The 554,803-nt window shown below is 47.0% G+C and overlaps 1 protein-coding gene across 3 annotated transcripts; it reads right to left on the bottom strand.

Moving 5' to 3' along the window:
- Positions 1-195,489: 195,489 nt before the first annotated feature.
- Positions 195,490-433,633, bottom strand: STAC3 (SH3 and cysteine rich domain 3). Of its 3 annotated transcripts, XM_069653571.1 has the most exons (12): positions 433,300-433,633; positions 409,906-409,972; positions 316,556-316,814; positions 298,561-298,658; positions 296,084-296,165; positions 281,515-281,612; positions 277,101-277,164; positions 267,787-267,836; positions 251,190-251,284; positions 226,312-226,363; positions 223,967-224,104; positions 195,490-206,051 (listed from the first exon to the last, which is right to left on the bottom strand). In XM_069653571.1, exons 2-12 carry the CDS (start codon positions 409,969-409,971, stop codon positions 205,950-205,952), a joined length of 1,104 nt encoding a protein of 367 aa, XP_069509672.1. In that variant the 5' UTR covers position 409,972; positions 433,300-433,633; the 3' UTR covers positions 195,490-205,949. The 3 variants fall into 3 exon arrangements, with proteins under 3 accessions (XP_069509672.1, XP_069509674.1, XP_069509673.1); XM_069653573.1 differs by lacking the exon at positions 409,906-409,972 and having other exon boundaries at positions 433,300-433,631; XM_069653572.1 differs by lacking the exons at positions 409,906-409,972; positions 433,300-433,633 and adding an exon at positions 353,037-353,324.
- Positions 433,634-554,803: the final 121,170 nt, after the last annotated feature.

The following is a 554,803-nucleotide window of genomic DNA, read 5'->3' on the forward strand; positions in this document are numbered from 1 at the left end:
AGATTTCAATGGACAAGATCTAAGCACAAAGTCTGGAAACTGATTATTTGTAGACAAATTTGTGCGTGGATTGTTACCTGACATTCAGTCACAAATTATGACTTCTGAGAGCGCTTGGCAAGCTAAGTCTCAGTCTGAAGTGTTGCATATGGCTCAATATTATGAAAACTGAGTCAATAATGAGAAGGAAAGGATTGAAAAGAAAAAGGGAGACTTGAAAACTAAGGTGTTGTTGCAACAGATTGTTAGAGGTCCTAGAGGGGGTAGTACAGAGTTTAGGGGACAGTTTGTTCCACAAGGTAATGTGCCATTGTGTCCTGTACACGCGAACCAATGTGCTTATTGCAGACAAGAGGGTCACTGGCGAGCAAAATACCTGATCCTCCAGCAGAGGTCAAATAACACATTTGGCATCATGGGTAGACGATCCAGAGGCCGCCCTGGGGCAGGGGGTCCTGGTAGAAGCCAATTTTCTCAAAATTCAGAGTCTTATTCGCAAGACAATCAGCTATCAAGTATGGATAGTAGAAACATTTTTGATCATCCTTCTACTGCTTATCTCTTTGAAGACCTTCCCTTTGATGATATATTGTTTCACTAGGATTGCCCGAAGCAGGGTTTGGAACCGACGCCTATTCCTGTTAATCAGAAAGGTCCCTACGTTGAAACGATAGTGGGAAATAGGAAACATCTATTTTTTCTAGATACAGGAGCACAGAAGTGTTCCATTGACCATTCACGGGTTCCAGACATTCCACTGTCAGGGCAAACTAATGTTTCTGTAGGGTTTTCTGGTACGCCAGTGGTTAGTCCGGTTTCTTTGCCAGTACCGATTTCACTAGGTCCATTCACGGATCACTGTCAGTTTCTTTTGACATCAAACTGTGGTGAGAATTTGTTGGGGTTGAATCTGTTGAAGGAATTTAATGTGGTAATTCATTGTTCTTCCGATGGAGTGCGTTTGACGATTTCACCACAGCAATTTTCTGCTTCACAGTTGCTGACTAGACCTTCGCTACTGGAATTTAGTGATGTTCCGCAGTGTTTATGGGCGATTGATGACAATGATGTCAGTGTTTTACAGATTGAGCCTGTTAAAATCATTTTGAAACCAGGAGTAAAGTTGCCACGTATTCCTCAGTATAAGATTTCGATTGATGGTGAACAAGCTTTGAAGTGTATAGTTTCCGATTTTGTACACCGTGGGGTAATTGAAGAAATTGCAGGTAGTTTGTGCAATAGTCCGATTTTACAGGTGTTTAAGAAAGGTGATAATGCAATTACTTTTCGTTTCATTATTGATTTACACACTATCAACAAGATTGTTGCTCCACAATTTCCTATTGTGACTGATGTAACGACGATTTTAACGATGATTCCAGCTTCTGCTACTCATTTTAGTGTCGTAGATCTTAAGAATGCTTTCTTTAGCATGCCTATAAACAAGGATAGCAGATACCGGTACGCGTTCACCCTAGGGGGATGCTCGTTTACATTCACCTGTGCGCCACAAGGGTACACGGAAAGTCCGAGCATTTACAGTAGGGCTTTGAAAGAACAGCTTGATACACTCGAGTTGTCTGTTACTTGTACATTGCTTCAGTATGTCGACAACCTTCTTTTAGCTGCAGATTCAGAAAGTGCCTGCAAGGAGAGCACTGTGTTGTTGCTTATTCACCTAGCAAAGCATGGACATAAAGCTTTACTGAAAAAGTTTCAATATTGTCGACAGGAGGTCACCTATTTAGGCTATCTCCTGTCAAAGGAGGGAAGAAGATTGACGCATGAACGGATTAAAATCATTTCTAGTATGTCTGTCCCAAATACACAGAAGGAAGTCAGAGCCTTGATGGGAATGGCTTCTTACTGTAGGCAGTGGATCCCAAACTTTCGCTAGTGATCAAACCAATGTTGGTTTTGACAAAGAAGGGCATTTTTTTGCCATTGCCGTGGAACTTGGAACACCAGAAAGCTTTTGATCTGCTCAAGACTGCATTGTGTTCAGCACCAGTTTTGGGCATACCAAATTATGAAAAGGCCTTTGAGTTGTATGTGCATGAACGTGATGGATGTGCTTTGGCTGTATTAATGCAGGAACATGGGGGGAAGAATAGGCCGTGCGGTTACTTTTCCTCCACCCTTGATCCTGTCGCATGCGCTTTGCTGAGATGTCTGAGAGCTGTTGCTGCTGCTGCATCTGTAAAACAGAGCGAGGGTATGGTCCTAGGCCATGCTTTAACCTTGCTGGTACCTCACTCTGTAGACGTTCTATTAAATAGAACGCAAACACAACATCTCACTTCCGCACGATTAACGAGATATGAATTGATCTTGTTTGCACCACATATTAAAAATAAGAGGTGTTGTGTACTGAAACCGGCTGAATTATTACCTCTCCCATAAGGTACTGCTTGCAGTGACGAAATGTCACATGACTGCCTTTATGCCACAGAACAAGAAACTAAAGGCAGGATTGATTTGAAAGATACACCTTTGAACGATCCACAAGGGGAGCTGTTTTGTGATGGCTCCTGTTTCAAACTTCCGGATGGTACACCCACTGCTGCTTATGCCATCACTACACTAAGCACGATTGTGGAAACCAAAAGAATTTCGCATAACTCCACGCATGCCGCAGAGATTATTGCATTGACTCGAGCTTGTGAACTTTCCAAAGGGCTTAAAGTAAACATATATACTGACAGTCAGTATGCTTTTGGGGTGGTTCACAACTTCGGGAGACTTTGGGCAGAACAAGGTTTCTTGACCTCACATGGAACGAAGATTCAATATGGCACCTTAATAGGTCAGCTACTTTCAGCGCTTGCATTTCCCACTCAGCAATTATGAAATGCGCAGCACATCAGAAAATCATAAATAATGTAGGAAACGGGAACGCGTTCACTGACCAGATAGCCAAACAAACTGCTACTGATCTCTATTCAGATATGTACACTACAAGGGAAGCCACAAATGTCTGTACCATAGATGAAGGAATTGAGTCTATAAAGAATATCCAAGCCGATGCCACTCTAGAGGAAACAAAGCAATGGGCTGAGGGCTTGGCAAGGTTGGATGATGATGGGTGTTGGGTGGAAAACTTGGAAGGAAAATGAATGCTGCCAGATGCATACATCACTATGATGGTTTCAATGGCTCATGGTCCCACTCACATCTGCGCTAGGAAAATTTGCAAAATGTTAGAAACTGTCTGGGTTAATGTTAACATCCTGAAAACTGCTGAGCGTTTTGTCCAGAGTTGTATGATCTGTCTACAACACAATATGGGCAAGGGCACATCGACACCAAGGGGTAGTTTTGGTCCACCGTCTGTCCCTTTCGAAGTGATTCACTTTGACTTTATTGAAATGGAGCGTTGTAATAATTTCAAGTTTGTTTTGGTTGTTATTTGCGCTTTTAGTAAATGGGTTGAAGCCTTTCCTGTAAAAGAGGCCACAATGACAACGGCGAAAACCATGCTTAAGGAATCTTTTCCTAGGTTTGGTTTGCCAAGGGTCATCTGGTCGGACAATGGTCCACATTTTATCGCTGCTGTAATTCTACAGATATGTGCGGGATTACAGATCGATAAACGGTTCCATTTGGCCAGAGATGCTCAGAGTGCTGGATTGGTAGAGAGACACAACGGAATCTTGAAGAAAAAGCTCGTTAAAACGTGTGCCGGCACCAATTTGAAATGGCCGTATGCCTTACCGATAGTGTTACTTTCAATGTGAACCATCCCACAGACTAGGACTGGGCTCTCCCCATATGTGGTGGTCATGGGGAGGCCAGCTAACATTTGGAATCTTCCTAAACCTAGGGCGTTGAGGGATATTGAGCATGTACTTCTTTCTGAGTATTGCGAACGGTTAACTAAAAATCTGTATTTGATTCATCAACAGGTGCGAGAAGCCCTCCCAGCTAAATACGAGGGACCAAGTCATAGCATCTGATCTGGAGAGTGGGTGCTCACCAAAGCATTTGAAAGAGCATCCTGTCTGGCACCGAGGTGGAGAGGGCCCTACCAGGACCTATTGGCGACACAGACTGCTGTACGAGTAACTGGAAAGAAACACAGGATCCACGCTTCACATGCCAAGAGGATACCTTTCCCTTTGCCACGACGGAGAAGATAAGGAGAAACTTACTTGCTCTGCTTCCAGCAATCATTCAGCATTGAGCAGTACTGAGAGTGCTTCGGAGACACTCCCTGAGCCCACGGGGTCTGAGGAAACAGCTGCTTTATCTCTGCACTTTCCTGCAGATCCTTTTGCATCTTTGCCTGGTTCTGCTGCAAATTCATCACTTCCATCAGGAAGCAACGACGCACTGTTCGCAGATCACAGTGTACCAGGAGTCACAAGGTACAATCTGTGTCCACGGAGCTAGACTTACTGCACGGTTCGGCTGTGCCATACAGGAAAATAATCACAGGGCTTGTCCTTCGCCCCATCTTTTGCATCTGAAGGAAAGTAGGTGGCTGGGGATAGGGAAAGACTAAGAAAACGCGTGATAAGGAGATCACCAGCAAACGGACTACAGAGTTTTCGGTTCAAAGGAACAATGCCTGTTATCACCCCTACTCGTACAGAGCAAACAAGTGACTGTGTGGCCAACAAAGACAATGGACGATCAAATACATGGTCTTTTAAGACGTATTCTTTTCTTGTAACTATGTTAAGCGGTTTCCCAATATTAGTTGCCTTAGGATTTTGGTATATGGAAGAAGTACGTCCGCTCGAAACATTCTTGCCTACCGAGAATGTTCCTACTGTATCTACACCTTTTGTGCATCTGCACACTCTATCTCCTAGAGACTCTCAACACAGACAAAGCTATCACAATAGTACCTTACTGTTAATAATGAACGCAACTGATGCGATTTCGAATAAAACAGACTGTTGGGCCTGCTCTCATTTACCGCAACATGGGGAAAAAGGGTTGGGCTGGTATATTCATCCTTTGCCTCTAACTACTGCATGTTATGCTTCTCTACGGGCACTATTCTTTGGCCGATGGAATGATAGCATCTCAGGGAACTTTGATGGAACAAATTTGAATGAGTTTGAAAGGCGAGTCATAACGCCTCTGGGATGCTCACTCTTCGCAAATAGTAGCAAGCTTAATGTTGCTTCTATTAGGGCTTCTGATAGACTGTCCCGACCTTTTCAATCTTTGATCTCTTTCAAGATGGCTCCTATAGGCAATAGGGATGCCACACTACCTTCCTACACTGTTAACCATAGCCCCAACTCAGTTTCCTTCTGCATACAAAGGAACGGTACTCAGTCAATGGGTGATTTCAAGGGTTACACCAATGTTGCAAACTTGACCAGTGAGGATAGACCTTTGTATGTAGGCGAACCTGTCTACTTCGTTTGCGGTAATGAAGCTTTTCCATGGATACCTAGGGATTGGAAGGGAACCTGTTATTTGGGAATTCTGTTACCAGGGGTATTTATAGCTAGTACCACAGAAATCTCTAGGGCTCGTCCAAGGCGGGATGAGAATGGCGATACTCCGTCACAAGTTCTGGGCAATGTAGCAAAATCCTTTGTACCTTTTTGGGGGCAAATTATGAATTCTGAGGATATTAGAAGACTAGCGAGAGTACTGGAGAAAACCATCAACCGGACCACTGACATACTCTATAACATGACTCTAGAGCAAAAAGCAATCAGATTAGTGGCGCTACAAGTCCGGATGATATTAGACGTCATCCTGGCTGAGCGTGGGTGAGTATGCAAATTAGTGGGGTCCGCTTTTTGTGTTTTCGTTCCAGATTCCTCCCCAACCATCTTTAAGGCTATGCAAAATCTGCACGTCATAAGTTCAGAAGTGCATGTTCCTGAGGGAAATTGGGATCTTAGTGCTTGGTTCTGGGACTTCTTACGATCTTGGGGATGGAAGCTACTCTCAGACTTATTTATAATTCTGGGTATTCTGTTGTTCTGTTGTTGCTGTATACAATGTCTTCCTGCCATATGTTCAATGTTAGGGGGATGTTGTGCACAGACTATGGGAACGTTAGACCAAAGGTACACGCACCGGAAAGAATGACCAACAAATTTGTGTTGAAGGAAATTTCTGCTGCAGACCTTTTGATATATCTGATGAATGTGATTCAGGTTGTATGGACATTGAGACATGGAGTTACTCGTAAAACGACTAGTTTTTAGTTTAGCACTTGGCTTAGGCCAAAAGGAGGGTTTGTTAAACGGGAAATCATATTATGCCTCCTTTGGATTTATATTGGCCTAAGCCTAGTTACTCTACGAAGAAAACCACGTTGCAAAGTTCCGATTTAGGATCAATTTTCGCCGCCATTTTAGAATCATCCACCATTTTGATTTCTGTTCGTATGATTCTCTGTTCTAAAATGGTGGACTGTGTTTCTAACTTGCAACCAAGCCTCCTGACCTTTGAGTTCTGTTAATGGTTAGACTGTCTAAGGGCCGACTGTTTAGACTAGGTAAAGGGACCTTATACTGTGTATGAACTGTTGTCCCAGTATTGTCTATGCTAACAAGCCTCATCCACGAATACATATCGGCGACAATGATGTGCAAACACCAAGCGTGGATACATGTTGAACTACATTGTGAAGGGATATAGACTAAGGCTTACTGTGGGATCCGAGAATATACATCGCCATTGTAACCTGATGGAAATGCAAACTCATGTAATCCTTCTGCATATTATTGTATAAGCTGCATGTGAACTCGGCACGAACTGTAGACCACAGATTATTAACATGTAGAGGGCCTGGACAATATTGTAGAACGTTTATAAAAACCTGAATGTTTAGATGTCCAGCACTCTCTCTCCTCTCTCTGACGGGCTGATAGTCATTCTGGGGTGTTGAGAGCCAGATAGCTATCTGTATCTATGTTTCTTTGTAAACTGCACAGAATTAAAGATCTGTGAATCTTTATAGCCCATGTTTGGTGTATTTCCTTTTGTGGTACTCAGCCTCAATATTTCCTTGTTTTTACAGATCAAGTTGGGATCGTATGTCCTTCCTCCTGAATGTTTCTCCATGGCATGGATAACTCTGCGCCCATCCTCAAATGATGAGCTAGTAAACAACTGCATTTCCCCCCATGCCCATTGAAATATGCACATCTGGTGATAAACAAAGTATGCTCTGCTCTTTCACTTGGCTGCTTATTTAAGTCATGCCTTTTTCTAAAGAGTTCTCATTTTTTCTTTGTTTGGGTGTATCAAAAGTTATTTTTCCATGTCTTTTACTATACCACCCAAAGACTTCAGCTCCAGTTCTTGGGTCTTCCTTTTTCTTCTAGAGGCGCTCATTATAACCCCCCTCATGACACACTTAAATGTTTTCCATACAATATTGTCACTTGTTTCACCATTTCTGTTAGTTTCTATAAATTGTTCTGCCTCATGTACTAACAAGTCTGCTACACCCTCCAGAATAGACGTGTTCATTTTGATAAGGATATGCAATTTATACAGCACTTACGCCCAAGCACTGTTTATAGAACATATTTACATGCATTAGTCAACCCAACTTAAGTTGGTACTCTTTTATTGACCTCGAAAGGATAAATGGCTGAGTTGGCCTTGCTGAGATGCGAACCTGCAGCCTGCGGATCACACAGAATTGCAACAGCGAGTGCTTAACCCACGGATCTATTTTCCAGGAGTGACCCACTCCCGCCCACATGGTCGAGTAGTCAAGGGATACCTCCATCTTGATCCGAGCATGTTCAGAGATGAGTATACTCTCGATCACAATTTTAAGGAAACTTCGAGTGACATTGCCAGCAGTTTATATATTATCATTCTGTGAGTACACGTCATGTGCTCCCGAGTGGAAACTGTATTCTCTCCCTGTAGGATATTCCGTCTCCATACGTCCAACAGATTAAATTCAGTCATTAATGATTTTAGAGCCTCCCTATTCCCTTTCCTTTCTCTTCGGACTACTCTATTGCTGAATTTAAACAGGAAGCCGAGGAACCGGCCAGTGTTTCTAGAGAGTGCCAGGAGCACTGAACACTCCAAAGGGGTGATGACATAGGATGAGGGGTTTTGTAGGCAAAATAGAAGCTACACAGAATAATCTGGACCCTTCAGGGTATGACTTTTGGTATAGTCGGAATTGGGTACACAGGCTATTGCCTTAGTGAATGCACGAGGGCTGGCTGCTAGGGGCTGGTTATCCTTCAGGTGGAAGGGATGAAGATGTCAGAGGAGAATGAATTGGATTTCTTCATCATTATACTGCCGTGCACAAAAATGTAAATAGTATTTTATACTGTGTCCCTTAACACTGCGGTGGTCTCCCCGTGACTTGGCTTGTCCACTGGTTGATAATTTGTCTTCCTACCAGGGGGATCCAGACCAGAATTTGGAAAGTAGAGGAGTGGGAAGGGTGAAGTAGAAGGACAAAGTGGGAAACGCAACAGAAACATGGAGCATCAATTCCTTCTGTGAAATGGGTCAGTGAGGAATATAGGGACTGCCTATGTAGGCCTGGATGCACGTAGACTCAGATGCGCACATCACGTGGGGAGGAGTGAGCTAACAGCAGGTCGCAAAATTCAATATGTGAATATTGTTTGGAGGAAAAAATATTGCTAGTCAAATAGCAAGTACTGTTTTGACCTGGTTAGAGTGTGTAATGGTCATGGGATGTGCTCAAGCATTCCTGAGGAGCATGGTGTCTTGTTTGGGTGAGGGGAAATATATCAATCCCAGATCCAAGCACAGTTAGTTAATCCTGGCACAGCTGAGCCTTAGGGTGTCAGTGAGGACAGTGGTAAGAGGGGCAGATAGAAAGGACAACCAGGAAGCTTACAGAGGTGGAGGGAAGGGAAATTATAAGCGAGTGGAAGCGGTCCAAAATGTGGATGCCAAACCAACTTGGGTGAAACTGAAAAATACACTGATCTGTGATAGTGGTGCTCTCTGCTGCACTGCAGCACTCGGAATGGAATGTTGTGTGTGGCAGGTTTTCCAAATATAGAGCAAAAGAAAGAAAAACAGGACAGTCATCTGCTTGAAAGTAGAGAAAATTAGATTGAAGCACAACTGAATTTGCTTCAAGCAAGACACCTTTGCTTGAAGCAAGAGAACGGGGGATATGTGCAGCAGAAACACTTGAAAACTCTTCACACATGGGATTGCATTAAAACTTGTTAAAAGACAAATCATTTTTCCTCCGAACGGACTGCCAGACTAAAGGCCTCCTTACAAGGTTGGCTGAGCGGGAAAAAAAGTAGCAGTAATTCTGTTACTGCCACTTTTCCCGCCATGCTAAATGATAATGTTTGGTGCTTTTACCGCTGACGATATAACAGTGCGGTAAATCCACAGATTTTCAGAGGAAAACTGGAGGAGTCACCTCCAGCTTCTTGCTGGAGGTAAATCCTCCACTTTACCTCCACAAATTGCTGGATGTACCTTGCTGTAATTCTGCCGGCGGTAAATCTGCCAAAACTCCCCATGGAGTGGAGTCCTAAGGACTCCAAAAATGGGAAATTACCACAACTTGTAATCCCATGGTAAATCCACGGGACCAAGCGTCGGTAGCAGAAATTGACTTTGGTGGTAATTTGGCAGATCTACCACAGAATTACTGCTAAACTTGTATTGAGGCCACAACTGGACTAAGATAACCACACGACCAGAGGCCATGATGAGCTGTACATCCACCTCCTTGCGTGTGTTCACTCACACTCTTACTGCTTTATCTTTCATGTCTGTGTGTCATGTGAGCGCCCTGAGGCCTTCCGGCGAGTGGCGCAATATAACACTTTTTTAGATAGATAGGTAAACAAGTGCTTTCCGAGCAGCAGGGGAAATTGTGTTATGTCAAGGAACTACATCTATACTGCAAGCATAGCATAAAAGAGCAAACCTCATCTCCGGGCCTGAAGTGTGCCACAGGATGAACATTGCAAACCATGGCATAGAACAGCAAACCTGTCACCGCACCAGAGGACGAATGTTGTGAAGCCCAGCATAGAACCACAAACTGTGAGACGGTGCTGCAGGACGAACATTGTTACGTTTTTTGATCACTTTGCAGACAGGTGCAGACATATTCGCGACCTGTGCAAAAGGACATTGAATTAGTACTGTCGAGTGAACGGGATGGAGAGTTTGAAGATGTTAAGAGGGCAATAGCAGAGCTCCCGGGTTCGGTGCTGCACATTTGCAGAATCAGAGGGAGGTGCACAGAGTGAGGGCATTTGCGTCCTACACTTTGAGGGGGGCGGGATTCAGTTACTCGGTTATTGAGAAGAAGGCCCTGGGTGTGATTTGGGCAGTTAGCATATTCCGTGCATTTTTGTGAGGAAGGAAATGTGGGATTAGCACCGATCAATTCACAAACCTCTAGTGGGGGTGTTCATGGACAGGGGTCTCGCTTAGGATAATGCGGTGGGTCACCATGGTTATTAGCCCCATTGGCTGCCTCCGGATCCGGGTCTGGTCTCACTGAATGGGGACTTACCGGGACATTCCGACCTATGCGGACCCGGTAAGTCCCCATTCAGTAAACCATTCCCCAATCCCATTGAGCCCCACTAGGGCTCAATGGGAATGGGGAAGGTGCTAATAACGGGCCCGCAAACTTTATTAGCTCCAAGGTCCCTTAACGGGTCCCACAAAGAACGGCTGGTCAGACCACCTGTTCCTGCTGGGACCCGCTAAGGGACCTCGGAATATGACGGTAGGGGCTTAACGGCACCGCCATCCTTAACGGTGGCGTTAAGCCCCTACTGCCATACTCGTAATGACCCCCATGAAGCACATGCCAGGAAAGGAGACTACAGTGGCAGATTCTCATTCCTGTGCTGCAATGTCAGGAGCAGGAAGGAGGCAGAGAGGAAAGTGAGTAAGAAGATGAGCTGGGTTTTCAGGTGTGTGGTGGTGATGGTGTAAGTAGGAAGGATTGGGAGAAGGCCATGGAGCAGGAAGGAGGCAGAGAGGAAAGTGAGTAAGAAGATGAGCTGGGGTTTCAGGTGTGTGGTGGTGATGGTGTAAGTAGGAAGGATTGGGAGAAGGCCATGGAGCAGGAAGGAGGAACAGAGGAAAGTGAGTAAGAAGATGAGCCGGGGTTTCAGGTGTGCGCTGGTGGTGTAGGTAGGAAGGATTGTGAAAAGGGCCTAGAGCAGGGTGGAGGAACAGAGGAAAGTGAGTAAGAAGATGAGCTGGGGTTTCAGGTGTGCGCTGGTGGTGTTGTAGGTAGGAAGGATTGGGAGAAGGCCCTAGAGCAGGGTGGAGGGGGGAAGTGAGTAAGAAGATCTGGTGTTTCAAGTGTGCGCTGGTGGTGTAAGTAGGAAGGATTGGGAGAAGGCCATGGAGCAGGAAGGAGGAACAGAGGAAAGTGAGTAAGAAGATGAGCTGGGGTTTCAGGTGTGCGCTGGTGGTGTAGGTAGGAAGGATTGCGAAAAGGGCCTAGAGCAGGGTGGAGGGGAGGAAAGTGAGTAAGAAGATGAGCTGGGTTTTCAGGTGTGTGGTGGTGATGGTGTAAGTAGGAAGGATTGGGAGAAGGCCATGGAGCAGGAAGGAGGCAGAGAGGAAAGTGAGTAAGAAGATGAGCTGGGGTTTCAGGTGTGTGCTGGTGGTGTAGGTAGGAAGGATTGCGAAAAGGGCCTAGAGCAGGGTGGAGGGGAGGAAAGTGAGTAAGAAGATGAGCTGGGGTTTCAGGTGTGCGCTGGTGGTGTAGGTAGGAAGGATTGCGAAAAGGGCCTAGAGCAGGGTGGCGGGGAGGAAAGTGAGTAAGAAGATGAGCTGGGGTTTCAGGTGTGTGGTGGTGATGGTGTAAGTAGGGAGGATTGGGAGAAGGCCATGGAGCAGGAAGGAGGAACAGAGGAAAGTGAGTAAGAAGATGAGCTGGGGTTTCAGGTGTGCGCTGGTGGTGTAGGTAGGAAGGATTGCGAAAAAGGGCCTAGAGCAGGGTGGCGGGGAGGAAAGTGAGTAAGAAGATGAGCTGGGGTTTCAGGTGTGTGGTGGTGATGGTGTAAGTAGGGAGGATTGGGAGAAGGCCATGGAGCAGGAAGGAGGAACAGAGGAAAGTGAGTAAGAAGATGAGCTGGGGTTTCAGGTGTGCGCTGGTGGTGTAGGTAGGAAGGATTGCGAAAAGGGCCTAGAGCAGGGTGGAGGGGAGGAAAGTGAGTAAGAAGATGAGCTGGGGTTTCAGGTGTGTGGTGGTGTTGTAGGTAGGAAGGATTGGGAGAAGGCCCTAGAGCAGGGTGGAGGGGGGAAGTGAGTAAGAAGATCTGGTGTTTCAAGTGTGTGGTGGTGGTGGTGTAGGCAGGGAGGATTGGGAGAAGACCATGGAACAGGGTGCACTGTTGAAGGAGCTGGCTAGTCATATTTTATTTGAATGGTGTGGATCGGTGGAGGGAGACTTTACAAAGTCAAGGAGGAACTAAGACAATGGATATTTGTGTAAAGCGGGCAAGGAGGTATCGCCTTTGGGGGTTGCATGAAAAGGTACTGGAGGTACGCCATGAAAGGCACCTAGGTTTGACAGACCAAGTGGAGGAGCAGAGGAGATTATTGGTGGCCTAGAATTGATGTGGACAGAGAGGAAATGGTGAAGGAATGTGCAATGTGTCATGAGTGTGATCAATTCTTGAGAAATTGGGTTCAGCCTATGAGGTCTTTTTGGTGTTGCCCAGGTTGCCCTGGTATGTTTCTCTCAACATAACTGGAGCACTTGATGGAGTGAGGGGGAGGAAAAAGTATATTTTGGCGTTGTTGGACGTATACTCCAAATGGGTGGAGGTAAAAGTGGTGTTTGAAACTGACTGCAGAGCTGTGGTGAGGTTTCAGGGTGAGGTGTTCCAAAGAAAAGGCTTTCCCAGCAAGATACTCACGGCTAAAGGAGTTCAGTTGAAATCAAGTATTGTTGAGACTTTTCTGCAAGGGGTGTGGGGTTGCGCACCATGAGACATCCCTGTGCCATTCTGAAACACATGGAGCGGAAGAAAGGTTTGAATACACTCTGATGCAGCCTGTCTGGAAGGTTATACGGACTGGGGAGGGTTGGGAGGAGGAAGTGGAAAAGAGGGTGTGTGCATATTGATTGGCCCCCCATGCCACAACAGGGTTGGTTTCCTTGAGGTACTGAGGAGAGGGAAGCCTCACACACAGTGTGCCCTCCTTGGTTGGGGCTGGTGTGTGTTGTGAAATGAGAAATCTGAAAGGGTAAAGAAAAGGTATGATCTTCAAGAAAAGGGTATAGAAGGAGGTGTTGGAGGGGGAGCAGGTGGGTGAGAAAAAATGGGGCTTGGATCCAAACATAATGAGCAGGTATTGAGGTGTGCAGAAAGTATTGTGGGTGTTCGAAGATGCAGTGTTCACCGATGATAGCAAGGTTTGGACAGCACCCCCCCTCCGCTTTGTTAGAAACCTTTCCATCATCAATGACCACTGCATCTTCGAACACCTGCACTGCTTTCTGTGAACACCAATACTGTGCTTGTTTTTCACATGACAGCTATGGGGATTACACAATTATACAACCACAAACAATTGATGTTATTTCCCCTTGTTGGGCAGTGACTCATAACAGGGTCTGGTTGTCCAGGCTGGGTTCAACCAAAGCAACCATTTGGGTCCCACCCAGGAAATCTTCTCTATGATCCCAATAAAAAAAGCTTATTAACTTCTCCAGGACATAGGAACTCTCTCTGGGGCGATTAGCTGGGAAGTAATGCTTCAAAGGCACCCCTATGAGTATAATGGGCAGCTCCCACCAAGGAGCTGATTACTGGAGACCTTTTTATGTAGTCAGATTGGAAAAAAGGAGTGGAGTCAGAGTAGCCCAGGAAAGAGCTACAGTAAACAGAGGGGTCTCACCATCTTGGATTTTCCTAGGTCTCTGAAACATCCTGTCCCCCCTCCACATTTCCTGCAGACAAAGCACTTTAGGTATGACATCATCAGGCACTAAGATTCTGAAACAGCAGTCAGGGTTGGACTCCTTATAGAAGGCTAGAAATGAACAATTCAGTTGTGGTCTATTGCCTATATAAGGCCTGTGTGATATTACCGCATTCTAAAGACCGAACACAGCAAAAAACAATGTTTTTGGCCTTTTTTGTGTCGGCTTTAAAATGCGACAATATGACATGCTCCCCCGCCCCCCCCATGGTGATCCTTCCCCACCCCCACCCTCTCCCACCGGTTATGTAAAACGGGGGTGGGATTTCAACCCCTCAAGCACCCCTTTCCCCACCCACCCCTCCTTCCCAGCACAGCACACACCAAGTCCTCACACATCCATACACGCAAACACTCACGGAAAAAAAACACTCATGCAGACACACACAGACACTCACCTATCAGCCCCTACGCGCACTCATGTGTGGCAGGGGCTGAGAGTTTGATTTAGAATGTCGGCTCTGTGCAGTCACAGAGCGGTCATTCTAAATCGATCTTTTTAGTTTTCGTTTTCACTTAGTACCGGCTTTACTTGGAACTCTCTTCCGAGTACAGTCCGCTCCAAAGCCCTCTTCCATAGAGGTGAAGACAGACAACTCGAATGTCAGGCCAAAGAAATGTTTGGCCTGACTGTGCGCTGCACAAAACCTAATGCAGCGGAGACTACTGGTATCAAAGATCTGTTCACTGGAGATGACAGAACCCTGTGCGTGCTATCTACTAGCTTTCCTTGCTGAATAAAGGACTACCCTTATCTCTGGAGTCCCCAAAGTACACAGAAGTCAAGCAAGAGTTTTGTACACTTTTTTCGGGCTTCAAACAATTTTAGAACCAGCTTGACACCTTTGAGACACTTTGAACCACTACAAGTACCCAGAGCTCACTTTGGCACTGGAAACCTTTTTGAGCTGCTGTCGAGTCGCTGACTCCACCCATCACCTGCCTGCATACCAGCGTTTTTAAGCCAATCGCCACTGTAGAACCATATTGCATCAGAGGACCCGTTGAAGCCAATTCAACCAAATCTAGATGACGACTCGACCCTTTGCTATTAGGTTTCTTCACCCAATTTGAGCTGACCATCACTACCGGACTGCACTGCATCGTTGGTCCACCTGGAAATGACTAGACTGGCTCGATGGCCATGATCCAGGGGAAATCACACACTTAAAACCTCTCAATGCCAACTCGACCTACATAAAAGACCAAGAAGCCTGGCTCTGCGTTACTGAGCCCCAAATCCAAGCATTAAAAGATATTAGAAATGGTCCTGTCGCCCTGGCCTGACCTAACATGTTCTTGTCACTTGTAAGACCCCACTTTCCTCCTTTTTAAAGACATTTCCAAAACATTGGAAATGTTCTGCTGAAATCATTGCCTGTGAACACCTGACCAATAACCCAGGACATCCTTTATTCCTAGGTCTGCATTTTTGTTCCTTTGAAGACGTGGGTTATAGTGTTTTTTATTAGTTTGTATCGTTAGTTTAAATTAAAGCACTATGTTTTTCACAGTAACTTGGATGGACATTCTTTTATTTGTGCACCACTGTATTAATGATGTTGGGTCTGCGTCTGTAGTAGCACTCATCCCTCCAGAAGAGTATAGCCTGCCTTTGGCCTGTGCACCCTCAGAGGAGAAGGAGCTAAAACTGTTGGGCTATGACTGTTTCACCTTATGATTGGAATCACTCCTGGGTTAGTAATAGTGTGGGGCTGAGTAGGAGGTTAATTAAGTCATCCGTGTACTCCTGCAAAAATGTGGTCATTTCATCACAGTCCGCGGTGTACAAGGCTGGACCCACAGCTCTGCACCTCAGATGTGTATTTGCCCGCAGTGCAGGCCTGTGCTTGGCACATTCAATCTTCTTCTCCCTCTTCGGTCTTTGTACAGCCTCAGGCAGGCGTTACAGGTAGGAATTTAAAACTGTATGCACGTCAGGAAATTACAGAAAGTTCTAGCAGCTCAGTGTCACTGGGGATGGCCATTGGCGATGGTCAGGAAAATGACTCTTCCACCTCTTGAACAGCATGTTCAGTACACAAAGGGTTCCTGGGCAAGGGAAAACAGTTCTTCTCACGTCGTTGTTAGTGTAGAAAGGTTACGCTTTAACTAAATCAGTGTTGCTAGGCCTAAAGAAAAAACAAGCCCAGTGTACCTTAGAAAAAGCCCAAAGATAAGCCCTAGTCCAGGCAATGACACAAGCAGGTTATGGGGGTAAGCAAATAAACGAAGGGAAGAAGTGGCATAACCCAATTTAGAGAAGTGTTCCCTACACTAGTGATTTATTTATTAATAACTTTACTTATTTGTCCATAATCCTTTTTTGCAACTGGTTTTTATTAATAACATACACCCCTCATCGTAAAGTTATTTCACCTGAATCTTGTGGCTACTTGAAAGGAAAATTAATAATCCTATTAAAAGATGGAAACCAACCGTGCCTTTAGTCTTTTTTGTGATAATCTATACAGACTTCAGAGTCCAGTTGGCGCTAGTTGCGATCACTCTTAATGTTCTCCTGTGATTGGCCGGGCTCTGTATTGGCAAGGTTTCATATGGGTTTTTATCTGGCTCCCTTTGCAACAGCTTCTGTCACTCACAGCAGCATCTGTTAATCAGGCTTCAACAAATCCCAAAACAAGTTAAGCCTCTGGCTTTGCAAGCACAAAACCACTGCAACAAGTGACTTCTCAAAACTGTAAGTGACATTGGGCAAATGTTAGCACAATCTGCCTCATTCCAGGTTTGGCTGTGATTTTGTGGTAATTTGGAAGTAAATCTGCCGAATCACTGCCAAAAATGGATTACCATGAGCTCCTTGTAGTCCCATGGAGTTACCACAGGATTCCAAGTGGTGGTATGGTGATGTCAGTCCCCATTTTTGAAGTCCATAGTACTCCTTTGGGATTCCCCGATTTCTGGCGTTAAAGTGGAGGATTTCCTTCCAGAATAATGCTGAAGGTAAATCGTCCACTTCAAGGCCAAACTTGTAATTTGGTGGTACGGTAATTTCAATACCACCAAGAAAAGTGGCAGTAATGGAATTACCACCACTTTTTATTGCACCACTAAACTTGACCCACTGACACTGAAAACAAGCGGACCTGACTACACTTTTCACAAATGCTATGAATTCTGTGATCTTCACGCTGGCGATTGAGTCACCAATCGTAGCTTGTGCCCAAATTAGTTACTTTTCCAGAGTTGTGCATAGACTTTGAAAGCCTGTACAAATTGAGATTTAGAGGCACCCAATTTACACAACCCACCCCCTAGTCCCCGCCTGCCCCTGAAGCAAGATGGCTTAGTTCTAACTTCCTGTGGTTTTCAGGCTTCACATCTTCTCCAGACTACATCAAAGAATCTATTGACCATAGGCTGGCCCGGGCCTTCCCAGACCAGCCAGCATCCTGATATGGGAAAATGAACAGTACAAACAGTGCTGACCCAGTCCTGCATTCCTCCGAGGTAGATACATTGAGTAGAATTGCATTATAAAGCTGTATTCAGCAGTCCATGTATGTGGTAAAAAATATAATGTTTAGCAGCACCAAAGAAAGAGAACTGTGATTTCAGTTGTTTCTGGTAAGCACTCAATTAGACAGCACATTCTGTAAATTCTGCACTCTACAACCAGGGGGCTACCCGTATGGCTAACCTGTCCAGTCGGTACCAACCACAAACAACATAGAGATTTTGATAATGGGTAATGTATACTTCCGACATGCATCCATCAACACCACAGATTTCTGCATCTTCCTTCCCACTACCCGACTGATGCACCTAGTCCTCCTTTCTCACAGAGCCACGAGCAGCGAGGCCACCATTTTCGGCAGAAGGGTGCCATATAAGACCACTTTGCATTACATTTAAGTCATGAGGTGAGGGGAGCTTCTGCCAATGACAGGGCTATGCAATCAAATTACAATAGAAGGGGTCAATTACAAGGATTGATTGAGGGTTGGGAGTGAGGGTTAACGAGACACATTTGTCCAGAGGAGACAGTCTGGAGGGAGCTCAAAAACAGAAAACAGGGCCAGGATGCCCTCATGTTCCTGGCAGATTTAGAGCTCTGCCTCTTTATGTTTCATAACAGGCTGCCAGTCGGGAAGCAGTGCCCACGATATATCTTCACCTCTGCCCTCGCATACATTAAGGTTCCAACCTTTGAAAAAAACATTGACAACATTCACATGTCTCACTTTACTATTTTTCACAGGGTAGTGACAGCGTGCAGTATTTTATTTTGTATACCCTGTTGCAGTCTGGCTCAAAACGCCATGGCCACCCTGTTGATTTCCCTCAGAATCTGTTTACACAAAGGGGCTAATGATTGGTACTTCTGGTGTCTCAGTGCAAACGCAGATCAGTTATTGGAGACGACTGAAATCAGAAGCGTGGGCGTTCAACAGCAAAAAGATTTCCATGAAAAGGAACAAGAAAGGTAAATACGGACTGCATGTCCAAACTGGCCCCAACAGATTGAGACACTGAAAAGTTGAGGGGGCGGGGGGGGGGTTCAGAGCTACTGCAAACAAGGGTTTTTTAAATAACGAAATAAACACAGTTTTAGAGGACTTTCACATTAATTCAATGATTAAATGATGTGATATTCAGTCATGTTTGTGCTAGGCTTCAAGACATATGCTGTAGATATTAGCAACACAGAGTATATAATGACAGCCATTGCCAGCAAACCTATAGCGGTATGTTTGTCAAATACAATACACTTCATGTAAAAAAATAATTTCTAAAAAGCAAAAGGGTGAACTTTTAAAGCACTTTTGTTTAGCTACATTTCTGAAACCAGGCAGGAAATGCTACAAATAGCTCACAGGTTGTACCTGAATAACATTCAATTGCTCTATGAGTATGAAAGTGCCTCTGGGAACATTATTAAAATAATAACATGTCCTTTGATATTGGGCACAGAGCAAGCTGAAATATCCATTACCAGCCACTCCATGAAACATGTGACCTCTTCCTGAGAGGGGCGAATGGTTGAGCCAACACTGCCCTGCATCCATGCACACAATAGGAAGTCCACACACAGATCTGCACAGCGTGTACCCAATCCACTGAACCACATTGCCACCAATCAATAGTTAACAGTTTCACAATAAACATAGAATGTCCGCACGTAACACTTTAAAGAACATGCTTATCCTGGAGCCAGAGAGGACGTTTCACTAGCCCCACGGAATAATGTCCAAAGCGAGACAGGGGATTGATCGACAGTGCTTCAGCGCAAAACTCTGTATGACAGTATGACCATTAATCTTGTTACATTATTGACTCAATATAATCAATGGTTCAGTATTATCCGTGGCTCAGTATTGTCAGTATCACAGTATCATCCACGGCTCAGTATCATCAGTGGTCCGGTATCTTCCTTGGCGCAGTATCATCAGTGGCACAGTATAGCAATTAGCACTGTATTTTCAGAGGCTTGGTAAAATCAATGAGTTCATAAAACCAGTGACTGAACTTTGTCAGTGGTTCAGCATCATGGCCTCAGTATTATCAGTGACTCAGTACTGTCAGTAGCACAGCATCATCCATGGCTCAGTATCATCAGTGGCTCGGCATCTTCCTTGGCGCAGTATCATCAGTGGCACAGTATAGCCATTGGCACTGTATTTTCAGCGGCCTAGTAAAGTCAATGAGTTCATAAAACCAGTGGCTGCCCTTTGTCAGTGGTCTGGCATCATGGGCTCAGTATTCCGAGTGGCTCACTATGGACACTTCTCAGGATCATCAATGACTGGGTATTATTAGTTGCTGAAAATGATCATAGGCTGAGGCTTGTCAATGGAGCAGTATCATCAACTCACTCATTGTGATCAGTGATTCAGGATCATTAATGGCTCAGTATTTATCTTCAGTGACCTCTGAACCTGGTGTCTCTGTGCCCAAGGAGGAGGTCTGCAAATGGTTTGAAGAGGGAACCCCCAGCCATGCCAGTATAAAGGCACGGCCAGCACTACTAGCGAGGGCAGACTCGAGCCGTGGTTTGCATACAACATTACTTAAATGAAAAGGAAGCACCATGCTTCCCAGTATTGCTAAAATATGGGCCCGGCAATGAACAACCTCTGAAAGGGAGCAGAGAAAAAGGGGCACCGAGGTAATAAAGACTGGCCTCATTTATGTCAGATTTGAACATTTGTGAATCAGATGTTGGCTGGAAAGCTGACAGGGACTGACTTGAAATGCAAGGTGACGCAAGGGATCTTATGGAGGGAACCAAGGGTTAAGAAAGATGAACATTACTGTGGAGGAAACTGCCAAGTACAGACTAGGAAATGCTCCTTAACAACAGAGAGGCCTCCATGAAAGGGATGGAGAGAACGGTACATCACATGAATGGGGCGAGAGAGAGGAAGCAGAGGAAATAATGAGGAGGATGGAGACATGAAGAGAAAAGTGGTAGGTAGGCAGAGTGGGAAACGAGAACAGGGATAGAGCGTGAGAGAGCAGGAAATCACAAGGAGAATGGGGACAGACAGTGAGAGCAGGAGACACAAGGACAACAGAGACAGATAGGGTGAGCAGGAAACTATGAGAAGAAGATATATATATATACATATATATATATATAGAGAGAGAGAGAGAGAGAGAGAGAGAGAGAGAGAGAGAGAGCTGGAAATCACAAGGACAACAGAGACAGACAGGTAGAGCGGGAAAAACAAGGACAACAGCGGCAGCCAGGGAGAGCAGGAATCATGAGAAAAACAGATATATAGAGAGAGCTGAAAATTATAAGAGAAATGGAGACAGCCAGGGAGAGCGGGACACACAAGGAGAACAGAGACAGACAGAGAGAGCAAGAAACCACGAAACAGAAAAGTGGCAGACAGGGAGAACAGGAATCTATGAGGAGAAAAGAGATAGAGAAAGAGAGTAGGAGGTCACAAGGAAAATTGAGATAGACAGGGGGAGCAGGAAATCACAAGGGGAACAGAGAGACAGGGAAAGCAGGAACTGATAAACAGTGAATGAGAAGGGCAGTGGGAAGACGATGCAGCGACTACTGCAGAGAAACTACAATAAAATCAAAGATCAGAAAGTGCAGCGGCATCTAGTCTAGTCCAGAGCAGGCACTGCTGAGGGAACAAGGGGCCAGCCATGGCCACTTAAAAGTAATTCCGATGGTATTCTACTTTTTGGAATCCTGGCTGCCAAAGGAACAGTGATGGCAATTTTATTTTTAGTATTGTAAACTGATACCGTTTTTCTTTGTCAAGGATACATTAGAACTGGGTCTGCAACCTTTGGCTCTCCATATGTGTTGGACTACAATTCCCAATAACCCAAGGAATAATAGTGAATGGTGAAGGATCATGGGAGTCGTGGTCTAAACCAACTGTGCAGCCGAAGCTTGCAGATCCCTGCATTAGGAGATTTTTTTGGTGCAGGGGAGTGCATCAGACACCTGCTACTCATCTGCTGGGCATGCACGGGTTGGACCAGATGCACGTTTTTCTACTGCAATCCGAAATATGTTTGCAGTTCCACAGGAAAATGCATCCGGATACTTTGACAGACCCTGAAGGAGTAGAGTATTTCGTCATACCCCCACCCCCTCACGTGATGTATGCTTTGGAAAAATGTGCCATAATATTCACTCCTTAGCGCTATTGTTTAAGGAAATCCTCAGGAGAATGGCTCAATTGAGGGGCTCGCTTCCTGGACTTGCCCGTTCAGCAACTGGGGGCATTTTGACAACTCGTGTAATTTAGATGAAGAGATGCAAGCGGGTGGTGGCAGCATACATAGGGTGAGCGTCTTAACATGCACTAGGTAAGTTGTATGTAGGATTTTACGTGTCTCTCTGCACAAACAATGGGCCTCATCAGGAATAGGGCTGTAAATCCACCAGAATACCACCCAACACAATTACCGTTACTGCATCTTGGTCCGGCGGTATTAGTGCTGGATCACAAGTTGCGGTGGCTGTGTAACTCTTCATTTTTTTCAGTCCATAGAACTCAATTGGGCGTTTTTGGCACAATTACCACAGCGGTAAATGGGCCACGGTAATTGCACCAAAAATGGGTGTAAAGTCGGTGCATTCAACTCCAGCTCAGAGCTGGAGGTGAATCCTCTGACTTTCTGCCAAACTATGGATTGGGTGGTGCGGTTATTGCTGAAGTAATAGCGTTAACGCCGCACTTTTCCAACTCCGCCCAACTTCTGATGAGGCCCAGTGTGGGCTGGAACTGTGGTTATGCCTGCAGGGCCAGATCAGGACATGTCAATGGCCCACAAGAACAACTACACAGGTGGACCTTCAGGGACAGGTGTCCTCAGTCTTCCCAATCCAAAAGCACTCAATTACAGCCTGAGAGTGCAGGTGGTGTCATTGTGTTTGCAGGGCGTGCACCGCGCAGAGCACAGGGGCATCAGTAGAAAGGACACGCTCTGGTGGCAGTTTTAGTGAGGAGAACGTGGGACTGGTTATGTGTCATCAGGAAATAGCTACAGATTAATAATTCCCCTGGTGTCGCTCCACGGTGCCTGGTATGCAGTATTGAAGATGGCATCAAGATTGGCACCAGCGAAAAACATCAAATCTTCACTATCTCAGTTATTTATGGAGATTTTCGTTCAGAGGGCCTCATTTGAAAGATAGTTTCAAGCCTAAAAAATTGGTCTTAACACCATTTACCCTGCAGGCAAATGAGTCTCATAGAAATCCATGCTATAGTACAGATGGGCAATTACAGTACTGGTGGAACAAGGTTAGTTCTTCGTGTTTTCAGTGGGTCATCTGTGTTATCTGTTTAAGGTACAAGATCTTGACTGAATTTATGGATGGTGTAATCCAGATACATACACAATCCTCGTCCAAACACAAACGCTCAGGTAGTACACACGTTCACTTGTGTTTAGCATGTGAAAGACGACAAAAGAAGGCTTTAGTTCAAAGCTCAATGTCTACTGAAAAACGACTCGATGCTGTCAGCATTTGAAATGAGTGCGAGAACAGTGATTTTACACACTTTGCAAAACACCTCAAATATACAACTGCAGAAGGAATAATGCAATGCAATGCAATGCAGGGTGGCATCTGTCCTGTTAAGAGAATTGCACACACAAAGTTAACACTGATGGACCGCTGACCAGAGGCAAACACCTCTGGCAGAACAGGAGGTTCTTGTGTGAGCTCAGTCCGAAGGCAGGAGCTTCCCTGTGCAAGATCCCATGGTGCCAGTATGCAAATGCAAACAGCAAATCATGTCCTTGGGGCAATATGCATGTGCTTTTCTCCAGTCACATTTAAAGTTCCACTGAGACCTACAGCCCGGCGGCCTCGAGTTAGACAAAAGGCCACCGTTTCGCTGCACTGTTAGAGACGTTGAGATAGAGTGTCACAGGCCAAGACACCAGCTCTGCCCCATGCAACTGGTTGATCTGCAGCACAAGAGGACAGGAGCAAAAGTGCCGATCAAAAGTCAGGCGCTGAAAAGCAAAACTCGCAGGGCTTTAGGTGGTGCAATAGAAGTCATGTTGTTGATCAGCTTCAGGTAGGCTGCTATGGTGTGCATTTTTGAAATGATGAAATGTCCTTTCAAAACTAAATATCCCAGAGATACTGACAAGCTAGGCTTGATTTAGAAAATCTAATAGAATGGTCAGTGGTAGCAATTTAGGTTTAATGCAGTTAATGGCAAAGTAATTCACGGATGGCACAGAACTTCTGCCAGGGTGAGGGTTTAAAGGTCACCAAACAGGAAGAAGATATTAAAGGCTATCACATCTCATGACCTCAAAGTGGGTAAACATGTGACCAGTGTGATTCTGATATGCATAGCAAGAGTTATACACATAGGGGCTGATTCATGGAATATGTGCGCCGAAAAAACGGGGATGTGTGCGCCATTCTGCCCGCAAATCCCTGTTTAACAAATGGGGATTTGCGGGCAGAATGGCGCAGAAATCCCCGTTTTTTCGGCGCACATATTCCATGAATCAGCCCCATAATGTGTTAACTGGGATAAGAAAGTGGGGCGTAGACCCTAGTGAGCCACGAACCAATGGGGGCTGGTCCTAAGAAGTGTCAGGCGCAGCCTACACATTGCAAGAAGTTAAGGAAGCATTAAAAGATGCGTGGCCTAAGTAACTAAAGGACTCGCACTGTGGTAGCTGCTGTGAAAGGAAGTCAAATCTATTTAAAAAGGTTTGGAAATGTATAATATATAATTAATCATCAATATAGCAATCAACTCAAATAAATATTCAAATCAAAAAACGAAGTCAGGTTCCGATCCCACAGTTCTTTAGAAAGAAATCGATCAACATTTGATTAAATAATTCCAAAAATAAGATTGCAATGTAATAAAATGCAAAAATCAACCAACGTGTTCTCTATATTTTCCCCACAAAGAATTATAAAGCGAATGGGCAGCCTCAACATTTCTGATCCCCATCATCTAACACGTAGGCCCACACACACTCCACTCCCTCCCACAGCTGAGACTGGGTGATCTGCTCCCCCTGTTTCCTCCACTGGTTGCTTGTGGATCCCTTATTGCCAAAATGCCCATCCCCCACCGCCTCATTGTTACCTCAACGCTCCTTTGAGTCTCTGCTTCCCTCAACATGTCTTCCCCCTATGACTTGAAACGCACTCTGTTGTTTCCCGAAACTAGGTACAGGTAATAATAATGTAATGCTAAACATGAGGGATAGTGTCACCTACTGGGGAAGGACAGTATGTTTTCGTTCAAGTTTTTTTTTTTTGAGAACTCAGGCTGGGGGAGTCCCAGCAGAACCCTAGTTCGAGGGCACATTTAGAACACAGCAGGGACTGAGATCTGCCTAGTCGTGGCCCACTTAAAACCTTCCATAACTAGCAGAAAAAGAGAGCCGACGTTACCACCTTACCCATTAACAGAAAATCATACCTGGAGAGCCGCGTCCAATTCCAGAGGCTTTTCCTGGCGCAATATGTCTGGTTATGGAGGCGAGGGACAGCGAGTGCACTGCATTCGTGTGGAAGCACTGCAAAGCTTATAATGGAAGCCTGAACAAAAGCACACCTGCACTGAATCACAACTGCACTGCTAATAATGTCAATTCACACATACTTTTTCAATGGAATTGCACATCCTGGTTCACATGTGAAGAATTATAGGCAGTGCTGATTTTGAACTAACCCACTGGGGTGTTGTGCATATGTGAGGCAGTATTTAAGTTAGGTGATGGGAATGGTTTGTTGTTATGCAGTCAGGGTCTTTTTTCGCCAGTGTACACGCGACCTACACCCCTGACTTTGCCCAGGGCCTTGGGACAGAGACAATCTCGCCTTTTTTTTCCAGAGTCATTTCCTCTCCCTTTGCATCATGGTTCATTCCTTATCCCTCTCTTTCCATCACTCTCTGTCTCCACCCCCCTTCATCCCATTCCTTTGCAAGGGAAGGATGAAAGGAAAGTTGTCTGGTAGAGGCTTCGGGTTCTGTCCATAGAGTGGCCTCTGTGGTTCCTCTGCCGCCATTGCCCCAGTCGTGGGGTGAAAGGGGGCGTGCTCACGTGTCTAACGTCAAATGACCTCTGCAAAAGTAAACCTGCACAAAAGAAGAGGAGAGAAGCCTGCATTGGATATACGTTGAATAGGGGCCACTTCCTCCAATTTACCACCACCAGCGTAAACAAAGACCACCACTGAACATAGCTGCTCTTATCTAGCCTCTCAATGCATGGTATGTTAATAGGCTGTTATACTATGACGGAGCAGCACAAGGCTTCTCCTTGCAGTGGCTTATTATGCCCCCTCCCGGGGTATCCAGACGTTCGTCTGCTGGAGGAAAACAAGTGGGCGAGGGTCAAACAAGAAGATGGCCATGTGGGAAGTAGCTGCTATGAACACAGCACAGGGAAGGGCGGGCTGTGTTGCGCTAGCATGGGTGCGTGTCAGTCCAATTTGGTGGATCTTGGTTTGCAAAAGGGAGAAGGCGAATATGATCGAAAGTGTTATGAAAACTGGCTTGTGTTTCCCAACAGATAGACTTTGAGCCTCATTATACGTTTGGTGGTATTTGGTGGTATCTGGTATCCCAGCGGTAAAATTACTACCAGATTACAAGTGGTGGTGTTAGTCGCCATTTAATTGAAGTCCATAAGACCCTATGGAGGATTTCAGCGGAAATACTGCAGCAGTAATTCTGCCAGCTGTTATTCTCCCGAAATTTGGCAGAAATGTAGCAGATTTACCTTCAGTTTATAGCTGGAGGTAAATCCACCAATTTAACACCAAACTCATAGGGCCTCATTACGAGTCCGGCGGTAACCGAGGCGGTAAAACTGCCTGGTTACCGCCGGACTTGTATTACCATTCCGCCTCCGTGGTTCCCGGAACTACCGGGGCATTACAACCCCGGTTTCCCGGGAATCACGGAGGCGGAATGGTGTTAATCCCCATTCCCATTGAGTCCTATGCGACTCAATGGGAATGGGGATCATGGAAACACCGGCACCATCTCGTGATGCTGCCGGTGTTTACTCGTCCGCCTGCAGGCCGGCGGTGCTAAAGCCGCCAGGTCAGACCTGGCGGGAACATCACCTCCCGCCTGCAGGAGTTGGGATCAGGCGGTCCGGAAACAACGGTGGCGGCGGGTCTACCGTCACCGTTATTTCCGGACTGCCTGATTTGTAATGAGGCCTCTATGTAATCCTGATTGACCCTTCGACTATAATCAGTTTGTCCAAGGATACTTGGCAATTCACATTTCAGATTTCTGTGATTCTTTAATTTAACCATTGCCTTGATTTTCTTATTCTGAGGACTGAGACCCTCTCCTGTTATTTCATGTCCCAGAAAGTTCACCCTGGTTTTACACTACTGGGCATGAGGCCCATAGTTGGGTGGTGCAGTAATGCAGCAGTTTACGGTATTACCGCCGCATTTTACCCGTACCGTCTGACTTGTAATGAGGCCCCTCATCTAGAATCCAGGGAAGAAAAAATTAGGAACTTCTTGATGGTGTGCAGTTTGTGGGCCCGAATAAGACCATATGGAATTGCGCGCAGTGCATTTGGGGGGAAAGTAGCAGGACTGTTTTCATGGTTCTCCCCCTGTCCCCTCACACACACTCTCTTGCAATGCTGGATTCTCCCCTGATGCTCTGTGGCTGTGCACAGGGCAGATTAGATCACCCATTCTGCCCTGTGCACAGTCACAGAGCACATTACATTACCGTCGGTTATATTTGTCTAAGTTATACAAAGCGCTTTCGTTGCGTGACTGTAGTGCTTATTTTTTTTTAAAAAAATGTTTTAAATGGTCGAGCTTTATGGGGCTGAGGCTGGCCGGATTGCGAGATCCGGCTACACATTTGATGCCGGATCTCGGATCCGGCGAAAGGCGGCCCATTGCCCAGCGCTGGGTTTTGCCAGTATAAAACGCGTCTGTTAATTAGGACTTTGTCCTCTTTTTATACCTGTCAGAAAGCAGGTTTCTCTGTAAACTTCATCCCATGAAAAAGACTCGGCGCAGCTCGGGTGTTGCTTGAGCACCCTCTTGTGGCTACATCTTGAACATCACGATCTATAATTAGGGCAGTTCAACAGCTGATGGATTTTTATGGAGCGGTAATTCACCAAAACGCTGATAACCGTCACGAATCAGGTGTTTCTCCGCACGACTGGCCCAAACGGGGCCACCGGTGACTCCATGCGGGCTGCAGCTTGCAAGCACTACCTGGTATTTTCCGCACGTGAGCAGATGGGCTTCCTAAAACCTAAAATACTTCCATCTTGCCACCTCAATGAGCACACCCTTCTGCAGGCAAGGATTGGGGCCAATTGCCCCATCCAACGCTAAATCATGTATCTACACTCCGTGCCACCCCGCTGCTCGGCCGTCAAGCTGTTGGGGCGAGGCGGGGCAGCGCACACTCAAGTTCCGGGTCTGTATCTGAAGTGTTCGTGAAAGACTCTCGATTTGGAGCACTGCAGCCAGCCTCAAGCACCCTGGCAGTGCCAACTTCTCGCAAGTTCTTATTCCCCTTTGTATAGCGCTGAATAGAGTCGTTGGACGGCAGCAATCTGCGCTGGAAACGGAATAATTTACACAAGGAGCCCCCTCACCAGTGCGGCTGGTGTGCTAGATGGGGCAGGGGTTGGGTGTGGGCGGGGCTAGTTTTGAACTCATGGCAGTGACGTGGTAAACCAAGCCCTGTAATTACTTCCTAAACCTACAAACGATGACTGCTTTATAAACTGCATCACTAGAAGACTACAAGGACCAGAAGGATGCTTGATGTGAGCCCAAATGACCTCTTTAAGGTTTTAATATTGTACTTAAAACGCTCACATTTATCACAAACTATGTGATAAGGTCACCCGCTCAATGTGATTGTTTGACACAGAAATGAAGATTATTCTTGATGTGAAGTAGATGTCCCGATTCTGGTGTTGCTCGAGGGGGGCTGAGGGGGCTATAGCCCCGGGTCTTTAGGTTGTAGCCCCGGATAGAAGCTACAACCAAAAGGCTAGCGAGCCCCCAAGTCCCGATGGTCCTGACATTAGCGTAGCCTCGGATATTTTCCAGACCTAGCAACACCTCTGCCAAGTTGACACGGTTGTTGGGGACTCAGGAGGGCTTTTTTTAGGATGGGTAGCAGGTCTTAAAAGAGGCATAGAGTCATGAGCAGACAGGCACGAGCAACTAGGTGAGGACGAGAGGAGGTGGGCACGCGTGACCTGAAGGACAGTGTAGAGTTTACGAGAGTTGGGTCAGAGAGAGGAGGTAAGGTCAGTGAAGTAGCCGGATTTGGTGATATTCAGTGTAGTCACCAAAAGAGAAGAGCCTTCTTGCAGGAGTGCTGGTGTGCAGTCACCAAAGGAGAAGAGCCTTCTTGCAGGAGTGCTGGTAAGAGGAAAATGGCAACAGTGGGTCATGGTATGCCTTGGCATTGGCAGCTTCCACTGGCGATTCGAGGAAGCACCATAGGAACATGTGGCGTTGAGCTGCTGATGCCAAGGCCAGATCTGTGGCAGAGCAAAGGGTGGATTGGTCTTTGATGCTGCCAAACATCTCTCAGGATAGGTTGGGCGCAGGGGAGGACTGGCAACATTTAGCCTAGGGGGCAAGTATTATTTTCTGGTCCATGTGGCTGCGGCAAAAGCCCACAATGCAGGTATCCCCCAACTTCCAGAACAAGTAAACTCTATACCAACCTCTCCCCGTCCACACATTCTCAGGTATATATAGTAGACATTATCGACATTACTTTCCTTTTACGCAACATACCTATCATTTTTGTGTTTCTTAGAGACCTGGACCCAAGGAAACTCAAAACATGTCGAACATAGTAAAATGATCTCACCAGGATAATATAATTGGCGAAAAGGGAAAGCTGGCGTCTGAACTGTGGCTTCCTTGTGTCCCAGTTTGCGATTTGACAGCAGGCTGCATCTCCTCTCATCCTATCCGATCCCATCCGTCATTTAAGACCAATGTAAAGAGGTGGTGCAGCTAGAAAATTCATTACTAGAGCTTAGCCATTGCTGTACTAGGGGGTCTGGCTTCACTCTAGGAGCTATAAATGAGCTGGCAAAGATCAAGACACATACCTGGCTTCCTGCTTCCCCAACCCACAGCACAAAACCCATACCTGCACCCTGTCAATCTACCCCCTACAACACAAGACCCTCACTTGGCATTCTGCCTTCCTACCACCACACATAATATAAATGCTTAAAATTATCATTATTCATGGAGTAACACTATAGAGTATAACCCCATATGAGTAAGACTTTACTTACAGATAGTTGAGGAAAATAAGGCACAGTCACGAAAAGTGATTTGCTCAGCATCACATAACGTATGAAGTGTGGAAGGTAAGGATTTGAGCCCCATCCTTACTGGTTGCACAGTTTCCAATTTAGAAAGCAGAGAAGTCTTTATCTTCCCTGTTTCCATCTTCAACATCAGAAGCAAGAAAACACTTTCTGCAAAGTTTTTATTCACAGGCTAAACTACACACTGTTCAATAAATCTAGCTTTCAAAGCACCAATGTATCTACAAGAAGGAAGCCTATTATATTAATTGTCTGTATCTTGAGGCAAATGTATCTGAGAGTGCTCACAGTTGTACAGACTAAGATTATAATTATAATGAAAACTCACTATAGTTATAATGGTATTCTATACAATTGTGTGTGCTTTCAAAGCACCAAGTCAAATGAGAAACCTGACAAAATATAACAGCAGTATTCATTGAAACAGATGTTCATAAAGCAAGTATGCATCACTTTGACAGAAAAAAGAAAGGGCTCCAGCCAGTCACACAATCAGGTGCACTGGCATGCAGGTCAGGCACAGATCACAGCAACGTTAACCTGATGACCTACTTTTCCAGATGTATACCTCTGTCTCGTTTTAACCTATTGTCCATACCCATCACCCTTCAGTGTCCTTCCCTTGCACCACATTTTTGATTCCCTTCTCCCTCTATCCAAGTGTTCCAAATCAAGGTGTTGTGCCCCCATTTTGGGGCCAGGTATCATTAATCTGAGCATTACTGCATTTGCTGTTGTATCCTCACTTTAGGCCTTTCTCCCTCTTTCCAGGTGTCCCAAATCTAGGTGTTGTGCCCCCATTTTGGGTCCATGTATCCTAAACGTGAGCGTTACTGCATTTGCTGTTTCACCCTCATTTCAGGCTCTTCTCCCTCTATCCAGTTGTCCCAATTCCGAGCATTACTGCATTTACTGTTGTGTACCCTTTTTGTGCCCCCCGCCCCCTCTATACAGGTATCCACAATCTTAATGCATTTACTGTTCTTCACCCATTTTAGCTACAGGTATCCCAATTCTGAGTGTAACTGCATTTACTGTTGTGCTTCCATTCTGGGCCCTTCCCCCTCTATCCAGGTGTCCCAAATCTAGGTGTTACTACTGTGGTTGGGCCCCCATTTGAGGTCCAGATATGCCAAATCTAGGTGTTACTGGTTTTACTGTTGTGCACACATCTTGTGCCCTTTTCCTTCTATCCAGGTGTCCCAAGTCTAGGTGTTACTGCTTTTGGTGTTTTCCCCCATTTTTAAGCCCTTCTCCCCAGTCCAGATGCACTAGTCACTGTTGCCTCTACTCAGGTCGACCTCGCGCACTGATCAATCTCTCTCATATCTATCCCTCCCACCTACAGTAATATATCAATCACAGCCACCCCCAGTGCCTCTTCCCGCCCAACTCCAAACACACCCTTAAAACAATCATGGCAACCAGCATACTCCCAAGCCTAGATCCTCACCCCCTCACCCTCCCATACATCACTACCACACCCACCCAGTCTCACTCTCACACTCACAATACCACTCACTATACCCCCCCGCTCCCACTTCCACGAACAGGAGCTGCTCTCAAACACTCCAGAATAAACCACATCTGCACTACACCACCCACCCTTGCACACTCATTCTCGAACCTATTATTTCACTCACCCAGAATGATGCACACACACACACACACACACACACACACAGCCTCCCACCACACACACCCCTACTCACTTTCACATGGAGCTCTCAGACTCCCCAGAACTGTCCCCTTTTGTATTTCATCCTCCACTCCGCACACACCTAGAACCCCTCACATACACACCCTCTCACCACATATTACCCCCATTCTCATACACACAGGGCTCTCAGGCACCCCCATTCACACCCCACTGACCTACATCCATCACCCTCGCACCCTCAGTCCTGAACCCACTTTACACCCCACAAAACCTTGTCACCTCCAAGCCACCCACCCGAATGCCACACACCCACCAGTAGATCGCCACCACCACCCTCGGCACACCCTCCAACTTGCTGAACAGAGAAGCTCCCTGACCCACCTGAAGCCGCCCACTACATACCCCCCACCAACCACTGGCGCTGGCTCTCCTCCAACCTCCAAACCCTCTTTCCCACCACCCTCACTGAAAATTCACAGCCTCCAACATGCACTCTGCGCCGACCCTCCAACCCTCAGAAGAGAGGGGCACTCTGGCGTGACTGACCCAAGCTCTATCCCAGGCACAATCCCTCCCTGTCCCCCTCCTCCCCTCTCCACCTTCCCAGGCAGTAGGTCTTCCACCTCCCAAAGTGTCCCAGCACCCAATGTCCAATTCTCAGACCAGAGGAACTCTCTGGCGCTCCAAAAAACATGGCCCATCTGGCAGCTCAAGCCTTGAGCCTTCTTTCAGAAACACACCCTGTACCTCTCTCATCACCCCCCTGTCCCTCGCCCCCTCAGCTACAAACCCAGAGGTCACCAGACATCAGCCTTACCTCTTCTCTCGCATGAGGGGAGGTTCCGCTTAACCCAGCTGCCACTCCTGACCCCAGCAGCCTCCCGACAGACACCCTTCCTCACACACATCCTTGAACTGTCCCACATCCTTGCCACAACCATCTCAGAGGAACGCCGGGGGCACTATGGCAATTTACGCCCAACCCGTCCCCTGTCTGGCTCAACCTCCAGCCTCCTCATCCTGACCACAGCTCCCTCTGCAAGCTTTGCCCACCAATTTACCACCACCGCCACCACCACACCGAACACCCACAAATGGCCTATTCAGCAAGCCCCTTCCCATCGCTGAGCATGGCGTGTCTTGCCTTTTCTCGAACCATGGCCTCTACCCCCTTTCCCGCTGACACCCCACCCTCTCACACACTCCACCAGCACCTATATGCACAAAACTCAGAGGTAGACGATGTTCCTCGCCCTCAGTTCGGAATGCCCCACCTGCCCTACACCTCATGATCCACCCTCTCCTTCCCCCACTACCACGTGTACCTTCTTCCACCCCTGCAAACCAGCCCCCCACTTATAGACAGTTTCTCCCCCTTCTCTCTCCTTCAACCCTCTTCCTCCACCGGCCCCATCCCCCAGGCACCATCCTGTAACAACACCTAGCCAGACACCCCGGTACTACTCACCACGTCTCACCATGATGCCTCAATCCTCTGAGCCCTTCTCCACCACCCGAACCCCCATCCCACGCCACTACTGAGTCAAAGACCTATGACCACCTGCCCTCTTTTCCCAGTCCCTAGCCACTCGCTGGCCTCTATGTGCCCACTACAGTATCCCCCCCACGACCACCCCCGGCCATCCTATTACACTGAGCTTCCCAATCGACCTTCGCCCCACCGCCAACACCTTCCCTCCCACGATCCCAACCATCCCAGCCTGGCCAACCCCAGACACCCGGATGAACACCACCCCTCTAACTCTCACAAAGCATCTGCTTCCTCTTCAATGCCCGCTCTGTAGCCAAAAACAAACACAGCATCTTTGATCTCCTAACCTCAGAGAAACTTGATCTCAGAGGTGTTGCTGGAGGGTCGGGGGCTGAGGGGGCTATAGCCATGGATATTTTGGTTGTAGCCCCGGATAGAAGCTCAGGGGCTACAACCAAACGGCTAAAGCTATCCCAGAATCCCGCCAGTCCCGACATTATCTTAGCCTCTGAACTTTTCCAGACCTAGCAACACCCCTGCCGATCTTATCTTCATTACGAAACCTGGCACTCGGACGACCTCAAACCTGTTGCCCACAACGCTTTCCCAACCGACTTCTCACTCATCACCCACAATAAGACCTTCAAGAGGAGGCAGATTAGTCATCCTGCACAAGTCTCACATCTCTATCACCTCCACTGAAAGACAACCCAGCACCGCTAACTGTGAATCCCTCCTAGCCAAACTCTCTCTCTTACCTGCTCTCTCACTCAGCTTCCCACTCCTCTACATGCCCCCAGGCTTTAATATCTGGTTCAACCTCCCCAACGATTCCATGACTTTACCACTGGTTGACAGCCTTGAGGCTCTCAACCTCACCTAGCATATCAAACGACCAACACATACTCCAGACCACACCCTCAATGCCATTTTCAGCTCTTCCGACCTCATCTCCATGTCCACCCCCCAACCCCTCATCTGGACAGAACACTCTGCCTTGCCTTTCTCCATCCTCACACTCCCGCCACCCCTACATCTCAGTTCAAGTGCTGGAACAAGTTCACCATACTACCGGACCTGGCCCAGGTGCTACTATGCACCCTCCCATTACTCCCAACCATGGCTAGACCCTTACCAATAGAATTGTTTGACTTGTGGCTAAACAACTTCCTCATACACTTAAACCCTTCCAAGTCGGCCTCCTCCCGCAAAGGACCTACCCCCAAATGGTTCATCCCCCTCCTGAAGACTCTAAAAAACCATAACCGCTCCCTTGAGCACAAATGGCGAGCTTCCAGAACCCAGAAAAGCAAATCAGTACTCGCCCACCATCACAGAAACTACAAAACAGAGATCCGAAAGGCCAAAAAAGCATATTATAATAAAATGATCCTGACCTGCCGGAGCAGGAGCAAAGAGATCCACAGGATCATCGCAGAATTCCTTAACCCACCCTGAACCGCGTCCCTGACTGCCTCCTCACAAACACTCTGCAACTCCCTCTCTGAACACTTCCACAAAACAGCCCTAGACAGGGCGGCCACCATGAACACCAAAACTCTATCTTTTGTCCACTCCCTCTACTCCCACTCTACCAGACCTAACCTCCCCTGCCCCAAGAACCCCTCTTTCTGCTCCCTCAACCCTATCTCGAGCAAGGAGTTTGCAAAACTACTATCCGCCAGCCGACCTTCCGACTCACTCCTTGTTCCTTGCCCCGCCTCTCTCCTCAAATAAATCTTCACGTCCACCTGTGAAGAAGAACTCGCGAAGTCCATTCTCAACAACTCCCTCATCTCTGACAACTTCCTAGACTCCTTCAAAACTGCGCATGTAAGACCTCTGGGAAAAGAAGCATCCCTCAACCCTCTACTACCAATCAACTAAAGACCAATCTCCAACACCAGATTTCTGGAAAAACGCATCAACCGAACTGCTTACTCACAGCTCACTGGCTTCGTGGAATCTAACAATCTCTAAGACCCCACGCAATCAGGCGTTTGTCCACGCCACGGAACAGAAATCCTGATGATCCGTATTTGGGATGACCTTAAAGTGACAGCAGACTCAGAAGGATGCACAGCTCATATTCTTCTTGACCTCTCAACAGTTTTGACACCATCAACCACATGCTCCTCCATGACAGACTGCACTCCTTAGGAATACATGATTCAGTTCTCTCCTGAATCACCTTATTTCTCTCTAATGGACAGAAAATCACCCTTCTCCACCTTTACTCTCCACTGCACGCCCAGTAAACAATGGAGTACCCCAATGTGTTTGCCTCTCTCCCCTTCTCTTCAACCTTTACCTGACCCCCTTCCCCAGGATATTCCGCTCACACAAGCTACCTTGCTATAACTGACACACAAATCTTCTTGAGAATTTCTAAATCGACCATCTACCCCAGCCCAGCCCTGACCTAGCAGCATGTCTCTCAGACATTGCGCCTCATCAAGGGTCCGAGTTCCTGGAATGGGGAAATACCGGGCCATTCCGACCTTGGAGGGCCCGGTATTTCCCCATTCCAGGAACCCAGAGCCTGTACATCCCCATTCCCATTCAAGCCCCCATAGGGCTCAAATGGGAATGGGGAGGATGCAAACAACGGGCCTGTTAATAACGGGCCCGTTGTTTGCATCCTGGTCTGCTCGCGGGACCCGCTAAGGACGCCTGGTTTTACCAGGCGTCCTTACCGGGTCCCGAAAGCAAACCTCGTAATGCAGCGGTAGGGGGTCAACTAGCCGGACCAATTGACCGCTGGATGATGACTACCATCTCCTTCTGAACCCAGGTAAAACAGAGATCATGTTATGTGGATAATCTGGGTCTCCAACCCAGGCCTCCCTATCGCTGACACCTATACCAGTGCCTCATCTAAGGAAACTCTCACTGACATCCTCTTTTTCGTGCCTTCACCTGACCTATGGACCCTTCATATGGTCTCTGTGCTCTCTCCTTTCTCCTCATCTCCCATTAATGGCGGCACCCGTTGAGATGTCCTCTTGGCCTCCTTCCACTCCTCTAAGGCCATCATTAATGTCTACGCTAATGGGACCGTCTTGGTCCAAGGCCCTCAGGTCAACCTTTACCTCTTTGATAGACGCTTCCCGCGCCTCATCAACTTCCTTTCCTCTCCTGCTATCCCCCCTTCTCTGTCCTCGGCTACCTTGCCTCTACCCTCCCTCCCTGCCCCCTCCCTTGCTCCTTCTTCACCTCCACAGGGCGTACCTCTGATCTGTACCCCTCCCCGCAAGTCCTTTAAAGATGGCAACCTTCTCCACATTGCCACTCTTAACTCTCGCTCTGCCGTCAAACATTCCTCTGATATCTGCCGCCTTCTTGAGGAACTGGACCTTGACGTACTCGGTCTCACTGAGACATGGTTCACGGCCAGCTCTATCACCAGCTTTGACACACTCCTACCTGACGGCTACAAGATCCTCTCCGTGCCCAACCGTGCTGGGGGGGGGTGTGGCCCTTATCTTCCCTGAGTGGATTCCTGCCACGGCTATTCCCAAGCAGACCTACTCCTCTTTCGAATGTCTTGTCTGCCGACTCTCTCTCTCTCCTAGCCATTCCCTCACCCTGGCTACTATCTATCGGCCACCTGGTCAAATTTACTCCTTCCTCTTCGAGTGGGAGGACCTCTCCTCCTCACTCCTGTCCTCAACCACTCAACTCCTCATTCTTGGAGACTTCAACATCCACCTGGATGCCTCCGGTCCCCCCTCTGGACTCTTTCGCGACCTCTGCGACTCTCTCTCACTCTCTATTCTCCCGTCTGGGCCGACCCATTCTGCAGGGCACACTCTAGATGCCCTGATCTCTTCTGACCTTCCCCTCTCTGTCCCTCTCTCCACTCCTCTCTCCTGGAGTGATCACTTTCTCCTTTCTTCCCACCTCACCCTCCCTACCCCACAGGCAAAGCCACCCTCATCACTGCCACCTTCCTTCTCGGTCATCCGACCCATGAAGCGTGTGTCAGTTGAGGCTTTCGCTGCCACCTTCTCGCCCCCTCCTCCCCCCTCGGCTGACTCCCATCCTGACACAGCCCTCTCCTCTCTCCACTCTGCTATATCTGATACTCTTGATATCCTTGCCCCTGTCATGAGAATCCGCCTGAAGCCCAAAGCCAAATGTAACTCCTGGTATGACTCTGATCTCGTCACCCTTAAACGCAAGTGCAGGGTGGCAGAGAGGAAATGGCGTGCTTCATGTTCATCCTCTGACAAACTGGCCTGTCGCCTACTCCAAAGGCAATACCGGCTCTCCGTTCTCACCAAGAAGAGAGCCCTTATCCAAGCCCGCATCACTGCGGCATCTAACAATTCGGCCAAACTCTTTAAAATCTGCAAGGAGCTGGCCAATCCTACTGCAGTATCTACCTCTCCTGTCCCCTCCCAGGCCCTCTGTACGGCACTGGCCGCCCACTTGTTTTCAAAAACTCAGGACATCCTGTCCAAACTCTCCTCCTATCACCTCCCCCCCTCTATTCCCTGCCCGGCCTCTGGCCCCTCTGCAGCCTCCCCTCCTCTCTCCTTCTCTGCCTTTCCCCTTTTTTCCACTGACGAGGTTTCGAGACAAGTCCGATCTATGAAAGTCTCGTCAAAACAGGTCCACCCCTGTTCCTCCAAAACTATCAAGGACCACATTGACTCCTTGGCTCCTGCCCTTGCTGACTTCTGCAATCACTCCTTCGCCTCTGGAGTCTTCCCATCCCCTCTCAAGCACTCCCTTGTGCACCCTCTTCTTAAGAAACCCTCTTCCGACCCTTCCTGCCCAGCTAACTATCGCCCAATCTCTATCACTCCCTTCCAGGGCAAGCTCCTGGAGAAACTGGCCATCTCCCAGCTTAATCTCCATGCTGAATCTGTTGGTAGCCTTCATGACCATCAGTCTGGCTTCAGAGCCGCCAGAAGCACAGAAACTGCTCTCCTGAACATCCGTGAGGATCTCCTCTCGAACCTTGACTCTAACATTCCATGTGTTCTCATCTTGCTTGATCTCTCTTCTGCTTTTGATACTGTCAACCATACCATCCTGCTAAACCGTCTCCGTGATAACCTGGGTATCACTGGTCAGGCTCTGGCCTGGCTGACCTCTTTCCTCGCAAATCGACCCTCCCAGGTCCAACTGGGATCTTTCCTCTCTGACATCTTTTTCTCTATCTGTGGTGTCCCCCAGGGTTCTAACCTCTCTCCCTGGCTTTTCAACCAGTATCTGGCACTTCTTGCCCACCGCATTGCTGCTCTCTGCCCCAACTTTCAGTGCTATGCGGATGATACCCAGCTCATTTTCAGGCTACCCTCGGCCTCCTCTTCTCCTTCCCTCATCTCTGACTGTCTTTCTGCTATCCAGGAATGGTGTGCCACCAACGACCTCTGCCTTAATGCCAGTAAGACTGAGATTCTACTCATCGGCACACCCACTCCCACTCCCTCCTTCCCTGCAGCTCTCTGGCCGGCCTCTCTTGGCCCTCTTCCTGCTCCTACCTGCAAGGCAAAAAACCTCGGGGTCATCTTAGACTCAACACTCTCCTTCTCTCCTCACATTTCTGACGTTTATAAGAAGTCACACTACCAGCTGCACCTCCTCAGAGGTATCCTTCCTTTCCTCTCCTTCCCCCAGAAGCTCACTGTCTCCAGAGCCCTGGTTCTCTCGAAGCTGGACTACTGTAACAGCCTCTATCTAAATCTGCCTGCCTCTACTCTCCGCCCGCTGCAACTCATCCAGAACAGGACTGCGAGACTTGTCCTTGGCCTCAAGCCCAGGGACCGTATCTCTCCAGGACTGAAATCGCTACACTGGCTCCCTGTGGCTGCGAGGATTAAGTTCAAAACCCTCTGCATTGTCCACAAGGCCTTCTGGGCCCTTGGGCCAAAATACCTTCAACTCTCTCTTCCTAAATATCTCCCTTCTCAAGCTCTTCGCTCATCCGCCTCCAACTCCCTCAGTTCCCGCTTCTCCAAGCAACGAGTTGGAGGGAGATCTCTCTCCGCAGCAGGGACCTCCCTCTGGAACAGCCTTCCTGCCTCCCTGAAACTTGAGGAGAACCATCTCCGGTTCCAGAAGCACCTCAAAACCTTCCTCTTTGCTTCTTCTTTCTCTCCCCCTCTCCCCTGCTAAATCACTGAAACTGTACTGAATCAGCAACTGGGCCACTCGCCAAGCCACTCTCCCCTTGGCCCAGCCACTCTCCCCTGCACTGCCTCCCTGGCAACCCCCGCACTACGGGACTGTCTCTGTATCCCTACAGTCCCCCTCCCACCACTAGTCTGCACTTATCCTGCACTTGCCACCAGTTGGCCCTTATTATTTATGTTGTATTTTACTAATCACTTTGTACTGCACTTTCCCCTCTCCCTTTCCCCCTTGCACTTTTCCCATCCCCCCTACCCATGCACTTGCGCGATCTGAATGACACCTGGCCTAGTAGGATCGTTTGTCTGTCTCCCCTTGTTCCCCCCTCCCTGCCTCGTCGCACCTTGAAACACTTGTGTATAGGCGCGTTACAAATGCCATTTCATATCATATCATATCATAATCTGCTCTATTCTCCCATCCAACTCCCTGGCCACCCTCACTCGGCCTCCCCCTCCCCCACCCGCGACCACCACAACTGTAAAAAAAAAAACCTTGGCTGCACAATGGACCCAGACCTAACTCTGTCTCAACACAACAATACATCCAAAGCCTGTAATTTCCACCTTAGGCTCCTGAAGCATATCTTCCCTTACCTCACCTACCCGAACAGACTGACTGCAATTATGTCCATTGCCATGTCCAGACTTGACTATGTAAACTCCCTCTACTTTGGATACCGACCTACCAGTTAAACAAACTCCAAAGACAACACAACTCGGCTGCTAGACTGCTTCCCACATTGGGACGGTTCCATGTGTTAAAATCGCAGCAAAATTTGCTGTGGTTACAAAATATCGCTGCAACAATGCAGTGGTTTTTCCACCGCAATCCATGTAAAGGATGCGGGGGACACCCCTGCAACCCCCAGACTCATTATACCATTTATATATATATTGTACCGCTCCCCTTAAATGCTATAATGGGGAATACCTTTACCGGGTCAAACCACAGCATTTTTGCCGCGATTTTTTGTATAGGTGACAATTTTGCTACGATTTTATCACTGCATACCATTGGGATGAAGGGACCACATCTCACCGGCTCTCCGCGCCCTACACTGGCTCCCAATTGGATGCAGGACCACCTTCAAATTCCAATGTATTGCCCACCATGTGGTGCACAAAGTAGGCCCCACATTCCTACCAAATGAGATTACGCATTACCCACGCATTAATAGCACTTATCTATTTATTTATGTATTTATTGGAAATGTACACTGCGCCTATACAGCAAATTGTGTCAAGGCATAACAAAACAAAGCAGGGGGATAACAGGGATGATGAGGACAAGGGCGGTCCTACTGGGCCTTGTGTCATTTGGATTGTGATTGTGCAGTGGGGAAAGGGGACTGGGAAAATGCGTGTCAGAGCGCAATGCACTAAAGCTAAAGAGGGAAACTCAGTCCCTCGATCAAACTCAATCATCGCCCTGCAAATATGCTCTACTCTATCAATCCACGAAACGCTTGCTTGCTAATCCTACATGTCTGGAAATCCCTGTGGAGAATTATATAGCAAGGAAAACTCTAGCACCAAGTCTTTGCTAATCCCAACTATCTGGGAATGTCCTAGTAGAACTACTTATCATGGATTCTATTTCGCAAAACTGCTGACTGAGGACGTCGCTAGCACCTATGCAGTAACAACATCAGCTTTGGGACAGATCTGCCTGTCACCACTCATCAACAACAGCATGGCCACACAAAAAACATTGCTATATAAGGAGGCCAGATGGATTTACCGACTTGAGACCCTGGACAAAACAAAGGGTTTGAATGAGGAGCTACCATCCAGGTTCCTTTAGGGCTTCTGCCCGCTTCCTGACATGTAGCTGCAGTTGGATTGCTTTTTAACTATCAGCAATACCAGCTGCAGTGCCCTTTTCAACCTATCAGCGCTTGTGGCACTAGAGAGAATCGTGATCCAACTCATGCATTGTGTCTAATGCCAGTCACGATGACCTTGACAACTACAAGGAAACCCAGCAAGCAATGCGTTCGGTTTTGCAGGAGAGAAACAACGTGTGTGTTGCACCACACTGGTTGCATTGGTAAGCAATCCAGCACCCACTCCATTAGCTCCTTTTCCTATATGGGATTAAGGGATGTATACTGGACATAACTATGCACTTTTTCTAACTAGAATGAGTCAACTTACGAATCTAGATGCCATTTCCCTGAAGGTGTTGATAAATGAAACCGTGGCGCCGCGGGGTCACCGGTTTCCTTCAAGCTGCTGCTTCAGCTTTACTTACGACGATGGCCACGCATAAGACATTGGGATAACGTTTCTTGCATCTCGAAGGTACACTTCGCTTAATATCGTTTCCAATGTGCTTTTATAAACTCACGACTATGCGGCCACACAGACCTCAAAATATTCTTTAGCTATATTTGTCGTTTATTCCAAATAGAGATGCTTTTCGAAATACGTGACTGTACTAGTACGCCCGGCACCATTGAATCGCGCATGAAGTTTCCACAGCAGATTTTACAACAGGTGGCGGTCTGTTTCATTGGAATAAGCCATGTAAGTGTTTACCTTTGTTTTAGATAATCTTATGCATCTTACACGCCATGACCCCTCGAGGAGTTGCATGTTTACACAATGGCTTGTTCCACTCCTCTCTGGTCGCCATCAGATCCATCACTGCTGGCTGTAACTCAAAATTCACCTATTTTTATGGTATAATGGTTCACTTCCTGACATTTATATACATATATATATACAGAATTTTCTGGCACATACTGTCTTTATTCATATTTTCAGTTTTTCATTCTCTAGTTCTTTTATTATTTATTTTCAATGTTTTCATTCTTTCATTCTACTGCACCCCTATGCATGTAGGCTATCCTAACTCTTAGGCTTTTCCAAGGGGGATTACATCTGACATGCCCCTTAGTGGTCTTACTCCATCTATATCACTGTAGTTGGCTGCCTTGCTGGGATCATACTTGCATGCCCAATGAGTCACGGGATCGGCACCATTATGTGCTGTACAGATTTTGTTTCCGTGATTTTCATTTGGTTCTTGTTTTCTTTTGTACCTCAGGGGTCACAACTACTACCGGTCCTGAGGAAGGCGGGACTTCTTACTCCACCGAAACGTAGATCACACGTACCTATTTATTTTGTCATGTACGAGTGCGATACCTATCAAGATTAGTCTCGGGGTCACACGTAGACCCCTAGTTTAGTCATCTAAGATTTACTTCTTTTCGTTGGAAAATAATTGGCACATCTTTTTATCTAAGATTTAATTCTTTTCATTGGAAAATAATTAGTACATCTTTTTGAAAATGCACACAGTTGAGCTGAGAACTTAAACCCAGCTACATGTGGTTTCAACCTCCAAGAGGGGGTGAATTGTCTATACTGTATATACTGTGCTTGTCTTTGAACTTTTCGATACAATTTATGTCCATTCTCCTTTGTGCAATTGTATTTTGATTTTGTATGTAAATTGTGTATAGCACTATTGGCATTTCTTTGTTTATATTGTATATAATGTGTTTGTTTTTTAACTCTATTTTACACTTGTATGCAGTGCTTAACTGCGGTTTGAAATTTATATATCCTGTGCATTAGCAATAAATAAGTCATTTTTTGAAATAACTTAACAGAATTGAGAATCTGGGGGTCCTTAGATTTTAAGGGATCGGAATGAGGACGTAGGTGGATATGTTAATAATAAATACATATCTAAGAGCTTTCCATTTAATAGGAAGTTCAAGTTAGGACTTTTTAACAGTTGAGCAACATACAGACTCTCTGTGTAATGTCCTTGATATTGAGGAGACTATCATCAATTTATATGAATGTCTTTTGTGCCTGTTACGACATAATCTTGGTTTTTTGTCACCACTCATCAGTCTTCGCCAAAACAATCTGTACCTTCAAGAAACAGAGAGATCCTATGCCCTCGAGAGGCACTGGGAGCTGAACAGGAACAAGGTCCCGCTGGAAAACACACAAACACTCAAACGCACCACTATGCAACCTCTTCTTACCTTGCAAAAACAAATAGAATTCAGCTACACCCCTTGATTAATTGGACCTAGCTGCACACATACTTACACACCTTCATGGTCACCTCAACAGTCTTTAGAACGCAGCTATACCCCTTGAAATTGGCCTAGCTGCACATATAACGCCATTCTCAAGCACTGGCACCACCAGTATGCAGATACCATAGTCCATTGGTCTTTCTGCACACATCCTACTGATCTTACACAACCACTGCATGGGTCCTAGGACTAGTATGCAGCTATGCACCACCTATTGCACACTGGCTGCACACATACAGAGTGCACCCAAGCAGGTTGTACTACACCACTCTCTCGACTGACCTGGACTGCGGTCCCCAAGGGTGTTCAACCCACAGCGCTTTGGAATCATAACAATGGCCGGCGGTGCTATACAAATGCCAAATAACCCAACAGCATGCTGCTCAGAAATCTCCATGTTGTTCTCACATACAGTTATAGGTTTCAGATTGACTTTTTAAGAAGTACAATAAATTGTGTTATGTATTCTTTATAAGAAAACATTTTAAAAATGAGACATAATTGGAAAAAAAATAGAGTGAATCTTTCTTTTTGCCTTTCTTATGGAGCCTCTCTGAAAAGCTTAAAACCACCTTAAGATATTTCTAACAAATAGTTCATGTAAGGAAATAAAATCCCAGGCAACTATTGCTGTCTGAATGAAGAATTTGGGAGTTGAAGCGAGACAGGCGATCGCAACATTGTTGATTTCCATTTGTTTCCCCGTTTTTTGTACTTGTCATTACAAGGACTTATCTCTGCCAAACTACTCAGTCGTCCTTAATGATTTGTGTTGGAGTAAGAGAATCCTGCACCCCATCCTCCTCAAGGTGCAGCTATCTCGTCTTAAAAGTACTCAAGGGTGAGCTCTGATCCCATGGGCCCGTCAGAGGTTGCTCCGCCCTCTTGTACACTTGGTAGAGGTGAGGATGGTTTTGACCATCAATTAGTGAATATCGATTATTGATAAGACACCTATTGACCGTCGACACAAAGTAACTCTAGGTCTTCAGCAATATCACGAGTCCTACGCCATTCGGCTGAGTAGACTGAGAAGCTTCCAGTGGACAATGATAGTGTAGGTCCATCAAAACTGCAGTGGGTCTGAAGGAACCTGCCCTACAGAGCATAACCCTTCTCATTCCTATGGGCAGCCGATCGGACGAAAAGACCGAAGGAGGCGGTAAAGGAGGGGCGGTGAGCCCGAGGATCCAGAGGAACCATGCGAGCGGTGAGTGAACCAAAAAATGCAATACTTTGGCAAATGTCTTATAGGCATTAGAACAAGTAAGGGAAAAGGTAAGGGAGGGTGGCGGAGAAAACAAAATAGTCAGAAGTAGAGAAGACTGATTATATATATATATATATATATATATATAATATATATATATATATATATATATATGGGGATAATGACTCGAGTATAACAGAGAAAATAGAGGTTACCGGGAAAGACACCCGAATGAAAAACAGAGGTTACCGGGATAGACACCCGAGAGAAAACAGAGGTTACCTGGATAGACACCCGAGAGAAAACAGAGGGTACCGGGATAGTCACCCGAGAGAAAAACAGAGGATACCAGGGAGGACACCTGAGATAAAACTGAGAGAATTCGTCTTGTTCCTGCGCCTTAATATAGCGATCAGAAGCAACATGAACTCAGAGCCCACAGAATAGGGGACGATTAGGATATGACCATGTTTAAAGACGTCGTTAAGGGAGTTCGTTTACACCCCATGTCGGGGTATTGATTAGAAGGCAGAGATGTATGTGTCCAGCTGGTGTCTGTCTAGTCTGTCAAGTGTCTATTCTACGTGTTCTGTTGTATGTCACATGTAAAGAATTGTGTATCATTGATTGTTTGAAACGAAGTTTGGGTTTTACACGATTCTGTAGTTGAGAGGGAATCGCACACGGATTGATGTTCTTGAGTAAATTGAAGACATAAAAATTTGGCGGGAAAGATTGGATTGGAGCTTGTGGTATTTGGTGCTCGCTCATAGTGTTGGGAGTGGTGAAATTGCATGAAAGTATTGCCAGAAACAGAGTCCAAGCATGGAGGAGATTACTCCACTCGCTCACTTATGTAAGCAACTGCCTAAACATGCACCCAAGCTTAGGAAATATAGCACTGAGTGGGTTAAGGGTACCGCCCACAAGATGTTTATGCCATGGCCACAGAACGGGTCCTTATCGAAAGCTGTTTTACAACATATGATGACTTATTTGCATGACACATATACAGGCAAGAAACTAGAGAAACGCCTTGCTGTTCTGGAACTTTGGAAAATGTTCGAACAGCCGAAGGAGAAAGAGCCACCCGTAGACCAGATATTAAACGTATGCACGGAGGGGGGTGAGACGCCTAACGTGCCACCAGACCCATCTGAGCCAGAGATCGAGGAAAGTAAGTCAGAGGGACTCTACCCGCTAAGAGAGCTTAAGGCAGCCACGGGGTATAGCAACCCCGTGTATGAGTCACCTACGTACAGTAGTGACGGAATCAAAGGGAAGGATCAGGAAATTAATCTTACCTCCGCAGTCCCGAGGGACAAGGAGAGACGCAATGATGAAAGGAAGGATCAGGCACAGATTAGTGCACCTCTCGATAAAGAGAGAGAGGGAAAGAAACGGAAAGGAAGTGAAGACAGAACTGATGAGATAGCATTCGCAAAAGACGAATGGATGGGAGGACAGATATTGTTGAAACTTGATGGTAAAGGAAGTGATGATGTGAGACAGAGAGAGAAGTCTAATGAGGCACAGAAGGGAAAAGGAGAAGGAAAAGGAAATAAGGGATGGGAGAATAAAAAAGAAAGATAGGCTGAGGCGAGAACAGCTATATCGCGAAGAGCAAGGAAAACCACTCAGTCACAAACAATGCGCAGCCTATGAGCAGTACAGACAGAACCTGCAAAGGTTGGAAGAAGATCAAAAAGTACGTGAAAAGAGAATAAAGAGACGGGAAGATGAGGAAGTTAGAAGGGTGGATGAATGTAGAAATGAAAGGAAAAGGTAAGAAGATAAGACTAGAGAAGAAGCGAGGAAGCGCAAGGAAGCCGATGAAGATAGTGAACGTAAGAGTAGACAGAGGGCACGCAAACTTGAATATTTGGAGAGGGAAGTTAAAAAACCCATTCCTGTTGTAGAATGGGAAGACATTGAAGAATTCTTTCCTGCGTACGACTCAGAACCAGGCACGAGTAGGGCGAATATCGATGATGACTTCGACACCAGAAGGAGAAACGATCGATAAAATATATGATGAAATGGGGTTGGCGCCGATATCCCACGGGGGAAGGGAAGACGAACGCTTGGAAAGCACTCAGTTATATGACACAGAGGATGTCACCCGAAGTAGTGGGAGCAGGAGACTGTCCCTGGACAGGCTAGAAATTAGTAAGAACGACGAAGATGAAAGGAGTTGTGTGAATTAGGAACAATCAATGTCCGACTCCGGAGGGGAAACGGAGGACAAGACAAATGAAGAAGGCAGACGGCGCGAAAAGCGGCTCCCAGGGGACAAAGGGGTATGATGGTCAGACGCTAGCAAGTCCGCGCCAAAGACATCAGAGTCTGCCATGCAGCCTGACCGACATGTGGGAACACCACACGGTCAGAGGGGAGTGTAAGCACCCGCCTAGGTAGACAGATTGAGGACATTTCCAGGTAGATGGCGATGCAGGAATGTTACCCCGCCGATAGACAGGGGAAAGAGAAGGAAGGAAGACTGCGCATTCCAATTCCCGCTGCTAGAAAAAGGGGGAGTAAGACCACAATATGTTCCATGGCCACACATGGATCGAGAGAACCTGAAAAACAAGCTTCCATTGCTGACATCGGGAGCTGGGAAGTGGATACACGAGTAAGAAAAGATGACAGGGAGTGTCACATTAGCTATAGGGGACATTAAGGGCCTCCTAATCGCTATACTTGGTGAGAGAGCAGACGATGTGTGGAAACGGGCAGGGTACCCTGGTGTAACCATTATTAACACTACCCATGACGAAGCACCATTTAATAACTGTAGAGCAGCAGTGTGGAAAGCACTACGAGTGCTGTACCCAGACACTTCCGATATGGGAGCTGTAATGACTCGAAAAATGAAGGAGTCAGAAGATTCGTGGGTGCTCAAAATGCATGAATCTTGGACGAAATCTATCCCTGTATTCTACCATATATTTTGCCAAGAGTTGCCAGAACCGTTGCAGAAACACCTCAAGAAATTGGTAGGAGTAGAAGCTAAACCGTGGGCTGAAATACAGTTGACTATTGCACATTACTGTAGATTGTTGCAAGAAAAGAATCGAAAAAAAGAAGGCAACTCGTAAGGGTGAGGAAGCAAAGCTGGTGCAAAAGAAATTATCAAAGTATGCTCTCGAGGGAGGCATGCTGACAAGCCCAGCTGAACAGAACGTATAACAGGCGACTAACCCGCCGCAGAACAACCAGGGTTAATCGGGATTTTACCCAAGGGGAAGGGGGTTTAGAGGAAGAGGATGGCAGAGTAATCAGGGAGGGTTTCAAAACATGCAGATGGGCAGTCAGATATGTCAAAAGGACAGATAGCCTGACCACCGCCAGTATGTTGGCTGTGTGGTATAACACGGCATGTGGAAACAATTAGAGCACGGGCAATTCTCAGTAGCACTGCGCCCAAGAGTGCAATATAGGCATGTGTTGCAAGTAATTGAAGAGAGATGTGGTTATAAGTCCGATGGATTTATTTGCAAAGTAGCCTGACGCGTGTTTCGAGTCTAAACCGACTCTTCATCCGAGGCTAAACATAATACACAACAAAATCATAGACAATTATGCACCAATAAACAAATAATGTTGGTATAAAAATCATGCATGGTGTAAATTCAAAAACAAGGCAAGAGGCATAAAACACAGAGGCAAACAAAAGGTATAGGTAGATAATTTTGTCATATGGCATAATAAAAAAAATAAAAAATAAAAAATAAAACAAAAAAAGGGTCACAACATAAAAGAAAAGAAGGATTGAAGGGTCACATTATATCAAAGGTCATGATAAAAATAAGGGAAACCACAGCATCAGTGGTAGGTAATAAAAAAGACACAGTACCACATATTGGATGATGTTGAAATGAATGGAGAATCCATAGTGCCGGGATGCAAGAAATACACAGGAAGCAAGGCAAACAAAAAGGTACAAAAAATTAACATGCATCCACGGGAGTCACTGTAACAGCGCATTCAAAGAGGCAAGGTTGACCAAAAAGCCCAATAATGGGTACTTTTAATGTAAGTTAAATTACAAGAAGAGATATATACCAGAATTATTTCCAAAACGGTGCCAATTACAACAGTACCTGTAAATGGGAGATGGGACCTAAGATAAATTGAATGAAGGACAGTGCCAGAAAACTCTCTGAAATCGTAAAGAAAAAAGATTATGAAAGGATGTAACCAAATTGAGTGAAAAGATGTGATGTAGACTAAAAAGCAATTTAAAAAGGAAAATTGTACCACACGGCTTCACAATTGCGGTAATTTCTGTAGGAAACACAACATTTCTAAGCATCAGGAATTGCAAAAGCAATTGTAACGTACCAACTAAGTTATGTAATGACAATGTGATTAGGAAGCAAACACACCAAGCATTATGCGATCTAAATCCAGAGAGTAATTGACTGGTACTAGAGAGAATCAAGTATTGCTGAATTGAGACATGCAAGTGTCAGTGGGGTCATGAAAAACCGTCTTACCAGCACAGCAGGAAAAGCCAAAGTAATGTGAAAGGTAGCAGCCTGGGCTGCGAAGATAGAAACAGGACTAAAATAGAAAGCTGCAGCTAAGCAGGGAAAGGGTGAGGGATTCAAACATGCCATTTTGCATTGAAAATAAATCTGCCATATTGGACTTGCTGAATTCAATGGAAACAATACTAGAAAAACTAACCCTGACTTCATAAACAGATTGATTGTGTGTCAAGGAGGCAATTAAAACATATTGGATTTCCAATTAGAAAATATAAGTATATCCGGTAAAAAAAATATATATATTTTAAAAAAAACAACCATGTTACAAAAACGAAATTGAAAGGGAGCCATATCGCGCTAAGCCACGTGCACCTGGTGCTATTGTGTGAATCATTCCCAGGAGTGAACTGAATGCAATTCAGTGCGGTCGCTAGCCGATTGCTAGCGGTAGTAAGAACCCTGAATTTGAGTTATATATTTACAATTGCTGTCTGTGAGTGCGCTGTTGGTGAGTCATAAACAATAGGAGAACCTGATACAATGAGTTGTGGAGAAACGAATTAACACACTCATGATTACATATAAACAACAAAATAAACATATATATATGAAAACTTGTGTCACTATGTCACAAAGCCTGTAAGAACAACAGGAAATGAATTAGGTACACACATGTCCAGAGAAAAATGGGAATTATGAAACCTAAATAAAAGCATGAACAATACACAAATTAATGTTCACAAGAAGGGTGCAAATTCATGATCAGAGTTTAACCCATTAAACACAGTGCGATATTTGCAGATAAGTCTTGCTTCCAATTGACGTAACTTCAGAGTTAAACTGTCCCCTCCGGGCGACAATGACACTTTACATAGACCCACAAATCAGATGTCATACTTACTATCTAATTGGTGCAATTTTTGCCAATGATTGGCTAGTGGATATTTGGATTCCTGACTGCCAATTGTGGCGAGATGTTCTCTGAAACGAATCTTTAAGGGTCAGATGGTGCTACCAGTATATTTCAATCCACAAATACAGATTATACAATAAAACAAAATTGAGGTGTGCCGGTGTGGTGAGGCGCTGGGCTAGAACTAAATTTGAAAAGACAAACTAAAGTCAATGCGACCCTTACAAACCAAATAAGATTGGGTTGCTGCATGAAAGAGGGACCGGCAGTCACCTCAAAAACTGCTAATAGATACAAATACTTGAAAAATGTCACCTCTAAATGATTGCACAGCCCTAAGCGAATGGTAAATATCCTGCTCAAATTGAATATGTAACTGGACAACAAATACAGTGAAACAAAGAGTCCAAAGCAATAGATTCTTCAGTCAAAAAAACGCTCGTGAAACAGATTTTATGAGTTGATGCAAAAACAAGACTGCCGACACGTGTTTCGACCCAAAACAACGGGTCCTTTTCAAGGCAAGACGTATGTTATTCAAACTGAGTTGGAAAACCCAAGCCCTCCTTAGGGGCAGATATATGGGCCAATTCTAAAGTAGTTGATTCTCCTCAAGAATATAAACGGCAAATAACTGAAGCAGTCTCTGTTACTGATACATTGTGGGACATTCCCAGAACATGGGAGTTTGTTCAAACGTTGCAACTGTAAGTTCAGGGGCTGGTTCCCCACTGTGGCCAGAGTCCAAACGCTTGGCGTTCTCTTGGGTTTTAGGGACTAACAAATCTGCTCTCTTCAGCTGTCGTACTGAGGCAAGCGCTTTGTCGAGACAGCTATGGTGATAGCCTCTCTCAAGAAACCGTGATTTAATGGCAATGCTTTCATGGTCAAAATCCTTAAGATCAGAGCAGTTCCTCTTGGCGCGAATATACTCTCCTTTAGGGATATTGAATTTGACATGATTTTTGTGACAGCTGTTCGCATGCAATATTGAATTAACAGAAGTAGACTTACAGAAAGGTTTTGTGACTTTTTCTGCCAAACCTGTGTTTTTCTTAACAGGACATGTGGCGCGCTCGTGCAGAAGCCAAGGCGCGTGGCAAAAGGGTCAAGGAATGGGAACAGGTACGGTGAATCAGCCTGCAATCTCCCAACAGGGCGGTGCACAAAATCACATCTGACAGCTGCAAGCAGCAGACTTGCAGCAAGGTGCACAGCAAGGGGTTCAACCCCATCACATGGGGAACCTGCCACAAGGACAATCGCAATAGGCACCACCGCAAATGTCTCAGGGCACAAACTTTGGAAGGGGAGGCAACCCTGGGAATGGAGAAAATCCACAAGCATACAGTGAACCAAACTTATATATGAACTAGGACAGCTCACTGGGAAACCTGATGTGTTCTATCCTATCAGTGACACCAGACCCTAACAGGGAACCAAGGGTGAATGTCGTCATAGGGGGGAAAGAATAATCCTTCTTAGTTGACACGGGTGCAACTCGCTCGTGCATAAGAGAAGGCAAGTTTTCCTTGTCCGGCCAGGCCATAGATACTCAGAGTTTTACAGGAGCTCACAGCAGAGTTCCCTTTACAGATAATCCCCCTTTCTCTGTAGGAGAATGTAAGATGAATGTGCCTTTATTGTATTCACGTCAGACCCCAGTAAACATATTCAAATGTGTGCGAAATGATCAGAGCATACTCAGGACACATAGCCATGAGAGCTATACCATTAGAACCAGAAGTCTTCGCATATGGCATGCGTGTGCTTATGGCGGGATTGCCAGGCCTTGCAGAGGGGACCATGAGAACCCCTGATGAGTTTCTATTCAGACCAAGAATACCTATGCATGAAGAAGGGGGACAAGTATTTCCCTTAACAATACATATTGCAGCAGTACGAGGGAAAGTAGCATTGGTCGAAGGGTACGATGACGAAGGCAGGCAATGGTGTGCGATTATCGCCATTGAAGAAGGGTATCGAGTGACTGACGCCACCGATGACGATCTGTTCGAAGAACACCCTGACTTAGAAGAGACGAGGGTGGAAGTAAGACTCATATTCTGGGTCAAAATGATCAAACGGGAAGTGCCACAGAAAACGATGTTGGTGCTGATCCGTCTTGCATACTTTGATGATGATATGGCCCAGGTGCCTGTCTCAGTATGGACCAGAGGACCCTATGACGTAGGCCTCCTGAAAGGGGTAGGAGAAGTGAAAATCAAACTGAAGCCAGGAGCAATTTTGCCAAGAGCATGACAATATCCCATGTCCAGAGAAGCGGATTAAGGGATCGCGAAAACAATTGCTGCCATGATGGACCAGGACATCCTAGTGACGTCAGAATCACACTGTAATACAGTGATTTACCCCGTCAAGAAATCAAAGTGAGGGTCTCTGCGTTTAATCCAAGATTTAAGAGCATTAAACAATATTGTTGAAGCCGAGTTCCCTCTGGTCACTAACCCATCTACGATCCTGTGTAACATACGGATCGAGGCAAAATATTTCACGGTGATTGACTTGAAAAATGCTTTTTTCTCAATCCTGTTGCACCGTGATTCGCAAGATCTGACGTCATTTACTTTCAGACAAATGCGTCTAAAAAGCATGAGGTTGCCACAAGGGTATTTTGAGTCCCCATCCATCTTTAACAGAGTCCTGCAAACTGACCTTAGCAATATTGTAGTAGACAGTGTTGTTTTGCAGTATGTGGATGACATTCTGATCTGCAGCACCACTGAAGACTTATGCAGGCGCAATTCTATCCAGCTACTGACTATACTGGCTGAGAAGGATATAAGGTTGACAAGGAAAAGCTACAATACTGTCAACAAGAGGTGCTGTACATAGGCCAGTTAATTTTCGCATGAGGGGAAAAAGGTCACCCCAGAAAGGGCTGAAGCCATCATGAACACGGCTAAGCCGCTCACGATAAAGCAAATTCAGCGCTTCCTAGGCCTGTGCAATTATGTTAGAGCATGGGTCTTCGATTACAGCTCGTATACCAAGCCCTTGCTCCAGGCCCTAAAGAAGGCCCACGCAACAAAGGAAAGAATTGAATGGACTGAGGCAATGGAAAAAGGGTTTACAGAATTCAAGAGAGCGATTTGCACGGCTCCAGTTCTCGGGATTCCTAATTATGCAGAGGAATTCTACCTGTTCTCGCACACAGATGGCAGAGTTATGACGGCAGTGCTCGCCCAAAGAACCTCGTTGGGATACAAGCCCCTGGCGTTTTACAGTGGGAATCTGGACCCAGTAATGAGAGGCCAGTTCCCATGCGAACAAAGCTTAGCTGCCTCAGCGTTCACAATAGAGAAGGAGACAACCATTGTAATGGGATGCTCCATGACGTTATACATCGAGCACTCATTGTTTACCATATTAGAGAAACCAAAGGGTACATTGACATCTCAAAGGGTCTCTGCCTATGAGGTGATCATATCTAATCCATCGATCAAAATAGTTCGATGTAAAACAGTAAACCCAGCTACGTTCATAGCTGAGCCAGTCACTGAAGGAGAGCCAATACATGATTGTGCAAATTATGAAGAATTCTATGACGAAATCCCTGAGGTGAAAGAAAATGCCCTGGCGGGTGGTGAGATCATTTTCATTGATGGTTCTCCGAGAATCGACCAAGAAGATGGACAAAGATACACAGGCGTTGCCATAATGAAACACATAGCAAACAGAGAATTTCAAGTACTCGTCAGTGCACGAATTCCATCTCATTATTCAGCACAGGCTGCAGAACTATTGGCATTGATACTCGCCATTGAGAATCATGCAGACCAGGAAGTAACGGTGTACAGTGATTCTGCCTATGTGACATCCACAGTGCATGCAGGGCTAGCGCGCTGGAAAAAGAGGGGCTACCTCCAATTGGACGGCACGCCAGTGCAGCACGCAGTCTTATTGGACAGGCTGATGAAGGCACTACAGCTCCCAGTGGGCATAGCGGTCATGAAATGCGCCACCCACACCAAGGGGACATATTTTGTGTCACTCAGAAGCCATGCAGCAGACACGAGGCCAAGCGTATGGTGTCTAAAAGTGAAACGATCATGGAAGTAGGAGTGGCACGCACCCATGAACAAATGATGGTATCAGACGCATCAGATCAGCTTGCTGCTTGGTATAAAGCACATGTTCTCGTCTGCGTATCATCCGGAAGGTAACAGTATTTGTGAGAGTGTTGGAATCGAAATAATATTATACCTCTTATCGCATTGTTTGAATGTGTGTTGGCCTACGCCAAGTTGTCTAAAACATTGTGTAAAATAGATTCCGCGGCAAGGTCTTGACCTTAATGTACTGTGTAAATCGCCATCTTGGATTTAGCCGCCATTTTAGGTTCTCTTGCAATGTGGAAGTCACCCTGAACACCAAAATGGAGGCCGAATGATATTTCGAGTGGGATTCTGGCCGTTGTGACCTCTGCACACATGAATAAATCATATGCCTGCAGGCCACTTGTTGGGGTCGCGAACTGAGACCTTGTCCTATCCCTGACCTATGTGTAAATGAACAACTGTATCAGCGAAACTGATCGAAATGCATACATTATGGGATTGACCTGGCAAGGAACCCTAGGCCTGGTCCTAAGAATGGTTAACCTGCGAGGGGGTTGGCCAGAGCAGGATAAAGAGTATAAAAACATGAGTATCCCAATGTACGGTCTCTCATACTAACGCAGTGAACTCTCGTTGAAAGTTCGTTCTGTTACTCTGAGAGCCGAATAGCTATCTGTTTGTCAATTGACTTTTTGGTAATTGTTGTAGCTTTTGAATAAAGCACTTTGTATGTTCTTTGTAACCTGTGTTGGTGTGTTTCCTTTGGGCTTCCCGGCCTCATATCAATTTCTTTGTTTTCACAGTTGGCGCCCGAATAGGGACCCTCAAGATTGATGCCGGATCATTGAAGGTTGACGCAGACTATCGAACCAGGATCGGACGGTGTGATTCTGCGGGCCCGACCGATCGAGACGCGATACCTCGGCAGCGCTGCACGATCCGATCCTTGGACGATAGTCGTGTGGTCTGACACGGCATCTTGACGAGGGTCCAATTTTTGAGGCGGGCAGATTTGCACAAGGTAAAATTCGTTAGGTAAGTTATTTGATAAACCGTACGGTCCTCCTTAGGTTTGGTCAGGTGCAGTCGTGACCCGGCTCTTAATTTAACTCTGACAATTTGAATTTGGCGTATTGTATCTGCAGACACAATTATTGACCAGGTAACACCAATTTTTTGTGAAATGCCTGGGAAATTGTCTAGCTGTTTTAGGGTTCTGTTCCGCAGCGATCGACAATCCTTGGAATTTAGCCGCCCGGCACCACAGGAGGGGTCGCCGGCGTGTACTATGTACTGTAAGTATGGCATTGGAAGTATAGTATTTAATGATATTTGGCACAGACAGACCAGACATGCCTCCGAATTTCAGTGGCCAATCAACGGTAGTTTTGAGATCCCCCGTATTGAATACTTAGAATCGATCTTGTTAAAGAAAAAGGCCAGACCAGCAGCCTTTTATGTGTTACAGAATTGGAAGAAAGAAGCATTACAGCAGCTTAAAAGTAGGGATAAACATGCACGTCGTCATAAAACAAACGCAGAGAAAGCATTATTATATGATAAAGAAAAGCGTTTAGAATCAGTTAAAAATATGGATAGAGCGTTTTCACTCGGGATCCAGAAAATGTACCCCTCTAAAGATTTCCATGTTTCTGAGGAATTTATCAAGAAGTTATTAAATGAACGCAGGCCTGATGCCTCAGCGCCACCTCCGTATGCTCCTATTTTGGGCGCTCCGCCCATTCCTGTTGTTGCTCCTTTTGTTATTCCTGTTCCCCCTGTACAACCTATTGTTCCTAGTCCTTTGGTTGTTGTTCCTCCACCTATCGCACCGCCCCTTCCATCTGCACCGATAGTTGCACCTTTATTAAATTTACCTATACCTCTGCTCCCGAGTGGCCCCGTATTGACTGAAGTCGATCCAGGTGCAGGATCAAAGATTGTGACTCGTAGTACTGTTTCTGCAGATAAGAAACAGGAATTGTTTGCATGGGCTAAGCATTGCATGGAGAAAGGTGATCAAGTTAATGTTTTTTCACCATTATCTAATTTGAATAGTTTTCCCGAGAAAAATGTTTTTATCGAAGGTTTGGGGACTCATTTGTGTGTGATGTGGGGTAGATTACAAAATTCAGATCTTCCACAAGGGGTGAGAGATCTGAATGCTTTGGCACTTTCGAGGGACACAGAGCAGAATGTATATTGGCATGTTGAAAAATAGTTTAGGAAAGACTTTGAAAAGTCACGAGATGAGGACGACGAAGACGATAGAATATATGTACAGACATGGTTCCTTCCGTGCCGTAGATCGGCACCTGAGGAAGTACGAATTTGTACTAAAGATGCGGTTCGATGGATCTCGGATTCATCGATTCCGCCAGATGAAGTATATGACACGTATAGTCAGTATACAGTAGAAATGCAAAGAAAGGTAATTCAGGTGATGGTACAGCACCTGCAAGAGGAATGTGTAAGGAAGAGGGTTAGTTGCCCCATAGAATTATTGGGGATTTGTAAAAGGGCTTTTTCGCCCGATACTCCTACAGCTGCCTTAGCGCTCGACCTGGCCCTGTTGCTTAGTAAGCGGCCGGAGGTACCTATATCTCAGTTGCCTATGAGAGAGGTTCCTCCGACCTTTGTCCCAAAAGTTGAGATCCCCGCCAACGCTGGGACTGGTGCCCCCGCTGTGGATATCCCTGCACATTATGTATCGCAATTTGTTCACGTCCCGTTTTCACGACAGGAAGTGAACACAATTAGACAATCAGTTCCCGATATTAGGAAAAACCCGACAGGTTTTTACAAAGAAATAGAGTCCGTTTTACAGTCCTCTGTGTTCACCTTGAGTGACATTGACTTGTTATTCCCTGTACTCCTACCCGTAGATGTATGGAAACAGGTTCGGACAATAGACGATGTGCCGGGGCTGGGAGATACGTGGCTAATATGATTAGAATTGATGGGGAAAGACCAGCTGGTGAGAAACCACCACAGGTAATACTTACTTTGCCTGATAGAATTGTCGCTAAACTAAAAACTATAATTCCAGAGAAAAGAATTATTTGGGACAAGCTTACGGCCTGTGTCCAAAGGAAAACTGAAGGCGCCACCGAATTTTTTAATAGATTCGAGCAGGTATTTTCTGACTTCAGTGGACAGGATTTAGGTACAGAGTCGGGGAAAAGGTTGTTCGTGGACAAATTTGTACGTGGATTGTTACCTGACATCCAGTCACAGATTATGTCCTCTGAGAGAGCTTGGCAGGCAAAATCTCAATCTGGGGTTTTGCACATGGCTCAGTATTATGAGAACCGTGTTAATAATGAGAAGGGAAAAATTGAAAAGATAAAGGGAGATTTGAAAACCAAAGTATTATTACAGCAAATTGTTAGAAACCCCAGAGGAGGCACGACACAGACTAGAGGTCAGTATGTCCCAAAAGGAAATGCTCCTTTGGGTCCTGTGAATATTAATCAATGTGCTTATTGCCGCCAGGAAGGTCATTGGCGAGCACAGTGCCCTGTCCTTCGCCAGAGGTCGAACAGTGCATTTGGGGGTATGGGTAGACGACCTAGGGGCCGCCCTGGAGCAGGGGGCCCTGATAGAGGTCAGCTTTTGCAAGATCCTCAGCAACCTTTTTCACGGGAAAATCAGACCTCGAGTATGGACTCGAGGAACATATTTCATCACCCTTCTGCTGCCTACCTTTCTGAAGAGTTTCCTTTCGATAATACTTTATTTCATTAGGATTGCCCGAAGCAGGGTTTGGAACCTTCACCTATTCCAGTTAATCAGAAAGGCCCCTACGTTGAATTGTTAGTAGGGAATAGGAAACACCAGTTTTTGATTGACACTGGAGCACAGAAGTGCTCCATTGATTATTCTCGGGTTCCAAACATCCCACTGTAAGGGCAAACAAATGTTTCCGTAGGGTTTTCTGGTATACCAACTGTCTGTCCAGTTTCTGCACCGGTATCCGTTTCTTTGGGTCCCTTTACGGACCATTGTCCTTTTCTTCTCACTTCGAACTGTGGAGAGAATTTGCTGGGGTTGAATTTGTTAAAGAAATTGAACGCAGTAATTCATTGTTCTTCGGATGGAGTACGGCTGACGGTTTCACCACAGCAACTTCCTAATTCTCAGTTCTTGATTCGACCTTTACCTCCCGAGTTTAGCATTGTCCCGGAATGTTTGTGGGCGGTGGACGACAATGATGTCGGAGTGTTACAGATTGAGCCCGTTAAAATAGTTCTGAAACATGGAGTGAAACTGCCACGCATTCCGCAGTATAAAATATCAGTCGAGGGCGTACGTGCTTTGAAATCCATTGTCTCTGATTTTGTGCATCGTGGGGTGATCGAGGAGATTACAGGTAGTTTGTGTAACAGTCCGATCTTGCCTGTATATAAGAAAGGCAACAATGCAATTCCATACCGGTTCATAATTGATCTTCGTGCTATTAACCGAGTGGTCACCCCACAATTTCCAATTGTGCCCGATGTGACGACGATATTGACAATGATCCCTGCTACGGCTACGCACTTCAGCGTTGTGGATTTAAAAAACGCTTTCTTTAGTATTCCTATACATAAAGAAAGCAGATATCTGTTTGCGTTCACCTTGGAGGGACGCTCATTTACATTTACAAGGGCACCTCAAGGGTATACTGAAAGTCCCAGCATTTACAGTAGAGCTTTGAAAGAGCAGCTCGACACCCTTGAATTGCCACCTACTTGCACGCTGCTTCAATATGTTGACGATTTGCTTTTGGCTGCAGACTCTGAGAGTGCTTGTAAAGAAGGCACTGTACTGTTGCTTGTTCATCTAGCTAAAAATGGTCACAAAGCTTTGCTTAAAAAAATTCAATATTGTTGTCAGGAGGTTGCCTATTTAGGCTACCTCCTGTCAAAGGAGGGGAGAAGATTGACACCTGAAAGAATAAAACACATTTCTGGCATGTCTGTTCCAAATACACAGAAGGAAGTCAGAGCCCTGATAGGTATGGCTTCTTACTGTAGGTTGTGGATCCCGAAGTTCTCACTAGTGATAAAACCGATATTGGCTCTGACGAAGAAGGGCATTTCTCTGCCACTGCCATGGGAATCGGAACATCAACGATCATTTGAGCTTCTCAAAACCGCGCTATGTTCGGCACCGGTTCTGGGTACTCCAAATTATGACAAGGCCTTTGTGTTGTTTGTGCATGAATGTGATGGATGTGCTTTGGCTGTGTTAACACAGGAACACGGAGGGAAGAATAGGCCGTGCGGCTACTACTCCTCCGCCCTTGATGCTGTCGCATGCGCTTTGCCAAGATGTTTGCGCGCTGTCGCTGCTGCTGCCGCGTCTGTAAAACAGAGTGAGGGGATGGTCCTAGGCCATGATTTGATTTTGATGGTACCTCACTCTGTTGATATTTTATTGAACAAAACTCAAACGCAACACCTCACCTCTGTGCGGTTAACAAGGTATGAACTAATTCTGTTTGCCCCTCATATCCAAATTAAGAGGTGTTGTTTTCTTAATCCGGCTGAACTCTTACCTTTCCCGCAAAACACTGTTTGCGGTGACGAAGAATTACATGACTGCCTGTATACCACTGAACAAGAAACGAAGGGCAGGATAAATCTCATAGATACTCCTTTGGATAATGCAGAAGGGGAGCTGTTTTGTGATGGCTCCTGCTTCAAACTTTCAGATGGTACATCTACAGCTGCTTATGCAGTTACTACATTGAGCAAAGTTGTCGAAACTAAGAGAATTTCGCATAACTCCGCGCAGGCCGCAGAGATTATAGCGTTGACCCGAGCTTGTGAACTTTCCCAAGGGCGTAGAGTAAATATATATACTGATAGTCAGTACGCATTTGGGGTGGCTCACAACTTTGGAAGGCTCTGATCGGAAAGAGGGTTCCTGACCTCACATGGGACCAAGATCCAGCATGGCCCCTTGATAGTGCAATTACTCTCGGCACTCTCACTCCCTAAACAGTTAGCGATCATGAAATGTGCAGCACATCAGAAGGTCATAGATGATGTGGGCAAAGGGAACGCTTTTGCACACTTGATAGCCAGACAAACGGCCACAGACCTTAGCACGGACATGTATGCCTCGAGGGAAATGAGAGATGCTTGCATAATGGATGAAGGTATTCGGTCTGTGCGAGATATTCAAACTGATGCCACAGTAGAAGAATCTAAAAGGTGGGCCGAAGAAATGGGGAAACTGGATGATGAAGGATGTTGGGTGGATACATCCGAAGGGAAATGGTTGCTCCCTGATTCATATGTATTGGCAATGGTTACGATGGCACACGGTCCTACGAATGTGTGTGCCCAGCAGATCACGAAAATGCTAGAACAAGTTTGGGTAAATGACAAGATTCTGGAAACTGCGAAGAGGCACGTCCAGAACTGTATGATCTGCTTACAGCACAATGTGGGTAAGGGGACAGTGACTCCAAGGGGAAGCTTTGGGCCCCCTTCTGTTCCCTTCGAGGTCATTCACTTTAATTTTATTGAGATGGAACGATGTAATAATCTAAAATATGTTCTTGTAATTATTTGTGCCTTCAGCAAATGGGTCGAGGCTTTCCCCGTCAAAGATGCTACCGCCATGACCACTGCAAAGATTATGGTAAAAGAATTCTTTCCTCGATTTGGGCTCCCGAGGATAATCTGGTCGGATAATGGCCCTCACTTATTGCAGCAGTAATTTTGCAGATATGTACAGCCCTATGTATTGAGAAATGATTTCACTCAGCTAGACATCCTCAAAGCGCTGGGTTGGTGGAAAGACACAACGGTATTTTAAAGAATAAACTTGCAAAAACATGTGCTGATACCAAACTAAAATGGCCAGATGCCTTACCTATTGTGTTATATTCTATGCGTACCACACCTCAGACTAAAACTGGGCTTTCTCCATTTGAAGTAGTGATGGGGAGACCTGCTAACATTTGGGGTCTCCCAAAACCTAAAGCCCTGAGAGAGGTGGAAAATGTATTGCTTGTAGAGTACTGTAACCAGTTAACTAAAAACCTGTATTTCATTTATCACCAGGTTTACTCAGCTTTACCTGTACGGTTCACGGGCCCAGGACACGATATACAGCCTGGAAGTTGGGTCCTAGTGAAGGCCTACGAGAGGTCTTCCTGTCTCGCGCCTCGCTGGCGGGGACCCCACCAGGTGTTATTGGTCACCAGGACAGCAGTGCGGGTGGCTGGAAAGAAGAACTGGATTCACGCGACGCACGTCAAGAAACTTCCTCACCCGACGCCACTCGTTACAGAAGAAGCAGAACCCCTCGCTGACGCTACAGTCTCTGATCTTGGAGTAGCAAACAGCGCTGTGAGTGCGTCGGAGAAGTTCTCTGAGCCCGAGGAGCTTGGGGAACAGTCCATTACGTCTCCGCACTCTCTTGAAAAATCACTTCCGGAAAACACTGTTTCGAGCTCTGCGACTTCCGTCGCCTTCGACACGTCGCTTCCCTCAGGAAGTGACGATACTTTACTTCCGGACCAGACAATTTTGGGTACCACCAGGTACAACCTTCAACCAAGGAAATAGAACTACGGCACAGGTTTTTGCGTGCATTCGGAAAAAGGAAAGTGATTGGAAATTCTCTTGTTAGGAGAGAGTTTTTTTTTAACAAAAGGGATTCTGCTGGCTAGGGTTGGGAAGGACTAAGAAATCGCGCGACCGTAGCATCGCCAGCAACGAACATTGGGGTCGTCGATTGAGGAACTACGATGCCTGCCACCTCCGCTGCTGCCCCCCGCATTGGACTTATGAATAAGGGGGTGACCAAATTGGACAATGAGCAATGTGCCTGGGCCCCCGAAAACGTACTGCTGTGTATTGATAATGATAATTGTTATTTTTGCAACTGCTACTGTAGGACTTTGGTATTTTGAAGAAATCTATCCTCTGAAACCTTTACTACCGACCGAGATTGTACCAACTGTTTTGACTCCCTCTGTACACCTTCACACTCTGTCCCCTAGAGACTCCCAACATAGACAAAAGTATCATAATAACACTCTGATGATAGTAATGAATGCTACTCATGCCATTTTTAATAAGAGTAATTGTTGGATTTGCACTCATTTACCGCAACATGGGAACAAGGGACTGGGATGGTATATACATCTTCTACCTTTAACGACTGCTTGCTATGCCTCTCTTAGAGCACTATTCTTTCCGATTGAATGATAGCATCTCAGGGAACTTTGATGGAACTAATCTGAATGATTTCGAGAAACGTGAATTGACTCCCCTGGGATGCTCGCTTTTCGCAAATAGAAGTAGACCTAACGTCGCTTCTATTAGGCCGTCTGACAAACTATCTCTTCCTTTTCAAACTCTGATTTCCTTTAAAATGGCTCCGATAGGCAATAAGGACGCTGTACCTCCTTCTTATTCTATAAATCATAGTCCTGACTCGGTTCCCTTCTGTGTACAGAGAAATGGCACTAGGCAAATGGGAGATTTTGAAGGTTGTAACAAACATTGTAAATTTGACTGGGGAAAACAGGCCTCTGTCTAAAGAATTCATGTTACAAGAGGTTTTTATGAACGACCTTATGGCTATAGACATTACAGACAATGATGCGGAATCTATGGATGATAACACATGGAGTTATTTTTAAAAGTATTAGGAACGATGTTAGCACTTGGCATAGGCCAAAAGGAGGGTCTGTCGGAATCGAAATAATATTATACCTCTTATCGCATTGTTTGAATGTGTGTTGGCCTACGCCAAGTTGTCTAAAACATTGTGTAAAATAGATTCCGCGGCAAGGTCTTGACCTTAATGTACTGTGTAAATCGCCATCTTGGGTTTAGCCGCCATTTTAGGTTATCTTGCAATGTGGAAGTCACCCTGAACACCAAAATGGAGGCCGAATGACATTTCGAGTGGGATTCTGGCCGTTGTGACCTCCACACACATGAATAAATAATATGCCTGCAGGCCACTTGTTGGGGTCGCGAACTGAGACCTTGTCCTATCCCTGACCTATGTGTAAATGAACAACTGTATCAGCGAAACTGATCAAAATGCATACATTATGTGATTGACCTGGCAAGGAACCCTAGGCCTGGTCCTAAGAATGGTTAACCCGCGAGGGGGTTGGCCAGAGCAGGATAAAGAGTATAAAAACATGAGTATCCCAATGTACGGTCTCTCACACTAACGCAGTGAACTCTCGTTGAAAGTTTGTTCTGTTACTCTGAGAGCTGAATAGCTATCCGTTTGTCAATTGATTTTTTGGTAATTGTTGTAGCTTTTGAATAAAGCACTTTGTATGTTCTTTGTAACCTGTGTTGGTGTGTTTCCTTTGGGCTTCATGGCCTCATATCAATTTCTTTGTTTTCACAAGAGGCTCAACGGTCTGTTAAAGGAAAGGATAGCCAAGTTGAACTCTAAAGAGGGGATGGCTGCACTGTCTACCACTGGCATTGTATGCTCTTCAGAACCAACAGGCTCCGAACATCATTTTACGCCGCACGAGTACGGGAAGGAGAATGAACACCCCCCTTACCCCACAAAATAAAGCTAGCTGTGATGCCCAGGCAACTCAAGAGGTCTTGGGAACCGAGCTGCAGGAATATCTGAACTGCATGACACCAACCCTTACTATAATTTCAGACCAACTACAGCGACGACGAAAAGGGTGCAGTGAAGCACAAAACACAGCAGGAGATGCTGAAACAGACGCAGTTCAAGGTCTATGTGCACCTCTCATCTTCCCTGGAGATGTCGTGTTGCTAAAAAAAACACACACGAAAAAGGTGGGACGAGCCAAGATTCAACGGCCCTTTCATCGTAGAGGACTGCACTCCTTCAGCTGTCAAATTGCAGGGCAGGAGAGCATGGATTTTTCTAAATGACATTAAGCCCTATATCGGAGAAAGCCCTCTAGCTGCACCCCACCACGAAAAAATCACAGAGAACGGGGAAGAACCTCAGCACGTGCAGACGAGATCCATGACGAGAACGAAGGACGCATGAGCAGCAAAAACCAAGACAAAAGAACTCCTTTGTAAATTCTGGCTTAAACTGGACATGTCCTCTAAGAAAATGGGGATAAGGACATAACGGACACTCTGTGCATCATAGTTGCAGGGTAAATAAGAGAATTGCGCATCTAAGCCACAACACACTGATAATAGGAACGTTTGAACCAATCCGCACTTAAACATTATTGGAAAACAAGACTCTGATAGACTATGAGCAAAGACTTGATAAGGACACAAATGCTTCCACCACAGGTGATCATAGATGAACTCACTTATACGCTTTTCTTTCGGATCATAGAGGAATGCCCTGCACTCTTTGGGAGAACCACTGATACGCTTTCATACATTAGAGATCCAAGAAACACTGAACATTTGAACCAGCTGTGGATCAAGCTCAACTACCTGGTCACAATCCACACAACAGGAAAGTGTAGAGACTGTTCACATCAAAAGAAAGGCCTGTGATCCAAAACCCAGCAAAGCAGGACAAATGTCCCTGTCACCCGAGGACAGCCGCCTGGCGCACAATGTCCTGTTCCGTCTAGTCACTGACTTTCCAGAAATGGTGGGGAGACCTGCCGAGGTTGACGTCATCACCTTCATCAGAGATCCAGCTAATGTCGCACACATGGGAACACTCCTCCATGGAATCATGCCCCAAGTGGAGCTGTCCAACTTTCAAAGAGAATATCTAAGAAGATTCCAGTGAAACCTTCCGCTGAGGGACAGATCCAGAAGACAGAAACATAGTTCTTCATCTTTCCGCCGAGGGACAAATCGAGAGAGCAGAGACGAGAACTTCCCCGTCTTATTTTTCTTTTCGTTTTTGACTTTGATTTTGATTAATTGCTATTTTTTCCATTTTTACATTAAACAGGATCCAGCATGTCTTCTGGACTGAAGCAAATCCGGGGGGTGGACTGGGAATTGACCTATTTTGAGTATGCATAATGAATGTGCCTCACCAAAGGTGTTAGTCTAATATTTTTCCATAGTCTAGCAAGGGAACTGTATCCCGTAACCAGAGACAATCATCACCCGCAAGACGGGGGACACTTACGAAGCACAAGACACTTTATGTTACAAACTTTCTGAGAGACAATAATGGAGTAAGCGGAAAGAATAGAACTTTAACTGTTGATATGATTGAGATGGGGGCCCAGAACAGTAGCCTGGTCCTCCCACAAACAGAGGGCGCCCCCGCTTCCCTGGAAGGAAATGCTTCCAACTTTCATACCGCTCGATTATGTGTATATGCATAGTGATTATCATTGTTCTTCTGTCTTTAACAATCAGAACTGCATTCTTTATTGGTGCATGAAGCATTCCAATTTCCGTGCACCCACCAGATAATGTACGTATGAATCCCACAAAAGCACCCAGACCCTATATAGTCATTCCGGTTCCAAGAAAACCTGATGGTAAGCTAAACGAACTAAAATTGAACGTAATTAGTAGTGATTCATACACACTTGAGGTAACGAATGAAGAGAAAAGCTGGAGACAGGGTCAGCGCGGAATGAATGAAAATATAGCACTGACCACTACACGCACACACACACTGAATGCACACGAACAAGGGCAAGTGTCAATGGCTACAGAACCTCGAACGAAGACAACAGAAAGTACGAGACTGCCTACCGAACAACCAGTCCCTGAAAAGAAGCAAGTGAAAGGCCAAATGAAGAAGATATAGCACAAGCCCTCGAGAAGACAGAAGCGGCTACAAGAGAATTCACTGCAAGGACACAAATGCTGATAGCCCATTTATTCCGATTTATAGCTAGAGCAAAGAAACTACAGGAGGATCTGAAAAATAAGACCGCAGAGACTATAGTAGCAAGCATACCAGTTCCAACACAAGAAACAAGCACTAGGCACAAGACGCAGCCATACGTGGGGCAGATGGTACACAGGTGGTGGTTGAAGGAGTTCTACGAGAGAATACAAGAAGAGAGGAAAAGAACCGCAAAACCTTCTCCTAACACGGCGATACAGATAATGAAACCTGCTTCACCGACAAGCATGCCTGAGAAACCCCCAGCATGGAAAAGCCGCACAGACGCATTTAAAGATATAGTTATAGCTATACAGAAAGACACTAAGAATCAAGACAAGCTCACAAGAAGATAACAATGAACTAAATGATTACCTGGACAGCACAGCACATCTAGGAAACAACATTTGGTACCAACACATGAAAGAGGTCGGAAGAAGAAAATCTGAAGGAGAATGCTACATCTGTGAGCTCCTACCGTACAGCATGGGAAAATCCAAGATCTTTGTGGCTGTAGAAATTGATGTCCCAACAGCACACTCTATGTCAAACGTGGCAATGTGCAACATCAGAGGACAATTTATGGGGAGAGATGCCTCACTGATATGGACAACTGAAACAGAGTATCCCGATGAAGACGGTTACATCCAGGATAACAAGACGAGAAACAGAGCGCATACTAGGAATCACGTGATCAGGTATGAGAAGCCTGAAGTTAAAGGAACGGGGACAAGGTGGGAGATAAACCCGAGGCTGAACGTCCAAGGAAAGACTCCAGAAGAGGCTCAAAATTGGAAGAACAGGGGCCAAATGCAAATCTGGGGAACAGTAGTTTCCCCAAATGGATGGGAAGAAGGAGTGGTAATCTGCCGGGCTTGGATGGTCCTTGGAGCCTGCCAAGAAGCAATAGAGAACTCACAGAGGCTATGCAAACCTTTATGGCCTCAGTTGGTAAAGCTGCTGACATGGGTCGAAGACAGAGGAGGACCCTTGCAAATAGTGCCACTGGAAAGCCTGAAATTGTGCTTCAGAAACAATGGCACAAGGAAGATGGGAGAGAATCAGAACTGTGGACACATCTTTGAAGCTCCAGGTATGACTCACAGAACCGCAGTAATTATGGATCATTACTGGGCGTGCAGATCCAAAGCATACATAAGACTACCGAGAAATTGGGGAGGCATATGCACAATAGTGAACCTTCCTGCACTAGTGATCCCGAAGAGTGACCTGAACATTGACAGCTTTCCAAAAGCAGATGCCCACCTGAGGAAAAGGAGATCTGCAGAACTGGTATCCCGAATGAAGAGAGAAAAGTACTTCTCAGCCAAATCAGAAGAAGCATTTCATGCAATCCCATATGAACACAGGCTGTTTAGCCTCGCCTCATCAGTATTCACAACGATTTTCCTGTCACACTTTCAAGTTGGAGTAAATACGAAATGGTTGCAGATAACCAGATGGGAGTTATTGCAGACCATCAACACCACCAGAAAAGGATTCAATACGATCAAAGAGGAACTAAGAGCAATCCGATTGATGACCATCCAGAACAGATATGTTCTTGACATGATCACCGCAATGGATGGAGGTGTTTGTGCAAAAATCGGAGAATCATGGTGCACATTTATACCTTTCCATGACGAAGAGAATGGAACTTTAACAGAAGCCATAAGTATGCTGACAAACCTGCAGAACCAGATGACCAACGAAACTGATGAATTGGATGATGACAGCTGGTTTGGAACACTATTGTCTTGGGTCCCACAGTGGATGGCAGAAATATTCAAGGTTCTGGGAACCCTGCTATTTATCATACTACTAGGATTTTGTGTTATCAAGATAATCCCAGAAAACGAAGTAAATATTAAGGAAAGTGGATCTACTGCAGCCCAAATGGACAATGTCAGCTAATGACCTGGAACAAAGACGAGCATGTAAAAACAGCAGGAAGTTTGAAGGGAGTAATAAAAATATGGACTCCAAAGAAACACACGTTCACACCATCATGTACAAACCCAGAAGACGATGAACAAGATGCAGAAGAACCAAGTAAGACGAATCCAAAGGAGGAAGCAGAAGTGGTCGATGAACCGACCAGAGGGGGGAGTGTAGAGGAGGTCCCAGACATGGCCTGCACCCCAGCCACCCAGTTCGAGGTACCAGGAACATATTCGCCAAGGTATGTGACGTACGAGGAACCAATGAGCCAACAGAGAGCAGCTCTAGGATTCTGCCCAATTCCAATCAGAAGAGCAATACCTGTTGAAGTGCCTATAACCAGAAAACCTTGGGCAGCCCGGTACCAACTGAGACAACCTTACCAGCAGTTAACATGAAATGAAGACTACTTGCAGACTGTCCCCGAAGAGACACATAGAGCCATAATGGAAGGTGAGTGGTGACGACACACGGGCCCGGACGGACTCACAGATGAACGAAACAACGGCTAAAGGATGACACACAAGACGAAGAGTTATGAATAATGGTGTGACAGACTTAAAAGAAGAAACAACGTTGTAACACGAAGAACATAACCATTAAGGAAGGATAAAAATATGCAACTAACTAAATGCCTGTAAATAGGCTTGGAATGCAAGAAGCCAAGGAAACGGTACTGCTTGTAATGCTTAGTAGAAGAATAGAGCGGCAAGCGCCAATTATATATCTACCTCAATAAAGCACATTATACAAGTGCGACTCCATTTTGTAAAAGCGGAACTAAGCCCAGGCTGCAAGAAGCCAACAAGGCCGAGATTCATATTCCAGCTAAAGTCAGAAAGAAAGAGCGGAATCAAAACTCAGAAGAAGTAGCTCATGCCTGGGAATTCGAGGTCAACTACAAGAAGGGAGGAGAGCGGCAACTCCGAAGAATCGAAATTTCAGAGCATAACTGCCAACCAGTGAAGGTCGAGATAAGGAGGCCCCAGGCAGGTGGCGAGGCTAAGAAGAATCAAATACACAAAAAGAAGGAAAATGAAGCAGATTCATGGAGAACAGACACGTGACCAGCCAAGCGCGAAGAGGTACCAACGTCTGATGTCACCCAGAACCCGAGGATGCCATAACTTTTCCTGATAAGAAGCTAAAGTTTCGAGGCCATCCTCGGCCAACTAATTGACACATAGCCCTGAAGTACTGATTGATGTAAGGGAGGCAGGGTGAATCTTGGGGCACAAGGCACCAGGGTGTCTATTCTGCATGCTGCTAATTAAAGTGGATATTTATGCCCAGGGGTGTAACCGACCCAATCACAATGGACCAAATAATCTAGGGTCCTATAGCTAATAGAACCAATAAGACGTCATACTTGTAGTGACGTCTATAACGAGTGATGTAGAGGGATGGGCGTAGACACCCACCCGATAAGAGTTATCCAATCCTCACACTCTGTTGCCATATACAGATATAGCACCTATACTTAAGTTACCTTTCCCGACCAATAGAATTGCATGACAAACTTTGAGTGTTAAACGTCAATGATGACGAGAATGTACTATAACTATTGCTGTCTGAATGAAGAATTTGGGAGTTGAAGCGAGACAGGCGATCGCAACACTGTTGATGTCCATTTGTTTCCCCGTTTTTTGTACTTGTCATTAAATGGACTTCCCTTTGCCAAACTACTGAGTCGTCCTTATTGATTTGTGTTGGAGTAAGAGAATCCTGCACCCCATCCTCCTCAAGGTTCAGCTATCTCATCTTAAAAGTACTCGAGGGTGAGCTCTGATCCCATGGGCCCGTCAGAGGTCGCTCCGCCCTCTTGTACACAGTGATTGGTGCAGGCTAAGCCTACCTCAGGGAACCAATCCAGGGGCCCCAACAACAATCTTCTGTTATGCGTGAGGTCAGGACCAGTGTGCTTTGCAACAGGAAAGATAAGGGGTGACACCATGTACTCCTAAGTCCCACCCATCCTCAAGTCTGTTGTAGATCAAAGTGTCTCTCTGGTTAACTGAGCCCTCTGTAGCTCTTGATCAAAGCGCAGGTCTCCCTTGAGGTTTGTGATGAGAGCAGACTTCCTGTCTCCCATAAATCACATACTTCTCCCTCTGAAATGGTTCCACTCTGCAGGGGTTGCTTACAGTAAATTGTGGACCCATACATCTCATTCCTTGTCCTTCATACAGAGCAGTGAGAACTAGCTTCAAGTTGACACATTACATATCAAAGAGGAGTTAGTTTTCCTGCCATTGTTAAGTTCTGTGGCCAGGCCTATTCGCAGGCCTGCTTCAATTAACTCTCATCAGTATGCGCCACCACCACACAGAACTAAGACAATAGAACAGGGAGGATCCATGGAGCCTTTGATATTTAATTAGGCTGGCCATGGGAGGAGGAAGATGTTGCCTTTCTCCTCTGGATGTTTTCCTGCACCCCTCATTGTCACCTGTCAAATAAATGTGACAGGGAGGACTGCACCTGTGGGCTGTGTCCCCCAGAGTGCACTAAACTATGTGTTTGTTGTGCGGCGAGCAATAGAAAATGTGTGAGGATTAGTGCCACAAATTTTCAGCAGTTGATCTCCTATCATTCAATTTCCTAAAAAATCATCAAAAAAGCCCAGACGAGCGCACACTCCCCATACGGGTGGTTGAATCCGTCACAGAGCAGAATGCATTAATGCTAAGGAGGGAAACTCAATCCCTCAATCAAACTCGATTATCGCCCTGCAAATAAGCACTACGCTATCAATCCAGGAAATGCTTGCTTGCTAATACTACACATCAGGAAATCCCTCTGGAGAATTATATAGCAAGCAATGCTCTAGCACTTATTCTTTGCTATCGGTGAATGCCCTAGTAGAACTACTTATCGCGCATTCTTTTTGACAAAGCTGCCGACTGAGGAGATCGCTAGCACCTATACAGTAACAACATGAGCTTTGGGACAGAGCTACCTGTCACCACTCATCAGTCCTCGCCAAAACAATCTGTACCTTCAAGAAACAGAGAGATCCTATGCCCTTGAGAGGCAGTGGAAGCTGAACAGGAACAAAGTCCCCCTGGAAAGCAAACAAACACACCACTATGCTAATGCTTACCTTGCACCAACCAGCAATAGAATGCAGCTACACCCGTTCGATTAATTCGGCCTTGCTGCACACATACTTAACCACATCCACATTTACCTCAACAGTCTTTAGAATGCAGATATACCCCTCAAAATTGGCCTAGCTGCACAAATGTCGTCAGGCCCAGTACGATAGTCACTTGTTTTGTTCTTTCCCTACCTTTCTGCACCCCTCTCCCTCGCCTTTTGTTTTTCTCCGGCTCTACCAGAAATGTCGTCAGGCCTAGTATGGTAGTCGCCTGTATGTTTCCATTTCCTTCCCACTCGCCCCCTACCTTGCTTATCTATGTCTTAGCTCTTGCACTATCTGAAATGTCGTCAGGCCAAGTACGATAGTTAATTTTACATCCTAATGTTCATGGCCTGTAAGAATGTCGTAATTTTCCCTTGTTCCCTCCCTTGCCTTGAAGCCCTTTGAAACACATTGTGTATAGGCGCTATATAAATAAACTATCATATCATATCATTCGCAAGCACTGGCGCCGCCAGTATGCAGATACCATAGTCCATTGGACTTGCTGCACACATTCTACTGATTTTACACAACCACTGCATGACTCCTAGAACTAGTATGCAGTTACGCACCACCTATTGCACACTGGCTGCACACATACCGAGTGCACCCAAGCACGTTATACTGCACCACTCTCTCTACTGACCTCCAATGCGGTCCCAGAGTACGTTCAACCCACAGCGCTTTGGAATCATAACAATGGTAAAAGGTGCTATACAAATGCCAAATAACATAACATAACATTCCCCCCGTTATTTACAAGTAACTTTTAGACATCTGTTCCACTGTTGCTCGATCTTTTAACCTATAACTCAGTCCCCTTCCCTTACCTTTGAACACACCCCCTTCCCTTGCCCACATTGCTTAGTCACCAAATGCGTTCACCCTTTAATTGCCCATCACGCGAAGCATATTCCTCGCCCCTATCCCCATCCGTTGCCCTGGCTGACTTGTAGACAGTAGACCACTTTGATTTGCCATTCAGCCTCCAGGGACATAATTTCACCAAAATGCCAGGGGTAGCGGAAGTGACATCACATGACCCTTGGCCCCTAATGACATCACAGGAAGTGATGTCACTTGACTCCGCCCCGAAAATGATATCGCGGGTAGTGATGGAACAAGACATTTCACCCGTTGACAAAACAGGAAGTGGCATAACATAACATTGTACACTACGAAAAATATAGTTACGATATCACTATGTTATGTACGTTTCATACAAGAATGGATCGCTGTATGTATCATTAAGATCAGTGTGTGTAGGCCCATATTACCAAATTACTGTGTATGCAAGCAGATGTCCATGATCAAATGATAATGATGTGTTATTATATAGCACTTACGCTTAAGCACTTTATATAGACAAAATATACACCCAACATCACCCAACCTGTGTTGGTACTCATTTATCGACCTCAGAAGGATGAAAGGCTGAATGAGGTGTTTAAGAACAGACTAAATCAGTGACTCACCCCCTGAAGTGTGCCTGAAATAAACATTTAATTAGCCTAGCAATTATTGTATAGAATTCCCGAAAAAGACATTATTTGGTATTCCTATTCTTTCTTATTTAGGGTCAGTGCTGAAAGTGTTAGACTTGTGGCACTCCTATTCTTATGTTTCTTCTTTTTTTTAAGGGGCCTGAACAAGAAAGCCATCAACCCCAGAAGTAAAGAGCCACAGGCCAGGAGCTTGCATTTTTTTTTAGAGGTCGCAAGGGCGACCTCAGAGGTCGCAGTTGCAACCTCTGGCGACCCCTAAATGTCCCTGTCAGCCTCTCAGTGAAAGACAAGAAGCTGTGGTTGGGGTCTTGATGTTAATTGCAGCTAAGGGGTCTGCATTTTGACATCACAGAATGAAAAACGCTGATGGGGCCAGGCTTTTGTTGTGCTCCCAAGTTGCACTCACTTGGAAATGCGGCTGCATATTTCAATTCATGGAGGGGACTGCAAGGGGAATCTCCCTGGGATCCGCTGCTCGAGAGGGAGCACGTTTGTCCTCTTACATTTATTTGTGTTGTCAAGGAAGGTTTTCTGTGTGTGTCTGTATAAATCAAAACTGGCATCCATTTTTGTCAAACTTGTTTTACTGTACAGCAGGGAAGCGCAGTTGCTTCCCACGGTTTTGCAAAGGGCCATGGTAAGGGGATGGATTGCCCAGCCCTCCCCACCTTGCCCTTTCAGTGCATACAAGAATAACAATTTACCCTTTTGTGCATAAAAATGTACAGTAGTGCTATGAGCCACAACTGTACGTAATCAATGTTTACCTTCGCATTGATGGTGAAAATGGCTGAAATAAAGTTAAATAAATACCTTCCTATATTACCACAGACGAAGGTGGTATTTCAGAAATACCACCGATGGAGGTGGTAACTTTTTTCAGTGGTATTTAATTAAAAGAATTCAGCCAACTTTGAATGGCCCTCTTAGTTTGTAGACTACTATTAATACCTGAATTTTAAATCTTTCTGTGAGTATTTTTCAACTGTGCCCAAAAGTGAGTACCACAAACAATCCAACAGCCATTTTGATAACCAGCATATAGTAACACCCATGGGTGCCAATCAGGGCGCTATTAAACTCTTTCCACCAGAACATGGGGTAAGTTTTCCTACAGAATGAAACTGAGGACATAATCTAATTAGATTGCACCCCGACTTCCGTGGCTAGTTGGAGTCATGATACGCTGCCCAGGAATGAAACAGACCAATAGTGTATGGGGCGCAGTCGTGCCAACATTACCATCCATGGTCAAAGAACCTGACATTTAAATGTGCACGTTGCCACTGGGCGGTATGAAAATGCACCTGCAGCTTGGACTCTTCTCCTTCACTCTCTATGGAGGCCCCTATGGCAGGGGGGAGGGGCACCCAGGAAAATCTACAATATTGCTGAAACCAAGGCGAGTGCGCCACCCATGTACACAGAAGCCGAGCAGACTTTGCAGAACTCGGTTCCTTCAAGGTAGGCTGAATTCTGAAGGATGTCTTTTTTTACATTATACAGCTCTGGCCCAGGGAGTAAAGCTCAGCCTGTCTGGGGAGAGTTGCCACCTTGTCCTGTCCTCCTTCCCAGTCCGCCTCTGGGTGGCATTGGGATTGAGGCTTCAGAAAAAGCAACCTTTGGCTTATGGATGTGCAGCCTGTGGCTCCCCAGATGTGCTGGGCTATGTCTCCAATGATCATTCACCAGTGACTAAATTGGCTATGGCTGATGGTAGTGGTAGCTCCAGCCATCCGGAAAGCCAAAGGTTGCAGGTCGCTAGATTACAGTGTCGTTCTCAGGGTGTGGATGGGCTTTGTTGCTTTGCGAGTAGGAGCAGGCGCAGTGAGGGTCATTAGGAGTTTGCCGGTATCCCGCTAGCAATTCCGGTGGGATAATGGAAATGGTATTACTGTTCCTGCCGCCTGATATACCGGAATTACCAGCATATTACAGGCGGCGGGAATGCCAGTAAATCCCTGGAGGGGATTGCCAGTATCACCGGCACCGGTAAGACTGGCTGTTTTCTGCCGGTGGGGGCCTGATTGACCTCAAGATCTTGGCTGGAGGTAAGTCGGGTAACCCCCACTGGCAAACTTATACTATGGCGGTCCGGAAACGCGCCAGTAAATGGAACTGCCGGCACGTTCATTCCGGACCGCTATACTTCGGATAAGGCCCGGTGTCTTCCTTTTTTGCGGCTGCTATTGTGAAGGCCTGCAGGTGGCGGGCCTCACATTGGGCCCAGTTTTACGATAAAGCGTGGTCTCCTTCAGAGGCGGATGTGTCAGGTGTGCAGGACAGGATGCGGTGATGGTCAATGCGTGAGTGATGTGGTATTGCGGGTCCTCTTGGTGGTTGGGGGGGTCCTCTTGGTCCGGCTGAGTTGTGAAGGAGGTGTCGGGCTGACTACCTTGTGACAGTGGTGCACAGCTGAGACATTAGGATGGGTGGATGACTGGATAAGGCGAGTTGTAGTGAAGTTAGTGGGTCGGATTCAGGCGACAGAGAGGAGTTATTCCGAATCCCCCCTCTTACCGCCACTGTCCAGACTCTGCCCATTTTCCATATAAATACAGTCATTAGTGGCCGCCCCGGCGGTGTCTGCAGAGTGACACCAATCAAACGTAGACAGAGCTGAGAGACACCCGAGGTACTGCAGCACACATGCTGCGTGATTTGGGCCCCTGCCAGTGAACTCCACCTGCACGCGTGCCCAGGGCAGACTGACCTTGGACTGACTTTGGCGCTCGCAGAGGCAGGTAGATGCGAGGCTGATTGGTTTCCATGGCTCGCGCATGGGTTTCTGCTCGGGAGTAAGTGGCTGGGCAGGAATCACATTTTCTGATGCATCCAATGTTCGGCGTCTGTGAGCCCTGGGGGAGGTGCGCTGCCGAAACCTATCTGTCTATGCGTTGGCGGGAGACAAGCGGGGGAGGGAGGTTAGCGGGAAGAGATAGCAAGGGGAGATGGGCGGAGGGGTTAGAACTAGGTGCAAAGCGGGGGGGGGAGGGGCGGGGTGGAGAGGCAGGCGGTGAAGAACAATAGCGGGAAAGGGGAGCGATGTAATGTGGTGGCCAGGGAGGAACATGACAGAGAAAGATGGGTGGGTAAAAAGGGGCGAAGAGGTAGTAAGGGCAAAACGGAAGATCGGAGAAAGGAAAGAAAGAAAGAAAGAAAGAAAGAAAGAAAGAAAGAAAGAAAGAAAGAAAGAAAGAAAGAAAGAAAGAAAGAAAGAAAGAAAGAAAGAAAGAAAGAAAGAAAGAAAGAAAGAAAGAAAGAAAGAAGTGAATGGATGCTTCTTGGAAATTGGGAATGCCAGGAGGGAGAAGCGAATATCTAAGGAAAATAAAACGGGTTAGAAAAGGGATGGAGGGGGAAAGGGCAAATGAAAAGGGAAACAAGCGAGAAGGCAGCAGATAAGTGCGAACAGAAGTATTAAAGGATGAAGGAAAAGAGCAAAAGACAAACCCGAAAGAGTGATGAAAAAGGAAAAAGTAGCCCAGGTCCCGTGTAGCGATGAGAGGAAAGGCCAAGACGGGTCACTGCGGATCCAGCTTCCCCTCACTCGGCCCTTCTGCCGATAGGTGCCGAGACAGCACCGGGGTTAGGCGCTAAAAAAAAAAACACCTAATCACCGTAGGCGTCCACGCACAATGCAGTGGCGTCGCTCGCCCAATAGGAGAGCCTGGAAGTGGCCGTACGTGCCATAAACATAAACACAGTACCTTGGCAACAACCCGAAAAGAAGCGGATTATGACGTCATACGATTATTTTGGTGCTATCAAAATGAATGAATGAAGAAGCGTCGCAATGGCTGGGCTGCGATGAGTGCCTTCTACCTGTCAGAGCCGTATATAGTTCCTGGCCGAGCGGCGCATTAAACCATCTCTAGTGCCATTGATTTGTCGCCTTTTCTTCGCAGTCAAGTCTCCGGGCCTCGAACGCGATGAATATTTAAGCACTAGGGCGAGGAGAGGTGACAGGGCACTACGTCGCAGGCGTCAGCGCCAACCTTTGATCAGGCGCTGCCTGTACAAACCAATCCTTCAAGGCCGCTCCAGTTCAAAGGCGGCGAGGCCCATGCGCGGAATACGAGGCGGGCTCGGCTGGGGCCACGTTTCTAGGCCTTGTTATCAAACGTGAGGGGTAGCCGGAGAGACAGGACCTGTCTGCGGTTGCCATGGTTCCTGCACAGCTCAGACAGGTACCGAGCCGGGAAGATAGGCTAGGGGGGCCGGGGCGCGCCCATCTTGGAGCTACAGACCGAGCAACGGAAGCTTCAGTGTTGTTTTCTGTGAGGGAATTTCGCACCTGAAACGTGGTGCCGGATAGAGCTGAAAGTTGAAGTCCATTTTACGTGTACATGGTAATAGGCATTCAAACATCCAGTTTCCTGTGCTTATCTAAATCAACAGAAGCATAACGCCTGTTATGTTCTCTCTTGCCGATGCGCCAGCGGGAGAGAGAACACATGAGGCCCCGCATGGAAGGCCCGGCTGGAGGAGAGCAATCAAACACACATACACGCGTAACCGCGCTCGCGAGACGTAAGGCATACATAACAACACCCAGAGTGGCTACAGACCTACTTTTCATGTTTGCAAACTGTTCCTCTGTTGTTGTGAGGTAAGTGAGGGCGGCGCCGAGGCCAAGCCGGCCCCCCACCCTCTGACCCCATCCAAACAAAATTAGCAGTAAAACACAAAGAAATTTGACGGCCCTGACTAACATATCGCTCCAGCCCGAGTAACAGGGAGCCCTGACATCAACGCTGGTGGGCACCGACGAAGAGCGGGCTGGGAATTGGCTGCCCCGAGACTGCTCTCGCTGGAGTCCTTGGAGTGCGGTGGCGGCCTCGCTTGGGAAAGAACCAGGGTGTGGAGCAGGAGCTCCGATGCACCTGGTGCAGCGGATGAGTGAGAAATGAGGCCAGGGAGTGGGACGGTGGCCCGGGCTGTCACTTGCTGCAGCCGTCGGGGGCACAGCAGGGGATCACCGGGGGAGGGCGCAGGAGGAGCTGCAGCAGAGTGTACACAAAGAGGCGTAAATAACCCCCCCTACACCCCTGTGCTTTTGACATTGGCTTGGCTCCACACAAGCCCTGGCCCAGTAGATATCTGCTACACAGCATACTGACCTCACTATAAGGTGGAGAAAAGACCTCCAAGGGTACCCTAACCCACAGGAGTACGAAGCACCAGCATGCCCACCTAACACACAGCTTTCAAGAAAAGAGCAGCCCCCCACACGTGGCCAGCAGCGGTATGGACTGCGGACCTGCCCCTTCCTCTAGCGACAGAGACCCCAGCGGCCCCAATCCAAAAGGGCTGCCAGAGGACCTATTAATGAGGGACTACCCTCCATCAAAGGACCATATGCAGATCTGTGCCTCAATAGCAGCACCCATGTCCCCCAAATGCTGGGAAATAAAGGGCAAAGCACCCCCAACAAGCACCAGCCGCAGCCCACACCACACAAAGGCACCATCCGCCAGTGTTGGGCAAAGGAATCTGAAGCTGTACCCACCAGACACTCGAAAAGACCAGCAAAGACACACTCCCTCCCGCCCCCCACAGAGCACCAGCACTATGGCACTGTCCAAAGAAGTTCTGGAAGCGTGCTTCGCAGAGTTCCAGAATAAGCTCACAGCCTCTTCCCAAACCCAGTTCACAACATTTACCACAGAAGTCAAACAAGCAATCCAGGACTTGAAAGGATTTAGCGAGCCGGGAAAAGCAGACGGACAATGCAGAAAGGGCACTACAAGAGTTAGTGTAGGACAACAACAAAAAACAGACAAAACCCTAGGGGGCCTGGTCAGGATCTCCCACAACTTGGAGGTACAATGTGAAGACCTTGAGAACCAGTCCAGATGGTCTAACATTCGTTTTCAAAATCTGCAGGAGGAGGTGGGGGACAAAGACCTCAAGGGGGCGGTACAGTCGATTTTTGCAGACCTCTTGGGGGACGAGATTTCGTAGGAGGTGCTCATTGACCGTATACAGAGAACTGGCCCATGGCGATGGGACCCTGGAGCAAAGCCTAGGGACACGCTGGCGGCCCTAACAAGCTACCCCTAAAAGGAGCGCATTCTTAGAGCGGCCCGCCTGGCTTAACCCCTAACATAAAATGGGGCTGAAATTCACTTGTACCAGGGCTCATCCCAATCAACAATGCAAAAACGCAGAGAAATGGGACCTGTCGTGAGGGCCCTCTAGGCTTAACAAGTCAACTGTCAACATGTGCCACTCAACTGTCTCCTTTGCTCACAAAGCTGGTGAACATCTCCTTTAAGGAATGCTCTATGCCATCATGCCTTAAGCAAACATGGATTTCATCACTATTAAAAACAACAACAACGCTAGATCCCGACCAATTATAGACCTATTTCGAACTCACCCTTCCTGCAAAAAATCTTGCATTGGGTGGCATATATGCAGGAACATGTTGAAAAATTACAAATCCTAGGGCAGAGACAGTCGGGCTTTCGCAGGGCCCACAGCACCGGACTTGCGCTAACTGATCTCAAGGCTAACATGCTGGGTATTGGAGACAAGGGATCAACCGCCCTCCTTATGTTAATCGATCTCTCAGCGGCATTCGATCTCGTGGAACATGCCCTGCTGGTCAACAGACTGGTGCATTCTGCCAGCTTCTCACCAGCAGCAGCCAAATGGATAGAATCCTTTTTGACTGAACGGACGGCAAGGGTCTTCTCTAACAATGGAAAGGCAGATGATTTTCAGGTACGCTGTGTGGTGCCGCAGGGATCCTGTCTCTTACAGCAGGGACACTGAGTCTATCAATAGGGTTTACTCCTTGATTCAATCCTGGATGCTGGAGACGAATCTTGTGCTAAATGTTGCAAAGATTGAAGCAATGATGATAGGCACAGCCTCTCACCTGCAGAAACTATTCCCAGCTTACAAGGAGATGGTCATTTCAGGATGTACCATACCTCCACTTCTGAAAGTAGAGACATTAGGGATGGTGATTGATCAGGAGCTGAACATGAAGGCCCATGTGAGCTTTCTGGTATCTTCCACCTCCTACTATCCTAAACTACTCGTGCAGCTGAGACCATTTGTGTCACAAGATAACTGTGCCACAATTGCGAGGGCCAATATCGGTGCCAAGTTGGATTATGGGGCCAGTTTGCTGCAGGGCATAGGGAAAGGAGAAATTATGCTTCTCCAGGTGATCCAAAATAACACTGTCAGAACAGTAATAGGGCTGAAGAAGCGCAAATATGTTTCTGATGCTAGGAGAGATCTCCACTGGCTACCTATAGCAAGTAGAGTGACCGTCTGCCTCTTGGGTGTTACACACAAATGTCTGTATGGATTAAGTCCAGCCTCTCTCTCCAATCGCCTTTCTTGGTTGCCAACAAGGAGGACGTTAAGATCGAACAATACTGGGCTACTCAGCACGCCATGGTCCAAATTGGTAGGGGTCAGCCAGGGGTAATTTGGTTATGTGGCCCCTAAGAGCTGGAATGTGCTGCCTCTCGATTTGAAGTTGGGCCAATCTTTCTCTACTTTTAAGTAGGATCTGAAAACCGGGCTGTTTGGATGAACCCTAGTCTAACTACAGTGCCCAACCCAGGCTTGGCCTGTGGGCTGTCCGCTCTTTCCTAGGCATAGTCCCTGTTTTGATATGTTATGATTATATGTTGTACGTCCTGTTAGCGCCATTATACCTCTGGGACAGTGGCATACGCTTTATAAACATAAATAAATACACTATAAATGGACCTTCCCCTTTGGTCTTCTCTTCACCTGGGACGGAGGCCAGCACACAATCACCATCTCTGATGAAGGAGCCCATATTCTCCAACTTAACGATGAGGACACACAACCTAGGTTATCTGGCAGCGGGGAAGCACCTGCAAGAAGGACTTGGGAATGGTCAAAAGCAAGAGGATAAGGAAGAAAGAGCTGGCGTCCGAGCGAGGGCCCCAGGGATATATGCCCCTCAAAGGCTCTGCAGGCGACATCGACGGGAAGGCAAGCAACGCGGTGGGAAAAGGCGGCAGCCCGCAACATAGAAAGTCATTGCACAGGGACTGTGGAGGAGGAAGACCACCTCGATGGAATCCGCTTGGAATCACATGAGGGGTTATAGATTTACCCTGCTAGTTTTATCCTGGAATCTCTGGCTAGCCAAAGCTGAGGTAAAACACCTGAAGAATCCTTAGGAACTTTGGCCCGCTACAGGGAGTTGGGGGAGGAGGGTGCAGGGACTGGGGGCTAGGGGGAAGGGAACATGGGCAGGAGGGGGAGGTCCTGGGTTAGGGGGCAGATGGGCAATTGGGTCACAACAGACATGATGAGGCAAAGGGTGGGGGGTAACAGTAATAATGTACAACTCAAACCATGTTCAAAGGCATGACATTAAATGTTAGGGGCTTAAATTCTCCTCCGAAAAGGCATAAAGTGGAGAGGTTTCTACTGAGAGAGCAAACGGACGTAGTAGTCTTCCAAGAGACACATAGTAGGAAAAGCAACAAACACAATCAACTTACACCACTACCCAAACATCTATCAATCGAATGCCTAGGGTAAGGTGGCCAGGGTTATTATAGCTGTCTGTTCGGATACAGACATCCAGATCTTAGATTCAAAGGTAGATAGCCAGGAGAGCTTTCTGTTCCGGATTCTTCCGCGTGATGCAACCACATTGATGACAGCAACTATTTATACCCCGAATTCAGGGCAAGACGGCTTTCTTAGAATGGTCCTAAAGATTTAGAGGCCTTTGGGAAGGGGGAGCTGTGGGCGATAGACAGCACCTCCTTTCGCTGGGCCCTGCAGGGCATCAGGCTTCTGGGGGTAATGATCACCAAATCCTTGACCGGGCTGTATGATGCAAACTACAAACCACTGTTAGATGCAACGAAAACCCTGCTATGCCGATGTGCCCCCCTTTCAGTATCTTGGCTTGGGAGAATTAATACCATCAAAACAATGGTGATTCAGCCATGACTACTATATTGCTTCCAGGCGCCCCCGATCCCTATCCATATCCCCAAACATTTCGTCCTGGCGTTAAATAAGATGCTGGCGGTGTTTGTGTGGAATAACAGGAAACTGCGCATGGCCCTACGCACAATGATGGCCCTGTTGAACAAGGGCGGGCTGGGTCTGCCAAATTCCTCCCTCAATTACCAAGCAGCCCAGCTGAGGCTTATTAAAGACTGGTTTATGGGAAATCCCGAAAAGATGTGGCTGCTCTGCTTTGGGAGGCTCTATGGCTGAGCAGAGAGGATAGACCTTCACATGTGCATAATGGTGCCATCATGGGCTTACTGGCGGACATTTGGGACAAGACGGCGCACCAGTGGGGCATCACGACATTCCTATCTCCCTTCACAAGACTATTTCTAAACCCTGAGTTTACCCTATGAATGGTACCGGGTGCGTTCGCTCGGTGGAGGGATATAGGGTGCACCAGGTTGGGTGATATGTTTCAGGGCCAGGAGGTCAAATCATTCAGACAGTGCAAGGAAGAGTTGGATTTGAGGGAAAACAATAGACTACAATATATGCAGATTAGGCATTGGTTAACGCCCCTCGCTAACAAGGCAGCTGTGACAAGATCCCTAACACCATTCGAGAAATATCTCACCAGCAACCCTGGTGACAAGAAGCTAGTCTCTAACATATATAAACTCCTGTCGGATAGAACCCCTAGACCATCTATTGCATAAATAGCAAAATGGGAACAAACACTGGGGGGGGCTCTTGCCATAGAGGAATGGGAGCAACTATGGAGAGATATCCCAAAGCTCACACAGGTGATCCAAACAAGGGAGCTTTGGTAGAAGGTTATGGTCCAATGGCACTACGCTCCTTTAGTGGGGAAACCTCCACAGACTGCTTGCAGGAATGCAGGGAACATGGAGACTGGGCCCATATCTGGTGAAACTGGCCAAAGCTCTCGAAATATTGGGCAGTGATCAATGATAATATGAAGAAAGTGTTTGGCGTTCAAACCAAGAGAGACATAAAAAGAAAGCATATTGGGTCTGGGGGACTGCGCAAACACAGCCTGGCCGAAAGCCTCAGAGGAATGCTTATGCAATAGTAACCCTGGCAGCTCTTTGGTGATATCTCAGTGCTGAAAGGCAAAGGACCATCCAAATTAACAAGACTGGTATGCCAAAGTTTGGCATTTCGTATCCCTAGAAAGGTTGACTTACTTGCTTCAAGGGGACACCGTCAAGTTGGGGGGTGGTTCTCGCCTCCTGCACAATGATAATTACGCGGCTTACTGCTCACAAAAACTGCGCATCTTGGTGAGCTGGGTATCCCAGCCCCGTTGATGAGTAGCAATTACCCTTGAGATGGATGGGGATGCAGATTTTATTCATACATCAATAATCAAAACAACTCAGGTAGTTTGACAAAAAGGAAGTCTGTTTTAATATCAATTATCTAAAACAGGAAGTACAACGAGCATCAGCACTTGCTCGATCCTCTTACTCAACGAATCTTACAAAATCGTCATGAATGGCGTATTGACCTGTGTCATTACCAACATCATCCTACGTGGCAAACTACAAAAACCTATTGGAGGAAGTGATCGGCTCTGAGTGAATATCTAAGTATAAGTTCCATATCAGTATAGAAAAGTGAAGGAAAGTGATAGGGCACTTAACATCAGGTGGGGCAACTAAGCCCTCCACTTAAAATGGCCACTATGAACGTCACTAAATACACAACGTCCCATTGGCTACACAAACTATAGGACCCTTAATTACACAGGACTCTACAATTGGTTGGCTTCTAACCTCTGTCAGTACTTTTCCACCTATGTCTAGCAGCCAGCAGGCTGAACATCCAGGTGCTGGTGAGCTCGCCTTAACACTAGCTTCCCACCAATTAGCAAATCAATCCATCATCACCTCAATGGTCCAGTGTCAATTAGGGCTTTGAACTCAGCCTTGAGTTTGTACTGTGCTCTGAAAAGTTTTAAGGAGTGTGGGCACATCCTGCCCTCCTGCGTAGGTGTGACCACCTCGTTCTTCCAACTTCATTCTTCCAAGTGACTAGAGACCATGGAATCGAGCCTTTTCGTGTATTTAATATTATTTTCTAACAGTCCTCTGATGTTTTTTGTTTTGATCAAGCCGTCTGAACAGGAGTTTTTGTTCTTTAACACGAATTGTACCCAATGTGAGTTCACTCCAGTTTGATAAGACCTTGGCTTCTTGGCTCGCCCGGCCTCGTCTGCTGAGATTCATTTTGTAATTCAATTTGCTTTTGAACTGCAACACACTGAAATGAGGCCTTCTTGCTAATGTCCAGCACTGCTTATAATGTGCAGTGGAAACATCCATCCTTTACTCGTCTATATGCATATATATATATTGGCGCTTGCTGCAATCTATTTACTACAAAGCTAGCCTCAAGATTACTTTGTCTGCTTGCATTACTTTTGCATCTGTACACGTATAAACTAGCTTAATATCGTCATCTGTTTCTGTGGCATAAGCTTCTTCACCTTGATCCCAAGATGTCACTTATCCTTGGTGCTTTCTTGATGCCTTATAGAATATCTACATTCCCTGGTCTCTCCATCTCTTCTATAGATGTCAGCTCGATTCTGTGTGACATCACCATTCATCTGCTTTGTTTCTTCAGGAATCTCATTCAAATGGCCATCATATTTTCTTGTATGCAGGTACGGTTTTCTCAATGGGTACCTTGCCTCCCAGATCTTCTTAGGTATTAGTACTCTTACTGGCACTGCACAGAGTCCATACCCAGCCGGTAAAAATTAACATTACAGGGTCAATTGAATAGGGGGGGAATGTCCCCCTCTTAGAAGGGTGTACCTGCATTCACCTGCCACCAAGGTGGTGGCCACCTATGGGGGTTTCTGGGGGCTTCACAAATGTCTACGGCAAACCCCTGGTCCTTCCTGTGTCCAGCAACCACCACCTCCCCCACTCCCTATGCCGGGCTTGCCTGAGGTTCAGTTTTCATTACTTATAAATTGGCTTAGTTCGCACTACAGGTCCATTTTTGATGCAATAAGAGGCCCCGAACTATCTTGGTTCTGTTATGCTCCATGGGCAGATTTATTTATTTATTTATATTTGTTACACGCCCAGACCCTCAGGTATCACGGCGAGGTTAGACAGCCTATCAAGTTTCTTGTACAGTGTTACAGTAAAGCAGATAGAAAAACAATTCGCCAAGTGGCTCTAAATACAGTGTCATGGGAGGTGGCACAAGAAGGGTTTACAGACACTGGGTAATGGCACTGCTTGTCCTAGCTCAAGGAGGCTAAACAAGAGTCTACTGACTGCAGAGAAATTGCTGTCACCTGGTGCCTCAACTGGTACCCCACTCCCCTCTTCTGGTGACAGCAATCAAACTCACAGCTGAACGATAGCTCAGGAAACAAGTTCTTCCCTGTGCACCACGCTAAAAGACCTTGGCAGCACGCAGTGACCCTATTAACACCTGGGCCTGGTGTGAGGTGATGATGTAATCACGCTGGGTCTCTACAGCCGACGTCGCTGCGGTTCGGGTGCTCTTCCTCACGTGCCCCCTCGCCTAGAGGCCCACGTCTGAGGAGCACAGTCAGATCACATTTTAAGAGTGGGAAGAGGAGGTTAAGAGGGCGGGCTGACCTGCAGGAAGCCCAACTAGGCCTCAACACAGGAAAGGAAAACAAATACACTGCAGACCCACCACTGGGGCATGAGTGAGCAAAGTGGGGATGTCCAAAGAGAAATCATATCGTGCCTCCTATTGCAATAAATATATTAATATTGGCCCACGCCAAGCTGACCTTAAATCAATGTAAGCCGCCATTTTAGATCAAACCGCCATTTTAGGATTCGCTTTGTAAAAGTCACCCTGTGAGTTAAAATGTTAAAATGGTGGACAATGTCATTCCAGAATACAACATGGCCGTCTTGATCTCTGTACATAGCTAATATGTAACTTGCCTGCAGGCCACTTGTTGAGGTCGTGAACTGAGACCTTGTCCTTCGTTGACCTGTGTGTAGAAGGATTACTCGTTCAATGAAACTTATCCACAAGCATATGTTGAAACAATGTATTCAAATACTGAACGTAGAACATCTGTTTAACTACATTGTATTAATGTTCGAGAAGGCCTGCATGGAAAATCTTTGAATACACAGTTATTGCATAGGCTTGTTGATACATGTATTAAAGGCAAACCAGTTATATGCGGTTGTTCGAGACTTGGCACGAACCCTAGATTGGTGATGTATTAAATGGAATATTAACCCGAAGTGGGGCTGGACATCGTGCTCACCAAGTGTATAAAAAACGAATGCATTCTGATGTACAACGTCTCTCACTGAACAAACTGAACCACACTGGAGTTCGTTGTGTTGTACTGAGGGCCGATAGCTATCTGACTTTGCTCTGTTTTTGTAACTGGATTCAGTATAAAATAAAGTACTTTGTATGTTCCTTTGTAACCCGTGTTTGGTGTATTTCCTTTTGGGGTACTCAGCCTCAATATTTTGATTTTGTTTTCACAGGGAGAGCCTGGTGGAGAAGGAGGAAGGGGGGAGGGGTCTAGTGGTGCAGTCATCATAAGCAAGTAATAGGCTGCAAGGGGCACACACCTTGTGACCGCTTTATATATAATGCCCAGAAAATGCATGTCAGGTGTATACATGATTACAGATCTAAAATGTATTTGCTGGGCATTAGGCACGATATTGTAAAAGTTGGGTTAGCAGGAATGCATAACCTAAGTTGTTGAAGCCTTTTCTTTGGCGCTACAAACCACAACTCATAAATGTCAGCCCATTGAACCGTTGCAATATATATTTATTTATGGTTTACAAAGCAGCACGCACAAGCCGTCAGTCAGTAAAATCACAAAGATGAATGCAACATTAAATCATCAATGAACTATTGTACTGCTTGGCCTGCCATCAATGACACCTACACTGAAGACTCGGGGAATGCACAGCGCAGGTGTGGTGAGGGGCGGAAGCAGTAGAGCTGAGGGTTCGGCCCCTCCATTATTCAAACTGGACTCACCCCCTAGCATTCGGGCACCTTAGCCCTCAAGTGTGTGTGCCCACTTCTCTGCAGCGTATTTTCCTAGGATGAGGAGGAGGGTCAGCAGAAGGTGTAACACAAGGAGGCAGAGTTGGCGTGGTATCAGGAGTGGCTACATGAAGAGGTGAATGCAGGACAGAACGAAGAGGAATAGGAAGGGGCGGATTCAGAGCACGAGGAGGAACATGAAGAGGTGAATGAGGGGAAGAGGCAACGGCAGTAGGAGGTGGGCCAGGTGAAGGAATCAGTTAGGGGTTGGAGGAAGAGGGCAGGAGGAGGATAAGTGGTAGTCACAGGAGGAGGAGGAGAAGGAGAAAGAAAAGGTGGAAGAGGAGGTTGACTGGGCTGATTCTGGTAGCTCTAGTCCTGTGGAGGGTCAAGATGAGCCAGAGAATGGGTTGCCCCAAACACTCCCAAACTGTCCAAAACACAGAACAGGACCCTCCCCAGTGTGCTATTACTTCCCTGCCTGAGGGCAAGGTACAAGTAGTGGAGTGTGCAGCTGTATGCATGCTCTAAAATAGGAAAGTGGAAATGCAGGTTTTTGCCCAGCATGACAGTGCCTAGAAGCTTGAGAAAGAGGCCTTACAACACCCAGATACACCATCTACGGTGATCTGGCCTGTGCTGCCTTGGTTGGTCCTGTCTACATTATAGGAACATCCAACGTGATTTGTTGGTCCAGCATGCAGGCACACATTACCTACATAATGGGGTGGAGGTCAGTGAGGATGTTTGGGTATAATGCAGTTCAAGGTGTTGTAGAGCCTCACCTGTGTATCCATCACCCCACCATCTCCACTAAAATGAACAAGGAGGAGCGAGACTGACAAGTGTTACGTTTTTTACATGGACTAGCCACCTGTAGAGGGAGAATCAAATCTGACCCTCATGCCCCCCATACAACTCTCAACACGAAGGCAGAGAAACAACAGATGTACCTCACTCTTAGGCCAATCACCACATTCTTCGATGTATCGCAGGTGTGAGAAGCATTACTCTGTCAGAGAGCTGTTCAGACCATACCCAATCAATGATTGGATGAGGGCGCAATTACATTGACCGAGCAAGTCTACTGCAAAGCTAAAAATCAATAACATCATCACTGAAATCATGACACATCCACGTCTATACATGAAATACATATTCATCCATTTATGAAGTTACACAAACATGCACTATTTTATTGCATATAGGCATGGTGTACATGCTTATGACTCGCGTAGGTAGAGGATTGAGACATATGCATATCTCTATCTTTATATCTTTATATCTTTCGCCAAAGCTAAAACCGCAAGATGCAAAGTATTCATACATCTAGCTTGCACATGCTTGACTGCTACTAACACAAAGAAGCCATAAGGAATGATATGGAAGCTATAGGTCTCCGAAGTGGATGGCAAAGGAGAGACAGGCTTCCAGTACATGGAGAAGCTGACATGATCGCCACAGTCAGGGGCCAGAAGAAACAAGGCACCCATCCAAGGACAAGTGGAGATGACAAGTTCCAGTTACCAAGACAATAAGCCACCTGCAGGAATTCAGGCTAAAGATTCTCATAATTACAGGCAAGAGAGCTTCATTTCGTGGTCTCAGCACACGTAACCCAGCTGAACAGGACAATGCCCATTCAACCAAGGCAAACAGTGAGGGTGGATCCCATCGAACTAGGGGAGAAGAAGCTACAAGTGTTGCATCTGCACGATTAACTGAATACCCTCTCACAGGCTCGAGTGATCAGAGAACGGCAACATTAGGGAACGCTTTGCTCCTTCATGTTCTTTCTAATTGCCTTAAAAAGGTACACTCAGTCTGAGAAACGTTTAGGGTCCCAGGGATGGGAGGACACATTCTGCCCAATCCAGATTCACCTTTCACATGGGGATATCAAATTCTGCAAGGGCTAAGGGTCTTTCGGCAACCCTGCAACATTGTAGACTGATGGTAGTAGAGGTGGTCCTAGGAGGGGCCACTAGTTATGGCTGTGCATTGGTAGATCTAACCCTTATATTGTCTATATGTAGCTTAGCCAAGCTGACCAATTTAATCGGCTGATAGGTTTTTGGGGTGGAACTTGAATTTGTGATGTCACATGGGGATAAAACCGGGTGACCCATGCTTAGAAGATGAGAGCTCCAGAGGATACTTGTATATCTGGTGGGATTCCTGTCATTTCTGTTTTGCTAATAAAGGACAGTAACTTTGCCCCATGGCTGAGTCTTCCGTTCTTGTTGCAGGGAGTCTTTCATGGGCCCAGGTATTCTCTGCTACTAATTGGGGTGACTGCAATTGGCGTGACTGCCAGAGGGCCCCAGCCACAGCTTGTTATACACACCCTCAACGCAGTTGCTTCTCTTGCCACTCTCCTCCATGAACACTATAATCTAGCACCCTCCTGAATCACTTCTTCCTTTGCCGGCCTGTACATCGTCTAATTTCTCCTCCTTCGTCATCCTTGCCTGTCACGGAAACTCCCTACCACATGACATCAAATATTCCAAATATTCCCAGTGGAGTCAAACTTTAAACTCCTACTTTTACTCTTGGAAGGGATGTGAACACTTTCCCAGCACATTCATGCCCCCTTTGTTCCCCTGTCCCCATCCCCCACCGTATACATGCTTGCTTCCTCTTGGTTCCACATTGGTGTGTTCTCTGCATCCAGTTCATGCCTTACACTTCACACACCATCTAAAAGGTGGATCTTGGGCAAAATGTTTTGTCTGCATCTCATTAATGCATTGGGGTTTCTCGTGTAGAAGGGAGACTCCAAGAAATTCTCAAGTTAGTGGGAGAAACTAAAGCATTTTCCTTTCTGAGGCTTTAAGGAAGCTGGGAGAACCCAAACATCCTCATTTTGGCAGCACTCATGTAAATGTGAGAACCTGAAAATGATCATGTCGGTTGCTCTCGAGTAGCGGTAAGGACCCAAAAGATTGTCATGTTAGAGGCCCTTTTGGAAGTTAGCACTCCCCATAACTAAATTTGTTTTAAAATAGCAGAAGCAGTGTTAAGGGACATAACTTAAGAACAGCACCAATGCTAATGGCATATCCTCCATGATATGATTAAAATTATAATTGGTTAGTTACACATGCTTAATACCCAGAGGTTTCTAAGTGCGGACCCGGGGATCAAACCTGTGTTGCTCCGCCTTGCTTCCAAGGTGAGCGTGTTGCCCCTGAGCTATCCTCCTGAGCATTCACACCTCACTGATCTCCAGTCAGTCACTAGAGTTATCTGGCTATCGACGGTAAACCCCATTAAACAATTCACTCCACCTGTCAGTGTATGTTTTGGAGCATGTTAGATTTTCATCATTGCAGCTGGTGCCCTGCCTATGGGCAGGTGCCGTCTTCCATGCAGTACGGGTTCCTTATAATTCTGGTCCTTCTATTTTCGGTGTTTATGTTCTTTGAACTCCACAGGTCCTTTGCCAATGTTTAAAAAAGTACAATCTGTGTTTTTTCAGTGTTTACCTATACTATGAACATTACTAAAGCAAAATATGAAGAGTTATGTACATTTCTATTTGCAGCAGGGAGGATTTCAGATATAGAGAGGGGGAGGTGGGAGAGCTGGAGAGAGGAACTGTAGGTGAGAGGGATCAAAAAAGAGAGCAGGAGGGCAGGAGAGAAAACAACAGATAGAGAGAGAACGAGAGAGAGAAAGAGAGGGAGAGGGAGCTAGAGGGAGCTAGAGAGAGAGAGAGAGAGAGAGAGAGAGAGAGAGAGAGAGAGAGAGAGAGAATGATGAAGAATAGGGTAAGAAGAATGCTGGGCCTCACAGTGCCATCCCCTTTCCAGCTGTGTGTGTTCCATTCACAAATCACAGTCTTTAGGTGTGATAGTCACAGTGGTCCCAGCATTAAAAATTCCCAGAAGTCTGGAAAGAATGTTGAATTACCTGGCCATTCTCAACAGGTAAAAAGGTATCATGTTTTATTAGACTGACGCCTCATCAACCACCCACCAATAAAACTGAATAGATAATTAATTTCAGTGGTACTTTATTGTTTTCGATCCGTTTAATCCAAACCCGAAACGAACAATTATAATGAATGTTAATTGTTTAAGATAGAGCACTGCAAGGCTTCGCCTTCATTCAGATACGACGGTCCCAGCAGCAGTGAAGACTTGTTCAGACCATAAATGGCAAGGAGGCACCTTGAGAATTCCAGGTCAAGTCGACGATCTATTCTATGATCTTGCAAGCCCAACAGCATTGCGGATTCCTGAACGAGTGGGGTGTGTGCCACGCATGTTGCCATCTCTAGACTATCCCTATGATCAGTAGTTTCCAATGGGGGAAGGAGGTCTGGTCCTATAGGCAACAACAGCAATGTACTTCCTGAAGATGAAGAAGACAATACTGTTGACATCTTTGGTGGTGTGTTGAGCAGAGGAATTCTGCAGTTCCTTCATGACTCTGTTCATCACACAACTCCTTTTCCACCCTGTGGCAAGTCAGAATCAGGCGACGGACAAGGAGGCATGTTTCTCACACGTCCTTATGTTCTCGTGCTAGAAAGAAGGTCTAGTCTTTCCTTTAACTGGTGTTAATAATCCCTTCTATACTTAAAGAAAAGTCAAAAGAGGTGCTCCGTCAGGATGTCAAGGTGTCCACACAGAAATGCACTCCTCTGTCCTGAATGCTAGCATAGGCCGTGGCCCCAAGGAGCACAGCTAGTGGGAGCACCCACTGCATCGCATTCTGGTGGGGTGAGTACTCACGCAGCAAAAAAGCAGCCACTTTGATTGTGAAACATGGGGTGAGACATGTCACCTGAAGTATTCAGCGTTATCTTTCAGTGAGGCAATTTGTGAATTCCAGCACAATGCTGAGAGCACGTCCCTCATCTGCCTAATAATGGGTGCTTATCATGAAGGACAGGTTGTGTTCTAGCAGGTATAACAGTGCTATGTACTACCTGAGTGGTGCAGTGTTCCAGCTAACACGCTTGCTGGCCTACACACACAATAGACATCAGACAGCAGCTGCCACTGACTTAACAAAGAATGCCCCATTTAATGCTCATTTGAGACTGTTGCATTAATCAGTGACCGAATTACATTGACCACTTATCTGATCCAACATGTGAAAATTAGAATTCCAGCTGGTGGATTAGCAGTGGTCAAGTTCTGTGGCAAGTCTTGTGGTCCACCTGAATTTGGTGCAGCACATTTATTGCACTGTAGACCGGGGAATAATGTCCTTCTCAATCAGGACATTTCTGATAAAAACGTGCCACCACATGGTTAAGGGCATGCACAAAGAAAGGAACATACAACTTCTTGCCTATTCATAGGGAAGTAATGACATATGATCCATCGTCAGCAACAACGGCTAGCAGTAGGTGTCATGGCTTTAGCCACTGTGCCACCCCCACCTCCAATGTTCCCCAGATCTCAACTCCCTTGGGGCCATTGCCTTCAAATCCTTGCAAGCACACAGTGGCTTGGTGCAGAACTGAAGGCACTTCCTAGGGACTGATGCCCTCTGGCGGACAGCAGAAGGGAAGTTCACCTATTGTGTGGTTTCTGCTATGGCGTCAATGCCTTGTCCACATGGCCGTGGTGAAGTGGACTTTATAGTCCTTGGTCTGATCTAGTGGCTACCACACTCTGAAAAGTACTGCATAGTTCAACTTAGGTGCAGGCGTATTTTAACCGTAACATCGACAGCCAATTTTCTAACAGTGAATGACTGTACTCAGGATGCAATGGAAAATGGCGATTTTGATAAATGAGTGCAGAAGAGTTCCTTTGGCAATATTATGACCGGGTTAGCAGTGTCACATGCTATTGCAATGCAATTGCTCATGACCAACCGCCCTCATCACATTGAACTGGCAGTCAGGAATAACATCTCTGCGGAGAACAGCGCAACAGCTCGGCATCCAGCACAATGCTTGCATGGCAACAATGTCTTTTTGGCTGACAATATGGGCTGCTGTGCCATGGGGTTTGGCTCCTGGGCTGCATCCGTGTTATCCCTCTCCCTCAACTAAAGCCTTTTTCTTCAACTTCTTTGCAACCGCCTCACTTTTCAAACACTAGAATGAAGCGGAAATCGAACCGCAAATACTCTGTACTATTTTGATAAATACAGCATACCTGAACTCCAAATAAAGTTTGAGGAACTACAGAAACACCCTATTTCTTGGTGTTTCCGAAGGAGGCCAAATATGTTTGCCAAGGATTACAAATGACGAGCTTTGATCAGGAAATCAGCAAAAAGTACAAATAGTAGGGCCCCAAATTGGTTAGGGTCTCTTTTAAATATCATGTGCCGGTCAACAACGAAAAGCCCAGTTCAAGTGTCAACATTATTTGAAAGACCCAATGTCCCATGCCTCTCAGCACAATGAGAACCGCTGTGAGCAATGCACGCCGGCGGTTGTACAATGGAAGTGTCCGAGTGAAGGATGCTTCAGGAAACAGAAAAACTGGTGAATTTGTGGGATGTTGGTGTTTTGCGTTGCAATGGGCCTCATTACAAGGTACAAGGTTGCCAATCCCGTAACAAGGGTACCGGTAAACTTGCCCATACCGTTGTTACCAGACCGGCAAACTACGAGGTCTGCTCGTGGGTGCCACCGGCGAAGGGGAATTACTGGGTTCGGTGGGCTGGAATGTCCCGGTACATCCCCAAAAATGACTCCGTGGCAGCCGTGCCGGTATTTACCGGCGCAGCTATCGCCCACCTTATAAGGACCCCTAAATTCCGCTTTAACAAAGTTTTCCTTTTCAGTGTATATGTAGCTCATTATTCAAGAACTCAAAAGGGAGGTATGGCTGCACTCTAATTCAAAAAGCCAGGCTGGGGTTGTCAGTAATTGGCCTGGCTTTTCGAAAATCACATTAGCAGGAACTTGCGAAGACATCACTTTCGAAACACTCTGTATATTCATGTCCTTTCATTTAATACCTTCGTCATCTCTGCAAAGGCGCAATAAGGCAGCGTGTCCGTTTTTCATCACATTCACCAGTCCTTTGTCCTCAACATTTCAGACTCGGCAGCTTCCTCCAGGGTGGACGCTCCTTTCAGAGCCATCACTTCCTGTACAAGTTCTAAACGCGCCCATCATTCATAAGGCTCCCAGACACGACATGACCCAGCTAGCCACTGCTTTTGGACATTTATCAGAACAATCTCAAAGGGAAAAATATTGGTTCTGTTTCTTCCACACCCTGTCTCGGTTTATGTTTAAGTTCATGTTGTTTGGTTTTATAAAGCACACACATTCGCCATGGGGGCATGTTGGGGCCATCCCCGCTCCGAGCCTCCCCAAGGCGGAGAAGCTGCCTTTGCCCCCCGCTGGGGACTCGGGTAAGCTTTTCTTATTTTTTTTCTTCCTTCCCTCCTTACTACCCCACCCCACTTACCTTCTTGCTCCTGCATCCGTGGTGGGGGACAGTGGCAGCCTCCAGCAGTGTGGAGACTCCGCTTCGCTCGGGCCTATAACTATGGGCCCCGGGGCATTACCTGAGTCGGTAATGCCCCCGCCGCGAGGGTCATATTGCTTAAATAATACAAGATTTGGCGTGGTATATAATGGCAAACCGGTCCATAATGTAGTTGCTTGTACTGAAAATGGTCTATCCCCCCCACCAACCTCCCTGCACCCTCTTTCCTGCAATAGGGAACCAGCAACAGGCTTGTGGACTGTGAACACAGTACAGCAGATGGATAATATCTTGTGGTCCTGTTAGTGAAGAGTGATGTTTTGTCATGAGATAAGGTTTTATGCAGCATGCATTGGGACTTAAATGCGATATGATGTTTCACCGGAAGTCACTGCAGAGAGCAGACATCTTCTGAGCCAAGGAACGGTGCGCTTCCATAAGGATTCCCACATTTCTAATCAATGATACTGTCCTTGGACATGGGTCGAAGCTGCCTGGCCAGTAAAGTGAAATCCATGGGTGTACATTGGTTTAGAGAGAAGATTGCAATCCATCCGTTCATTAACAGAAGTCTGGCATACCTTTATTCTGGAAGATGTAAATGTATGAGTACTGGATAGTTTCACCTGCATTTATTTGCTACATACGTAATTTGAAAAAGTGAAGCCACCCTTAAGTATTAATTCCAATAAAGCTTTTAAATATTCCTCAATGTTATGTTATGTTAAAGGTTCTTATACCGTGCACAGTTGCCACCTGCTTTGTTTCTTGCTGCTCTGGCAGATCTGTAAAGGAAGGGGGCAGGGTGTGGGATAAGTTAGTAGGATCAAGCAGAAGAGAAGGGCAAGAAAGCTTTGCTGTCCTGTCGGCAGCTTCAGTTCGGTTTACACATTCGCTGAGCATAGGTGTGTTTTTTGGTTGGTAGCCATGTGCCATTGGGTGGACTATGTGTAGTTTGTTTCGTCGTTATGGTGTAGTGAAGTGTGTGCGGTCTGCTGTGCTGTAGAGATATGGTTGTGTTTAGTTCAGAGTTTGGGAGGTTTAAGCATAGTGGTGAGTTTTTCAGTGAGGTTGGTTAGTGGCAGTACCCTATGCTAAACCCTCTGTTTTGATTGCCTGTGGCACATATTCCTTCCTCTGAGGTACATTCTGGATTAAGCAAGAGTGGCAACAATGAAGTGCCCTGTGGACCGCCACATACTATGGATTTGTGATCCCCACCTTCAAATTGACTCGAATAGGAGGATCCTCCTTCTCCGTCCAAGTCTCCACTGTCTGGAATTCAATGCCACTTAACATCCAACGCATAGAGGACCTCCAGCCCATCCGGAGGGCCCTCAAGTCATGGCTATTCACCCTACCACACTGACCAACCCTGCCCTCCTGAGCTAGTCAGCCACTTGAGGTAGGCTAGAGCAGTAAAGAAAGTCCATGAAATCACAGAATGACAGGAAGAGTATTCCAACAATCTCCAGCAGAACTCAGGAGAGAGTCCATGCCACACATACGAAACCAAGAAGTAATACAGAAAACGCAGGTACGTATCCCACTCCATGCTTAGGGAAGATAGCCAAAGGCAAGGCCACCAGCCGAGATGCATCTGCAGCCATACACCACTCCCAATGACACATCACACAACACCTCTGCCATTAGAATGCAGTTATCCCCCAAGACTTTAAAGCACCCACCCACTTTCCAGCTCGATACAGGTAGCTAGTAGAGACCTGGCCAACCAGACCCAACTTCACTTTGTCCAAAATACACACACATATTGTAAACTCCTCTGATTAATTTTCCCAAACCTTGTGCGACGGTCCCCTGAGGGCGTTCACCTACAGCGCTTTGAGGCCATAGCAATGGGATAAAGGCACTATACAAATGACAAATTACATTACATTTGTGGCCAGATGCAAAGGATCCCAATTTCACTGATTGTAAAGGTCCACTAAGAAAGGAACCAATCAATTTTAAAATAGATCCCTGAAAGCTATAAGATTCCAGCCATGTCAATTGATTGGCATGGTCAACGTTGTCGAAGGCAGTGGATACGTCTCATATTAACATATCCCCTGCACCGCGCACTTCTTCTCTTAGTTGATCCAATATTAAACTTGTTAACATCTCTGTGTTCCGACCTGGTCTGAAGCCAAACGGAGCTTGGTCTAGAATGTTATTTTTCATTTGGGATTGAAGTTGTTGAAAGAAAATTTTCTCAAGCGTCTCAGCTAGAAATGGGATGTCCGACATTGATCTAAATTTACTGAGCTTGGTAGTCTAGTGACTGTTTTCTTTTTCTTTTACTTTTTTTTTTTAATCAAGTGCATCACCAGGGGTGTTGCTGAGTGTTTAAAAGATCTGGGGCTATGCTAATGTCAGGACTGTCGGGACTCAGGGCTAGCTAGCCTTTTGGTTGTAGTCCCTGAGCTTCTATCCGGGACTACAACCAAATTGCCTGGGGCTATAGCCCCCTCAACCCTACGCCTAGCAACGCCTCTGGGTATCACTATGTTTCCAGGTCACTGGGACTGTTCCAGGACTCAATAAGGACTTGAACATTGTAAGAATGTTCCCTAACAAGGAGACATACACTTGTTTACAAAGCTCCTGGGATCAGATCATGTGAACAGCCAGATTCCTTAATGTGTATTTAGTATGAGTAATAAAAATGTATTGCTGCCTCCTAAATAGCGGAAGAGAGGAGAATTAAAAACAATGAATTAAAAACATTCATACAAAATAGAAATTGTGATATATATATATTCAGTGAAAAAAAACATTGGTTAAGAGCGAGTGATCAAATTTAATGCAACAAAACCTCTAAAATTCAGCAATCAGAACAAGTTCACCCTAACTATGCTCTGCCTGGGAGGGTGTCTTAGAATCTCTAAGTGCTATAATGGGAGAAAATGTTGCCCTCACCGACTGACCACACTCCTGGGACACACAGCCCAGATTCTGAGGGGGGTGAGAAGACTGGTGACTCTACTGCTGGTTCTGGCCAAAAGAAGGGTGACGTTGGTGTGGGGCAGGACCCAGGCCCCGAGGGTGGAGCAGTGGCGAGCTGACATCTTATACTGCAATGAAATGGAATCAGAACTTGGTAGACTGCCCCCCGGTCGGAACAAACCTAGGGATATATGGGGCCCATACATACAATATCTGATCTCCTTGTCATAAAGGCACAGATTGCAGTCGCTTATGACCCCTAAAGGTTCTGCATGATGCATATGTGATGTGATAACTCGCAAACGGTGAAAAGGAGAAAACAGACCCGACCGCTCTGGGGAAATCAAACCTATGCATGAACTGAGCTCACGAGAACACTGAAAAGTTGCACTAGAATAAAAGGTGATGTGTAGCAGCAAGGTGGATTAGAGATATGCCCAACATTCCACCACTGTATTCAGGAGATGTTACTCCCTAATATGTATATGTTTTTGTTGTTACTGCATGGCGCTAAAGCAGCAGCAAAGAAGTTAATAAATATTTTTTTTTAAAAACTATGCTCCGCCTGTTGTGCAGCATATGACCACAATGATTATATAATTGATGACATCACTGGTGATATCACTAATGACACCATACATGACGTCTGCTGTGGGCACTGTACATGTTGTACCAATAGTTTTCCTTTAGGCCCACTAGCAATGGCCTTCAGTCATGGCCAGTGGCTAAGGCCAAACATGTTGCATAGTTCCTTGAGGTCTCACTAGCTATGGCCTTTGGCCATGTCACACTATTCATTTCTTACCAAAAACCCACTGCCCCCTGCCCAGTAGACGGAGATACTGCAAATGTTAAACTTATTTTTTTCTAACTCCTTATTCCCAGAATAATTTCACAGTACCAATTTCCAATAACTGGAATTTCTCCCGTAGAGTGGCAGTTCGCCGATTGCTCAGAATTAAAAAGTCTGCTATGTCCTCACAAGTACTCAACATATGTCCCCCTTCCTTTTCCCAGGTCCCCTCACTCCACTCAATTGCTTTACCACTCCCTAACCCTCTCATATCACCCCCTATCACTCATCATGATATGCAAAATTCTCTCTGGGTGTGTTTTTGCGGCATTGCCGGTGTAATCTCATAAGATTCATGTGGTCTTCCCCTGATAAACTGAAAAATGTCTACCCTTAACTGGCTCCCACCCACCCCCAAATCTTTCCCACTCCCGACCACTAACCTGATGTGATTTCTATTACTATTGGTATTGGTATTTATATAGCTCCTACGGCCAGGCCATCTAATTACCGTTGTTCAAATAAATCAGTGTTCCCCGAGGTGTGACTACATAAACATGGGTTTTGAGTCTCTTTCTGATGTTGAGAATGTTATTCGACTCTGTAAGGTCATGGGGGAGTTCATTGCAAAGTTTGGTCCAAATCTGGCCAGCGGTTTTTATGGGTTTTTTTTAAAATAACTTTTTCATTTTTTAACAACCTCTTTCCAAAATGTCCAGTCTAGGGGGGCCCTTGACAAACCTTTTGTTTAAAAAATGTCATCCAACTCCATCAGTCAGTCAGGTCAGGACAACCAATACACAACTTACAGGGCCAACTCATACTCCAGAACCTACCATCAACAACCACCTTCTTTAGGATGAGGAGACCCCAGAGGAGCACACTGGTGTTCCGCCCCAATGCAAATGTTCGGGTTCCAAGAATGGAGACAACCGAAGGGCAGACGGAGCGCACAACTAAGACATTAGATAGCAATGAGATCCCTATCTTCAACATTTCAGGTCTCACACTGACACAGAATGAAGTTGCAGTGCCCACAAAAGGCCTTTCTTTCTTCCGCACCAACCCCACAAATTGGTTCAACATTGATATGGAATTGATGAGTTTCTTCTGTGAAATAAGGTTAAAATCATTTTTTAAAGAGCACACGGATAAGACCCAAGAGCTGGATATGGGTTTTATAACCAAATCATCTTTCTGCCTCAGCGATAAAGAAACCCCCACGGCCATCATCACCTTTGAGAAGAGCATTATAAGATAAATTCAAAAACTACAATCCAGCTCTAAGAACCAGAAACATAACATGTCTAATGATGAACGCAAGGCCCTGAAATCACTTGCATATAACAAAGACATTGTAATTAACACAGCCGACAAAGGGGGAGGCATTGTGTTTCAGAATGTGAACCAATATCAGGACATGGTCAGGACACTCCTGGATGATGAAAAAAACTATACAAAATTGAAAAAGGATACAACAGCAATGATCAAGCAGCATATTCAAGAAATAACTGCATTTGCTCTAGAGCACAAACGGATCACAAAGAAGCAAGATTCATTCCTCAATACGACTGAAGGCAGAATACCTGCATTTTACACCCTGCCCAAGATCCATAAGGATGCACAGAAACCACCAGGCAGACCCATAGAGTCCGGTTGTGGATCAATCTTGGAGCCACTATGCAAATTCATAGACTACTTGTTGACCACTATGGACATAAAATCACTCTATATGAGTATTCCCCAAATTGAAGCCCTTGAGTGTGTCCGAGCGTATTTCACACACAACATGACGCAAAGAAGGGTGCCTACAAACTTCATCATTGAACTCTTGGAACTAGCGTTGACACAAAATGACTTCTCGTTCGATGATACTTTCTATCTGCAAACCTACGGCACTGTGATGGGAGCAGTATTTGCCCCCAACTTGGCAATTATATACATGGTGGAATTTGAAAGAACATTTCTGATCAATGAGATAAACCCATTTCTGAACAACATTCCGAAATGGCAAAGGTATATCGATGACGTGATCTTCATCTGGCAAGCGGACCAAACCACATTAGAGAATTTTCATGCCTGGCTCAACTCTTATAATCACTCCAGAACATTCACCTTGGAAGCCGATACCAACTCAATCATCTTCCTTGATCTGACCATCCAGGCCAAAGCTGACCACCTGCTATGTACCTTATTCAAAAAGAACAGAGACAGGAACACCCTGCTCCATTACAAAAGCAGTCACCCCAAAAACCTGAGGGACAATCTCCCTTATGGGTAGTTATTGCAGCTCAGACGAAACTGCACAGAAACATCTGAGTTCCACCACCATGCCCAGGATATAGAAAACAGACTACAAAATCGGGGTTACCCCAAGAGGTTGATTAAAAACAACTTCAAAAGAGCACTGAATACTCCCAGGGAAACCCTCCTTCAACCCAAAATCTGTGATGAAAACCAAGACACCATCACCTGTGTGACCACATTTTGTTCTGACACCACCAAGATCAAACAAATTATTAAGATGTTTTGGCCACTAATCAAACAAAAAATTCTGGATGAACCATACTCCTAAATGGCATTGAAATGTTCAGAAAACCTCAAAGAATACCTGATGCATGCCAGATTGTCTAAGAAGTCACCGATAAATACCCTGTGGAACCTAAGAGACCTTTTGCGACACCCACCCCTGTGGAACATGTTCCGTATGCAAATTCACAGGCAAGATCAAGAACTTTGAGGTAGCAGGCAAAGAGTGGACACTTCCACACTTTTCCAACTGCAAGAGCACTAACATAATCTACATCATTGAATGCACTTGTGCTCTCCGGTATGTAGGTCAAACCACAAGACCAGTGCACAAACGGATCATTGAACATTGCTCTGGAATCCGGTGCAAAACCCACACTGCCCCACTTGTTTCCAACGACATTGAATTCCAGCACAATCAGGATGATATGAGGTGGTGGGTAGTAGATAAAGTGCACAGTAATACCAACACCAGCAATAAATGCACTCAACTAAAAAGAGGCATGGTGGGTATTTAAACTGAAAACCATTGGCAAGGGACTTAATGAGGCAAGCATTACTTCTCCATTCAGGTAAACCTTAATGCCACAGACATTAGAACACAACCTTCATCCCTCTAACCCCCACTGTATCCAAACACATCAGACCCTAACTGAGCACTGTCCGAGTGCCCATCATGCTCCTTGCATGAGCCACGTTCTATACACCAGATGTTGACCTAGCGGCTTTCATCCACTACTCGAGCTGCCGGGTCCTACTAGAGGTCTAACACCTTGCCTTCAAGTTACCAGAATCCTTGCATCCACTCTGTGGACATTGCCACCTCTCCACGTCTGACACATCATTTTAATAGGATTGCCGATACAAATGGGTCATCCATATTAGCTTGCGCTACCGAACATCACATGCTCTGCTGAGACTAGTTTGCCAAAATGATTGTAAACAAACCTCCAGGGCGCCCACACTATCCTTGCCACTCAGTGGTTTACCTTCCTCCAGTAGTGTCCTTGTTTGCATGGCTCCCCGTGTGCCCCACCTAGCTACCACGCATGCATGGGTACGCACGACTGCCTCTATTTCCCACCCCGCAGACGTGGTCTACGACTATGCTTTCACTGTGTCCATGACAATGCCGGCATACAGTCCGCTTGCGGCGGACGGCGTCCTTTCTACACATCAAAATTAGCCTCACACAATAGGTAAGCTAGCTGCCTCACACCCGCCACACTGACGGTGCACCAGCAGCCGCTATCCGTTTTCTCGCTTCATCCAGAAGCATGCCAGACATTACAATCAGTGGTTATGCATCGCTTTAAGCACCTCGTTCTTGCCTCTCTTCCCTGTGCTTGTGTTTTCCGCTCCCTCCTCTAGGAACATATAGACACGGGTAAAAATGCATTAAAGACTGAATACAGCAACTTGATTGCGACAATTCTCTGCATGTCCGTTCAGATACAGATTAAGCAGATTACTCCTATTTATTTGATCCATTGTTTAGCCTTATGAGTTCTTGGCAGTTTTGTTCATGCACAACAGGACTGACAGCACGGCTCCGTATTTTGCTGTCTCCTCACAGCTCCATTTTAAAGTCTCCTTGAGCGGACACCTGAGACTAAGACAGAGGGATTGTCCGACTCAGAAGCTTCCTCTACCAACATGAAAGCATGTACCTTTATGAAGATATAACCCCTACTTGATCAACACTCCCACACTAGGGACCTTCTATCAGGTTAGTGGTGCCCCCCAGGCATTGCATTCACCATACCATGCCAGAAAAACAATGAATGCTTGTAAAATCAAACACCCTTTTCTAAGTCCTCCTTACTTGCCCACCGTCAGGCAACCTCCATTAATCACTTCCGTGCTCTCTCTCTCATTTAGAGTCACATTTCCAGGCCCAGAAGAAGGCAGCCTCCATTGCTTGCCGAAACGTCTGTGGACCAAGAGCGCACTGTCCCTCAGAATCCACACTCCATCAAAAGGAACTATTTTCGGACGTCGAAGTAGGGCTGCACTTCTCTTACATTGACCATGGACTGGTCATTATTGAACCTACAGCATAACCATTCATTGGCCCACTCCTAGTGACTGCAATACAATCATAGTTAGACACACATGAATAATGTTCCAACTATGTCGATTACATACACATGCTTCAGGGAGTTGTTTACACTACAGCGTACTCTTATGTTATGTTTGACTGCATTGAAGTGTTCAATAAATACTTATGCTTTTATATGTGTATGTTTGTTTCACATTCAATTCACCATTACAGTTTGTCTGTGATTTTTTGGCACATTTACGTGTAATGTTTGCATTTTATGAGGAAGAATCATTCTAAAGAACAGTCATAAAAATAAACAAACAGTGGCTACAGATTGAACCGCAACTGAAAAAATGCACGTAGACTGCAGTTTTTGTGTGACACTTTGGAGGGAACACCAACACCTTTGGATTCCCTGTGTGTTGACCTGGTTTTTCCAGGACGTTTTTAAGGGTTCTTTGGAAGCTGAGTTACTTTGGCCACGTCTTATTTAACTCAATACATACTGGACTAAGAGTATGTCACAAATGGATTAGTGGAAAGACCACACCCAATTGTTTCCTATCCAAATCCATCCAGCAAGTCAAAGGTTATTAGCCACCCTGCTGCAAGGCACCGTGGGAAAAATGCAGGTATAATTTTGAGAGAAATCGGCGCCCTCTTCCCGGTCAAATATTTTTAAAAACACTGGACAGAATAACCCCAAGGTCCTCCCGGAAATCGAGTCAACGCTTCGTGCCCAAGTTGTTTCTTATTTGGTCCAATTTCATCCAGCGGTTTTACCCTGCACTCCACAGAAACGTTTACTTTTCTCTACAGGAAAATGAATGGGGGTAAGCTGAAACCAGTGTTTTTGTTTGCTTTCTTAAACGGTTTTTCAATTTGTAATGAATATTTCCCAAGGTTTCCAGTACAGTGGAAGATTTACAGTGGCCACGGCCAAAGGCCATGGCTAGTGGTCATTGAATAAAGTATGGTATACCAAAACCCAGTATTCATTCAAAAAACGTTAGTTAAGGGACATGTGATCATATTTAATGCAACAAAACTTTACATACATAATGAAGCAGGATACTAAGCACTTTTGGTAGGTTCCAGCACAAGTTCATTTATTCAGCTTCAGTCAGTTACATAAAGATGTCAACAGAGATAACCACTTGCTCCCATCACCCAGGCAGGAGCTCTCCAACTGACACAGTATGGAACCTTCACTCCAAGCATTCCGCAACATAACATTCTCTCTGACACACCAACACTCTCTCTTACATCACCAAGCACCTGCATTCATGCCAAGAACAATGCAACATATAACAAAGGGTATTCACAATCACAAACAAAATCAGAGGCCGGAAAGATAGCTCAGTGGGTTGAGCGCTCGCTGCTGCAATTTGAGTGTGATCGGCAGGTCGCAGGCTCAAATCCCAGCAAGTTCACCTCAGCCTTTTATCCTTCTGAGGTCGATAAATTAGTACCAACTCAGGTTGGGTAATATTGGCCTCATTACGGGTCCGGCGGTAACCGTGCCAGTGATACCGGTGGGTTGCCGCTGGGCCCTTAATGATTTACCGGTGCCTGACATTACAACCCTGGCGGACCAGAAAGTCAGGTGCATGTAAATTATAAATCCCCATTCTCATAGAGTCCAACAGGACTCTATGGGAATGGGGACCATGGAAGCACCGGCAATGTTAATAACGGTGCCAGTGCTTCCGGGAAAACTCTGCAGGCGGGTGCCGTCCCACCTGGCAGGTCAGACTTGCCAGGCAGGGCAGCACCATGCCACAGAGTTGTAGTATGGTGCCCTGAAACAACAGTGCTGGTAAACTTACCTGCACCGCTGTTTCTGGACCGGCAGGCTCAGAATGAGCCCAATTGTATGTATATGTGTTCTATGTAAAGCTCTTAGGCATAAGCACCATATAGATAACAAATCATTAGATCCTAGGGGTCATCAACAGGGAGATACCGAGTTAAGATGATCATCTCTCCCACCTCAACTAAATTTCAAGGGTTGTGCTCGGTTAAATCTGATCACATTAACTAAAGTTTTTTCAGTGAACACATATGTGTGTGTGGTGTTACATCACTACAGTTCATGGCTTATTATGAAGACAAGGAACATTTTATTTCATGATACATGCATGGTAACCTTCTTCCGTATTTAAACTTCTCAGATCTTTTACTTTGAAAGCATATACAAATGTGTGTTTTGTTTTTTGGTGCATATAGCTTCAGCCTAGCTAGGAAGTAACAAAGCACTGTACAAGCAATATGTGGTTAACAAAAGCTGGTGGAAGGGGATGTTACAGGTTATAGTAGCTTGGGTATCCCATAATACAGGGGTCATATATATATATATATATATATATATATATATATATATATATATATATATATATATATATATATATATATATATATATATATATATATATATTACACGGCCACGGTAGTGGCCGTGTAGTTATGGTTAAGTTGCTTTTTCCATACATAAGAAGAACCACTTTTTTGGGCAACTTATAACTCCGCTCCCCTGGACGAATCCTCACCAAACTTTGCAAAAAAAGTATATTGCCCACTCTGAATTCTTTTGCAAAGTTCGCTGATGTTTGGTCCAGGGGCGTAAAAGTTATAGGGGGGGTTCCAAAACGTCTTTTTTTCCCATAGACTGAAAGGGGGAAAAACTTTGCACACGGCTACAGGTGAAACCGCTGGACGGATTTTCACAAAATTTGCGGCAGGTATAGGGGCTTGGTCCAGAAAGCGTGCTTTTGTAAATTTGGTGACAATCCGTCCAGTATTTTTCTTTAAAATGACCAAAAAGTATGTCTCAAAAAATTAGTGATATCTATGTCCAGTACGCGGTCACACTTCCCTTTTCGTTCCGCGGACAAGATAACGATTGGCTAATGGGCTCACGTCATCACCGCGGACATGCAACGTCTCTGCCGATTGGCTGCTGCGAGACGTGTTCTGCGTCAGATTGTTTGGCTGCGCCCGACATCTTGGATCTGCCGATAGCGGAGCAACAACCAGCGTACACATGCTATATTTATAAAACTCTTTTGCTGTGTCACAGAGCGTTGAGACAGGTTCAGACAGTAAGACATGGGTGATCAATGTATTTGTTCTGGGGGTCGGTCCTCATGATGTATTTTCTATGGCCACCTTGTACGCACAGAAAATGAGGGGTCCAATAACGGTAGCATTTCAAGTCCATGCAGTGCACAGGAACCTTGTTACTGTTGTAAGGACACGCATAGTGGTAGCGAAAAATGAAATTGAGTACATGCTGTAATAAAATTATTTTTTCCCTATGAGTGTGCTATTCATTTGTACGCTGCCATGGGTCTGACATGCTGCGGTGGTTGTGGCCAGGGCATAGAGTCTTGGATGCATGGCCGTAGGCCGTAGGCCTAAGGCCATACTTCCAAGACTCTATGCCCTGGCCACTACCACCGCAGCATGTCACAGCAATGGATACACCTGTAGTATTGCTTATCGATCAGATGGTTGTGGGGAGTGTGTAGAGTCTTGGCCACTGGAGGTATAAGCCACTGCACACACATACATTGTAATATCTGGGGACATACAGCTAGGAGTGTAGCCTCTGGCCACAACCACTAAAGCATACCACACTTATAGATACACCCGTACTACCGCACATCACTCAGGTGGTTGTAGGGAGGGCCTGCAGTCTTGGGTGCATGTTGGTTGTGGGCAGGTTTCCTGCCACCGAATTCATACTGTAAAGTGAAAGTTGGTGCTCAATGTACGGCGAGCAATGCCTGCATCGGTGTTGTAATGTTTTCAGATTAATATTGAAGTCAGACTGGCGTCCTATGTTTTGAAATCTGAGGCGGCCACCTGGAGTCTTTGATGGGGATTTTCATATTTAGTTGCAAAGTGAGAATGTATGTGCCTTCTGAGTGAAGGTCAGTTCATTTGCTTTTTTGGTTGCAAGCTCAGTAGGCCCACGCATTCAAGTGAATTCATAAGTGGCTATTGTTTTTTGACCTTGAGCGAAAGTGAAACTTTAAAAGCTACGCAAGGAATCAAAGTTTGAAAAGAAAATACTATTTGATAAGGTTATAGTTTAAAAACGCTTGTAAGGAACATGAAATATCAGTTCATGAATATTCTTTGATGTGAACAGTTTGCTGTGTGACTTTGCCAAAAATAATGGAGGCTGTGAAGATGATGTAAGTTTAATGTTGACGACTGTACACTAATTGTGACAATGTAACTGAAGTATTATATTTTTGCGGAGTTGTAATTTTCCTCCAATACCAGAGAGAGTACATTGTTCGCGTTTGCAAGCTAAGACTAGAGTCACCGTTGGTGAACGTTATTTCTTTTTCTTTGAAATGTTCTTTTGGTCTTGTTATAGTTTGCACGTTCTTTTGGTCTTGTGTAACATTACGACATGTACTTTTTTCTTGCTTGTCCATTCATGCTGCATCCATAACCGAATTACCATGTCACTGTGTAGTTGTCCTTTTTTTAACCCTTATGGCGAGTGCTGTTTATCTGCGTTTGTAGGGTGTTATTATATGTCCCCATAGTGAACTCTAATACTTCTTTAAAATGTCATGTTTGGCCACTTACATTTGTGTAGTATTTTCCACAATCTTTGTGTCTGTTTTGGAAATTTTTCCTAAAGGTTGGGTACTGACACACATTTTGTCTTACGTTTTCCGCATAGCCATATTTTGCCGTACTGTGAGTGCCGCGGTTTCCAGATGTCGAGTGACAGCTTCTTTCCATGCCAGATGCAACTGCTGGTGACCGGGTGCCTGTCCATTATAATGTTATGGGATGACAGGCCAGGGCCGCTCTGTCCCTACGCTGAACTAGCGACAAGGAGCGACTTATTATCATTTATGGTGGTATAAAGCAACAGTGATGCCGCCGTGTTGGAAATACCTGTGCAAACAAATGGAGTGCTTCAACAGAAATGCATACTTTGCGTATACGAAATTAACTGCAAGTGTCTCTCCATGAACATTTTCACTGTTGACCCTTGGAGTCATTGCTACAAATTATTTGCAAATGCAATTAGTCCGTTCATCTCTGACAGTTGTTTGTTAAATAAAAGTACTTTCGAAATGTAATGTACCATGTTACACGTCGCTGTATGTTTATTTACAGGTTTTGTGTCACGGTACATACTGTTGCTTTTTCCTTGCTGTCATGGAAAGCGAAGAGGGGATATGTATGGAACAACCCCCTTTCCTTTCGATGGTGGCCATCTTGAAAAAGGATTTTGTTTAACCAGAAATCCCATTTTTCTGTAGCACATGCTAATGGTTTGCACATCTATACTATTATTGTCAAATCTTATTGTGTCTATGTCCTGTACTGTGAAAAGTGGTTCTTAACGCAACATTTACTTTGTTAACGGATGGCTTTCTTTTCTGGTAGGACAGATAATAAGGCCATTTGCGAACAGAAATTAGGAAAGACGTATCAAACAATGATATGGGGGAGTGGGTAGCTGGTGCAAAAATATTGTGTGTTTGTTATTTCTAAGGTTTGGGCAGTGTTTGTCATGCTCCTTCATTACAGTAGTGCTGTTGTTTCTTGGGGAGGATGGATGGCCTTAGCTGATGTAATTTGAGATAACTAAAACTTTTGCTGAAAGTATACAATGTGCACTACATTGTTAATGGATAACGACCAATACGTGTTGGCGCTGTGCAAGGCACATGTTGCAGGTGGACGTTCCTACATCAATATGAAATCTGTTTCCACATTGTCCACGACACAAACATTTTACTGTTAAGTGTTTACGGATTCTGGGACACGTTACCGTGCTATACACCAGCATATTGTCTAGTGGTATTCTCTGCAAGGTGTTTAAATAAGTCAGAAATTGCTTTACATTATGGTTACGTGGCACTACTGTAAACTGATCATCTTTCGAAAAAAAACTTTGCAAGAGGGACGGTATGGTTAAGTTGCTCTGCTGAAAACATGTGAAATTCAGTTAAAAAAAATACTTTGTTAAAGGGACGTTATGGTTAAGTTGCCCTACTAAAAACCCATAAAATTCACTACAAAAAACTTTGTTAAAGGGACGTTATGATTAAGTTGCCCTACTAAAAACCCATAAAATTCACGTTGTGCCATAAACGTCATTAGTTCCAAAGTTATACTTTTCATGTAGGTTTACTGTAGGATGATGCCAATGTTTATGATTAAAAAAAAAGTCAAAAGGTAAGTAAAGTTAAGTAAGTAAACTCATTCAATCCCAGACACTAGGATAGTCCTAGGAAGGGATCCTTGACCAGGCCCCACCCACCAAAGTTAGGAAAGAGTCATTTAGGGCAGGACATTTATGCCCATGTATCCCTGTGGAGAACAGGTGGGTGAAAGGAACAGGTGTTTTAACTTCCCCAGATGAATTCTCCAGAGACTACTGCTGAAGTTCCGGAATACTTTGCGGACATAGTCGTCTGTGCCTTTTAAGGACGAGGAAGCCTCAGAGGTTGTGGGTGCATAGGTCTCTTTCAGACACAGGATTTAGTTTCGGTCAGTAGCGGTAGGAATCTGTTACAGACACCTTCCAGCTGAACACCCAAACAAACAAAAGATGAAGACTTCTGTAGAGAAGGCAACCTCAGTATACCACTAAGATGCAGGAGCCTCCATGGTGAGGGGGCGACATGCGATCTTCCAGGGACGAACAAAGGAGCAGGTCCTACACAGATTTCTTGGATGCACTAGGAATGGCAACGGCTGAAGTGAGGTAGCCAAGGAGAGAGCTGGTCAGTCCACCATTTGGTCCAGGGACACTTACACAGCCTTCAAAGGCCCGGGTCCTCGAGCAGGGTCAAGACTGTTTTTTTCCCACTGGTCCAGGGGTCAAAACAACAATGAGGGTCTTCTTGACATCAGGCAGAGTAGCATGGCTTCGCCAGTACTTCACTGAAGTTGGTGCTGGTCAACTGCAGGGGTTGGCTTTGGTTAATCAACTGACTACTCTTCTTCATAGAGGAGTTAGCTTCAATGATGATGTCAAGAATGGCTGCAGGAGACCTCCTTTTACCTCGGATCTGGAATGGAAGCTTGGCCAGGTCCACCAATGGTAAGGATCTGCACCATTGAAACTGGCAGTGGCTATCCAATCATGGAAAGTCACTCGGCATAACATCTGTCCAGCAACAGACATTCAGGCACCAGGATGTGTAATGGGACCACACAGGACCAGCCCCCACATAGCTCACACACAAACCACCTCTTTGCCTGGGAAATTGCTTTCAACATATGATATATGATGTGGTATTTATAACGCATGTGTACACAAGTGTTTCTAGGCGCTACAAGACAAGGAGGGGGAAACAAATGGAGGACAAAATAACAATCTTACTAGGCCTTGTGTCATTCAGATCATGCAAGTGCGGGGAAGAGGAATGGAGAGAAGTGCCAGGGGGGAGGGGAAGGAGGGGAGAGGAAGTGCAGTTAACTCACAAGTGCAGCCAGCGGGTGGCTCATAAGTGTAGAGAGAAGGGACTGTAGGGTTACAGATACAGACCCTTAAGTGCTGGGGAGCCCGGAAGCAGTGCAAAGGCAACTGCACATGCAGAATCCTGGGCCAGAGTTTAGAGGGTGACCAGGTGACCAGTGCGCGGAGCAGTCAGGTGCATCAGCAGTGGAGAGGATGAGAGAAAGCGGAAGTGAAACGGAAGGTATTGAGTAGCTTCTGGAACCAGAGGTGGTTCTGCTCAAGTTTGAGAGAGGCAGGGAGGCTGTTCTAGAGGGAGGCCCCAGCCGAGGAGATAGATCTGCCCCCAACTCTCTGCTTGGAGAAGTGTCTGACCCTAAGAGAGCTGGAGGTGGATGAACGGAGAGCTCGAGATGGAAGATGTTCTGGGAGAGAAAGTTGGAGGTAGAGTGGTCCCAGGCCCCAGAAAGACTTGTGGATGATGCAGAGGGTCTTGAAGTTGATCCTTGCAGCCACGTGGAGCCAGTGAAGAGATTTCAGAGCTGGAGAGATGGTATTATCCAAATTGACCTTTTACAATTGACCTTTTGTCCTAATTGACCTAATAATAGTGGTCCTAATTGACCTTTTGCACAATTGACCTTTATATTATTTTAGCTATTTTATATATGTATTGGGTTGGTTTTGGATGATAACTAATATAAAGGGATTGGGTGGAGGGTTGCGGGGGGTTTTGGATCGGGTGGGGAGGGTTTCCCCCTGCATATATGAACTAATTGGCCTTCTAAATTAGGTCAATTCTCCCGAGGTCAATTCTCTCAAGGTCAATTGTGAAAAGGTCAATTAGTATACAACCGGAAAGATACGATCCCTGGGCTTGAGGCGAAGACAAAGGGGGTCATTACAAGGTTGGCGGTAGGGGTTTAACGGGGCAATTAGAGCTGCCGACCCCGTTAAACCCCTACCGCCGCATTACGAGGTTTGCTCGCGGGACCCGGTAAGGATGCCGGGTTTTACCAGGCGGCCTTAGCGGGTCCTGCGAGCAGACCAGCATGCTAACAACGGGCCTGTTATTAACGGGCCAGTTGTTAGCATGCTCCCCATTCCCATTGAGCCCTATGGGGGCTGAAATGGGTATGGGGATGTACCGTGTCCGGGTTCCCTGAATGGGGAAATACTTCCCCATTCAGGGAACCCAGACCCAGTACCCGGTAAGGGGGTAGCCATGCCGCTATTAGCGGCATGGCTACCTCCAAATTTATAATGACCCCCAAAGTCTTGCAGTCCTGTTGTGTTGTAAAGGTCAAAGTGTAGAGGCAGGAAGATTTAGAAAGAGGCTGTTGCAATAGTCCAGCCTAGAGAGGACCAGAACTCTGGAGACAGTGAGCTTCTGGGGGAAAGTGAGAAAAGGAAGTAAACCTCTGAGTAAGTGCAGCTGATAGTTTGACTTCTAAGAGACATCAGAGATGTGATGAGAGACGGATAGGGTGGAGTCGAAGGTGAAATCAAGGTTCATAGCCTCACAGGAAGAAGCAGGAAGAGGGCCCAGGCTGGGCAGCCAGGAGGGAGCGGTGCCCCAATAAGGAGGATCTTACTGGCATTAAGGCAGAGATCATTGGTGGCACACCATTCCTGAATTGCAGCCAAACAGTCTGCTATGAGAGAAGAAGCAGAGGCGGCTGAGGGGAGCCTGAAAGAGAGCTTAGTGTCATCCGTATAACATTGAAAATTGCAGCAGTAAGTAGCGATGCGGTGGGCAAGAGGTGCCAGGTAATAGTTTGATAAGACGGGAGGGAGGTTAGACCCCTGGGAAACACCACAAGTAGCGAGGGAGATAGAAGAGAGGAAAGACCGCAACTGGACCCGAGAGGGTCAGTCGGTGAGAAAGGAGGTCAACCAGGTCAGGGCCTGATCAGTAATACCAAGGTTATCGCAGAGGCGATTGAGCAGGATGGCATGGTTGACCATGTCAAAAGCAGAGGATAGATCGAGAAGAATGAGGACAGAATGGCGATTAGAGTCAAGATTGGAGAGCAAGTTTTCACAGGTGTTCAGGACAGCAGTTTCCGTGCTTCTGGCAGCTCTAAAGCCAGTCTGGTGGTCATGCAGGCAACCAATAGATTCAGTATGTAGATTAAGCTGGGAGATGACGAGCTTTTCCAAGAGTTTGCCCAGGAAAGGAGTGAAGGAGAACGGGTGATAGTTAGCTGGAGAGGAAGGATCGGCCAAGGGCTTCTTTAGAAGGGAGTGCACAAAAGAGTGCTTAAGGGTGGACGGGAAGGTTCCAGTGGCAAAGGAGTGATTGCAGAAATCAGCCAATGCTTGAGCAAGGGTGTTGATGTGGTCCTCAATGGTTCTGGATGAGCAGGGGAGAACCTGCTTTGACAAAACCTTCATAGATCGGACTTCTCTAGAAACATTGTCAGGGGTGAACAAGGGAAAGGAAGAGAAAGGAGGAGGAGAGGCGGCCTCAGAGGGGCCAGGGGCGGTAGAGGAGGAGGAAGAGGAGGTAGAGGAAGAGAGGGTGGACAGGATGTCCTGCGATTTAATAGTGAAATGAGAGGCCAAGGCTTTGCAGAGAGCCTGTAAGGGAACAGGAGAGGTAGAGACGGCAGCAGGTTTGGCCAGCTCCTTGTAGATTTGGAAAAGTTTGGCCGAGTTGTTAGATGCTGCAGAGATGCTGCCTTGGATGTAGACTCTCTTCTTCAGAGAGGACAGAGAGTCTGTACTGCCTTTGGAGCAGGTGGCACGCCAGTTTTTCAGGGGGTGCGCCCGATGCCCTCCACTTCCTCTCCGCCACCCTACACTTGCATTTAAGGTCGCAAGGTCAGAATCGTACCAAGATATGCACTTGGATTTGGGCTTCAAGCGGATCCTCATGAGAGGGACAAGGACATACAGAGTGTTAGAGAGATGAAGGTTAGAGAGGGCTCTGTCAGGGTGTGTGTCAGCCAAAGATGAAGGAGGAGGAGATAAAGTAGCAGCGGAAGACTCAACTGACACACGCTTCATGGGTCGGATGACCAAGAAGGTAGGTGGCAGTGCTGAGTCGGCTTGACCTGTGGGGACGAGAGATGGAGATGGGAAGAAAGGAGACAGTGATCACTCCAAGAGAGAGAAGTGGTAAGAGGGTTAGAGAAGGGGAAGTCTGAGGAGATCAGCCCATCCATGGTGTGCCCTGCAGAGTAAGTCAGGCCAGAGGTAAGAATATATATATAGAGAAAGAATCACAGAAGTTGAGAAAGAGTCCTGAAGAAGGGCTGGTAGCATCCAAGTGGATGTTCAAGTCTCTGAGGAGGTGAAGTTGAGAGGTAGAGGCAAGGAGAGAGGTCAGCCCACTCAGAAAGGAAGAGGGTGACCTGTCCAGGAGGCCTGTAGATAGTGGCCACAGGGAGAGAGAGGCCAGGAGAGATAGAGAGCCTGCAGACCAGGCATTAAAATGAGGAGTAGTGCTGTATTTGAATGATAGAAGCAGGGATCCACTCTAGGAAAATCAAGGCTACACCCCCACTAGGAAGGTTGGTCCTGGGTTCGGAGGGGGTCTTGTAGCTAACGGGAAGGAGAGTGTTGAATTTCGTGACAGAGCTGGCCATGAACCAAGTCTCGGTGAGACCGAGTACATCCAAATCAAGCTCTTCCAGGAGACGGCAGATGTCAGAGGAGTGTTTGACAGCTGAACGAGAGTTAAGAGTAGCGATGTGGAGCAGTTTGCCACATTTGAAGGACTTCCAATTGTTAAACGGGATATCATATTGTACCTCCTTTATTGTATATATTGGCCTAAGCCCAGCCGCTCTGTGAAGAAATCCGCGTTGCAAGGTTCCGACCTTAGATCGACCTAGCTGCCATTTTGGGTACACCCGCCATTTTGATTTCTGTTTCACAGTCACTCCGTGTTCTAAAATGGTGGACAGTGTTTTCCCGCTTGTAACCTAGCCGTCCTGACCTTCGCGCAGAGTTAATGTTCAAACTGCCCGAATGGGGACCCTCAAGATTGATGCCAGCTCGTTGAAGGTTGACGCGGCTATCGGACTGGCATCGGACGATGTAAAAGGGGGCCCCTTTCTTGGATGAGAAGCGACACCTCAGCAGCGCTGCATGACCCGATCCCTGGACGAGGGTCCATATATCGAGGCGGGCAGATTTGCCAAAATCACCAACCACGTGGGACCTTGGTTAGAACCCTTTTGCAATCCAATCGGACCTCCTTAGGATTTGATCAGGTGAGTCGTGACCCGATTCTTAAGTATCCTAATAATTTGTTTTGGTGCCTTGCACTCGCGAGTACAATTATTGACCAGGTAACACCAGTATTCTGATATGCCTGGGAAATTGTCTGACTGCTTCAGGGCGTTATTCCGCAGTGACAGACAATCTTTGGAATTTGGCCGACCGGCGCCAATGGAGGGGTCGCCGGCGTGTACTATGTACTGTAAGCACGGCATTGGTAGTATAGTATTTAATGATATTTGGCACAGACAAACTAGACATGTTCCCGAACTTCAGTGGCCAGTCAATGGTAGTTTTGAAATTCCTCGTATTGAATACTTAGAATCCATATTATTGAAGAAAAAGGCTAGACCTGCAGCATTCGCTGTATTACAGAATTGGAAGAAAGAAGCTATGCAGCAGCTAAAGAGTAGAGAAAAGCATGCGCGCCGTCATATGACAAACACCGAAAAAGCATTGTTATATGACCAGAATAAACAGTCTGAGTCAGTTAGGAATACGGATAGGGCTTTCTCCCTTGGTATCCAGAAAATGTATTCTTCCAAAGACTTTCATGTATCTGATGAACTTATTGACAAGCTTCTAAATGAACGTAGGCCTGGTGCCACTGCGCCACCTCCGTATGTTCCTCTTCCTGCTGTTATTCCTCCTCCCGTAGCCCCTCCTGCTCCTCCTATTGCTCCTCTTAATGTTCCTCTTCTTCCTCCTGTTGTTCCTCCTCTTGTCGTCGCTCCTCCACCTGCTCCTCCACCTTTGCCTACTGTTACGGGTCCGGTGGGCTCGCCTGCCGCACCAGTGATAGTACCTTTGTTTCCAGATGTTCAAAAATTGCCTACTCTCCCTTTTCCAAGTAGCTCCACACTGCTTGTAGTAGATCGGGGAGCAGGATCGAGGGTTGTAACTCGTTGTGTCTTCAGATAAAAAGCGTGAATTAATTGTGTGGGCTAAACATTGTATGGAGGGGGACGAACAAGATGATGCTCTTGCCACACTCTGTAATTTGGACAATTCTCCTGAGAAAACGTTTTTATTGAAGGATTAGGAATTCATTTATGTGTAATGTGGAATAGGCTAAATGATATAGATCTCCCACAAGGGTTAAGGGATCTGAATACTTTAGCATTCTCTAGAGATACTGCAGAGAAAGTACAAGACCATGTAAAGAGGGTTTTTGAGTATTGAAAGGAGTTAGAAAGGGTGAAGAATGAAAAGGAATATGGTGATAGTTCTGACGTTATGTTTGTGCAGAAACAGTTCTTTTCTTGTCGAAAATCGATAAACGAGGAAACACAAATTTGTACGAAAGATCCGATTAGGTGGATCTCAGATATGTCGATAACTCTTGTTGAAGTATATGACACGTATAGTCAGTATACGCCAAAAATGCAGAGGAAAGTGATACAGGTGATGGTAGAGTACCTGCAGGATGAGTGCATTAAAAGAAAGATTTGTTGTCCCGCAGAGTTATTGAGTATTCATAAGAGGGCTTTTTCGTTTGACACTTCTTCGGCTGCTTTAGCGCTCGATTTAGCTCTGTTGCTTAGTAAGCGTTCGGAGTTGCCTATTTCTCAGTTGCCAATGAGAGAGGTTCCTCCGACATTTGTCCCAAAAGAAGAGATTCCTGATATATATACTGACAGTCAGTATGCCTTTGTGGTATTTCACAACTTTGGCAGACTTTGGGCAGAAAGAGGTTTCTTGACCTCATGTGGCACAAAAATTCAACACAGCTCCTTATTATTTTCAGCGCTTGCACTCCCAACTCAGCTAGCGATTATAAAATGCACAGCGCATCAGAGGATTGTAGATAATGTAGGAAAGGGGAACACTTTCGCTGACCGGATAGCCAAACAGACTGCCACTGATCTCTCTTCAGAAATGTATACTTCAAGGGAAGCCACAAATGCCTGTACTTTGGATGAGGGTATCGAATCCATAAAGAACATTCAAGCCGATGCGACGTTAGAGGAATCTAAGAAGTGGGCTGAGAGTTTGGCGGAATTGGATGATGACGGGTGTTGGGTGGACAAAGTTGAAGGGAAATGGTTATTGCCTGATGCGTACATTATGATGATGGTTGTTATGGCTCACGGTCCCACCCATATTTGTGCTCGGAAGGTCACCAAAATATTGCAAAAAGTGTGGGTAAATGACAAAATCCCTAAAGGGGCATATGATTTGTTTACAGCACAATGTGGGAAAGGGCACATCAACTCCTAGGGGTAGTTTTGGTCCACCTTCTGTCCCCTTTGAAGTAATCCATTTTGACTTCATAGAAATGGAGCGTTGTAATAATTTTAAATATGCGTTGGTCGTCATTTGTGCTTTTAGAAAATGGGTTGAAGCTTTTCCCATCAAAGATGCCACCGCTATGACCACGGCAAAGACCATGCTGAAGGAATATTTTCCAAGATTTGGTCTGCCAAGAGTCATCTGGTCTGACAATGGTCCACATTTTATCACTGCTGTAATTCTGCAGAATTGTGCGGGATTACAGATCGATAAATGGTTCCGTTCAGCCAGACATGCACAGAGTGCTGGACTAGTAGAGAGACACAACGGCATCATTAAGAACAAACTCGCTAAGACGTGTGCCGGCACCAAACTAAAATGGCCGGACGCCTTACCGATCGTATTATTGTCCATGAGGACGACCCCTCAAACTTAGACTGGGCTCTCTCCCTTTGAGGTGGTCATGGGTAGTCCAGCTAACATTTGGAATCTCCCAAAGCCCTGTTCTTTAAGAGATGTCGAAAATGTACTTCTTTCTGACTACTGTGGCCAGTTAACTAAAAATCTGTGTTTGATTTATCACCAGGTGCGAGAGGCTCTACCTGTTAGATATGAGGGCCCCAGTCACAGCATACGGCCAGGAGACTGGATCCTCACAAAAGCATTTGAGCGATCTTCCTGCCTCGTACCTTGTTGGAGGGGCCCCCACCAGGTCCTCCTGGTCACACAGACGGCGGTGCGGGTAGCAGGCAAGAAGAACTGGATCCACGCGTCACACATCAAGAGAATTCCGTGTCCCATGCCACCTGCTACAGAAGATACAGAACCCCTTATCAGCACTGCAACCAACGATCATGAAGCAGTAAACAGCATCGAGAGTGCGTTGGAGACTCTCCCTGAGCCCTTGGGGCCTGGGGAAACAGCCATTTCACCTCCACACTCTCCAACAGTTCCATCTTTTGAATTTGTTCCGGATCTTGCATCAGATCCTGTTTTGGATTCGTCACTTCCAACGGCAAGTGACGACACGTTGTTCACAGATCATTCAGTACCAGGAGTCACAAGGTACGATCTGCATCCGAGGAAATAGACCTACTGCACGGGTCGGCTGTGCCACCAAGAAAATCCACAAAGGGCTTGTCTTTTTGGCCCGATCATTTGTTCAAAAGGGGATTCTGTTGGCTAGGGTTTGTGAAAGGACTAAGAAGACACTCGGCCTGGAGATCGCCAGCAAATTAACTTTGGTGCAAACCATTTGAAGAGTACAATGCCTGCAACTGAGGAGGAAGTAGGGCCCTTGTTGGCCTGGCGGCAATTGGTGACCTCTATGGCAAACCCTCACCAAGACAATAACGAATCAGAGGACTCTGATGAGTCCACAAGCACTGCGATACCTGATAATGCTCCCATAGATGACGTGAGTGTGCTGGCTGTAGTTTGTGGGGTAGGAGGGGGGAGGACAGAGAATTATATTGTATAATGTGATGGTTTGATGCTGATTATGTACGTCCTAAACAGTTGTAATGTATGTTATTTTGTTTGGTTTTATTGAAAATAAAAATAATTAAAAAAAAATATATACAATGCCTGCAACCGCTCCCGCTCGTACGGAACCAATAAGAGGCAGTGTGACCAGCCACGGAAAAGAACGATCGAATGTGTGGGCCCCAAAAACGTATTGTTGTCTAGTGATAATATTAACTGGTTTTACAATAGTCATTGCTTTAGGATTTTGGTATCTGGAAGAAGTACAGCCGCTTGAAAATGTGTTACCCACTGAAAATGTACCCACTGTTTCTACTCTATTCGTGCATCTGCGCACTCTATCTCCGAGAGACTCTCACCACAGACGGAGTTACCAGAACAACACTCTGCTACTCATTATGAATGCTATGTCGGAATCGGAGAGTAGATATTTGTTTGCGTTCACCTTGGGGGGACATTCATTTACATTTACTCGGGCACCTCAAGGGTATACTGAAAGTCCAAGCATTTATAGTAGAGCTTTGAAAGAGCAGCTCGACACCCTTAAATTGCCACCTACTTGTACACTGCTTCAGTATGTCGATGATTTGCTTTTGGCTGCAGATTCTGAAAGTGCTTGTAAAAAAGGCACTGTACTGTTGCTTGTTCATCTAGCTAAAAATGGTCATAAAGCTTCGCTCAAAAAATTTCAATATTGTTGTCAGGAGGTCGCCTATTTAGGCGACCTCCTGTCAAAGGAGGGGAGGAGATTGACACCTGAAAGAATAAAACACATTTCTGGCATGTCTGTTCCAAATACACAGAAGGAAGTCAGAGCCTTAATAGGTATGGCTTCTTACTGTAGGTTGTGTATCCCAAACTTTTCACTAGTGATAAAACCGATGTTGGCTTTGACGAAGAAGGGCATTTCTCTGCCACTGCCATGGAAATCGGAACATCAACGATCATTTGAGCTTCTCAAAACTGCGTTATGCTCTGCACCGGTTCTGGGTACTCCAAATTATGACAAGGCCTTTGTATTGTTTGTGCATGAATGTGATGGATGTGCTTTGGCTGTGTTAACACAGGAACACGGAGGGAAGAATAGGCCGTGCGGCTACTACTCCTCCTCCCTTGATCCTGTCGCATGCGCTTTGCCAAGATGTTTGCGAGCTGTCGCTGCTGCTGCCGCGTCTGTAAAACAGAGTGAGGGAATGGTCCTAGGCCATGATTTGATCTTGATGGTACCTCACTCTGTAGATATCCTATTGAACAAAACCCAAACGCAACACCTCACCACGGTTAACAAGGTATGAATTAATTCTGTTTGCCCCTCATATTCAAATTAAGAGGTGTTGTGTTCTTAATCCGGCTGAACGTTTACCTTTCCCGCAAAACAATGTTTGCGGTGACGAAGAATTACATGACTGCCTGTATACCACTGAACAAGAAACGAAGGGCAGGATAGATCTTATAGATACTCCTTTGGACAATGCAGAAGGGGAGCTGTTTTGTGATGGCTCCTGCTTCAAACTTTCAGATGGTACATCTACAGCTGCTTACGCAGTTACTACGTTGAGTACAGTTGTTGAAACTAAGAGAATTTCGTATAACTCTGCGCAGGCCGCAGAGATTATAGAATTGACCCGAGCTTGTGAACTCTCCGAAGGGCATATAGTAAATATATATACTGATAGCCAGTACGCTTTTGGGGTGGCTCACAACTTCGGGAGGCTCTGTTCGGAAAGAGGGTTCCTAACCTCACATGGGACCAAGATTCAGCATGGCCCCTTGATAGTGCAATTGCTCTCGGCACTCTCGCTCCCTAGGCCGTTAGCGATCATGAAATGTGCAGCACATCGTAAGGTCATAGATGATGTGGGAAAAGGGAACGCTTTCGTGGACCTGATAGCCAGGCAAACGGCCACAGACCTTAGCACGGACATGTATGCGCTAAGGGAAACAAAAGATGCCTATGTAATGGATGAAGGTATTGGGTCTGTACGAGATATTCAAACTGATGCTACAATAGAAGAGTCTAAAGGGTGGGCCGAAGGAATGGGGAAACTAGATGATGATGGGTGTTGGGTGGATACATCTGAAGGAAAATGGTTGCTCCCTGATTCATATGTACAGGCAATGGTTACGATGGCACACGGTCCTACACATGTGTGTGCTCGGCAGATCACGAAAATGTTAGAACAAGTTTGGGTGAATAACAAAATTCGGGAGACTGCACGACGTTATGTCCAAAACTGTATGATTTGCTTACAGCACAATGTGGGGAAGGGGACAGTAGCTCCAAGGGGAAGCTTTGGGCCCCCTTCTGTTCCCTTCGAGGTCATTCACTTTGATTTTATTGAGATGGAACGATGTAACAATCTAAAATATGTTCTTGTAATTATTTGTGCTTTTAGTAAATGGGTCGAGGCTTTCCCCGTTAAAGATGCTACTACCATGACCACTGCAAAGACTATGGTAAAAGAATTATTTCCTCGATTTGGGCTCCCAAGGGTAATTTGGTCGGACAATGGCCCCCATTTTGTTGCAGCAGTAATTTTGCAGATATGCACAGCGTTACATATTGAGAAACAATTTCACTCAGCCAGACACCCTCAAAGTGCTGGGTTGGTGGAAAGACATAATGGTATCTTAAAGAATCAGCTTGCGAAAACATGTGCCGATACCAAACTGAAATGGCCAGATGCCTTACCTATTGTATTATTAGCTATGCGTACCACACCTCAAACTAAGACTGGGCTTTCTCCATTTGAGGTAGTGATGGGGAGACCTGCTAACATTTGGGGTCTCCCAAAGCCTAAAGCCCTGAGGGAGGTGGAAAATGTATTGCTTGTAGACTACTGCAACCAGTTAACTAAAAACCTGTATTTCATTTATCACCATGTTTTTTTAGCTTTACCTGTATGGTTCACGGGCCCAGGACACGATATACAGCCTGGAAGTTGGGTCCTGGTGAAGGCCTACGAAAGGTCTTCCTGTCTCGCTCCTCGTTGGAAGGGACCCTACCAGGTGCTGTTGGTCACCCAGACAGCAGTGCGGGTGGCTGGGAAGAAACATTGGATCCACGCGACGCATGTCAAGAAACTTCCTCACCCTACGCCACACGTTACAGAAGAAGCAGAACCCCTCGCTGATGCTACAATCTCTGATCCTGGAGTAGCAAACAACACTGTGAGTGTGTCGGAGAATTTCTCTGAGCCCGTGGAGCTTGGGGAACATTCCATTTTGTCTCTGCACTCGTCTGAAAAATCACTTCCGGAAAACACTGTTTCAAGTTCTGCGACTTCCGTCGCCTCCGATACGCCGCTTCCCTCAGGAAGTGATGACACCTTATTTCCGGATCAAACGGTCTTGGGTACCATCAGGTACAACCTTCGACGAAGAAAATAGAACTACGGCACAGGTTTTTCAGTGCATTTGGAAAAGAGAAGTGATTGAATGTTTCCTTTTGTATAAGAAGGTTTCTGTTGAACAAAAGGAACAGAAAGGGGATTCTGCTGGCTAGGGTTGGGAAGGACTAAGAAGTCGCGCGACCGTAGTGTCACCAGCAACGAACATTGGGGTCGTCGATTGAGGAACTGCAATGCCTGCCACCTCCACTGCTGCTCCCTGCACTGGACTTGTGAATAGGGGGGTGACCAACTTGGACAATGAACAATGTGCCTGGGCCCCGAAAACGTATTGCTGTGTTTTGTTAATGATAATTGGTATTTGTGCAATTACTGCTGTAGAACTTTGGTACTTTGAAGAAATGTACCCTCTAAAACCTCTACTGCCAATTGAGATTGTACCTACTGCTTTGACTCCCTCGGTACACCTTCACACTCTGTCCCCTAGAGACTCCCAACATAGACGAAAGTATCATAATAACACTTTGATGATAGTAATGAATGCAACGCATGCTATTTTTAACAAGAGTAATTGTTGGATCTGCACTCATTTACCGCAACATGGGAACAAGGGGCTGGAAGGTGCTTTCTGTCATTTTGGTTATTTTGGGGATCTTGCTATTCCTTTGTTGCTGTTTTCAATGTCTTCCGAGTATATGTGTAATGCTAGGGGGATGTTGTGCTCAAGCAGTGAGCACAGTAGGGCACAGAATGTATGCCCCAGATACAGCATCTAAAGAGTTTGTGTTACAAGAGAATCTAATGGCTATAGATATTACAGACAATGATTCAGGATGTATGGATGACAATGCATGGAGTTATTTGCAAAAGTATTAGAAATGATATTAGCACTTGGCATAGGCCAAAAGGAGGGACTGTCGGAATCGAAATTATATTATGCCTCCTATCACAGTAATTGAATGTGTATTGGCCTACGCCAAGTTGTCTAAAATATCATGCGAATAGACTCCGCGGCAAGGTCTCGACCTTAAAGAAAGTAATGTAAGTCGCCATCTTGGATTTAGCCACCATTTTAGGTTCTCTTGTAAATGTGGAAGTCACCCTGAACATCAAAATGGAGGCTGAATGACATTCTGAGTAAGACTCTGGCCTTCTTGACCTCCGTACACACAAATAATTAATATGCCTGCAGGCCACTTGTCGGGGTCGCGACCTGAGACCTTGTCCTATTGCTGACCCATGTGTAAATGTACAACTATATCAGCGAAACTGATCAAAATGCATAAATTATAGGATTGACCTGGCAAGGAACCCTAGGCCTGATCCCAAGAATGGTTAACCCACGAAAGGGTTGGCCAAGGGGCTGGGCAAACCATATAAAAGACCCAAGTATTCCAATGTACGGTCTCTCTACTAATGGATCGAACCCTCGTTGAAGTTTGTTACGTTACTCTGAGAGCCGAATAGCTATCCGTTTGTCAATTGACTTTGGTAACTGTTATAGCTTTTAAATAAAGCACTTGTATGTCCTTTGTAACCTGTGTTGGTGTGTTTCTTTGGGCTTCCCAGCCTCATATCAATTTTATGTTTTCACAGCTACACATGCCATTTTTAATAGGTCCAACTGTTGGGTTTGTTCACATTTACTGCAACACAGGGAGAAGGGGCTGGATTGGTATATTCATCTTTTACCTTTGACAACTGCTTGTTATGCTTCTCTAAGAGCACTATTCTTTGGCCGATGGAATGATAGCATCTCAGGGAATTTTGATGGAACTAATTTAAATGATTTTGAGAAACACGTTCTAACCCCCCTGGGATGCTCACTCTTTGCGAATAGGAGCAAGCCAAATGTTGCTTCTATTAGGCCTTCTGACAGACTGTCCCGTCCTTTTCAATCCTTGATTTCTCTTAAGATGGCTCCTATAGGCAATAGGGATGCCACGCCTCCTTCTTATACTGTTAACCACAGCCCCGATTCAGTTTCTTTCTGCATACAGGGGAATGGTAACCAGTCAATGGGTGATTTTAAGGGTTGTGCCAACGTTGCGAATTTGACTAGTGAGGACAGACCTTTGTATGTAGGCGAACCTGTCTACTTTGTTTGCGGTAATGTATTATTTCCATGGTTACCCAGGGATTGGCAGGAAACTTGTCATTTAGAGATTCTGTTACCCGGGGTATTCATTGCTAGCACTATAGACGTTTCAAAAGCTCCTCCACGGCGTGAAGAGAATGGGGATACTTCAGCACAAATTCTGGGCGACGTAGCTAACTCCGTTGTGCCATTTTGGGGACAAATACTGAACTCATAAGATATCAGGAGACTAGCGAGAGTACTGGAGAGGACCATCAACCGGACCACTAACATACTCTATAATATGACGCTGGAACAGAAAGCAATAAGGTTAGTGGCACTTCAGAACCGGATGGCATTAGATGTCATTCTGGCTGAGCGTGGTGGGGTATGCAAATTAGTGGGGTCCACTTGCTGTGTTTTCATCCCAGATTCCTCCCCAACGATTTTCAGAGCAATTCTAAATCTGCACGTCCTTAGTTCAGAAGTGCATGTTCCCGAGGGAAATTGGGATCTTAGCGCTTGGTTCTGGGACTTCTTGCGATCTTGGGGTTGGAAGCTGCTCTCGGTCATGCTGATTATTTTAGGTATTTTGCTGTTTCTCTGCTGTTGTATACAATGTCTTCCTGGTATGTGTTCGATGGTAGGAGGCTGTTGTGCACAAGCGATGGGTGCATTAGGGCACAAGGTATACGTCCCTGAGAAAATATCTAACAAATTCGTGCTGAAGGAAATTTTAATTCCCGACCTCATGGCAATTGATATTTCCGATAGTTATTCAGGATGCATGGACGTTGAGACGTGGAGTTACTCGTGAAGTGACTAGAAGTAGTTTAGCGCTTGGATTAGGCCAAAAGGAGGGTTTGTTAAACGGGATATCATATTGTACCTCCTTTATTGTATATATTGGCCTAAGCTCAGCCGCTCTGCGAAGAAATCCGCGTTGCAAGGTTCCGACCTTAGATCGACCTAGCCGCCATTTTGATTTCTGTTCCAAAGTCACTCAGTTCTAAAATGGTGGACAGTGTTTTCCTGCTTGTAATCTAGCCGTCCTGACCTTCGCGCAGAGTTAATGTTCAAACTGCCCATAGGCCAAATGTTAGGACCGAGTAATGAGACCTTATCCTACATTTGACCTGTAGGTCGAGGACTACCTACGGCAACAAGCCCGATCCGTGGACATACATCAAAAACAATGTTGTTTAAATACTAAACGTGAACACTTGTTGAACTACATTGCATAGGACGTGTATTGAGACTTAAATGTTAAATTCAAAGATACACTGTTGCCATTGTGATTTGTTGTTGTACAAACTGGACATAATCCACATGCATATAGTTGGATAAATTAGAGATGAACTCGGCACGAACCCTAGACTGAAAATTATTAACCTGCAGAGAGGTTGGACATTACGATTGGAAACTGTATAAAAGATGCAAATGTTTAGACGTCCAGGACCTCTCACTTCTCACACCGAAAGGGCTGGTATTCGCTGTGATGTACTGAGGGCCAGATAGCTATCTGATACTTTGTTTCTTTGTAAACTGTACAGTTGTTTGAATAAAGATCTGATAATCTTTATAAGCCTGTGTTTGGTGTATTTCCTTTTGGGGTACTCGGCCTCGATATTTTCTTTTGCTTTTACACAATGGTGGTACAGGCCAGAGGTACACATATGGCAATTCCAGACCGAGAGGGTAGGAACACAGCCAAAGAATACTATGGCAAAAGGACAAGCAACAACCTTGTGGCACAGCGATCTTAAGGTGCTAGCTGCATTTAGCAGCCATTTGCCAGTAAGATAGCTCAGCAGGTTCAGCACTCGCTGCTGCGATCTGAGCGTGATCTGCAGGTCACAGGTTCGAATCCCGGCAAGGCCAACTCAGCCTTTCATCCTTCCGAGGTCGATAAATGAGCACCAATTTCGGTTGGGTGATACTGTATGTAAATATGTGCTCTGTAAAGCCCTTTGGATAAAGGCTCTTTGGATAAAGGCGCTATATAAATAACACATTATCATTTGCGGTAAATGTGCTAGAGTAAAGTTTAAAATACGGTTGAAAAATAGGTACTAAGCAAAAACATAATTTTTGCATGTACAGATGTGTGTGGACTTGGTGTATGTTGTGCTGGGAAAGGGGTGGTGGTAAAGGGGGGTTTGGTGGGGGTGGTATCACCTTGGGGGGTGGAGGAGGGGAGCATGTCATATTCTCAAATTTTAAAGCCGACACAAAAAATCCTAGGCACATTGTAAAGGGACCTAGGGAGCTAATTACGGTACCGCAATTTGCGGTACCGTAATTAGCGCCTTCCCCATTCCCATTATGCCCTATGGGGCAAAAATGGGAATGGGGAAGGGCAATGGTGGAAGGGGGAATTACCGCCCCACCAACCTTGGAATGGGGCGGTAATTCCCCTTTCCGCCAAGGCGGTGCCGGTATTTTACCGGCATGAACCATGGCGCTAATAGCGCCATGGTTCTCCGCCATCCGTGTAATGAGGCCCAAAGGAAGTAAAGCAGAAGGCTTACCTCCAAAAGGTCAGGTCATGATTCAGCAAAAAGAAAGGGTGTCCCATTGAAGCCTATGGGTGGAAAGCAGCAAAAAGAACATCTTTCCTAACACCAGACATAGTGAGCCTATATTCAGTCCCCCTGCCTGGGCTTACCCAGGGTGCCCTACCTACGGGTCCAGCTACCCTCACTCATAGAACAGGTAAAGTAAGGGCAGCAGATGTGTGCACTTCCCTCACACAATGCAAGCACAGCTCAGGCTCCCTTATACACACAACAGGCCCATCAGGGCATCATCGTTAACTCCACCTACTTTCCCCATACATTTACCGAAAAGGGTACATTGGGAATTTCTACAACCCAAGCCACCTTCTCCCATTTTCACTCACATCAACACCCAAAAAGAAAAAACAACCTACAGAACCCCGGAAGCCATCAACTGCAGTGGCTGGCAATATTAGACAGCATCTTTCATTTTGGAGAGCATAAACTCTGCATATGGGCAAACCCACGAGCAAGTTAATTAGAAGAGCTTCCTCCCCTAAGATGCGAGCTGCTGCCATTCTTGGCACAAAGACCGTCAGTTCACAGCTGATGAATTGCCGCTTAAGTGTGCAAACACTGCCGGGCCTTCTGCGATTTGCAAGCGCTGAGTGTTTAAAGGGAAAGATCTCCTTCAGACTGAGAGTTTCTCGAACCAGAAGTGGATCGATTCATGCAGAAATTATAGTCTGCTGGCGACATCGCAGCGTTAAGGGGTTATCACCTCATGAAATGGAGCCGTGATGGTGCTGTAGACTTTCTGGTGTTGACGGAAGCTTGACCTGCTCTCTGTGCATACAAGAGTAGAGTGCACTGCTATTGGCTTGTACGTACCTGCTCTACAGTGGCAGATTTAAGGCAAAGGGCCCCGTGGGCAGCACCTGACACAGGGCCCTAGGTGGGCGGGTCATGGAGGCGGAGCTTTGGGTGGGCGGAGTTAATTGTGGTAACAAGTGCACAATGGCAAACTTTAGGGACAAAAGCTATTTTTTATGAAGTTGTCTTTATTACAGTGACCTAGGGGTCAGTTACGCTCCAGTCGAGCTTTACCTTTCAGAACTTTGAATCTCTCTCGGACCCCTCCTGAAGCTCAATTAATGACTTTCAACTTTGACCACAGACAGTAACATTTGAAAAAAGACAAAAGCAGATTTCTCTTTAGTTTATCAGTGTCCCGATTATGCTTCATTGGGGGGGTGAAGGGTTGACAAGCAGCAACCCAGGGTAGCAACTTCTACACCATGCGCATGATGCCCTTGTACACCCATTGAATCTCAACAGCAAGTTAAGGTGGCAAGTCACGTGTTTGATCCCTAAATAGTCACGTTTCACAGAGGCCCATCCACCCCCACAAGTCCACCCTTTCAGACAGGGGTGTTGCTAGATTTGGAAAAGATCTGGGCTATGCTAATGTCGGGACTATCTGGACTCGAGGCTAGCTACCCTTTTGGTTGTAGCATCTGAGCTTCTAGCTCTTTGCAACAGATATATACGTGAGATGTGTTCTAGTTATATCAGGCATGGCATTGCTTGTCTCGTGCCAATCATTTAAAACCAGATAGACTCAGCATATTGGTGCAAGATCCATGGGGGAAGAAAGGGGAGATGTGTTCTAGTTATATCAGGTATGGCATTGCTTGTCTTGTGCCAATCATTTCAAACGAGATTGGTGCAAGATCCATGGGGGAAGAAAGGGGAGGGGGCTGTGGAGTGAGGAGTGAAAGAGAGCAAGCTAGGTGGAAAGAAAAAGAAAAACAAAGGGGGACAAAGAGTGCTTTTGAGGCAGATGAGAGGGGGACGAGGGGAATACGATGAAAGGCGAGAGAGGTAATGATGGGTGCTAGAGAAGGGCGATGAGAAAGAGGAACAGGAGGGGCAAGTGAGAAGTGGGATGGAGGGATGAGAACGAAGGAGAAAAGAATAAGGAAAAACAGGAAGTCTAGGAGAGGGAGTGAGAAAGATTATATAAAGTGAGTTAAGAGAAAGAAAGACAGAACATAGGATGGAAGAGGAAGTCGTGGGTAAAGGGGAAGGGCGATGGGATGAGATAAGAATGCAGGTGAGAGGATTGTAGAGAAACAGATGAACGAGATGGAGGGGAAGGGAGAAGAAGGGCGGACAGGACGAGAAAGAAAGACACAGAGGCAACAAAGTGGGCCCCTTTGTGGCATCGCACTACTGCGGTCCATGAACTCCCCCTCTGAGCTGGGCCCAGAGCCTCTGACTCACTGTGCCAGGATGGTCCCTGTGCCTGGCGACCATTGGATCTGCCTCTGAATCAGGGCCGCAATAACCATAAGACAACTCTATAGAGTACTCTTCCCCAGCCAAGGCCTGGCCACGCAGCATATCAAACGGGCAGCGGTCACTACATCCAGCCCAGGGCATGCATTACAAATTAGACAACGAATCACAAAACTGACTGCCGAGGCCTTACAGAGTTCACCACACCAGAGGAGAGGCACCGAGAGGCCAAGCAGCAAACGGGTGGGAGGCCCTATGGCCGAGCACTGAGTGAGCAGAGAGGCTAGACTTCTCCCAGCGCCCCCAGAAAAGAAAGAACAATCACTGGATGGGCACTGACTGCACTGCTTTTAACACCTGGGCAAGCCCCATAGCTAAGCATCACCCACCGAAATCCGCTAATTCCGAAATTCCACCACACAAAGAGTCCAAGTACGGAATGTGCGCGGTGGCTGCAGCTGCACACTTCCGTCAATAAAGAGGCCAACAACCTACGTGTCCCATTTGATCCCCACAGCAGTAGCTATGTCGAGGCCCAGCAAAGACAAACAGTCAAGGAGGCAGGCAGTTCAGGACACATCAGCCTAAACTCTACAATGAATTTAAAACGAAACGAAAACACACAGTTGCACACCCGTTAGTTTCGGAAGCACTGACGACATAAAAAATAGTAAATCTGCCATCTCTGTCCTCCCTCTCAACCTGTCTCCCCTTCCACTCCTCACCCCTCCCTCCAGCACCATGAAGCGGCTTACAGTGGCATAGAGCGGATTACACACCCCCTTTAAATAAATACATCCATTTCCACGCAAAGGCCTGCAGACAAATGCTTAGAAACACTGGAAACAAAAAAACACTGGAAATAAAAAAACACTGGAAATAAAAAAACACCATCAAAGCCCCCAAGCACACAATAGCCAAGCTTACCTGTTTTAGTAAGCAGCAGCAGCAGACCGCAAACACTGCTAGACGACAGCCTCCCTCGACTCGAGTAGCAGCACCTTCTCTTCTGCAGCTAGGCCCGGGCAATGGCGATTGGCGACTCCTTCCTCGTGGCACCACCACACCGGCACATAACACTGAGTCACCTGGCAGAGGCGGATCTAACGGTCTCCTTTCTTTCTCCCTTCCAATCCTGGGCCAGTGTAGGGACGTCACGAGACGTGTCTACGTCACGGTCGTCTCTCAGGTACCACTACCTACACTGGCCCAGGATTGGAAGGGAGAAAGAAAGGAGACTGGACTCTGGAGTGACGTCCAAGACGTCCAACAGAAAGGGCCCTGTGCTGCAAAGGGCCCTCTGCTGCGTGAAAGGGGCGGGGCCTGGCACAGGGGCCCGGTCGCCATTGGTCTGCCTGGCGACCGTTAGATCCGCCTCTGCTGCTCTATGCATGTATGGGGTTTGTAAAGCGCAAATCCAGCTGTGAAGCAGCAGAGCTTTGTACATAGGGGGTGATATGATATGGCGTTTGCAACGCACCTATACACAAGTGTTCCAAGGCGCGACGAGGCAAGGAAGGGGGAACAGAGGGAGGACAGAGGCAACGATATTACTAGGCCAAGTGACATTGAGATCACGCAAGTGTAGGGGACGGGGCAGGTGCTTCCGGAACCAGATATGCTTCTCCTCAAGTTGCAGAGAGGCAGGGAGGCTGTTCCAGATGGAGGCCCCAGCAGAAGAAATGAGGCACCGAGGTGGTAACAACTAAGAGTGCAGGGATAGCAGAGAAGCTGGGATGTGCAGGGGGAGCAGTGGAAGGCTGGAGCTACGGAGGGGGTGATGTATGGTCGAGGAGAGTGGTGAAAGGTTGCTCAGATGTTCTTTGAAGATTGCAGTCATCATGACCTTCCTGAGTGTAGGATGGAATGGGACAGTATTATCCACATTGGTATTTTGCCCTATCAGTTTTCCACGGTTCCACCGGGGAAAGCAAAGGGTGTGTGCGCGTGTGCGCACATTATATAGATAGGAGCAGCTGATTCTGCTTTTGTTCTCCCTAGTCAACTTGCAAGGGAAGCTTGCACTGCTGCTGAAAGTCATGCACCACTTCTTTGCGGGAGCAAATCTGCGGGTCACATTCTACATCTGTTGTCTTTGTGGATGGGAAGCTCCCCTCCATCTGGTTGCAGTATAGGTACCCTACTTTTGCCTCTTCCCAAGCAAGGTACTTGTGTCGGGCCTCCACATCAAATAAGACTTCAGCAGGCAGTGAGACCTATGATTTAACCTTTGGCCTTGTGTGGCTGGATTCAAACTTCAGTTCTTCTTTCATTCTGTTGCTTTAATTGAAATGTGCAACACTGATTTGAAGTGTTTGCATTGGTTTACATGTTAACTATTATGGGACCTGTATGTGTTAATGATGAAGGCTTGAATATTGTTTTTAGGGGTTTTAGTGGGGTTGGTGGCAACGTTTTTTTTATAAAAAAAAAAACAAAGTGATGCTACTGCATTTAGTTTCAGTGAATTCAATAACTAGGAAAATCCTACTGATTTTATGTCATGACATATTTTCTTAATTGTATTGGGCTTTCATATCGTGCAAAACCAGTTAGGCAGCAAGGGGCGCTGTAAGTGTCATTAGGGGTAACATATGAGGAAAGAAATGCAGTGACAATATTGGGCCTCATCATAAGGTGGGCAGAGCGGTAAAATGACGGCGGTAACGCTATTACTGTGAGAAACTCTGTTTCAGATGCAACACCTATTGTCAAGAGAAGATCTATAGCTACTGTTCCAAAGATAACAAGGCCCCCTCGTGAACTGGTGGTAGTCAAATCAGCCAAGCTGTTCAAATGATTGCTTAACAACCAGCATCCTGATCGTGAGTTAGGGTCATCCCTTTACACCTGGATAATTTCCTGAGGAGTCCACACGGACTGAGTACACATCATAGTCCATAACCAGTCCCTCCAGATGTCTTATCATTTATCTCAACATATGCTCTTTCAGGCACTCTCAATTCACCTTTCAAATGTGACCTCTGATCGAGTCCTTGGCAGAGAATATCTTTGGATACCTGACAAATTGAAGACATTTTAACAGCCCACACACAAGAAACCAGAGATGGACTCAGACTAGCAGACACAGCCGAGCAGAAAATAAATGAGCTCCTAACCTGCACAAGAACATTGGGGCTCATTACAAGTTTGCCAGTCCGGTAACAATGCTGCCGGTAAGCTACTGGCACCGTTGTTACCAAACCGTCAAACTACGAGTTCTGCTTACGGGTGCCTTTCAGCCCCCCAAGTCTGACTTTGCGGGCGGGCCGGCACCCACGAGCAGACCTTGACGGATGCACCTGCACCATACATGAATGGTGCCAGCGCATCCAGCCTGCCCATTCCCACTGAGTCCAATGGCACTCAAATGGGAATGGGGAGTAATAATCACCGGCATCCGGCAATGGGGATTTACCGGGTATGTTGGGGCTGTAATACCCTGGAAAGTCCCCATTGCCGGGTGCCGGTAAATTCATGACTCCAGCGGCAGCCGAGCCGGTATTTACGGCACGGCTACCGCCAGGGTCATAATGACCCGCACTATCTTACATCTGCTGGATGTCAAATCCAACATGGTTCTGATAAAGTCTGAAAGTAAATTGATCAATACTAGAGCCAAGAGAGCCGAAATAGTATTAAGATATGTCAGGATGACCTGGTTAACAGCTGCAGGGCATGTGATGAAACTGAGGAAGAAACAATACCATTTTATTGTGAAAAGTCAGGTTGGTTATGGTTCTAAAACTAAACAATGGTGTGTTACGCTGCGGGGAGTCCGTGATAGGGCAGAAAGACTGTATATCTCGAATTCAGCAATATGGTAAGCTCTAGAAAGCTTGCTTATCGAGTTTTCAGGCAATATTAAAACAGGAAACCAGCAATTGAAAAATAGCCTAGCAATCTGAGTAAATTAAGAAGAGCAGACAGCAAGTAGACAATTACTAAACATGTTTTAAGATATTGATCTAAAAGCTACAACTCTCCAGCAGGCAATTACATTGAAAGCTGTGAGCTAAGGAGCTCCCACCATTCCTGGGGAGTGCTCATCTAAAAAAACAGAAACAATTCATTCTTTTGGGGAAGCACAAAGACTTGCCAGGGAATTGGGGAAAAGACATGATTTGTGTACCTCATAAATAATGAAGATCTACACGCCCAATGGAAGAATGATCTGTGAAAATGCAAACGCTATTCTACAACTACAGTCTGGAGTTATTTTAAATATATAGACTTGGAGATCCACAAAGAGAATTTATACATTACGTGATCCCATTTAAATGTTTATTGTTTAATGTTCAAAGTAAGCTCCTCCTTTAGAAGATAACACGAATGCAGGAAGACCCTTAAATATGGCAAACAGTTATAATATCCTGAGAATATCCTTACAAACATCTCAATTCCAATTATTGGCCACAATCCACTCACACCCACTCACCATCCCACTTCCCCCACCCCCCTACTTATCATGGATCCACGTACCCCAACCACGTTCCACCCCACCCTTTAGCTATACCCATCAACCACTCTACTTGCAAACACATTCCTGGCCTCTGCTAGTCCTTACCCAAACCCACAGCAACTTAATTTATTATTTCCACCACGCATATCCAACCCACCCCTTCCCACTCATCTGTGACCCTTCCCTCTTACTTCTCCCCTGAGAATACACAAACAAATGCCTCACTGTCCTCACTCCTACCACTCCTCCTTCATCCCACCTCCCATTGCCCCTGCTTCCTCCACCCCTTTCCCCATGCCCATTAAGTGGTCAAGTAATCCACACTATGCTCGCATAGGCTCCTTAGTGCTTCAAAGTATGAAACAACTTGCAACTTCCACATGCTCTGTAGAATACATCCACTGGGAGACACTTGATTGAGGGACATTTAACAACCCACCCCAAATCAGAGAAGCACAAGCAGACATTTTGATTTTTTTTTAATGAATAATATACATTATTTAAGACAAACACCCAATGTATAATCCACAGGTGAATGATTGTTCAGAGCTATATATTACATTTGACAAAATGCAATAAACGTAATGATGAGCAACATGACTCGGATTCACAAGTGCAAACAGAATGAAAACAGAAATAATTGATGGGAAATCACTAAAACCATATGCCTACATAAAATAGGTGACAGGAACGGAGGGATGGTCCACAGTGTCCACCAGAGGAGAAAGGTAAAGTAGGAGTATCAAGGAGAGGCAAGGATATTCAGCTGTAGTCAGCAAGTTGGTGCTACAACTGGAGATGGTTTAAGTGGAGTGATTGCTCCTGAAGCCTTGATTACAGGGTGATGTGTGTGGCCGTCAGAATAGGAGGAACAACAGTGAGGTACATAAACTATTCAGGACGATCCAGGCTTGATGCCAGCTCAATTGTGAGCCAATTGGTTAAATTGAACAGCTTCTATCTTCCTTTTGGAGATGAGTGGGTATTCCACGGCTACTTTGGCTAAATCACATAACGAGTGTGGGTGGGAAGGGAAACAGGAGGTAAAGGCAGTCAGAGGGTTTTCCAGTGAAATGCACAGTTTCAACACTTGCCAGGACATTTGCAGTATATGGTGACAAAAGCTTGCTCTTTTTGAAACATTTATTATGAAGAACAAAATGGGCCAGGCTGCATTGACAATTTGGGAAATAAATATTCAGATTAGTTGAAAAGTAACTTTTCAGAAAATGCTTGTTAAACAGGCCCATGATATGTTTGTCTTGAACCAGAGATAACATGAAAATGGGACCTTTGCGAGGACGTTGCACACACACAGCACACAATGCAACCAGGACTACGGAAATGAAGTGTTAACAAGTTAAATAAAAGAGGTATATTATTAACCAAAATATATATAAGCGGCATACATTGATGTTATGGATGTAAAAGAGAAAAAGGTAATCCACAGAATTGTATGCCTGTTGTCAGGGTTTTAGACACAAAAAAAAATCAATAAATGTGTTGTGCCTAAATTGAATGCAGAATTTAGTAATTTCAGTAACATGTTGAGCTTATGGTCCTTTGTAACGTGCATATGGTAATGGGTGGGATTACACCAGGCTAATTCTGAGTCAAAATAACCGGACAAATGCAAGAATATGGCAAGTTACTGTTTTATTAACAAGTATCTAAAACAGGAGGTTATAACGAACATCAACTGACGTACGCTCAGTCTCTCAATGGTCTCCACAAAAAATAAAATTCTTATACTTATTAATGCATCAGAGTAACATAATACTATGTGGCAATAGTGAATAACCTATCAAGGGTTAGGAATGGTTAAGGGAAACATCTAGATATACACGTCTATAGGAGCTAGGATTGTTATTGGCTGTCCGGTATCTGGTGAACAACGTATGCCTACCTCTAAAAACGGGTAATTTCAGAAACATTAGATACGCAGTTTCTCATTGGTCTTACACGCTATAAGGTCCTTCGTTATACAGACTAATACAATTGGTTGGCACGCCTGTGCCATGTCTGGAGCATTCGGTTTATTCAGCAGCACATAAGGCCAGACCCAGGTGCAGGGAGATAGGACATGAAGCTACCTCACCACCCAATTAGCCCAGCATCTCTCATCACCCATGCCTTCTGCCATGAAATTGTCTTTGTACTTGGCCTTGCAGAGTATTCTTGTCTTCAAGAATGCACGGGAGTGACGGCCCTCACTACCATGTCTAGAACTCCAAGTTCCAGTTCTTTTTTGATACTTGGCTCACGTGACAGGAGACCAAGCTCTGGTCCATTTTGCAGCTTTTAAATGCTCTAAATTCATTAAAACTTGGCATCCACTGTGTTCTTTCTTGCACCTTAACGTGAGACGATTCATCCTCCGCACACGCGTTCTTCTTCAGAGTAGATATCTGACCTCAATTTCTAGGATCTTGACTTCAGGCCAGGCAGCCTCGCCACGCAGCTCCATGAGCCTATTAATCTGCTGCAACATAGTTTTCCACTCTCCCTTCATGGTTTCTGGCTTACTTAATTCATGCTACCAATGTCCAGTTTCTGTACAATGGCAGCATCGACCTGCATTCTATTCACTACTCATAGCTAGCTTCTATGATGACTTGATCTACCTCGCATTTCAGCGTCTGTACATTCATTGAACTTTTGTTTTCTGCTGCACTTTTTTGCACATGTAATGTTCTTTTACAGTTGAGAGTTCACTCGGTTCTTTACTTCGTCATTAACTTTCTTTACATTGTCTTTGGTCAATATTTCAGGACATTGTGCACACTTTCTTATGGCATCAGTCATTTGCGTAGCTCTTTCTCATATTCCTTCAGGGAGTTCCTCCTGCAGGTTGCCGTCACTTCAAGGGTACATTCGATAGGGATGTCTCAGTGGGTATCTCCTTCCAAAGATTGCTGCGGTATTGGCACGATAGCTGGTGTCAGGCAAATCACAGTCTCATGTTTCCAATACAGGGGACGCAGGGGGGCGAGATCTCCTACAAAGATATACAGCTGCTCCTCTACAATGTTTTCTTTTAAACTTTTGTATGCCACAGGGAGACAGATAGCACCTTTCAGGATGCTTTGCCTAAATAATGTATGTGTTCCTCCCCGCAAGCACGTTAGAAGACGAATTATGTCACAAGTTGTAGAGCACAATTATCATTTGTATCTCTGGTGTTTAACTCACTAAAACACAAAGAAATGTACCTAAAATAATGGTTTTCATGGTGATGGTTTTTTGAGGTTCGCAATAAACTGGCCACTACATCTCAATGTGGAAATCTTCCCAACAATCAACTTCCTTTTAAGAAACAGTGCCCATTCTATAAAGTGAAATGAAAGGACATTCTGTGGGGGACAACGTCAACACTCCAATGGAGAAGACCTTTCCCAGGCCATGAAGTTTGTTGGATGACCTCCAGGGCCCCATATGTCTGTCCCCACTCACGAACAGATATCCACTATGCCCCTTCCTCCTCCTGCACCCATTGCCATTGCACCCATGACTGCCACTGTTCTTGCAGACATTATGGGGAGAGTGACAGCTCTGGAAGCAGGCCAGGCATTGGCAGAGGAGTATGGAAGGCTACTGGATGCCTGTTCTTCTTTGGGGACTATCATGGAAGAAATCCACCAGTCCATGAAGGATGTCAACCAAGAGTTGGAGGCAGCCAACAGGCTGAGAGAAAATCTGATAGGGGAGATATGCGCAGCACAGCAGGAGAGGACAGATGCTTCTGAGCCCCATGCAGCTGCAGTAGGCTATGCTCATACCAGAGATAATGACCATGTGGGCAGGGAGCAAGCAGCCCCGGTGCTGCAGCAGCAACAGCTACAGGGGACTAAGCTGTGCCAGGGAAGATGCCAGATTGGGCTGATAGCAGCACTCTGCTGCTACAGCTTCAAAAGGCCTACGGCGGGACCAGGGAGGATGCCCGATTTGCCAGGGAGCACACTTCAGCTGATGTTGTGGCAGCTGCTGCAGAGCCGCCACCAGGGTAAAGGAGAATGCCGGATGGGTCCACGAGCTGGAGAAGTCTAGGCTGGAACCAGGGAGGATGCCTGCCTGGCCCAGGAGCAGGACTGTAGGCCCAGCCTGGCCGCTTACAGTTCTGCCCATTCACCCTCTTCTACTGTTCACCACTTGGCCAGCAGCAATGCTCCCCTCTTCTGCTGGATGGTGGTGGAAGCCAGCCTGCTGCATACCAGGTTGCAGGTGGCCTTGACTGGGTAGCTGGCATGCCAGAAGCACTCCCTTTCCCTCACGCAGCAGCAAGTGAAAAAGGATTCCACCCACTCTTTATCCACCTTGCCATCCTCTGCCCTTTATCTGCCCAGCAGCCTCCTCTCCAAACTGCACCCGGCCGCTCGCACGAGTGGCTTGCCCTCCATCAGACACCACTCAGACAGGGCAGGGGCACAAGGAGTCAGGGCAGGGATGGAGTTTGGACAGGAGGCTGCTGAACAAATGTAGGGCCAGCGGGTACGACCTTCCCTCGTCGCCCGTTCTTTTTTTGCTGCACTTTTTGCCGAAAAAGAAAATATCGAAAAATATGGAGGGGGGGCCATATAAGGGTTAGGGTGGGTGGTATAAACAATAGGGGAGCGGGATTGGGGCGACCACCCACCCAAATAAAAAAAACAAATTCAAAGATTTTTTTGGGCAAAACTTTTTCAGAAAAATGTGCCGCCAAATAAAAAGGGCAATGAATGAAGATAGAACCGGGTAGAGGCTGGAGTGGACGCCAAGGGACTAAGGCTAGTCCTCCTCTTTGGCTAGATTCTTCAGCTGTGAGGATGTATTTTTTATTCACGCCTGGCTCTAGATTTCTATTTGTGGACATCATTTTCGCCAGTTCATTTCTGGATTTCTTTTGCTGCACCCTAGAAAAAGTGTTATTAATTGGGGTTCTGGACTTCTGTTGATTTGGACTTTAGAGTGTCACTGAATGTGCTGGCTTTAATGCCTTATTATATTAATCTTGGGTTGGTGCAGAGTCAGGCACCTGTCGATCATCAGGTGTGTGGATGTTATTGCACCAGTTCTAGTGGTGATTGATGTGTCCAATGTTGTGGGACATCAGTGACTAATGTGCTGAACTCTATAGGTTTGTATTGAATGTATAAAGCGCTTTCACCAAAAACACCGAACAAAAAGAGATAATACACTAATATGAGATAAATTCAATGATATACACTAAACACAGAACAAGCACAGGAGATTAGTTTTGAAAGAAGATCAGAATGAGGCCAAGGAAGCAGGAGAGCGGATAGTGAGAAGTAAAGTGTTCCAGTGTTTAGGGGGCCATTAAAGAAAAGGAGCGAAAACAGGAAGACGCAAGGGGGGTTCAGGGAATGTTAGGAGAAAAAGAGATTGAGAGCGTAGTGACCATGCAGGAACATAGAACGAGTAAAGAGAGGAAGGGTATGGGAGAGCAAGGCCATGGGTGCATTTAAGGGCAATGCACAAGAAATGAAAGAGAAGGCGTGATTCCAACAAAAGCCAAGAAAGAGAACGAATGGAGCTAGAAATGGATGTACAAGCAGAGAGACAGAAGAGGGTGAAGATAGAAGAGTGGAAGATGGAATGAAGAGGAGCTCAATCAATAGAGAGGAGTAGTAATCAAATGGTCCTGGTAGGGGTGATGAGTTTGGCTAGTTACCTGAACAGATAGAAAGGGGAGGGGTTTGCATATATTAAAAAGCTGAAGATGGTAAGAGCGGGGAATTTCAGAAATGTGGATGGCGAAGGCGAGTGAAGAGTCGAAGTTGACACAAGATTACGAGCATGTTGTGAGAAGGGAATAAGAGAAGGGGGGAAGAGATAGCTGAAGCGGGAGGAGTGGTAGAAATAGAGGAGGGAGGGGAGAATAGGATTTCAGCTTTTCGGGAGTTTAGATGGAGAGAGCAAGAGTGCATCCAGGATTGTAAAGAGAGTAAGCAAGCAGTAATCCTAGCATGGATGGCCTCAGGGAAGGAAGAGAAGAAAAGAAAGAGCTGAGAATCATCAGCATGCAAAGGACCGAGCAGTGCAAAAAGTTTGATAATATCAGCAAGTGAAGAAGTGTACATTGCAAAGAGAAGAGGACCATGTACCGATCCCTGGGGCACGCCATGATGTAGTGGAAAAGTAGGAGACGAATTTCCACCCCAGGTGATTGAAAAAGAACGATCCGAGAGACAGGACTGACACCAGCTGCGAGCAGAGCCATACCTACCTAGAGGGGACAGATATGATAGAAAAAAAGAAGGATCCCCCATGTCAAAAGCAGCAGAGGGGTCAAGACGAATCACGGTACAATTGCTGGAGTCTGGCAGAATTGTTCGGATGACAGTAGAAGCGGTGGTACAATTTTACCACAGTGTTTTCCAATCCACAAGCCACAACTAAATACCATGCCATGTGTGGGTGAATATATTTTGACAGACATGTTTCCACGGTTGCACATTGGTAAGAGATGATATTCAGCAGTTAGGTGCGCATAGGAGTTGTCCCCTCTGTGGAAAACGTCAATTATGAGTCAATGCCCACACCCAGGCCTAAGACAGTCATGTAGATTTCGGCAGCTGTGCTTCCGTTTCACGGGGATACAAACCACTGCAGTGGTGCTGAATGGATGTGGTTGATGATCGCTCTACCAATTATGGTGATTGCTGGTTGGGACACTATTTGTCCAACACAGGTGGACATTGGAGTAGGCGTTTCCCTACTTGCTCTGTGGGTCAAGAGCTATTCTTGGCACCATGTAAGTTATAAGCACAGGTTTCCCAAAGGAGGATGCCCCAGTGTTATCAGTCACCCTTTCCCCCATGTAATGGCAGCTGTGTATGTGTCCATTCACCTCTGCATGCTATAACTTTGATGCATTTACCGTGGGAGGAGTTAGGGTCACAGGCAGGGTTGGGCATCAGCAATGATATACATTGATAAGATGGTAAACTCTCATGTACATAGCCACTAGCCTCGCCCGATGTAGATTAATTCCTCCATGATGCGTAGCAGGTTGCTCTGAACAAGGATCTTGGAGCCATTATGTCTTGCACAAAAAATGTGTGAGCAGAGGGTACGTCTCACAAAGCATTTGCATATTGATGGATTTGTAGAGAAGGAGCCAAGTACCCCCACCTCAACCACCTCACCCATATTGCCTATATGTTAAATACCAGGGCGTGAAACTCGAGCAGGACCAGGGGAAGTGCCTATATCCAAGAGAATCCTGGAGGCAAGGTTCCCGTTGAGAAAACCGTACCTGCATCCAAGAAATGATGATTATTATTTTAATGAAAACTCTGAAGGAAAAGGATGAATGCACAAGAGAACGGACTGGTGAGATCATGTGAGAGTCGAGCTAACGTACCATAGAGGAGATGCAGGCACGAGAGAATGCAGATATTCTATAAGGCATCAAAAAATGATCAAAGATGAGCAACATCTTGGACTCAAGATGAAGAGGCTTATGCTACAGAAACGATAAAATTGTTAAAGTCGGTTCACACGTGTATAAATGCAAACTAACGCAAGCAGACAAAGTTTTCATGAGGCTAGCTTTATAGTAAAATATAATGCGGCAAGCGCCAATTGATATATATATATATATATACATGTATATATATATACATATATATATATATGTATAAAGTACGAGTAAGAAATTGAGTCTTCCACCACGCATTATAGCAGAACCGGACCAAAAGAAGGAATAAAGACGTTCTTTTCCAAGTGTTTCGCAGTAAGAAAATAAGTGAAATACAGACGAGTTTCAGAAAGGCGAGGTTCAATGAGCCAAGAAGCCAAGGTCGTTTCCGGCTGGGAGGAACAGGAATTAGTTGCAATTTGTGAAGGAATGAACCACCTGTTCTGAAGGCGTGGATAAGAACAAAGAAGTTGTCAGAGGCTCATTGGAAAATAGCCTTTTTAATATACGAAAAGCTAGATTTTGTGGTCTTCTGTCTCGTGGGGAGAGGAAGTTGGACGAGCAGGATGGTCACACCTAGGCACGAGGGCAGAGCGTGCCTCTGCTCCCCTGTATCTTCCAAAGCAAAAGAACATTTTCAAGGACAAGTTCAAAAGGTCTAATTAACAGCAGACCATTGAAGTGATGTTCTAATTGGTGAGAAGCTATGGTTATGACCAGCTCGCCAAGCACCTGGCAGTCTGGCCTGCGTGCTGCTAGTGTGTGTGGAAGAGGGCTGACGGAGGGTAGAAATCAGCCAATGATAGAGGGCCGCATGATTATGAGCCCTATAGTTAAGTAGCCAAAAGGATGTTGGGTATTTAGTGACGTTCATAATGACCTGTTTTGAGGGAAGGGCTTAGTTGCACCACCTGATGTTATGAAACCTATCACCTCTTTCACGCCCATTAGACTAGTATTGATTATGTACTTAAATGATCCCTTAGACCCAATCACACTTTCGAGTAGGTTTTGTAGTTTGCCAAGTAGGATGACATTAGTTATACGCAGGTTGTACGTCACCTATGACGAGATTTTAGTATAAAAGAGTGCTTTTTTATGAAGTTCGTTGAGACCTTGCTATGATACGTCCGAATGACGTTCATTGTACTCCCTGTTTTAGATAAAGGGCTGGAAGTTCTCCAGTTCAGAGAGTTGCATGCGTAATTTGAAGAAGACATGCTTCTCTTGCTCTCGGCAGTGCAAGGGCCACATGCCTGCAGTCCAGGGCCCCAACCACATTGGACATGCTTCTACTGTGCTCTTAAGTGGTTGAGAGCCCCAATGATGGCAGGAATGAATATGTGATGGGGAAGCCATCTGCCAACAACTGTGAAGATGCAAGAGAAGCAGGGCCAGGTTATACCATGTGCCAGAAACTACCTGCGACACTGAAATGGAGCACTGACAGAAGCTTCCACAGGGAGCTTGGGGGCTGAGATAATAATGTTGTTCTCAGGCTGTAAGTAGTGCTCGATTTCTACCAGGAGGATGAAGATGGTGGGCATGTCCGGGCAGTGGGTAGCCAGGACATGCTAGTCCATGTGGCTGTGTTGTGACAGCCTGGCCTTGTATACCCTCTGTGGGCAGGGCCTTTAAGTCCTCCTACCCCTCCTCCTGTCCTTTTACAGCTACAGAGGTAACTGGGGTTCAGGATAATAAGCTACCTGGAGGGGGATATGGATGCAGGCTGATGGGCCATGGTAGTGGGCAGGCGGGGTTGGACTGCAGGCCAATAGTCTGCCTTGCGTGGACACCCTGGTGCCGGTTGATGGTCTGCCTAAGGTGGGGGCTGCTGATGCTGGGCCTGGCCAAGGATTTGCCTTAGCTGGCTCTGTCACGGGAATGACGAGTTGCCTCCTTCCAGGGTGCTTTAAAAGTGGCACTGTGTTAGAACAGTGATTTTATGTCCACTATGCACCCTTAAATTGGAATCCCCCTTTACTTCACCACATACACTTATTTGTTGTACACTCACTTTGTCACGCCTTTACGTTGTCTGGATATTCAAATTGTGAAGATTTTAATGGATGTGGTTAGGGATAGCGTAAGGGTAAGTTTGGGTTCAAGGGATAGCATTGGGAAAGAATATTCTATTCCGACATGTTATCGCCTGATCTCTGTCACTCATTTCCTGGGCAAACTCCACATCGAATCTGTTAGTTATCTCCATGACCATCAGTCTGGTTTTAGAGCATCCAGAGGGAAAGAAAATGCTCTTCTGAACACCCGTGAAGACCTGCTCTTAAGTCTCGACTCTAACTCTCCCTCGGTCCTCATTCTTCTTGGCCTCTCCTCTGCTTTCAAAAAGGTAAACCACAAGATCCTGATCTCCCGTCTCTGTGATACCATGAGCATCAGAGATCAGGCCCTGGTGTGACTAGCATTCTTTCTCTCTGACCGTCCTTCGCAGGTGGAACTTGGGTCCTTTCTCTCATCTACCACCCTCTCTACTTGCGGTGTTCCCGTGGGATCTAATTTATCCCCCTGGTTTTTCAATGTCTACAAGGCCCCTTTGACCCACAGGATCTCTGCCTTCCCCTCTAATTTTCAGAGTTATGCGGATAACACACAGCTCTCTTTCAGGCTACCCTCGGCCTCCTCCACGCTCATTCCTGACTGTCCGCAATTCAGTCCTGGTGTGCTGCTAATTATCTCTGCCTTAATGCGAGTAAGACAGAGTTCACCCTCATTGGGACCCTTGCACCCGCTTTCCCTCTGGCCGGCCTCTCTTGGTCCTGCACCCTCACCCACCAGTAAGGCAAAATATTTGGGGGTCATCTTCGGCTCTACTCTCGCCTTCTCTTCTCACATCGCAGACACCTCCAAAAATTCCCACTATCAACTGCACCTCCTCAAAGGCATTCTACCTTTTCTCACTTTCCCCCAGAGGCTTACTGTCTGCATAACCCTGGTTCTCTCCAGACTGGACTACTGCAACAGTCTCTCATTTTTCCCACTGCTACTCTCCGACTTCTTCAACTTATCCAGAACAGAACCGCAAGACTTATCCTTGGCCTCAAGCCCAGGGACCACATCGCTCCAGCGCTGAAATCTCTCCACTGACCCCCTTGTGGTTGCAAGGATCAACTTCAATTCCCGCTGCATAATCCACTAGGTTTTCTGGGAGCGGGGCCTGGACCTGTAATATCTACAGCACTATATTCCTAAAATCTCTCCTTCTAGAGCCCTCTGCTTGGCCTCCTCCAACTCTCTGAGGGTGAGCTGTTTTCCAACAGAGATTTGGGGGTAGATCCATATCCTCTGCCGGTGGCTCCACTGTAACAGCCTCTCTGCCTCTCTCTGCCTTGAGCCGGACCTCCTTAAGTTCGGGAAACCCCTCAAGACCTTCCTCTTCTCTTCCTCTTTCTCTCTCCCACTCCCCCTGCTTCCCTCTTTCTTTCTCTTCCCAACTTGCTCAGTTCGCTGACTGGTCGCCTGGCGCACCTCCAGAGCCTTCCAGGTCCCAGGCTCCCCCTCCAGTCCTGCACTTGCCTCTGGACCTCTGCACTCTGCCTAGCACTACTGCCATCGGAATGCGCTCCATGAGAGGGTCAACCACTCTGCACTTAACCCAGGCTCTTGCTGGACTGGGCGCACTTGTCCCCCTTTCTCCCTCCCTCGCACTTACTGTCTGCGCACTTGCATGACCGTGAACGTACTAGGCCTAGCAAGTTTGTCTGTCCTGTCCTCCCTCTGTCTCCCCTCCGTTGTTTGGTTGCACCTGAAATACTCGAGCATAGGCGTATCAGTGACAACCAACCACCAATGAATCTGAAATGTCGCCAGGCCTAGTATGGAAGTTTTTTGTTTTGTATGTCCTTTTCCCTCTCCTCCCCCACCCTTCTGTCCCCACTCTTTGTCGTGCACTTGCACTATCTGACAAGCCGTTGGGCATAGTAGAGTAGCTTATTGATTGTATGATCTTCTCCCACCTTCTCTCATTCCTTCCTGGAATGCACTTGCACTAGTTGAAATGCCTCTGGCCTAGTATGCTAGTTATTTTTATTAAGATCATTAGGAATCTTCAAGGCCTAAGAATGACAACTGTATTCCCTTGTTCCCTTCCCGCATTGAAGCACTTCACTTGTGTATAAGTGCTTTACAAATAAACAATTACAATGTGGGGGAGAAAAGAAAAGGGTACAGGGGGTCTACCACTGCAATGACATAGTTAATGTCTAGCAAAGTGATTTTAGACAAAGTACATGTCTGGCAAAGTAAATGTAACAAAGAAAGAGATGGCAAAGTGAATGCTGGCAAAGTAAAGACATTGGGGCTCATTCTAAATCAGCCAGTCTGTTAAAAAAGTGCTGTTATTCATGGATACCGGCACTTTACCGCACCAACCGACTATGGTTTTGCCAGTGGAGCACCTGAGCTACCTCCAGCTTGAGGTTAGGCAGGACCCCTACCAGCAAATAAAGCAAACATTACCGGCATCTGTGTCGCCGGTGCCAGTAATGAGCGCAAATCCCCTCATGGAGGGGGATTAACACTGTCGCTCCGGCACTCATTATCCGGCAGCATTGCAGCGGGACCGAGAGCTGGAAACGGCAATAACATTTGCCGGTATACTGGTGGGTTTCCCGCCAGGATACCGGCTGGGTCAGAATGAGGCCCATACACATTCCTTAAACTGTAGCTTCTGTCCATGTGTGGATTTATTTGGGTGCAGCAAGGACTTAACTGGCTATGTGTCCTTCCTATACTCTAAATCCCCCTTTACCTTTGTGATTTCCACCTTCTCTCTGCACGTGGTATTTTTGGTGCAAAAGTGGATGCAATACCAAGTTTACTCTGCAGTCGTAGACCCATTGACGTATGCCTCAGGCAGTATTTTTTGGCCTTGATCTGTGTCAGGATTTCTTTACATTATTCTGATGTGGGAAAGGCACTGCCTTACCTGCGCGCTATTTACAATTGTCTTATCAGGCGTAAAGCGGAACGGTTTTGCTCATTTGGAGGAAAAGGTAGCAGAGCGTAAAGGTAAAGTGTAAAACGGTCCCGTGTTAATTTGTCACTCAATGGAATTTTGAAAATGATTCTGTGAGTGTTTTTCTGCATCCATGCCATTTTGGAATGAATTAATCTCGAGGAGCTTTCTGCAGCTTGGGAAATAAACTTTGGAGCGAATGTTCTAATATAGCACACGTTTGAACTAACGTGAAAACAGGTCCCCTCTAAGCAATTTTCCTCTTTTGCACTTGGAGTGCAAATAAGAAGTGTAAAGAGACAGCAAAAGCCTCTTTACACGTTTCTGTTTGCACTGAGCAGTGGAAGTAGAGTAAATGTTGCTTGCCATGTACGAATGGCAGGCAGCGTTTACCATGATTTCCTATGGAAACCACTTTCTTTTTGCTGGTGCAAAAAGCAGGCGGTTTCCATGGGAAATCATTGTTTCACACTAGCATGAAAATCTCATGCTGGCATGAAACCAAGATGTTTTGAAAGGCAGAGGGCAAATGGGAAGCAGAAATGTAACTTCCGCTATGCCACCGGCCTCTACCTTCAAAAACAATCAACATCCCCCGATGCCTGGATGGAGGCGTTAAGGCAGTGTTACGCTCACCTGGTCTCTGCGGAGGCGTTGGGGCACGGTTGCAGCCCTCCCTGAACTTGAATTACCCCCTTCAGGCCTCTCCCTCAGTAGAAAAGCTGTGAGCGGTGGTATGTGGTGATACTGCTCCTGCGTGGAGGTAAGAGTGTGTGAGTGCACCAATCTGTGATTGTTGTACCTCTCGAACCCTTCACCCCAAAGTATGGTTTCTGTGAGCATAAGCCGGCCCATAAAGCTCACCTGTGAATTATGGAAGATAAGCTCTCCGTCCTGCTACTTCTGGCAGGGGCGCGTCGAATGGGATATAGTTCCTTCACTGATCCCTGATAAGGATTAGTCCAGTCCAGCTGCAACTATGCTTCTCCTTATGATTGGTAAGTCTTTCTTGAGCTCTTGTGATGCTGTTCGTTCCGTTTAATGTCTTTATATGTTGCTCCTATTCATGCCCGCAATAATGTCTCTCTTCCGTTTTGTTCCCTTAGATGGAAATGCAGCCTCAATGCAGCTGTAAGACGCGAGATGCGGCCGGATGAAAGATGGATGCTACCGCAATATTCAACAGCAGGTAAGTGATGGTTTAAGGAAAAGCGCGAAGTATGGCAAAGCGCTACCTTAAACTAACTGTTTTTTCGATGTCTAACATTGTCTTCTGTTTTTCCTTGCAGGCGCTGCTGTCGACGATGGAGCGTGTCGTGCTGTGGTGCCAAGATGAAGATACCGGCGTTCCGGAATGTGTAAAGACGAATACTTGGTTTGCCGAAGAGAAGTACAGCTAAGAACAGCTTCCCCCAGTTGGTAAGTATTCTGGCAGGAACCAGGATGTCCAGGAAGCAGGATCTTCAAAGGTAAGTCTGACCTCAGGCGACAGTGAGCGTTACGCTGCTTGAAAGTGCAGAATAACGGGAAGCGTCTGTCTTGAGGATCGGGGCAGCTTATATAGCTGAGATCGTGGGCATGCCCATTAGGGCCGACTTACCAGCCACACCCTTCCACTCCTAGAGAGTGAGCTTGTGCAAAGGCAATCCATTAGCAGCCACACCTAAGAATACACGTGGGGCTGCTTAATGAATGGAATGTTCAAGGTTAATGCATCCTGCTCAATGGATGGAATGTTCAAGGTTAATGCATCTGAAGTGCTATGTCCATAATAAAAGCTTTTTGGTGTTAAACGGATGTTCTTATTTACTTTTGTTCATGAGCCTGGCGACAAAGGCGCCAGGACAGTGTCCAACCAGGTCTCCTGTGCATGCGACTCCTGCATGCCTGTGCCCCTAACTTCATGACTTTACACTCCAGGCAGCTTGAAAGTGAGCTCCTTTGTGCCTTCCCTTTCATTTTACAGGGAATCCACCCACATCTTAGTTTTGATGCAAGCAGGTAGGTAAGGATCTCTGTGGACTCTGTATGCTTTTTTGCATGTATAAAGAGCCAGCAGAGTCTGCAATAATCAGCTCGAATGGTTTCTGCCACTTTTTCAAAGTAGCCACCATTACCGATCACTGTTGTGGTGCCCAGTGGTGAACAATGAGAACTCATTGGAGCTCATTTTATATAATTTCATAATTTGACGGCTAGCCCCTGGTATGTTTGCACTCATGTGTAGCAAAAGGTGATGTGAATGCATGTATGCTGCATTTTGCCGTGCACATATGCTGTCTACCATGCAAATGAGTAAACGCTTCCTACCCCATAGAGAACTCCAGCATTGGCGCCGCCATGAAAGTGCATGCCGAAGGAAATGCTGGTGCATTTGTATGGCAGAAAGAAAGGAAGGAAGGCGGCAGACACACAAGTTGCATTCTGCCCCTCCTCTCCGCAAACAAATGATTGAAAATTGGATGTGATGTTAATCAAAGATGTAAAAGCTATGCTCAAGGGTTTTACACCTTCCATTAAAGCTATGGACCGATAGAAAATGAGCTCTATTGAATAATGCACTGTTAGGCACAGAAACACAGGATACACTGCCTAACACTGCATCTGGCACCAAGCCAATTGTGTTAGTTGGCCAGAGTTTGCATTTCAAGCAGTTTTAAGAGGATAGAATTGGGTAGATCAGCAAGCGTCACATGTAGATAGAATAGTGGAGATTAGCATGCGTCACATCTAGATAGAATAGGGGAGATTAGCATGTGTCACATCTAGATAGAATTGTGGATAATAGCATGTGTCACATGAAGATAGAATAGTGGAGATTAGCATGCGTCACATCTAGATAGAATTGTGGAGAATAGCATGTGTTACATGTAGATAGAATAGTGGAGATTAGCATTCGTCACATCTAGATAGAATAGTGGAGATTAGCATGCGTCACATCTAGAGAGAATAGTGGAGAATAGCATGTGTCACATGTAGATGGAATAGGGGAGATTAGCATGCGTCACATCTAGATAGAATAGTGGATATTAACATGCGTCACATCTAGATAGAATAGTGGAGGATAACGTGTCACATATAGATAGAATTGTGGAGGTGAGCATGAGTCACATCTATATAGAGATGCCATTTGCCAACCCTACTAAGAAACTCACCCCTCTGCATACACCTCTCAAACTCTAAACCAAACACAAGCATATCTCTACAGCACAACAGACCGCACGCACTTCACTACACTGCAACAACAAAACAAACCACACATAGCCCCGCACAACAGCATATGACTGCTACCAATCAAAAAACATACCTAAGCTCAGTGAACGGTGTAAACCGAACTGAAGCTGCCAACAGCAACTCACAGTTCTCTTTCTCTTTTTGTCCCGCTCTGTCCCACTAACTTTCATCCTGCACCTCCTCACCCTCTTGCCTTACAGATCCACCAGAGTGCCAGGAGACCACGTGGTGATAGTGTGCGATATAAAAAAACCTTTAAGATGACGAGAATTACTACAAGCCCTCAAAAAAAGGGTTTGGATGGCAGAAGTAGTTGTGCTGGTGTTCGTTTCAGCTGATTTTCCTAGAGCAAGAACACTGTATGAGAAAAGAAGCAGGAATCGATCATGAAATTCTCACCCCTTGTGCAGTTTCTAGATTATGCAGCCTGATTAGGTATAGGTTCATATATTCTGTTCTCAATTGTCAGTATATCGATCAGCATCTATTGGGTGAATTCAAATTCTGAAATGGTCATGCTAGACTGTAACTCTACTGGTTATCTCTTGGTATACTAATGTACCACTCACATCATAGTCAATAATGGGTGGTTTCCTTTCCTATATGAGGTTAAATCTTCCCAAAAGGATTGGTGTCCTGTTTGGAGTGTGGTGTTCCTCAAGGCAAGCTCTCATGGTCGCCATTTTGAAAGTTATTTTATAGTCTGAGTATTGTGACGCACGTCGTATGTGCGATGCAGTATAATTGTCTCCACTTTCTCAATAAAGATATACACATTATTGCGCATCGTGCGTGCGCCACTAATCCTTTGTCAATAAAGATATATGTATTAACACAGTCCTAATTAGAATGGTATACCATTACCCTGTCTGAATTTAAAATCAATTTTTAGGGCATGGTCCGCACAAAATTACAATAATGTCACAATTTTGTGTTAATGATGATTATCACATAGTTGTCATTAAGCAACTATTAAATGTTAATGTGGGTTAATTCACTAAGTGTGATCTACTTTGTTATCACGCAGTCTGGGTGAACAGCTAACCTCTTTAATAATCATGTATAGTGATGTTTGTATACAAAATTAGGTTCTACATCTTCCTTTATCCGTTTCATAAGAATACATTCATCTCATGTTCACAATTAAGACAACTTTTTCTCAACTTTTTTGGACTACTACTTACAGCAAAGAAACAGAGGTGAATTTGACTCTCTTTTCTACAAGTTACCACTACAAACCAGTGATAAAGAATATCCCAAAAGGGGAATTTATAAGGGCACGCAGAAACTGAGGGACCACTGAGCAGTTTAATGTGGAATGTGAGCTACTGACAAATAGATTTCTAACCAGAGGATATTCCAAAAAATAACTAACTAATGGCTAGACAAAAAACTAATCAAACAGCAAGATCATCTACCCTAGAACCTAAAACCAGCGATCGGAGCAAGCAAGATGATCAAGTTAAATTCATCACCAATACTGCAAAAACAACCAGAAAATCAGACAAATCTTGAGAAAGAGTTGGCACCTCCTTCAGATGGATCCTCACATTGGCAAGTTTATTCAAAAGTATCCTTCGATGATTTATACCAGAGCAAGAACCCTCAAAAAGAACCTATGTCCATTTCTACTACCAGAGATACAACACAAGGTAACCACAATGTGGCTACAACCACCAGACAAGAGTTTCAGAAAATGCGGAACGTGCTCCATGTGTCAGTATGCTTTGGATAGCACAGTTACCTTCCAGGATTCAAATGGAATTTGCATCAACATTAAAGAGCCAATCAACTGCCATTCGAAATACGTTGTATATGCTATTATATGTACATGCCAGTTTATCTACATTGGCAGCACTGTCCGTGAGTTACGTTCGAGAATTAGAGAACATCTATCAGGAATTGGCAGTCAAGATAAAAGCTTACCCTTGGTCGAGCATTGGCAAACCAAACATCAAATGCAAGACAAAAAGGACCTTAGATTTATTGGGATCAAGCGAGTCACCCTAAGCCAAAGTGTCACGGAATTCCCCCTTCTCACCTGAGACCAATCCTTGCTGGACTCCGTGGGCGGTGTCTTCTTGCGGACAGACCTGGACTTGAATAAGGCTGAGCGAGTCTCTTCCGACTCCAGCGTGCGTTTAAGATTCCGGGATGCAGCAATCCAGGGACCCGGGAAACGAAGAAGACGTGCTGAGGGGGCACGAGTCCAGGAAGCAAGAGGAAAAGGGAAAGGGGCAAGGAATGGAAGTAGAAAAGCTAGGAACCAGGAAAGCAATACTGCGAACTACGGAGCACACGTCTGATCGCTACTTGGCAATAGCATTGAGACGCGCGGAGCCGCGGGGGTGCGGTCTATTAGTAGAATACATTACGTCCAACGTATAGACCGCGGAAGGCGTGTCACGCTGGATGGCCATGTTGGGAGTGTCAGGGAATGCAAGGACTGTTGGGATAAGGTCCAGGAAGTCCAAAAGGGGCGCGTCCTGTGGGTCATGACAGCATGCCTCCTCCGAAAACCTGTTCCTCCAGGTTTGCCTGTGTGTATGAGGTGGAATCTTCTGAGCAGTCGAGGGGTAGTCAGATTAGAAAGTGGTTCCCAAGTTCTTTCACGGGGGAAATATCCTTTCCATTCAACCAGGTAGTGAAGCTGGCCCCCTTTATACCTGGAGTCGCATATCCAGGACACTTCATATTCCAGTTGATTGTCCACCACCACAGGAGTGGGTCTGCAGGATTTCCGGGAGGATTGAATGTAAGGTTTTAATAAGGAGGTGTGAAAAACTGGGTGAATCTTTTTCCAGGAATCTGGTAGCTTTTAGCCCGTATGAGACTGGATTTATAATTTCCTTGATGGAAAACGGACCATAATACCGGGGGGCCAATTTATTTGGCCGTAGATGTCAGGGTAGTAATTTCAAGGACAACCAGACTTGATCTCCAACTGAATAAGAAGGCCCGGGTCTTCTTTTGGAATCCGCATATCTCTTGGTCTGTGTTCTGGCCTTCGCTAAGTGCTCTTTGGTCTCCTTATGTATGTTGAGCCATATGAGTGAACAAGTCAATGGCAACCATGATGGTGGTGTACCCTCTGGAAGGCAGTAATTCCACAATGAAGTCTGTAGAGATAAATTCCCATGGCCTTGTTGGCAGTGCGGGTTGTAGCAGAAGACCCGCCGGCCTCTTGTTGTCATGTTTATTCTGACTACAGATTGTACAGGCTTGGACGTATAGTTGCACGTCAGTCTCCATTTTAGGCCACCAAAATTGTCTTTGTATGAGGTGGAGGGTGTTGGTGATGCCACGATGTCCGGAGTGAAGGGTATCATGACAGAGGTTTATTATTCTTTGTTGTAATTTTTGTGTAGGAATGAGCAGAGTGTTGTACTTGAACAAATATCCTTCCTTGACTCTCAGGTTCCATCGATTCTTTCTTGAAATATTCTTCCAGAGTTCAGAGGATTGGGTTTGTATTCGGATTTATTCCAGGAGGTTGACGGCTTGGACTACAAAAATCGTGTGGGGGGAAACATCTTAGGATAGGCCTTATCTTCGGTAGTTTCATAGTCAGGCTGTCGAGATAAGGCGTCAGAAATCACGTTTTGTGATCCAGGAACATGAGTGATGTGGAACTGGTACTGGGCAAAGAAGAAGGCCCAACGAGCCTGACGACTGTTCCGACACTCTAATGACTGTAGAATTTGAAGATTTCGGTGGTCTGTGTGGACCTGGACTGGATATCTTGCTCCCAGGAATAGATGTCGCCACTCAGTGAAGGCTTGGCGGATGGCTAAAAGTTATTTTTCCAGGACGGAGTAGTGTGTCTCACTGGGAGTCAGGGTTTGTGAAAGGTAAGCAATGGGGTGTTCTAGTTTATCCTCAAATTCTTGCTTCAACACCGCTCCAACGGCATAGTTAGAGGCATCCATTTCCACAAGGAATGGTCGATCAATGTCGGGTTGGGCCAGAATGGGAGCTTGAGTAAATCTTGTCTTCAAGAGTTGGAATGCCTTATCTTGCGGAATAGACCAGACAAAGGGGGTGTCTTTTTTCAGGAGAGCAACAATCGGTTGAACAATCTCAGAGAAGGTGGGTATAAACTTCCGGTAGAAATTGGCAAGCCCCAGGAAGGATTGAACTTGTTTCACGGACGTGGGAGCAGGCCAGGATAATATAGCCTTTACCTTTGAAGGGTCCATGCCAATTCCCTCTGGAGTAAGGATAAATCCTAGGTAATGAACAGAAGCAACGTGAAACAGACATTTCTCGGGTTCAGCCAAGAGTTTAGGTTCATGGAGTCATCTTAGTACTGCCTTTACGTGCTCTTCATGCTTTAGAAGGTCCTTGGAGTAGATCAAAATGTCGTCCAGGTAGACGATGACGAAGAGGTATAGCATATCAGAGAACACCCTGTCCGTAAAATGTTGAAAGACTGCTGGGGGCATTAGCTAATCCAAAGGGCATGACCAGATATTCGAAGTGACCAAAGGGTGTTCTGAATGCTGTTTTCCATTCGTCTTCTTCCCGGATACGAATCAAATGATAGGCACCTCGGAGGTCCAGTTTCGTGAAAATCACAGCGCCTCTGACCGCTTCCAGGATATCCGAGATTAAGGATAAAGGGTACCAGTCCTTGAGGGTGCATTGATTTAATCCATGATAATCGTGGCATGGTCTGAGTTCCTTAGTGTCCTTCTTAGGAACAAAGAACAATGAAGCTCCGGCTGGAGATTTTGAAGGTCTTATGGTGCCATTCTAAAGGTTGGTATCCAAGTATTCTCGGAGGGCCTTTTTCTCAGGTTCAGAAAGGATGAACATCCTGCCAAAAGGAATCACTGCTGAGGGATCCATGTCTATGGCGCAGTCTTCAGGCCTGTGAGGGGGGTTAGGCCTGGACTATGGCAGTTGAGAACACATCAACAAATCCCTGATAGGCCTTACGGACCTGCACGATATTGGAAACCATGAGAGTTGCTTGATGGTCTATTGGTGGTTCTTTGGAGGGGGTCAAGGAGGGATCCAGGATTAGACAGTGAGACATACAAAACTCTGAGCCGAGGAATAGTGATCCTGCTGTCCAATTGATATACGGATTGTGTTTCTGTAACCAGGGCATGCCCAGTACCATGGGGTAATGAGCTGACTTAATAATGTTGAATAGAATCCGCTCTTGGTGGTGGTTAATTGAAAGCTGGATCTCTTTGGTCTGCAGGCTTATGGGCCCCAAAGTGAGGGGTCTTCCATCGATTGCTTCCACCGGCTGCATGATGCTTCGTGTTTCGTATGGGATGTGGTGACTAAAAACCCAATCTTGATCAATGAATATTCCCATAGCCCCGCAGTCTACCAAGGCCAAAACAGGATATGTCTTATTCCCGGAGGTTGATAGGAAGGCCTGTAGTATCACTAGATTGTTTTGTCCAGGAGAGTTCAAGGATGGAATTGATGTGGAGCAAACATCTCTCTACCGAAGCTCTGCTCCATCTAGGATCGGGAGTTGGCGTTTCCCGAGTTGGCGTTTCTGAGGCACAATACATGCACAACCCCGTATTAATCCTTCTCATCCTTTCTTGCAGGGATATGGGTCCACGGAAGGCTCCTATCTGCATGGGTTCTGGTTCGGTGACTGATCCAGGGTTTGTGTCAGATTTGGAGGTACTCTCAAAGGACACCTTCGGAGGGTTTCCCCTAGATTTTTTCTTCTCTGCCTTCCTTTCCTGGATGCGAAAGTCTATTTGCATGGCAAGGTCCATAAGAGCCTGGAATGAGTTTGGTCGGGCTACTCTGGCTAACTCATCTTTAATCTCCTCATTTAGTCCTCTCCTGAAAAGGGTAAAACTTGCCTCCAGAGACCAATCAGCTTCCTTGACCAATTGCTTGAAGCGGGTTACATACATGAGCACATCCTGGGATCCCTGCTGAAAGTCTAAGAGGCGTTCCTGGGCACTAAAGACCTGCTCTGGGTGATCAAACATGGTATTTAGGGCCCGTATGAAACCATCGTAGTCATATAGGAGAGCATCGCCGGAGTTAGCTAGGGGTGTAGCCCAGGTTAAAGCATTTCCAGAAAGGTGAGAGATTATGAACCCCACCTTAGCCCTGGGAGTGGAAAAGTAATAGGGCTTAAATGTAAAGTGAACCAAACATGAGTCCACGAATCCACGAAGGGTTTTTGCCGACCCATCGTATTTGTCAACAATGCCCCCCAGTAACACACTTTCTTTTGCGGCTGAATCACGGGGCAGAACTAATTGCTTGTGAGCAGCGGTTTCCGCCTTTAATTTCTGCACCTCGATGGTTAATTCTTGCACACCTCGCATCAGGTCCTGGACGGCCGTTTCAATGTCGACTTCGAGTGCGGTCGGTAGGCGTCTCAAACTGTCACGGAGTTCCCCCCCTTCTCACCTGAGACCGATCCTTGCTGGACTCCGTGGGCGGTGTCTTCCTGCGGACAGACCTGGACTTGAATAAGGCTGAGCGAGTCTCTTCCGACTCCAGCGTGCGTTTAAGATTCCGGGATGCAGCAACCCGGGTATCCGGGAAACGAAGAAGACGTGCTGATGGCGCACTAGTCCAGGAAGCAAGAGGAAAAGGGAAAGGGGCAAGGAATGGAAGTAGAAAAGCTAGGAACCAGGAAAGCAATACTGCGAACTACGGCGCACACGTCTGATCGCTACTTGGCAATAGCATTGAGACGCGCAGAGCCACGGGGGTGCAGTCTATTAGTAGAATACGTTACGTCCAACGTATAGACCGCGGAAGGCGTGCACGCTGGACGGCCATGTTGGGAGTGTCAGGGAATGCAAGGCCCTTTGTGATAAGGACCAGGAATACCAAAAGGGGTGCGTCCTGTGGGTCATGACACAAAGAGGAGGCAACCAGGAATTGAAACTCTGACAAGAAGAAGCAAAACTTATTTGCCGGTTTCGCACAGTAGATTATGGTTTGAATTCGGACACCGAGATGTCATCATTCCTCTACTAACAATCAAACGAAACTGAGAGTGACTTTGGATCAAGACAGTTTAACCCATATTGGTACATATTGTTTTTGAACAGGGGAAACGTCCAACTGGACTAGTCTGCATCAACAGTACAGCGTGTACTAACAAGAAATGCCACACAGGACTAGACTGCATCAAACGTATAATGTGCACATAACACGTGTTTCTTCTGCTTTCGATTTTTCCATCTATTTTCTGTTAAATTATACTCATCTCCACTATGCTATGGTCTGCTATTTATGCACCAGAATTAGATAGGAAGTGTTTCATTTAACCACTTACAGTGAGATATAACTGTAAATTAGGGGATAAGTCCCAGCCCAGTACATTAAAAATATCTTCCTAATTTCGAATGCAGCTTTCTAAGGCCCACCGACAAGAGCTACTTTCAATATGATGGAGGATTTACACAATCTATTATTTATATGTATTACGTCAAAGTAGCAACCCGTTTCTAACACTCATTCAGTATTCATGCCGTCTATTAGGATGGTTCCCAAAAGGTGGCCGCCAAGTTTTTAAACAGCAGAAACTAAGGAAGGACTATGGACTTCCAGGGAGACACTTTTAAACAGAACACAAATGGTGCCATTCCCATTAAACCAACGCACGTCGCGAGATACGATATTCCATTCAGCTAAGCCCACTGTCGGATAGGAGGTCGTGTTAATACGACCACCATTTATTTTTACATAGAGCGCATATCTCTCTAATACGCAGCACCTCGTGCCTACACGCATAGACACCAAGTCAATCTGCATACTATCTCCGCCAAACTATCGGAGGCTTGTTATGGGGTGTACAAACACACGGTACCTCTCGGATTAATGACGCAACTTGTCAATGTTCGTAAGGGCATGCCCACGGCAATCTAATTGCATTAAACACACGTTACATCTTTAGAGTTGATCTCAACCCTTTAAGTAGGAAAAAAGAACACACCAGAACCGGAAGCATTAGGCTCTAAAATATACGCATCACAATAACAAACCATATTTATTAATTTTTAGGTGGGTTTTATCCCAGGAATTGTCATAAGAAAGCGGAAAATTGATGGGATTCTAACTTGGCCAAAGATAAGGGTAAGATGTTCCACAATTCAGAGGCAATCTATACCTAGACAATTGACCATAAATCTAGTCATTGCAATACTGTAAATGTTTAACTAACAATAGATTGGCACAACTGAACCTAACTGTTAGAATTTGTAATAAGGAGTTATGGAAAGTTATAAATATTTTGTCATAAATGAATCAACACGAAGGTAAAAAGTAGTCATGCTAACTTAGTTACACTTGACTATAATTGAATCATCACAAGAGGAACATATGTAAGAATGCTAGTATCTTTTTCATAAGTGTTTTTGTCCTACTTATCATCATAAAATATACTGATGCTACGTTCTGTGTTTTTTCCTCCCGTTCTCGCTTTTATTTTATTTCATTTAAATTACATTATTTTACTTTTTACTTTTTTTGCCCATTTCACACAACCCTAATAATCCTCCCTGACCTCCCACCTAAATCTCTGTGGTTCTTTCTACATGTTACATCATTTTTTCTTTCCAAAACACTGTGATCCGTATCATGCTTGGATTACTATCTTTATTTACAATATTGACAATTTTAATTTGAAATCTCAATTTGCATTACGTGTATTTTGTATCTTGTACTTTTCATTACTTTGCTGCAAAATTTTAGCTTTAGATTTGCCCAGATTTGACAAAGATACAATAGTGTCAAAACACGTGTCATCACAAAGGGCCATGATTAAACTTTAGTTTCAACCATTATAACAGATGCTGGTATTTCAATGTATGACCTATGGCGCAGTAAATGGTGTGTAAGAAAACTATGTAAACCCATAAATTCAAAGAGGACATTAAATGTTTCTCATTTTAGCTGAGGGGGACTGAATCCACCCTCTGAAAAAAGTGGGTGGAGTCCGTCCACCGACGTGTACCCTCGACTTGAGCCCTGGGTGAATCAATGGCAACCTGTGTGTGTGTGTGGTAGGCACTGTCAGCGTGTAAACTATAAGTCCCAGAATGCAACAGAAAGATAGATATGCATATTCGTTGTCCCAAACTTCCAGCTGATAGATAGTTCTCAACCTTACCAAGGTGGGTGAAAACACCAGATTTCTTTTTTTTTTTGACGAGGTGAGAGCCCAATGAAGTGAATGGGCACATAGGGGGCTTAGCAGGTGAGGCAGCTGATTGCAGGGAGGGTGACACCCTGCAAAAGTGTGCGGGTTGAGAGCTATGATAACGAAAATGCTGCCTTCTGTTTTTCAAATACATTGGATTGGTATGTACTAGATTTTGCTTGTGTTTAAAATCTCTGTCAGTTTATCGACTGTAAGATCATTAGATTCACTTTTCTCACAATATTTACAATTGCGTGGATCCGCCACGTGCACAGATACTCCAATGCCAGCTGAAAACCACCAATTGGACCCTAAAAGGCTCACTTTAAGGCATTCCTATGGTGGAAATGAAACAAACAGCATATCTAGTTGGGCTTGGACACTTTTCTTCAAAAATCTTGTGGCACCTGAGGCAATTGTTACTTTTATCCATATCACATGTTCTGGTACTATCGGTTAATGTCGCCATGAATATTTTCACATACGTGTTATGAGCATAGCAAACAACTTTATTCTTCAATCAGTCTATGTTGTGTTACGTTCATGCTACTAACTAAGCTGTCAAAAGAAAATGCATCAGGGCCTTTCAGAATTTTCAGTTGAAAGGGGCTTCGAGGGACCACTGCAAATGCCTCCATGTTGCCAGTCATCAGTCATCAGTCTTGTAACACAGCATAATATTCATTTCATTCTGGGGCTTTGAAATGCTTGCCTTATAAGATGCGATTGATGGAGCCCTTCTGGCCTTCACTTCCCTGGGATACATGTAAGTGTTATCACAGCGTTGCCGTTTGACACCAGTTCCTCCTCATCACCCACTTGCTGACAAAGGAGGATTTAAAGATTAGTGTTTCAGCTCCCTGCTACCTGGCTGTCTCACCGGGTCCTTTCAGATGTTTCAGTTGAAAGTGGCTTTGGGGGACCCCCGAAAATGCACCCATGTTGCCAGTCAGCAGTTTTGTAACATGGAAATATATTCCTTTCTATATTCCTTTCGTTCTGGGGCTTAAAATGAGTGCTTTGAAATGCTCGCCTTGCAGCTGCGTTTGCTGGAGCCCTTTCAGCAGTCACTTCCCTGAGGTATACAAAAGTGTTATCACCACATTGCTTTTTAACACCGGGTCCCCACATCAGCCAACTTCTGACAAAGTGGGATTTAAAGTTTTACAGCGGGCATTTAGTGTTTCAGCTCCCTGCTTGCTGGCCGTTTTTTGTGATAATCAGCGGCTATTAACTCCTGGCTGTTTTTCTTTGTCTCCATTATAATGTATGCACCCAACAGTTGCCTCAGACTGTTTTACGCTCTAAGCAATGGGGGGCCCCCAACTGTCATGTTGAAATGGGCCACAACTCATCTTCAGTCAGGCCTAGGTAAATAAAACATAAGCGTTATCAGGTGGCTCGACAGGCCTACATTGAATTTTGGCCAGTCTACCCAGCAATAACACTTCTGGTGCACATTGGGTCTGTATATATGTTCTGTGGCATGTTTTTTTAACTGGCTGCGAGTCCTCATATGGTAATACTGGCACAGATGCCTTCGGGTTAGGCACGCTTTACAAATGCCGAATAAATAAATAACTAAATACAATATATTGATGCAGCATGCATGGACATGTATGGGAAAAGCCAGCATGAACATGTTTTCACACTGGCATATGTGGTGGGCAAAGGTGGCATGAAATGCAATAGAAAATACTCCTGTGCGCGGTTCGTGACTTACATCTACTGGGTTTGTCCATGTGCTACCATACAAAACCAATTGCAAACTCTATGGCTTTTTACCCTAATTTTTAAAGAAAGTGCTGTAAAATGCACCATTTTAATTTGGTTCAAAACAATTTTGGGGGCGGGAAACCTCAAGCACCCCTTGTTTGGTTTGGGCTCCTTCACTGTGCTCTGTCAGTCCCACGTAATTGGTGCAAACATTTAAGCTTCTCCAGTTGAAAAATGTATCAGCTGCCACTGAACATCATCTACCTCTCTGTGTATGATGTTTGTTTTAATTCGCACAAAGGGGCAGGGCGCTCCTACCTAATGCTGGTGTCACACACCACCCAACGTCCTGTCATGCTATATATATTTATGCATACAGCATTTATGCATATTGTTATTCTGGAGTGAACTTATCTTCAGTACAGAAACATAATTTTGCTGTAGTTGATTTGTTGTCATAATATGAACCATATTTCGGTTCCTCCATACAAACTCATTGGGAAATTTCTTGTGTCTCCTGTTTGCGGCGGCAACGCTGGCCCAGTACAGAAAATTATAAGGGGTCCTCATCAAACGTTTTGCCCCTGCCTCACCACACGTTGTGATAGCCCTGGGTCCACAGAGAAGGAAATATGGGATGATGGAACCTGAGGTCCTGGAGAATATGGCAGTCGGACTAAAAGGGATCCACTGAGAGGAGCAGGAATACAGGGTAAATGGAAGAATGGCTTATTGATAACAGCAGAATGTCGTAGCTAGCTCGTGCATGGAATGTTGTTCGGGTTTGTAGAGCAACATTCCAGGTGACAGTTTTATTTATGTGCTGGGCTCGACGATGGCTGCCGCAGGGTCTGAATAAATATGTATACTTACTCGGGGGGCGTGGCTTGGCGGCCATGCGAGAGTGAGCGAGTCACCGAGAGCTTCCGGGTGATCCGCTACACGATCCTTATAAACGGCTGAAAAACGGCAGGAGACCCTGAACAAATCGAAGCAACGGCACCCGGAGGGTCCAGGGCAAGCACGGGCGAAAGCCCGGACACAATAAGAGGTCGGAAAGACCAGAAACGAGGTGAAGCGGAGGCACGGGGCCACCACACAAAATGGCGGCCGCGGCCCACTGAGGACCCGCCAGTGGTCCGAAATGCAGTGGAAGCTGAGCACGCAGACGGCTTGGCGCGGGGGTGCGGATGGCTGCCCACCGGATACCCACACACCACCCGCGGAAGATCGAGAGAGGCCCCAAACCCGACCGCCCTCCCTAACTGGGACGTGGAACGAGGCGCACACCACCACGCCGCGTGAAGGGGGAGCAGGCAACCGAGGATAGCAGCAGAGGAGAGCGGAGGGCCGAGACACCGGAAGAGCACAGCACCTGCGGCCCAAGGCACCGACAGGGCACCCCCCAGCGCACAGAAGTCCTACCGGAGTGCGCCCACACAGCGGCAGCCCGGAGGGGGAGGCCCTGACCCTCGACAGCAGAAGGCAAGCGGGCTACCAGCCCGGGGCCGCGGCGGCGCAGCAGGCAGCAGCAACCAGCGGAGATACAACCAGAGCCCCTGGTAGGAAATCAAATTGGCCCCGGCGAGGCTGCAGCTGGACAGAGAGACTTCAGCCCAGGGGGGTGCTGGGGAGCGGCAGGGCCCACACAGGGAAGGGAGAACACTGACTACAAACTGGAGGCCGCCCAGGGGCACAACACCCCCATCCAAGCACAGACACACAAGGCCACAAACATCAGCATGCCTGAGAAACAGAAAGGCAGCAGAGGGAGGCAAACAAGCATGGAGACGTTTGCCCGCAAGAGCGAGGACTCAAAACCTGGAACGGTGGCGGCGGACACAGCCACATCATACGCTACGCAAGGGGAGCTCAAACAAGCGGAAGGCAGTATCCTAGAGGCCATAGATGGGCTAAAGGCCTCAATAGAGGGCAAGCTGGATGCAGTGATCGTGGATGTGGAGCTCCTCGGGCAGGACACGAGGAACCTAGCAGAGAGAGTGACAACGGTGGAACAACAAGTGCAGAGCAATACAGCAAACGTGACCACCTCTCAGTCACAAATGTTGGATGCACTGGAGTGGATTAAAACACTAGAACGCAGGGCCGAAGATACGGAAGGCCGGGCCAGGCGCAACAATGTGCGCATTGTAGGGCTGCCAGAGGGGGTGGAAGGCAGAGACCCCACAGACTACGTAGAGAACTTCCTGATCCAGGAAGTAGGTGCAGGGACCCTGTCCCTGGGCTTTCTGGTGGAAAGGGCGCACAGAGCACTCACCTGGAAACCCCGCCCGGGCGCGCCACCGAGACCCATGATCGCGAAGATCTTGAACTTTAAAGACAGGGAGAAAATCCTGACATTCTCAAGGGAAGGCGGGGAGATAACGCGCAACGGAGCCAGGATAACCATCTACCCTGACTATACTCACTTGTGCAAAGACAGCGGGCCCAGTTCTGGCCGACCAAAGAGCACCTTCGGGCAGCGGGGGTGAAATTCATGTTACTTTACCCATCCAAGCTCAAAATCCTGCACAACGGGAGGACACAGATCTTTGAGACCACGGCAGATGCCCAGGAGTGGATGGACCAGCAGGGGATCCCACAAGTAAGAGAGGGGGTCGAGAGGAATCGTGAGGCACCCTGACGAGGAAGGGAATGAGGGTGCGGACAAAACACTGAGGACACATGCCGAATCGAGATGCAGCAAGAATGAGAACCGAAAGCATAAATTAATGAATGAACTAGGGAGCTCGAGGCCTCCGGCACTGGACCGCCAAGACCTACAGAGGGGGCCCCAAGTAGCGACTAGTTAGCAGTGTCAGTTTTTAAGGCACTACGCTACGACGAGTGCACCCACGGATCGAGGGTGGCACCTGGAATGCAGCGGGGCCCGAGCAGGGGGAGGGAGGCTGGGTGTTGGTTTATAGTAGTTGTAGTAGTGTGTTTACATTTGTTAAGAGAAGGCACGAGAGGAGGCAAACATAATGAACGAGGAGGTCACAGACACAGCAAAGACAACGCAAGGGCGCAAGTGAGGTGGCACTCAAGTGCAGGAATCCGGCGTGGAACACCAAAGAATGGAGGTGGAGAGAAGCGGAGACGGGTGGCAGGGCGGTCCGCCAGGACAGGGGAAGTAAAGAGGGAAGGCGGACCCGCAAGCTCCCAGGGGAATAATTGGGAGAAGATGATAAACGGACCTCCCAGGCCAGCAGGCCAGGAAGGAAAAATTAAACAGGCCGATGGGAACGAGCGGGCCGCAGGAAACTATAAGACACAGGAACCGAGATGAACTAAAAGTGGTGACTTGGAACATCAGGGGGCTAAACGCCTACGTGAAGAGACTGAGGGTCTACGCATGGATAAACAAAGCAAAAGTCCACATCGCAATGCTGCAGGAGACCCACCTGACGACGGAAAAACAAGCCAAGATGGCCAAGAAATGGGGCGGCCAGACATACAGCTCCACATACTCTAACTATGCGAGAGGGGTAGCAACTTGGATTGCCCCGGGTATCCCATTCCAACTCATCAAACAGGAGTCCTCATCGTACACGGAATGCTGGAGAACCGGGAAGTGTGTCTGGTGAACACCTATGCCCCAAACCACGATGCAACAGATTTCTTTAAACCACTCACACCCCGGCTGGCCCCGTACAGGAATGCCACGACCATCTGGGCCGGAGATCTGAACTGCACACTGGATCCCAAGCTGGACCGGTCGGACGACAAACACAAAAGGGCCGCACCACCAGCGCGGGTGTTGCAGAAGACACTGGACCAGCTCGAGCTGGAGGACGTTTGGAGGAAGGTACATGGGGGTGAAAGGGGATACACGCACTATAGCGCCCCACACAGGACATTTACCCGCATTGACTATTTATTCACAGGCAAAGAGACACTAGGCTAATTCACTGGGGCACACATTCATGCACGAACCCTATCTGACCACGCCCCACTGGAAGCAACATGGGCACATATATACAGGAAAGCCCCCATACTCACGTGGAGACTTAGGGCGGAAGCACTCCTTGTCATGCCTGTGCCATGGGCGCGTACATTTACGATCAATATAGACCGTATTTCCCATTTGCGAGACTTTGGTGCTTTTCTATTTTTCCCAACAAACTACACTTACCACAATGCACTTGGCTATAACCATCTTCTCCTGGCCATTCCTATTCGCCATCTTCGGAATTACAATCCCCAGAAGCCCTAGGGATCTGCTCTGCTTCCACCAGCTCAGGAACAGAGAGGGAGGAGGCCGATTGTCTGCAGGTGTGCGGATCCAGGTGCAACAAATTAGCCTGCCTCTGTGCTGGGCTGGGCGGTATAAAAGCTGCTGCCTGCAGGAGCTCAGTCTCTTGCATTAGGAGTCTTTCCGGCACCTTGTTGCTTTGAGCTACGGATCTTGTATGCGGCTTCTCCTTACTCCGGCTTTGGATCCAGTGCCCTGCCGGGCTCTCTACATTGCAGCTGATCACGCTCTGCTGCTTTCCAGCCTCTGCCCTTGCCCTGCCGGACTCTCTGCTTTGCAGCCGATCACACTCTGCTGCTTTCCAGCCTCCGCCTGTGCCCTTCCGGGTTTCTGCCTTGCAGCCGATCACGCTCAGCTGCTATCTTCCGCCCTGGTCTTCCAGGCTCCTGCTCTGCAGCCTGCCTCACTCCGGCTGCCTACAGCCCTTGTCCTCTGGGCTCCCTGCTCTGCAGCCTGCCTCACTCCGGCTGCCTACAGCCCTTGTCCTCTTCGCTCCCTACCTTGCAGCTTTCAGTCCTCTGCAGCTTTCTACAGTCAGCAGCCCTGCTCCTCTGGGCTTACTCCTTGCTGCCGGTCCTTCTGGCTCCTTGCCTCGCAGCCTGCTTCTCTCCGCTGCCAACAGCCCTTCTACTCGGGGCTTCCTAGCTTGCAGCCGATCACGCTCTGCTGCTTGCTACTTACCTTTGTCCGCTGGGTTCTCAGCCTAGCAGCCCTCTACCGTCCTCTGCAGCCTTTCTACGGTCAGCAGCCCTGCCCCCAGGGCTCACTCCTTGCTGCCCGGCCCTTCTGGGCTCATTGCCGTGCAGCCTGCTTTACTCCACTACCTTAAGCCTGTTCCCTCTGGGCTCCCTACCTTACATCCCTGCTCCTGTGGGCTTGCTCATTGCTTTCCTGCTCCTTTGAGCTCTCAACCTTGTTCTATACCGTCCTCTGCTATCCACTCCTGTTATTGAACTTTCCCTTCATTTCCTTCTGCTAGCTTGCTATCAACTTTCTTTTCGTGGATTTGTCTGTAAGTATCTTCTCTTGTACTGTTTGTAGACCCTTTTGTACAGAGCTTGTCTGTTGGTTTCCATCAGGCAAACTCTGCCCCTTCCCTTGTCTTGTTTCTACGTTACAGACACCCATAGCTGTTGTTCCAAGCCATGAGCAAACACTGTGGGCCTCTGTTATAGCAAACTGTGCAGAAGGCTAGAGTTTTTCCTAAGGTCCGTGGAATACTCTTTTCCTATATCTGCATACACCCCCCTAGAGGGAATCCATTCTGTAGTATTTTATTCCTTGCTACTCTTGATTACACTTCGTTCTCATTACTTTCAGCTGTGTGTGTACTTATCTGTCCACCTTACTTCGCCACAACCACCCGAAACCCTTCCTGGGTGTCCTGTGCCTCTCTTTACAGGGTGTTATCCCGTGACACTCCTAGAGGGGGATTTCCAAGACCATATCCAAACTTCAATAGACGACTACTTCGAGCACAACACGGGTAGTGTAGACAGTACGGGAACGACATGGGAAGCCTTTAAGGTGGTGATCAGGGGGCGGCAATTGGGAAAACGGGAGGCCTTAGGAGAGAAACCCTGGCTGAACTGGATGAAATAGAAGTGAAGATAGAGAGGGCGGAAGCACAGGCAGGGCGAGAGGGGGGGAAACGGGTGACCTCACCACTCTGAAACAACAGTGTATGGTGGCCTGGGAGAGATTACGGCGGTTAGACTATGGGAAGTACATACAAAGGCTGCACACAGAAGGGGATAAACCTGATAGACTTCTCACCTGGCTGACCAAACAGGAGACCAACCGAGAACCGATAAATGCAATTCGAAATAGTCAGGGGGCGATTGAAAGGTCCCAGGAGGGTATAAATACGGTGTTCTTGCAATTCTATGAGGAACTATATACCAGAGTACAGGAATCAGAAGAGGGAGACCTTGAGGACGCATTTGCAGAAATCAAATTCCCACGGGTGTCAGAGGAGCAGGCCCAGATGTTGGACGCCCCCCTTACTGTGGAGAAATTGACAGAGGTTATTGCCCAGTTGCCGACAGCGAAGTCCCCGGGGCCCGACGGGTTGCCAGGGCAATTCTATAAAAGATACAAAGATAGCTTGGCTCTGAGGTTACTAGAGACACTGGAGGAGGTGTACGAGTGCGGACGACTCCCGAGCAGTATGTCCGAATCTGTAATAGTCCTGATACTTAAAGTAGGGAAGCTGCCCCTCGAGTGCGGGTCCTACCGGCCAATCTCTCTGATAAATCAGGATTCCAAGATCCTGACAGCGGCATTGGCCAATCGGCTAAAAAGGGCGATACCCACACTGGTACACACAGACCAGACGGGGTATGTACCAGAACACAACACGGCATGGAATCTCCAGAGACTCCATCACGTCATTGAGAGGACGAACCAAGAGAAGGGAGAATACGCAGTGGTGTCATTAGATGCAATTAAAGCGTTCGATTCATTGAATTGGGACTGGCTACTAGGGGCGCTCGCCCACTTTGGGATAGGCGGGCGGTTCCGACGCTGGATAAGGCTGCTGTAAAACGACCCGAGGGCCAGAGTTAAGACGGGGAGGCATGTCTCAGGGGAGTGGAGCATAGGGCGAGGTACGAAACAGGGGTGTCCGCTGTCCCCGATGCTATATATATTGGCGCTGTAACCATTCGCGGCCTTCCTAAGGGCGTAGTACGGAGACACCGGCATAGTGATAGATGGGGAAACACACCAGATTTCAATATATGCAGATGGCATGCTGCTTTACGTCCAGGACCCACGAACCCATTTACCAGACCTATTGGAGGCACTGGGAGCATTTGGGAGGCTATCGGGAATCAGCATCAACAAGGCGAAGTCCTCACTGTTTCCCGTGGCGCGTCTGAGGGCGACGACGTCAGACCAGCTGCCACGCCTTGGCCTGACATGGACCCCAATCATCTTCAGATATTTAGGGGTGGACATATATCACGACACAGCGGAAACACACATGGCCAATACGCAGGCAGCCCTCGACAAAATAGAGAACACCATACAGTTCTGGAAAACACTACCGCTGGGGATGGTGGGCTGAGCGGCCCTAACGAAGATGATAGTTTTACCCCAACTCCTATATTATTTCACCAATATCCCCTATAACATCCCCAGGTCATTCTTCAGACGATTACACTCCATAACACAGTCCTTTCTATGGGAGGGAGGGAGGAACAGGGTAGCACTGAGCACATTACAAAGGGGCTACGAATGGGGAGGGATCAAGCTCTTTGACTTTGAGCGTTACTACTTGGCCGCACAACTTCAATTCGTGGTTCGATAGCTGGGGGAAGACACTTCCATAGATGCAATACTGTTTCGACCATCGCTCCAGCGATACTAGAACTACTGTGGATAAACGAGACCCAAGCAAAAACCCTTCCCAGAATCGTCCAACTAGGCCGAGCACTGTGGAAGAGAGCATGGAAAGTGCAGAACATAAGAGACCCCTGTTCAAGGAACATTCCCCTGGCGGGACTGGTAGACACCCATATAGCAAGCATAGCAACGTTCAGAACACAGTGGGAAGACAAAGGAGTGGCCCAAGTAGGTGACCTGTGGCAAGAAGGACATTGGGTAGACTTTCAGACCCTGGCGGAGGAGCAGGACATACACAGTGGCCAATTCATACTGTATAATAGCATGGTCCAAGGAATAAGGAAGAGGTGGGAGACCCTGCCGGAAGAGGAAGACATGGATGGGCCGCTGGACGCCTGGTACGATGTATCGGAGGGGGGACACACCGTGTCCAGACTTTACGAACAATTGTTGGGCACCATCAATTCTCGGACACTGAACAGCCGGACAAAATGGGAGGAGGAACTGCAGCAACCCCTCAAGGGCGAAGAATGGAACAGAGCCCTTCAATATGCGAAGAAAGTTTCCAGAAACGCAAGGTTTAGACAGCTGCAGTTCTACATAGTGCACAGGGCATATTTAACACCTAAAAGAACATTAAATATGGGGGACTGTCAAATACGGAGTTGTCCACGCTGCCAGGAATAACAGGCAGATATGGTGCACATGTTTTGGACATGCCCGGGTGTGACAGCCTTCTGGAATACGATACAGGAAAGGGCGTTGAAGGCAGGAATCCATATGCGAGCTTGGTCGCCGGCGTCCTACATACTGGGCCTGTTCCCGAAGGGTGACAAGCTAAGGATCCATATAGCTAAATGATAGACCTGATGACAATTATGGCGAAACGCAGCATCGCAATGGCATGGAAAGCAAGCTCAGGGCCATTGATAGAAGGCTGGTGGGCGGACTTGCAAAAAATGGGCAATAGCAGAAACTACAGTCTGGACCAGAACCTCGCAGAGGGGATAAGTGAACAGTGGGACCAGAATACTAGCGTGGAATACCTTGGTACAAGACTTATTTGGGAGCGACGAGGAAAACAGCGCTTTGCTGTTTTCCTCGTCGCTCGAGTGAGCGGGAGGAGAGGAGACTTGACCTGCCCGCACCTGTGCGCAGCACGCAGACAGGAACGAGGACAATGCGATGGAGGAGGAGGGCGCCTAACCGTGACCCGAGCGGATAACGTACATTATGAACTTAAACCTGAAAGTGCCAGAACAAATGTTGAGAGTTGTTGTTTATTTGTTTTGTGTTTGCTTGTTGTTAAATGAAAATAAAGAAAATTGTTTTTAAAAACAAATACGTATACTTACTCAGCACCGTTTCAGCTTTTATCACTGGCGACAAGGATTACTTCAGACCCCGTTCTTCTCCATGCGTGCTGGCTGTACTTGAAGGCCGCTGCCCAGAGGGGTGTTTCCAGCATCTGGAGGGGGTTTTCCCCTGCTCTCCATATGGGAGGATGGAAGAGGGTGCATAGGGAACTTTGGCGGTTGCGCTCCCCTTTCTCTCTCCTCTTGAGGGCTCACGGAAGGGTGCCTCAGCGAGGAGGTACCTTGCAAATTTGCCGTATCCAAGCAGAGGAGGATTTCCCGGATCCAAGTGGAGGAAAGGACCTTGCTTTTGCACCTTCAGCTGATTGGTGTTGCCGTGGTTTGCATCTGGGGTCAGGACCTCGCCCCTTGCATGCTGCAAACCGGGCTGCTACGGTGAGGGCGGGCGCAGACACTTTTGCGCCACCTGTGTCGTTGCTGCACGGCATTAACTTGGAACAATAAAGTTAAACTGCCACGCAAGAGTGACAACGGCATCTGCTGGTGCTGTTTACAGACAATTTTCACATCATCCCTCTTTTTGAGTGACTGTGGCGTGCCCCTACAGCAGCAGGTGAGAAGTTAACATCTGCAAATCGGTATTTCTTCAGGGGAGATTTCATTTGTGCCACGCTGCATGTGCTGTATTTGCTGGAGGTGCAATTTTCTTTGACTAAATGACCAAGCATTGCAAGGGAAAGCATACTTTGTGTCTGGAGCCTATTTCCAACTGCGTTTTATTGTATTTTCTTTTCTCCGTCACGCAGCACTCTAACGCCAGCCCCCCCCTGCCTTCTTACCATCTCCAGGTGAACCGGCATCCCCTTGGGACCAGTGGGTGGATGCTTTTAGGGTATACCTAAGGGCAGTTGGCGGGGTGAAATTTAGTGATGATGAAAAAGAAGCTGCACTTTTAAATTGTATAGGCATAGAGGGTCTACGGATTTTTAGACATCTGCCTGGCGAGGAGGTTTACATTCCTGGGGAAGGTGAAGGAGAGAGGGTGGTCAGCACATACCAGACTGCCTTGAAGAAACTGGAAGGTCGATTCGTAAGGAGAATCAATGTAGTTTTGGAGCGCTACCATTTTCTCTCAAGGGCCCAGGCTGTAGGAGAGTTCAAGGTATAAATTAGTCTTGCAAAATTGATTAGTCGAGACTGCTAAATAAAAATATTTTGATTAGCAATTCAACGTATATGATTAGCAATTTTGCATATCCTTACTTTCAATCAGGGCCAATGCAAGACATGTTTCACCTGCACGGCAGCAGAGGGCCTAGGAACCTCGCAGGCTTGTTTCACTACTGGTGCTATAATTAGGATGCCTTTTGTTGGACATGTGACCAGACACTGCTACCCTTGCAAATTGAACAGGGCAAGTGCCTCGCAAATCGTCAACAATAGTCAACAATTCCCAGAGCATCTACACCAACCGCATCACTCCGCCTAAATTCAAGAGGACCAAAGCTGGAGGCTCTAGTTTCCCAGCCCCAGCTGCCAAACACTGGAACCTCCTCCCTCCCACCCTACATGCTGAACTCTCCTACTGGACTTTCTGAAGAACTCTAAAAACACTACTGTTTGCCTGAATGCTGGTCACAGGCCCTTACCTGGTCTGAACTTCCAAACTACAGTCACTTTACTAAATAACTATTAGACTGTGCTTATCCCAATGTCTGTACATATCTGGTCATGCAACAGTGCCTTGATGCTCTTTGGCTTAGTGCGATATACAAATGTAAAAATGAATAAAATAAACACACAGATATCTATCGGCAGAGCCTTTAAATGGCACGCTCCTTATTAGTGGTGGTTCATTGATGAACCATTGTTTCTGACAAATGTTCACTTTCCCATCACATGATATGCAGTAGCAACCTTGATTCTGTCAAACAATGACTACAAGGAGGTGACCTTATCATACAATACCTTTTATGCATGTCTAAGTCTTAAATGCACATTTACCAAACTCATAGGATGTTTTCTAGCTTAAAATTACTTTGCGTTCTTGTAATTTTCCATTCAAGAATTAGTAACTAAAGCTACGACCATAGGGTTTGTTCTGAACATGGATTTATATATTTTTCAGCTTGGATGATGATTTTTTTGTAAGTGTCAAAACATCTCTACAAAATAGTGTTATTTAAAACCAAAGTACTATTTCTACCAAGTAAAGCTGGGAAGATATTTGGTTAAGGGCCTTATGTTGCAGACGAGTCTCAATCCCGGCTTCACAATTAACTAACGTGTGTGATCCTTGGCAAATAATTAGATCTCACGGAAGTGCCCACAAGCCATTCAGTTGACATGTGTATGCTACACTAAAAAGCTCACTCAAGGTACTGCTTCATATACAATAATGATAATGCCACTTAATCTGCACAGCAAAGTTATTTGTCTGTTGGTTTACTTATAAAAACGTTTTGTAATGAATTTTACGGTCATCACATTTAGTATCCAACGCTACATATGCGCTCATTTTCTGTGGTATCACTTCCGGCGATGTCAATACACATGCAAATTAGGGGAGTCATCATGTATTGCACAGCCACTCAAATTATAAATCTGGCAACTTTATATGGAAAGGAAAATTCATGTTTGTCATGAGTTTAATGCCTGCATGCACATCAAGTTCCCATCACATGGCATGTGCATTCATTAAAAAAAGATTAGTCTACGCTTTGCATGCTTGGTTCGGACTATAGACCCTAATAATAGATGGGTTAACGATAATCTTAGCTTTTGGTGTGGTCACTTAATTAAGATGGTGTCCAAATGGTAACATGTACAATACACACAGCAACACATACCATGGCACTGCAACTTCGCATGCGCAATGCAGACTTTCACATGCACACAGACCTCAGCCTTACCTGTGCACACCTAGCCTTTCATATGCAGCATAGCTTTTCAGGCACAAACAACTGTAGCCTTTCGCATGCATGCACACGAAAAATGCACACGTGCCCACTCAGCCTTTCACATCCTTTCAGATGCATGACAAAATAGCTTTTTGCATGCGCACATGAAGGCCTATCATGTTTAAGGCCATTGCAGTCGGAGTGGAATATAGAACTCAACAAAGGTGGACAGCGAAGAGAAGGGAATTAGACAATTGATTTAGGAAGCAAGATGCGTGAGAAAGAAATAGATGTAAGAAGAGCCTCTCAGAAGTGATGAGGGGAGATGGGCAAGAGAGGAAGTTATAGGGTCGGTGGATACATGAGAGCAAAGTGAACATGAAAAAAGGGGTAGACCTTTTAAGGGCGCATAAGTGAGCAAACAAATTATGAAATAGAAAAATGCTGGGGAGCAGAGGTGGCAGCAATGACAAATCAGAGAGAAAGAGCGAACTTGTTTAGTTCCATCCTGCGCCCCTCCCAATATTTACAGTGGAAGACAGACAAGCTCCCACTCAGTCACCCTTATCTGCAGTTTCCATCAGCCAAAGTGCTCATTAAAAATGAACTTTGGGGTCAGCCTGCAGCCTTGATCTCTGCTTTGCTCTGTATTGGCCCTGTACTGCCTGGAGCTTGGTACAAAGAATAATAAACATGCTCACCTTCTCTGAAATTACATTGCAGTTAGTGCGACATGATTTATAAAATGTAAAGCAATTAATCATTCTTGTCTAGTGAATTGCTGAAAACCAACAATCCTAAAGTTAGGGAGAGACTTTGGATTGAAAGTGACCCTCCGCTAGAGAAAGTCATGGAGATTGCCAGAGCCATAGAAGCGTCTCGATCTAGTGTGCAGATCTGCAGATCGTCACTGAAAGGCACTCCCAGGGTGATGCAGTACAGGCAGTGTTGCCCCAATTGCGGAGGGGTGGCACTGATCTCAAGAAGCGGCCGGAGAGGGTGGACAATGAAGGACCCAAGTTGTATAAAGGATGTTCTTCTGGGGGCAGGGAAGTCTGCAGGAAATGTGGTTGGTCCAGTCATGTGACTAGTGCAAAGGATTGTCCTGCCATCAGCGTTAAGTGCAGGCGGTGTAAAGACAAAGGACATTACGCTTGGATGTGCAGGGTCAATGTGGATGATCATGTGCACAACAGGGGTGCTGTGAGCATGGTGCAGTCTGAATGCGGCATGGTATGTCAGGAAACCGGGACATGTGAGAAAGTGGACCAGGGTGTGATTTTGCATGTGGAGGGTACTGTAAAGCAGGGACCGTGGGAGAGGGTGTCTGTCAACCAGCAGTGCATAGAGATGTTGGTGGACTCTGGGTCATCATGTACTATAATCTCGCCTGATTTGTGTAGAGAAAAGTATGGCAAGGATGTGGCAAATTTATGTCCTCCTGATATCAACCCAAATGCCTGCGGGCAAGTACCAATCAAGGTGCTAGGATATGAGTGAGCTTGGATCGAATTCAAAGGGTGTTGCACGGATGGTAAACTTTATGTAGCACACAAAGTAGCCAGTGTTTTGGGTTGGGACGAACAGGCTGCCCTTAATATTGAAATGCGTCCAGGTAAGAAGGTTCCAGTATTGAGTGTTCCGAAGAAATAAATATGGGATTGTCAGCTCAGTGTTTGCAGGACCAGTATCCTGAAGTTTTTGCTGCAAAACTACGGAAGTTGCAGGGTTTTGCACATCGTATTGTGCTCAAGAAGGGAGCAGTGCCCAAAGTTCACAAATTTAGGGGTGTTCCTGTCATGGCCAGGGAGGTGTGGAAGTGGGAATTGCAAAGAATGAAGGCAGAGGGGGTGATCGAGGCAATAGAGAGCTCCGAGTGGTTGTTCCCAGTGGTTTTGGCAAGAAAACGTGACAGGGGTTTAAGAATGGGTGTCGACCTTAGGGAATTATTTTCAAGCATATGGGTCGATCGTCATCCCTTACCAAATATCAATGAGTTGTTGTTGACTCTAGGGCAGGCGAATTGGTTTTCGACTTTTGACCTATCGTCCCCTTACCACCAAATTGATTTACTCATGGAGTCACGTCCATTGATGTCTTTTGTAACACCTTTTGGTGCCTTTTGGTTCTGCCGCATGCTTTTTGGCTTGGCGTCGGCATCTGCTGCATTCCAGCGACTCATGCAGGAATTGTTTGGTAGTGTTGATGGTGTTAGTCATTTTCAGATGATATTCTGGTTTGGGGCACAAGTCATGCGGAACATGATGAGAGGGTGCACAATTTCATTAAAATATAACAACAGAAGGGGCTCACTGTGAAATTGTCAAAATGCTGAGTCAGTGCGTCCAGTGTTTCCTATCTGGGTGATACCCTGAGTGGCAAAGGTCTTAGTTCCAAGGCGGAGTTGGTTGAGGCCATGAAGGAGGTGCCTGCTCCAATAAACAAGGAGCAGTTGAGGTCGTTCTTAGGTTTAACAGAGTACTATGTCAGGTTTATTCCCAATTATGCAGAAAAGACAGCATGCATGAGGGGTTTGCTGAAGAAGAGTGCTAGGTTTGTATGGTCCGGCCAATGTCAGGAGGAGTTTGACTTAGTGAAGAGAGATGTGGATCGTGCTCCATGTTTACGGTCTTTTGATCCTAAATGCAAGACAGTTCTCTCTGTTGATGTCAGTGAAGTGGGTGTCGGGGTGGTTTTGGAGCAATGGTGTGAAGGTGAGTACAGACCTCTTGCTTTTGCTTCGAGGGCACTTCGTGATGCTGAGGGGCATTATTCAGTTATCGAGAGGGAGGCTTTGGCAGTCACATGGGCCTCCAAACATTTTAGAACATTCTTATGTGGTATCCCTTATGTGATTAGGACTGATCATAAACCGTTAGTGCATGTTCTGGGTTGTAGAATTGCAAGAGTACAATTTTACTGTGGAGTATCTTCCTGGAAGGAAAAATTTGGTAAGTGATTGTTTTTCACGTTTGCCAGTGGGGGTGCCAAATGAACAACAATACTCAAGCGATGTGGTGGTGCAGGTGGCAAGTTTACTTCCTGCCGTTGACAAATGTGAGTGGGAGTTGGAAAGTGAGGGTGATTTGGAATTGACTTGGATCAAGGAGGGTCTTCTTAAAGGCTGGGATGCTGTGAAAGGCAGGGAGGAAGGAAGGGGTTACGCCCAGGTTCTTGATGAGCTGGCAGAAGGTCCTTGGGGTGTGTAGGGGGTGAAAGGTTGGTGACCTCAGTGAGCATACGAAATAGGTTTGTTGCATTGGCGCATGAGGGTCATCTGGGAAGGTCGTCAACGAAGAAGAGATTGCGTGAGGTGTATTGGTGGCTGGTTATGGACAGGGAAGTTGAAGCTGTGTTGAAAGACTGTGGCGTTTGTGCTCTCAGTGACAAGAGCAAGGTTATGTGTCCACAGCCTGTTTATCCGGTGGAAATCACTAAGGAGGTATGGTTGAAAGTGGCGTTGGACATCATGGATCCTTTAGAGGTTTTGCAAGAGGACTCAAGGTTTCTGTTGGTTTTAGTGGACTATACTTCACGTTGGGTGGAGGTTGCTGCTTTTGGTAGGGTGACATCGGAGGGTGTGATTGGTTTCCTTAAGAAGGTTTTTGATAGAGAGGGTGTTCCTGCTAGCATAGTTACGGATAATGGGGTCCAATTTGTGTCCAAGAAGATGAAGGAGTTCTTGCAGAGTTTTGGCATTATGAGCCATCGTACTGCTTTGTATACCCCTTGTGGGTATGGTTTGGTAGAAAGGGTAAACGGTGTAATAAAGGGTGCTATTCAACTTGCATTGGCAAATGGTTTGGATTGGCAGGAGGTTGTGACTGAATATCTTTCAGCTTACAAGAGGACTCTGTCTGTCATGACTGGGAGGACACCTTTCGAGTTAATGAGGGGCAGGAAGGCAGGATCAAGGTTGAGGACAATGGCATTGGGTGGTGGGGGTTCATGTGATATGGATCTTACTGGGGTGCAACAGAAGGTGCAGTTGCGACAGGAAGGTGTAAGGTTGGGTCAACACAGTAAGGATGGACTGAATGTGAAGGTGGGGGACGTTGTGTGTGTGAAAAACCCCAGGTTTATGCCGAAAGGGAGTAGTATTTTCATGTCTCCGCATGGGGTCGTTAAGTGTGGTGTGGGACATGTCCAGCTGCAGAATGGCTCAAGATGGTTTAAGAGGCGAGTTGTGGTACTAGATAAGGGAAAAGAGAGTATGTCCCTTGGGGGCCATCCGGGTAGAAGTGCAGGGGATGCAGTGTGTGATTTTGAGTTTCTATGCAGAATGGACAGGAATCTGTTAAAAATGTGAGTGATGTTCATGTGAGTGGGGTTGGTGTTAGTGTAGCGGAGGCTGCTGGTCTGGGTTCGGTGAGGTGTGCAGAAGTAGATGGGCCTTGCAGTGAGGTGTGTGGGGAAGGAGATTGAGTTGCCACAGGGCTTCCTGCAAGGAGGTGTGGACCCCCTATTAAGTTGAGTGATTATGCGTGTTAGTGGAGTTGTAAGGTTAAATTCTGTTACATTTTTAGTTCCTCATTTTTATGCATTAATGTTTTTGTTGTTATTGCATTCACTGTATTTTTAGTATTTATTAAGTATTGTTTTGGATTGTAGCTCGTGCATGGAATGTTGTTCGGGTTTGTAGAGCAACATTCCAGGTGACACAGTTTTATTTATGTGCTGGGCTCGGCGTTGGCTGCCGCGGGGTCTGAATAAATACGTATCCTTACTCAACACCGTTTCAGCTTTTATCACAGAACGTCCTGCGCTAAAATCTCTGGGAAGCCCTTCTCCTGTGCTTGCATGCGTTGATGGAAGGGGAAGGGCCCACAGCGGAAGTCTCTGAGAAGCTAGAGATGCACACAGAGGCACAGAACCAGGGTTTCATCCAAAAGGGGCGCCGAGCTGGCACTCATATGTGAGGGAAAATCTCCTCTGGATCCTTTGCCAAGGAAAAATAGGACTACCTATGCTTCTAGATCTACCGGCCTCCTTGTCACCCTCAATCACTCTATTCTGCTTTGGCGTGGTAGTGAAGTGGCAAGGGTGCCGGAGACTGTGTCCAATTGGGTTGCCTCCTTTTTGAGGGGTAGGACATCTACGGTCATCTTTTGGTTCCCAATATAACAGGGTAGATTGTGGCATCACGCAGTGCTCATGCGTTGATTGGCGTTGGCGCCGTCTTTCAGAATTACACTGATGGCAAGCGGCTCATATTTCTGGCTGGAAGACACCCATGAAACCAACACCTTGCATGTCCTAGCAATCTTTGCTGAAGTTGAAATGTGGAGGAGGGACACATTGCCAGGGGTAAATCAGAAAAAGACCCAAATCCGAAGACCTATATGCCCACCCTACCTTATTGGGTGGTACTATGTCGGTAGAACAGGCAGCAGGTGCCAGCCTTATGGTTGACCCTCGACTCCGCTTACTCCATGGCTCTTCACGTTAATATTATATCCAGGTCGCCAAATGTTTACTTGATGTTGCTCAGACAATAAAGACATCTTTTGTCTGAAACTCCTTGTACTATGATCACTTTGGCTCCACTAGGAGCAAAGCCCAATCGCTGTACCTCACTTTATGCCGGAATTCATGCAGAGATCTTCCTCACCTGCAAGCAGCACAGAATGCATCTGCAGCGATAGTTACCCAAACACCTGGAGAAGAGCACGTCTCACAAGCCCTGAGGAGACTACGCTGGCTCCACACGAAGGCCAGGGCTGCCATCCCATTGCTCACCCAGGCACAAAAGGCTCTTCATGGGCTGGCCCCGGCATACCGCCACTCGTCCTCTGTGGGCCAGAACTCGCCGCACTGCTTCTATACTACCCTGCCAATGGGTCGGCCGTTTGGCAGGCCTCTTTGCAATATTAGATGCTAGAAATTTGCCACAAAGAAGTGTACTACCTCTTTAGGAGGCGTACTAACACCATTCTCTTCTAGTGCCCCTTTTCCTCTCTAGTGGGACACAATGCACCTCGGTATCTTTTGGGGCACAGCACAACACCAGGCTCTTGGCATGAAAGGTACGGTGCAGGGCAAGAGGCTGCAGAGCGTGAGCATTGGGAGACGCTGCATCCTCTGCGCGCATCCCAGCGGAAGTCCAGAAAGAGGCGGCAAGGTGAGACCAGCCTCCAGCAGGCGGGCCAGCGCGGGCCCTTGTGAGAGATGAAGTTGCTTATATGACCATGGCAAGTAGAACATCATGAAGAGCATGTATGGGGAGATCTGGAAGAGGCATTAGAACAACAAATGCTCTTGCTTTTTGGAGAATAGTCACTAATGGCACTTTAGGGAGTACCCCCTTTCAGCGTCTATATCCCAGAAGAGAAATGGCACTTCTTCTTAAAGTTCAATTTGCTTCATCTGTACGGAATCCTCAATCCGGAGAAGTCTTAACTTCACAGACATAAACTATCATTAGACCTTTTTATATTGCAACCAAAAATATGGGTGCCCTTCTTGAAGTAGCTAAAAAATATATTGGTCTCTAAAGCAATCCTGCCAACTGGCGTAAAGCAACAATCATTCAGATTTAAGAAAAGGTGGGCTGTTTAACTCCAGGCACTTACCAATGACTCTTTGAGTAGGGTGTTTGCTCAAGGTCCCCTTAGTGACTGGTGCTCATCTAACCAAACGAGCAGGCACGCTGGTTGTGGCAGCTCTTTGTACGTTTTTGTTGACGTTTCTTGGCTACACCGATTGTGCAGAAATATATATACATCATTTAAAGTCATGGCTGTATGCCGAGTTTGTCGACTTGAAGTGCGTATTCGATAGTGTTGAACGTGAGATCATGTGGGGAAACCTTAGGAGCTACTGGCGCTCCAGGTGTATGGCTCTTAGCAATCAAATCCCTCTATGAAGACAACTCTGCTGCGCTCAGAGGAAGCTCTGCGGGTAAATTGACCTGATCATACCCCGTGACACGTGCGGTAAGGGTGCGTGCTGGCCCCTTTGTTGTTCTCACTTTTAACAATCGCCATCGCCTGGGGCACTGAGGGTCTAACCACTGATGCCCCGAAGGTAGCTGGCAGATCACTGGGCATTCTCCTCTATGCAGACAATGGCGTTTTGGTATCTCGTACCCCGATTGGCCTTTAAAGCAACTAGACTATTTTGATTATCCCTGCAATTGAAAGGGCTTAATGATAAATACAAGCAAACCGCAATGTCTCAGCATACACAGATGTATCATTTGTAGCCTATTTCATAAACATGGAGCGCCATGAATTCAACAAGGGAATTTCATGGACTACTTGAGCTTGAGGAAAAACAATAGAGGTATCTGGGCCGATGAAATTGGCAAAAGTGCTTAATCTTTGAGATCAAAAGGTGGCGGAACAATGCGCTTCTCAAAGCGATTTGGGCGGAGCGCTGTATCCTCAATTTTGAATGTGTCCAACATGCGGGCCCGTTTGGTGGCTCTCTATGGCTATTACTTATCGGGCTATTTGAACATAAAAACTCTCAGATCAATGGAAAATAAATTCCTAAAACAATTACTATGTCTGCCACTAAATACACCTAATATTCCCCTTTGGCTTGAATTAGAGCAGAACCATGTGGATTACGAGGCCCTCGCAAAACCATTATCCTACTGGATTAGGATCTGGTCTATTCCCAACCTTGCCCCTGACCATGAGGGATTAAAGGAGAGAATGGGATGCCCAGGAGGAATGCACCGGGGATGGCTGACAGAAGTCAAAACTGAATGAAGGAGTCTAAATCTTGATGTCTGTGGTTTAATCCTGTGAGATCAAGAGCATCATCAAAACAACGGTAAACGAGGCATTTAAAACCTGACCGCACAATGGCATTCTGGGGCAATTTGCGCGCTATTAGACATTTTTAGATCAAGTTATCTGTGGGGAGCGAGAAGTACCTCGATCAAAGTGGGCCTTGTTCTGCGAAATGTCTGTAAATCTTCGCTCGGGCACTCTTTGCTCACCTCTGTAACTTGTGAATGGTGGAAAGACGGATCCGATAGAGGTGCCTTTTGGAGCAAGTGGCACCACTTTCTCATATACTGCCCCTTATATAAGAACTCACGTCGCAAAGGGCCAAGACATATATCTCAAAATGATGGTATTGCTCGCCCTGCACAAGCGGCCGCATTCCGTAAATTGACTATATTTCCGGAAGTGGGTTTTGTGCTATCGCGATACCCATACGGTGCTTGCATGAGGCGGAGGACATTACTCATGGCTGCTCCCTTGAATGGTTGGAGCATATGCAAATAATCTCATGTATCTCATGTGAGTCCCATTTGACTTACCTTCAAACTGGTTAAGAGGATGTATAGGAGCAGTGTTTTGATCGGTAACTTTACACATTTGCTTCTTTTCATCTGCTATGAAATGTGATCGTATGTATACTTATTTATTTATTTATTATTAATGTGATACAGTTTTAACTTTACACATTAGACAATCAAACAAATCACTATAAAAACTTAAAGAAAGCAGAAGAGACAGGAATTCCCTGATACATGTAGGTAAATGTTACAAAGGCCAAAAACTTCTATTCTTTTCTTTCTTTTGTATTTATACATTGATCATGTATAAATACACTGAATCCTAAATTGCACTTAGCCTTATTCCAGGTCTGTCGCAAAGCATTAATCTGCATGAATTGTTGTAGAAAGATGGGCTCTATGACCATGTAGTTTCTCTTGGAATGTAATTAGAACGTCAGCACTGAATGTTTAAAACTAAAGCAGGTGACACATTTGTATATATATTTATTTAGTAGTCTGCCTGTTTGGTTTTTTTTCTCTGCTTCATTGTATCTATGTTTATCCTCTACTTTATATGTTTTTATAGTTTTTGTCTTTTGCTGTATATTTTTTCTTTTTCTTTGTTTCTGCAGAAATCGTTCTGTAAATTGTAGAGAGTTGAAAAGAAAAGAATAGAAGATTTTGGCCTTTGTAACATTTGCCTACATGTATCAGGGAATTCCTGCCTCTTCTGCTTTCTTTAAGTTTTTATAGTGATTTCTTTGATTGTCTTATGTGCAAAGTTTTTACTTATGTATAAAACTGTATCATATTAATAATAAAGAAATAGGTATATATACTATGTATGTTTTTATGGGCATCGCCCGAAATTAATCTGGAACTATTGCACATGCCATTACCATTATCATGAACGGGGGGGGGCTTCGGGCACTGGCAGGCAGAAGCCCCCCCTCTCTGCGCACCTCACAGGAAGAGGTGGCAAGGTGAGAGCAGGCCTAAGCAGTAGACAAAGAAGGACGATTGTCCTAGGTGGAAATGTTGCTCGCAAGGTCTAGGGCTGTAGCATGATCATAATATTCTGGATAGTTTGTGGGGATGGGGGTGAAGGAAGGGCATGGGTGCCTGGTTGTAGCTGGACATCCCTCAGTGGCAAGTGTTGAGGAAGAGGTTTGCTTGGTGGCAGGGAACTAGTGTGTGACCTGGCCTCCACATTTGAAGGAATGAGGACATCGGGTCCAGAGTGGAAATCACGGTGCTACCGGCACGTTCATGCTGGTGTTTCCCTGTACGTGGTACTCGTAATGTGCACATACTAACGCCATGCCCGTGTCCCAGGCACAGGCGACGCCTTTTGCCGCACATTCCATTCACAGTGTTGCCGGGTACTTTATTTTCAGAGTTACCTGGACCATCATGCACAGACACACCAAGTGAGCCTTAGTGAGCCCCAGTGAGCCCAAGTGAGCCCCAGTGAGCCCCAGTGAGCCCAAGTGAGCCCAGCAGATCACTGGAGAACATCAACGACCTCCATCCAGATTCTGACATTCCAATGCCTGTCATACAAGAGAAGCATTACTCACCGCAGCCTAAAGGGACCAGAAGACCAACCGGACATCCAGCGGAGCAAAAGCAAGACATTATTTTGAAATTGTGCTAAAAGGGGGCGATGCTAAGAGGGTTATTGGTAGCATTGAATTATGATGACCAGACACGAGGGGGCAGAGGACAGCTTCAGATTGACCCATAATGCCAGCAGAAATACGGGACCAATCGGGGACTGTGGGGGGGGCAGAAGAAGGGAATCACAGGTTTAAAAGACTCGAAGGAATTAAATAGAGTGAAGGGTGTTTGGGTGAGTTGAGGAGTTGCAGAGGTGGACCGAGAGACCGGGGGGACGGAAGGTGGAGTGGAATGCTGAGGAATGTGAGGAGTGTAGGTGAGGTATTGTGTGTGAGAGAGTGTGGTAGCCAGGAGGGGGGGCAAAGCTTCGATTGTGAAAGTGTATGCGATAGTGAGTCGTAGTAGGGTGGGGTGTAAGAGGGAGAGTATTGTGGCTGAAGGAGAGAGTAGAGCGAGCGACAGTGTGAGAGGGGCATGAACTGGAACAAGAGAATGGTAGTGAAGGGTAGAGAGAAGAAAGAGACAGGAGTTGTAGAGGGGAAGATTGGAGGGCGGAGAGAGCGGTTGGTGGAGGAGACAAGTGATAGAGAAAGGAGGATGAGGAAAGGGAGAAGATCGATGGGACAGAGGTGGAAATAGGTGGGAGGAAAAAGAGAAGAGAGGGAGAAATAGAGAAAGAGAGAGGAAGCCGGCGATAAGACTGAAGATAGTAGGAAGCCGGAATAGACGGAGGGAGAAGACCAGAGAGACGAGGTTGGGAGTGGAGAAGGTGGGAGAGTAGGGGGGAGGAGGTCAAGAGAGGAAGTAGGAGGGGAAACGAGAGTAAAAAGTAAAGATGCAAAAGGCCAGGAAGAGTAGTGAGAAGGAATGGGAGGAGGTTTGAAGAAAGGGAAACCATCTCGAACAACAGTAAGATCCTCATTTGGGGGAACACTAGAGTAGGTTACTCTTAGGATATCCCAGGTGGAGTAAGCTAGATGAGGGTGTGGCCTTTAAGCCCTCCCGCGGCAGAAAGGCTCCCCGACAGTCGGGAACTACTGATCTTTAGAGTTCACACTGACCTTTGGCAAGAAGGATGGCTGGGTTAGGGTGGAGGGGGGCCCTGTGAGATTGTGGGGCCAGCCAGAGCACCCCCTTAGTCGAATTACACTACAGTCTCAAAACCCTGGCAAAAGATATAGTGAAGATTTGCTAATAAAAAACCTGTGACCCATCTATCGGACTTACGAGTTCCTTAAGGCAATCTCTGACACCAAAAAGTCATTTTGCAAAGTAATGCTGCTAAACCGCTCAAACTAGTCCTAAATGTACATCTGCCCAGATTGGTCCCCCTCTGCCCCCCCTGCTTCATTGCAAAAGTGGTTGCTCCCTTGTGACAGTAATGCATTCTCATTCCAATTAGAATGTAACCCGGGGATGTGGGGCAGTCTTGTATGCAGGAATTGTGGGTAATCTTTGAAAAGTACAGCAACAAGCGCAATGTCATTTACTGTGCATTCCAATTCAAATTGCCTATTGCTCGTTGGAACTAAGCATTTTGCTTCAAAAGGCAGACATGGGGAAAATATGTTTTCAGTAACATAGCATGGTGGGGGTTCGTGTTTTTATCCAAAATCTGGAAAATGGAGCTGTCCTCGTGTAGATGCTTTAGCACGCCTCTTCTTCTTTAGGGGAGCGTGAGAGCAAGCTCGGTTTGGCCCATAGGGCAATAGGGCAATGCCCGAACCAAAAATGCAAAATGCTAGTGTGGGCCAGATTGTTGGGTCAAAATGGGCCACTTTTATGGCCAATGTGTGCCAGTTTGCTAATTACTTCACTAGGAGGCTAGCAGTTTTGACCATTGTTGCGGCATTAAAATTCTTTAAATTGCACAATTTGCATCACATTTTATCACCCCCCCCCTTGGGTACTACTCAAACAGTGTCACAAAAGGAATGAAGTGCCATTTGCAACAGTGGGCCACTTTTCCATTGGTGTCCGAGAGAATTTCTGCCCCAGTCCAACCTTGGTCGGGGCCAACCACTATCCAAAGCGGTTTCCTGGAGAAATGACGGACTGAAACCCCAGCTTCAGCTCTAGAATTCACACTTTCGGCCTCAATATAACTGTAGTAGAAATGGTAAAAACGTAGCATGTTCAATAACTCCCATTTTTAAAATAACACTAAATTATGAATCGGGATCCCATGAGATATTTGCTACGTGCGGTCTATGGAAAGTAGTGCATGGGATAAATAACTATACCCTATGTAATACATAGGCTTTTCAATCTTTACTCCATTGTTTGTGCTGCCAGCCTTGATTATCTGCACGTCACAGCTAAACAGCAATATGATCTGCATGTATGGAAGAATTTCTCGTTCGGAACAGTGGGTGCAATAACATAGGCTTGTACTCCCATCTAGTGGCTATACTATGTCATAACACTTTTTGAACGGATTTCTGACAACAAACCAGGCCCAAGCAGACATGAGTCTAGAAGATTGGACCAAGGAAACGTCCACTTTGTTAGGTTTAGTAATTCCAAGTAAAGCTCAGAATAGTGTTAACCTATAACACAAAAACAGAAATAATGTTATAATTAACTGATTTGGTTGGCGTGGCTTGGCGGCCATGCAGTACGAGGCACGATCGAGAAGCCCCTTCGAGATCCTGAAGCAAATCCAGCCAAAACTGGCGCAAAACCACTAAAAAGCACCTAAAACTAGCAGAAACAGATCGGAACATCGGTAGAATACTAGCTGAGTCTCCCGACGGAAATTGGAGCCGGAATCGAGGAGAAAACGACGAAAGAAGACGGCGCCCGTGGGATACAAAATGGCAGGCGCGAGCGGCCGAACCGCTGGAGGGAAAGCCAGCACTTCATAACCGCGGGCGAGGAGCAGCTAGCGGGGGACAGACAACACCCTGCACAGTAAGAGCCCTCCTGGAGAGGTGACCGAAGACGAACACAGACGGTCCAAAGAACGGGGCCCAGGGAGCCGATACGGGCACTACAGAGGCACGGAGCTGGAAGGCCAAGTCTAGAGAACGCACCCGAGCCCCACTCAGACACGGGCGCGAGTGCAAGTGGGCCTCATTTCCCTCTGGAGCCACCCCGCCTGCAAGACCTAGAAGGTGGGTTGAGTTAACCAGCCACAAACACCTGCGGCTGACCGAAGACGGACAGAATCGGTCCAGGAAAGGGAGCCCGGGAGCTGATGCGGATACCATAAAGATACGGGGTTGGAAGAAGCCTAGAGGGGAGAGCGCACCTGACAACACAGGACTCATCTGCTTCCGGAGACAATATATCCAGAAGCTCAGAGAAGCAGAGGTAAGCGAGAGGGGCAGAAGCGGACCCCGCAGCGCTGGAGACGGGCGGCGAGAGGAATGCACACGCGGAGCAGACCACATGCCGCCCATCTTGTAGGCCTGAGAGGCCAGAGCCGCACAAGAACCACTGAGGTGCACTAAAGGAGGGTCGATACGAAACAAGCCAAGGCACAACATTCAGCGCACCAAGCTCCCCCGGCAGATAAAGAGGGCGCACAACAACCCACAGGACGGTTGCAAATCCATAGCGGGGAAGCCCAGGAATGGAATTCGAGATACTAAGAGACTGATAGGGCCGGGCACGGACGGACCTGGATCCGTTGACCATCTAGCTGTACAAAGGCGAGATCCATAGAGATAATGACAAATCAGAAAACAGAGGGAAAATCTAAACAAACCCGCATAGAAGCCTTCACTAAAACATCCAGAAAGAAACAACCTGTCCAGCCGGACACATCAATGGCTACCTCAAGTACAACACAACAGGCGGGAAACACAACTGAAGGACCGATCCTGGAAGCAATAGCTGCCTTGAAAGAGTCCCTTGAGGCCAAAATGGACGCAGCGATAGGCACCCTAAAGGCATCCTTGGAAAATAAACTGGACACTGTCATGGTAGACGTGCTTCTCCGAGAGCGATGATCGCCAGGATCATGAATTTCAAGGATAGGGAGAAGATACAATCATTCACAAGAGAAGGGGGAGTGATTAAGAGGAACACTTCCAAAATTACTATCTATCCAGATTATACAATCATGGTCCAAAAAACAGAGAGCAAAATTCGGCCTGACGAAAGAACGCCTTAGGACGGCAGGAGTGCGATACATGCTCCTATACCCCACCAAACTTAAGCTACTCCATCAAGGGAAATCATGGTTCATTGACTCAACTGAAGATGTTCACACATGGATGGACCAGCATGGCATCCCCCAGCAGAGACAAAGAAACCGAAATAACAACGAGAACCAGACCCGGTGAGTGGAAACGTCGACTTTAGAAACAACATGTCAACATAAAGCAAGGCATTAAACCAGATGCAGAGTATGAAGGAGCGACTTGCTTCAATCCAGCTGTGAAGGCTAGGAAAAGCCACAACCCCAAAATGAGCATTTCACAAGTTTGGATGCCAGTTTGGAGGCATCACGCTGCAACGGCCTGTTTCACCTCGGTGGACAGAGCAAGAGAAGCGGCGAGGCCCGAGCAGGGGGAGGGGGGCTGGGCGTTAGTTTGGAGGTTTTGGTTTATGTGTTGGTTAGCAATAAGTTTGGCCGGCTGGCACAAGGCACTAACGGTGGGAAGGACAATTCAAGCATTCACAGAACAGCTCGAGTGAGAGGGGACCGGGAAGGCACACGGCAACTAACCACGGGGAATCACCCCAGACGAAAAGGCGGAGAAGATCAAGAGGAGAGGGGCACGCCCCAAGAGCCAGACAAAAGGAGAGGAAACTGGGGGAGAAACAAGAGGAAGGCTAAGGGACAACAGAGCCTGAGTAAACAATACATAGATGGACCCTGATGAGATAACGATAGCAACCTGGAATGTGTGAGGACTCAATGCCTACGTCAAAAGACTCAGGTTGTATGCTTGGTTGAACAAGATGAAAGTCAAGATAGCAATGCTGCAAGAGACTCATCTCACATCAGAAAAGCAGGCCAAGGTGGGCAAGAAATGGGGGAGGGGGGCAAGTATACAGCACCACATACTTGAACTACGCAAGAGGGGGCTAATCTGGATAGCGCCGGGAGTACCGTTCCAACTAAAAAAGCAGGAAAGCGATCCGGAAGGAAGACTAGTGTTGGTACACGGAATGCTGGAAAAAAGGGAAATATGTCTGATTAACACCTACGCCCCAAACCACGATGCGTCAGAATTCTTCTGTGGCTTGGCACCCAGGCTGGCACAATACAGGGAGGCCACGTTCATCTGGGTGGGAGAGTTTAATTGCACCCTGGACCCGCTCCTCGACAGGTCAGATGACAAACATAGGAAGCCAACACCCCCTGCTAAGGAGCTCCAAAGGACCCTCGCACGACTCCAGCTGGTGGACATTTGGCGGCAGGTACACGGAACCGGGAGAGGGTATACACATTATAGCGCACCCCACGGCACATTCACACGAATAGATTACCTATTTACGGGGTCTGAATCTCTGACAGAATTCACAGGAATTGACATAAAAGCACGCACACTCTCAGACCACAGCCGGTACTGGCACATGGGCACACACTCACAGGAAAGCCCCAATACCAACGTGGTGCATCCGAGCTGAGGCCATAGGGGAGGGAGAACTGGAAGAACATCTGCAAGAGGTGATAGAAGTATACTTTGAACATAATGAAGGTAACGTAGAAAGTAATGCTACACTCTGGGACGCATTCAAGGTAGTGATTAGAGGGGCAGCAATTGGGATAACAGGAGTGCTAAAAGTAACAATCATGGAAGAATTGGACAAACTAGAGAGGTGGATAAAATTGGAGGAACAGAGGGCAGAGAGAGCGGGAGAGGAACCCGGGAACTGCTGTAGTTAAGAACAAGATGCATAGAACTCTGGGAGAAACTAGGGAAGATGAATTATGGGAAATATTTACAGAGACTCCACGCAGAAGGAGATAAACCCAGCAGACTGTTGGCATGGCTCACCAAACAGGAAAATAAGAGGGATCCCATAGTCGTGCTAAAAGATAAAACAGGGACAGAGGTCAGGAATCAGGAAGATATAAACAATCTATTCACCAATTTTTATGAACGACTATGCTCCTAACCCAGAGGTGGAGCCGGAGGACATTGTAGACGCCCTAGCAGAGATAAGACTACCGAAACTAACAACTGAACAGCTAACAGCTGAACAGGCCCAACTGTTGGATGCCCCTATTACTGTAGAAGAGATCTCGGAGCTCCCCTTGGGCAAATCCCCGGGCCCGGATGGACTTCCGGGAGAGTTTTATAAGACATATAAGAGTACTATAGCCCCAAAACTTCTGGAAACATACCAGCGTACAAAACAATACAACTACCAAACAGCATGTAGGAAACGATAATTGTGCTGATCCTCAAGCCAGGGAAATCCCCAGTAGAGTGTGCCTCCTAAAGGCCGATCTCCCTCATTAATCAAGATGCCAAGATACTTACCGCAGTCCTGGCTAACTGTCTGAAGGTGGTAATATCCACGCTGATCCACTCAGACCAGACGGGCTATGTTCATGGAACCTCCGCAGATTGCATCATGTCATAGACCAGACAAATCAGAGACGGGGCGAATGCGCAGTAGTGTCACTAGACGCTGTTAAAGCCTTCGACTCCGTCAGCTGGAAGTGGTTGCTGGGAGTCCTAGTCCACTTTGGTATGGGGGAAGGGTTCCTTAGATGGATTAAGCTGCTGTATAGAGATCCCAGAGCAAGGGTGAAAACGGGAAAACATATCTCGAAACCCTGTAGAATATACAGAGGAACCAAACAGGACTGCCCAATGTCCCGTGGAGAACCCGCAAGCTAACCTACCTTGCCTCCTAGAAGCGGCGGACGCATGCACCAGGCTCTCAGGAACAGCCATTAATAAAGAAAAGTCTGTCCTGTTTCCTCTGGCTGATTTAAAGGGGGTCCCTCGGGACAAACTTCCAGATATGGGTCTAGCATTGGCGCCGAGCTCCTTACGATATTTGGGGATAGAGATACACCACGTCATTGCAGATTCGCACAAACACAACACAGAGGTAGCCCTAGAAAAATCACAAAAAGCCATGGACTTCTGGGGGACACTCCCGTTGGGGATGATGGGAAAAGCGGCCATTCTGAAGATGGTGGTACTCCCACAACTGCTACACTATTTTACAAATATCCCGCACGCCATACCCAGGGCTTTTATCAAGAAGCTGAACACAATAATACGAGGGTTTCTGTGGGGAGGAGGGAGGTGCAGGATCGCAATGGCAACCTTACAGAGGGACTATGAAGAAGGGGGCATCAGACTGCCGGATTTCGAAAAATACTATTTAGCAGGGCAACCGCAATTTGTGGTCAAATGGCTGGGCAAGGACGAGTCAATAGAGAAAACACTCTTCCAGCCAACACTAAAATCATATTACCTACGAGAATTACCATGGGTCGACAAATCCCTGCTCAGGACCCTGCCAAAAATGCTCAAGCTTGTAATGGAACTGTGGGTGAGGGCGTGGAAACTTCAGAGGGCAAAAGATCCCTGCTCAACACAGATCCCATTAGCGGGATTACTAGGCACAGACGCAAGTACACTCGCAACATATAGATCCCATTGGGAAACCAAAGGAGTAGCGCAAATAGGTGATCGGAGGGTGAACAAACAATGGATGGAGTTCGGAGACTTGGTGGAAGAATACGACATACACGAAGGTCAATTCCTCCTACACAACAGAATAATACTAGCAATTAAGAAGAGGTGGCTGGAATGGCCAGACCAGGAAGATACAGAAGGAGAATTAGATGCCTGGTATGAGGTATCGGAAGGGGGACATACAACCTCCAGGCTATATAACCAATTGCTATGATCCAATAACTCGCAGGAGCTACATATAAGAGGACGCTGGGAAGAAGAACTAGGGAGACCCCTTAGTGATCAGGAATGGACCAGAGCACTGAAATACCCCAAAAGTATCGAGGAACGTGAGGTTCAGACAAGCGCAACTATACACCACGCACAGGGCATACCTCACGCCCAAAAGGATGAACAGAATGAATCTGGGAGACCCCCCGCACATGCCCCCGCTGCTCCGACGAAGAAGCAGACATGATACACATGTTCTGGACCTGCCCAGTGATACGGGTCTTCTGGGATGGAATCAGACATAAAGTGGCCAGAAGTGGACTTCAAATACAAGCAGAAAATCCTGAGCTGTACCTGCTGGGCCTATTCCCAAGAGGAGGCAGACACAGGACGCATCTAGCAAAAATGAAAGATCTAAAATGCATATTAGCTAAACGACGGATAGCAATGGCGTGGAATACAAAGGAGGGGCCGACAATAGTCTCATGGTGCGCAGACCTCAGGAAATGGGCAATGGCAGAAACAACGGTGTGGATATGAACGGTGCAGAAAGGAGAGGGGGAAACAGGACAAAAAATAACAGCATGGAACTCCCTGATGCAGGACCTGTTTGAACACAGAGAGGAAAGTGAAGGGGACAACCCTGGAGGGGGTGAGGAACAATGACAAAAAGACACTTGAGAAGTCCCCAAGAATAGGTGGACATAAATGGGGGAATTTGTAAGACTGCCACGGGCACAGAGTTAGCCCACAACAACCCGATCGCTGGATCACTCTGAGATGAAAGATGAGAAGAGATACCCACGCAGAGTGCCAAACAGCCGGTTATGGTTTTTTTTTGTTATATGTTATATGTTTTGTTTGTTTTTGGAATGTTTCTTAAAAAATTAATAAAGAGTTTTAAAAGAAAAATTAACTGCTTTGGTTCTATGTCATATCTCCACATTTTAAAGACCGAACACAAAAAAGACAGATTTCTTTTGGCGGTTTTTGTGTCAGCTTTAAAATGCCGAAATATGACTTACTGCAATATGCATCCAATGGCCAACACCCGGCACCCCTCCCCCCGCCAAGCTCATCGCTGGTGTGTGAACAGGTGATGGTGAAAGCTGAGTGAGCACAGTCTGCGACACGCAGGACAGGAAGGGGTTCATTAGGGTGTGCGCAGGGAGGTATTTAGGGAGAGAACGTTGGAAATAGTGTGGACCCAGACACCAGAAAGCCTTGTGGGTAATTCAGAGGGTCTTTAATTTAATGTTCGCGACCACGGTATCCAGTGGAGAGATTTTAGGGCAGGAGAGATACGGTCACTGGGCTTGAGACCAAGGAGAAGTCTTACAGCTCTATTCTGTATTAGCTGAAGGGGGCATAGGGATAAAAGGGGGAGACTGAGGAAGAGGCTGTTGCAGTCGTCCAGCCTAGAGAGGACCAGAGATCTAGAGACATTGAGCTCCTGGGGAAAGGTGAGGAAAGGGAGAATGCCTCTGAGGAGGTGAAGCTGCAAGTGGGCGTTCTTGGCAAGGTCCAAGATGTGAAGGGTGAAGGAGAGGGAGGAGTCTAAGATGACCCCAAGGTTTTTGGCCTCAAAGGATGGTGAGGTAGCATGGTGCAGGTGTCCCAATAAGAAGGATATCCATCTTACTGTCATTAAGACAGAGATTGTTAGCTGCACACCATGCATGGTTAGCAGTCAGGCAATCGGGGATGAGAGAGGAGGAAGAGGAGGTAGTAGAGGGAAGTTTGAAGGAGAGCTGTGTGTCATCAGCATAGCACTGGAAATGAGAAGAGAAGGAGCAGATTAGGTGAGCAAGATGGGCGAGATAGATATTGAAGAGCCATGGCAATAGGATAGAGCCCTGAGGGACACTGCAGGTAGAGAGTGAGGTGGTGGAGGAGAAAGGGCCCAGTTGCAGCTCAGAAGGGCGGTTAGCGAGGAAAGAAGTCAGCCAGTTCAGTGCTTGGTCTGTTAGGCCAAGGGTATCACAGAACCGTTTTAAGAGGATAGGGTGGTTGACTGTGTCAAAGGCAGAGGAGCAATCAAGGAGAATGAGAACAACAGGAGGGTTTGAGTTTAGAGTCCAGATTTGGGAGCATGTCTTAACAGGTGTTCAGGAAAGCAGTTTCCATGCCTCTGGATGCCCAGAATCCAGACTGATTGTCATGGAGGCAGCACAAAAAGTTCTGTATGAAGGGTCAGTTGGGGGAGGGCCAACTTCTCAGGGAGTTTACCTAGGAAGTTGGGTGGTGGAGCTAGGCAATAATTAGCTGGGCAGGTGGGGTCAGCTGCTGGCTTTTTTAAGAGGGGGTGTACAATGGAGTTATTGAAGGAAAGTGGGAAAGAGCCAGTGGCGAAGGTAAGGTTTCAGAAATTGGAAAAAGCCGGAGGGAGAGAACAGATGTTGTCCTTAATGGTTCTAGAAGAGCAAGATAGCACCTGTTTGGATGAGACCTTCATAGAGCGGGCACCTTTAGAGACCTCATCAGGTGCAATGGGCAGGAGGAAGGAGTGTGCGGGGGTTGGAGGGTGGGGAGCCAAGGGAGGCAGGAGAGCAGAGGTGGGAGTGGAGGGGAGGTGGAGAGTGAGGGCAGGATATCCTGAGTCTTAGAGGTGAAGTGGGGGGCCAAGGCAGTGCAGAGAGCTTGGGAAGGAAGGAGAGAGGTGGAGATTGCAGTTGGATTGGCAAATTCCTTGCAGATTTTTAAAAGTTCTGCCGTGTTGTTAGTGGCTCCAGAGATGCGGGCTTGGATGTGGGCCCTCTTCTTGGAGCGGATGGAGAAATTATATTTCCTTTGGAGCAGGCAACGGGCCAGTTTGTCAGAGGATGAACCCGAGGTCTGTCACTTCCGTTAAGCAACTCTGCACTTTCGTTTCAGAGTAGCTAGATCAGAGTCACACCAGCTGTTGCACTTGGAGGCAGGCTCCAGGCGGATCCTCAAGACACGGGCAAGGATGTCAAGGGTGTAAGACATGGAGAGGTGAAGATTAGCAAGGACTGAGTCAGAAGAAGAGTCAGTGGCAGGGGTGAGAGAGCGGATGAAAGTGGACGCAAAAGCAGCAACTGACACTCGCTTCATCGGTCGAATGACGGCGAAGGAGGCTGCCAGTGCGGGAGGCGGCTCGGTCATTTCAGGACAATATTGTCTAGATTCATTCTTTCCCACACATCACAACAATAGTTTGTACTCTGGTACAACTCCACACCATATGTCCTCAAGTGCACACATGGCCAGCTTTTCAAAATCAGACTGCCAGAACTAGTACATTTGTGTTGGTGCCCAATACAAACTGAAAACAATGCATTGTTGTTTGTATCTCAAGGCTGGAACGACTTTGCCACGAAACATCAGCTGCATGCCTTTTCCCATTCAATATCACACGCCAAGCCATGAGACCATTCAATGCTAATGCTCATGTTTTCACATGGGATGTACTTTGCATAGTTCATTTCCAAATCTTTAAGGCAAACAAAGAAGTTTCCTTAACAAACTCATGTAACTTTGGTGCCGGGGAACAATTCTGAGGGAAGCATTCCATTCACTGTGAGTCCACGCTGAGCTAAAATCACAGAGGGTCACCAGATCCCGGGGTCCTACCACTTCAACCTCACTAGATTCCATTTCAACTCCTCCATCACTTCCGAGTCCTCTGACTAAGGTCATCCAAAGGGCGTTCAAACACATAGCACTGCGAGGCCATTCCAATGGCAGTAAGCGCTATAGAAATACCATATAATATAACATCCAGTGTAGCTGGGAATCCTACTGATGAAAAGTAGCCCCGCCTGCATAACCAAGACACACATCAATTCTATTTCTTCTATTTAACTAATGATGGGAAATATACGTTTTTTGATAACCATTGCTTTAAGTGGGATCAATGTTTGTGGTGGGCCTAAAAAGTGACTGGTGCAGGCTAAGTATTGAAAGTAGCAAATTAACCTTTACAAGAGGTGTGGCCTATGTAATGACAGGAGTGACCTAAAAGGCTTAGCAACATTTTCTTAGCTGGCATGAAAGAGAATACAATTTGTTTTAAAAGCTGTGTTAAATATAGTATAGCTATCATTCAAGTGGAGAGTAACTCTCCGATTATATAGTAGAGCCATCATTCAAGTGGAGAGTAACTCTCCGATTATATAGTAGAGCCATCATTCAAGGGGAGAGTAACTCTCCGATTATATAGTAGAGCATTCATTCAAGGGGAAAGTAACTCTCCAATTGTGTAGTAGAGCATTCATTCAAGGGGAGAGTAACTCTCCAATTGTGTAGTAGAGCTATCATCCAAGGGGAGAGTAACTCTCTGATAATATAGCAGAGCTATCATCCAAGGGGAGAGTAACTCTCCGATTATATAGTAGAGCATTCATTCAAGGGGAAAGTAACTCTCCAATTGTGTAGTAGAGCATTCATTCAAGGGGAGAGTAACTCTCCAATTGTGTAGTAGAGCATTCATTCAAGGGGAGAGTAACTCTCCAATTGTGTAGTAGAGCTATCATCCAAGGGGAGAGTAACTCTCTGATAATATAGCAGAGCTATCATCCAAGGGGAGAGTAACTCTCCGATTATAGCCGTTCTTGGTTATTTGAAAGAAGTGTTTATGCAGACAGAAGATATAACAGAAACCGGTGGAGAAGCTGATATTTCTCTCCTTTAAAGTTCCATTATATTTCTTTGACACTGCTTTTTCGCGCTTTTCCTTCTTCCTAAGTGAATGTTGATTTTTTCTTTTTTTTAAAATGATTTAATTGTATTTCTGTAAAAGCTTAAGGTTTTCAAATGCAAAACCAAAAATGCTAGTAAAAAAAGTGTGTGTGTGCGTGTGCGTGCATGCGTGCGTGCGTGCGTGTGTGTGTGTGTAAAATTTAGCTCCAGGAGTGCCATAAATGAAATGCGTGAAAACACAATTTACGGTACTACAAATCGTCATTCATTTGTTTGTGTGGCAGAGAGATGGGGCGCAGTCTAAATTACATTTCCACTGCTTCCTTCATCTCTGCCATGTTTCCACTGCCTCCTTCCTCACTGCCATGTTTCCACTGCCTCCTTCCTCTGTGCCATGTTTCCACTGCCTGCTTCCAACCCGTAGCCTGGCAGACTGCTCATGGCTCGGCTGAAGTGTGGCAGAGGAGGCATTGTCCTGCTGTAGCTGGACAGATTGCCTGCGGCTGGGCTGAAGTGTGGCAGAGGAGGCAGCGTGCTGCCATAGCCTGCCAGGCTGGCCTTTGTCGCTTTTGAGGCTTGCCCACCCTTTGGTTTCCCCCTACTAGTGCCAGTACCACCAGGGCATGCTGCGGCTCAATTCTAACATGTTTCTAACACTGAAGTGAGTAATGAAGCGAGTAAAGGAAAAACGCTGGAGATACTTTAAGCCTACTAGTCCAGCTGAGGCCCTGGATAATGTGGGCAAAGTGTATTGATCTTGGAACACCGACCATAGGGAGAAAATGAAGGCATAGTGTATCTGCTTAAGTGCTCGTCTAGTCCCAAAAGGTAGGCTTGTTCACCTTCCATTTAATTTAAACACAATGTTCCTCTAATTAATTCCACAAAGTGTTCAGGGACTCTCCATCTGTTTGGCTCTTCATATGTTAACATGGCACTGCTTATTTTAGATGCGGACGCAGCTGCGGTGAGGAATTTTCCATTGAGTGTACAAGCGGTGGCCGGTCCCTGGTAAGCACGCATGGTCCGGGCACCTGTCCGCGCCAGTCTTCGGAGCTGCCACTGGCAGGGCTTGGCGCCAACCTGCCTTCGGTCTCCAGTCTTTCTTTTTCTCCCTCCTCCCAATCCATGGCAACAGTCAGGGAATGTCCCACAGACGCAGCACATGTCCTGCAGGGGACGGATTGTGTTTCCCATTTTATGGCCATCCAAAGATGACTCCAGGGGTCAACACAACACAGTGGGTTGAGCGCCTGCAGCAGAGACCTTAGGTAACCTTAAGGGCAGGGATATGCAGCCTGTTTCTCTTCAGATGTTGTTGACTACGACTCCCAGGATCCCTCACCATTGACTATGCTGGCTACAGCTAATGGGAAATGAAGTACAAAACAGGTAGTGACCCAAAGGCTGCAGACACCTGCTGTAGAGTCATAGGTTGAAAGAGAACCCATGCACAGCCAACTCAATCTAACAAGGTTGATATAAGTACAATTCAATTAATTCATAATATCTATTTTCAAAGAAACGTCATACCTGAAGGGTCGGGCGGGGGCATCCAGCAGGCATCTTCGGTCTGCCAGAACTACCAGTGATGTGGTCTAAACCCCTGCAAGGGTGTAAATAGGCACTCCTAAAGCAGCAGCACTCAGTGGTAGGAGGGCCGTTTCAGTTGAGGTCTCAGAAGCTGGGCTATTTGCTGCTAGGGTGGCCAACTGTCCTGCATTTTGCGGGATTGTCCCGTATTTAGGGACTCTGTCCCGCAGTTTGCAGAGTGGCTGTGCAGGACGCAGGTTGTCCCGACTTGCTTTATTCCCTGGAGTGTGACTCTCGGGAGACGGCAAGTCGTGACAACCTGCGTCTAGCACAGCCACTCTGCAAACTGAAGAGGCTGTCTACACACCACGGCGCTGCCACCTGCTGCTTTCTTTCTCTGGGCGGCTCCACGGCCCCGGCGCTGCCACCTGCTGCTTTCTTTCTCTGGGCGGCTCCGCGGCCCCGGCTCCTTTAGAGCCTGCAGGTCGAGCTGCTAATGCTCTGACACCTGCCTTCATTCTAATGCTGATTCTTTGTTACTGGGGTCGTGATGGTCATGTTTGAAGTTAAAAAACGTGACCATCACCTCCCCAGGACAAACCATTTGCATTGCAATTAAGCCAGGTGTTAAGAGCCATTAACAAATTTAAATTACAAATGGGGCGGGCCAAACTTGAATGATGCTGTGAAGTCACCACTGCCTTGTGGGCAAGTGTTCAGCAAAAGGATATCAAAAAGTTGGCCACCCTATTTGTTGCATCAAAGTCTCAGTCGATGCGTCATTCTCACGTCATACCCTAACTCAGGCGTAACACTCACAGGCGCCAATTGGTCGCCTCAAGTAGTGGAGTAATAAGACTCTGGGGCAGGTAGGCCAAACTTGAGGGCTTCATTCATGTTGTGGACTCCATTGAGATGCCTAAATCTCACTGTGCGAGAAACGAGTGGCACTGATAGAAGAAGCATATCGTATTCGTCATGTGAGGAATGAATCAGGCTCCATTTCAGGAGTATGCAGAATGTCCAGAGTGTGGGTGACTCTACTGAAGCGCAGGAGGCAGTGATGTGTGGAGTGAGGGAAATACCGCCTCTCAGCCCCCAAAACAACTGTCCCTGGAGTAGCTGCAAAATTCAAAAAGGCGTCCAACATGTCAAAATCGCTTTCTGGCCCCCTGCAATACATCGAGGCACCCCGCAGCAGTCTATTTTGGTTCAGGAATAAAGCACGGGATGCGTAGGAGGTTTTCAGTTCATTTAGTTTTATTGGTCAAAACAAATATCGTGTCACAATGCAAACATCACATGAGAGTCATTTGGCATGAGAGCTTGGCAACGCTGCCCAGGAACAGGCACTGAAATTCCTGCTCTGCCACCTTCCCGACAACCGCTAGGTGTCACCAAAAGCCCCACCATACTGAAGCTGGAACACCACCCTCGATGACACAATGAAACCGGAAGCTGCGGACCTCAGCACTGCCAGAGGCCGCAGAGTCCAGCAATACCGCAAAAATACAGAAAAATACAATTTCTCAAGTTTCCCTTGCAAGCAGCTTCTGGTTTCAAAGTATCATTCCGCTGCGATCAGGAATATTTCTACCCAGCTCTTTGGGGGGAGTGCTGCGCACACCAGAACATATCAGTGGCCTAGATTATAAAAATACATATACATTTGTAAACATGTTCCCCTTCTATTCCCTGCACTCCTTCAAAGCCCGCGTATAGGGACTTGACCTAAAGTAGCTGCAGCCGATCCTGGTCCAGGGGCGGCACATTTTCCTATTATAGGGGTGCTGATGAGCTCCCCAAAGCTTTGTCACAGTGGCCTAAGGGCAGGGTAGGGGTCCACTTAATATCCATGTAACAGCCCGAGCCTCCATCTTGAACCATGCACCGTCCTTAATGTAAATGAGGCCTACAGCAATGGAAACTGGACAGCAATGGCTTCCTCTGGACATTTGGGGAACAGCAGTGCTCATATAATCTACTGCCCTGACAACCAGCTTAAAAACTGCTACCCATCCTTCCCTAGGGATTCCCCAAAAATGCGAGCAATCCCCCAAGCAGGACATACAGGGACGAATGACTCTTGGATCGGCCAACAGAACCCATAAACTTGGACCGCGAATGGCAACACGTGTATTTTCTATGCGTCGTGGCTGGCTTGGGGGTAGTGAAGACGGTACACCCTCCATACATCCAACATGGTTGGTCATGTTTTCATAGCCTTAAACAACCAAGTTTGCCCAAAAACCAATGACTACAGTCCGATCATGGGGTCAGGGCCTATTTTTCCCACGCCCAGATAAACCTGCCCGCAGTTTTCATGGTTTGAACGCATGGAAAAGGACTGCTACCGTGGCGTAACGGGGGGGCCCTCATCATCCGTGGTACAGAGGTCCCCATGCTGCCCATGCCCAGCGGGGGGGCACCGGTGGGGGGAGCCCTCAGCAGGGCTTGCAGGGGGGCCCACATTTTGTGTTATGCCAATGGACTGCTATACATACGTGCTTTCTAGAATAACAAATGATATGATGGTAAGAGTGGGCAAAAATAAAAAGGCAGTCAGGGGAACGAGACCATTCCAATGTGCAGCAGAAAAGAAACACTCCTCATTCACCCCCCCAAGTGAAGTACCATAGTTGCAGTATTTCATGCAGGTCCAAGAAACAGGCAGAACCAAGTTGGCCCCCATTTTTACACTGGAATCCCACTTAGTTTGGTTTGCTCAGAAATATTAAGGCTGTACATTGTAGGGGTGCACTGAACTTCGACTTTGAGTCGCCATTAATAGAATTTCTCCAGATTTTATGGAATGAAGAGTTGTTTATGTTCTAGAAAAAGTTTGGTTAAAGAAGCAACTATTTGGCTCCAGCCGAATACCTGGACCAACTATTGGGGGTTCCATGTTCATTCATCACCAGATTTCTTTTCACTGATTTTTTTGCCGACATTTTTTTGGCAAAAAAACTCACTGAATATCTTTTTTTTATTTGGGGGTTACCCCCAAAACCCCCCTTCACTTTTATTTCTTCTCTATCTTCCCACCATCGCATCCCCTTATATGCCGTTATCCCCCTCCCTAAAACACATTTAACAATGTGTTTTTTAGGGCGAAATCTTTTGGCAAAAAACTCAGTGAAAAAAAAACCGGCGATCAATGAACGTTGTACCCTATTGGATATTTGGACGAATACTAAACGTAGTATTCAGAACACCCCTAGAGGGGAGTGTTCCCCTGTGAGAATGCGCACACCTGCACTCTCCGCTTGCACATATGTGTTAGGGTTACTTGTCTTCTGGACAGAGTATTGCAGAGACCAGAGGTAGGCAATATGATTTTGGATAATGTTGCTTTCTGCCACACAGCCTTTGTGAGAAATGCACAAGGTTTCACCCAACCTGTACCACAAATGTGCCTAATTAGCAAGAAATAGATTTGGGGAGATAGATGGGCGAGGTCTACCCCAGTGTCTCGTTTGCAGATTGGCTTTTTGCAGGTGTGAGAAACCCGGTTCTGTCACAGATAGGCGCAAGTGAGTCTGCAAAATAATTAAGTGCAATGCGAAACATCAACCTGGTTTGAGGTAGTTTAAGAGAGGTTTGCTCTCTTCTTTCCATGCTATTGAAAGCCCCCAGGCTCATACCTTCCCTCCTACCCCTAGGCCCCACATACAGGTCAGTCAAATGCGCGAGAGGAGTTTGCGTTCAACGTAAACACGTCACCAGGCCACCATCCTCCACAGTGTCTGAGAGACTTCATCACTGGGAGGATTATCCATTTTTTGCGTCTTGCCGAACGGTGTAAAACCTTCTCCGTTGCCCAAAGACGCAACCTCGGCATTCTGCCCCAGCACAGCCCTAACACGCGTGTGCAGGTTGTGCAAAGCTGCATATTTCTTCTGGCTCAGGACTTGCCAGGCACTACCGTAGTGGTACTAACTGGTCATTGATGGTAGCAGCTGCAAAATGGTGCAAGTACATGGGCATCCAATAGCAGTGCCTGGCAAATGCCTAATACTTATACAGAAGCCAAAACGGTTGGCTTTGCCAAAGCTTGTTTTTAACAGTGAAGGACATGGACAGTGCTTATAAATCGAGTGGCTGAAGCCAGGCCTAGTTAAGCCATGTTCATTACACCAGAAGCCCGTTTATAACTCCAATGAAGTCATCACGTCTCAGAAGGCGGCTTTGAAAAAACACTGGCTGCCACATGGAGTGCAAGTTCTAATGGTAAGACTTGAGTAAAGCCAGCTCAAAGAGATCCCTGCAGGGTGTGTTTTGGGGGGAGGGGCATGAACTGGATGTGAATGGTCATAGGGATTGTCATGGCCATGGGCAGTCAGTGGGGGTGGGGGGCAAATACCCAAACAACGCCTACGAGCTGTGTCTCCCTCCTCATATGCCATTTCTCCCTGTCTGTACTCTAATGCAATAGTTTTGGCTTATAGATGGTGCTAAAGCGCCACCTAATAGCCCAAACCAATAAAATTGATTTTTTTTAATTTGAAATTATTGATGTTATTTGTAGGTGCAGCTACATCACCCCCCTCTGCTTCCTGTTGCAGCCGACATTGAGGATTGTGGCAGAGGCGCGTCCTTTATTTCCCAAGTCTGAATTCCTTCAAAATGTCACTTTAATGACAACCCTCCGGATTTTTTCGGGAGACTCCCGATTTTGTTAGCAAAAACGTACTGTCTCCCTCCCAAAATAATTTGAACCCCATTGCATTCGAATGGGGAAATTCAATTCTCCCGATTTCTCCGAGAGAATCTCCCTTCCAGGTGCTGCAAAATGTTGGCGTGAGTTCAGGTCTAATTCTTTTTGTTTTCCGTAAAAAAATACAAAAAGCCATCTCTGACAATCAGTCTCCCTTCATTTCTGGAGCTTAACGTTTTCAGTAACCGGCCTTCCAACAGCTGGATCAGTTTTGGCAACACTAAATGTTACTGTGAATAAGCCTGATATGCCACATCTTACTTAAAATTCTGGGGAAGTGCTTTCAACATCCAGCTTGCCATGCCCTGGATATCCACAGCAGCCGGCCAAGCATATCCGCCAAGGGGATGATGCGCGGGTGCGGAGATTCACTGCGTAGCTTGGGTTTTCCTGCATCCGGCTGCAATGAATTCCTAAACTTTGGAAAACGATCACCAAGCATGAAACCTTCAGAAGGAGGACATCGCTTAGGCTTCGGGCAAAGTTATCAGAGAGGGTGGCTTGACCAAATCTTGCACCATCCCTTGATTAAGTCTCTTTCGCATAATGCTTAGCAAAGGAGTATGGAGATGCCCGTGTGGCCACATTATAGATAGCCCCCCATTTAGGTGAGCCTTACGAAAGCCATTCAGCTGACAGAATTCTGCACCTAAACAGTATCCTGGTTGAGTTACCTCTCAAGCATAGGACCGAGGAAGAAACAGTATGCTATGCTGCCTGCACCTAAACAGCATCCCGGTTGAGTTACCTTTCAAGCATAGGACCGAGGAAGAAACAGTATGCTATGCTGCCTGCACCTAAACAGCATCCCGGTTGAGTTACCTCTCAAGCATAGGACCGAGGAAGAAACAGTATGCTATGCTGCCTGTACCTAAACAGCACCCCAGTTGAGTTACCTCTCATGCATAGGGCTGAGGAAGAAATTGTATGCTATGCTGGTTGCACCTAAACAGCACCCCAGTTGAATTACCTCTCATGCATAGGGCTGAGGAAGAAATTGTATGCTATGCTGGCTGCACCTAAACAGCACCCCAGTTGAGTTACCTCTCATGCATAGGGCTGAGGAAGAAATTGTATGCTATGCTGGCTGCGCAGCATAGAGGAAGCAGGAAAGGGGAGAAGAAGAAGGGGGCCAGAGAGAGGAGGCAAACGAATGTTATGTCATAATATTGCTTATAGAGTGCTTTTATTGTTGTCTGTCTGCCTCAAAGCACTGATGAAGAAAAGACCGAGATGATGGGCACGACCAGCTGAAAGTGATGTCCTGGAGGTCTCAAGCAAGCCCGTGGGTGTTCTTTACTCTCCCTTCCTTCCCATTCATGGGCAGGGTGCATTAGGCAGACAGGCCAGAGAGGGCGCTGCGGCCTGGCTGGAAGCAATGGGGCCAAGAGATGAAGGCTATAGCCTCAGATCCGAGGTGCACGCTCATATCAAAGGCCAGCCTGTGTCTTTAGAAGGGGCGGGGGTAGCTTGAGGGGGCTAGTGACTCACCTACTGTCAAAGCAAAGAAAATGCATCCGGGCTAGACAGCTACAGCATGCTCGTCACAGTGGCCGCATTTCAACCCCTTTTCCAGCTTCAGGAGCTCTCCAGAGACACAGCCATGCCTGATGGGTCGCCACCATCTTGGAACTGCCTTTGGTACTATGGCAAGGTCTCTGTGTTCCGAGAGCGCATTGCAACAACACACTCAATGAACCAATGGAGCCTGCACCACACAATGCACCCGACACTTAGCACCGAGGAATAACAACTCAAACACAAGAAAGCCAAACATTTTTAAGAAAATCTAAAGATGACGTAACAACAATGTCGCAAAAGGAAACCAAAAACTCAATTAAAGGTCAGTAAAAAAGAAAACCACCCAAGTCTTGGAGTAAGCAGCACTATCACCTGTGATAGTTCAAGAGGAGAAGTGGGGACAACGTCATGCGTTAACATGACACCGAGACCCGCCAACAGTACATTCTTTACTACGGTCACATGCCACCAAAAGACAGAGGAAGAGGGCTTGTTGGATTGGACTGAAGGAGATGTAAACTATATCTTCACAGAAGGGCCCTACCACTCTCACAGAAAGGTTAGTGGAATCAGGGCCCTACCACTCTCACAGAAAGGTTAGTGAAATCAGCGGCTGCCACCCTCACAGAAAGGTTAGTGAAATCAGGGCCCTGCCACTCTCACAGAAAGGTTAGTGGAATTAGGGCCCAGCCATCCTCACACAAAATCAGGGCCCTGTCACCATTGCAGAAAGGTTAGTGAAATCAAGGCCTGCCACCCTCACAGAAATGTTAGTGAAATCAGGCTCTGCCACCTTCGCAGAAAGGTTAGTGAAATCAAGGCCCTGCCACCCCCAAAGAAAGGTTAGTGAAATCAGGGCCCTGCCACCCTCACAGAAATGTTAGTGAAATCAGGCCCTGCCACCCTCGCAGAAAGGTTAGTGAAATCAAGGCCCTGCCACCCCCAAAGAAAGGTTAGTGAAATCAGGGCCCTGCCACCCTCACAGAAATGTTAGTGAAATCAGGCCCTGCCACCCTCGCAGAAAGGTTAGTGAAATCAAGGCCCTGCAACCCCCAAAGAAAGGTTAGTGAAATCAGGGACTGCCACCCTCACAGAAAGGTTAGTGGAATCAGGGCCCTGCCTCCCTCACAGAAAGGTTAGTGAAATCAAGGCCCTGCCACCCCCAAAGAAAGATTAGTGAAATCAGGGACTGCCACCCTCACAGAAAGGTTAGTGAAATCAGGGCCCTGCCACCCCCAAAGAAAGGTTAGTGAAATCAGGCACTGCCACCCTCACAGAAAGGTTAGTGAAATCAATGCCCTGCCACCCTCGCAGAAAGGTTAGTGAAATCAAGGCCCTGCCACCCCCAAAGAAAGGTTAGTGAAACCAGGGACTGCCACCCTCACAGAAAGGTTAGTGAAATCAGGGACTGCCACCCTCACAGAAAGGTTAGTGAAATCAAGGTCCTGCAACCCCCAAAGAAAGGTTAGTGAAATCAGGGACTGCCACCCTCACAGAAAGGTTAGTGGAATCAGGGCCCTGCCTCCCTCACAGAAAGGTTAGTGGAATCAGGACATGCCACTCTCACAGAAAGGTAAGTGAAATCAGGGCCCTGCCATCCTCACACAAAATCAGGGCCCTGTCACCCTCGCAGAAAGGTTAGTGAAATCAAGGCCCTGCAACCCCCAAAGAAAGGTTAGTGAAATCAGGGCCCTGCCTCCCTCACAGAAAGGTTAGTGGAATCAGGGCATGCCACTCTCACAGAAAGATTAGTGGAATCAGGGCCTTCCACCTCACAGAAAGGTTAGTGAAATCAGGGCCCTGCCTCCCTCACAGAAAGGTTAGTGAAATCAGGGCCCTGCCTCCCTCACAGAAAGGTTAGTGGAATCAGGGCCCTGCCATCCTCACACAAAATCAGGGCCCTGTCACCCTCGCAGAAAGGTTAGCGAAATCAAGGCCTGCCACCCTCACAGAAATGTTAGTGAAATCAGGCCCTGCCACTCCCAAACAAAGGTTAGTGAAATCAGGGCCGGCCTCCCTTGCAGAAAGGTTAATGAGATCAGTGCTCTGTCGTCTTCACGGAAAGGCTAGTGGAATCAGGACCCTGCTGCCCTCGCAGAAAGGTTAGTGAAATCAAGGCCCTGCCACCCCCAAAGAAAGGTTAGTGAAACCAGGGACTGCCACCCTCACAGAAAGGTTAGTGAAATCAGGGACTGCCACCCTCACAGAAAGGTTAGTGAAATCAAGGTCCTGCAACCCCCAAAGAAAGGTTAGTGAAATCAGGGACTGCCACCCTCACAGAAAGGTTAGTGGAATCAGGGCCCTGCCTCCCTCACAGAAAGGTTAGTGGAATCAGGACATGCCACTCTCACAGAAAGGTAAGTGAAATCAGGGCCCTGCCATCCTCACACAAAATCAGGGCCCTGTCACCCTCGCAGAAAGGTTAGTGAAATCAAGGCCCTGCAACCCCCAAAGAAAGGTTAGTGAAATCAGGGCCCTGCCTCCCTCACAGAAAGGTTAGTGGAATCAGGGCATGCCACTCTCACAGAAAGATTAGTGGAATCAGGGCCTTCCACCTCACAGAAAGGTTAGTGAAATCAGGGCCCTGCCTCCCTCACAGAAAGGTTAGTGAAATCAGGGCCCTGCCTCCCTCACAGAAAGGTTAGTGGAATCAGGGCCCTGCCATCCTCACACAAAATCAGGGCCCTGTCACCCTCGCAGAAAGGTTAGCGAAATCAAGGCCTGCCACCCTCACAGAAATGTTAGTGAAATCAGGCCCTGCCACTCCCAAACAAAGGTTAGTGAAATCAGGGCCGGCCTCCCTTGCAGAAAGGTTAATGAGATCAGTGCTCTGTCGTCTTCACGGAAAGGCTCGTCAGATCAGGGCCCTCATGCCCAATGGAAGTGGTTAATGACTGCCTTGTATCACTTTAGGCTGTGAAGGGTTAAGCCGTCAAGATAGCCAGATAGTATTTGCGGTGACATCTGCAGTAGGTTTGGATTCTAGGTTGCCTCTCTATTTAGCTGCCATATTAGATCAGAAAGCTCCCTGCTAGCCAAGGGAAAAGATTTCAATATCACGATAAGTAAACAAAATGGGGATAGAAAACCTGCTGTAATGCGCAGTCGAAAAGAAGCATTCCTCAAATAAGTCCCGTGCATGGGGCTCTCTCAAGAGGAATCAAACCCAAAATCAAAGCACACAGACACCAATCACTATGCAAAATTAGCTGGGAAAAAGGTCATACGAGGCAAACTGCTACATTGCCATTAAAGGTTTCACCAACCTGGAGTTGCCAATGCGTGTATGAAGCTATTAGTTTGAAAATGTAAACAGTTTTGCAATGTTTCGTTTCCCAGTAGCTCTTCTACAGCAGTGAACGAATAAAGAATTCTTCCAAAATGGCCGAACCTTTCCTGAGAGACCTCTAAGAAAACACTGCCAGCTGTGGAGTTAGAAAACGGTTAGTTTGCTGCAGAGAACTTTCAAAAGCATTACCAAGCTGAATGCATTTCAGTGCAAAGTCGAGCATAGACCCACACACCAATCTAAATGGAGTTGCCTTGCAGCTTGCACGGTAAAGATGTAACCTGGGGTTAGTTATAGTAACCCAGTCTCAAAGTACGGAAAAAAGCATCCATTTTGAAGAGTGCTTTCCCAACATACCAATTAAGCTGTGACATGTTAGCTGCCAATTTACTACTAGATACCTTTAAAAATAGCTAAAAAATAAATCACACCAGCTACAACACAACATTCCGAGTGTTAAATATAGACATATATGAAGGCTCATTTCCATAAACGCATTCTTTGATCGGGAAGGGGAAATGTAACCACTAAGTGAATTGGCTGCCATTACGTAAAGTGTGCGTCCCCAGTAAAAAGGCGCCACGGTTCATGCTGGCAAGGCACTGGGCTTGCGAAGTGCACGAGTTACTCAGTAACTATATTAAATGTGCTGGAGAACTCTATGTTCCCCTGAGGTGTGACACTTCATTTTAATTTAAGGCAATGCTTTATCGTTTACAGCACTGGCAATAGCACAGTTAAAACTTGAAGAAGCTTTGCCACTCACAAGCATGCTTGCTCAAAGTCCAAAGGGGTGAAGAAACGATCATTAATTACACAGTAGGACATTTGTCTAAACCCGGTTCAGCACTGCCCCCTTGATCCTTTGGAAAAACCTAAACTCTGAAAGAAAAGTATGGCCCAAATCACAGGTAGGTGAGGTGGGATTTCAATGGCACCATACCCTAGTATTTCATCCTTGACATCGGTAAACGCACATTCAGGGTTGATAAACAAGTGCCACAGTGCTCACGACCTCCGGCTGCCTCTCCAGGAGCCAGTCAAGATCCATTCTTAACATTGCTTGGACGTGGATCTGGCTGGAAGGGCCGGGTTGGGGGTTAGAGAAAACCTTTGTAAACATGCTCAAAGTACTCACATTTCAGGCCATAACTTGTCTGATCCAAGCTGGCGAAACCTAAGTGCAAATTGAAGGCTAGAGCCGACCGGGCGGCAGAATGCTGGGGATGGCCAAGGATGACCTTCCAAAGGTGGCAGAAGTTTGCCCTTCATCACCCAAGAAACCTTGCAACATAAAAAATGACAGCTGTCTCACAATATCTCCTATGCACAAGATGCCAAGTTCAACATGCCGCGCGCCTCTGTTGGCTTTTCCCTCCAAAAACCAAACCCCTTGGTCTAGCTGGGAGTCTTTGGGAGAGCATAACGGCCAAATGTGTGAGAGCATGCCACCAAAATCAAAGAACGAAGGAACGCAAGCAATTAATGTCCTCTGATTCTCTTCTGTTACTTATAAAACATCTTTGGGCTGCTTTAGGTGTGAGCGGTATGTAGGGTTTGAAGAAGGAGAAAGAGATTTTCATTCTGAAGGCACAAGTCTTGAATTTTCCATCCAAGCGCCCCCTGTTACAGTCTCTTCTATTTGCTGGCATAAGGGCTTCACCAGACACGTGGGCTTGTAGTATCCTCTGTATTTTACAAAACAATAGCAGGGGAATGCCACTGCCAGGTTAGACCCCAGCCCCATCTACAATGGGCACAGAGGCTATTGTATGAAATAGGGAGCGGTTCTCGCGAAGGCGACAATGGTAACAGTGGCTAAAGGTGGTTGAACATCAGCCCAACATTTCACAGTGATTCCACGTGTTGGGTGAAAAACTCAAGCATTCCCCACAAAAGGTCCTTAGATCCTCTACTCCTGGATAATCCAATAAGGTTTCCACCCCGACATCGCTTGACAGTCGGAGATCAGCAGAAAATCCTATTTTGAGGGAATTTTTGTCTTTTCTTTGTTTTTACAATGTTTTTCTTACAAGATGAAATGGGGCTTCTCGCTCAATGGCGATTGGTTCACAGAGGACACTTCTTTTCTGCGTGCCAGAGGAATCCGTTGCGACTCAAATGCTTTGGAACAGGGGGATTTCAAATTCGCCGATCTTCATCCCATTTCCTTATATGATCTCCTCCAGGAAGTCGACAGGAAAGAGTCCCACTTTCCGGCCTGTCAGCACTTTAATATACCCATTGACCTCTTCACCTTTCTGGACCACTATCTGTTGAAAGAAAGGGAAAACTGTCACTGGTTGGCATCACTCTCACAAAAGCTGTGCGTGGCTGACACATTTTGCAACGAAAACATAGTATCAATCATGCATTTCAGGGGTTTGTCAACATCAAAAATCTGTGGAGCTCAAATTCTTTCAGCAGGTATGTCCCATATCTACACACAATTACACCCCTAATCTCAACCTCATCACAGAGAGTCGCAGAGAGAGTTGCAAGGGTGACAGTGGTTGAGTGCACAATGTTGGTATCAGATGATAGTTTAGGAGTGTTTCATTACGTTATGTACACTTTTCTGGACCAGTGGTCACAAATCTAAAAAAATATAGCCTGTATTCTGCGGGATTTTCCCTTTTCTTAGGGTGGTCGTTTCGTGCAATGTGGTATTCTGGGAGCCACTCACATTGAACTTTGCTTTTTGAAAAATGAAGAAGCTTTGTTCATTTTTAAAAAGTATACTTGTTAAAGCAAACTCGTGTCCTGCTTTTTGGTACTATTAGGGACTTCAGCTTCCCAAAATTGGTAGATTTAGAAAGAGTTCCAACTTTCGGATACCATAGAAAATCACACAAAAAAAACAAAAGAAGTACATTCGTTTTTTTCGCTTACATTTATAATGTGAGCCATCTGAGGCAAAGGTACATTTCTTCTTATAAAATAATTATTATAATTATTCTTTTGTAACACGCTTAATATCAGAGGGTGGCGTTCGGGATCGGGATTCGAACCTGTGTTGTGCTGCGTTGTCTTGCTTCCAAGACAAACGTGTTGTACCTGAGCGTACCCTTCCTCAAAGAATAGGGATTACAATAGCGATAACAGTAAATCAGTTTATATATTTAATATTTTAAGACAAACATATGTGTGGCTAAACATTACTAATAACATGGCATGCAGGTTAATACATATTCCCATAACTGAATAGCATAGGGGGTAGTGACTCTGCTGAAGACACAGAGGCATGTATTACACTTCCATTTCTTTTCTTTGAAACACCAATAATATTTACATAAACTTCCAATAAATCACAGTATCTCTCGACTTTTCTGTACTTTCTGCATTTTTTTTAGAAACGTTTTATATATATTTTTTTAATACCATGTTATGTTATGTTATGTTATTTTGCATTTATATAGCACCGTATATACCATTGGTATGGTCTGAAGGCGCTGGTAGGTTGAACGCCCTTGGGAACCGAAGTTCAGATCAGTAGAGAGAGTATAGAGAGTCAAAGGTGCGTGTGAGCACCGGGTATGTGTGCAGCTGCTGCGGTATTCGTGTAATAGCTGCTTCTTAACAGTAAGTGTGGTGGTTGAGAGATCAGGAGTATGTGTTCGTTCTGGCAGGATTTATCTAGACCGAATGTGGCTGCGTTAGGCCTGAGGAAAAAGCCTGGCTGGGTTGTGTAACCAGCAGTGTTTACTTAGAATGATGGGTAGTATGCGGCGGATGTTGGTATGAGAACAGTTATACCGAATGGTGTCATAGTATCTCTGCGTTCTAGTTGAATGGTGGTGTAAAGGGGAGAGTAAGCATGGTGGTGTGATATGATGGGTTATGTGTTCTATCAACCGTTCACTGCATTTCAAACCATACTATATACGCATTCAGCAGCTCTACGTACTCGTCCATTCAAGGTAATCATCAATACTGCATCCAATCTGCGCTCGTTCATTCTACGTACTGATCCGCTCTATGCAGCTCGTCCACTCTATGCAACACGTCCATTGGACTCTAGAATCTCGCTTGCTCTAGGCACTCGTTCACTCTAGACACTCGTTCGCTCTAGGCACTTGTCCATTTTATGCCATCACACGCCTAATGCATTCATCTGTTTTGTTCATTCACCCGCTCTACGCACTCCGCTCCTCTATGCAACCTGCCCCTCTACGCACTCCGCCCCTCGACGCACTCGACTCCTCTACGCACTCGACTCCTCTACGCACTCGACCCCTCTATGCACTCGACCTCTCAACGCCCTCATCCCTTCTACACACCGCTTTTTTCATATGCATTCATTTGGTCGTATGTACTCGTCTGCTCTATATATTTGTCGGTCCTACCCACTAGTCCGTTCTATGCAGTCCTACACTCTACACATTATTCCGCTCAGTTCATTCATCCCGCTCCGCTCATCCATCAATTTCTGGCACTCAACTGTTCTACGTACTCATCAGCTCTGCATGCATTCCGCACTCATCTGTTCTACATGCTTATCCTTTCTACGCACTCACCTGTTCTATGTAACTCATGCGCTCTAGGCGTTTGTCCGCTTTATCCCCTCGCATGGGCTACATCTTCATCTGCTCTACGCGTTCACCCACCCTACGCAATCACCTGTTCCCCGCACTTGTCCGCTCCCGCACTCATCTGCTCTCCGCACTATTCCGCTCCCCGCACTAGTCCGCTCATCCCTACTCATCCGCGCTCACCCGCACTCATCCACACTCATCCGCTCCCCACACTCATCTGCTCCCCACACTCCTCCGCGCACCACACTCACCCGCGCACCACACTCATCCGCTACCCTCAATCATTCGCTCTCCTCGCTCATACGCTCCACTCACTGAGCCGCCTCCCTCACTCATCCGCTCCCTTACTCATCCGCTCCCTCACTCATCGGTTTCCTTCACTCATCTGCCCCCTCACTCAACCGCTCCCCTCACTCATCCAATCTATGCAATCATCCAATCAATACACTCATCCGCTTTATGCACTCTCGCTTTCCACGCATTCCATAGCAACATGCATCCATCAGCCTTCTAAAGTAATTCGCTAATACGCAGTATTCCTGTTCTATATATTCATCTGCTCGCTACATTTATCTGCTGTATACCCTCATCCGCTCTATGCACTCAACCGCCCTACGCACTCATCCGCCCTATGCACTCATCCGCCCTATGCACTCATCCGCACTATGCACTCATCCGTTCTATGCACTCATCCGCTCTATACACTCATCCGCTCTTATACATTTGCCAGGTCTGGACATACGTCTGCTCCCGCGATCTACACACTCTCCACACTTCCATACTCATCTGTTATACACACTCATGCGGTCTACATACTCTTTGCTCTACATACTCATCCGTTCTTCGCACTCATCCGGTTTATGCTCAGCCGTTCCACACATTCATCTGTTCTACGCATTCCTTTGTTCTACTCGCTTCTCTGTATTTACACACTCATCCGCTCTACACGCTCATCTGTTCTGCACACCCAACCACTCTACGTCCCTATCCGCTCAACATGATCATCCGTTCTATATGTTCATCCGATCTCCATATTCATTCGATGTATACATTCATTCGAACTATATAGTCATCTATTCTTCCACTCATGCATTCTTCCACTCAGCACATTCCTCTGTTCCATACGCTTCATCCATTTTAACTATTTCATCCACACCATTCACTTCATTCACTCCTCCTGCATTATGTAATTTCAGGAGTTTGAATCTCTTTACTGTTTTCGAATGATTTATTCTGATTAACCACTTCACTGCTTGGATCTAGTTTACTCGTTTAGTTCTGTTTGTCCTTCTAGTTTATTGTAATAACTTGGAAGCTGATGGACACCCGAACCAGCAGGTAAGTTATCAAGTAGGTTTATTGTAGTTCAGTTGCCAGGAACAAGACATTGGCATGCCCTATCCAAGTCAGCATACCTCCAACTGCCAAGCATAGAATCCCCTTCAGATCACAACACACCAACACTCCACTCACACTGACCTCACTACATTCCATGTACAGTGATGTCATCCCCTCAGCTAGCAAGACACTCTACAACACCTCTCCCTCCTTTCCTTTATTGAAATCAGAGAAATTGCACACCAAAACCACCACCAGACAAAACCCCCACATGTACGTGTGGCCAGCACGTAATGCACCAACTAGTAACATCACTGGCGACAAGAAACTGCCCCCAGAGAACACCAAAACCCCGGACACTGCAAGATAAATCTAGGAAACAGGAAAGTGCTCAACAAAAGAATAAGAACCCAACAATACCTACATGGCACCCCCAGAATACTAACAACTGTGCCAATTGGGAAACATGACACCCTGTGTCAACCAACACCCAACACCAACTCCAACACCCAACTACAACATTTATCTTAGGAGTTAATTAGCTGTCAATTCCTCGGATCAGGTAGTTTGTTGGATTGGTGTCACTGAGATGATGTTAGTCTTTGGGTTAGTTTGGTATGGGTTGGTTTTTAGGGGAAGAGCCAGGTTTTCAGCAGTTTGCGGAAAGATGTTAAGTCCTCAGTTAGGCGAATGGGGGGTGGGAGTGAGTTCCCACAGCGTGGGGGCCAGGGCTGAGAATGATTATCCGCCTAACCTGACTGAGTTTGTCTTAGGTATGACTAGGAGGCCGGCTGAGCTTCATCTTAGGGTGCATGGGGGGTGATAGGGTTTTAGCTTGTCTTGAAGATATTGAAGTCTGGTTTTGTGCAGTGCTCGATGTGAGATGCATAAGGTTTTGAAAGTAACCCTTCAGGCTACCGGGAGCCAGTGCAGCATCTTAAAGGCTGGGGAGATGTGGTCTCTTGGGCCGAGCACAAGTAGCATTTTAGCTGCCGCGTTTTGCGCCCTTTGGAGTTTATTCAGTTGGTATGCGTGGACTACAAGGTATAGGGGGTTTGCATAGTCCAGTCTTGATATAACCATTGATTGGACCGCAGAGAGTCTGTTGGGAAAGGAGAGATATGGAAAGATGCGTCTAAGAGTTTTAAGGTGGTAGTGGCAGGACTTTGGGACTTTGTTGACTTGGCGCGAGAGTGTTAGGTCAGAGTCAAGGGTGCATCCAAGATTTTTCACTAAGTTGGAGGGGGTCGGTGAGTTGCCCATGTCGGATGGCCAGGGTAGTGGGTGCGGCAGAAGTTCAGAGTTGCCACATACCATTATTTCCGTTTTGGAGGGGTTTAACAAGAGGTGGCTTTGGGTTATCCAGAGTTCTATGTCAAGGAGGCAGGCGGCCAGGTCAGGTCGGGGGTTGGGTTTTGAGTTCAGGAGTTTTAGAATTAGTTGAGTGTCATCGGTGTAGTTATAACACAAGATGTTGTGTGAACAAACTATTGGTGGGAGGGTGATCAAGTAGAGATTAAACAGGAGGGCGGATAGGCATGCTCCTTGTGGGACTCCCGTGTCGACTGGTCGGGCTTGGGAAGTATAGATGGAGAGTATCATTATTTGGTACCTATCTTTGAGGAATGAAGCTATCCATTTAAGAGTGGTTCCAGGAATTCCTAGGGAGTGGAGGCGGTCTAGGAGGATTGAGTGATTGATTGTGTCAAAGGCGGCGGATAGGCCGAGAAGGATTAGTGCGGCGCATCCCGCAGAGTCTGCCGTCATTTTAAGGTCATCCCAGATTGAGGTTAGCGTGGTTTCAGTTCCGTGACGGGCTATGAAACCTGATTGTGCAGGGTCTAGGAGGTTGTTGGCTTCAACAAAGGCATTTAGTTGGGAATAGGTGGTTCGATCAATGAGTTTAGCAAGAAACCTGGTGTTTGAGATTGGGTGGTAGTTTTTGGGCTCGAGAGACGTTTTTTTAATTAGAGGTTTGACATGAACCGTTTTTAATGCGTTGGGAAAGATACCAGAGGAAAGGGATGCGTTTATGATGGATCTTGCGTGTTCTCCTGCACAGGTGGAAGCGAAAATTTCTTTGAGGGTTGTGCCTGGGCAAGGGTTGAGCGGAGAGCCAGATGGTTTGCGGGCAGATAGAAGTTTGAGAAATTGCTCTGGTGATATTGGACTAAAGGAATCGAATGTTGGTTGCATAGTGATCACAGCTGGTGGGCTGTCAGGTATGGAAGGAGTACTTCCTGGTGGATGTAGGAGGGCCAGTTTGATGGCTAGAGTATTAGTTCTTTCAAGAGCCGTGGTGTAAAAGTGGAGGGAGAGTGAGTCGCACAGTGATTGGGAGGGGGTCGGGACGGTCGTGGTGCAAGCTGGTTTGGTGAATTCAGAGATGATTTTGTGGAGTTCTTTGCTTGGGTTTTTGCAGTTTAGGATTCGGGAGTTGTAGTGCATCTTTTTTGCTTTCCAGATTTCGGCCTTGTACTGGTAAAGGTGTCTCGCCAAGGTGGTCCTGCTCTCCTGGGTTTTGTCTTTCTGCCATTTGCGTTCTAGGTATTTATATAGTTGTTTAGTGTTCTTCAACTCAGGAGTGAACCATCCGGGGAAGGGGCCACGGCGGGTTGATGGTTTGCAATGGGGTAGTGAGCCACATCAGAGATGCGTTGAGTCATGAATCAAAGGCGTCAGGGGTTAGTTGTTTATTGGGATGGCGGGTAGGTGGTGGAGACTGGAGGAGTGCGTAGGCTAGGTCGGGGCCAATTATTAGTTTTTTCCAGGATTTGCGTAGATTCTGAGGTTCAGATTTGAGTACGGGAAGGGGGTCAGGTGAGCGAATGGTGAAAGAGAGAATGAAATGATCGGACCAGATGATAGGGGTGGGGGGGTTTAGATGAATCCAGGTGTTGGAGCTAAAGATGGCATCAAGAGTGTGACCTTTATAGTGAGTAGGGCCACTTATCTGGGGTTGGAGGTTAATTGCGTCTAAACCGTCAACCAGAGAGTGTGTCACAGGGTTGGTGGGGATGTAGAGCCATATGTTGAAGTCTCCAAGAAGGGTGAGGTTGGGATGGTTTAGTTGAAGGGTGGCAATAGCGTTGCAGAGGTTGTTTGCGAATTGTCTATCATAGCCAAGGGACAAAGCACAAAAATTAAGCCAGCGGATATGTAAATAAGTCTACTGAAAGAAGCACAATCCCACCAGCAGTCGGGAGCGGTCCCTCCATAAACTCCTCAGATCACTGCACATAATTCACAAACGCATTTATAAAAAATCTGTTTTCCTTTATTTAATTAGAAACATTAAAATGATTATTAAATAAGTCAGAGCTCATACATGAATAAGAGTAAATGTAAATATAGAACATACAACTATACAACACGAATAAAGTGCATAATGTGAAGAAAATACTAATTTCCCAATAGGCCTGCTAAGAGCTTGCTGCCAGATCACAAGCTGGGGAATGATCACCATCGTCCCCAAATAGTTCTAAGTCAGTGTCGGTGGATTAAACCCACTCGAGAGAAGGGAATCCCTCGGGTAGGAAAAATCCTGGTCAACCGAACAAAGTCAGGATGGTTTAGAAATTAATTCAAAGATGGATTGAATCCTGAAAGTGGCAGAGAAGAAAAATCGTTGTTTCCAAATATAGCCGTTCAAATATTTCATAAAACGCGAAACTGAAGAATCTTCACAAAAATAATAATAATAAACCCATACTCTAAAAAATCTAACATGGGATGCTAATAGCGAATGGTGAAAGAGAGAATGAAATGATCGGACCAGATGATAGGGGTGGGGGGGGGTTTAGATGAATCTGGGTGTTGGAGCTAAAGATGGCATCAAGAGTGTGACCATTATAGTGAGTCGAGCCACTTATGTGGGGTTGGAGGTTAATTGCGTCTAACCGTCAACCAGAGACGGTGTCACAGGGTTGGTGGGGATGTCGAGCCATATGTTGAAGTCTCCAAGAAGGGTGAGGTTAGGATGGTTTAGTTGAAGGGTGGCAATAGCGTTGCAGAGGTTGTTTGCGAATTGTCTATCATAGCCAAGGGGCCTGTAGATTATTAGGAAGCTGTGTGAGAGCGACGGGGAGAGGGATAGTTTAACAAGGAGAGATTCGCAGGGAGGAATGGAAGGTTGGTTGTCGATGATTGAGGTGCGGAAGAGATCCCACAAATCCCACTAATCCATTCCATGGCATCATACGCGCCCCAATAACCTTCCTGTTTCATTGATGCAAAAGGAACATCGCCTGCCAGGGATCCTGGAAAGACTAACCCCAAACAGAAACCCTGGGACAGCAAGCTATCAGCGCAAAGTTCTCTCAGAACTAAAACACCCACTGCGCACATGATCTCAAATGAAAATTTAACTTCCGCTCCCGAGTATACAAATCGCATGTAACTAATTTGGGCAGGGTGGAAATAGCCAAGGCGGCAATCCATAGTCGGCTTACTATATGGCAAAACAAGTGAAGCAATACTAGAAATCTACCATGAAGTAATTCCCATGTAAACCTTACAAACAGCTCCTTTGATATTTCCCATGTCTGGAGGGATAATACTCACCTCTGTGTCTTCAATATAGTGAGGATTCTCTATAATATTCAGCAATCGGAATTTCAATTCTAACACATGACTAGATGTGTGTATTATGGTCATTCAAACTTATTCACTGGCGTAACAGGGGCCCCCGCAACCCCTGCGGTGCGGGGGGGCCCGCGACCACATGTTCAGGAAGGGGGCTCCACTTGGAGTAAAAAAAAAAATGTTTTTTTTGCAAATTTCTTTTTTTTTTTTTACATTTTCTTTTTGAATTCATTCTGCATTTCTAAAGACATTATTTCTGTAACAAAAATAATTTCTTTATGAAGGCTGAGTGAATAAAAAAAGTCCGGTGGCTACCCCCACCCCATGACATGACATGAAGACCCTAGGCTGGAGGCCTCCATGTCATGGGGTGGGGAAGCCCTATGACTTCCAAAATAAATAGTTTATTTTTGAAGTCACTCTGCCTTCATAAAGAAATTATTTCCGTTATGGTTCAGACCTTAACGGAAATAATTTCTTTATGAAGTCAGAGTGACTTCAAAAAGAAACAATGGGCCTCATTACGAGCATGGCGGTAGCCGTGCCTGTATGGCAGGCACGGCTACCGCCATGCTCGCTACAGGCACCACCTCTCGCGATTGGGCAATAACTGGCACATTACAAGATGAATGGGCCGGTAATTGCCCATACGCTGGTGGCAGTATTGCCGGGCTCCCGATCCCCATTCTGCCCAATAGGGCAGAATGGCAGTAGGGAGCATGGTTGCGCCGGCACTGTTGATAAGACATGGCAGGCTGTCAGGAACCTGCAAGCAGAACTCGTAATGCGGCGGGACGGTATGAAAGTTGCCGGTGCCTTACCGGCACCGTTCATACCGTCAGCCCCAGGGTCCTAATGAGGCCCAATGTATTTTTGAAGTATTATGGCTCCCCTCAACCCATGACGTGTGCGTGTGTGAGTGTATGGCGAAAGAGTGCACACAAATGTATGGGTGGCTGGGTATGCGTGTGTGCGTGTACGGTGAAAGGATGCACACTTAAACGTATGGGTGGCTGCCTGGGTGTGCCTCTATGGTGAAAGTGTCCACACTTAAATGTATAGGTGACTGTCTGTGTGAGGGTATGGTGAAAGGGTGCACACTTAAATGTATAGGTGACTGCCTGGGTGTGGCTGTATGGTGAAAGGGTGCACACTTAAATGTATGGGTAGGTGCCTGGGTGTGTGCCTGTGTGGTGAAAGGTTGCACACTTAAATGTACGGGTGGCTGCCTGGGTGTGTCTGTATGGTGAAAGGGTGCACACTTAAATGTATGGGTGGCTGCCTGGGTGTAAGAGTGCACTCTTAAATATATGGATGGCTGGGTGTGCGTGTTTGTTTGTTTGTTTGTTTTATTATTTGTAATGGGCGGGCATACCCTAAGATAACAGGGCGAAGCAGTTACATGTATATGCGAAGCTTAGTTACAACAACAATATATACATACACACAGTAATAGTAATAGCACGATTATATACATATATACAGATAAACACATGTAGGAACAGTATGTACATATGGCAGGAATATGAAATGACTTGACACCTGGATGTGTTTGAAGGCCTACGTTTTCAACCATAAGACAACCTTAGATCAGAAGTTTTGATAGGGCATTTGTGTGTGTATATATGGTGAATGGTGTGTGTGCTTGTGTTCAGGGGCGCAACAAAACCTACATTTCAGGGGGGCTAACTTTTCAAATGTTGGGAGAGGTGCTAACTTCACGTGTGGTGGGGAGGAGCAAACTTATTTGTGTGGGGGCATCTAACTTCTTTACGCATTTTAATGAGACTATTCTAGTGCAGCTTCAATGTTACAAGCAGTTAACTCTCTCCTTCAGGTCTGAAAGCACCCACTTATGGGCTGCTGTGAGAATGACTGGTCTCCTGTTTCCGCTCTACCCTTTCAATCAATCCCCTGGCATGCAAGTATTAAACCCACATCACAATTTCAATTGCTTAAAAAATTTGGCATTTGAATGCAGGTACTAAAAGTGAAATGATGTACATTAGTAATTGCTGGCCCGGGCCCTTGTTAACGGCAAAACCCAGGTGATGTTTAACATCTGCGTCCTTTTCTGTCCGGCAACTGCTCTGAAGGTCAGCCAGGTCAAGTCAACATAGCCCACAATTTCAGTGGGGGGCAGAGTGCTGAAGCCCGGTCAGCTCAATGGTGTTGCACCACTACTTGTGTTTAATGCCTTGATTAATTATTGGTAATCTTCTTTACACCTAGCCCTATTCTTCCTCATCCCAGTACTTGTGTATGAGGCAGTACTTGTGTATGAGGCACTATGCCTCATACACAAGTACTGGGATAAGGTAGAGGTACATGAAGGTAATGCCTGAGTTAGCTACCTGTAATCTTCATTACTCCAAGTCCCACTCTTCCTCCAGTACTTACCAGTGAGGCAAGGAGTGTCATACATAAGCACTGGGACAAGGAAGAGGGACGTGGGGGTAATTCTTGGCCAATTAGCAGATTTTGGAGGTTGGGGTAGGGGATGGGAGGGAGAAGGGATGTGTGGGGGGTTGGGATTGTGCAATAAATCATAATGATCGTCCATGTCCATGCTAAGCAGGCATGATATGTGGTATTAGTGGCCAGAGAGGCATTTTGGTGCAGCCAGTCTAGTCATTCCTCAGTTTGGTATGACCTTTTTTTAACTTTAACTGGGAATTTCTGATAAAGCAGTCCTGCTAAGTGTAATTACCTGGCTAGACTGGCATTTGGGTTCTGCCAGTCTAGCCGTTTCTTACTGCGGCACTGTATATTTTTCTGGGCATCTGTGATAAAATGATATGTTATGATATGATAAGTAATTTATAACGCACCTGTACAGAAGTGTTTTTAGGCACGACAAGACAAGAGAAGGAAAACTGAGGGAAGACAAGACAAATGATCTTACTAAGCCTTGTGTCATTCAGATCGTGCAAGTGTGAGAAGGAGAAGTGCAAGGGGAAAGGGAGGGGGGGAAGTGCAAGGGAGAGGGGAGGGGAAAACAGGGCAGCAATGCTCTGAGTGAGTGCCGCCAGGGCAGCGCAACTCTGGGTAGTGCAAGGAGAACAAGGGACTGTAGGGTTACAGTTACAGCCCCTATCTGCGTGGTAGGCCTGGAGGCAGTGCAAGGGTGACTGATCAAGAAAGAGCCTGGATTCAGTGAGACTGAGGGAAGCCAAGCAACCAGTTGGTGCAGCGGACAGGTAGGTCAGCAGGAGAGGGAGAGAGAGAGAAAGCAGAGGAGAAGAGGAACGTTTTGAGCTGCTTCCGGAACTTCAGGTGGTCCGGCTGAAGTTTGGGAGGGTCAATGAGGCCATTTCAGAGGGAGGCGCTTGCAGGGGAGAAGGGTCTACCCCCCCACTCTCTGCCTGGAGAAGTATCTAACCCTTAGGGCTCGAGAAGGAACGTATTTTGGAAGATAGCGTTGGATGTAGTGCGGATCCCAGCCCCAGAAAGCCTTGTGGACAATGAAAAGGGTCTTGAACTTGATCCTTGCAGCCACCGAGAGCCAGTGGAGAGATTTCATGGCTGGAGAGATACAGTCCCTGGGCTTGAGGCCATGGATAAGTCTCACAGTCCTGTTCTGGATTAGTTGAAGAGGGTGGAGAGTAGAGGAAGGCAGATTGAGAAAGTGGGTGTTGCAGTAGTCCAGCCTAGAGAGAACCAGAGCTCTGGAGACAGTGAGCTTCTGGGGGAAAGTGAGAAATGGAAGAGTCCCTTTGAGGAGGTGCAGCTGGTAGTGGGATTTCTTGGCGACGTCTGAGATGTGAGGAGAGAAAGAGAGAGTGAAGTTGAAGATGACACCAGGAATGAGCGAGAGAGGAGAGTAGGCTGAGGGGAGCCTGACGGAAAGCTGAGTCATCTGCATAACACTGTAAGTTAGAGGAGAAGGTAGAGATCAGGTGGGTCAAAGGGGCAAAGTAGAGGTTGAAAAACCAGGGTGAGAGGATAGAGCCCTGGAGAACGCCACATGTAGAGAGAGGTGCGGAGTGAAAGGGACAAAGTTGGACCTGCGAGGGGCGGTCCAAGAGGAAGGAGGTCAGCCACTCCATGCCCAGGTTCTCACGGAGTCAATTGATCAGGATGGTGTGGTTGACTGTGTCGAAAGCAGAGGAAAGTTCCAGGATGCTGAGGACAGAAGGAATCCTGGAATCAAGGTTAGAGATCAGATCTTTACAGGTGTTCAGGAGAGCAGTTTCCGTGCCTCTGGCAGCTCTTAAGCCAGACTGATGGTCATGGAGACAACCAACAGATTCAGTGTGTAGAGTAAGCTGGCAGTTGGGCAGCTTTTCCAAGAATTTGGGAGAGGGGAAAGTTACACTTGCAAAAGAATGATTACAGAAATCGGCCAAGGCTGGATCGTGTCAATGTGGTCCTTGATGGTTCTGGAGGAGCAGGCGAGCACCTGTTTTGCATAATGGTAAAACAACATACAGTGAGTAACATAAAGAAATTTACAATACCACAAACATTTAGTAAATACATACAAAATGAACAAAAAATGCTTACATACCCAAAATAAAGGAAGAATTCAGATCGAGTTGGAGTATGAAAAGTAGAAAGAGAAAGAAATAATGAGTAAAGTAGTGTTGTACCACGTATTGTATTAACTGCCCGTGCTAGCGTAGATTAAGGACTACCTCGCGTGCAGAGTGTAGCCGAGCGGGGTAAAGGATTCAGAATCCGTGTCAGATGAGTAGTCTTGCCTGGCTTGCGATCGAGTGCTGGACAAAATCCAGATACCGATCTGTGAAAGTGAGGCCAGTTTTTAGTGAAAGACGTATGGACCAGAAACAAAGTGAGTCAAAGGCAGGGTGCTAGAATACCTGAAATTAAGACACAGAGGCAGCGGCAGTAGTCAGGTATTCTAGCACCCTGCCTTTGACTCACTTTGTTTCTGGTCCATACGTCTTTCACTTGGGTATGTGATCATTTTTTGTTCATTTTGTATGTATTTACTCAATGATTGTGGTATTGTACATTTTTTTATGTTACTCATTGTGTGTTGTCTTACCATTATGCAATTTTCTATGTTTTGTTGTTATTATTCTCCCATATTAGCACAGACTTGCCCTGATGAAGGAGTTTAATGCTCCGAAATGCATTGGCACCTTAAGTCTACTCGAATGACGAGATGTGTTAGCCGCGTCCTCACTAAGATAGTATTAGTGATCATTTTTTTGATATTCTTTGATAAAATATATATCACTCTAAGCAAGACTTTGGATTTATTATGAATTCACATATGAATGATAAAATTTGAGAAGCGAATTTGAACTATTTTGAACACCTTTATTTGAACCACATAACCCAGGTTGGGTCAAAACGGAGAGCGGCTGTGTGACTAGGCTTTCTATCTAGTCCACTGTTTCACTTTCTTCGAGTCAAGGTGTCTCCAGACTCATCACAGCCAGCTCCTGTGAGTTTTTACTGACTTTTGCAGATTTTTTGTTAAAACCTGAAGATTAACATAGATACAGGACTGCAATCGTATCTACCCAGTGGTGCCCACTTATTTCCTTTTAATTGAGTGCTTTCGGACCCTGCCATGTGTCAAATGTCTGGAATTCCAGTCTCCTACCACATTTAACAGCCATGGGAGATACTCTACTGTAACTGATATTCTCATCGCCGGACTCTAATGACAGAAGTCCTTGGCCAATTTTTTTTATTTTGAAATTCAATAGTGCTCCATGATTAAAAGATAAAAGGGCACAGTGAATCACAGAGAAAACATCAATAATGATAAAAATGAATAGCAATTTAACCTTAAATGTAAATAATAAATAACATATTGCCCTGAACAGTTGAACAGATAAAGTACAGAAGGGGAACAATTAGGCATAAACTAAAGAAAAAAGATGAGGCTTTAGAGTATTTACAAAACTCCAACAACGATGTGAGTAGACAAATGTAGATGGTTGAAAAATTGAAGCACAAGTGCAGCAACAGAGAAGGTTTAAGCAGAGGATTGGGGAAACGAGCAATGGTTAATTTTTAGGACGTCAGCACTTCTAATGTTGAGGCCCAACAGGGCCTTAAAATGTCTCAGGTTGCTTGTGTTTCCGTGCATAGTGAATGAAACCTAGCAATTTGAGCTGGACTGCTTCCATTGGTGGTAATATCAAGACTGATTTGCAATGTGTGTACACTTTCTGCAAAGGCACAGAGCAATGACAGTGGTTCAGATTAATGCACAGCCTACTACCCATCACATTTTTGAATTATAGCAATTGTGACATGTCTGGGACAGCTGAATAATTGTGGATTTTCAGCACATTATGTAGATTAACAAAATACAAAGGTCTTGTAGGTGATGGAGCAGATCTTGAAAAAGGTGTATGCGTTAATTGGGAAAAGCATAAAGACTGAGAGTGAGAGTGGTCTCTTCCAATTTCTGCATGTGTGAAATCACAAGAGCTGCAAAATGAGGCATGTTTATTTTAGTGGAGCAAAAGGAGAAGGGATGCATGTAAGGAATTTGACCATCCGCACAGTTAGTGTGTGCTCACCTAGGCTTTTTGGAAATTTTAAATGAAATTGAAGGATGACAGATCAACCTCTGGAAAATGTGTGGGGCTCATCTGCACACATTTTCCTATGCTCACCGCACAACATGCACATAAACTTGTGTACTTTGGGTGGACATAGCCTACCGGTGCTGTCCCCCGTGTCATATTTAGTTGGAATGTGACGGCCAAGAGTACATCAAGGTATCTATGAAGGGGGAGGGCAAAACCTTCACCCTCTCATGGCCAGCCTAATTAAATATCAAAGACTCCATGGATCCGTCCTGTCCTTTTGTGTAAGCACTGCAGATGGTGGCAGCAATGAACACAATTAACATACTAATAGAGTATACTCAAACAGGCTCACATGGTGCCTAGCTGCAGAGTTTAACAAAAGAGACAGGAAACCCCAACAACCTTTGATATGCACTGTGTCAACCTGAAGCCACTTCCCACCTCTCAGTATCAAGGGCAGTGGCCTGTCATGCCTATGACTATGTGTTTACAGTAGGCAACCCACGCAGGGGGACCCCATTCAGAAGGTATGAGTATGTGTATTGATGGAGCCAGAACATCTGTTCTCGCCGCAACTTCAAGGGCGACCTGCCACTTTAATAAGGAACCACACAGAGCTCCACGAACTAGAGAGACCTTTTGATCCACAACAGATAGGAAAAAGGGTGGGACTTAGTATTACATGTTTTCATCCCTTCACCTTTTCTGTTGCAAAGCACTCTGGTCATGACCTCATGCATACAGGAGATTGTTGGTAGGAACCCAGGATTGGTTCATTATGGTAGGCTCAGCTACACCAATCACTGTGGCCCATTTGGCTTTTAAAGAGGGCTGGGACTCTCTTGTGGGCAGATCATCTGAAGACTTCCAAGGAGTAACAAGAAGAACACATTTGGAGCCCTTGCTGAAGGTACAGTCTGCCTTACAGCTTCCACCATTGAAGGAAGGCCAGGATTTCAAAAGAGCGAAGCAATATCCCTCCACTAAACATCTCCCAGGGAACAGAGGGAGATACGGAATCCAGAGGACCCACAAGCAGCTCCAGAACCGGTACCCAGCCAGCACACAGTGTGCCTGGCTAGGCTCTGCAAGCAAGCTTCCTAGGTGGGAAGTTCCAGAGAGTCTCTGAACCAAACCAAGGAGAAGGCGGTGGCCTGCAACACTCTCCTCAGCTTTGGCCGTCTGCCTTAAAGGACGACACACGCCCAGTGAAGAAGGTAGGAGGAGTGCATCGACAATTATCAACCAGCATCCTCCTTAAAGGATCTTTTCGAGCCATTCGAGCCATTCAAGCCCCTCGAGCTGCACCCAACTGCACCACTGACTGTTGTCATGATGCAGTCGCTAACGTCATCCGAGACCCTAGATTCAGACCCGCCAACCAGCACTGAGACGACGATTCCTGACCCAGAGCTGCCATGTAGGCCAGCCTGCAGACGTCCGTCCAGCCTTGCTCGCTGAACTGCCTGCCGCCTGATACCCGCAGCTGTCTCGCATCTTGAACTCTGTCGCAGAAGCTGCAACATGCCCTGAAACTGACTCGAACGTGTCGAGCACCAAGAACCTCTACAAGCACAAGATACATTGTGGTTCTGTTCCCCTGGTCCTTTCCCGAAGGCCCCTAGTGGCATTTTATGACCCATTGCTCCCTATCCTTGAACTATTGTGATTAATTACTTTACCGACTACCCTCCTGTCAGTATCCAGAGTGCATCGCTTTTCCTTCTTGAAACTGTCTGCCTTCTGCATTTGTTTACAAGGTGGGTTGTATTTTGTACTGTGCTAGACCTGTCTGTTAAAGTAGATATTTGTATACAACCTTTACTGAACAGTGCCTTTTATCACTGGGTAATAATTGTATTTTTACTGTATTGCAACTAACCAACGATCCACGACCTTGGAGAGATAAACCTCGCGTTGCGTCCACGTTTATCAAGATTAGACAGGGAGGTTTATAATTAGTTGTATTTCCAATCTGTTCGGATCCCTTCTGGTGTACTAGAGGTGTGGGGCTGATGGATGGAACAGAAACCGATATTCATCCCTGGACCACTGGTGTCCTGGAAGTTGATTCGTCACAGCCCTATACTTCTATGCAGTCCACCCTAAAACCTTGGGATACTTGCATTGTAAAATAAACTAGGTTGAAACTAGGGGTGTTGCTAGGTCTGGAAAAGATCCGGGGCTACACTAATTTTGGGACTGTCGGGACTGGGGGCTAGATAGCCTTTTTGGTTGTAACCCCTGAGCTTCTATCCGGGGCTTCAACCAAAAGACCCGGGGCTATACCCCCCTCAAGCACCCCTAGCAACGCCTCTGGTTGAAACCTATTTCTTGAGTCCCGAGTTATCAGTTAATCCGCCTGCAATGGCAGACATTAAAGAGACACTTAATGTGACATATAGGAGCAGTACGCAAAAGGGCAAAAAAATCTAAAGTGACTATTTGTGCCCATTTCTTGTGAGGATGTGGTATTAGGAATAGGTAAGGTCCCTGAATGCCCTGGGCCCTTCACCTGCTTCCGGGTGAAGCTAGCCACCCGGGGGTTTCCTGTTGTATAGTTAATGTTTCCTGATTTGAGATGAAACAGTCAATCAAGTCAGACTGAAATAGATTCCCTTTTCCAGTTGTCCCATCCCAATCTTTACTGATTCACCTTAGAGAAGTGAATTGGGTAAACAGGGGGCAGAGTGCACTGAAGCAAGACTGCCATCTTTTTGACACGGTTACGTCATATTGTGAGTTAGGAGTTAGGAAGACGCCGGGCGCGCAATGGTCTTGAAGAGAACAAGCTTCAGGCTCAGTGAGGAAAGCTGAGAAGACATTCCCTCGGAATCCACTCCCAACAGTGCCCAATATCCAGGTGATCCAGGCAACAACAGACTGCGTCCTCCAGCACGCAAGCGTTTACTCCCTTTCACTAGGATCACCTGCTGTATTTACGCCCTTCCACCTTTGCCTAGGGAATGAGCTCCTTGATATCTGAACAGTTATGTGCTCCTCCTAACCCATCCCCCTTAAAACCCCTCCCACCCAAATGTAGAACTATAAGGGAGCCAACTTAAGAGAAATGTTTTATCTTCCCATTTTAGATAAGTTAGAATCTAGAAGAAGAATAAAAAGGAGGGGGAAAAAGCTAGACATCTAAATAAAAGCCATGAATCAAAATAAGAGAACTGATGGGCAAACCCACAGGAAGTGGCTACAAACCTGGTCTTTCTTCAGGGTGATCTGCCCGATTTCCTTATTTCCAACAAAGGACCGTGTGACCTTGTACACTCTCTCACTAGCGCGCACTCGAATAATGAAGTTAGCCGGGAAGTAGCCCACTTTGTCTGCAATTTTGCCCTAGTAATGACAATTACAAACACAAGAAGATGAGAGAACAAGGCAGGTCAGTTCAACAAGAGAGAAATAGACAAAATACATCAACAGTCAAAAAAAGGCAGACGCACAACTTAACAAAGAGTAAAAACAGAGATACTTCATTAGGGATGAAAGAGACATGCAAAGTCTGACATGGAAGAAAGAAGGATGTGCGATTCACCTGGTCAGAGCAGCACATCAAAGGACAATAAGCCCCATACAGAGATTCTCTTTTCTGTAACCCTCAGTTACTGCTACCTCTCTCTTTAAACTGGGCTTCTAGAACAGTCCTGACAACATTTATTTATTTATTTGCATTTTGAAAGCGCTCACACAGCCCAGGGGCATTGAGGCGCTGTTACAGGTACAGGTCTTAGTTGCGTATTTATAACGCGCTTATTAACCTGAGGTTTTCTAAGCACGGACCCAGGGATCGAAGCTGTGTTGCTTTGTGCCGTCTTCCTTCCAAGGCGAGCACGTTGCGGCTGAGCCATCCTCCCGGGACTAATCTAGCCCTAAACTTTGGTTTGCCCGTCGCTTGGTGCTCAAAAACAAAATTGACTAGGAAATTACACTGTATGTAATGTATATATGACCCAAATGCAAATGTTGTTATCTGTAACTAAGCTACTCACAACTAACAGTGCCGCGATGCCCAAGGGCTGTATGTGCACTATACAAATGTAAAAATAAATAAATAAATAAAAGGGCTTATCAACCTGCATACCAGAAACTGTGTTGGTCAAGGAACCAGCGTGAGTCTTCTCCATGCCCTTATTTGCCTTGGGTTACATGATAATTCACAAAGCCTTTGGTGGCAAATGCTTCACAATCGGGCAGCGATATTGAGGATTTGGTTGGCAGGCTCAGCTGGCAGAACTCTTACACCGTTTTGTTTGTAATAAAAGGGCACCGTCTGAAGCCATGTTCTGCATGCAGGGACTAGACCCAGAGCCAAATAGCAATTTTAGATCAGGAAGAGAAATCTTACTTTCATTTGTTTGCACCAGTGTAAGATACAGGATGAGGAATATGAGAGACTGGTCCCACTGGAACACTCTGCCTTGTTTACAAGTCTGGCAGTATCTGTAAAATTGGTGGGATTTGCAAATACCGTCACTACCACCGCTCTGCCAGATAATGGGTATTATGAACCATCCATCAATAAAACGTCTAAAAACTCTGCTAATCCCGGCAAACTCTGCTAATCCCGGCAACATTCTGCTAATCCCGGGAAACGCTGATCATCCCAGCAAACTATGCTAATCCCAGAAAACTCTGATAATCCCAGCAAACTGCTAATCCCGGCAAATTCTGCTAATTCTGGCAAATTCTGCTAATATCAGGAAACGCTGATCATCCCAGCAAACTCTGCTAATCCCAGCAAACTGCTAATCCCGGCAAATTCTGCTAATCCCGGGAAACGCTGATCATCCCAGCAAACTATGCTAATCCCAGAAAACTCTGCTAATCCCAGCAAACTGCTAATGCCAGCAAACTCTGCTAATACCAACAAACTCTGCTAATCCCGACAAACTCTGCTAATCCCAGCAAACTCACAACAAGGCTGCTTGTCAGGCACTGAGCATCTTGTAAAATCTCCATGAATGCAGTGCATTTCAGATCCACACATCCATTTAAACTCTTGATAAAAGCTTTCGCCCTCGCCCTCTATGTACCCCGCCTTGTAAACTGTATCCTGCATTTTAAACGTTTGAGGATGCAGCAGCACCAAGCTCCCCAAGGCCACCCTGGGTGGCACATGCCCTCTGACAACAGCTATAATGGACATGCTGAATGGCACATCAATGCAGAGAAATGTCAGACCAGACCTTCCTCTGACTCCAGGCAGGAGGTCCCCAAAGTCGTAGGTCTCGTGACCCCTCCAGCCCCAATATACCAGGCCAAAACACTCCTGCAGAAGATCTTAATCCTATGCCAGGCTTGCGAAACACCAATCCTGAATTGCAGAGAGCGCCCCAATCCGAAGGGGGCAGTCATCCTGGCTAAAAACCCCTGTACCAAGTAATTCTCTGCAACAAACCTCCTTAGAAATGCAAATCACAATCCCACACCCTCGCACTCTTCACCTTCCAAAATCCAGCAGAAGCTTTGAGACTACCTCCACCCTCCAGTGAACAGTAAATCCCAGTGCCCAATTCCTTGGACCAATAAACCCAACTCCTTACCCGCCACCATTCTTCATTGGAGTCGTCAATCACCGCTATCCGGTCACCTGCTCTGGAAGACAAAATGGACAAGAGTTTGCTCAGCGTGGGCCAGTAGTGAAATGGACCTGGCCAGGTCTCTCGCTGAAATGACGACAGCCCGCCTCCAACACCCGCTCCAATTAAATCACCCAAATCCCTAGATAAACAATCTCTTGGCATTTTGGAAGATGAGGAAATGCTACTTAAGAAATTGAGAAAAGCGCTAGTATTTCAAGACCGAAATTGGTATTTCTGTTCCTCCTGGTGTTGCAAGGCCCAATATGCTCATGATTTGCCTCATAACTTGCAAGCCCAGGTAATGGAGGTATGGATGGTGTTGGTGAGTGGTATATAGAGCATGCGCTCCCCTTCGGACCACGTTTGCCCCAATTCCCGACCAATCACACACAGTATGTATGGAATGGCTCGCCCCCTGTTGGGGCCATCACTTGGAAACGCACCCCAATTATCACAAAACTTTGGGATGTATTTGCCTCCTCCTTTTTGCAAGATGATGGTCCACCTAACAGGACTGACACTAACATTTGCTATCACAAAACATTCTTCCACCCGCTGCATCCCTCCCTCGCTTTCCCATCCTTTGATCTTCCCCTGGCTCATTCATTTCTTCCAGCAACCTAGGTCCTGGATACCCCTGGCAGGGCCACAGTACGCCACTCCACTGACAAACCAAGGCGCTCTAATACTAGTACAGCAGTGAATTGGCACAGTATAAAACCATCTTAACATAACAAAACATAACATTTCTGTAGCTTTAGATCTAAGACATTCCCCTGAGAACAGGCAGGAAGATCACCAGTGGCAAGTGTCAGTAACACTTTAATGCTAAAGCAGATCAAGGCCAAAGCGAGGTGTGCAATCCACCCAGGTTCCCTCCCAGGGCATTGCACACTAGGAAATGCTCCTGTACCCTGCCACGTAGTTTCTAAATAGCAGTCAGCCGTGAAGTATGATATGATATGATAAGTCATTTATAACGCGCCTGTACACAAGTGTTTCTAGCTGCGACAAGACAAGGGGACGGGGGGACAGACAGAGGGAGGCCAAGACAAACTTTTTTACTAGGCCTTGTGTCATTCAGATCATGCAAGCGCAAACAACACAAGAGCCGGGGGGAGGGTGAAGTGCTCAGGGCAGCGTTGGTCTGAGGAGAGGCAGCCAGGGAAGCATAGTTCAGGGTAAGCGCAAGCCCTTGGCACATGTAGGTGCCAAAAAGTGCCAAAGAGACCATGATAACTGCGTGAATAATTCCTGCTTGGAACTCTACTGCTTCTATTTTCAGTGTGTTGGAAGGTATTAGAGGAAAGGCAGCAGTGACGGCTGAAACACTTGTGTACAAGCACAATATAAATAAAATATCACTTCATTTCATTTCCCATGGATTGAGAAAGCATTTCTGCTGGCCTGTCTGCGCCGACGGTGTTAAACTTGGGTCTAGCGAATGGTGTTTGGAAAAGGCGTGGAGCGGCCTGCGAGGACTGCTTGCATGATACATCTGGGTCACAGATCAAACATCCCCAAACTCCTTTTGCAGAGGTGCCCGAGGGGATGTGGAGCCCAAGGACCAATTAGGGCCCAGTTAGGTGAGTCACACTGCCGACCCCCTGAGGGAATACAGTGATGAATACGGTACACAGACACTGGGGTGAAGAAACGGTTTATTAAGTGTGCACGTGTTTCTGTTTAAACTGGACTTGCAAGCTTTCTCTCCATCCATGGACTGAACTACTCCATCAGGCTGCTCTGGGGGGCTCACAGAATGGTGAGCCAGAACAACAATTGGACAGGCCTCCCCCTGTGCAAGTAATGATCTGGGCAGGGGTGCAAGTCAATTGTTAGAAATATAAGGCCGGAGGGGGGAAAGAGAGAGAGAAAAGAGAGCAGGGGGCATTGGAGGAGATTGCAAGGACCTGGAGAGCAAGGCCGTCTGTGTCAGGATCACCCCGGTGTGTAGTGTGAGCCCTTGGCTGTATGCCCAGTGCAGTATGGTCCCCCACATGGCTTGAGAGCATGTCAGCCCGCCTGAGGGCCAGACTGGGTGGTCCTAGAAGATCATGGCCGGGCCATGTGAGCAGTGTGGCCCAACAACAGAACCGGTATGTGCAGGATAATGGCCTGCCTCGGGGCAAGACGTAGTGGGCAAAAGACAGCGAGCCCCAAACCGCAAAAGGATATCAGCTCAGATGAAATCAGGGCTGCCCAGACCGTGTGAGCAGGGCAGCCCTGCACCAGGCGTAATGGCCTTGGAGCTGACAACACCCCTTGGGGTAAGTCGGTGTGAGCCCAGAAGATCCACTATCCTGGACCATGTGAGCGGGGCAGCCCAGGAGCCAGAAGAGTGACACAGGTGAAGAAGAAAAACCAGGTTGCTTCCTCATGGTGGCCTGGGTGAGGAGTAGGGGTATAACAGTATACCGTTATAGATACAATGAACAGCTTAATTAAGCTATAATAACTGTCACATTGTTTATACTGGTATACTGTTATAGGGCCTGCAGCTATTAAGTGAGCTTTCCAATCTGATTCTCACATGTCAAGGGCCCTAATGCGCTCAGATCTGGGGAAAATGGTAATGACAGGGCTGTGGTGAGGGGGTGGTCTATGCCATATTTGTGCCGATATGTATTTTAACTTTGTCATCTTCAAACTGTTTTTGTGCCACTATCTTTAGGAAGGTAAATGAACATGTATTGAAAGAAATCAACAGTGCCCACTGAACGCTGTCCTGTTAGGATTACATGATCAGTGGTGACTCCAACATCCGACCTTAATAATACACCAGGCAGATGGTAAACAAGCTATAGTTATTTGATCACTATGCAACCTTTCAGTGAGTGTGTGCTGGCTATGACATTTTGACAAAAGAAATACTATGACATGGACTTTCAGACCTCAGATGAGTGACTTTTCTCCCTTTAATGGGATAAAGCGTTATCAAAACAAACTTTTATGACTGATCGCAGCAAGGTGTCATAAAGCCCATGCCATGTGGTTCCAAAATAATGCAAGTCGAGGCCGATTTTCAAAGCGATGACCTGTGACTGAGCAGCAAGTTAATTGCTCAAAATGTGCATTTTTTACACCTGCACTAGTCACTCTTTCATTCAAGGCGATGAACGAGTGAGCGCCATGAATGACTAAATCTGCAGCCGCCTTAGATTCCTGGAGGATCAGCTAAAAATGTGCAGAGACAAGTTTCAAAATGCTGACAATTTACGACTTTTAAGAAAATATTTGTTAAGATTAGTTAACTCCACCTGCTATACCGTGATAACCATGCTAAATTGTCATTTGGCAAGAAGGTTATCATACCGCCATAAAAACAATACCGTGACACCCCTAGTGAAGAGGCCGGTGCAGGCCCAAGATGCACCCCAACAGTGCACGCAGAGCAGTGAGGTGGACCTGCCCATCAGCGCCACACAAGTGCAGTGACAGAGCGGGCGGCCCTGCTCCCATGCATCCCGAAGGGAGCCAACCTCAGTGGATCGGCCAATGGCACTGAATGAGCACGGCATCCCACGAATGAACTGGGAACCCTAGAACAAAAGATACACAACCGAGTCGCAGGTGTGATTACCCAATGCCCCAAAACCATACATGGCGACACAGAAGTTAAGGACTACCAGGCCTGGGGCAGTGCTCACGGTACCCTTTATCGGCATGGGCCACCACGTTTAAAGATGAGGACGACTCCGGGCCCTACAGTGGTGTTAGTGGTGCACCACAAGGGCATGGTTGCCTTCCTTTCAGAGGACAGCACCTGGAGCGGGCCTGCCCCTCAGAGGCAACAGAAAGGAGCAGGCCCTGCTCGGAACACCAGCATTATCACCATCAAAGCTACTGAGCATGGGATGGGGCTGCCAGAACCCCAAGAAAGAAAAGAGTCAGGAGGGTAATTCTGAGGTGGCTAACTGCAGTCACTCCAATATATTATGCAATAATTACTTATATGTATATCTGTATAGTTGTAATGGATCTATGCCTTGCCCACATACTGAATACGCTGTTCACAATATTCTTTGTTTATCATACATGCCTAGTCAACCGAGCTTCTGTAAACACATTGCACCCAGCACTGCTGCAACTATGCTGACCCAACTGTGACCAATGTAAACTGCATTGTTTATAGGCTTCTGTGCTCACCCTGAACTTAGATCAGTTAGACACTCCTTAATCCCTGCCCTGTGCTCATGCCGACCTTAGCCTTATGACCCCTATGATTACGGCAACATTACTGCAACTAGGAACCTCCCCCTACTCTGACCCTAGACATTTACGCATAGATGCCACTACGACCACTGTTACCTGTGCATCTAGGGCTATTTCGAATCTAGGTAGTTATACATACCTGAACCTAGCTCCTGTGTTTATGCCTTTGCAACCACTGTAACTGCTCCGCACCTAGGCTTCGGCGCTCATTCTTAAATATCGATACCCATGCACCGGTGTCTGTTCTTATTTTAGATATTTATGTAACTGTGCTTATTTCAAATTTAGACATTTGTGTGTATTATGTATACAATTTATGTATTGGTGCCCATTCAAATCTTGATCACTGTGCATACTATCAATCTAGCCTTGATTTCATCTTTGATTTGAGCCTATATTGACCTATGCCTCTGTGACCACTGCATTAGTCTTGCATCCAAGTATCTATGCCCATCTTGAATCTTGACATCCATGCATCTGTGCCTACCCTGTTTTTGATATTTGTGCATACCTGATCCTAACACATTGCCACTCCGATGACCAGCTAGCCACGCTACACACTAATTATGTATCTGCCTCTGATCTACACGGTCCTATTGACGACTTTCCTATACCTATTAAGGATATTTGACTATACCATGCCTTCACCAACACATGCATACGCTACGCTCCACAACAAAACCTTTTGTCTAAATGGCCTAACTACAAGACCTTGCTGTGTCCTCCAGAGAAACCTTAAACTCTGAGCCAGACTTCCTAAAAATTATGAACCGCTAGCCAAAATCTCTTATACGTGCCCTAATAAAACTACTATAAACCTAAGAGGCCAGCAGCCTCATTCCAAAAACCATGTTCATAATGGTACCAACACACAGTACCCTCTCCAACTTAATAGTCAAATTTATCGATACCACAATACCAACCCTAGGCACTATCCCAACACCCAGGCACCACCCTTGGAGCCCACACAGAACAACATAAAAGGAGCTCTAATCAATGCCCGCTCTATGGTAGCTCACGCAACCGAAATAGCTGACCTTCTCCTTATGGGAAAAATGGATTTCCTTGCTTTAACTGAATCCTGGCTGCACTCAGCAGCCGGCCCAGCAATCATGCTAGCCATCCCCAAGGACTACACACTTCTAAGAATAGACCGCACCACCTCTCGAGGTGGAGGCCTTGCCTTAATTGCAAAAACAACCTAGCACTAAGACTTACACTCCCATTAAACTTAGACTCCTGTGAATCACTCGCCGCCAAGCTGACCATCTCTGATACCCAGACTCTATCAATTCACCTCTTGTATAGACCTCCAGGCCCACTAGGCTCCTTTGAAGAAGATCTTACCAATATCCTCTCTGAAAACCTTAAAAGCACCTCACGTTGCCTTCTCTTAGGAGACCTCAACCTTGGTTTCAAAGACCCATCTAATCATAACGCTATGCAGATTAATGATTCCCTTGAGGAATTAGGGTTTACCCAAAAGGTATTGGGCTCCACCCACACAAAAGGGAGAACTCTCGACTGGATAGCAGAGCATAACTGCCAGACTTCCATCACTTCCTCATTACCGCTGCCCTGGACTGACTCCCACCTGATCTCCTTTTCCCTAGAGGTGACAGCCCACTCACATATCAATAGCATAGCTCCTGCCATTCCCACTAGAAACGAAAAATATATTACTACCGACAAACGTATCCCCTTGATTATGCCCACTTTGAACTCTCTTCCCGCCCACACAGACCCATTCATCTTAGTAGAAGAGTACAACAAAGTAATGCTATCGGCCATAGACACTATAGCGCCATTGAAAGTCAGAAAGAGCAAACAGAAGAAACATGTGGAATACCTGGTTCTCTCCGCACTTAAAAGCCATCAGACTGGAGAAACGTAAATGCGAACAAATCTGGAGACTAGAACCTTCTGACACTAACAAAAACAACCTTAGTAAACTAGCCTTCCTCTATAAAAAAGAGATTATCCTTGCCAAACAAGAATCTTACAACCAGCGCATTGCCCAAGCCAATTCCAATACTAAGGAACTGTTCACTGTCCTCAAAGAGATAGAAATGCCTATCCAAGCCCCTGATACCTGCCTTGAAGAAAAAAGTTGGTGCATTAGTATTCAGAACGCCCTATCTAGCAAAATATTGACTCTCCAAGCCAAGATTAACAATAAAAACTTGTACCGGGCACAAATTATAAAAGATGCTGCACGTGACCTCTCCCCATTCATCACTAAACTTATTAACGCCTCATTCACCAATGGCACCATTCCCCAGAACCTGAAACAGTCCTGGGTCCTCCCTCTCCTCAAAAAACAAACACTTGACCCCTCCATACCTACAAATTATCTCCCCATCACTACAGTTCCATTCCTGCTCAAAATCTTAGACAAGGTGGCGTATCTCCAGATCCAACAATATCTGGAATGCAACTATCTCTTAGGAGTGCGCCAGTCAGGTTTTAGACCTCAACATGGAACGGAAACTGCACTCATCGACCTTAAAGCACAAATAGACACCTTGAGAGATAATGGTAAAACAGCACTATTACTGCTACTTGATCTCTCGGCGGCCTTCGACCTGGTCGACCATAGGATCCTCTGCAACTATCTGGACCCTGCCATTCACTTCTCACAAGAAGCTATAGGATGATTCAATCCTTCCTAGACAATAGAAAAATGTGGGGTTTCTCACCATTAGCAGCCGCCAACCCCATACCCGTGGTGTGCCCCAGGGCTCCTGTGTATCCCCCACCCTGTACAACATCTTCACAAAGCCCCTTTTTGATCATCTAGATGGCCTGGGTATCACCTAAACTAACTAAACTGATGATACACAGATCCTCATCCTGCTGACGGGAGATTACAACAAGGATTTGGCCTTCGTGAATAGAGTGTACCTAATCATTCAGGCATGGATGGCCTCCCATGGTCTATGCCTGAATGATGACAAAACGGAACTCCTCCTTCTCGGCACCCCTGCCAATCTCCACAAATTGGGACAGCTCTACTCGAATTTCAAAATAGACAACAATGTCATCACAGTAGCCAAGGAAGTTAAAACCCTTGGATTCTATCTTGACTCTACTTTAAACTTCAAAAAATAAGTTAACTCCATGGCCTCCATAGCTTTACACATGTAAGCTAACTAGAGCAGCTAAGCCCTTCCTCTCACCTAAAAACTGCATTACCTTAGCAGGAGTCTTCTCTCCTTCATCAGCAGCGGACCCAGTCCCCATCACCTGCGGAGTTCCTCAAGGGTCATGTGTTTCCCCCACGCTATACAATATTTTTACAAAGCCTCTCTTTGATATATTGGACAAGCTAGGGGTCTCATATAGCAATTACGCCGATGATACCCAGATCCTTATCCCAATCCAAGGTGACTATGAAAAAGACACAAGACTCATAAATAAAATTTACCAAATCATCCAAACCTGGATGGCCACTCATGGCCTTTGTCTTAACAACGATAAAACCAAGCTCTTAATCATTATTTCTACCAATAAACTGAACAAACTACCCCAGTTTTACAATTCCATCATGATCGATGACATCAAAATAAAGGTAGCTAAGGAAGTTAAAACCTTAGGCTTCTACCTAGACTCAGCTCTCACCCTCGACAAGCAAGCAAGTAAATGCTACAGCCTCAGCAACCAGCTACACCTGCAAACTCATCCATGCATGCAAACCATACCTTTCCATATATAGCTGCACCACCATTGCACGAGCCCTCATCCTCTCCAAATTAGACTACTGCAATGCACTGTACCTAGGCACCAGTAAACATAACACTAACAAACTCCAAACCCTACAGAACAATGCCCTCAGAACAGCCCTAGGCATACCTAAAGGACAACACATATCTACCCACAGAAGAGCCGTCAACTGGCTGGCCAGCTTCCCGGTTCTAGCAGTGCAGCTCTGGAACTCCATCCCAGATGCACTTAGAGCCACCCCTTCCCTCCATGTGTTCAAAGCCAACGCTAAACTCTGGCTTAAAACTAACGACCGCTAAATGCCCCAACTGTACCAAATACTATGTATATTTATTGTAAACACCGTAACTGTAACTCATCTATACTGTAAGTCATCCGACAGTGCTACACAAAAGATTCTGATAAATGTAACATATCTCTCTTGTAAGTAAAAATGCCTTGTAAGTAATGCTCGATATATGAGCCTGTAATATATGATCCTGTAACCTAAGAATTGTAACGTATTCATGTACCAGTAACCCAAGATTTATTTCTCTGCAAGCGCCCAGTTGCTCAACGGCCAGGCGCACTCTATAAATAAATAAACAATACAACAATACAATACAAGAGCCCTTGTCTTATCCAAATTGGATTACTGTAATGCTTTATATGTGGGGAGTAAAAAATACATTACCAATAAGATCCAGATTCTTCAAAACAATGCCCTGAGAGCAGCCCTAAGCATCCCCAAGAAAGCCCACATTTCTGACCTTAGAAGAGCTAATAACTGGCTTTGTACAAAAGATAAAATTCTTCTCAAAACAGCATCCCTGACACATAAATGCTTACACCATGCTGCCCCACAATACCTTATTGCCAGATTCTCCAGACAATCATCTCATAGCCCCTCGAGAACAGCCAACGGCAACCTTCTACTAGTGCCCAGATTCAATCGCATTAAGACTGCTGGTGGCAGTTTTCCGGTCAAAGCTGCCCAATACTGGAACTCGCTCCCACCGTCTCTTTGAGAAGAACTACCTTATCAACTGGATCAAGGAAAATGACATATGACACCTCACTACCTACTGTATATACTGTACATATCTGCTCTCTTGAGGCAATCTGCCTTAATTTGCATGTAATGCATGATACCTTACAGCAATGTAACCGAAGCTGAACAACCCGTATTGCCTTATTATGTATTTACTGTTTATAACTGTACAGCAATGTAACCAAAGCTGAAGAACCCTCTTGCCTTCTGCGCCCTGCTACCCTCGGGTTTGGCGCGCATTATAAATATTAAACAAACAAACTGCAACACCCAGAATTCCGACGGACGAAAATGCAGACTTTTTTGTTTTTTGTTTTGTTTTTTCAACCCCCATTACACCACATACATGTATGCAGGGGGAGACACCCGTAGCCTCCCCACACTTGTATTATATCCTAATAACCGGTTTAAGGGGGTTAAAACAAAAATATTTCGGCATTAGGAGTTCTGGAGGCGAATATATGTTATATTTCCGTTGTTAACTGGGTAGTCTTGTAGAAGTAGAGTAATGATTGAGAGATTGGCTTTGGGAGGTCGTGTGAGGGTTACGAGTAAGGGGGGAAAGGTAGCTTAAATTGAGGGGAAGGTGCCCTGGCAAGGAAAAGTCAGTTTAGGTGGCGGCCTGCCTAAGGCCATCTTGGGAGAAGGATCAACCACAGGTGCCCTCCGCTAGCGCCACTTCTACGTGGGTGACCCAGGACAGGAAGGAGCAACTGTTCCATTGCATCAGCCTGGGGGTCCCGCAATGACCCCTTTAAGTGACGGTGGGCTGACAGAAATGAACTCCGGTAGGAGGATCATGTTAGGGAGGAGGAGTATTTTGGGAAGTAGAAAGGAAAAAAGGCAGAAGAATGTCTATGGATATTATTACTCATTAAAATAGAGGTCTCCGTTGGTACCTTGAAAAAGACACCCTGGTGACTGGTGTCATTTGTGAAGGGTAACAACTTGATATGGTGTGACTAGCAACTCAACGGGAAGCGCTTCTCCTGTTGTGTCGAGTAAGGAAATAACATATTTTGCTATGCAGGTTGCCAAGCGCCACTTTATTGCAGCGGGACCATGCTGAGGAGGCTGTAGAGGGTATGCAGTGATATTATCGAATAGAAAACAACGAATGGATGTTTAAACTGACCCAAAACATCTATAAAAAAATAAAGAATCAAAAAAATATACATATGTGGTGGGGAATGGGAATAGTAGTTTGTGGGGTGGGGGAAAAAGTATAAAAAAGGGGGATGCTTGCTCCCCCCTCGCCACCATAAAAAACAAAAACAAAATTCGTTATTGTTTTGTGTTCGTTCAAAATTCATTCTTTTTTTAATAATTTGATATAATCACATGTAACCGCTGTAGAGTGCACAAGCCACCAGGCCAGGGCTACAGATGCAAGACACGAGCTGCTGACTAATGCAAGCCGCTTAAATTTACTAGTCAGAAGCATTCCCTCTCTCAGGGACAGACACCTACAGTGGTTCCTAGTCTCCTTTGTCTTGTCCAAAAAGAACTTAAGTAGGTTTCTGAGGTCAAGCTTTTAATGCATGTTTTCTACGATCCAGTTGTTCGGCCTAGAACTGAAGGTTCACTATGCAGCTAGAGCTCCTCTTTGATATTATTATTATCATTATTATTATTATTATTATTATTATTATTATAGACATGTATAATGCACAACTAAGGCCCATGGGCATCTAGGCGCTAGCAGAAGGGGGCCGACTCAGATTACTCAGGTGCCAAAGCTCTAGCAGAGAGGAAGAAACAGATTAAACAGATGCGTCTTCAGGGCTCTCCTGAAGGGAAGATAGTCAGCCAGAGTTCTTAAGCCTAGAGGAAGGGCATTCCATAGGCCAGGCACCAGGACAGAGAAGGAACGACCACCCAGGCGTTTCCGGCGAGATTTTTGAATCCTGAGAAGCTGGTGGGAATCCGACTGTAATTTTCTCATAGGACAATATCTTTCCAATTTGTTTTTCAAAAAGTGAGGACCCACGTTGTGCAAGGCTCGATGGATAACACATAAGATCTTGAACTCAATACGAGCCGCCATCGGAAGCCAATGCAGACGATGTAGCAAAGCTAAAGAAGGAGTCAGGCGAAGTGCCGTAAGCATCAATTGGGCTGTTGCATACTGCAGAACTTGCATCCGCTGGATATGGTACTTAGGCGGACCCAGATAGTCACTGTTACAATAATCCAGCAAGCTGATTATGGTGGATGTCATCAGAGTTGTCTGATTTGCAGGGGGAAGCAAAGGGAGAATGTTCCTTAAGGCCTTCAATCTTCCAAACCAGGCGCTGCAAATGGCAGAACTCTGAGCCTCTCATGACCCCTTAGGTAGGAGTTTGACTCCAAGACTTTTCACTGAGGCACAAGAGGATGAACAGGGGCCGAGTGACTCCAACCAGTACTGCAAATTCCAGAGGTGGTCCCTTACCTGGGGTCCAACCACCAGGACCTCTGTTTTACTGCCATTTAATTGCAGCCAGTTGTCTGCCATCCAGTTTTCCACTTCCTCTAAACAGTCTCGCAGCTTCTCGGGAGGAGCAGCCTGTGACGAGTCCAACCAAAATATAAGCTGCGTATCATCCGCATAGGAGTAAAAAGAACTCCACATGTAGTGATAGGATCCGCCAGTAGCTGCTTGTACACATTAAAAAGATGGGGAGAGAGGGCAGACCCCTGAGGGACTCCACAGAGTAGCTCCACCCAAGAAGAGTAGAAGGTCTGAAAGGAGGTACTTTGAGCCTGACCTGTCAAAAAAGAGTGAAACCATGCCAGAATGGGGCCAGTTATGCCTGCTTGCTCAAGCCTAGATAATATAATCTTGTGGTCCACAGTATCAAAAGCCACAGTGAGATCTAGGATAATGAGGACTCCAGTCTCTCTGCGGTCCTGGAGCAATGCAAGATCATCCAGTAAGGAGATCATCACAGACTCAGTCCCCATCTTGGGGCGGAATCCTGATTGGAATGGATGCAGGCAGTCCTTCTCTTCCAGAAACCAAGAGACATGGGGAGGAATCACTGCCTCCAGCAACTTCATCATCGCAAGAAGCAGAGAGATGGGTCTGTAATTTTCTGGCAGTCTGGGGTCCAAATTAGTTTTCTTCAGAAGGTGCAGGACCACTGCATGTTTCAAAGCAGGTGGAACAACTCGAAAAAAGAATATTGGACTGCTTCAGTCAACATGCCAATAGCTCGGGGGGGGGGCAAGGATTTCAAAATGTGCAAAGGAACTGCATATAACAGGGAAACCAATTTAAGGCTCAGAAGGGACTTTCCTATAACTTCGTCCGATATAGGGTGGAGTTTGAAGTTATTTACCAGAGGGGACAGCGGCAGTTTTCTCCAAAGTTACTGCCGCTGTTTCCTCATTTTGATGATCTATAATGGCTTTGCAGATATCATCAATCTTTTCCTGGAAAAAAGTACTAATCTCGTCACATCTCAGCTGAGCATCGGGATGTTTAACAGAATTCCTGGTTGGGCACACTGATAGCTGCTTAGCTGCCCGGAACAGTTCTCTAGAGGCACAGGGTGCCTCAGTAATCCTAGTTGCTTAGTATGTGGCTTTTGCGGAGCGAATCATCTGATGATAGCAGAGGACAGCTTGCTTATAGAAATTGCGTGTCTAGATCATATCTCAGGCGCCATTTTCTCTCCAGGCATCTACAAACTTGTCTCTGGGCTCTCAGCTCAGGCGTATACCACATCTCGGAGGGTTTAATTCCACTAAAATGAGGAAGCCTAGGGGCTACTTTATCAGCAGAGGCATTTTCTCTCATATAGAGAAAGACCAACATTAAAGCATGTTGTTGTTGCTTAATTTTTTTAGCTTTAACAAAAACATAATGCGCAGAATGGCTGCCAGAGAAAGCCACTACTGCACAGGATGCCACATGGGTCCCACTGAGGGCTTCCTGGACATATCCAAATCCAGCTTCTTCCAGCACTTCAGTTTGTAAACTCTAAGTGTCTGAGAAAACTGCCGCTGGGTAGACTGCAGGATGGGCACAGCCCAGGGCCTCTTGGGCATGTCTTACCCCAGCTACTCACCGATGATTCCAGCTATCTCACCCTAAAACCTTTGTATGGTTTGCACAAAAAAAGGAAAAGGGCTGGAGGATCCAGATGAGAGAAAGTATGGGTGCAGGAGAAGTCATGAGGCTCAAGCACTATCTCCCAACTAAGGTCTGAAAAGCGAGGATACCAAATGAACATTTAAAGATAATGGCTACTTATTTCAAGGTGGTTCATTTACTGGAGAAATGGCTTGTAACCTCTACTAGCTTTAAGATCGAAGTAGCAGATACATCTAGCTTGAGATCCAACTCCAGAGGGAGGATAAGGCCTTCTCTTCAAACTTCCCCTGAGCTTGGCTGGAATCCAGGGATGTTGAACTTTCTGCCAAAAATGGGGCTTATCAGATATGTTCACCTACACTTTACCAGCCCTAGCATTAATGTGGGAAAAATGGCACACCCTTGATGCCCCGTATGAATGGCTGGCTTTGTTTAAATGTGCCTTGTAAACAGGTGCCCCGGCATCGACCATATCTGAGAACCTGGTGGATTGGACCTAAAACTGTAAAATAATGGGAGAACTGCTCAATGGAACTCATAGAAGTGACTTTAAAAATAGATACTCTGCTGTCCTCAAGCGATCAAATTTTGAGTGTCCCCAGAGTCTGCTCCTACAAAGAGTGCCATCAGCTGCTTTGGCCTCATAGTCCCTAAATGGCACTGTCAGTGAGAAAGCCCCTCCTGTAATATGGAAACAGGAGACCCCTCACCGGGCTAGAAGATTGAGAACCAAAAGTGGCCCTGGAAATGTTTTTCAAAGCTGTCCTATATTACACCATGCAAGCGAATATAGCAAGTCAGCCCAACCACTCAGTGTAGAGCAGGGTTGTCCAACTCCGGGCCTCGAGGGCTGGAATCCTGATGGGTTTTCAGTATATCCCTCATTAATATTCATGAGGAATAATGTACACAGATTTAGAATCAGACGGGGAGCAGGTGCAAGTGGATCTAGGTCACCTGGCCTAAGCCCCGCCCACCTGGCATCTTCGAGGTTGCCGCTCTTTTTCCCCACTTAGCAAGCCATGCCCACCTGGTGCCTTCCTGGTTGTCGCTCTTTTTCCCTACTTAAGGAGCCCTCCAGCCTCTTTTCCTTTGCAGATGGGGAGCAGGTGTAAGTGGATCTAGGTCATCTGGCCTAAACCACGCCCACCTTCTTAGCCCTGCCTCTTCCTTCCTGCTCTTAACTCTTAGATCAAGTGTGTTTCTCGCCCGGGTGTCTGAAGCGATTGGCTGACGAAGAAAAGGGCAATTCCTGTTCGGACCAGGAGGACCCAGGGCCCGAACCCCTGCTCAGGTAAGTATGCACCAACATGTGTTTACTCTTTCTGTCCCCACAGGCCATCCCCACCCTCTCTGGTCCCACTGTAATGTTCCCTTGTGCCCCCCTCCCTTCTCGCACACATGTGTTGCCTGTTTTGCTCGATTCTTCTACCCTGCTCCCCCTCGCTCCTCCAAGCTACTTCTGCAGGAGTCTGTCCTGATGCATTGTGGTTTCACCATCACCGTATTGTGGCCAATGCTGGATTTGACTTTTATGGACTTCATTGATTCACGGTATGTCACCCTTTCTCAACTCACATGCTGGACTTCCTTTGCATCTTGTACTCATGGTGGCCCTGAATCATGTTGTTCCCATCTTCATCTTGTATCCTTGCTTGCAACATTATGTATTATTACTGATTTCTGCAATTGCATTCGCTCTCCCCTCTTGCTTCTCCACTCTTTTGACAGCTTACTCTCTGTTCTCTCCTCCTCTCCCTTTCTCCTTTTCCTAACTCCTCCCCTTACTTCTATGCACTTACTCTATCAGAATTGTCCCTGGACCTAGTATGATAGCAACCTCGTCTGTCTCTTCCCCCACCTTACTTGTTTCCCCCCAGCCCCCTGTCCAGCACTATCTGAAATGTCGTCAGGCCTAGTACGATAGTCGCTTGTTTTGTTCCTCCCCTCCCATTCTGCACCCCTCTCCCTCACCTTTTGTTTTCTCCGGCTCTACCAGAAATTCTGTCATGCCTAGTACGGTAGTCGCCTGTCTGTTTCCATTTCCTTCCCACTCTCCCCCTCCCTTCCTTATCTTTGTCTTAGCTCTTGCACTATCTAAAATGTCATCAGGCCGAGTACGATAGTTAATTTCACATCCTTGCTGTTCATGGCCTGTAAGAATGTCGTTGTATTTTCCCTTGTTCCCTCCCCTGCCTTTAAGCGCTTTGAAACACATTGTGTATAGGCGCTATATAAATAAACTATCATATCATATATGCACATTTATCTCATGAATATTAATGGAGGATATTCTGAAAACCTGGCATGGATCCGGCCCTTGAGTTGGACAACCCTGGTATAGAGTTTGGGGGTTCTCAGACCAATGTAAATGGGCCATAAGGAGAGCCGAAAACCAGGGAATACATCCACAAGAAGCCCATGGTGTGGAGGCCTGCTGAGAAATCCCCAGAGTTCCCTGTAGGAAAGTCCACCACTGCCCCATGCCTCCACTGCTTGTTTCAGACAAAGGGCACTTTTAAGCAACTGTTAGTACTATGCCTATGGCTGGCATGTGAATGCCCAGGTAATTAAGCCATCAAATTATGTCCAAATATCCTCCCCAAACCGCCATCGTATGCTTAAGGGTCCTACATCACCATAATCTTGGTTTCTGTACCATTGATTTCTAGATGCTCATGGAAGCTCTAATTCTGGAAACCGTTGAAAAGCCAAATCAAACCATTTTCAGTGCAGTGTGAAATTACTTCTTTCGCACATAACAGAAGTGGAACATTTACTTCACCCTCTCTATCGCCATATTATCCCATATTCTGAAACAAAATAATGTCCCCTTAACATAAATTAAAAAGGGTGGGGTCAAAGCTGAGCCCTGATGGACTCCCTTTTTTGCATTGGGAATTCAGTCACAACCCTAAGTGTTGAACTCTAGGGCCTAATTACATTGGCTAAGAGCAGGAGTATAGCCTTTGGGCCATTAAGATTACCATAAAATTTCCCTTTAGCGCTATAAATCCCAAAAACCACTTTGCCTAATGTAGTTACCATATGTGATGTGAAATAACACAAAATACAGCTCCTTAGCAGTGCTCATTGGTGGCGCAAGTTATATTTGCTTAGCTTAGCCTAACTGGCAAATTTCTGAGGTTTTTCGGTTTTACTTATAACCATAACGTGCCTTTAACAAAGTATTTTCAGTGAATTTTATAGGTTTTTATTAGTGCAACTTAACCATAACGTCTCTTTAACAAAGTATTCTTTTCCGAGAATTCCATGGGTTTTTACCAGTGCATGCTATTTTTCTATTTACCAACGTTTCACCTTAAAACTCTGCCATTTCCCACCTTCTAGCATCATGGTTAGCATTCTATCCTTTTTCCACAGTTTTTGGTTCCGTCGACGTTAGCGAACGTCTGACGTCATTGCGGACCTTCCGGACAGTGCCACGTGACCATGTGCTTGCGCGCAGCAATATGACGTATCCATGAACGCATTTGCACTTCTCGTTCGGGTCCTTGCTTCGAGGACAGTTTGCAACCGCAGTTTCTACTGATCTAGGAACTTTCAAGCCCAAAATGTACCCTTGCACAGCTCCTACACCTATTCTTACTCATTATCCATTAACAATCTAGTACAAATCACATACTTGGAAGAATAGTAGCAAAACTGCTATTTATCTTAAGAAAGGCATCAGCTATAGCCATATCTCCTCCCCAAGAGCCACCACCACCACCAGCTGGAGGACCCACACAAAAAAGTGCAGTATTTCCAAAGACAATGAAGAGGACCAAGAAGATGAGGTAGAGGACGTGCCTACCTCTAGCACCCAGAGAGAATCATGGGTGTGGCAGTTATTTACCACTGTTGGGAATGTACCAAAGGCTAAAGCTACAAAAGTGAAAAGCACTGAGCGCAACTTTGTAATCAGTCGCAGACTACCTGGACATTACTCCTACGGGACCACCTCCATGCGCCGCCGCACCAAATCCAACTACCGCAATGCTTTCAGAAAGATTGTTCCTTTCTTAGCAAGTAGTAGTCTTCCTCTACCTCATCTTCCTCAACCAATATTGTAACCACACAGCCTACTTCTGCGGGACACAAAATCCCACCAGCTACCTTGCAAGCAATAAAAGAGGCTGTTGATCCATATCTTTCGAAGACAACAGTCCTCTGTATATACTGCAACACACCACTCTGCAGGGGGAAGCAATTTCGACGTGCGCTTGAAGCTGTAATCAAGGAGCATGAGAAGCACTGCCCACTACCTTAGAAGTAACACACTCAAAAACATCTTCCCCTGTCCACCTGCCCCTCCACATTAGTGCTTGGTGCCTCTTCCATCATTTTCCGCCTCACCTTACGTTCTAAACTCCCCTGCTAATTTTTATTTTTAAAACAACAAAAGGCAGGTTCCTTTAAGAACCACTTTTCACAGTTAAAAAATAGAAATAAAATAAAATCTTATAGACTCCATCTACTTTACATTTCGCAGTAAAGTACATCAACTCAATAAGTTTTTCCAACATTTCCATTAGCATTTTGTGTTATGCTAATGGAAATAATGTGATGTTCATCCCCCGTTCCAGGGACCGGAACGGGGGATAACAGCCCGGCAGCCCAAGTTATCGGCCCAAGCGAAGTGTGACTGTGTGCGCCCCGATGCCTGCGGGCTTCAACGTGTTATAAATAAATAAATGAATAACGAAGGCTGCGGACCATTATCCTCCATTGCAGCCTCTGCAATGGGGTATAAAGGCCATTAGCACCCCTGGTTCCCAAAGCGGGAAACCGGGGTGCTAAACAATAGATTTCTCTTCCTACAGCGGCATCCCGCTGTAGGAAGGAAAATCCTTTGCCAAGATGGCCACTATGGAAAGAGAAGGCAGAGCTCTGAACAGAGCCCCTCTTCCCTTTCCATGGCAGCCTGCAGAAGGCGAAGTCAGAACCCTATGACCATATTACAACAAGCTATTGTTTTTCCCTTTCAAACCTATCCTACTTTCGAATAACTTTACCACATAGCCGGTCCCAGGTGGACATGGCCACTTTAACACCATTTTTCGTCCCTTGCAGTCATGGCCAGTAGCCAGATTGTCCAGGTCATGACCTTATACCATGACCCGGACCATCTGGCCACTGCCCATGGCCACAGGCTACACCTCAGTAACCAAATGTATATCACTATTTTTTGTACGTACATTATGAGACTTGTCAAAAAATAAAACACGGCACATTTGCAAAACCATGCTTTAAGGTCCTTGCCAATGCGCGTTACACGAGTTTGCTTGAAATCTGCCCATATTTTATTTTTTAAAAAGTGTCAAAATGTATGTACATACAATAGTCATATAACTTAGCCCCCACTAGACAAAATCCATTCAGTCTTTACACAAACATTGAAGATTGGGTCTATAATCTTTCTGAAAACCTTTGTCTACATTTGTCAAACGGCAACAAAGTTATAAGACATCTGAAAATGTTGAGACCCCCCTCTCTAATTTAGCCCCCTCTTGAGAAAATTCAACCAAACTTTACAAATAAAAGTATATGTAGATCTAAAATGTTTTTGCAAACCTTTGTGTAGATTTGTCAAATGGCACCACATTTATAAGTCTTTACAATATTTTTGGACCCCCCTCTCTAATGTTGTGCTCTCTTGACAGAATCCCACCAAATTTTGCAACCCATTCAGAATCGTGTCTATAATAGAATTCCAAAATTTCATGCCGTTTCATTGAGTGGTTCCAAAGTTATAAGCCATCCAAAAACTGCTTTTCAATCACCCAGTAATGCAGAAATAGTCATAGATGTCCTCGAACATCTGAAGTGTTCGCAAACATCACAGGACTGTCCCGACCATCCGAACTGTTTGCGGAATTTGGGGGTGAAAAACACCAGGTCTTTTGGCTTCTTATGGCCATATCCCATCCCATTCTCATCACCCCTCACCTCCCCAGAGATTGTTTGATAAGTTTGACAAGTGCAATGTTGTTGTTTTTTTATATGTTTCTACCGCAGTGTCCGCGGATCTCCACGAATCCAACATGGTGAGCGTTTCCAAAACTCTGACGCACTTCACGCTTTTCACCATCCAATCAGTGGGTGCGTCCAATGTCCGCGGACATCAAGGTACCCTCTGGGGCAATCGGATGCCTGTCCACGGACAAAACAGGGAAATGGGTCCTCGAAGCAGAACCAGATATCACTAATTCTTTTGAACCTACTTTTTGGTCATTTAAAAACAACTTAACGCTTTGACAGAGAGGACCATAGGATGCCCTTCCACCTTTTGTGTGAGGGGTCAGAAAAATGATAATTAGAGGCGAAATTGGAATGGGTATCCTGAAACCAATATGAATTATCTAGATTTAAGGTAGATAGCCAACCTGTCACCCTTCACATGATTTGGCCTACAGTTCCCATGATCCCTCACCACTGAGTATTCTGGCTGGAGAGGATGGGAGTTGTAGGCCAAAACATCTGGAGAGTTACAGGTTGACAACGCTTAATAGATACTCCTGAAAAACCAGTGACTGCTCATGAAAAAAGTAGGAGACTGTACCCCATTGGTGGTGGGTGGGGTCATGCCTCCGCAGCATTGGTACCAGCCAGTTATGCAGAGCCCACAATAAGGTTAAGCTTCTCCTTGCTACTGTGTGAGAATCTAGCCGGCCTCTGTTGGCAAAATTGGTTCAAGCACCCACAACTCAGAGGCAACCAAAATGCTGCAGGACAACTCATCTGAGTGTCAGTTGTTTAAGAAATCACAGACTGGCCTGGCCATCAGTGCCACCACTTTGCATGGAAGTAAGGGCATCACATGAGTGGAAAAGGTTTTTGCCATTGTTTAATCACTAATTATCCTGGTTGTGCTGAGCAATTCCAGAGGAACTTAACTATTCAAAGATGCATATGATCATGTATTTGGCAGCCACAGAGTAAGACTGCATGCTTCAATAGACTACATTCACGCATTTGAAGCACCCAATGGCCAAATGCTTGTCATGTCTCCTTTGATGAATTTTAGCATTCCTTGCCATATAATATCCACAGTGGCTAAACAGTTAGCTTGCCTGAACAGCAGGCGTGCATTTTCGCATGTTTTTTCCCAGCACATCACATGTTTTCCCCCTTCTACACACAGTGATGTGAAGGTGAGTGAAAATGCTATCTTCATCAGCTCGTGCTCTGCATTTATTATGCATCTGCGCGGCTACTCGGATGGAGAAGCGCTTGGCTTCTTCCAAATACTATAGGTCATACACAGAATGTGCATTGAAACTGGGAAGATCAGTCTCTGCAATCCCTCTCCTTTACCAGCCCCCTCCTTCTGCAGATCATTCCCCAGATCCCATAGGCCAAAGGTATCCAAAGCTCTGTCCATGAGGAACCTTCTGAGAAGGCTGATCTTCAGCTGTCAGCATCTGAGGAGTAGATCATTCCCCAGATCCTATAGGCCAAAGGTATCCAAAGCTCTGTCCATGAGGAACCTTCTGAGAAGGCTGATCTTCAGCTGTCAGCATCTGAGGAGTAGATCATGTTCTTCCGCCAGGGATCCACCTCCCCAGATTCTTAATCTTCCAGCAACATAGGAACTGAAGCTATTTTAAAATACAAATAAACACATTTTTAAAATATCTACTTCAGAGATCAAAATAAGAAATGTTGTCCATTCCCCTGTGACTATTTCTGTACTAATGAGGGGTTACCACAATGCTTAGCTTCAAGGGAGAAATGTTAGTTAATTTTGTTGCTCAACATAGCTAGGACCTCAGAATGCTCCTGCCATGCTCTGTGATCATCCTGGTGGCCCACTTCATCGGGGGCGTTCTGGCAACATTACTAGGTGGGTTTGTGAACATCAGTGTTGGAGATAATTGCCAGTTTCGTGCTTTTGACACTGATTAGCTGTTGGTGAGAGTCCTAAAAGGCAATCAGATGACTCCAGCCTTGATCCAGGCTAAACAATGCACCGCCGGTTAAAGTAGGTGACCCAATGATTTGGCAATTCTTCTTACTTTGGTGGCCACTTTTAAGTAGAGGCTTGGTTGCCCGAATCAAGAGTTATAAACCAGAGAGACATGGGATATGCATCAGAGAACATGGGAATCTGCTTACAGCTGATGATTTAATCCACTTCCCCACAACGACTTGATTAGAGCTCAGTATGTGTCACTTTGCGTGGGATAAGGATGACGTCAAAGATGTGTTGCCCATGGTGGTGTGACCAACTACCCCTCAGGGGTTAATTAAGAATTAGGCAAATCAACTTTCACCTGAATAAGAGAACGAACGTGAAGGCAAAGGGGTGATACCTGGAATCTTGTTATCACATGGGCTTAATTCTGGGAAGGAGAGTGATGGCAGACAGAGGATTAAGTCACCTGTACACCAGAGTTACAGATAGCCAGGATAAAGAGCAGGAACTTCAGGAAAAAATATAACTGGAAACCGTTTTTTATTCACCCATAATCTGGAAAAAGTGAAGAGCAGGACTTAGTGTGGCGCTCCCGGCCCCCCACCCCTGCCAGCAGGTAGATAACTAGCAGATATTTTACCCCAAAAGTAGGTAACCACTGAAGTATTGAGGAAAAGCCAGTAAAGGTAGCAGAGCTGAGAAGAAACAGTGCAGTGTTACAGCTGCTGTGCTGTGTAGCCAAGACTGCAGATGCTGGACAAGTGGAGCCTCAAATTTATTTGTATTTGTATTTTTGTATTACAGATAGACTGTAACAGCAGATCTGCAGGTTTGGAAAGGCTTCCCACAGTTATCCAAGAACAAGACTAGGCAACTATGTTACCACTGCATTACCACAGTTTTTGGCCACACCACTGAACTCATAATGAGGCCCTTATCCTGTGGATTGTTAGAACACGTTTGAACGGGTGGGGGAACCTACTCTCCTTAGATCGGAAAAGGGCAAAAGACAACTTTAGGCCTGTGCAACATTCTTTGGGGGGTGGTCTAACTTGGCAGTGGCTATGTGGCAATCTGTGCTGACCTGCCTTGTTTGTGCTCAAAGTAATCTTGTCAAGTAGTGATAGGGCCTTGGAACACAACGTTCATGGAGTTTATTGTTCAATGGTCCTTATTGGAGGCTTGTGCATTGATTACAATCCCAGCTGGTGCCTTTTCTAAGATGCTGCGTTACACCTCATTGATGTAAAGAGATGCATGCAGCAATGGAGTTGGCGTTAATTCTTTGGTGGGCATGTCTAACTACATAGATCACCATGCAAGAGTGTTTCTGACTTCAAAATGTTGAGGGCTTGATGTAATGTTTTAGGGGTTAACAGGCACTGTAATCTGGTTGCCACCCACAGACCAATTGGCAGACTGAGTGGGTGAATCAGATGCTGGAGATGTGTGTATGATGTATTGTGAATACCACACATTCCAGATGAAAGCTTCTGTGGCCCACTGCCTAGATGGGTTTCAAAGGAGACCTTCGGCTTATGCTGTTAGTTTTACCTTCACTTCAATTTATTTGGTCCTTTTAAGGTGAACCAGATCATTAGCCTTGTGATTTGAAGATGTGTAGGACCTGGAAGATTCAGCAGGTTTTTGCAGCTCCGAGGGTAGGCATTGTGGGGCCGATTATTTAGTCAGACCTTGGTTCCAAACACTGTACAAGGATCAGTCAAGGCAGGTGGCATTCAGGGATTTGAAAGTCCTGAGACGTGTAATACTCAGATTTGCCATGGAAAGTTGAAGTATTTGTTCAAATGAAAGGGTCATCATTGATAGGTCTTGGCAACCGCTGCACATTTACCATTGTTGATGCAGTTGTCATATTGACAGTTTCCTGCCAAATCCGACAGAAGGGGATGCAGCATAGTGTCAAGCCACATGATGATCAGGCAGCCTGGCTGTGATGTTAGTGGGCAGGCGGAGGTCGGAATTGGAGATGTGTCTCTTGGCATAGGGTACACAGGATACATCATTAGGGTGACAGGCAAATATGATGGGGCCTTAACTCAAGCTTCCAAAACTGCCTGTCCGGTGGCAAGGTGGAAGTACCCAAGGAATCCCGATACCAGGAATGCTGCTTCTCATCTCTATTTGTCCTTCTCCTCCATGTGTGCTGTGTTGTTGTATGCTTGCTCTCTGGTGGGACGGCCCTGTGAGTTTGGACTAATGGATGTCTAGGCAGTGGAGGCTTTTTTTCTGCCTAGCGATTTGTCCTCCATTTTGGGGTCTCGCCATGGATCAATTTGCACTGTGCAGGGTATTCAAGGAAGGGGGTTTGTTCCGGATTTCTGCACACCGTGAAGGACAGAGGAACTGAAGCAGCCTGTCAATCCTGACTCTCTCGTGAGAGACTTTTATCCTGACAGAAAAAATACATCGTTTTCTTCAACGCATTTTTTATAACATTTTCCCATTTACCAGACAAGTGTGTTTATTCCTACCTTTTGACATTTTTTCCAGTTTGTCTTTCAGATTACTCCTACAGACCTTTTCTCATTTTCCTGAAGCCATGGCTCATTTTTTCCTCCATTGCATTCAGTGCGACAGTAAAATGGCAGACATTCTAAGATCAGTAATCCAGTCTAGTCTTCACATTGGTCCTTTGCTGCAGCTGTTTCTGCCCTGCCTCGCCTCTGCTTCTGGAGTATTTCTGTCAGTCTTCTTTTGTGTATGTGTTAATCAATTTAGAGGGCATTCTGTGAGTCCACTCGAAGTGTGCCAGTTGGTTTATTCCAGGGCTGTACAGTTATTCCACTGCCAGGATGCCCGTTAGTTAATGTGCTGTATACAGCTGTATAGTGCCGCCTATAGAGCAAACACTGTACCACTACATCCTGTAGAGCAACTCTGCAACCGCACTGGAGTGCAAGAACGCATTGCGACTACCGATCTCACTCAAAACTCCAAGCAGGTCATGGTCACAGAGCAAACTGAAATGTACTCACAGTTGGTTTGTATACCATGTTCCACCTCTAATTCGTTAATTGCTTCATTATTTTCAATTTTTCTGTAGCCTTCAGCATCAGGTGCAGCTTTCCTCATTTCAACTCCTGCCAGTCTTGGTCTTTTATAGACTTGTGTTCAAGTCCTGTTCTTGCCTCAAAGCATCCTGCGAGTATTGCCAAGACTTTCCCTGGTCTCCCACATTGGCATTCACTCTGCATCATGTGCTATATGCTAAACAGCCCCTCCTCCCAGATTCCTATGTACCTACAGAGTCACATCTTTGCTTGATAGCCACGTCTGACCCAGGGTCCACAGATGGTCTTCATAGGAACCTTCACAGCACTTTGCATGTGCCATCTCTAGTGTGCAGCAATGACATCCCATTATATGTAACCTGGGCCAGGATGACAGGCTTGGAACACCATGCAATGACTCCAACCTGCCACCCATCGACACAAATTAGTCCCGATAGCAGAGAACTTTGTCAGATCAGCAATCCGTAGGGGCACCTAGATCTGCACTGCATGTGCCAACAAGAACATGGTCTAGGACCGCCATTCCTTGGCCACATTACTTCCCCTTCTACATCATTCAGGATTAAATCAGGTCTTGAAAATGAGCCATTGTTTGTCTAATATTGATCATAAATACCGTTTTACCTATTGATCTGATCTAGGGTAACCACAGTTTCTTCAGTATCTTCTGTTCATGAAAGAAGGCCATCTCCCATTGCCCACCACCTCCCACTCCCCTTCTTCAACATGCCTCAAGCCCCACCACACTGCAACACTTGTGTATAGGCGCGTTATGAATTCCATATCATATCATTATAAATGCCATATCATGACATGAAACAAAAGGAAACTCACTGAAAATCCAGATCATCCTTCTCCAGCGCTTTGAAGCGATACAGCGCCACAAAGTAATGCGACTGCAGAAAGCCCGCTCGTGGGCCAGCCTTATTCTGGTAAGAAGAAGCACAGGTCTTAGTATCCTCTACATAGATCATAAGAAAAACAAACATGTCTAGGATGCTGTACAGGAAAGGCCGATAGTAAAACTGACAGGTGAAAAATGGCTGCTCAAAGAGGCCAGTCTATGTCCATTTATGTTAGAATGTCCCCATTTATTTTACTGTTCCATTCATGATCACTTTATTTTTAAAACAATTGTATTAAATGCACAGCAAAAGCAAAGGCACACACACACATACGTACATGTCGACATACACACGGTGCCAACACCTTTCCCCATGTCCCGTCAACGGATACAGCCAATAGTATAGGAAACCAGATAATCCCGCAGAGACGATGACCATAAAGTAGGACACAGAGCAGTAAGAGAATGCAAAAATCCAAAGAAGAAAAGGGGGCGATGATCCCAGACAGTCTTACAAAGCCTAGGGAATCAGTGGGGAATTCATGCCTGTATTTAGGGAAGGAATCAGGAACCAAGGAAGGCAAGAGAGAAAATAAGAAACGGGAAGGGAAAAGCAGGAGCAGTGCTTTCTCTGGAAGAATTTGAACACCAGACAAAGCAATGCATTACAAAGGGGTAGAGGGCGGGAAGGCGAGTTCCAGGTAGATGGAGAAAATGGGGGGGTGGCGGAGGAGGTTAGGGGGTTCACAAAATTATATGAATGATATGGGGCTCATATCTCGTCATACAAGTCTAGAGTATACATGCAGTTCATGTTCTCGTTTTAACATTTTCTGATGATCTTGCAAAGAAAGACACGGGACAGATCGCTTTTAAAAACGAGATCCACATTCCAATGCAAACTGAAGGAAAGTCGGGTATATGGATCCCCCGTGCACTCCAGTGGCACTAATCTGTGTTATTTGGTATAGAAACGATGCTACCAGGCGGGCACAATGCCAACCAAGTCTCCAGGGATGAGAAACGAAGGAGAGTCACAAGGAAGCCCGCTCAAAAAAGGAAGCCAACATTTCTATGTAATGACTTTTCAAGAAAAGAATTGCAGACTGTATTATGTTAATGGCGTGGGCGAGTTTGAAAGGAGCTCATGGCACCCAGTTGTGTGATATGTGCCAGGGAAATGTAATGGGCTACAAATAACCAGTGATAGAAGTGTCTCAGAAAAAGTAGTGGAACAGTGACGCTGGTAGGGGACAGTACAGGAAGGAAAGGAGCAACGTGAAACACATTTCTCAAGGGTTGTAGTCATGCTGGGTGACAGCCAATTGAGTGAAATAGATTCCAGTTTAGCTGTAACTGATATGCTGTGGTAAAGTGGAAAAGTGTGCTTTCACTTCATAAAGAACAGTTCCGAAATGATGAAAATGGTTGCAAAAAGTAGTGGAGCTGTTAACAGTAAAAAATAAAAGTAGTGGAACACCGCTCCAGACCGTTCCCGCTCACTTCGACCACTGCAAATAACTAAACTGTGTTTTTGTGACAAGATTGAAGCCTGGCATTAGGCATAAAGACCTGCAACTGCTAGCCACTCCCGCCTCCCCGCAGCATGTCACAAAAGTAGAATCACAATTTACATCTCAGAATATAAGTAGCTGGTAGGAGCTGCATACACTTGACACATTTGGTTGCTACGTCATAGACAGCTAAGCAGTCCTGGCCATATCTTTGTCTATTTTGCTAGTGTGTGTTTGCATGTCTTTGGGATGTTCTCCCCTTCCGTATATGGGAATAAATCTAATGTGGGTCCCCAGCGAGATCCTCAATAATACTGCGCTGGGGGCTGAGGATGCTGTTGGGGTTGTTTGTTTCTTTTATCCGCAATGTTGTTTCTTCATGTTTGTATAGTCAAAGTTCCAGCTCCTGTCACTGTCTTCTCTGGATGTGGAACTCATCATGGGCTAACGGTCTGAGGTGGGCTGGTATAGTGTATGCAAACTTTACAGGTAGTCTGTGGTTGGCCATTTCAAATGTTGCGGGTTGTCATTATTGCTTGAAATGTGAGCCTTGATATCATGTGTAGCAGTGTAGTTTTGTTAGCGTCTAGATTGTGCGATCACTCTACGGGGGCATTGAGACTCCCTCTGGTTGCTTGTTTCTGGGCCTCCCCAGGTATATACCAGCAGGATCCATTTTCACTCCGGCTCCGTTTCTTCGAGGAATGTGGAGTCTTTTACAGAAGTGGCAGCATTGAGGGCCCTGCTTCACTTTACTTATCTTTTCCATAGTAGTTCATGAGATGATAAACACATTTAGTCCATCTCTGCAGAGAATGCGTTCCATGAGATGAATGTGGGATGTTGGGTAGCGCGGTCAGGCCCTCAAGACCATCAGTCTTAATCCTAATTGGGACGATATAGTGAGGGGAATATAATGCAGAAAAATAGTTACAAGTCAAACAAGATCAAAACGGGATGTCGTGGCAACATCAATAATTGGGAGACATTAATTAAACGTTGTAGAGACATTAGTAAAGTACTTTAGAGACCTCCCCCATAACATCCATTGGACAGAAACCTCATTGGAACTACTGGAGAGAAACACCTTCAGTGTCCTGTATTCTGCAGTCGACCCTTGACCCGCCCCCGCCATTTGGAGCAGTACCCAATGACATATCATCAATGGAACTGCCAACTTGTCGCACTACCGTAGTTATTGATATTAAGGAAGGCCCTTGAAACCCCTCTCTTTCTTGTTGCCTTCTGGCATTACCACTTATGCTAATTTGACCCTCATTACTATTAACTGTTCTGGAAAATGTTCTTTTGGATATACCAGAAGGCTCCCTGCATGCTCTGAGAGAATCCTGCTAGCTTCTCTTTTTTGTTTTGGCTGTGTCTACCTTTGTTCCACTCCCCCAACTCTTCTCACTACCTCCCCTCCTTCCCTCCACTGCTCTGAACCAACACTCGTGTAGGGTGTAGCACAGTAGAAAACTACAGGTCAATAAGGAAGTGGATGTGGGCAAAGGCAGAGCCCTCAATTTCCATCAAGTTATTATTTTCGATCCACAAGCAAAGTTCAACCAACTTCGCAACTGCGTGTCTTTCAGCAATTTAGCTCACTGGGTTTAGCATATTCTCAACCCCTTGACCCCCAACACTCAAGATTAGCTGCTAGCATGGACACTCCTACACAGCGGCTGCCACAGAGATGACGGGAAGTTCCAGAGTCCTCCTGTATCACATACTACTTTGACTATCATTATCCTCCCATGGCATCGCAATCAGTGAAACCTGTCTCACCCCACAAGGGGCCCCATGCCTGCTGCTTTCTACACTGATTAAGCTACCTTCTATTACTCCCCTTTACTGGCCAAACAAGATGGAGGGTACTGCCTTATGATCAGTAAAAACTACCCATCTAGCACTCTTCTGCCAATTGACTTTCTTACCTCATGCTTTGAGCACAGTGCTGTGCACCTCCTACATTCTACTGCTCTGATTATTCGGCTCATCTACTAGCCCACTGCACCCCTTTAACGTTTTCTTTCCTAACCTTGGCTTTCCCCTCAACTCCTTACCCAATGAAGTCCCTGTTGTAATAAAAAGTGACATCACTCTTTCAAACTCTTCCTACTCCCATAGGCTAGAACTTGACTCTATCGTCTCTGTCCACTCTGTGGTTATACATTATAACCTATCGACTCCTGACCGCAACAACTCCCTCAGCATCATTTCCTGTCAACCCTTAGAGCCAGCGACCTCACCTTTGACCCTTGAATCTTCTCTCCCTGACCGCTCAATCCTCCACTGGACCGTTGCTGTCCCTCCTCCACTCTCACTTCCCTTAATCTGCCCATCAATACATCCATAGCTCTGCCCTACTCACTAGCTCCCTATCTAGCTGCAGTCAAGTCCTCTCTCCACTCCAGTCCCTGCTCTCCTGAACTCCTCCTCTCCTACAAGGAATCTGTTTCTATCTTCAAAGTCATGGATTCTGACAAATCAAGCTACTATACATACCTCACCTTGTCTCCATGCTTTCACCCGGCAAACTCCCTTCTACCCTCTTGAAGTCCCCACCCCCCACCCTCTTCCTTCTCCGCATTCTTCCCCATTTCGCCGTACTCTTAGAAGGTGTCACGTTCAACAGACTCACTTGATAACTGGAGACCAATGGCTTGTGCAACCCCCTACAATCTGAATTTTATAGCAGACACTCTCGAGAGGAAGCACCGATACATGTGTCCAATTTCCCCAATATTGCCCTGTACCCCCAACCCTCCTCTTCTGTTCCTATCCTCCTTGGTATGTATGCAGCATTTCATGCTGTAGACCTCTCTCCTTTCCTCATCCTCACCCCCTCCAACATAGGAGTCCAAGAACTGACCCTCAACTGGATTGCCCCTTACCTCTACAACCGCCCTTTCTCCATCTTGGGGACCTGTGGCATCACCATTCCCACCCACTGCCAGTGGAAGTTCCCCAAAGGTCTGTCCTTGAGCCATTCCCTTTGACCTCCTAACTCAGTATACTTATTTCTTCTTTCAGTTTCTCCTTTCAGCTGCTTGCTGATCACACCCAAACCATCTTCTCCCTTCCTGCTTTACCCCAGAACTCTCGCCCAGTGTATCTGACTGCATCTCTGGCATCTGTAACTGAATAGCAGCTCAGTGGATCAAGGTATATTCCTCCCAAACCAAAAATAATCCAGCTGCCCATGTCAACCACCCCGCCCCTCCTCGGTTTCCTGTGTCCATTCCCCTTGATCTCCTCATGGCATTTCTTAAGGCTCACAATCTCTGGGTTCTCTTCGACAGCATCCTCAAGCTGCAGCATTTCATCACCCTCGCAGCCACTGTGGCTAGACAAAACCTAGTAAACATCCAAAAAATCCATTCACACCTTGTGTATTGCCCCACTAAAACCTTGAATTCTACCCTTGATCTGAGTGACTCGCCTATTGTCCTAGACACCGCCTGGGCCCTCCCCTGTCCCCCTTGTACATCTGAATAAAGCACTCAACCTTGCTACTAATACTTTCTTGAAGCTCCCACAATCCTCTCCCACCACTTCACATGTCTTCCTGCTGTCAATGTACAATTAATGTCTCTTCAAATTCCTCCTCCGGGTCCTTAAATCGGTCCAGGGATTGCCTACTCCTCCCCCATCAGCCTAACCCATATCCTGCAACTCCCTCCTCAACTTAACTCTTTGTCCCCATGCCGTACCCAACCCATCTCCCTCCCATTCCAGATCCTTTTCCACTCCTGTGTCCTTCTATTGCAACTACCTTCCCTGAGAAATAAAGAAGATTGCTACCATTCAGGGATTAAAATAAGATCTCAAGGAACACGCCCTCGACCTGGAAGGAGACCCCCTGCTGCGATCTAGCATCATAATCCCTCGTTGATCCTCACACCTGCTGATGTATATCTCTGTAAATATTGCACATTCCTATAAACTAATGCTCAGCAACGTATCTGACCACCAGGGGTGGAGCTAAGGGAGCCCTTCCCATTGACTGTGGGCAATATGACCCGAGAAGGACTATACTAGAGCACTAAAGGGACTGAATTTAAACTGCTCTTTGTTAATGAGGATTCCCAGCCTGACGATGGGGAATAGTCATACAGCGTGTGCATCTATGAAAGATCCAATGCTGAAGAAATACTGTAACACCCATTAAAAGAAACATAGAAAAATATGAATGAAAGCTCCCCCCTCCGCGTGTGACGCATGAGGGAACCTTCAAACAAAAGCAAACATAGAACTGAGAAAGGCGCAAGTGGAGCCCTGTTGGGAGTCAGTTGAAGTTCGCTTGACCCTCCCTCTGGAGGATCATGCTCGAGCCAGCGCCACCTAAAAGGGGGAAAAAACAAATACCTGGTTGATCCTGCCTGCATCGATGCAGCACCTTGTAACAAGGAGGGACGCTGCTCACTGAATTCACCGCCACTGCCCGGGCTTTGTAGATACGCTGTGCCCAATTGCCAAAAGGGGTGCCGTACTGAGCATCACTGCTGTGGCTAAGATCACTTGCTTGGCACTCCCATGAGAAGGAGGGGAACTCAAGGTGACTGGTGCTGGACTGGTGCATGCCGAAACTGAATCCCAAGCCAATGCTGGCAAACGCAGCCGGGATGATAAGACTTACTGGGGCACCCCGTTAATGCAATCAACACTGGGCTGTTTGTGCCATACACGGCACGGCCAGGACTCCCAAAAAAGGGCCACCACGCTGCTGATATCATACTCGGCAGCCCCTGTCATATGCAGCCTGGCATAAAATGACTTTTGGACCCCCTCCACACTGCTGCTACCCCACATGCATCATCTAAGAGAACCTGCGGAGATCATCGGCATCACAACAGACGCTGAGACAGCCCTGGCCAGGCTGTCTCCCAAGTTAGGTTTCTGTACATATTTCTGGGTGCTATAAAGTGCACTTTATAAGGCCTTTTCATATATTTTCAAATGACTCTTTTTAGTTTTTTAATATAACTGCTTAGGAATAGTTATAGTTTTGTATAGTGGGAAACGTGTATCCCCTTTTTATGTAAAATATGGACAATTGCTGGTGTTCTGGGGTTGAAGTCAACATCTACTTAAAGTAAAAGGCCAGATGTATGTTTGACCGATGCCGTCATGCGCAGTAGAAGCTGCCCGAAGGCACAGAATGCTCTGCTAGAAGGAGCTGTTACCTTAGAACATACAGTGTTTTAAGTTGCATAGCTTCCCCTGTTATAGTAGTCCAATTCGCATAGCTTTGGCTGTTGTCACCGCTAGAGGGAGCGGAAGGCTTAGGATATAAGGTGGTCCTACTGTGTCAATGAAAACCTGCGCTGTGGCCTGGGTGCACAAGCCTCTACACTAGTCTATATATATCCCAACCAGAAACCCTACACCAGAATTATTTTGTATGCCTTGACCTGTTTTGTAAATTTATTATGACCTAGTGTTTCTTCTTAGAGGTTTGGATAATTATTATACCTACTGCCTTTCCTGACCACGTCCTTTTCCTAGAGCTGCAACCCCAATTGTATGCAGTAATGCCCCTCCAGGTGCCTCATAGCACTATGAAACCTCCCAGAGCAACTTAGCGCTTTGCAGATACTAAGGTGACTATACACAACATACACACTGTGCAGTCCCGCCCACCAGTTACAAGTACCATGCACAGAAATGCTTACTCAATGCTGCTCCCGTCACCCCCTGCAAGCCAGGGCACAATCCTGGGAAAAGAGAGTTCTGCACTTTGCGCCCTCGACACATCCCTAATGCTCCTGAATCAGACTACAGCCTTCAGTCCAATGGAGCCTCTATGATACTGCCACTTCAGGCCCACAAGACTCGCCTCCTCCACGGCCTTGACTGTCTGGCAGCCAAAGATAAAGACTTTGGAGGCAGGTCTCTTGATTCAGCAGGGGCCAGCCTCTCAAGCCATCTGCCTATTGTTCTCAGAGAGTAAGAAAGCCTCCCCCGCTTCAGAAAAGGACTCAAGACCTTCTTGAAAAAAGCCTTTGCCTCCTTGACTGGACATTCTCTGGTGGCCTCTATATTGCCTGACACCCACCTGGACTAGGCCTTCGGGCTGCCTAGGCCTTTGTGCACTCTCTCTGGCAGCTCTCTTGGATGGACCAAGTACTTTTTCACATGTATTGCTCTGTAGCACATACACTTTTGGCTTGCACTTACTGGTGTTCCCCTCCCCGTCACACTTCTTCCTATCCCCACCCATCACACTTACCTGATGAAAATGTTCCAAAGCTTTTGAGCACAGCCTCCCCCCCCTTCCTTTTCTTGGGGTCCTATTAAGGGAATTGCTGTCCTCTTACCTTTGCGCTTGTCAAAATCTATCCATGCTCCATGGGGTTTAGTCCTTTGAAATGGCCTGAAGGTGTTTATTTTTGATATTCAAGAACTCTACACACATACAATAGAAAATTACAGAGTCCTTACAGCAGTGGTGGAGGGGTACGTGTTTTTAACTTTACAGGTGCTTTGAGACTGACTTTGATCTAATCCATGATCCAATAGGAATTAGGTTTTCTTGTTATAACTACCCTCTCCTGATGAATGTTCGTTATTTATGTTTTAAGAACAGAAACATGTCAAGACAGTTCTCTGGATTAAAAACAGAGACATTAACTTATGATACACTAATCCTAATGGAATTTGGTACACTACTACTTGCTTTATATGTACCTTATGTGTTTTTCCTCTGAACTTGTTTTAGTTTGCATTTAGTGCCTGTTACGTATTCCTTGTTTTATATTGGATGTGAAGTTTTGTATTGTGGACCGCTGAATTTAATAATTTGTTTTAACCTTAATGACTTATTATTAAAAATGATGTTGATCTTTTAAAAGTGTCTGGTCCCTCCCCTCCTTTGTAGAGGTTTTCACTCTAGCACCTGTTTAATAGCTTTGTCTCTCACTATATATTTATTAGTGGAGGGGTACCAAACAGAAGTAGTGGAACTGTGACCCTGGTGGGGGACAGGGTAGACAGGAGGGGAGAAACATGCAACACATTTGTGAAGGGTGGCAGCCATGCTGGTTGACAGCCAATTGAGTTGAAACAGTTTTCACTTTAGCTCTAACTGCTATTGGGTGGTAAAGTTGAAGTGTGCTTTAACTTCACAAAGAACAGTTGCGAAACAGAGAAAATGGTTGCAAAAAGTAGTGTAATTGTTAACATTAAAAAGTAGTGGAACTCCGCTCACTTCGACCACTGCCTTTACAGCTTCATTTTGATCTTGGTATCGGGTCCCAGTGAAACAAGATGGCGGATGAGCAAGTCTGCATAGTCGCGCTTCCGTTCTACTCCGATCCATCTCTGCACACGGCAGAGAAGGTTCAGGAAGCCACTTCATTCGTGTGTGGAAATGTAGAGTCCGAGGACCTGCATGGCTTCCTGAGTGTTTCACCCCAGCAAAAAGTGAATCCAGGGAGATCTCCACAAGGTTGGAAAGGGCACAGCAGAGGACAGATCTCCTGCACTGGCTGCCATAGCAACCGTGCCGCCTGTCATTGCTCCTTTAGCTTCAATGGTGACTCTTCATGCCCCGCCCCCCACTGGCATGAGAATGGGCAGAGACTGAGGAAAAGAGCGGGAAGCTATTTTGCGCACTATTCCCTGCATTGGTCGCAATCTGAATCAGCCTGTTCACTGTAAGAACCCAGGAAGGGGACAGCAGCACCAGGTCAAGCCATGCACCTATTCGTAGAAATGAAAGAGTCACTAAGGTCAGCCCAGCTGCATGCACGCTCCTCCTTGGAGCTGGGGGAGCCAGGGATTTCATGGGTGGGGCCCTGTCATATCCACCCCACACCAGTGGTCAGAGGAGTAAGCTTCCTTTGAGGGAGCCAGCTAACCCTGACCCTCTTCACTCGGGTTAATGCTGTGGCAACAACAGGGCCGCCCCATGTTTTTGTTGGGCTGGCAGCAGGAATTTGGGGTGTCTCCCACTTTGTATTAATTTCTGTTTGGGTATTTATTGAGCACAAACCTGACTTCGGGAAGCAGTTGGGCGCTATGCATTAGTAGGGGTGACAGGCATACACTAGAAAGTTCCACGGGGAGTCCTTACAAAATAGCATTTCCTACCTGCACACCGTTTACAGGAACAGTGAATAGTTAACATTTAAAATGATTGCTAAACATGTGATAGTGCTGAAATGGGTGAGGGGGCTGGAAGAGGGCGGTGGGCTGTAGAGGGCCATTTGGCTAAATGGGCGTGGCAGGAAGAGTCTCATCAGGTGTGAGGAAGATGCTTCTTAATGAGGAGAGTCCTGTTTTCTTTTCTGGATTGCATGAGGGTAGAGACAGGTTCGATGTGGACAGGTCCGAGGTTCCGGAGTCTGGGGAACAGATAGAGAACGCCTCTTTCCGGGTTCTTCTTTCCCGCGTGTCTGCTGCTCTAGTCTGGCTAGGTCCTGACGCCTGGTGATGAGCTGGCTGCCCGAGAGAGGGACCTTGCTTGCCAGTTCGGAGGCGGCGTGCAAGAGGACAGCTTTGTGTGAAGGTGATGTTTGCCTGTAGGGTAGCCAGTGAAGTAGGGCATTATATGGTGCTATTTGTGGGTGCCTTTCGATGAGGCGGCCAGCCGCATGGCGGGTGCTTCTCATAAGTGCTGGGTGGCGGTGGGTAGGCCAGCAAGAGGGGCGTTCCCTCTCTGTCCCGGTGAGATAGGGCCGGGCTTGTGCAGTGACTCTGAACCTGTATGGGGGGAGGGCTTGCTTTTCCACGTAGTTGGTACCATGCTGTCTGGGCTTTCTTTGCAGTGTTTCGGAGGAGCGGTGGTTCTCTATGTGGAAGCAGAGAGACTTGGCGCAGTGTGTCAGCTTCAGGGATGTGGGACAGCCAAGCATCGATGTGCGTAAGCGTACGTGTCCCCTTCTGAAAACCCACGCTAGATTTTACTCGATTCTTTTGACAGATAGTTTGCTTTTGAGGTGAGTTGGTTCATCAGATAGACCAGTAAAAAAAACACCCATCTTCTGAAAACACAGGCTTTCTGTACAAGGCAAGACTAGATGGTGGGGAACCAGTGGGCTTTCCACACAAAGGTGTTCATTAGGAGATGGCAGCAGAAGAGCACAGAGCAAAGCGGCAGAAGGAGATGGACGCTGCATTGGCGCCCTGAGGCTCCACGCAATGCTTTGGAATGGGATGTTTTTCACCACAAATGAACCACCATCTATTCCCTGCACACTGATAATTCAAGGAAACCTTGGCAGCTGATGGGCCTTGCAGTGTGGTTCATACATGCCAACAAGCCCCATTCCATGCTAGTTCAAGTTCTGGTTTCATCCTTACATTCTGGGACTTGTCCTGGATGCCCCCATTATAAACCCAGGACAACAAGTCCCAGAATGCAAAGTTAAAACTAGGACTGGGCTTGCAGCTCCCAAAATACAATGGGGCATGTATGGTGATTTCTAACAAAAAATGGGAATCTCTCAATGTTTCCAAGGCGCTTCTTTCCTCAGTGTATAGTCCAGCGCCCCTTATACTTTGACCTATTGTCCCGTCTGCCCTCGTCCCTATATTTACCCTAAAAAATACCACCAATATTGGCCAAACAATTGCGCCTAATTCTACACCCTCCATTGGCAGATTCTAAACAGAGGCCCGAGAATGACGGGATACGGGATACGGGTGCACAGCTTCCTTCACACTCATAAGAGAGGGTCTGATGCACACTCAGGGTCGGTGTGAGAGGCAGCCATTGCGGACAAGGTCAGACCCAGGTAATGGCAGAGCGACCAGAACCAGATAAGCTGGGTATCAACTGGATAATAAATCACCAGATAGCTCCCGACTGACCCTCGTTACTGAACAGCACAACACAGCAAAAGTCCCCACAAGAACTCCCCAGAAGATAAAGCTGGACCCTACTGGGCACCTTCCAAGACAGGAGCCGCAATAGAAATAAGAAGGGACTAGACCAAGCAGTCAAAGGCATAGACAATGCATGCAAAATGGCAGCAAATCATTCAATGAGGCCAGTAACTACTCTGGTAGATCCAACACCTGGCACAGAAAAATGTTTCGAAGACCTTCATCAGGACTAATTTGGAAAAAAAATCACAACAAAAAGAGACAATCTAACCAAATAGTGCCCAGGTGGGGTAAACTATAAGACGTACTATTCTAATAAGGCTAATGAACCGGCTAAGGGACTGTAAGCAATTGCACCTAGAGCCCATCATGTGTCTTGGCTCCAGTACACAAAGAGAAGGGATTGGGAATGATGCCTGTAGGGGCCAGTGGCTTTTATATATAGAATAGGGGTCTACAACCTTTGGATCACCAGATGTTTTGGACAACAACTTCCATCTGCACTTTATAACATAGTCAATATTGAGGAGTCATGGGAGTTGTAGTCCACAACATCTGGGGAGCCACAGGTTACACACCCATGCAATAACAGAACAAGGATTACTTTTTTTAGATGGTTTTAGCTCATGCTACTCATTATGTGTTTCTCCAGATATTTTGGACTACTACTCCCATGATCCTTCCCACTGAATATGCTTGCTAGGGATAATGCAAACATCCAGAGGGCCACATAATCTGTAACCATGTTTCAGAGCAACAGTGTCAGGATGGGTCACATTATGAAGTGTCATAGTTTGCCCTATCATTGATATATTAGTCGTCTCTAAAAACAACATAGTCTCTGGGATATGGCAACCAGATGCTTCTTAGCTCATACTGGGAGTCTAAGGGATAGAGTGCCCAGCTGCTTATGTTCACAGCTTACAGTCACACGGGTAAAATGCCCCATCATTTATTTGCCACAAAACCTCTTCACAAGTCTATAGCCATCCTGCTTGCTACTGGCTACCCACACATGACGTATGGTGCCTTGTTCACTTCTTCCTGATATGGGATTACAGTGCCCCGGTTCCCTTCAAAGGATATATATGGGCCTCATTACAAGTATGGCAGAGGAGGAACAAATTGGCGGTAACGTAATGACTACCAATTTTCCCATTCCGCCATACTATGAGTATGGCCCTGGAGTGTGGGATTTACCTCCAGCTACCTGCTAGAGGTAAATCCTCCAACTCATCTCCGAACAATTGGCAAAATCAACGGAATTACAGCTGCAGTAATTCTGCCAAAAAAGCCCCATACAGTCCTCTGGACTCCTCAAAAAAGGGGGATTTACACCTCCACCGTCACTTGTAATCTGGCAGTAATTCCACCAAACCATGTGGTGGTAATGGTAATTCAGATGGGTGGTATTCAGGTGGATTTACCACTGGCACACCGCCCAACTTGTAATAAGGCCCATAGTGCTGACTACTTCAAAAGGACATGGTTCCCGTCTCACCTGTAAGGGATGCAGTGCCCTTCTCACTATCCAGGATCTCTCACCCCCTTCTCTGTACGTCACCTTCTATGGTTCCCTTCTCACCCACAAAGGATGGAGAGCCATTCCCATTATCAGCAAGGGAGCGTTAGGTCTCTTGGGTGCCTGTGACCCTCCAGCTTCTCCAGGCTCTTCCCACCTTTGGGTCTCCCAGCTCTCTTGGTCTTTACCAACCAGACCTCTTAGTGCTCCCAGTCTCAAATACTTCCTCTAAGCCGGCTCTGGATCGTCAGCTGACCTCTCAGCTGCTTGTGTCTCTCAGCTCCCCGAATAGCAATGCTCCTCTTGCGCCACCTCTTCATCCGAATATCTTCAACCCTTCCTTTCCGCTCCCAGAATAAAAAACAGGGTTCCTTGGATTCTGTCTGCACCAGATACCAGCGCTCTGATTGGCTGTGCCGGTCAGGTGTTCCACTTTTAAAACGACCGGTGGCCATATTGAATGCAGGCCATATGCTTCCAGTGTTTTATTGGTTCTTGTTTTCCTTTATGCCTGGCTTGCTCCTTTGTGTCCAGGAAAAATGGTTTAATGCTGGGACATGATTCATTTTGGGGGTCTGCCATCTGCCCTTTCCCCTGTGCATTAAGTTGGTGATAGTCCATTTGCTGTTGTGGTCGATAGAAGTGTGTTTAATATGCAAGCCCTGATGCTGAATGGAGGGTGGTCTGTTTCTTTAATGGTCCGTTTCCTGGCTGAGTGAGGGAAGTGCCAGGGTGAGTTTATCTTCGCAGCAGACTGGTGCTTTGCATACCGCTCCTCCTGTCCCAGGGGAAAAGGGAAAGTGCCAGTGTAGGTTTGCGGTTCTCTCCAGTATGATGGGGTTGGTAGAGGTCCTAACGGAGTCCTGAGATATCTGTACTCATAACGACCTGTAACCATGGTCCGTATCAGTTGAAAGAGTAGTGCAGCATATAGTCCTTGGGTGCACTTGGTATGTGAGCAGCCAGAGTGGTTTTCGCGGGTTGGCTGTTTTCTAATGCTAAGTGTGGTGCGGTGGATGTGAGGGATCAGTGTAATGTGCGCAGCAAGGAGGCTGGTCTCTCAGTCTGCCTTCTCGCTGCTGTGAGGCATGTGTAAGAGAATATGTTTGCCGCTAGGCCAATTTTTTCGTGGGGTAAAGCTGCGTTCTACCAGGCTGTTGAGGTGTTTTAAGAGCGATATAGGTATGTGTGCAGCTAGGCCGTATTGATCGAGCAGTGTAGCTGCGTTCTATTGTTTGTTGATGTAAAGAGGAGAGTGAGCATAATGGTAGGAATGAGTGTCTGTGGTTATCGGTGCATGGTTCCTGGCCGGTGAGGGTATGTTGATTTATTTCAGACCAGGCAGTCCTTTTCGAGATGCTCTGTGGTTGGACTTGGAGGGCCCATTTTCAGGGTCCATGTAGGGATTTCGAGTTGGGTTGTTGGTGGCTTCTTGAGATATTACATGATTTTCCAGTGATGTTTTGTTTCTGGTTAGCGCAGATTCTCATAGGACAAAGGCCATAGGGAGATGGGTACATAGCAATGGGTGGACCTTTTCATGGATTTGGGAAAAGCCATGTTTTTACCGCTTTACGGAAGGCCATGTAGTCCTGGTTGTGCCAAATATGAGGAGGTAGCGAATTCCACAGAGTAGGTGACAGGGTAGAGTAGGCTGACCTTCCAAGTCTGATAGAATTGGAGGCTGGGATTATAAGTATTTCAAAAAAGGTAGAAGGCGCTCCTCTCCAGAAAGCACATGGCATGATAACCTGTTCTGAGATGAGAGTTTGCAGCACAGGCTTTTTGCTCACTGTACCTTTCACAGATGAGAAAATACATTTGCATATCAGTCTTTGTCCCGCCCACATGGGCAGTCCAGCACCGAAATGCAGTGGCAATTCCTCTCTGAACAGAGTACCAACAGCAACCCCATACACGTCTTTCAGCCTTGTTGGGCCTCATCAGTGAGGTGAAGCTGTGCCTCTCGGAGCACAGTGAGCAGGGAGTCCATGTCTGGTTGCCCCCAGGTAACTCAGGGTGACCCATGTGGGCGGGACAAAGACTGATATGCAAGTGGATATTTCCCATCTGTGAAAGGTACAGTGATCAAAAAGCGTGTGCTGCAAACTCTCATCTCAGAACAGGTTATCATGCAATGTTCCTTCTGGAGAGGAGTGCCTGCTACTTTTTTTTAAAATATGGGATTATAAGTAGTAGGGCCGTGCTTGACCTGAGGCTGCGTGTTGGGCGGTTGCACATAGTCTTCTCTTGGAGTTATGACGGGCCTGCCTTGTGTACTGCTCGGTGGGTGATGCACATGATTTTGAAGGTGGCCCTCCGTCCAACTGGTTGCCAGTGGAGGGCGCAGAGAGCAGGCGAGATGTGGTCCCTTCGTTGTAGTGGAAGGAGGAGTTTAGTAGCAGGGTTTTGGACTCTTTGCAGTTTGTTAATTTGGTATGCCGAAGCACCCAGGTACATGGAGTTTGCATAGTCCAATCTGGACATGACGATTGACAAGATAGAAGTCAATCAGGAGAGATAAGGGAAGATGCATCTTAGAAGCCTGAGGTAGTAGTGCCAGGATTTGGATACATTACTGATCTTGTGGGACAGGGTTAGGTCTGAGTCCAATATGCAGCCAAGGTTCTTGACTGTCAATGTGAATGTTGCTTCCCCACTCCTATCTCCTCCAACATTCTCCAATCCCAAGAGCTTTGGGGCAGAGTCAGGACATTGACTTTTCACAATAAAAAAATCACGGGAACCAAAATCAGACAAAATGGCTCATGTAACTCAGACCGTAAATCCCTGCTTAACACTGTAAAGAGTTAATCCAAGAGGAAACATAGGGTCGCTAAGAATAAAGCCCCAGGGAGCAGTATTGGGACACACTGTGCTTACTTAAAGCCCTCTCAAAGAGAAACAACTAAGTTTATGAAAAACGAAAAAACTCTCAGAAATAGAGTCACTAAAAACAAATACATTTCTGGAGGCATGGAATAACCTTAATGGCAAGAACCAAAAAAACATCGGACCGAACCTAAAAAATGGCAAAATGAGGCCCACGGGCATGTGGCGCGTAACAAGAATTAAAATAAATAAATAAATAGAAATACCTTATTTCGAAACCAGCATTATGCATGACCATCTACTCTTATACAATCAAGGAAACGAGACAAGACTTCACATTATGCTGTACTTGCAATCAATGGATTTGGCCAGGTGGTGGGAACGCTGCAGGATGTCCAACGATTAGTCAGATATGGATTAGCAGCCATATTGGATCACTAATGGGTTAGTATTTATTTTACGAAACTAAAGACCCAAGTGAAGCAGTTATGTTGTAGGTGTGTATGCTATGTAAATGTCCAGTTTTGGTCAGCCTTTTTCCTATAACCTTCAATTTTGGCAATAGAGGGAAACGGAGCACAAGGAGGACAAGGTATTTATCCAGGATTGCAGAGCTGCATCACAGTCGGGAATCCAGGATTAGAACTCTGGTGAGAGCTCCTTGCTGAAAAGGCAACCACTAAGTCTACGGGATGGGACAGTGACTGCATTAATATCAAGTTGAGAGTCCAGGGGAGGGGTGTTGGCTTTCCATTACAACCTTTGCTCTTCAAAACGTGACCCAACCCAGTGCAGCAGGAGTGGGCAGATAGTCGCATCAAAGCCCTGCACAAGATGGACGACCTTCAATGTAACAGGCCGTTATGTGGCGATTAAACTAGGTACCTTGTCATCCGCAGCGTTCTTCTCGCCTTTCTTGTCACCTTCAGGGTTCCCTGAAAAAGGACAAATTGGTTAGTTTGCTTCACTTTGTTCATTGATGCTTAGTTACACATTATCGGAACTATACTTGAAATTTCACTGAGCAATGAAGGCAAACGCAGAAGACCTCCCACGCAAAGGTAAACGCCAGCCAGGAGGGATGTGCCAGAATTAGGAATGTTGGCCAATAGGAGGCAGTATTGGAACGGAAGCACTTGAATGCAAAGCCTTTATTCCCCCAATAGAAACAATCACAGAACAGTTTGGAGGGCACCGTCCTCATCCGTCTGGTGAAGATCCAGGGTTTTTTAGGGATCCATAAAATTATATTGGCCCCTAGACTGGGTGACTGCCTGAGCCAATTTCCTCGAGCAGAATGCGGACCGAAGCTATAGATCCACGCCCACATTCTCAGGGCTGCTTGCAAATGCCCCATTTGTGCAGATTGTGTCATTGCCGCCCATCTGCTTCCTAAAATACCCAACCCCTACCTGTAACTTCCACGTACCTCAAGCTCTACTTGCCTCACACTCCCTGACCCCCAATTACCTCTGTTCACTCCACTCCACCCCAAACCCCACCCAATACTAAAGCTAGCCATGGAAATGGAAGCAGACTCTCCAAGGAGCCCTGACCTCTGTTTTCCATTGCGTCCACCTTGGATCATTTTTTGTCTAAAACTTTGGGATGTGCACCTGCCCCGGACAATTATTTTACTAAATAAAATGCTTTGAGTACCCCGTTACGTATCCCAGAGGGTGCAAATAGTTATATTAGCCCATCCCACAGGCTGTACTGCGTAGTAATGGCCCACCCACAAACCCTTGCTAACTCAGGACCCGGGTCATTACCACAGGGTACAACCCATGCAAAAGAGAATTATTGCTTACTTTGTACTTGGGGAGAGGTGCTGGTCAATCAGTTGCCCTGGAACGGAGGCAAACTCCTCCATTATCTTCTTCTGTTCTCCCTGGCAGCCAACACCTCTCCCCCAAACTCAGCTGTTTTTTCTTTGGCCTGCACCAAAAATGGCACCCCTTTGTGTCCACCACACAGTCCTGGACCAAACCCTCTAGTGTTTGCTCTGCTGCGCACCAACCCTGTCCTTCCCTCCCAATTACCTGTCAGCAGCCCCTTCAATGACTCGCCCATCATGGCCACCATGGAAATAGTAAAGGGACTTACTCCATTTACGGTTTTCCATGGCGGCCATCTTTAGTTGGTGTTTTTAGGGAAATTAGGCAATCACAGTGGGTGACGCTCCAATTTCGCAAAGAAAAGTGAATCATATCCTGGGATGAAGGCGTGGTTTGTCAAACAGGAAATTATATTGTGCCTCCTATACTGCATGAATATATGTATATTGGCCTACACTTAGCTGCTTATAAGCCACTTGTGAGAAAATCCGCATTGCAAGGTCTTGACATTAGATCAGTGTAAGCCGCCATTTTAGATCTATCCGCTATTTTAGATTCTCCCTCTAAAGTCAGCCTGTGTTCTAAGATGGTGGACAATGTCATTTTGAATGCAACATGGCCGTCTTGACCTCTGTGTATAAACTAATGCATAACTTGCCTGCAGGCTACATGTTGGGGTCATGAACTGCGACCTTGTCCTTCGCTGACTTGTGTGTAGAGGATTGCTTGCACCAACAAAGCTAATCCATAAGCATATGTTAAACACAATGGGCCTCATTACACGGAAGGCGGTAAGGGTTAACGGTCACCGGTAATCCTACCGGTGACCGTTAACCCTTACCGCCTTACTACGAGGTCCCTTTGCGGGACCCGACCTTAACGGCTGGTGTAGACCAGCCGTTAAAGTAGGGACCCACAAAGGGACCTTGGTGCTAATTACGGTACCGCAATTTGCAGTACCGTAATTAGAGCCTTCCCCATTCCCATTATGCTCTATGGGGCAAAAATGGGAATGGGGAAGGGCCATGGCGGCATGGGGAATTACCGCCCCGCCAACCTCGGAATGGGGTGGTAATTCCCCATTCCGCCATGATGGAATCAGTAAATTACCGGCATGAACCATGGTGCTAATAGCACCATGGTTTAGCACCTACCGTGTAATGAGGCCCAATGTATTCAAATACTGAAATGTGAACACTCGCTTGACTACATTGTATAAAACTGTTTGAGAAGGCTCAACATGAAATCCTAAGATATACTGTTACTATTAAGGCTTGTTAGTGAATACATTAAAGGTAAACCCTAAATGTGCAGATGTACGAACTCGGCCGAACCCTAGATCCGTAATGTATTAACCAATATTAACTGGGAAATGGGTTGAAAATCGTAATTTTGAGGGTATAAAGAGTGTGACTATTCTAAAGTACAGTCCCACTCACTGAGCACACCGAACCACGCTGGAATTCGCTGTGTTGTAGTGAGGGCCGATAGCTATCTGTTGCTTTGCCCTTTGAAACTGTTCAGTATAAAATAAAGATCTTTGTATGTTCCTTTGTAACCCGTGTTCGGTGTATTTCCTTTTGGGGTACTCAGCCTCGATATCTTCTTTTTGTCTTCAAAGGTTTGCTATTAGCTATCACCCATACCTGCCTAACCTCCGGGTTTAGCCCATAAACTCAGGGTTTTTATGCTCTTCTCCGGGTCTCCGGGGAAGAGCATGGAGTCTGTGGGTTTATGCATAGCTCTCAACCATTTGTGTCGCAAAGTCGGCATACCTGCCTAATCAAAATTCCTGAGATTTATGCCCCGCCCACTGCCACACAAAACTCTGCCCATTTTCACAGGGCTCCGCCCACATGTCAAAAAGGTAAACTCTGTTGTAATGTGATGTGACATCAGAAATGTGCAGTTCAATGCGAAATGTGCATATTTCATTAAATTGCCTTTTCACAACCACCCAAATTGCATAGGACAAAAGGCATTCGCCTTCCATAAAATCAACACGTTAACTCCAAGAACCAACACAAAGGTTTTCCCTGAATTTTACAGTACCGAAATTGGACATTTCACCTTAGTTGTATTTCATCAGGTTATGTAGTGCAGTGGTGAGTTGTCCAGCCTGCAAACCTGATGGCTGTGGTTCAATGGGGCTGAGTCCATCCTAACCTGGGCAAAAAGAACAAAGGCAAAAGAAGCGCGCGTTCACATTGAAAGTCGGCCAAAAAGAATGAAAGGTGAAGCAAACTAAACCCGCGTTATTTTGCTTCACCTGCATTCTTTTTGCCACTGTGCTGAAAGCGTTACAGTCATTGTTGCAGAGATAAAGCCACACTCGGGCAAGCAGTCCGTGGCATCGAAGTCCTGCAAGCATTAAAAAAAAAAAATCAGTGAATGCTTTCCACCATCAAAATTCCTGAGATTCCAGGGTCTTTCCTGGAGACAGGAGAAATGGATAAAAATCCTGAGTCTCCAAAAAATCCGGAGGTTAGGCAGGTATGAAAGGCGAGTGAAAACACCCAATTTTATTTTTGGCGGGTGAGAGGCCCATTGAAACGAATGGGAGTGCAGGAGGCTTGGCGGGTGAGTCTGCTGTTTACAAGGCGGGTGACACCTGCCAAAAGCGTGTGAGTTGAGAGCTATGGTTTATGGCCGGTCAGGACGCCACTGTATAAATGAGCCATAAACATTCCTGCATTAGGCAAATTGCTGCCGGGGCGCGAACACTGTGCAAAAATAAACGTTTCTGCAATCTGGCTCATGGTATTTTGCGCTGAGCGTTACATGACTGTGCCTGAAAATCTAGTGGTTTCGTTTTCAAGTTATAGCATTTATGTAAACATGGGCGAGTGCAGAACATGGTTTATAAAGTTACAGTCCCTTTATAAAGGGAAAGAAGTGCATTGTCTGGCGAGTAAGAAAACAAAAGTTGACTCATTTGCCAGGTTTTCCAATTTCTATTGCAATTGTTAGTTTGGGGAAAAACTGCCCCGTTTTCTTAGCAGGTTTTATGTTTCTTGGTAGTCAGGTTTTTTTTAAATATGTAGCCGTGGGCGGAGCTTGGGTGACGTAAATCTCAGGGTTTTTGGTTCTGTAATGTAGGCAGGTATACTATCACCCTCTTGTGGACCTAAGTCCTCTCCGAGGCCCTCACATTGCTCTAGACTACCTTAGGCTCAGGCTGGCAGTCCGCTACTGTCCCTTCTGCCCCTTGAGTGAGAATAAGAGCTATATTATGACACTGGAAATCTGGTGAGCGGGGCGGGGTCTGTAACAGGTGTTCTCATTCTCTACCCTTGCTACGTGCCCTTGGTTTCACCCAAGGCCCATAACTTGGGTCGGGGCTGATAACACCAGTTACAGCCCTCCCTCTGGGCTGTAATGGCACATAAAAAAAGCATTCATTAAAGGAGAGTACAATGGAAGGGCATCCATACATGCGTGCAACGTATCCACAGAGCGGATTCCGAAGGGATCTGATGTTCAGGAAAATACCCAGATCAAGGACCAATGGCCATGGTGCCACTGACCGTTCCCAGTGGATTCTCGTGGGTGAGAAGAGCGAAGCTTGAAGTTTGTACACTCTGTCTGGAATTGTAACTGGAAAAGAGGAGTGAATGGGACTCATCTCAGTGGTGGAACTCCATCCCGACCATTATCCAAGGATCGTGCAACAGCGCATAGTGCAGGCCTAGCCGTAGAGTAGTGACAACACTGAGACTACACCTGCTTATTGTGTTGCTGATTGAACCCCCCATTTGGCATGGTGGTCTGTGTTTCCCTTGGTGATGATTTCTGCAAACGTCCATCCATGTAGGCGACAGGCTCCTGTTCTGGCCACACATGAGCATTTGCAGTAGGTGTCTGTCAATGGAGACATGGTTGCCGCCAGTGAAGGGGGGACTAATGCCACAGTGTGTCGTGCACCCCAACTCTCTTGCCTCAGCAGGCACAGTTGGACTCATGTCCCAATGCAAGGTTGTTGCGCAGTTCTCTCTCTGGATCCCCACTCCTGTCTGTGCCACTGCCTCCCCCAGAAGAAAACAAAATGGAGGCCGATACATCACCATGCTGCATTTACGGAGGAAAGAAGCAAAGTAAGTAAAAGACTGTGAAAGTACTTTAGGGGTAAGTCCGAGGGTTGCTGTGTGTATACTGCACAACCTGCCATATGTGATGTTTAGAGTTGTTTTATACTGCCCCAATCCCCACTGTTTATGTTGGGGGTATCTAGCTGGCAGGCACTTCTCTGGGACATGCCAGTTATTTGCACAGGCTACCCGTTCTGTGCAAATGAGATCATTACATGTTACCGTGGCATGATGTGTGTATGGGAAAAGGTAAGATACGCAACGGATGTCACCACTCGGGATTTGGGCTGTGCATTTGTGCTTGTGTGTGTGTACGTGTGTCGGGGGTACCTAGGCCTATTGGAAACCTGGCATGCTGTGTGTGTGGAAGAGTGAGTGGTTACTGGACAAGTGATGGCACTATCTGGAATGTGGCGTGTGTGGTATGTGGGAGGGCATGTAACATGAACACATGATGGTACTCCTTGGCATTTACTTGTAGGGAGTGACGTAACGTGGGCATATTTATTTATTTCATTTGTAAAGCGCAGATACAACCCGGAGGCATTGAGGCGCTAAGGCACATACAAGTTAATTACAGATGAGGTGAATATAATTAGTCAGACATTGTGGTGGGGGTGGAACAACAGGGAGCGGTAGGTATGGTTACAATAGATAGGTTGGTTGCACAGTGAAAGTTTTACATGCGTGCTCGTCATGCTGAGCGAAAGGGGGTGGGGAGAAAAGGGGTGGTAGGCTAAGTGGATATGAGGGCATCACCTCACATGTGATAGTGAGGGTGTCGGTGGATATATGATGGCAAAATACCTGGCATGTGGGTGCGGGTACATATGTGGCCTGGGGACATGGGGAATGTCGAAACTGGCATTGCATCTTTCTCTGAGCAATCTAAACTGCAATGGCAATGTTGCAATGCTCTGGGAGCAATAAGAAACGGCCATGATAATGTGTATACTGGCTGGCATAGCAATTGTGCCAATGGCATACCACTTTCTGGTACAATGTGAAACGCACACGGGGGACAAAGTGACAATATTTGTTTAACAGGAGCTACACTAAACTGGCATACACATGTTAAAACTGGAATGGCAATGAGCGGAGGGCATGATCATTTCCCTTGGGGATGCGTGATAGTGGCTGTTAAACGTTCTAGTACATAAAGGAGCATGGTAACAGCTCAAGCATGGCAATGTCCTGGGTGTGCTGTGAAATGATGGTCATTTCTGGGAGAGGATGTCCGTGCAAAGTTGGCTTCTCTGGGGCATTTCAATCTGACAGTGGAATGCTTAGACTGGCACAGCAATGTACAAACAAAATGGAACGAACGTTTCTGAGGGCAACATTAATATGGCTTTTCAGTTTTCCGGAAGAAATTTATAACTGATAGAACAAGGTATGCTAAACTCGAATGAGAATACCGATACTGGCATGCCTATGAGCAATGTGGCATGAGAATACCGACACTGGCATGCCTATGAGCAATGTGGCATGAGAATACCGACACTGGCATGCCTATGAGCAATGTGGCATGAGAATACCGACACTGGCATGCCTATGAGCAATGTGGCATGAGAATACCGATACTGGCATGCCTATGAGCAATGTGGCATGAGAATACCGACACTGGCATGCCTATGAGCAATGTGGCATGAGAATACAATCCTGCTGACTGCGGGAAACGGGAGTGGCATTTCTCTGTGTCATTGTAGAAACTGGCATGATAACATGGGGATAGCTAGGGCAAAGCAAGACTGACAAGATATTCCCGAAAGAAGCAGACCAATGTAGAAAATGCCAAGACAGTGTTCTATGGGTAATGTGAACTTGACGTGCATATTGTCTGGGGGTGAAGTGCAAAAGGGGCATAGAAATATGTGCTTAAATGGGCTTACGTGGAAAGAGCCTAGGAATGTGGAACCTAGCATGGCATATTTCTATGGTAAATATGACACTGTCATTGATGGCAATATTCTGAGGCAACTTAAACATGAGTTGACAATATATGCTTTAATGGAGAGGTTGTAAACTGGAGTGTGAAAGCTGAGACTGGCATGGATATGTGGAAAGTGTCTTCCTGGGACCGACTTGGAACAGGCAGGACAATTATATGGGCCTATGGGGTTAGTTTAACTGGGGCAGCACAGAACTGGCGTGGCAATGTTGAAATGGGCCTGGCAAAGTGGAAACTCGCAAGCTGACACGCCGAGCTGCACTCTTGCATATTTGGAATCGCCATGGGCATTTTGAGGAACACTCGTGGCAGCCTGGCATACTGTGCTTCCTGTTATGAATCGCACGAGCATAACATATCATTTTCAGAAGCCTGGAATGTTTGGGCGACACCCTAATACTATTAGCAGAATGTTCGAATAACACCCTGCTATGCAGTAACCATGCTGGTGGTAAGTAAAAGGCTAGCACGTGCATTTTGAAGGACTATTAATTAGCGCAGAATCAATGTGGCACATCACACCTCATCGCATCCCATCACATCACATCTCAATATTTAAAACTGCTGTTGCCTAATGACCTATTGTACATTTTATAATTACCATTTTTCCGAGGGGGCAACCTCTTACCTAATCAAGTATTGCTTACGTGATATGGGACCAATATATGTCTAATGTTAGCCCAGTGTTTCTATCAGGTCCACCATTCTTCTGTAGAAAAGTAGCATGTGATTTTCTGCCGCAGAGGGATGCTCTTGTGTGGTGTGCAGGGGTTTAAGTAGGCCGGGGCTGAGGCCTGGCCGTCTCCCAAAACTTCTGTTGAGCCAGGGCGGGCCCCCTCTGCTCTCACCAGCCTAATGGCAATTGTTTATTTTTGTATTTCTCACTCCACTGCAGGGATTTCAAATCAAGCCCAGCCCGTGAGAAGCAAGAGTCACATCCATGGTAATATTTGGTGGATGCTGGACTTTGGTTGTTTCATTCAATAGACTGCTTGAAAGCAGTAAGTACTGGGTTGTGTTGGTTCAATTGAATAGACAACTTGCCACATAAAGCCACGTTACAGGCTTTATGTGGCCGGCAGCCTATTGAAGAAAACAAAAGCAATCCAGCACCTACCAAATAGCACAGTGCTGCGCCATTTCCTGGGAGCTGGATTCCCTTTCTTTCATTCAATAGAATGCTTGCCACACAATGCCTGTGATAGGGTTTTATGTGGCAAGCTGTCTATGCAATGAAACAAACACAACACATCGCTTACTGAATATCACGGTGCAATGTGAGACTGGCGGGTCAGCAGTATGGCAAAAGAAAAAAATGTTTTTTTTACTGTTGGGTAATGCGTGTTATTTGTCTGGCTGTCTGACAAATATCAGAACAATTCGTTTTTTAGGCATCCAAGCAAATCGCTTTTCTTGCTTGTATGAGATTCTACAATGTGTACATTGATATAAATAACAGGCAATTTTGAACCATGCATTTTGGGGATTTTATGTAGAATTCAAGGGTATTTGCTAAGTCCTGCCCAGCACTATTTAGACCATGCCCCCAACACCAATGCTGTGAAGTTGTAGAGCCCCCCGCCCCGTCGATTTTTCATCCCACTTTAGGCGCTGGAGGTGTGTGGCCTGGCCCCAGATCATTGGAATAGCTCACCACTCGCCCTTCAGAGCCTTCTGTAACTTCTTCTATGCAGGGCGACCTGAGGCCCTGTGGTGAGTTAGTTCAAATGGCCTATTCTACCCACAGTAAGTGCTGTCCCGTAAGGCAAAAAAACTTCCAGGTATGGACATTAGGTGGCGCAGTGGCATGGCGGCTTGTTTGGCTCAAATGACCTACTCTGCTATGACATTTCAGATGGAATAGTCTGTTTCATACTTTGTTTTCAATTCACCATGGTGTGTGGTAAAGTCTGCGGCTTTCTATCAAAAATATTTGGGATATTTGGCACTAAAATGAAATAAAATAGCCTATTTTAACCCATTTTTCCCAAAGGCTCTCTAGATGCACTTCTAGAAATGTCATGGGCCACCATTGCTCATTGGCATGAAATGGGCAGAGCTGTTGCACTTCTCAGCAACAAGCCGGTTCCCTTCTGGCACGCGGGGGGGATTAGCGCTTAGAAACAGGAATGCATTGCCCTCGTCTTGTAATGCCCTCTGTACGGCCTGCTGGATATCTGTCCAAGGATGCAGCAGGTTGACCGCCATGCCCCTTGTTCGCGCTGCATCACGGTCAAGTGCAAGATCTGCAATGGTGCATGGAGTGAGAGATAAGGCCTTGCTTGGCAAAGACACCAGGCCTGTGTGCACCAAGGTACCCACCTTCCTCGGGCTTTCCTTCTTCGGGCTTTGGGAGTTCGGGTTCCTCGTCCATCATAGTGGCAGGCTGTGGCGAAACAAGAGAAACATGTCATTAGGGGGCGCAGGGGAGCAGGAGCGGGTGCGACGTGAGAGAATGAGACGCACGAGGGGCAATCAGAAAGAGACGCAGCAAAAGAGACGGGGAGTGAATGGGAGACGACAGGAGAGCCAATGAGTGGGGCAACAGTCAGAGCAGAGCCCATTAGTGACTGGTTCTCATGCGCAAGAGGGATTCCCCGAGCTGGAGGGGAAGCAGCATCTCATTAAAGACAGAGAGGGGGGGGGGCGGTGGTGGTAGTGTGGGTGAGAGTGAAAAGGAGGAGGTTTTAAAGGCTCCCCAAAGACATGTTAGTGTCACAGGAAATCGCACACAAAAACGTGTAGCCAAAAATCAATTCCCAGGAGGTTTGGGTGATGCTTACTGCACTGAAGAAAGGGGGCGGGTGCTTTACTCTAAAGAGGCTAGCTACTGGCTAATAAAAAGATTTAAACTTCACCGACCAATAAGCTCCATTTGAATGTATGACGAGTTGTGCTTCTCTTCAGCTGTAACATGTTTGACATAATCTCCCTGCCAAAGAACAGAAAACGGGTTACCGGGACTGAGAAAGCCAGCTGCCTGGCTTCCTCGCAAGTATTCTGTTTCTCGGAGCCATGCAAGTTCTTGCGCGAATGGGCACCCAGGAACCTAGTAGTGCTACGAGAGAGTAGCCCTGGGGGCTGAGCCCAGTCCCTCAGATTTAGGGTCTCATCATGAGTTAGATGGTAGGCCTTAAATGTGGCGGTAACGCTATCACCACCACATTTAAGAGCTGGCCCAATCACGAGCTAGGTGCTAAATGAGGTGAAAATCCCCTTTAGCACCCTGTTTTTGGCACAGTTGCCGCCGGCTGTCTTAGCGGGCGGCATTTGCGCCGAAAATGCCCCATTGGGTGCAATTGACCCAATCGGGAATGGGGATTTACAGTTAACGCCCAACCTGTGATCCAGCGGTAATAATGCCAGACCCGCAGGCACTAACGCTATTACAGTTGGGCGGTATTTCAGCTGGGATACCACCCAACCCGTGGAGAGGCCCTTAGAGTAGCAGAAGTGGCTGTCATGATAATTGAAGCAATTTCTTGGGAGACAAGAAGAATAGCTTCCTGGAGCCCCAAAGTACCATCCCTGTGCCCAGAAAGCAGAGGAGGAGGTGTGCAGTACCAAAGGATCCATTTGCACCAGCCAAGACTTGTGCCTGGAACGTAATGGTTTAGTGGCCAATACTGAACATTTTTAGAAGTGTGAAGGCCTTTGTTCTTGGCACTAATATTTTTCACCTGAGGAATGCATACTAGAATGGCTTGACTCGGAGAGAGGGCAGTTCTGATTTCAGGGATGGTCCACCCTTCTGGGCCTCTGCTATGGCCTGCTGCTGCTCTCTGGCAGAACTCCTCAATGCAAACTCTGGTAAGCTGATCACAGCTCGTGGACAAGTCATTGTGGAGAACTGATCTCCAGAAACAAGCGCCCAGTAGAACCCACCACAGGGATCCACTGGCCTCATTTGTAGCTTAGGTCTTCTAGGACACCTTCCCTTGGCTGGCATCGGTTTAACCACCATAGACAATGAGTGCCAATTGCAGGCTTCTTCCTTGCTGGAGGTTGAGGGCAGCCATCGCCCCTCTGGTAGTCTGAAGTGTTTTGTTGTGGGGAGAGGTACGTGGAAAGCGTCAGTGTTTGATCTTCTCCACAAAAGAGTGCTAAAGTAGGTGGGATCCCTTGGGAAAGGAGGATGTTCTGGGATAAGGGTTCAGAAGGACTAGGCCTTCTGAATGAGTAGCTTTTTCAGTTCTTTCCTGGAGGGGTCTTAGTTCAGGAGTAAGGTTGTTCCAGCCCTGGGAGCCAGCCACTCCAATCTGATTACTGCATTACTGTGAGCGATCAGGTACCTGGAAGAGGTTGGCATTTGCAGATCTCAAGCTTCTTGTGGGAACACACTGGTGCAGGTACCTTCTCCCCTTTCTCCTGATGCTTGGTGGTTATAGCAGAGGATATTGATGTTGATCCTCTCCACTAGAGGGATCCACTGGAGGCCTACTAGCCCCGGCGAGGTGCAGTCCTTTCCTTGTAGGCGCGTGATCCTTCTTGCTGCCCTGATCTGAAGGTGCCCAGCAACAGCACATAGAGGCCTTTGCAACAGTCCAATATGCAAAGCATTATTGGCTGGAAGACCAACATTCTGTCGTGGAAATGTAGGATAGGGGCCATTGTTTGCTCGTTTGGAGTCTTAAACTACTTGGCTGCTGAGACCCCTTCTTGCAAGTATTCCTTCTTTTTTCTGCAATTTGCGCTTTGGTGTCACATGGCATTTATCCTCCATGCAGTTTTTTTCTCTGTCATCCTCTAATCACTACCATAATCCTTCCATTTTGCTTCCTGGTCTCTTGAGGTCCACTAATTCTTTATTGCACCATTTGCTGGTGGCTTTTGGGGCAGTCTTTCACCCACTGATTGTGAAGGGCGTTAGGGAACTAAGTCACCACAGGGATGCAAAGATCCCTGAAGTTTGGTTGTTCAGCTGAGAGGCCTGGAAGTGGTAGGGCTTACTGATGCACTTGTCTCACTCGGTAGGTCAGAGAGTAGTGGAAGAGGTTCAATCTTCATGCGAGGAGTAGTGATCTGTCCAGAATTGTTTGGCCATGGAATTGTTTGAGATGGCAGCACTCAGGGTGAAAGCGGTGTCTAGTGTGTGACCTTGTGTGTAGGTGGGGCCGTTGACTAGTTGGTCCCATCCCAACCTTTGCACGAGGCCCCTCTTCTCCAACGCTAGGTAAGGGGGCTGACAGCAATGCTCAGGTTGATATCTCCTGCAATGATTATTTTGCCAGATGATGAATGGCTCATTCCAGGCACATACCGGAGGCTGGAAAGTAGTAACCAAAATGATGCCAGTGGTTGGGTTCAGTGGCGTTCACTAAAGCAATTAACCTTGTAGGTGGTCACTACACGAAATGCTCCCGCTGGCTTCATATTAAAGATACATACCTTATTGAGTTCAAATCATAATGGTTAAGGTCTTTTTATCAGCTTCTCCAAACTTGACTGATACTTTATTAATGCTATTTCGCCTTACATTCTCTATCTCTTTACTGTATTGCATTTCAGTTTTCTGAACCCCTCTCCCCACCCCCCCCCACCCCCAGTTCCCTGTCATCTCTGGGGGCATTCCGACCTCAGGTTCTCCCTGTGGTGCTGATGGTGAGCGAAGGGAACTACTGGAAGGAGGCTTCTGTGCTGCTTCTGTTCGCTGATCACTGAATTAAGGCTTGGTGGGGTCTCGTGTACATGATCTGGGGATTTGCCACAGCCTAGAGGCTGTGTTGCGCATGGGCAAGTCAGCATCTTTTCATGTGAATTGGAGTTGGGTTCTAAAGGGCATTCATTTCAGGAGTTCGCCTTCATTGGGATGGACATGCCCATCTCGGCAGGGGGGAGATAGGGGGGTGTGTTCACATAGGCGTGCAACTGGGCGTGGTCTTGTGTACACACACTGCAGGTTGGTCTTGTGCATGTGCCCTGGCACAAGATGCTGGCATGGGTCATGAGCCCATGGCAGGGGGTGTCACATCAGGTGGCTCATTCGTGTATGAGGGGGGTCACTTGTGCACTGGGCATTACACAGGCGCAGACATGCTGGGCACTCTCACGGGCACACATTTGTGGGTGCATGACACACTGACAGGTGACGGGCCCATGAGGGGATGCATGTGCATATACTGGGTGGGCACTCATGCATTGTGGACATGTGTCCAGTAGAGGGGCTAATGCATGCGATTGGCACCGTGCACCTGGCCACCCTATTTCCTCCGGGCCTAGGTACCTGCTCATCCTGCCGCCCTCCCGCACTGCCTCCCAGCCACCCCTTGCACTGGGGTCTGTATCTGTACCCATAGAGCCCCTCCTTTTTCTTCCTGCACTTATCAGCCCTACCCTGTCTGCTGCCTTAAATCTAGCACTTGGCAATTGCTGGCTGCACTACCACTGTTTGTTGCCTTTATTATTTATTTATTTATTATTAATCTGTTTCGCACTTTCCACTTCTCCCCCTTCCATGCACTTTTCCCCTCCCCCTCTCCCATGCACTTGCGCGTTCTCAATGTCACTGGGCCTAGTAAGATCGTTGTTTTGTTCTCCCCTGTTCCCCTCCCTTGCCTTGTCGCGCTCTGAAACACTTGTGTATGAGCGCGATAGATATAAAATATCAACATCAATATCAATGGTTTACATGCATGTTCTGGAGGACACATTCATGCAACGGAAGCAGACTAACACATGCCTTGGGGTGGCGGTGACTGCATCGGCTGGAAATCTATGCAGTGCTAGAGTCACTCACATTTTTCTTGTCGTCCTGCCCCTTCTTCCGCTCCTTGTTCGCCATGATGACGCCAGTTCTCAGAGTGTCAAATACGGGGTCTGTCCGATTGGCCGCCGCTAATTTTCAAACAAATGATACAGGAAAGTTGCCCATGAGTAATGACCAGGAGAAGAGAGGAAACAACGCTTCATGCTGGGAGGGGGGCGGGGGGGAAAGGGGCGACAACAGTGACTTTGGCAGAGGCTGGAGAGAAATCGTATGTTGTTCTGCGTGGGGCAGGTATTGTGGTTTGGTGGTATTTCAGTGGTAAATCTGACAATTGCTATGGGACGTGGTGGAAGGCGATGTAAGACCCAATTTTTTGGAGTCTGCAGGACTTCATGGGTTTTTCCACTGGTGGTAATTCCACTGCTTTTGCTGATTTTTGGAGGTAAAGTGGCGGATTTTCCTCCAGCTTTTTGCAGGAGGAACATCCTCCACCTCATCGCCAAACCTGTAGTATGGCGCTGCGTTACTGCAGTGGTAATGGAATCACCACCACGTTACCGCTGTTTTATAACACACTGCCATGCAGTGAGGCCCATATGCTCGTTAATTTAAGGTGCAATGCCAAAGGGATTACATCTATTAGGAAAAAAGGGGGAATTAAATAACTTTTATTTGTAGGTCAATCAGTCCTTTTCTGTAGAGAAATTGCTGTTGCCAAACAATAAAAAGCTCCAGAAAAGAAGCTAAAAAACTCTTAATGATTTACAAATAGTGTATAATAAGAACATGAAAAATAGCAGCACAACCAGTCGGCAATACCCTGTATTATTTCCTACGATGCCAAGCCCTTCATATCTAATTAGCCACTGCACGCGGGATAGTTGACTCTGGAGTTTGCTTGGATCAACTCAAGGCATTGTAGACCCCTCCAGTGTGATGAGATGAGAGCACCAGCCCCAGCCATCCTGCAGGCATGAGACTGTAAGTTTAGCGAATAAGCATAGCATGTATGTTGGAGCTGCTGCTGCTGACTCCTTTCAAGTACACAGACATTCCGTCCTATTCAGTATCCTGCCAACATCCCACCACAGTTCTAAAGAGGAGGGGACCAGGGTGGGCCTTAAGATGTTGCATAGACAAACGAGGGGGGGCATTGTGTTACAGGTAGGCTTCGAGACACACACCTGATCATTCACTGGATTAGAGGACTCAGTGGGGGTGAGAGCACATACTTCCACAAGACCAAGTTCAAGGAGGTATCGGAACCGAATGATTGCCTTTGCAACATCGGAAGACGTGACACTAGTTGGGGTGCTGCATTGGGATCCCATAACACTCCACCAGACTATCTCTGATGTGTGGGAACCAGGGTAGACAAAGTGCCAGAGAATGTTTGGGCCTTTGAGAGATATTGTTTACCAACTGTGGAGCCTGTTCCACCCACACCCTAAAATACCCAAGCTTGAACCTAATACGCCTCCACGCAGCCTGGTGTTCAATACCTCTAACGCCCAGTTCAAAATGGACCTTCAAAGAACTAGTGTCCTTGCGTAAAGACGCTTATAATTGGAAAAACACATTTTCCAATATTATAACTGGGCCCACCCTTGCAATGGCCGGGGTATGAGGGAGGATCATACGTCACAGGATTCCTCTCCTGGATAGTTGCAGTTATTCTCAGCAACTTTGCATAAGACTTTCCCTGCAAAACTTGTCCTTCAGAAATGGGCCTCCCCGGTAGGCCTGGTGCAGTCCCTCCATTTCTTGTGGAGCGTAACATAAAATAGTCAAAAAACACTTCTCTGAAGTAACATTCTTTAAGTCATTATCCGCGTCTCTACCAGGCGTCACTCACATTCCGGAACAGAAGCCTGTGCTTTGAAGAAAGAGGCCACTTTTGGGGGTAGCTTGGCATGGTATCATAGGCACTCCTTCGCTAGTCTGAGGCGCTCAGTAAGCAGCCTCCACTGAGTGGACCTGGGATCGAAAAAGTCAGAAAGACCTTGAACTGAAAGATAGGAAATTGGCCCAAACACCTATCTTTGATTCTTCAGCCAACTATAACACCAAACCCCCTCTCGTTTCTCTCCTTGCCAAACCACCACTCCCTCGTGCCTGGGGGCCTGTCACTGCGCCTTCTGCTTAGCCCTCAAGCTGGCTGTTTTCTACCCATCTCTGCAATCTGCCATTTTCTCATTCCTCCGCCCAGAAAACGGAGAGACTTGCACTGTCTTACTTTCTCATCACGACACCGGGAGCCATGGCCAGAAACAGGACATCATCACAGTGAGTTTAATTCTAGAAGTCACAGACACACTAACAAGGGAAACCCTCTAAACATGCTACATGCTAAAGACAATAGATACAGTGCTGTAAGGATTGTCTTCCTTTTGCATCCTAGTCGAATCTAGGGAAGGTAGGCTTGACTGTCATTGGAATGGTGCTGGATAGAATGTTTGTGTGTGACTGGTGTTCTCTGCAAGGCAGTTGGAGATATAAGCCTGAGAGAGAGGATGCCGGTGCTTGCCACTGTGAACTGGAACTTACCATCTGACTAATATGACTCTAAAAACTGAATGTCACACTTGGAAACTTAATAAAGAAGTTACTTATTCATAACCTGAAGTCAGAGTCATTATACCAGAACCCAGATTTCCACAAGTGCTGATAACCTTATATAACAGCTGTGAGGAAAAGCAGGGTGCTGTAATAATGTATTCAGGCCCAGTGTGGACCCTGAGCGATTGTGATGCCGTTGAACACACAACAGCTGGTAGGGGCCAAGGAACTGATCCCCTATTTACATTTGAGGCTTCTTTGGGGGCAGGCAGACTAACCTAAGAGCAGCTAATCGTCCCCAGTCATGTATGGGAGTATTATCCCCAGGTACTGCATGCGAGTGCCACCAATCTAGAGAATTGATATTTCTAAAAAGATATTCCATACATAACAAAGGACAATTAGCTACACCTTAGCCAGCTCGTCTTTGGTTCCACACGGCAGCCTCAAGATGAAACATCGGCCAATGGAAAAGTTATAGTTATCCATTGAAGTCATCTTTACTGCACTAGCTTTCCAGAAGGACATATTAATATGAACAGTTCAGATGCTTGTCCCAGTCACCTCCAGATAAACAAGAGGACATTGTGGCCAATGCCTTGTGTTTCCCGATGCCCTATGACAGGGATCTGCAACCTGCGGCTCTGAAGATGTTTTGGACTACATCTCCCATGATCCCTCAGCAGTCACTGTGCTGGTTAGGGCTGATGGGAGTTGTAGTCCAAAACATATGGAGAGGCAAATGTTGCAGACACCTGCCCTAGGACAATTCTGTCAGGCAGCAAGGGAAGTGTATCCTGCTGCTAATTTACTGGGTCATGTAGTTTCAATCGTCTGCAAGAGTGAATTAATGGAATTCAGCATGGGTGAGGCTAGGTCTGGAAAAGATCCGGGGCTACGCCAATGTTGGAACTCAGCGCTAGCTAGCCTTTTGGTTATTGCTGCTAAGCTTCTATCTGGGACTACAACCAAAAGATCTGGGGGCTATAGCCCCCCTCCCAGTACCCTCCTCAATCAACGCCTCTGGAATTCAGCATGCATCCCATTCAATGTTATGCTATGTTTATGGTATGTTTTATTTGTATAGCGCCAAAGCCTGTTGGCATCAGGGCGCTTAAATAAACACAAAGACGGGGAGAAACAACAGGACATAATGCAGAGCCTACCTAACTTATTCTACTCAAAGAGGAGGGTTTTCAAACATGTCCTGAAGGTAAGTCAGCGTTTCTCCATACGTAGTTCAGTTGGGCGTTCATTCCGCGCCTATGCGACCAATACTGGGAATGATCTACCATTCTCTCCGGCTCTTTTAAATCGTGGAATCGTGAGCTATTGCGCATCACTAGACCGCAAGGTACAGCAAGGCTTGTAGAATTCCAATTTCTCTTTCAAATAGGCAGGGGCCTCTCCAAACAAGTATTTTTGTCCCAGAGTAAGAATTTTAAACTGAACTCGTGCTGCCCCTGGGAGCCAGTGGGGCTCTTTCTGAACCTTAGATACCAGTTCTCTCCTGGAGATAGTGCTGACTATGCGGACAGCATCGTTCTGAAGTCTCCCCTAACATTCTTTACTAGCCCCTCCTTAAAGGGAGTTATAATAGTCAAGTTTCGGCATAATGATTGCCCGAACTAGCATTTCACAGTTTTTCTGAGTGATTAGTGCGCTAATCTGCCGCAAGACCTTCATGTAATAGTGCACGTTTTTGATCCCGTAGTTCACGTGGACATCCACATTCAAAGATGGTTCCATGTAGATACCAAGTGTTTTTACCTTATTTACGACTGCAATTTGGCATCCTATTTCAAACCCATTATAGGCAATGCGTTTCCCCAGGTCTTGAATGTAATCACCACTGAGCTCCATTCTCAACTATATATCATCAGTGTAATTAGTCAACTATTGGCCATGTTTTTCAATTTTTACACATAATGGTTTCATATAAATATTAAACAATGACGGGGACAGGCAAGCGCCCTGTGGCACCCCATAGAATATCTAATTTTGTTTCCGGTGAAGCATTCCCCTGACCTCCAACAGATCCTGGATTAAGAGTCCATCCACTCGATCACATTCTGTGAGAAAATGCCGGTATCGGCAAGTGTGTCTACTAGCCATTTATGATCAAGCAGAATGGAATACAGCATGCACCCATTCAATTGCAGGCAAGAGTGAATGGATGGAATACAGCATGCACCCATTCAATTGCAGGCAAGAGTGAATGGATGGAATACAGCACGCACCCATTCAATTGCAGGCAAGGGTGAATGAATGGAATTCAGCATGCACCCATTCAATTGCAGGCAAGAGTGAATGGATTTTATACAGCATGCACCCATTCAATTGCAGGCAAGAGTGAATGGATGGAATACAGCATGCACCCATTCAATTGCAGGCAAGGGTGAATGAATGGAATTCAGCATGCACCCATTCAATTTCAGGCAAGAGTGAATGGATGGAATTCAGCATGCACCCATTCAATTGCAGGCAAGAGTGAATGGATGGAATACAGCATGCACCCATTCAATTGCAGGCAAGGGTGAATGGATGGAATACAGAATGCACCCATTCAATTGCAGGCAAGAGTGAATGGATTTTATACAGCATGCACCCATTCAATTGCAGGCAAGAGTGAATGGATGGAATACAGCATGCACCCATTCAATTGCAGGCAAGGGTGAATGAATGGAATTCAGCATGCACCCATTCAATTGCAGGCAAGAGTGAATGGATGGAATACAGGATGCACCCATTCAATTGCAGGCAAGGGTGAATGGATGGAATACAGAATGCACCCATTCAATTGCAGGCAAGAGTGAATGGATTTTATACAGCATGCACCCATTCAATTGCAGGCAAGAGTGAATGGATGGAATACAGCATGCACCCATTCAATTGCAGGCAAGAGTGAATGGATTTTATACAGCATGCACCCATTCAATTGCAGGCAAGAGTGAATGGATGGAATACAGCATGCACCCATTCAATTGCAGGCAAGAGTGAATGGATGGAATACAGCATGCACCCATTCAATTGCAGGCAAGAGTGAATGGATGGAATACAGCATGCACCCATTCAATTGCAGGCAAGAGTGAATGGATGGAATACAGCATGCACCCATTCAACTGCAGGCAAGAGTGAATGGATGGAATACAGCATGCACCCATTCAACTGCAGGCAAGAGTGAATGGATGGAATACAGCTTGCACCCATTCAATTGCAGGCAAGAGTGAATGGATGGAATACAGCATGCACCCATTCAATTGCAGGCAAGAGTGAATGGATGGAATACAGCATGCACCCATTCAATTGCAGGCAAGAGTGAATGGATGGAATACAGCATGCACCCATTCAATTGCAGGCAAGAGTGAATGGATGGAATACAGCATGCACCCATTCAATTGCAGGCAAGAGTGAATGGATGGAATACAGCATGCACCCATTCAATTGCAGGCAAGAGTGAATGGATGAAATACAGCATGCACCCATTCAATTGCAGGCAAGAGTGAATGGATGGAATACAGCATGCACCCATTGAGCTGTTCGAGGAGCAGGGGGTCACTTCAAGCAGATGTGATGGAAATAGTGTACTTTTTCAATTTGAGATCGGCAGTAATTAGGGTTGAATCATAATCTGGGCTGTTCCGGAAGATAAATAGGAATCAAAAAATGATGTTTATTTTTCTAAGACGTTTCCATTAAGAAAGCTTGCACCTTGTCATCACAGACACGTGCTCCAAATTTAATACGGATTTGTAAATATGGCCGCAGACGGGCACATTGGAAATTCACACCATGTGCATAAAAGGCACCGACTGTGGCAAAGGATTGCCCAATGCCATGATGACAGGCATTCAAAGGGTGTGCTTTATTGTATTTTGGCCAATGGGGAGTGGTTTCATTAAGTAGAAGCACGTTTTTAATTATGGATAATTACGTTAATCAGATGTAACGGCGAGTGTTGGACTGAAGAGCCTCCCAGGGCCTGGCACTGTGGCTTACAAAGAGAAGTGTATTCCTTGAGCGGGAGGCGGAACCGTCATCATCATCATCAAAATATCATTAAAGCACACTTTAGGCGGCTGCAATGGAATATTTGTGCATTCCCTTTTTGCAGCAAATATTTTACAAGCAGCATATGTTGCATTTTTACATTCCCACGCTCTGTTTCTGCCCCAGGGGCCTGGTCAGGTCTTGATATGATACGATAGGTTATTTATGACACGCTTAATACCCAGGGATTTCTAAGCGCAGAGCCGGGTATCGAACCTGTGGTGCTCTTTGTCATTTTGCTTCCAAGGCGAGCATGTTGCCCCTGAGCTATCCTCCCGAGCGTCAGTGATTTTGTTAGTATACTATTCAATAAATATTATGAGACTAAGAGCTACACATTGAAGAGTGCAGACAGAAGAAGTTGGTAGTGAGACAAAAAAAGAAACCGCCCTGAGTCTCCCAATGGGAGGCAAGATTCTGATCGACTGGACAAGGCAACAAGACAAAGCCGAACAGAGTTCGGAGAGAAGAGCAAGTTACCTTCAGAAATAGTTTTTTTTCTGATGTATAGGCTCTTCCTCCCACAGATTCCTCATCTGATGAAATTCCTCCAGGATGCATGTCTGGCACAGACTCATTTTTCAATAGCCACGAGTGGGCACACTAAGGCTCTGTAGTGACTCCAACATGGTGTCTTTGATATTAATGGTGCCATAAAGGAAGCTGTACGAACCTCATGACGCCAGGTGCATCAATTGTCCACACTCACAGAGGCCGAGGAATGGTAAAATGGACCACATGTTCTGAGGTTTCCGTAAGAGAGGCAGGATAGAAGGAAGACCATCGCCATCATCAGCAAGAACATCACCAAAGGTAAGTGACTTGTCCTTCTATTCTACAACGTCCTCCCACAGATTCGTCATCTGATCAAAGACTCCTAAAGAAGCACAAACATGGAAGGTGAGAGGAAAGCGGAGAACCTATTGCTCTTCTAAACCGCTTCATGTAGACAATCGGTCTGATGCCAGACAAGCTTAGGACATACCATCCTTTCCGACTATACCGATCTATAGTCCACATGCGCTTCAGCTTCCACAAAACATTCCTCTTCCCCTTCTACATTATACCATCCCTATGTTGGTGCATTTGCATTCTCTAATCTTCTCCATACTCCTTTTCCTTCGCAGGCTGAGGTCTGGACACCAGTGGCGGGGGCACAATATGCCACCATCTAGCGACATGGGCTCTAAGAGCACTATGGTGGTGGCTTGGTGGAGTATAAAAGCCTTGTAACATAGCATAACAGAACATAACCAGAACCTACAGGAGGAACCACTCAAGCGCTGAATGACCAAAAACGGGATGACGTCTTCTGCCAAGGAGTACCGGCATTCGTGTTTGGCAAAGATGTTAAATGCGGCCCACATAGAAGCTTGACCAATGGCTGGAACAGGAACACCTCGCTTTAGGGGCAAATGCTGCCACCTTTCTCCTCACAGTAGATGCATGAAGAACACTGGGCACTTCCTAGAGTGACCCCGAGAGCAGGCGAGAGTGGGACTTCAGTGGAAGAAAGGAGTCTCTGGAACCAAGGGTAGCTCCCGGCAAGAGTCCTGACAAGTGTGCCCAGTGCGCCAGAGGAGGGGAGCAGAGAGAGAGTTGCAGAGCAGGCGACAATCCAAATCAGGCAAGATGGAGAGCCTGCAGATGTCCACCTGAAGCTAGAGGCAGCCAAGACAAAAGACCCGAAAGGGATTCCAGCCGAGAGCACACAGCGAAGGGAGGACTGACCAAACCTGCTGTGTGCTGTTACTTGGAAAGTGAATTCCTAGAGTGCATTGAAAAACACAGGTTGACTAATACACCACTGCATACCATAACTTACAATAGTGCTAATTCTAAGAGCACACCAAGAAAACCAGAATGAGCAAAACCTGCTACATGCTGGAACTTAAAGTGCACGTTTCTAAAGCAGATTGAAAAAGCCACAGCTGCATCTTTAACTCCCAGGTCTCAGAGTATGACTGTCACGGTTTGCGTCGGTTGCCGACGAGGGTTTTACCATGGCAACTGGCTCAGCGTCGGGTGTGGTGTCACCAGTGTATCAGTGCAATCCACGTCACACACCGAACACCAACGACGTGTGATGTCATCACACAACCCGTAACACAGGTTCCATGGAAAGAACAAAAGGCGATCACAGACAGCACTCAGCATCAGATCCCTGCCTTGTTAATTCTGGACTTGGAATTTGATTATCCTTGACTGTGTCGTTTGCCTCCTGATCACCTGTTGCCTACTCTGCCTGTCTTCCGGGTACCCTATCCTCCCCTGGTGAACCTCAGGGTGGAGTGTGGACCTCTCTTCCTTGGCTTTTGTTTTTGGTTCACGTGCTTTTCGGCCTTGAAATTGCCCTGAGCTAGGAATTCTTCAGCCTAGTTTTCCTTCCTGTAGTTGTCGTCCTTGTGCCATCAGGTCAGGTCCCTACAAACTTGTTGCTATACCAACACTCGACCCGTTGGCATCTATTCGTCGGGCGGTTTTTCCTGGCCTATGGACTTCCTTTTATACTGGCGGATGATTTAGGTGTTCTCACGGATTTCCCGAGACCTCAGGTGACATTAGGTATTGGGGGGTATCATATGAAAGACAAGAAACCCTGAATCATTCATAACCTATTGCATTTCTTCTTATTTCAGCCCAACTACCCAGGCGGCGCGTTCACATCTTTTCGTCCAGATCTCTTGTCACCTGTGGTCTTCTCCTTAACCAGGGACAACGTCTTTGGGAGGAAAGTCAACCTCCATTGAGGAGACCCTGTACAGAAGGAACACCCACAGCCCTGACAGATAGAACAGATAGAACAGCCTTATCATTAGTCTCCTTTTGGGTAATGGAATGTGGTCCCGAGGCCCTTGCGTCCCTCATCTGGGCAATAACGGATTTATGGTCCGAAATGACAGCTGTGCATACCTCGCTCTATCAGCGTATAGATGCCATGGAGAGTGTGAATCAGTCATTGCCACAAGATGATGAGCTTGTTGGTGCCACTGCTGCCGCACCAGTACTTCCAGCACCAGCCGCCAACCCTGCACCCATTCAACTACCCTCACAGTTCTCTCTGGCACCCCCTGAGCATTTCTTTGGTGACCCCAAGACGTACCATACCTTCGTTAAGCAGTACAAGGCACACTTTTTGTGCCGCCCTGTTTCTATTCTCGATCCCACCACCAAAGCGGCTTTTGTTCTATTCCATTTGGGGGGGGGGCGGGGAATGGCTGCAACCTGGGCTCCTCTACTAGAGGCCGCCAGTCCAGTTCTATACGATTTCGACACCTCCTGTCAGCTATGAACCGCGTTTTTGACACGCGCTATAAAACCTAGGACACCGACCTTGAGTTCTTAGTTCTAGCCCGCCCCTTTCTGATCTGGCTCGCTTTAATCAGTTTGCTGCAGGAACCACATGGCCTGAAGAGAAGAGAACGGCTGTTTCTTATAGGGGTTCCTCCAACTATCTCAAGGGCACTCTAGCTATCATCCTTGTGTTGCCCTCTTCTTTTCATGAGCTCTTAGTGGTATTCCTTCAAATCGATGCAAGATTCAAATGCTGCCCATGGCTGGCTGAGATCCAGAATCTCAGCGCATAGAAATGATTAAGAAAGAAGAAAGGTTAGGAGCATCTATACGCAGAGAATCTCAGCAACGTCACATGAGGGGAAATATTCATGCCCATCAACTGTTGTGGAAATTCCTCTGCGCCTGTTGCGGGACATGGCTGCTAAGGGGGATACTGTCACGGTTCATAGCTGGAGGTTGCCATGGCAACTGGCTCACATTGGGTGCGAGGCTGCCAGCGTATCGGTGCAGTTCACGTCACACTTTGAAAGCCAACGGCGTGTGACATCATCACGTAACCCTCAACCCCGGTTCCAGGAGACCACGGAAAGAACAAAAGCCAATCGCATATAGTACTCGGTGCTTCTCTATGAAGTGAGTTGCGTGTTTTTTCTACCTCGTATTTCTTGTTGCCCAGCCTCTTGTGCATCAGACCCCTGCCTTGTTTTTTCTGGACTTGCTACTGGATTATCCTTGACTCTGTCGTTTGCCTTCTGATCACCTGTTGCGGGCCCTGCCTCTCTCTTGGCCTCGCATTGTCCTCTGTCTTCTGGATACCATATCTTTCCCTGGCGAACCTTGGTGTGGATTGTGGACCACTCTTCCTTGGATTTTATTTTCGCTTAACATGCTTCTGCCTTCTGTATTTTCTAAGCAGTCTTCTTCTGGGATTGTGACCTTGGTATCTACACTTCAGCCTGAACTAGGAATTCTTCCGTTTTGTTTTCCTTCCATCATGTCGTTTTCAGCCTCGTGCCGTCGGGTCAGGTCCCTACGAACGCGTTGCTATACTAACATCCGAAGACCCGTTGGCACCTATTCGTCGGACGGTTTTTCCTCCTGACCTATGGACTTCCTTTTATACTGGCGGATGATTTAGGTGTTGCCACAGATTTCCCGAGACCACAGGTCACAATAGGTACTGGGAGGCATGATATGAAAGACGTGGATCCCTGAATCATTCAACCCCATTGCATTTCTTGGTTTTTCAGCATGAATACCCAGGCAGTGCATTCCCGCCTTTTCCCCCAAATCTCATCATGTGTTCTTCTCCTTATCCCGGGGCAACGTCTTTGAGAGGAAAGTCTCCCTCCATTGAGGAGACCCTGTACAGAAGGAACGCCCACGGCCCTGGCGGCGATCTCCTAGAGGGGGCTGAGAAAGCCTCAGTGGAGCACAACCATTATGCTGGCAACAGGTGTGAGAACGTATCAAGCATTGAAAGGGGTTCAAGGGGAAGGGAGTTCCCCCAATAATTGTTGTCCATTTCCAGCACTGGTGGCAGGCCTGGTTGGGAAGTTATTTGGAAGGCTAAGATCCTGTAGTTTATTCTATGGTGTTTGGCTCCTACTCAAGGCTCAATTGTGATGTGGTGAGTGAGCTGGATGGGTGGCACTTGGGCAAGAGGAGTGGTGGTGGGTTAGCGGGATTCCAGATCTTACTGCAGCGATCAGATGCCTGATATTATATGACTCACTTGGAGTGAACGGGATGGGCTGCACGCATGATCCTGACGGTTAGGGTAGGAGTGCAGGGAGATCTGGACTCGGGTGGGGAGGAGATTGAGTGGCTGCAGCTAGTAGGTCGTTTGGTGCTGGCACATGACAGCGTGAGGATGGTGGCTAGCGTGGGGTGGTGGCTAGTGTGAGGATGGAGGCTAGCGTGAGAATGGTGGCTAGTGTGAGGATGGTGGCTAGCGTGAGAATGGTGGCTAGTGTGAGAATGGTGGCTAGTGTGAGGATGGTGGCTAGCGTGAGGATGGTGGCTAGCGTGGGGATGGTGGCTAGCGTGGGGATGGTGGCTAGCGTGGGGATGGTGGCTAGCGTGGGGATGGTGGCTAGTGTGGGGATGGTGGCTAGCGTGAGGATGGTGGCTAGCGTGAGGATGGTGGCTAGCGTGAGGATGGTGGCTAGCGTGAGGATGGTGGCTAGAGTGGGGATGGTGGCTAGAGTGGGTATGGTGGCTAGCGTGAGGATGGTGACTAGCGTGAGGATGGTGACTAGTGTGGGGATGGTGGCTAGCGTGAGGATGCACGCTAGCCACCATCCCCACACTAGCCACCCATTCAATTGCAGGCAAGAGTGAATGAATGGAATAGAGTATGCACCCATTCAATTGCAGGCAAGAGTGAATGAATGGAATTCAGCATGCACCCATTCAATTGCAGGCAACAGCGAATGAATGGAATTCAGCATGCACCCATTCAATTGCAGGCAAGAGCGAATGAATGGAATTCAGCATGCACCCATTCAATTGCAGGCAAGAGTGAATGAATGGAATTCAGCATGCACCCATTCAATTGCAGGCAAGAGTGAATGAATAGAATTCAGCATGCACCCATTCAATTGCAGGCAAGGTATACTGGATGGAATACAGCATGCACCCATTCAATTGCAGGCAAGAGTGAATGGATGGAATACAGCATGCACCCATTCAATTGCAGGCAAGAGTGAATGAATGGAATTCAGCATGCACCCATTCAATTGCAGGCAAGAGTGAATGGATGGAATACAGCATGCACCCATTCAATTGCAGGCAATAGTGAATGGATGGAATACAGCATGCACCCATTGAGCTGTTCAAGGAGCAGGGTGGTGGCTAGCGTGAGGATGGTGGCTAGAGTGGGGATGGTGGCTAGCGTGAGGATGGTGGCTAGTGTGGGGATGGTGGCTAGTGTGGGGATGGTGGCTAGCGTGAGGATGGTGGCTTGCGTGGGATGGTGGCTAGTGTGGGGATGGTGGCTAGCGTGAGGATGGTGGCTAGCGTGAGGATGGTGGCTAGCGTGGGATGGTGGCTAGCGTGAGGATGGTGGCTAGCGTGAGGATGGTGGCTAGTGTGGGGATGGTGGCTAGCGTGAGGATGGTGGCTAGAGTGAGGATGGTGGCTAGAGTGAGGATGGTGGCTAGCGTAGGGATGGTGGCTAGCGTGAGGATGGTGGCTAGTGTGAGATGGTGGCTAGCGTGAGGATGGTGGCTAGCGTGAGGATGGTGGCTAGTGTGGGGATGGTGGCTAGCGTGGGGATGGTGGCTAGCGTGCGGATGGTGGCTAGCGTGAGGATGGTGGCTAGCGTGGGGATGGTGGCTAGTGTGGGGATGGTGGCTAGCGTGGGGATGGTGGCTAGCGTGGGGATGGTGGCTAGCATGAGGTTGGTGGCTAGTGTGAGGATGGTGGCTAGTGTGGGGATGGTGGCTAGAGTGGGGATGGTGGCTAGCGTGAGGATGATGGCTAGCGTGAGGATGATGGCTAGCGTGAGAATGGTGGCTTGCGTGGGGATGGTGACTTGCGTGGGGATGGTGGCTAGTGTGGGGATGGTGGCTAGCGTGGGGATGGTGGCTAGCGTGGGGATGGTGGCTAGCGTGAGGATGGTGGCTAGCGTGAGGATGGTGGCTTGCGTGGGATGGAGGATGGACGTTGATGGTGAGCCGGCAAGTGTAACAAACAATATACCTCCTTCACCTGAAGCGTGTGCTAGGCTGGAAGCATCTCAGGACAATTATTTAAAAAGGGCTTAGTTGTGTATTTTGACCTTTTGTATGTCGTCCGCGAGGGCAGTTTGTTCCAAGAACAACATAGTGGGTAGGGGCTCCCCAGGGCTAAAAGTGATGGGGCATAGATCTTGCTTGCACCAAACAACCTAATTTGGGTCAAATATGTCAGTCCTAAGGGCAAAAAGAAAACTGGACCTCATTATACCCTTACGGATATCCTGGCGTAAACCCACGAGGTTACCGCCAAAGGCTATTACCATTTCCGGCATTCAGTCTGGCGGCATTGTTGCCGGATTATGAGTGCCGGAGCGACGGTGTAAATCCCCATTCATGGAGTCCCATAGGACTCCATAAGGGGATTTGCCGTCATTAATTGCGCCGGCAATACCTGTGACGGTAATGATGGCTTTTTTGCTGGTAGGGCGCCTGCTGGCTGAAAGTAACTCAGGTGCCCCACTGGCAAACCCGTAGTCGGCCGGTCCGGTAAAGTGCCGGTAATATGGCCCAATCAAACAGCTCAATGCATCGGAAAGTATGGAAAATACTCAAACAAGCAGTATTCGCAGCAGAGAGCGTAGAAAACCAGAACAATACCCCCATGAGCCAAACACATGCCTGGGTCTATACGTAAGCAGAAACGAGCCGTGAAGGCTGACAGTCACGCAAATACGGAGACTGGAAACAGCCTGAAACAGTGCACGTGCTGTTTGTTAAGTTGGGTCAGGGAGGTGGGAGGCAGGGGGTATAGATAAGACAGTGCTTTGTAAACACGCACGGGATTCAGTAACAAAAGTATATGCATGACATATAAAGGCAATGATGTGCTCTCTATGTTTTCAAAAGAAAAGAATAAAAATGGTTTAATAAAAGAAATAAGCAGCAAAGGGAGGAATGCCAGGCTTGCAGAGTGGAGATCCAACAGTCCGGGCGAAGGGGCCAGCACTCACCGAAAGGCAGGAGGGCGTTCAGGCAGGCGTTCTGCTGGTTGCTGTACAGAGGTGAGCTGTAGGCCCTGCGGAATCCTGGAGGCTGAAGGTGGAAGAGAGACGTCGCATGAGAAACCCAGAACAGACCAAGAGAACACGGCAGTCACGGGAGCAGGTGTGTTCACGTTACCTTCTGCACACCCCTGCCCTGAGGCGCAGAATGCAAGGCCCCTTTACTGCCGCCACTGGACGCGTGCCTGTCGAGGTTCCCCTCTTCAGTCTGGTTTTGGGGGCTCATTTACAGTGTTGTGTACATTTCTGTGGGCCACACCGTCAGTATGTTGCCCCCTGAGGGGGGGGGGGACGAACACGAGGAATGCTCTATCCACGTCCGTCTGGTCACATCTACAGTATGGAGGCCTGCTTGGGGGGACATGTCTGGTGGGGACTCTGGGTTCCCTCCATCTTTCATAATTGTCTGGCCGGGATGGGTTATATGTGATTCTGATGCTGGGATAAAATCGAAAAGGATACATAACTCATTGAGCCTAATATTCGGTACGCCCCAGTTCGGGGCGGGCCGGTTTGGCGCGGCCTGTTAGGCGCAACCAGTCCTGCGTTGGGATCTTTTGGCGCCAGCATGTTTCGGGGTAGCAGTACAATTTTTAAAATAAATTAAAAAAATAAAGAATTGATGCCATCTCGAACCCTGGCCTGCAGGGCGACTGAAGAGCTAACCACTAAGCTATCGCGATCTTATCACTTTCAAATGCACCAGGTGCTTATATTAACGTAGGGCATTTCCGCTCAAGTGATGCTCATAACACTTAATATATGTAACTGGTGCATCTAAAATACAATCGACACGATCTCTATAGCCTTGCGGTGAACTGTTCAGCCATGTAGCCCTGAAGGACAGGGTTCACGACGACGTTCATTTTTTAATTTTATTAAAATTGAAATGTTAAAAGTACACTGTTAACTAAAATTGCGCCGAACTGGCCGTGCCAAACCGGCTCCTGCGGCGAAACGTCCTCGCCAGATCAGCCCGCGCCGAAATATCCTGCTCTGCCTAATATCTGCATGCAGTTTGTATCTGTAGTCTGAGAGTTTCATCTAGTGGTCATTCACTAATTCAATTTCTGGTTTTATGGTTAATGTCATTTCACTAACCCTAATTACATTCTACCTACACTTGTCTTATACACACATTTTACGCAGGGGGCCAGAGGGGATACCACCTGCACACCCGTGACCACTTCTACCCGTGAACGCTCTTTTTTCCCCTCCCATTTATACTATTTTTAACTGAAATCTAATCATACTTTTTTACAACCAAAGCTCACACATGTAATTCAACCTTCACACCTTCATTTCGACATTCATATACCCTATTTATTACCCAACATTGATATGATGTACTCTTTTTTTTTTTTAATCTATGTTTTTTTTTATTTTTGGGATTATACCACTGGTAAGAGCAGCGTTGGGCAGGCAGGTTGGGCTGGGCCCGCAGCCTCCTCTATGGTAGCATGCCTCGAAGGGGTAAGCTGCCGGGCTCTTGATTTGTATGACATAGCAGCGTGTCTGGATGAGCCTTGGGTGGTCCGGCTTCCCCGAAACATCCAGAAGGCACATCTCATTCCTAATTGCAATCCTTGAGAGTGGTTTTATTTGTGGTTAATTCAGAGGGGGGCGGGGGACCTCATGCGATGGTGCTAGAGAAACCCTCTGCCAAGCACATACACCCCTTTATGGCATGACATGGATTTTATCTGTAAGGAATGTGGCATCCTGACCTTGGTGACTGGACCCTGCGTAGCACATGGCACAATGCAAAGCTTATCAGATTCTCGTGGCAGAGCCTGACACCAGGGACCCCGTCTCTCCTCTCACCACCCGGGTTCGCAATGACCAGGAGGGGTTCATCTTAGATTTCTGAACAAAAATAAGGCATTTGAGCCAAAGCAATGTGGATTATACGTGTGAGAATACATTGGACTGGCCAGGAGTGGGTATTATACTTGAGGCCGGAAGTGTCTACGCACAAGAACCTACGTGCTCCCTTCCGAAAGCAAGCTGGTAAATAAGCATTGGCAAAGCATGAAATGCCCCAATAAGCATTATGCCATGAGAAACACAGAGATGCATTTCACACCATTACACGTGATAGATATCTTTAAAGCAATTAACACAAAATAGGCAAACACTTCAAACAAAAAAAGGTAGAGCAAAACAAACACTGTTCTGTCGCACCACAGGCATCTGTGACTCTTTCCAATTAATTGATAGCTGAGAATTTCAAGAAAGGACATTATAGAATGTTGCACTTTCAGCTAATCACGGTTCCAGAAACATACAGGAGGGGCTAATAACATCACTACAGTGGATGTGTATTCCGGCACTCTTGCCTTCTAACACTAGCCAGACCAATGGTTTTGCTCCAAAAGATATAAATAGAGTGTTCCAAAGCCTAAACCACTGTTCCCTGGACTTACGATCTTGCCGAAGCATTTCTGGAACTCCACATAGGACACGCAATGATGGTGGATGTTGGTTTTACAGTTCTTGCACCTCAGTCCAAATTTGTTGTTCACTAACCAAAAAGGAATCAGAGGTCAAACAAAAAAAGAGTGTTGTATTAGCAATGAAGACAGTAGAGTATGCAGGTTACAGGAAGGAAAGGGTGAACCAAGTGAGGGGGTGGGGGGAGGGGACGGTGTCACTCGCAGAAACACAGCAGAAATGCGAGAAGGCGGGGACAGACGTGGGGGAAGACTGAAAGAGAGCCACGCAGAGGCATGCCAGAGAGCAAGAGAAAGCAAGGAGGGACAGCTGAGAAATGTGCAAGGGTGAGACACAAAAGTCCAACACTCCAAGAACCAACTCCCTAAATGCACACAATACTACACTCGGAAGCGGGGATGGAAATGGAGCGCGGCTGTGGTATAGAAGAGTTATTTGTCTCGGGAGGATAGCTCAGGGGCAATGTGCTCGCCTCGGAAGCAAGACGACACGGAGCAGCACAGGTTCGATCCCCGGGTCCGCGCTTAGAATCCTCTGGGTATTAAGCGTGTTATAAATAACCTATCATATCCTATCATTAAGCGGCAGCAACGTTCCTCCACTATGAGCATCCATCCACGTGCATAATCTTAGAAAATCTTCCGTGCAGATTGCCTCCACATGAGCCCCCCATAAGTATAGGAGCCGCCACACAAAATACTTGTGTGTATATCAAGGCCAGGATGCATTATACCACTAGCAGGCCCCCCGTCAGCACTGTTACATGTTGCTCCCTAGTTATAAATGGTCACTTGTCCAGGCTACCCTAAATGGTAGGCCATTAATAAATGCTATGTTGTAAGCACTGTGCCCCCCATAACCATCAAATGTGTTCCCCTAACCCCTGCTGATGCACAATGTTCTGCTGATTCCTGGACATAGTTCCAAAATAAAATAAACAAAATATGATGTTGCTGCTATGGAGAACATGTCACAAGATCCTCACAGATACATGGGGCATACTGCCACCGGCCCTCCGGCAGTCTGCATGTACAGACAAGCAGACCAGACCTGATAGATGCTGGAGGCCATCGGGGCCACAGAACAGGTCTTAGGGTCCTAATTGACCATTCTCCTGAGGAGGCAAGACTAATCATACCCTATTGAGACTGAATCTTTAATTCAAACAATTCCCTCTTGCCTGAATGGTGTTGAAAACTGCCCTGAGAATGATCAACTCATGTTTGTGACCCAAGCAGAATATCAGCCAATTGACAGAAGATCCCAGATAATGCAAGCAATGTTTTTCGCCCACCTTCTAAACCAACTGGACTTGGAAAAATGTGGGCCTCCTTACTAACCTAGCGATGCAAGAAAAAAGTGGTGTTAATTCCATTACTGTCACTTTTTTGGCAGTACCAAAACTACTGCAATTTTTCCCACACCGCAGAGTTATAACTTTGGAGGTGAAGAAGAGAGTTTACCTACAGCAAAATTCTGGAGGTGAATCCGACTACTTTACTGCCAAAAATCAGTGGATTTATTGCACAATAATTAGGCCGGCAGTAAATACACCAAACATCCTCATGGGGTCCTATGGCCTTCATAAATGGGGAATTATCACCGCTTGTAATCCTGTGGTAACTCCACGGGACCAACTGACAAAACGGCAATCAAATTTGTAAGTAATTCAGTGGATTTACTGCCGAATTAACACTAAATTAGTAATGAGGTCCTTAGTCCTCAAGCTGTGGCTACACGTACATTTCTTTTTTGTATAATATAAGGCTTTATATAGCACTTCATGCCGGATAAATCCACTTATAAGCACTGTAAAACTAGCTGTTATTATTACTCTACATCATGGGTGCACAACATACGGCCCGCGGGACAGTTGCGGCCCGCCATGCCGTTTTGTCCGGCCCGCCAGCAACAAAGACTTTCCTAATGGAGGGCAGCCCGCAAGCAGCATCGGCCGCCCTCCATTAGGAAAGTCTTTGTTGTCTTCCGGGCCAAACAAAACCCTGACGCTCTTGGTTCAGTGCACACGAACCACGCAGCTCCTACGAGCCGCGTAGTGCGTGTGTGCTGCACCAATGGAGTGCCAGCACTACGGCTGGCGTGGCCAGTAAGGCTTGATGCCGGAAGGCATTTCAGCCTTGTCACGCCCATGCCAGCCGTAGTGCCAGAAGCCTCGCCAGCGTTCCAGCACCTCTAGGTAAGTACATGGTGGGGGGGCTGTATGTTTGTGTGTGTGTGTGTCTGTCTCGGGTCCGTCCTGTCTGTGTTTTTTGTTTTTGTATGTATGTTGAGATGCGGAGGTGGGGAGGGTGTGTATGGGTGTGTTTGTATTTGTATGTCTGCAGTGTATGTTGAGATGCGGGGGTGGGGGGTGTGTCGGGTCTGCTTGAATGTGTTTGTGTGCAAGTGCAGCGTGTGTTGAGATGCGGGGGTGGGGGGTGTGTCGGGTCTGCTTGAATGTGTTGGTGTGCAAGTGCAGTGTGTGTTGAGATGCGGGGGTGGGGTGTGTGTCGGGTCTGCCTGAATGTGTTTGTGTGCAAGTGCAGTGTGTGTTGAGATGTGGAGGGGGGAGAAGGGGTGTCGGGTCTGCCTGAATGTGTTTGTGTGCAAGTGAAGTGTATGTTGAGATGCTGGGGTGGGGGGTCCGGGTCTGTATGCATGTATGCTTGTGAGTTTGTTTGGTGAGTTGGGGGGTGGGGGGTTCAGGTCTATATGGATGCATGGTGCATGCTTGTGAGTTTGTTTGGTGAGTTGGGGGGTGGGGGGTTCAGGTCTGTATGGATGCATGGTGTATGCATGTGAGTTTGTATGGTGAGTTGGGGGTGGGGTCTGTATGGGTGCATGGTGTATGCTTGTGAGTTTGTGTGCTGAGTTGGGGGTGGGGGGGTTCGGGTCTGTATGGGTGCATGGTGTATGCTTGTTGGTTTGTGTGCTGAGTTGGGGGTGGGGTTTTCGGGTCTGTATGGGTGCATGGTGTATGCTTGTGGGTTTGTGTGCTGAGTTGGGGGTGGGGGGGTTCGGGTCTGTATGGGTGCATGGTGTATGCTTGTGGGTTTGTGTGCTGAGTTGGGGGTGGGGGGTTCGGGTCTGTATTGGTGCATGGTGTATACTTGTGAGTTTGTATGGTGAGTTGGGGGTGGGGGGTTCCGGGTCTGTATGGGTGCATGGTGTATGCTTGTGGGTTTGTGTGCTGAGTTGGGGGTGGGGGATTCGGGTCTGTATGGGTGCATGGTGTATGCTTGTGGGTTTGTTTGCTGAGTTGGGGGTGGGGGGTTCCGGGTCTGTATGGGTGCATGGTGTATGCTTGTGGGTTTGTGTGCTCAGTTGGGGGCGGGGGGGTTCAGGTCTGTATGGGTGCATGGTGTATGCTTGTGGGTTTGCGTGCTGAGTTGGGGGTGGGGGTTCGGGTCTGTATGGGTGCATGGTGTATGCTTGTGGGTTTGTGTGCTGAGTTGGGGGTGGGGGGTTCGGGTCTGTATGGGTGCATGGTGTATGCTTGTGGGTTTGTGTGCTGAGTTAGGGGTGGGGGGGTTCGGGTCTGTATGGGTGCATGGTGTATGCTTGTGGGTTTGTGTGCTGAGTTGGGGGTGGGGGGTTCGGGTCTGTATGGGTGCATGGTGTATACTTGTGAGTTTGGATGCTGAGTTGGGGGTGGGGGGTTCGGGTCTGTATGGGTGCATGGTGTATGCTTGTGAGTTTGTGTGCTGAGTTGGGGGTCGGGGGGTTCGGGTCTGCATGGGTGCATGGTGTATGCTTGTTAGTTTGTATGCAGGAGTGGGGGGGTTGGGGTCTGTATGAGTATGTATGCATGGTGCATGCTTGGTGGCATGGGGCATAGTGTTTGCTTGATGGGTGGGTGTCTTGGGGCATAGTGTTTGCATGAGGGGTGGATGTCTTGGGGCATAGTGTTTGCATGAGGGGTGGGTGTCATGGGGCATAGTGTTTGCATGAGGGGTGGGTGTCATGGGGCATAGTGTTTGCATGAGGTGTGGGTGTCTTGGGGCATAGTGTTTGCATGAGGGGTGGGTGTCTTGGGGAACAGTGTTTGCATGCGGGGTGGGTGTCATGGGGAATAGTGTTTGGTCGGGGAGTGGGGGCTAGGGGGCATAGTGTTTGCTTGAGGGGTGGGTGTCTTGGGGCATAGTGTTTGCATGAGGGGTGGGTGTCATGGGGCATAGTGTTTGGTTGGGGAGCGGGGGCCATGGGGCATAGTGTTTGCATGAGGGGTGGGTGTCTTGGGGCGTAGTGTTTGCATGAGGGGTGGGGGCCATGGGGCATAGTGTTTGGTTGGGGGGGTGTCATGGGGCATAGTGTTTGCTTGAGGGGTGGGTGTCTTGGGGCATAGTGTTTGCATGAGGGGTGGGGGCCATGGGGCATAGTGTTTGGTTGGGGAGTGGGGGCCACGGGGCATAGTGTTTGCTGGAGGGGTGGGGGCCTTGGGGCATAGTGTTTGCATGGGGGGTGGGGGCCATGGGGCATAGTGTTTGCTTGAGGGGTGAGTGTCGTGGGGCATAGTGTTTGCATGAGGGGTGGGGGCTATGGGGCATAGTGTTTGGTTGGGGAGTGGGGGCCATGTGGCATAGTGTTTGCTTGAGGGGTGGGGGCCTTGGGGCATAGTGTTTGCATGAGGGGTGGGAGCCATGGGGCATAGTGTTTGCTTGAGGGGTGGGGGCTATGGGGCATAGTGTTTAATAAAAATTAGGGGTTGAAAAAGCCTCCTGCCACGCCACGCCCCACCCCACCGTGCCTACCGCCCCACCCACATTTACTTTTCGGCCCACTATAGCCATCATGTAGGGTACTTTCGGCCCTCTGTCAAAATCAGTTGTGCACCCCTGCTCTACATTAACGATATGCAAATTATCGACCTCCTGAGTCATTACTACTGGGATTCAAACTTACAAGGCGCAGGCTGGCCAGATTTCTGACCCGAAAGCTTAACAAGCCCCCGGCGATAGATCAAGAATTACCACTGTCAATCACTTGGTCCTTGACACTGGGCCTCATTAGGAGTATGGCGGTAAGGCAAAAACCACGCCGATATCGCTAACGGGACCGTTGCTACCATAACGCCATACTAGGACTTCTGCTCGCGGGTGCCCTTGCAGCCACCTAGTCTGACCAGGTGGCCGTACCGGCACCCGCGAGCAGAACTTGATGGTAGCAACGGTACCGTTATAAACGGTACCAATGCTACAATCTTCCCCATTCCCACTGGGCCCTATGGGGGCTCAATTGGGAATGGGCACGCACCGGCTCCGGCACCCACGTATTACCAGGTTACTCACCGTAGTGACCACCTTACTCCTAGTCCATAGTCCCCTTTCCTCCATACTTGTGGACATCTCTCCGTCCTGTGGGACGGGACCGGAGCACTTTGTAAAAAGCATCAAACATTTTTTTTTCAAAAATGTGTCCCTCCTCTCTTTCCTGCGTGGGGCCCAGCACGCGGCTGTAACCCCGCCCACCTTGGCTCTGCCCCGTGCATCGCCCATCAGTCCATTTCTATCGCAGGGTCCAAGACCCATTAGTAATAACAGAGGAACCTTATTAGAGGGGACGGCGGGCGGGCATATAGTGGAAAGGGGACTATGGTCTAGGAGTAAGGTGTTCAGTACGGTGAGTAACCTGGTAATACTCCTACGTCCCGTCCCCTTTCCTCCATACTTGTGGGAGATTCCCAAGCACTCCTTACAGGAACTATGGGTGGATGGAAATATCCCTTACTGAAATAGGTACTTTAGCACAGCCTGACCAAACTGAGCGTCAGCTCTAGAGCTCATATCGAGGCAGTAATGCTTACAGAAAGCAGATGGGGAGGCCCAAGTAGCTGCTTTAGCGATGGACTCCCAGGGAACATATTTCTGAAAAGCAACCGCGGCTGCCTTGCCCCACACCAGGTGTGCATGGATACCTTTAGGAGATTTCAGCTTTTGGACGGTGAAAGATTTCGTGATACAGGCGGCAATCCATCTGGAAATAGATGCCTTAGACGCCGGCCTGCCCTGAGGGTTACCGAAGGTCACAAAAAGTTGAGAAGAACTCCGAAGCTCGGAAGTCCTGTCCAGGTAGAACTTAAGAGCTCTTCGGACGTCCAGACAGTGTAGAACCCTTTCAGCCTCCGAGGCAGGGTTCGGAAAAAATACCGGAAGGGAGATTGACTGATTCAGATGGAATTCGGTCACTACCTTCGGTAGGAAAGCCGGGTTTGTCCAAAGGACTACCTTGTCTTTGTGAAAGACCAAGAAAGGATGTTCCACCGACAATGCCTGGAGCTCACTCACTCTCCTCGCTGACGTAACAGCGACCAGAAAGGACACTTTCCAGGACACGTACTTGAGGTCAACCGTAGCCATTGGCTCAAAGGGTTTATGACACAGCGCCATCAGGACTACATTTAGGTCCCAAGGTGGGTGCGGACTACGAACCGGAGGGTAGAGGCGTGTCAAGCCAGCAAAATGTCTCTTCACCACCGGGCTAGTTAGAGAATAAGAACACAGGTCTGTAGAAAGGTAAGCGGAAACCGCTGAGAGATAAGTCCTGCAAGACAGAACATGAACCCCTGACTCTGCTAGGGAGAATACGAAGGACAGCACCGTGTCAATCGTTGCCACCCTCGGATCCAACTCTTTCTCCAAACACCAATGACAGAACCTGAGCCATTTACTCTTGTATTGAGATCTGGTCGAGGGTTTCCTGGCTGCCTGGATAATGCGCATGTTATCCGCAGACAAACTCAAATGCTCTAAAGACTTGAACTCGTGCACCATGCCGCCAAGTTGAGCGATTGTGAGGAGGGGTGCTACATCTGTTGTTCCCCTTGATGAAGAAGATCGGGAGTTACTGGTTACCTGATCGGCGGACACACTGACAGGTGTTGAAGTTCTGAGAACCAAAACCTGGCCGGCCACCACAGATCTATCAGTAGAAGAGAACAGTTCACAGAGTTCTTCAACTTCCAAATTGCTCGATGAACTAGGGGCAGAGGCGGGAAGGCGTAAGCTCTCATGTTGTGCTATGGAATCTCGAGAGCATCCCCCAGAGAGGAGGCTCCCAGCCCCCCTCTGGAGGCGTACTGAGGAAGCTTCTTGTTTACCGCCGTGGCCCCAATGCGAGAAAATCCATGAGAGGATCTCCGCCTTCAACTCCCACTCGTAGCTGACCACTGTCCGCCGGCTGAGGGCATCCGCTGTGACATTCAGCTGGCCCGGGATGTGCACTGCAAGCAGCCAGACCCCATGAAGCACGGCCCACTCCCAAATCTGGATGGACAGGTCCACGAGAGGGGGAGACTTCGTTCCCCCTTGCTTGTTTATGTAATACATTGATACCACATTGTCCGTTCTTATGCGGACCACCTTGTTGACAATGAGCAGTCTGAACGCCTTGAGCACCAGAAAGATCGCCAGAAGCTCCAAATGATTTATGTGCAGGAGCTTGTCCTGAGGCGACTAGAGGTCCGAGACCTGAAGAAGATCTAACGTCGCACCCCACCCCAAAAGGGAGGAGTCCGTCGTGATCGTCACCATGGGGGCTGGGTCCTGAAACCCCGCGCCCACTGACAGGTTGCTGAGAGATGACCACCAGTCCAGGTACACTCTCATGGAATCCAGAATCATTATCCGCTTGGAATCCGGGTCCACAGCCTGATGCCAGGAACTCCGAAGAGCCATCTGGGTCCGTCTCATTTTGAGACGAGCAAGAGGAAGAGCCAGTACACACGAGGCCATGAGGCCCAGAAGCCTCTGGAACCACCAGGCCGATATGCTCTCCGACTGTGCAAACATCTGACACATGGCCAACAGATCCGCCATTCTGTCCCCGGTCAAATACACTCGGCAGTCGATCGTGTTCCAAACAAAACCCAGGAAAGTCAGGTCCTGTGAGACCGTCATGGAGGATTTCCACCAGTTCACCGACAGCCCAAGATGGAACAGGAGCTGAAGGAGAGACTGGAGGTTGTCCGCTGCTGCCAACTGACAAGGGCTGCGTAAGAGCCAGTCGTCCAAATAGGAATACACATGGATACCCTGGAGACGAAGATAGGCCGCAATCACCGACGTCATCTTCGTGAAGAAACGCAGCGCCGAGCTGAGGCCAAAAGGAAGCACCCGAAACTGGAAGTGCTCCTCTCCCTAAGAGAAGCGGAGGTATCTCCTGTGTGGATTCCGAATCAGGATATGCATGTACGCATCCTGAAGATCCACCACGCTGAGCCAATCGGCCTTCTGCAAAGAGGAGCGAATCTGGCCGGGCGTGATCATCTTGAACTTCTCTTGGGGTAGGAAAATATTTAACTGGGAAAGGTCTAGGATGGTGCGCAGGCCAGCCTGGTTGGGTTTGGGCACCGTAAACAGCCGGGAGTAAAAGCCCTCCCCTCGCTCCCCAAGGGGAACGGGTTCCACAGCTCTGAGGTGCAAAGTTTCTGAACCTCGGCCTTGAGGGAGGGTGAGCCCTACAGCTGAAAAGGAGGGTTGAGGGGTGGGGTAGGGGGTAAAGGCAAGCGGAAGCCCGCTCGAGCGACTGACAAGACCCATCTGTCTTGTGTGATGGTCTGCCACGCCTCCCAATGAGACGCAATGCGTCCTCCCACCGGGGTCTCGTGCGAGTGCGGAAAACCCTCATTTGGCAGGCTTATCGGTGGCGGTGCCACCTGAACCTGATGAGGAGGCTGAGGAGCGGGAGAAAAACTGCGTACGCTGTTGTCTACGGCAGTCATTCCCCGCAGGAGTATCCACTCTGCGAGATTTGCGGTCGAGGAAGCCCCTAAAACCAGAGGAAGGTCTACTTTGTGACAACGGTCTCTGGGATTTGAAAGGAGCTTTAACCAGAACAGACAATGATTTAGCCGTCTGAGTGATATCCTTGGTTTTGGTGAGCTCTTCATCAGTAGAAGAGTGAAAAAGCTCCTTACCATCGAATGGAAGGTCCAGTACCTTGTTTTGTACCTTCGAAAACTTAGTGGCATGCAGCTACGCTTGCCGCGAGGTATCAACCCCAAGCATGAGGCCCCGAGCTGAGGTGTCTACGTGATGAGCCGCAGCCTCCAGGAGATCCTGGGCCAAGACCCTGCCATCGGAAAGGCTACCTCTGAAATTTTCCAACTTCTCGACCGGAATGTGCTCCTCAAACTCTGTCAGACCTTTCCACATCCGCATGTTAGCTCCCGCCAAAATCAATTCTGCATTGGCCTGCCTGAGCTGCAAGGCCGAATTGGCAAAGATTTTCCTCCCTAGCGAGCCCAAGAGCTTGTCCTCCTTTCCCAAGAGCTGAGTAGCCGTCGCGGAAAAGGAAGCTGCAGGTCTGGATTGCAACGTAGCCGCAGCCACCAATGTGGAGGAGCGAGGCAGACAAGACGACAAGGCCACTTCTTCCGAAGAATGCAGCCTGTACCTCGCGTCAATCTTTTTATTGACAAAAAGTCCCGAGTGTGGCTTTTCCCAAACTCTTCAGACCTCGGGCAGAACGTCCTTCTGCAGGAACAGGCCGGTACGCTCCAAGGGATACAAGGTGAACGCCCCAGAAAGCACACCCTCCTGCGGAGCGGGTGCCTCGGACACCGGAACATCTAAGAAACTCATCATGTCCAGCACCCGGTCATGGAAAGCTCTGATAGAGCGGGGAAGGTCCTCGTTGTCCTGATCGCCTTGAGGGTCAGGATCCTGCTGAGCCGTGTCAGGCACTGCCTTGTCCACTGGGGACAATGGTGGCAAAGGCGGAAGAGCAGGGGGAGGCACCACGGGCAAGGGAGGCACCAGCGGAACCACCGGAGGAACAGGTGGAGCCGGAGGCGCAGGTGGATATATCTCTTTGAAAAGCCCTTTGAAATATTCCCTCATAGGGTCGGTGTGCATAAGCGCTTGAAATTTACCGAAAAAGGCGTCCTCAAAAGATTGGTTCAGAACCTGAGGAGGCCTCTCATGAGGTGGACAAATCCAGGGACGTAACGGAGAAGGGTGCCACACCGGCCCCTCCACTGACGTATCCACATAAATCAAGGGAGCCACCCCCGCGGGCATCAAAACATTATGCGGAAGAGGCATCCGGGCGTTCCAATCATAAACCGGCCGGTAAGGATGCACACAAGGGACCTTAGGTTCACCCAAAGGACCGAACCCTACACCCGGGGCCGATGGCGTAGTTGTAGGGGTAGTACCTAAAATGGCCGCCGTGGTCGTGGCGGGAACGGCCGCCATTTTGTCCTCATCTGAGGGGAACTGCAGCACATCAGGAAGTGAGGCAGGGGTCCCTGTCGATGGGTCAGGGGTCTTAATTTTAGCTTTAATGTAAGGAACCTCGGCAGAGCCGGTGCTATGAGGCCTGGAATGTTTCTGTGACATACCAACCACCAACTGAGCCTTCGAAGGAAGGGCCTCGGCACTGCCGGTAAAAGAAGAACCTTTCTTCTTTGCCCCCTCAACAGATCCGGTGTCACCACAAGAGCGGGAACGGTGAGCAACCGCTTTCACTGACAGGGCCTTGCCCGGCCCCTCAGAACTGTTGGTATCCTTAGCCTCTGTACGAGGGACCTCAGACCTAGGCCCGGTAAAAGCCTTATCGGCACAGGCCTCGAACATCCATTCGGTAACCACAAGCCCAGCCAGGGCCTCGGGGCGCACCCCGGTTTTGTTTTTGAGGGAAGCCGAAAGAGAGGCCTCAGAGCAAGCTCCGGTACCCCACGACTCAGTAGAACTGGGCCTACAAACAGCCCCCACAGGAGGGGCCTCGGAGCGTACTCCGGTGTACACAGGCCCTTTACGGAGACCCTCGGAGAAAACTCCGGTAGAATTATTAGGCCCGACAGGCACCTCAGGGCGAACCCCGGTAACAGAGCGATCAACGCCCCTCCCGGCCCGAGCGGAACCTGGGAAGGTATCCCCCGGATGCTCTGAAAAGTAAAGAACTTACCGGGCGTTTCTTCTTCTCGTCGATGAACGCCTGAAAATGAGAAGGATGAGTTCGTCGGAACACCTCCTCCCACCGCTCCAACCGACGTTGAAGTGCCCGGACCGAAAGGGAGTCACAGTAAAAACAGGAGTCCCAACGGTGTTCCGGACCCAAACACTCTAAACAAAGAGGATGGGGATCCGCCCTCGCGAAGCGACGGTGACACGATGAACAGTCTGGAAAATCTAGTTTAAAAGACATAGACAGACTAGTAAACGAACGCTAGCGAGAGCCAGAGAGGAAAACAGGGAAGAAAATCTTCCGAGGATGCAAGTGCGTCCGGCCCGATCGTGCGGAGAAAAGTACTGATGGGCGATGCGCGGGGCGGAGCCAAGGTGGGCAGGGTTACGGCCGCGTGCCGGGCCCCGCGCAGGAAAGAGAGGAGGGACAAATAACATTTTTGGATGCTTTTTACAAAGTGCTCCGGTCCCGTCCCACAGGACGGAGAGATGTCCCACAAGTATGGAGGAAAGGGGACGGGACGTAGGAGTAAGGGGAATTACCGGGTCACCCGAGGTCAGAATGGCCCTGTGATTCCCCTTTCATGGGTGCCATACCCGGATGCGAGTTTGGGGGTAGCCTTGCCGGTAAAACCGGCAACGCTACCTCCAACCTCTAAATGAGGCCCACTGACTTGAGCCTGAAGAGAAAGAGTGTGAATTGGCAGTCAGGGTACCGTGGTAAAACCTGAGATCGTGCCTGTGTTCTTTGCCTGCTGGGATGCACAACTATGCAATAATGTACAGGTAATCCTCATGAAGAAGAGCTCAGGCTATCTCCTAGCGAGCATCGTGACCTTCTGCAGTTCCTTACAAACATAATAGGTCACATTCCTGGATCCTTCTCTTTCTCCCAGCAAATACCTGAAGTAGGCACCAAGATAAAGTACTCAAAGGAACTTTTTGTTCAATGCCCTTCAAAAATGCACCTGCTATATCAGAATATTCAAGGGGAAATGTGCCATATGAGTGAAATCTCCAGCACCCACTTGTCCTGGGCGAGTTCCTACTAGCCGGATAAAAACCTAACAGACCCTCAAGCTGCAGGTGTTTCAGGTGAGGAGGATGCTGAAGTGAGTCATTGAGACACTGCCATCACACCCGTTTACCTGCATCTCTTCCTAGCCCCAAGATGTTGTGTCTGATACTTAGCTTGCTGGGCATTTCAGATAACGCAGAGCTTGAACTCTCTTGTAAGAAGGGTCTATGACCCCGGATAGTGGTCATAGAGCAGTCGTATGACGTTCAGAGCCATGTTCTGATTCTTCTGAAGTGTTTTGAAATCAGCCACTTTCCTCTGCATTGCTTCTGGAAAGGGGCGTTTCAGAGAAATGAAGGCTCATGGTGGCTCCGCAAGTCATGTCATTGACTGCTAAATCTGCAAGGTCTGGCAAAGTCTTGGTGATATGAATCGAAGGGCATCATATTTAACTAAAGCCAACGTTTGTCTGAATTGCCTGGCAATGAGAGCCCGATTCTGAAGTACATGCAAAAATAGAAAAGTGTTCTTTCATGAAGGAAGAGCCCTTTTCTTAAAAGCACCATATTCTATCAAACTAAGAATGTAGCTGCCTGGCATCAAAGTCTTGACTTTTACATGTGACTTATTTATGGCTTGACAACACCCTTAGCAACCATCGGGAACGCAGGGCAGGCACTACGAGGGGATTCTACTTCCAAAAGCCCTGGGTTTGCGTGTAAAAAAGAGGAGCTCAAATACTGCCCCTCTCAATACGTGTACTACACAGCGTTTCCTTTTCAATGAAGGCATTTCTCAGTCTGTAGCACCCCTTTTCTTATTCACCTAAGGGTCAAGGACACTCTTGTAAACACAAAAAATGTGACAGACTTTTTAGAAATGCTCAAAATGTAACGGGTGCACACGCTGGCCCCATAAAGACAGATTTTATCAGCTGGAAACATGACATCCCCCTCCAGTTTTTCCACCCGCCTCAGAATGGTGGTGCTGAAAACTGGAGGGGAGAATCTCGCCTTTCTACACTAATGTTTATCCCGAGCTCAGAATCGGGCCCAGAGCGTGGTCTCCACATAGAAACATTACTGGATTCGGAGCATTGCTTGACATTGAATGCCATCTCAATGTTGATTGCACCTCGTTGTCAAAGAACAAATGCCCCAACAACTTACTGATATCAAAGGCTGATTCAAGCAGGGTCGACTGGCAGAAAAGAGTCAAAGGCAGCTCCTACGCAAGGTAGGGAGTATAGGCAGCGTAGAGCGTATAGGGGGGGGTAAAGGGCATGGATGGCACAAGTAGCATGGGCAGGCCAAGCAGCAGAAATAAGCTCAGCAGTGGCTTCCTGAGGGTCTAAGCACCACAAAGAGGTCAGGCTTTTGAGACTTTGGTGGTTTCGGTATTTATTGGGGACATGGTAACTCGACAAGAAATACTTACAAAGATAAATGCAGTGGCAATGGCATTCCTGTGAGCAGGTGCCTAACCATCAAATGTGATCAATGGACAACCTACCTGGTGACAATAGTTAAAGGGTAGAATATGAACTGTGGACAGAAACCAAGCAGCCAGGAAGACACAGGGGAGTCTACATGGAGAGAGGTCATCAATATACAATGAGGATAAAGGCGATGTTCATGGGGGCAAGAATGTGTCTGAATGGTTTTGGGACTCCCTGAAGATATAAGAACTGGCATTTAAGGGCGACTTTGATACATGCATGTTGGTGGTGTTCTTGATGTCAGAGGGGGAGGGGAGATCCAGTGTTGGGGGAGGGAAAGGAGAGAAGGAGCAGAAGTTAGAGGATGCACAGGAATGGGGAGGGATGGAGAGAGGGAGGTGGGTGCCAGACAAAGAGTGCAAGGTGGAGAGTGGTAGAAGATAGTAGGAGCCAGGTAGGTGGGCATAGTCCATGAACAGATTTAAAGACCACCTGCAGCAATTTGTAAAGAGGTGGGCAGCAGAGATTCGTAAATACTGGGAGGGCATTATAAATAGTGGGAATGGCAAAGTTGACAACTGTGTCAAGCGGGACAGGGAACTAGAGAGGAAATCCCAAGAAGCAACATGAGCAGTGGTCAAGACGACTAAGAGCCAGGGTGGAGATAAGAGTTTTAGCGCCATGATAGGAGAGAAAAGATCTTCCCATTGTTTAATAGGTTAATTCCTGCAGCAGTGGCAGTTAAGGTTAAGAAGTATTGGCACTTCAGATCACTGCTCAAGTGAACCCCAAGGGTATACACCTTGGAAGAGTGGGGGAGAAGGCCAGGGAGGAAATACTTCTTTGAGGAGGAAATTATAGGGTATTTTGAGGCAGGAGGAAGATGACTTCAGTCTTAGAGGAGTTGAGCATACAACAGCATTGCTCCATGGAGTGAGGGATGACAGAGACATTCCGAGATCCTAGAGGAGATGTGAGGCAGGTAAACAGAAAGCAGGAAAGGAGAGGAAGCTCTGAGTATCATCAGCAAAGAAGTGATGGGAGAACCCAAGGGAGGAGATGACCTTGCCAGAAAGAATTACCAGACTGATAGGTGAAAACCCAGGTAAGTCCAATGCCCTGGATCCCATAGTTATAGAGTGTCACAGGGAGAGAAGTTTGGTCAAACCTGTGCAAGGCTGGGAGGGACTGAGAAGTATGAGATGGAGGAGAGTCTGAGGTGAGGAGCAAACGTAAGAATGTTAATGACATGAGTGGTGGCTGCGGAATCCAGATTGAGGATGGTTACAGAATTTGTTAGCTTCCAAGTAATTGGTGATTTTATTGAAGACCACAGGTTTCAGGGTTTGGGAGCAATTGCCAAGACGAGAGACAAGTTGATAGTTGACATGGTTGTTCTGATCTGCAGAGGGACATTTGAAGATAGGTAGAATGGCGGTTACCTTGATGCAGGCAGGAATGATCCTCTTAGCCGGAGAGATTAAAAAATCTGAGACATGAGAAAAGGTTATTTCTTTGATGGTTTGACTGGCAAAGGTGGCCACTGAGTCGCACAATGGCTTGGTTGTCCAGGGATGGAGGAGAGCCAACTTAGTGGCGGTGGGCAGATGGACAAAAGGCAAAATAGTTTAGAGGGGAGTCTGAGGTACAGGAGTGTAGAGAAGGAGCTAAGTACTCCAACCTCAATCACCTCACCCATATTGCCTATATGTTGGGAGCCAGAGTGTGAGACACGTGCGGTACCAGTGAGAATACCGATACCAAGGAGAATCCATTGAGAAACCCATACCTGCATACGAGGCAGTACAATGGCCATTTGAATGAAATCCCGGAAGAAACAGGATAGATGCATGGCGAAGAAGAATGGTGACATCACACAGAGTCGAGCTGACGTACATAGAAGAGATGCAGGGACTAGAGAATTCAGATATTCTATAAGGCATCAAGATAGTATCAAAGATAAGAGACATTTTGGGATCAAGATGAAGAAACTTATGCTACAAAATGGATGAAGAGATAATGTCATTTTACATGTGTACATGTGCAAAAAAATAAAAGTAGATGAAGTATTCTTGAGGTTAGCTTTTTAGTGAATAGATTGCGGCATGCACCAACATGTACATATATGTTGGAGTCAGTAAAGAATGGATGTTTCCACTACGTACTATAGCAGAGCTGGGCTAAAGAAGGAAGGCCTCTTTTCCACTGTGTCGCAGTTAGAAAACAAATGAATCACAGAAAGGCTAGGCTGGATGAGCCAAGAACCAAGAGCATATCAGCCTGGGGTGAACAGACATTGGATACAAATTGTATGAAAGAACGAAGCTCCTGTTCAGGAGGCTTGGACAAAAACAAGGAAGACGTCAGCGGTCTAGTAGAAAATAGTATTTTAATACACTAGAAGCTCGATTTTATGGTCCTCAGTCACGTGGAGGGATGAAGTTGGACGAGCATGATGGTCACACCTACGCATGAGGGCAGAGCATGCCTTCACTCCCCTGAATTCTCCAGAACAGCGAACACTCCCAAGGACGAGTGCAAAGCCCTAATTGACAGCAGACCACTGAAGTGATGATGGATGATTATGCTAATTGGTGGGAAGCTATGGTTAAGACTAGCTCATCAGCACCTGGAAAATTAGCCTGTATGCTGCTATCGTAGGTGGAAAAGTACTGACGGAGGTTAGTAGCCAACCAATGGTAGTGGACTGCATGATTAAGGGCCCTATAGTTGTGTAGCCAATGGGACGTCGTGTATTTAGGTACATTCATAGTGAGCTGTTTTAGGGGAGGGCTTAGTTGCCCCACCTGATGTTAAAAAAGGAATCCCTTTCTTTCACTGCCCTAGACAAATATGGATTTTATACTTAATGATCCTTTAGACCCTATCACTTTGTTCAATATGTTTTTGTAGTTTGCCACATAGGATGACGTTAGTAATATGTAGGCTGACGTCACCCATGACGATTTTCTGTTATAAAAACAAGCTTTTAAAAGAAATTAATTGAGAGTCCTTACGCTGAGACGTCCGTTGATGTCTGTTGTGCTCCCTGTTTTATATCATTTGTATTAAAGTAGCTATCCTTTTGGCAACTACCCGAGTCATTTTTATTATTGATGTTTGAATCATTTCTGCATCCCCATCCATCGCAAGTGTATTTCTACAACATCTTAAAGGGCTGGAAGCTCCAGTTCAGGAGGAAGTTAGGGAGAAATGAAGAGAATGGTGCTGAGGGCAACACTGTTCTTAGCAAATATTGGATGAGAAGTAGAGGGCACATCCCTTAGCTGAGAAGGTTGGGGGAAATAGCTCAAGGGTTAGGTGGGGCATATAAGGATTTTAGGGTAAAGGAGTGTTTGAGGGGATTGGAGAAGCATGGAGAAATTATGCTAAAGTAGTTGGGCTTGGTGGCTGGTGTAAGTAGAGCCTTCTTGTACGTATTAAGGAGTGGTGGGTTGGGGAGTTGCACCACAGGCGAAGGAGTAAAGGTACAGGCTGGCTAATGGTGTAAGAGCCAGGCTGAAGTCATTGAAGGCGTGTTTGTTGGAGAACTGAGGAGGAGACAGGAGTAGATCTGACAGCCACACAGAGAGCCAGACAGTCCGGCTTGAACTTGCAACAGAAGACAGGAGAGGGAGGTGGAAGCGAGAGAGGAGAAGAAACTGCAGTGTTGAAGTGGATGGCGAAGGCCAACAGGGGGGCTCAAAGCACACCATCACAAATCTGCAATGCTTTGGCTTCCCTTTTCTTCTGAGTCCCAACCGTCATATCCCCCACAAGACCCATAATCATCTAAGGTTTGCTTTGAGGGCAGGCCATCAAGACACGTAGGTGAACCAGGTCTCAACAAGCCAAAAGGAACTAGAAACCTTATGAAAAGGGCAAGACCTCACTGTCTGCAGTCTGTCCACCCATTGGAGAACAATATTTCGACAGGGGGAGATGGGATGGGAAAGCAGAATATCTCAAATCAATCGAAAAGTTTCCCACAAACAGCATTTAAAATATGAGAACATTCAGTAACCAGCATTCCTAGAATCTCATGAGAGTGAAATGACACCCATGGAATGCTTGTTGGAATCACCCCTCACAGTGCGTCTTTTTGAGAAATATCCTTTTCAGGGTTCAGGGGCAACATGTTTGTCATGGAAGCAAGACAGTGCAGAGCAACACAGTTTCGAATCCCATCGCCATCCTTAGAGACTTGTCTCCGTCCGATATGAATCACGTTATAAAAGATCAATAATTAAGGCAGGGGGGAATCTTGATATATACTAAAATCGTGTTGAGTGTTTTAACCACGTACTAGGATCCTTTTCTTCAGGAAGGCATCTAAGGATAGGATTAGGAGGAAGATTACACTCCATGCTGTAGAACAAAAGGAATTTACGCCAAGAAAACAGGCGGAACAAATAGCAACAAAGATGGCAACAGCAGCACCAATCAGGATCTGTCAAAAGTGGAGGCTCCGGCAGGCAGCATCTGCCAGCAGTGGATAGGCCAAGTGGTCCTTGTCTACTGGCAGAGTGCATGGGCCGCACGGGCCTGGCGATCCCTATCTGTAACCACAGTCTATGTGCTTTGCCAAGGATAGCTCAACTCACGGACGATCATGCGTGCACAGACGTCGCAGAACTTGGGTTTCTTCAGGTAGTGATCCTTGAACTTGTGCGGCTTGTCATTGACGGGCCGTGGAGGCTCGGGTGGTGGCTCTTCCTCCTCCTCTTCCTCCTCCTCATCCTCATAGATGTAGTAGATGATGGGTCCACTGTTGACCAGCTCACCGTTGGCCTGCGGCTCAGGCAGGATCTCCTCCTTGATCTCCTTGTCTTCCTTCTGGAAAATCTTCTTGATCTTTTGCATCTGAGTAAAAACATGGAAGAAAGAAATTATAGAAATAGATTGTCAGAGAGCAAGTGACAAGGCCAGGACTATGAGGGAGAAGCCAATGGAGAAGACCAGGAGGCCGAGGTGTGTAGACTAGAGACCTGAGAATAGAGAAATTGAGGAAAGCTCACAGAGGACAGGGAGAGAGGAGGGCAGGCTAGATGAAAAGGCATCCTAGCAACAGGTTCACCTCTAGGATAATGATCTAGACGCAAGACCCTGCCCCATTCCATGCTTCAGCTCAACCCACATTCTATGCTGCACTGCACACCCCATTCTGTGCTACAGTACACTCCCTATTTAGGGCTACAACACACACCAATCCTGGCTACACAGCATAATCCATCCTGTGATAAAGTGCACACCCCATCCTAAGCCACAGTGAATTGGCCACCCTATGCTGCAGTACACACACGCCCTGTGCTCCAGTATACACTCCTTTAATAAAGTACATTGCTATATCCTGTGCCACCCAACACACACCATTCAATGCTAAAAGGCACCTCCCACCGTGTGCTAAAGTTCACGCCAACCCCAACACAACTAGAGTAACTTCTCTATCCTATTGCACAGTGCATGCCTTCTGCTGTACCACGGTGCACACGCTCCCCTCAGCTAAAGTGCATGGCCTAACTTAGGGTCTAGATGTATACCACATAGTAAGCTATATGCATTCTAACATGCTCAAGAACACGCTTAAGCACATGCACTGTCTTTCTTACTATCATGTGCTACAACACGGATAATAATCTTGAACTTAAATGTGTTCCTTTTTCTGTGTTTTATATAATCGTGTGCTAAATCACATGCCCTATCCTGTACTGCAGCACATACCAATTACACTATATTGTAGGAAACACCTGGCAAACACAGTAACATTCAATCCTGCGATACAATGTAAAATATCCTCAAGTAAAGTATACTATCGGCTGAATGGTCTTTCTGTGCTGCATTTTGCATCGCATCCTGTCGACATAAAATGGCCGATCCTGTTCTAAAGTACATGCCGTCCTGGGCTGCATCATGTTCCTAAAACATGCAACTCGTGTATCCGTACACGCATAAAGATACCTCCCAAGGCACTTAAATCCTTTCACATGATTACACACGAGAAACACACCATTCTCAGTGCATGGCTCGCCACTCAATGCATTGCCCACCTTGTGCCAGGGCTTGTTTTAGAGAACAGCTGGACACACACTGTGCAGTTGGACAAAACAAAGGATGTGCAGTGGAAAGTGGGGCATGCAAAGTTGATAAATTGGGAACAATTTTACTTTTTTAGGAACTCGGTCACTGGCAGGGATGGAAATTATGGTTCAATGAACATGTAGAGAATGTTACTAAGTGTCGGGTTTATTTGTTGAAACGAGTCCGTTGTTGTGAATCGCATGAGGAACATTTAAGCATTATATACAATCGCAGGCTGTAGAAAGGATCGCAATGTGAGTAGATAGAACACACAAGACTGGGATATGCAGTGTTAGGCAGAATCCTATGCAGTTCCCTTAGGGAGCACTACAGAAGATTAGGACTACAGGTATATGGAATAAATCCCCTGGCAGAGGAGTCACTTATCTCAAGAGGGAGATGAGCAGTATTCAGGGTTTACACAATAGGTCTACAATACTATGGAACAAGGGAATACTGACCAAAGCTTTGGATCAAAAATAATATATATTTATTTTACACACTCTTAAATCAGCACACAAATCACTATCGTTAAAGTAAGTTAAAACAGTCAAGAAAAGTATACACAACTCCCTATTTAAAATGTAGACAAGTTTGAGCAAGAGTGAAAACTTAGCAAAACGGCACAGTGTAAACCAAGCAGAAATGGCACTCTAACAATTTCTCAAAAGGAAGGGAAAGGTCAAGTTATACTCCTAAACACACCAGCAACAAGTTAGACAAGGCAGTACTTTGGTATAAGCAATACTTAGGTGAAAACGAGCAAAATGGCACTTAACAATGGTAAAAAGGTGGTTATAAGAGTTTTAGGTGCACCAACACATTTCTTGATGAAAAGCAATCTAGAGAAGGAAGTTGTAACAGATTTACCCAGAGTCAATAGGCCTGTGCCAGAGTCAGTGGTACAAGGCAAAGTGCCCAGGATCAAATGGTTCTAGTAGCTGCAGTCAAGTCTTTGTTTATCGATTTGAAAAGGTAGTTGCAGAAGGTAAAAGACAATGTTAGACGATAGGGGTGGCCAACCCAGAAGGTAAGTAAAGGATTTAAAACACCTTTAGCAGTACCCAACGAAACGGGAGGTCTGGCAGAACAATGTACCTTGAAAGTGGAAGAGGCTCCTGCGGTGGCGGTAGTTCCTGGCAGTTCCTGCAGTTCGGCAGATCCAACAGAGGAAGATAGAGGCTCTTGTCATGGAGGAAGGTTCGAGGTACTGCACTGCCCAGGGATGAAGCCAGCCACGGTGATGCCAAAACAGAATAAAAGGTATGCTCCTTTAAATCACGGTTGTGGTGGACGGGTGCCTGGCTATCCGGTCTCTGAGTGCTGGGCACTGGCGATTCGACGAAGGCAGGTCCTGGAAGGCGATTGGTGAGCTGGTTGGCCCCACCAGCTCAAGGGAAGAAGACTCTTGCAGGTGAAGATCTTCTCGAGTCGTTGGAGAAAAGTGGTGAGGATCTGCAGCAGGGCTTGACCGGTGGTTCAGTCGTTGCAGATGACTTTGGCTTCTCTCCTCTTCGGATCTCTTAGGTCCAGTGGTGACGTCTTGTGCTCCAGTCCTCAGAGCCCTGCTTTTATGCAGAAAAATCCCCATTCATACAGCCTAGCTGTCACTCACACAGCGGGGTGGTTATCTTGGCGGGATAACCCCCCAGCCTATCAGGGCAGAGTGTGACTTAGTTGCCTAGGTAACCCTGTCCAGGGTGCCTATTCCCCCTCCCACACATCCTGTCAAACCAGATATTAAATTATGCCTCTTATTACAAACGATTTGTATGTATATTGGCCTACGCCAAGTTTCTTGAAAAATTGTACGCGAATAACTCTGCGGCATGGTCTTGACCTTAGAAATTGATGTAAGCCGCCATCTTGAATCAAGCCTCCATTTTAGGTTAGAAACCGCCATTTTGGGGTTTTATACAAAGTCACCCTGTAATCTAAAATAGCCGTCTCATGTGTCCTTGTTCTTGCCTTAACCTCTCCAACCTCTGTAGGGAAGTTAATGTCCAACCTGCCTTCAGGCTACATGTTAGGGTCATGTAGACCTTGTCCTTTGTTGACCTCGGAGCAGGGGATTACTTGAAATGCCAATATTAAACTACAAGTATACAAGAACAGTAATGCTATCCAAATATAATATGCGAAACATTGTTTGGTCTGTATTAAAGCAATATATAAAGAGTATAAATGTTAAATTGAAGAATAATGGAGTGTACTAGTAAATGTATTGAAAAGTAAACCGCATGCACAAGATATGTAAATTAGGAAAGTGAACCTGGCGCGACCCTAGCCCAGTGCATGATTAACCTGTAAGGGGGCTGGACATCATTTTGCAAATTGTATAAAAGCACCGATGTCCAGCTAGGAAAGCCCCTCCCTGCTCATATTGAACTATGCTGGTGGTTTCTGTGATGTATTGACTGCCAAATAGCTATTTGTGTACTTTGTTGAATACTGTTCAGTTTTGTAATAAAGATTCTGGGAATCTTTATAAGCCCCTGTTGGTGTATTTTCCTTTGCTCAGTGTAACAGCCGTAATATTGTATTTTTTATGATTCCACAATCCTGTCTACCCCAGACTCAGTGGTGCCGAAAGGAGGGCTTCTGTGCAGAAGCCTGCCAAAAGGACGAACAAAGGATCCCCGACCCGAGTTAGGATTTCAGAGAAAGACACGAGAAAGAAATAATATCAAAGATCTGGCAATAAAAACCTACCGTAGTAAAGTTAATAATAAATTAACCAGCAGTTTGTTAGAGGCTGTCAGTAAAAGTGGTAGCCTCGAACAATGGGAAAATCCCATAGGAAAATATTTGCGGTCGAATATTAATGGTAGTAACCACTGCCACCAGCCAGAAACTTTGGAGAGAGGGACTGGACGGTACCCTCTCGAAAATGAACACCAGGGAAAAACTATTAACCCTTTCCAGTATTTCCATAGTAAGATGGGGTGTACTGGTTTTGTTCATAACTATTGACTAGTAAAGTCAATGGGGACTTTACATGCCCTGGGAGACAGTAGTCAGTCCCAGTGTATGGAGTCTATGCTTTGGGGTCACTATGACACCCCTGTGTTACTGCACTGAGGGTGCTGTGTAACACACATGTAAAAAGATGATACCTATGAGGGTGAGAAAAACCCCATAGACCATAAGCACAAAAATTGCCTAAAACGCATAGCAAAATACAACTAAGAGTGGAAAAAAGAGTCTCACTCTTAGTAGGAGTGAAAAAATAAACCCCAGAAATCCATCAAAGCTGCTGGGGGACTCTATAGGTAAGGGAAATTAGCCTAATCAGAGAATTCTCCCTAACATGCGCTCCTTCGAGCACATGCCTATTTCTGTACATTCCCTCTCAAAGAAAAACAGAACACGAATTATACAAGGCTAGAAGACATCCCAACTCAAATTGTACTCTTTTTGTACAGAAAATCCTCTTCACCTTTCTGTCTGGGGAGTTCCAGGCAGGCAATACTCAGACAAATCTTTCTGAATATCCCTCAATTACAACACATTTTCTTCTTCTGTATACGCTGCAAAACAACTGGTCTGAGTTCCTTTCAGCCAATGGTTTCATCTTATAATATATGTGAATATATAAGTGTATTATTTCTCCAAGTAGTCAAGTCCAATTTGCACTTTTGAGGCCAAAGCTTGCACTTATGTATGGTATGGATGGGATATATGTTTCTATGGGATTTGAAAAGTACACATCTAGCTGGAAAGAAAGGGGATGCTTTACATAGGTAGCAGGATGACTGGCGGTGGCTGAGTTCCAGAGGGGGAGAAGTAGAGTTGATTGGAGCTTTCAGCGACTGGTGCAATGTTCTTTGAACATACAGTGTTCAGGTGCTTCCTGAAGTGTAGCATGGAAGGGGCCAGTCTTACTTGCACTGCTAACTTGTTCCAGAGACTGGGTGTGATAAATCCTGCAGATCCCTCCCTAAATCCCTGGATAAAGTCTCCTCCCAGGTGGCCAGGGAAAGGCAGACGCTTCCTTATCCTGACCTTAGGGGTGATCACCTGGGAGGAGGGAGACGAGGCCCACAGTGGTGAGGAGATTCCATGGAATCGGACAGTATTTATCCTTAAAAGGGAAGAATCTTTTAAATGTGCCAAAACATGTAATGGCCTATTGTCGTTATGATGTATCTGAACTACATATTAAACCAGTGGAAGTGGGTAAAGCTGATATATCTTTAAAAACCCCATGGAAGGAAAGACCATTGGAGACCTCTGAGGATAAAAAAAACCCTTACTGCCAAATGTACAGTGAAAGGGAATCCATACCTATTAGCTTAAACAAATTGCATTCCTCTTTACCAGTGAATTCCAGTGATTTGTCATTAAATACTTTTAAGGGAAATAATTGTACCTTTAAAAATAAGAAGTTGACAAAAAGACCTAATTGTGCTAGGGACCACAAGTTTCATAATCCCTGAAGTACTGGGATGAGCGAGACAGATGAAGAGCAATGTTGCAGTAGTAGTTAGCCTATTAAGCCTAATTACCTACACCTGAGGGAGCCAGAGAAACTTAGAAGGCCCCCTCAAGTGCAGGCCATTAGACAGAGCTGTGGCTCGAGTGCAGTAGTAGCGGAAGGAAGAAAGCACAGTGTTGGCAATCCAAGCAGAAGTGGGAGAACCAAAGGGATGCCAGGACTCTGATCAAGCATATTTCAACTGCCTGTCCTGCAAGGGTCCTGTTTCCCCAAACTCTGAAGTGCAGAGGTTGCCCAGCGGAAGACGTGAACGAAGACTGTTTTCCCCAAGTGAACCTAATTGCAGGCAGAGCGCAGCAAAAAGCGTGCCGGAGACCATAGCTGGAAGGTGTTGTGAAGCGGAGGGTCTCAGGTGTGAGGAGCAAGAGGAGCCTCATAATTATGTGGCTGGATTGAAGATACCTTCAACAAGGGGAATGTGGGTCCAAAAAGAAGCCAGAAGCCGTAGAGGGCCAGCAGCATGTGAAGAGAGGAATACAGAAGCCGGTGAGTGTTACCAAGTGTTCTGATCCCTTGCTCGAATACTGACAGGCAACTGTAGTATCTAGATATATATGATATGATAGTTTATTTCTATAGCGCCTATACACAATGTGTTTCAAAGCGCTTCAAGGTAAGGGTGGGAACAAGGGAAAGTACAATGACATTCTTACAGGTCATGAACAGTAAGGATGTGAAATTAACTATCGTACTCTGCCTGAAAACATTTCAGATAGTGCAAGAGCTAAAACATAGATTAAGGAAGGGAGGGGGAGAGTGGGAAGGAAATGGAAACAGACAGGCGACTAGCGTACTAGGCCTGATGACATTTCTGGTAGGGAAAGGGAAGCTGGCTACTTGTGATTGTTCTTTAAAAGCTGATACAACCTACATTGTCAAGGCCAATAGGTGAAAGAGAGAAGCATTTCCTATGCGCAACTTTTAGTTGTTGTTGCAGACAGACAAGAGTGGAAAAGAGGCAGCCCTTCTGGAAAGTGAATATTCAGAAGAAGAGTGCCCTGCTTACCTGAAGCTGTTAAAGTGCACTGAAGTGAATCTTTTCTATTTCTTTCAAAACCTGTTCAAAGCCACAAAGATAGAAACTACTTAACCTGTGGTGATATTTAGGTTGTCCGTGGATTTGAAACTTCAGAAGGACAATTTAATGTGGAACACTATGGGGCAGGTGATTAGACCCGCATGGTGACGTTTCGCAGAAATGTACCTGATATGAGAGTGGTTCAGTTGAATGTAGAAGTGCTTTGAAGTCATCCTGACAAAGATATAAACTGTGATTTCTAAGACTGTAAATAAGGGCTTAATAACCAGAAGCTGTGTTTTTTGTGAATCATACAAGAAGCTGTGTTTCTGTGAATCATACAAGAAGCTGTGCTTCTGTGAATCATACAAGAAGCTGTATTTCTTTGAATCATACAAGCAGCTGTGTTCCAATAACTTTTCCAAGAGTTGTGTCTATTTGGACTTAACAAGTAATTGTGTTTCTTCTTTAACATTTGTGAATTGTGGTACAGCATTTCAGTCTGATATACCATTGATGCCATTTGATGAAGTAGAAAGTTGCTGTTCAAAGAAGAAGAGACACTGTCCTGTTGTTTGAACTTTGGTTGACAAAACATTTTGGTGACCGATTGAAGGAACCAGGAACTGAATTGAGACTTTATTACAAACCCGTATTTCCTTGTTCCTTTTTGTTGATCACTGGAACTGAATTTACCTTGAAACCTGTGGGAGGAGAGTTCATCCAGGTTACCAACAAACACTGTGAATATCTTTGTTGATGTTGTTGTGAATTGCCATACATTTCTTTGTGTATTTGATGTTTAAGTGTGAGGGCCAGATATCCTGTCTTAGAGTGATTTCCTTATGTTTTGATAGGCAGGGAAACCGTCAGATAGTGAGGCATTTTATGACACTTATAATTTAATAAAATGGCAACATTTAAGAAATCATCCTAAAGTTGTCCGCCTCACCTTTCTGACCCCCTCACACTAGGTTCATAGTAGGGAAGGGACTGTTTCCCAGTTGTTTCCCTTTTGCATTTGTTTCCAGTTTCACAATGTCATGGCTTCTGGTGCTGTGCGGCCCTCTGGTGATGGTGAGTTTCTCAGCCAGGTACAGTGGTGTTTGTTTGTAGGCGACACAGGATGTCTTGAATATAAGGAATGCTTGCAGCGGTAGCCACGGCAGCTCTTTGTAGATGGGGGTGCCAAGGTGGCATCTGGTACTCATGCAAGTATGGCTTTGTCACTGTCCAAGTGGGAGAGGACCAGGACTTTGACAAATATTCTGAAACTCGAGGCACAGTTGACAGGCTTGACATTGAAGAGGAGCAAACACTGGTACTATTCTCCTTGATCGGTGCGTGTGTTTTTATTGAGAGGTCACAGTAAATGGTAAAGCCTAGAGTTTTTTCACTGGGCGAGAATTGATGTATGAATCTGTCGAATGTCATGTCGGTCAGCGAATTTTGGACTTGGGAATGCCTGGTGAGGTTTCCTGGGAGAATTGATTCAGTCTTTGTCAGGTTGAGCTTGGGATACCTGCTTGACATCAAAGCTTGGCTGAGGAACAGACTGTGCTTGGGGCCAATCTAATTAAGATGATCTTTATTGGAGAGGTAGGAAGCGAACCAATGCATGACTGTTCCATCGAAGCCCATGGGCTGGTGCTCTATATTGCATTCTGGTGATAAACAAGATCGGTAGTACTGCAGGAGATTATGCGAAGTGAACCTTTCATGCAACTGGATTGCGACAGTCTTCTCAATCACTTTGTGGAAGAAGGGTAGCTTTGTGATGGTGGTCATAGTGAGCCAGGCCATTTAGGTTGAGTGTGTTTTCTCACAGCACAGAAGAATCTGTGCATCTGGCAAAGTACCTTGTGCAAGGGAGTTATTAGGTGTTGACATTAAGACCTAATGCGACTGCTTCACCTGTGATGACTTTCCATGGAGGGGGAAGGATGTAGTCTTTGTATGTGTCAAGCATTTGGGCCATGAGAGATTTTGTCAGTTTTTCTGGAGAAATTGTCCTGAATTTGACCCATCATGTGATGGAGACTGGTATGGGTGGGATGTAGGTGGTATCTTTAGATCTGTCAGTGTTGCCTTATCTTAGGTATATTGTATGTGAACATGTTGTTGATGGTTTTGCATTTGTCAGTGGATTTCAGTATTGCAAGGTCTGGCACAGGGTTGATGTAGTGCTTCACAGCTTTGAACCTCACTCTGCTCTTGTTGGATGCTTTCACAATGGTTGGTGTGCAGTGGTTTGCTTTGACTGGGGTGATGAGTGTAATGCATGCTAAACAGATGGTTCACTGGTTGATGATGTTACTTTGTTGGTATGATTTCCTCCAGACATGTCCGGACTACCGGCCCCTGTGGGTGCCAAAGAGTGGAGGGCTTATGTTTGTTGAGTTGCAGTTGTACCTAGGTATTGGTAATCTCATTTAGGGTGTGGTTGCACTGAGCTGTGATTTGGCATTCTTCAAAGGGTCAGATTCAAAGGCCAAGGTGATAAGGTTTCCTTCCAGTGCATCTCCTAGAATCGTTCTTGAATGCATGGTGGGGTGTCTTTGTTGGTTTGGGATGGCCCCTGTGGGTGACAGGTGTGGGATGGAGGAGGGTGGGTATGGCTATGTCGACTGTCCAGTCCCAAGTTGAGGGGCGACATATGATGGCTAAGGAAGTGGTAAATGACAGGTTGTGTTGGCTTTGTTGTAAGTTGGTACTGTGATGAGTTGCTCGATGTCCATAGTGTTGATTAGTTAATTAACTCACCAGCTCAAAAGAATATATGTTGTGAATCATGCGCTGCTGGACCACAGAAAGCCTGCATCACGGTTAGACCAAGAAGGGAAGGGTTGAGTTACCCTAATGCCTAAAACACCAGCAAGAGTGATGTAGAATTTGTCTTGTTTTCTTATGGCTTGGATCCCAGGCAAGTTGAAATCTTCAAGGAAGATGCAGGTTGTGTTGCTGAAGGATGCTGTTCTGATAAGGTCTGTGATTTTGTCAAGAATTGCCTTGTGGGTTTGGCATGGTCAGTAGATCAGGTGGACTTAAGATATCTGGGCATGGGCGAGCACTATCATATATTATTGTGAGCTGGTGAGTTAGTGGGACTAACTGGCAGGTAGAGAAATGAAGGAGACAATGGCATCTGCATGGCCTCTCCTTCTGCTCTTTTACCCCCACTTCTCTAAACTCATAATGAACTCCCTTTACCCAGCTTGTACATCCTCCCACAATCTGATCCTGCTTAAGGCCAACTGGGCCCACTGGAACCTACCTGCTCTTATTAGCTATGTGTTGGTTCCGCTGCTCGCCACCTAATCTTCCTCTCTTGTCCTTGTGGAATTTCCCCAGCCTCCTCTGTGCAACATTTAATGACGCTGTCATTTCCTCCTCGTTTTATCTTTCTCCAGCCTCTTCACTGTCTAGTTCTCACTCCAATATTACCTCCTCTTTGCCACTATCATGCTACCTCCTCCTCCTCCTTGGGTCTCACCACATCCGCTTGCACCCAGGCTCCTAACACCTCCTTTAGCCTTCCAAACATGCCTTTCCCACACCAGCGGCACTGGTCACTGTGGCAACACTCGTGCATGCATGGAGGTCGTCAGGCAACAGTTGCCAACCACAGATGGTGGCCACACTTCACTCGTGTCATGGGGGCAGCTGGGCCAGCATTGAAAACCACAAGATGGCGTCAGCACTTCACCCGTATCATTTCCACTCCTCGCATTCCTCTACAGCTGAGACACGGAGACCGACACATCGCACCTGCAGGTAATGGCTACCCCGCCTGTTAGACGCTTGTTCTAATTTCTACCTTGTTCCCTAGATCCTGATCCTCGCTTCTTCTCCCCTCCTGGTTCTGCTCGTTCCTGGCTCCTATTCTTCCCTACCCTGGTCCCTTGTCTAAAACACTGCTTCTACCCCTTTCATCGGATATCAAGCTGCAAACTCCACTGCTGCTTCGGACCTGAGTGCTCTTCTGCTGAGACCAGATTCATCAGAGGTTTTTATTCCTCAGAAGATTTTCCTCTGTTACATGTGTTTCTTGGGGGTCCCCTGTATGGCTTATTTGTACAGCAGTCAAGGTGACTTCTGGGAAGGACATGCCATATCTCTGAGACTCCCGGTCTAAACAAAGAGTTCAGGTAAGGCCATATCGCCGACACCCACTTTCTCCATTAACGGTCACCACCTCATCGTCCTCCTGTTTTTCTCCCTCTGTTATTACCTCCTTGTTGGTTACCACTTCTTCCTTGCACTCAAACACCCTCTGATGTTACCACTTCCTCCTTCACCTCCTTACCTCCCACAACCTCTGTCTGTTCCCTCTAAACCTTTGATGTTATCACCTCAGCGCACCACCTCCTTCTGTGCACTCTCACCTTCTGATGTTATCACCATCTCCTTGATCCCTTCAGCTCTCACTGCCACTTCCAGCTCGGCAATGCCGTCAGTCCTCCACTCCCCTCTGTTCCCCAGGCTTTTCTTCTTCCAGTGCCCTCCATTCTCCAGCCTTCTCCAAACACGAGCCTTGTGCTCCTGCAACCCACACTGAGTGACTGAAGCTCTGTGTTTTAGCTCTGAGTGGTTCTCCTACTGAGGGTCTGTGATTGGTAATTATGTGAGGGCTCTGATGGGCTGTGCTTCCTATGCACACCTGCCACCATTTTGGATTTGACTCTTTCTTCCTTTACTCTCCTGGGCGCTGCACTGAGCTCTTTGATGTTTCATGCACGTGTTTTACTGGGTTGGAACTCTTTTTGTAAGCTTGGTGATACTTTGTTCCGCTGGGCATGGAGGAAATAAGCAATATTGTTTCTCTGGTTGGAGGATCCCCTGCCTGGAAACCATGCTGCTCAAATTCTCTTCCTCGCATTGAATTCCCAGCATTTGAGAAGTCGTGAACTTGCGACATTGTAACAGCAGATTCTGCAAATTGTCAACGAATTTTTTGATGTGCTAAAAGAGAGGTCAACAATATCAAAAAGCTTGTTATTTCCAGCAAGTGCAGGGAAAACCTCTCTGTTCAAAGCAAAGCTTCTTTTGCGCATGTTATGTATTTGGGTCTGCTGAAGGGGAGCTTCGACCTCTTTCAGTTACGTAGCAAGAGTATTTAGAATACTTTGCAGGGACTCCCAAGAGGTTTGGGTAGGGGCAGAGCTGGCAGGGCGGGGTTCATGTACCAGGCCAGGACTGGCCTGAGGTAAAACACTTTGCTTGTTCCCTGCCACATGGCAGGGACTCAGGGTTCCTGTCCATGCCACTCCCAGACCCAAAATCCAAACTTTGTCAATGCCCAGAACGAGGCAGAGGACTTCATCACAGCTTACTTATAGAAAACGTAGAAGTTAGGGTATGGGATGGTGATGCGCTTGGCACCAGTAGTGTGGTATGGTTTCTTGAATTTTATATTTAAATTTACTTATTGGTTTACATATCTACTGTTTGCATTATAATTTGTGTTCTTGGTTCTCTATAACATCGATTGTAATGCCAATTTGAACACCAACTCTTATCATGTACTATATTATGTATTCTTCTGTACGATTATTCAGCCTTGAAAACGACCATTGTGTCGAAACATGTGTCGGCTACTTACATACATGAATTAAAACCATCATTTAATTTTCAAATTTTAGTGACTGTAATTAAATCTGCTGTACTACTGGTGCCAAGCGCATCACCATCACGTACCCTCACTTCTACATTTATTTGTGCCAACTTTGGTGGATAGGTTGGTGGGATTAGAGTGATTGATGCTAACACACATTCAATTACCTCAAATGTCCCTTTTCATAGAATTTTAGGGTGATCAAGAGCGCACAGATTTCCAGTTGCAAATCCACCTTTTATCCTAGTCTACGTATTGAAAACGTTTACATTTTTTGGTGCTCTTTTCTTGTTGTACAATGCACATGAAGCATGAGACTTCAGACCTTGTCAGTCAGGTTTTCTGTTGTTTCACTGATGCCTTTGCCACTGCTGCTCTCATGAAGAGCTGTCACAGTCTGTTGAGAAGATTTATTTTGGGTCTTTGGAACTTTGGCATGTTGCTGTCTCCAAATGATAGTCTAAGGGTTCTTTTTGAGAACTTTGGTCTTCTTTGTGGCCATCGCAGAGTCATCAAAATGTTGGAGGAGATCTCTCCTGGCTTTTGTTTGCGGTAGCACGGGATCCATTAATTGCAATGGTATCCCCTTAAGTGAACTTCGCAGGTGAACATAACCACATTTCCCTATTCAAAATCAAAAGGTATTGTCATTTGTCATGTTACAGATACATACAGCAAGCTTCACTGCAGGCTAACAACAAGAAAGAGATTTGAATTCACAATCTTTCCACATATCAACCTTCATCATGCTAGCCTTTTAAACCAAAGAAGCCCCCCTCCCCTTCCCAAACCATGCAACACATGTCACTTGCATTGCTCCTATACACAGATATCTAATAGAAAACCAAATGTCATAGTGTGTTCTCTCCTGTCCAAGAGGCTACCTTCCATATTTGTCAAAGAATATCCAGCCTCCTTCAATATCCGTTCTCGACTCATCCAAGATATGTGTCAAAAATACCTTGTCGTAGATATCCCGCAGCTTTTGCACCCACTCTTTCTCTGTAAAGGCCCAGCGTCTTTTCCATAGTTGCGCAAGGCAGTTGCTGGCAGCCACCATGAGCACTCTCGCCGTGTGGCCCATCCCCTGACCCTCCACTTACTCCTCTATTATGCCAAAAAGTTTCAACAGGGGTGTGCGTTCCCTATTAATTCCATCTAACTCCTTGATTTTCCAGAACACCTCTCTCCAGTATTTCTGGATATGCGCACATCACATAGTCCCCATTTACCTGCCGACATTTCCAACTTCGATGTTCAACCCCAGCATTCATTTTAGCTAGCTTAGCCAGTGGGTATTGCCACCCGTGTAACAACTTGCAGAGCTTGCATTCGGTATTGCCAAGAAACAGTTGAATGAGATACCCTCCTGCACATCTTTGCCCACAACCCATCCGTTATCTCCATCTCAAGATCCCTCGCCCAGTTCGCCCTAGCAATCATCTGGTCTGTAGGCTTTGCCAACAGCAACTCCTTATGTAGCCTTGCTAATAGGCCCCTTGTTCTTGATAATAAAAAAAAATTCAAATGTAGTCAGGGTTCTACAGAGGTTAGGGGGCAAGGTCCCCCCACCTCGAGTCCATAAGCACCCTGCTGAATTCTAAGTATCAGAACGCCGAGATCCGGCTTATCCACAAGCAGTCCTCTCTAGAGATATGAACCTACCCTCTTACCACATTTTTCACACTATGCTAAGACCTGCTTCGTATCACAGCTCAAACTGGAGTGGCTCTGCGATCATGTTTCTCAGTGGTGGAGCCAAAAATACACCTAAGCGGTGACGGCCAAGTCATCAGCAATCAGGAACTGCCCCCCCCCCCCACCAGGATAGGGGATCATATCACTCGCCTGGGAATCTCTCTTTGGGGAACCAAAAACCACTCTGCCAGTGATACGGGGGCCATCAGTACATTATCCATATCTACCCATTGTTTCGCAGGTGCTGAGTCAAGGTGATCCACCTTAATCCACAATTGTGTCGCCTAATAATATGATCCAAGGTCCAGGAAGCTAACCCCACCCTACAACTTTGGCCATATAAGAGTCTTATATGCCATCCTCGACTTGGCTCCTGCCCAAAGAAACTTCAACATAGCCCTTTGAACTGTTTTCAAAAATCCTTGGGGAACCAACACCGGGAACATCTGGAAAAGCAAGAGAAACTTTGAGAGCACCATCATTTTGAAACAATTGGGTCATGCCATCCACGAGAGACACAGCATTTCCGATCTCTGCAAGTCCAGCTGTATCTTTCCCAATGAGGGGAAGGGGGAACTCACATCAAATAGCTTATGGATGCCTCGCAGAATCCAAACCCCCAAATACCTGAACCCTTCCGGCTGTAGCTGGAATGCAAGCCCCTCCACATAGTCCCTATCCTCCAGCCCCAGGTTACCCACTGTAAATACCACTGATTTCTCAAAGTTTATTTTAAAACCTGACAGGTCGCCATATTGCCATAGTGCCTTAAGCAAGTGTGGGATGGTGTCTTTTGGCGGTGTAATGTGTCATCCACGAATAGGCTTAGTTTGTGCTCTTTACCCAGCTGGACCCATCTGACCCCAGTGTTTCCCCTCACCTCTATCCCTAGCATTTCTTTACCAATGCATATAGTAGAAGGGCAAGAGGTCACCCCTGCCTTGTGCCCCTTTTCAGTGTGATTCGCCCATGACTCCTCTCCATTCACTACTACTTAGTGCTGAGTAGAGGGCTGCTATCCATCCCATCCATCTCTGTCCCATGCTAATCATTAAGAGAACCACTTTTGTAAACATCCAACTCACCCTGTCGTAGGCCTTTTCGGCATCCAGGGAGAGCACTTTCTCCAAACTTCAGGTGAGACCAGAACGTGGAGGGTTATTCTTGGATTATCGGCCCCCTGCCTGTCCCTAATAAACCCTGCCTGGTCAGGGTAGATAAGCCACAGAGATGAAGTTCCAATCTGGTCGCTAGCACCCTGGCAAACAGCTTAGCGTCCACACTAAGCAGCGAGATCGGCCTGCATGCCAAACACTAGGTGGGGTCCTTCCCTGATTTGGTTATGACTGCTACCAGTCCTTCTAGAAAGGTAGGAAAGTATCCCAGAGCCGCAAATTGCATTAGTACCTGGCGAGGGTCAAGGAGCTTGTAAAAAGCAAGCTCATTGGCCCTCGCCCGGGCCTTACCTGCCCAACAAGGCTCTGAGCCCTGCCGTGTTCCCGAGCTCTCTCCACGAGTGGCCACCATGGAAAGGGAGAAACGACTACCTGTAGTCACTTCGCCCCTCCATGGCAGGCTTTTGTTTTGTTTACTTTTTTTACATTTGTTTTAATGGCTACCATGGAAAGGGAGAAGGAACCACTGCGATTCCTGGAAGCAATTTTTCTTGCTTTTTTTTTCGAGAGTCGAGAAACGGTTGCAGGGCCATTTCTCGACTCGAGAAAAATTGCAATTAGTACCCTGGAACCACGTGCCAGGGTACTAATGACAATTTGTCCATTAAAGCCCTCGCTTGGGCTTCTAACTTTGGTCCTGGGCATTACCCGACCAGTAATGCCCCCCATCTTCAGTCCATATTGCTTAATTTTACACTTTGTCAAGTGGTCCAGTCAGCATATCTTAAAATTGCTCATTGAAATCTGCACTGTAGCCATCGTCTTACAGGGCCTTCCACACTTTTAAATGTTGTATGGCCTGGGCCACTTCCTGCCCTGGGATTTCGGCCTCTAACATGCTCCTTTCCAGTGCAGTAAACTTGGTAAGGGATGCCCCGTCAAATAATCCCTGAGTTTGGTTTCCTCCACTTCTGCATCCTTGTCATATAGCTCTTCATAGGAATCCGCAAAAAGGCCTGGTATTTCCCCCCACATATCTGCTGCCCTCCCATTGGCCTTCTTAATCTGCTCCACCCTCCTTTCTGCTCTACTTTGCCTCACTTAATTGGCCAGCAGGGTCCCCACACGATTCCTTTTCTCATAATACTTCTGTTTTGCGTGCCTAATTTTCTTTGCCACCTCTCCTATCAAGAGCGAATGCAGTTCTTGCTGTTTCTCCCTTATCTCACTTATTATATCCTCCCTTCGTCCTCTTTTTTAGTCAGCTGAAACCTCAACCCCTTGATCTCCTCCCTCAACCTGGCTTCCATCGGACCATACTCGCTTTTCCTCTGCGCACCTTCCGCAATAAGGACTCCCCTCCCTCGTCATAGCTTTGGCCGCCTCCCAAACATATATTGTGTGAACCTCTCCCGTACCATTAGTGTCGAAGTAGGCTCAAAGTTCTTTAACCACAATTTATTTGGAAATTGAGGCCACCTCAGGAATCTTCTCTGACACCTCTCCACCTGCCACATTGCTGTGACCGTCTCATGATCCGACCAAGTGACGTGTATCTCTGTTCCTGGGGTATGAGCAGTAGGTCTATTCAAGTATATGTGCCATGAGACGGGGAGAAGAAGTTGTGCCTTCCTGCCTGCATATATCTGACCCTCCAAACATCCGCCCAAAAGGGCTCCTTCAGTAGACTTGCAAACTCCATATTATCCCTCATACGTTTCCTATGTGTATCACCCTTCATTGCCACCTATCTACCTCAGGGTTTGTGATCATATTAAAATCCCCTCCAAACAGTATGAATTCCTCCCCCATTGCTCCAGTGAGGCAAGCACCTTTCTCCCAAACCCGACCTGCCCATCATTAGGTGCATATAATGTCACCAGTGTGACCAGTGAGCCCTCTACCCTTCCCTTGACCACCAAATATCTACCCCCAAAGCCTCTCTTCACCTGGATATCTTTCATATGGCAGTTCCTTGCCAGTAGTGTTCCCACACCCTCCTTTTTAGACTCCTTGTGTGAGGCCCAGAACATCTGCCCTATTTCCTTGCCTTTCATCCTTGGTCAGCCCCCACAGCCCTTGCTTAAAGTGGGGTTCTTGCAGTTGGAGGATTAACAAATGCGCTTTGCGAAACATATTAAACAGCAGGGACCTTTACATAGGGATTTAAGGCCCTTGGCATTCAGAGTCCCCACCTTAACATCATCCATTCCCTCGTTTCCCGCAATACCTCTAAAGTCTCTCTACAGGAGTGCACCATGAGTTGCCTTATAAATGTGCTAACATATGTGTTAAACATCCCACCCTTCCCCGACCCACTTCCCCATCCCTCCCTCTTTTCCTCTCCCACATTTCCCTCCAAAATCGAATTAACCAACATTTGGCAACAGTGTTGAACCAAACCATGCTGAGATGCCTAGGAACTCCCAGGCCACTGGGATAGTTAAGCCCTCGGTGTCAGCCAGCTCTGCATTGCACAGTGCATCCACCATTAAGAGCAGCCATTTCAATTTTTCAGCCTCATGGGATCTCCGCTAGATGTCTCATCTGGAGGTCTTCGATTGCGAGGCAGTAATCGTTCTGGGCCTCTTGGCCTCAGTTTCCCTCCTGTGCCCATTATGAAGCAAGTTGACGCTGTTGTTCTTGGGACACCTCTTCCTTCCTCAATGTCTGCAGTAGGAGGTCTGCCTCCTCCACACTCAAATCTGAGTGGGCAAAGGGGAACCTCCATCAGTATGTCACACCTTCCACTTCGCAGCCATGTTGTTAAGGCTGATTCAGGGTGTAAGAAGAAAGGTCCTCGAAAAATCTTACTGAGTTTTCTCCGACTGTACAATGTCTACTTCTCGTGCTTTGCAGAGTATTTCTTCCTTATCACCATAATAGTGACATTTGACCACGACTCAGAGTGGCTCCGTTCCTGATCCCCCCCTTTGTCGAAGCATATTTCTGTGTTATGTGTCAGGCCCAGGAGCTTCTTGAGGACTTGTCCCAAAACATTTTCCAGGGGACTCCCCATCCTTCTGAGGGAGGCCCCAGATTCTGAGATTGTTTCTCCTCCCCCTATTTTCAGCTTGCTTCTAGCCTCATTCTCTGTGCTTTCCAGTTCCATAATTCTCACCTCTAGTTTGGCTTCCATCACATCTGCCGAAGGTTGATCATTTTATAGGGCCTCCACTCTTTCCTCCACCTTTAGTACTCTCTATCGCATAGCTCTCAGAGAGGACTGCATTCTGCCCCAATGCCTTCAGGCCTGCTAGAATGCTTTGGATGTCCTGCTGCAGGCCGCCCAGGCACCCTGCCTCTGCCGGACTGCGTGTGGTCACTGTATGTGGTCATTGCGTTCGTCGTAGTATAGCCTTGGATGCACCTGCAGACACTGGGTCCCACTTTAACCAGGAGGAGGAGGGAGGACCTTCCCACTGTGCTGCTGTGACACATAACTCCACCTGCACGTTGTAGAGGAGGAGTCAAGAACCCCCTCCAAAAGCCCCGGCCCCATGCTGCCTATATGTTGGGAGCTGGAAATTGCAACACGTCCAGTGCAAGTAACGCAGAAAATCATGGAAACAAGGTATCCATTGAGAAAACCCTACATACATGCACAAAGACATAGTGTTCTTTTGGATAAAGTGCCAGAAGAAGTGTACATTTGAGCAAGAAAGAAGAGTGGTGATGTCATGAGGAGCAGAAAATGACAAACCTGGAAAAGATGCACTAGGCAGAAGAATATAGACATTCTATAAGTTCTGAAGAGAGGATGGTAAAGATGAGCAACATTTCGGGCTCAAGATGAAGATGCTCATGCTACAGAAACACTGAAGAATATGTAAATCAGTTTGCACTTGTACAGATGCAGTAAAGCAAGCAGACAAAGTCATTTTAAGGCTTGCTACGTAGTGAATAGTTTTTGTGACGATGCGCCAATGTAAATTACATAGGAATGGCCAAAATAAATGGCAGGCGCGCCGTCAAGCTTATTTTTTTCTCTTCTATTTTTTCCATTATGTCGATTCATATTTTCCAGCTTTTAAAATGTGAATACGAAAGCATTTTGGGCATTTGGGGGAGATGAGTTAACAGCCTTGATAATATCAAAATTTCATAAAACCTACACTTTCTTCATCAACACATTCAGAAACATAAAATATGACTTCTGAGCCGGTATCACTTGTAACTAAATATTGAAAAGCAGGGGGAAATGCGGTTTAAAAAGAAACAAACAATGGGAACCGTCTCAAAATATTGAGGTCTTTCTAGATACGAGAATTGCACCAGAATCATACCTAAATATTAAGAGGAGGATTTTGCATATGATTTGCAGCCCCACCAGCCCCACAGGGAAGATTTATCTTCAGAAAGAGAAGAAGGACAAAACTAGACACATCAGTAATGAATCTGGTTACAGATGGGCATAGATTGCACTTATTTGTATTTATTATTGTTTTATATAGCACCTTAATCCAAGGCGCTTTACAGTTAACAACAAAACACATCAAACATAGAACAGTAGAAGCAGTAACAATAAACATGAATCAAGCCATAAAATTGGTATGTAGAACAATTTGCATGTGAGGGAGAGGAGAGTAGGGGGTGGGGAAGGAAGGAGAAGAAAAGAGTAATGAGTGAAGTGAGCTATAGAGAGAGAGAGAGGAGAGTTTAGGAGAGAAGGGAAAAAATAAGAAAGATCAGGGAAAAGGGAACTAGGAGGGTGAAAAGGAGAGAGTGGGGAAAGTGTCAAGGAGGGGAGTGAAGAAGAGGTGATTTCAATGAGGAGCAGAAGGAGAAATAGGTGGAGGAACGGATAGAAAGAGGCAGGGAGTTCCAGTATAAGGGGGCAAGGAGCTGAAAGGAATGGAAGCGAGAAGAGGCACAAGGTGGTGGGGGAACAGAAAGTAAGAAGAGATCAGCAGAACAAAGGGAGTCAGAGGGGGTATAGAATGAGTGAGAGGAGAGAGGAGAGGTAAGGAGGAGCAAGGTCATGAAGAGATTTAAAGACAAGACAAAGGAAATTAAATTTAAGTTGGGAGTGGAAAGGAAGCCATCCTAGGTAAGAGAGTGAGTCGGAGATGGAGTCATGGGGAGAGAGTAGGCCGAGGGTGCGGATGGCAGAGTGGTAGAGGGATATGAAGGGGGCAAGATGGGAAGCGGGGAGACCAAAGAAGAGAGAGGAACAATAGAGAAGGCGAGAAAAGATGAGGGAGGAGATTAAAGGTTTGGTAGCATGGAAGGTGAGAGAGGGACGGACTTTAAGGATGTTAAAGAGATGATAGCGACATGCCCGAGAAGTGAGGGAGATATGATGAGAAAAGGAAAGGGAAGAGTCAAAGTAAACACCTAGATTACGAGCATGGTTGGAACTTGGAAGATTAGAAGGAGGAAAATTGATAGAAGGAGGGGGGAATGGAGAGGGCAGGGTGTTAGAAGGACTTCAAGTCTTCAGTCCTGTCAGTGTTAAGAGAGAGATAGTGAGATGACATCCAGTATTTAATGGCAGGAAGACAGGAAGAGAGGTTGAGATGTAAGTCTGAGGTGAAGGAAGACAAGGAGAGGAATAGCTGGGTGTCATCAGCGTAGAAATGGTGAGAAAACCCTAAGGAGGAGATGATGGGGGCAAGGAGTGATGTGTAAAGAGAGAATAAGAAGGGTCCGAGAACAGAGCCTTGGGGGGATGCCGTATTTGAGAGGGAAGGTAGTAGAGGTTTGTCCGCCCCAAGAGACAGCGAAAGAGCAGTGCGAGAGGTAAGAGGAGAGTCAGTTAAGGACAGAGCCTTTGAATCCAAAGGAGGAAAGAGTGTTGAGAAGCAAGGGGTGATCGACAGTGTCGAAAGCAGCAGAAAGGTCAAGGAGGATGAGGATGGAGGAAGGTTTAGAATAGCGAGTGGTAAAGAGAGAGTTAAGGACATAGGTAAGAGCGGACTCAGTGGAGTGTTTGGGACGGAAGCCAGATTGAGAGGGGGAAAGGAGAGAGTGGGAAGTGGCAAAAGTTGAGAGCTGAGAATAGGCTAAGCATTCAAGTAGTTTAGAGAGAAAAGGTAGAAGTGAAATTGGGCAAAAGTTAGAGGCGAGAAGAGGATTAGCAGAAGACTTTTTCAGTATAGTGATGATAGTGGCGTGCTTGAAGCCAGAAGGGAAGGTGGCCGTGGAGAAGCAAGTGTTGAAGAAGGAGGTTAGGTAGGGAATAAGAGGGGGGTAAATCTTGGGAATAAGGAGGGTTGGGATGGGGTCTGAAGGGGTGGCAGTAGGATGGGATTTAGTTAAGAAGAGAGAGACATCAGAGGGAGTGATAGGAGAAAATGTAGACATGTGAGCTGAGGGGGAATGTGAGGAGGGCAGGGGAGGGGAATAAGAAGGAGAACTGCCAATTTTTTGGCCAAGAGAAATAATTTTTTCAGAGAAGAAGTTTGCAAAGTCAGAAGGAGAAAGAGGAGAAGTAGAGGAGGGGTCAGGAGTGGGAGGGGGGAGGAGACGAGAGAGGGTTTGAAAGATACGACGAGGATGAGAGGCTTGGGAGTGAAGGAGGTTAAAAAAGTATGCACGTTTGGCGGAGTTAAGGCAGGAGTCATATATGGAGTGATAAGAAAAGTAGGAGGTTTGGTTAGAAAGAGTGGGGGATTTGAGCCAGCATCTCTCAAGGCGGCTAAGGAGGCCACGCATGGACAAGAGGTGAGGAGAGAGCCAGGGTTGGGAAGGTTTAAGAGAAGGGCGAAAAGGGGAAAGGGGGTAGAGTTGATTGAGACTAGATGAGATAGCGGAGGATAGAGAGGATAAGGCAAGGTCAGCCGAGAGGGAGGAGAAATCAGAGAGGGAAGGAAGAGAAGAAGAGCAGGTATCAAGGAAGAGTGAAGGGCTAAAGTTCCAGAGGTCGCGTTGAGTAAAGGATGTGGAGGAGGGTAAGGGAGAGGGAGGTGGAATGCTGGGAATAAGGGAGAAAGAGAGCAGAGCATGATCAGATAGATAGCTGGGTAAGGAGGATACAGGAGAGGAAGAGTAGGTGGAAATGAAGATGAGATCAAGAGTGGAGCCAGAAGAGTGAGTCAGAGAAGAGGGAAGCGGAGAGAGAAGGTAGGAGTCGAGGATCGAGAGAAGAGGTGAGGGTTGAGGGGAAGCAGGAAGGTGAAGGTTGAAGTCACCAAGTACAGTAAGGGGAGGAGGGGAGGGGGAAATAAGAGAGAGGTGGTGGTCGAGGTCATCATAAAAGGAGAAGAGGGGGCCATGAGGTCTATAGATAATTAGGAAAGAAATGGGGAGAAGATAAGTAAAGGATTTGTACAAGTATTCAAAAGAAGAGAAAGTAGGAAGGGACGGAGAAGAGGTAGATGAAAGGTATTTAGGATGGAAGAGGTGCCCACCCCACCGCCACGACCAGTGGGATGAGAGACATGAGAAAAGGATGAGGAAGGGGTGGTAAGGGAGGCAGGGACAGTTGAGTTGTCAGGTGGCATCCAAGTTTCAATTAGACAGAGGAAATGAAGATTGAGACAAAAGAACATGTCTAAGACGGCTGCAATCTTTTTACAGAGTGATCTGGCATTCCAAAGAACAATATTAGGTTGGAATTTCGGATTGGAGGGGAGATGAGGTTAAGACGACAAGGAAAGTAAGAAATGGAAGGAGGTGAGTGGGGGAGAGGGTTGAGTAAGGGGATGGACATGCGGAAGAGGGAAAAGACGAGGAAGAGAGGAAGGGGGAAGGGGAGGGGGCAGGAAGGAGAAGGTGAGGAGAAAGGTGGAAAGGAAGGGAGAAATCTGGCGATGCGCATGACAAGGAGGGGAGAGATTGCAAAGGGTAAGAGAGTGGAGAGGGAAGAAGTCTGTAGGGGAAATGCAGGACAGAGGCCTGGGTGGTACAGGGTAGCTGCAAGGCAGGGACTACAATGGGTAAAATTGGTTCCTGATGTCACCTCAGCGGCCGAAGGGGCATGGGCAGTAGCAGGCGAAGAAGTCACAGCAGGCCAGTGGAGGTGGGCGGCCAAGCAGGGCAGAGAGAATAGGGTGAGCAGATGAGGCTACCAAACAGCAGGACGCTGACTAGCAATAATGGTGCTGTGAGGTAATAAGAGGCAGTAATGGTGAAGTGAGGTCCAGATGTCACCTCAGCGGCCGAAGGGGCATGGGCAGTAGCAAGCGAAGAATTCACTGCAGGCCAGTGGAATTGGGCGGCCGAGCAGGTCAGAGAGAATGGGGCGAGCAGCTGAGGGTACCAAACAGCAGGACGCTGACTAGCAGCACTCCCAGTAGGGCCAAGTCAAATGGAGCCAAGAAGACGTCTCTCATAGGAAGTTCCCCTTAAGCTCCAGGCGCAGGATTCAAAGCCAGAGAAGCCGAGGCACCCCCGATGAGCTGGAGGATGCACTGGAGTCCCTGCGGAAGAGCCAAGATCTGGGGTCAGGCCAGCTGCAGCGTCCCTGATGGTGTGAAGGAGGTGCGAGAGACGCAACCGAAGAGCCGGGATTCCAGGAAGGAGCCACTTGCAGGCTGGCTGAAGGGCCGAAGCATAGGAGGAAACTCAGCCGGAGGAGGGGTGGCAGCCGATGGAATTGAGGCCAGAGTCGCCACGGCACACTTGGTGGTGTGGGGGGAGGTTCGGAAGTCCAGGAGGGAGCCGCCTGCAGACAAAGGAGGACTGAGGGTCGGAGCAGCAGAGAAGAAGTCGGCCGCGGCTCCCCTGATGGTGCGGCTCCCCTGATGGAGTGAGGCCGATGGAGCTGAGGCCTGATCAGCCAGGAGGAGTGAGAAGCTCAACCAAAGTGCCGGGATTAAAGTTTGGCAGCGGGTGAGGGAGCCGTAGATCCAGTCAGGACCAGGGCCGTGAGGGCAGTCTGAAGCTGTCCAATCCGCGGTAGACAGGGGCGGGCACAGCAGAGAGGCTCCCGAAACTCACAACACAGGATCTGGATGAGGAGGCAGGAGAGAGGCAGCAACGTAGCCCAGAGAAGCGACCTCTATTAGTGCAAGACAAATCCCGGGAGAAGGGAGAAAAGAGGCAGCAGCGGAGTCCAAAGAAGCGACCACTCCACTGCAGGCAGGTCCCAGGAGGGAGGGAGCAGGCAGCAGACCAGCGGAGGAGCCGCGGAGCAACAAGCTGAGGCCCAGTGCTTTTAGTTTTAATGGTTTGTTTTCCCCTTCCGAATTGAGCCTAGCTTCTATATCATGACACAAAAACACCACAACTTTGTTCAGGGAATTAAATTAGGAAGGTTTTCATTTCAAAGCAGTAGCATGCATGCAGCAACAGAAAACAAACATACGTAGAAGCTGAATAGTTTTAAACAAAACATTACAGACTTCCGTTTCTGTGAGTTCTGTGAAAATGGTACACACATGTGAGAAATGTTATTCAATTGGGCATCCTCCTTTCTCTGCAGTATCCTATGTTTGTCATTATCGGCATCACCATTCCAATATGGTTGCCTCTTGTACAAGTGTAAGGCCGGCGATAGCGAGTGGAGGAGCAATGATTTTGCACAGACCATCAGGCAACGATGATCAAAGGTTATTGTGCTGGAGCCACCATATTGTGCAAAGGGAACCAATGCATTGGCGTGTATGCAAAAAGGAGGGCACGCAGAGCAGCAATGGGTGGTAGCAGTGAGCAGCTGCAGAGTGTTACAAGCTGTACTAGGGATAACAGATTGAGAGGTCTACCCAAAAAGGGGACAGAGCCCCAGGGTGGCAGGCTGACCAAGCACCTAAACACAAGAGGTAAAGACCAAGCCGAGCAGGAGGGGGCATGGACACAGGGCAGAAGTGGGTCTGCGTGTACGGAGAGTGCACGGTTGCAATCGGGCCTATGCACTGGAGTTGGAAAGACATTAGGAAGAAAAATCTGCACAGAATGGGGGCAAAGTGCCCTGGGAAGAATGAACATGAGCAGAGACGTTTTTATGGGAGGGCAAAAGGGGCACTTGCCCAGGGCCCCCACCTTGGAGGGGGCCCCACAAATCTGCCTGATCTAAAGAGTTAAGATTCCTTTGTTCACCAGACGTAAATAGCACACGTCAGGATATTTTATGGCATTGAGGGTCTAAACCTATTGCCTATCTGTTTTGCCAAGTACATTCTGCCTCAATCAATTCATCATGTAATGCTTTCTGTGTTCACTGTGATATATATAGTTTGTGTGTTCCTTGCAGCACAACACCTGTAGCATGCTTTCCTTCCTGTGGGAATTATGTTGATAATTTGCAATAGCCAAATTTGAAATGCATATTGGTAAATTGAGTGCCACAATGGTTTGGAAGCTAGCTCAGTGTGTTAATCACTCATTGCAGAGATATGTGTTCCTATGCAAGATTAGAATAGAACATTCCTGTAAGGCTGGCTGAGCCTTTCCTATGTCTGAAGTTTATAAACCTGCCTTTGTATGTGCTTGGTCTTGCAGCACAACAGGTGCTATTATCAGCAATGTACCTGGACCCGATAGGGGTTGCTATAAGAGCGAACATGTCATCCTTATGGTGAAGGTCTAGAAATTGGTTTGTTCAGATGGGGTGTTGTAAAACCTAGGCAATCACCTCCATGATGAGCATAAACTGTTAGTACAAGCAATGAATAAGTATCCAAATGTGGAACCAAAGCATTCATGCTTGTATCCTGGCTTTGCCAGTAGACAATACAGTGATCCTGGACAAATCATCTAATATCTCGTATATTACTGTACTGCCTTCTGTGACGTTTGCCTCCTCGCATGCTGGTGGCATCGTTTAGCCCATTACTTGATCTTTCTTCTTATGTACGCTATTTGAGTGGAAGGGATGGTAGACAGAAGGGAGTGGACCAGATGGTGCAGGGCTCTGGCAAGCATATTTTAAAGTCGGCTCGTTTCACACAAAAAAAGCTTTGCATTTGGGTAAAAGTCAAAGGTTTTTCTGCATGTTTATGAATGACAATTTCAGAAGCCAGTGTTTTGGAACTATGTAAAGCTTTAAAATACAAAATGCCAACCCATATTAAATCTGTTAAATCACACTGATTGGTATGCTGGTACTCATATACTTCTCTTGGTGGTGGAGGGAATGAAGCTAGAATCATTCTGTGTTACACCCTTGTATAATATTTTGTTTTTAAAAAATGGTCATTTTGGTAATGTGATAGATGTACTTTCCAAATCAGTTTTATAAAATGAGATTATTTTAATTCATGGTAAAAACTGGTAATGAAAGTGTTCAATTGAAATGCAGAAATTGCAGAGTTGGCACACATCCCAGATTCACCCCTTAACCAGTGTGTGTAATGCTGGGCATCTGATTTAACCTTGTATTGTCTAGCCCCTCGAAATTGAACGTCCCTAAACCTTTCAAAATTATAAGCCCTTCAGAGAAATTTCCTTCTCAGGGTATGATCTTCAAAACAGCCTTACTCATGGTATCACTGGCTATAGTGTTGCTTGAATTATAATAGTGAGCATTGATATATTGCAGAATACAGGCACTTTATTATTTTGATCTCTAATGGCAACACTATTTGAAAACCATGTCCCACTTATAATCTCAGTCTGTCTGGATACAGACACCTTCCTGGTAGCTTCTAATCTGCATCCACTATCCATGCAAGGGTATGTGTAGCTTTCTCCTTCCTACCAATTGGTCTCCTCTATCCATGCATGAGCATGTTTGCATTATGTGAGGCAGCAAATGTCAGTTCTCAGTCTATTCTGGGTTACATATACCTTTTACATAGGGTCCTGCATTAAGAAGTCTCCTGAATCTATGCTAGAACAGAAGTAACCTCTTCGTAGACTGATAATGTTGGGCTTCAAATGGTACTTGTTTATCATTCTGATTAGAGCAAGAATGGAGAGGGCAAGGGGACTTAAAGGGAGTAAACATCCTTATTTTTAATGCTGTGATGCAGCATATCAACCTATGGGTTGTGATTGCGGCGGGCGAGGGATTGGGTAGGGATCAGGGGCGGGCAGATATTCTTGCTCACTTAATTCCTTTGGTTTGGTGGAGGGGGGCCCAAATATGTCCATGCCCAGGGCCCCTAAAGTGCTTAAGATGGCCCTGAACATGAGGGGAGTACACAGAAAAAGGGAGGCTTTAAAAGTGGGACAGAGACAATGGATGAAAGGTGGGGGCTAAGTACAATAGGGAGCACATGGAGAAATAAAGTGGGATGTAAACAAGAGAGAGCACGTGCAGCAATGAAGGGGGCCTGTGAACGAGAGAGCACAAGGAGGAATGAAGAAGGGGCACCCGTGAAAAAGCAGAGAGCACAAGGAGGAATAAAAAAGGGACACCTGTGAAAAAGTAGGGAGCACAAGGAGGAATGAAGAAGGGGAGCCTCTGAAGAAGAGGGGGCACAGGGAGGAATGAAGAAGGGGCCTGTGAAGAAGAGGGAGCACAGGGAGGAATGAAGAAGGGGAACCTTTGAAAAAGTAGGGAGCACAAGGAGGAATGAAGGGGAACCCGTGAAAAAGTAGGGAGCACAAGGAGGAATGAAGAAATGGGACCTGTGAAGAAGAGGGAGCACAGGGAGGAATGAAGAAGGGGAACCTGTGAAAAGGTAGGGAGCACAAGGAGGAATGAAGAAGGGGAACCCGTGAAAAAGTAGGGAGCACAGGGAGGAACGAAGATTGGGGGCCTGTGACCAAGAGGGAGCACAAGGAGGAATGAAGAAGGGGAACCCATGAAAAGTAAGTAGCACAAGGAGGAATCAAGAAGGGGAACCCGTGAAAAAGTAGGGAGCACAGGAGGAATGAAGCAGGAGGGACTTGAGAAGAAGAGGGAGCACAAGGAGGAATGAAGAAGGGGGGCCTGTGAAAAAGCAGGGAGCACAAGGAGGAATGAAGAAGGGGGGGCCTGTGAACAAGAGGGAGCACAAGGAGGAATGAAGAAGGGGGGGCTTTGAAGAAGAGGGAGCACAGGGAGGAATGAAGAAGGGGAACCTGTGAAAAAGTAGGGAGCAAAAGGAGGAATGAAGAAGGGGGCCGGTGAAAAAGCAGGGAGCACAAGGAGGAATGAAGAAGGGGGGCCTGTGAACAAGAGGGAGCACAAGGAGGAATGAGAAAGGGGAACCCATGAAAAAGTAGGGAGTGCAAAAAGGAATGAAGGCGGCGAACCCGTGAAAAAGTAGGGAGCACAGGATGAATGAAGCAGGAGGGACTTGTGAACAAGAGGGAGCACAAGGAGGAATGAAGAAGGGAGACCTGTGAACAAGAGGGAGCACAAGGAGGAATGAAGAAGGGGGCCTGTGAAAAAGTAGGGAGCACATGGAGGAATGAAGAAGGGTGGCCTTTGAAAAAGCAGGGAGCACAAGGAGGAATGAAGAAGGGGGGCTTCGAAGAAGAGGGAGCACAGGGAGGAATGAAGAAGGGGAACCTGTGAAAACATAGGGAGCAAAAGGAGGAATGAAGAAGGGGGGCCTGTGAAAAAGCGGGGAGCACAAGGAGGAATGAAGAAGGGGGGCCTGTGAACAAGAGGGAGCACAGGGAGGAATGAGGAAGGGGAACCCATGAAAAAGTAGGGAGTGCAAAAAGGAATGAAGAAGGGGAACCCGTGAAAAGGTATGTAGCACAAGGAGGAATGAAGAAGGGGGGCTGTGAAGAAGAGGGAGCACGGGGAGGAATGAAGATGGGAAACCCGTGAAAAAGCAGGGAGCACAAGGAGGAATGAAAAAGGGGAACCCGTGAAAAAGTAGGGGGCATAAGGAGGAATGAAGTAGGGGAACCTGTGAATAGTAGGGAGCACAAGCAGGAATGAAGAAGGGGAACCCGTGAAAAAGTAGGGAGTAGAAGGAGGAATGAAGAAGGTGGGCCTGTGAAGAAGAGGGAGCACAAGGAGGAATGAAGAAGAGGACACATGAACAAGAGGGAGCAAGGGGAGGAATGAAGAAGGGGAACCCATGAAAAAGTAGGGAGCACAATGAGGAATGAAGGGGAACCCATGAAAAAGTAGGGAGCACAAGGAGGAATGAAGAAGGGGAACCCGTGAAAAAGTAGGGAGCACAAGGAGGAATGAAGAAGGGGGGACTGTGAAGAAGAGGCAGCACAGGGAGGAATGAAAAAGGGGAACCTGAGAAAAAGTAGGGAGCACAAGGAGGAATGAAGAAGGGGGGGCTGTGAACAAGAGGGAGCACAAGGAGGAATGAAGAAGGGAGGCCTGTGAACAGGGGGGAGCATGTGGAGGAATGAAGAGGAGGACTGGTAACAGGAAGGAGCATGTGGAGGAATGAAGCGAGGCGACTGTGAATAAGAGGGAGCAGAAGGAGCAATTAATACGGGGAACTTGTGAACAGGAGGGAGCACAAGTAAACGAAACCCACGTTTTTATGTAATATATTACTTATTTAAGTCTTCTTTGGAGCTCAATGTTCAGTGATATACAGGGTTCAAGCAAGCAGCAAAGACCTGAATAGTTCTCCCCCATTTTAGGTAGCTCCTGCTGCCACTGTTGATTGTTAATACTGGGAGCACCAACATACCCTGAACTGGCTCTTGTGCATTCCTGACTCAATCTCCCCAGCCACACACCCCCTTAGCCTGTAGCACGCTCTATTATTCCTCAGTGGGATATGAGATGCACCGGCCAGCGGATTTGGGGGATGGGAACATGCAAACCACAATGAAACCCCCACCCTGTTGCTAAAGATTCAGGTACCAAACACCACGTTGGTCTCAGGCTTGGAAGGAAGCCAAGAACACAGACCCCATTCACAAGAGCCATGCCTGCTGTGCCGCACATTGCTTAGCATTGTTTGCACGTCCTCTTAGAGAGAGGTGCGCCATTTTATCGGACAAATGGGAACTTGAAACACGTGGTTCAAGAGATTGTAAATGGCAGGAATTGGAAGCTACGCTTGTCCAAGGTGAGCAGGTTCTAGGTAGGGGTACTGAACTTCCGCTTTGAGTAGCTGTCTGTAAGAATTCCAGCCTGAGAAAAAAAAAGCTGCTGGTTTCCAGACAAATGCTTTCCCTAGATATCTTCAGTGGAACACGGCCTTTTCATTTGAAGCCAATGCAACAACCCAGAGACTAAACGATAGAGCGCGGATGAGAAAAGCGTAGGAAATGAAACCGTCGCGGATAGTAGTGTTCATTAGATTTCAGACACAAGTACATGTGTTTTTGGGCCTCATTACGACCCAGGCGGTAAGGGGTTTACGGCAGCGTAAACAGCACCGACCCTTACCGCCTGAGTACGAGGTCCCTTAGCGCCATGGCGGATTTAACACCTGCTTTTAGCAGGTGTTAAAATCCATGGCGCTAAGGGACCATGGAGTTAATTACGCCACCGTAATTTACGCCTTCCCCACTCCCATTATGCCCTATGGGGCAAAAATGGGAATGGGGAAGAGGCCATTGGTGAATGGGGAATTACCGCCCCACTCACCTTGGAATGGGGCGGTAATTCCGCCATCCACCATGACGGAGTTGGGAACTTAGCGGCATGGACCATGGTGCTAATAGCGCCATGGTCCTCCGCCAAGGTCGTAATGAGGCCCTTTGTGTTGGAGAAACGCTGCTGCAAGGATGAGTGTGAGGGGGCGTAGTGCGTGTTCCTTTGGAAAAGTTTAACTTCAGAACGGATTGTCCAGACCAGCGTGGCTGGGGTAAGCTCAGCTATATGTCAGGTAGAGTGACATGATGACATCCACTGTCAAGAGAGGTCTCTCCGAAAAACTTCATGTTGTAATACGTCTCCAGTTCCTCTGTATACCAGCCTGCTCGAGGGGGTATAGAGTGATAAGTGGGCAGAGAGTGAAAAGCCCTGTTTCTAAAATGTCTAAGAGGAGGTGAGCAGAGCTTGACTTTGACATTTGGAAAATGGAAGACTTCTTTAAAGGTTGATAGGGCTGGGGGGAAATCAGTTCTATGTCAGGCGTTGCAAGATTTGGCGGACCTTTTCCCACCCACATTGGCCTCCATGGAGAACATTCCTTCAGCAATACCGCAGAGGTGGGGGGAGGGGGGGTAATTACCGACAAACAATGGCCTGGGACCCAAGTTCATATGGCGCCCTGGTGCCATTACCTGCCAGTAATGCCTTCAACCTAGGGGCATGTAGCTATTAGCACCCTGAAATGATTTCAGGGATGCTAATCACTATTTTATTTAAGTAGAGAAACTATTTGGCGGCTGTTTCTCAAGTTAAAAGAAAGTACAAAAGAAAATAGAAAACGGATCTGGGACAACTCGTAATCGGCCAACTCATCACAACCGTTTCCCTGCATTTTTTTTTTACATAATATGTATGTGGGGGGGTGTGGTCCCAAACATATACCCTTATCCCGATGCGCCCTCAAAACACAGTGAAATATGGTGGCAAAATGTCCAAGATGAGTTGGCCTCTACAAGTTGAGCCGGTACCATTGAAAACCGAGAACTACTCATAGTCCCTCCTCCATGTCCATGGTGGCCATTGGACGAGTGAGTAGGTGGAAGCCGAGCGGCATAAGCGGAGAAAGACAGATTGGTGGTAGTGCGAGGAGAGCAGGGAGGAGGTAGGGGGCGAGGAGGTATGGGAATCTGGAGGCAGAGGGTGGAGGGATAGAGGCTGGTGTAGGCGCTGGTGCTCCAGGAGGCAAAATTGTGGCATTCTTGAGCTCTCCATTTGGCAGAGGGGCCTCTTGGCATCACCTTCAGCTGCCAACATATCAGTGTCTGAAAGGAAACCATGTGAGAGAGATGCAAGCACTCTTTAAGGGAGAGAGGGGGAGAGATGGAGAGATGGAGAGAGGGAGATTGATAGAGAGGGGGAGAAGGGAAGGGAGGAGGAGAGGGGGAGGGAGGAGGAGAGGGGGTCGAGGAGAGAGAGGGGGTCGAGAGGAGAGGAGGAGAGACTTCCCAATAGGCAATTAGACTCTTAGACATTGAATAATTTGGACTGATTAATTAAAGTCAGACTTTGTGGCGTGAGGGTGACCCGCATCCAACTCTTTCTCTCTGAGGAACCTTCCGGTTCAGAAGCATCTCTTTCACTAACGTGGCGTGCGCCCCTGAAGCTAACGAAGAGTTGAGAGTGCCTTCCCTGTGCTGTCAGACAACCCAACCTCTGCGCCCCCATGTACAAACTGCCTTGATGACAGTGCTGCAATCATGCTAGTCCTTTTCCCTGCACGAGATGAATACATCCTGAGCAGGGCAAAGGCCCAATGAGGAGCTCCAAAGGAGTAATAATGCAGCATTTCCTGGTGTGCCACACGGCACACAAGAGTAAATGTAGGCGGGAAACCACCAGAGGATAGGATGCCCCCAATCCTGCATTTGTGTTCACAGTGTCACTTTCAAGGTGACCATCAGGGTAAGGGTTGAAATGCATTAAGGGTGCAGCATTGTAAAAAGGTGTGTGCAGCAGTGGCGTCGCTAGAGTTTGGCCAGGAGGGCCCCCCCCCCCTTTGCCCCCTCTACAGTGGCATACCGAGCGGGGGGTCGGGGGGAAGTAAGGACAAGACTGAGATATTTGTCAGTGGGACACCTCTCTCATTCGGCACCTCAATCAGGGTACCCAACAGGAAAGGTGTCCCGCTGGGAGGACAATGTGTGCTGAGGAATTCCTGCTCAGCACCGTCATTGTCCTGGCATTAGGACACCTTATCCTTTCCGAATGGGAGAGGTGTCCTGCTGCCAAGACAATGTCCCAAGGGGCTCCCGGCAGCAGAAGGGCCGTCATGTTGCTCTGTGTCAACAGAGCATTTCAATGTGAGCCATTAGGCACTGGAAGGGGGGATATTAGCAGGGACTTCTGTCCCTTTAGAAATGGGAGGGAGTGATCAGCAGTGAGAAGGGTGCATAATGCTGCAGGCTTTATTAAATTACTATTGCTTTAAAAGCCAAGGGGAATTTGTTACGTACACATCAATCTAGTTGATTCTATTGTGACTTTGTATGCAGGATGGGGAGAATAAAACTAAATCCATACTCTTATTGCTCAACATATTTCTATGACAGTGTGCATAGTTAGTTTACTATGAAAGGATAGGTTATTTAATGCGAGTTTGCTTCCAAGACATTGCTATAAATAATGTATTATTTAATCACATGAAATGCAAAGCAAAACCGTAATAAATATCTATATCAACTAAACCTGGAAAGATGTGCTTAGTTGCTTAAATTGTCCACATTCCCGGTTTCAGCATTTAACCAAAGTGTGTGATGCTGGGCAAATCATTTAATCACACTGTATCTTATCTTCAGCTCTGTAAGTGATTCACTTCATAGCTTATGTTAATATATCACGCTGTTATTTTAAAAAGCTGCATGTGCAGCTAGGTGAAAAGGCAAGCCCTGCCCCTGCCCTGCCTGAGAGAGTGAGGGCACAGTGAAAAAAGACCCCAATTTGAATTTCAACAATCGGGCTAGCCCGCCGCCGACTGTTGAAATTCAAATTGGGGTCTTGGCGGGTAGCTCGCCCCTGACAAGGGGTTCCCGCCCGAGCCCCCAGCTTTGCTGAGGGAGAAAGGGGGCTTGGTGATGTAATCTGCTGGCCTCCTTTCCCCAGCCGTCATTTGCACGTTTGCAGGCATTTTGCTGAGCTTGTTTTTTTTCTTCTGGCCTGAAAGGGACACACTGCCCGAGACATCACAGTGGCTCCATCTCTGCAGAAGACACTGCTTTAAAGGATCATATTTTGTCGCTGGTTGACCGCTGTTATAGTGCACGACATACACTGTGCTCCTCTAGTTCATATGCCCGTCTGGATATTGTCAGTGCTCTTGCTACATTTGCACTTTAAAATGTCCACACAAAGACACAGCCGAGAAAGGAACCCAACCAATTGCGATCTGCACAGACCTTCCAGAAAAGCACCTGCAGCCGGATGCGAGATGCACAAAAAGGCATTGCAAACCGTGGGTATTAATGGCACACTTGTGAAAGGCCCCCTACAGCAGATGCGATCGGGACACAATATGGACACTGTATTTTAACTAAGTGCATAAAATGGCAGGTGTCCAATGCCAGCCAATGACCACAGGGAACATCTGAACTAATTGCCCATGAAGGCCCGAAACCAGGAGTGAACTTAACTGCTGCTGGGCGATATACCACCTTTTGGAGACATACCGATATATATTTTCAATATCGATATAGGCTGAGACAATATCGTTAACATCAAGATATATACATGTATACAACAGAATTGCTTGCTGTATAAATGCACGATTTTTACTTCCCCGGGCCACTTTGGACTACTTTGCCCGCGTCAATTTGGGAAAAGCATACACATTGTCCTTTTATAGGTGGTCCCTACCCCCCAGCACCCGCTAAGTTTGACTCCTAGAGATGCCACTGGTGTGCAGTGGACTTGGAAGATCACTGCCTGCCCACCTGATGCCACTCTGTACACCTTCCACTTTGTGATTTTCAGACCTCTCGCCCTGGACAGACGGATAGTATTCAATGCATCCAGGCTGCACGAGGGGCCAGAAACCACTGATACATTGGGATGTGAGCCGCATGGAAGGAGGGGAATACATGCGTCACTGTCACCTGATCTATTTTACAATCCACAGCTGGCTGCAGTGTGTGATTGGCAATGGCAGCTGCAAACAGCCATGCTCATGGCAACCTGGCACTTCTTATCCGGGAAGCCGGGCCCGTGGAGTAGCGCTGGCTTTGCACATCCAACAGCTTTCAAACATCCCGTTCCCGATGTTTGTTCATCTAATTCTTGCTGACTTGCTTGCGAAAAGAATGTGTTCATCGCATTGAAGAGAAGTACAAGAAAGATGGCAACACATTTACAATAGGGCTTTCATTTTTATTTTAGAACAGGAATCCTTAAATATCACATCTTTTCGGCTTCATATGCAGGTGTGGCAGAATACTTGATAAACTCTTCGGTCAAATACGAAATATGCTGTTTGGTCCACCACTAGCTCGAAGCGAGCCACAGAACCGGTGCCATCGTTAGAAATGTGGCAGAAATAGTGGGCGGGAAGTTCCGCTCACGCTATGTGGGGACCGGAAGTAATAGTTGATCTCCGTTCTTGGTGAACGTTTGGCAATGTTGTCAGTGAGCGTGAATTCATCTTTATGGTAGACACTGGCATAGATGCTGCTAATGCAGTGGCATATTAACTCTAGGGACTTCCTGCCTTGCTTGATGGGGGATTGGGCCAAAGAGCTGCCCGCTATTTGGCCAAACAGTGAATGGCTGGCAAAGTATTCAGCCAAGCAGTTAATATCTGATAATCAACCTTTACAAAAAATAGATAATCACAGTTCGTGAAACGAATGCAAATCACTCGAACATATCTTTGGCCCAATGTTTCATGTATGAATCATACATTTATCAGCACAACGTATCCAAGTATAGCCAGAAATGAGCAATTTATCAATAATCAGTAGTTTTAATTCTTTTTGTAAACTTGAAATCTCTGAACTAAAAATTTTTTTGTATTGCCTTATTGTTTCGAATAAACAAAACGTTTCACAAGACAGAAAAAAGAAAAGATGAAAACAAAGCTTATGTTATCTTGCATTTGTATCAGCATTGTGACACATGTAAGATTCAACCATTCAGCTAAGGAACTATACACATGTTTGCCAGAACTCCCGACAGCTGGATTTTGGAAGAACCGCAACCAAATGACCGCCTGCTGCTTCAGTACTCAACCCTGGACACAACTGTCTACCCATCAAAGAGAGTGAGCGCTGCATGCACGCGCCATTTTGTAGATGGCAATCTCAAGCTTTCAGAATGAGCTTTAAACTGTTTAAGCTGCTTCTAGGCGCTCCATGCATGACAGACAAGCACCCCAGCAGAAAATAAACGTGTAACGTGTACACAGTCACAGTATTTCATGAAGCAGGAATATTCTGATTTCACAAGAGAACCCCTGGTGCACAAAACGCATGCATGCATCGTTTGCTCAAGATGACAAAATGGCCGGAATGAAAAAAAAATCCTGTATGAGTCCTGTCTAAGAACCCTTACTGGCCCTCCCCACCAACAATCCACAAGACATGCAAATAGCGTTTGAAAGTCCTAGCAACCCTGTCCCCATGCAGGGGTTCGAGAACAGCATGGACACGTATCGTCTACCATGGAGACGCCGGAAGTCATTCTTAATAAGACTCTTGATAAATGCTACATGACCCTCTCAAGTTGGAGATGTACCTTGCGTATGGCTTTCATATTCCAAATCTGGTAGACATCAAGTGCCAGAGGAAAGTGTGAGGAAAAAGTCTGCAATCACCTCTGGTGGTTACCTTAAAAACAATCCTCTAAATTCCAAAGTCTTGATTTCCACAGGGAAAAAAAAAGTTTTGCAAATAATGCGAATCTTCGAGCAATATCTTTCCACCAAGAACACAGCAAGAAGTAGAATTTGATTGGATAGTCCACAGACCCAGATTGGAAAAAAAGGGCAGCAGAACTGTGCAAGGGTTGAGATGGGGATGCGGAGAGCCCCCGTTGGAAAATGGAAGGACCGCTACCTTGGGTCTGTAAAAATCCAGGCAGATTGAAAAAAAGCAACTAAAAATAGATCAACAAAGACCCCCGGGACCGGCCTTTCCTGATCAATGTCGGGAACGGTGGGTTAGGAGCTAAATATACACATTGTGCTCATGCACTTGGCTGCGCTTGCCCTCCCTCAGTCATGATCTGCAGTTGGTAACAGAGTACCGGTGAATGTGGAAAACTGGAGCAGCCGTGCTCGACACCGTGAAACCTTCCGTCCATGGAGGTGGAACCCACTCTCCCATGGGATGCTCAGAGTTTGCCAGCTGGGAAGTCCTTTGAAGGGAAAATTGTTGCCACTCGTTCCAGGAAGTAGAGGATGGTTTGGGGCAGAATATACAACAGACTACGCAAGCTTTGCACCCCGGTGCCCAGTTCAAAATAAGGGCAGGAGTGAATAAAGTAAATTAACTTCTACTTGCTTAAGGGGTGGTCTTATGTTACTGAACCCTGTCGCCATTTCCACTTCTAATGGTATGGTAGCCAACACAGTGCATCCATCTTGGCCCCAATTAATTAGGCCTACTTCAAAACCCATAATTGAGCAGGATTGGTCAGTAACTCTTCTCATACTCTGCTTGCCATTACCCCAGAGAGGGCAATGACTGCTGGAGAAGGAATCCTGCACTTAATGGACACATGAGAGGCATTAGCGATAGAAGCGACTGGGAAGTGACTTTTCTGGTACTTCCTTCTCACCCGTGAGCAGAGATCGGCCACACTAGGTAGGAAACATGAACAAAGTCTTAATTCACAAGTATGACGGGCCCCACTTTCAGGCCCTGTCAGGGAAGGGAGGGAGCCCAACCCAAAGAACTAGCGGAGTGATTGCAGGAAAGCCCGCTACCTTCCCCACCTTACCTGAGATGAAGGCGGCATCCCGCTGCAGGAGAACACTGGTAGGGAGAAGCCGCAACAGGCAGCAGCCGGAAGAGGACACTGGAACTGTGCAGAGGGGCTCCTCAATATGCCACGGGATGTAGCTAACCACACAACACCGGCCGCAAGAGAAAGGGACACTGCAGAGACGTTACGAGTCAACATGGCATCCAGAAATCGAGCCACACTAACCCACCAGGGATTCTTGTTAATGAGTGAAAGCCTCCACAGAGCCCTTATTGATGAGAACCCCACTCACCACCAGGGATATTTTGGAGCAAGGTTTGGCCTTCAAGAAAACCTCAGGGTCCATATTAGAAATGCAACAAGGGACGGTGCTTACAAGACATTTTTAAGTCCTCACCGTCACACCTCTCAAGCCAGGTACGTGATTGGACAGGGTGAGTATCCAATCCTGGGAGGGGGTGGGGTATTTAAGGAGGTGCATTTGAGTTGTTCAGTGTAGGTAAGTAGGGTGAGAACAGGAGGCGGTAGAGGATGTCCAAGAGACCAGAGGAGGAGGAAGCGACAGGAATGAGAAAGTAATTAAACAGAAGGGGTCAGTGGAGTATTTGTGTGTGAGAGTGGAGAGTGTGAGGTGTAGGGATAGACTAGGAGGATGGTAACGGTAGCAGAGGTGGTAGTAGTTGTGGGAGTAATACAGTGGTAGTAGGATTAGGAAGTGGTAGTTGGTAGTAGCAGATGATAGTAAGTGGTAGTTGCAGTCGAGAGATAGTGAGAGTAACGAGGCAGTAGTAGCGAGAGGGAGTAGAGGAATAGGAGTAGTGGTGAGAAAGGAGAGGGAGTAGTGGTAGTCGAGGAGCAGTAGGAGCAAGTAGATTAGCGTAGGAAGTAGGAGGGACAAAAGTATAACAAGAGAGGTAACAGGAGGTAGCGACAGTAAGAAGTAATAAAGTTGAGAAGTGAGAGGAGAAATCAAATCAAAGGGTTGGGGTGGAAAAGCGAAGTGAGAGATCAGAGTGACAGTAGTACAGTGGGAGCAGAACATACGTTGAGTCCAGGCTAGAAAAGGGTTAGGAGAGAACGCGCCTGAAAGATAGAAGAGTGACACTGGGTGAAAGAAGGCACCATCTCTTGCTCCCTAAGACTACTATGCGGGGTGGGTCAGGGAACGAGTAGAAGACCCCTAGGGAGTCAGGTAGCCACCGTATTTGGGATTAGACCATTAGTTTGCATTAACATCCTGTTACGGATGCATGGGATGGGCTAGGGAGGCAGAAAGGGCTGGGTTATACAAGTTAGAGCGGAAAGGCTCTAGTGCAAAGTTCGCCAAAGAACCCGGTAGCCTGAAAGATCTCCCATCTCACCCACAGCCATTCTGTCTGTATTTCCAAACAAACACCCTTAGACTTGCTACCTGATTCAGTGTGGTTATTTGTGGCGGGCCACCTCGTCACACAAGCTACGAACAAGTACTTTCAAATGGGACCAATGACAGATGCGTTGCGTTTCCTGGCACCCAAACCATAATGTGTGATCTCACGCTCTCCAGGCGATAGACAAAGGAAATAGCCCTTTGGAATGAATTATGTGCTCTCCTCCATAAGAAGATGAGGGCTGAATGGAGTAGTACACTCATGTCAAAGCATTCACTACTCTGAGATAAGAGACCAGCGTGATGATAAGGACTTCAGGGCCACCAAGCAGGCAGCTTCAATCAACTGTGGGTCAAGCTAAGGGAGAAGGCAAGCTGTGCATGGGCACAGAGTACACAGTCTCTAAGTCCAGGTGTGAGGCCAACAGAAAGGAGTCAGGGATGTGATGAGTATTCTGGCAGTTGCTCCCCATTTACAAAGCAGGGTTTGCCCACGGTGGTTTGGAAACTTGAACAATAACCTCTTTATTCCCTGATAGAAAGAAGTGGTTTAAGATGGGTCCACAGAAGCATGGCTGTGTTTTGGGGGCTTTGCTCCCTACTCATACAACTATTGTTTTCTCGTGCAATACGGGATGGAGAATGACACCATCTCTTTCCATAAAACGTTTAAAAATTGAGTGGAGAACAAATGTGGAAGGACTCCAAGAGAAGAGGCGGCCATAGGAAGGTTTTTTTAACTCAACTCAGAGCTGAGGTGTACAGCACAAGATGGAGGCATGCATGCGGCTCACCACAAAGGTGAAGGTCTCTAGACCCAGGTGTGTAACCACTAGAAAGGAGACCGGTAAGGAAGGCAGAGTCCGGGGTCAAGTCCTAAAAATTAAAGTGGGAGGACTTATCAACAAATGCAATGGGATGTGGCATTGCCAGAATTTTGCATATCAAGGTGAAATATGCTAATTTCATTAAATTGGATTTTCATAACCACTCAAATTGAACAGGACGAATGGCATTTGCGTTTCATAAAAACAACACACACAAAACCCAGATAGGATTGTTTCTTCTAATAGTGATTTTTAAAAAAGTTAAAAGATGTGCATGTTTTAAACTCCAAGAACCAATACAAATGTTTTCCCTGGGATTTACAGCACCACAATTAGACATTTTACCTTTTAGTTGTTTGTTATTTTTCACCAAGTTATACAGTGCAGTGGTGAAGTGTCTCTCCTGGGATTCTTTTTGCACAACTTTTCAGTAATGCTAACTATCTGGGAGTTTCATGGTTATTGTGATTTCTCATCTAAAAAAAATTACCTTGGGGTCCCTCGTCCTTCCCTTCTTTTTGCACAACTTTTCAGTAATGCTAACTATCTGGGAGTTTCAAGGTTATTGTGTTTTCTCATCTAAACAAAATTACCTTGGGGTCCCTCGCCGACTTACTAAATAAGAGATTCCACCAACCTTCCCTGGATGGATTTTGTATTGACAAATTCTATTTTAAAGCTAAAATGGGTGTATGGAAGGGCGATACTAATTCCACGGAAGAACCAGTATTTAACGTGCCACCTCAAAGTAGTACAAAGGCAAACATTGATAGTATATGCTTAAATATAGGTTCTTCCGTGGACCCGGGATCGAACCTGTTGTGCTCTGTGTCGCCTTGCTTCCAAGGCGAGCCCGTTGCCCCTGAGCTATCCTCCCGAGACATGCCCGTACTTTATCTGGTACCTTTGTAAGCTCTAGGCATGTGAGAGGAAGTAGCGAAGGCTGCATTGACTTTTTCATAGCACAATTTTCAGATTGGGTCATGGCCGTTGATTTCAGGGTAAAATCCTGAAATTGAGAGCAATCATAATCCTAGAATTCTAGAGACCCCCTAATGGATAAGTCATATTGAACACCCATCACTATTTAGCAAGCAGAAACCACTTCATTATTTAACAAACGTGGGCTACAATGAGAAAAGTGTGTGCCAGGAGGAAAGCCAAAGCTCCTTGTGTAATCCAGGTTAAAGGATATGGAAGTTTGTCTCAATTTTAACTTAAGTCCTACAGAAATAATGAAGCCCTTCGAAGATGTAGGTTCTACAATCAGTACTGAGATTAATTGTCCGTCTATGTGGTAACATTAAAATCTAAAGAATTGCTGGTTTGATCATTAGTGTAGCGATTCCATGGGAGTTCTCCCAGGTATAGTGAAAAGAGGGGATGCTAGCAGGTTGTGAAATGCATTCCACATTTAATTAACAACAAACAAAGCTGAAAGGAAGAGAGATTTTGAGATGAAGACTTGGAAAATCTGGAAGACGCTCGAGCTAGCAGCGGCAGACAGATACTGGAAAGTTGGGGGAGTCAGTGGTGAAAGGGTCACAAACAGGTTACATAATGCCTAAAACGAACATATAATGCCAAAAGATTGGGTTGATCCGTTTTTTTTATAATTTACAAGAGTAGAACTGTGGGTGATGTAAAACTTTCACAAACCCCCCATGGTTATCGATGGCACATGTACAGACGTACATTCAGAAGCAGAGTCCCTAAACTTTGTTGGAAGGGGGGACGATCATCCCAGACCCCACACGCTTTCGGACAAGACAGAGGCCTGGAAGTGTGCAGTAGGGGGCTCAGGGAGCGTAGAGGGGGGAGTTGGCTGTTGACAGGGGCTATAGTGCAGGGAGGGTGATGCATGCTTCGGCTCTACAGTACATGGGGAATTAAACGCCATCTTAGAGAGTAGTAGCCATATTGAAATCAAGGCCTAGCTTTGGGCTGCAGCCAGGGCCACGGGCACGAACCAAACACATAGAAATAAGTGTATGCATGCGGGAACAGGTTGTAGCTTGGGCACCGGTGAAAAAAGCCAGATATGCAGAATTTCATAGACCCTTCATTGTCTCATGTAGCCAGCATTCATATCACAGAAGGAATGCGCCCTGCCAGGACACAAGAGGGTTGAGAGCTGCGAAAAGTGATCCCACGAGAAGGAGTATACAAGCCTACGATCTTCCCCGTCCCAGATCCAAGTAACAGCAGCCAAAAGCCCTGTAACAAGCCCCACAGCATTCCAAGGTACCAGTCAGTCCCAGACCGCTGACCATAAAACTGTTAGACCACCAATCGGTCAGAAAAGATTAGAAAGCATGTACCAGTTGGCTTCATATAGGTCACATGATTTGTGCTGCAAGGTGCTGGGAGGGGCAAAACAACAAATCTAAAATGAGGATGGGGAGCTTTGGACAAGCGTCAATGTGTCTGGAATCAAGCTGTAGTCTGTTAGATGCAATGACCTCATAAGCTTCCTTTTAGCTTTTGTCTGCAGTAACAGGGACACATTAGGGTTGAGATAGAGCATGTATTACTTTTCTTTGCATAATGACCAATTAATTGCAGCTTCATGCCTGATGACATGCAAAGGGGAACTCACGTGGAAGAAGATGTATAGACGGGGCTGGGACCAATGGCCTCGCATCCCTTATGGAGCAGGTAGCCTATGTATAGGGTCTCACCAACCAGCCATTCGGATTTGTACATTATGTAATTTATATCACTGATGATGCTGTGTGCCTTCATAAAGTGTTGTTCCTACCGATTTCGCCAGAACGTTCTGTGGCAGCAGAGTACTTTGCTGGCGCAACTTTATTTTTGTGTTAATAAAACCTTGTTCTCCTTGCAAGAGGTGTGCTCGGCCTTTTTCCCTAGTGGGTTGTATTCTTTTGGATGTGAGCGTTGAAGGGTTTCTCTATATTTTTGATGACCCCACATGATCGCAGTGACCCCTGAGAAGATGGAGGCTTCCAGGCCCCATCTCTGGACAAGCCATGCCCACCTGTAGTGACCAGTCCCGAGCAAGCAATCCGCAATGGTGTACAGAAGCCATTTTAACAGAATTTCTGTTTTCTCTTTGGAGCAGGGCGTGGCTCCTAGGAGGGTGCAGGCCGTTATTGGGGCCCCGTCATGGAGGAGCTGTGTGAACACGCAGATGTAAGTTCAACTCTTGCGAGCGACAACGGGGGCAAGAGTTGAGTGGGGAGACGATAATGTGGGTGTGAAGGGAGAGTGTAAAACGCCATGTGGCAAGCTTTTTGTATTTTCTATTATTAGTATTATTGAGGAGATAACGAGGAGGAAAACAGGAGTGTGGGATCCTTTCTGAGTAAGGGCAGAAGGTGGCGCCATTATTATTGTGATAAGGGGGATACAAAAGTAGGTGCTCCGTATAATTAGAGAGCTCGAATTCCTGTGCCCAGCATATTTTGGGTGGGGAAAGGAGTCAGGGTATTGGTTGTTGTTTTTTAGTTTATTGTTTTAGTGTATTGAACTATTATTGTGAATTTGGTGGTGGCTCAGGGAGGGCCTGTGGAAGTAGTTTGAGACATGCAGAAGTTTGCATAGAGGGGGAGGTGTGACCAGGGGGCAACTGGGAGGTGAGGGCAGAGGACCTGTAGTGACATTTATGCTAAAATTGCATGCAACGCATAACAAAAAGGTTTTCTCTGTGAATATGATGATTGTTAATATGGGTGTAATGACTCCATTAGAGTATATGTGTGGTGCATTGCCATTGTATAAGGAGAAAATAGAGAGATACCCAGGCAGTGGGTGGCAGAGACCCAAGGGGTGATTCCCCGCCCCTGGCCATAGCAGGGTACTAATAACAGAGATATATTAGAGCAGATGAGCATGTCCCTAACTGCTAATTATCAAAGTAAACAACTGCAGAAATGAAAATAGATGTTAGAGCTGTGGAAAATGGGACAGGATATAGAGGACACTGCCGGGTATATGCCCCAGCGCGAAGATAGTGCCACCTCAAATATAGTGAATGCAACAGCACCAGAGGAAGCGCTGCAGCCTGTGCCTAGAGAGGGACTTTATCCAGTTACCGCCCAGCCACAGGATACACCAACCCAACATATGCGCCCCCACCTGCCTCCGCCCCACCCCCATATCGATCAACACCGAACAGCATTACGCCATGGGAGAATAAATCACAGGAGTTAGAGGAGGCATTAGAGGCAACACAAGGGGAGCTGACCCCTCTGAGGACAATAAAGGAAGGGGAGAGCAAACCAGGGTGTGGGTTGGATGAGTGGAGGGCTGGAGACATTTTGTTTAGACTGGATAGCAGTGCAATTAGGATGTGCGTGTTGAGAAGCGCAGTAGCGTCGATCGAGGGGCGGAAAGCGCAGGTTATGGGACAGTGAGAACGGACATGGAAGCCCATCAAGAGGTGCAAGAATAAGGGTGGTACAGCGTGGAAGCGTTTGAGGAAGGGAAGGCACAAGGGGCTCTAGAGATTACATCACAAGTAGAAAGCTTGTGGGCCGAGCGATTGAGGAGCAGGTTTGGGCAAGTAGCAGTAGCAAGGAAAAAGGGAAGTGATGGACAGAAAGTGAGGTTCTGAGTGGGCATGCAACTGCTGTCGTTGTATAAGGGACCTGGAAGGGCACATTATGTGCCATGGGTTCAGATGGATAAGAATCATTGGATCAAAACCCTTGCGCCCCTTACTGCTGGGGCTGTGAAGTGAATATATGCATTTGAAAAACAGACAGCAGGAATCCCTTTGGCGGTGGAAGACATGAAAAGTTTCCTTGTTGCAATTGTGGGAGATCAGGTAGGATATCCAACAGTGAAATTGCATGACAATGCGCACAATGGGGCCCCTTTCAACAATATTAGAGCACAAGTGTGGGATGCACTGCGGCGCGAGTACCATGACACACCGGACTTACAGTCCATAATGCAGTACACCATGGGGGACGATAAAGACGCTGTTCAGTACATTTTAAAAGTGCAGGTGATGTGGACAGCAGAGACGACTGACCAGTGGACTGATCATTTCCTCTTTTATATTTTGTTATTAAGAGAGGATTGCCTAAGTTCAGAAAGCGCTTGACAAGATAGTGGACAAAGAGGTGAAGGGGTGGGCCAAGCATCAGACTATAATTATACATCATTGCAAAAGGATTAAAGAACAAGAAAAGCAAACAGCTGATTAGTTTCAGACAGAGGAACCGAAACTGGTGCCAAAGAAGTTAGCTAAAATAGCAGTGGAGGGGATGGTGACAACAAACACAGAGACAAATTCACTAGAGCAGGCTGCAGCACACACAGAAGTGAGGATATCAGTGTTTTGGCCAGGTAGAGGACCGGGGCAGTCTGGCGGCAGACCCCCACATCAGTATCCTGAATGGCACCAAGGTGGTCAGCAGCAGGGAAGAGGAGAGTTACAAGGGAGTAGAGAGGGGAAGGGGGATAGGTGGAATGGGACCCAGAGGTGGGATGGGACCATCTCAGTATTGGAGCAGTGTTGGAGCTTTGGAAAGTGGGGACATTGCAAGAGAGTGTAGAAGCAGGCAGGGACCAGGTACAACCCATATAATCAACCTGCCTCAGCAAGGCCACAGCTATGTTCCTTCCCACCCCTGAGGTTCACCTCCATACCTTACGATACCTTCTGAAATACACCAGGCCTACACCCAGTTGCCACCAAACCCCCCACACATACAGGCAACAGCACCGCCTAATGCGCAACCGCAGGCGGCCCAGCAGAACACCCTGTATGGAGGCCAAATGCCCACATCCAATGCAGTGCCGAATGGAACAGAAGCACCTTACCAAGCGGTCAGCGTCATGGGAGGAAACCCCTTCATGTTCACCTACCCTGATTAGGACAGCCCATAGAAAGCTCTTATGAGCCCCGTCCTGTCCATGACTACCCACCTTGACGAGGAACAATTGGTGGGCGCTGAGATAGGTAATAAACAATTAATCTTTATGGTTGACACAGGTGCCACTAAATCATGCATCAGTGAGAGAAAACTCCCACTATCAGGTGAAACTCTCGACATGCAAGGATTCTCTGGGGCTGTCATAATGGTTCCCTGCACAGAAGAGGTAGGTATCAAAGTAGGAGGAAAGGTGGGGCATGCACCCTTACTGTATTCAGAGGTGATCAATTTGTTGGGATGGGAATTGTTGCACAAACTGTACATTACCATCTCCTTTACAGACTGTGGGGTAGTATGTGCCAGCCCAGGCGTCTGCGCCTTAAGGGCAATGGTCATCATACAGGCCAGAGGAGGAGAGGGGGTGGTTTTCGGCATCCCCGTGGACCCGGACATGTTTGTGTATGGGATAAGTGTATGGGATAGTGTCCCAGATTGGTATGGAGTGTTGGCGGGTTCCATCAGACTTCATCTTCCGGCCCGTGGTGACCCCAGAGCTTGTGGCAGGAACAATGCTTTCCCTGTATTTACAGGGCCTGGTTGTGTCAGCTAAAAGGATTGTTTTTGTGGGCATGGATTCTAATGGGTGCGAGTAGTGTACTGTACTGTGTATTGGCCCAACGCTGCCCCTCAAAGAAGTGACAGATGCAGAATTTATTTGAGGATCGGGTTGACGATGGAGAGATTGTGTTAGCACTCTGTATCCTTTGTGACATTAAGGTGCAGTATTGAAAGGTACAGTCCTCCTTGATGGCCCTCGTCACCCCGCCCCTTCACTGAAAGTGACTTAGAGCAGGTCCCAGAAAGATTACTGACAACTAACGCCCGCGATGTAGGGCTTTTGCAAGGGGTGGCACTGGTCCAAATAACACTCAAGTCAGGTGTGTCGTTGCCCCGAGCTAAACAGTATCTGCTATCCAAAGAGGCAGTGGAGGGCATAGGGACACTCGTGACACTACATAATCGGGGAATAATAGTGCCCTCCATCTCCCCATGCAACACAGCAATCTATCTGCTAAAAAAAGGTAAAAGGGGGGTTGGAGGATGATACAGGACCTCGGCCCTCTAAATGACATTGGGCAGGCAGAATGTACCATAGTTCGGAACCCTGCAACAACACTGTGCAGCATCCCTAAGAAGGTTACCCACTTCACTGTGGTGGACCTAAAAAATGACTTCTTCTCCATGCCCCTACACCGCAATTCGCAGTACCTCACCACGGTTATGCATGAGCGGATGCATTTCGAGGAAACGAAATTACCTCAAGGGTACTGTGAGGTCCCCAGCATCTTCAACAGGATATTGCATGCCGTCTTAGAGAACATTCAAGTGTCCAGTACCATCATTCAGTATGTTGACGATTTGCTGGTGTGTAGTGACAGTGAGCAGCAGTGCCAGATGGACCCCATCGACCTTTGGCAGCTGCTGGCATATAAGGGTTACAAGGTAGAGCTGCAAAATTGCCTCCAAAAAGGACTCAATTTGGGCACGCTGATATCTGTCTATGGGAAGAAAATTATACCTGATAGCGATGCCTCTATGCGCAGCACTCCGCAGTCCAAAACTGTCAAGGAGATGCAGACATTTCTAGGGTTGTGTAACTACTGCAGGGCATGGATCTTAGATTACGCTACGTACACCCGACCCTTGTTCAGGGCCTCAAGGAGGCTCAGAAAAAAAACCATCAGATTGCATGGACAGAAGACAGCTTGAATGATCTGAAGGAGGTCATTTCCACTGCCGTAGTGCTAGGTACCCCTGATTGCACCCAAGAGTTTTACCTGTTCTTCCATTCCAATAGCCAGCTCATGACTGCGGTACTTAAGCAAAAGAGCATGACCAGCCACAATCCATTGGCCTATTACAGTGGAGTGCTAGATTCTGTTATGCAGGGCCAGTTCCCATGCAAACAGGCACTTGCTGCAACCGTATTTGCAATTGAGACGAGCTCCACAATTGTCACAGGGTGTTCTGTAATGCTGTGCATGGAGCACGCAGTGTTCGCCATCTTGGAATGCTCCAAATCAACCTGAGTACACAGCGGACATCCGTGTATGAGATCATCACCAGTTCGAACATTCATATAGTGAGGTGCAAAACTGTTAATCCCGCCACCTTTTTGACAGAATTGTGCACAAAGGAAGATCTTGCAGGGCAAGACTGTGTGGCATTTGAGGGAGAGGAGGACGACATCCCAAAAGTGTGGGACAGCCCACTCGAGGAGGGGAGGTGCTTTTTGTTGACTGGTCAGCAACTACCCACCAGGAAACAGGTTTGAGGCATACTAGAGAGGCAGTGGTCCGCCTAATAGATGGGATCTATGAGGTATTGGTACAGAAGAGACTATCCATGCGCTAATCGGCCCAAGCAGCAGAACATATAGCGCTTATTGAGGCACTGCAAGCGTCTCGAGGGTACAGTGTCTCCATATAGTCTGATTCTGCTTACATCACCACCATGATGCACGCAGGCCTTGCCCGTTGGAAGAGAAGGGGTTTTAGGAGGGCAGACAGGTCCACTGCACAGCATGCAGCATAGCTGGATAAATTGGTCAATGCACTGTCCCAGCCCTCCTTAATGGAGGTGGTTAAATGCACCGCCCATACTAATGACACAGACAAGGTTTCACTCACTAACGCTGCCGCAGATGGGGCAGCCAAACAAGCAGCATATTTAATAGTGCCCAGTGTTTGAGTACCAACTGGTAGCACAGAGCAGAGAACACTACCAGACTCCGATAACTCCTCACTGATTGCACAACTGATTCAGTTGCAGGGATGGGCTGCACAAGAGGAGAAAGATCTATGGTTAAAGAGGGGATGCAAGCAGTCCCCTACAGATTTATTGTGGCAACAAGAAACATGGGCAAAGCAGTTATGCCACATGAATTACTGCTGGCCACATTCAACCAGCTGCATCATGCTTCCCGTGTGTCAAAACAACATATTGCTGCCGATATACAGGATATTGATATTGATATTTTATTTGTATCATGCTCGTACATAAGTGTTTCAGAGCGTGAGGAGGACTGGTTTGTCCCCAACCTGCAGGAGGCAGTAACTAAACTGGTTGGCTATTCATTGTACTACCTTTCAGACTTACAGCACTCGTCTCACCCTGAGAACAATCTGAGATACACTGCCCCACCCTACTGGGCCATTGCGGAAGTTGCATATTGACTACGCGGACATGGGCGAAAGGTAACTGGTCCCGCAACCTAATAGTAGGCGTGTCCTTTCTCATGGTGTGTGGAGGCTGGTCCTTGTACACGACACAATGCAAAATGTGTGGCCAAGTTCTTGGTCAGAGAGTTTTATATGGGGTGGTCATATAAAAAGGGGGGATAAGAAATGCAATTATTACTAATGGATCTTTTACTAATGGCTGCTTGGGTTCTTTAACACATGGCAATGTTGCAAATGTAACTGAAATGAATAATACTGCGGCCGCACTCCATAATACACAGCCTAATGCTTCTGTTAATGGTACACTTGCACCCAGCAATGTGTGGGCAACCTTGTAAATTTACTCATGTTACCATTATTTCCTAATGAGTTTCCTAACATAATTACAAATTACAGTTTCTCTCCTAGTGTTCCACATTTTGTTGATCTGAAACGTTCTAAAAGACAAGTTAAAAGTGCCAAATATGATCAGTACCAAAAACGTAGCTAAGACACAATAGAAGATGTGCACCATCCAGTGTTAAGTAATAGTTGGTATGCAGACATAAGCACAGTGAGGAAAAAGAAGGTTAATGGAAGCAGTTATGCTTGTTTCTTGATACCACACATGTCGGGAGCCCCCAAGGTATTAATATCACAGACAACTCCAACTTGTGCAGATTCCGAAGCACTTTCCAGGCACGAAGTGTGTGATTCAAAGTAATGGACTCTCATCAACTGCAATGTGCTCAAAACTCCAAGAGTGTGCAGTGCTTGCAAAGACAGTACCTAAAGTTGGAAGGCATGAGGTTCGTGGTAAGCAGATGACAAGAAACTACAATGAGCTACCTGGAGGCAGAATCGTAGGATTCAGAGAAGAAGTGATCAGAAAGGTGAATACAGTGTGCAGCGGGTACTAGAATGAACAAGTAGCAAAACTCACGTGAATCAAGTCAATGGAAAAACCAGTGAAAGTGCAAAAGCATGAAGAATACGAACTGCATTTTAACAATGAAGGGAGCGTCTTTGTGGGGACCAATAGTAGGTGTAACAAAACATTATACATCCCATATCTCAAGAAAGGGACAGCAGCCATGATAGATAACTACTGGATGGGTGGCCAGCAGGCATTTCTGCACCTGCTCGCTGGTCTCGTTGCACTCAGTACGCCTGATGATCCCTGAAGAACATTTTCTAGTGAGACAAGGTGGCTTGTCAGCCCCAACATCTGCACCAGCATCTGACATCCCCACCACCGTGCCACCACAGAAGCCCAACCTTACCTGGCAAGGCAAGGTAGCCTGTATCTTACCTGGCAAGAATAAAAAAGAAAAATTGTGGAGAAGAAGAAGGTCAAATTATCTATCGCAAGAATCTTCACGATTACTCAAGCAAATACCAGATCAATATTAACTCTACAGCAAAGAAGAAAATGTGTTCACCTTGTTACTGTTACCAGGAGTGCAGACTGCTGTGAATCCCAAATGACTCCAAATTGTGTTCTGGCAAGTGAACCAGCTAGCCATTGACACTGAACAAGGCCTCAGCTCGATCAAGATGGAAATGCGCGCAATCCGGCTGATGATGGTGCAGAACTGCTATATGCTGGACCTCCTCACTGCCATGGAAGGAGGGTTCTGCAAAAAGATAGGCGATTCCTGTTGCACCTACATACCTCCTAATGACGCAGAAAAGGGGGTCCCTCACCAACATAATAGGGGCCCTGCACGTCCTCGGCACTCACATGCAAACAGAAGCTGGCATACAGGGGAGTGATTGGTTTGACAACTTTTTCTTGGGCACCATCCTCGATGGGGGCTATCGTGAAGATGTTGTTTCCTGTGATCGTGTTGGTGATCTTCGGCACCTACAGGTTGGGGCTCTGATGCTGTGCCAAAGCAGTGCCTAGCAGCACAATGATGATGGCCTCAATTGGGGTACAGGAGGCTTCCTGGGGTACCAAAAATAGCACAGTTCCAGCTGATGATCCAGACAAGCCATGCATGGTTGCAACAGAGCAACATCTTCACCCCCAGGGAATACCACTGTTCCCCCACATGACCCCGAGAATTGCAAAGAACACTGGGTAGATTTAGCAGGGGATGGAGGGTGTATGTACATGCCATGTATTTCAGATAAATACGCACAAGCAGGGGAAGGTGTATGTTCCATATGCAGGGCTGGGTACCAAAAGAAGGGTCACCTCCAAACTTGGAAGCTGAGAATTTGGACAGGGAAAGATTGATAAAGGAGGATGAGAAGCTCACTGTGCAGTTTTTTTAATGTACTATTAATGAAAGGGGTGAATGTTGGGACGGAGAGACAATATTCCCAGACCTCCAAGTGCTTTTGGATGAGGCAGAGGCTAGGAAGTCTGCAGTAGGGACTCTGGGAGGGTACAGGGGAGGGGGTGTTGACGGGGGCTATAGTGCGGGGAGGGTTATGCATGCTTCGGCTCTAAAGTACATGGGAATTAAACATCATCATAGATAGTAGCAGCCATATTGAAATCAAGGCCTAGCTTTGCGCTGCAGCCAGGGCTGCAGGGGAGTTTTGGACGTGCACCGACTTGTCTGGAATTGAGCTGTGGTCTGTTAGATGCAATGACCTTGAAATATCCTCTTAGCCCTTGTCTGCAGTACCAGGTGCACATTAGGTTAGAGATAGAGCATGTATTGTTTTTCTTTGCATAATGACCAGTTATTTGAAGCTTCATGCCAGATGACGCACACGTGGAAGAAGATGGACAGAAGGGGCTGGGACCAATGGCCTGGCATCCCTCATGGAGCAGGTAGCCTATGTATAGGGTTTCATCAAGCAGCCATTTGGATTTGCACATTATGTAATTTATGTCACTGATGACGCTGTGTGCCTTCATAAAGTGTTGATCATACCGATTTTGCCACAACATTCCATGGCAACAGAGTATTTTGCTGGGACATTTTCTTTTTTGAGGAAATAAACCTCATTGCAAGAGGTGTGCTGGGCCTTTTTCCCTAGTGGGTTGTATTTTTTCTGGTGTGTGTGCGTTGAAGCGTTTCTCTACACCGGACAGGAAGTAATGTCCATTATTAACTCCCAGGTGATGCATAATGTGCTTGGACCGGATTCAGCCCTGGTACTTAAAGACCACCCTCGTTTCCCTGAAGCCATACACTAGCACCACTGGATTACCTCACTGGCACTGGAGGTAAATCCTCTGGATTTCGAGTTGGTATTGTAGCCCATCATAGAGTTGGGGTTTGGAGGATTGTCGCCAGAGGTAATTCTTTTGTTTTGTTGTGGTAAAGTGGATGAGGTGTCTCGGGAGATTAGCTCAGGGGCAACTTCTCGCCTTGCAGGCAAGATGACATGGAGCAACACAGGTTTGATTCCTCAGTCCGCGCTTAGAAACCTCTGGGTATTAAATGCGTTATAAATAACCTATCATACAGAATTAAGGGACACCCTCTTATTCCTTGAGCTACTTCTGCCATCTGATGATCAGAGTCATGGGGCACTGCCAAAGTACATTTTTGCAGCTGGAAGAATCGGATTAAACATTACATTGTACATTATTAAAATCGAACAGTCACAGTATAGTAAGTATGTTGTATATGTTCCCTTTCAAGTGTTCTTGATTTATGTTAAAAGTAGACGAGTCTTCTATAAAAGATTGTAGTATTTCTATTTATTTTAATCACATATGAACTCTAGACCTCATTGGGATGCCATGACTGGCTTTTAATTGTTTTAACATTGTTTTCAGTGCAATGGAAAGGGTTCTATGTGGTTTCATTGCCACAGATTTTAAAGAGGACTGCTTGGACATGGCCATTTCACAGTTTCTAGAAAACGGATGCCTTCATTCATATAATGGATGCTTTTCCCAACACACCCATCTTTTCCTATTTGTTTTGCCCGGCATCATAAAGATTATGTCAAGCAGCCTAAATTACTACTATCAAACAGTCCACTTTCATAATGGTGGCGAGTAAACCACTGCAGCCCCTTTGAAATTAAACCATAAATGTGTAATTTGAGTGCGCTTTGGCGGATTATCTCAGAATAAAACTATATTTGATTTGTTAATTTGAGAGCTGCATTTATGCAGCTGATTTTAGGCTGGAGATGCCTGGGCTGCAGTATGTGGGCTTTTGTGGGTCACAAAGAGCACAGTGGCACCACGTACTGAGACGGGACATGGCAAATTTATGTCCACCAGGAAGACTTTACAGAAACTTTAGAAGAGATTCCTCAGAAGTGGGACAGCGTGCATGTGTTTATTTGGGTGATTAGGTGTTAGGAAGGATTTCATCAATGTGTAATTGTGCCTCCATTTGTGGAACCCCAAAACGTTTTGCTATCCTATCCTGACTTTTGTCAGTGGAGCACAGCCTTCAGCTGCGCTCCCCTGGGCTTTTGCTCAGTTGTTATGGGAAAACTGACACATCCTTCAGACTGTCAGTATTGGGAAACTATGTTTATGTTTATGTCGTCTATGTTGCTATTTCATGGTAACTTTTTAACAGTGCACAATGCAGAGGTGTTATTAGGTCTGGAAAATATCCAGGGCTAAGCAAATTTTGGGACTGTCAGGACTGGGGGCTAGGTAGCTTTTTTGGTTGTAACCCCTGAGCTTCTATCCAGGGCTACAACCAAAAGACCCGGTGCTATAGCCCCCTTGCCCCCCAGAAACGCCTCTGGCACAATGTACCTTCCAGTACCGTACGCTGGGGTACTTTTTGTTTCTTGGCCCTAGACACCCTTGAAGGGTTTTTGGGTGATTGTAAAAGTGTGCCTAGGACGAACTGGTGGCAGCAGTTACTTTTTATAAGTGTTTTACTTTATTTTTATAGGATCACATGGCGTTTACCGCATTTGGTACAAGACTGTGGCAGCATCGCACGAAAACCAATCTCTTTCGCAGGTTTCTGCCTGTCATGTGTGTGCACCCAGGAAGCGGGTTGGGACTGTCTGGTCCCAGTCCACACTACTGGTGCCAGGATGTCTTGAATGCCTGAATGACTGAGACCACCATGGACCATGATTGGTCCATGACTGGGATGCATGCATGTGGGCAGATCTTCTATTGGAAGTCCTCGATTTCGGCATACAACTAATCTTGAATAAGAGAATGGGCTTTGTATCCATTCCCGGTCGATCACCTGAGTTCTTCCCGAACTACAGAAGGAGCCAAGTATCCTGCATGGAGAACCGGACTTGTGAAACTGCTAGAGATGCTCTAGAAGGTTTTGGCACCCTTTGCCCTGTGCTATCCCGTCGGACCCCTGTTTTCTTTATCGATCAAGAAGGCCTGCCAAGATGCTTCACCCCTTTGGAGTAGTGGGAACCACTACTCTCAGCGTCCCCTGCTTACCCACTGAAAGACCCCTTTGAAAGTGTTCCTGGGCCATCCAGTGAACTGTCTATCTCTACCAGAGGGTATCCGGCAGAACCACTGCTGTCTTGAGTTGGAACCTGAGACTTGGGACATCGCTTGCTTGTGGTCCTGTGCCCACTCCTGCCAAACTCTCCAGGCCTAGCTCCTCTGAGTCCCGAATTAGGCGAGTACCTAACGTGGCCTGCATCTGTGATTCCCGTGTCACTACCTGTTGTTGATGGTCACTATAGGTGCCTTGCATTCTGTTCTTCTGTGCCCTAATGCCTGCTGCAACGGAACTTTCATCATAACTCCTTCGGAAGCTGAGAAAAGGCAACTGTGTCGACACAGACAAACGTTCTATTCCGCAGCTGCTGAGAGCTGGAGCGCCTGGGAAACTGTAGGACTCGAACCTACTAGTGACCTCGACTAAACTGGCAAAGTTTGCTGTGGACTGTGCCGAGGGTCGGGGAGTACCTGCATCACTTACTGGAGGCCCCTTGCCACAACCAATCCATTTTATGCACAAATATCCCCTAAAGGTATTCAAACTTGGCTAGGTTAGCCTGCGCTCCCTAGCTATTCTCACCTCTTGAAAACTGCTCTGTCGCCAATGGCAGATCCTATTCGAACAGTGGGAACCAATTCTTCATCGCCTCAATCCCCTTCCTGACTTGCTACAGCCCTCCCAAGAACACCCGCTTTCTGCTTAACTTGCACGATAATGCGTTTCTACACACAACTGTACTGTTGAGCACAAGGCTACTCACTTCTTAGGACTGGACTCAAAAGTTAGGGAACAATTCTTAAGAATTGCCTAATGCTCCCTGTGTGTTAATTCACCCTTTCCTTTACAGGTTGTGGCTGTGTTTTCCTCATTGGTCGCACTAGGAAACATATTGTATATATACTGTAAAATAGAGTATCTTGTTTGGTAACTGTTTTTGCATACTAAAGTTTACTTGTGTCAATTTATTTTTTTTGATTACTTGTATGTAGTCAAAAAAGATTTTTACAAGGAACTCTTCAAGAAAGTTGTGACGTGTTTTAGAAGAAGAAGAAAACAGACAAGTAAACTTGTCAAGAAAGTAGAAAGTAGAGAGTTTAGTTTTCGTATAACTAGATAGGTGGCGGCGGTAGAGATGAGACTGTGTGGTCGATCGTTCTGTCAGACGTTGTTTGCTCTGTAATCATCTTCATGGCTGCTTACAAAATTTTAACTGCTGCTATGGTGTATCTTGTGGTCTCCCCTGCTATCAGGCGATACCACCAGATTTCATCCTCTCAAATTTTTGAGTGTGAAAAGAGCAGGGTCAGAAATGAAACCCGAAGGTGGCTGTTTTTTTTATAATACATTAATAAGTGTTGTAGTGTTTCCTGTTCTGAATCTTCTTTGCATAGTCTACATTTGTCTGATGTTGTGAGACTGCGTATTGCTTGAATTTCTTGAGTTGGCAATAAGTTTAAGTGTATCTCAAACATTTTCTGAAGTGCTTTGTTACGAAATTTAGAGCAGTATGCTAGCAGAACGTTCAACTTGTTTGTTGATGGTGGAAGATGGGTCAACAGACGGTTGGCAGTTGTTTTCTCACGTGTCAGTATCCAGTCATCGAGTCCCATTTTGGTCTTTATTCTTTCTGGATTCGTGATCAGATCTTCGTGAGAGCACGCCAAGTCGTTCAATCTGCTATCCAAATTATGCTTCCATGTGTTTAAGGCTTTACATCGGCCACTTTGTAGTTCTCTATTGATGATTTTGTAGATCGGCAGATTATCGGGCATCAAGATCTTCCGTAAAAGATGCATTTGTTTTTGTTCCACTGAGGCTGCTATTGACATTAGACCCAGTTCTCATCTGATCGCTGGTGTTAAAGTTGATTTAGGGAGTCCCAAGACCGATTTCCACATGTGACCTTCTATCTTTGGCCATATCGATGGTGGAATATTCAGTGATGCGTCCATGGCATATGTCAGCATTGGAAGCAATTTCGATTTATAGAAATGTATTGCTGGCGTTAGTGAGAATTACCCAAATCTTCTGTCAACCATCCTCAGTTGGCTAGTCAGATTTTTTGCTTTACTCCACAATGATTGTAGCATTGCTTTTTCACTGTTTGAGGAGTCCATCATTATACCAAGGTATTTAAATTGCGAGACGACTTCTATTTACCTGTTAAGTGCCCGATGACTTTTGCTCTTCTTCCTGTTTTGCTTTTTTTCAAGGATCAAAACTTTAGTTTTGTCAATATTAATTTCCAACTTGTTGTCTTTTGTGTATTTGGCTAAATTAGATATTTGCTGATGTAGCCCAACTTGAGTTTGATCTAGAAGAATTAGATCATCTGCATGTAAAATACAAGATGCTTGATGGTCACCTATCTTAGGTGGAAAGGATCTGACGGCATCTTCTGAGTGTTGAAAGTCACCAATGTAGGCGATGAACAGGGCAGGTGCCAAAAGGCAACCCTGTTTCACGCCTCTTTCAGATTTGATTTCTTCTGAGAGATGGCCCTGTTGACTTAGCCATACTCGAATTTTGGTGTTAGTGTGTACGGCAATTACTGGCTCTAGGATTTCGGCCAGGCAATTCCATTGGGAAAGTTTAGTCCACATTTTTTGTCGGTCGACTTTATCGAATGCCTGTGACATATCAATGAAGGCCAAAAACACTCTTGGCGCACCGGTCTTGATGCTACTTTTTATGATGTTAAGAAGCAAGATGTTAATGCTGGTGCTCGCATCTTTCAGAAAACCAGTTTGGAATAGGTCTGATCTTGGTGATGTTTTGGCCCACTTTTGGAATTTCTGTAGTAATAATGATGAGAAGATTTTACCAATTATGTCCATCAGCACGATTGGTCTATAGTTTGATGGATTGTCGCGCTTGCCTTTTTAAAAAATTGGTACCACTACCACTTCTGTCCAGGATGTTGGAATCTGTTTAGATACTTTGCATTGCTGATAGACTCTGCTTATGAAAGTTGCCCACTCGTCCAGGTTCTGTTTGAGGTCGATGTTGGGGAGACCATCTGGCCCCGGCGCCCTTGATCTTTTTTATTTTGAGATTAGAGTTCTGATGTCATTGATGGCCGTAAGGTCGACCCAGGTGTTTTTGTCTGGAAATACTGGCGTCGTTTCATCTGGCTTTGGTGAGGCAAAAAGGTTGAGAAAGCGGGCTATCCAATCTTTCTCTGAGACCGTGTTGACTAGCTAGTTGTAGGTCGGAGAGTCTTTACTTTTTATTAATTCCCAAAAGTCTCTGGTGTTTTTATTTTTTAAGATTGTTGTCATTTTCTCAGCATCGTTTTGGTAGAGGGCTGCTCTGTGTCCTCGTAGCCATTGTTTGTAGCTTCTTAGTGCCTCGTTGAGCTTCTTTCTTCCTTCCTCTGATTCATGCGCTCATGCGTCTGTTCTGTATGTGGTTTAGTTTTGGGCGCTGAGTCAATTGGGCGGTGCTGCGGATGTTTAGATGCCTCGTCTTCGTTTGTGGATTCGTAGAAGACGTCCGCGTCTTCTACTTCTTCTGGATGTAGTGTTAAATTCATTAATGAGGAGTTGGCCATGAACTCTTTTGGTGTCGCTGGTGACTTGTCAAGTTCAATCACATCGTGGTCAACAAAATGAGGATCTTTCGAAGCAGTTGTTTTCTTAGTTGAGTTTGTTTTTGACGTTTTGCTTTGTAATTGTGTCGAAGGTCTAGCTAATTTAAATATTGTAGGGGTTTTAATGACATTCCTTTTTTGAGGTTCTAGCATCGGGAGTACTGTATTTCCCTCCAAAACTGTTACTGCGTTGGCCAGTACTGCCTTATTGATGGTGCCTTTAGTTGTATTTTCTGCCGAGAACCTTTTCTGTGTTTTGCAATTTGTCTCAACCACTGGTTGACTCTCTTTTCCAGAGTGTGTTTGTTCCTTACTATGAGAAGAGAGGACAGGGTCCTGCTGGTGATGTTTGAATTTTTCTTCCAGGGTCATTAATCTTTGAACCCAGAGGCGTTCTCTCTCAGCCGTGTTTTGCTCTAAGGCTATAATGAAGCCTTCTAGGAAGATTAATTTAGTGTACATCATTGCAGTTACTGTTATAGAGTCCTTCATAGAGTCATTTATGGACTCATAATTTTCCAAAAGGCGCGAGGGCGATGGTAATAGCTGACATTATGAACAGCATGTCCGTTTTTTTATGGTGAGACTTTGTGTATACTTGAAAATATTTCGCTCACTCTCCTGTTTTTGATCGGTGTGTTGTCTTCTTGATTGTGTTCTTGAATGTGTCCGTACAGGTCTCTCCCTGATAGTAGGTCTTTGTTTTTCTTTGAGCCAGCTTTTTCTGGTTGTGTGACCAGAGTATGGGTGTCTTTTTCCTGTTGCTTGCAGAGATCCTGAGTTGTTTTATTGGTTGCGACAATTGGGTTTGAGTCTGCGTTGTGTGGTTGAGAGTCCTTTGGGTGGTCGCAGGTTGTTTGAATCGATGCGACTGAGTCTAGGTGTATGGTTTGTGCGTTCTTTGGTATTGGTGTTTGAGGTTGGGCCATCTCATTTGAGGTCTTTAACCTAGGTAGCCCCGTGGATTTGGTAGTTGGTAGCGACTCTGACTCAGTAGTTTTTTCAATAGGCTTCGGTTGACTGTTCCCCTGCTTTAGTTCGTTTACCGGGGGTGGGTAATTGCTGGGTATGTCCAGTAGGTTAAGGGGTTCACTAGTTTCGGTCTCTACGAGGTCTTTGTCCTGCATTTCAGGTCCTTTTTTACGTTGTTTTGGTGCGGGTAAGATGTCATGGACAGTGTCCAATATCTCTGCGTCTGACAGTTCCGCCTCATTTTCTAGCTTTCTTTTAAAATGTTTTGTAAAAAAATCCTTCAGAGCTGTTGACATTAAAGGGTTAGGAAAAGCACCCTTGCCCATTTCTGTTTTTTTAGTCGGGGCCAAATGTTTTTTTTGCTTGAGCTTTTGCAGTCGTAGGTTCCGATCAATCTTTGGCCCTTTTTTTGTGCAAGACTTTTTTTAAAATAAATTCCCAAAGCCTTTTCTCTCTTTTGCAAATAGAGATTTGAATGCACAGCGGTGGGCCCAGCCTGCTGCAGTGGGACTCCCTCCGTGTCAGCAATCCGAGGTGGCCGTCCCTCCACAGGTAAGGCAAATAGATTGTTCAGATGGCACATTTCGTCGGGATTGCACTTGTTGTTACTGGCGCTTTCTATGTGACTCACCGGCTCCTCGTGTATCAGAGCCTGTGTTATCGGTAGTGTTGGAGCCTTAGCCGTCTTATTCATTTCTGATGATGGCGAGTCTGTTTTCATATTGTCTCTTGATTGTGGGGTTACTTCTTTTGACAAAGGCACGCTCGTTGTCAAGGTTACCTTCTCCGTAGTTTTGTCCCCGGCCGGCTGACTGGATTCCAACGGGAGGCGCCCTTCGGCACCTGCAGACTGGGCACCACTTGCCACAGCGGAGATCTGCTGGTCGGGGAACGTCTCATCAGTTAATTCCTGATCGGCAACGATTATCTCCTGCCGCCCCACTCCAGGTTGGTCAATGAAAACCTCTTTCTCAGTGTTCTGGATGTCCTCGTTAGTAGAGAGTTGTGGAGTGTGATCTCAATTTGGGGAAAAATGCGTACAAGCTGCTTTATCTAGCCTCGGGCTTGCCTCAATGGTGGCGTTCTGTGAAATCAGACTGCTGTCTGGGTCTGAGTTTGACGCCGAGTCCGGGGCCTCAGAGTGATCCGAATGTTCGGAGCAGGAGTCTTCGTGGCTGAAGTCTTGAATGACTGGAGTCTTTTACTGATCGAAGATCGCTGGTGTCTTCATTCCACGGTCTTCCGTTGAACGAGCCTGACGGGCACTTCGACTTCTAAGTATCCGCAGAGAAAGACTTTCCAGTGAGTCAGCTGGAGGGCGGATTCCCGGCCCTCTGTCTTTTGATTTAGTGCATTGTACGTGTGGAGCCATAGTAGTCTGCTCCATTGACTCCATGGAGTCTGCGGACTGCCGTAGACTGCGGTCTAACTCAGCGGTACAACTGTGTCAATTAATTCGACAAATGTATAGGTATGTTCATACTCACACACACTTAAAAGACTCAAAGGTATATGCATATGGACCCCTCTAAACAGCCCTCTTCAGCTTAACACGACATGGTACATCAACTTTGTTTAGGTGGTCCCTTGCCTTTTCAAGCTTTCACCAACTGGCTCAAAGAACTGCATTCAACTAGTTCTAACAACTCTACTTTCTTCCAATTCTCATTAATAGTGCTGAGAAAGAAATCTGTGGGTACTTGCTAGTTAATACAAAAATATATCTTTCTTTATTCTACACTCAATTTAACCACAAATTAATTACAAAAAGATGCACACATTGGTTTCTTTTTTATACATAAAAATATTTTCTTTAAAGATTTTTTTTTATAAAACAATCAGAGCTATATTGCTTTAAATAGAAAAAACAATCAGTGTGTATAGTCTGTACAATGCCAGTCACTACTTGCTTCTCAAAATTAATTAATCAGATCTTGTATTCTGTTCATCCTCTAACTCAGGGGGACACAGAACCATCCTTATATACAATGCATTCAGTGATATTACTCAATCATCCCAATTTTCGAAATATCTCACACATCCTGACATGTTTCACTCCTCAAGCATTCTACTACACATTCTATCTAGGAAATTCATTAGGGGTGTACAGAACCCATAATGATCATCCATATTCTTTTCTGATTCAACATTTTCTTTTGCAAAGCAGTAGGGGGTGATGTTTTATTCTTTTCTCCCCTCTTGTTTTCTAAGCCAGTAGCTGTGTCTTCCTGAAAAGGCAAGTACAATATAAAATTGGTTTAGTGTTAGCCAATTTTCGTTACAACTTAATTATATCATTAATCACCGAAAAAGGGAAGTTATACCTCCTTTCTTATCCTGGTCTAAACACTCTCTCTGGTGTTGGTCCTGTCTGTTGAACCAACCTTAAGGCTCATATATTATCAGCTAAGCAACACAAGAATACATATTTATTTGCATCCCTCCCATGCAAAGGTAACGGAATGACTCCAAAGAATTGTCAACTGCTCCTAGTGGGTTAACTCATCCTTCTCCTTACAGATTGTGGCTGTGTTTTACTGCTTGGTCGCATTAGAAAATGTACTATATATATATAGAATTGTGTGGTAGTTGTTTTTACATAACTGAAGTTTACTTGTGTCAATTAATTCGGCTGACAATAAATGTATAGATATTTTTGATACACTCTTGCCTAAGAGTAATCTGTGGTTCGTTACTGTGTGTGCTCATTGTGGGCTTCCGAATTCAAGGGGCACCACACTCATCCTTTTTCACAACAAACTAAATAACAGTTCAACAAATAACCACCACCCACTCAAACATGTGGCAACCAACTTCAAATACCCCAATATTGCGGACACATATCACAGTCTCCACCTACATGGTTCAGGGGTCCAGCAAATAGTCACTGAGGTGGGCAGGCCTCCCAGTTTGTTGTGGATACCCTCCTGCCCCCTTCCCAGCTCAGACTCTCCTCACCTTCATCCCCCCCAACTCCGGGGACCCTGGGGACTGGCCGCACCACCACCTTCATTCGGGTCTTCAGTGCAATCCCGGCCCATGGACACCGCAAGCTGTGTGCCTTCAACTACTTTCTTGAAAAAAAAGCCTTTTCTGGTCACTGTAGCTGTTCCATCGGAGTCTGTCACCATCAACCCCTTAACAGCAACCACGTCCATAGGGCTTGGTTCATATCTTAGTGACAGTTCCCCTGGGGACGCTGATTCTTTACAATGACAATTTCCTGGTGCCAACTGGTACTGCCGAAGCCCCTGTCTCAAACTCTTGCTCTCATTTCAGCATCTCCTTTCTTCTTCCACCAGAGCATCCTCAATGACAGCGGGCTCCCACTCACTTGGATCGGGCAGCAGGACCCTCAAGCAACTCTGAAACGTGGCCTCAGCAGGGGACAGTGTGGAGTTGCTCGATACTACCGAAGGAACTGATATAGGGCTCTGCGAAGGCACTGGCCTTGCCCGTGGCCGATTTGAAACACCTTGTTAAGCATTCTCATAAATCGCTCGGCCTCGCTATTAGCAGTCGGCCAGACTGGGGTGACTTTCCTGTGGTGGACTCCATACTCTTTTAGGAACTCTGCAAACCTCTTGCCCTGGAAGGGCATTTCATTGTCCGAGCACAAGGTCTTTGCGAGTCCATGGGTCATGAAGATTTTGCCAAAGGCCACTGCAACGTCCTCAAACGCCAATGATTCCACAAAATTCCACTTCTGGGTACCTAGACAACTGGTCCACCAACACCAAGATGTGACCGTTCGACCCGTGGAACCAAAGTCTGCATGTACTGCCTCCGATGTCGGCATTCCTCGAGGCATTGACTCAACTGGGGGTTCCTCTGCACCGGGGACACCACCTAGCACTATGCACAGGCTGCCATGAACTACTCCACTCTCCTTTCCAAGCCCAGGAACAGACTGTGAGCATCAGCCTGGCCTTCGTCTTGGCCATCCCCTGGTGACCATGGCGCGTGAACTCAATGACCTGGTATACCATGTGGGCAGGCACCACCATCTTGTCTGCTCGCAGCAGCAACCCCGAGTCTGTGAACGTTAACTCTTCCCGGACCCTCGATAGCTGCTTGAGCGTCATCCGAGCCTCCTGGGTCCTTTTTGCTAGGCCCTCCAGCACAGATTTCTACTCCCCCTTTTGCAGTGCGATCCGATTTTTCGAGTTCCAGTATGGGCATCGAGTTCGGAGTCGCCGCCTCCACAGCAAGCTGCACGTGCTCCTCTGCCTCTTCAGAACTGGACATGGCCCCTTCCTCGCCAAGGGCCTTGGGATGGTGCGACAAGTAATCTATGGCATTATTCGCCCGTGGGCAGTTTACCAGGGAGACCCCATACCCAAGGAGTGGTAGCATCCATCGTTCAATTCTGACAGGTGGTTTGGACGATGCCCCTGCCATGATCGGCAGCAGGGGCTTGTGGTCCGTTATGACTGTGACCGGCCTTCCCATTATGTAGACGTGGAAGTGCCGGCACCCCCACAATACCGCCAAAGCCTCACGCTCAATCTGTGAATATCTCTGCTCAGTGTCCAACAGAGCACGGCTGGCGTATGCTATGGGTCTCACTTTCCCTTTTCCATCTGCCTGCATGAGCACAGCTCCCAAACCCAACGGGCTGGCGTCCACCACCACTTCCAATGAGAGTGCGGGGTCAAAAACGTCACTGTGTCAATCCGCCGTATGGGCCCCTTTTAAATCTTCAAAAGCCTCCTGCTTAAGGGGGCCCCCATTGCCAGGTGGAGTCCTTCAGGTTCCTTAGTGGCTCCAACCTTGTGCATGGCTCTTGTTGAATCGGCCACAGTAGGTGACCATCCCCAGGAAACTATAAACTTCAGTCACGTTCTCTGGGTCCCTTGCTTCCATGATGTCTTTGACCCTTCCTTGAACACAAATCCGAAGAACTTGATGCTCGTTCGGAGGAACTCACACTTTTCTCGATGCAGTGTCAAATCCAGAGCCTGAATTCATTCCAGAGTTCTTACCAGCCATGTCATATGCGCCAACTGAGACTTTGCGAAGACCAGGAAATCGTCACTGATGTTTAGGATGCCTTCCAGGTCAGCCAGGGCTCCTCGTATTAGGTTATGAAAGACCTCAGCGGCTGAGGACACACCGAAACTGAGTCGGTTGCACTTCTACAGGCCCTGGTGTGTCGTAAAGGTTGTGATGTAACAAGACTCTGGATGCAGCACTGCCTGGTGGTACTCTGCCCACAAGTCCAGGTTTGAGAAATATCTTGCATACTGCAGCACCCCAATGATGTCATAAATGGTGGGGGCGAGGTGCCTCTACCCCTTAATGGCCTTGATGGGGAGGCGCAGGTCTACGCAAATCCTGATGGAGTCCGGTTGTTTAGGCTTTCAGGCGATCACAATGGGCGACACCCATGGTGTCAGGCTTTCCACCTTCTCGATGATATCGAGGTTTACAAGGTTGTCCAATGCCTTATCCACCAGACACTGCAGGTGAAATGGGACCCTTCGGTGCTTGAGGGTTAACGGCTGACGGGTTCACCCACCGTCTGTCCGGTTCCTGAGAACACCTCCCCAAACCTCTCGAGGACTGCCTGTACATCCTCCACAGACACACTGTAGGTAAAACTGACAATACCAAGCGCCTTGGCTGCTGCACAGCTCAGAAGGGCATTAGAGCTTAATTCAGTCACAAAGAATCACGCCTTAATGGACGTGTTGCCATGCTCGACCTTCGACACTAAGGCCCCTACCAGCGAGATGAGCTTGTCACGGCAAATGTGAAAATTCATGCCTTCGGACGCTGCAGGGTTGGTGGTTCTCTCACCGACTCGTAGAATACCCTGGCCATGACATTGACCAAAGCACCTGTGTCCACCAGCACCAGGATTGGTGACCTATCCACCTGAACCATGTACTTTGGCTGCCTTCTGGCCCTCGCCTTGTGGACACTCACACTTGAGATAAAGATGTTTTCATGGTCATCCTACTCCACCTCCTCCAGGTCCTGGATGTATCCAACCTCTTCTTGATCTACCAGCACCACATTCGGCGGACATTGCGGTCGGGCTAATCGGCCCCCTCTGGACAACCACAGGGAGCGGGGCTGTGCACATTCGGGCATAATGGTCATCGTGCCAGATCGCCCACACTCCTTGCCCTTACCGGGGTATTCTGCAGAATGCAGCAGGTCATAACCGCACTTCAAGCATGATTCGGGCCCTCGGGTGAAACTGTCCCTCTGCTGCGTAGCCAGTGACAAGCCCCTCTTGCGCCTTGGACATGACCAATTGCGCACACTTTTTCTGACCCAGCAGGGCGAATTGCGGTATCCATTTGTGACTCCCGTGTCTCTGCCACCTCATGTGACAGACTTAGCTCCAGAATGTGGACCAGCCGAGTATAGCAGTGTTGCCACCTTACTGTCATTACCAGTTTCTCCAGTGGCCATGAAGTATTGATATTGATATTTTATTTCTATCGCAGCTCGTACACAAGTGTTTCAGAGCCCAACAAGGCAAGGGAGGGGAACAAGGGAGAACAAAACAGCGATCTGACTAGGCCCAGTGACATTGAGAACGTGCAAGTATATGTCAATCTGATCGATCCAAGACTTCCAGAAAGGTCCCAGGCTCGATGGAATCCCTGAGATATCAATCTCAGGCATGGCTTCTAGCGCACCCTGTTGGTGCGGGATCTGGGTGCCCCCTGGCATGGCAGGCAGACCTGCCACAGGCCCTCCATCTGCCTGTGCTTCATCCCCCATGTTGGTGAGCGCATGAGCACCCTGCAGCACTCAGTGCCGCAACTCACGTTGTATTGTGGTTTTCGGAGGTGGACTCACCAACGCCAGAACACCAACAAATGGTGGACAGTCCACAGTCCAGCACCCCCCAGTGCCTTTCCTTCCTCCTCACCTCCTTCAGCACCGACGCCCTTCCACACACCAGAAGGGCTGTATGAAATATGGAGCACAGCCAGGGGATCAGGTCCTCTCCACCTGTACCCCGTGATGCACACAAAATCACAGTTACAAATGGAAGATTGGAAAAGATGTAGGGCGCTAGAGGGGAACACCAGCGTTGTGTAGTTGCCAGAAAGTCCAGGGCAGTGCTGATGCCAGAAAGTCGTGGCACAGCGGCCTTATGCAGCTTTGAACCTGAGCAAGCTCGCGGAACAAGGAAGGCAACCGCGTCTTCAGCTCCAAATGAAACACCCCAGAAATATTGTTTATCTGTAAAGTACCATATACGTAAACAGACGTGAGCTTCCTTTCAATGCTCTAAACTCCAGTCCTTCATGATAATAGAATTCTAGCAGGCCATAAAAAAACGTAACATACTTTGGTTCATTGTGGTCTCTTGTGGGTACATCACCTCAAAGCTAGCCGTTCCTTAGTGTGTGCTTGCATTGCTCTAATATACTGAATACATCACAAATTGCCACAGTAGACACCAGAAAGAGGGAAGTAGCAAAGTACACTGAGGGCATTGCACAGGGCCAGTGACAGGCTCTAGGCACAGCCACATTGGCAGCGCGGGACTGCACAGTCGCCTCTCCCTGCATCTGTTGTGCAGCTGGGGGTGGGGGAGAAAGCCGTGGGCGCCGCCTTCTACGGGCTGAGGGAGCTTAATACTTTATCACGGTAAAACTTCATAGTTTAAAAACAATGTTTGTGGTTCCTCCTGTACATACTCGAGCACCGCTACTCCTCTTCTTCAGCTTGGGCAAGTCTTGATGCCGGGCCTGGTGTTCAATACTGGTGAAAATGAAAAGTGCAGTTCCAGTTACTACCTGGCATTTAAAGCACTGCCCCGCCATATATCAGTCTTTTTTCTCATCGAATTCGGAACATATGTGTATGTTTTTCAGGCACTCGCGTTGTGACATAGCAACCAGAAGTTCAGAAACTAGAAATGACATTCGTGCCTTTCCTGCGAGACGGAAAGTGCCAGCCTATTAATGCATCGTGAATACATGTTTTCGGGTGGTACTGTAGCTTTAAAGGCTTGATGCCAGCGGGGGCCGACGCCTCCCGCGGTCATGCAGTGGCATTATGCGTTAATCCACCAGCTGCCTCGCTGGAGCTTTCGTCTGCAATCTGAATGGAAACAAACATTTGCGGATCCGATTGCACGGTAACTTTCTATAAGTGACGCAGCAACAATGGGCCAGCTGGATCCGCCCACTGCAAGCGTCACTGCAGGGCCACACCAATCACTCAACCAATCGCGTGAGGGCCAAACAGAACACTGAGCTTCATCGTTCGGTACGCCGGGTTTTGACGCTGCGCAGCGCTTTTTGCGCAGGTGCCTTTTAGGCACAGCCTGTTTGCTCAGGTCAGCAGAGTGCAGGGAACTCAGTCTGGAGGTAAATCTGCCTGATTAAGAGTGCCACAAAGCTGTTATTCCACCACTTTTTCCGTTTGACTGCAAACTCTGAATGTAGCAGTGTGGTAAAGTGGTGGTAAATCTGTTACCCACAATTTGTTACCACACCACTGGAGTCGTAATGAGGCCCAACATGGAAAAAAAAAAGCTGTCAGTCAATTTACTGGCAAGAGCAGTGCTGGTCATTGGGCCGGCTCTTGGCGGATCCGGGATCCGGCACCAGAAGTGTAGCCGGATCTGGGGATCCGGCCAGAGTCAGCCGGCCAAGACCATGAACCGCGCTGGAATACTTAAATAAATAAATAAAGCACCTGCGACGGCACTGGTGTGTAATGCACAATGGCCGCTACATGTACAACTGAAGGCAATGCTGCTGTTGGGGGTGTTTATTTCTTCTTCTCCTTCTAAAGTATTCCAGTGCGGTTCATGGTCTTGGGCGGCTGACTTTTTCTTAATAAGTATTCCAGCATTGCTCAATGCACACTACGAGCCCCGCCCCTCTAGACCACGCCCCCTCAGGCACCACCCCTCCAACTCCTCCCCCCCCCCGCCCGTGTGTTGTGGGATCCCCCACCACATTTTTTCCATTTCCACCACTGGGCAAGAGCAAGGAATTAGGCAAGCAGTCTTGGGATGGCCGAAAATCAGGGGTGTCTCCAGGAATCAGGGTTACTGGTGCCCAGATAAAACTCAGGGGCACGAACATCAAAGGAAAGAATAATTACACCTAATATATGCTGTTTTTCACTTTTCTGTGACCGCAGAACCAAAAGCGACGAGGCCATTACCTTGCACTTTATAAATGGTCAGTATGACTCATTTGCGAAGCGCAACATATGTGGCAGCTGGCTTCTTGGTGCTATATATGGATCAACGCTGAAGCCTATTAAGCCATTTGAGAACAGGAATTTTCCATGGCATACTTTGAAAGGAGTCATTGCTGGGTATTCCGAATTTAGATCAGGAAAATAACGCACAGTGAAGAATTGTTATTTTCCCCAAGATCACAACACGTGGTCATATGGGAAAGCTGGGATTTAAGCCCTGGCTTCCTAGTTCCGCAGTTTACAAATTAGACAGTAAACCCATCATCTTCTAACGTCCTGCTTTGGTTTTAGAAACAACATGCAAAGCACCAAATCACATATTAATCAACTTTGCATATCACATATATATCGAAATATGATTCACTCTTAAAGGGGACAACAACACAACATACAGAGGATATGCACAGCATGACTAGTGGGCATTCCGTGGATTAAAAATGCATCTCTGCTGCTGTCAAATGTTCCACGCCCAAGGCGAGGAAATGACAATACCATATTTACTTTAAAATATGAGCTACACTGATATACTAAGAATAACGGTGCAAGAAGATGACCAACCTGTTCAGAAATAACATACATCTACCAATCAATAGAAACACACAATAAGCTCTCTTTCCCCACTGAGAATGCTCCCAAGTTGCATGTTTGATCACTTAAAGTTCAGCTAGGCTGAGGCCCAATGACTAGTTTTCACACTGAGTGCACAGCCCACCCGTCCTCCATCTTCTGCACTGGCTACCTGTCGGGCAACAATCCACTTTTAATAATAATAACAATTCACATGTATATAGCGCTACAAAACCTCGGGCATCTGAGCACTGCTGTTTATTACCCACGGTGTTTGGTGCTCATTTTATCGACCTCAGAAGGATGAAAGGCTGAGTTTGGCCTTGCCGGGATTCGAACCTGCGTCGGCAGGTTCTGCACGGATGAATCACAGATACCCTCAACACAAGCACACCCCTTACCAGCCCAACAGAAACCTGCTGACAGGCATCGCACTTCTCCTTCTCATTCCCCCCTTCAAATCGACAAGAATTGGGGGATTCTCCTGCTCTGTCCAAGCTCCCACAATCTGGAACGCAATTCCCCTCAGCATCTGCCACTTAGAGGATCACCTTGCCTCCCAGAAGATCCCCAAGACCTGGATTTTCCCCACCTGCATCCTGGCGGACCCATTCCGCACCTCAGGCCATTTCACCCCCTGTCAGGTAGGCAGAGGCAGCAATGAGCCCCTCATAGAGCATACTGAGCAACGGCAGAAACAAACTCCAACAGTGGTTTGGACAGAATCCACACCACGTCTACAAAACCAAGTAACCAGCTACGACACATGGGTATGTATCGCAATCCATGTCGATGGAAGATTGATGCAGGCACAGCTATCTACCCGCACGCATCTGCCATCATGCACTACTTGAATGACGCATCTCACAACACCTCTGCCATTAGAATGCAGTCATGTCCCACGGCAAAAAGTCGGTCTAGCTGGACACATAATCGGTCTCCTGCACTTGCACACTCTCACGCCAACATCACAGCAACCATTCACAAGCCAGCTCGACATGGGCCACTAGCAGGGACTTGGCCACTCCTAGCTACCTCATATTGGCTAAAATGCACACACGCATTCTAAATTCCTCTGACAAATCTCCCATACCTTGGACTTCGTTCACCTACAGCGCTTTGAGGCCATACAGATGGGAAAAGGTGCCATACTAATTACATTACTGATATTTTAATAAAATCGCACTGTGCACTCGCGGCTGGCTTCATACCTTTGGTTATCAGGATAGGGGGTCCGGAGACAGAAGGGAAAGTGGTCTGATAAGGCCATAGCTTTCATTTGTCCTGGTTGCCTCTCCTTAAACCCACTGAAAAGCATATGTGTTCCCTGCACCAGGCCTGACCCATCAACAGGGTTTGAGCGCGCGCACAATATGCCTCAGGGGCATGTACAACACGTCACATGCAATACTGCTAACAGGCTACATAGATGCTTTCTTTGTATGCTATAATATTACTTTCAGACCATTATATAGACCTAATTACCAAGAGGCAACCCCAGTGCTCCTCTAACTCTCAACAGGGTATCAGGGGGTCCTCTTTTAACGTGCCTCAGCAATTGTGGCCTCAGACCACTGGAATGCCCTTTCACTCCTTGTAAAATTAGAAACAAGTTAACTTGTTCAAGAAAAGCTTTTTTTGACACTTCAAGCAAGGTAAGACATCAAACCATCTGGTCAGACCTATCATTCAGAGGACATGGAAAACCAATTAAGTGTAAGCAATACCCTTAGGGTGGGTATTGCTGATGACTTAGAAGGAGACCATTACAGTGAACGTTTTGGGAAAGTACTTGCACTAACTAGGCCGGTCTCTAGACCTACTGGGTGAATTGGCTGACAACTATTTTATTTATTTGAAAATCCAGTGGGTGAAAGTGACCCAGCGCACTGCAGCACGCCTCATTACCGGACTAAGAACATTCAAATATATCAGTCCCATCCTTAAGGGGCTGCACTGGAAATCCCTTCAAGCATGCGCCATCGACCAGTCACAAGCAAAACACCAATCCATCTGCCCGAAAACACTTCATCGCTGGACATTGGTGCAAGACCAGAGGGCACATCATTGCCAGGCTGTAAGCAGAGACCTGCAATAGGGAAAACACAGTAAAGAGACCACCTAGACTCCAGAACATGTTACTGATGCACATCAGAGAGGCCCCTCCATCCTACACTTCAGGAAGGACCGGAAGACCCTGCTCATCAAAGTGCACCTCACCAATGGCTAATCACTCCCCTCGACCCTATATCTCCCCCATCCGAGCTTCCCCTCGCGTGCTTCCCCTTGTTCCCAATTCATTTTGCTACCCCCGTACCCTTACATGCAACCCCCATGGGGGCACCCCCTATGTGCCGTGCTCTGCTACTTCCCAGCTAGGATTACTTTTTATAGATCCCATGCATGCATACACACAATGCCACATTGTAGTAAGGGGAATAGTAGTCATTTAAAACACTTGCAGTTGGACAGATGCAGATCCAGCATTGCATCTTCTAAGGAACAGTTCTCTATTTTTTGTATATTTGATCTTTCGTTAGTCCACCCCTTTTTTGCGGTTAGTTTCAGCGCCCGCTCTGGCATCCGTCCACTCGTGATGGACACTGGCTCAATTCTCATCTTCCATAATCCTGCGACAGGTTTTCATCCTTTCAAAGTGGTGGAAATCAGAAGCATTTTCTACTCATCTTTTTAGCTTCTGTTTTAAAAATAAGTCAAAGTTGAAATCAAATAATTTGTAAACCTCACTCCACCAGTTTGTAGGACAACTTGCATGTGCAATGGCACTTGTATTTTCAACACCATTTATCCAGGTTCAGAAGTTTCAAAAGCATTGTTGCTACAGATTGCGCATATTCCCCCTAGAGCTAAAATGACCAAGGGCTGATGCCGGTCCCCTCATAGATTCCTTGCATTCGGTCACTTATGTTTCAATAGATCCCATTCTACTGCTGTGCTGCCATCTTCACCCAGGACACTGGAGGGTGCAGCGTCAGTTCAGCTGAACACCTTTGGGTCTTCCCAGACATGTCTAACTCCCTCCCAGTCTGGCATTTCTTCTGCTTGTAACACAAACCTGTAATAAAAAACCTAAACACTGCAAGCCCGGGAAGATGATATTTGTCTGCTGGATGCAAGCAGCACTTTTCCACTGGTGTTAGTGGGCCTTTATGTGGCTTTTGATAAGGTAGACCATTGGATCCTACTTGACATCAGGCAGAGTCGGATGCTTGTTAGAGGCAATACACTGGCTAGATTTTCTGCATAACTAGCCCAATGGCTGCTGACAGCTTTATTTCCCATTTTGGTGCTTCTATACAGTCACTAGGCGTTGGCTTAAATTCCAATTTATCGTTGTTGTCTCAATTGGAAAAAACATAGCTACTTAAACTTTTATTATATTCATTCCACGTCTTCCATAAAAATAAACCCGAGTTGGAATCAAATAACCTGTAAGACACCCAGTCGAAAAGATACCTGGGACTGTGTAAGGGTATATTGTCCTTGTAAAACCATCAAGCCCGATAGTGTAAAGTTTCAATATCTTCAATGAAATACATTGTGGGTCTTTCTCCAATCCTTGAAATGACTCAGTGCCGGCACCACTCCCAGTCATAAAGAACGCATTGTTAGACCTCATTTGTTGCAATAGGTACCTTCTCACTATTGCTTTGCATGTTTTTAGGCAAGACAACAGGGGTCCTGTGCCTCATGGCGTTGTGTGAAATGCATGCATAAATATGTTATGCATGCATTTTACGCCATGCAATATTTTCAACTAATTATTATGTCCCACTGGAGGCGTGGATTCTGTGGTGTAAATATGGCCCCAAGACAAAAGGAAACTGTGTCTGCCTGACTGAGGCCTAAAAGGTGCAGGAATACTTTGTTATTTGAAAGCACACTGTTGACTAGCAGACCGAAACGCCAACATGTATATTTCAGCACTGCCGAATACCTCAACAGGGTTGTCAGAAAAAAGAAAAGCAAAATTAAATGGGCCTTGTATTCAAATGACTAGGCCAACACGTTTGAGTACAGTTTACTAAAACAGGGCTGCAAGGAGAAATGTGTGCTTTCTGCAACTTGGAAGGAAATTAACACCTGGAAAATGAAACTCCTATTGACAGCAGTACATTCAAATTTACACATTAAGGAAACTGGTGGCTCTCAAAGCTGTTTTAAAAAGAAACTGCAAGAGTGAAGATGGAAAAAATGTATATTTTGTATTTCAAGACATTGGTGGAAGTTTCACGTAGAAAAGTCAGAATGTAAAAGCATAAAGTATTTGTGGTTCATAGGAACTGAACCAAGAGCTTTGCTGAGGTCAGTGATTTTTCCACAGCAAGCCAAAAGGTCAAGCCCTGCCTTATCTCCATCTCTTTGAAGCTCACAGAGCTAAGAAAGGGATAGAGCTAGTGCCGGACTAAAGTTTTATGAGGTGAATAGATGACCACTGTGAAATCATGAGACCCAGTTAATGGAGGTGAACTCTTAAAAATACATAGAATTTATATTTGATTCCTGGTGAGGTCCAGGATCTGACTGGCAGTTGGCATGTATCAAAGAATGACCCATGAGAGAGTGGGTGGAGTTCCTCTGTTCATAAGAGATGAGCAGACCCTTGGCCCGGATATTAACTTTTAAAGGAGCAAATGACTTAATAGCAGGCCCTGTCAACAAAGCAGCAGAAGGCCAAAACTGCATGTTAAGTTTCTTGAGAAGCAATTTGAATTTATTAAAGTCAAAATCATGCATTTTTTTAGGGATGGCCATAGGTTCATGGAGGATCATATTTTGTCCATTATCTCTGGAACCATAATGCGCCCAAAAATGACTCAAATATGCTTGAATAGCTTATGAGAAGACATATCTGATGAGATCAATCTTATAAAAATGGGACCTTGAGAACTAAAGTTATAAGATGAAATGTGATGATCGCTTGCCAGAAAATGTCACGAAGCAGAGATTCAGGGAGATGATAACTTGTTGAATTAGATATCTTTATAGAAAATCTTGTGCTGACAACTAATTTTTTTAAAAAAATTGCAAAGCTCTGCAACATCATGCGACACCAAACATTTCATGAAATCCGGCATGGTTAGACCAAATCGGATATCTATATTTTGTTATGCTTAATAGTAAATTGAAAACAATGGCCATGTTGTAGATTTTACCTGTAACTTTACCTGAAAGCCTGCCTAAAATCATCTGAGTCGTAACTACTGGAAAATTGCTGGAGAACCAAGATTGCCTTGGCGGTGGATTAGACCAGGAGGAAGACTAAAATCTGGAGGAAAACAATGAGATGGATTCTGGAGGTCTCCATGACTGAACCTGGAGAGGACATTCAAACAAGTCCCTATGTTTCTGCAGAGTATCCATAAGTCTTGATGACTCCTCTGGAGCACAAAACCCAGAACTGTTCAATGTAAGTAAATTTGTCCAACAGAACTAAGTCTTGTAAGGATCGGTTTGATTTAATACCTTCTCCTTATTGATTGAGTGGGCAGACCAAGTAGATCCTTTTTACTAAATAATAATTTAAATATATCCCATATAGTCAAAGAATGTGGGGTGAGCTCAGGGGAATTTGAAACATCCAATCTCTCTCTCCTAGAACTAATTAAAGGTATAGTCATTTAAAATAAGTGGGTATCCCTTATCTTATTATGGCCAACTCCAAAATTCCTTAAAATGGAAGGATGTATAAAAAAAACGAAATTTCCTACTGCTCCTCATACCCCAGACCCTGTCTTAAAGCAGAGGAGTTTGAATAGTAAACCGAGTATCTGGGTTTGTGCTGGCCGAAAACTGTCTGGCCAAATTAAATAGAGTGAAGTCCCTGATTGAAAAGCATACCCTCTACAGAGAGTGGGAAAGTGACTCTTGGTAGAAGAGGGATTCTTCATTGCATAGTGGTGAAGGAAAAGGGTTCATCTATATAAAAAGTGTTTGGTTCTTAAACGTTTGTTGACCTCCAACACTGCTAGCATTGCCAAGTGTGCAGGGTGATCAAAATAAAGAGCGCTGCGTGTGTGAAATTTTTTTGAATAATAGAAAAGTGTTGTATGTTATTTAAATCAAACTTCAGGTACAGTATATGTTTCAAGGTGCTGCTTACATGTTTAAATTATAACTCTTTGGATCTCTTATTCATCTCCACCTCTCTCTCAGCCACTAATACTACTGTCACACCATTTATATCTGATCACTCAATTGTTTACACCACCATCTCCTTTCCACCCTCTGACCTTTCTTCACCACTTGCTTCACCTATTACTAAAAGGAAATGTAAACCTTCTGCCATTCCCCCTTTTCTCTCTGACCTACGGTTCTCACTCTCTTCCTTCAAACAGGATACGTCGTCCCACAACACGGTCTTCTCCAGCTTCCAATCCCTACTATACGACTCCTTCTCTCACTTCCCAATGCTTACCTTCACCCTTAAGTCTCAGCATCTTCAACCATGGGTCTTCCATTCATACATTCTCTCTGCACAGACATGCATTGGCTGCTGCGCAAATGGAGGCACACCCACTCGCATGAGGACCCGCAACTCTACCTCTCTGCCCTGAACTCTCTCAAGTCCACTCTTGAAAGAGCTAAAAGGGAATTCTACCTAACCCTCATTCATGCCAAACACGCCAATCATCCTCGCTGGCTACATGGCACCTGAAACTCACTCCTCACTCCTCCTTAGTCTTTGACTGTCAACTCCACTCTAACAGCTAATGACCTAGCTGACTACTTCGCTGCAATAATTACCATAATTAGAGACTCTCTCCTGACCTTCTTCCTCACACTCCATCCTCCAAACTTTTACACTCCACCTACTCTACCATCATCCTCTGCCTCAATCTCCTAATTTAATCACACTAATAGTGACAATGTGCGATCTCTATTGATGAAGGCTAGCCCCTCCTGTGCCCCATCAGACCCTCTTGGTCCTCAGCTAGTGAAGCCTATTGCCCCTATAGTGGCCTCTCACCTCGCTGAACTCTTCAACCTGTCCTTTGACTCAGCTTTTTTTCCCCCGGTTTTCAAAACAGCCACGGTCATCCCTCTCCTAAAAAAGCCAGGGGCTGACCCGGACCTACCTACTAACCTTCGCCCTGTGTCCCCCCTTCCACACTACTCTAAAGTGCTTGAAAGGGTTGTGTTCAATTGTCTTATCAATTTCATAGACAACCACAATCTTCGAGACTCCCTACAAGCAGATTTTCGCCCCTGTTGCTCTACGGAAACTGCTCTCATGAATGTGTCCAACTTCATTGCCTATGCTAAGAAATCAAACCTATCCTCTATCCTAATTCTCCTTGACTGATCCGCTGCCTTTGACACTGTCAATCCCTCTAATCTCCTTAATACTCTCTTTCTTCTTGTGATTCATGATCAAGCCCTTGCCTGGATTGAATCCTACCTTGAACCTTGCCATTTCTCGGTCTCCTGGAGCAATAACACCTCTCAACTCACTCATCTAACTGTTGGGTATTCCATAAGGCTCTGTTTTGGGTCCTCTCCCCTTTACACTCTACACTTCTGCTCTTGGGGCACTAATCTCCTCCTTTGGGTTCTCGTACCAACTCTTCGCAGACAACACCCAAATCTTATTCTCTTTTCCTGAACTATCCTCTGCTCTCTCTATCAAAATTTCCAACTGTCTCTCTTACATTAAATATTGGATGGCTTTGCACTCTCTGATGTTAAACACTACCAAAACAGAGGTACTCTTCTTCCCTGCCAAATGTTCTCTCTCATCTGTTCCTTTGCCTATCCAGATCAAACTTGACACTCTCCCCTACTCTTCTTCAGATAGAAACCTCTGCGTCATCTATGACCCTTCTCACACCTTCTCTACTTTCATTTCCGAAACTGGAACAGCAGCTTGCCTCAACATCCTAAATATTAGGAAAATCGGGCACCTGCTTCCTTTCAACACTGCCAACCGCTCCCGTCTACACTAAACTGGACTACTGTGCCAGCATCCTCTTTGATCTCCCCAATTAAGCTTTCTGTCCTCTCGACAAGATTAACTTTGCTCCCATGACTCTCTTTGAACTCCCTCGCTTCACGCCTACTTCCTTGTACTGTCACCAGGCTGGATAGCTGATGATGCAAAACAGGGCCAGATTAAAATGTCTTCTCCTGGTTCACAAATCTATCCACGGTAAGGCACCACTGTATCTATCCTCCTCTACAAGCCTTCTCATAATCTCCGCTATGCCTCCTTGAATACCCCTGCGGCTCTGCGCCCACCCTGTGCTTCTTCTCGCTTCCGCTCTTTCTCCCTTCTTGCTCCACTTGTGTGGAATTCTCTTCCCCAGGACACCCGAGAAACAGTCCACATGGATCTGTTAAAAAACAAACTAAAAGCCTACCTCCGAGCCTCCGAGTTACCCTATTAACCAACCTCTCTCATCTGCCTGCTAACTAGAAATGCTTCCTCACCTCAAACCTGCATCTTTCTCTCACTTCCTCTGCCTCCATTCTAGCACTTCACCCATCATGGTCACGTCCTGAGCACAGCTGGCCCTACCGCCTACCTGCACTTAAACATGTCCAATGTTGGTTGTCCTTCATCTATTTATGTCCACTTAATTATTGTCCCCGGTGACTGTGCCATTTACTCCCCTCCACAAGCTGGTCAGAATGTCCCTCAAACTCACTCCATTGTAAGAAGCTCACTGCCTCCCGTCAAATCGGATTTGCATGTTATTTTGTGATCAAAAGAGCATTGTTTCTCCTGTATATAAATAAATGTTTACATGAGAGTAGAATTGAAACACACATTATCAAAAAGTGAAATGGGTAGGTATGATACAGTTCATAGTGCAAGATTGAATGATACAAACAGGTATATTGGTTTGGCACTTTTGATTGGGGGTGCGGGGGACAATCTCTCTGCATTCATTGTTGCCCTATAAATATACTCCACAATTCTTTTTTCTCTGCGATGCAAATTCTCCAGCATTTATGCCAACATGCCATTTTCACGCTGTAGTAAATGCTGTGTATTCCTATGGAATCCTCCTGCTTTTTACACCAGCAAAAAGCAGACGGATTCCATAGGAACCCATTGTAAACGCCACCTGCCATGCATACAATGGCAGCAAACATTTACTCACTTAACGCGGCAAATGTGTCTCCACTTTACACCTCCCTTTAGTACTAGGCTGTGCAAATGATGAAATGTATGCAGAGGGTCCCTTTTTGCACAAATGTTCAACTGTAGCACGTCCTCTCTGGGTGAATTACAGGGACTTAGAAATGAGCCCCAATATTTTCAGAACACAGCTGAATTCACCTCCGTGGACTACCTCGCTTGGTTCATTCTGTACAGCTTAAGGCTTTTAAAAAATGCTTCACATGTGAACAAATTAGCATTCCCGCTCTCTTCCCACTTCAGTAAAAATAAATAAGCGCTGTTTGGGTAGGGTAAGAGACCACTTCTGTTGCCAGTGCCCTTGGGATAGTGGTGCTGAGCAGCAGACCAGGAATGCCATCAGATTAATGGGCAAATTAAATCACACATAAGATCAGGACAAGTCAAATGCAAAGACCAGCAATAAGACTCTAAGAATCAAAGGAGACCTATTGCATTGTCCTGGAAAAATTAACCACAACACAAAAGCCTCATATCATTCTTGCTTTCCTAGTGGTAAAGCTTTACCCTGGTTTTAACAGAGTTCCATGGTAAACTATTTTATATTTCGAATTACACCGGAAACCAAGTTACACATTTGAATGACATGAGTGTGATCAATATTTCTATCCATAAATTATTATAAGCAATTGTTGAATCAATGTGCTATTAGCAGTGGCAATGGAAATAACGGTGCTGCTGGGGGTGCTGGAGATAGGTCAGAACGTTTGCAGACACACATTCTGCCTTTGAAACCTTTTTCTCTTGGAACGTTTGTTTGGTTAAAAACAGTGAACAGCAAATTGGTACAATGAGGTGGCTATGGATCAATATCTTCTGGCAACTTATTCCTGATGCTGTATAGCACTAAAATGGTGTATGCGTGAAAGGGGAACTACACTCGCTCACCCCAGGGGCGCAACGATTGACCAGGCATGAAATCTGAAGTCTGCACAAAGGGTTGCCATCCTTTCGTAGCTGGGCCACTATACATGTCATGTGACAGTACATGCAGTTCCTGCAACAGCCGCTATCATTTTAGTGGCATTATGCCTGCATTTTCAGCAAGCTCGCTATACTTTCTGATGGGACTGTACCGACTCCTCTCAGCCAGCAGTCTTTCTTCATAGAGGTGAGCAGTAGGCCAGTAGCTGCACTTTTGAACATATTTTGCAGCTGGAATAACATAATTCATATTTTTGATTGCTGTTTGGTTTATTACAAATGGTTCACAATTATTTCACAATACATTACATACTCCTAAAAGAAGACGAAAAATTAAAAAAAGCAACAAATACATGGAACTCTTAATGGGACAGGGCCAGCACTTCTCAGAGGCGCCGTAATGGCAGAGTGCCAGCACGTGGGGGCAGTCTCAACAGCGAGCCCGAGCACCGAAATCTAGAGAGAGGAAAACTGGCATTGCGCTTGGAGACTTGGGCTATAGTGGTCTCATTCAGGCATGCGTACTTACCTTTCACGCTCTCCTACCCCTCGCAAGAGTCTAACACTGTTCCAGATGTATATGCCTTTCATTTCCTTTGACCCACTTCTGAATATTCTTTTCCATCTAGGAAAGTCTTTACAGGCACCAGTAGGCCTGAGATAGTCAAATGTCAGGTGCGCCTTCCAAATGACTGGAACTCACCAAGCCTACAATTCTCCTAACCGCACCAGCATGTTAGGAAATAGAGGTAATTTCGTTAATGCTGTGGTAATCTGTGGTTAACCTAAAAGCATTGGGTTTTAGTTCCAGAAAGATATATTGGCGCAGTAATGTACCTGCTGGAAAAAGTATGTGGTTAACCTGTAAGTCACAGGTCAGACTTCGTACGGGGCTAACGTAGCATTGCAATTGCAGGAGGGCATAGCATTCTGTGGGACAGCTCCAGCGCTTCTCAGCAGGAGGGCATTGCATTCTGTGGGACAGCTCCAGCGCTTCTCAGCAGGAGGGCATTGCATTCTGTGGGACAGCTCCAGCGCTTCTCAGCAGGAGGGCACTGCATTCTGTGGGACAGATCCAGCGCTTCTCAGCAGGAGGGCACTGCATTCTGTGGGACAGCTCCTGCGCTTCTCAGCAGGAGGGCATTGCATTCTGTGGGACAGATCCAGCGCTTCTCAGCAGGAGGGCATTGCATTCTGTGGGACAGCTCCTGCGGCATTGCATTCTGTGGGACAGATCCAGGGACAGATCCAGCGCTTCTCAGCAGGAGGGCATTGCATTCTGTGGGACAGCTCCTGTGCTTCTCAGCAGGAGGGCATAGCATTCTGTGGGACAGCTCCAGCGCCTCTCAGCAGGAGGGCATTCCATTCTGTGGGACAGCTCCAGCGCTTCTCAGCAGGAGGGCATTGCATTCTGTGGGACAGCTCCAGCGCCTCTCAGTAGGAGGGCATTGCATTCTGTGGGACAGCTCCTGCGCTTCTCAGCAGGAGGGCGCTTCTCAGCAGGAGGGCATTGCATTCTGTGGGACAGATCCAGCGCTTCTCAGCAGGAGGGCATTGCATTCTGTGGGACAGCTCCTGTGCTTCTCAGCAGGAGGGCATAGCATTCTGTGGGACAGCTCCAGCGCCTCTCAGCAGGAGGGCATTCCATTCTGTGGGACAGCTCCAGCGCTTCTCAGCAGGAGGGCATTGCATTCTGTGGGACAGCTCCAGCGCCTCTCAGTAGGAGGGCATTGCATTCTGTGGGACAGATCCAGCGCTTCTCAGCAGGAGGGCGCTTCTCAGCAGGAGGGCATTGCATTCTGTGGGACAGATCCAGCGCTTCTCAGCAGGAGGGCATTGCATTCTGTGGGACAGATCCAGCGCTTCTCAGCAGGAGGGCATTGCATTCTGTGGGGCAGCTCCAGCGCTTCTCAGCAGGAGGGCACTGCATTCTGTGGGACAGATCCAGCGCTTCTCAGCAGGAGGGCACTGCATTCTGTGGGACAGATCCAGCGCTTCTCAGCAGGAGGGCATTGCATTCTGTGGGGCAGCGGCAGCGCTTCTCAGGGCTACTTTCATTTGAAATGTAGCATTGATTTATCGTTTTCAAATAGTGCTCAGTACCACCCGATAGTCGCTTCAAAGCACTGTAATGCACTTCGCAAAAGGGTAAGTGATCACATTAGACAAACCCTCACGGATATTGAGGCATGAAATTAAACATTTTGCGTGGCTCTGGTTTGCCTCTTCCTCAGCCCAGTGGTTTTAGAAAAAAGCAGTGTGGAGGGATTATGGGAATTGGATTTTTTTCGGGGGGGAGGGGGGGGGTCGTGGAAAGACCCTGTGGATTTTTGTCAGGGTGAAGGGGCTAAGTGTAGTGATTTGACTTTTATATTTATATTGTGCACATCCATACAGAGCCAATCAAGGAATTGCCTCTGGGCGCAGATGATATAGTAGTAACAACCAGGAAGCCAGATTTATCAAGCACAGTTAGTCAAAAAGATACATTTTCAACTGTTTCCTAAATTTAAAGAGGGATTCCATTTTCTGAAGATCATGAGGCAGAGAATTCCAGGCTCGGAGATCTGCCCAGGAGAAACATCTATCGCCCCAGGACACAGATCTTGATGGTGGAACCACCAGAAGGTGTTATGAGGATCGTAGACAGCGATCCAGGTGGTAAGAGAAAATTGTTGAAGAAAGATATCTAGGGGCAGTCCCTTGGAGATATTCAAAAATTAGACAGAGGGTCTTGAACAGAACCCTTTGCTGTAGCGGTAACCAGTGAAGGTTTCTCTGGACAGTGAAAAGACCAGCCTGACTGCTGCATGTTGAGAAACCGGCAGACGTTGGATTTGACCTTTTGGGATTTCCATTAATAGGGCATTGCAATAGTCTAATCTGGAATTTACCAATGCACCAACTACCAGTGGGCAATCTTTATCGGGGGTAAGCGGTAGCAGAGATTTTAACAGTTTGAGATTGTAATATACAGATTTTACAATTTCAGCCAGTTTTGTCTTGCGTCCAAGTAATATAACCTCAGTTTTATTTGAGTTTAGTTGGAACTTTTTAGCCACCATCCAGCACTTCATTTTACTGGCACACACTAGCACTCTGTCCATTGCTTCCACAGGCTCTTTTAGTCGAACATAGATCTGTGTGTCATTGGCATAGGAATGATATTGCAAATCGAATTCCAAAAAGATATGCAGCAAGGGCGAATAAAAAAGTTAAATAGCAGTGGAGACAGGGAGGAGCCCTGAGGGATTCTACATTTAACTGATAACAAAATCTGAGATAAATGTCCCCGGTTTAACTTGCTGTGTTTGATTGGTCAGGAACGATGTAAACGATTGCTGCGCCTCATTGGATACCTGAGCCACTGTGGAGAGTCTTGAGATAGGAATCTCATGATCAACTGTGTCGAAGGCTGCCGATAGGTCCAGCATAACTAGCATGCCAAGGTCACCCTCAGCAGCAGCCTTCAAAATATCACCTCAAACTGACACAAGTGCCGTCTCAGTCCCATGTCCTGACCTAAATCCTGATTGGTGCAAATCCAACATCCCCTGCTCTTCAAGGAAATCCTGAAATTGCACCATAATTTTTTTTCCAGGGTTTTGGATGGCCAGGATAAGCCTGCAATAGGGCAGTAATTAGTGAATACCTTGTAGTCCAAAGTGTTTTTCTTTAAAAGGGGTGTAAGGTATGACTTTTTCAGCTCCATTGGAAAACGCCCTTGGGTTAATGAAGCATTTATGACAGATAGAAGAGGCCCTCTTAGAGCCATCACATGTCTTTTAGCAAAATAAGCAGGGGTGGGGTAGTTCTGGTTAGTGGGCTTTAACGTAGACATGAGGTTGGAAACTGTTTCCAAAGTCCACGGGACTAAACAAACTTGTGACATGTCTGATCTTCCCGAACAGTCTTCATTTTGTTTGGCGTAACTATTGGTAGGGTGGGGGACTGAAGATCATTAGTGTTGTGGATAAATGGGTTTTTGGCAATCTCCCATAATGCCAGAGGGGATGTTGGGTAAGGATGCACTGGAACGGGGGGAATACCGTCCACCCACAGTCTCCAAGGACCCCCCCCCTTGCCAAGTGGATCCTCCCTTGCCTGTCCGCCCCCAGGGTTGGGAACCAAGCACAATGGCCCTTACCTGGCCACCCGAGTCAGGGATCTCAAGAAACAGCATGGGAGAAACGCCTCAGGTTTCTCACAGATGGCTGTCAATCATTGTGACTTTGGAGCACTCGGCTCCAACAGGCAATTTCAGTTTGGAACCTGTTTTCTGACTCTCCAGGTGTTCTGGACTAGAACTCCCATTGGCCCTTTTCAATGGTGGGGGTCGTGAGACTTGTAGTCTGGAGAGCCACAGGCTGCATACCTCAGCCCACCCAGATCACTTTTTAACAACTGGGCCTCATATTTAAGAAATAGAGAAGGCGGGTGGGAGTTGTATGTAGGGGGCAGAGGTGTCGCCAGGGCGGGTCTAGGGGTGGGGGCTATAGCCCAAATCGTTCACCAGATAGTAGCTCAGGGGCTACAACCGAAAGGCGAGACCCGACATTAGCGCAGTCCCGGATCTTTTACAAACGTAGCCACACCCCTGGTAGGGGGTGTGATGGAAACAAACAGAAGCAAGAGGAAACACAATGGGGGTGCTATCAACACCCCCTCCGTGCACTGCTCATGAGGTCACACACAACCTCAGATTTGGAGCTAACAAACCAATCATATTCTTTTGGGGAGGGTCTTTTGAATTTGAATCAGCAAACAAGCAAATGTTAAATTCGAATCAAGTGGCATTTTGTAAATGCACATCTAGTTACAGTCTTCAGTACTACATCCCTGACGGATGCCAGTAGACAGGAGTAGCATCGAGCAAAAGGTGCACATGCTACTGGTTGTAAGCTGTGAGTAGGCAGAACATGATTTCCAAGGGAATATATTCGATTCCTCCCATTAATAGATGTTGGCAGCCTGCTGCAAGAAACCTGTTGAGTGAGTGATGCTGTTTTACTAGTTGTTACGGTGCACGCGGGCACCATACCAGGTGACCCCATGCACCACTGTCAATAAAAGGGGGACGTCTTCCCGCCCACCAGCAGTCACTCCCCATTAGCCACCACGAAGTATCCTGTCTTTAATGCGTGGCCCGGCGACCACTTGCGGGCCACAAAAACAGGCGACGGGGAGCCCAGCATGCCGTCCAGAGCGGGAGCTCCAGCACGCCTCAGTCTGTCTGTGGGCACGCCATCAGGCGACCCCTGCATTCCCCATGCCCGGCTCCATGGGAAGGAGCAGCACGAGGGCTGGCACTGAGAGGAGCATCAGACAGCAAGGCCTACTTCTTCTTGCGCACCCGGCGCCGGGTAAGTCCACGCCCCTGAGCACGGCGGCCCTTGCTGGGAGGCTGGGAGACACCCACAGCAGGCCACAGACCAGGCAAAAAAAAAAAAAAAGAAAATACACAAAAGCAGGGAGAGAAAACGTGGCCCGCCATCCATGCCACGAGGAGGCCCAGAAAAGGACACAGCAAGTCTCCACCACAGATATAACCACCACTTGTGTGGGGTGGTGATATCAAGTAAAGAGGGTGACCCCCCCAGCAACACTATATCAGCGTCACTGCAAGTGACCCTGCCCGGCGAACTCCACAAGGGAGTGCCAGCTGCGCAGGCAGAGGGGAGGTCACACCAGGATGGGGGAGGAGGATCACAACAGTGGGGCAAGCACCTCATCCATGGCCAGGCCATCACTGTCTGCATCCCAAGGTGATGGGCGCACGTTCTCCGGCATGGACCGCAACTTCTCACGTGGCATCACAGGGTTCCCAGTGCCCGAATTCAACATTACGGAAGCCCCCACCATGCTTGGGCCACGGTGGGATATGAGGGTCAAAAGGCTAGAAATGTACTTTTCCAAGACCAAGGAAGACGACGACGCGATCCAGAGGGCGGTGCTCCTATTCTATGCGGGCAGTGAAGTGCATCAAATCTTCAAAACCCAAAGACCCCGGGATACTTCATACAGCGTGGCGAAAGAAGCCCTGCAGGAGTACTTTAGATCACTCGTCAACAGGGGCTATGAAAGATGTTGCCTGCGGCAAGCCCACCAGGACCCAGCAGAGCCAATGGATGCGTACCATGCCCGACTGAGGAGATTGGCCATGTCCTGTCAGCTCATGGATGAAGAGGACGAGTACAGGGCACAAATTATTCAACACTGTTCGTCAGCGGCACTGCCACGCCAAATCCTGAAGGAACCTGACATCCCTCTACACAGGATCCTTGAGCTGGGAAGAACCGAGGAGCTCTCTACTTCCAGGGTGGCGCAGATGGAAGAGGGGGTCAAAAGGGGGACACCCGGAACTTGTGCAGGCAGTGTCAACCAAAGGTTCACCCAGGGCCCGCAGAAGGTACAATAGACTGGGTGCGCAAGGGGCACAGAAGTCCCTGGAGGAAGCGATAGAAGCAGTGTGATGCCTGTAGTGGCCCGGCACATCATGACCAGCGATGCCCAGCGGGGCGGGCAGTGCAGCAAAGTCAACCACTATGCCTGGATGTGCAGATCACCGTGGCAGTCCGCACAGGCTTCTCAACCACCCTCGATGCCATCCAGGCAGCGGTACTGGCAAGTGACCGTGGTGGATGAAGATGGAAGGCCAGGTCCCGTGGCCCTGTCAAGATTGGAGGGAGCAAGTGACATGGAAGAGGCATTCTTCATCTCAGCAATATGCCTCGCCTCAAGGCAGCAGAGAAGAAAGCCCTGACGCTCTATTACCATCAGGAAAACGAGGATGTCGATCTTGGTAGATACCGGTGCCTCTGTCAACGTAATGCCAGCAACAGAATTCAAGAAGATCTCGCCGGCAACACCACCACTGTAGAGCCTGAATATCCACATTTTCACCTATGGGGGTCCTCACCGCTGCCACTCGACAGATTGTTCATTACTCCTGTAAAACATGAAGACGTCACAGTGCAGGCCAGGTTCTATGTGACACCGGTAGCAAAGGAAGCGCTGCTGAGCAGCGCAACTGGGGAAGACCTGGGACTGGTGCACTTTGCCTTTCAGGTATATCGGCAGGACATTGACAGCCTGCTTGCAGTTCCCGTGCCTATTCGAAGGAGTGGGGTGCCTCAAAGGACAGGAGGTGCGGTTACACGTGGATCCAACAATCCAACCAGTCGAGTAGAAAGTGGAGGCCGAGATCATCAAGTTAGAAAAGGCAGGCATCATCGGTAAGGTGGAGGGGCCTACACCGTGGGTGTCACCAATTGTCGTAGCGGCCAAGCCCAAGTGCCCAAAAGAGGGGAGAATTTTCGTGGACATGCGGCTACCCAACAGGGCGATCAGGTGGGAGAGGCATCCTACGGTCACGCTAGACGACGTCCTGGCCGAGCTCAGAGGAGCACAGCTGTTTTCAACATTGGCTCTCAAGGCCGGTTACCACCAGGTCCCCTTAGATGTAGACTCATGAGCGATCACGATGTTCTCCTCACACATCAACCTGTTCCGATACCGCCAGCCAAGCTTCGGGTCGTTGAAAGCAGCAGAAGTCTTCCAACACACAATAAGGGGGGTGTTGGCAGGGCTCCAGGGTGTCCTTAACATGAGTGATAACGTGCTGTGTACTCAACATCCCCAAAGGAACACATGCCTAGGCTCACGGCAGTGCTGGAGAGATTATCCCAGCTCGGACTCACCTTGAACCGGAGGAAATGCAAGTTCATGGAACCCTGGGTGGTGTTCTTAGGCTTCATTTTCACAATGGGGGGGCTGTCACCTGACCCCAAGAAGGTGGAGGACATCAAAACAGCACCAGCCCCAAAATCGCCCTCGGAAGTCTGCAGCTATCTGGGCATGATCAACTTTTGCAGGAGATTCATCCCGAACCTCGCCACCCTCTCCGAACCACTCGGCATCCTGACCAAGAAGGACCAGGGCTGGAACTGGGGCAAGGCGGAACAAGAGGTCACCGCGGATACCACAATGGCGTACTTTGACCCCACAAAAGAATCGGAAACGATGGTGGATGCAAGCCCAGTGGGGCTAGGGGCAGTGCTCCTACAGGTGTCCAACTCTAGTGTACGGCAACCCATTGCCTTGACGAACAAGGCACTCACTGATTTGCAGCGCAGATACTCCAAATAAAGTGGGAGGCACTGGCCTCCTCTGGGGGTGCAGAAACTTCCATCTATACATCTACGGGCATCCAGTTACCATTGTCACGAATCACAAGCCTCTGGTCCCCATCCTAGGAGGGATAGCGCCAAGGCCCCTGATCAGGCTTGAACGCTGGCTCCTACAGCTACAGGAATACGATGTAACACTGACCTACAGGGCAGGGACGGACAACCCTGCAGAATACCTGTCTCAACACCCGAAGAGCCTGGCCAGGGGAGAGGAGATCCCTGTGGACGACACAGAGGCCACGGTGCCATTGGTCACACAAGCAGCTGTTCCCAGGTCGATGTCTGTGTCAGAAGTTGCTGAAGCGACACAACAAGTTTCAGGCCTGCAGGAGCTGGTTGAGCGGGTACAGTCTGCACAGTGGAAAGACTTCCTAAGCATCACTGAAATGCGGACACCCGAGGTGCAAGCATTTCTTCAGGGACTATGGAAAGTGAGAAGTGACCTCACAGTGGGGCCAGAAAGGGTGCTACTCAGGGGGATGCCCATGTGGGCCACAAAGGGGTCACCAAGACGGTGGCAAGGCTCTGCAAGAAGGCGTGGTTCCCGGAGATGGAGAGGAAAGTGGAGGAGTTGATTGCAGCATGGATCTGGTGCCAGGGGGCGAGGCCACCTGCCAGAGGGCCACCCATCGCATCACTGGCACAGGCAGATGCCCCATGGAAAGCCCTCAGCATGGATTCTGGGACTTTGTTGCAATAGCAACACTTCCTAGTGTTGCTGGACGAATTTTCGAGGTATCTGCTAGTGCAGTTCGTAGACTCCACAGCCACCAGAGCAGGCATACCGATACTCAAGGAGACATTCGCCACATTCGGATTCCTGGAGTCAGTCCTGTCGGACAACGGGTCCCCATTTCAAAGCGAAGAGCTGGCCACATTCCTGACGGCCTATGGCGTGGAACCCCACCGAATTACACCATGCTGGCCCCGGGCCACTGGAGACCTCGAGATGTTTATGAGGACTCTTAACAAAGCTTTCTGTATTGCCCTTGAGAGGGGTCAAGCACTCCAGCCCGTTCTCCCAGAGTTGCTCTTGGCCTACCGCATGACTTCGCACTCAACCACAGCCGTGTCTCTGGCCGAAGCACTGTTCTGATGCAAAGTCAGGTTCACAATCCCAGAGCACGAGGCATGGTCGCTGGGCATAGTGGAGCCCACCCTGGTGAGAATGCGACAGGAGCAGTCGAACGCCAGATAATCAGTCCACCGTGGCCTCGTGGAACAGCCACTGGACGTCGGCAACCTGGTGCTAGCCCGAGCCAGGAACCCCACACACAAGCTATGCCTTCCACATGACCCCGCTCCCCCGACAGTGCCTGCTCGCCAAGGAATTATGATCACAGCGACCCGCAAGGGTTCATCCCTCACCAGCAACTGCAGCTGGTTTTGGCACATCAAGGGCACGCCGACAAGAGTTGCTCCCGAGTGCACGTAGGGACATCCCCAGGCTGGAGACCATGACCAAGAGCCACCAGGCAATGGAGGAGTGGAGCAGCTAAATAACCGATGCAGACCCAGCAGTACACACGGCATCCAGCCCGCCGAGGTATCCCCAGCGGGTGGGTCGCCGGCCTCCCAAAAGGCATAGAGACTACGTGATAAAGTAGGCGGTGAAAAATAGCAAGTATAATGAAGGACTATGTTCTGCAATATTGCTTACTGTTACATGTTTATGTTTTGGGGGAAAGTTGGAAGGGGATATTACGGTGCACGTGGGCACCATGCCAGGTAACCCAGTGCACCGTTGTTAATAAAAGGGGGAAGTCTTCCCACCTGCGAGCAGTCACTCCCCACAACAACCACGAAGTATACTGTCTTCATTGTGTGGCCGGGCGACCGCCTGCGGCCCACAACACTGGTGGTCCCTGAACAAGTGTGGCCCCAGATAGGTCTGGCAATAATTGTACTCCCTTTTGAGATTACATTTTACAGAAATAAATGTGAAAACATTGTCCTCTGTACCGTTGGACCTCATCCATAAAAGTTCACCTTATTTGGTAATATGTTTTTTGCCACTTCTGAACACTTCAAACTTGTTATAACTTAATGAACATTTTCATGCTGGAAATAAGATGTTTGAGAACGTGCTTTAGTATTGGATTTTCCATTAGGAAAAACAAAATTTCAAATATCTTGTACGTGTCTACATCGATCTTTGAAGTTTGTGGTATAGGCACAGTCCTTAATGCAGTTGCATGTCACACATTACGAAAAGAATCGCATCCAGCCCAGTTGAGTCCTTTTTTTAAATGTCCACAATATTTTCTATGGCAAGAGTGTGCAGTAGAGCCACGTAAACACAAAAGCATGTGGAACCCGAGATGGATAATGCATGCACAAACCCATGTATGACCCCATCCAGATCACTTCCGGCATTGCCCATGGACACCGATACCACATGCACACACAATCTATAAATTGCTTCACTTCAGGCATGCGCAGAAAGAACACGGGTAAAGATAGAAAGCAGACATGCATAGACAACCTCTGTCAGGGGTAACCACACACACACAATGTATACAATCCGAGCATGCGCACAACACGCAGATTATGAAAATGTAACTCCATATTTGGGGATCATAAAAAGGAAAGAGGGGTTTATCTAAAAATGTATGTATTTCTACAGGGAAACGGTTACTACTGATGAACAAGCAAATTATAAAAGATGGCAATGGCAACGTCAAATTTACTACACACCTCTGGGCTACATTAAATAGTGTAGAAATATGAATAAGTCCATCACACTACAAAGCAAACCTAAACTCACACTGATCCACCACTTAACAGCGCCTAGTTTAAATATTCTTGAATCAGCACTAGAATTAACGGGAGCCTTGGGAAGTGGTGGTGTTCTAGGAGCGAAGGTTTGTTTTGTTTTTTAGTGCGAGAGACTATAGGTATATTGGTGAAAGTTTTAAAACAGCCATAGTGCCCAATTCTCAAAGTTTTTTGGGCACAAGTGATTGGATGCACCAGCGCAGCAACAAAAGCTGCACACAATGCACACCCTTTGTGCATTGTGCCTTCTTGCACCCGGGCTGAGCACTGACTGTATCTTCCAATTTCTCGTCTTAAGTTTGATGTACATCACTCCAGGTTTTGTTTTTACTACACGTCCACAAAATGTGCCTATGGCACAGTTTTTTTTTTAACAGCCCTATAACTTTGCAACTTTTGACAGAAATTCACAAAACTTTCCAAAAATATTCATAATTGGCTACATTTGTTTTTTTTGTGGAAAGTTTCATACAGTTCTGGTGGGGGTAGGGGATGCACAAAGATGAATGAGTCATATTTTTGTGGTTCTTCCATAACTGTGCCCCCCCCCTGACGGAACTTGCATCTTTTCAAAGATATGCAAAGTTGCCTCTATGATCTTTCACATGTCTCATGCAGTTCCACCCACAGCGGTCAAAATTAGGAACCTCTCAAATTGTCTTTTCCTATAATCAAAAGTAACCCTTTTACCGAGAATGCATACATTTTCACAGCTCCAACTCAGGGTCCTGACACCGGAGCTCAGACCAGTGGACAAATGTGTCCATTTCTTTCACCAGAAAGGGTCAAACTTTTTTCACTGCAGAATCCAATGATCCGTGATCTCAGATCATCCAAAATAGCAATTCCAAGAAGGCAGCCAGACAAAAATGTTCTGTCTTGTACCTGCCATTTAAAATCCAGGATTGCACTGTTACGGGCGGACACGGTCCAGGTGGGGTGGGCTGTTTTAATGTTCTTAAAGCATGCTTTGTCCATGAGAGAATTTTTACCGATTTGCAATTTTTTTTATTTTGTAGTTGTTTTTAAGGATCTTTTAATGTAATCTCAATTATTTTACTTCTTGCCTGTAACATTGTTGATTGCAATTTTGTTGTGTTTTTATGTTGTGCTTTGTTTTACTGAAATAAACTTTTTGATGATGATGAATCGAGGATTCGGACTTGGACTATCCACAAACCATAGGGATGAATTAAAAATGTATGTATTTTTGGCCCACTTTTAGTTTTGCTTTTTTAAAGCATGTGAATGGGACCAGACTCCTCTTTCTGGTGCAAGTTTAGTGCAAATCCCCAGTGAGTTTTGAAGTAGGTGAGAGCAGAATCAAGTATGGCAAGCAAACACGAACGCAAAGATGCCCCCGCCCCCATGGCTCCCAATTCGTTAAGAGAATAGGCATAAACATATGAGTTTAGAAGGTTATTGGTTCACAGATTTTCATGTGCAGTTTAATTATGTACATGTTTGGGGTACTTTTTTTAGTACCATATACCAAAAATGTGAAATCCTGGTCACACTGTCCATGGCTCAATACACTACCCCCTTTCTATTAGGAGACCTGCTACCAGCAGTTGTTTACTTATTCTCTCCCTCCATTCACCCAATTTTAAATCTCATATGCCTTTAAAAAAATTACAATTTGATCATTGCTATAAATATTGGTTTTCTCGCATTGCAAAATAAGTTGGAAGCTTTCTAGATCTGTCGGTGCGCTGGCGGGCAGCTGGTGACAGGTAAAGGAGGTTCTGGTCCTTTTGAGTAGACTGAATTTGAGACTGCACGCGCACTTTGGTACTGGAGCACCCATTACACCCCGGGGTAAGATTCCCCTGTTATCTGCTCTCTCTGATAACTGAATAATTGTCTTTTGCCCCTTTTCTATCTAGAATAGCACTGATCATGTTGATTCTACCGTTGTTCTTTGTATTTGTGCCAGTGCTTTTGACAGAAAGCGCTCTATACATTTCAATAACATACAAAGATATGGTGGGTACACGTGCAGGGAAGGTGGGCCCATCTTCACTTTACCAGGTCCCCGGGGCCTGTTTCCATGTTAAAGGGCACTGCACTATGTCACTGCCCTGCTGTCCCCATTACAGGTCCCACAGATGACATAGGTGAGCATATTGGGTCGCAAGTGTGAGTTCTGGCTCGGTTGGGATGGCCCATACAGGAAGGCCAGTCTCAGAGGTGGTTTCAACATGTCGGCCCTCAGATTGCCTGCCTCTTTGGGGTGCAACATGTGTCATCCTGAAATCTGGTACAACAGAATATTTGTGTAGCCTCATCTTTCAAGATTGCTTCCTGCTTGCTTGCTCCCAAGCTGTGCATCGCTTGGACCCTGTAAGAGTGTACCTGACAGACCATGAAGCTATGCCAGACCATGAAGCATGATCCCATATGTTGCGTACCTGGCAGGATATCCTAACACGGGTTCTCTGAACAGAGAGATGAACCAAGTGTGATGAAACGAGGGTGACTTGGAGGAAGGCAGGGGTTAAGCGCCCTTGAGATGACAGTATATTTGAAAGAACAGTCCATAGAAGGTGGGGGTACACTGCATGTGTAATGCAGCCCGATTATTGTGTCTTTTTCCAAATAAATAAAGGACTTTTCACACATGCTCAGCGTGTCTACTTGCTATTCGGTGGAGACTCACTCCATATAGTGTGTCCCGCCCAGCCCGTTTAGTGCAATTCAGCCTTTGCTGAATTCTGTGATGGACAGGTTCTCACGCGAAGCTTCTTAAATACCAAAGGGATAGGGGTGTCATAATGCCCACACAAAGGATGCAAGAAAGACCGCTGCTCAGTTGGCAGAATCCCTCTGGGCCACCCAACTTATTATTACTGAGGTGTTTCGCTGGGCGCCCCCACATCGTGTCTTGCTGACACTGCAGAGCACTTATCTGGCTGTCAAACCTAAGTATTGGAGTTGAGTTTTCTGGGGGATTATCAATGAGAATTGTCTGATTGGCCGATGGTGATATTACAAGTTTAAGGTGAATAACAGGTAACTATTGTAATAATGGACTCTCACATTTTCTTGACTTTCAGCCCATATCGAAACTATATTTCAGGCTTTTCGTTTTGTTTTCATGAACACCCATCCACTTGTCGGCTTTTTTAGGAATTGCTAATCAAACTGCGATACAGCAGCTTCAGGCACTTTTCTAAAACTGCCTTCCACGGTGTTCATTAAGTGACGATTGGGGAGAACTTTCAGAAAACTATCAACGATGCCAATAAAAGGGACCTGCTTCTCCGAGGGGCGGGACCTGCTTCTCCGAGAGGCTGGACCTGCCGTGCTTTACTCAGCATCACTCTTGTAATGTGCTGCTAAAGCGGGTGTGCTCTTGATCGAAAAGCATGCAGGCGTAGAAGAGAACAAATGGCAACACGGGTCGTTTATAATGTGCACACCGCCTGTAACATCATGCTAAAGCAAATGTTTCCCAATGCAGCTCAAATCCTCCTTTGCGGAGACAATCGTGGTTTGCACCGAATGGGACCCCAGGCACCCCCATGCAGAAACACTGTCCAAGTCTTTTATGCTGCTGCTTGGCCTTAGGGGTCCGACACAGCTCAGCTCCCCCTTAGGCGGCAGAGGTCAGGCCAGGACGAGCAAGCCCAGCAAAGCAGACTTCAACATGGAACTTACAGCATTATCGTTGCTCTCACCAGGCCCCGGGGACGCGGGCGGCTCCAGAACCTCTTTCTCGGTCATGCTGAAATGACGAAAGACTCAGGTCAACCTGTGGCCTGCTGTGGTGAGGTGCTCCGGTACACTACGCTGGCAGCTCTCGGCAAGACGTGCCTACCATGGCACATAACCAGTGGACCCATATGCAGGCAGAGTGGTAACATGACCTGGGTGACAATGCAGCCCATGCCCCCTCTCCCCACCCAGGTAGTACGCGAGACATTGGGTAAGTGTTGTGTAGTAAGTAACCAGAATACATGGCGGGGTGGATCAGTTACTTCTTTATTAGATCAACCTGTAGCCAGCGTTGCTCCAGCTCCCAGAGAAACTCCCATTAACTGTCCTTTAGAACTCCCCAAAGTAGGTAAACAAACATGGAATATGGAGTGTGGAATTCCACCGAGGTGGAATTCCACACTTTCATAATATGAGCTATTTACAACACTCCTCCCCCACCTTACACATTCAAACAAAAACAAACACACCAGACCCATGCACAAACAAACAACCACACACACAGACCCTAAGGCAAAGAGGATAGAAGGAAAGGAAGGAGGGGGAAGAAAAGGAAGAAATCAGTGTGCAATAGCACCGAGAACAAACTCATTGTATTTAGAGGGAAACCTTCTTTCCATAGCCGGGTTAGTCTTGCGCATCCCTGAACCCGAGTCACACACCCTGGGGGCCAGTATGGTTGCACCCCTGCGAACAGGGGTTGCAGCGGAATCCACTGGACTCGTGATCGTACATTGTGCACCCTCCAGGTCCACACCTTCTGCACTCACACTTTCCGTAATACCCGTACCACCACCATCAATTGTAGAGGAAGGTAATACCTCACGACAGCCACCGTCAGAAGGCGCACCAATGCCATCACCAACTAACATGCCACTCGTATCCGAAGGATCTTCCCCCACCAATTAAAGTGCTACCAGTATCCGAGGAATCTCCCTCCCCCTGAACACCACCACCCCTTCTCACGACGACAATCCATCTCAAGCTCCATCTGGGACCATCGTCCAGCTTTACATAACCACGTCCCGTCTTGGTCAAAACACGCGGCTGCATGTATTTACTCAAACACTTTGCTACAAGCCTCGGTTTCTCACAACCACCTGATCCCCAACCTCCACCTGCAAGGGTTTCCTGAGTCTTAACTGCCCCTACCAAAAAGACGCCTGTTTACGACGCACCTTATCCAAAACCTCTCCCATGTCTACCAGTGACTGACCAGCACCACCGAGAGCAGGAACCCTCAATTTGGAGCCAGGCTTCCTGCCCCTCATAAACTTGAATGGGGACAAACCCGTAAGAGCCGAAGGTGTCAGTCTGTAAGCTTTAAGTGCCTTAGAAACTACGCTGCACCATGGTAATCCGTTGGCAAGGGCTAATTGTAAGGCCCCCTTCATGAAGCAGCTCATGCGCTCAACTAGCCCGTTGGCCGCCGGATTATACAGGGACACCCTATGGTGACGAATTCCCAAATTTGTGAAAAACTCCTGCATATTACTTGACACAAACTGAGAGCCATTATCCGTGACCACGCCGGCAGGAACGCCCTCCCTATCGAATACCATTGAAAGGAACTCTACCACCTTCTCAGTAGTCGCGGAGGACCACGCCGTGGGCTCCACCCACCTGGAGGTGTAGTCTACCACCACCACAATGAATCTCAAACCGCCACCCAAAGAGTCTATGGACACCATTATATCCACAGCCACCTTGGACCACACATCTTTGGGCACCTCCACGGGATGAATGGGTTGGGTAGCAGTCGCCTTGCTCTTGTCGCTGGCCAAACACGCTGCGCAGTCCTTAATGATCCTTTCAACATCGTCATCCATTCGGGGCCACCAGTACACTTCCCTGAGTCTCCTTTTAGTCATAGACCTCCCCAGGTTTCCTTCCTGAGCCAAGTCTACCAGCCTGCCCTTGAGTAACTCTGGCGGAAATAATCTTAAACCCCTGCCGATACCCCAAGGACCCTCTGACAATTCTGGCCAGACATGACCAAACAACCTTGATAGCTCCTCATCACGAACTCCAGTCCTAAGGGCAGACCTGATACTAATTAACATCGGATCCCGACTACACTCCTCTCACTTCTATTTCAAGGGCGGAGAACCAAAGGGAAACTATGTGGCACATGAGGGTGATCCTGTTGTAGGTTGGGACAAGCAGGCTACCCTGGAAATAGAGATTCACCCTGGGAAAGCTGTTCCAGTTCTAAGTGTGAGTGGTGGGGGTGGGAACGGTAAAGAATTGGCCATACCCTTGACGGAAGAGTTGCTTCAGAGCGGGTTTCCCACTGTTTTCACATCCAAACTAGGCAAGTTGCTGGGTTTTGCACACAAGATAGTTTTGAAAAGGGGTGCCGTTCCTGTTGTACACAAGGTTCGACGTGTTCCCATTGCAGCCCGTGACTCACTTAAGGAAGAACTCGACAAGCACATGGAAGCAGGGGTGATTGAGGAAGTGGAGTGTTCGGAGTGGTTGGCGCCTGTGGTCCTGGCACACAAATCGGATGGGGGCATGATGATGTGCGTCGACCTCAGAGACCTAAATTGTAACATCTGGATTGACAAACATTAGTGAAATGCTCTCCTTGGTGGGAGGGGCCTCCTGTTTTTCTACCTTTGACCTCTCATCCGCCTATCATCAGATAGACCTACACATGGAGTCTGTGCCAAGACAATTTAGTAAAGCTGCCTCTTTGTCATTATCAGATAATCTGGCGCCTCCTGATGCTCTTAGGTAAACCTTGAAAGTATCTACCCACAGTTCTCAGGCAATGGGTGGCTCCCTGGGGTTGGGTAGGAAGGCGGGAGGAGGGTGAGCATTGCTATGCTGCATATTTGGAGAACACTGTGCACAAGGTTACAAAAATTCTTGGGACAGTACACTTGGGTGCAAGGGTCTCTTGGAAACGTGCAGAGCAACACTTGGGCACAGCCTTTATATCCTTTGGAATTCTTGCGCTTAGGTGCAAGGGTCTCTTGGAAACGTGCAGAGCAACACTTGGGCACAGCCTTTATATCCTTTGGAATTCTTGCGCTTAGGTGCAAGGGTCTCTTGGAAACGTGCAGAGCAACACTTGGGCACAGCCTCTATGTCCCTTGGAACAGAAGAACAAACACTTAGGATGTGTTGTGGGCTCCCAGCACCTCTAAGAGACAGTTGGAACAGTTGCAATGTATCATCAACCTTGACAATTAGTCGCATTAGGACTTCCCTTGGGACCATCAAGGGTTAACGCCTGCTCTGTGAATGTACAGGGGCCGTCTTGAGAAGATTCAGCTGTCTCGCTTGCTGATTGGAGAGCGGAGGCTGAGACCGGGCCCTGCCCCTCCTTTTTCCTCAAGGGCGATCGCTCTTCGCTGGCGCTCGCTAGACGCAGGGGGCGGTCCTTCCCAAGGCCGAGTTATGTCGCACTCCAATTGGATATGGGATTGGACCCGACCCTGCCCCTTCCTATGACAGGGGGGTTGGGGGGGAAGATTCAGGCTATGGCTTCTCCTCACCTGCGGTCTGTCGTCCAGGCACACCAGTACGGTGCCATGTTCGACCCAGGCAGGGGAGCGCAGCTTGCTGGTGCATCGTTCGGTGGGGAGGGCAGTCTCCCAAAAGCAGCACCGGCTGGCAGGGCTCCGAAACGAAGGTCGGGCAGTCTCCCGCTCCGGAGGCTCAGCAGGACATCGAGGCAGGACAGCCGACAGGGATCGCTGGGCAGCAACACCGGCGATAATCAGGCGCGAGGGTGAACAGGTTCATCACTCGTCACCAGTGTAGTAAAGTAACCAGAATACACGGCGGGGTGAATCAGTTACTTCTTTATTAGATCAACCTGTAGCCAGCGTTGCTCCAGCCCCCACAGAAACTCCCAGTAACTGTCCTTTAGAACTCCCAAGCGTAGGTAAACAAACATGGAGCATGGAGTGTGGAATTCCACTGAGGTGGAATTCCACACCTTCATAATATGAGCTATTTACAACATGTTGGCAACAAAAGGCTGCAGGATTTTCTTTCACAGTTATTGTCATAACAATCAATCATAATTACAGTAACCATAATATGCTGTACTGTTGGGCATCGGGTCCCGAGGTTACCCCATCTGGTTTGTGCCGTCATTCTTGTCCCACGACATTATGGTCATCGTACAGTGACCTATCTTCTTTCTCTTTCTTCTCGTCCTTTTTCTTAGGGTGGGAGTGTTCTGAGAAAAAGAAGAGATGAATGCACAGAGTGCTCTTTGGTTTGGGTCCCCGTGCACGGACCACAAACTGGTTCAGTTTTCTGCTGCCAAGGCAGCTCCTTATATAGGACCCAAGGGCTGTCCCCTGGATCCTTTTGTGTGGTGGGGGGCTGTGGTGCCAGCCCCCTGGCCATCTGATGCTGACAACAAATTGCACCTTATGGTGCCTAAGACCTGCTTCCTGCCTTTGGTGGCTCTGGTGCTTAACATCCCTGTGGGAGGAGGACATGGTGTTGATTAATACCTTGCCCTTCCCTCTGTGTTTCTCGGTTCGGTGACTGCGCGTCGCCTCTGTAGTTTGGTGGGGGTGAGGGGGGAGCGCTGGCCCATTTGTTGGGCTGCCTCTCCCCTGTCTGGCTGCCATGGGGCACAGGTGACCAGGCCTCGCCTGGTGCCTGCGGTGTTGCCCAGAACCTGCACGACTCAGCAACGCAACCCTCAGCAGGCAGGTATGTTGGGCAGCATTTCACACTTACTTGATTTACAGGCATTTCCATATTAGAATGTCAGATGACTTGCACTAAAATGACAGTTCTGAAGTCTGCGGGCCACATTTGCATCAATGGAATAACCCATGGGTTTCCGTGTAGAGTGAGTTTCTGTAACTCTTGTATGTGGCAAAAACATGACCACCTCGCCCCTCTGCCACCTCCCAAATGTAACTATGAGCACGAGTCATGTGTCATGTCCGAGAAACAGGCAAACAAGCTGGCCCTTCCAATAAAAACAACGTAAGCCCTCCCCCTGACCGAGGAATAAAGCAAACTGACCAATCACCTATGCTTGTCTGTTTCCCATGGCACTGGTGGCAGGGCGCTAATCTACACCCCAATGAGAAGAAGGCCAGGGGAGCGGAGGAGCCACAGCTTGTGAAGAGCTGGAGACCAAGTGCCTTTTATTTGCATTACTTCCGAAAACACAAAGGCCTCTGGGTTACATTTCTTTTATTGTTGTAACCATTACTGTGTGTGTTCAATACCCGCTCCCTTGCAACACGATCACATTCCTTAGTGTGTGCATGAGTGGAGACCTCGTGGTGAAGGGTCACAGTCCCACTCTCCCTGATGGCACTATCTCTAGTGTTGCATCTGTGGGGTGGGGGGCGTGTATGAGCTAATGCTTGAAGGGGGCTGTAGACCAAACTCCTGGTGTTGGATGCGTTGGCTTTTCTGGCTGTGGGAAAGTGGGCGTGCTTTGCAGGTTCAATGCACCCCTCCTCCCTTCTATGCTAAATGGATTCCAGAGTGAGTGATTGATTGCTTGATATTTTATTTCTATCGCGCTCATAAACAAGTGTTTCAGAGCGCGACAAGACAAGGGAGGGGAACAGGGGAGAGCAAAACAGCGATCTTAGTAGGCCCAGTGATATTGAGAACGTGCAAGTGCATGGGAGAGGGAAAGGGAAAAGTGCATGGAAGGGGGGATAGGTGGAAAGTGCGAAGCAGAGGAGAAACAGATACATAACAATAAATAATAAAGGCAACAAACAGTGGTAATGCAGCCAGCAATTTGCAAGTGCTAGGTTTAAGGCAGCAGACAGGGTAGGTCTGATAGGTGCAGGAAGAAAAAGGGGAGGCTGTATGGGTACAGATACAGACCCCAGTGCAAGGAGTGGCCCGTAGGCAGTGCGGGAGGGTAGCAGGATGAGCAGGTACCTGGGCCCAAAGGACAGAGGGTGGCCAGGTGCACGGTGCCAAGAGAGAACAGATCAGCAGGAGAGAGGGGGAGCGAAGGCAGAAGAAAAGAGGAAGGTCTTGGTGCTTCCGGAACCGGAGATGGTTCTCCTCAAGTTTTAGAGTGGCAGGGAGGCTGTTCCAGAGGGAGGCCCCAGCCGAAGACAGATCTACCCCCAGCTCGTTTCTTAGAAAAACGACTGAGCCTGAGGGAGTTGGAAGTAAAGGAGCGAAGAGCTCGAGAGGGGAGGTATTTGCGGAGGGATAGCTGAAGGTATTTTGGACCCAGGCCCCAGAAAAACCTTGTGGACAATGCAGAGGGTTTTGAATTTAATCCTTGCATCCACTGGGAGCCAGTGGAGAGATTTCAAAGCTGGAGAGATACGATCCCAGGGCTTGAGGCCAAGGACAAGTCTCGCAGTCCTGTTCTGGATTAGTTGCAGAGGGCGGAGAGTAGAGGCAGGTAGATTTAGAAAGAGGCTGTTACAACAGTCCAAGCTAGAGAGAACCAGAGCTTGGGATACCATGAGCTTCTGGGGGAAGGAGAGGAAAGGTAGAGTAGCTCTGAGGAGGTGCAGTCAGAAATGTGACTTTTTAGAGACCTCCGAGATGTGGGCGGAGAAGGAAAGGGTGGAGTCATAGATGACTCTGAGGTTCTTAGCCTCGCAGGTGGGAGTAGGAGGAGGGACAAGGGAGGTCGGCCAGAGAGTGAGGGGAAAGGATGGTGAAGGTGTGCCGATGAGGAGGATCTCTGTCTTGCTGGCATTCAGGCAAAGATCATTGGCGGCACACCAATCTTGAATGACAGTTAGGCAATCAGAGAGGAGAGAGGGAGAGGAGGTGGCCGAGGGCAGCCTGAAAATATGTTAAGTGTTGTCAGCGTAGCACTGGAAATTTGAGCAGAAAATGGCAATGCAGTGGGCGAGAGTTGCCAGGTATTGGTTGAAAAGCCAGGGCGAGAGGTTAGACCCCTGGGGAACACCACAGGTAGAGAGGAAGATATATGAAAGGAAGGACCCAAGTGGAGAGGGGCTGGGCTTCAGCTGTCCAGGATTATACTGGAGCCAGGCCAGGCCGTACAGGCTCCCTTCAGCCCCACTGCACTGTTCAGGAGATGCAGTGGCGATACTGGACACACAAGTGGTAAGCCAGTAACTGAATGATCTTCATGTTAATGTTCATGTTAAAGGGCATTTGTACCACGCACTATCACCACCAGAGTGGTGCCTTAGCGCTCTGGTCGCTCTGAAAGAGAAGGGGAGGTTGAGTTAGTGGGAGGAAGCAGGAAAAGTGCAAGAGAGCAGTGATGTGCTGTTGGCGGCCTCAGCCCGGTGGGTCAGTTGGCTGGGCCTGCGGTGTTTGCGGCCGGGAGTCGTCGTGTACTGTTGTGCAAGACTATGTGTGTTTTGTTTTGTTGTTGCAATGTAGTGAAGTTTGTGCGGTTTGTTGTGCTGTAGGTTTTGGTTGTGTTTGGTTTGGAGTTTGAGAGGTGCATGCAGAAAGGGAAATTGTTAGTAGGGTTGGTTAATTTGCGTCTCTATCCTGAATTGAAGCGCTCGGCTTGCGTAGTCTCCCCTGTTGCGGCTCTGTCATGATCTGGGTCTGACTGGCATACAGGTTCCTTACTCCTCTAGCCCCGCCTCTAACATGCTCTCTCATTGCTCACCTTAACCTCCATTCATACTCCTGTTGCCAGTGCACCTGCCAATGACAACCTCTCAGGTAGTGGGGTGATTGCCAATATCTCGATAATTCCACACCAATGTGGTACCTGGCGGTACTTAGATTGAGGGGCGGGCGAAGTGTTGGTGGGATTGTCTGGATTAGTTGACTCGGTCTCCGTGCGTGCCGCCTGTGTGCCTGTCTATCCGGTGTCACCCGTCCATCTGCCGTGGGCTTTACTCTCCCGGGTCATGGATGTCCGTGTCGTTTCGGTTTAGTTATCCTTTTTTCCAGTTTCCATGCACTGGGGCGCAGCTGTGTTGGCTGAACGGGGCTTCAGAGACAACAGGTATTCCTGGACCTTGAGCCTGGAAATAAGACTGTTTCTTTGACACCAATTTGCGACCACTCCGTTTTCTGTGACCTGTGATAAATGCTTCATTTTATTTCAGGCTGGAAGAACGTCTTTTGTGCAAGATGTTTTTCTGGGAAGGAAGCGGCATATTGTTTGGGTTTTTCCCTCATGCTGAGATCACCAATAAGTCTTGTCTTTATGTATGCTTTTTCTTGTGGTAGCATATATCACTGGTCCATGACCTTTGAACTTATCCCCATGAAGTCACCATGGGATATTTGATTGGATTTGCAGGACATAAGTAAATTACAATTCCCTGCTTAATTTGAACTCCATATATTGGATGGTCTCCAGCTTTACCTCCATTCTGGTTTGGTAAAACAAGATCTTGGAACTCAACCCATTCCTATTGGGCTCCTTATCAGTTCGCAGTGAAGCAGGGGCACATTCTGAACTGCCTTTAATTGCTAGATTGATCAGTAAAGGAACCAGGGTTTGGTCCTTACAATTCTTCCACAATGGCTGGACAGACCTGGTAATGGTTATTATCGATCGATACGTTGGTGGTAGGGCTTGAAACCCTGTGAATGGTCAATGATTTCCTTAATTCCCTCAGTGTTCAGGTCCCAGAAGATACGCCTTCGTGATATGACAGAGTTGCACGTCTGTATCTTTCTTTCGCTATAGTTGTTAGGCAAAAGGGAACGCTCTGCATTTGGTGGCCCTCTCGGCCCAGTAGGATTTCTTTAGCACCCCCACAGGCTCAGTTGGCACAGCCTGGCTCTCTGAACCTCAGTGACAGGGGTTCATGTCCTGCCTTGTGGAGGAAACCGAGACTCACACTTTTGGTCTTATGCGTGAAACTGTTCCTTTCTGTAATATGGTCTGTATGTGTGCCACCCATTTTACCTTTAAGGTGTAGATTTGACACAGGACCTGCAAGGACGCAGGTTTCTAAGATATGGTGACAGCCATTCTCCTGCTGTTAAGAGGCCTGGGATATTTCAAGACGCTGCAGCATGCCTGTTCACTCACAGCCAGGGATGCTGTCTCTTATGGACTATCGACATCGTTATGTTATTACACGGTTTAAGGAATGGACCCATTTGCCCTTAATCTGCGACAGCGCTCAGGGTTTCCTGGACACGTGTGTAAGGATCCTGTGCTAGCACCTGGTGTCATCCACTTTGGATATGGGCAGGAGCTCTCTTTTTTTGATGTTTTGGTGCTGGGGTGGCTTTGGTGAAGCCCCACTGCTCCACGGCTCAGACTCTAATCATCCCACGATGACTCCTGGTAATTTCGTGACGGATGAAACTCCAGTTACACACTATGTGCAATTGTGTGCTTCCTTGCTAGCAGGTGTAGTCGCTGACTTGCTACGCAGTGCTTCGTGGTCTCCTAATCCAATCCACATATTTTCTCTGATGACGACCTCCGAGTATGGAGTGGCCTGAATAGCACTTGAAAATGTCTGCTACTATCCTGCCTTTAGCGTTTATCTTTTTTTGCTTAAATACTGAAATTGTTTTTTGCGCCTGCTCACAGCAGCTGTATTAGGTCCGGAAAGCACTGTCGGCTGCAGTCGCAAGACCGAAACGTTACACTTTGAATTCTGGGCCGCTTCCGTGTTGATGTTTCAACTTATTTTCTGAACGCCAAAGAATGTTTTGTTCCTTTGCAGGCAGCCTATCCTTGTATAGAATAACACTGGTTTCTATTGCGAGACAGGGACTGTTTGGGCTTTTCTCCCTGGGGGTATCGAAAAGACGGCCCCTGGGCAGGTTAATGTCCCCGACTTTGCAGGATACCTCAATTATTGCACTTTCATGTTTGATTAAATATATTTGTCTTTTTGTGATGTACATTGGCAGAAGGAATACAGACACATTCCTGGCATCTTCTAGATTGTCTGGAGGGTGAATTTTCATTGGGTATTGAGATGTCTGTCATTTCATTTGCAGGTAAAATAGCTCAGCGGGTTGAGCGCCTGCTCCTGCGATCTGAGCGTGATCTGCGGTCGCAGGTTCAAATCCCGGACGGCCAAGGTCGATAAATGAGTACCAATTTCAGTTGGGTGATATTGTATGTAAATATGTGCTCTGTAAAGCGCTTTGGATTAAGGCGCTATATAAGTAACACATCATTATCATATAAAGTTGGTCCTGCTCCATCTATTCTATGGTAGTAAGTCACTTCTTGGTGTAGGAGTGGTCAGCTGTTGTTCCCATCATTGTTCGCACAATAGTGGAAGTCACTTATAATTGTAATTGGTTATTTATAACACGCTTAATACCCAGAGGTGTATAAGAGCAGACCCGGGGATCGAACCTGCGTTCTTCCATGTTGTCTTCAGGAGCGTTGCTAGGTCTGGAAAAGATCAGGGGCTATGCTAATGTCGGGACTGTCTGGACCCAGGGTTATCTAGCCTTTTGGTTGTATCCCCTGAGACCTCTATCCAGTGCTACAACCAAAAGACCCAGGGCTATAGCGCTCCCCGCCCCCAGCATAGCAACGCCTCTGGTTGTCTTGCTTCCAAGGCGTGCACATTGCCCCAGAGCTATCCTCCCGAGGTTGCGGAGTGCTAGCCTGGATGAAAGGATGTAAGAGCCACCATGGACTAGTCGGGGTGAGCAAGGGGTCCATGTGCCACATTCCTCTATTACAATATGCTGTGTCAGCGTCTTTCCCTTCTTCCGGATGCATGAGACCTCCACTCCCGCCCCCCATAGTCACTCTCTTTGAATTGTCTAGAGAGGGGTGCCATCCGACGGTAGCCCACAGTCCCTGCATAGAACCTTCAGTCGGACTTCTGCAGCTGTCGCTGGGTGCTGTTGGTTTGGTCTTGAACGCAGGAGGCACGTGCATGGGATCTGGGGCCTCGTGGAAACCTTCTGTGCTCGTATGTTGTGTGTTCTCCTCTCTGTGGGGTTGGTAGAGACGGCTTGTTGTAGTTGATCCGCGTGTCCTGGCCTGTTCTAGGCTTGTTTGAGAGATTGCAGATGCATTCCTCCATGCTTTATCGTTGGTCTGCCCCTCTAGTGTATTCTCTGTATATATATGGTTTCTCCTTGTGGTATTTCCCCCCAGATCCTGTGCACGGGCGTAGCCAGGATTGTTTAGCAAGTGGGGCCTCAAGCTAAAGTAGTTGTGCCCACCACAGTGACATTAACATCTGTAAATGCCCACACAGGGCTGCTGAGTGAGCAGTTACAGATTTTGGGTGGCCCTTGCCCGCTCAGGCCCTGCCCTGTGTGTGCCATTGATTCCTGCGGCTTTCATATTCAACAGGCTTCTCTGTTTGAATTAGTGGCATTTTGTATAGTGCAAACCTAGCTGTGAAGCAACAGAGGGATGTACATTAAATGAAGTTGTCTCTGGCACCAATGAAAAAGTGGCCCACCGTTGCAAATGGCAATTCATTCCTTTTATGACAGACTGTTTGAATAGTACCCAAGGGGGGAAGGAGTGGGAATTGATCAAATATGATGCCAATTCTGCAATTTAAAGAATATTTATCCAGCAACAGTGGTCAAAACTACTAACAACATAGTGAAGTAACTCATCAAACAGGCCCACAATGGCCGTAAAAGTGGCCCATTTTGACCCAAAAAAACGGGCCCACACTAGCATTATGTATTTTTGGTTCGCCCATGGGCCTTTTGACCTATAGGCCAGTCCGAGCCTGGACACAGGGAAAGGACCAAACAGTATGAGGGTTTGAAGGGTGCATGTATAATGATATGGAGAGATGGGTGCAGGGGGTTACTGGCAGGGGATACAGCTTAGGGAGGGAAAGGCTGACCCACTCTCGGGCAGGGAGGTCCCGCAGCTACGCTCCCGTTATTGCCACACGTCTGGGAGTATGCAAATATCCAACCTTCCTACCGGTCTGCATCAACAATTACCCCCCTTGGCGTCTTCCATGAAAGAAAACAAAAATAACGGCCTCAAATCTTTAAGCAGCTCCTCCCACGTCTCCTGCTTTTTCTATGTTGCGTTGTCTTGTGTTACTGGGATGTATACTGCGGTCGCGCCACTTGCGTGGGCTTCAGGCGCTGTGTGCATAGGTTATCAGCTTTAGAAAAACAACGCTGGATATGCTTTTTATTTTTTCTCTCCAAGATTGCACACTTCTCATAACAGTCACGTATTCCATTTTCAATAGATTTTAGATGGATGTTATCGAAAGAAAATATCCACCAAACAAAAAAGCACTTACTGTACTGGAGAGTCACTCTGCATTAATAAATAGTTATTATGCTAAAATGGTAAATAGCAGTAGGAAATCCATTACCGTTATGGGGAAGGGGTGGGTGTCAACATGAAGATTTCAGGGAGGGGGCACGGTGAAGAACGGCTGTGCTCCTCAATAGGACAAGAAAGGGAAGAGGCCCTCAAAACTCAGAGAAGGAACCAAGACACCCAGCACAGGCAACACAGTTGTATTTATGTGCAGCAAATACAACTATAAAACACTGACAAAGGGCGAGTTACTCCAGGCAGGTCGCACAGCATCAGGACAGACCCCCATATTCGGACAGACGGCAACAGCAATAGCACAGACCTCACACTTGTGTTTTTATTCAAAATATACAGATGAAACAATGGGAAAAAAAGCAGAGTTACTCAACCAAACAGGCCTCACAATATGAGGCTGTACCCCTATGACCAGGACGGTATTGTACAAAAAGACCATATCTAAACGGTCACATGAACAAAAAGTTCTAAAAATGCTGCCACCAAAAGTTCGAACACCAAAAAGTTCAAACCTTTGGTGGTAGCATGGCAGGTATGGGGGCAGCGGGGGTGTCCCCTGCAACACCCTGCTCACTGTACTGTGTGGTATAGTGAGCGGGGGGACACCCCCGCAGAACACCCATGAAAGAATTACGAAAAACAGGGGCTGCGGTGATGTCCCCCACAACACCCCACTCTTTATACTTTACAGTATAATGAGCGGGGGTTGGAGGGAACCCCTGTAGCCCCTGTAAAAGAAAAGGACCCTGCGGCGCCAGTTCCCGATCACGGGGACCCAGCATGAAGAAAAAGGTAAATGGGGTTTGTTTATGTTGGGGGTGTATCATGGGTGTGTTGTGGGTGTGTGTGTATGTACGTGAGAAAGGTGCAAACTTTTGGTGGTTCACACCTTTCTCATGCAAACCTTCCAGCCGCAGCAAAATCAGCCGCAGTCGGATCACGTAGATCCATCAGGACAAGCCCCAGCAACATCAACATTGCCTTCTAATGGCCTACTTTCTCCCATGCTTTCTGCTCTCATATCTCTGCCTCTCAGTTAACTTACACTGTATGGCATTACACTGTCTTATGCTCATTTCCTGCGAGACTGAGGTAATCTAACACTCTGCTCGCCTCATGCAACCATCCCCCAACACCCGCAACTCTCGTGTCCCATCTGATAATGATCTAAAGGCCCATCAATTCCTATCCTCCACTGCTTCCCCTTACTGGCTCATCCTCCTCCTCAACAGAAAAAAATAAAACGGCCTCCTTCAACCCTACCACGCAACTACAACTCATACCTCAACCCTTGCACTCAGCCACCTTGACTACTACTTCAGCCTACTCCCTGGTTTCCCTTTACCTTCCCCCCCCGCTCGAGTGAATTCTGAACTTTGATATTCGCACTCTATGCATCCCACTCCATTCCTATCCTACTTCTGCTCACCCACCCCAGGATGGCAGGGTTTTCATGCGCTGCAGATCACTTTTCAAACTCCTTCTAACCTTTGAATGCATCCAGGGCCTATCCCCCCCCCCCCACTTGCTTTGGTGACTGTCATCCATTACTCTCCTACTTGCACCCTTCACTTCAGCGCATTAATCAATCTCTCTGCTCTCCTTGCCCCCTGTACTGCCTCCCACTTCTTTGCCATCCATGACGTTTCTGTGGAACACCTTTCCCCAGACATACAAAATACAGCCACGATCATGGTTTCAATTTTACCATTAAACTCAGTGTCCTCTGACTTGAAAGTAACAACACCCCCAACCAACTCAGTCACAGATATAAACCTTAGAGCACAAGGGACTAATGCAGAGCATACCGCCCCTTCAACACTAAGACTTCCCCTTGGAGTCAAAAGAGCCAAGTCCCTGAACAATAACTCGAGCCTTCAGCCTCACTGGCCACCAAAACTGTTCCACAGTGGCCCTGTGCAGAGGAAGTGACTGACACTTAACCCCACATTTGTGAACCTGGGCGCTTATTACACAGTCTGGGAGGGGAAGATAGGGTTAGATTGGCTGGGGAAAGAGACCCAATACAGGCAGGCAGGAGAAGGGGGGAGGGGGGCAAAGTCCCCCATAAGAATGCAGAAGTGTGGGTTATTTGGGTGAGGTCAGAGAAGGAGGTGGCGGGCGACCAAAAGACCAGCAGGTGAGAGGAAAGAGCGATAAAGGGTGGAAGATATCCCTTGAGAAAGTGAGTTATTGGCTAGTGAGTGAAAGTGGCACTGCAGTGGGAGTGTGCAGGTTAGTGTGGCGCGTGTTGATAGAAAAGTCAGTGTAAGGAGTGATTGTGACATGTATGTTACTGGGTGAAAGGAGGGGGCTTAGGAGGACTAGTGGAGGGGAGGTAGTGGCAGTGTGGAGGAGGGAGTAGTTGGAGGTAGTAGTAGTGTTATAGGGAGTAGTAACATCAAAAGGTGGAGGCAAGGCCTAAGAGGAGTAAGAGACATCAGAGGAGCAGAGGATAGAAGGGAGGTCTAAGGAGAGGAAGGGTAGAGTCAAGGAATGAGACTAAAAGAGAGGATGGGAGAGGACAGAGCGAGTGTGGTAGAAAAAGTCGGACTCGGGCTATCCTGATAGAACACTAACCACTAGCTAGAGTAGGGAAAGTGTGCAAGTCCCTGAGGGAGTCTAGTGGCAGAAGGCCAAATGCCCTTGGGTGAACATCTCAGTCCATTTAGTGATTAGCATACTGAGGGAGAAACAATCGCTATATACTAACCTTGGGCTAAGGATGTCTTGGCTAGGATATAGGCAAAGAGGCAGAGGCGTAGTCTGGATCGTCTAACAAGTGGGGCCTAAAACTAATGTAGCTGGGCCCACCACAATGACATTAACATCTGTAAATGCCCACACAGTGTCACGGAGTGGATATTTACAGATTTTGGGTGGGCCTTGCCCACTCAAGCCCAACCCTTTCTACGCCTCTGCAAAGAGGGAGAGAGGGACAAGGGAAGAGGGGCAGATATATATATATATATATATATATGGGCCCATTGAGTTTTAAAACCCTTGATCCGCCTCTGAGACTTGGATTAATTCTTGAGCCACGTGACATTTTTCAGTGCTGTCGCCTATTATGTTAAGCAAAGCACTGTGTGGAGTGATTGCTTCTGCCACTTTTATATCCTCACGCAGAGAATTTCTATTCGAAGCACTTAACTTTCTTCAAATAATTGAATATATAATACGGTAGCACACGCCATAGTGAAACAGAGGATTGCTCATGGGATGACGGAGGCGGGAATGGCGGAGCAGGCGTATATGCACGAGTGGGTGGGTTGGTGTAGGCATTTCCATCCTCTCCGAGTGATGCAGGCAAGTGCTGTTATGAGAATTGCATCTTGGTTGTTTTGTATGATCCCGACGTTGCCTTTGTAGATTCCGTCATCTTTCGCTAGTTATTGTTTGTATAAACACCTACAGTTGTGTGAGACTGCTGTGACGGTTCCCTTGCGGGGGACAGCACCATGCGGTTGCGGAAACAGTTCTTCTGAAACTGTTGATAGAGGGGTTGTCCTTCAGCCACTTCCCTACGTGTGTTCAGGAGTCCTGGTATTTCCGGACTCGTATTCAGCTGCTCCCATTACTTACTGGTAGTCTTACCTACGCTAAATCCTACTTTCCCCTGTCACAGACTTGCATTCCCTCCCACCCTTGGTTCTATGTTATTTCGCTGAAGTATTTTTCAACGTGGGACTTTTCATCGCCACGTTTTCATCGACCAAAACTTTTTTTTTCCATTTCTGGTGGGGGGGGGGGGGGTCCCACCCGGAACCCCCCCCCTCCCCCACCCTCTTAATTAAATAATCATACCCCAACCCCAACAAAACACCCACCAAAAAATATTTTTTTAAAAACGAGTTTGTTGATGAAAATGTTGGCGATGAAATGTCGCACGTTGAAAAATACTTCGACGAAATGCGTGTATACCGTGTAATGAAGATTACTGTAAAGTAACTGGAGAAGAATTAAGAGTTTCCCGCCAGAAATGGCTGTGAATCAAATAGATTGAATGAATCCACAGGCATGCGGAAAGTCCTCATCCACGCATGAGGAATGTCAATGCATGGAATTCCGAAGAAAGGCCATGCCCTTTCATGGGACATGTCACAAAGGCAGTTTTCTGACATGCCGCATACCTGTTACTCACCATCTTTGCGTCAACTTCGCATATCAAATGTACTTTTAATCATTTACTTTTAGGTTTTGGTGGTCGTTTTATGGGGTGAGGAGGATAGCGTTTCCAGTGCCCATGCTAAACACACGTATTCACCCCATAATACCTGGAATGAATGCCATTACAGGAATAGCAGGGGAGTCATTACAGGGATGCGCAATCTAATGGTACTATTGCGTATTAATCTGCTAGCCCTACTTTTAGTTCGTGGACCACAGTTGAAATTGGCACCGGAACAGAGGTTTGTCGAATCTGTAAACTCCCTTATACATTGGAAACTGCAAAACACGTATTTACGCAATGTGTCTCGCTGGGTTCTGTTTAAATGTGCATTGTTGAGGGCTTTGTGCATAAGTGTGATTGGATAAAGTCCAATGCCTTTTGGAAGTATTGCCTCAAGTCAGGGACTGTCTCTGACCACAGTCACTTCCGCACCTTGGACTTCAGATAGAAAAGCGCCTCAACCCCTGAGTCATTGAATGGTCTGGAAACAGAGAGAGAGAGAGCGCGGCCATTTTGCACGCTTGTACTTCGGTCCACTGGTCGGCTGTTGGATTCTCGCTCCTTCTCTATTGTAGATCTTTGAGTTATGCCTCAATTGTTTAGATATGAATTTTACTATAAATTATTTTTTAGCCCTAAAGATGAAACGTTTAATTCTGTTTAATTGATTGTATTGGGTTTGCATGTTATGTTTTTATGTGCAATTGTATGTTATGTTTCATGTAATTTTGTGATTTAAAATGTATTTGCAAAAAGTTCGTATGTACTAAAAATAGAATTAACAAATGATAACAATTACAGGAATGGCAGTGGACTTATTACTGAATTACCTATCATGCCATTACAGGAATAGTAGTGGACTCATTGTTGGAATACCTAGAATGCCATTACGGGAATACCAGGGGAATCATTACTGGAATTCCAGGAATACCATTACTCGAATAGCAGTGGACTCCTTAAATAACAGAAATGCCATTAGAAGAATAACAGCAGATTAATTTCAGGAATACCGAGAATTCCATTACTGGAATACTATCATGACCCACTACTGGAATAACAGGGGTCGCATTAGAATATCGCAGGTAACTGGAGCTACATTCTCGTCATTGCTGAATATGGGGGTGGGGGTGTCAGGGATGTCATGTGGGGGTCGCACCTGTGACCCCTGAGGTCTCCCTTGCTACCACTGTGGTCTCCCTTGCAACCGCAAAAAATAAATAAATAAGACATTTTTGTTTGTGAAGTGGTAGGCTTTCTTGTTCGGGCCTCTTTAAAAAAAACAAGGGGTTCCACAGGTCTAACACTTTGAGCAGTGACCCTGAATAGGAATAACAAATAATTTGTCTTTCTGGAATTCCATACAATAATGCAAAAAATAAATAAATAAAAACTTCCCATTCTAATAATAGGGAATTTCATTAAAATACCATTTCCCAAGGGGTGACGGGCCCCTGAGCACCCTCATACTCGCCGCCCCTGCCGACAAGGCCAACTCTGCCTTTCATCCTGCTGAGGTTCATAAATAAGTACCAATACAAAGTCTAAGTGCTATATAATAGCACTTCATCATTTGGCCTTGGACGTCCGCTTGCATTCATAGTAATTTGGTAGTATGGGTTTATACACACTGGTATTAATGATACATATGGTGATCCATTCTTGTATGAAATGTATATTACATTACAGTGATATTGTGACCATATTTTTCGTACTGTACTTAGGAACAATGCTATGTGATGCCACTTCCTGTTTTGTCAAGCAGTAAAAAGCTGTGTTCCATTGCTTCCCGTGATGTCACTTCAGAGGGGGGTCAAATGACATCACTTCTTGTGATGTCTTCAGAGGTCAAGGGTCCTGTGATGTCACTTCTGCTGCCCCGGGCATTTTGGTGAAATGACGTCCCAGGGGGCTGTCCCTAACGGAAAAACAGGCATCGTTACTGCAATGGGACGATGGGAGGCCACTAATGGAATAGTGGCACGGCTTCCATCATCACGGCTGTCAGTTCCAGAATTACAGACCAGTAGCAGGACTGTCATGGCCATCTAAAATCTTGGAGAAAATTGTGACAGCCCAGCTGCAGGAACATGTGGATCGGGAGAATCTCTTGGATCCGTTGCAATCCGGTTTCCGACCAGGCTTCGGTACGGAGACAGCACTGCTGACGGTCTGGGTCGATCTGTTGGAGACGACGGATCATGGGGGCTCGTCCTCGCTGGTCATGCTGGACCTAGCGGCTGCCTTTGACACGGCGGAACATGGGACTCTATTGACACGTCTTAGAGAAGTGGGTGGGGTGGGGGAGCTAGCCCTTCGATGGTTTGAATCCTTCTCTAGAAGAGAACAAAGATTTAGACTTGGAGACTTCCTGTCAGACTCAGTGCTACAAAACTGTGGAGTCATGCCAGGATTTTCCCTTTCCCCAATGCTCTTTAACTTGTATGTTAAATTACTCATGGATATCCTGAGGAAGCACTGCATACATTTCCACTCGTACGCAGATGACACTCGGGTGTTCATGAGGATACATAATTTAGAAGAGACGTATGAGAAAATGGAACGGTGCCTACAAGAAATACAGCCTTGGATGTGTACAAATCAGTTACTGTTGAATGCCAGCAAAATAGAGGTAGCTGTCTTCACCTCAAAACACCATTTGCAGAGGGAGAAACTATACTCCCCCATGCTACCTGGGGACACAGCTGAATTTATCTAAGAAAATAAAACATCTAGGCTGTGTCTGGGAGGATAACATGGGAAATGGAGCTCATGTGAGCGTGAAAGTGCAAGCAGCATTCCACTCACTACGTTTACTGAAACATATCCTACCATTCATTGCTAATGAGGACAGAGCGGTGGTTATTGGGACTCCGGTCAACTCGAGACTAGATTATGGAAATGCACTGCTGATGGGTATACCAGCCTACCAGCTTCGAAGATTGCAGGTGGCTCAAAACGCAGCGGTTAGGCTGGCATATAGGGTAAAAAAAATCAGCCACAATCTCTAATTTAAGAAGAGCTTTACATTGGTTGCCAGTAAAGGAGAGAATTGAGTTTAAAGTTCTGTGCCTGGTTTATAAGTGTATTAATAAAACAGGGCCTAGATATCCATCAGATAAAATCAGGAGATATGTTTCTACCCGACAATTACGCTCAGCAGATCAGAATCTGCTTCAGATACCATGTACTACGTATGTGAGCAAGGGGGACCACAGATTTGGAGTCTACGGCCCAAGAGCATGGAACAAACTACCCAGTAAAATTTGGGAGATTAAAACCCTCCCCGCTTTCCTTAGGGCCATGAAGACCCATCTGTTCTGTTAGAACTCCTAGTTTGAGTCAATGTAATCAATCTCAAATGATTAAGTGAATTAAGGCACAGTCTAACGGGAATGTATACATCTGCGCCTAATTACAATTTAATTCGTACTGGTGTGCGTTACAAATATACAAATCAAATACAAATCAAAATCAGTCACCAGGCCTCCCAGTACCAAGTCTGCTTGATGGCACCGGATATAACTGGATCCAAGTTGTGTTCTCTTACTTTAACACACCTTGCAGCTGCCCTTCAGCACTACTCCATGACCCCATCCAGATGAAAAAAATCACCAGGACACCTTGACATTACTTTACGAAGCCAACTCCCGAGGCCCCCCCCATGCCATACATCAGGAGCAGAAAGGCGCCCTGCCACATTTCAAGATTAGAAAGGTGCCATGCCATATATCAGGAGCAGACAGTCACACTGCCATATATCAATAGCAGAAAGGAACCCTGTAGTATATCATGAAAAGACAGTCACGCTGACACATATCAAGAGAAGGAAGGCACACTTCCATATATTAAGGACAGTCCACTACCATATACAAATAACAGAAAGGCACCCTGACGCTGTCCAGTTAAAGCATGGAATGAAAAAGGATCGAATGCAAAAGGATTGACACAATAGGGCCGAAAACAAAAGGATCAAATTTTTTATTATATTTTTTTGGGGGGTTTTCGTATAGGTAAAAAAAATGTTTTTACCAAAAAAACAGGGGTTGGGGCGGGGGGGGGGCAGGAGTTGGGGTGGGAGGGGAGGTACTGCCCCCGAAAAATAAAAAATCTTTTGTTTTCGGTACTTTTGAGTAGATCCTTTGACCATTCTACCCTTTTTTTCGATCATTTAACCTATAACCCACCCTGACATATATCAAGGGTAGGGAGGTGCCCTGTCATTTATCAAGAGAAGACTGGCAGACAGTGGCACTGCCATTAATCAATGAATGAAAGGCACTTAAGGATGGACAGTCATGCTGCATATATCAAGGATAGGCACCCTGACATACATAAAGAACAGGCATACACACTGCCAGTGCTGGAAATGTAAAAACATGTACTGGGGGAACCCTTGCATCCTTGGAGGGGAGGTGCTGTGGGGACGAGGGGGCGGGCCAAGGGGCATGGCCCCAGGCTAGGTCACGCAACACAAAGCCTCAGTACGAGTTTGGTGGCATTTTGGCGGTAAATCCACTGGAATACCACGAAACGGAATTACTGTAACTGCCCCTTGGTCCCGTGGGTTTACCACAGGATTATAAGTGGCGGTAGGTGGTATAAATCCCCATTTTTGGCAGTATAACCACTGTCAGAATTACTGGGTGGTAATCCATCAGGTCAGGTCTGGTGGGAGTATCTTATTAAAGCCGAGTAACCTGCACTGCTGCAGACAACACACTGCCATACATCAAGAACTGAAAGGCGTCCCATTGTATATCAAGAAACAAACCCCCTAAGGGCCCTGTCGTCAAGAACAAACAGGCATATGCCATATATCAAGACCAGAAATCTGTCGTGCGTATACAAGAATAATGTATTATATATAGTGCTTCATTACGGCATTCTCCTGCTTTTAAGCGATGTAACAGTGGTGATGGGATTACCTCAGTTTATGGCACTCTTATGTATCTAACTCGGAAGAATGAAGGCTAGGTCAGCTCCCACATGATAGTCGAACTTGCAGGGTGCAACAGATACATAAACAACCCCCCTCCCCAAGAGCAGAAAGGCACCCATACTGACGCAGCTGAGATAGATTAACTTCACCTCAGAGAAGCACTTCTGATGCCTCGTTCCCAGGGCAAGTTCTAAAAAAAAAAGTGTTTTTGTTTTTAAGTGGGTGGACTCTGGCTCGCATTGGGAAGTGATGTCAGAGGACGTCAAAGGGAAATATGCACATTTCATTCTTCTCGTGTTTTCACGGTTGGAAAAAAAAACCACACACGACAAAAAGCATGTGCCAGGAGACGAATTTTTTAAATTACTTTGATGACTAAGTATAACATGCACTCACCTTTTAAATCTAAGAACCTGTAACAGAGCATAGGAAGATGTCCGTGGTCGAAGTGGGCGGGAGCGGTGTTCCTATTCTTATTTTAATTAAGTTGTGCCGTTCCTATACTTTTATTTTAAAAAGAAACCGTTCCGGAACGGTTTGTTTTAAAATAAAAGTGTAGGAAGACGTTGAAACATGCGCTTTCAGTGCACTGCACAGGACGTTTCATTATGTTCTTTGGGGGTTTTATTGTGCATGGGAGGGGGCGCGGCGATGGGGTCTGTGGGGAGAGATGCAGGCTAGTAGGGAACATAGTTCCAGTAATTCTTTTCGTAAACTTCGACCACTGCATGTAAGAAATTGTAGAACATTGGAACAAGCGATTGCAGTGATCTGTTGGTTAATTGTGTGGTTTCGGTGGCACTGGCACGAGGTCAGGGTTCGATTCCCGGCAGCCGTGTGGATGGTATTCTTTTTGTAAACATTTCTTAAACACTTGAGGAGTAGGCGTTAGCCCTCACAAAAAAAGTGGGCGGACGCATCCACCCGCGTGGTCCCGAGACTTAAGCCCTACTCATGGGTGTAATTTTAGGGGGGATACAGAGGTGTTTGCCCCCCCCCCCCAACTTTCATGGCACACCATTTTGTCACCATTCATTTGGCTGGGGCACCTTATCTTCCGATGGCATGCCCCCCCACCCCCAATATTTTCAGCAAAGTTACTCCACTGGCCCTACTTCCATCAAATCCTCCACAGAGGGATATTCCCATTTGCCTGCAGCACCAAGACTGAAGCAGAGCTGGGAAGACTGAATTCAACAGGGGCGCATGGATACAACCATACACGTATCATAGGAAGCCCGTTGTGAGCTGTGTTTTGGGAGGGTAGAGGTGGACAACTGGGGTGCCTCATTGCAGCTAGTAAAGACAATGCCATGTCCAAACACTACTTCTCAAACCAGGCGCCAGGCCACCATCCTAGCGCATGGGGCCTACAGCAGACCTACACTCTCTAAAAACGGACTCATACGGCAGGACCCTCTACAGTTATACGCAAAGGAGGGGGGACACCAAGGCTCAAGTAGGGCACTTGTGAGCAGCGCAGGGGCCATTAAAATGACCCCAGAACAAATGGCGTTTTTTGGAAAGTCAGAGCACTTCAAAAAATAAAGCAGAATCAACACAGACAAAAGCCCGCAGTGGTTGGCAACCCAACGCCTACATGGAAAACACAGGCACTTGCGGTGCCAAATAACGACAGAACTAAGCATGATTTATTAGAAGGGGTGAATTAGAGGGCTATGCATCTCGCCCACTGCAGCGTCCTCCCTGTGAGGATGGCTACCAGTGCTATTCTGGTTCCCAGTGTAACACAAGACCCCAACAGGGCTAAAAGCGGGGCCTCAGTCTCGGGCAAGCAGAGCGCTCCTGCCCCGCCAGCTAGAGGCCACGGAAGGCAGGGAGCAACTGTGGGCCACCTCCATCACTCCTCCATTAGGGTTGCAATCCGACAGCACGCCCTCAGATAATTCTGTATGCGCAGAGCAAAATAATGACCCAGAAAACGGGGAAAGACAATACAGAATGTACGAAGTGGCAAATGTATGCAGCTTCAAGGAAATAAATAACACACTAAACAAAGTGAAGGATCACACTTACGCTGCTTGTGTGGTCCAGGCGAATTGGTCCCAACAGTACTGCTTATTCAACGCAAAGGTCTTCTTCCAGCCGACGCTTTCCTCTGGAAATGGAAATTACATTTATAAAATAGGATTTTGTCAGCTTAGTTCGCGTCTGTCCCCTGCTCCGTTCGCGACGACAGTCGCAAGTTGCTCGCCTCCTTCGGCCGGGAGCCTAAGTGACAGGGCCTGGACGCGAGAAGACAGCTGACCGGCTGGGCTGACGGGGGGAAATCGGACACTGCGGGGCCAAGGCACGCAGTGCCAGGATGACAATAAAAACACACTGAACAGCACAGGCACGCCGATGAGACGCAGGCAAAACCCGCGGAGCTGCACCTCCCGCAGTGACAGACACACGCGTGAAAGAGTGCGGCGGAACGCGGCCCGGGGCTGGCTGTTGCAGTCAGGGGGGACAGGGGAAGGCTGCCCCACCACGCAGGCCCGCAGGAGTTCAGATTCCGGCCACCACAACTCGAGTGTTACCCTTTCTTCTTCACCCGATTCAATCCTAACTTGCTAAAATTAATCATTTTCAATCTCCGGATGAGATTGTAACGCCTGTGAACTCTTTGGGCTAAACTGCACAAACGCCTCCCCAGACTCGCATGTAGTGGAAACGTTATGTTAAATGTTAAAGGTATTTGTACCGCGCACCGTCACCAACGGAATTAGTCCCGAGGTGCTCTGGCGGATCTGTAAATGATAAGGGGGGATGGGTTAGTAAGGTGAAGAGGGAGTAGGCTAGTGAGAGGAGTGGTGTTCTGTTGGCAGCTTCAACTCGGTATACACCGGTGCTGAGCTTTGGTGCGGGTATTGGATCGGTGTCAGTCCGCGTGTGCTGTTGCTCCGGCTTATGTGTTGTTGCAGTGTTGTGAAGTGCGTGCGGCTTGTGGTGCGAGAGATGGTTGTGTGAGTTTTTGGGTGAGATAGGTATGCAGAGTTTGAGGTTATATTTGTTAGTGGGTTACCTGACCTTTTGCATGCTAACATTCACAGTTTTGTCTAAGTGTGGCACTTGTTGGCTTTCACAATCCTGTCTAGATGCGGCACCGGCTGGTGTTCACAGTTCTAAGTGTGGCACATGTTAACATTCAAGTTTCATCTAGGTGCGGGCATGCTGTCCTTCAATCAAAGTCCAATCTAGATGAGGCGCAGGCTAATGTTCAGAATTCTCTCTAAGTGTGGACATGCCAATATTCACAATTCTAAGTGTGGACATGCTAATATTTACAATTCTATCTAAGTGTGGACATGCTAATATTTACAATTCCATCTAGATGCGATGCAGGCTAATGTTCACAATTCCACCTAGATGCGACGGAGGCTAATGTTTGCAATTCTATCTAAGTGTGGACATGCTGATATTATGGCACTCTGTTATTGGGAGGTAAGATAGAGTGGCAGTCGTTTTCTGGAGCTGAGTAATTGCTCTGCTCCCCACCCATGCCACACTCCTAGTTTTTGTTGGTGTCTGTTAGCTGCTGGCTTCCTTGGCGTCACCTGCGGACACCTGCAGACACATCTTGGAGCCGCCAATGTTGGAGGCGCCCTTGGCCTTGGGGCCCTTAGCCACAGGGGCTGCCGGGCAGAGGGCTGCCCTGGAGGGGTTCATGATATATGGACTGTGGACCAATCCGGATGCAGTGGGCGGGTTGGGGGCGGGCAGAGTGACAACCAGGAAGCGGGCAGGCACAGGGGGACACACCACGCGCCAAGTGCGCAATGGTGTTTGTAAGCATCATTTTTTAATAAATTGGGCTTTTGGGAGGGGTCAGGCGACTCCTTACCTTGGTCTGGAGCTAGCTGGATATGGTGGGAAGCAGCTGGTGCCGAGCCTCGCTGCAGCCTCAGTTTTCCTTTTTTTTTTTTTAAATGGTCCAATCGGGACTCGGGAGGCGGGCAGAGTGACAACCAGGAAGCGGGCGGGCACAGGGGGACACAACACGCGCCGAGTGCGTAATGGTGTTTGTAAGCGCCATTTTTTAATAAATTTGGCTTTTGGGAGGTAGGGGTCAGGTTAAAGGTTTTTTATACCGTGCACTATCACCACTGCGTGGTCCCCTGGCGGCTCTGTAAGGCATGAGGGTGATGAGGGTGAGGGGGTGGAGGTTAGTGGGACTGAGCGGGAGAAAAGAGCAAGAGACCTGTGATGTACTGCTGGCTGCTTCAGTTCGGGTTACACTGTTCACTGAGCTTAGGTGGGTTCCCTTTAATGTGACTGGTCACAGCTTACAACAAAACGCTAACCTAGCTCTTTGGCCTTCCAGATTACTGATCAGAAACAAGTAACCAAAACAACTTATTAAATCATGAATTAATTAATGAATGTCCCTTGTTCCCTCCCGTGCCCCTCAATTCATCTCACCCTTCTTTCCCCTTCACCCATCTTCTCCCTGAGGCCACGCCCTTCTTTCTTCCATATCTCTTCACCTTCTTGTACCCCCAGGGCTAACCTGTCCATGCAAATAGCGCTAACTTCCTCCTTTACCATGCTAATACCCCCTTTTTGCTTCCCCTAACCATCCTCCAAAGGACCATATCCCTGGTACCTAGAAAAGCCCTCTTTCTGCCCTACCTCCTGATTACCTCCACATTTTAATCAACTCTTCCACTGCCATCCTCAGATCCCCACAATGCCAAGGCCACCAGATACAGGAAGAACTCCACAATCTCAATAGTCCTTCCTTTCCTCCAGTGCGACGTCATCTCTCTGCACATCATCTCCCCCACCAGTACACCCCAAAACCTCCTCCTCCTGACACATCTGTGAAAACCTGCACCTCCCAGGCCACCAGGTCCCCTAGCAGCCAAATGGACACCCCATTCATTGAAGTCCTCCCGGAAACGCAAACTTACCCTACAGTCGTTCCGAGTGCCCCGACACCCGTATTCTGTGGTGCAGTTGCTTCGTATCCAGACATGAACCATACCATGTTTCTGCTAAATGGGCGTCCTGGCGGGCCATTACCCGGCAAGCAATATTCAGGTGCTCCAATAAATTCTGCATGCCTGTACCACTTTTTCCAGTAACAGAACCAACTTGCTCACCTTGTCATTTGGCAGGCATGAGGTCATTATCAACAAATCCAGTTCAATCCCCAAAAAGGTCAAGACAACTGTCGGCCCCTCTGTCTTTTCTTCCGCCAAGGGAACTCCCAGATCAATCAACTCCTGAAAAACCTCTAGCATCTCCTGACACACCTCCTTTTCCCCTGCTCCACTGATGAGCAAGAAAAACATCCAGGTAATGCAACAATCCCTCAAAACCTGATCTGCCCCTGCAGGACTCACTTCCACCCCTACCGGCACCTCCTTGTCCAGTACCTTACCTGTCTGTACTTCTACCATGCTCAAACTCCTCACCTCTGCTCTCACTGCCCCTGCTGCCCCTGCCATCTTTCCTCCACAAAATCCACTCCCCCACTCCTTTGCGATTCCCACCTCGCTGCCAACCTGACCAACGCAGCCAACCATTCGTTACCATGCGCACCTCTAAGCAGCCTGTCCATGCCATCCATTCATGCCATCCTGGCCACACCACCACCACCACTTCCCCTCCCTTCCTTCCTGATGGGACTCCTACTGTAGGGACAAAACACATAGGCAGATCTTCTCTGACTGTTAGCAAAACTGCTGAGCCCAGCCTTATCCACCTCTCCAACACAGCTGCCATGCCTCTGCTGTCACCCTGTCCTTCCGTCCCCCCTACCAAATCTGTCCATGCTCTTTTCATCCCCCCCAATCCTCATGGCCTCCTTCCTCCCAGACTATCCAATCTTCTCCCTCCTCCATCCTTCTCAACCACCAGATACCATTCTTGGCCGTGAGCCCACTTAGGTTAGGCAGATCCTCCTCTCGCCAGCAAAGGGCATGCACCGCAATGCTTTTATGGTGTCTTCTTGGAGGGGCCAACCAAACCCCTTCCTGCGCTGCTTTTTCGTGGCAGAGGCGTCCCATCCTCTGCCCCTCCTAATGTTGTGTTAGGGGCGGTGCTGCGCCCTCTAAGCTTTTCATCGCCGCTGGCCGGAGTGGCCGCCCTGATTCCCTTCTGCTGCGTTAGGGGCCGTGCTGTGACCTCTACCATTCTCCTCTCTGCTGTCTGGGTAGACTATCCTGGACATCCCCCTTCTTTCACTGCCTACCGCCACACTCTTCTGCAGGCAATTCTTCCCCTGGCCCCTCTTTGCTGCCACCACATTCTGCTCCCACACCCCTCCTCAACCCCCACATTCCTTCCAACATTCTTCCGCAAACCACCTTCCTCCCTTCCCCCAACTCTTTGCCCCTCTTGACCCTCACCTACCCTTATTCCCAGGTGCCCTCCTAACTACCCACCACGGCATGTCTACCCTGTTCTCCTGGCCCCTTTCATCTTTTCTTTAGCCCTAATCTGTTCTGTCCCCGCTGAAGGGCTGCAAGCCACCATGGCTGGGAGGGCCCGTCCAAAGCCACCCTGTGCTGGGGTCTATCCCCCCCTAGGTCCCCTCTCTCCCCTTTGACCTCGCTCCCACCTGCTTGGGACCCTAACGGCCCACACGCAGTACAGGTACCACGCTACCTGCCTTTCTCTGTATTTTATATATAAAATAGTTTTTTTTTTTACAAAACCCTATCCTTACCTGCTTAATCCTACACTCCACCGTACATGCCATGCCAGTCGGCCCAGCCACCGCACGAAAACAGCAATCACAGAGGCCGGGGAGAAACGGGAGCAAGTGACAAACAAAACACCAAGCCCCCAAACTTAGATTGCTCCCGAACCTTCCCAGCCCCTATTAATACCCAGGAGGGGGCACTCTGTACAGACCCGGCTTGCGGCCCAGTGTGCAGCACCTAAATAACCCCAGGGGGGACGTGTACCCCCTCTGTCCCCGAATCCCCTTTACCAGCTTCTTTCCAATTGAAGCAGATGCAGGGGGGGAACCCCGGAAATGGTGTTCTGCTCTTTCCGACCGCATTCCGCCCATACGCATGCCAGCATGAGGTGCCAGTCTTTCAGTGAGGTGCAGTGACCCATGGCCTTTCTGATCCCTGCGCAAGGAAGTCATTTTAAATGTTTCTTCCAGTTTTCCTTGTTTTCGCGTTGCCATTTTCCAGTGTTCCATGGCTGGTTCCTTGGGTGCTTTCCAAACCAGCAAAGAATTGGTTAGGTGAGCGCAAAGTAGGGCTGACCAGTCACATTTTGGGATTGCCAGCATCAAATCAAGATGACAACTGGAAAGTGTGATGACCATAGAGACAGCCTGGTCTGTCAGTAAATCAGAAGGTTTCCCCAACAGAAAGTCTTTGATGGCTCGAGACACGCTAATTTGTCACGCATGACTTATGCAATCATGGCTGCCTGGTGTCACTGTAAGGGCCCGCACTAGGTGGCCTTTGAGGGTACCATCAGCAATAGTCACCGGATTGGCCCCACAAGCATCTAATTTGGGTCGATGTCAACGTGGAAGGGGTGTAGGGAAATGATACTTCACTGAGTGGACACACATTTTCTATTTGCCTTCTACCGGCTCTTATGAGGCACTAGCCTGCCAGAAAATCCTCTGATTTCCTCAATAGGCCCATCCATTTTTGAAAGGCATGTTTCCTAAGTACCCACAAGAACATGAGCTACAGTATTAGCCATGATGCACTAGCCAAGGCACCCTCACCTGGAAGAATAGGGTGTTCCTGAACTGTGAACAGCACGCATGCATTGGACAGTGTCCAGTGGAAGTGTCTGCATTTATTCCCATTAGAGAGCTACCAGCTGTGAAGAGAACATAGAGAGACCAAGCAACCCGTAAGGTCTGTACTAGGTGACAGAAGATAGGTCCATAAGCCAAGGGTGCATAAACTCCACAAACTCCATTGCATGCCCTATGGTTGCTGTTTGAGTACGGAAACACAACGTGCACCAGAAGTCATGGCCCACAGTGTTGTGAAACAATAGCGCTAGCCAGCACTGGGTCTGCACAGGGAGGAAACATTTGTCACAAAACTGTGCATTTTCTGTCAGAAAATGTTTGAGAAATAGTTCAGTTTTCAGCAATGAATTAAATAATTGAAAACTGACAGACCACACTATGGAGTATAACAAGTAAACGGTTTGGAGTTTTAAGTAACAACTGAGTTTGTCACTAATTGCTTGTAGACTTGGTGTGCGACATAGCTTGCTAAGATTAGCATTGCCTAGAAGTTTTTTCAACAGTGGTTTGCTTTCCCCTTTTTCTGTTGGGTGATGGGGAAGAGCTTTGGTCCTGAGAAAGCAAAATCATTACATAACTCTGCTGACACCGGTCAACCATTTGTGTGCTAAACCCCCATATTAGTGGGGACACACAACAAAATGAACATCAAATCTTTGTCAAAATATATATATTTTTTTACGCACTTATGATCGGAGTTCAGTATATAGGTTCACACTGTCCACTCTCTTTTTATGCAGTACATTGTGGGATGTATTGACCCACTAGGCTCTGCCCTGCGACACCACTGTGCGCTGCTTTCACCAGAACCAACAACATGAAAATCCCCTGGTTCAAACCCATCCTGGTGACTGCCTCCAAAAAGGGTGGGGGGCGGCCCAGAACCGAACCAGGGGAACCCAAAACTTGTCCCATATCTAGTTGCCACTATTTAATTTCCATGTTGAAAAAGACTGGAATTGGAGATATGTTTGCCCGTTTTAAAAATTGTAACTTTAATTTCAACAAAGAACAATGTAACCATTTTCTTTATAGTAACCTGATTCAGCAAAACTTCAAAGAAACTTCCCCCACTGGGAAAGACACCACCCTTCTCCTTCCCGCCAAAAGGGCAGGAACTCTCAGTCGGATGTTAATGAGGGGGGAGGAGATTGTGCTCTGCTGCTCTGGAGAGAGACAATAGACTTCCTGGACTGAAAGGGTATGCAAATTCAAGTGTGAACAAGAACTCCTCCCAGCAGGAAGAGAGGCCTGGATTGCTCTTGGCACACCAACACTTTGGGGGCGGGCCAGACAGATGTGTATCCTTAAACCACAAGAAAGTATCTTTTTGAAAAAGACTGACAGAGAACTTTGCAAAATTGTAAAACTCTGTAAAATATAGTGTTAACATGAAAATTCTGGTCACATTCTGAAACTACTCAGAAATTATGGTTTTGTAGCAATTGTGATGATGCTAGAAATATGAAACTTCACAGGATTATGCCCAGATGTCATGCGCATATTTGTATAAAAATGTGGACAAATCTGACATGGGGTACCCGACCAAAAGTGTGAAAAACGGTCAAATCTGAACCGAAGCTCTCACCGAGATGGGACTCTGATAAATACTTGCTCCATTAAATCTGTGATGTAAATATGTTATTACTAGCAAGTTGGTAATATTGTAAATATGTTTTATATGAAAAATAGATTTACTGTGCAGAAAGAAAGGGGAGGTTCTCCCTGGATTGTAAAATATAGAATCATCATGACACCAGATTTCCTTCTCAAATCAGGGGAGAGGACAGACCCTAACCAATAGGATTCCTAGAGGGTGTGCCTAGTATACTTCAGCCTACCCACCCCTTTGGGAAATACATAAATAGAGACAGCTTAGGACATAGACACACACACATTCACCCATCAACTGATTGCTGGTGGAGCACTTCGCAAGAGAAATCCATATCCAAGACTCCAGAACTTTGAAAGCAGAAAGGCCCATTTCCAAAGCTGAACCCTTCTCAGCTTGGCCTTTTAAAATCCTGAAACCAGATTTTACCCCAGACCTCCAAGGGGCAACAAAAAGAACAGCCTGGCTGTGCGGTTTCTGCTTTCTTGCTAAGAATTCTTGCTACAATCCAGAGATCCAAACCAGTACAGCAGAGCTGTAACCAGATAGCAGTGAACCAGAACCAACCCATCAGATCCAGTCCAGAGTGCCGTGCAGTGTCCAGAGTGCCGTGCTGAGTGCAGAACCGAACGCCCTGAATTCCGTCCGGTGGGCTAGCAGAATTCCAGTCCAGAAACCTTTGACCAGATCCCTGACCGGCCCATTCCAAACAGTAGTAGTGAGTATCTATAGCATAGAATTGTCCTTAGCAAGTATCTTATCCATAAGTAATCCTATCCAAACCCTTCTATTATATCCAGAACTGCATTGTAGAAAATCTCTTGTTTTCCTGGATCTTTCTCTCATCCCTATAGTCCTTTGATAACAGTAGTGTTAAAATCATCTTTGCGCTAATATATTTGCTGAAGAAAGACAAGCGTCTCGGCAGGTAGAAACCATCCAGAGACGTCGCTGAACTGGTGGCTGTGCTGTCGTGTAGCTTGTGGCTTAATAGACTCCCCAGTGTAAAGAAATCTTGTTTGTAATGTTCAAAAGCGCATCTTTCATTTGTAAATTTTGACTCTTTCTGACAAAATTTAAGTGTCAAAATGAAGCTAACATCCTCAGCTTTCCAACAAATCCAAAACCGCATTCCAACTCCTTCTAGTTTTTCCGCAATCGCGCTTCTCGCGCACGGAAAAGTTTGCCACAAATTTTTCGTTTGGCTCAATTTAATCACGTGTAAAACAGCTGTTCTTTGCATCCGACCTCAGAAGTGTTCAATCTGCTAGTTACTCAATAATCATTGCTAGTGTTTATATGAAACCATACAAAACAGCTCCCACTAGTTTTGAATCCAATTTAGTGAATTAAATCAATTTTTCAGTGTTTTTAACCATTCATTCAAAGCCACATTCAAAAGCATTTGACCCGTTTGCAATCATCAGTCCTGTTCCTCTCCGAGTTTGCTGGGGGAAATTGGGATTGAAACTGTATTTGTTGAGTGTGTAGTCCTGAAACCTGTTTTCTCTCCTTCCGTCTCTTTATCTTGCATATTGGGGGAATTGAGTAGTGTGCAGGGGGAAAGAGTGGCATTGCATTTGACTGAACCCACACAAAGTATTATTCTATGCTGCATTATTTTTTCCTATCCATACTCCTGATTAAAGAGATTGTTGATTGTAACATCACCCCATTGGTGATCATTGTATAAATATTAAATAGTGTGATATATATATTGTTCAAATCCATCAAATAAATCTTAACTTCGCAAAACAGCCTGCTTCCTGGTTCAGTGCGACCGGGGGGGGGGGGGGATGAGGGGGGATTCAAAGAGAGGGGCGTGATATAAGGGTACATTATTCAGAAATAAAAAAACTTAGACAAAAATATATAATTAAGGGTTTCAATTGTGCATCCCACGCTAGGCATCGACTTAGGTGAAGTGCTGGGTTGAAATCACTTACAACACCTTGTTAGGGAAATCGGCAAGATGGAATACAAAATGAGTGGTCTTGTCATCCCAACAATAGGTGATCTTTTTAATTGCATAATTGCACACTTTTAATAGCTTAGTCGAGGGACATCTCTCGGCTCTATACATTTCTAGATAGGTGGCATATCAGCATGTTCCAGGGTGAGCTATTCCCCTTTGGAAGTTATGTTCTTCTTTGAGGGAAAAGAACTGGTAGGGAGGAGCTAATAACCAGTGATCCTCTTGCGGCGTTGTTGTATTTTGTGCCATATTAGAGGAAAGCACCTTGTGTTCAGCGTTCCCTTTATTATGAAAGAATCCTCAATCTTTCCAGCAGACAGGGGCACCTATTGCATACTATGGCTGCTGCAACAGAGAAGGCTCTGTTTTTCCCATGCAGGTGTGCAAAATCTACCCCAGCCAGGGAACCAGGTCTGTGTGAAATATTTAATACTGGTTAATGCTTGGAAAGCAGGGTTCAAGTGAGAACAGTCCAAGAGTGATTTCAACAACACAAGTTTCATCGAAGACATGTCAGACAACCTAGTCAATATGACTTTTAATGACTGGACTCACACAGTGGCAGATAAAGGAAATGCAGCCCACGTAGATAGCGCTTTTCACAAATCAAACCATTTGATCAAATATTGAAACAGAATTTTGAATACAGATATTATGATTCCAAAGTCACCAAATTGGCACTTGCCCAAAACTCCTCCCATTCGTCTCTTTGGCAGTCTTTTTGATGTAATATATAGAGCTTCAAACAGATATTCAGTTTATCATGAAGCATTTCCATATTTATCAGCTAAGAAAACAATCAGGAGGAGGAAAGTTATTTGACCAAGATATTAGACAAGACATTTAGACAAGTGGTGACACTGGGCAGTATTTCACTGAATCAGAGGAATCTATTTCTTGTACTCCCATGCACCTCCGGTCGGTTTGGTGGTGTGCACGGAAAGATTGGAGATAGTGTTTCTTTATGGAATAATATTGCTAATCCTACATTATATCATGGCTAACCAAACAGGTAACCTTAATCAATCATGTTGCTAATCCTCTGCCTGCTATCATGGTTACAGGTCCCTTAATCCTAATCCCATTTCAAGGCCTCTCTTGCTAATCCTGTCTCACATTACTGCTCTGTGAGGGGCCAGGGACGTCATTTCACCAAAATGCCAGGGGTAGCGGAAGTGACATCACACGACCCTTGGCCTATGGTGAATATCACAGGAAGTGATGTCATTTCACCCCACCCCAAAGTGATATCGCGGGAAGCGATCTAACATGACCTTTCATCCCTTGACAAAACAGTAAGTGGCATCACATAGCATTGTTCCCAAGTAGACTACGGAAAAAATGGTTATGATATCGCTATGTGATAAACATTTCATACAAGAATGGATGGCCATATGTATCGTTAAGATCAGTGTGTATAGGCTCATATTACCAAATTACTTTGAATGCAAGTAGACGGTCATGGACAAATGTTAATGATGTATTATTATATAGCACTTACGCTTACGCGCTTTATATAGAAAAAATATACGTACAATCCCAACCTGTGTTGGTACTCATTTATCGACCTCAGAAGGATGAAAGGCTGAGATGAGGTGATTAAGAGCAGACTAAATCAGTGACTCACATCCTGAAGTGTGTCTGAAATAAACCTTTAAAGAGTCTAGCAATTATTGTATAGAATTCCAGAAAGACACATTATTTGGTATTCCTAGTCATTCTTATTTAGGGTCACTGCTGAAAGTGTTGTGGAACCCCTGTTCTTTTAAAAAATATATATATGTATTTTTTAAGAGGCCTGAACAAAAGAAGCCAGCCACTCCAGAAGCAAAGCGCCACATGAGCGTTGGCCACAGCCCAGGAGCTTGCATAAAAAAAAAAAAATACATGTTTATTTTCATGTTTTCCTTTTTAGGGGTAGCATTTCGGGGTCGCGGTTGCGACCCGTAAATGATGTCTCTGAGTCTCGGCCTCCAAGGACTGGACAGACTAATGCGCCGGAGATTTTGAAGGCGGTAGCCTATAGCGACTATAGCAGCACGCTCGTGCATCGCTTTTGGGTGCATTTTAGTGCACGATGCCCACCACTCTGTCGTTACCCATGCCGAGACACTAGAGGCATATCTCATCCGAGTCAGTAACCGACATTTTGGAGTGATAGTCCGAACACCACTTGAAACCAGAAACCCGGGTGATGGACATCTCGCGGTCGAAGAAAAAAAATTGAATTCTGTGGAAAATACGTCAAATAGAGTCAAATACTCGATTATTGTGTTCCTAATGCAGCGTGTTGAGTGTGCAGAAAAAAGGAACTGAGGTGTGGGGCATAGTGATGTGGTATATATACGACGCCCAATGTCACATCCAGAGCCGACGATCGAGCACCGAGCAAGACGGATCGACGATCGAGGGCCCAGTCGAGGCCCGCTACCCACCTGTCAAAGTTTTTCTGAAGCAGCAGAGCTGGATGAGGATATCTATCAGATGAGGAATCTGCAGGAGAAAGGCAATCCATTGAACTGTGTGCTATAACTGCAGCATGAAAAACAATCACTCTGTACAAAGATTCTGCATATGAACTTGGTGCTTATGACCTCTGCTCTCTGTGGGCTGAGCGAGATTTCATGACTACAGCAGGCACACCCCTCAAAAATGCCCCATGTAGCATTGTGCTACTGGATGCACTTCAAGTGGCCGTGGTACATTGCCGTGGACACCAGACTGACACTTCAACTGTAACGCAAGAGAATAATATTGCAGTCCAGGTAGCCAGAGCAGCTTCTCATGAATTTATCTTTGACTCAGAGTTGTCAAAGATTATGTTTCTATTGCCATCCTCTGCTGGGGAGCCAGTAGAGATACCTGTGTCAGAACTGCAATCTACATTTTGGATGTTGAATTGCTGATGCATCGCCTTCTGTAAATGTGTTTAATGAAAATTACAGGGAAAACAATGCATTTTTGTGCCAAAAATGCTTACAAAAATTAACATTGATTTACACAGATGACACTGGGTGAGAGGATGTGGATATAAGACCACATGATGCAAGGTAGGTAGAAACATGAACCAGGGACAAGGACAGTAGATCACGACAAACGAGAGGGGGTGTGGAGGAAGTGCTATGTTTTAGGATGAAGGGTGAGGTATAAGTGCTGTGGGGATGTTGTAGAGTGGTAGGGGAGACCACAACAGGGAGATGTGGTGGCGTAGAATGCTATGCAAGTGGTTCTTCAGAAAGGAGGAGAGCTAGGAAGTTGGATTTAAATAGAGATAGAGTGAAATTAGTGCAGAGAGGGAGAGCATTCCAGGGCAGAGTAATGGAGCGAGAAGAGGAAGTGCGTGGAAAAGATAGGGAGCGCAAAGCGCACTCTTGGTGGCAAGGAGGTGAGCTGAGGCTGATTGTATGATGCGAGGGGCAGAGTAAGGAGTGAGATGGGCCAATAAGTATTGTGGGGCAAGTCTGTGTATAGTTCTGAAGATGCAAATGAGTTTATACTTTGCCCTCTGTCTTATAACCATCCTAGCTGACGATGGGCTGGGTCGGTGGCAGTGAAGCAGGGGTGGTTGAAGAGTGTCCCGACAGCAAAGTTGAGGACTTTGTCAACAGGTTAAAAAAAAAGAGAAATCACAGTTGGGATGGCCATAGAGTAGACTGGACGGTAGTCCGACTGAGAGACCACTAAAGAGGAGATTAGGTGTTTAGCCGGGGTGAAGGGAAGAGGTCTTATTTTTTTGATGTTGAGGGGATCAAGTCTGGCTGCAGTGGCAGATTTGGAGAGGAAGAGCGAGAGGTTGTTAAATTGGTCGAAGAGGACAACAAGATTGCAAGCAGAGTAGGAAACATAGTCAGAAGGAAAGAATAGAAGAGAGCCTTTTTGGATGGGAAGTAGAGAACTTCAGTCTTATTGGAGTTGAGCATGACCAAGTGAGATGCCATCCAGTATTTGATGGCAGAAAGACATTTACACATGTTTAACCATAGCTTGTCAGATGATGAGGGTAGTGAGAAGAAGATCTGAGTGTTAACAGTGAAGAGTTGATAGAAGAAGACATATGAGGAGCTCAGGGTGCCAAAAGGAGAAATTACCTTACCATAATGTTCTTTCTATGGATTCTTCTCCTGCAGATTCCTCATGTTGATAGATATCCCTCTACAGCTCTGCTGCTCAGAAACTTTTTTCACAGGGGGGATAGTGGACCGCGACTCGGTTGTCGATCATCGATCCGTCTTGCACGGTTGTCGATCTACGGCTCCGTAAGAGCCGGCAGGCAGCATACAAACACCACGTCACTACGCCCCATGCCTCAGTCCCTCCCCAATTTTCACGGCTCAAACGCTGCATAGGAAAATGGAAGGAGGCTAACCAGCCCCTTACATTTGGCAACTATGGAATAGAAACCACAGGTTAAAAACATTCCAACAACTGAGATGAGTAACCCAAAGCCATCGCCAATGTACTACATGGAATCAGAAGCAAAGGGCTACAACACTTTCTGAGCAGGGATGTCTGGGATGCGTGATGAGGAATCTGCGGCAGAAGAATCTATAGAAAGAGCATTACGGTAAGGTAATTTCTCCTTCAATGGATTGGTTTACTCCCGCAGATTCCTCATCTTGATAGACTCACCAAGCAGTAAGGCAAAGGAGGAGGCCATAAAGGATCACACTTGCAGGTTCTGCAGAACCGATCAGCCCGAACGTGCATCAGCCCCACGTGCAACATCCAGAGCATAATGCTTCGTGACATTATGTAAAGAGGACCATGTGGCAGCACTGTAAATGTGGAAGCAAAGACTCCTCCCCCACCCCCCCTGGTGGAATGGGCCCTGAGAACTTTGCGTGAAAGAGAATGGGCAACAAACAACTGGTCCATCTTCGTGAACTCTTCTGTGCGGGCAACATAAAAGCTGAGGGCTCTCTTAGGATCGAGCCAGTGAAAGCGTTCTTCCTTAGAAGGGTGGGGAGGAGGTAAGGACACTGGCAAGTCAATAGACTGCGAAAGATGAAATTCCAAAACAACCTTCGGAAGAAACCCCAGTCGGACCTTAAGAGAAACCTTCTCTCTAAAGAAACGCAAAAAGGGAGGCTTGCAGCATAAGGCCTGCAGCTCACTAACTCTCCTGGCTGATGTGAAGGCAATCAAAAAGGCTGTCTTAAGGGACAGCAACCAAAGTGGACAAGAATGCATAGGCTCAAACTGAGCTGCCATCAGAAAGGTGTGAACCAGGTTAAGATCCCAATCCGGAACAAAGGGAGTTAGTGGAATTTGTTGAATTGGGCCATGACCGCTGCAGTAAAAAAGGAACCCTGATCAGGGACATTTTAAAAACAGAAATGGCTGCCAAATACCCCTTGACTGTGGCAACTTGAAGGCCTGAAGAGGCCAATGACAGCAGGAACTCCGTCACCATTGTGGTAGGGCAAGAGATGGGGTCAACCAAGCACTTCCTGCACCATGCCTCAAATCATCTCCACCTGCACGCATACAGAGATCTCGTACACTGTCTGCATGCAGCCAGCAACACCTCAAGAACATCCTCAGGAAGGTCCCAGTCACCATACCTCATCCGCTCAAGAGCCACGGATGTAGGTTGAGGGAATCCGGGGTCGGGTGAAGTATATGACCCTCCGACTGGGTGATGTGAGAAACCGGAAGGTGTCTCACCTGCTAGTCCCCGGGGATCGGTCATCCAGGTGGCCAGGATACGGCCATCACTATTGGATCCAGTTCCTGGGGGTGGACCATTGAGGTAAGACCACCTGCATGGGGTGGGGTCTTCGGGAGTGGAAGTGGGACACTGAAGGGTGAGACGCAGTATCCCCTTCCTTATGACACATTTTCCCCTTCCTGCCCAGTCGGATACTTAGAAACTCTGCTCCCTACCCTTTTCCGACACAAACATTTTCCTGCAGCGTGAACGACAATGGACTAATGCCCGAGCCGTTTACCTGACATGTCACAACACAAGGGTCAGGTAATTACAGACAACTGCACACACATGACTACCTATTCCCTTCCCCCTAGGGATAAAAGGCGGAGCACAAGAGCACGAACGCATGAGAAAGCAGCCATTCCTGGACAGCAGTTCAAACGGAGGAGAAAGGCGGCAAGACGTGAAAGGACGTCAAGGAGGTAGTTACCAAGAAGCCATAGGGAAGGCCGGTACAAGGTGTAAAGGTAGTCACACAAGGGTCAAGCCAAATGCTGTGTACAATCGAAAGTCCTTGACACATTGCAGAAGTTTTGATGTTGTGAAACAGGCATTTGCGCCAGGCTGAGAGGAACGCTGAGCGAACTGTGATGGTATGAAGCCGTGTTGGCTAACAGAGTGACCCAGCGAAACGAGATCGCCCTTCAGCCCGACTGAGGGAGGCTGACGACAGAGAATGATTGGAGCCCGGCTGAGGGGATCCAAGGGTGAAGGGTAATCACCTTACTTAAAGGTTAACAGAAGGAACTTTTGTTTTGGCAAATCAGGCCCTCTGAAGCAAGAGACTTTGCTTGAGAAGAGACCTGGGCATAGAAGGCACCGATACTGAGAAAAGGAACTGTAAGCTCGAACCGGAGAAGCTGAGGAGTGTACTATGCTCGAGAGTCCCACCTTGTCCTGTGCTAAAAACGTGGGGAAGAAAGACCCTGTCCATAACATCCTTATTATTTTGTTAACACTTCTTTCTTTTCTTGTGAACATGATCTTACACTCTTTTGTAGCATAGCGGTAAGGACCTTTTTTGAAATATTTGCAAGGAACTTGGGGTTGGTCACCCTGAGTTACCTGGAGGCAATCAGACGTGGACTCCCTGGTCACCGTGCTGTGAGAGGCAAAGCTTCACCTCACTGATGGGGCCCAACAAGGCTGAAACATGTGTATGGGGTTGCTTTTGGTACTCTTGTTCAGACAGGAATTGCCATAGCATTTCGGTGCTGGACTGCCCATGTGGGCGGGACAAAGACTGATATGCAAATGGATATTTCCCATCTGTGAAAGGTACAGTGAGTAAAAAGCGTGTGCTGCAAACTCATCTCAGAACAGGTTATCATGCCATGTTCTTTCTGGAGAGGAGTGCCTGCTACCTTTTTTGAAATAGTGGTAAGGACTGGCAATAGGTTTTTTAGTATAGGCTCTATTTATTTGACTGGAATCCACTAGTACTGTATTATTTGAGGGTCGTAGCTTGCTCCCATCTTAGATTTAGGTTTAGATTAGGCGTTTATCTCACCCATTTTACAGTTTAATAAACACACCGTTGAACTGTGATCACTTGTGTCTGTCTAACTTTGATGCCATGCCTTCCTTACAGTGAGGAGATTCGGCCGCCGAGGCAACCAGTGAGGGGCAATCAAGATCATGGTCCCTCGAAATCTCTTCAACCTCCTGAGAATACGCAGAATGACGGGGATTGGAGGGAATGCATAATGGAGAGAGAAGTTCCAATCCACCAGAAACGCGTCTCCCAGTGCACCGTTCGGGGGATTTGCCTCGAGCAAAACTGTTTGCACTTCCTGTTGGCTTCCGTGGCAAACCGATCTACTGTCGGGGTATCCCAGTGAGCGAAGACCTCCTCCAGGACTTCCTGGCACACTTCTCACTCATGTGAGATCGTGCTCTGCCTGCTCAGAGCATCCGCCAAACTGTTCTTGGTCACCACCAGATGAACTGCTGAGACCAAGATTTGATTCTCTAGCAACCAGAACCCCATTTGCATCGCTTCTGTGCAGAGGGGACAGGAATGCACTCCACTTTGCTCGTTTTAGTAGTGCATGGCTACCGTGTTGTCTGTCAGAATCAGGACATGCTTCCCCTTGAGCGATGTGGCAAAAGACTTCAGGGCTAGCGTGATGGCTCGCAACTCCAGCCTGTTGATATGCCACCTGGCATCCAAAGCAGTCCATAGACCACTCCCATGCAAGTCCTTGCAGTGAGCGCACCAACCCTTCAGGGACGCATCCGTGACCACCTCAGGTCTGAGACCAAGGAGGCCAGAAGGGTTCACCTGCCATCAGATTTGTGTGTGTGTGTCCACCAGCCCAGTCTGCAAACTACCTGGTTGGACACCTTGAGAGGATCCCAGAGAGCTCCCAGAAACGGAGACCATTGGTCTTATAGGAGCCAGTGAAGGGATCTCTCATGCGCAGTCTGGGCTCTGGCACTAGGAAAATGCAGGAGGCCATGAGGCCCAAAAGGCAGAGAAAGGAAGCCGCTGGTAAGGTGGCGTGGTTCCGGAACAACTGGAGAATCTGTTGTATGTTGTTGGCTCTCTCCTCAGGAGGGAAGGCCTTCCCTGCCCACCTGTCTAGGACTGCCCCGATGAACTGGAGCCTTTGGACCAGTGTCATGTGGGACTTCTTTAAGTTCAGGGAGAAGCCCAGCCTGTGCAGTAGCCAACAGGCATCATCCAGATAGTCAAGCTCTGACTTCCCCCGGATCAGCCAGGTGAGCCGCGGTTACCGCCATGAGCTTGGTGAAGACCCTTCAACCCAAAGGGCAGCACTTTGAACGAACAGCGCTTGTCCCCAATGAGGAACCGTAGGGATTTCCTGTGCTTCTGATGTATGGGCACATGGAAGTAGGCATCCTGCACATCTATAGACACCAGCCAGTCCTGAAGCTTGAGAGCGTGGAGAATTTCTCTCAACGCCACCGTCCTAAATTTGTCTTTCCTCAGGAACTTGTTTAAAGCCCTGGGGTTCAGAAAGGGACAGAGACCTCCTTTTTTGGGTACCAGGAAATACCGGGAATACCAGCCCGACCCTCTCTGATCGGGAGACGCCTCTTCCACGGCACCCTTCGACAACAGGGATCTCAGTTCTTCCTGGAGCCTCTGTCCCGGGCTGATCAGTGAAGACCGGGGTCTGTCTGGAGGTTTTCTCAAAAAGGGGAGACAACCCCATCAAATTAACTGCAGGGCCCAGGCATCAGAGGTCATCTGCCATTGGGACCAATGCCCTTCCAAACATCCACCAACCGGTATGTAGTGGGAGGGGAAAAATCAAAGCAGCCTAGAAGGTACTGTTGCCGCAACTGCTGTTTGCTGGCCCTTAGAAGCTCCTCTGCCTGTGGCAAGACATGAGAAAGGCCCCTGGCCCCTGCCTGGCTTGTGGGGGCTGCGCTTTCCTGCCATAAGGCACATAGCGCCTATAGTCTCTGCCTCTGGAGGCAAAGATGAAAGCAGGCTTAGCCGGCTGCGCATCCAGACCTAGCGATTTAACAGCAATATTAGACTCCTTGAATTTCTCCAGTCATCCACCTTCCGTCCGAAAAGCATCTCCCCCTCAAAAGGCATGTCAAGAAGGTGGTTTTGTACATTGGGGGAGAAGCCGGAAGTTTTCAAATAGGTCTGCCTTCTCATAGCTACTGCCGACCCCATAGAGCGGCCAACACATAAGCAATATTGAGGTCTGTTTGCAAGGACTGCTTGGCAGTTTCCATCCCATTCTCCACCAGATGTATAACTCCGTCCCGTATATGGCCTTCCAGGACGTATTCTGTTGCCTGCTCTACTGCCTTACACAAACCGTAAGAAAACTTTGCGAAAACACAAGCTACACTTGTGGCCTAAAGAGCCATGCTGCCAGAGGTAAACACCTTTTTGGCCAAATCAATCCTTTTCCCTTCCCTGTCTGTAGGGAGATTTGACATGGATGCTGCGGGCCTGGAGGATATAGTGGCATCCTGAACCTCCAGCCCTTCCGGGAAACAGTGGGTTGAGAGACAAGAGGGATCCCCTCTTGCCGGCCTGTATTTCGCCGTGACATTGGTACTTGCGGGGAAAAGTGCATGGCGTCTGCCAGATGGAAGCCAAAGAGTCAGCTATGGCCTGATTGAAGGGCATGTTGTGTTCAACAGCGGGCCCGTCAGGTCATACCCTTTATGGGGAATGGCGGACGACTTGAGGCAGAGTGTGTCAACCACCTTCTCTACCAACATCCTGAATTTGACATGAGAGTGAGTGTAGGGTTGTTTCTGTTGCATCTCACGATCTGCAGATGTGTCTAAACCACTCGCATCATGAAGACCTGGAACCGTTGCCATCAAGTTGTCTCAGTCCTCAAAATAGTCTATGCCGTCGGATCCCACAAAGATGGGGTCGACCACTTCACATTCTTAGGCTTGATCAGCGCCAAAAATGGACCTAATTGAGTAAAACAAAACCTGTCAGCGACAGCGGTTGAAAAGCGTTGAAGGTTTGTATTCTGGCGTCAATGGGTCTGGATGCCGAGGCCGAGGGCTTAGCTTGCAGCGGAGCCCTAGAGGCCAAAGGGTTAGCTACCGGCAAGGGTAGCTCCAATGGGCGATGTGCGCCATGGGAGAAGCTTTTAGAAGGTGATCTTCTGGCCTCGTAGGCCACAGAGCTCGAAAATTAAGTCGGCATCGAAGGCGTTGACTTTTTGGCGAGTGTGGGTTCAGGGGTACAGAGCGCCACTTTTGCTGCAGAGGCCTGCTGGTTGAGGGTGGGAGTCGCACTGACAGCAGCCTGTTGAAGAAACATGTCAAGCATTTATTTTTTAAATAAATCACAATTTTCCTGAGTGGTCGGTCCCATAGAGGGCTCATCTCATTCCGAGGAAGAATCAGTTTTCGGCTGATGGTGACTTCGCCGCTTCTTCCATGAAGACGACGATGAATGGCTTCTGTAGTGGGACCTCTCATTTTTTTTGCGGTGCAGGCTCTCGTCTGAACGTGTGGGCTCCTCAGTCTCTGCCTCAGATGACCGGACGAGAGACCGCGCCGGAGACTTGGGCGAAGATCGGCCCAGGGCCAGCTTACCAGCTCTGTCTCACAGGAACTTAGGTTGCATCTTGGCACAAGACGCGCAGGCCTCCACGTCATGAGTGGATAGCAGACACCACAAACAGGCGTCATGTGGCTCCGTCATCTACATTTTGGCCTCACAATCCGAGCGCCGCTTGAAATCCAAGATTCGGTGCAAAGACATCGTCGAGGTAAATCGAAAATATTTACTGAAAAACATTAAGTGAAACTCAAGCAAGTTCCTGATGCAGCTTGTGAGTGTGCAGAAAAAAAGAACGGAGACATGGGGCGTAGTGACGTGGTATTTGCATGGCGCCTGACGTCACTTCCAGAGCTGACGATCGACCACCACGCAAGACAGATAGATGATCGACGGGCGAGTCGAGGTCCACTAGGCCCCCTGTGGAAAATGTTCCTGAGCAGCAGAGCTGTGGAGGGATATATATCAAGAAAAGGAATCTGCAGGAGAAAAGCAATCTATTGAAGAAGAAGTATACAGAGAGAGGGGAAGTGGACCCAGGATTGATCCTTGGGGAACAGTAAGTGTGTGGGGAGGAAAGGATGTTCCAGGAAGGGTCTGGGGCAATATATATGAAGCAAACATGCAAGTGCCTTGTCCCTGATGCCTACAATAGTGTTGAGAGAGGGTCAGAACAGTTAATGGTATTGAAAGGCAACAGAGAGGTTGAGAAAAATAGATGAATGGTTATCACGATGAGCGGGAGAGATGTAGTTGCTGACATTGAGAGCTGTTCCAGTAAAGTGCTGAAGCCAGATTGAAGAGGATACCAGAGGTTGTGTGCATCCAGGAACTCAGTTAGCCGGTTGAAAACAACACTCTAGGATTTTGTAACAGTGAGATAGAAGAGAAATAGGATGAAAGTTTGCAGGACAGTTGGAATCTAGGCCAGGTTTCGAAAGGATACGGAGGACAGTAGCCAACTTCTAGGATGATGGAAAAGCTGCACTGCCAAGAGAGGAGTTGAAGAAGAAACTAAGATAAGGAGCATGAAGGGTTAGCCCTGAGGAGGTGGTCAAGAATCTCATCAGGGTTAGTGGGGCAAAGGAAGACATTGACACAGGAGAGGTGGTTGAGCAAAGTAAGCAGGGGTGGGGGATAGAAGGTACTTTGCAAGGGTATTTTGAATGTTGGAGCTTTTTGAAGCAAAGTAGAGAGCTAGATTGTTAGCAGAAAAATTAGAGGAGATGGTGGAGGGTTTAGGCAGTGAGAGAATTGAGATTTGTGGAGGAGCCTCGGTTGAGAGGATTGAGTGGAAATGAGGGAGAGATAGAAGTCATGTTTGGCAGAGTCCAGAGGAGTAGTTTCGAAGATCAGTCAAGTAGCGTTGGAGATTCGAGGAGTGTCTAAATCTTTGCTAAGTGCGAAGGTTTTTCCTGATTGTTGTTTTCAGGGTGCAGATTGTAGGTGTAATCCAAGGCCATGCAGGGAATATTGTAAAAGGGAAGCGAGAGGAGATGGTAGCGTGAAGAGCAGCGTTAAAGTTAGTGAAGGATTTATCAGTGGATGGAACAGTGAATTGTGCCTTGGGTGAAAGAGAATGGTGTAGGTGAGAGAGGTAGATAGGGAATTTGGAGGAGGGAAACTTGTTCTTGGTAATGAAGTGGTAGATGGAGAGAGAGGGATGGAACTACGAGTGGAGACGGAAGCAAAGATGATGGAATGATCAGAGGAAGAAAGAGTGGTGGAGATGTTGGAGGCGGTGATATGAGAGGAGAAGGTGGTCAAGGGAGTTACCATTTGAATGGGTGGGCAGAGTGTAGACAGAGCAGAGCGAGTGGGTAAGGAGAAGAGAGCTAAAGTGAGGGGATAGAGGAGTGAAGATAGAGGGTAGGTTAAAGTCACTTGTGACAATATGAGGTGATGATCGGGAGGAATGGAGTCAATCAGTTGGGAGAGGTGGTCAATAAAGTGACCAGCAAGAGCAGGTTGCTGATGGAGAAATATATTATGAATGCCACTGGGAGCAGTGATTGTGGATATAGTGTATTCGAAAGAGAGATATAGTGGGAGATAGGGGAATAGGAGAGACAGGAAGTTTGGAAGATGCAAACAGTCCTACACCACCCATCACCACTACCACCACCCCTACCAGTTGGGAGGGAGAGTGGGTTAAGGTGTCAGCAGGGTAGTAAAGGACAGCAAGGCTTGCAGAGTCTGAGGGAGAAAATCAAGATGCTGCAAGAGTAATATGGTCAAGCAAGGGAGCATGGGAAAGAAGGAAGTCTGAGGTAAAGGAAGCCTTGTTACCACAGATTTAGCATTCCAAAGAGCAATATAAAGAGAGTGAGATGTACACGCATACTGATGCGGAGTCTGTCAAGAAGAGGCACGCTGGTGGTAGATGCAAGGAGTAGGTGAGCAAGAAGAAGGGCAGCATTAAGAAAACGGGATGATAGGAAGAGAGTTGAAATGGTTTCGAGGAGAATGAAGAAAGTACTAAAAGTGAAAGGAAGAAATAGTAAGAGCCATGCATGTTGATGGTGAGGCTGAGCAAAGACGTAATTGGTACTCACAAGAAAGCCGCAGGACACAAAAAACCAAAGGCAAAGAGGCTGGCCCTTCACTGTTTGCCCTTTGCTCAGTCTCCCGAAGGCAAAGAGACCAGTACTCAAAGTGGCAATGAGCATCCAATGGTGGGAAGGGGAGGCGGGACAGCCAGCCTGCAGCTGCAGGCCGGGAGAAGAGTCCTGGCACGGGCGCCCTGTTTGTCACTTAATAGTGGTGTTGGTGGCTGAGGCGCTTCTGCAGTGACCTCATCAGGAAGCCTCAGGCAGATGGAATGAGTGCCTTTGGTGCTGTTGTGATGAGCTCTGTGTTGCGCTCAGCCCAGTTGAAGCCCCTTTTGGTGGTGTAAAGACTTTTCAAAGACACTGGTTTTAGGGGTAAGTGGTAACATGAACAGTCCGTAGATCGTTCATGGATGCTTTTTGTAGGTCCCCTGACCTCTGCATGCAGCCTCAGGCAGATGGAAAAAGTGCTTCTGGTGCTGTTGGGATGAACTGCATGTTGCTCTCAGTCCAGTTTAAGACCCTTCTGTTTTCTGGAAGAGGATGGTGGGTTTTGGGTACATTTCCCATCCTCTCTGCCTGTTGCCACAGACTCATTGCAATGGTATTTGATCCGGATCATACATTCGCCGGGTCACATAGGGGGGAAGGGGGGCACGGCGGTCAGTCATGCGGTCCACGTGGAAATAAAAGTTACTCACTACAGTGACTAGAGTACTAATAGTCCTCTGTCGCCTTTCCTCCATTCTTGTGGGCGTCCCAGGAGTGGCAACGGTACTGGAACCATTGACAGTGAAAGAAAAAAAGCTTCCCCTTTAAATTTAGTATAGCGCACAGGGTCACAGACTTGGGCATGTGATTATCCATTAGCCCCACCCACCGGTGCCTCACCTCAGTCCCCTTTAGACACATAAGAAGCCGGTAAACCCGAGTACTTTTTATATTAGCAGTATGACATACGAGTGGGGGAATGAGGGTGTGACATATGGAGCAAAGGGGACCAATGACCACGAGTACTCTAGTTACTACAGTGAGTAACTTATTACTTATAAGTCCCATACTCTTTCCTCCCTCCATGTGGGCGATTCCAGTTGAAAAACAAGAGAACAAAGAAGCTGAACTAAATTGCCTTGCAACCAGGAAGAGGCAAAGAGGTTCTTTAGAACCGCCTGACAAAACTCTGCATCCCTCCTGGAACTGGTTTTCAGAGAGCAGTGTTTACAGAATGCAGATGGCATGGCCGATGTAGATGCCTTAGTGATTACCTCCCAGAAGGCAGGTCTTTGAAAAGCCACTGCGGTAGCTTTGGCCCCAAGTGCATGGGCATGGATTCCTGCATGCACCGTCTTTCCAATGGCCACATGTGCTTCTGATATGGCCTGAACTATCCAACAGGAGCTGGAGGCCTCGGGCCGTGTCACCCAACGTGACAAATAGCACTTCTGATTCCTAGAAGGCTTAGTTTGTGAGAAATGGAATTTAAGCACATTTTGCAGATCCCAGGGAGTGGAACGCTGTTTTTGCCTTCAACTGTGGATTAGGGAAGAATACAGGCAAACATATTTCCTGGTTAAAATGAAATGGGGAAACCACCTTGGGCAGGAATTTGGGATGAGTGTGCAGGAGTAGCGTATTGTTGAAAATTGTGAAACGCTCACACAATCACAGCACCTGCAGCTCACTGATTCTATGCGCTCAGGTGAGAGCCACCAGCTAAACAGACTTGACAGCAATCCACTTAATGTCTACTGAAGCCATTGGCTCGAAAAGGTTTGCAAGTACCACAATCAGGTCCCAGATGGGATGGGGCCTGTGCACTGGTGGGAACAGTCTGGTCAAGCCTCTGAGTTGCGCTTTAACCACCGGGTGGGCTGCTGAAAAGGTCTGATCTGCCGATTTGTAAACTCTGATAGCCGAAAGATAAGCACGGCATGTGTCCACCTGGACCCTTGAGGCCAGGTGCGCAGAGAAAGACAACACGTTGTCCAGGGTGCATCTGAGGGGGTCGACACGCTGCTCCTGTACCCAATGGCAGAATCTGGTCCACGTACTCTTGTATTGCAAGCATGTAGAGGGTCTCCTGGCCTCCTGGATAATCTCACAAATGCTTGCTGAGAACAGTGCAGGGAGAAGCTTTAGCTGGTCAGGAGCCAAGCCAAGAGGGACAGCCTGCTCGGGGCTAGGTGTTCCACTGCCTGTGCTGCTGAGTGAGGAAGCCCCAGCTGTGGATTGGAAGATGGACCGCCCCCTGCAAATTCAGCTGGAGGAGGTCTGTGAACCACGTCCTCTATGGCCAGTGGGGGGCGATTAGGATCAGAGTGCACCCCACTGTTGTCTGAAACTTGAGGAGGGTCCTCTGGAGTACCGGAGGAGGAAAGGCATAGCATTTGTGGCTGTGCCAGAAGAGTTAGAATGTGTCCCCCAATAACCCCTGCCCATGATGCAAAGCGGGGGCATTTGGAGTTTGGTTGAGAGGCAAATAGGGCCAGGTCTGTAAAATCCCATTTTAGAAAGAGGTAACAAGGACTTGCTGTGTAATTTTCACTCGTACGTGGTGTAACCCAAACAGCTGAGTTTGTCGGCCTTTGCATTGCTGTCCCCTGGGAGATGATTCGCAGAGATCCAGATTCCCTCAGGCAGGGTCCCCTCCCAGATGGAAACTGCCTCCATGCAAAGGGGAGGAGACCTGGTCTCCCCCTGCTTGTTCAAGTAGAACATCAATGATTTTTCGGTCCTGACCAAGACCGCCTTGCCCCCCGATTAAGGGCAGAAAAGCATTGAGGGCTAAGCCCACCGCCTTGAGCTCCAAAAGATTGATATGACTAGAGGCCTCTGCCCTGGACCACGAGCCGTGAAGGAGTAACTGTGCAGCGTTGCTCCCCAACCCAGGGGGGACGAATCTGTGGTCCCCACAAGATGGCTCCAGGTGAGAGAAGGGTGCTCCCAATGTCACATTGTTGTCAATGAGCCACCAGCAAAGGTCTGGGAGAAGAGCCAGGGGAATGAGCAACCTGTCTGGCTGCAAACCTGTCTTGTGCTCCCAATTGGACTCCAGCTGTAGCTGGATGAGTCTCATTTTGGTTTGGTGGGCTGTACGACCAGAACACCTGCCACCATGAGCCCCAGAAAATGCTGGAACCACCACGCTGAGATTGGTGAATTGGAAACAAATTCAAGCTTTGTATTTGTATTTTGTATTTGTATTTTGTGAACACACGAGGGGCCGAATTGAGGCCGAACAGTGGCACCCTGTATTGGAAATGATGCAACATTATTGTTAACCTGCTGGAACATCCGATGCAGTTGGAAGATGGGGACGTGCAGGTACGCATCTTTTAGGTCTAAGGAACACATCCAGTCTCCTGCACACAGAGACTCTGCTATGGGAGCCCTCCTAGCCACACACAAATTCCAATAGACCGACAACACACAGCTATACCTCAAGATAGACTCCATCAAGGCCATCCATAGGCTCAAAACCTGCCTCTCGCTGATAGTCTTGATGTCCAGTGCATACTTGAAGCTCAACCCCTCCAAAACCGAATTCCTACTCCTCACCAACACCACCGAACATCCAGACATACAGACCTGGCTATCAACCATGAAATCTGAGGGCTTCACACCCGAGCTCACCTCCTGTGCCAAGTCCCTTGGGATCCACATTGACAAACACCTCTCCCTCAAAATGCACATAGTTAAGAAAACTCAGACAGCTTGGTATTAGCTCTCCCTCCTGTGAAAAGTTAAGTCCGTCCTCACGCCGGACAGCTTAAGATCCACCGTTCAAGCACTGATTCTATCCCAACTGGATGGGGGCAAAGCACTCCTCGAAGGCCTCCCGTCATCCTCCCTTATGTCCCTGAGAAGTGTCCTACATGCAGCTACATGCCTCATCAAAGGTCTATGCAGATACGACCACATTACCCTGGCCCTCATCGACCTTCAATTGCTCACACTGCACACACAAATCACCTTCAAGTCTTGCTGCATCATCTATAAATCAGTCACCCAGCTACCTCGCGGAGAATCTCTGCATCTCGGGTGGACAGCGCACCACCAGAAGCTGGGACATGTGCAGACTTGAAATCTGTTGCTGCAAAAAGGAAAGGACCAGAAAACAAGTCTTGCCTGCCTACATCCCAAAACTATGGAACCCCTTCCACGTCGGCATCCAACTCGCCCCCAGGCTCCTACACCTCTTCAAGGAGTCCAACCTTCTCAGCATCTAGGCCATCACCTCGCCCTTTGCACCACCTGACCTGCTAGACGCTCTACTCCCGCCGCCTGTACCCCTCCTCTGTCCCCCTATGAATCCTACTTACCACTGTATATCAGTTCTGTTGTTACCACTGCAAGGCGCTCTGTTATGCCATCTCTAATGTTGAACACCTCTGTAGAGCGCTGTGTTCTGCATCTGTTTTGGCATGTACCTCTGTAAAGCACTGAGTTGCTTTTCAAAGCTAGGTCCATGCTCAATTAATACCATAATAATAATATGTGAGCAATTGTTATCTTGAAGCATTCAAGTGGTAGCGATATGTTAAGGAAAGAAAGATCCAGGACTACCCTTCAGGCCACCGGGTTGTTCTTGGGCACTGCAAAAATCCTGGAACAATACCCAGAGCCCTGTCTAGAGGAGGCACCGGTTCCACTGCATGCACGTCCCATAGGTGCAGGATCTTCCTTGGTAGAGCATGCAGCCCTATCTGCAGCAACAGTGGGGAAGAAGGAAGTGTAGGAATGAACCCCTATGGATACTACCAAAAGAATCGAAGGATACAAGAAAAAATGCCTGTGCGAGCGACACAGACTGCAACAGCGCAGAGGGACTCTTTCCCGCATGCTCTGGATTGAGGACACATAAGGCAAACCTACTTTCCAATCTAAACTAAGCCCTGAAGATGGTGCCCTGCACCGAAATGCATTGGCAGAATAGCTTATACTCTAAGTTTGGGATTTGCTTATTCGCCTGAAAATATTGTGTGATTAAAACACAAACCACTTAAAACACACTCTGAAAGATTGATTGGTACTTAATTACAAACCTAAACTCATGAGCCTGGGATTCTACAGCATTGAGTAAAACGCTGAATTGAAGTATGAACACAAACTACATATATTTCTAATTACAAAGGAACGAATTTAGCCCCAATCGAGGAGCAAGGAGGAGCACTTGGTTCTACAGGGTGGACTCCAATCTGTTTTTCTTTTTTGACACCTAGAAAGTCTGCCAGGCCTTGAAGACGGTTGTGAAAGGCCTCAATGGAGGCTGAAGCCTCCTTATCTTGCACATTATCATACCCCCCGTTCTGAGACGGGTGGGGATTCTGGGTCCTGCGAAGGACAACCCCTGGAGGAACGGGTGGAGGCCCCAGAGGGGGAGGCCTTGAAGGCAACATTTGAGGTACCACCTCTGATCAGCTCCCAATGTTCTCCTATGTTGTCCGGTGTCTTTTTGTTAGCACCCTGATGCCTGTGGCGCTCTATAAATAAATAGCATTTTAAAAAAAGGAACCCTGCCGTTTTGCTGAGAATGCATAAGCAGGAGGAAGCACTAAAAAACAAATATATTAAAAAAAGAATCAATCTTCACACACCATAGGGTCGGAGCTTGAGGAAGGGGCCCTGCCCTCTGACAGGCTGGGCCTTTTGCCTGATTCGGTATGCCTAGGCACCTGGGAAGGTTCTCCAAATAGCTGGCTAGTATAAACGTAGCCCTGCACAGACCAGTTACCCGAGGCCTGCGTGCCAGAGCTAAGCTCAGAGGAAAGAGGACAGGTACCGCCCTGGGCCGCTCACTCGAACTGCTGCCGGAAACTGTCAGAATCCAAATGGCTGCTGAACGTACAGGCTCTGCCGCGTGCTTGTCAGCCATTTTGTGAGCTGGCGCCACGCCAGGAAAGTATGGCGTGAAGGACTCAGAACCTGTGCTGCGTCCGACATGGTCAGGACTTGTTTACGACCCAACTCTGAAGAAGTAGCACCGACCTCGGAGAGGGCTCCGGTAGGCTGAGGGCCCTCAGCCGACAAAGTCTATTTGTCCCCTGCGGAAATGACCATTGAGTGGGGTCCGGAAGACTTTCTACCCTCAGCCGTGGAGCTGAAAGTTGTAAGGGGTCGCACCTCAGGCTGGAACCAGAGCTCAAAAGCCCCTTGCACCCCTGTGCAGAAGAGCTGGGGCGCCCCTCGGTGAGTGGCCGGGGAGAGCCCCTGGGCTCCTCTGCATGGGGGCCGGTAGCCTTGGGCCTTCCACCAGGGTTAGGGTCTGGATGACCCCTTCAAGCCAGTATCCCCGGGATGGAGGCTCCGGGCTGGGGTGCCTTGGAAAACAAGGGCCCTACCTTCTGGTGACGCAACACCCTTACCACGAAGTCCTTCAGATGACCTGGAGGTGAAGTGTGGAAGATCTCCCTCCAGCGGGACAGCCGATTCTTCTGTGACAGATGTGCGTGGCATGCAGCTCCCTCGCACATGTCCCAGCGGTGATCAGGCCCCAACCACTCAAGACAGAGTGCATGGGGGGGTCCAATGCCGGAAAGAAATGATCGCAAGACGTGCATCTCGTAAATCCCCCAGCGGCCGACATGCCCTGGGGGAGGCAAGGTACCGTAGGGAGGTGAAGAATTAAAAAAAGAACAGGGAAGCACGCAAAGCACCAAAGAAAAATGCCTCTGCAAGCTGCCAGGTCCGATCTAGTCTGTGCGGAAAAAGGGACTGAGGTGAGGAGCCAGTGGGCGGGGCTAGTGGGTGGTGCCGCACCCTCACGTGCTACACTAAATTTAAAGGGGAAGCTCTCTTTTTTCGCTGCCAATGTCCCACCCCTGGGGATGCCCACAAGGATGGAGGAAAAGGGATGGGACATATGAACATGGGTAAGGCCCATATACGCCCGCCTACTACCGGGCGGTGATTAGTCGAGAGGGTGTGCTATCTCCATGTTTCCTAGCATAGACGGGCCTCCAGAGCTTTCAGAGCTCTGTCTGGTGGAGGGGCATGGGCACGTGCGGGGCCCTGACGGTGATGTTGGAACATGCTCGAGGCATCAATTTGGTAATGTGGAGGTAAGCCCAGTATGGATTTTATTGTTAGCCATGTTCTTACTTCATGACACATTAGGTTCACTTACCCCATTTAAAGGGGCCTCTCTAGCAAACTATTATGAATACTATTCTGGAGGGATTTGATACATATGTAAGGCAAAGGGCAGGATTTAATGGTTTTCTTTTATAATTAGAAGAAGCATACACTCTTAACATTAAAGGGTTTAAACAGCAGGTTCCTATCCTTGGTTTTGCTACACACCGGCTCACTTCTTTATTTTGGAAAATGTTGTGGTGAGCTCAAAAGGTTTAAGTTAGTTACCTGTAACTATTGTTGTCTGGCATGGATTCACATTCTCATGAATATTCCTCTTTGGCAGGCTGGGAATGCTCTGTATAAAGTAAAACCATTTTCACTTTAAAACTGTATTTCTCCTCTAAACCAATCACTGTCCTCTGGGTCATACAGCCCCCATCCAATGACAGTCCACTCCCTAAGCACCGTCTCTGGCAGCCATCTTCAGATTTGGTAAGCACATAATGCGGCAGTATGACCAAGAAGATCCGCAGAGGAAACGGAGGAAGGGGTTGCATGTGAATCCATGCCAGACACATGCTAGAGAACAATAGTTACAGGTAAGTAACATAAACCTTCTCCACCATGGGGTCTGGCATGGATTGACATGCACATGAATAACGAATACACAGCAGTACAACATTACACAACCACGAGAGGTGGCAAGGCTCAACAGAAGCAATTAACGCTTAACTCTGGAACAGACTTACGTATAGCGAACAGGTTGCATAGCACTGCCTGGCCAACTCTGGACTCCTCCCTGGAATCCCTGTCAACGTAGTAGAACTTTGTGAAGGTATGCATGGACCTCTACGTAGTAGCCCTGCAGATGTCCAGCAGGGGCACACCAGAAGGGAACGCTGTCGGCGCAGCAGTCGCTCTGGTGGAACAGACACTCTGACGGCCCGGCAGCAGTTGGTTCGCCAACCGATGACGGTGCATAATTCAGCAGGAGAGCCACCTCAAAATGGACAAGACCTTTCCATGGTTCACAGGACCAAAGTTCACAAACAATTGAGAAGTGTTACGAAAACTTTTAGTGCGTGTCACATATAACTTCAAGGCACGATCAACGTCCAGCTAGTGCAAGGCCCTCTCTGGCAGAGACAAAGGTTTCGGGGAAAAAACAGGCAACACCAAAGGCTTGTTGAGGTGGATTCCTGATGGAACCTTCTGCTTGAAAGAGAGGTTTGTATGCAGTACCACCCCTGATTCGTGGAAAGGCAGGTACAGCTGCTTGCAGGATAGGGCCTGATCGCACCCACACGTCTGGCAGAGTTGATGCCCACAAGGAAAGCAATCTTTCACAAGAGAAACTGGAGTGGGGCCTGATGCCTAGGCTCGACAGTGCCACCACCCCCCCCTCCAAATCAGCCTCATCAGAATCATGTTGTGTTACCATGCTGTGGCAGGAGCCTTCACCGGTGGGAAGGATCAGAAAAGTACCTTGAGAAACTCCTTGACGAGTCTATGGGACCACAGCGAGGATCTCCCCGGGGATCTGGTGTAGCACGAGATGGCCATCAGATGTACCTTGAGGGATGCATGAGCCAGCCCAGCTTTTGCCAAGGACAGCAAGTACGGACGAATCTGTGGAGCCATGACCCTCAGAGGGGTAATCTTCTGCGACCAGCACCATGTAGCGAAACGCTTCCACTTATGGCTGTAGCACTTCAGAGTTCACAATGCCTTGGCCTTGGCGAGGACTTCCCTGCAGTCCGCTGGCAACTCAAACTCCAAACTCTAGGGCTGCAGGAGCCAAGCCTTCAGGTTCAGCGATCCTGGGTCATGATGAAGGATTGTGCCTCCCTCTCTGGTGAGCAGATGCGGAAACACCGGCAACTTGACTGGAGGCGACGCCGATAGGCTGAGAACAACTGGATACCTAATCTGCCTCAACCACGCCAGGGCGATGAGTATCATCTTGCATCCACACTGCCCGAGTGTGTTCAAGACACGTAGCAGGAGAGGGAGCAGAGAGAACGTGTACAGAAACGGCACTTCCCACGGGAAGGAGAATGCGTCCCCCAGGCTCGTCGGCTGGTGTAATCTGCTGGCAAACTCCTGGCATTTGGAGTTTGCTGCCGTGGCAAACAGATAGATCTGGGGTCTGCCTCATTCGATGGACATAGGGTCCGCCTGATCCTGACAAAGTTCCCACTCATGGCAGGAGCAGAGTTCCCTGCTGAGAGAGTCTGCAATGGTTTTCTTGACTCCCGGCAGGTGGAGAGGGACAAGGAACATCCCCTGTCTGACGGCCCAGTGCACAACTCCTGAGCTTCCTTGGAGAGCGAGTGCCCCCCTGCTTCCCGAGGTAGAACATGGTGGTGGTGGTGTCCGTGAAGATCCTCACCAATTTGCCTTTCAGAGACCGTAGAAATGACTTGAGGGCCCAGAACACTGCCCGTAGCTCCAGGATAGTGATGTGCAGATCCTTCTCCTCCGGCGATGTGGGCGTGGACCCCCCACCACTTGATAGCCTGCCGGAAATCCTCATTGAGTGGGATCTTTTCCGTGAAACCTCTGGACACCTGTATCCAACTGGCATCCAATAATTCCTGTAGGGGTTGCATCTGCAACCTGCAGAGACAGACGAGGTAGATGCAGGACAGAGTCATGCTCAGTAGCAACTTGATGGTCCACACAGTAGCCCTTTGTCGATGACAGCCACTGCACCTTTCCTTGAATGGCTGCTAGCCTCTCCTCCGAGGGACACGCCAGGCAAACCACTGTTGAGTCTGGAGCAGAGGAACAGCGCATTCTTCGATGGCATTAAGCAGGACTTTGGATAGTTGACAGAGAATCAAAGATCCGTCAATCGGACGGTGGCCTTCGTCACCAGCTCCCGCAAGCGGGCGCGTATCAGCCATTCGTCCAGGTATAGATATACATGCATGGCCTGCAGACGTAGATGGGCCGCCACCGGTGCGAGGAATTTTGTGAACACTCTTGGGACCTATTTCAAGTCGAATGGTAGGGCCTTGAACTGGTGGTGTTGGTCCTCCACCACGAAACAGACATTGTTGATGTTTCTTGTGAATGGGGACGCAGAAATAGGCATCCTCCAGGTCTGACGACGACAAGAACTTACCTCTTTCCAGTTGGCCGAGCATGTGTTGCAACGTGATCATCCTGAATTTTGGGGATTTTAAGAATTCTTTCAGAGAGCGTAGGTCCAGAATGGGTCTCCAGCCCCCCGTTTACTTTCAGACCATAAAGTATCTGGAACAGACCTAAGAGCCGTTGGAGAACGAGCTCTATCACCTCTTTTTGTAACATCGTACCTCTTCCAGAAACTGAGGGATGGGCTTCTCCTGCCGGGGAACAGGCGGAATAGGAGGACACCTGCTTTGGAACTCCAAGGTGTGCCCCTTGGAGAGAGCATCCAGCACCCATCCGTCGGTGGGGATCTTCCTCCACTCACTGACAAAACTTGTTAGCCAGCCTCCCACCGGGATGCACGAGTGGGGGCCCGATGTCTTGGCCGGTTCAGGCTTGCTTAGGTTCAGGCATCCTGCCCTGTGGCTGATGGGGATGCTGTCCTCGCTACCGTAGGCCTGGGAGCGGCCCCTGTAGGCGTCTTGCATTGAGGAGCAGGAAGGCTGTCTGTAAGATGTGGAGAAACCCTTGGATGACCTGCTCGATGTTCCCGTGGAGGAGCGAGACAACGATTGGTTACTGCTAAAGAGTGCCAAGGGAATGTGGCGTCTGTTTTGATGGGCTCGAGGGACTTGTCGACCGCATTCCCAGACAGATTCTCGCCATCAAAGGGCATGTCCAGCACCTTTGCTTAGACCTCCAGACGGAAGTTAGTGACATTCATCCATACCTGACGACGAAGGCAGACACCTTTCTCCATTTGCTGGAAACCCATGTCGGCGATGTTCACTGCCACGGTGATGGCATGGTCCTATGCCACTTCCCCTTCCTGAAAGAGGGCAAGTGTTTCCATCATCTTATCATTGGGGACGAACTCTACGATCGGTCCCAGCTTGTACCCCAATTCCCTGTCCTTCCTGGTGAGGATCGCCAAGGCGTCAGCCGCCTTAATTGTGGACTCCGCTGTGTAGATCACTTTCTTCCCCATGGCGTCCATCCTTTTTCCCTCACTGTCCGGAGGGACAGACCACGATGAGTCTGGGTTAGCAGATCTTTTCCTATCGGTCGCAGACACAACTGAGTTCGGTGATGGTTGTAACCTCAGGCAGTTGGGTGCACAGTCCAGCACACTATACCTCTTCTCCAGTCTATCACGCTTCACTGGAGCAATGCAAGGGTTCTTTCAAGAGGGCTTATTAGGAGCCTGAGATGCCGGCGCGGAGCAGGTAAGGAAGGAAAACTAGGCCCTGTGCTGCCATTGTGGACCGTATGCACAGACTGATTTGTCGCCTGTGGATGAGACATCCATATGTTGAACGGTGACCTGGGAGGACGGTTTTTGGGGCTTCCCGCCCCTCGACCCCCTGAGGGGGGTCTGAACCGGGATCTGACCCAAAACCTTTACCCCTCTGGAGTGCCTGTAGCCTTTGTGGTAGTGTTGCGTTGTGGGGACAGGGACATTGTCTGCGCTGCAGGAGCCACCCTCGTAGGATCAGCACCCGTAGCTGCCGTAGTAGTAGACGTCAGCAAAGTTGCGTACAAGGACTTTGTCTGTGCCGTTTGAGCCTGCTTGGGCTGCATGGCCTTATTCTTCTCTATTGTCCTTGGCTTATCAGATGTCTCACGTAGCTTAGCCGGGCTGGATGACTTCCTCTTTGAAGAGGAGCTCGATGATAGGCTGTCAATGGAGGCGGAAAGCAAAACTGATCATGCCCTAATCAACTTGGGACCCGCACCAGCGACGAACTCGGTGCACTCGGACTTGCAAATCTTGGCCTTACCATAGACCCCCATGGATGGGGCAACCTCAAAGGACTTAGAAGACCACTTTTTCGGATCAGCCAGTCCTGGACAAGCCATGACCATGCTCAGAGAACGTGGCAGAGGCCTTGTTCAAGTTAAGTCATGCCGCCAGCCTACTATGAAAGGGGCCCCTAGGGGTCCCTCGTGATATGGAAAAAAGGCAATAACCATACATGAAAAGATGCGCCAGACACGAGGTTCAAATTCCCAATGCTAGGGTTTATTGCAAGCAAAAATAGTCCCAATTGGCCAATTCTGGTCTCACGCCCCGCAACGCGAGTTCCTAGACCTCGAGGGACGCAAGAGAGCGAATTCCGTACATCAGTTACATATATACAAAATGCATATCATACAATCAGCTATGTCATATTTAACACCCTCCTTTATTAAGTTTCTTTGAACTCGGGATGACGATAGACATTTCCGTCGGGTATGACAATTATGACACTTTCGATGTCTATTCTAGTAACAATGTGCAATTTAGAAAGTGCGGAGGCATCTTTTAGTTGTTGAACAGAACACGGTGGTTCTGTTCTTGGAAGCAAGCTGCACACGGGGGGGAAAAGCCACATTCCATGCTTTGCTATCTATGAGGTGCTATTCGTGTCCTGGGAGCCGACACGCTCTACAGGGTTTTGCGAAGGGGGGCCGTAGGAAGAGCATAATTCAAGCCTTTAGCTGTTTTATTCTAACATATTCTACCATCGTACGAGACTGGCTGGCAGCTGTGAAGTGATTAAATGCCCTGCAGCTCTCCCTCAAGGCTACAGAGAGGGAGCGTGGGCATTCCTTTCTGGGCTACTCATGAGGAGTTTTCAACAAACTCCTCAGTCCCGCGACCTTGCCCTTTCATATTCAGACAACAATGTTAACAGTTGAGCAGAGTAAGCAGAATCCGCAAGAATTGAAAGCTGCAAAGCAGTTTTAGACAGAAAGCAATGAGCAATGGTTAACAAGCAAAATGGCGATTCTTGCTACATTTAAAATGGCCGCTTTTTGGTCAAGCATAACAGTCTATATTTCTATAATTCGGTGCATAAGACGGTTGGCCTACGGCCATCAGGTTACGTCAGTCATTCAAATGAAGGGTATTCACTTTTCCAGATTGACAACTATGCTCGTCTTTCGTCGTCTTCTTAGAGAAACAGAGGCATATTTTGCACTCTGCCTTCTTATGGTCCGTGTGTAGGAAGTAGAGGCATTGTAGGTGCTTGTCTTGCACAAACACATTCTGTTGCCTGCATCTGGTGCAGGATCTGAAGAGGGACCTTCCCTCCTTCTCTTCCGTCATGGTCGGAGGGCGCGAAGTAGGTCCGAGATGGCCTTCTAGAAACTTCAATGAATCTTCGCCCTTGAGGGGCATGGAGTTTCACCGACAACGGATTCCCTTTTGCCGGCAGATGTGGTAAAGACCACATGTGCTCTTTGCAACAAACATTTAACTTTTCTCATCGAAAACCGCCCAAAAACTTCCAAATAGCTTGGAGAGCAGCTCGAGGATTACAACACTTAAGCGTGCGGTAAAAATCTGAAGATGGCTGCCAGAGGCGGGGCTTAGGGAGAGGACTGTCATTGGATCAGGGCCGAATGACCAGAGGACAGTGATTGGTTTAGAGGGGAAATACAGTTTAAAAGTGAAACCGTTTCCTTTTTAATGAGGATTCCCAGCCTGATGACGGGGAATATTCATGAGCATGTGAATCCATGCCAGACCCCATGCTGGAGCATGAGGAATAGTACATCCCTGCTCACACTCCTTATCAAGCCTTTTGTGAACGTGTACCCTGCTGCTTTGATCCCAGAGCAAGTTATGTGTATTCTGGACGACATGGCGCTGTACCTGGCTTGCTCCCATTGGTGTGGTATGTTGCTTTTCGGGCGTCACAAGGATATGCGCTCCTTTCACAGAATTGTTTCTACAATTAGTTTTCAGGTGTTTAATGACAACCGTTTGGAGGGTTACTACTAGCTATATAAGTCTGGTTTCACACAAATATTTGTTTTTTGGGGTTTGGGTGTGTGAGGGGGGAAAAGTGGGGTTCATTCCCATTCGCTTTTCCAAGCTCACTTTCAATTTGGTTTTTGGGTTCCTTTTAGATGGGGTTCTATAGTTACTGTGCTGCAGTAGGTAGACACTTCGGTTACGGCTTATGTTCATTTGATTTTGAATAGCAGCGATGTACAGATCCCATGTCCAGGGATTGGGGTACCTAGTGTATCTGGGGATGGTTTAATGCAGCAGTCAGTTACAGTTTTATAGTATTATCTAAGATAGTTTAATTGGTATTAAGACGTTTGCTCTGGATGTTTTATTTGAGGAGGTGGGCTATGGATTGGGGAGCGAGGGGACCTGGTCATTTCGGATCATTCACGATTACAATTGTGGGGCTAAGCACTTTGGTTAGGCAGCTAGGAGTTCATATATTTATATGTTTTTCACCTTTTTTGTTTTAACTGTCCTTTCATTATTTGTTTAAAAAACTGCATTTTCGCCGCTTTTTATTGTATTTTTAAAAGTGAATTGATTTAGTAAATACAGCACCTTATTTTATAATATTTGTCTTTTAGATATCATGTTGCGACGTGTAGCACGGTTTAGTCAGCTATTATACTTGAGTTGTATATATTCTAGTGAAGTCGTTGACTTCAACTCTCGGCTTTCCAGGTCAGGCACTTCTCTAACTCGGTCATTGTACCGCGCTGCAGGAACAAAAGCCTGTTTGCGCCTGTTACAGCCAGGTCGACGGTTGGCGTGGGTTGCTGCATGGCTACTTTTATTGCTTATGTAGCAGTTCCTTTCTCTAATTTATTAAAACATTGGATTGTCTTATCTGACAATTCTGAATGCTGGTGATTTAATAGAGTATTCATATTCATCAATCTCGGGCACGGTGGTGCTAACATGGCGTTACACTACACAATGGATATTTTACTAACGCTAAAACAAAACAAGCATGTTACACTCACACTATATGCTATTGATAAAATTAGACACGCGTGCATTTATAATAATGATTTGGTGCCACACTCCCACACACTGACGCCTACATTGAAGGCAGCTTTGCGTAATGCTAGATCAGAAGTCAAAAACACCAGAGCACTTAATGAACTCATTGTTTTTTTAAATTGAATATTCTTTTTATAACATAATCATTGTTCACCGACAGTTCTGTTTCAAGCTTTCATTTATTGGTTCCAGAACATTTTGAAATCCAGTGGTTGAAAAGAGTGAGGAAGAGGAGTTGCTATTGTCGCAAAATCCTCCCCGGAGTCACTCAATTTTCAAATGCTAACCTGGGACACAAACTTGCAAAACTTTTCTTGGACACTTTGCATATCCTCAAATGAGTTTTTTCAGCTAATTCTCTCTTATAGACCCCCCCCCCCAGTCCCCGCCCTGTAATATTTAGAGGAAAAACCCTGTGTTGTCAGGAAAATATTCATGTCACCTGTTCAGACCACTTTGTGGTAACCTTCACTATCTCAGTCACATCTGTTCAATCTGGGTAAGTCTCTAGTGCTGATGCTCAACTTTTACAAGAAAATCTTGATACTATAACAAGCAATCAGTTACTTAGTGGCCTGGTCCCTCTTCCTCCCAATCTAAAATGCTATGAATATTATCAGACCCATATGTCACTTTTACAACAAGACGTGCACTACTCACAGTAACAGCACTTCTGATGATTGTATCTGCTTAGATTCACATGCTGTGCATATAGTCCAACATCTAGTGGTAATCGCAGAGTATTGCATCTCATCTTCGAAAGGATTGAAAGGGGACGTCGACATGGGTGTGCTTGTAGCACTTTCCCTAACGTGACGTGTAGTGTACCCAAGATCCTTCACGCGTCGAGGTCCCCCGTCGAGATTGTGTTTTTTCTGCCGTGAGGGAGCCTGATGATTAACGTGAGTACCTTCTACTCCAAACGGGGAGGAAGGGTGGGTGCATGTGAATCAAAGCAGATACAATCATCGAAAATGCTATTACAGTGACTAATGCATGTCTTTTGATGCTTATGAATCTGCTTAGAGTCACATGCTGTGCATAGACTAGCGAGCAGTACCCAGAGGTGGGGTATGAGAAGGAACAGTAGTAAAGAGATGACTTAGTACCGCTTGTCCCACCTGAGAATCTGACAGAGTGAGTATCTAGGCAGTAGTGCTTTGTAAAGGTGTGTATTGAACTCCAGGTTGATGCTTTGCAAATGTATTCAAGATGAACATTTGCAATGAATGCAGTTAAAGACTCAGTGCCCAGAATAGAGTGTTCTCTAGGCTTGAAGGGCAGATCTCTCTTGGCAAGAGTGTAGCAGAGTGTGATGCAGTTTACAATCCACTTTGAGATGGCTGACTTAGAGACAGGGTCCCCTTCTCTACCAGCTGCCACTGAAACGAAAAACTGATTTGTCTTTCTTAGTGGTCTTGTCTTTTCCAGGTAATATAGGACTGTCCTGCGCATATCAAGTGTGTGTAGGCTTCGTTCTGCCACATTAGTGGAGTTCTGGAAGAAGGTGGGTAGTTCTATTGATTGGTTCACATGGAACTTTGAGATTAATTTAGGCGCAAACTGTTAGGAAAGATGTAATTTTCCCTCCAGTTGTGTACCCCCCAACGTTTTGCTGCTGTTAAACACCATAGTCTGACTTTGCCAGAGTGGCACATCCTTCTGCTGCACTCCCCTGGGCTTTTCGCTTACTTTATTATGGGGAAACTGACATGCCCTTAAAGACAGTCAGTACTGGGAGACTTTGTTTCCCTTAGTCCCTGTGAATGTTGCAACTATTCTGCAACATGTTGCAAGTGCACAATGTACCTTCCAGTATAGTGCACTTGGGTCTTCCTGTCATTTCTAAAAGCTCTAGATACTCTAGAAGAATTTGTTTAGGAGAAGTGCAGGGTTGCCTTGGACAGGGCTGGTGGCAGCTTATCTTTTTATATATTTTTAACCCTTTCCTGCCAGGTAAACCACGGTTATTGCATTTGGCACAAATAGGTGGCCTGGTTCCAAAATGGCTATGCCACGAGGCTTTTGTCCTGTCCTTTGGCCATCTTGCCACTTCATCTTCCCCAGGGCGAGCCGACCCAGGTCAGTCCTTATTTGGGCATGCATTCACCCGCGAAACGCCAAGCTTTCGTGGGCTTCTGCATGCCTTTTGTGTGCGCTTCCAGGATGTGGGCTGGACTGTCTGGTTCCAATACACATCCTGGGTGCCAGAGAGTCTGGTGTTCTGTGAATGCCTGGGACCACTGTGGTCCATGATTGGTCCACGTTTGGTATGCATGTATGTGAACAGATCTCCCATTGGGTCCCCTTAGTTTTGGCGCGAAAGAGATTTTGGATAAGAGAAGGCTCCAAACACCCATACCATGTCGATCTCTGGAGTTCTCACTGAACAAAGGATAGAATCCAAGTATCCTGAAACTAAGAAGCCGAGTCAAGGAACCACTGGTGACCCGCTGAAAGGTTTGGCACACTGAGCCCGCTGTCATACCCCTGGACCCCTCTGCATCCGGTTATCTCATACTGGATTTCGTACACTTGCCGTTCCCAGGTCTGGAGTAAAGAGAGATCGCCCGAATCAGAGTATACGCAGTTACCGTGTCACCCAGCCGTGGTGACTAACTTTGCAAGTTCATTGCAGCTGTACCCCTCTGTGCCCTGAAGCCTGCTACAGCGAAACTAGCCTGATCCATCCATCAGGAGCTGAGAAATCGCCACTGTTCCGTTTGGGAATCCACGCAGTAACTTTGTCGCTGAAAGCCGCAGAGCCGTGAGATTGCCGCATTTGAGCCTGCAACCGAAGTTGACTCGACTGCCAAAGTTTGGTCCGAGTGAGCCAGTAAGTAATTGCAACCCTTACTGGTGGCCCCTAGCTCATCCATCCATTTTTACGCACGAGTGGCCCACGAGGCCCCTCTCCTTTCCACTGCTAGTGCGAACTAGCAAACTATTCCCAACTCTTGGAACCTGCTCTGCCCTCAAGGGGAGACCCTCCACAAATGGTGGGAACCTATTCTGCATCACCTCACCCACCTTCCTGAACTGCTACAGCCCCTACAAAAGACCATGTTTTGCCCATCTGCACTACCGCGTGCGCCAGCATCTCAAGTACATTTGAGCCCTAGGCTCCCCTCACCTTAGGGATTGGACTGGTAAAGGGAAGTCTCTGCTGAGCACGTCTGCCAGAAGATTGCGTTCCCTGGAACGTGTTGAGACAGGAGGAACATCCAGTGTTTGAGAGCCCACTTCCAAATGTTCTGGGACAGTTTGGATAGCCCTGGAGAGTGTGTTCCCCCCTGTTGGTAATACATGGCCGTGTACTGTCTTCCCCTGAAGTTGTGTCTGGAAAGCTTTTGGGGCTTTGAACACTGCCAATAACTCAAACAGGTTTATGTGGTGGGACGCTGTAAAGACTGGTAGGGGGTGTCTGTACTTCCGCTCTCTATATGGTAGAGGAGAGGCACAGGGGACCCCAGCCAAGATTCTCTATTATTGGTAACGTAGTCGAGCAATCAAGGCCTAGCTTCTCAGGAGGTGATGCGGGCTGGTTCTTAAGTACAGTGTAGTCCCCGAACCCCCACACAGGAATGCCCACAAACTGTATTACTGAAAACACAGTCTTTATATAATAAATATTCAAAGGTATGTACACGATCACAATAACGCACTTTGTACTCGGAAGTCAATAATGATAAATATATACAATTCTAAAGTGGTACCACCAATGTTATCAAATCTCATTAAAGTGCATCAACTGTACGGTTAAAATGTCACACAGATTAATAACGAGGAAACCAGCAATAGAGATACGAAGGAACGCAAGATGGTTGAAACAATAGGCAGAATGCAGACCCCTACCACGAGGCACAGGTCTGTGTGGAGATCCCCCCCCCCCCACCTGGGCAACCTGTAAATAAAGATATATAGCACAAGCCCAGTCCATATGTTCAATAGTCTCACTTCTTCCTATTAAGGTTTTACCCCCCCCCCCCAATGTACCTGGTGGAGTAGAGTTCTCCGACGATGCGTCGACCGACCTTCTTGAGTGACTCCCTTTCAGGCGGGAGCCACGGATCATTGAGAGGTGTCGGGGAACTTGGCTATCGGTGTCGGGGAATCGACGGCCCTTCTTGAGTGCCCTCCCCTTTAAGGCAGGAGTGACGGGTCGTCGAACGTCTGACAGTGAACAGGTTGAACTATGGCAGTGAAGTGGCAGCTTCGTTCCTAGCGGTGCTCGTCGACGACAGAGCATTGGCGTCCTGCAAGGAAGAGGCGTGCAGGGCACCTGTGTGACGATAGTTCTGGACCGCAAAGAGATGAAGAACTGTGGCCCAGCAAGGGTGTCGAGTCGTCGGCGTCTCTGTGGTCCTTAGGTGGCGGGAAACCCACCGGTGGATGCTCCTCGGCGCGTCGACAGTCAGGCCTTCTCCAGTGGGAGACAAGCGGGTGACGATGCAGACGAGAGCGTCCGATGATCAATGGAAGATCTTAGGCAAACAGGAGAACGGCGGCTCCGGTCGATGGCAGCGGTCGTCGACAGTGGCGGACAACAGTCCGAGTGCTTCTCCTTGGAGTTCCGCAGCAGTCCCCGTCTCGGGTCGGCAGCCTGTCGAAGGTTTGTCTACCAGGGAGCGTTGGCAAAGATCAGCTGTGCACGATGGTCCCTCGTAGCTCGGGAAGAGGGCGCCTTACCAGGTCCTCTCTGGGTCAGTCCTTGGAAACACAGCAGCTTTCAGATTGCGAAGGAGAGCAACAGCAATTCTTCTCGTCCAGCAGGGCTTCAAGGTCAAGCGTCAGTTACTCCAGTTACTCGTCGTAGTGGACTTCAGCTTCTGAACACGATTCCTAGAAGTGAGAGGTCCCCAGATATACTGTTGATCTCCCATTCATTCCGCAGGGTCACACTCAAGCATCCAATCACGACTACGGGCATTCATGCAGGCAGGCAGCCAATCAGGCACACGAGGTATTCAGGCCATTCACTTCTCTCCAGACACTCACAACAAGTTATGTGTATTGGGACAAGTACCGAGCCATTCAACACTCCAAGCTGCATTCATACCGGTTTCGGGCAGGGTTGTCTCAGTCATTGTGTCAACCACCAGATACTAGACACCCACAACCCAGAATGCATATTCGTCACACACACTCTTCACCCAGGTCCCACCCACAGGAGGTACCCACAACATACATCACCGGGAAGGCTCCAGCTAGTCTGGCCGGGCCTTCACAACACCACCATATATGGCATTTCCACCCAACAGCCAGTCAGGTGGAAGGGACAGAGTCAGGGCTTCCCAGGACTTTGGGAAAACAAGGTAATGGGTAATAGAAAGCAAGAGGCCACAGGGGCCATCTTGTTTTCCATCAGGAATCAACTGATCCCAATGGCAGGGCCGGGGTACCCCAAAATGGAGGATACTCCGCGCACCTGTCAAATTCAGCATGGAGCTGCCACCAGCCCATACCCTGCTCTGCGGGCCACCCACAGGTGCCCAAAAACATACACTAGGGGCACAGGGTTGTACCCCCCACCCATGGGAGCCATAAGGGTATCCCAGGGTCCGTTCACCAAACCAAAAGAAAGAAAGAGCTGCACCGCCAGGAGTCCCACATGAACTCCTGCGCGGAAAACACGACAGAACACACGACAGAACACACGATAAAAAGCAGTAAAGGACAAGGATACGGAGGCCCTGTCCCTCCGATGCATTTCAAGCATCACAGTCGACCCCCCCCCCAGACTGAGGTGGAGGGTGCCTAATCTCCCACGGGATAGACACCCTCATCCAGGTGGTCAACATACCTTCTGGAAAGGCCATCTGCATTATCGTGACTCTTCCCTGGTCTGTGCTCTATGGTGAAGTCTAGCCCTTGCAGGCTAATGGACCACTTGAGCAGTTTCGGGTTTTCACCCTTCATCTGCATAAGCCATTTCAGGGGCTTATGATCTGTTTGGACCTTGTAGGTAGACCCCGTAAGGTAGGGCCTAAAATGCCTAAGGCTCCAAACTATACTAAAACATTCCTTTTCAGCAGTAGCCCACCTAAGTTCTCTACCCTTGAGTTGTCTACCGATGAATATGATAGGATGTTCTCTCCCTTTGTCATCTAACTGGGACAAGACAGCTCCAATTCCGGTGTCGCAGGCATCCGTCTGGACGATAAAGGGTCGGCTGTAGTCAGGCTCACACAACACCGGTGCTCGACACAGACTTTCTTTCAAGCCATCAAAGGCCCTCTGACAGTCTTCAGTCCAGTTAACCTTCCACGGCTGCTTGGGTGAAGTCAGAGCTGTCAGTGGTACAGCTATGGTTCCATAGTCCGCCATGAAATTACGATAATACCCAGTGAGGCCCAAAAAGGCTCTCACCTGGGTTTGAGTAGTGGGAGTCTCCCAGTCCTGTACATCCTGTACCTTACTGGGGAGAGGTTGGATTTGACCCCCTCCTACCTCATGACCAAGATACGTGACTTTCCCCTGAGCTATCTGGCACTTGGTGGCCTTGATAGTGAGGTTAGCCCTTTTTAAAGCCTGCAACACTCTACCCAGATGTGTCAAGTGCTCTTCCCAAGTGGAACTGTAGATGGCAATGTCGTCTAAATAAGCCACACAAAAGGCTTCCAGCCCACTGAGAGCATGATTGACCAATCTCTGGAAGGTGGCAGGGGCATTCTTCAACCCAAAAGGCATGACCCTAAACTGGTAGAGTCCCTCTGGTGTTGAGAACACCGTCTTTTCCTTGGCATGGTCCGTCAGAGCTATTTGCTAATAGCCTGAGGTGAGGTCAAAGGTGCTCACAAATTTGGCAGCACTTATGGTGTCCATGAGCTCATCAGCCCTGGGCAATGGGTGCGCGTCAGTTTTGGTGACGGCATTGACTCCTCGATAGTCCGCACAGAACCTCCAATCTTTGGTACCTGCCTGGGAACTTGCTTTGGGGACAAGGACCACAGGACTGGACCAGGGACTGGTTGAGGGTTCAATAACACCCAGATCCAACATCTTGGCGACCTCAGCCTGGATGTGTTTCTTAACCGTATCTGACATTCGGTAGCTCCTGCTTTTGACAGGCACGCTGTCACCAGTGTCAATCACGTGCTTACACCACGGTGTAAGGCCTGGCGTCAGCGAAAACAGAGAGGCATACTGCTGGAAAAAAGTCCTGCAGGCCCTCTGCTGCTCGGTTGTCAAATCTGGAGAGAGCTGCACTCCCTCCACTGAGCCATCCTGAGGGTTGCTATGCAGCAAACCAGGAAGGGGCTCACTCTCATCCTCTTCTTGCTCTGAAGCTAGCAAGAGACATGAGACCTCTGCTCGCCTGTGGAAAGGCTTGAGCCTATTGACATGGAATACCTGAGGGGCTATCCCTGGGACTCCCATGTCAACCAGATAGTTAATCTTGCCCATCTTGGAGATTATGCGGAAGGGTCCAGTCCATTTATCTGCCAATGCCCGAGGCTTGGTAGGCTCCATCACGAGGACCTCCTGTGCCAGAGTCCGATCCACTTGCGATGCTTTAAGGTCATGCCAGTATTTGTTCAATTCCTGGCTGGCCTTGAGATTCGCCGTTGCTTGACCCATCATTTGTGTCATCCTCCGTCTGAGGCCTAACACATAGTCCCCCACTGGCTTGGCGGGACCGGGAGGGGTGGCTTCCAAACCTTCTCTAATCAAGGCGAGGGGCCCCCTCACGGGATGTCCAAAGAGTAACTCAAAGGGGCTGAAACCAACGCCTTCTTGAGGTACCTCTCTGTAAGCAAACAGCAGGCATGGCAGGAGGATATCCCATTTCCTCCTTAGGGGCTCTTCCAAAGCACCTAGCATGCACTTGAGAGTTTTATTAAATCTCTCAACCAGACCATTGGTCTGGAGGTGGTAAGAAGTGGAGAACTTGTAGGTTACCCCGCACTCTTTCCACATGGTTTTCATGTAACTAGACATGAAGTTGGATCCTCGGTCAGAGACAACCTCCTTGGGGAATCCAACACGGGTGAAAATGCCCAGGAGAGCCCGGGCAACCACCTTGGCAGTAACAGTCCGAAGGGGTATAGCCTCAGGGTACCTGGTGGCATGATCTACCAAAACCAGGATGAACCGATGTCCACCCTTCGTGGGAGGGTCAAGGGGACTGACGATGTCGATGTCCACCATCTCAAACGGTGTGCCAACCACTGGCAATGGCTGCAGTGGGGCAATGACACTGCCTCCAGTCTTGCCAGACAACTGACAAGTTGGGCAGGTCCTGCAGTGGGACTCCACTTCTACTCCCATCCGAGGCCAGAAGAAATGGGCAGAGAGCCTCTGCTTAGTCTTCTTGGTACCAAGATGACCAGCCAAGGGCACCTCATGCGCCAACTGCAGTAGGAAGGGCCTGTAAACCTGGGGTACCACCAACCTCTTGAGGGCACCAGGTTCAGGCTTAGTGGGCTCACTAACAAGGAGCTCACCCTCCCAATAAATCCGGAAAGTCCTCGACACTTCTCCTTGTGCCTGGGACAGGGCCTGTTTCCTCAGACCCTCGAGAGAGCGACACTCTCTCTGTCCTTTACAGAAGTCTGCCTGGGACGGTCCCCCTTCAGCTAACAAGCTTCGAAGATCGGGATGATCCTCCGGGTTGAGAACCTCTCCCACAGGAGTGTCTTCTGGCTCTTCTCCCAGAGGAGGTGAGACAGGGTTTACCACTGGACCCAGCCCATCCGGAGCATGGATCCCAGTAGGTGCTGTAGGAACAGCATGACGAGAAGGAGCTCCCTCCACAGAGGTTGCCTTCTTGCTCTTCCTTCGTCGTGCCTTAGGCCGCGCCTTCGGCTCGGGTACCTGACTTACAGCCAGACCCGGTGTCACCTGTGACCTAGTGACTGTAGCAGCAGTCATGGGAAGACCATCCGCGATCAATCCCAACTCGACTAGATCGTTACCTAACAGAATGTTAGCAGGGACGTTGTCCTGAACCAGGACAGGAAGCTTTGCTGTCTTGTCTCCAATTACGAGTGTGACTCGGGCTACAGGCGATAATTTGGGACGCCCACCAGCTAACCTGGTGGTTCTCAGAGGAGCATCTACGTAGTCCTCTGGCTTGAGCAGGGTCCTGTCCACCACTGTCATGCTTGCCCCAGTGTCTCTCAAACCAGTAGAAGGCTGGCCATTCAGGAGGACACTTCTCAAAAATCTACGGGTGTTCTGTGGGATAGTCGTCAGTACTTCCGCGTACTGGTCCCAGACCCCAAGGGTCACTAAGGAAAGCTCTACGGGAGCACCAAATGTGATCCCTGTAGAGGAGGGGAGGACAGTGACCTCCACCTCAGACATGGGGTAAGGGTAGGTCAGGCTGACAGCCTGTACGCCGAGTGCCTTACCTTTACACTTGGAGTCACCCCTTCTGTGATCCAGAGCCCCACAGTCCCAACAAGTGCCGGTAGTGCGGGGTACGGTACTGGAACAACCGGGAGCCTGTTTTGCAGCAGGTGGACCACTACTCTTATTCCCACCCACAGATGACTTATCCCCACTAGATTTTTGGGTTTTAGGAGAGGAGGGTTTAGGTTTATTCGACTGTGACTGCTTTTGGGACTCTGCAGCTTTCTGAGAGGCCCCTTTTTCCTTGTCCTTGTCCTTCCCACTGGAGTCCTTAGGGGACACCCAGTGGGAGTCTCACTTGTCAGCCAACCTAGCCAGCTTAAAAGGATCCAAAATGTTCTGGTCAGCAACATACTGACGCAGCTCCGGTGAACAGGCTTCAGAAAAATGCTCAAAAAACAATAGGTGGGACAATTCAACAAAAGTTTTCACCTTGTAACCATCAATCCACCTCATCATATTCATGTGCACAGCACTCACCCAGTCAACCAAAGACACATTCTCTCTGCTCTTCAAATCCCTGAACCTTTTAAGGTATTGGGTAGGCGTCTTGTCAAACTTCAATCAAAGCAGATTTCCTACACTCATACTGACCCTGTTCTTCCACACTCAGCTTCAGAATACAGTCATATCCAGTTTGAGGCACTCTGCTTAGCAAACACTTAGCCCAATCTTTTTTGTCAACATCATGAATTGCACAAGCCATTTCAAACGCTTCAATGCATTGGAGGATATCAGAACCCTCCGAAAACACACCAACCAAATCCTTCATAAACTTAGTTGCTGGGGACCTGACACTCTCACTGGGTTTCGCTGAAGTCTCCACTCGAGCTTTCTCTAGCTGGATTCTCTGACATTCAGTGTCCTTGTCTTTGAGTTCAAGATCCCTATTCTTGAGTTCAAGATCCCTATTCTTGAGCTCCACTTGTTGAGCCAACTCCTCCTCCTTAAGTTCAGCGTCTATTTCCAACTTGCGATATTCAAAGGCCAATTTCATCCTTAATAACTCAAGTTCCAAGGTATTGCTGGGATTCGGAACAGAGGCAGCAGGAATGGCGGCATTCCCAGAAACAGATTCAGTAGAAACCCCAGGGGCAGAGTCCTCATTGGTTGCATTCCCCTCCTCATCAAGAGTTTTACCATCGTTCTGGTAGTCCACCAGGGCAGCTATCGGCTCAGCCCTAGACTTAGCCAGAAAGTCTAACTCCCTGGCTACACAAGCACTCTGGAGAGCCTCTAAGCTCATCCGAGTCAATTTACCATTCGCAATAGTCTCCATTGATTGTAATGCAGTTATTTTGTACACACCCAAACCTTAATCTAATAAAGTGCAGACATTTTGTAAGTGGCACTGTTATACACTGATTCTTAAAACCATAAGCAACCCACCGCTGCCACCAGTGTAAAGACTGGTAGGGGGTGTCTGTACTTCCGCTCTCTATATGGTAGAGGAGAGACACAGGGGACCCCAGCCAAGATTCTCCATTATTGGTAACATAGTCGAGCAATCAAGGCCCAGCTTCTCAGAAGGTGATGCGGGCTGGTTCTTAAGTACAGTGTAGTCCCCGAACTCCCACAAAGGAATGTCCACACACTGGAGGTCATTACAACCCCGGCGTTAACCCTTAACGCCTGCTTTTGGCAGGCGTTAAAGTCCATGGTGCTAACCCGCCATGGTGCTAATTACGCCGGTGTAATTAGCGCCTTCCCCACTCCCATTATGCCCTATGGGGCAAAAATGGGAATGGGGAAGGGAAAATGGGAAATGGGGATTTACCGCCCCACTCACCTTGGAATGGGGCGGTAAATCCGCCATCCACCATGGTGATAACGTAGTTTACACCATGGTGGTAAAGTTGGTGCACTTAGCACCAAGGTTGTAATGACCTCCACTGTATTACTGAAAACACAGTCTTTATATAATTAATATTCAAAGGTATGTACACGATCACAATAACGCACTTTGTACTCGGAAGTCAATAATGATAAATATATACAATTCTAAAGTGGTACCACCAATGTTATCAAATCTCATTAAAGTGCATCAACTGTACGGTTAAAATGTCACACAGATTAATAACGAGGAAACCAGCAATAGAGATAGGAAGGAAGGCAAGATGGTTGAAACAATAGGCAGAATGCTGACCCCTACCACGAGGCACAGTTCTGTGTGGAGATCTTCCCCCCCCCACCTGGGCAACCTGAAAATAAAGATATATAGCACAAGCCCAGTCCATATGTTCAATAGTCTCACTTCTTCCTATTAAGGTTTTACCCCCCCCCCAATGTACCTGGTGGAGGAGAGTTCTCCGACGATGCGTCGACCGATCCTTCTTGAGTGACTCCCTTTCAGGCAGGAGCCACGGATCGTCGAGAGGTGTCAGGGAACTTGGCGTTCGGTGTCGGGGAATCGACGGCCCTTCTTGAGTGCCCTCCCTTTAAAGCAGGAGTCACGGGTCGTCGAACGTCCGACAGTGAACAGGTTGAACTATGGCAGTGAAGTGGCAGCTTCGTTCCTAGCGGTGCTCGTCGACGACAGAGCGTTGGCGTCCTACAAGGAAGAGGCGTGCGGGGCACCTCGGTGACGATAGTTCTGGCCCGCAAAGAGATGAAGAACTGTGGCCCAGCAAGGGCGTCGAGTCGTCGGCGTCTGTGGTCCTTAGGTGGCAGGAAACCCACCAGTGGATGCTCCTCAGCGCGAAGGTCAGGCCTTCTCCAGCGGGAGACAAGCGGGTGACGATGCAGACGAGAGCGTCCGATGATCAATGGAAGTTCTTAGGCAAACGGGAGCACGGCGGCTCCGGTTGGCGACGGCGGTCGTCAACAGTGGCGGACAACAGTCAGAGTGCTTCTCCTTGGAGCTCCGCAGCAGTCCCTGTCTCGGGTCGGCAGCCTGTCGAAGGTCTGTCTACCAGGGAGCGTTGGCAAAGATCAGCTGTGCACGATGGTCCCTCGTAGCTCGGGAAGAGGGCGCCTTACCAGGTCCTCTCTGGGTCAGTCCTTGGAAACACAGCAGCTTTCAGATTGCGAAGGAGAGCAACAGCAATTCTTCTCGTCCAGCAGGGCTTCATGGTCAAGCGTCAGTTACTTCAGTTACTCGTCGTAGTGGACTTCAGCTTCTGAACACGATTCCTAGCAGTGAGAGGTCCCCAGATGTACTGTTGATCTCCCATTCATTCCGCTGGGTCACACTCAAGCATCCAATCACGACTACGGGCATTCATGCAGGCAGGCAGCCAATCAGGCACATGAGGTATTCAGGCCATTCACTTCTCTCCAGACACCCACAACAAGTTATGTGTATTGGGACAAGTACCAAGCCATTCAACACTCCAAGCTGCATTCATACCGGTTTTGGGCAGGGTTGTCTCAGTCATTGTGTCAACCACCAGATACTAGACACCCACAACACAGAATGCATATTCATCACACACTCTATTCACCCAGGTCCCACCCACAGGAGGTACTCACAACATACATCACCGGGAAGGCTCCAGCTAGTCTGGCCGGGCCTTCACAACAACACCATATATGGCATTTCCACCCAACAGCCAGTCAGGGGAAAGGACAGAGTCAGGGCTTCCCAGGACTTTGGGAAAACAAGGTAATGGGTAATAGAAAGCAAGAGGCCACAGTGGCCATCTTGTTTTCCATCAGGAATCAACTGATCCCAATGGCAGGGCCGGGGTATCTCAAAATGGAGGATACTCCGCACACCTGTCAAATTCAGCATGGAGCTGCCACCAGCCCATACCCTGCTCTGCGGGCCACCCACAGGTGCCCAAAAACATACACTAGGGGCACAGGGTTGTACCCCCCACCCATGGGTGCCATAAGGGTATCCCACGGGTCCGTTCACCAAACCAAAAGAAAGAGAGCTGCACCGCTAGGAGTCCCACATGAACTCCTGCGCGGAAAGCACAACAGAACACACGATAAAAAGCAGTAAAGGACAAGGAAACGGAGGCCCTGTCCCTCTGATGCATTTCCAGCATCACAGACGCTACCTTTGGGGACCAAAAGCCGGGCGATGATGCCCCCCCACCTCATCAGATATGCGTCCGTGCTGAGAGTGGCTTCTAATCCAGGGGTGGTGAAGGTCTTCCCCTTCAAGAGGTTTTCCATCGACCACCACTGCAGAGTGAGAACGAGGGCTGCTGGGACAACCACTAGATCGTCCCATTGTCCACTGGCCGACACCACTGGCTGCCGAGCCACTCTTGCATGGGGCGCATGTGCAAACATGTGTGTGGGACTAGAGAAATGCAGGAAGCCATCATCCCCAATAGATGCATGGCCTTGCGTACAGTGACCTCGCGACTGGCTACATAGTGAGGGATATGGAACAGCATGTTTTGAACCCTCCCGTTGGAGGTGAAGACAAAGCAGTCTTCTGTCCGAATTAGAGCTCCGAGAAATAGTTTGACCTGGCTGGGGTCTAGACTGGACGTTTTCTCGTTTATTGAGAATCCAAGACTGAAGATTAGATCTACTGTCTTGTGAGTGTTTAATGGGCATGTTCCGTGCAAATACCCTGTTATTAGCCAGTCGAGGTATGGCTAGACTGGGATGGACTGCCTGCGCAAGTGAGCTTCTACTACTGCCAGTACCTTTGTAAATACCCTTGGGGCTGAGGAAATGTCGAAGGGAATGACCTTGAACTGATTGTGTTTGTCCTATCAGGAACCTTAGGTATTTTCTGTGCGCTGGCAGCATTGAAATATGGAAGTATGCATCTTTCATGTCCAATTTTACCATGTAATCCCCCTGCTTTAGAAGAGGGATTACCTCTTGCAGTGTTGTCATACAAAGGGTTTGTGGTTCGACAAATTTGTTCGCTTGGCGCAAGTCTAGCACAGGTCACATGGTGAGATCCTTTTTGGCTACAAGGAAGTACACTGACTAAATACGCTTGTTTACCTGTAGAACGGGGACAATTGTGCGCCCTTTTCTTGCAGGATCTCGATCTCTTGTAGTAGGAACTTCAGATGTTGCAGTGATATACGCCTGGATGTTGGTGGCCGATATCGAAGTGGTCGGCTGAACTAGATACAGTAACCCTGGGCGACGGTCTTGAGCATCCACTGGTCTGTAGTTATTCCCTCAGATGTGTGGAAGAATGATGATGTGTCCCCCGGCCGGCATGGGAGGGGACCCGAATTGGTAAGTAATTTCTGATTTGCGGCCGGGGAGCCTCTAGGAGTGTTGCTTCTCCCCCTTCCTTTGCCACGGCGCTGTCCTCTTGGCTGATATTGATTAGCGGCAGCTGCCCCTTGTCCTGAGGACCATGTATTTCCTGTTCCGTACTGATTTTGGGGGGAATGTGGGAACGATTGTCCATGAAAGGGGCGGCGAGAATTACCCCTTCGCTGCTGATAGGGTCTCTGAGTTATCGGATTTAGTGACTTCAGCGTCTCATGTTCTTTTTTCGCAGTCTCTAAAGCCTCATTCAGTGCCTTTCCTAACAGGTTAAATTCTTCTACCGGTTTGTTAATGAGGGATGCTTGCGTTTCCGGTTTGAACCCCGAGTTCTTAAGCCATGTGTGCATTTTCAACAAGGTACCTTGGGCTAGTGTTCAAACGTCACTAAAAAGACAACGTCCCATTGGCTACACAAACTAGAAGACCCTTAATTACGCAGTCCCCTACAATTGGTTGGCACTCTAACCTTCATTAGTACTATTCCACCCACGTCTAGCAGCACATAGGCTGGCCTTTCAGGTGCTGGTGGGCTCGTTTTGACCATCGCTTCCCACCAATTAGCTTATCTATCTATCATCACCTCAGTGGTCTATTCAGTCAATTAGGCTTTGAAGCTCAGCCGAGTTTGTTCTGTACTGTGGAGAATTCTGGGGAGTGAAGGCACGCTCTGCCCTCATGCGTAGGTGTGAGCATCTTGCTCGTCCAACTTCATCCTTCCACATGACTGAAGACCATGATTTTGACCTTTCACTGTCTTTAAAATACTATGACGTCTTCCTGGTTTGTTCATGTCTTTTGAACAGGAGTTTTGTTCTTTCCCACGATTTGTATCCAATGTTAGTTAACTTCAGCCTGATAAGACCATGGCTTCCTGACTTGACTTCATGGCTCATCCAACCTCGCCTTTTCGAGATTTACTTTGTTATTTCAATTTTTGTTAGCTGCGACACACTATAAATGAGGCCTTCTTTCTAGAGTCCTGCACTGCTACAATACATAATGGAAACATCCATCCTTCACTTGTTCACATATATATATATATATATATATATATATATATATATATATATATATATATATATATATATATATATATATATATATATATATATATATATATATATATATGTATACGTTGGTGCTTGCCGCAATTTATTCATTATTAAGATAGCCTCAGGATTACATAATCTGCTTGCATTTCTTTTGCATCTGTACACGTGTAAACTGACTTGATATCTTCATCCATTTTGTAGCATAAGCTTTTTCACCTTGATTGCCAAGATGTCATTTATTCTAGATACTTTCTTGATGCCTTATAGAATATCTGCATTTACTAGTCTCTGTATCTTTCCATGCAAGTCAGCTCAGCTCTGTATGACGTCACCATTTGTCTTTGCCATTCATTTGCTCTGCTGCTTCCAGGATTTCATTCAAATGGCCATCATATTTTCTCAATGGGAACCTTGCCTCCAGGATTCTACTAGGTATTGGTATTCCCACTGGTACTGCACCATTTTCGCATTCGGGCTCCCAACATATAGGCAATATGGTGAGGTGGGGGTACTTGGCTCCTCCTCTACACTTCCCCCTGAGGGTGATTTATCGACCACTCTCTCATCCTTCACATCCAGACATCTTGGTCTGAAGAAGAGCTTCCATGGGACCAATATCTTTATGACTCCCTTCAGGCATCCTGCTGATTTCACATGCTCATCTTTGTTCCATGTCATGAGCCTGCACTGTCCACTCGGACTGCAATAGATCCATCTTCCCCCATACTTCCTATGATTCTTTGGATACTGGAACTTCTTCCCCTCAGGTGCATGGATCCTGGCCTTCACAAAGTCTCTAATTTCTTCATCTGTCAAGTATTTGGCCTTCCATCTTGGTTGAACAACTATCAATCTTCATCCCTATGGCTTTTTGGCTGTTTTCTTGCATTGGGAGATTATTATCTTGATCACACAGAATCCAAGCACTATCATTAGTATCAGAGCTCCAAGGAACTTAAAGATGTCTGCCATCCATTGTGGAACCCAAGAGAAGAGTGATCCAAACCAGCTGTCATCAGTAATGTCTTCTACTTCATCAATCATCTGGCCGTGGAGCTTTGTCAGCATACCCATGGCCTCCGTCAAGGTTCCATTCTCGTCATCATGAGAAGGTATGAATGTGCAACATGATTCTCCGATTTTTGCACAAACACCTCCATCCATTGCTGTGATCATGTCCAAGACATATCTGTTCTGGAGAGTCAGTCGAATGGCTCTCATCTCTTCTCTGATTGAATTGAATCCCTTTATGGTTGTATTGATTGTCTGTAGCAATTCCCATTTTGTAATCTGCAGCCATTTGGTATTTGCTCCAACCTGGACACTCGGCATGAAGATCGACGAAAACACTGAAGCTGTCTGGCTAAATAGTCTGTTCTCATAGGGAATATCATCAAACGTTTCTATAGATTTTGCTGAGAAATAGTTCACTCTCTTCATTCTTCTCATCAGCTCCAGAGATATCTTCTTTCTCAGGTGAGCATCTGCCTTCGGAAAACGACCCAGGTCAGTAGTTTAGCAAGTCTTGGCCATAGAGGTTTGCAGCCATTCTGTACTATGTCATGGGCTGGTATACAACAACCAATGACCACCCAGGCTCTGCAAATGACCACTCCTCCTTCCCATCCATCTGGTGATACCCCTGATCTGCATTTGGCCTGTGTTCTTCCATCTGTGAATTTCTTCTGCAGATTTTCCTGGACTCTGCAGTCTTTTGTTTACTTCCCGACTGATTACATCTCCTTTTACTCCAGACTTCTCGTACCTGATCACATGATTCTTGGTGTGCTCTCGGTTTCTTGTCTCAGAGTCTTGCACGTAATCATCTTCATCTGTCCATTCAGAAGCCCATTTGAGATAGGCATCTTGGCCCATGAACTGGTCTCATGTTTGGCAAAGTGCTATGTGGGAAAGACAATGTGTTGTCTGGATGTCTATTTCAATAGCTATGAAGAGCTTAGACTACCCCATACTATAAGGCAGGAGTGCACATACAAAGCATTCCTCCTTTGAGGTTCTTCTTCCTACTTCCCTCATGTGTTGATACCATATGTTGTTTCCCAAATGTGCTGTACTATCCAAGTAATCATTTAGATCAAAGTCATCCTTCCTGGTATCTATTTTATGTCTCATTTTTCTCTTGTGACCGTCTACCATCCTTTCATGAAGTACATCAACATAGTTTCTTCTAACTGGACCAATCACAGGAACACTCGTCAGTGGACTAGGTGTATTTTCATGCATTAACTGAGTAGGTTCATCTTTCAACACCCATTTCCTTTGTCTCCCTTGTAAAGCCCGTCTCTGGTGTCCAACAATAAATCTACAAGCACCTTTTCGCATGTGACTGACTGTCAGTAACATTTACATCAGACCTAGGTGATTCTTCATCATTCTTTGGAACAGGGATAACGACATAGGGTCTTGTTAGGCAAGTAGTTGCCACGTTTATGATAGATAAGAAATAGTGACAGGCCACGCACTCTGTTGCCAGTCAAGTTTTCCTGCATTGACTTCGCCTCCAAACGCACATTTTCATGACTCCATCAATCTTCAGGGAGGCTGTGTTTCTTTTCCTTTTCAGGCGCGTCTTCATTTCCTTTTCAGGTGTAGCAAGTTAATTGACTTTAGTGTCAAAGGATTCTGGCACTTGTATTTTTCGAATTTAATTTCACTTGCAGGTGACTGCAAACAACTCCCTCCATAGCACAAATTTTACTCCCGATAGGGGGAGGGAGAAAGCCATGATTGTACCAGAATCCTTAGAGTCAATTAACTTGCCACACCTGAAAAAGAAATGAAGACACGCCTGAAAAAGCAAAGAAACAGCCTTCCTGAAGATTGATAGAGTCATGAAAACGTGCGTTTGGAGGAGAAGCTAATGCAGGAAAACTTGACTGGCAACAGAGCGCCTGCCTTGTCACCAATTCTTAAAAGTTGCCACGTTTATACCTTCCTTCTACTTAGGAAGATTCTCATGCGTCTTTGCTCCATGTATATCTATGTAATGGGATGTGCGCACAGTTAGTGAAAGCAACAGAATGCAAGTATAAATAACAGGGGTATGAGAACGTGCAGCATCGATTTTTTACACAATGTGGACGTCTCTCTGAATCTGGCATGATGATATTGCTACTAATGCTGCCCATTTTTATTGTCTAAAGAAGGAAACAAAATCAAACTTTAATATGGCAAGATTATGTACTGGTTCTGGAAACTGCTGATCTCATTTGGTAAACTTCTTTGGTCAGCTGACTACTTACTGGACGATGAACACGAATTCCCAGTGCATCCCACGAATCAGCCTTTCACCAGACGACATGATGATTTCCTTTCAGCATGAGACAAGAGCTCTTTTTAGCCAGTAATCCCTCGATCTGTCCCTCGAATGAAAGCCTCACTCCGATCTCAGAGTTCTCTCGGAATAAGTATTTACTATAATGTCTCTCAAAATCTCATTTAACATTGCATTATTTCTCGGATCCCTTAGAAAAGTGCAGACATCTGTGTGTCTATTAAGAAGCTGTGGGCATTCTTCAATCAAGTAGTAAAAAACTAGACTGACCAGTCTATGCGCTTTATCAGCTGATGGGGGCATTTGCACTTTCCCCACTGTATTCAGGAAGCTGCAAAACTTGCTTGTTAATTGCTGTGAGCAATCTCCTTCCGATCGGACCATTCTTAGGATCTTGCAGGAAAACATGAACGCTAGTAGTTCTCCCCACAATTGCAGGATATGTGCGCAACAGAAAAAGAAAAACTTCAAATATGATCCGTGAAACTTTGTCATTGGGTACCACCCTGGGCACATCCAAACAGGAACTTAGGGAGAAATGAATCGGGGTACTGTACCCTCTTCCAGTTGTCGAAAATGAAACCAAGATCTGGCATATTTTTCTTGTCATCAAGGCTTAAGCATGCCTCAGTCCAATGTCACAAACTCCTGTGGCTCAAGAATAGATATCTTACCTTGACTCTTTCCCGAATGACTGAAAAGAGTGTTCGAAATAAGCCACAGTCCAATGAATTCTTCATCTTTACTCGAAAGCTTCTGCATCCTCCTTCTCATAGACCTAGTCTGCGCGTGCTGAGGATCTTCCCCGATGCTTGCTTCCGAAGGGTGCAGGGGTCTCTCCAGCATAGATCTATACATCTACGATAAAAGGACAGTTGAAGCGGGGCTAGTCCCACTTCTTCCTTGTAAAGTTGCGGATTAGGACCGCATCTCTGGGGAACACTTTAGGAATACAAAGTTCTTGAAATCCACTTGTTGAAGCATCTCCTTCTGTGTTCTGTACTACCCCACACCCTTTTCGCCGTAGCTGAACTGAAATTACAGAGATATTTGAAGTCATACAAGTAAGGTAGTTGCGTAACTCCATTCCTAACAGTTCTGATGTTGGCTGGGCATCATTTATAATTCTGGATCGAAGTGTGAGGGGTGTCCTCATGCGCCTCCCTGTCACTATTTAATGGGGGTAAGATGGTGGTTCGAACCTGGTTGGTTCTTCAATACATATAATGTCAGTGGTAGGCAATGCAACCACCCTTTCTTCAAGGTAAGGTTCAACTTGGCTATCCTTTCTTTAAGCAATCCGTTGAGCGTCTCATGGATCCAATTTCCTTCTGGATGATAAGCCGAAGAAAACATGTGCTTTCTACCAAGCAACTAATCTGTTCAAAGATTTGATTCACAAAATTAGGACCATTATCTGATCTTAATACTTCACATATTCCCCATTTAGGAAATACTTCTCGCACTAAGGATTTTGCTGCACAGGTGGAGTCTGGGTGTGTACACGCACCAGCTTCAATCCATCCTGAAAAGTCACAAACTACTACAATCATGTATCTATATCCATTACATACTTGCAGCATATCGACATATTCGATATGCAAATGCTGAAAGGGGCCATTAGGTCTCGGGATAACTCGCAGTGTGTGCCCAGGGGTGAACTTTTGACAAACAATGCAATTCACTACATAGAATGCAACATGTTTAACAAATTTGGTGCAAACCATTTCTCTGCAATAGTTGCAGCAAGGTTTTCACTAGTTTTATGCGCAGGGTAGTGTAGCTGTTCCAGCGCCATCCTTAATAAGGCTACAGGCATTACTGGTTTACCAGTGCTGTCTTGTCGCCATAATGCTTCAGAGGGGTTTAAAGAACAGCCTCTTTGTGTCCGTAGATCCTTCTGATCTTGAGGGGATTCCCCCTGGACCTCTATTAATTGTGTCTTTGAAAGATTACTATAGGATTCAGACACACTCATTACCACAATTGCTTCATATACATTAGGTGTATCAAATGACATGCTAATATCTGAACATGCAGCACTTTTGGCTTCATCATCTGCTGTTTGATTTACACATAAAGTCTGTCTTTTTAGTGTGAGCTGCGCATTTAATGACTGATGTCTACTTGGAGTTGTAGTGCCTTAATAAGCCTGTCCAATAAAGCAGCATGCTGCACTGGAGTGCCATCCGCTCAGAGGTAGCCCCTCCTTTTCCAACGTGCTAACCCTGAGTGTACCATCAACGTCACATAAGCTGAGTCACTGTACACCGTTACTTTCTGGTCTGCATGATTCTCAAGCGCGACTATCAGCGCCACTAACTCTATAGCCTCTGCTGAATAGTGAAACAGTAGTCATGCACTCACCAATTTTTGAAACTCCCCATTTTTCTGTGTGTTTTACCACAGCAGCACCTGTATATATCGGACAATTTTGATAGATCCTCGAAGAACTGTCAATAAAAACAATTTCTCCCCCTGCCAACGCATTTTCTTTTACCCTAGGGATTTCATCATAGAACTCATAGTTTGAACAGTCATGCGCATGCTCACCCTCTGCCAGTGGTTCAGCTACAAACATGGCAGGATTCACTAGTTTGCATCAAACTATTTTAATTGCCGGATTTGATAAGATTACCTTGTAGGCAGAAGCCCTTTGAGAAGTCAACTTCCCGTTCGGTTTCACCAACATAGCAAATAATGCATGCTCAACAAACAACGTCATAGAGCATCCCATCATATACTTGAAGCCTTTTCAATGGTAAACGTGGCGGCTACCAAAGATTGATTGCACGGAAAATGACCCCTCCTTACTGGCTCCAAAATCCAACTGTAATATGCAAGGGGTTTGTACCCCAATGTGGTAACCTGTGTGAGGACTGCTGTCATAACGGTACCATCCGTATGCAAGAATAAAAAGAATTCTTCAGCATAATTAGGAATCCCTAAAACTGGAGCTGTACAGATTGCCTTTTTCAAATCATCAAACTCTTCTTCCATCTCCTCAGTCCAAACAATGTCCTCTTGTGTTGCCTGTTCTTTCTTTAGAGCTTGTAATAAATGCCTTATATATGAGCTGTAATCAAAGACCCATGCTCTGACATAGTTACATAGTCCCAGAAATCTTTGCATGTGCTTTATCGTGTGAGGCTTTGTGGATTTCAAGATAGCCACAGCTCTTTCAGGAGTAACCTTTTTTTCCTTCATGCAAAATCAAGTGACCTATATACAACACTTCTTATTGACAATACTGTAACTTCTCCTTGTCAACTTTATATCCTTTATCAGCGAGCGTAATCATCACCTGAATAGAATCACGTCTGCACCCTTCCTCTGAAGTGCTGCAAACTAAAATGTCATCTATGTATTGCAACACAACACTTTCCAGATTAATATTACTCAAATCCATCTGGAGAACACTACTGAAAATCGATGCAGACTCAATACCTTTGTGGTAATCTCATACTTTTTAACTTTGTCTATCTGAATGTAAATGACGTTAGATCCTGTGAGTCTTTGTGTAAGGGGATTGAGAAAAACACATTTTTCAAATCAATAACAGTAAAATATTGTGCTTCAACAGGTATGTTACAAAAGATTGTTGCAGGATTCGGAACTAGCGGGAACTCGGCCTCTACAATCTGATTAATTGGGTGAAGGTCTTTAATTGGCCTCCATGACTCCCCCACCCCCTTAGATTTCTTGATAGGGTACACCGACATATTACACAGTGACACAAACATCACCAAGATGCCATGATCCATCATGGCAGAAATTGTTTTAAAAATACCTTCATCCTGTCGTGCTCGAAGTAAAATTGCTCCTGGCTTCAATTTAATTTGTACTTCTCCAACCCCCTTCAATAGGCCTACGTCATAAGGGCCTGCAGTCCATAATGAGACTGCCACTTTTGCCATAACCTCTCTGTATAAAGCTGATTTTAGAACCATGCCTAATACCCTCCCGGTATAAAGTCGAATTGTGAGAAGTGTGCCTAATAGTCTAATATCTCCTCTACACAAAATTGAATCTAGAGAGAGAACTAATAACAACTCTATATAGATCTGGAATGTTCACTGAATTTAGAACTGCGCCCAATAGGCTAATATCGCCTCTGTACAAAATTGAATCTAGAGGTAGACCTAACACCAACGCTCTGTGCACTGAAATTTAGAAGTGTACCTAATAATACCTAATAGCCTAATATCATCTCGGTCTACAGTTGCACCTAGAAGTGTACACAGCAACACCTAAAAACCCAATAACACCTCTGTGTACAGTCGAACCGAGAAGTGCACCGAATAATCTAACATCATCCCGGTGCAAATTGAACTTAGAAGTGAGCCTAAAAGCGTGCTCCCACTGAACTCAGAACTACAATTAGAAAGCACTCATAAAATCCACCTAAAAGCTTGTACCAAGCACGAGTACACCCACTCCACCAGAATCTGTCGGAAACGACCACCGTGGACCACACCCTCCCCCCTTTCTGCCTTCCCGTCCGTCCCCCACTGCCCAAACCATTCCACCCCCCTTTGCATTCCCAACCATTCTCCTCTCCAAACACCAAGCCAGAGGGGCACGATGGCGAGCCAACCACCCTAAAACCACTCCTCCCCTGAGCCCCTCCACAAACCAGCCAATGTTAACCATGCCCGCTCCCCTCACTACCACAACAGAAACCCTTCGCCCTGCAATCATCAACCCCCGCCTTGCCCACAAACCCCCGCCACCTTCCCCCGCTGACCACACCCTTTCCCCTTCCTAAAAACTGCACGCCTAGCCCTAGCAAGAACTGAGGCTGCATCCCCCTCTCCCTCCATTCCACCTACCCTCTCTCATACTCCAATCGCCACAAAGAAACTAAAGAGGAAAAGTACATGGTCCCCCTCAATCTCTCAGCACTCCTCACCTCCCCTGTCTCGACCCATCACCTCACTCCCACAATCACCTCCTTCCCCCATGGCTTCACCCTTCCTAAAACCCCTCTCCCTCGATTTCTCATCAACTGCCACTGAAACTCCTAACCCCCCACACCCCACCTTCAAATCCCCTGAACCAAACTCGATCATCCTAACACACACAGATACCCAATCCTGCCCGAAGCCCGCCAATCTATCGGCTCGCCCACTTTTCCCATCGAGCATCACCCCCTACGCTCCTCCCTCCCTCCCCAGTCTCCAATCCCTCCGCTCCAGCCCCAAGATCAACATCGCTGGCGGTTGTAAACTGAATCCTATTTAATGCCGATCCTTATCGAAAAACAGAGACTGCATCTTTGACCTCCTCGCCTCAGACAAACCAGACCTGGTCTTTATCACCGAAACATGGTTCTCGGACGACTTTGCCCCGATCGCTAAGGAAGCCTTCCCCCCTGACTACTCCCTCATCCCACTGAACCATCCCTCCAGAGGAGGAGGAATAGCATTCGTCTTCAAGTCCCTCTTCCACGCCTCAATCATCGACAACCAACCTTCCATTCCCTCTTGCAAAGCTCTCCTCGTTAGACTATCCCTCTCCCCGTCGCTCTCACACACCTTCCTAATAATTTACAGGCCCCCTGGCTACGATAGACAATTTGCAAACAACCTCTGTGACTATATTGCCACCCTTCAACTAAACCATCCCAACATCACCCTTCTTGGAGACTTCAACATATGGCTCGACATACCCTCCAACCCTATGACACACTCTCTGGTTGACGGTTTGGACGCAATTAACCTCCAACCCCTCATAAACGGCCCGACTCACTATAAAGGACACACTCTTGATGCCATCTTTAGCTCCAACTCCCTGGTTCATTTAAAGCCCCCCACCCCTATCCTCTGGTCCGATCACTTCATTCACCCGTTCGCCATTCACTCACCTGACCCCCTTCCCGTACTCGAATCTGAACCCCCGAATCTACGCAAATCCTGGAAAAAAACGAATAATCGCCCCGGACCTAGCCGACGCACTCCTCCAGTCTCCACCACCTACCTGCCAACTCAACAAACAACTAACCCCCAACGCCTTCGACGCATGGCTCAACGCACCTCTGATACCCTCCTGCAAACCATCAACCTGCCGTGGCATCTTCCCCAGATGGTTCACTCCTGAGTTGAAGATCACTAAACAATTATATAAATACCTAGAACGCAAATGGCAGAAAGACAAAACCCAGGAGAACAGGACCACCTTGGCCCGACACCTATCAGTACAAGGCCGAAATCCGGAAAGCAAAAAAAGCCCACTAAAACTCCTGAATCCTAAACTGCAAAAACCAAAGCAAAGAACTCCACAAAATCATCTCCGAATTCACCAATCCAACTTGCAACACGACCATCCTGACCCCCTCACAATCACTGTGCGACTCACTCTCCCTCCACTTTTACACCATAGCTCTCGAAAGAACAAATACCCAAGCCACCAAACTGGCCCTCTCACATCCCCCAAGCAATCCCCTCCCCATACCAGCCGGCTCACCAGCTGCGACCAATATGCAACCAACTTTCGAATCCTTTAGTCCAATATCACCAGAACAATTTCGCAAACTCCTATCTGCCCGCAAACCATCTGGCTTGCCGCTAGACCCTTGCCCAGCCACAATCCTCAAAGAAATTCTCGCTTCCACCTGCGCAGCAGAACATGCAAGATCATTCATAAATACCTCCCTTTCCTCTGGTATCTTTCCTGATGCATTCAAAACGGTTCACGTCAAACCTCTAATTAAAAAACCTTCGCTCGACCCTCTCGAGCCCAACAACTACCGCCCTATCTCAAACACCAGATTCCTTGCCAAACTCATTGACCGAACTGCCTACTCCAACTAAATGCCTTTGCCGAAGCCAACAATCTCGTAGACCCCGCTCAATCAGGTTTCAGAGCCCGTCACGGAACTGAAACCACCCTAACCTCTATTTGGGATGAACTTAGAATGACTGCCGACTCTGTGGGATGCGCAGCACTAATCCTTCTTGACCTATCCGCCGCCTTTGACACAATCAATCACTCAATCCTCCTAGACCGCCTCCACTCCCTAGGAATTCGTGGAACCGCTCTTAAATGGATAGCCTCATTCCTCAAAGATCGGTACCAAACAACAATACTCTCCACCTATACCTCCCAAGCCCGACCAGTTGACACGGGAGTCCCACAAGGAGCATGCCTATCCGCCCTCCTGTTCAATCTCTACTTGATCACCCTCCCACCAATAATTCGATCACACAACATCCTGTGCTACAACTACGCCAATGACACTCAACTAATTCTAAAACTCCTGGACTCAAAACCCAACTCCCGACCTGACCTAACCTCCTGCCTCGTCGACATAGACCTCTGGATGACCCAAAGCCACCGCCTGTTAAACCCCTCCAAGACAGAAATCATGGTATGTGGCAATTCCGAACTCCTTCCGCACCAACTACCCTGGCCATCCATGGGCAACTCACCGACCCCCTCCAACTCAGTGAAAAATCTTGGATGCACCCTAGACTCTGACCTAACACTCTCGCGCCAAGTCAACAATGTCTCAAAGTCCTGCCACTACCATCTTAAAACCCTTAGGCGCATCTTTCCATATCTCTCCTTTCCCAACAGACTCTCTGCGGTCCAATCAATCGTTATATCAAGACTGGACTACGCAAACCCTCTATACCTCGGAGTTCATGCGTACCAACTGAATAAACTCCAAAGAGCACAAAATGCGGCAGCCAAATTGCTACTTGCGCTCGGCCCAAGGGACCACATCTCCCCAGCTCTTAAAACGCTACACTGGCTTCCAGTAGCCCGAAGAGTGACCTTCAAAACCTTGTGCATCTCCCATCGAGCACTGCATAAAACCAGACCTCAATATCTTCAAGACAAGCTAAAACCCTACCACCCCCCACGCACCCTAAGATCAAGCTCAGCCGGTCTCCTAGTCATACCGAAGACAAACTCAATCAGGTTAGGCGGATCGTCATTCTCAGCCTTGGCCCCCACACTATGGAACTCTCTCCCACCCCACATCCGCCTAACTGAGGATTTAATGGCTTTCCGCAAACTCCTGAAAACCTGGCTCTTCCCCTAAAACCAACCCGCTCCAAAATAACCCAACCAGACCAACAGCAACTCAAGGACACCAATCCGTCAAACCACCTGATGCGAGAAACCAACCATTAACAACCCCTAATATAAACTAGAAGGGCAAACAGAATTAAACAAATAAAAGTAGAGCAAAACAGCGAAAGGATTATTAGAGTAAAACATACGGAAACAGTAAAGTGATTTAGTGGAAGAATGCATGAGAGGAAGAACAGCGTAAAACAGATGAACATCCGGAACAGATGAGCATATAGCGGATAGGTGTGTAGAACAGATGAATATGTGAAGCAGATGGGTATGTAGAGCACATGAATACTGATAACGGATGAATATGTAAGTACGGAGAGTGTGTAGATCACTGGAGCAGAAGAATGTACAGACCTTGCGAATGTACAGAGCGGATGAGTGTATAGAGCAGATGAGTGTATAGAGCTGATGAATGGATAAGTGTACAGTGAGGATGACAGTGTACAGAACGGTTGAAGGTATATAACAGAGGAGTGTAGAGATGAATATATGGAACAGCATAATGCTGTTAATGCGTGTAAAGCACAAGTGCCTAAAGTGGATGAGTGCCTAAAGTGGATGAGTGCCTAAAGTGGACGAGTGCGCAGAGGGACGAGTGCGTAAAATGGGATGAATGCATAAAGGAGACAAGTGCGCAGAGGGGACGAGTGCGTATATGGCGAATGAGTATATATGGCGGATGATTGGATAGAGTGGATGAGTGGATAGAGCAGATGAGAGGATAGAGCGGATGAGCTAATTGAGTGAATAGAGCAGATGGGTAGATAAGTGTACAGTGAGAATGAATGTACAGAACGGATGAAGGCATAGAACAGATGAGTGTAGAGATGAATACATGGAACAGGATACTGCTGTTGAATGTGTGTAAAGCACGAGTCCTTAAAGCGGATGAGTGCGGGGAGCAAATGAGTGCGTAGAGGGATGAATACGTAGAGGGGTCAAGTACATAGAGGGGATGAGTACGTAGAGGAGAATTTAGAAGTGTGCCCAATAACCTCTCTATGAATTAAGAAGTATGACCAATAGCCTCGCTGTGAAAAGTTGAACCTAGAAGTGTAGCCAATAGCCTCTCTTAGAATTTTAGAATTGTGCCCAACTACCTCTCTTTGAATGTTGAACTTAGAAGTGTGCCCAATAGCCTCCCAGTGAATTCAGAAATGTGCCTAATAGCTTCTATGTGGAAACGGAACTTGGAAGTGCGCCCAATAGCCTCCCTGTGATTCTGGAAGTGTGCATTTAGAAGCTGAACTTAGAAGTGTACCAATAGCCCCGCTGTGATTCTGGAAGTGTGCCCAACGGCCGCTCTGCGAATTTAGAAGTGTGCCCAATAGCCTCTCTGTGAATTAAGAAGTATGCCCAATAGCCTCTCTGTGAAAAGTTGAATATAGAAGTGTACCCAATAGCTTATCTGTGAATTTTTAGAAGCGTGCCCAATAGCCTCTCTGTGAATTTAGAAGTGTCTGAAAGGGCATGTAACCCATCATATCTCACCAACATGCTTACTCTCTCCTTACATCACCACTCAACTAGAACACAGAGATACTATGACACCATTCGGTATAAGTGTTCTCATATCAACATTCGCCGCTCACTCCACATCATCAGTAATCACTGCTGGTTATACACCCCCCAGACAGGCGTTCTCCTCAGGCCTAAACGCAGCCACATCCGATCTGGATAAATCCCGCCAGAACGAACACATACGCCTGACCTCAACCATCACACCTACCGCTAGAAAGCAGCTGTCACACAGATACCGCACGAGCTGTACACATACCCGGTGCGCACACGCACCTTTTGACTCTCTCTACTGATATGAACTTCGGTTCCAAAAGGGCGTTCAACCTACCAGCGCTTTCAGACCATACCAATGGTATATAAGGCGCTATATAAATGCAAAATAACAATAACGTCTTCATTAAACTATTCGGGACGCTTTTGTGCCATCATCATTTTTTGAGGAACCTCTCGTTTGATGGCTCGTACCCAATAAATAATACTAATTTCAAACACTACTTCGTCATCAGATGGGTGATCTACAAACCAATCATCAGTGACGTCGATTAATCTGTATCCCTCCCCGATGGTAATTACTGAATTACTGTGCACCATCGTTTTCCTTCATAATCATTTCCATCAAGCAAAACCATTTCTCCTCGCACTATGGCTTCTTGTTCTAAAGGAAAGATTTGCTCTTCCTCTTCATCCATAGGTATCTTTGGCCTGAATAGAAACTCATCAGGTATTCTCACAGTTCTGCCTACTAGGCCTGATAGCCATGTCAACAAAATGCATACCCCATAATGAAAAACCTCAAGTTCCAACGGAAATGGTCACTTGTCCTGCTAACACCATAATAAATTCATTCAAGTTTAAATAATGCATTCCTGGTGTTGAACACACTACACCTTCATCAATACATGAGATTGTCCTATTCAACTTAGTGATCAAATCTCAACCTAATATATTGACAGGTGTCTGCCTTCAATACAGCAATGGTACCAACATGTCACATTCTCCTATAGAGACAAGTAATTCTTCAGTAAAAGGAACTCTGCTTGTAGCTCCTGTGAAACCTGGAGTATTCGTGGCATTGCCAGACATTGAAAATGTTGCCTTTTTTTTATACACGAGCGTGTTGCACCCATGTCTACTAAAAATGAAAAATGTTTGCCTCCTATACTGACGTCTACCCTCGGTTCCTTGTGAGGATTTGGCATCACGGAAAGTATTGAACACATCAAGTCTCCCTGTGAGCTGTCCTATTGTGGATACAGCCTCATTCCTGTACTTGTAAAAGGATTCCCTCCGTCTACAGTGACACCCCCTACCCTAGGAGTCATTAACTGCCCTGTGCTTGTGCTTTGCTGTATCTGCATAGGTGAATGCTGTGAATGCCCTTGCGACGGATACACTGCTGCTCGCTGCGTTTGCAAACCTTGCTGCATTCTCAGCGCTTGTGCCTGTTGCACTGTTGGACTCTGAGCAAACCCATCTCCACTCTGCTGTGAATACGCAGGTGGGTTTGAAGTCCTCCCTCTTGAAAATTGACCATTCTGCACAAACCCTTGACTTCTACACACATAAGCTAAATGCCCTGTCATTCCACATGCCCAACATATAGGAGGCAGAAATCTCCTATTCTGCCCATCCTGCATATCTTGATTGTCATTCTGCATATTTTGAAACCTACTTTAATTGCTCTGAAAGTTTCCCTGATTGTTCTGCCAATTCCCTTGATTATATTGAAAATGTCTACCTCAAAATCCCCTTCCTCCTCATGGAGCAAATCCATTATTGCCCTGATCAAACTGCCTTTGATTATTCATCTGTGGTATGTTTGTTACCTGCTGTGAATTCAATCCGTCTCCACTAGTTATCATCGCCCCTTCAATAGCGTACTTGGGTAGCATCTTTTGCACCAACGTTGCCTCTTCACCTTTCCAGATTTCATCTTTTTTGTGGTTCTTTTCTTGCAAGAGTCTGCAATAATGTGAGATGGCCAGCTGAATTTCTGACCATGGTTTTGCCTCCATACCCACTAACTTCTTGAGCTGCTCCTCTACCAGGTCTGGCAGCCCTTGGCATAATATATGATACAACACAGGTATAGATTTCCTTCAAGCCTCGCTTGTCTCCAAGGCCCATTGCTCTTGGAAATTCTGAATGAAAACAAGCGGGTCTTTCCCTTCCTGCATCTTTTTTGTCATTATAGCTCCCATATCGGACGTGTCTGGACACAGTACTCCAAGCGCATTCCAGACTGCCGCTCTTCAGTTATTGAACAGTGCTCCGTCATAAGCAGTGTTAACCGTAATAACACCAGCACACCCTGTTCTGGACTAAACGTCATCGGCTCTCTCTCCTAGGATGGTAATCAGGAGACCCTTCATGTCCCCTATAGCCAATGTATTTCCTACTATCATCTTTTGTAATCCATGTATCCATTTCCCAGCGCCAGAAATTAAACTCAGAAGTTTACATCTTAAATTATCCTTGTCCATCTGGGGCCAGGGTACATATTGTGGTCTAGTTCCCCCTTTCGCTAGCAAGGGAAACTGTGAAACCCCAAACTCACTTTCATCTCCTACCGTCTGTCTATTCAAGGCAGGGACAATATTTACGCAACGCCTTCTTCCTGGCAATGACCTTAATCTGCTCACATAAGGTGGCAACTCCCCTCTCTCACCATGGGGTTGCCCTTTAGGTTGGTCTGACTGCTTCAATGATTTTGACGCCCGAGGTATAGGTACGGCTAAATATGACCATCTCACTTCCTTATGCATTGTAAAACAACCCTCAGGACCACATACGTAACCTATCTCTTCTCCACAGAAGGTGTCTCTGTCTTCCTCTGACATTTCCTGTGCCCTACTCATAACTTCTCTCCTCTTCATCTCGGTTTAAAGTCAGTCTATCTAAAGACAACTCTTTGGGCTTATGCTCCCTCTGTATCGTACAATACATAGTGGCAACATCCATCCTTCACTTGTTCACATACATATATATATACGTTGGCGCTTGTCGTAATTTATTCACTATTAAGCTAGCCTCAGGATTACTTCGTCTGCTTGCGTTTCTTTTGCATCTGTACATGTGTAAATTCACTTGATATCTTCATCCATGTTGTAGCATGAGCTTCTTCATCTTGATCCCAAGATGTCACTTATCCTTGATACTTTCTTGATGTCTTATAGAATATCTGCATTCTCTAGTCTCTGCATCTTTTCCATGCCCGTCCGCTCAGCTCCGTATGACGTCACCATTCCATTTTTTGTCATTCATTTGCTCTGCTTCTTCCGGGATTTCATTCAAATGGCCATCATATTTTCTTGTGTGAAGATACGGTTTTCTCAATGGGAACCTTGCCTCCAGGATTCTCCTAGATATTGGTATTCCCACTGGTAATGCACGGTTTTCGCATTCAGGCTCCCAACATATGGGCAATATGGGTGAAATGGTTGAGGTGGGGGTACTTGGCTCTTCCTCTACAACAGGGTCTGGGAACCTTTGGAACACTCTTCCTGGCTTTCTGTATGTTTGGACTTGTCTTTCGACGTGTCCCTGCTTTCCGACATATCTCTGGGCCTATTTTCCGCTGAGGTGATGTTTGCGAGACTCTTGGGGATCTCTGGCGTGTCTGGAAGGTATTTAGATGCCCGTAGCGGCATCGTCACGGTTTTTGACATTGCCAAACACTTCTGCGTTGGCGGCTCTTCTGAAGCGTCTCAGCTCTTTTATGAATTTTGGTGCCGACGCCCTATTCACTCGAATGCGGGGACGTATGCTGCCGACACGGTTGCAGGGAGGGCTGCCGACCCTGTGGATCGGAGGGTTCTGTCGAAGATCTCAGCGTACCGGTTGGCATCTTCGACCGTCCCAACGAGTCCGTCGAGGCGGTTTGAGGGGTTGTGTGCTTTCCTTTGCGTTTAGCGTGTGCGTCCCTGTAGCCGAGGTGTACACTCCCCATAGCAGAAGCGGTGCCCTGCCTGACGGAGGCCGTACAACTCGGAGCATGGCTGCTCCGAAGATAGGTTGGTGGCTTCCGTGTCGGTGCCACAGCTTTTGCTCAATTCCTCGTCACTCTTGCCACATGTGGCGGCGGGGGGGGGGGGAACAACCCTCGGCCAGCATCATGGCGAAGGCTGCCCACTGTTTAACTCGCCGTTCTTTTATGGTCTTCGGACTTGAAAGCTTGCAAGACCGACAGGACTCCTCGTGGTAGACGCTTACTGCACCTCTTGTGCATGGCTTTCCATGGATACTTGCCTTTACAAGAAGGGCAACATTTAAAAGGTGTCCTGTCGATAGCTCAGGTTCATAGCGACAGGCAAACCAGAATGGAAAAGAGAGGGGAGAAGGAAATGCATTCTTCAAAAGAAACAGAGCCCCGGACTCCACTCTCCCTACTGTGTAGGCCTGGCCTGACGGCCGAGACCATGCGGTCAATCATGTCGACCGGAGCACCAACCACCAAAGTCTGGAGATATCTTCTGCGGTCTTCAGCGTTGGCTGTAAGTAGTCGTCGATGAAGGGGATGAATAATAAAAATGACCAAAGGTTGTGGGCAAAGATAATATAATAGCAATTTTTCAAACTCCGCAAAAGGTGACCAGATGGCTGCACGGAAAAAAACAATCTGAGGGACCTTGACGCGTAAAGGATCTTGTGTACACTACACGTCACCTCAAGGATAGTGTTACAAGCACACCCATGTCGACGTCGCCTTTCGATCCTCGAAAGACAAGATGCAATACTCTGCGATTACCACTAGATGTCGGAATATATGCACAGCATGTGACTAAGCAGATTCACAAGAATCAGAAAAAGAAATAATCAATGGTACTATGACTCACTAAAAACACAGATTATGGAAAGACAAAAGATACTGCTAAAAACCAGAGACCTTAAAGATCGTCAGGAAGCAAAGACAGCGTTGAACACATGCAAAAAACAGTATTGTACTAGCTAAATCACTATGTACACAGAAACATATTGATCTAGCTGTAAACAGATCAAAAGCCCCGTTTACAATTATAAAATGTTTTACCTCCCCTGCATGTGCCATTCCCCGTCTCTCTCCATCACTTAAATTGGCAAACAAATGTAATGTCTTTTTCCTGAATAGAATAAATTCTATGAGGACGGAAATGAATTCTCATTCAGTTAACCAACAGGCTGACATTTTAAATTCAGAGGTAATATCTGCTACAGAAATGATGCCCCCACTTGTTGCATTCACTCCTATGAATCTGGAGACAGTCTCCAATCTGATCTGTAAGCTTAAACCGACACATTTTAATTAAGATCCCATTCCAGCATACTTGGCTAGACAACATGCGTCTGTAATAGGTGGGATTATGTTATCAGTTATAAATGCTTCATTAGCTCAGGGATATGCCCCAATGGATTTTTAAATATCTTCTCTTACACCACTTAACAAAACTACCCTTGATCAAACTATCGTCCAATTGCTGGTCTTCCCTGGCCTTCTAAGATCCTGGAGAAAACTGAGACCATGCAACTCCATAGTCACCTGGAATAATATGAGATTCTGGATATGCATCAGTCAGGATTCCGGCCATGACATGGTACTGAGGTGACACTCATCTCTATTTGGGATCATATTTTGGGAGCTGCTGATGAGGGTGGTGTCTGCATGTTAGTCAAGCTGGACCTACTGGCAGCCTTCGATACGGTTGACTATGACACCTTCATTTTGAGATTGTCTATAGTGGCCCACGTGTCTAAAGAAGCCCTGAAATGGTTTGCCTCGTTTCTAACCAATCACCTCAGAAAGTGAAGTTGGGTCCACAACGGTCTGATTCTTTACCAGTCCAGTGTGGTGTGGTTTGCCCCAGCAATCCTCTTTGTCCCATCTATTGTTTGATGTGTAAATACGCTCACTGAAGAGTATTTATTTCCCCCAATTCGATTTGCAATACCACTCATATGCCGATGATACACATATTTACATTCGGCTGAAACAACCAGTGGAAGCAATCTATCGAGTACTATCCTGTACAGATAAAATAAAAAGCTGGATGCTGGAGAATGAGCTTCAATTGAATTCCTCGAAAACTGAAATTATTGTCTTTGGGTCTAAGAAGAAATTAGCTAATATTTCACAGTGTGTCCCCTGTCCAGCACTTATTGAAGTCCCAACAATGTTTTCTCCTAAGGTAAAAAAAAAAAAAAACATTGCTGCATTTGGCAGGCAAACCTAAATTGCAACTTGTAGGTCAATCAAATTGTTAAAGCGGTCTGCTTTCATGTGAAACTGCTAAAACCTCTGCTACCTCTTATTCCAGAGAAAGAATTCCAGTGGTAGTCGGGCATTAATTAATTCTAGGTTAGATTATTGTAATGCCCTGTTTATGCGCGTTTCAAAAAACTGCAGCATTTGCAGGTTGCCCAGAATGCAGTCGTTCAGCTTATTTTTTATTTTCCTAAGAAGTCCACAATTTCAAAGTTTTGCAGGAATCTTCACTGGCTTCCTGTGCAGCAGAGGACCATGTTTAATACCCTCTTGTTTGGTTTTCAAATTTCTTCATGGATTGGCTCCATCATACCTTTCCACAAAGATTGCCATCTACCACCCAAATCGCCCTCTTTGATCTTTTGGACAACATTTTTTGGTAATTCCACCATCCAAATCTGTCTCTTGGGGTGAAAGATGTTTTTGTTCTGCAGGCCCAAGAGCATGGAATTTTTCTGCCAAGCGATCTTCATAGAATAGATTCCCTTTGAGAGTTCAAAACGTATCTCTTTGGATACCTGGCCTATGATGATTGCTAGTTTTCCGTTCAACTACATGAACCATCTGCACCCAGATGGTCGCCTCTTGGTTCTATGGGATGTGTGTGATATAAGTTTTCAACAATCAATCAACAACCGGATGCTAGGGAATATAGTTTGTATCCCAGGGCCCCCAAAGCATATTCTAGGATTGACAGGATACTGACAGCAGGGAAAGAGATAACCTCCTTTCATGCAGGAGACCCAGGGAGTATTAGTGTATCTGATCATGCCCCGATATTACTGGAAATTTCACTTGATTACGTCATGGAGAATGAATGCTTACTACAAGATAATGAGTCGGTGGGGAAAATTGTTAAGGAGCAGAACGGTTTATAGAAGCTAGTAGAGAGGGTGACACCAAGGTGGGCACAATACAGGAAGCTTTCAAATATCATATGAGGGGAATTTTGATTGCCCTCAATTCTGGTAAGAAAAGGCGAGGGAGAAGGAACTTAAGGCATTGGAAGAGTCAATCACTACGTTAGAGAAGGATTTGATGTTGAAACACTAGAGGATAAGTGGAGAATACTTATTCCACGCAAGTATGACTACAATAAACTAATGAAGGACAGAGCAGAGAAGGCCCTATTTAGCACAAAATGTCAGTACTACCAAGGTTGGCAAAAAGTGGAATTGTTTGTTGGTTCATCAACTGAAGGTCCAGGAAAATGGAAAAGCTTTTTATGCCTACTAGGACGGCATTGGTCAGCTGACTTGACTTGGAAAGGATCCATAAAGAATGTATAGCTTTTTTTCCCCAAGCTGTGATTAAAGCCGATGTCAACTCTTTGGATGATTATTTTGTGGCTATGCATGTTACTGAATTATCAGCAGCTGAGATGGAAAACTTGGAAGGGAACATATCAGTAGATGAGTTAAGGAGAACGTTAATGCTTGTAAATTCTGGAAAATGTCCTGGTCCAGATGGTATCCTAGTGGTGTTCTACAAGGTTTTGCCGTAGGTCTAGAGGGGTTGCTGTCAAAAGTGATTGAGAATCATAGTGGTTTTGTTAAGGCAAGAGATGTTGTACTTAATGAGAAAGCTACTTCTGACCCTATTTTCAAGTGACAGTCTAGACGATAAGGTGGCTGCTTTGTCTCTAGATTTTTTAGAGGCACACGATCGGATTGAATGGCAGTTCTTGTGACCTTGGGAAAAATGAGAATCAAATAGAATTTTCAGAAATGGAAACAACTGTTGTATACCAGCCCTACGGGTAAAATGTGAACAAATGGGTTTCACTCTGAAACATTTATGTTGGGAAGAGGGACAAGGCAATGTTGTTCTCCATCTCCATTGATCTTTGTGATGGCCCTGGAGCCTTTGGCATACGCCATTAGGGCAGAGGAAAGAATACAAGGATCAAGTATGCAGGATGTAAACAAAAGCTCTCGTTATAGGCAAACAATTTGTTAGGTGTACTGCAGAATGTTAAGACATCTGTACTAGACTTGATGGAGGTAATCGACACATTTCCAGTCATTCCAGAAGAGGATGAGGTCCCTTGGTATATAGCTGATGAAGAATGTGTCACAGATGATGAAAGAAAACCTGTCTGAATTACCTTCGACACTGAAGTTGGACCTGAATCATTGGTCCTCGACTTCCGCAACCACGCAAACCTGCGTATCAAGGTGCTCGCAGCTATGGACCGGCTGACAGTCTGCCGTGTCCAAACCCGACTGAACGGCCTCGCACATGGCATCCTTGCAGTCTTGCACGAGGGCTAGAAAACCATCCCGTTCTTTCGGGAATATGCTCAGCCGCCAAAGACACACAGTTCCACAGAGTGTGTAAATCTCACCAAGGCACAAGTGGAGTTGGCTGCCTTCAACGCCATACCCCCAGCCAAAACCTCCTTCCTCGCCCAACCATCAAAGCGCTTATCGTCCCTATCAGGAGGGATGGTAGGGTACGCAGCCTGCTTCGAGGTAGGCCGTAGCCGCCTGCACCACCAAACTCTCCAGAGTAGTGTGCGTCGATAAATAGCAGGGATCACTACTGGATGGGCTGTACTTTTTCAGAAATGACTTATTAACTGCCGGTAGACTCTCTGGAGCAGTCCAAGCCGCTGCCACACTCCTTTGCAAAGCCATGTGAAACGGCAATCCCGGGTCAGTTGGTGGACCTTTATCCAGGATGTCCGTCAAATCATCCTGAGTAAAATCAACAGGTGGAGCAGACCACCCCAAGTGTTCTGTCACCCTTGACATGAGACGCCGATAGGAGGAATCCGCAGGCGCCCCAGGCTCAGGTCGGCCAAACTCCACCTCCGGAGAGGTGTCAAGGCCACTAGCGTCATGCAATAACTGACAGAGTTCCTCCATCTGACTATGCCCAGACAAAAGATCAACAGGGACATCAGGAGGCACAACCATTTCCTCATCAGACAGTTCCTCAACCTCTGCAATATCTTGCAAAGGTTGGAAAAACTCCAATCTTGGAGAAGGAACAGAATAGGGCTAAAAACAGGCCTCACCGATTTACTGAGAGCCTTCCTTGGAGGTTCCACAGCCCTCCGGGGCACCTCCGGCAAATCCTCCACAAACTGCGTCGAGGGAATCGGAGTCGACGTCGACTGAGGCGCCGACGGCATCGACAACTTCTTTGAGGGCGGAGCCCCGAGAATGTTCCTCGATGGACACAGCGCCAATGGCGTTGACGCCTTCTTCGAAGGCTTTACAGGTTCCGACGGTCTCGATGGCGTCGAGGACCGAGACCTCGATCTGGCACGGCTATGGTGATCTCCCTTGTCCGAACGGGCCCTCAACCGCTCCCGATGAGCGCGCTGACCGCCCGAAGGCATGCGAGTGGTGGACCGAGCCCGGTCCTTGCCGGCTTCTTTCAAAGGCACGGATGGAACTGTGCATTGCGACTAGAAAATCGCTAGCATCTGCGGGCGGAATGAATCCCCTTCGGCCGCCAACGAAGACTTGGTGGGACAAGTCAACGGTCTGGCGGAGTCCTCCTCCGACGAGGAAGGTGACCGGTGACAGCGCTTCCTAGAATGCCTCGACGAGGCAGAGGAATGGCAGGAACCACTCCTAGACCGAGACCCCCTTGGATTTTTGCCGACGCAGAGAGTCGCCCCTCGAGTCATTGTTCGAAAGCCCAGCGGACTTCGATTTATGGGGCTTGCACACCCCATCTACCTTCAATTTCTTCTTACGTTCCCGCAAGGCCTTGGGCATCAGGGACTGACAATCCTCGCAGTCGTCGGTGGCTTGGCTTTCGCAGAGGCACCAGAGGCAGATGTTGCGCGGGTCTGTGATGGACATCTTCAAAGCGCAGTCCCGACATTTTTTAAAGCCCGACATCGGGGTAGTAGAAGACGACAAAGACATTGCTTTCGAAGAGAAGAATCGAGCGCGCCGAGATTCCGAAGCAAACACGTTTGCGGAAAAAACAGAACTGAGGCTACGGGCGCCGTGCGTCCTATATATTACATCCGGTGACATTGACCCTCAACGGAGGTCCTCGAGGGACAACGGATCAACGCAGGATGCCCTCTGCCGAAAATTTTCCAAAGCAGCACAGCTGTGGACATTAAATGTCATAGATGTGGAATACGTCAGAGGACACAATCCCCTCGGAAAAGCCTTGCACAGTCGAAAGTCTTCGACATCAAGAAAAGGTCTGAGCCCAACTGAGGGAGACCGGAAGTGTGTAAGTTATGGGAAGGGAACCCCTAAAGAATGTGAATTAAGCTTGGGAAGGGAACACCTACAAGTGCTGTGATTGAAGGGTCCGAGCCTGGCTGAGGGAGACCTATGTGAACTCTTTGCTTTTAGAGGTCTGAGCCTGCTCGAGGGAGACCTGTGTGAACATTTTTCCTCTAGAGGTCCGAGCCCAATCGAGAGACCTGCGTGAACCTTTGTTGAACTGTGAAAGAACCTTTGGAATGCTAGAAAAGTGACTTTAACGTGGAAGGCCAGACTGGCCTCGATCCACATTTTGAACTGCTATATTTTGAGAACCTGGGCCAGAGTGTGTTATTCTGTATACGGGGACCGCCTTACTCAGTGCTGTCCAACGTGGGGAGGAGAGCTGACTCAGCCACTTAGAATATAAAGAATCAAACACTGATTTTCCTTTGCATATATATCCCCCTTTACACACTTTTTGTATAAGAGAAAGGGCAGGCATTAGGTTTTGTTAGTATAGGCCATTTGGATTTGATAGAGACGGACTAGGACTGCGTTTTCTTTTATATTTGATGGTAGACACTACTCCCATCTTAGATGTAGGGCAAGAAAGGCCTAATTCCAACCCCTTTTGTTCAAAACAATAAAGGTTTTCCAAGCTTATCTTTTGTGTTCATCTTGCTTTTGATACCATGGGTTTCTCACAGATCACAAACCACGGCAATTGAAAGTGCGGAAGTAGCAACTCCCATGCAAAGATGGTGGACTGGGGCTGCCTAACTTAAAAGCGTACCATTTATCTTTCATGGCTAAACACTTAATTCCTGTTCATTGGCAAAATTTCAGATGACGGAACTATGGCGGAAACAACTCCGAATACGCCTGGAGTCTAGGGCACTTCTGAAATCTAAAAGTCCGAGAGGTGAGACGACGTCTTTGCCTACAGAATGTTTGCAGCAGTGCTGGGTTCAATTGTCCGAAATGATAAACCTTGCTCCTTTCCACAATGAATGTTTGCCAATCTGGTTGAACCCAAGGATTAAACAAGGGAAAAAGATGATCTTTTGGCCCAATTGGTTAAGTGGTGGTTGTTGGGAAGGGGGTGACCCTGTGCCACCCCCTAAGTGCTTTAAAGTAATGCAAGCTGCAATCAAAGCACTTTGATGGGCCCGGGGGGGTATGACCCTACCCAAATATAATCAACCCACATAGTGTAGCGCAGGGCTTGAGCAAGACTGCCATTTTGCGTAGAAGTTAGTAACCATAGTTAGGAGACAAGACCTGCACTGCGAATGCAGCATTTCATGCACTAGGCCCCAATTACGAGACGAGGGAAACCTCCAGCCATACCCGAGTTCCCATGAGGAAAACCCACACCCCCAACCGCCATAAAGCTCAGAGTTGCAAAGATGTTTTTCTACCCGAAAGGAATGTGCCCTACAAGGCCACGATCAACGATCCGCGTCTGGTGTGCATGTTATCTCACAATGGCCAAAGCATGACCCGGCGCACCCCAGGCAACCATATAACTGACTAAGCCCCTAGATCCCTGAATTCCATGGCACCAGTTGACCTTCGACCACCAACCCTTAAGTAACACGTCTTGAATATTCAAAGAGAATGGACATGGATGGAGCAAAAGGGAGTAAGTGAAATGTGTGTGTGGAGGTCAGAGTGCCCCAGAACCTCCTTTGTGCCAGTCTTCAAGCCTGCCAGGTGCACAGTATAATGACGAAGTAGCACTGTGTTAGGAGTGTAGTTAATTTGTTCTTTGACCTTCGTCTGTGAGAAGATGATCCCTGCAGCACCCACGGGATGGAAGACGGACGGACTGGGCTAGAACCAATGACCTGGCATCCCTTATGGAGCAGGCGGATTCTGTATAGGTGCACAACAAGTAGCTGCACAGGTTTTTACTGTATGGTATTGTGTCACAATGACGATGCGTCGCCTCGGCTTGTACTTTTTTTGGCAGAACGTTCTTGGCAGCAGAGTTCTTTGCTATTGCTCTCATTTTTGTGTGAGATTAAAACTTGTTATCCTTACAAGATCGACTTGGGCCTTTTTTCTCTAGCAGGTTGTATTTCTTCTGGCGTGAGTGTTCAGGGACATGCCTTCAATTGGTGACACAGATGTGATCCCAGCACCCCCGTATTTGCGAAGGCTTCCTGGCCGCTCCTCCAGAAGGAGCCGCGCCCACCGACAGTGACTGGTCCCAAAAAAAAAAAAACATGTGTTCCGAGTGGTTTAGCAGGAACCATTTTAAGAGAAGTCCTCTCTGCTCTTTGAAGTGGGCACGTCTCCGAGGGGAATTCAGGCTGGTTAAAAACCCGTGATGGAGTTCAGGTGAGCACACACATGTGAGTAGACTCTAGTAAGCGAGAACAAGTAGGGGACAGATGCATGGGGAAGTGTGAGAGATGTGAACACGTGGAGAGCAAGGTCATTGATGTGATGTGGGTGTGGTTTGTTTTATTTCTTCTTAGTGGTGGTATTGTAAATAGATTATTTTGGCAAGGCATTATAAGGTAAAGCAAAGGTAAGGCAGGCAGCCCCTCTGATGAGAAGGAGGAGGAGGGAAGGTGGTACCATGATAAAATATATTATTTAAAGGAGGAATATGGAAATAAAAGTAGTGGTCCTGTATAAATAGTGGGCCTGGAAAAAGTTGCGGTTGCTATTTTAGTTTATTTTATTTGTGTTTTATTGGATGAAGAACAGGCCCCAGGAAGGGCATTACTTGTGTGTCGCAGCGTGGTGTGGCATTGGATGGTTGTGTGAAGGTGTGTGTGTGAAAGTGTGTGTAGGTGTGTGTGTAGGTGTGTGTGTAGGTGTGTGTGTGAAGGTGTGTGTGTAGGTGGGAAAAGGGTGGAGGTTGATTTTCTTTTTTGTCACAAGCAGCGTCAGCAGGGCTTTGCGGTGTCAGTAGGAGAGACATCACCAGCATGGGGGGAGAAATACCCATAGAGTATATGTACAAAGCCCTGCCACTGTATCGTGACAGGGTGGAAAAATACTATAAGCAGTTGGTCACGGAGACTGGTAGAGAGGGGATGCCCTGCCCATAGCCAGGGCAGGGCTCCCAAACAAGAGCGTCTTGGAACATATGTCCACATTCTTAATAGCTAAGTATAAGGGGAAACAGCTAAAGAAGAGAAAAGAAATGTTGGACCTCTGGCAAATGTTTGAGGACAGAGGACAAAGGGGACTTAGTGGGGCCACAGACACAGAAAGAAGGAAAGTGCAGGAGGGGAGAAGGTAGGGCGCCAGTGGACCGTGGGGTATTATATCCCCTGACAGTGTGTCCCGCAGAAGGGTACTGATATCCAACCTTTGTGCCCACCGTGATAGGGACCCCTTCAGCATCAGTAACATGACTCCCCCACCCCCTTATGCACACCCGCCTGAAGTATTGGCACACGTGGGTGTCAGGCAAAGAAAGTTCAAAGAAATGTTGGCAGAGTCGAGAGCAGAACTGAACAGAGTGCGGGTATCCTCAGTAGAAGTGAGGGATGTTAGGGTGTTGGAACAAGGATCAGAAGAATGGAAATCAGGGGACGTCTTGCTTAAGAGGGATAATGACAGAATAAGAAATGTATGTATTGAGAAGGAGAGACAAAAGGGTTAGTGGATACTCTTTGGATAGGAGAATACAGTGTTGGGAAATGATTAGAAAGAGGATGACAATGGCACGTTTGATGAGGGACAGGGTGAAGGAAGGGATGAAGAGGCAGCTGAGAATACCTCCCCACCTCCGAGTCGAAGGCCCGTTGGGGAGACGATGGAGGTGGGGAGTCAGGTTGAAAAATAGGGTTAGCCGGGTGGAGTTAGGAAAGAAAAGGGGAATTATGAAGAAGGGTGTGGGGTGTGGGGCGAAGATGCAGATGCCCCTCATACATAAGGGGGCAGGGCAGATACAGTATAGGCCCTGGCGCCAGATGGATAAAAACAACTTGAATAAAAGCTCCCCCACAGCTCACAGCAGGGGCAAGTAAGTGGATATAGGAGTTTGAAAAGCAAACAGCAGGGGTTCCCCTGGCAGTGGGTGATGTAATGAGCTTGATGGTTGCTATAATTGGGGACCAGGCCAGGGATGTGTGGGTGAAAGCTGGGTATCTGGGAAAAACCCTGAGGGACGATGCATATGATGGAGCTTCTTTCAACAGAATTAGATAACCAGTGTGGGATGTGCTACGAAGGGCTTTCATAGATAACCCTGATTTACAGTCCCTGATGCAGTGTACAATGGGCGATGATGAGGACCCAGCTAAATTCATTCTTAAATTACAAGAGATGTGGAGAGCAGAAACGGGAGGACCATGGGAATCGCGCAATACCGTTTTTCTATTTTATTGTAAAGAGGAGCATTACAAAGGAAGTGCAGAAGGCGCTAGATAAGATTGTGGGTATCGAAGCAAATGGGTGATCGGAGATACAGAATATAATAGTGCACCATTGCAAAAGAAACAAGAAGCGGGACAGGGAAACAGCCCAAAGGTGTCAAACGGAGGAAACAAAACTGGCAGAAAAGAAATTGGCAAAAGCTGTTGTCCAGGCACCTGTGCTGATGCCAGTACAGGTGAAGGGAACAGAACACTCAGCAGGTTGTGAGTGCCACCATTGCTGTGCTTTGGGCTGAAGGAGGACAAGCACAGTGGGGCTGGGGCAACAGTATCCCGGCCCACAGTGGCAGCAAGGAGGACCGCAGCAAGGAAAAGGAGGCTTCCGAGGAGCAAGAAGGGGGATTTGGAACCACACTGGTGAGTTTGCACGATTACAATGTTGGAATTGTTTGAAGTGGGGGTATTTTGCAAGGTAATGCACGAGCAGGTCAGCAATGGTGTATAATTACGGGCTATAGCAGCAGGGTCAAGGGCTCCAACAGCTAGGGTATCTGCAACAGTGTCAAGGGTATCAGAATCAAGGGTATGTAAAGGGGCAAAACCAAACATAACCAGCAGTCTCAAGCATCTGACATGCAAATGCGGCACCCGCCACAGAGACAGCAGGGTGGTGTTGCCCCAGCCAATAGGGTTTTGAGCGAGACCACCACCCCTTTGGAGGAGCAACAGTGATGGGGGGTAACCCCTTTTTGTTCCCTGGAACTAACACATATCCTGATTAGGACAGCCACAGAGAGCACTCACCTGTCCAATCTTGTCAAAGACCACCCACCCTGAAGAGGAACCCTTGGTCAGGGGGAGACAGGAAACAAGCAGTTCATATTTATGGTGGACTCTGGTGCAATGAAATCATGCATCATGGAGGGGAATTTCCCATTATCAGACAAATATCTTGACTCACAGGGATTCCCTGGGGCTATTTCTACAGTTCCATACACTGAGGAGCTGGACCTAAAGGTGGGAGCGAAGGTAGCGAGGGCTCCCTTACAATATTCTGAAAGTTCTCCTGTTAATTTGCTGGGCAGGTACCTGCTCACCAAATTAAACATGAGAATATCATTCACAGATCGCGCTATAGTTTGCTTCACACCTGGGATGTGCGCAAAAAGAGCAATGCTGATAATGCATACAATGACAAGGAAGGTGGTGGCTCGTGGGACTCCCGTGGGCTCAGACATGTTAATTTATGGTATTACTGTGCTTGTGGAGGCGGTGCCTCGGATAACTCAGCAGTTTTGGTGAGTTGTTACGCTCACCTGGCTCCCACAGCGGCGTCGGTCGGACCCGGACAGCTGCGGTCCCCACCCACGTGATGCGTAGTGCAGCGATGACTGACTGGATCTGCCCTCCTAATCTTGTCTGCTTAACCCGTAGAAATATTCTCCTGCAAGTGGAGAGATGGATTTAGCCACTTGTGGATTCAAGTGATGGCACCCCCACAGTCCTCCCCAACTAATGACCTCCGAAATGCCCCCACAGCAATCTCACCTTATATTCTTGAATGATGAGCTCTCCATCCTGCGTGGATTTGCAGGGGCGTGTCGATTCCAGTTACTTCACTGGTTTGAAGGCTCGGGAGAGTTCCGGAGAGTATTGACTCTGAGGTTCCTGGTGAGGACCAGTAAGTATTAAGTTCATAGAGTTCAATATGTCCGATGTTCACTCTTGTTCCCCCCTTCCTTTCTTGTCTTGCAGCTGGCTTGTGAAAAGATGCTCTTGTAGCAGCTGGTGGTGCTCAGGTAAGAGTCTGTATTACCAGGTGCTGTCTGTAAAAGTTGCACGAGGAAAACATGTTTAGTCTCTCTTTACACATGCGGCATGTGAAAATATGGAGTCACAAAAGGATGCCTCCGGTGGTAAATCAGGTAAGTCTATGGTGGTAAGAATTATATTTGTTGGTTCCCTCGGCTCACCTTGTGGTTTTCTTTTGTCTCCTAGGTGCCGAAGTTCGGGGAAGAAATGATGGAGGCAGCGCCGACCTGAAGGATGCTGTGAAGACTGGTGAGTATGGCGCGGCGCGGCGCTGCAGCTGCAAGTGCGGCGCGTGCAGAAATGATGTTCTTTACAGGTCCGGAGACAAGATGGATCCAGAATCAGGTGTGGAATAGAAATAAGTTCGTTTTCTAACCTTGTCCCTTTCTTTCCTCTTTGTTTTAGGAGCTCCGGATTCGAGGCGGGCGTGGCAGAAGACTGGATGCAGGCTGCAGGCACGGTGAGTGTTACGCTGCTGGATGCAGAATAACACGAAGCGTGTGTTGCTGGTCGGGTGTGGTTTAAATAGCCTCAAAAGTAGTCCCAGGTAAGAAGTCCCTAGAACCACACCCGAGTAAAAAATAGTCCCTGTAGAAGAATTGTCCCTTTCAGGCTTCATGTTGGATTGGAGTCATTTGCAGCATGGTCTGCCTGAGGTAAGTAATGACTATGAGCCTGGCGCCTTAGGTGCCAGGACTGATTCCTACTATGAGCCTGGCGCCTAAGGCGCCAGGACTGAACCCAGATAGCCCCTAGCCGGGGCTGCTGAGGTTTTATTAAATGTCTAAATGCCTGTTCCTGGGGCTGATGGGCTTGGTCCGGATGCCTGGGGGTAGGCATCATGACATGATTGCCCACAGACTTCATCTTTCATCCAGTTGTGTCGTCTGAGGTGGTGGCGGGAACAAGATTGTCGCTGGATTTACAGGGATTGTTGCTCTCCGATAAGAAGGTTGTCATGCTAGGAATAGACTAGGACGCCTGTGAGTGGTGCACAGTGCTCTGCAAAGATCCAACAGTACAGTTGGAGGAAGTGACGGATGACTAGATGTTTGAGAACAATGACAAAAATGGGGAAATCATAGACATTTGCATCCCCTGCAACATAATGGTACAGTACCGAAGGGTGCAGTGCCCCCTGATGGCAGTACTAACTCCACCTCTATTTCTTGACGAATACTTACAACACATGCCTCTGCATTTGTGGACTACAAATCCACACAATGTGGGACTACTGAAAGACGTGACCCCCTGTGCGTATACAACTGAAGTCAGGTGCAGTGCTACCTAGGGTAAAACAATATCCATTATCAAGGGAGTAGGGTATCAGAAATAAAATACAGGACCTATGGACCAGGGGATCATTGTGCCATGCACGTCTCCATGTAACACGGCGATATACCCGGTCAAGAAATCAACATGGGGCATCTGGAGAATGATTCATGACTTGAGCCCCCTCAACGAAGTGGTACACAAAAAATGTCTGGTTGTTCCCAATCCTAAACAATTCTGTGCAGTACCCCCACAGAACGCACATACTTCATTGTAGTGGAGTTGAAGAATGCATTCTTCACGATTCCACTCCACCCGGATTCAACGTACCTCAGAGCATTTACACAGGGTCAAATGCGTTTCAAACACACTACGTTACCTCAGGGGTACTGTGAGAGCCCGAGCATCTTTAACAGAATACTGCATCCTGATTTAGGGAACATTCAGGTACCCAGCACGATTATCCAGTATGTGGACGATCTGCTAGTGTGTAGTGACAGTGAACAGCATGGCCGAAAGGGACTCCAATACACTCCTACAATTGCTGGCCCATAAGGGGTACAAGGTCGACAAGGCTAAATTGCAATACTTGCAGCAGGAGGTTTTCTATCTGGGGCAGCTCATATCAGCAAATGCTAAGAGAATACTACCAGATAGGGCAAGGTTAGTACCACCCCCAGACTCACCTTGGTTAAAGAAATGAAGAGGTTTTTGGGGCTGTGCAACTACTGTAGTGCATGTATCTTAGATTACGCGGCATACACGAGACCACTTCTGCAGGCCCTTAAGGAAGCACAAAAAACAAAGGGTCATAAGCTACAGTGGGCTGCAGATATGATCAAACAGTTTGATGATCTAAAATAACTTATTAGTTCAGCACCTGTACTAGCCACCCCAGACTACACACAGGAATTTTACTTGTTCTCACATTCAGACGGCCAGCTCATGAACGCAGTGTTGATACAGAAGAGCACTATGGGCCATTATTCTTTGGCCTATTACAGCAGCACACTGGATTCAGTGATGCCAGGGCAGTTCACGTGCAAACAAACACTAGCAGCTGCTGCATTTGCAATAGAAAAAAGTTCTACTTTTGTAATGGGGTGCTCGCTTACATTTCATGTGGAACACACTCTATTTGCCATCCTGGAGAGGTCAAAATCCAACCTGACTATACAGAGGTCTTCAGCGTACGAGATTAATTCAAAGCTCCACAATCATGTGGTTAGACGTATAACTCTGAATCCTGGCACTTTCCTAACAGATATGCCCAGTGCCGAAGATCTAACAGTATACGACTGTGCCACATATGAGGGGGAGGAGGATGACATCACCAAAGCGAAAGATTGCGCATTGATGGAGGGTGAGGTACTGTTCGTTGATGGGTCACCCTCAATTGACCAAGAGACTGTACAGACACATACAGGGGAAGCTGTGGTACGACTTGAGGAAGGGGAGTACGAGACCGGGTATGAAAAAATTGTCCATGCATTATTCTGCACAAGCGGCAGAACTCACAGCGCTCATCGAGGCATTGAGAGCGTCCCAAGGGTGCCCTGTCACAATATATTTAGACTCAGCGTATGTCACAACTGTGCACACCGGTCTATCCCGCTGGAAGAGGAAGGGTTTTGGAGGGCCGATGGGTCTCCAGTAAAGCATGCAGCACTGCTAGAAACACTGATAGCAGTGTTATCCCAGTCATCTATTGTGGCAGTCTGACGAAATATCAATGGGGAATGCAGCCGCTGATGCAGCAGCCAAAATGGTGGCATATTGGGCAAATAAAATGCCTGATGAGTACATTGTGACCACCCCACCAGCAAGCGAACATCCAGTAGCTTACACAGCATTGCCCATCTCCCAGATTATTGAGTTACAAGGACTAGCACCAGAGAGGGAGAAAGAATTGTGGCTACAAAGGGGATTCAAGCAATCCCCAACAGATCTATTGCTGAGAAAAGAGATCTCCGGGAAGACAGTAATGCCCCAGGAGCTGCTAGCAGTAACATTTTAACAGTTACACTTCCCATCCCACAGTTCGAAACAGCACATCGCAGCAGACATACAGGAGGACTGGTTCATACCAAACATTCAGGAGAATATCACAAAAATGGTTGTACATTGCACCACGTCAAAGTTTTAGTACAGGGATGACACTACAGATGTTACAGGGCACACTGCCCCGCCCTACTGGGCCCTTCCGTGAATTACACATAGATTATGCCGACATGGGTGAGCATTGCAATGGCTCCAGGTACCACATAGTAGTGGTTTTCCCTTTCTCAAGGTGAGTGGAAGCAAGGTCATGTGCACATCCAGATGTCCAATGTGCTGCTAGATTCTTGGTACATGAGGCTTTCCCTCGATGGGGCGTGTGCAAGGTTTCAAGGTCAGGCAATGGAACACATTGTTTTCAATGCACGTCACAGCACTACTTGGCATTAGGCACCGGCTGTGTTCAATTTACCACCCACAGGCCAATGGAATTGTGGAGAGGATCAACGGGCTTGTCAAAAGCAAATGTTCCAAACTGTGTACCACATTGAAGAAGAATTGGGTACACTGCTTGTCCCTGGCCTGCTTTAGTTTACACACACAGCCCAGCAAAGACCACCATTTGTCACCTCACAAGGTGGTCACTGCCCAGCGTATGCACACCCCCATATCTCCTGTAAGAAGAACTTCAGAGGCACATAGGGCAGCAGCGGTATTGGGTGATGAGTTCAAAGATTATCTGACAACACTAACACAGGCAATTAAGTGTGTCTACCAACAGATTGGGCCTCCCAGAATTGAGACAGCAGACACATCGGACGTAGTTACCACAACGGCAACAGATCCAGAGTGCCTAACCATACAACCACTGCTGCCTGGTGGCTGGTGGCTTTGTTTGCATTTGCAATTTCTTGCATAGGTGGAACCACCTTCGGTTTCACAGGCCCTACGAGGTGGTGTTTTGCACTCCCCTCACTGTGAAGGTAAAGGGCTTGTGATATTGGGTTCACCTCTCTGACATCCACAGGGCACCTCCAGGCAGCATGTCAGCACTTCAGTTATCTTAGAGGAGTGGCAGTAGTACTTGCACCCTATGTACATCACCGGCCTTTGTAGGCACAGTAAGTGTGCGGTGTCAAACTCCTCCAATGGGCCAAAGCTCAGCTGCTAGCTCTGCATTTCTCTCTTTACGCTCCGAGTAAAGGTACGTCTTGTACGTCTCTTCTTTTGTAGTTCTGTGCATTCTGCGTCCATTTCAGAAGAGACGAAGATGAACCTCACCAATCTAAATAACTAAGTTAAGTAGGGATCGGAGGTGTAAATGCACAAATGATAATACACAGGCCTATGCCTATAACTATGGAATGACCGTTATTGCAGCTTTATGTATGATATTGAGAATATTTTTGGGGCTTTATTGGGGAGAGTATGTTATAGGGGGAGGTCATTTAAAAGGGGGAATGGGACTGTATACTTAAACGGGACAGTACATATAAATGTTAACAATATTAGTGGAAGTACATATATTAGCAGCAACATGAATGTTAATATGGAAATGCATAAAGGAATAGCGGTGATACAAGTATTGGTGATGATTATAGCAGGAAAAACTCAACAGTTTGCGTGCACAATTGGCAATGAGGGGAATAGTAAAGAGTTTGTTTACAGAAATTCGAGGAATGTTTAACAATTCAAAACAATATGACATTTTCGATGGCGATGATAAGGCTGGCACCCCTCAGAGTGTGTATAGGAGGATGAAAAGGGAAGTACGAAATAAATACGATATGTATAAATAGCTGGGTTTGGATGCGAATGAGGATATACGGCACCCTGAGTTTACCAACAGTTGGTATACTGACATGAGTAGTGTGGGAAGAAACATTTTGAATGGAAGCTGTTGTGTGTTCACACATTCCACCCTTGTCAGGGGCTCCCAAGGTGTTAGTACCGCAAGCAGTCCCAATTATAGAGGCACAATGTCTAGTTCATCTTGCACTATGCAGAAGAAAAGGAATGTTCCAGGCACACAGTGTGCAACTGCAAATGGTGGGTCCACACCTTGTGAAGTGCAACAACGATCCAAAAAACATCAAGTCTGTGGAGCTACCCCATTTAATTGTGAAAGGGTGTAACTATGTTAATAACAAATGGCAGGACACCACACTAACTTGCCTGGCAGAAGGACTGGTAACATATGACAAGAAAGTGATAGCGCGGCAGACAATTTCTGTGCACAAATATGGACAGAACATATCACGAAGCTGAAGTGGATTGCAACAGAAAAACCGGTGTGAGTGCACAGGAAAGAATTGTATGAACTTTGTTTCCGCAGCAAGATTACGGTCTTTGTTGGCTCAAAATGATGTTCCAATAAGACTCTCCTGATTCCAGACATGAAGAGGGGAACACCAGCTGTGATGGATTACTACTGGGTCTGTGGCCAACAAACTTACTTGCTCCTCCCACCATCATGGAGGGGCTATTGTTCGCTAACCACGCTGCACTCAGTGCTACTAGTATTCTCAGAAGAACACCTGAAGGGGGTGGGGGGGAGCACTGCCTGCCGAGGAGCCAACTAGTCACGAAGTACATGGAAAAGAAGAAAAAAAAACAGCTCTGCAACCTGCCAGGGAAAGTACCGTTCCAACAACTAAAGAGGAAGAAAAGTTCGAATTACATACATATCCAAAGATTCCTCTATATTGCTTGCTGAAATACCACAGGAGTACGGACTCGTCAGCTCAGCAGAATCCTTTTTCGCATCTCTACTGTTGCCAGGAGTGCAGGTTGCGGCAAATGCCATTTAGCTGCAGATCGTGCGCTGGGAGCGGGTCTAGCTTGCGAATGAAACCGAGAACGGATTCAACGTGGAGTTGCATGCATTGAGACTAATGACGATGCAAAACCAGTACGTGCTGGACATGTTAACAGCAATGGATGGCGGGGTTTGCAAAAGGTTTGGCGATTCCTGCTGCACATTTGTGCCTTCAGAAGATGCAGAGAACATATTGTTAGCCCACATCATTGCAGCTGTCCATGGCATGGGTGTTCGCATGAAGGAGGGAGGAATACAGGAGAGTGCCTGGTTCACCATAGCATTTAACTGTGCCCAGTCTCGGCTCGGAGCGATCTTGAAGATGTTGATGCCAATTATCGTGCTCACCTGCCAACAAGGCCTATGATTTTGCGCCAATGAGTTACCCAATAGCGCAAGAATTATGGTATCAATTGGGGTTTCAAAAGCACCTCATGAGAAAAAAAAGATAGTGAAGTACAGGCTGATATCCCACAGAGTGACCCCAAGTATGAAATTCTCTCCATCCTGTATCGAGATGAAGTGGACCACCTATACCACACCATCATTATTCCACCCACGGATCTAGAGAACTACACAGAGGTTTGGGTGGACCTGGCAGGGGATAATGGGGATGCATCCATATGACTAGCTCACCTGAGGAATACCTTCGTAGGGGAGAGAGTTTGCTGTCAGTATGTAGAGCTTGGATGTCAAAGGGAGCACAGCCATATGTTGAAGCAGAGAGGAGACAGCGGGAGCGCAGGGGTATTAAGGAGTTTGTTACTGCAGAAGTAATGAAAGGGAGGAATGTTGGGAAAGGTGCAACCCTGTCCCACTCCCTTCCCCCCCCAAGCACTTTAGAGTAACGTGAGCTGCATTCAAAGTACTATGATGGGGGGAGGTTGGTAGTACCCCACCTGAACATAATCAACCAACATAGTGTAGCGCAGGGCGCAAGCAAGACTGCCATTTTGCATAGATGTTAGTAACCATAGTTGGGAGACAATGCCTGTGTGGTGAATGCAGCAATTCATGCACTAGGCCCTAATTGTGAGACGAGGGATACCTCCAGCCATGCCCGAGCTCCATGAGGATAACCCACACCCCCAACCGCTATAAAGCTCCTTCATTGTCCTAATAGTGTTGCAAAGATGTTTTTCTACCCAAAAGGAATGTGCCCAACAAGGCCGTGATCATAGACCAGCACCTGGTGTGCATGTTATCTCACACTGGCCAAAGCATGACTCTGCCCACCCCCAGGCAACCAAGAGTTATAGCCCATATAACTGATTAAGCCCTAAGATCCCTGAATTCCATGGCACCAGGTGACCACCTTCCACCAACCCTAAAGTAACAAGTCTTGAATGTTCAAAGAGAATCGACATTGCACGTTTTTGAGCTACAATCATATGATTTGTATTGCGAGGTGCTGGGAGGGATACATTATAGTTCAATACCTTGAAGAAGAAAGGCGCAAAATGGACTGAGTGAAATGTGTGTCTCTGGAGGTCATAGTGCCCCAGAACCTCCTTTGTGCCAGTCTTAAAGCCTACCAGGTGCACTGTATAAAGGTGAAGTAGCATTGTGTTAGGAGTGTAGGTCATTTGATCTTTGACCTTAGTCGGTGAGAAGATGATCTCCGCAGCACCCACGTGATGGAAGACGGACGGACTGGGCTGGAACCAATGACCCGACATCCCTTATGGAGCAGGTGCATCTTGTATAGGCACACCAAACAGCCTTGCAGGTTTTTACTGTATGGTATTGCGTCACAATGACGATGTGTATCCTCTTAAGCCTCTGCTTGTACCCTTTTTCGGCAGAATGCTCTTGTCAGCAGAGTTCTTTGGTGTTGCTCTCATTTTTGTGTGAGATTAAAACTGATTATCCTTACAAGATCGACTTTGGCCTTTTTTCCCTAGCAGTTTGTATTTTTTCTAGTGTGAGCGTTCAGGGGCGTGCCTTCATGGTGCAAAATGGATTGGGTATGTGATTAAGGACAATACACGGATTCCCTTAAATAAAATAAAAAAATGGGGCCTGCATGATTGTTCTGTTGGGTATTATCATTTTCTGAAGACCTTGGTGGATTCCCACACCCCTATTGAAAGTCTTGATCTGGGACATCAGTTAATTTAACTGAACACACAAGGTTACCTGGCCCAAAGGTTTACAAGACTTTGACTAAGGGCAAAGGCCCAAACACTGAGTTCCTGACAACATGGTCAAATAACTTGGACTCAGAGCATACAGATTTGACAGAAACTAGATGGGGTAATATGTGTAGGAACGTTGCTCTACCTTCCCTGAACTTGGGAGAGTGGGTGAGACAAATAAAGATCCTTAATAGAGTATATTGGAATCCGAACAGACTTTACAGGAGGGGTATTACCGATTCAGAGGCATGCTGGGGCTGCATACATAGTACTGGCACTTTAGAACACATGCCGTGTCACTGCAGCAAGATCATATCTTTTTGGGATGCTGTGACCAGGGAAATGAATAGGGTTCTGGATTTGCAAATGGATTTTGACTTCCAGACTTATCATGGGGGATGAAGCCCCTGTGGAGCAACTTGTGTATCCTCAGAAATGTCGGCTCTTTAGGTCGGTGCAGGGGCCAAGAAACCGATCCTGAGTAGGGAGATATAATAAGGCGCCAATGATACATGAATGGCCACAGGAGCTGGTTAAGATGTCTCTTAAAGCACAGAAGTACTTCAAAATATATGAGGATGTTTGGAGATTTTTAGAACTAATGTGATATGTACACGCTACTGGCCTTTAAGTGTGGGATTGAATTTGGGGTGGGTTGGACTGTGCAGTGTTATTGTGTGTATACTAATATAATACCTAATAAAGAACTGAATGAATAAAAGAAAAGGGCTAAGTGCTTCAGTCAAAGACAATCTACTCAAACTGAGGAACGGGAGGAAGGGGAGTGGCCCTACTTAGATATCACTAGCTTTGTGAGCTTCTCGAGTGACGAGAACAAATACGTGACACCACTGTTGTGATGTTCCAACCACTAAAGGTGTAGGAGGAAAAGTGCCTACTGGACATCTGATACAACAGAAGGCCGTCAGACAGTGGCTGATCATCACCATGTCTCGCCATCATCGCAGATTGGTTTTCTTTTACATTTAGAAGCAAACGTACAGATATTTCCATACTCTTACAGGTCTACTTTCCACAGTGTAATGTGCCTTGTCGTACGGATATACAGTGAGACATTGAATCTTTTGACTATAATGCTCTTCTCACCAGCAGCTTGCTAATGGTTGGAGAATGCATTTTTCAATATAACTGAAATAGCATCAACCACTGCAAACATTTCAGATTGCTGGGTCTGTATAACTCATTGCATGGGCTTAACACATATCACAGGGCTTACCCTTAGTTTCAACACCCTCAGGAGCTGAAGCATAGTTGGGCCCTGAAGGTGCTATATTTTGGTTCACATATTCAAATTCTACAATCCCTTTCCAAAGCAAAGGGAGGCTCCCGGTAGTGTCTGCAGGTGTCAGCAGGGGAAGCCAGTGGCCAGCCGTCAACCAGCAGCGACTAAGTAAGGTAGGAGTGGCCCGGGTTAGAGATGGAGCTTTCACTCTACTCCAAGTACCTGGCCACATACCAGACTGACTCTCAGACTTCGGTGTGTTTCTCGGTTATTTAAATTGCATTGTGAAATTATTTAAAATTGCATTGTGGAACATAGGCCTTTAACCCACTGTATAGGACTCTCAGACTTCGGTATGTTGCTACGGTATATAAATGCACTGACAAAGACATGCGGTCCTGTGGTTGCCTCCTAGCAGAACATTCATCTAGCAAAATGTTCTACCTTTAAGTTCCTGTTGTCACGTCTCTCTGTCTTGTCTGCTTGCCCCCCCCCCTGTGTGCTTCCCTAGTGTTTCTCCCCGCCCTCCTGCCCCCCTCCCACTCCCTTCCTCTTCTCTCCCCAACTACTCTTTGGTGCCCTCTGTCTCTCCTATCTTTTCTAACTGCTTCTCTATCGACTATTCTGCTCTCCTCACTAAATCTGGTAGGAAGAAGTTTAAAAAGGACATCCTGGTCTCCAACCCAGGCCTCCCTATCGCTGATACGAATAACAGTGCCTCCTCTAGGCCAACCCTCACCGACATCCTCTTTGTTGATCCCTCGCCAGACCTATGGAATCTTCTTATCCCATTAATGGTGGCACCCAGTGGCAGGCCCTCCTGACCTCCTTTCACTCCTCTAGGGTCATCATTAATGTTTACTTGAATGGTACCATCTGTGTCCAAGGCCCTCAAACCAACCTTCTACTCTTTGATAGACGCTTCCTGCATCATCAATTTCCTTTCTTCGCCTGTCCCCTCTCTACCCACCACGGCTTCCTCGCCTCCCCCTGCTGTCTCCTCCTTGGCTACCTTGCCCTCTCCTCCTGTCTCTTCTGCCCCCCGGTTTCTTCTACACCTCTGCAGGGCATACTTCTGATTTGTACCCCTTTCCAGAAGTCTTTCAAGGACAGCAACCTTCTCCATATTGCCACTCTAAACTCTCGCTCAGCTGTCAAACACTCGTCTGACATCTGCCGCCTCCTTGAGGAACTTGACCTTGATGTCATTGGTCTCACCGAGACATGGTTCACGGCCAGCTCTGTCAAAGCTTTGACACTCTCCTCCCTGATGGCTACAAGATCCTCTCCGTGCCCAAATCCAACCGTTCCGGAGGTGGGGGGGGTCTAACCCCGATCTTCCCTGAGTGGATTCCTGCCTCTGTCATTCCTATGCAGGCCTACTCATCCTTCGAATGCCTCGTCTGCAGGCTCTCTCTCTCCTGGCCATTCCCTTATTGTGGCTACCATCTATCGGCCACCTGGTCAGATGTCCTCCTTCCTCTCTGAGTGGGCGAACCTCCCCTGTTCCCTCCTGGTCTCAAACCACTCAACTCCTCCTTCTCAGAGACTTTAACACCCACCTGGATGCTTCCTGTCCTTCCTCTGGACTGTTTTACGACCACTGCTACTCTCTCTCACTCTCCATTCTCCCTTCTGGCCCGACTCACTCTGCAGGGCACACCCTGGATGTTCTGATCTCTTCAGACTTTTGATCCCTCTTACCACTCCTCTCTCCTGGAGTAATCACTTTCTCCTTTACCCCCCATCTCACTCTCTCTACCCCTCAGGTCAAGCCAACTCCAGCACTGCCACCTACCTTCTCGGTTATCCAACCCATGAAGCGTGTGTCAGCTAAGGCTTTCTCACCCCCCACCCCCCATGGCTAATTCACACCTTGACACAGCACTTTCCATGCTCCACTCTGCTATATACGATACTCTCGATGTTCTTGCCCGTCATAAGGATCTGCCTGAAGCCCAAAGTGCAACTCTTGGTATGACTCAGACCTCATCACCCTTAAACGCAAGTGAAGGGTGGCTGAGAGGAAATGGCATGCTTCAGGTACATCCTCTGACAAACTGCCTGACCGCCTGCTCCAAAGGCAATACTGGTTCTCTGTCCACTCCAAGAAGAGAGCCCACATCCAAGCCCGTGTCTCAGCGGCATCTAACAACTCGGCCAAAGTCTTTAAAAGCTGTAAGGAGCTAGCCAATCCTACTGCAGTCTCTACATCTCCTGTCCCCTCCCAGGCCCTCTGCACAGCCCTGATTTCTCATTTCACCTCTAAAACTCAGGACATCCTGTCCCTGCTCTCTTCTTCCCCTCCTCCCTGCTCTTCCCCTGGCCTTACTCCTCCCTCGTTATCCGTCTTTCCCCTGTTGTCCCCAGATGAGGCTTCTAGACAAGCCTGATCTATGAAAGTCATCAAAACAGGTACATCCCTGTTCCTCCAAAACCATCAAGGACCACATTGACACCCTGGCTCCTGCTCTGGCTGACTTCTGCAACCACTCCTTCGCCAGTGGAGTCTTCCCTTCCCCAATGAAGCGCTCCCTTGTGCACCCTCTTCTTAGGAAACCCTCTGCCGACCCTTCCTGCATGGCAAACTATTGCCTAATCTCCGTCACTCCTTTCCTGGACAAACTCCTAGAAAATCAGGCCATCTCCCAGCTTAACCTTCACACTGAATCTGTTGGTTGTCTCCATGACCATCTGTCTGGCTTCAGAGCTGCCAGAAGCACGGAAACTGCTCTCCTGAACATCCGTGAAGACCTGCTCTCCAACCTTGATTTCAACACCCCTTGTGTACTCATTTTACTTGAGCTCTCTTCTGCCTTTGACACGGTCAACCATGCCATCTTGCTCAACTGTCTCCGTGATAACCAGGGTATCGCCGATCAGGCCCTGGCTTGGCCCACTTCTTTCCTCTCTGATCGACCATCCCAGGTCCAACTTGGGTCTTTTCTCTCCTCTATCTCTACCTGTGGTGTTCCCCAGGGGTCTAACCTCGCTCCCTGGCTGTTCAACCAATACCTGGCACTTCTTGCCCACCACATTGCGACTCTCTACCCCAACTTTCAGTGGTATGTGGATGACAACTAATTTTCAGGCTCCCTTCCGCCACCTCTCTCAGCTATCCAGGAGTGGTGTACCGCCAATTATCTCTGCCTTAATGCCAGTAAGCCTGAGATCCTCCTCATCGGCACACTGTTACCCTCACCTGGTCTCTGTGGGGGCGTTGGAGCCCTCCTGGGACTGGACTCCTCAGGTTCAGGCTCTTGCCTCGGCTGTGGTAGTGTATACTGCTCGAGTTGCTGGTTATACCCCTGGGAGAAGTTAAGAGGCAATGAGAATGCTGCGGTGGAAGTGCGATCCCCCTCGGACCCTTCGTGCCAGAATGATATGAGCATGCATTTTCCCATATGACCTCACCTGTTTTGTAAGGATGAGCTCTCCGGCCTGCTGTCTTTCAGCAGCGGCGCCGTGGACAGACCAAGTTGTGTCACTGATCCTTATGCGTGGTGGCCCAAACCGGCTGTGACCAATCCAGCCTTGGAGGTAAGTTTTTTAAATGATTATTGTCTGTAACCTTTTGTGTTGATATTTCCCTAACGATTATTGTCCGTAATGTTGTAATGTCCTTTCTTTCCCCTTTAGGTATGAAGATGGCCTGCAGAGTCGCGGTGATGGAAGAGGGTTCTAGACGATACCAAAGAGGATCCAGAAGAGCCCACTAGTAGGTAAATTGGGTTTCCGGATGATGTGCAAGTTTGTGAGTTGTGCGGCCAAAGAGTTAAAAGTTTATGCAGTCGCTAACCTTATGCTTTCTTTCTCGCTTGCAGGTTCAACTAGACAGTGCTTGATGGGGAGCGATGTTACGAACACCTGTAGGCTACCAGATGGAAGGATCCGCAAGGATGTTGAGCCGGAAGATGTCTCCCATGTTGTCGGGTGTTCGGAACAGGTAAGGATGCAAGGAGCTGCAAGAGTTGGATCAGCGGAGACAGGCAAGATGCGTGCGATAACTGCAGAGTTGGATCAGGTAGCAGTGCTTCGAGCGGTGGCATGGCTGGTCTCAGGTAAGATGCACACGGTAGCTGTAGGATGGAGTTACGGAGACTGAAGATAAGCGTGATGAACTGTAAACAGGTAAGGAACTGTAGATGGCGGTAAATGTTACGCTGCACGAGCAGACTAATGCAAAGCGCCAGCATGCGGGTGCGGCTGGTTTATATAGCCTGGCCCTAGCCACTCTCTTGAAGCCCCGCCTTGTGGCCCCACCTCACCACTCCCTCTGACTTCTGCAGATGCTTCCAATGTCTTTGGAGGGCCGCGCCCGGCCTGGATGCATGTGCCTTAGGCACACTGTGTGTAGAGCACACTTTTAAATGAGCTTGGCACCAAAGGCGCCAGGACTGGGTCCATTGGGACCCTGCAGGGCATGAAGGTAATGGCGCTTGACCAGTGGCCATGACAGCACTCCCCCCTCACGGCCCCTCTCACAGTTGTCCTTCCTCCTGGTCCAGGTTTGGTGGGATTGTCCCGGTGAAATTGTTTGATGAGTCGCGGAGCATGGACAAATTCAGCTGGTTCCCAAGTGCGATCCCGAGACCCGTAGCCCTCCCAATTGATCAAATAGTATAATTTTGAGCGCACTTTCTTGGAGTCCAGAATACTCTTAACCTCATATTCAGGTTCACCTGCGATGATATCTGGTTCTGGGGGGTGTTGAAATCGGAGTGTCCGGTTTCACTGACTTTAGAAGAGAAACATGAAAAACTGGGTGGATTCGCATGTTTGATGGTAAATCCAATTTCATGGCCGCAAGGTTAATAATGGCTTTAATGGAATATGGTCTGAGGTATCTTGGCCAGAAGGCCCAGGGTCCCTTTAAGGGAATGTTTTTGGATGCCAACTATTCTTTGACCCTGACATGATATTGCGGGGCTTCTCTTCTATGTCTGCCTGAAAATTTCCTTTGTTGTTCCTTGGCTTGGTTTAAATTTTCGGTAGCTTCTTTAAGGGACTGAGTAATAATTTTATGCAATGAGGCGATTGCTGGCATTTCCAATTCGTCAAGCGGATCAAAAGAGGATGTTCTTGGGTGCCGACCACTCATGGTGTAAAATGGGGTCTGTCCAGTGCTAGTATGGATAGAGTTGTTGTATGCGAATTCACTTAACCAGAGAATGTTTTTCCAGGACCCTTCTGTTTGCTGTAATATACATCTCAGGTATTGTTCCATAGTCTGATTGGTGCTTTCCGTTTGACCATCGGTTTGGGGATGGCGACTCATGGACAGACGAAGGTCGATTTGGGCTAGTTTACAACATCGTCTCCAAAAGGCTGAGACGAATTGAGTTCCACGGTCAGAAACTAATACGGATGGAAAACCGTGTAATTTTACAATTAGTTCCAGGAATACTGTGGCCAGAGTAGCAGAAGTGGGAAGCCCTTTAGTGGAATAAAATGTGCCATTTTGGAGAATAGGTCTACCACGACCAGTATTGTATTGAACCCATTGCAGGGTGGCAGGTCGGTAATGAAGTCCATAGACAATGTATGCCATGGTGTTGGTGGTACTTTTAAGGGCCGCAACAACCCTGCAGGACTTAATTTCTGAGACTTGTTTTGTGCGCAGACACCGCAAGTTGTAATGAACTGGGCAACATCTTTTCTCCAGGTGGGCCACCAATAGTTTTTATGGTCTTGGCTCGAGTCTTCGCAATTCCAGGGTGCCCTTCCACCAATGACTCGTGATAGTTTGATATTATCTTGGTTTGCAAATCTTTGTATATGATATATAGTCTTCCTTGAAAGTATGGTAGGCTATCTTTAATGGAGTACTGGTCCCCCTTACCCAACCATTCCTTTTGTCTGATCCATCCGCACTTGGAGATCAGTCTTCAAGTTTTCCCAGCAGGAAGTTGCAGCAATCTGATTTTGAATCCGTTCTTTGGGAATAATGGCTACTGGTGCAGATGGATTAAAGGCGTCTGTCTTCTCCCATATGTGATAGGGCGTCTGCCTTTCCGTTACGCACTCCAGGTCTGCAAGTTATTACGAAGTCTTATTCGGCAAAGAATAAAGCCCAACGAAGTTGACAGGAAGATTGAGCCTTACCTGTATTCAAACATTGCAGGTTACGGTGGTCTGTGATAACAGTGACCGTGTGTCTTGCCCTTAAGAGGTAGTGTCTCCAGGTTTTGAAGGCTCCTTTGATTGCTAGGAGCTCCTTGTCGGTGATTGAGTTTTTCTTTTCTGGTGCAGAAAACCTACGGGACCAGAAAGCTATGGGATGAACCTGCCCTGTCTCCGGGTCCTTTTGCGATAACACGTCTCCCATGGCAATACGGGAGGTGTCCGTTTCGACCACGTAAGGCAGGTCAGGTCGAGGATGTCGACGTATCGGTGCTGAGGTGAAAGCTTGTTTTAATTCCTGAAAGGCATTCTCTGCCTCGGAGGACCAAAAGAATTTCTTATTCTTTTTTAGAAGAGATGTGATTGGATGGAACGATCTGTGAAAATCTTGGAATAACTCGGCACTAAAAATTAGCAAACCCGAGTACACTCTGTACCCCTTTGATAGATGTCGGGGATGGCCACTGAAGGATAGCTTCCACTTTGCGTGCGTCCATATGAACTCCTTGTGGAGTAAGCATGAAGCCCAAAAGTTCGACCTCAGTGACGTGGAAGGAGCATTTTTCTAATTTAGCAAACAGTCAGTGCTGACAAAGCTTTTCCAAAACCGCCCTTACTTGGCCAACATGATCTTCCTTGGACTGTGATTAGATCAGGATATCGTCGATGTAAACGAGGACGCAGGCATCCAACAGCTCGTGGAGTACATTGTTCATAAAGAATTGGAATGCCGCCGGTGCATTGCATAACCCAAAGGGTATCACCTGATACTCGAAAAGTCTGCATTTGGTTTGGAATGCTGTTTTCCATTTGTTGCCTTGTTTAACACTTACGAGGTGATAGGCCCCCATGAAGGTCTAGTTTCGTGTAGATTCGAGCACTCTTCACCTGATCGAGTAATTCGGAGATGAGTGGCAGAGGGTATCTGTTTTTAACAGTGATTTGATTCAATGCCCTGCAATCAATGCACGTTCTGAGGTCACCCTCCTTCTTGGGTACGAAGAAGAGAGCTGAGGAAGCAGGAGACTTAGATGGGCGGATGAATATATTGGCTAGGTACTGGTCTAGGTAGGTTCTCAGATGTTGATTCTCTTGCTCCGTTAAAGAGTATATTCGACTGCACGGGATTTGAGCTCCGGAGACTAGGCCGAACTGGCAGTCGTAGGGTCTATTGGAAGCAGGGTATTTGCTTGTTCTTTTTGGAACACGTCTTGATAGTCCTGATACTCTGAGGGTAAGGCACCAGCAAGTCCCAGGATCGTTTTTGCCTTTATTTTTTGGTTCTGCAGGTTCTTATGGTAACAGGTTTTGGCACATTCTTGCAGAAAGGTCAGCTCTCGCGTTTGCCAGTCTATCCTAGGATTATGGGTTTCTAGCCACGGCATTCCTAGGATCATATGGAACTGGGGTGCCCCAATAAGATCAAAGGAGATTTCTTTGCGATGACCATCCTGACACATCAACATAACTTTGTCAGTGTGTTGCGTTACTGGACCCGATGACAATTGAGAGCCATCCACTGCGGTAACGTTTTCCGCTTGTAGTTTCTGCTGAAGAGGGAGGCCTATTTGTGCGGCTAAATTCTGATCAATATAGTTACCCTCGCCTCCACTGTCAATATACGCTTCCAAAGCATGTACCTTTGATGGTTGCTGGTGATGGACTACGAGAACCGGAATGACTAGGTGTGAGGTCTGAACTACTTTCTTTATTTCGCTCGACAAATGGACCCCTACACTTGTCGGGCGTTGGAGTTTTCCTGGATTTGATCTTTTTCATCACTGCTGTTATCCGTTGCACCTACTATTTTCTTTGGAGGTTTTGTTGGGCAATCACAAAGAAAATGTCCTGCCTTGCCACAATATAAACAAAGTTGTTGTTGCCTCCTTTTTTCTCTCTCAGCTTTGGATATAGGGGCCTGTAATCCCCACAATCTGCACAGGTTCGGCTGGTTCACGGCTCTTGACTGGATTGTCCCTGGGTCGCATATAAACCGACCTTCCTTCGCTCCTTGTGCGATCTATCTTTCGGTCTTTTAACCTATGATTCAGTTGTACCGTCGGAATAATATATTCTGCACAACACTTGGGAGGGGTGACCACTTGGCCTAGTACGTCCTTTAATTCCCCACGCAATCCTCGATAGAACAATGTGGTTCTCTTTTCTTCAGGGGTATCCACGTACTGGACCTTAAGGGTGGTCTAGTACCCAAACCTTCCCTTGGTTATGTTCTCACATTGGGATTTGGGCAATTTTATTTGTAATGGTTTCTTAAAAAAACAAAGATTTTATCATACTTTTGTTGTCTCTCATAAAAGGCTGTCCTCAAAGTGAAGCAATATTGACTTTAATGAGTTTCCCTTGAGGGCAGGTTTTTCTTAAAAGGCCCCCACTAATCCCTAGTTGAAGTCTTCACTGCGGGGTGGTGGGTGTGTTTACTACGTCTAGGACCTAGAGTCCTCGCGTCAGTTTCTTTTTGTGAGGCTCATCGCAATACTGTATATGCACAATCAAACGCAAGATGCTAGAATACAGTTTGGTCAACCTTAATGAAGACAAGGAGTGATCAAGGATCACTATTGTGTACCTAATACACAGATATGGAGAAATATTCTCTATATTATGAACATCAAACAAAAGGAGGAAAAAGAAAAATACGAAAGAAGAATAAAAAGATCTCTTTTCTTCGGGCCAGTTGGTTTGTGCAATGAGATGATTAAAGGTGGCTATGTACGTCAGCAGATCATGGCTTCCCTGTCTTAGGGACAACAGTTTGTTATCTAGGGCTTGTCCTTGGGTGTGCCTAGCAAACAACTTTTCCAATTCCTGTTGAAATTCCCCAAAATTTTGAAGTTGGATCATCCTGGTTTACTAATGGTATGGACCAGTCTGCTGCGCTTCCTCCCAAATATGAAAGTACGAAGGCAACTCTGGCATTACCGTTAGGGAAGGCCCCAAGACGGCACAAAAAGTGAAGACGACACAGATTCATAAAAATAGCGTATTTGTTGGGGTCACCAGTGAACCGTTTGGGTGGGACCAAAGGTACAGCCCCGGGAGTACCACTTGAACTGGTGATGATGGCTGTGGCAAAGGTTCGGGCTCTTCCCTCGACTGCAGTAGTGTAGACTGCTAGAGTTGCTGGTTATACCTCTGGGAGAAGGTAACAGGCAATGAAAATGCTGCGGTGGAACTGCGATCCCCCTTGGACCCTTCGTGTCAGGTTGATAGGAGCATGCGTTTTCCCATATGACCTAACCTGTTTTGTAAGGATGAGCTCTCCGTCCTGCTGTCTCTCAGCAGGGGCGCCGTGGACAGACCAAGTTGCATCACTGATCCTTATGCGTGGTGGCCCCGACCGGCTGTGACCAATCCCGCCTTGAGGTAAGTTTTTATAACAATGATTATTGTCTGTAACCTTTTGTGTTGATATTTCCCCAATGATTATTGTCCGTAACATTGTAATGTCCTTTCTTTCCCCTTTAGGTATGAAGAAGGCCCGCAGAGTCGCAGTAATGGAAGAGGGTTCTAGACAATGCCAAAGAGGATCCAGAAGAGCCCACTGGTAGGTAAGTTGGGTTTCCGGATGATGCGCAAGTTTGTGAGTTGCGCGGCCAAAGAGTTAAAAGTGTATGCAGTTGCTATCCTTATGCTTTCTGTCTCCTTTGCAGGTTCAACCAGACGGTGCTTGATGGCGAGCGATGTTCCGAACACCTGTCTGCTGCCAGATGGAAGGATCCGTGAGGATGTTGAGCCGGAAGATGACTCCCGTGTTGTCGGGCGTTCAGAACAGGTAAGGATGCAAGGAGCTGCAAGAGTTGGATCAGTGGAGACAGGCAAGATGCACGCGGTAACTGCAGAGTTGGATCGGGTAGCAGTGCTTCGAGCGATGGTGTGGCTGGTCTCGGGTAAGATGCGTGCGGTAGCTGTAGGATGGAGTTCCGGGGACTGAAGATAAGCATGATGAACTGGAAACAGGTAGGAACTGTAGATGGCGGTAGCGTTACGCTGCTCCAGCAGACTAACGCGAAGCGCCACATGCGGGTGGGGCTGGCTTATATAGCCTGGCCCCAGCCACTCCCTGTAAACCCCGCCTTGTGGCCCCACCTTACCACTCCCTCTGACCTCTGCACATGCTTCCAATGTCTTTGGAGGGCTTCACCCAGCCTGGATGCACGTGGCTTAGGCACACTGTGTGCAGAGCACACTTTTAAATGAGCTTGGCGGCAAAGGCGCCATGACTAGGTCCATTGGGACCCTGCAGGGCATGAGGTAATGGCCCTTGACCAGTGGCCATGACACACACCTGCTCCCTCCTTTCCTGTCACTCTCTGGCCAACCTCTCTTGGCCCTGTTCCTGCTCCCACCTGCAAGGCTAAAAACTTCGGGGTCATCTTCGACTCCACATTTTCCTTCTCTCCTCACATCCCTGATGTCTCTAAGAAGTCACACTACCAGCTGTACCTCCTCAGAGATATTCTTCCTTTCCTCTCCTTACCCCAGAAGCTCACTGTCTCAAGAGCTCTGGTTCTCTCTAGGCTGGTCTACTGCAACAGCCTCTTTCTAAACGTGCCTGCCTCTACTCTCCACCCTCTGCAACTCATCCAAAACAGGACTGTGAGACTTATCCTTGGCCTCAAGCCCAGGGATCGTATCGCTCCAGGACTGAAATCTCTGCACTGGTTCCCAGTGGCGGCGAGGAATAAGTTCAAAACCCTCTGCATTGTCCACAAGGCCTTCTGGGGCCTCAATACCTTCAAACTCTCTCTTCCTAAATATCTTCCTTCTCAAGCTCTTCGCTCATCCGCCTCCAACTCCCTTAGGGGTCAGTCGCTTCTCCAAGCAACGAGTTAGTGGTAGATCTCTTTCTTCTTCTGGGGCCTCCCTCTCGAACCACCTCCGGTTCCAGAAGCACCTCAAGACCTTACTCTTTGCTTTCTCTCCTCCTCTCCTTTGCTGATCTCCTGGCTGAAACTGCACTGGTTACCTGGCTACCCTCTGATCTCGGGGCCCAGGTCCCCTCCCCGCCAGTTGCACAACTGCACTGCCCCCCTGGCAACCCTTTCACTCAGGGACTGTCTCTGTATCGGTACAGTCCCCTAGCAGCACTTGACACCTGATGCACTTCCCTTGCACTGGCCACACTTTTGATTTATTGTCTTAATTTTAATGTTATCCTATGTACTGCACTGCCCTCTCCACCTTTCCTGCACTTGCGCGATCTCAATGTCACCTTGCCTAGTAAGATCGCTGTCTCGGTCTTCCCTCTGTTCCGCCTTCCTTGCCTCATCGTGCCTTGAAACACTTGTGTATAGACACGTTATAAATGCCATATCATAACAATCCCAAAAGGAGTGGCCTTTGTGTTTAGGAAAAAGCTCTACTCGACTGGGAATGTATCCATATTGTAATGTGACTGTGCGCCTGAAGAAAATGGGTAGTTTATTTTGGGAAAAGGTGGGTGATAAACACCAACCTCCTGTCCTGAAAACAGTGTTTAGCAGAGGCAGCTGTATGTTCACTTGGGAGGCAATGTTGTGTAACTCACTCTGGGGTTATGAATTACACTGCTGACTGTGCCCGGAACAAGGCTAGACAACTGTCAACAATGAGAGGCACATAGGCAGGGGCTATTGTAATTTCTGCCGGCTGCAGCACCATGGTACCCCAAATTGAGGAAAACAGGGTGGTACTGGGTATGTGGGATGTTAGCATTTGAAATGTTGCCCTCAGATTAGTTGGGCACTTGCACGATAGGAACATTAAGCCCAGCTATCAGCAGTTATGCTCCTGTTAGCCGCCAGAAAAGGTCAACCAATCGTCTCGTAGGAGGAGGTACGGAGTTCCATGCATTCGGAAGCGCATCCGAAATGCTTGGTTTGGAGTGATAGTGCTAGAGAACGCTCTAGACAACATTTCTGCAGGTCTTGAAATAGTTGCCAATTCAACAGCTCATGCCTTGCTATCTTTACAAGAAGAGATACATTCTGTGTCTGCGAATGCATTTCAGAACAGGATGCCCCTGGATAACCTATTTGCAGAGAAAGGAGGTGTATGTCACGTCATCAATGCAATATGTTTTTCTTGACAAGTCAGGAAAAATAATTACTGTTGTATCTTGTATCCCAAAACAAGCAGCTTTGTTTCATGACATTTCAGTTGAACAGGCAGTGGATATGAATGGTCTAACAAGATGGTTCAGCTCCATATTTGGTGCTGCTTGGGGAAAATGTATGATAAAAGGAGCATTAACGTTATCACAATGTTAGTAGAGATGCTTGCAAAAACTTGCTGAGTAAAATGTATATCATACATATGAACGAATAATGCACCTGTCTCGCACTCAAGGCCTCTGATTGAGGAAACATTTCTCCGACTATCCAGTATTAACATATATTTTTTGTAATTACAAACAGGATGACATGTTAAAGTATAGGCACTCATTTTATATTTGAAGCACACAATTAAGTAGTGACATTGTTAGTCCCGCGCAAAAGGAAAATAAATCACTGTTTTATTCACAAGGCGAAAGCCCTGCTCTGTTTAAGGAAAGCTTCTGCTGCTCTTGTAAGAAATGCTAATGGTGAAGAAAACATGGTTACTGTTATTTACCGTGTAATGTGGAAAGGAGATTTGTAATGTACATTTGAACTAAGGAATGCGACTTTGCCCGTCCCAAGGAGAGACATGTAAGGTTATATGACACCTTGCCACTATAACCACTGCCTTTGATTGCGAATGTATCTTCTCCTGCACTTGTACCTCATGTATTTATTATCTGTTATGTATAAATATTTGTTATGTATAAATCAACTAACTCATGCCAAAAGTATACTTGTAATGCGGTGTAAAGGCACCTAGATACCTCCGGGTTTGGTGCACTATATAAATCAAACAAACAAACACGCGAAAACGTTTATGCTACCAACTTGCAAGGAGGTGAAGAGACAGTGCAGCGCAGTCGGCCCCGGTACCGAATGGCGCCTTGTATGACATGAGAAGCCATATTCTGTTGTATATGCACTTCTCTCCAGCAGTTTCTTGGTATCCGCACATATCTATGCATTTAGCTGAATTTGTTAGACACACATGATGGAATTCCTGACGGGCATTTTTTGTTCAAGCCCATTTGAATTCTGTCTGTAACTGCAGTTGCTTCTGCCTTTAATAATGAACAACTTATATCTATCCGGTGACACTGGTGTGGATTCGTGATTTCTTCCATGCTTTGCGTGGTGCAGGTGTCTTTTCTAAAATGATGTGGCCAGAGAAGTTTGTTCATGGATTGACACTTTCAAACCTGCCACCAAGGGCAATGCACATCTTTTCATGACCAAACTAGTGGCTTGCCCATTACTCGCTGTTTGTGCAGCATCTGATCTTCACTTAATCATGGGACTGGAGGTAATTTGGCACTCTAGTAAATTAGACTGCTCAATCAACTCCTTGAAGCTTCTAAACGATTCTATTTCGTCTCAGAATGGTCCTAGCTTGCAGGGCTGTTTGATATGCAAGGTGATCATGCCCAAGGATTGAGCAAGATGGGTCTTAAGAGCTTTTTTTTTTTTTTAAATCTGGTTCATTTGACTCTGATGGTTTCCATCAAAAGAATAATAAACAGCATCCTCCTTCAACTACACATGACGCTTTAACTTATTGGCCACTCTTCAAATAAAATAATGTATTTTATTGTCGTTGGGTGACAATATAGAGGAGTACCTTGTCTGGGAAGTCCATTATTTACTCATCCTACGAGTTTTCATCTTTAGTTTGTAAATGGATCCTCTGTCTCAGAGAAGTAACTTTCTTATTCCACCTGTGTAAGTAGCACTGGGCTCGTTTGTACCCTCCATAGTTTGAATACTGGGAGTGGATAAGCTGCTCTCTTGTTAACCCTTGCTAACTGTTTCTCATCAAAGTATTCAGATTTGTTAACACTTCCTAAACATGTGGATCAACCCTTGCCCCGTGTTTGAATCTACAACTCCTCCAAATGTGTTCTGGAACTGCACTATAAAGGCATTGCCACCACTGACTGACGTCCTCCTGGCACTCTAGAATTATATGGTTTATAAACCATAAAACTCATTAGCAAACATCACTTGGGTATATATCAAGATGTTTTTTGCTTCTATTCCAAAGCAGAAATGTTTTGGTGTGGCTTAGATAAATAAATGAACGTCCTTCCATTCTGGTTCTCGAATAACCTCAGGCTCTGGGCACCTCTATCTCGTTGTTCTGTCTGTATCAAGCTCTCAGATCTACCCATCTTCCTAGCCCAAGATGCCCAGCACTTTCCCTTGCACCCAGATACATGAAAAGTTCCACCTTTGCTCTCTATTCATGGTCCCAAAAAAAGACAACGTAGCCAGAGCCTATGTTTTTCAACCTATGGTAAAACATTGCAAGATGAGTAACAATGAGCCTTTTCACTGGACTCGAGACATTGAAAACATGGTGGAGGTGAAATTATCAAAAAATATTACATTAATCTTTTATACAGTCTGCCCTGAGTGCGTCACCAAAAAAGTCTATGCTATAGGGACCACTACGCTGAAAGCTTATTAGTTGTGTTTTCTTTCCTGCGGCCCGCCCTCTGGGACTGAAATCGATGGTGGAAAAATATTATCTGAGGGAGGCTGGAACTAGAAGAATTATTTTTAGCATGTACACTCTATAGATGGATACAGTTACTAATCCACGCCTGTTGACGCCTCAATGAATGTTCAGTAAACCAAGTGTAATACTCTGAGCCAATCACTAGATGAACTATGCAAAGTATGTACATCTAAAGCATTCACAAGCTGTGAAAATGCTTACCCTGATATGAAGAGGGGTGCCTTTGGGAAAACCCAGACACAGAGGCTGGTACAGAAGGTTTCAAAGTATTCCCCTTCACACGCACAGACATTTTGTTAGATGACTAGGAGAGAAATAATTCTTCGACACCCAAGTAACCACTACAGGATGCACCAGTGCAGATGAAATGGTGCCAGGACCTTCAAGGGAGAGAGAGACTCAACCACTGAGTGGTAGGTTGTGGTGGATAATGCAAGAACACTGCCAGGGATCTGTGCAAGTCCAGATCTCCGCCCCCACAGAAGTTTACACTTACCTGTTTGAATTGGTACTGAGGCTAAAGAACTCTGAAGGTCCAGACAGTTCTTAGTTAACCAAGAGCTTGAACTTGATCTATATCCGGTTAAGGATATTATGAAGGGAGCAGTTCTTACCAGTGTACTCAGCCACTGCTGAAGCAGATGTTGCATTCAGAACCAATATCCTGCTGTTTTGTGTCCCATGACTAAGTCAACAGGCACCTTCTTTTTGGATTTCTTAAATGGCAGACTGAAGGAGGGACACAGATATCCCTAGTCTTCTGGAGCAAAATAGACAAATGCTCACTGGATGTTGGTCTCAAAAGCACGAAATGTAGGCATAATGTGAATACGCTGCTGAGAACTGCATGCTGAATAGGATTCATTGCTTGAAGCAAGAAGTATGGCATAGAAGGAGGCAAAATAATCAATTGAACAGCAAAAACAGTTCAATCCAAAGAGGGTTGCACCAGTGGAGTGAAGTATTCCTTGAACTGCCAGAAGAAAACGGAAATGTTAGTAACACAGGCAAAGAGCAGGGTTAGTGCTCAAACGGGCAATACTCAATGCCACACAATCCTAAGGTTCGAAAAGTGACAGCTTAACATTTGAAAATAGCAGTTTCCAACCCAGAGAGCAGAGTGGCACAATCAAGGGAGAGCAGAACAGAGAACTACTGGTGAGAGGAAATCCTCCAGTCTCTGGTGGATCTCCAACATCAGAGTTAAGGTAATCATTGTGTACCATTCCAGATGAACCTGTTGAAGCGGTCTAACATCGTTCACTGTATTCCAATCTTCTGGTCTTCCATGAAGAATCTGGGCAGCAGCCTGCTCTGCTCGAGGGGATTGCTGCACACGTTTTTATTGAATACGGTTTTGTAAGAATCAGCTCCCCTATCATGGGGAACTGAGTTGATGAATTAGGAGTGTGTGTAGTTTAAATAACCTATGGGTGTTGGTTGAAACACAGCACTCCCCAAAGACGCATCCCCAACCAGACACCAAAGGTATATTTGGATGCTTGAACTGGAGTAACTGCAATCTCAAATGGCATGAGGAGCCGCTTTGCTCTTTAGGTAGTAGAATGCTTGCAGTCCAGAATGTGGAGGTATTACTATGGGTAAATGACTAGGGTATCACAAGCTGTAAGACCTGGGCATGAAGAGCCATTAGATTAGTTTTCAAATGCTCTGATGGATTTTGTCAGTTAAGTATTTGGAGACGATACAATGCTGGGGTTTAAGATAACAATGATTAGTCAGTATAGATAAATCAAGAGCACCTGACAATGCCAGATTCAACCGAGATGCCAGATTAAGCAAAGCCGGTCAAGAGGTAATTTCATTTTATTTTTTATATGACCATCAATAGGGGAATTAACGTCAGACTTTTGGTTGCTTAAATATTTACCAAACATCTAGCCATCTTCAGAGAATTCCCCAGAATCAGAAATGGTGGTTTCTATTGTCAAATCCCAAATACTCCTCACAGACTTGATTCCTGAGACACAGCGGACCGAGGCTTGCATCAGGGCTCACAGAGTCTGACAAAAGCATTCACAAAAGCTAAAAAGAAATATTTACTGTACTGGCAGTCAAGTGGAGCATGGTTCCGTGCAGCTGATGCAGGCACCTTTATTGTGCAAACTCCTGCTCTGTCAATACAGATGTAGGGGCATTACAAGACAGCTCATCAGTACCGGATACGGCTTGGTTCTATGCAGGGCACCAGGGCCGGTCCAGGACATAAGAGAAGAAATAATCTCCTCATATTACAGTTAGACTATCTCCAGTGCAAAGTAGAACAAACCCAGAATAGAGGATCTCAGGACAAACCCTGCAATAGGTTTTTTTTTTTTAAAGCAGTTTTAGAGCTAATGAGAGAACGCATCAAAAAGGGGTGTCCGGGTGTAAATAGTAAGAAACAGGAATAGTTACCATCATGGCAATTACATTATTCTAAATTCTTGATCTCTATCCATCCCAACCGTTTGTGAAATGCTTTGACAAAGGTTGGCCTGCCGGAGATGCAAACACTTCCTAAGCAGTCGGGAAGGAGGGCGAGTGGGATTCCAGAGCAAGGAATGCTTACTGTTTAGGAGTTTGTCTGAGGAGAAAAGGATTGACAGGAACTGTAGACTTGACCTAGTAGAAATTCCACTAAGTTCACTATTTTTTTAAATGATAATAGCAGCCTGCATAAATTGATCATTTGAGAAAAAACCACCACTGAGAAGTTGATATCAAGGAATGGTGGGGTTGGCGATTGGGATTGTGGGGTACCCACGGTAAAGATTTATGCTGAAATGTCTAGCATCATACAGCACAATGCACCTTTTCCGGTGTGGTCCAGTTAATGTGTACATGTATGCAGAAAATGAAGGGGCTTTTGAGTAAAAGAGCATGTGGAAAGGTTCCCAGGTCATCTGTATGAGACATTGCATGTGTCTGGCTAAAGGGAGACTGGGCATAGTAGTAATAAGGTTATTGCCCTAATTTCCAGGCTTTCCAATCCGCTGCACAAAAATAGAGTGGTGTCTAAAATGTTAAAATCATTTGTTTCGCTTCAGCTTACACAGTCACAAAATGAGTCTTGAATGTAATGCTACCTTCAGCCTCCTTAGATGCCAGGTCAGTGATATCAGATGATGCCCTATAATCTCATTGGAAACTATTTGAACCTTAAATAACGGGTTCAAAGATTCCTGCTTCTATTCTAGAATACACAGTGGATGAGGCTTTAGTTTGGAGAAAGTTTGAGGTATTACCAATAGAAGTTTGTTTTAGTTCACCCAAAAGTATATGTTCCAGATTTGTCGTCCTGACAGAAATTGCAGGGAAATCATTCAGGTTAGGCCTTTGGTGGGGATCAAATCCCACCCAGAAGAAACGGACAGAAATGATAAGTTATTCACCGTAGTGACTAACATCCCCTTTCCTCCATAAAGCAGGGGCGTAACTTCCAAGGGACGGGAGACGGAACCTTTTTCACCAGAAAAAACCTTCTTCCCCTTTTAGAGGCGCATCGGGGTGCGGCCCTAGGAGCATGCACTGCCCTAACTCCGGCACCACACCTCATGTCCCCATAGACGTGTCGACAATAGATTAACATTGCCTAATAACACCAGTTTTATTAGGGGGAGGTTGGTGGGACGTATGGCAGAAAGGGGACTAGAACGTTCGTCACTACGGTGAGTAACTTCTAATTACTCTTACATCCCATCCCCTTTCCTCCATACTGCATGGGCGATTACAACTGAGTGTAGCCCCAGGGTGGAGAGGAGAACCTCCTTAAGCAAACAGGTTTCTAAGAACCACCTGACCGAAAGACGCATTTAATCTAGAACCGGCATCCAAACAGTAGTGCTTGCAGAAAGCCGAAAGGGGTGGCCCATGTGGCCGCCCTGCTTATGACTTGCCTGGGGACATGCCGCTGGAAAGCGATGGCCGTTGCCTTGGCTCTGACCGCGTGGGCGTGCATGTTGGCCGGAAGTGGCTTATGCTGTCCCTTGTAAGCTTCTTTGATGGCCGAGACCATTCAACAGGCTATGGAGGCCCTTTCCAAGTAGAATTTCAGGGCACGCCTGACATCAAGGCAGTGCAGAACTCTGTGCCTCGTCAAAAAACATAGGTAGTACTATTTCTTCGTTCAGATGGAATGCGCAAGGCACCTTGGGCAAAAATGCTGGGTGTGTCCGCAGGACTACTTTTGCCCTGTGGAACGTAGTATCTGGCTCTGAGGCGACCAGCGCCTGGATTTCGCTGATTCTGCGAGCTGAGGTGAGGCCGACTAGTAAGGCCGTCTTAATGGTGATCAGCCTGATGTGCGCGGAAGCCATTGGTTCAAATAATTTGTGCGCCAGTGCACCCAGAACCATTTCGAGGTCCCACACAGGGTGAGGCTTCTTGATGGGCGGGTAGAGCCTGGTGGTCCCGTCAAATATTTCCTGACAATCAGGTTGGAAGAGGAAAAGATCTCCTCCGAGTTGAGTAAGCCCCAATGGATGGCAATTAAGTGCAGCAAGTGTCCACCTGCACGCCAGAGTGGGCGAGGTGCACCGAGAAGGAGAGCACGTCGTCCAAGGTACATGCAAGGGGGTTGATACCCTTAGAGTCTGCCCAGTGGCAGAACCTGGTCCACTTGCTCTTATACTTAGTCCAAGCCACTTATAGTGTTGCCTGTTCAGGAACCACGCTGTGAGGGCAAGTTTCTGTGGCGCGGGTGGATGACCCTGCCCCCCTACTGCGCCAGAAGATGTGCTGGGCCCATCAGGAGGTGAATGGGCGGCGACTCCGAGAGGCTGAGCATCTCTGAGAATCATGGCCTGGCAGCCTCCACAGTGCTATTCGAATAATGCTGTGGTGGCTAGATTCCTTGATGTTGCATATCACCCTGTGTATTAGTGGAGTGGGCGGGAAGACGTATGCTGTCATTCCGTCCCACTGAATCTGGAATGCATCGCCCAGGGAACCAGGTCCCTGACCCTGCCGGGAAGCGAACAGTTGGCATTTCCTGTTGTCCCATGAGGCAAAGGGGTCCACCTGGGGTTGTCCCCATTTGTAGATGATTTCCTGCAGTACTAGGTCGTTCAACTGCCACTCGTCGTTGTCCACTCCCAATCTGCTGAGCCTGTCTGCCTCCAGGTTGGATTCTCCCGGTAGGGTGGACAGCCGTAAGGTAGATGTTGTTCTCCAGGGCCTATTCCCATACGCTGACTGCAAGCCTGCACGGTGGGGAGGCTAGGGGGATATGTTGCCTACCTGCTTGTTGACATAGAACATGCTGGTCCAGTTGTCTGTCTGAATGAGGACGACCTTGTCCTCGATAACCGGAAGGAAGGCTCTGAGCAACAGCCAGATCGCCTTCTTTTCCAGCCAATTGATGGGGTACGCCTGCTCCTGCCGGGTCCATGTGCCATAGACTCAGTGGTTGTCCAGGGAGGGCCAGGAGTCTGTGGTGATGGTGACCTGCAGGGTAGGTTGCCGGAAAGGCTTACCCAGCCGAAGCTTGCAATCCCTGGACCACCATGTGAGGTCCAGATGAAGTGATGGAGGAACGTCGATCATCTCTGACTGAGAGCCTCGCTCCTGGTTCCAAGAGGCTGCAAAGTGCAACTGTATACTCCTCATCCTGAGTCTTGTGTGAGGGACAGCCAACAGGACTGCTGCCATGAGACCCAGTTGGTGTTCGTACCACCAGGCCGAGGTCACTTCTCTGTTGAGGAAGTGCGCAGTGGCCCACTTCAGGGCCGAGATCTTGTCCTCCGAGGGACAAACTCTCTCGGAGCATGTGTCCCAAATGAGACCCAAGAAGGTCTGTCTCAGCGTGAGCTGCAGCTGCGACTTGAGGATGAGTGAAAAACCCAGCTCGTGCAGTGTGTTCATAAGAGTGTGGGAAGTATGGTGCACTGCTTCCGGAGAGGTCACCCTGACAAGCCAGTTGTCGAGGTACGGGTGACATGCTCCGCAACCGGAGGAGGTCCGCCACAGTGTTCATCAGCCTGGTAAAGACCCTGGGGGCCGAGTTGAGGTCGAAAGGAAGCACCTTGTATTGGAAATGGTAGCCCATGATCCTGAATTGTAGAAAAAAAACGATGAGGCTGCCAGATATGGACGTGTAGGTACACGTCCTTGAGATCCAAGTGAGCACATCAAGTCTCTCTTGCACAATGCCTCTGCTATCAAAGCTGGTGTAACCATTTTGAATTTTTTTTTTTTTAGAGGCGGGAGTTTGAGGGTGGAAAGGTCCAACACAACTCTCAGGCCCGCCTGGTTCTTCTGAATGGTGAAAATCCTGGAGTAAAAGCCCAAGCCACGCTGGGACTTCCTCCACTGCCTAGCTCTGGACGAGCAACCGGATCTCCGCCAAAAGAGTTGCTGTCCCAACCTGTGGGAGTGGAGGGAGGAGACTGGGATAGGGAGGCAGTACCCTGTGGAGACTACAGAGAGGATCCAGGGGTCCGTGAAATTCTGGCGCCAGAAATGTGCATGGAGAGCAAGTCTGCCCCCTACTGGGGACACGTGGACCCAGAGGGGTGTCTCATGCCTTCTTTCCCTCTGAGGCTGTTGCGGAGGAGGGGGACTGGAATAAGCCCTTACTCCCCCTGCCCCCTTTTGTTGTTTGCGCCGATGTTGAGTCGGCGAACGGTCAGGCTGCCTGGACCTCAACTCTTGGAAGCCGTTGAACCCTTCGTACGTACGCCCCTTCTCCGAGCGCTGCTGTGACTGGGTGTACGTTTGGGGCATGGTCTTTGTCAAGATAAAGACTTGGCCGTTTGTGAGCTCTTTCTTTTTATCTAGTTCCTCATCCGTTGTGGAGTGGAAGAGGTCGCCCCCTTCAAACGGAAGATCTAAGATGCGATCCTGGACATCCGTGTTGAATTTCGCACGGAGCCAGGCCGTTCTTATCATGTCTGTGGCAATGCAGATGGCACGGCCAGAGGTGTCAATGTGGGCCATGGTCGACTCCATGATGTCTTGCGCCACCATTTTGGCCTATGCCAATCTCACCTTGAATCGTGATTGGCTCTGCGTCGGAAGCTCTGGGAGGAAATCTGCAATTTCCCGCCGTAGCCTCTGGTTGACGGCTGCCAGCATGGAACCCGCGTTGGCTTGACGAAGGTGCAAAGACACGTTGGAATACAGCTTCTTCCTGTACACCTCCAAGATCTTCTCCTCATTGCCTAGCAGCACCGCAGAGGAGGAGGCTGAGGACGACTGAGGCTTGGAGTATAGAGATGCTACAGCGACCACCGAGGAGTGTGGCTGAGGATGGGCCGATAGCAAGAGTTCATCCTCCTCCATCTGTCTGTACTTGGCATCCAGGTGTTTGTTCGGCAGCTGGATTGAGTGGGGCTTGAGCCAACCCTTCTTGGGCAAGGCAACTCCTTCTGCATCGGGATCCCTGTTCTAGTGCAAGCCGTAGCGTGAGGACTTCTGCAGTGACCCCCTCTGATGGTTGCTCGACCTCGAGTTGAGGAAGGCCCAAGTACTCTGCCAGCCCTGCCAGATGTTCGTGGAAGGCTTTGGCTGAAGTTGGCGTGTCAGGGTCCTCCTCCTCATCTTTGTCCCCCCTGCGGGTTCTGTTGGTCAGGGACGGGAGGCGGGGAGTTGGGAGCCTTAGGCTGCGGTGTGGAGACCGGAGCCGGATGCTGACGCTGTTGCGGAACCGCCTGGATATGAAGCTGAACAGGGGCCAGGGCGTCTGCACCGGCGCCTGAAGGCCGCAGCCATTGGAGGGAGCACATTCCCTGATGGCGTCCCTGAGGATGTCCCCCATCCGAGGAGATTTCATGAGCCTGAGGAACCGTTCAAAGAACCTGTCCTCGCAGGCCGGATTGGTGGTAAGCGATATTGACGGGGTAGCGAGGGGATGCTGGAGCCACTGCGTGCCCTGCCCATATGGACGGAGTGGGAACCTGCCTTGTGCATAGAAGGGTAAGCTGTAAGCCACAAACCTGGTTGAAACCAGTCCCACCTGGACACACAATCCCCCACCTGCTGCGTTACCTGGAGCGGTGTCGGCCGGAATGTCCAGATTTTCATGTCGAGCAGCCTTCCACGTGCCTGCGTCGTGTTGCTCGGGTCACTGGCCAAGCCACGTCCAGGACTCTTTGTGGATCATGGGGCCTACCCTGTTCCTCAGGCCAAGGCCCGGTAGGCATTTTGCCCTTGGCGGATCTGCCGGTACAGCTGAGTATAGGCGCCCCCTGGGACATGTTGCCGGTACTAGGGCGTAGCCCCTCGGGTGAAGACCCGGTACAGGAACCTTCTGGTCCCTCAGCACTGTCACCGGGAGGATCTACTGACACCTCGGCCTGTCGTTGATTCAGCCTCGGTACTTGTGCTGGTACCAGGACCCAAGGCAGACCCTCACGCGCGGGCTAGTCCTTGGAAAGGAGTCTCCCTTGCGGGGTGCACTGGAAAAGAGCCGCCCTACCTTGGGCTTGGATCGATGATAGACAAAGCCCTTTAGGTCCTTTGGAGAAGATCTCTGGAAGAGCTCCCTCCACCTGGCTAGTCTGTTCTTCAGAGACCTCGAGGATAGCGTGTTGCACGCGAAACAAGCTTGCCAGCCGCGGTCTGGGCCAAGACACCGTAGGCAGAGGACGTGGGGGGTCTTTAGTCAGGGTGGACACCTGCTGAACCCTGTAGAAGTCGGTATGCACCCAAGGAGGAGCGTGACGCCTGAGGACCGAGTACCTGGATGATAAAAAGAAAAGAAAGAAGAGAAGATCACGTTTCTCAAGCAAGAAGGTCTCTGCATTGGCTTCCTGTGGCATCCCAATCCAGTTTTGGTCATTAACAACCATGAAATGCAGACTTGGTCTTATGCCGAATTACCTTCAAGATCGAATTTCGAAGAAATTGAACAGCCACCCCCTTAGATCTAGCTTCCAGAACCTTATGAATATTCCTAGAAGCAAATCTGAAAAGATGGAAAACTGCAGCCCCAGCAGCCTGGAATGCTCTTCCATCAGATCTGCGGGGTCACACATTGCTTACTAGCTTCAAGAAGAAATTGAAAACATATCTCTTCATATAGATCTCGATCTGATGTTCGTTCCCTGGCCCTACACTATGATCCCTCTTTCTGTGTTTCTTCTTGTTGCTTCTGTTTAAGTTTGTGCCCTAACGCCCATGGGTCCATGGTTGCGCAGTATAAATGACGTAAAGTAAAGTATCCGCACGTGGAATTACACAGCCGAAGCCAAACCCAGGAGCGCTGGTGAATTTGGCCTGTTCCAGTCGAGGTGGAAAAGGGGACTGGGGTGTGGTGGCGGTGTAAAGGCAGCACATGCTACCAGGGCTGCGCCTCCACGCGCCTCTAAATTTAAAGGGGAAGACGTTTTTTTCTGCTGAAAAAGGTTCCGTCTCACATCCCTTGGAAGGAACTCCCCTGCAGTATGGAGAAAAGGGGATGTGACGTAAGAGTAAATGTTGTATTTAACTTGAGCCCGATTTACATCAGTCTTCTTGGATGAATGATCCTCCTATTAGAACTTGCCCACATGCAGACATCCTACTCATCAGTGAAGTACACAGACAATGGACACTTTCATGACTGCCAATACTTCGTGTCTATCACTGACCGGTCAAGTATTTAACTACTACAAACGTCTTTCCGACTTGTGGATGAGTGCATCGATGACTACTTGCTCAAATGCAGGGAGGATATCATATTTGCAATAGTGCAATTCAGCTACCGAGAGAAAAGGACCTTTTGCTCATCTAAGAGACCCTATGAGAATTTCAAGTGGAAACATGGGCAATTTGAAGCATAGAAGAACCTTTCTAGTTTTGTTTGGATTAAAGGCAAAGTATCATCTCCTTCTTTGGGATCACTTAAATACCATTCAAGCTGAGGACCAGAGAGGGCCCGACAAGAAAATCTAGAAGAGGATCATTTCGCAAATAACCTTTCTTTAATCTTCTGGAATCCTATTCCTTCAGTACAATTATGGCATTAGTGTGTTGAAAGTAAACTTATCAATAGCATGGCCACCTGATAGGAATTAGCCACTTTAGGTCTGCCTGCCACTTTCTAGGGCAATCTAGTGCACTTAATGACCAGGATGAGGTAGACAAGTATAAAATAAAAAGAAAAGAAATCCTGTACTGAAAACATTTCATTCATAAAATGTTTCAATAGAAAGGCACAATTGACCAAAGCAATACTGGCAGATAAACTACAAAACACATGAAAGGTCACATCTGTCAAAAACAAACAAAAAGGGAACAATTCCTGAACTACTTAATTGTTCAGGGATTCAACTAAGCGAGGTCACTGCTATTGGGGCAAATCGTTCTGGGAAGGTAATGCCCAGATATGCTCAATTCAGACACTTCTCTTCGTAGGGGCCGTTGGGATTAGACATTGTAAAATAAATCCAGACTTCATTTTTACCTTATTAATTTTAAGAACAACATACCCCATATGAATCTTTCAATAAAATATGAAACTTTCCCACTATGGAGACCGTTGGCTAATTAGCATATGTGGCATTTAGAAGTTGAAGGGTGTTATTTTCAGCATCTACTACACTGCGTGGCACACTGGGAGCATGGTGGCAATTAATGTTTCAAAATTGTACCTTGACACATGGTGACATTCTTTAGAACGTTGCTCTTCCCCTTTCAATCCTGGCCCTCTTTCAATGCACAGGCACAGTTTTCCATACCATCATTGACACTTGCAAATCAGAGAACAAATTACTTCCCTCTCAGTAATGTTCTTTCTGATGGATGTTCCTCCCATGGATTCCTCATCTAAAATAATCCTATTCCAGTGGAACTGCTCTTCAGAAACGTTCCCACCACCAGGGGGTGCAGTGCGGCTCCGCCCGACATCTCTACAAGCCCTGCGTCAGACAGGACGTTGAGGCGTGTACATATTGAGGCGCTGCGCCCACTTTTTCCCTTGCATTCAGACGCTGAGGGACCATAGAACCAATGGTGTACTAGCTATACGCCACAAGGTAGGAAAGGCGATGAGGAAAACTATGGGAGGAAGATCCATCAGAAAGAACATTATTGAAAGTCAAGTCATTTGTTCTTCTGATTGATTCCTTCTATGATAGACTCCCAAAGCATTACGCAAATTTGGAGGAGGGAGGAAGCAAGGACACCACATAAACCAGAAAACTCTGCAGGACTGCCCAACCAACACAGGCATCCTGGCCCGCCAGAAAATCCAAGCAATAATGTTTCACAAACGTGTGCAAGGACGTCCACGTCAACACCTGGCAAATGTCCAGGTCCGGAACTCCTCTCTGCAGAGCAGAGGTGGCAGGCACTCCTCTGGTAGAATGGGCTACAAGATCCAGGCACATCCTTTCCAACCAGATCATAGCATTCCAAAATGCAGATAATGATCCCCCTTAACAGGGTATGTTTGGTCACAGCCCTGCCAGCATGAGCTCCAGCATAACCCACGAAAAACTGGTAATCGTTTCCTAGTCTCTCTCACTCGAGAGACATACAACTTAAAAGCCTTCACCCGGTTCAGCCGATGGACTTGTTCCTCTGGCTTGGAAGGGTGAGGTGGAAGATGGGTCTTTTAAGAGGGATGGAAATCCAAAACCAATCTTGCAGAAAGGAGGGTCTCGCTCTCAAATTCATCTTCTCTTTGGAAACAAATAATAAATAGGGAAGTAAAACAGACAAAGCCTGGAGCTCAGTCATCCATCTCGTTTAAGTGATGGTAACTAGAAAAATCACCTTATGGGTGGGTAACCTAAAAGAACAGGAATGGAGGGTCTTGAACTGAGCATGCTTAAGAAATGTCAAAACTAAATTAAAACTGAACTGAAACGGCAGCGAGGTAACCTTTAACAGTGCCACTCTGCAGGCCAGCTTGGGCCAAGGACAGAAGAAAATCTGAAACCGGGGATAAAGGACAGGATAAAAAGATCCATGTATCTTTCCAGACGAAAATGTACGCCAACCACAGGCATAAATGGACTTCATAGTGGGTCTCCAGGCTGACAGGAAAACATCAAGGACATTGTGCGACAGGTCCTCAGCAGCCAAGCATGAAGTTAAAGGCTGCTGAAGTTCGGATGAAGAACCTGCACTTCAGACAGACAGCAAATCCACTCCAGCCTTGCAGATTGAGGGATTGCAGAGTCTGAGCAAGAGTAAACATGTGGAATGTGTTCTTGCGAAGGAACAAATTCAGTAGCCGCAGATCCAAAATGGGACGCAAGCCTGCGTCGTCCTTTGGCATCAGAAAATAAATTCTGAGCATGACACCAGTTCTATCGCGCTATTTGAAAGAAGCGGACTGACCTCCTTCCAGGAGGATGAGATCCAGAGACAGGGTGGAAGCCGGAGGGCTGTGGTCCAGAGGGCGCTGTAGGAATGGGAGGAAATATTCCTGACGAATAAACTGCAAGGCCCAAGCGTCGGACGTGGTCCTGGACCATTCCGAGTTGAACAGGGCAAGCTTCCCACACAACAGCATTGAGTGATGAGTTTGTCACTGAGGTGGAGGGGCAGTGGCCGTGGCCCCACCTCCTCTCTGGGAACTCCCCCCCTGTCCCCCCTGGAAGCACCTGCTCTGCAGTCTTGCTGGGGCAGACTGATCACGACCTCACGTGACATAGGTCTGGGAGGGACGAAAACCTGTACCCCTAGCCGACTGTGGGGAGGGCTGTTGCACAGCTATTGCCAAATATTTTGCCGTAGCCTTCGACAACTGAAATTTGTGGTGAGCATTATCAGCTTTTGCTCCAAAAAGCCTTGGCTCCAAAAAGATTCAGCCCATCAAATGGCATGTCCAGAGGTTTAGTCTGGACATCAGCTGCAAATCCAGACGTCCTCATCCAGGAGTGACATCTGACCACAGTGCCCATGGCCGTGAACCTGACCACAAAATCCAGTGTCCAGTCCTGACTGCAACACCTGTCTGGAAACCTCTTTGCCATCCGTGACCAAAGCCAGGAAGCCTTTCCATGCACATTCCCTACAGGTGTTTGGCCGCACTGTCCACAGCACACAAAGGAAGAAAAAGTACTTCACTAACACGCAAGAGGCATTGCCCGTAGGCTGCCCGGCACAAAAGCTGTCTTCCCCGACGCATCAAGTCTCTTACTCTCCCTATCACCTGGCAGAGAAGGGAAGGTGGAGGACTTCAAATTGGCCTTCGCTGCCTGAACCAGCAAGCTCTCCAGGGAGGCATTTGTGGAGAGAAACACTGCATCAAGGGTGTGGGATGGTGTTTTCTGGCCATCTCTGTCCACTGGCAGAGCAGAAGCAGGCTTTTTCCAGACCTCCATCACAGGGGCCTCCAGCACCACAAGGAATGGCAGGAGTGTCTGCTTCTTTGGGGCTTTGTCTAGAATATCACATCATTTGCATTGAATCTTTCACCTGGAAGGGGCAGAAAACCACAAAGTATCAGCCAACTTAGTCATGTGCTGAAGTAGGTAGGTGGAAGGATGTCGAGCTCCGGGAGGTATTAAGGCACCCGTCGTCCTGTAGGCACCCGTCGTCCTGTAGGCACTCGGCCAACTGTAACACATCCCCATCTTCCTATTAAAACTCTTCTTGGAAATCTCTTTCCTCCCACAAAATCAGTGGTTCAAACCCAAAGGGCATCTGGTTGCCCTCGACATCGTAGATCTTGTACATACTGGACATGAAGGGCTTTAGGGGTAGAGAGGCGTAATCACTAGGAGCCTCGATGGTACAGCAGTGAATGACTTCCTGTAAGTAGAGCATGGCACAGAGCCCGGCGCCCATAGGCAGGGCCCGACGGCACAGAGGGACTTCGGTGGGTAATGGATTCACGCTGGAGGCGTGCACGAGTGGTCCACAATGGGCACCCTGCAGGTTGAGGAAGACGCTGTGGGGCCCGTCAGAGAAGATGGCAACCATCTGGGGCAGAGGATTGGGTAGGAAAAGGTATCTGAGCCTCCTCCTCTGGGAAACCCTTGGAGTGGTGGCTTAGTTTCTTGGAAGAAGATGAAGTGTCTATGGGAGGACTCACTCGGCGAGCTGGACCGCCTACGATGCTTCTTCTGCGTCTCATTTTCCTTGCACAGAGGTGACCTCTGCAGGAACGCAACACTCTGTGGGGCCGAGACCACAGAGCCTCCCCCTTTGCCTTTTGGACGAAAGTGGAGTGTTTTGCTGCCCATAACTAGATGGCAATCGGGTGCATGTATGAGCATGAAACGCAATCCTGGGTATCGTGCTCCTCGCTCAGGTAAAAAGCAAATCTGGTGCAGATCAAAGACAAATGCCAGCCGCAATCCGCTCACGTCTTAAAGCCTGAGGCCTTTGACAGAGTAGGCATGTTCCGATTAGTTAACAGAGTATGCAGATAAAAGGACAAAGGAACAGAGGTCAAGGCGTCTCAATATATACTGATTCTGACATGTCCGGCGCAGAGTGCGAAGAGGCATTGGCCGGAGAAGACCGAGCCGCTGGTGGCTGAAAAGTTTACAAAGAGCAGCTATGCTCGGATAGGATTATCATAGGTGAGGAATACGTTAGAGGAAGGAATACATTAAAACTTAGTTGCATTCTGAAAGATAACTTGCTGAATGCTATTTCACTATGGAAGCATATGCCACAGTCAAGCGTTAACTTGAACCACAGTC

This window comes from Ambystoma mexicanum, chromosome 3q (assembly GCF_040938575.1).
Source record: "Ambystoma mexicanum isolate Mex_15411 chromosome 3q, UKY_AmexF1_1, whole genome shotgun sequence".
NCBI lineage: Eukaryota > Metazoa > Chordata > Amphibia > Caudata > Ambystomatidae > Ambystoma > Ambystoma mexicanum.

What these genes read in the sequence shown, in the direction of transcription:
- STAC3 (XM_069653571.1), bottom strand. Translation starts at nt 409,971, where the DNA reads ATGACCGAGAAAGAGGTTCTGGAGCCGCCCGCGTCCCCGGGGCCTGGT. An exon ending in AGAACGCTGCGGATGACAAG is followed by an intron (nt 251,285 to 267,786) that starts GTACCTAGTTTA and finishes TCTTCTTACCAG; the next exon opens with AATAAGGCTGGCCCACGAGC. An exon ending in CCAATGAAGAATGGTGGCGG is followed by an intron (nt 224,105 to 226,311) that starts GTAAGGAGTTGG and finishes TGTCATTACTAG; the next exon opens with GGCAAAATTGCAGACAAAGT.